We start from the raw sequence: 562,729 nt of genomic DNA, 5'->3' as shown, positions 1-562,729 counted from the left end.
TTTTTTTTGTCTCGTTATTTTTGATATTTCCGTTCTTACTTGATATTTCCACGACCTCGAGTCATACCCACTCGAAAAGTTAAGCTTTTTGCGGTATTAGCACCGTGGTATAACAGAGAAGGATATAAATTATTTTCTAAGTGCAGCCACCCACCTCTCCTCCGGGCACCATTTTCTTAAAACGTTTGCCTTCAAACTCCGATTGACATGGCAAGACGTTCAAAGTTTATATCCAGCACTTCACAGAGCTCAGAAACGTTTGATCTTGCAACAGATCTTTGATTTAACACCATCAACAACAGGGAATACATGTGCCTCAGATTCACATACATGAGATGTGGTTCTGTGTGGCATCTCTGAATAAATTCAACTATTTGAAACGGACTAACTCAGACACTCTGTCTCCTTCTCGCTATGGGTGCCTTATCACAGCCTGGGGGGACAGGACAGTACCAGAAGGTCCAGGTGGTTCTGGTGTGCAAAGGAAAAGTTCTTCTCAGCAAGAGATTCTGCCTGACAAGTCCTGACAGACGAGTCCTCAGCCAGACCCCTGGTGGAAGTATTTTGTTGGCCAAGACTTTCCACCTCGAAGTTTCAAGCAGCAGTTAGCTTAACATTTATTAGAAAGACAGATCTTGTCATAATAATTTGCTAAGAGCTGCACTGCTATTCTCTTCTGAATCGAATACATTGGCCCACCTTTTCCAATTCCATAACACAGAATGACTGGCAGACTATCTTTCAAAACCTTTAATGGTAACCAGGGAGACAACCAGAAAATCAGACACACAGTGACAGAGCCTCTCCTCTAACTGGAGACCTTGCAGTGTTCTGTAATGTGTCTGTGTAACACCCAATTTAACTCAAGGAATATACACCTTGGCACAGCAAATAGGCTAGTCCAGTATTTGGTGTTGAACCCTCTGAGGATTTTAGAACACAGTGCACCAACACAGATCTTATCTTATCACAGCGAGGTGTGAAGCCTGCAATGAGACAATCTGAGCGCTGGCGGGTTCTTACCACATACGGTATGATCACCCTTGCAAACATTTTTCAGTTTTTACCACAAGCACATCATTCTTTTACTTTGCTTTACCATTCATTCACTGTGGTGTAATGCTGCAAAGTGCTTTGACCATCATTTACTACAGCGGATGTTAACAAGGAGAATCAAAGCTGTTGTGAATGCAGATCTTATTGTCCAGTGTAAGACAATGCAATGCAATGCAGTGCAATGCTCGAAGGAGGTATATTTCCTTTGTATGTAACAGGTCAAAAGAAGCTTTTGCAATGTAAATAAAAAGTTGTTTTTTTTACTTTGTGTGCCAAAATGGAGCTTGCAGTGAGAGGAGTGGGGGCACAGAGGGAAATCTCGCTGGCTGAAAACCAGTTTCACTTTCACTTCGAGGGAAGCAGCAGGGCCTCCATTTTGTGCCCAACAGGGAGAAATCTTCCCTTTCGCTGTGCAGGAAGCAGCTACTGGGGAGATACTGTACGTACATTAACCATCGTTGAGACAGGATATGACTGTGTGATTATGAAATTCTGTGAAAGAATACATCACACCGTCTCACTTTTTGGATAAAGAACTAAAATCCGTTATTTACAGCCTCCTTTTAGAGGTGAATGTAGTTTTCCCAACCAAAGCACTAATGTCTATTTGCTGAAGGAGTATATAAACCAAGTCAAGGGCACTAGATGTACATAGGACACACCCATGCAACTGACGTCTTTCACACAGTTTCAATGTACATTTCTAGTACATGGAGATATTTTTATCACACAGTGTATTTGTACATACTCAGTGATGGTTCTATTTTTAAAGAGCCACTAAGAAGACAAGCCTTCTGTAAATGCTTAAGACCTAGATCAGTATTTTCAGCTCCAGAAGATGATTTTTATCTGTTTTTTTTATTTACAGGCAATATTGCATTTCAATTGATCACCTTTGCTTGGAAAGTAGACTATATGCACATGCTGTAATACTGCACATACTCTGTTACAGATGCATGCTGTGAAACATTCCCCTCTCCATAATATATCTGCACATATTTGCTTATTTCTCCCTATCCTCTTGACCTTCTGACATGTTTTGAGCTCTCAAGTTCTTTAATTAAAAAACAAAGCATCCTCTTTCACTGAATGAAGCAGGGCAAAAGTCTGGTTTGCTCAGACTGCGTGCCTGTAAGCTACAAATCCCATGTATGAGAACACTGAAGCTCAACTTCAAATATAAACAGACTATATCCACACCAGGATCATCAAAGTGCTACTATGTCCATTCTGGTGAGTGTGCTGTAGAACATAGGACAGATCTTTCTGCAGCGCTGAGAACAAGGGTGCCATTTAGGTGAAGCTGGATTTTTAGTCAAGACTCACATGAAAATCTAGTCCAAATGAGCACAGACCAAAAGACACATGTGCTTGTTGAAGTTCCTCCCACCCTTATTTACAGACTTGTTGCTCAGAAACCAGTTTGTTACAGGAACACCTCTGGCACGAGCTAATCAGTGCACATCTCAGAGCCCATTGTTATTCGAACATTATTCTGTGCAGTGTTGGTGTTTTTTGGTGGCTATAGCAATTTTATAGATATTCAGAGTTCAGTTTGTGTTATACATCCTAAACACACACAAAAAAAAAAGAATTACACAAAAGATTATGGAAACACATAGGGAATACATTCCACATACCGAGAGGCACTAAAAAATGCAACAGGTGAGAACAGATCCAATATGAAGATTTACAATCTTCTAAGATAATAAAACCCCTTGGAGAGGAGGATAGGAAAAGCAAGTCAGTCGGATAGGGGAGTCTGAGAATCAGGAGTCAAGCTCTTGGCTGCTCCGATGAAGAAAAATAACTAAAATATACTGTAAATCATAACTAGGCAGTCACACTGAGTCAGAGGGTGAGCCATTCGTCTCAATATTGGCTCAGCAGAGAGGGACGAGCTATCATATTTCCACTCTACATCCTCACACTGGAGAGCACCAAGCACAAAAGACGCCAGGCAAGGTGAGGTATGGTGTCAAGGGTGACTTTTATTGGTGCGAGAGAGGGGCAGGAGAGGCGGCCTGAACACGTACAGAACAAACTCCACTCAGACAGTGCACTCCACAAGGCTGCATGGACAAACAGACATCCTTAGAGTCATTCTGACAGTCTTATATAAATGAGGCATCGTCAATACCCGAATGACAAACTTCTGCATTGTAGAAAATAGAATTTTTATACTGTACAAAGTTTACACCACATTCAGCAAGAAACAATGAAAACAAAAATACAGAAAATAATTTTACAATTTACAAAATCGACGCTGAAGGATAGCCCCTCCGCGGTCGTGCCGTACGAACAGCACACTGCAAACAGATCTGGATTTGTTTTGGGTGTCTATAGGCGTGTTTCCTACCACAGTCCGATAAACAACCACAGCTTGCACAGGAGACTGGATCAGCATCACCCTGCTCTAAAGACACAGAATGACCACGGAAAGCAAATCAAAATCATCAACGAACGTGCCAATTCCAATCACTCGCTCTGGGAAAAATGACTGCAGAACAAAATACAAAGAAACCTCTTTGCACGACTGCATTTTGCTTCTTTTAAAGTTCACATTAACACCTTGTTTCAAGGCGTGTGATGACCGGACAGAAAAGAAGAAAAAAACGTTTGAACAATCTAAAATCACCTCCCACCAAATTTCAGTGTTAAGGGTTCAGGAACGTTCCAATGCCTGACCTGCCTTACACACACCGTTTTCATGAAAAAAAAAAGAGTTTTCCTTTTAAAAGTAAAAAAAAAAAATACACCACATACGTGTGCCAATAAATTCTTTAATCTACACTACATATAGAAAACTGTACATTCACAATTCATGTGAAAGATTGCACTTAAAGAGTTTGAGAAAGTAATATTTCCATTTTTTTTGCTGTGGTGGCTGTTGCTGTAAAGCTGCATTCAGTAGACACAACCTGCCTTCTGCAGGTCAAAAACGGAGAATGTCACGTGGAGATTTAAACTTCATAAATAATGCTTGTGATCATCAAGTGTACGCTGACATTTCACCCACGTGTCAGCTTTAGCTGAAGGAAAAGACTGCTGCTCCCTCAGAGCTGCTGCTGTCACATGACGGCTGTATTTCCGGACGTGACCGAACCTGTCGGTGTCCCCTGGGTCACAGCGAGCCTGGGAGACGTGGTACTGTGTCTCCCACCCACTCCGATGTGTGGCTCCAAGACAACGATTCTAAAAACAGGAGATTCGCCAAACCAGTTCACCCATCCTCCCCCTGTTTAATAAAAACATCCTCCGTGCTTTCTTCCCCCTACTGCCCCAGAGTTTGCAGAAGGTGGGTGGTAACAGCCCTGGTTCTCCAAGCCCCATTCTCATCGTCAGTGAGATGTCATGGAAGGGGGTGTAAGAAGATTTGGGAGACAGGAATAAGACGCCTTTCCTAAGTCGACCCCAGCTGACATAGTGCCTCACACCATTGTAATTGATTTTTAAAAAGCCCCATTACTTCAGTTTTATTGCGTGAGGTTGTACAGTAGCAGGGAGACTCTGGGGGGGGCATTCAGTCAGATGCTGTTGTAAGCGTGTGCTCTTGTACTGCCTTTGGAATTTACCGGATTTGGCACAACGCCTTTGCTCCTGTGCCAATCAAACTCCACCCTTCCCAGCGGACCAAAAAAAAAATCTTGCTGGGAAAGTTTTCTTACATTGAAATATTAACCACATCATGGTCTCCTAGAGTTATTTTTGCAGATTGTACTTCACCATCAGGAAATGAAAGCTGCAGAGACCGCCCGGCGATTTCGATTAGATACCATGTCTCCTTTTTGATGGTTTTAAGAAGCACTGATGAAACCCCCAACTATTAGAAATACAACCGCCACGCCTCAGAGCTTGACGCTGGGCTTTACAGACATCGTTCCTCGACAAGGAGGACCCAAGTGATATTTTGGTCTCTGCTTAGTTTCTGCTAGACTATGCTCAGCTAAGCCATGCACTTTCACAAACAAACAACATAAATGAACTGAAGAGGAATCTGTTCGGCGTCTGCACCGACGTCAGGGCAGGTTTATGTAGAGTTGAAACAAACCTGCTGGGCTGTAGGCCCGTATCCCAGCTCGGGGGCGCCGAGAAAGAGCAGGACAGCGGCGGGTGCCAGGGAGATAGACTTCCAAGACCCTTTTCTAAGCCATACAGCGTGTCTGACATAGTTCGCCTCTAAAGCGTGGGTAGTAAGACAGGAAATCTAAAACAAACAAGCAAGGTCAAGGCAGAATGTTTTCTGAAGGACGCAGTTCATAACATCTCTCCCTTCCTCTGTGCCGCGACTTTAAAGCAGCATGTCTCCTGCAATGTTCTTAGAAACATCCGAGCTAAGAAGGAACTGCCTTAGGTTTTAGATATGATACTCATGGATAGATTTTCCCCTATATCAATTCCCCTATCATCAATTTCCCTTCAGGATTCATAAAGTCTTATCTATATACAAATTCACTTTGTTCAAACGTATGGAATGCTTGAGGGAAACCGTAACTTTATTTAGGATGAAGCCATCTTATATCACCTGGCTCACTGACTTTGCTGCAGTCCTCCAAACTCTAATTCCAGAGAGCCTCCCAGGCGTCACTGCATCTCACTTCCGATTTCAAATAAACCCCATTTCCCAAAAACCAAATGTCGAGGAGAACAAACCAACGCTTGGCCTCTTTCAAGTCTGAAAGCCTTTTAACTTCGATTTGCACTGATGAATAATCACAAAAATCAATGTACTCAGTACAAAAAGGTTTACTTTGGCACTGCAGCCAGCTAAACCTGGCTCTGTCTGTAATCCTGAAGTCCTCATCTGTTTAACACACATTTAGAATAAGGCCTGTGGATTGTACAGGTGTACATTTTGAGATACCAGCCCATTCAGTTAGATTTAAACTCTTTACAATTTCTGGATAGAAGAAAAGTGCATTTAAAAGGCAGCAATAAAGCCTTCATAAAAATAAAATGAAAATGAAACTGAGGAAATGCATGGCTTTAAAATGTTAAATTCTGGTTACTGAGATTTCTTCTTTTGAGGAACCAAAGACATGCAAACAGACTTACTGGTCCCCTACAGCTGATGTGTAGCAGTTTCGTATACTGCACTTGTCAGTCAGCGATTAAAGTATATTAAAGACTTCATTCATTAGTGAACTATGAAGCACTTGGAAAAATGGCAAGTTAGAATCATTAGGGTTTCTTTTACTATATACCCACAGAATTTGAAACTGCCAATTACAGTACGTCTGTGCATCTCAACTCACAGTGCCGAGCCCAGTACCGAGTACTGACGCAGAGAGAAATGAGGTGGCTTACACTGGCTCGTACGAACCACTCCTCCACTTACAGTGTGCTCAGGGAGGAACAGCTCGGCTGGTGGATGTGTCAGGCACTAACCCTAACCCTACCTGCATGTCCTCATTCTCCCTGTTCTGCATCCAAGCATCACTGAGAGCCAAGGCACACAAAAAGCATTCACCGTCTCTAATTGTACCTGAAAGACATTCTACCCGATACAAAGCCAAGATAATTTGGGTGCCTTATTTCCAAGTGCTTCATTTTCAGATGGATATTAATCTGAATATCCCACTCCTACCCACCTGGGTATGTCTGCCTAGGCTAAGAGAGCATGTGTGTCAGGCCAGCTTTGAACTGAGATGGTACCAGAATGGAAAATCAATGAAGTCAGTGCATCGTATTTTTTTTCTCCTACTTTCAATCTAGAGAAACGAACCCTCTCTTTCTCTTCAAAACTAAACCCCCCCAAAAAAGCACCTGCCATCTTCTACTAAACCAAAAGTATGTAGCGTGTCTGAAGGTTGGTTTTATTGTCTTTGAAAGGATGAAAACCCAAAACAAAATAGTTTACAGGATGGTAGCTACATGCAATACAAAAATATGAATTCTTACATGACATAAAAACATGGATTGACCCATTCTAAAAAAAAAATGTACAATACATCTTCAACAGCATTTTGTACATGAAAAAAATATATATAAAGACTGTACATTAAGAGGGGAGCAGTACCTATTAAAAATGTTATGACGTACAGTATAATATAAAATGTTTATACAAATATTAAAAGAATTATGTTAGCTGTACATTAAATAAAACAAAAATATATATAATGTTGATATTTCAATAAAACTCAATTACTGCTATTTTTCACAGAATTAACCCCTAAGCATCCTCCTCACCAACATTCTCACCCACACAAACCCTTTCACACTCACACACAAAAGAGGTAATATTTTTAAAATAAGTTACCTATTAAACACAGCCAGGCCAGGCCTGGGTTTTGCTTAGATGCAGGAGAGATTTTCTAAGTACACACTCAAAACCTGTTGCACACACTATTACTGTCATGACATTGGCCAGTCTTGTTGACAAACCATTTCTTCGCGCAAAAAGCTGTTTTGCCAAACCATGGTTGAACACAGATAAAGTCCCCACTGAAGTGATGGAACTGTAAAAAGAAAAACGAACCTGCATTCCCTCTTGCCTAAAGAGTGCATAAGCAATTACATCCTAGTACAATGTACTACAAGCCTTGAGCTTTGAAGAAAAGGTGCAAATTTGATTTGATCCGAAATCAGTCCCATTCTGATCCCACAGCATGTCCAACATGATTTTCACATGCCACCAGAGAATGTGGGCTGAGAGCACAGCCTGTCTGCTTCCTTGAAATAGATGTGCTGCACTCCGACGGAGTTCAAGTTTCGAAGCACGATCGATAACTGCAACCACCACAGCTGTACAAATCCCTGTGTAGTGCTCTTTTTCTATCTCAGGTGCACAAAGCTTCTTACGGCTCATAAGATGCAGATGACAAGAGCGATTTACTCCCAGTACTGACATCCCAAAAACATCCTGGAGACGATCAAGATGTGCTTTTAAAAAAAGAAACCAGGTGCTCTGTAATTTTGCGGTCCCCTGACGGACGGACTCGTATGTCGCATCTGGAACTCGAGGTGCACAGCTTCCATTTTGGTGGGAACTGAAAAGCACCTCAAAATCATTCGTTTGAAGGCAAGGAGGCAGGCAGGCCTGAAGCTGCTATGTGTTCCTCTGACTGGGCCAAAAGAGGATTTTTTCCAAATGAGGAAGGGAGGAGAAAATGTTTTTGATTGAAAAACAGAAATAAAAAAAACAACATGTACAATCAAGACTTCTGGCCTAGTTATTTTTTTTTTGATTACTCCTCAGCAGGTGAAATCCAGAGCAAAGGATTTAGTACAAAAAAACAAACCGTAACTATTATACTGTAGGTCAGTTATTAGAACAGTATTACAATTGTCAGCATAGACACTTCCCAAAGAGCTTGTGACTCAAAAAACCAAAGGCGGAGAGAAAGCAGCAAAGAAAGAAGAAAAAAACAATGCCATTGTTGTCATGTCCAAAAGTTACAGATGGAAGATCAGGCTTTTGGATTAGTGGAAGCAGCTTCTGTCTCAGGCGGAGCTGTTGCAGTGCTTTTCTTTTTTTTTTTAAAGAGTTAAGGATTTGAAAGCATGCAAGGCAGACCCAGGTTTTGCACCGACAGCTACAACCTATATTAAGAAGAAAAACAGAAGGAAAGCCAGTGGTTAGATTGTGTTAGATAGGTCACAGCTGGTCAAACGACAGAGCAAGAGGTACGAGGGCCTGATCAGTGATCAGTGTACTGTAGGTACAGATGTCGAACGGAACAGAATTCCTGTCTCCGCCGTTCGGCAGTGGAAATTCTCTACGTGCCAGCATGCCCTGCACAACTGTATGAAACCTTCTTAATCACACTAATGCTTGACTGCATCCTGCCTATACCCCTGTGCTATCTCGGGACAGACTTGTCACAGACAGTATAGGCTGCATCGCTGCCATTCAGAACTAGGCTTCAATGCCAGTAACCCTGGCATTCTGGGCTTTGGGCTAAGACAGCTCAGGTCCAGAAAGGGGATGTCAGATCTTAAGATCTCGGAGTCTCAGGTGGCCACAGGGTCTTCTGGTTTTCCTTTCAAATAAGCATACTCAAATGTTTAATTGAATCTTGATCTATACTCCTGTGTGTAAGACGTATTTACAGCTGATTTAAAAGGTGCACATGACAACAATACTGTACCTATTAAGACATGTTATAGCCTAGTCCAAAGTCACCCCGAGTTTACAGGGGACGACGGGGACAGGAGACACTGAGGTGTCCACATCCCTGGGGTTTGGGTGCGCAGCACTGATCACACCTCACACAGAGTTATTTGTAAATGACAGGACAGTAGAGATGAAGTCCCTGGCAACAGTGCCCCCTCAGGCAGGAGTCATGCCATCGACTTCAGATGATCAGGGTTTGTGAAGCAAGGGGAGACCGAAAACGTGCAGGGAAGCCAGTGGGGAACAGGAATTTACAAGAGCGCAAGTTGAGGCATGGGGGAGCAGGGGAATGCAGGGGAATGAAGGGTTTGGAGAGAGAGAGATGGAGGCAGGACGAATCAGGGTCCACAGGAGGCAGGGGCACAGGATGGCACCAGGAGGCCAGAATGCAGCATCCCATTTCCCAGCCCAGGGAGAGGAAAGCCGGTGGGAGATTTTGGGAAAGAGACAGAAGAGGCAAATCAGAAACAAAAAGAAAAGGGAGGAGAAAAATAAATCAGAAATCCAAAGATAGGAAACAAAAAACAAATGCTAAAATACTGTTTTGAGTATAGGTGAGTATAGATACAGTCCATCTATCATTCCACCATAACCAACTGATTAATAAGTTAAAAAAAAAACTGAATGAGTGAAAAAGCACTTGAGGGCTGGTGAGCTTTTATGTGGACATGCACAGATGGAGGAGAGGAGCCTGAAAACACCCAGGAGGTACAGAGCAGACTTCAGGATGGGTGGGTATTTGATGGAAAACCACATCTCTGAACTCCTGGGATTGTAGACACCCCTCTATCCCTGTCCCCATAAGGAGTTTTTCATTAAGACAAGCTTAGGGACTGTGGGCCCAAGCATAACTCGCACAAGAAGCACAAAGCTGATCCCTCAATACACCACTCCAACTCGGGAGCTGTTCGCGGGCAGCTCTCATGAATCCTGCTGTTCCCTTGTACGTGTGGTCTGAGACTGAGTTTAGGACAGGGGGCACTTCTGTGGGAGTATGGAACAAGCTAGCCAGTACACTGGCTTCTCTCCAGAAACGGCTGGATGAGATCACTGGATCAATTTACTCATTACCAATCAGGCTAGATGGACCTAATAGCCTCTTCTCTTTCAGAACAATTCTTGTGATCAGAAGAGTTTTTCTGCATTAATGATACTGACAGAGCCTTCCACATGAGGGAACGGATCATGGCTGAGTATACTTGAAGAAGATCAAAGCAGGGCTGCAGGAACTAGAACGAGGAACCCATTCTATGCTCAAGAGTGCTTAGTACATGATTTTCCCAAGGGATTCCCCGAGAGTTCCTCTGTTCCCAAGGACACCACATGAGCCAGGAGCAGAGCAGCAGGTCCATCCCGGCCTCCTGCTCATCCCAACATGGCTCCGCCTTCGGGCTCCTTTGCTGCCAATGCAGATCTCCCTGGCCACAAGGTCCTGATCATTGTACGGTGTGATGCCATGGCTGGGGCTCAACTAAGGCGAACCCTCCTGGGGTTCTCACCGCCTGCAGCTAAGGGTTCCAAGTGTTTTTTGTCTACTTCCGGCTGCAAGTATCCCTGTAAGCCCACTCAAGAGGGGCATGGACACCTGCATTCCGCATGTTATTATGCATCACTGCAAAGACCTTTCGGGTGGCTCTATCTACCCTGGAGTGTCCAGCATTAGGCTGCGGCTTCCCATATGTTAGAAGTCCTGTACACGCAGCGGAGCGCTCAAGCTACATATAGGGATCCAAACCACTGCAAGCAAGCCAGGGCTTCCCTGTCCATCCCGAGTATCCTTTGAGTCATGATACGGTCCATTTTAAAGAGCACGTGCAGGGGTGCGGGGGGGGGGGGGAGGCGTGAGCGTCTGGCTCCACACGGCTCTCTAGGATACATACTCTGCAGATTTCCAGAAGTGCCCCGGGTGGGACAGTCTTCTGTTGAGTTTTGGCAGTTTTTCAAGCATGTCTGCGAGCAGCGTGAAGGTGGGGCGTTCTCTCAGCTCATAGGACCAGCAGGCCGACAGGATCTCCTGACAAGGAAAGAGAAAGACAGGACAGGCGTTGGTTTGTCTTCTGGCATGTTGTTTACAAATTATAATTCCGCCTACTATTTTATTCATGGAGGAAAACGTTTCCCGTTTCCTCTTGAAGTCTTAACGAACACGCTGTACACATTTAGGGTGTATTCTGTATTGACTTGCGTCTCTTATTGAGCCTTTCATGCCTCTGGCCCCACTCTCCTTTATTGTATTGTACAGGGAATACAGTCGGCAGTCCTACCGTGACTTCCTTTCCGAGGCTGATTTCCGATAAGACCTTCCTGATTCCTTCTCCGCTGCCCACCTGCCAGATGGTGGCCTCCACGGGCTGGCTCTTGATGGGCCAGTCCCGAGCCTGCAGCTCGTACCAGATAGTGCTACATAGGAAGCGAGAGAGAGACAGCGGTCACGCCACTGCAGGAAAAGCGTTCTGGACCGAGCAGGTGAGATGAGGCGTAGCAGATCATGCTCAACAACCCCACCCAGGGGTGAAGCCCATACCCGAAAGCGTAGACATCGGCCGCGTTGGAGAAGGGCAAGCGGTCCTCGTCCCCTCCGGGGGACATCCTGCGCACGATCTCGGGAGCCAGGTAGCAGATCCAGCCATGAGGCACCTTCAGCTCATTCTCCCTCCTGCAACACAGGGGCAGTGCTGACACACCACCGCAGACCATGCACCACACAGCCACAGCACCTCTCCACCCAATCCCACTGGGGACTGGAGAGCTCGGAAATTAATTTCCGGACATCCAGGAAAGTCAATCAAATGAGCTTTCTCCCTGCTCCTCAGATTCTACCACAATAAGACACCATATCTTGCCTGTATTTCTTGGCCTTTCTACATCATGATTGAATCCTTACTTATGACGAGCAGTTGTTCTCCATGTGTCCCAACTCAGAATTAACCTCATCCAGAAAATTACAAAATAAATAAAGCGGCGAGTTAACAAGGGTGATATTACCTCCCTTCCTGGACAACTCCAGACATTCCGAAAAGTCCGAAATCTGTGATGACCACTTTGTTCGAGTCATAAAAGACGTTCTTGGACTTCAAGTCCTTGTGCACAATGCCTTTTGCATGAAGGTAGCCCATTCCCTGGAGGACAAAAACAGCAGAGGGGTCAGGACTAAGACATGTGTAAAGGGACGCCCCCTTGAAGTCACACAGAAGCAAGAATTTCTTTTGACAAAAGAGAAAAGAAAAACATCCACCTTTACAATTTCCTGAGCAATCTGCCTTGTCTTGTTGATGTCCAGTGTGTTTTTGGCATCTCTCACAACAGAGTACAGCGTCCGTCCTTTACAGAAGCTGGGGAGAATTCAAGCAAAGCCCCCGTTAACAACCTCGGCTTAAAGACCGGCCCATCACGTCACTGTGGTCAAAGCTGTAAAAGTCTCTCCGTCATAAGTGAATGCCGGCAACACCGCTTGTGCAATGTTGATCTCAGCACTTCTCCCCATCTGTCGCTGTTCGGCTTGGCGAGGGGTCTCACGCCCTTTCTCTTTCATCTTTCCAGATCCTCCCCACCCTCGACCTCTCCTGCTCGCAGTCGCTCTGCCCCCGCCCTCTCTCCCTGAAGCCTGGGACTTTCTCTCCATCGCGCCGCCTGCCTCACCTGGTGATGATGGCCAGGTGGGGCGGGTTCATGCAGGCGCCCATGAACAGCACCACGTTCTCGTGCCGCGTCTGCCTGTAGTTCATCACCTCCTTCTTGAAGAGCTTGAGGTGGTCCTGGTTGTTGCCGTCGATCTCCAGCAGGCGCACGGCCACCTCCCCGTGCCAGCGGCCCTTGTGCACTTTCCCCCAGCGGCCCTTGCCGATGAGCTCGCCCAGCTCCAGCTGCTCGTACGGGATGTCCCACTCCTGCAGGTACACGCTGGTCTGGCTGGCCTTGCGGGAGATGGGGCCCTTCCAGTGGCTCCACTGGCTGGGCAGGTCATCCAGTTCGTCGGCCTCGTACTCGCCATCCGAGCCTCCCTTCCCCCCTCCCTCTTCGTCCCCCTCCCCTTCCTCCTCCTCCTCCTCTTCCTCCCCCTCCTCCTCCTCGGCCTCCTTGTTTTCCTGCAAGGCAGCGTGCACAAAACGACACATGCTCACTCGTCAGGGATGACATCATCATCGACATCAAAACCAGATTACTCAGTCGTGTGGGACAAAAGTGGCCGATCAGATCTGCAGGAAACTACAAAATCTATTCAAGCCCATGTAGGGGGCAGAGTATTCATACAGAACAATGAATATAAAACACAGTGGGAACGTTTCCTTCTACTGCAATGTTGGTTTTGCAGATCAATACAAAACACTTCATCCTTTGCTCCGAGATCTCTCGGCCACCTCACGGACAACGTACCCCTGCATCCTGCTCTCCGGACCTCTGAGACTCGCTATCCTCTTTTGCTGTGGGATCCATCTCACTGCAGGGTGAAATGGAGAGGCAGAGAGCGGTTTACACAAGCCTGCTCAATGACAAGTGCGTGTGAGAGTCATTTGTGCTGGTGAAGGGTACTGTGGCTCGTGAAACACTTATTTTCCATGCAAATTATAGTCAATAAAGGCCACACCTGTGACGTTGACCTGTGAGACACCATTTAAAATTTTCAAAAATTTGGCCTATTCCAGCAATATTTTAGATGCACAGTACACTGACCAGTTGTGATTTTAGCCCATGATGTGCTGACAAGGGCAAATGGTTGGACTGACATCCTGTACCTCCAGCATCCTCATGTAGTGTATCTCCTACAAAAAATGCCCAGCTATCTACGTTGGGGAAACCGGAAGGAAACTAGGAGACCGCTTCAGAGATCATGTTAGGGCTGTGAAGATTAAAGATTTCTCCAAGCCCATAGTTTCTCATTTCACCTCAGACGGCCATGACCACCCTGATCTCTCTGTTTCTGTTCTCAAAGAAGGGTTTCTCATCTCCCATAGCAGAAAAACGACAGAAAGAAACTCATCCTGAAACTAGGTCTACACTGTCCCTCTTCTCTCAATGACAGACTTATTTTCGTGTGATCTTCTCTATTCTCATGCAGATTTTGACTTTACACCTTTCCCCTCTCCCAGCTTGTGTTCTTCTGTGCTTATTTCATCTTTGCTGTCTGCCTTGTCTATCTCACACCTGAAGAACAGCCGAAACAATGTGTTTTCTGTCCTCTCTTTTCAGCATGGAATAAACCTATTACTTGTTCTTTTGCAGGCTATGCATACTGAAGCAGCTACCCACCTGAACCACTGAAAAAACATGCCGATTCAGTTTAACAATGTGGTGTTTCACTAAAACAAAGTGTCAACGCCTGCAGTTAAGTAAAAAATGCACATTTTCAAACCACAAATTATCTATAAAAGCAGGTAATTAGATCAAGATTTTCTATGCACCAATCTTTTCATATATCAGGCAATCTTACACATTGTCTTGTATCCCTTCAGGGTGTAGGATCACTGGTTGTGGTGAACTGGGCACATCTAGATGGGAACAAGGATAATCTGGTTTAGATTAGAGTCAGATGTTCAGCCTGTAGAGTAGAGTAGAGCCTCTGCTCTTTTCTTTACCTATAGTTTTGCAAAAGAGTTGCTCAAATAACTGCACGGACAGGTAAACATGCCTGGACTGACACCTGCTGGCAAGACAGTGCACTTCTGGATTTGTCCACAAGAGGTCACACATGTACCGTGCAAATCAGAGATGTACCTACTTTACAGCTTTGCTGACAATCTCCACAAGAAGCCATACAAATAACACACTACTGGCCAAGGTGTCCAATTTTGATCCTGAAGTCCTGCAGTCCACTTGGTTTTTTAGTTCTGTTAACGATCAACACGTGAATAGGAAAAAGCCGTAACACCATTAACTCAAATTCAAGCCGCAATCAGTGGAACGAGGCCCGTCAGGGGCAGCACTGGAGCGAAAACCTACAGACATAGATGCCCTCCGGGACCAGAAGTGAACACCTCAGCCCTGACGCCAAGCAAGCTGAAAACTCCCGAGCCTGGCCGTGCTCAGACACATCCGAATCTCCAAAATGTTTAAAAAAAAACAAAAACAGCTCGCAGGTGAGGCGATAAAACAAAGCATTACAAAATCATTCGGCAAGGTTATCCAAAATCCAGAACGATCCAGTGGGAACAGAAGGAACAGGGCTGAAGCAAGAGGGACAGGACAGGTCTATGCAGCACCACTCCGAGAGAGGGAGAACGTGAACTCACCAGGGAAGATAAACTGCTGTCTATGCTGAAAGTAGCAGGCAGCTTGAAAACAAAGGGAAGCCCCCAGGCATGGAGAAAGAGACACATGGGATTAGAGAAGCTCTTAGAAATCTTCCCATACAAAACCCCCTCCCACCCCCCCCCTTCTTCCCAGTCAGCCACGGGTTAGTCTGGTTAAAACGCTGACAGCGGCGAGGACAAAGATCGTTTTCGATTGCAGTTGTCAAACTGTGCCGCTGTCTGAAAACAGGCCCCTTCTACTCATCAGTATGGCTTCAGTCAAACACTGCTCAGAGGGCGGTGAATTCAAGCAAGCATCAGGCCATGCCAGTAAAACGAGCCGTGTCTGTGCGCGGGCGAGGGGCGTGCCCCGAGACTCACCGGGGAAGTTGAAGCGGCTGTCGCGGGGCCCCTTGGGCGAGGGGTTGGGGGGCGGCGTGGCGCTGGGGGGGTTGCTCTGCTGGAAGGGGGCCGGGGAGGAAGGAGTGGAAGAGGTGGTCGAGGAGGGGTTGCTGCTGGAGTCCAGCTGGTTCAGCACCGGCGCGTGATCCTGCGGAGAGATGAAAGGGAGAGCCCACTGAGCCCAGGCCTGGAAGAACCGGAGGGGCGCCCGCCGCCCAGCCCCGGCGCGCCCCGCCGCCTCTCAGACGGTGCCTGGCGGCCGCCTCACCTTTTTGGTTATGGCCTTCGGGAGGGTGCCGAACTGCGGCGCCTCCGCCGGCCGGTCCACGGGGTTGTTGATGTCCGATGGCACCGACTCCGTCCTGCGGATCTTTGCGACTGCAAAACAACGGGACAGCAGGCGGCACGATGACTCCGAGGAAACGCCAATGTCATAATCCCCCGCGTGCTCGAGCGAAAGGAGAGGCGGCGAGAGGCGACAGCACTCACTTGGGAGAAACGATATTCGGCAGGAAGGGGCTTCTTTCGTACATTTGTTATGGCACTTCAACCTGCAAGAACGGGCAGAAAACGCACTCAGTCGTAATACCCGCAGGCGGAAACACCAAGGAAACTCAAGAGTCTGCCCCAGAAACATCCTGCCTGGGGGCTCGGGTCCGGAACGTACTTGCAGTGTTTGCACTTAACGCCGAACATCATGTTCCTCTGGCACACCTGGCACGTCTGCGACAGCCACGACTTTGTGGAGAACCTGTCGGAAGAACAAAAACAATGCGATGATCAGAGACGTCACTGTGGCTTCAGAATGGAGGCCGTGTCTCCGTGGAACTTTCCATTCGCCCAGCAGGCTTCCGACTTCATTGACCTTCATGCTAACTGCGTCTGGGGCCAGGGATGGCTTTGCTAACTAGGGATGATAAGGAAAAGTCAATGGAATTAGGCTCCAGTTGCATTGGGCGATTTCAGTGGATTGCTCTAAAAGATGCGGGCCCCAGGAGAACAAAACACAGTGTTTTCTCATAAGAAAAAGAGGAGTAATTCTGGGTTTATGGCTTTGCGAAGTAAATGAGTGGCTCAATTGGTAAAGGCACTTGCCCAGGCATGGCTTGAGCACCAGGTGTTATGACACAGCTTGCTGAAACAGGCAGCTGCGTCTTGCCGACAGACTGGGAATCTAAGTGCTAGGAGCTCAGTGGGCTCAGCGTGAATCGGAGGCTGGCAGAGACAGACAGGGATTATGGAAGTGAAATGGCGAATGGGATCTGGACAGGGCTGGATGAGAGCACAGATACCAGGGTCCAAGCAGACAGAGGCACTGCGCTGCCGTGCAGGATACTAGCAGAGATCAGAGCCACTGGCACAGTGCTAGGCAGGAGAGTGACTGCTGACAGGCAAAACAAGTTCAGGACGGACTAGGACTCCTTCAGGCAGGATCGGGCAGAGAATCCTTCGGCATCACAGGTTAGTACTGCTAACTACACTACCTTGGTCTGTGGTAGCTCAATGACAGAGCACCAGATCAGGGGCAAAGCAGGGTTGGAATGTTGTGGTCCTGATGATGGAAGCGCCCGTATATTGTACGAGGGCGGATTGGATAATGAGCCCAAATTAGTGGAATGAGCCGGTGGAATGCAACCCCTTGCGGGAATATGCTCGTTTTCCAAAGAAACCGAGTTCAGATTTTCTCCCCAAAAATCTCTGCCAATGGAAATGAATGGCACATCTCACCTGTGCGTGATGGCTAAACCAATATCCCTTCTGACAGCCTGCGGAGACCCTCGATGGACAGCTACATTATCTAGGACAAGGGAGACAGAGCAGGAGTGAGCCAAGAGCCAGCAGTAATGTTCCAGGGATTACAAGTGTTCCTACACAAGTAAATGGCGAGTCATGTTTTTAAACACACAAGCCTGTTACAGGGAAAAAGAAGAGAATTTGCAGGGATAACAAAGATGACAGATGCAACTAACCATTTTTCATAGGTATTTGTAATCAGATATAGTGTCTTCTTAAAAAAAGACAGATCTGGGGATTACTGTGTATTTTAACAGAGAACATCATTTACAGTAACACTATGATTTTCACACAGAAGAACACCCACACAGGAAATGCAACAGTCCGTATCTTGCAGCTATCAAGTCATCTAGGGACATCAGCAGAAGTGAATTAATTTGCAGATGTGAAGGGACAGATTCACTATCTTAGGGAAATAAACAGACCCTCTCATGCAATTCATTTTCTACAGCATCAACAGGCTGTCTGTAGCAAGATCTGTGTCTTTCCCGGATGACATCACCAGAAAGGAACGCTTGGGAACTGCTCTTGTACTTATGTGTCAGCGTGATATATAGACCTTCCACATTTCACCATGACCACAGATCTACAGAGTCAGTGGGTGTTTTTTTTACACCTCTTTCTAACCGAGACAGGAGGTTGCTGGATCCATTTGGGGGGATGGAGCCGAGAGTTTAGCTGAGAGTTTGAAAATGTACGGGATTAAAACTGAGGCTGGGAAGACAAAGTTGGAATATTTTCCCACTTTCTGTCCAGACTCGACCGACCGGCACTGCGCCAAATTCCCTCTCATGGGCTCGCACATGAGGGAGATCCTTCTGCGCCCATCCCCCTCGCAAGAAATCTGCAAACGGGGCTCTTGTTTTAATTGACATACCGCTTGGGAATTGTAACACCCGTCTAACAAATTCTTAAAGTCTGTTAGGATAACTGGTTTGGTTTCTTCTGATACCCCTGACCCCTCCCCCAAGCCACGTCCAACATTTCTTCTCACTTCTGCTCCCCCGTGTCTGTGTCTTGCAAGGAATTAAGAAACAAGCAAAGGTTTTAAACTCTGTAGCAGACCTGCACCCTCTCCCTCCTTCAGCAGTCAATAAGGAGGCAGGAGAGACAGGTGTGTTGTGGGACACTAGGATATTGGGGCTGGACACAGGAGGGCCGGCTTCACTTCCCTGCATGCCCTGCAGCTGTTTTTATATATCTTCTGTGTAACACCATGATAATCGCAAAATCTTTGTAATCATGCAACCTCATGCCTGTTCTCTCTTGTGTAACCTAGTAGTGATTCGAAGCACCGAAGATCTCACATTTGAGTGTGTTTAAAATGCTTCTTTTGTTAACAACATGTACGTCCTTGTAATTCTGACACAGCACATAGACCGCAAGCAGCTCTTAAAGAAAACAAGATGTTCTTAGCAAGGCGCGCATGGATAGTCATCCAGCTGCTGGATGAGGAGGGAGGGCTGTGAGACTTGCGACTCCTGTTATTTACAGAAGCCAGTTAACCTACCAGTAGGTCTTTGGGCTACGGGAGGACATCGGGGTACTAGGAGGAACCCATGCGATCACAGGGAGAACACAAAAACCCCACGCAGACAGCACCCCAGGAATTGAACCCAGAGCCCCAGCCCTGCGAGGCAGCAATGCTAACCTCTGGCTATAAAGAGAGCTCTGCCAGGGGAAACTGAAAGAGTGAGAAATGTTCTTTTCCTCTCATGCAATTGTGCCTTAACATCACCTTGAATAAAGGCCCGCTGATCGCTTCACCTCTGTAGCCCGTCTCTTGGAGAGGGGTACCCTCGCCCACTTGCCTTCAGCGCTACGTCCACAATCTACGTCCTCTTGGTAGTAAAGACCGGAGAGGAGGTGGGAGGGGACTCACTCTTGATGATGTGCTCTTCGAGAAGCGTGGGGGTGCCTGGCAGGCCGAAGGCAGCGGGGGAGGCGCCGGGGGTCCTCGCGGAGATCAGGGGCGACCGGGAGGGGGAGTCCTCAGAACTGTTCCCGCTGCCGTTCATGTGCACGTTGAGGAACAGCTTGCTCTTCTTCCCACACCTGCAGGGAGCGCGCACACAGACCACAGACACTTTCAAGCTCCACACACACAAACACACACACGCTAAGGCTCTGTTGTTTTTTTTTAGTAGCTTGATGCGGCTTACATGCAAAAAAAACTGAAACGAGCCAGAGTATTTTTCCACTTGTGCGCGGCCCGCAGATTTCAAAAGCTCCCGGAAGTCAGGGCCTCCGACCTACGCTTTTACACAATCTTTACACTTCATAGCTCAAGTCCCGGACCTTGGAAAAGATCCGAAGGAAACAAAACAAAAGGATGTGTGTGTACGTGAAGGGGGAGGTTGTTTCCACTGCCCTGGCTACTGGGCACTGTCTGATAAATAAAAAGGGAGCTGAAGTGCACACAGTACACAAGTACGTTAGAAGGATTACAAACAAGAAAAAGTAATTCGGCCCATCAAGCCCGTTTGGTCAAATCTTTAGTATTGTATTAACAGTGCTGTGACCAGGGTACGAATCTGCAGTGGATTTCAAGTCCAACGTCTTCACCCTCACACCCCCTGCCACAAGACAGCGCATGAACCACCGGAGACAGGTGGCCTCAAGCCCAGCTGGCAAGGCAGGTCTGCTGGCACAGAGTCAAGTCCAATCCGGCATCAGGCTGACGAGCACCTGGGCCGGGCTATAGTTCAGAGGGGTGTGCCAGGCCTCGGGCTCCAACCAAATAATAAATACTCCTCGAAAAGAAACTCCGCAATATCGCGCGTCTCCTCCCCCCCACTTCTCCCCATCCTGCGTAAGCGATGACGACACAAAATCTACCCATCCTCTTCCCACCCTCCTTATTCAATTCAGGGTCGTGGGTGAAGGGGGGCCGGAGCCTATCCCAGCAAGCAATGGGCGCAAGGCAGGGCACACCCTGGGGCACTAGACCACCGTAGGACAGACACACAGACACACACAGTCACTCCCAGCGCCAATTCACAGAAGCCAGGTAACCTACCAGTAGGTCTTTGGGCTACGGGAGGACATCGGGGTTCTAGGGGGAAACCCATGCAGTCACAGGGAGAACACAAAAACCCCACTCAGACAGCACCCCAGGAATTGAACCCAGAGCCCCAGCCCTGCGAGGCAGCAATGCTAACCAGTACGCCACTGTGGCACCCCATCATAACACAAAATAATAATACCAGTTTATTATTACTATTACACTTATCACCATCATTATCACGGTTAATACAAAAGTGATCAGAGCTCCCATTTCTCTGGTGGAAATCTAATTTCTGTTTACTAATGGGACTGTGTAACTGGTTCAGATCCCCAGGTGGTTGTCGTACCCTTGAGTAAAATATTCCACTCAGATTGCTCCAGCACAATACCCAGCCGTGTAAAAAGGTAAACGGGCACAAAAAACGAAGCAAAACCAAAACAGAATCAAGTTCCACTGTTACCGCAGAACATAAACTTTAAGTGAGTGCAATGCTAATGAAAAACGCACGCTCGATTTAACACATCGCTCAGGGGTGCAACGATGAGCAACTGCCCGATTCACGAAACATCTACCACCACACTACGTTTCCAGCCTTATTTCTTTCCAAATAACAAATCAAAGCGATGAAAGTCGGTGTGAGGAACTTTCATTTTTGGGCTCGAGATGGTAACTGAAGGATCCCGCTTGATTTTAGAGCCCGTCGTCAGCTCAAACAGAAAACAGCGACGCTGTGACCTGCAGATTCCCGAGCTGTTCAGGACAGGGTATTGTGTCTTTGATGAGACACAGGAAGCGAGCCAGAGTGACAGAGGGGGACAGAGAGAGCAGGAGGAGGAGGAGGAGACGGAGGGCGCTGCCGAGACCGCCGTCTTCCGGCCGGTCGACTTACTTGCTGGTGGGCGCGTCATCGATGCGGTTGCCCAGCTGCGACTCGTGGGACTTGCTGCGGGTGAGGGTGGTGATGGTGGGCAGCAGGTGCAGCACCTTGCGCGAGGGCGGGGGCGGCGTGCGGGGGGGCTTCAGCCTGCTCTTCCTCTTGGAGGGCGGCGTGACGGGCGGGGTGCTGGCGAGGCCCGAGCGCCCGGGCCGCGGGGAGGGCGGGAAGGGGTCGCCCAGGCCGTCGGCGAAGAGGGGGTGAGCCAGGCAGTCCGAGGAGGGCACGGCTGATGCCGAGATGGAGCGGGGCTGGGCCCCGGGGCCGGGCGCTGTGCACGGGGGCCGAGCCAGTGGCGAGGGGCTGTGGGGACGCAGGTGCCCCCCAGGGCAGGGCAGCTGCTCTGTGGGAGGAGTCGTACTACTGTCTCTCCTCGTGGGCTCCGAAATCCAGGGCCCAAGGTCCTCCTTCAGCTCGCCACCTACAGGGCGACAGACAGCGCCGCAGTTAGACACTCATTCCTACACAAGTAACTACCGAGAGCCGACGCGCACATTGCACTGCCAGCCGTTGCGCAACAGCTTATCCACCTATAAATTAGGTCCAAACTAAAACTTGCCTCATTTAGAATGCAAATTCCGCGCCCCTAAACAAGTCCTGCTCTTTCAGGATGCAGGAACCCACTTAACCACTGATTTTGGATTGAATTCTGTTATTGTGAATGCCTTAGTTCTGATGATCAACACCAGCAATACTGAATACATTAAAAGGTTTCATTCTGGAATTGGCTTCAAAATTTAGGCTTGCCAGTTATTATTTTTCTTCCACCCGCCCGGTTTTGGAGCAGCCGGTTGTATGTTTTTCATGTCTCGGTTTGCAGCTACAAACCCAGGGACCCCACACGGGGGGGGGAATAAGGAAGTGCAGGCAGACTCCCCCGACCCGCCCACCTTCGAGCTACTCGGCTTTTAATTCGTCACAGCCAGCTCCGTCCCATGCAGGAGACTCAGAGTTGATTGGAGGAGAGGTGCGCCCGTCACAAAACAGCCCCGTGTTACAGCAAGTGCCTGTGAGGCCGCAGGGGGTGTAGCTAAGAGCTGAGACCGCTCCGGCCCATTAATCCCACCCCAACCCTCTGGAGCCCCCGTCATCACTGCTTGGGGGAATACCAGTCAGAGCTGGCTAAAGACTTGACCCTGGCTCGAACCCATGGTCACTGAGATTACTGGTCGATCCCTTCAGGAGTCCTCTGCACATCATAACATTAGCAGTACACTGCCTTTGCCGCGAGTATCAAGCTTCCTGACCTGGGGCTAGACCCTGTGCAGGTTCCTGGACCGGCTGTAATGTTGCGAGGTCGGCCAGGAAAGCTGACAGCAGCCTGTGCAAGCGGCGCATGAGCTGACCTGACTCGCTGGCTCTCTTCAGACAGGAGAGGGCAGCACTGAGACGGGAGCACTCCTCTGAGCTGGAGCCTAGTCTCTTCATGGTCTCCCGAACCTGAGAGCTTGACATCTGCAGCAAGGCATCCAGGGAGAGCTTGACCGGCACTGCCTGTACACACAAACAGAGAGAGTGACGGTGAGATGCAGGTCGACACCGTGAGGTGAAACTGTAGCTACGGATTTCCCAGTACAGACGCAGGAGCTTGGGGAGAGAGGTGAAAAGAACTAAAGAAGAAAATGGCGTGCCAGGGATAGGGATTACTCCTCGTAGAGAGCAAGGTATCCTGCAACAAACAGTTGAGCTTCATCAGGAATCCAAAAGGGTAACTTTCCCTAAATTACCGCATTTTCACTGTTACTGCAATGTGTGTGATTGTATGCTCAGCAAACACGGGCTGCATTGAAACAAAAAGCAGCTTTACAATGCGTAGAGAACAAATAAGTCTCAGTTGACTAGAAGTAGGCTACTAGTAGGCTAGTGCTTCCTTATCATAGCTTTAGAGATGAATGATCCTGGACCTTATTCCAACAAGCACTTCATTTCTTTCTGAGTTTCTGAATTACATTGAATTCAAAACTCCCAAATATTCTGGGACTTAAAGCAACTCGTAATGAAACTCAGAAAACACAAAACTGGACTGGCAGTAACCAATATTAGGCAACTAGGGGAATTAATTTGTGTTCAGGCATTTATGGGAAGCTGGTGATCTATGATTATCACATGTGCAGATGCTGGATTCAAAGCACTATTCCAGACACACTTTGGAGTGTGGCTGAACCCAAACAGAAATCTGCTTCCCCAGAAGACCAGTCCCATGCATCACACACACTGTACTATCAGACTCACCATATTCACTACTGTGAACTCACTGCTGTGCTGCCTGCATGCAGATGCACATCACTCGCCTCAGGCCCAGGCTTCTAATTAGGATTTTAAGTTACTTCACTCTTGCCGAAAACAAACAAGCACTGTTGCAACACACCCCTGAATTCTAACAGCCTCAACTGCACGAAGCTCGAAAAACATCTTAATCAACACAGGCTGCCAGCGTAGTCCAACTCCCGACCACACATGGAAAACTCTCCTCATTCTTGCCCACATAGCACGAACTTTTTTTTTAATACAACTGTTTAAGTCCTCATATTGATTCACTGATCACAGCAATACCTTCGCAACTGTGGCTGTCAGGAGGTCAAAAAAAAATCAACATTTTGAGATGTTTGAATTTCAGAGCACCACACAGGAAACAGTCTAGTAATAGAATTAGACTATTAGAACTAACAGTCTAGTAATAGAAGGACTGTTGGTTTTCTGAAAACATAACGTAAAAAAACATTTAAAGGACAGGAATCATAAATTCTCCATAGCTGCTTAGAGCAGTACAGAGCTGTGGTGGGCCAGTCTGTCCCAGGAGACAGCAGATGCCAGGCAGGATACACTCAGGATGGAAGACAGCATATCACTTGGCACACATACTGTACATGCACTCATGTAGGTGACAATTTTCGGAGATTCCAATTATCCAAGACAGCAGGTCTTTGGACTGTAAAAGAAAACTGGGGCACTTGGCACAAAAACAGCACGGCCACCAGAAACACAATGAAACGATCCGAACCCAGGAGAGCCATAAGGGGGCTGGGCTGAATTGTCACACCACCATGCAGCTCACTTCATCCCAATTTCAACAAGTGCACAGTTTAACTGTCCTTTCCTACGCTGAACAATTTCATCTCGGATGGGAGTGCCAGATGTGCAGGCAGCTGTTAGCCATGTTGAAGTGTAACAGTGTCACCTGAGCCGAGCTCCGAATCGAATCACGAAAAAATAAATCAGGGCACATAAGAAAAGAGCAAATTCTCTTTTATTTACCTTAATCACTGCAATGGCTTCTTAACCGCTTGCATGTCCAATTACAGATGTGCATGCTGTTTTGATTGTCTGAAAAGTCCTAACACACATCCACATGTGTATAATACAATGAAAAGGCGCACACTCAGAAGCATTGTTTGAATGCCCCTTAAATAGAAACCATCCGGCCTAGACTTTGAGGGAAAATGACGTTTTTTGTTTTAAGAGAGAGTTACCCAGGTGCGAGTACAGCCAACATCAATGCTTTAACTTCCTAGAATTCAATAGCGTTCGCATTCTGGGCCACAGCTCAGGACAGAGAGTCTGCAGGGCGTGGAAAGAGAGGGGGGGAAGGCATGAGCTTTAATCAAAGGCTCTATTCCCCTTCAATAGAAACAACAAATGAATTACAAGCCAGCTCATCTCCTGAGCATCTGTCCCCATCTGTCAGGGGGATAGGTTTGACAGCAAGGCCATTGTCCCGCAATGCATTGTTTTCAGAATGGAAGATCCAGCCGGACGAACAAAGACATGTGACCTGTTTGTGCAGCCCCATAGACAGGTACACAGCTTTGTGTCACTGTCAGCAGTCATTCTCTTCTATGGCCTCTCTTCAAAGCCAGGACTAGACAAGCAGTGGATCATATACTGCTGACCCCCTTCTACAGACGTACACTTCATAATTCTTTATATAGCACAACCCAGTCATAACCCAATCCATGCCAGTGCACGAGCACACACACAGAGCAATCCACATCATAGATACTAGGCACTGCAGGAAGCCTAATCTTTTAAAGAGATTTTCATGGAGTAAGGCATCTAAGGTAACTGCAAAAAAAAAAGTAATCTATTCATGTGATAATTATCTATCGAAAATCCAAGCATGACATGTTCTCAGCATGTTATCCCACGCAGTAAAATTAATCAGAGCGCTCCGTTTTGACAGAAAGCACCACGTTTTCTCATAAGCCTCCAGGGACAAATTCAAATAGCAGCCACCTTCTGTCTCATTGTCTATAAATGTTGGAAAAGTGTTTTTAAGTGTCCAGAAATTAATCCAATAAAACCAAAATAATATGGAAACAGAATGTTCCTACTTATGTCTGGAGACTGCACAATATTACATTCAAAAGCCTGCCAGTAAAGAGCCAATAGGTTGAGACTACTTGGCTGAGAGGAGTTTTTCCCCCCCAAGAGTCTAAATCTAATGCCACGCCTGGATGAGGAGATAAAAACATAAATAGAAACAATAACCTGATTCAAGTTTTCAGAAACTGCAGTGTCAACCCTCTGCACTTTCACCAAGAGGGAAACACAAATAAGAGGACGCATGATGAAGCACATTTAGAACTTGAAAGTGCATTTAAAACTGAAAACAGGAGGCATCTCTTTACGCAAAGGGTTGAGGAGGTGTGCAACAGGCTACCCAGTTGTGCTGTCGAAGCTAAAGGCTTTTTTCAAGAAGTGTCCTGACAAAATTCTTAGATCAAAAATCTGCATGACCCCGAAGGAGCTTAATGGGCCAAAAGATCTCTCCTCATTTGCAACTTTTCTTCTGCTGCTGTTACACCTGCTCCTGGCGAGTGCTGGCACATGGCAGGGGTGGAGGAGTCTTAAAAAGTTCAAGGCCTTCCACTGCAGGAGACCAGGCCAGACATGACCCCCCAGGAAAGCCACAAGCTGAATCTGGCCAATCAGGAAAGGGCAGGTTCTCACTTCTAAGTATGTGACACATGCACAAAGGGTCAAAAACATTCGTCTGATCTGTCAGGGCAGCTCCTGCTCGTTCTTCCAGTGGTGTCGGGGAAGAGGTCGACAATGCAATGACATTCACCGGAGAGCTCTGGATCAGCAAAGATAAGGTCCACTTCTAGGACCGGTCCCTCTGTCATCAGCAGGACTTGCAGATAATGCCCATCGAGATGAGGAACCAGAGCTGGGCATCTTCAGTCTGCCAAGCGCTGCTTAACTGCAGCTCTTAACAGGACTTAGTTTAATGAAACCATCAGAGGGGGTGGAAACTTTTGCTAATTGAAGGACATGAGATGTCAGATGGCTTGCCAGTGGTCATTCCTTGGAGTCAAAGCTAGCTCATGCCATTAGTTAAAAAAACAGCAAGGAATCCACTTTGAAGGAAAGCAAAGATGAAAAACACCAAGCCCACGATGCTCGATGTTTTGCAAGGGGCCAGGGTGCGAAGGGGGTCTTGGACGCTTCCAAGCTGGTGCAACAGACCGATACTGTGACGGGGACATTCTACTGTAAAAGGGCACCAACTTTCGGATGAGACGTAAAACCGAGGTCCTGACTCTTGGTGGTCATTAAAAAGCCCAGGGCGTTTCTCCAAAAGAGTAGGGGTGTTACCTCAGCGTCCTGGCCAAATTTCCCCCTGGCCTTATTCCCATAATAATCCCCATCTCTGAACTGGCTTCATCACTCTGCTCTCCTCCCCACTGAGAGCTGGTGTGTGGGGAGCGGACTGGAGCACTCTGGCCACCGTCGCATCATCCAGGTGGGGGCTGCACATGGGTGGAGGGTGGGAGTCCCCATGACCTGTAAAACGCTTTGAGTGCAGCGTCCAAAAATTATTTATTTTTATATTCTGCCGACAGCTACTCGATCATTCCCCAAAGAGGCCGTCAGGCTGTGGACCCGGAGCTTGGCCTGAGAGCCTTCCGGCGGTATTACCTCTGCACATCTGCTGCAGAACACGCTGAACTCCCACGGGGGTGGGGGGCTAAAATGAGTGCCGATGGCAGACTCAGAACAACAAGGTCAGAAAAGCCCAGTTACCAGACCTGCGGCGTTCCACTTTCGATGATCGTCAAAAGCCCGAGCTCATCGTCAAGCGATGCAACAACAAGACTATCTCCATCAACCAGCAACTGAACTGACTGGTACGCCTGGTATTTGCCCAGGGCTTGGATTAGGTGGCAAGGCAGTGGATCGGGAATTTTCCTACTGCGTTGCCAGCACTGCAGAAGGCTGAACCGGCTTTAGTTTGCCCACACACATGGCCATGAGCGCTGATAGTGCTGCAATAAGACGTCAGTGAATCACTGCCAGGTCCAACAGTAAGTTTCAGGTAATGTGAACAGCCCTGTTCTTTAACAGGGAAAACAGATCACGCCAGAGTGACACAACAACAAGAAAGCACTGAGTAGAAAAAACCACACACACTCAATGCTTTGAGGTCACACATCAGATAGCACATGGAAACAGACAAAAAGGGGAGTGGAGAGTGGAAAAAATGTCCACAGAGGATAAGCAGGCAGAGAGGGGGGGCATATCAAGTGAGGACAGATTTCGTTACAGTGCACTGATTCTATTTTAAAACGCAAGTTTCACTACTGCACCAGTTTAACAGCATAGCCCCAATTTCTACGGAAGGTGGCGAGATCTTTCACGCTTGTGCAAGGGGCGTCAAAAAGTAAAAGCAATAAAACACTACTGCCTATCATACTTGTTTAAAAGGAACCTTTGCCCTTTATCTGGAGCCAGCCACAAAAAGTGAGGTAACCAAAACAAAACTGCTCTCGCAAGCCAGCAGGTGGCTTGACAGCACAAGCAAAACTTTAACCCTGAATAATGTCCGCCTAAAAGTTTCCACTCTGACAGATAAGTCACCTTTGCCATCAGCACACTTCACAAGCTGGAACTCGGAACGCAACACTGGCCGGCAAACCAAGCGCAACCCCATTCCCGTCAACGACACACGAAACATCAACGTGAAACAAAGACTAGATGACGACCGGCGCGAGCCATACTTTTTTTTCCTTGAAATCCTTTTTTTTTTTTGAATGGCTGCTCCAACAGATTTCTCTTTGCTCTCTCTTTTATTTTTACCAAGAAAGCGTACCAAAGAACACAGCCAGTCCGAGCACGCCAGCCAGAGAAGGACACGTGTGAACCGTGTCCACTCGTGGGCACACTCTGGCAGCCGGCGCTGAGGAAGACGCACCAGCCTGGCGCGGGCACGTGCACACGATCCCAGCTGACACCGGCACAGGTGTGCAAGTGCGTCAGGGGGGGAGAGAAGCAGGCAGCAGGCCTGGCAGTTTAACTGGTGACACATACCGATACCTACAGCACTGTCTGGACTTGTCTAGATCTCAGCTCCTGACACCAGGCAGCCTATCGGGCCTTGAAAAACGTCTGACGCAAATCAAGAAATGAGAGCAGATGACTCAGTACGCTGAGGCAAAACTTCACCCTGTTCTCTCAACCACGACTCGGGGTCTGGCTTAACTTACAGCGGATCGCCTTTCTGTGCTAACAGCCAAACTCACTCACCTGTAACCTGTAGGCCTGTCTCCACCCCTCACTGTCCAACTGCCAGAAAAGGTCTACGTCCGAACCCCTGCCTAAAACACCACCCGCAACAAAAAAACAGCAGTGAAAGAGAATCTGTAACGTCACTGATGGTAACTCGGAGGCGGACTGCTGTAGGAGCGACGGTTCGGTACATTTACACGCGATGTAAATAAGACTTTTCCTCGGCAACTCCAACTTCAACCAGGCAGGAAGATTTATTTAGGAAAACTGAACCGACACAAAGAGCTTCTGACTCTCGTATTCCACTTTGGAAGGGCTCCAACACCCTTTCTAACTCAGAAGAAACCCCCAGACAAAACCGTAGGAAACGAGCAAGCCCAGCGCAGAAGGACCTTTCTGTGAAAGATTCTACATACCATCAGGAGGAGTCTCGAAAAAGCTCTGCTGGTCTTTGCATACCCCAACGAGACGGCGAAGCGTGACAGCTGGCGTTTCTGGAGCAAGTCACGCTGAGAGAATTCCACAGCTAGTTCTCTTTCTGTCCCTCCCTCCCTCTCTCTGTGCTGACTTGCGGCGCAGGCCCGGGCAGATGATAACACGAGCTTCCTGGTTCTCAGCCAGCGCGGCGGTGAAAAATAAACTACAGCTGGAGCCTGCAAGTTCATCTACCACTCCAACGGCAAGGCACGTTATGAGTCATGACAACACATCAGGCATGAAACCCAGAATTCAGCTGGGCTTGTTTCTTTTTTCTTTCTGGCGAAAGAGTGACAGCGTGCTGCATCATCTTTGCTAATGATCGGAGAGCTAGTTCACCTGACCAAGTCTGGCCTTGTGCTATGAGGAAAAGTACTGAAAACGCCATCAGAGGAAAAGTACTGTTACTGCTTCGACTAGCAAATATAATTGTCTTTTAACTATCCAGAGGGAACTGCAGTCAATGTAATTGGACTGAAGGAACCAGTGGTTGAACATTAATGGTTTTGAACACACAAGTGATTGTAAGCTACAAGTGGACTCCAATATTATTTGTGGTCATGTTATGTTTTCTACATGTACTTGTTGTGTCCACTGCTAAAGCCTTTTTTTAACTTATTTTAAAGGTGGTTGGTGGAGCAGGAGAAACCAAGATATAAGAGGTGAAAAGGAAACTTGGATTCCTGTCTCCAAGAGAAGTGTCAGAAGTATCACGTTCTGTGAGAATTCATCTTAATTTTAAATTTATGAAAATACAGGTGTTTATGGTGGCATCATCTGCATCTTCTAGACAATGTGGGGAAACAATTAAAAATTCATACAGAATGTTAGGATATATGTGTACATATCCTAATTATAAAGATAAATGCTCAGAATTAAAATCAAGTGTAAGACCTCATTTAAAATAGTGCACAGTTTTGGTCACCACAATATAAAAAAAAGATATTGCTGCTCAAGAGTCAGTCCGCAATTTCAGGATATTCACTTTCTGGGGTTTAAGCGCTTATCCTTCACTGACAGACTGACAAGTTTAGTTGGGAAAAGAGAAGAATACAACAGATGTTTTCCAAGTCCTTAATGGCACTGACAAAGTCAACCTGACAGAACTCTTAAGAACAAACAGTAAAATACGAACCAGAGGCATCTGCCGAAATACTTTGAAGTCAAAATGGTCAAAAAAGAAGTAAGCAACATAAAATGAACTTTAAACTCAATTAACCATAAAACCACAAAAGAAACAAAAGAATAGTAGATAAAATGTACTTGCAAAGTGTAAAAATGCCACCAGCAAAGGTAACTGTTTAACATTACTTTAAACAAATTGGCAAATCGTCCCCAGTTCCTCCTCTTCATTTTCAGAATAATGGTGTCAATCGCCATCTTGAATTTTTAGATCACAGTGTCCCAGAATTCCACTGCTCCAGCACATACCACGCAATTAAAAGCCATCGCCTCCTCCTCATGACTTACACCTCACAGTACACACAGAATACAAACTATTGCCCTTACACAACAGTGCTGAGAAAGAAAAAAAGCAATAGAGGATGACAGGTCCACTCTATTAAGGACAAGGATGACGTCAAAGTTCACCTTGACACTGATCAAGCCCATCTGCTGGCATGGGGATCGAACTCTGCAGGTTTAAACCTTCTGACCAGATGTTAGACAGAACTAGCTGAGCCAGTGTGGTGAGAGACCCATCTACCTGCCCGGCTTAGCTGCTCAGTCACGCTACATTTTCACCACAGCAGCATTTCTGCCTGAACACATCAGGATGAAACAACTCTAAACCTGCTGTAGGTGTGGGTAACCTAAACCGTACACCTCTGAGCAGAGAAGCTGTGTGTCATCAGGGATTAGACTGCAGTCCAACCTGTTCAACCCCTTTAAATGCATCAGTAGTCATACACAAACTCATACATTGCTCATACAGCTCAGTGAGTTGTTTCTGTGAAGTGGGATATTATACAGTACAAAAGAAAAAAGCTGGCATTCTTTCCCTTGACTGTCTCAGCAATTTTGTTTTCATCTCGTGGAAGAACAGCGTGCAGTGTAATTAAACATGTCTGCCTTGCTGATCTAACAAAGACCAGGTGAGAATGAAACGCAACCAGGTAGCACTGGATCCTCACAGCTCTTGGGTCCTGGGTTCCATTCCCTGCAGATTTTTTTGTGGGTTTTTACTGGACACTCCAGCTTTTCGCAGCCTCCCTCAAACTTGCCAACTAAGACACTAACTTGCAACACTGTACTGTTGTAGTGTGTATGTGCAGGCCCAGCAATCATGTGGCATCCCTGCCAGGAGTATGCCCTTCTTTGCTCTCTGTGTTTCTGAATTAGGCTCTAGGCTGCCAGCTTACCACAAATAAGACTTCTGATGATGCCAGTGTGAAAAAGACAATGATATAATAATGCATAACATACCAAGGACATTGTGTGCCATGTATGATTGCGAGACAGACAGGCCAGGAAGTGGTTTAAAGAAGCATCAAGATCTGTCATGGGATTTTTTCTTGGTTTGACAGTTTGTTTTTTTTAGGTTCGCAGCTGCTGGGTTCTGTCGAATTTCCCCTGGCCGTGCTCATCGGCCCCCTCTGACCCACCTTAAAGAAGCTGGCTGACTGCATGAGACGCCTCACTGTCTGGCCAGCAGCCTGCGCCATCTCTGTTCCAGAATTTTTATTTTTAAAAAGAAGGGGGAGCAGACAGAAGCCATCAAGGCTTCTCATTCAGGAAGCTTTTGTTTTTAAATTCCCTCTCTTAAGACTACTACAAAGAAAGAACAGCTCCATTTTAGTCATGTAGAGAAAAAGAAAATAACTATTTCCGGGTTTTCCCAGGAACTTAAAAGAAGGCCGTCGCACTGCCCAGCATGGTTCAGAATCAAACATTGTAAAACCAATTGATTTTGTATGTCAAAGCCAGCAAGCTCCTAAACAGGCAGAGGGGAGCTGAGGGCCATGCTTTCTCATGAGACACAGACGTGGGGACACACGAGGCTTAGCTCCGCGCCAGCGCCGTCCCTGGGGGAAGCACAAGCTGCAGGTGGTGTTGTACCTCTCACACACTCGCCAGACCTGGGAGGTCTCCTCGTCAGAAATATCCCCTCCGTCACCGGTATCGGAGCCCCTCTCCCCCTCCTGGTGCAGCCCAGCCCAGGCAGAAGACCTCACGCCTGGGAGAGCCGGCCTCCTCTGCTCCCTCGGCAGCTGATCACGGGGGCGGCGGCGGCGCTCAGGCCCCCCGGGGTTGGGAGGAGGACAGCGAGGCTCCCGAGTCAGCACATTCTGCAGTGGCGCTGCTCACGTTCGCCAGTGGTGCGGTCTCCGGTGGTCTGGAGGGCACCCAGAACACAATGCACGCCACTGCTGCTAGATCAGGTCGGCAGGCGCAAAATCGGGAGCGAGGGGCAGGGCGGGGGCACGCACAGGACAGCGGGGAGAGCTGAGGAGGTGGGGTGTTCGCTTTCTCCAAGTGCACAGGGGGGGTACTGGCAGGGCATGATCTCAGTGTGACTCACTGCTCCCAGGCAAACGTCATTGGATTGGTCACGGTACAGAACCAGCCAAAGGGAAGATGACAAGGCAGCTTATGCGGTATAATTATTTATATAAGCACAGCAGCAGAAGCAAAAAACCTCTCTTTGCACCAGTGCTGTCACCCCTGAGGGATGCCATAAGACTCAGAAAGAATGGCCCGAGACCACAGACACCCAGCTTTCAGAAATCATTACACAACTCGGCATAACCCAGAGAGGAGTCCAAGGCAACCCCGCCAGGGACTCAGACTTCCACTTCACTGACTCCCAGTTTAATCCTCTCCTGCACCGCTGCTCTCCCCCTGATTGCCCTGACAAAACCGCGCCGGCAGATACTTTGTGCAGCAAACAAAACAAAATAGAGCACACAGCCTAAATGTATGAAAGACAAAACTGCTGTTTCTAGCCTTACTCACCTAGATTTCTACTGCTTACCCAACGCTGGATTTTGCAGTCCTGGCTGAAGCAGAGACAGAGGGTTAAACCCCCCCCCAGATCTCACAAGCCCTGCAGCCCCCTACAGTGAACAGCTGGCCTGCTATTCTGGAGAGAGGCCTATCTGTGCCTCTCTCTGCAGGTCTGGCAGGGAGCCCGGAGCTGCTGAGTCAGCAAAGAATGCCTGTCTCCGAGACTGTCTATGCGAAAGGGGGGTGAGGCGAGTCACACCAGGATAAGGACTTTCTGATGCAGTCACAATGTTGGAAATGTGATAGAAATGATGGCTACATAATCAATACGGCGAGAACAGTCATATACATTCATTTTCATTCCACCTTCAATTTCACATTCATTTATTTCAAAGATTACTCAAGTCCTAGTCCTCTTCGGTGTCTCAGATCATCAGAGTCACTAATCCTGTCACATCCCTCATTTTAATCTCTGGTTTGCAAAGTTCTCTTTCTGGACACATCCCATGATTCATATCGTAATTGCGCTTTTAACCAAGACAAACATAACTTTCCAGTAAACCATTTCCTGGAGTGGGAATATGCTTTGTTTCCCTGAAACTGTCTGTACTGTTTCACTGATTACTGCCTGTACTGATGACTGTATTCCCTGCAGTTCAGTGCCAATAATACAACCCCAGGGCAAGACCTTCCCCTGTAACACAGCAGGTAAACCAGCCTGAGTGCTCTAGAGAAAGGAGGATCCTATGATCTTCATGATAACATCTCTCCGTTCTGCTCCACAGCAAAATTTGCACCGCCGTTTCTGATGGCAACTGTTGAAAGCCCGCTGCCAAATCTTGCAAGAGGCAAATCACGCTGGATTTTTGGTTTTAATTTGCAGTTACCGTTTTTGTTCTGATTACATATCCTGCCAGTTTGCCTTTGCCAAGTAATGCAGAGACAGCCTAGCAGGAACAAACTCTGTGGGAAGAATGAGGACGGGCAGACCTGCTCTGCCACATGCCAGTTTGAGTGAGTGTCCAACGTGACTTACAGGAGTCTTAACACAGACTGGGACACGTTAGAGGATTGGCACACTCTTCCATGGCTGCCAGCGCCAGGCAAGGAGTCCTCGTTTTGCCAAATGCCATTTTGATGAATAACTCCCCCCGTGCTCTGCTGGTTGGGGGGGATCACAGTCTGCCAGTGACGTGACACAGGTCCCAACTTGCAACATCTGAGCACACAGGGCTCAGTCTGCATTCTGAGAGAGCCCCTTTAAAAACGGGGAAAAAAACAATGACTGATTTTACACAGAAGCAAAAAAATATTTTTTTCTTCTTCCGTATACTATGTGACATGTCCCAGGACTGTTCCTCACATTATCCCAGTATTTTCTGTTTTGCACTCCAGCTGGGATCTGCATTACATAAGCAAAGTGTTTGTTTTGCTTGTTTAAAGTCCTTTCGTTCTTTTACGGTCCTGAACAGTTGGGTGATCTTAGGATTTGTCTTTTAAACTTCTACCTCGCCTCACTTTTCAAGACACCTCACTTAAAATCTGGAACGTCCTGAGAGCCAAAGACTGCGGAAAAGACACAAACAAGAGGATGATTGATGCAAATGGAAAATGGATGTTGCCAAAACAGAAACAGAAAACCCTGAGGACAAGCACTGAGTAGCCCACGTTTTAAGTTCTTCACCACTGCCTGCCCTTGTCCATTAATGGTATGAACGCATCCTATTTCAGACACAGCAGAAGTGTTTGTGACCCACACTGAGCAGCCCATTCATTTGACCACAGGAAATTCAAACAGCCGCTTCCTGTTTTGCACTGAAAGCAAACAGACATAAGCAATCGATTCCCCCATCTGTCACCATCACGCAAAACACTCCCAACTCCCTTTTACACTCGCTTCTTTTTTCTTTTTTTTAGAGCCGATTCTGTTTTTCCTTTCTTATAATAATAATTCCAGACACTTATATTCTGGACACTCCCCTCAAAGCCCTTTAAATGTAATGAAGACTCCCCTCCACCACCAGTGTGCAGCCCCCACCTGAATGATGCAACAGCAGCCATAGTGCACCAGTACACGGCCCAGACAGCACCTCTCAGTGGGGGGGAGAGTGATGAAGCCAGTTCAGAGATGGGGATTATTAGGAGGCCATGATTGGTAAAGGTCAATGGGCAATTTGTCTAGGACGCCGGGGACTACACCCCTACTCTTTTCAAGAAACGCCCTGAGATTTTTAATGACCACAGAAAGTCAGGACCTTTGTTTTGCATCTCATCCAAAGGACGGCACCTTTTCATAGCATAATGTCCCTGTCACTATACTGGGGCATTAGGACCCACACAGACCACAGGTCAGGCACCCCCTACTGGCCCCACTAACACCTCTTCCAGCAGCAACCTTAGTTTTCCCCCAGGAGGTCTCCCATCCAGGTACTGACTGGGCTCACACCTGCTGGGCTTCAGCGGACTGCCAATTGTGAGTTGCAGGGTGACATGGCTGCTGGCGTCTTACACCTCCAGCGTTCTTTTCTCTCAGTTTTCAAAATGACCCTTTCATCCCCGGGGCAACCAGAAAGTGGACGTTTCTATGGGTTCTTCAGTCACGAGAGATCTGAGCCTCCAAAACACCTGCTAAGCTTTCTCCCCCCTTGGAAGGGATCAGGCACGATGTACAGGGGTCAGGAGAAGCACTACCACCTGAGTTCACCTGTACTTGCACAAGAGTGGAGACGTCTACATGAGCCCACATGCCTCCAGCAGCCCCCCCCAACACACACACCTGTATGACTTCAGAACGCAGGTTGATGGTTCTCAGCCAGTCCCTGAGCCGTGGGTAGCTGTCCAGAGCTTGGGACCTTTCACTCGCAGGCACTTTTTGCTTGCACAGCAGTTGCTTGCAAATGTACTTCACCAGCTTTACCTGCAGGGGGAGACAAAGGATAACAGGGTCAGCTTTTCATGGCAACATTTGGAAACTTAAGGATGTTGCACTTAAGATACCAAAGAGCTTCAGGTAGGGATGGAGACCATGCAGGTAATATTGGTATCATTCATGTAGAGAAAAGTTAAATGTAACAACAAAGCAATAAAAGGTGCTAATGTCAACTAGAAAAGGCTTCATATCTAGCATAAGAGGAGTTGCACAATATTAAGACCAGTTAAACAAGAAATGCAAGGCTTTGTGTTAAAAATTACTATAAGCGATGAATGGTCTATTGATTAAATATCAGATAGACAACATTTAAAAGGACAGAGCAGGTGGTTTGTCAGCATACAGACCCCAAGTTTGACACTGACCCCAAGATTAACAAAAATCCATGTTCTACAGTGATGAAGTGAGACATTGTTTCACCAGTTGCACTAAAGGGATGTTTTAAGGAGGCCAGTCAGCACAAGCCCAGGTTAACCCCCGTACTCTTACAAACAGTGCAAAGGGATCTTTAATGACCAAGCAGCAAGGACTTCTGCTCAACTTCTCCTCAGAAGGATGGCAGTGTTTCTGGCAGCCATACTGGGGGACTGGTGGGAAAGTCTGATCTGGAGGGAAGAGTGTCCCTTACTGGTCAACCACTCACAGCAGAAACCACATTTATCGCCCAGATCTGGCCCGACCAGGCTACAAGGAGCTGGGGCAGAAGCGAGTAATGGCTGCTGGGATACCGTGGTCCATGAGCCACTGCGGTCTTGCCCTCTCGCCCTCACGTCAAGCGCTCACCTCTTCAAGAATGCAAGCTACAGCATTCTTAGCACGCTTTTCTGGTCAATGCAAATTCTTCCTACCAGAAAAAGCAACATTTTAACTTCCCCTGACTTTGAATTCAGTCGGCAGAGGAAACCCCCCCAGCCCCCAGCCCCCCACCGGAGCTGAACTCCTGCGTGTGAACGCACAGCCTTTCAGAGATGGGGGCTTTGAATGGCGACGAGTCACATGGGCGAGCCGACGGACTGCCGCAGGAGCGGAGACCATGGGGCAGGAGCAGATGAGCCACAGAGCCCACTGCAGTGACAGAGTTGAGGGGGGACCGCAGGTGAGCCGTGAGCCCCACGGAGAAACCACCCTACGGCTCACCCCACATTAATATGACTGAGGAATGCTCAACGCGGCGGCCCTTTCCGTCCTGAAAAACAATTCCATCCCTGCATCAACACTCCCAGGGCACAGCAGCAGAGCAATTTCTATGCAAAATACCAAGTTAATTGCTTTTAATGGGTCCTATAATTCTCACCTACACAATGACAGCAGAACCAAGGAATGAGAAATAAAGACACATTTCATGTTCTCCTACTACTCTGCATTGAAGAAGGAGACATCAAAGTGCTTGTTAAGGCCAGCCAGGGGGCGGAGGGTGCCGACATCTCTCTATCCTATACTACTGCATATTAGCGGTAAAACTAGTAATAGAAACAAAAATACCCGACAATGCAAAAGCCTCTTTTGTCTCAAAACACATTTTTTTTTACAAGCTCACTGAAGCCTGAATCTCAGAAACCAGAGACATGTTTTTGAGCTGTTATTTGTCTCTGAATTACTGCCACCTTCATCTACACCTTCACACACTCAGCCATCTGTACAATACTAAAAAAAAGAAATAAGCTGCAGTTACACAACACCCAAGAAGACAGACAGGTTCTTTTCATTCCTCTGCCAAAAGCCCAATTTCCAGGGCTGCCTTCAGCACGCAGATACACTTATGCCCAGCCTAAATGGCTTTTTATTTTAACTGCATTTCAACTTCTAAGTTGTAAACGGGAGGCAGGACAATAAAACACATCTTAACACGAGCTGCCAGGGATCCTGCTCTTTTTTTGTTCTCCACTTTCCCCTCAAGCAAACGGCGCTCTCTAAAAATAGCCCTGATTATTCGAAGAAGAACCGCGAGCTGCAGCCTGTTCTCAGGGGGGCGTCTGCGTGGCTGGCATGGCAACCGAGTGTCACTGGAACACTGCTGCTGAAGGCAGGCCATTGTGACATCATCGGCTGCCCGGGAGCTGCAAAGTTCAGCGCGAGGCTAGGAGACAAGAGGACCGCTCTGCACTGACCAGGGACCACCACCCCCCAGTCACCCCTTTGTTTTACAGCCGGGGCCAAAACTCAAAGCCAGAGCACCGCAGTGATACGCAGATGTCCCCCTTTTTCCTTTGTTTTCTGTGCTTTCATCCGAAACCTTTTGTAAACTGCCTGATCGCAATACACCACGTCAGTCCCTTTGTTCCTCTTTGTGGAGCTAGCCTAGCCTTGCAATTAAAAAAAAATAGCTGAGCAAATATCTCCTCTAAAAAAAAATGTTAGAACAATGCGGCGGGTCGAGTGCTACTATTAACACTTTTAAAGAGTGTTAAGTAGATCTTGCTGGTTGATACACAACCTCAGGGGTGAAGGGAGCAGGTGAACTGCAGTCTGGTTTCAAGAGCCGAATTGGGGACTCACCGGTGCCGGTCACACACGGAGGAATCTCCACTCTCTAAAGGAGGAGCGTGGTTAAGCACCTAAAGCGCTCTGCTTGGCAGCCTCTGCTGAGGACACTCTGTGCTGCCCCACACCCCTGCCTTCAATGGCTGCTCAGCGTGATGACGCACAGGGGGTCAGTGCAGAGAGCAGCCAGGCCTGACAGACTTTGCCCGCTGGGACTGTTCTTTCCAAACCGTCAGTTCAACAGTTCAGTGACGCAGATCGCTAACCAAGGGCTCGAGGCCATCCAGACCCTTCAGAGGTCTCGTCCTCACTGCATTCTTCTGCGCCACTTAATGAGAGGCCTCGGTCTAATTTCAGCAGTGCTCTGGGAATGCTTGGCTCTCCTACCCTGTAGTGGATGGAGGACAGGAAATAAGGGACTTTCCTTCCGATATCAATTCAGATCTGGGTGGGGTGAGTGCAAATGACTAGAACAAGCATGTGCAAAAAAACATCATTGCCACTGCTTCATTGCACAGTTTTAACAAAAGCAGTATTAACAACCACTTAACTAATAACCAAATAATAAACAACCACATAATAACAACCTCTTCATGTATTGCATACTATAGAGAAATTTAAGACAGGCAACTTTATTTATTTAGAGTCCTGCCCTGATACAGATGTGTTTGTGCCACACAACACCAAGAACAGTGAGGAGCAATGACAAATACTTCATGCACAAAGCAGCCGGGCCTTGTGCATCATGCAGGCAAGTACTGCAGGGAGCTGGTATTTATCCCACTAACATGCAAGTCCTTAGAGAGAAATTTCTCTAGTGCATTGAGGAGAGCCATCTTCTTGAGGAGCGCTGTACCTCAGTTTACAGTTAAGTTCTTCATTTGAGCATCACGTCATACGGCCGCAGAGGTGAACTCTAGTGGCTCTCCCTCCAGGTCTGCTTTGTTCAGTTGTTGGGGTTGTTTTTTTTAAATCATCGAACTCCGGTTCTCACAAACGAGCTTGACTAACGGCCTTTTCTCAGCGTGACCGTGTGACGCTGAAAGCAAAAGCCCCATCGATGCAAGCGGCCCCGAGTCGAAACCCGCAGCCCACGGCGCGCAAAAACTGCGGCATCGCGGGTAGCCGTGGAGCTGGAGATGAGCTCACTGGCTGTGCACAGTCAAGAAGTGCAACCGCTGTCTCTAGGTAACAGGGGGACACGGGAAGGCGGGATGAGGAAACATGAGCTACTGCGAAAACCTCAAAGCGCCGCGAAGCCTGTAACACTCAGTCAAAGAAGCCGCAAACAAGCTGACGGGGCAGGGAAAACTCTTTTTACTTCGCAAGGAGCAGAACAGCCCGTTTTGGGAAAACAGGGATGGCGGTTCGCACTTCAGGGGGTGCCACCTGGAAACTCCGAGCAGGATCCATCCGTTTTCAAACCCCTTTATCCAAAACAGGGTGGCCGGGGGAGCCGGAGCCTATCCCAGGAAGCACTGGGCAGGATATCAGATTCATTTCTCACTTTTGAAAATGCATTAACGGTGGTAGCCCATCTTAGCGGATTAAAAAGACCTGTGCTTGCTCAGAGGAGAAAAAAAAAGCCTTAGAAGTGCCATCGGACTGTGAGATGATTGCTTAGTATCTAACCTTATCTGTTCACTCAGTCTGCAAGTTGCCTGCTGCCTTTGGTGCAGACTGACAGATACAGCAGACAGTTCCCTGGCTGCGTGCAGTAATGTGTTCTATAAAGCAGCTGGAGCGAGCAGGAGAAACAGATCATCACTGAGCTCTGTACTCTGTACTCTCCTCAGCGCCTCCTGAACTGGGTTCTGGAAGGGGGGGTAGAGTGGGTGTGACCAGGAGGTGGGGGTTGTCTGCAAACACTGTACCTGGTGCAATTCACCAAGAGCCTTTGTATGTGATGGTACAAAGGTAAGTAGGCCCTCCGCCCCTGACTGGGCTTTTCGAGGTGCTCTCGGGTCACTCCAGTCTTAGCAGTAAGGAGAAGAATCCTTACTGCACTCCTGCAACACAGCAGACCTCATAGTCACCTTTCAGACAGCCAGGGACCTGCCAACGTATATTATACCTCATATAAGAGCAGAGATTTTAAACACAGATCATTATTCTGTAACGTCTGTGCAAAAAAAGGTGATGCACAATCCCATTACTTGGATTGCTTTTATGTGAATCACTTACACACAAAAAGAAAATTGGGGGAAAGAATATTAAACACAACCCAGAACACTTGCGCAATTCTCTGCATGCTGCCCTCTCCCCTTTCCAGAAATGGATTGTTAAATGAATGGAAAGGGGGTGGAGCTGAGGTTGGGTTGGGTTGGGTTCAGGCAACCTTACCCACAGAAACTGGTTTACTATGGGGAACTAAAATTTCTAAGAAATCTGGTATACAACCTCCCCACCCCATCTCCAGGAAGAAAAAAATCCCCAAATCTCGGCACGCCGCATAGCTCACAGATAATCAGATTAGAGCTCCGTCTTGAATATTGTTCTTGACATTTGAATCTGCACAGTTACACAAGGCCACCACCCAGACACGACGTCCATTCCTTTCCACTGGCTAACTTACTGAAAACAAACTGCAAAACCATTTTCAGACTGCTTACAATTTGCAGACATAAAATGGACACCTAAATGCTCTGGTTTGGCATCTTCCAGATTCTAACACCTCCTCAGCTTCTCTAGACAAATACAACACAGTGCTTTAAATCAGCTTTTAATATAAATCTTGTTTTTATTTAGGGATAAAGAGATGTCATGAGTTACTTCACACAGCAGGTGTTGGGACAAGTACCAAATGGTATGACTCTCGGCAAATCTTAAAAGGTGACGGAGACTGTTAAGCTCAGTATAAACTTTTAAAAAATACTAGCATTTAAAAATATTTAGGGACTAACGCGAGCACAAAAATGTACCTTGTTAACTGCTCTATAGTCTCAGACTGGGATACTTTGTAACAGTGCTTTCCTGATTCAACTCTGTATGCAACGTAAGCATTGGTCATTCAAGCAATTAGGACTGTTCTGCACCTGACCGCTCAGCTACAAAATGCAAATCTTTGTTCTAGGGTTTAGGTGTCAAAGGTATTAAAATACCAAAGCCCTTTATGAACGAGAGGCCCTGATACTAGTTTTGTTTAAGCCAGGATCTCGAGAGACACATTCCTGCTGGATTTACAAGTCTCCTTCCAGATCTGTGCTGCTCAAAGGCCTGTAAGTGGTGTTTGTTTGGATCAATAAAGTAGTGAAGTTGTAGCAAAACTGAAGACTTTGGCAGACTAGGATGCCCCAGGTCTTCACTAACTGCCTGGAGTAAATTTTTGGTTCTCAGGACAAAGTCGCCCTGACCTTGGATGGGGGGAAAAAAACGAAGCCCCACGTGTGTAGAAAAGTACTCTTTCCTATGCAAAGTGACGTCACCCTGGCTTCAGATGGAGAGGAGACAGCCCGGTGGTATCTGCCTGTTGCGGTGAGCAGCTCAAGGGTCTGACTCACACTTTCCTGACACCTCCTGTCACCCTTGGTGAGGCTTCACAGAAAAAAAAACTCCACGTGTACACTGGTTTTTATTTTAGCTTTCAGATTACATCGGAATCTTTTTTTTTTAAATCGTACTAAATTTAGAGGCTGTCTGATCCACTGTAGAAAAAAGCTCTGGTAGCCCTGCAGTCCTGGACCCAGTCTCGGACAGGATGAACAGAACATGCTTATTCCCTTTACAACCCATAATAAACCATAAAGCATGTATTAAGAAGCCAATGCATAAAAATGAATCTGTAGGGATTATTCCTTCTATACCTGAGATCCTATAAGGTCATTATTCATGGATTATGATGGATGTAGCTTCTAGACCTTAGATGACAAAATCCTTCTCACCACTTGCAGAGTCATTACAGTACACCGGTCAAGAACTGCTGTCTTGAATCTGAATGACAGCGCACAGCCTTCCTCAGGGATGTTATACCGTAGGACAGGAACTCGCACCACCAGAGAGTTCTGTGTGTGGTCTTCTGGTGAAACAACAGCATTCAAAGAAACCGGCAGAGGACAGAGGTCTAGTGCGGCCATTCGCAGGCGACACAGGTGAAACCCACCAAGTACAGCAGAGCAGACGAAATTTTAAAGGCAAAGACCCTTAAGCACACTATTGTCATACTAACCACTGTAATAAAGTTTAGAGCATCTTTCCCTCCCAGCTGATAGCCCGACAGCTCTCTAGCTGAGAAGTCAGAAGAGCACACACAATCAATATTTTACTTTCCCCAGTGATGAGCTGGCCGCAGAACAACAAGCTCAGCGAGGAATGGCAGAAGCTTCTCCATAATGCATTGCTAGCAGCCAGCAGCCTCTGTGTGATCACAGGCGAGGTCCCACCAGACAGACAGTCCTGCGCCTGGCCCTTATTTCAACTGCAGGACACCCCCAGCTTCCTACAGCCGGGCTACAGTGTGAAGTACCTGCAGGGGCATGTCGTTTCGGAGATCTGAGCACGAGGCAGCACCAAACCAACTTTGGAGGCTGTGCTTTTGCTCCCACTCCCTCCCACTCGCACACAGATGCAATGTCCTGCAAGGCAGGGGGGCTGAGGCACAACGCCAGGACTACTTCTGCCAGCCCAGCCTTCATCTGCTGCGAACAGGCACTCTCGCAGAAGCACATGCATGAGCACTTACATTCAAAATGAATTGCTTCTGTTCAGCTTCCATTAAGACGTAGTTAGACCAATTTATTATGTCATGCGTGTGTGTCTGTATTTAAATAGGAAAGACAGGCGGTGTACTACACATCAGGAAAGGTACTCAGAGTTTTTACATTTGCAGGTCTGCTGACGAAATGGAAAGGACAGTCAATACATACTTCACAGGATAAATGGCAAGCAAAATACACTAAGTACTGGTTTGAGCGGCACACAAAAAAACTATATAAAGACTGCTTCTACAGTGGGAGCTCTCAGCAGTTCTCCAAGATGAATTCTCAACCTGCACTGCTATTAATAAACAGCAGGCTTCTTAGCATGTCATTGCAAACGTGGAAAATATTGTTGTGCACTCAGGACATGTGCCCGTTTGTGCGTAAGTAAGAGGTATTTTTAGGCCCAAAAAATGCTTTCGCTGGTCTGTGTCTGGATGTGATAGACAACAAAGCTGAAGAAGAAAGTGGCTGAAAAGGTCACGCTGCAAGAGAGAGGAAAATAAAGCAAGAAAAATTGTTCGGGGCTAATTCTCAAACCACACGGGGATTTCCAGCAAATAAACCAATATTACAAGGGTCCATTTATAACGCTTCAGCGGAGCTTCAGTTTCTGAAACTGATGATAAAAAAACAAGCAAAGAAGCATACAGAGTGATCTATTATTGACTGCACACATTGCTGAAATTTTTATTACGAACCGAAGCCCCTGTCATTAAAGATCAATCAGTTCTGCTCAGACAATCGCAACCACTAGGAGTCTGTCAGTCTTCTTTGCTGTTTATACTCAAAGGCTTACATTCTCACAAGATCTTTAACTGGTCTTTGTTAAGACATTAAGATTAAGTAATTAATTAACCAAACACATCCCCCGTAAGAGAGGATCAGCATATTGAAACACAGGTGCCTACTGTAAATTTCCGAACAATTGAATTAATATTGATTAAAGAGCACAGTACATTGTAAACCAAACCTAAAGGACTTACAAGCTAGCTGATTGTCTTCCTCGTTAGTATAGTGGCAAGTATCCCCGCCTGTCACGCGGGAGACCGGGGTTCGATTCCCCGACGGGGAGTAGCTTTAAAGACATTTCATTGGCAGCAACCACTGCTGCACGCCGTATTGTTGTGCATTTGATAAATAACCTTTGATTTGATTTGATTTGATTTCTTTATGTACAGAGATGGGAAGGTACAGTTGGGCCACCCACTGTTTCTCCAGTGGTGTCCGAATCCGGTGTCCTAAGGCCACAACAGTAGCTCTTTCTTCTCTTTTTCAACACTTGTGCACTAAACCTACTGACTGCTTTATTGGAAAACACAAGTAGTGCTTTCAGGTCTAGAGCCCCAGGTCAGTCTGCAGTGGTGATAACCTAAGTGTGGTCCTGGATTTTTTACAGGTGTACCTTTAAATTTACTTCTGGGATAGAAGAGTGCAGCAGATTCCTTTGTAAGGGTGAAATGCTACAGACCTGAAAACGATGTCAATGTATAACATCAGTGGACTGATTGAATTATATCGTAAGAGCCTGGAGTGAGCAGAAACACGTCTCGATGGACACAGCAGGCCCACCCTGACGCGGATCTCGGCTCGGCTCAGCTCAGCTGCACAATCAGACTCCATTAGTGCGGATCAGGGCATCAGCAGGCCTGTGGGGGGTGTCAGGAGGTAGGGAAAAAAAAGCTGACGTGGCACAGATCCCCACAGGAGCAGTTATTCACTCATTTCATTAGCATCAGCATCTTTCACCTGCCTTCTATCTCACCATCACTGAAATAAAATAACAATGCCGTGTCTTAGGAGGCCCATGCACGGTGTGAAGGCTGAGGGCAGAAGTGACTAACAGCAGCCTGGAAGCCGTGTGTCAAAGAGACAGAGCAAGATTATATTAGTTGAAAGTTTTAATTCAACGACATTTGCAATGAACCGTTCATACCTGCTGTCCAGGCCGACTGTAATTCAGTGTGAGCTGTAACTGCTGCCACACACCATCTGCAACAGAACGTTTCCGTTTCAGGAAAAGGATGTAAAAAAAAACATAAATTATAAACCGCTTCTTCTCACAAGGCTGGAAGGCCAATCAACAAATCAGGTTCTGTAAAAGCAGCAATCCCCAAAAAAAAACACATTTATAGACACCGGCTTAAGAACGATGAGAAAACGAGATTTCTGTGCTTGCAGCCCAGACAACCGGGAGGCAGCGATTTAACCAAATCGGTCACCCCCACTGCCTGACAAACGCCAAGGCCAGGCAGTTTTTTTCCATGATCTCTGCCAAAGCAGCCCGCAAGTTCACCTGCTTTGTCCTTCACGTTCAGAGCCCAGAGAGAGCAAAAGAGCCCAGTGGACAACAAGCTTCACAACAGCTGGGGAGGCACAGGAGGAAAGGATGAGTGGCCCAGCTATCAATTCCCAGGTGGCCTGCGATTAGGCAGCTGTTCAAAGCGCCAGAAACTCACCCACGTCAGCCACTGCCATGCCGGGGACAGAAAAGGGAGCCTTTCTACACGGGTAAGGGCATGCCCTAGCTACAGTGGGGTTCAGGACAGAGCAGCTATCAGATAGGACTGGAACATCAGTCTCATGCTAGGTGCCAAGTTTCCCCAACAAGAGCAATCTGCAGCACATCACCTCACCCGTCACAGCACAGTTTGGCTGTTTGGAAGAAAAAAAAAGAGGTGAAGTCTCTTGACATCAGTGTTTATAAATTTTTTCCCCCCTGTTCAGGCAGGTAATAATAATAATAATTGCTTACACTTATATAGCGCTTTTCTGGACACTCCACTCAAAGCGCTTTAGAGGTAATGGGGTCTCCCCTCCACCACCACCAATGTGCAGCCCCACCTGGTAGAAAAGGCTTTTTTTCCCTCAACCAGGGCATTTCGTTTCAATTGGCAGCATAAAGCTGCACCACGTCTCCTGAGGAACAGCAGATATTTTGCCCACCGAGGACGCAATTACCCGTCGGCCTTTGTGTTTTTAAGGTCCCTCACAGAAGATCCTCCCAGTTCCCCACGAAAGGCGTGAGGACCTTAGCAAGCAATGCAGGTCCTCACCATGACAAGTTCACAAGGCTCGTGAAACCAGAAGAAGAACATGAGTCACAGATTCTTACTATCATCAGTACCACTCGATACGTAGGACTTGGCTACAGATGAGGCAACAAAATGCCATCAAATGACCTTTCACTGACCTAATGTTAGTGCCTAATGAAGTCCTCAGAATCAGTCAAAATTCTGTGTTGGATTCAAGCCTGCCTAGGCTGGGGGGGTAGATTCTAAGCATTCTTATCTCAAACCAATTTCCTTGGGTCACTCAACCATTTTTACAGCTTTTCCTTTTTTTTTCCCCTCTCCTGCTGGTCACAGTTTGGAAACCTCAGCCAGTCCCCCGCCCCACCCACACAAACACACCCATGTAGAGGGGGGAGGGGGAAATCAGTGAGAAATAAAAAAAAATGGACTGGAGCAGTATTTTTGAATCATTTGTAATCTTTTTTTTTTTTAAATCCACAGAGGAAGTGCGACACACTGCAACTCTTTACAAACCAACGGGTTTTGCCCTCCCCCCCCAGTCATGGTTCCAACAACACTGTCCTGCTCAAAAAGTCACACGGGGGACACAGACAGCACAGAAGCCCGACTGATGCTTGATCCTCGTCGTTATAGCGCAGCCTGCAGGAGGGAGATCAAATTCGCTCCTGAAATGAGCAGGCCCAAAGGAGCAACACAAAGGCGCAAAAAAAAAAAAAACTTCTCAAAATGAAAAGATAGATCTTGCCACACTGAAGAAACGGGGCCAGCTCTACAAAGGCAGAGGCTACTTTTCTGCCATGACTCTTTTTCGGGACTGCACAGGAACAGCAACAGAGTTACAACATCCTGTTTTTCTCCCTTTTCTCTCCTCTCCCCCCTCTCCCTCTTGCTCTTTTTTCCTTGGTCTTCGGCCAGTTTTGGCCCGGGAGCAGAATGTGTTGCTGTAGTAATACTGTATTATCCCTGCCAGCAGCAGAACAGGAAGACTCCAATAAACAACAGTAGCTTCTGTGTAGCAGTTATGAGGCTTGGCAGGAGCTGGGAACGCAAGCCCCTTCACACACAGCCCCCTCCCCAGCAGCGCAGTTGCCCTGCTGCCAGAGACGCGAGCGATTTCTGCCTCGGAAACAGCACCAGTTTTTGAAATTGTGAAGCGCACAACCACAGCTTTTGCATCTCTGTTAAAAATACCAGCCCGTCTGTGAAGTGCTCAGCTCTGTACGCCAGTAGCACTGTGCAAACAGGAGTCACTAAACCTCAGGGCGACAAGTGTTACTCACACCTTTCCGTGTCTCTTTCGGTCTCTAAAACTTGAAAATGTCAGAAAAGAAACCATTAAATTAAATTAATGGCTTTGCAGTCCTGTTCCCCAGAGTTCTCACTTTTAGCAACAGGGCACCTATCAATAAGTGGGTGTGGTTTTTTTTTGACACAGCTGAGACAATCTTGTGTATGGCATGTTCCACACAAAAACAGCACGGCCACACTCCCCATCTCATCTCAAGCAACCACTCCCAAAGACCAAGAGGGAACAGCATTTCTGGAATTCAGACACATGATCAGCATTGGCAAAAATGCCAAGAAGCAACCCAAGGTCACAAAATCAGTTTTTTCGATGGGGATAAAGGACAAAAGCTCTATCTTATAAGGGTGTCCTTAAAAGCATGGAAAGTGCACCGCTCAGAAAGTGCACTCGACCCAGAAAGAGTGAAGCACACAAGTGACGGTGCACTCCCCGATGTTCAAAGTACACGTCAGTGAGGCAGTGATCCAGGGCCGTGCCCGGGCGCAAACAAGCGCAGCAGAAATGAAAAAGTGACAGTCTCGATCGACGGCAGATCACGCTCAGCCCAAAGCAGGGCGGACTGTGGCTTTCCTCTAGTGGTTATCGAGAGGGTGGCGGTTTATCCACCGGGCCTTACCGCTCGTGTCCTCTCCCCACCCGTCTGGCTGGAAAGGTGATCAGCCTCCCAACGACAGAAGCACAAAGCAACCCCCGACAGCCAGGTTTGCATGGCAGCCCATTTAGACAAAGTCCATTCAGACCAAAGCATGGCATTCTGCCAGAGCAGGGCGAGCTGGGAGCAAGCCCGTCATAAATAACTTACAGAAATGAGAATTAAAGGGCCCCCTCGCTTGAACAACAAAGCACAACAAACCTGCTAAGGCTGAGGCCAACCTCCTGATGGATGAAACGCAGAGCGAAACAAGACCTTTCGCACACAACCAGGGCGGCGCCCTCGACTCCCGCGGACCAGGTGTTGAAACCTCGTGGTCAACTGCTGCATCGCAACGTGAAAAAAAGAGGAATAGGAAAAGCTGTTAGCCCGAATAAGTTTTGAATGGTCCTTGATCTCTCAGAAGCTGTCCAAGATAAGATCGCAGAAGTAATATCCCTCTGCGCCACACAGACGGCCTCAGAGAGCAGGGCTCAGTTGGATACATCTAAGAGGATGCTAAAAAGCACCGCATGCATCTTATGTTTCCCATGCTTAGTATTTCAATGCTAAGAAGATGTGTTCAAATGAGGAGGGCAACTCAGCTCCTAAAACTTAATAAATAAGAAAGAAAAAAATCTCCCTGCACGTTATATTATTTTGACCTACCAGAGATTAAAGTGAAATTTCAGCACCCTGTCCAAGATCGCTCCAGTGACAACATCCCCTGAGCGCTCAATCCATTATGTTAAAAAGCTGTTATATTTTTCTGGTCCGCCAAATAATTTCTTAGAAATGAAAGGAGGCTGTTTGGCCCATCTAATCCTGTTTGATAGGTAGCAGCTGATTGATCCAAGTATCTCATACTGCCGTTTCTTCAAAAGAGCCTGACAATTGCCCAGTATCCTCCAGCTCTTATTTCTCTGTTGATTCTGAAGAAATCCGCTGGGCTGACTCTCTCAAAGCCTTGAAGGATTTTGAATGCTCACATCAGATCCCTTCATCGTCTTTTTTGTTCCAAGACCAAAAAGATTCGGCGCCTCCAGCACCACAAGTAATTTAGATGTACTCTAGACTGTTGCCGTGTTTTTGAGCCACAAGACGCTGCTTAGACCCATAGGCTTATGGACCATGTCGGCAAACCAGAAGAAAGAATTTCAACGCTGAAAGACACCCGTAAGGGCTATCACTCCCCATCGGCATAAGTACGTGTCGTGAAACCAAAAGAGAAACAAGTTTCACACAGTTAGTATCAGCAAAACCATTTCACAAAGGATACGAAAAGAGGGCAGCAAGACGTCCTATTTCTATTTAGCTTTGACGGTGGTATGCTTTGGACAGAAATCTCCCTGCTCATCGTATAGCCCCTGTGCGAGACAGAAGAGGCCAGAGTGAAGAACAGAACTTTCTTATTATTCCCCTCTCAACCTCAACGTCTGACTCATTTCTTTGGCTTGCACTCCTATCCAGTCTGACTTACATTCGCACCCATTTGTACAGCTGGGTTTTTCAATGGAGCAATTCGGGTGAAGAACTTTTCTCGCGGGTGTCTCACCTGGGATTTGAACCCTGACTGTTCAGTTCATAGGGACCTGCCTTCTCCCCATGATTACTGTAATACTAAAAAAAAAAACTATCTTTAAAATAGCATTGATTTAGCGCAATATAAATGAAAACAAAATAGAAAAGTTCAACCTTTAAGAACTTTTTTAATTTTAACACCTGGAAAACACTGATCGTGTGGGGCTGTTCTTTTGGAAAATCACATGCAGAACCAAATAATGCTACCTAACCTTAACTGATGAGCGACTACATCCAGAACCCGGTGTTCCAGCTCTGCAGGAGCGCATGAGACAGTCATCAGCGGGCAGCTAACTGCAATGCTCTTCAAGAAACAGAAAGGGCAGCAGCTCACCCCAAAGTCGAAAGCCTGACTGAGCTGCATTAGAGTAGCACCGAATCTCTGAAAAGAAGGTCTTTGGACAAGACAGGCCAGTGTTTCACACAATCTCAAGCTCTGACCACTCAAAACCTTGGAACCCACACTAAGACAAGACACGCAATCACCCTTTCCCTTCTGAAACCATGTCAGCCCTTTGCCTTGGGAATTACTCCAATTACTCTGCTCCCCTATTGGTATAATTCTTGCATTTTACCATTATTTATTGATTGGTTTTTGCTGGGTAAAAAAAACATCTCACATACTGTATGCGTGTTCTTTGAATAGCCCTCCTCAACATTTAAAAAAAAAAAACACCCAGCTTAATTATTCTAGCTCCATCAGGGCAGGGTGTGGATGGATCCTCATTTTTTGCAGGTTTGTTTAATTGCAGCAGCAACAAAAGAGACAGACCTGCCTTGCTAGCATTCCTCTCCAGGGCTGTGTCATGTGTCACCTGGCATCTTCAATTGTGACCTTGCTCATGCTCCTAATGCGCTTACCTTCAATCCCCTGAGGGCAGCAACATTTCCCCTGCAGTGTCTGCCCCTCCTCTGCCAGCACAATGGGCACACTCAGGGACAAAGGCATCAGACCAAGGTTCCCTCTGACTAGATAGCCAAGTATTGAAATTCTTGTCATTTTCTCTGGTCTGCTCTCTCTCAGTTTGAGGGAGGTTGTTCCTGTTTAAATGTCTATGGGAGAATGCATGCAAATTACAGATCCTCTTGTACAACGATGGATCAATCCCTTTTTTTTTGGAACACATGCACATGAATGCTAGACATTCACCGCTGTGCCACAAAACAGCGATCTCTCTTTTCAGCAAAAGTGCTGTCATGTCTCTAATTTCTAGTGTCTAAGAAAAAGCATTGTGATTTTTATCATGTGAAGTATTATGCAGGAGAGTGTGGGTGATCTAATTATTGCACAGAAAGGAAATAATTGTCATGACAGCAGAAAGTTCAAAACACTGTCATGACGATTAATTCCTTTCTGTGCATGAGCCTGGACTGACAGATGCAGACCGAATTGTTTCCCTCACTGTCCAAGATCGAAGCCTCTCTTCTGTGATTTTGTTCAGTAATACTGTCCTTGTCTCTGGGGGGAAGGAATCTTTATAAAAGTCATTGAGCTTCAGGCTGAGATGATCATTGTAAAGAGCTGAAAGAACAAAGAGAGGTGCACTGTACCTATAGCAGTTTTTAAGGTGCTGGTATCTTCACAGGTTCATTTTGAGATCATGTACTACAAATTGGATCATCGGCTGAATGTATTTCAATGATTTTGTGGGTTTTGGGAAGTGTGATGGAGGTTTGGAAATTGTGGATTATATCTGCTTCTTTGTTAATAAAAGTGAATTGAGAAATATATAGCATTTTTTATAATTGTCTGACATTAATGAATATTAAAGAGTGTTTTAAGACCCTGTCATTTCCCTATTAAAGCAACTTCACAGACCAGAAATCACTATGACCAGAGTCACACATACATGCCGTATCAGGATGAATTCTTCAGATGTAGGTAATTCAAGCAATGTTGGATAAAATCTCCATGTTCCTGGTGAACAAGAGTCGGGCTGACATTGTCACTGTGCAGTGTGCTTAATCAGTAGATTGCTAACCGAAGGGCAGCAGTGGAGGTTGATTAGGCAGATTAGAAAGATTAGGTCTGCAGAGGCCTTGTAATGTACCTAAACATTAACACGCAGTCTGTGAGGCTGCATGTTTAAGGAGAGTTAAAACAGACCAATGGTGCAGATCACAGAAGACTGTATAGTTGAATAAGAAAGTAAGAATCAATCAATGGTCTCTGTATTCTGCAGCAGTGTTATAGCAGTGGTCACATGTTAGAGCTGTTTCTGTGTTCTAATTCTGCACCATCACTATATAGCAGAGGGGAACATGTGACAGTGGTTTTCCAGTATGAAGCAGGCTTTCAAGCGTAACTTTTCAAATCATTTGCTACTCATCTGTACACGTAGTTTGGTCTTACTGGTTGATAATGGGGCAGTGTAAAGTGAACAGTGAGATTAACAGATGGTTAATTTCCCATGGCCTTTTCTGGTTTTCCAAGACGCTACATAGCCCTTATGTTAATCTCCCCTCCCAATCAACTTATCCTCACTCCCTTTCCAGTTCATTTAATATACCAAAGTTAATGAACCTGTCAAATGTAAATAATTTTAAATTTGAGTAAATGTCCCAGTTTTGAGACGTCTGCTGTACCAGTATTATACACTTCAATTTCTGCTTTGTCTCCATGCTTTAGGCCTAAACTTTAAGACTATAATCTTCCAGCTTTTCCAGAATGTATAAAACACTTCCTATCCCCTGAGGCAACTGTACTGGACTGTTCTGTTGTTTGCCACAGCGGTGTCTGTACTTAAAAGCCATTTTGCAAGACTGAAATACTGCTGCCATTTAAACCAGCAGAAATTAAATGTCATACACACGCGAAAGTTCCTGTAAAAAGAAGATACAAGCATTCCAGAGCTAGGAAGATACATTACTAGTTATCCTTAAGCACAGCAATAACTGGATTGCTGTTAAGTTATACAACAATACTACAATTGATGGGGGTAAATCAATGCCTAACTGGTTCTAACCCCTTTGGCTGCGACCAGTGAAGCCATTTAAAACTAAGCTGGTGCAGAAAGTCCACTCGTTTAATTTGATCTTTTGTACACAATATTTGCTGTTCTCCATGTGCAGAAACCATGTTTTTAAAATGACTGATAACATGCAAACATACCATAGATAAACTCCCCGAGAGCACACTGCAGCTAAGTCTGACGCTCCCTGCAAAGAATGCCTATATGCACAGGCTACAGGCCGACAGAAGGCCAGGGGATTCTGCATCGATAGCTCTGGGGATCTCAAGCACATGTGACCTAGACACAGCCTTTCTCAACGAAGTGAAAATGGTGCAAATTTAGAGCGCCGTGCAAGCTTTGGGATAAAATAAAAGAGGACCGCATTCCGGGGCAGACTTTTTTTGTGTGTTGATTTAACAATCAAAAGACTCTTTTTTTTTACACTGCTGTGCGCTGCAGAGAAAAGGCACAGATGACTCTTTTTTTTTAGACAAAGCATTACGAAACTCGACATCCTGTGCCATCAAAGCAAAAAGGAAGTTGAAGCTTGAAGGAGAAACCATGAGCCAGATAAGGGCTACTGACTCAAGAATAAACAATGTTGGAAGGGAGGAAAGGACAGCGAGGAACCTGCCAGCAGTGCAGATCCACAAACCTGCCTGCAGAACAATCCTGCACTGTTTGGAAAGCGGAGACTCGGTGGTTGTCTATGTACAATACAGTACATCCATACTGGCACAGAAAACCTGATTTATTCACAGACAAGAGCATATTGTAATGGATCCCAAAGGCATTGTAAAGTAAATGCCCTAGTCCCTGCTCTAATGCATTAAAGGGAAAATCAAAACGAAACAAACTCGTGGAAAACATACAAATAAAATGAAAACTAAATCTGGTGGAAAGCCATCAGGAGAGGAAATATCAGCTCCATTCTTGGGAAACATACAGAAGAGGGTGAAGACAGATTGTCAGTAGAGCTACAGCACAACCAAACCAACTGGATTAACCAGATGAGACCCGCTGAGTCTCCCCAGGTAACTGGTTGCAGGCTGTGCAACTTAGCAGAGATAAGCAGACATAAATGAGAGTCTGGCATCCTCTCCAGGGTGGTCACCATGACCACTGTGCGCACACAGCCCACGTCATGGTAGCGCTGAAGGACCCCACCTGCTAGTGAAGGCAAAATAAATAAGAAACAACTCCCACCCCTTCCCATAAGATGGATGAGATGGTATGGACCGGGACTGTACCATTTCTTAATGTGGTGGCAGACCAGACAAAAAACCTGCAATCTCAACAAAATGTGCCACTAATGAAATATTATCAAAACTGCCTTTAAAAAAACAGATAGTAATTGACTTTCATGGGATAAAAGCTCAGAGTAGATTGTAAGCACTGTAAAAACACTAGTCATTACATTTGTATGCAACTAAATATGAGTGGTTTGCTAAAACTCACTTCTAAATGAACACTTTTTTTGTAGTTGGTTTGTCTTTTATTAAAAATAAGGTTTCTGCACACTGCAAACTTCTGCGTGGAGAGCAGAATCTTTACATACTGCAGCAATGCACTGACACAAGATGGAGAAAGAAAGGCATCATGGACTCCTCATGCCAGACACCTCTTATGCAAGCAAACCTGTGTGACGACAGGAGTCTCTGCGGAGTAACTGACATTCAAATTCCTGACAAGCCCAGCCCCTCAGCACACAAATCATTTCCATTACTTGTTTGTGCACAGACATTGTGCACCGAAAAAACCATGAAAACTCAGAAGCACAAGCCATTTCCTTATACAAAACGCACATTCATAAATGACGTTCCTCTTACCACCTGTGACCTGATGGCACGCAATAATAAACAGACCATTTTGGCCCGAAATGATGACTTTGCAACAGTGTCCGTTGGAGAAACATTGCAAGGTTAGCTCAGTGCACTCTATGTGGGTTTCAACATAGAACTGCATGATTTCAATGTAAATTTGAACCATTTTTCTTTTTTCTTGCAGGTACCTGAAAACAAATGCCCTGTTATTTATGAAGTATTATATCAATAAATGGGCAACACATGAGCGACACAGTACCTACCAGGCTGGAACTGTGGTAAATTCCCCACCCATTGGGCATAAGAATTTATTTCCAACCTGACACATAGAAAACACACAATCTAGCACTATTGTGCCAGTCCTTTGTCACTCTAGCTTGTCAGAAAGGAGCCTCATTGAGACGAATAATGCATTCACTGATATCCATAACACAACCTTGAGGATCTATTCTAGAGCTCACCAATTCAATCCTCTGAAATATTAACTTGCGGCAGCAGGTTCACTGAACCTATCGCTGGTGCAAACATAAAGACAGAAAGGAGATGCAGTGTCTTCTGTCATCCTGTTGTTCGCTATACAGTCTGAGAGCAATTGAGCAGTACAGCCAGAGCGCTTCCACAACTGCAGGCTGTTTACGTGTGAGAAGAAAAAAAAAAACGAAGGCTGTCTTTTACTTTCGCCTCTTCTTCCTTCTTTCTTGCTCTCCCCGTGCGCGTCATTTGATTTTATTTAACAACGAACCCTGAAAATGCGTAGGAGGAAACATGTCTAAATATAGACGCAGCCACAATACCACACTGCAAGCGCACAGCAATCTCTTTTCAACACCCAGAGAAGACACACTGAGAATGAGACATTTTCATCTACTGATCACGGCTCTTGAACAATCCAAAAGAAGAGCCTGTGCAAAAGCAAGAAAAACAGCCTTTAAGACACACTGCGTGGATTCATTGGGCAGAACTACAAATAGAACTCAAGTGGTTAAACATCCCTCTATCCCTTTTTTATGGCTCCCAAATTAAAAAAGTCAGGTTTTTTAACGGTTGTTCAGGTTGGGTTTAAGCCAGATTTCTATTGCAACATGAAAAAAAGTAGAGTAGTGGTAAAACAAGTTAAAGTTTTGCACATAGTGCTGAAAAGTGAAATTAAAAGCACCTTGGTTTAGAAAATACTGTACAACAACCCTTGAGGAGCAGATACATCAGGTGCTCCACGTGGTGAACTGAGCTTGAAAGGAATGCTGGGAATTTCATCATTTGGGCACTCAATTATGAACTTAATTTTTAAAAATAGCCAAACAACACTTCAGAAAACATCTTGATTGCAGAATATTAATCTACAAAATGTCTAAACTGCTCCTCCTTCAAGAGGTTAGGTTAGTTAAAGGTGAAAAGGCCATGTAATGGCAATTTTCAAGTCGAAAGAAACTCAAAGCACCTAACAAGGGAACTGTATTTTAAATAAACAAATGGTTTAAAAGGCACTTATTGACACTCAATAAAATCTCTAAAAGCAACAACAATAAATAAGAAAAGCTTTTGTAAAAATGCTGACCGTCTTTTTTACAGGTTTGGATTTTATTTTGTTTTGATTATGTCCGAGACATCCAAATTTTAGTATTAGCAGGGTACCTGAAATGTAAGCGATATAAGACTGTGTATGATTAGCACAACGTCCCCTCATGTCTACAAACAAGCTCACCTAACGTTAACACATATAATGACAGACCAAAGAACAGAGCCCTGAAGAGCACCACACATACTATGAGCTAATTTGGATACAAAGAAGTTGACAATTCCAGAGGTACTCATTCTTTAAGAAGATTAATTAATTAAAAAGTAATGTTGTACAGCATGGGCGGCCTACTGTGGTCCCAGAGAGCCACAATCCACCATATGTCATAGGTCACCCCTAAATAGTCAATTGGTAAAGACTCGGAACACGTGTGAGTTTTGATTGATTCAATGAAGTCGGGAATGATCTACCGTGTCCCCCGAGAGCTACAGTGTCTTGACACTTTCATTTCAAGAGATCTCTAAAAGGCTTAGAAGCACAACCTAAGTGTTCGAACCAAAATTTTTCCATCTTTCATTACAATGCCCAGGGATGGTCACCATTAGGATCTAAAGCATCACTCAGGTCTGAAAGGACTTAAATAAATACAGCACATGGAACTGCACACATAATCAGACGATAACCTTGAAAAGAACGCTAGCACAAGAAGACAACATCTTGGTCCACAGGCGCCAACTAATCACTTTCTCCTGGTTTCTCAACAGTGCCCACAGGTCCTGGTCCACCTGTAAAACCACTATGTACAGTGGACCAGATACCACAAAGGCAATAGGAAGATGTAGGCTGAGCGATTACAGAGAGACAAAGAGAGTGTGTTTAGTGGATTGGAGAGTTGTAGAGATGTTCCCACTAGAGGAGGATTAAAGGTTGAAAACTGAAGAGCTACAATGTAGCACTTCACTTCAAGAGCAAGGGCACAATTATCTTTCACTGCAACAGCAGGCAGGGCACCACTGTGAATGTAAAGTGCCATAACAAATCCCCTTTGGTGAGATTTTAATGCAGGTTCAAGCCTCTCTTCAGTCCGCTGAAGAGCACTCTCAAACAAATAGGCCCAATTCAAAGCAATAAAACCAGACGTGAATCAACAGCTGGGTGCTGTTCTCCACCTTCATTCTGTCTGGTGTTCTTTTGGGGAATTAGATCTCACTGTGTTGCATGTATGTGAGACACCTGTTGACTTGCATTCCGTTACCAGTCTATGTACCCTCTCAGACAAAAAGAATGAACACTACCAAGAGGAAAGTTTACATTATAATGCACAACACAACAAACTGCACTTCTATTTTTAGATGATATAGTGTAGTTTAATAGTACAAAGCAGCTGTACAATTTTCAATATATTGCAGCTTAAATTATGAGGAGTTTGAATCTTTTAAATGTCCTGTTTATAGCACTTAACAAAAGGATACACCTGTTTAAATCCTGCTCACTGAACACTGCCTCTGGGCTCCTCACTTTACGACACACCTCTCGAGCAGATCTGGATCCTGTTGATTTGTAAAGCAGTATCCATTAAAAGGAAACACATGAATATATTCTGTCAAGGGGAACTCCTCTTCCAGTACAGGTGTCAAAGCATTACGGAAAATCCTGATTTTAAATTCCCCAGCCCAGCAACTTGGAGCAGGCAGAACCTGGAGAAACACAGTAATTAACTGTTGACTCTGCTTTCAGTGCGGCATTGCATTTCAGTGACATACGCAGGTGGTGAAAGCAGTGATCAGTTGCACAAGAGCTCTGAAGCAAGAGTTGCATATTCAGGTCAGGCGGGATGGTTCGGCCTACAATTTTGTAACACACTGCGGCTGACAGTGGGAGGTTTAATGCAGAATTCAACTCAGCTTGACTGTCAGGCCAGGAGGCTGACTTGCACATCCCTCTACAGCACTGCCCACATCACTTCCTGTCTCTAAAAGCAGGAATTTCCCTGTGGGGTGGGCTCTGGAATGCAGGTAGGAGATGGACTTCCTGCATGAACAGGAAGCAGAAGTGAAAGTGACATCTTCAGGACGAGGAACAGCGAGACCTTTCGTCACGCCTGCGACAAGAACAGCCCCCTCACAGAAAGTGTTCCTTCTGCAAGGTCGATGCTTTAGTAACGGCTTTGCCTTCGTGTGACTATCTCTCTTTCCCACTGCAACCCCATTCATTTCGTCCCCTAAAGCAAAATGTGCCCAAGCGAGTGAACATATATGGGTCTCCTCCAATTGCACATCCCCAGAAATGCCACCAGGCCAGATCATAAAGAGGCAATGAAGACGTTCCTTTAACAAGAAGTCATCTGTCCATTACTAGTCATGTTTGTACATGACAATCCTAGAGCAAACAAAAGGGACACCTTAGCTAAACAAGTATTCTCCTAATGTCCATTAAACATCTCTTCATAAACAAAGAACTCCAAACATAACTTATTTGTACTGTATGTCTATTCTAACAAGCATTATGGTTCAGCATGTAGGCAGTCCTTACAAGACAAGGAAGAATTGGTGTATGCTCAGCTGAGTCTTGCAGCATCACATGAAGGCTCACTGGTGCAGGTAAAAGCAGCCTAACAGACTTTCAATTCAAGTTTTAAGTACAGTGTTCCAACTTGGCTTGATCCACAAGAGCCATGATTTATGGCAGGACCAACATAGCCAACACAGCATGTAAACACACACAGACTAGACCAAGGGTCACTGATCGCTCTTTCAGAAGGTCTGCACTGACAAGAGACTGAAGGACAAGCGAGGCTGATCCACTCTCTGTGTGGCCATGTGCTTTTTGGCCGAAGCCCATTGGCTGAAACTTTTTGACAGCAATTGTAAGCCTTAACCCTTCCGTTCCATTCTTCCATTGCAAAGCCTTTGGTGCTGCTGATCCTCCTGTCTCCTCATATGATTCTCAGCAGCAAGGGAAACAAGCTCATTCATAGGCAATGAATTACAGCACTGGCAGAAAGAACCATCTGTAATGTCCTGGAAGTGACAAGGCTGCTAGCCATTTCTTTACGACAAATCTTGCTTTCCATCAGGCAACGTGACACCTGCTCTTCAATGTCTTAAGCGCTATGTTGGGACCTCTATGACTTCAAGCAACAAACCAGGCAAAACAAACACAAAATGAGAGGGTAGGCTTGATCTTTTTTCAACACAGATACAAAACGAGTACAGGGACAAACAAACTCCACCTGAGCAATTCTTAGATAAATACAGACAGTTGAGTTTCTGGGGGTGCTTCAGTGCATTTTTAGGCATATCTAAAAGAAACAAGCATATTTTATATTGAAGAATATAATTGGAATGGTTTTAAATATGATGTTCTTACAATTGGTCTACTTCAGGAATGTAAAGCATAAGGTGCTTTCGTGTTTAGCTTTCATAACCCAAGTTTTACATGGTAAATCCCAGTTCCCAACTTTCTCCTATGTATCAATGTGGCAAAATCGAGGTTATGCTGTAAAACATGTTTTATTTTACAGTTTAATTCTAAAACTGTTTGGTCAAAGATTTAGGCCAAATCACTCCTTCACTAAACCCACTGGGAAAAAAACTGCTTAGGCACACTTTGCCGGAAATCATTGTGACACTTTCTCTCCCTGTTTTCATGTAAGAACACTTCAAGAAAACTAAATTATTCCTAATAATCTAGCTTCAAGTTTACATTATGTCAAATCAGAAAATGGGACAGACATTCTGGGAAGACAGCAAAGCACAAACACCCACTCTTGATATTCCTAAGTTGCTAATTAATGTGACTTTGCAGTATATCTGAAATATGTCTGAGTGCCAACCATTTAAAAAAAGTAGCCCTTTCATCAGATCTTTAGTCTGACTACTTTCTCCTTTTATTCCTAAACGAACATTTTTCTTGTACAGTAAAGCCAAATTAGGCATTAGTGTTGCCAAAGTAAAGCCCACCTCAACACTGTCACTTTCAAGCTCAATGCATCTTGGGAATGGAAGAGAATTTAGAACCATAAATTAGTATCACACTTAAATGCCTAAATATTTAGTCTCTCCCTGTAACTGGCCTGGCCTTCCCGTTAGAGGAATATTTGGTGGGAGCTGCAGACTATTGTTATGAAGGAATGCTCCAGTATCTCAGCACCCTCAACATGCCCTAGTGGCATTTCTGAGCCAGCCCCAACACTGACACAGTGGAAACCACTAATTATAATAATAATAGACTATTTATATAGCGCCTTTAAAGGTGGCTTCTCAAAGCATTTAAGAAAACCAGAATCAGAAGCTATTAGAAGTCTGTTAGTGACTTTGACCAGGACAGTTTCTGTGCTAAGACGTTGTCAGAAGCTAGACTGGAGGGGTTCAAAAAGATTATTTTCAATGAGGTAGTTATTAAACTGAATTTTTAACAGCACGTTCTAGATTTTTTGCAAGGGTAAGTTGGAGATGGGGCGAAAAATTGTTTCGATTGTCCAGAGCCAAGTCTGGCTTTTCTGGCATGGGGGTAATGAGGACCCCTGGAACAACACCAGTGCTCAAGGAGGGTGTCAGGAGTTTCTGGAGGGGCTACTGCAGTTACCTGGGCGCAGGCAGGTCCCACTGAGATGACTCCCTCCCGTCTGCCCGCCCCAGGTGGGCTCAGACCAGCTCAAGGCCACCCACCCAATTTTAACCGTTTCTGTTTCAGCCGCGTTCCTGCCAACCCACATCAAGATTTTCGGGGTGCTGCCCTGACGAGAGAAGCGAGTTAAGGTTCGCCCTGTTGGGGCCAGCACCGCGGCAGCTGGAGAAGCCCTGAGGACTGGCTGTCTAGTCCCCTGCGGATACCCTACTGCTTTCCGGGACGATGAACCCCACTGTATCCTCCGCAAACCTCGGCGACGGGTATTTAAAGACAGGCGCAACCTCTCTAGAGCAGAGCGTAAACGGAGAGGGTACACTGACCGTGCTCTCCCACTGCCGCGGGCTTGTTCGTCTGAGGAATTTATCTCATTTGCCTTTGAAACATCTCCGTGAAACAGCAGTCGCAACAGGGCCGTGTTTCACTCGCCCGTTCTCTCCTCTCCACCGGCCTGCTCCTGCCTCTGCTGAGCAGGCTCAGAACGGGCTCTGGTCCTGGAGTCCGGTGTGGGGGGCGCTCCTGGAATCATCTTTGCGGATATTTCAGGAATTTATCCACCTCATTTGGGACTTTCTGAGAAGCTCGGTCAGCTGTGACCACGGTGTGTCGAAATATTTTGTTATTTTGTGTTTGTGTGTGTGCGAGGGGGTGTTGGCACTCATGCAGTACTCTAAAACAATTGCAAAAATTGCTGTCGACTCCCTTATGCTCAGAAAGCAGGTAGAGGGTTAATAAATGAACTCACATCTGAAAGAATACCTGCATAAATTTCCTGGACAGCAATGCTGTAGAATTAATCTCTATGGCTTGATTTTACACAAAACTACTTTTGATTAAAGCTATTTTTTTTCTGCAGCAGGTCTTCCCTAAAAACATTAGGTAAGACATAAATACCAGTAAAACCCTGAGGTTCAGCCCATTACAGACCATCAAGACGTCCATACACAATTATAACAATAATTACAGCAGAAATTAACCAACTAACAAACTGTTCCACTTGACTCTTCGAGACCTTATACAACATAGACATAACATCGGGATGATAAAAACGAACCGGCGCCGCATTTCACCAAGGTCCAAACTGCATATACTTACTAAGCCTATGTAATGGCTAAGATCACGTATAGCTCAACTGCGCCGACTGTGATACAGCAATTGTCCTGATCCAAACCAGCACCTGCCCCGACCACCACCACCTCCCCTACGTGTATATCTGCCCTGACATATTTACATCGTTTTCTCCTGAGAGGCTTCTCCAGTATCTAAATTAATAGGTTATTGCTCCATTAATAAATTAAAACCGGAGAGACCTTTGATATTGACTCTGCGGGCCTAAATGTCACGAATTTAAATAAAAGAATATCTCCTTCAATTAAAGATTACCGGACGGCTACTGAGAGTTGATGATAGCCGGATAATTTAATATTTCCTCTTAACGCGTTCAGAGTGAAGCCCCTTGCACAAGCCAACTCTACAGTTTATGACCGGGCGGGTTTTAATTTACAGAAGAAGCGATTTCTATTTATGAAAGCGGGGCAAGTCTTTTGCGCAAAAGAACCGAACTGACAAATGACTGTGCCGTGGCAGAGATGCGCAACCTTCATCTTGTCACACAAAAACAAAACAGAAGACTCAACTTCGCAGGGACGCTATATTTTCGAAGCGCATTCTTGTTTTTTCTCCTTCTTCTGGTATTTTATTTCAGATCCACCAACAATCACCTATCCTATCTCTCTCTCTACCACACACGAAGTCGCCGAGATGACGTGCTTTAAAGTGGATTTGTTTTCCTCCGGAGGGCGGAAAGATCACAAAGTACAGCTCAACGTACATTTCGATCACCTTGCACAACATTACTGAAACACTGCAGCGCAAAGCCCCGAGCCAGGCGAGGCGAGACTATGAAGCGCTGAGACAGCTCCTGCAGGAGAGCGCACTGGGCTCTGCACTGTAACTGCTGTGCGTAAAGGTCTGCGGCTTCGCTCATTACCTCCAAAGTGCGTATTTCTTGCTGGGTAAGGTCGTTGGACGCGGCGCACTTGGTCCGGAGCCCCTGCAAGCTGGAGATGGAGATCTCGATCATGTCCTGGATGAGCTCGCACTGCTGTAGCGCGGCCATCGCCTCGTCGCGGCCACTCGCCCTCTCCGGCACCTCGTCACTCTCCACCATGTTCCCCTCTTTGCCAGACTCGGTGTCCATTCCTCGGCATTTGGGCACGGCTTGCGGGGGGTGGTGTGTGTGTGTGTGTGCGTGTGGTGGGGGGCGGGGGGGGAGGGAGGAGGAAGGGTAGGGGGGGTAGTTTGGGGGGTTAGAGAGACGAAAAATTGAATAATTTCCCCCCGCGCACACACACACAAATGGTTAAAAAATAATTCCCTGGCTTAATCACATGCCCGAATTAAAGTCGAAGAAATATTTACATGTATCATCAATTTGAAGGTGGAAATAGCCAAACACGAGAGTCCAAGCAAAAAAAAAAGCCCCCAAGTCCTGCTGTGTGTTAGTTTGACAGCAGCAGCGAAGCTCAGCCGCCCTGCTGACTCCGCTCTCTCGCTGGCAGCTTTTCACTTCGGCTTTTACCGTCTGTCAGCTGTTGCTAAGATAATGCCTCCCGTTGGACTCTGGGAGATGTAGTTTTTGGGGTCTCTCTCTTTTGAAGCTTTGGAGCGAATGTAGAAGTGAAAAATATTTTTTTAAAAAAACAAGATAGAAATCAAATACATTTTGGTTTATTTATTAAATGAAACAAACCAAATGAATAAACGCTTTATTTAGAGTTAGAACGCCCGTATTCTATTACCATCACAAAGGATTTTCTACAATTAGTGTCGCTCACAAATTTCTTCAGAGGTTTTCATCTCCCCACCCCCCCCGGATTCTTCTTCAATTTCATTTTGCAGTCGAGTTGAAAAGAAGTATATTCTTATTAAGGCTAAAACATTTAAGACGAAGACAGTGGGTGACTTTTTACGGAATTTGCATACTGTCAAGATTTTGTTTTGACGAACGCGGGTGGTAGTAAGCTCAAAGAAAGTCCTACAGAAGAATATAGAACTGTATAATGATCAGCTGTGCAGGTTCGGCTGCATGCGATCACTGGGTTGGAAATCCAGGCGCTTGTGCGTATTAGGTTTCTAATTACTATCCTCATGCTGCGTCATCGCCTTGGGTTTCAGTTCAGTTATCACCCTTTCACAACTCCGTGTATATTTAAACTCACACGTTTAGAAAGAAAAAGTGACAGGGAGCAGAGACATAATGCCAAAATGCAGGCAGTACATGAATTAGTTGTTTTTTTTTAATTCACCGAAATATCCAGTTTATAATGACCAAGAGGTTGTAAGTGGACGTGGGAGATTTGGCAAACCTCCCGCCTTTAAATAAAGGCGATAAAAGATCTGCTTTAATACAGCCGACTGGGAAAAACCCTTGACATCTAACAGCCCCACTTGCAGCCCCTGCTTCTGCCAGCCCCCTCTTGCTGTTTGCGTCGATGACCTTGTAAGTCTGTTAGAAAATATCTACTGTCTAATCTTTTAGATCCCTCAATAAACATAAATCCTCTAGCACGATGCTTGCAGAATGCGGCGAGCCCAGGATTAATCTGGAATTCCTGCCCCATAGCAAGAATTCGTGGTCGGCGTGCTGCAGCTGTCTTTTAAGGATCGATTCCAGCCAAAACACTCACAATACACCTACTGAAATTGCTGGAGAACCACAATGCCTTGTGCCTTGTAGACACCGCTTTGATACACTCCTACACACATCTGCTCAATCTGGCAGATATGCTATTATTATAATGTTGACTAACAATTTAAAGCCCTTGACTGCATCCCTTGTGTTGTAGGGCTTTTCCACAGGGTAATGTCATTCTGCACACCCAGGCCTAAGAACCAGCCCTCTCTGCCAGCAGCTGAACTGAAAAACACCTCTCTCCAGGAGCACTGGGCATCCTTTAACGTGACCATGGTCAATCTCCGCAGTGCTTTCCCATCGTTGTGCTACTGCCAGTGGGCTTTTTAACTGGCAGCCAGGAGGGATGACAGCGACCTCTTCTACTCCTAACTTGGATCACTTCCTGAAAACTCTATAAATACCACAGGAAGCCCCGCCCTCTTCCTCGCAGACATCATTCTGCTTCCCTCCTCCTCTCCGTCTCCACCTGTGCTGCTGCCCCTTGGGTAACTCCTCCCTCTGCAGGGGGTCCTGACTTCCTCCTGCTCCGGCCTGGGGGTCCATCCTCAGTTTAGCAAGTGAAGCCAAAGCTTTTTTTGCCCAACTCCTCAATACTCAAGCACAACTGCATTTCCTCATTGGGTGACGTCATGCATGAATTACATTTAACTGTTGTTGCTGGTATCATCATCGGTCTTATTTATTTGCAATGCCGGCCTAACCCTTATCCATGACAGCTTACAAAATACATATGTAATGTACTGTAACGATCACGTAAACAGTATATGACAAGCAAACGCGATGAAAAAGATAGCTGACACAACCTGGAGGAGTAGTTCCAGGCAAAAAAGAAACGGCACTCAGACAGCGTGGAGGCAGCCTGGGGGCCCGAGCTCTGCGTCTACAGCCAACGGGCGTAACGAACAAGCCCCACAGCCAGCCCGGGAAATGCGGGAGACGGCACCTGAGAGTCCACAGGAACTGTCTAAACACAGCAGGTGGTGAAGGGGTCACGGCCTGAGCAGGTCTGATTTCTGGGGGCAGTTCATGCCAAAAGTGAGGAGCGGAGGGGCAGGAGGATGCTCGGAAAGTGCGGGAGCAGAGAGGGGGTACAGAAAGTGGCAGAGGAGAGGGCCAGAGGGGCTGTAGGAGAGATAGGGGACTGAATAGTTACACAGTAAATTACTTTGCTCTTCCATGGACGCCTACCGAACAATGTCTGATCACACTCCTCTGTGGTTTAATATGCTTTTGCCTTGGCTTCTCTATGCTCTGCTGCACTTACAGTAATTCAATATTAGCCATGGAAAACCTGATAAGACCTTTGAAGATGGCCTTGCATCTCTGGAACCTCTAAGGCCTCTGGAGGGTGGAAAATCCCCAAATCCCCCTCTAACAAACTAATAAAAGACCACATAGCCTGGTCAGCATTGCAGCAGGAAACAACAAGTTGTTTCAACAGGCATGAAATGGGGAAAACATTTCAGGGGGATTCCAGGATACATGAAACTATTTCAATGTACTGGAGTTTTTTTAAAAGGATGTGCAGAGCAGGAGTGAAAGTCCTAGGATTCCCAATAACGTCTTAGAAGCAAAGATGTTATTTTGTTTCTGTGACTCCTAAACAAAGTGCAAACTATGTAGACAGAAAGTACAAGGTATCCTAACCTGGACCATAATGATAATTATTATGTTATCGACCAGTGATGTTTCATAAGAAGTCCTGTGATACTTCCTAACTCTCAGCCATGGGGAGAGGAACATCCACAGCGCCTTGCTTTGGGATGAGTGTATACAGCACATGGCTCATCTAAAAGCGTTTGCTGAACTGTGGTTGCATTACAGAACAGCCCACAGGGAAAAAAGAACAAGCGTAGTCTTTTCCTATCAGACAGCTTCGGCAAGCAAAGTGTCCATAGTGAACGTGCTTAATCTAAAAGAAACTACAACAGAGCGTCTGAGTATTTAGACAAAGCCCAGTTTGTGTTCTCTCTCAGAGGCCGACCGGGAGATTTATTTGAGTTGTACACATCACACAGATTGTCCCAAAACAGCACTAACTTTGGAGAGGGTAAATGTCAAAGTGGATGAAAAACACTAATTCTGCAACAAGGGTTTCACAGCAAGGATAAACCTGAGCTTGAAGATGCATGGGAGAAGTTTTTTGTTTGAAGGTTCGAATAAGATACCAGATACTAATCTTTCCCTCAGACACTGAAGTCTTCTGATTTTGGGGTAATACCACATATCAGGGGCAGGGGCTGAGCGCTGTGTGAGTGAATGACTTTTGGTCCTGGATCTGGACTTAAATTCCTGCCAGACTCCAAGATCAAATACAGTTGAAACACTAGAGTGAGAAGGATTTGTGATCTCTTCTTCACGGAACGGATTCTAGAGAAGCAGTGTTCAGAGAGGGTTGGAACAGTAAGGCTGTGCTGACACAATCTGCACTAGACCACATGTGTCCAGTTACTGATAATCAAGTTCATGGTGCACAAAGAAAATGTATTCATTTCCAGCAGGAACCTGGCTAGTGTCTCACGATCAGTCCGCATATGTCAGGTACCACTGCCAGGCCCTGGTGTCAGTGAGCCTCTTAATGAAGGGTTTTTTCTGTGGGAGGAGTATCGGCACTGCTGGAACAAAGGCAGACTGCAGAGCAGGAAACTGCACTACAGCATAGAGAGAAGATGCTCTTCCAAAAACAAAGAGCTTCCTTCCATTAGCATTCCGAACCGCTTTGGAATCTGGTCATATGTGTGGTGCTTTTTATTCTTTATGTGTTCTTTGTTATCATACATGCCCCATATTCTTTCTTTACTTTCATTCATTTTTCCTCCTTGATGCACACATTTGCATTAAGCAATCTCAGGATCCCACCACACACCCCACATTTAATTTAGCACAGGCATACAGGTCATTCAATTTCAGGGCTATGTTTCACCAAACACATACTTTTAATAATGGTGTATTTGAACACATGCTCACCTTTGCATTTAATTCAAAATGGTGTAGTTGGTACACTTTAAGCAATGCATAACAGCTTCAATAAATACATCTATATCAGATGTGCAAACACATACAGGAGCTCCTATAGGTCTACTGCACTCGCTTCATTTGGAAGTCAAAATGAATAATTTCCATGTCTGTCTATTCGGAAAAGGGGAGACAAACTATGTTAGAGCTCCATAGATTTTCGTGTGACTTTTTCAATGCTATTGACAGCAAATCCCAAAATTGAGGGAGCCCAGATACAAAGGCCAGCACTTGACAAAAGCTGCTTCTGGAAACAGACTTCCTCTTTGTTCCTGAGCAATTGCAGTGCTAAGAATGTCTCTTTTAGTTTCCTCCCCCTGGCAAGATCTGATTCTTTCTACATTACAGGAAACCACAAGACAGGAAAACACAGGGAGTTCATGAGGCATGGAGCACAGCACAAATCAGAGATCTGCAGCAGTGACAGGGGCTGAATCAGCATAAAACCTCACTGCCTCTCATTGTGCCAGTGAAATGAAAGAAGCCCACTGGAATAAGGCACAGTAGCCAATATCCTTACTGGAACACTGACCGCTAGTAACCAGCTCACTGGAATAAGGCATACCAGTAAATAGCTTACTGGAACACTGACCGCTGGTAACCAGCTCACTGGAATAAGGCACACCAGTAAATATCTTACTGGAACAATGACCGCTGGTAACCAGCTCACTGGAATAAGGCACACCAGTAAATATCTTACTGGAACAATGACCGCTGGTAACCAGCTCACTGGAATAAGGCAAACCAGTCAATATCTTTACTGGAACACTGACCACTGGTAACCAGGAAATAGCAGAACTACATTAAAGGGGAACTGCGTCAGCAGCATGGAGTACGAACTTCTTGGTAAAGCGCTGTATGAGCTGGGCGTTAGTCAAGACCATGATTATATAAATGCCGAATAGACTGTTTGAAACTGTTAGAATTAACGATTAATTTGAGTTATTTTGTAGGAAAAAAAACAAGCTTACTGGCTAGTGGTTTCAACTTGATCGTGGATTCCAGGAACGATGTTTCGTTCCAGTTCTCACTCTCCTTGTAAACACATCTAAAAAATGTGAAGAAATTCAAAATCTTGGACTGCTGCCTGTTACGTGATCAGAAGCAGGAGAAAGGGAGATTTTGAACAGCACTGTTAACTGTGCATTTTCATCCTGAGTATATTAGAGTGAGGAATGAAAACCTCCAACAGACTGTAGCCCTGAACCACCATAGCACTCCTAAAGTGAATGAGTATTTCAAGATAACCCCACCAGGCTCCTAAGACATAACAATAGTCCCCTTTCAGAGAACCCTGCACAATCCCAAAAAACAAGTCCTTCACAGTGGTATTCATTCCAAAAAGATCTCCAGCTTCCCTTCTTACGTGGTACAACTCTTCAGTGTTCCGTTCCACTGAGAGAGCTGGAACACACAAATCACTGCCAAACTCCCACATTCTCCATTTCTCTTCTTCCTTGCCAATACAAACTCATTACTTTCATTCCCCGGAACCCCCAACACACTCCACCAGGCTCAGCTTAGACACCACACCCTACCCTTGGCACCTGTCTGCTGTTATAGCAGTTGACTGCTGATACTCCTGAGGAATGTCCCAATTTAGGACCAGGCCAATCAGATGGTCCCTTTTCTGCACAGCAGTCCAATTAATCAATCAAGGCAGGTGTGTCCAATTTACTTCAGAGAAGGAAGAGGTTTTAACAAAGCCTCAGCTTGCTCCATCACAATTAGGTGAAAAAAAGATGTACTTCTTGTTGAAAGAAAAAGTTGGAAGAGTTTTATAGCACTGGATGGTAATGTGAGGTATCCCATGAGGCTGTTCTCTCCTGGCATGCTCTTTGATATCTTAATAAGACAGAGACGGAGACAGGGATATCTGTTGTTTTTTTACCACACTTCTGGTCAAGGGGCCAGGGAGCAGAATTCTCCTTATACCACTCTGTTTACAACCGCACAGCCCTTTCCCATGAAACTGTGCTTTCTGCACAAGGACAAGAAACCCAGTGGGGAAAAAGAAATTTAGCAAGCAAGCCAACAAGCAATATAGCAGAGACCGCATTCATTTTAAGGCACTGTGACAATGATGCAAAAAACTAGCCTAAAGCTGCACTGTTAGTTCTCCTGCTTTCTTAGTCTCCTCGGTTAGAACAGGAGTCCTGTGTGAGCTCTTCTCAAGTGGAGATGTGAGTTCTGCAAATAGAAAGGACAATTCTTTAATTTCTGAGAAACAGAAGCTTCGGTTTACTGTTTCAGACTTAGTGTATGCACACCTGACAATCAGATACTGCACCCAGCTGTATTTTCACTGTCCGAATGGGCAAAATGGGAGGGATAAAATCATATTCTGTACACATACTTAAATAAATGCCTAATTCACCTAGTTAAACAGATAGAAGCTGCTTAACCATGTATTCAAATCACATTTGTTGGATGATCTTGCGTGATAAAAAAATGCTTGGGGAGAGAAACCTGGGGTCAGAGATTTATATGGCACCCCTGGAGCAGCTGGGGTTAAGGGCCTTGTTCAGGGGCCCAACGGAGTAGGATTCTTCTGCTGGCCACAGGATTTGAACCGGCAACCTTCCAGCCACAGGCGCAGATCCTTAGCCACAGTGCCACCACTCCCCCCCTATAAAGGGACATAGGGCCTGCAATTACAGAGGGGACACTCACGCTGCCACTCTGCTGCTGTCTGGGGGAACGGGAAGAGAATAACAGGAAAGAAGAGCAGTAATGAGAGACATCTGCATTAGCGTGTGTAGCCATGCAGCAAGGACTGCCAACTGTCTGCTCGGTGTTTTATATTCGGAATATCTCCTATTACAGCACGACCGGACTGTGACACGCTGCTGTTTGCTTGCTTGCTTGCTTTCCCATGGGAAAGTTATTGGTTCAGCAAATTTTGGCGGTAGCAGCAGTGGTTTCCCCAGGGCGCAAGCGCGCTGCACTGCTCAAGACAAGGCAGGCTGCTGTGCCCTGAGAGCTCTCTTGTCGGACAGCCCTGAAAGGACTCGCTCGGGAGATGCCGAGGTCCAGAACAGAGGCCCCAGGAAAGATGAACTCTGGGAAGACAGGGAGGGGTGAGATCAGTCAAACACCTGAGCTTTCTGATACAGCGCAGGGCAGGTTTTGTGCGACCAGTGCCTGAAGGAGAGTACAGCAGGTATAGCAGATGCAGAAGCCAATTATCTGGTTGAGCCAAAATACTGCGATGGATTTGACTGCAACGTCAACTATTCGACTGACCCTGAAGTGTGCACTGCTTTTTTAAAAGAACAACATGTACATCTAGAAAAACCTAAATGAATGCTTAACCCTGCTAGTGGATTTGTTGGTGCCTAAACACAACAAGTAGCTTACAAGTAAGCATGCACTCTTACAGGATCAATAATTTATCTCCTCCCTTTTCTCGACACCTTTAGCTGTGATTCAGCAAAAGCACAGTACCTCTAAGCAAGCATAATCTGATTCACAGTAACCCCTTAGGCCTGAGTTACGCAGTTTGCTGATTTCTGGCACCGAAAGCCGTTGCTTGTCTTGTTTGCATAGTATAACAGCCTTTTGTCCTGCTGTCAAGCTGTTGCATCACTTCCTGGGAATACTGCACTTTTCCCTGGAAACATAGGGGCTGGCTGCATCAGCACTCCAGACTGACTTCATCCCAAAGGCCTCCTCTGTCCGGATGGCTACACTCAGCTCCTACCCTTCACCTGCCCAGTTTTCTGGAATATGGACAGCAATTCCCAGTCCAGTGGAAGTGCAGATCCCTTTCCATGTTGTTTACCTCGTTGTGTCTTCAGCTTCCTGAGCCTGATTAGAAAAGGAAGCCGGTAGAAGCAGAAATGCATTAGAGCATCTGTGCCTCAATGCTCTGTGTCAGATTATTAACCCATGCTTTCCGCTTTCCAGAGACATCACGCCTGTCATTATCAGTACTAGTCCTTCACTGTGCACTTAGATCTATGACCCACAACTGTGCTCTACAACAGGAGGCCGCAGGTGAGAAGACGCTCAAGACCCAGGGGGCTGTTTTGCATGACTCATGTCGACCTCGTTTGTTGTCAGGGCGGAGTCTGTCGGTGTCCCTTCCCACCAGTGCAGGCTTGCAGTCGGCTGTTTCGCAGCAAATCTGGGGCAAAATGCTCCAGACCCCTTGCAGGGCAGACTGCCCTGTGATAAACAGCTTAATGATCTGGGAATCAGCTGGCTGGAAAAGCCAAGTTGAGCAATGAACTCACAATCCGCTGTGTTGATTAGTCTACCACAGATCAAGCTGAATAATACCTTATTTCTGATCTGTCATTTAAGATGATGTGTTCCTCTGTTTTAGGTTTTTGTGTGGCTTCCTGATATGCATGGTTCTGGGAAAAGAAAAACACATGACCTAATCCTCTGAGAGTCAGTGTCCTAGCCCCGCTGGGTATATTAGCCAGTACATCTGTTGCAATGCACAGTAAAACCTCCTTATAGCATTGCATTAGATTAAATTGGATTGTGCACTATCTGATCTCTCATCTCCATTTCTGACATAACCTGATCCACGCCTGCCAGCAGGAACTAAGACAGCCTATTGCAGAGGGGAATTGCAGGTTGACTCCAGAGGATACACTGATTTCAAAAGGGCAGAACCTGACAGCGTTTTTTACAATGAGGTGTGTGCGCTACAAGACCACAGGAGGGGTGTATCTGACCTATGCCTGCCAGAGTTAGCCACAGCTGTACTCATCGCCGCCTCTTGACGCATGAGGGGGCCGTTGTGCTGCGCTGGTGTTTTCCCAGGACTGTGCAGCGGTTCTCCAGCGAGCTCCAGCTCTGCGCAGATCCCACCAGGCCCCTCCCATGGTCCCTGGCATTTCTTCCTTCAACAGGGCCCTTCGGCATCAGGATGAGCACGGAGCAGAGGAACGTTAGCAGCTCACGAGGAGTAGCAACACCGCGGATGGAAACGTATTGAAAACGTCGGCGGAGAGCTGAGACACAGACCCCCGACCGGAGGAGGACAAGGAGGCTGGGACCCCACTGCAGAGCAAGGGGTGACCAAGTGCCGTCTCCACAGGGGAGGATGGGGTGGAGGAGGGAAGCACAAACGCCAAGGAGAAGGGGCTTGTGACAGAGATGTTTTTAATGTAGGAAGTGGCGTCAGGAATGATTGTGAGTTGGGGCAGCTGAGAAGAGACCTTGCCTGCTGTCACCCTCCTCCCAGACTTTCACAGTAAGTTCCACGGCTAGTCTGGAGGGAGAAGGAATGGCACAGCAAGGCGCAGTGCAGCTCAGGAGCACAATTAAGGGGACAAAGACAGGCGGCAGACTGGATCGCTCTTGTGTGAGCATCCCCTAGGAAGGAGGCTAGAGAGTGGGCTCCATTGGGGGAAGAGGAAAGGAGGGCTCCATCAGCCTGGCAGCAGCTACCCAGTGCCCACTACGCCCACAGCCGAGCTGTCTGCAGCCGGGCCGCCCCAGTACCCCCCTCGCTGCATCTTCCTCAGTCCCTTCCCTCCCTTTCCTGCCGCTCGGGGCTCAGTCACCGTCCGGAATTCTGACTCAGAACCCCTGGGAACGGGCATCCTTCCCGGGACAGGGGGTATTTTGGAATTCGCCCATCTGCGCGGGCTTTTATGAACGTTGTTGTGAGCGCTCGTCGCAACACTGAACCCGGGAGCAGTCGGGGCCGCGGAGAAAGAGTAGCAGGAGGAGGTCACCAGGTATCCGTTTCCAGGCAGATCAGCTCTACTCCGAATTTCTCTTGGGTTTTGTTAGCCATCCCGCGAACGCAAAGGGATTGTGGGAAGACCCATTAAAAGACTTCCTGGTCCTTGCGTGCGTCTTGTTGGCTTTGGGATGTCCAGACAAATTTGTCACCTTTTTGTATTATTTGAGCAAGCACATTCTCAAATTTTCTTAATTTCCTATGGGAACAAAGGCTTAAACTTGTGGCCGGTTATTACATGCCGGTTTCACACCTGTCTTGAAAAGCCTTATACCCCCCCGAGAGTCTTCTCACAACCCATCCCCCCCTGGTTAACGCTAACCTCGGGATAAGCACACACTAAATTGGTGGTGGTGGAGGGGATCCCCATTACCTGTAAAGCGCTTTGAGTGTAGTGTCCAGAAAAGCGCTATATAAGTGTAAGCAATTATTCTTATTATTACAGACGCTATAGTAGTGCCGTCTGGACTGGAGCAGGATGCCAGTGGCGGAACACACTCCTGTCTGGAGTGAAACAGGGCGAATCCAGGAACGTACTAACGCATTAGAGACTGGGCATTGCATATTTGCATATGTCCAGCCAAAGCTGGACAAATTCGTATGTTGAAGCTTCTCAAGCAATATACCAGGACGCAACAATTGAATTGGGAACCCTGATGATAGGTGCTTTTCGTTTTTATATAAATCTCACGCATACTCCCACAAGTATGAAAAAACTGGCCTGCGCTTCTTCCCCATAATCCCCGTTTAATTAGATTTTATCGCCCCCTACTGCTGATGCTGTGTATAACACCGCCTGTTTCTCTTAGAAAATGACGGTACCGAGCTTGATGATGTAGTCAGCACTAGCTGCCCCTAACATTTTCATTTTGCCCTTTGAAAATACTTCTTGTACGCCCTTTACAGTGCGCTGCGTTTCACCACGATGTGAGGCAACTCTCCGTGTCACTTGTTTTGATGAGTTCGTGGAACTGGGCTCTCTAAACGTGGCTGACTTGAAAATGTTTGCACCGGACATCAATGTTCAGGGCGCATTCCGCTCCGGTCCACTGCCTCACACCCGGATAAGGGCGCCGAACCCCAAAGCACCGAGCCAATGTGCACGCCAGCCCCGAGGAACAGGAAGTGAGTCACGGCCGGTGAATCAGGACACGTGTGCGCTGAGAAACAGGACGCGGGGACAAAGGCAGGAAATGTGCTGGTGGAGTCTGGTATTCCGGGCATGGTAACACTCGACTCCAATTCCAATCTCTCCCTCTTCCCACCCAGGCGGCAGTGATATCACAACCTCTGGGGCAATAGTTTTACCTGGCCGGGGATGGAAAAGCTCTGTGTGGCTCATTTTTGTGTTGGCTGTGAGATCACTCGCTATCAGTTTAATCCCAAGGGGATGCCTCTCTGTACTCCTCTTCTCCGGGAATAGTAATTCATGATTGCTGTTAGAATGAGGATTTTCCTGACACCTGTGGTGGAAAACTAAAGACACGGGGTGTCAGATAGGAGAAAGGTTCCGTGGGGGAGGCAGAGGGTATCTTTGAGTCGGGTGATTTGAGATAAAAGGAAGACAAGTTCAGCTTTCTGCACTCCAGAAAAGCCAGCCCACTTAATTGCTCTTGGAAACGTCACTATCATCAGCAATATAGTTGTACAACGGAGACACCTAGTGGTGAAAGACGAAATGCATCATAATCTTTTGTTTTACTTCATCCTGGTTGGATCCCGTCACATTTGCTTTCCTTGCTTGGAATAACAATTTCTACATATCTCCACTGGTCTGGTGGTTCCTCATCTCCTGGCCACCTGTTGCGGTGACTAAGCATCCTTTTTTCTTTTTTTTCTAATGGTAAGAGATGAAATGCATGAAATGTGCTTCTGGTTGCCGACCTTCTGGTTGCCCAGGGAGAAGTGGCCTAGAATAAGGAGTTTAGATATTGTTCTAAAATCAATTAGATGAGCATAAAATACTAGCATGCTGTCCCAGGGAGGTTTGTGTTTCTAGACAAAACAGGAGCCATAAGGATTTCCTGTCTGATCTGCAATGTCCCATGTTAATGTTATTTGGAATTTCAGTAGGAAGAAGTTCTGAATTTCTGAATTTCATTACTCTGAAACATGTTCCAATATGTTCCTCTTCCTTACTGTTACAGGCAGCCTGAAATTGTTTCCTTTAATTTCTATCTTAGGTTAATTTACTTTAAGCACAAAATCCACAGGTAAAGAGAGGTGGTGTGTAAGAGCACCAGTGCCGTCTGATAGCAGTATCTACTGTTGTACTGTAAGGTAAATAGCGGGTTTGATGAGAGATTAAGCCATATTGACACTGGAAGGAATAAATGTTAGTCAAATAGACTGTCCTTTTGCAGAATGAATGACCTCACCTTGTTTGCATCCTCTCGTGTTCCTGTAGAAGTATGTAGACGTAGACATACAGTATTCGATGGAGTCTTTGAATTACTTTGTTTGCTGTAGCTGCTCTAGAGTTCCCGAGGTTGTATAATCTGTGGTGGATTATAGAGACAACTTTATGCCACCTCATTATAGCCCTGTTCACAATAAGTATATTCATTCAGGATCCGCCAACATCTCCGTTTGTAGCCCTGACCTTTTTAATTTAAGCCCCCGACACCAAACCCAACTCCAGCCCTAACCTGCAGAGAACAAACACAAGTGCCTTTCTGTCATACAGTTGGGTTCATTTCAGTTCATAGATTGACAAAATGTGGATTACAAGTACATTTATGGCATCATGTAACTGTTATTTACTTCTCTGTTGAAGACGCATAGTAACGTATAACATTTAGGCCCCCACAATACAAAAAATGATTTTGCTGTTCTGTAATAATCTGGGGAAGAGTCAGCAGGTAACTTCATGGGCTCAAAGGAATGTCCTACTCTGACAGGTTAAAAGATTCTACATCCTTTAAGTCTTGACCAGAGTCAGCCCAGTGTAATAAGCGACAGAGAAACCAGACCGCCAAACCAGAATGGAAATTACATGGAAGCTCTTCCAAAAAAAGATGCCCCAATTTTACACAAAGACTTGTAGGAGTGTGCAACAAGCTACCCAGTCATGTTGTTATTGAAGGTGCGACCCTGGATTCTTCCGGGAAATGGCTGGGAGAGATTCCTGCATTAGCTACCAAAAAGAAAATGAGACGGATGAGCAGAATGACCACTTCTTGTATGTAAACAAATTCTTATGTCATCATATAAAGTTAAATGATGTTGCAGTGCTTTGGGTATCGTGCCTGTACTATTGTGTTGCCCTTCCCTGGAATGAGAGGACTCAGTCTTCTAATCTGTAAATTCCACGGATCATTTTTTCCCCTTGATCTTTGGACATTAGCCTGAAGTCTGGAATGGAGGTTTTAAGTTATATGGTCCCAGAACATTCTGCACATGATATGATGTGCAGATGATATTATCCAAAAGTCTGGGTGCAAGATTTTCTACTCGCCCACAGCGAAAGCAGCTGAAGCTGATGTGCAACTCGCCTGTATCAATTACACGATCGGCTCCGAGCGACGCCATGCGGGAGGCGTGTGCGGACTCCAGCGCTGCCAGGCTGTGTGCTTGGCCCCAGGAGTGGAACTAAATGGACACCGCTGACCTCGACAGGAGTACTTGTGTGTTTGGTTTTCCAGCCCTCAGATTCTCCAGTATTCTCATTTTTTGCACTCCCCCTGGTGAGATGCCTTTTCTTCCTTAAGCAGCCTAAACTTCTGTAACCTAATGGTGTTGTTTGAGGAGCCGAGAGCTCGATTAAGTTAGCCTTACATTTCCCACATTTTGGTAAGTGTTCATGATGTCCTGGGCATCCCAGCTGGTGCTTTCCTTCTCCGTATATTTTACTTCTTTTTTTTTTAAAGATCTACCCGTGGATATAAATTGTTCTTTGCAGGGCTGGGCTTGTTAATTTAAGACCTGGCTTGTACAGTATGTGAAAACATACCACAGGCTGTGTGCTTTCGCAGGCAAAAAGGCTGCTTGATAGTTCCATTAAAATGTGTCTGCTGAACTACTTTTTTCTAAAAAGCATCAGGATTAATATTTTTTTCTTTAAGGTGACTTCTTGAAGCCCCAATCATGTCATTTGCATACTCAAAGCAATCTGTATGAAAATATTTACTACTACAACAACACCTAATAAGCTTACTTTATGGCTAAATTATTTTTTGAAACAAAGTGGACTTTGCTTTCTTAAGCATTACATTGTTGCAGTAAAAGTGTTGTGCTCCGAGTTACAAATGATGTGTGGGCTTGTGTATTTAGTTTCAGGCCTCACAAGAACCACCGTCTCAAACTGGGCTTGGGTCATATAAAAATTTCACATTAATATCTAATCTCATCAGTAGTATTTTGGTATTCCTAGATCCAATTTGCAGTTTAATACCATCTCTGCAGTCCCTTTTTAGTCCACAATTTTAATCAAAAATGGAAAATATTTTACAACAAAGACTGGACAAAATAGTTTAACTTTTGAGCTCATGAAGAATAAATAACACTGGAGGAATTTGAGTGAACACTGGAAACCACTTAATGGTTTAGATATTTGGAAGCAGGGTAGTTCTAGGGTATTTTCAAGAGTTCCATGATAGGAAGATTTCCTTTTCAGCAAGAATTACATATGCAGATTTATTTTTTTTGCATATATGCAGTAATATACTTGATCTTTTGTGGCTTGAATTTGGGATTAATAAGAATAAGATCTCCATACTGGACTCCTACCAAAGTTTTAAATACAGATCAACCTGGACCTCATACTCCATTAATTTATGCATTTAAAACAACCATAATCCCTTTTACTCAATGTAATAAGATTCTTATCCCTAACCCTAGCTCAGAACTGATAGCTCAAAAATGGTTGAAATCTTTTCAAAATTGAACAACTGCTTTACATTTCAGTCAAGAAATTGACAACTCTGCTGGAAAATACCCAGAAAAGATTGTAACCATCTTTCAGAGATCTCCTGCGCTCAGTCACCTGGATTTGACACTTTGACGCCTGGAACAAAAGTAGGGAACAAAAATGCACCCTTTCAAAATAAAAACTGAGCAGTCACAAGTATTGCAGAATATTTTTAAAAGGTGAAAACTGATTTTATTTACATTACTTATAAAAATAGCATTAACATTGCCAAAAATATACATAAACAGTACAGAGAATCCTTGTGCAACAGCAAAAGCATCAAAGCATCAGTGAACACATGGACTACTTCCATTACTTTTTAAAAGAATGAATGAAGTGAAGGTTAAAATGTTCTAAAGGTTCTCCCATTTCTAGAGTATAACAAGCACATCAACTTACAGTTGAGCTCGATTTTCCCACCCTACAGGAAAATCCATTTCAAGAAGAAAGCTGAAAGAATCATTTTGAGTTTGGGCAGTTTCATTTATCACCTCAAAACCAGCAACTTTATGACTGGCTGCTTGAAATACAGTGGGTTTTGCCTTCTATTCCAAGTATTATTGCAATAGAACTGTAATATACTTGTTCTTCAATGTGAATGCAAATCAGAGAGCAGTTACTGTTTAGGTACGTGCCCCTGCCAGCCCAACCCAAGAGAGGATGGGTTCATCTGGTGCTAGCTGTGCTTCCCAGTAGTTGGAAATAGTGGAGAAAAACAAGCAGGGGAAAAAACAGGAGAAATTAATAACCCCAGAACCTTTAACCTTTATCCAGTTTCATGTCAAAACATAAGCCCCAACAGCCAAGAACCAAGTCATAAACCTACAATGGTGCAGTAGATCATAAAATAGAAAAAAATAAGAAAAAAGAACCCTTCTTGCCTCCACATTAGTGCACAAGGCTGACAGACTTTTCAGAGATCAACACCATGCTACAGTGGTATTACAAAAAATGATACACTCCAATATTACAGGTCTAGTGTAAAAAGAAATGGAAAGCACACATACAATGTCAGGTTTAACAAAACTTTATTTTCTTTTTTCCGTAGATAGCAAAAAAAACAGGAAAACGTACATTCATCTTCACATCTGTAAGTGCACATATAATGACAAACATCTTTCTTTTAAATCTTTGGCTGTTGACCACACCATTATACTATTCCCAGAAGAATGTCTTACAATGATAAGACCAACATCCCTTGATTGAAATGTTGCAAGAGTTATATTGTTTTTACCGATAAGGTCTGAAAGACCCATAAACATTGAATGAAGCACTTTTTTCCCCCAATCAATCATTTTCGCACATACAGATTTAGAATTAGTAAATGAACATACAAAGAACTTCAAGCTTAAATGTCAATGGAAAAAGAAAAAAGACTGACTGCCACTTATAGGATTTCTTAAAATATTAAGCATCTTTGGCATCAGCAATGACCTTGAGAATTTATTGCCAACACTATTTGAACTGTGTTTTCTACAGTTCTGCATTTAACACTCCAGCTACTTCAGAATAAAAAAGAATGCTAAAACTACCAGAACAACTTCCTAAACAAACTATCATTTCCTCCCTAGTGTTCACATGGGCAAATCACAGACAAACTGCCACCCCATATAGCATATGAATTAGATGGTCAGTTGGGTCCCCGTCTGTTTTCAGATCATCAGACATCTCTTTTACACTTTGACCTTCAAACAAACTTAATACTATACAGCCTGAAAGTCTTTAATTATCTTGCCTTTCCCCACAAACAAAAGATTCCATTGTTTTGAGATCATATATAGTCCCTTCATAAATCATAAAACAAAGACCAACAGCAACATCCCAAGCAATACAAGATCTGCACACAAACATCTGCAGAAATACTGATCAGTAAAATACTTTTGGCATGTACAACTTTTTTGTTCTAGGAAGAAACATTGATGTACTTTGTGCTCTAGTTTGAAGAACTGAACTGCATGCATGAAGAGTGAAGTAATTTTGGATACATGTGTCTAAGCACATACTGTAACCGTGGGTCATTTATAAACCTAAATCTTACTTCTCTAGAAGTAGTTTAAGTTACATTATATTGATGTTCTGAGGTCTTCACCCTCTTAACTGCATAACCTAATACCTCACAGATCATCTCAAGCTACTGGAGGTTTAATGCTGCAGACATGGTAGTGATTTTGGCAGTTCAACAAGACTCTCCCTCCTTCTGGCTCAGAAAACATTTCATATTTGCAGCATTAAGGTGATTAGAAACACTGCATGGTTAAAGTACACCAATTTTTTTTCTAAGTATCTAGAAAAGATTAGTATGTGGAATTTGTTACTGCACCGAAAGGATTCATGACTAACACTGAAGAAATAAAGTGGAAAGAGTTAACTGCAAGACAAGACATTGTTAGCTTCTAGGGGGGGTAAACCTGTACTTGTCTGTATTGATGAAATTGTTGAGTAAAATGTTTACACATCATAAAACTGATCGTCCCACTAAAGAAAATTGATATTTATATATATACATAATACAGTTATTTATACAGACTAACATGGATCAGAAATGCAGTAGGAAAGGGAAAAAAAATCCTAAGGCTATATATAAAAAAAAAATCAAAGCCTTTTGGCTTCATATTTACACATATACATACACTATTTTACACATTTCTACAGTTGCAAATACACATCTGACAAAGGTCAGCCCATGAGATGGTGTTTCATAGTAAATTCACAGAAATAATGTTTCTAACCTTTTCAAAGCCACAGTTCGGATTTCACGTTTGTGTAAGAGCTTGGGCAGCGAGTGTTAAGAGTAAAGAGTAATCTCAGAGGCACAATACAAAGGCACAGCCCTGTCCCTGAAAGACCGTTAAGCTCCTGCAACTGTTCTCGGGAGCATTCTTCATACAGTCAAAGACGTCAACATTTTCACTGACCACAATCTTGACCTCACCCCAGAACTCCCTCTAACAACAAACACCTTACATATATTTCCCCACAGATCCAGCTTCTCACACTTGCATCAACATGCACAGTTCACCCACTGAGTTAACAACAATGGTGTCAAGTAAAGTGCATCTCTATGGACAGTGTAAGACAGCTAAGGGCATTCAAGTTTAATCGTTCACGTGAAGCATAGTGAGACCACACAATTAACCAGATTTCTCCCTCACTGTGAAATGTGTTTTGGATGAAGATTTCTTTTTGCCTTCCGCAGAAAAAGTACCGAAAAGGTTTCAGACTACTATGAAAGACAGCATGAACGTGAACAACCTCAAAGAGAAGACTGTACTGTGTAAGGCTGGCTGATCACTATTGCCCCTCTCTTGCAGCTGTCAAGCACCAGGCGCTTGAAATCCTCTGACTTCATGAAGCGTGCAAGTGCGAAAAATAAAACTTAAAAATAAATACAAAAAAAAGTAGCAACATCATAAAAACAGTATGGTGTTTCTGATGAGAGGAGTTTCCCTTTTATCAAAAGAAAAAAGGAAATTCATTGGTTGAATAGCGTGCAATCGTGCTTGTTTAATTAGCTTTGTAAGACAGGTAGTCCACCATTGGTGGTGGGATGGGCAGCATCCGCACTTTGTCGGTGGGCATCACTCTGCGCAGAGCCATGCGGCAGAGGTGCTGGAGGCTGGCGATGGTCTGTGGACATGCCCAGAAGTGAACGCTACCGTTACGGGTTCTGCAGGACAGGACACAGGGCCAAACAGTGTCAGATGAGGAATTAACCTTTATTGCCCCTAAGGGAATGTGTCTTGCACATCAGGAGCATGTAGCATATGGCAATAATACAATACAGCAATAACACAATCCCATTTAGCAACTTCGCTCACTCAGAACTCAATCTAGTATCGTAAGATTAGTCTATAGCTCAATTTCAACTTGTCAGGAGCATTTTGCTATACAGATCTGAATAGGAAGATATCATAACATACTGATATAGAAGTTACAATCTGTAGAAAAGGTCAAAAGCTCATCTTCAGGTCTAATTCCTTCCTCAACTATAAGTATCTTTGAGCATTTCTCAGGGAGAAACAAATTAAGACTTACCCAGCTGCTAAAATACTCCCTCCAGTGGAGAAGGCACTGCACAGTCCATTTGTCAGTGGGGCAATGGCCTGAGGAGACTTCTCTTCGATGCTCCAGAACCGAATCAACCTTGAAAGATTAAGCCCCACATAAACTCACAGGAAAACATTACAACGAGCTCTTTATGCCCACAAGAACTTTAGAAATGTAATGGGCGTTTAAGAGGCATTTTCAGATGTAAGTGCTAAACCTCATAAGGAATTCTGAATGTTAATTAGGACATCATCTTCTTCATGGATACTCAGATTTGTAATTGTTGTTGACTTCATTAGCTATTATGTATGAAATTTTTTTTTTCAAATTAATGCATGGAAAATTCTCTTAAAGCTACAAAATCCATTTTATGTAAACTCAAATGTCGTAACTTGGCCATTTTTGCTGAGAACAACTGATTCTTCATGCATGGTATGTGACTGTTCCATCTAAACACATTCTTGCTCTAGTATGAAAGCAGAGCTCAGCTGAGTGAAGCCAAACCTGACTCTTTATGGCCATCATGTGAATAGCATGTGACTCCTCCCCACAGAGGCATATCCAGCAGAAGAGGAACAGCAAGTTACTAAACCAGCTCTCCTTAGCTAATCCTGCCACATGCCTTTTACTTGGACATTTAATGAAAAAACGTCTGGCTTAAACCTTCCTTTCTCTTGGGATTTCAAGAGTCTATTACAAAATACTGCAATTTTTAAGATTTGGCACATGACTTATTAGGATGTGATTAGCAATGAAGCAAAGTTTAATGCTTATTAGTTGGCAGTTTACTATTAAAGAAGTTCCAAAAGATTTTGCCAAATTAAAGCACTCAAAATAGAGAGCATATTGTATAGCTAGGATTAAATAATTTTAAATAAAGCCAGATCCTATAGTCTGATTTCATACAACTGGAATTGTGTACAGATACAGAATAGTAAAGATCTCTGAATGTTTCTAAGAATTCAAAAAAACAAACGTTTCGGATCAATCCATCCTAACTTGAAACGCTGGCCTGTAATACAATGAAAAAGTGAAATGTACAGTCCCATTTGAAAAATGATCAGGAGACTCCAACAATCCTTACTTGTCATCAGTGACGCTGGCAATGTGAAGCCCGTCATGACAGAAGGCCACTGATCTCACCCACCGGTCATTTGCCCCTCCTGCGAATATTGGTGAGGGAGGAGGAAACAAGTGTCTGTGGGGAGAGAAACCAACAGGTTAGGTCCACATAGAACCCCATCAGAGTTGAGCATAAACACAGCAGAGGTAAAAAGGTGATATACTGTTCCTGTAAGCCAGTGTTACTCCCAGACAACTCCCTTCTGCCCGAGATGGATGAATAAGTAATCAATCACTTGTGTAAATCATCATCATATGTTTTAGGCAAGCCACAAACGCAGTGTTTTATGTACTGGAGAAATGACAGTTCTCCTTCACCTTCCAGAAATGCTAAAAAGAAACATTAAGCCCCTCCTTGCCTCACATTTTTCATTCGCATCCCTCCCTTCCCAGCTACCCCTTGATCAGCTCCTTATTCCGCACAGGGGTCAGGAGGACTTGAGGACAGCCTATGGCTGGGATGAGTTTGCCACTGCCACGTAGGTTTTAGACAAAGAGTTTTTTGCTTAACGTCTATAAACATTCAGAAGCTTGCCTGACTGTGTGTTATTCCCTGTGAAAATGGGAATGTAGCAGGGAATATATGATGGCACTGAGCTTCTACAGTGCAGAACAGAAGCATGACAGCACTGACCCGAACTCCCGGAGCACACTCCCAGTGTGCGGGTCCCAGACAATGACACGAGTATCGTACGAGGCAGTTGCCAGTAAGGCTCCATCAGGTGAGAACTCGCAGGACACCACATCATTATGATGGCCCTCCAGCTTCCGGATCAGCGTGTACTTATCCATGTTCCACAGGAACACCTGGAAGGAAGAACAGCTGTGTTATAGCACACTGTCCACCGCACAGCAGAGAATGTAACGTTTTAAATATAATTCTTTTAAAATAATCATTAAGATTACAAATTCAAATCTCAAATTACAAATCAGGCATTCTGAATTAAAAATATGCTCAGTGTCATTTTTATATATTTAAAGAAATATGTACAGTACATGCTAAATAAGCAGCAGAGCTATATTTAAACAAATGCATAGGGCTTTCTCTTAACAGGTTTGGTCAAACTTAACACCCACAAAAGGTGGCTTTTCCATTGGCATTTCTGTCTTTTATAATTGCATTTTGTCAAAATAATTAATGCTATGATAGATACAACAAGTGAAGGATCACAAAAAGAACTACAATCCTTCCAAGATTAACTACAGAAAGTTGAGAAAAAAAAATATACAAACAAGTAGTAACTTAAGGTAACATATTGTTACTCCACTGGTTTCCCCTTTCAGTGTTTTAGTTCACTTGTGATTACAATAGGCTCGCACCGCCAGTGGAAGCCTACGAAGAGAAACATACTGCAAGAGAAAAGAAGATTTGATGGCCAAAAGGTAGACGCCCTTGGCAAACAATTGCAACATGCAACAAACTGCACAGTTTCACCATTCAGAAACACTGGTTTCTGATGCTTGTTGGCTCAGGTGCAATGCTTTAGTGAAAACATGAGAATAACAGCTCAGACCGGCCACATTTAAATTGCCTCTTCATTTTTAAACTGAAAAATATTGCTTCTGATTTGTAAATTTAGTTTACAATATATTATGAATAGTCAGGATGCCCACTTCAGGAATATTCTTTTGAAAGTGACCCTGCAGTACTGGATGTATTTCAGGCAAAGAAAGAAAAATTGTAGAAATGAATAGTTTGGGGATTTTTTTTAGATTCAGCGGTGTTCCAAGATTTTTTATCAATTAATGTCTACCCAATACTGACTAATCTGGTATCCAATCAAGATATAAAGTCACATGTATCATGACAAAAATTCTTCAATACTAGACGTTCATAGTAAATACCACTACATTGCACTTGAGCAAAAGCTTTGAATGTCTAAATTGACATTTACTTAATACTATACATTATACTACTGCGTCTGCCGCAGCACAATAACTTAAAACATAAGTCTGACTTTTCATTCTTTGAACTTGGCATTAAATCATACTAATAAAGCAATGAAACAAAAGGGCTCAAAACACTTGGAGGACTGTCAGCATTTCAGCCCACTCTTCCCCAGCAGAAGGAATCACTGTTTCAGACACCCTCTCTAAAACCTGAACTGTAACCCAAACTGAGCACCGATGAAACATAAATCATTTTAAAAATGCCAACAAAACAGAGATCTGAAGCCAGGAAATGCTTAAGTAGCATTAAATGTTGATCTCCTTTTCTTTAGTAAATCTAGTAATGAGAAATAAAACATTACTTTATAACATTAAAGATGGGCTGTGGCCATTTTTGAAAAAAGCACTAAAAGCTTTTACAATGGAGGACCAATATGGCACTACTCTTGTAGTGCCTTTTTATACATACAGCACAACAGTAACCAAATATTAAGTTAAAACAAAACATAAAACCTGACATTACACAAGTCACAGGCCTTGAAAGAGGTCAATTATAACAATTGGGAATCATCTGCCTTTGCATCATGTTTGCAGCCCAAACAGTGTCCTTATTAGGTTCTGCCAGATAACTGGGACAAAGGCAGACAGAAATGCAAGCAGTCTGCCAGTGCACAAAGAACCCTTTCACTCCTGAATTATACCGAGAACTGCCTATTCCTTGAGTAAATACCTCAATTCCAAAACTGCCACTGAGAAGACTGTGAGACAACTGACTGCTGAACAACACTTAACGCACTGGCTCAGACTTGGGTGCCTCACTAAGCATCAGCGCTAATGGACAGGATATGAAGAGTAGGTTTGTTTCTACAGTTACTGTCAAAAAGGAGTACATTTCTATGCATTTCAAAGGAATCAAGATTCCAGGTGTACCACCCAGATGGCACTTCGAATTTCCCTATAGAACTACAAATAAGCGTCTACCCAGATACAACGATGGCTCAGATTATACACTGCCCTGTTCTCCTCCTGCGCCTGCTATTTCAGGTCTCAGAAAACGGTGCGAAATTGAAGCGAACGGTTAAAGACGTTGCCGTGGTGGGGGGGTGGGTGTTGGGGGATGGGGGGTTTAATAAACAATTATAAAACAGCAGAGGAGGTGGACATGTATCGGCACCTACGTACAGTAAACCTTGCTGTCAGGAGCAAGGCTACCTCCCGGCACGGGCACAGAGCGTCCCACGCGCGATGGCAGCCATGCCACTCCCTCAGCACCGGCTACTCAATGTGAGCGCGGCGCTCCTTTCAAAACCTCAATCACACCACACTGTGCTGCCACCACCTGGGACAGGGAAAGCAAGACACTTATGGAGAAACAACCTAAAAAAAAAAACCTCGGGCTAAAAAAAAAAAATCAAGTTCATTGCCTTCTGTTTAAAGTAAATATGCATGACAATTTCTGGTTGAGAGGCTGGTCGGTTACACTGTCTCCCTTCCTTGCAGCCATTGTTTCACACATGCGAAAGACTGGTCTTATACAGGAAAGCCTACGGGCCGTCCCGCATGGTCTAACGTATACTGGTGCATTCAACTGGCTGCAAAAAAAAAAAGGCTTGGCATCGCAGTGTTTCTAATTTTCTCAGTTTATCAAAAATAAAAGACTGTGCGCATCTTATCAAGGCCTGCAAATAAAAGCTTTAAAACTGCCATTCTGAAAAGCAGATTATGATCCAGCTCACCCTCACAAACGTAAGTTTCGAGGATGCATATTAAATAAATAGCCTTATAATTCACTAAATACAAGGGGTACTGGAGTCATTGCACAGCTGTGATACAATATCATTACTACTGTTGGCATGCACATTCTATTTACAAAGCCATTTCAAATAAAAAAATACATCAAGCAGAATAGAGAACACACATCATGACACCGAGCAAAGTTGTGTATATTTCAGTTTTCATTGGTAAATTATTCTGCAGAATTAAGCACAAGCAGCCCATTCCAGACCATCACAGCTCAGTCAGGAGGGGAGAGGAGAGGGAACTTCAGGACGTACCGCTTTACCTGCCCCCACCGAGCACAGAACCGAGGAGTCGGGGGAGAACGCGCAGCAGTACACCCAGTTCTGATGGCCCCTCAGGACTTTCACCATGTTTCCTGCAAGACAAGGCACAGCCTCATGACGGCCAGCTCGTAACTGCGATCTCACCCATCTTTTCTTTCCTTCCACCTCTACTTTGAAGCAGTTATTTCATTTTCAAAACTGGGGAAAAACGGCAAGGATCCAAACTCAAATGAAGAGCAAAAAGAATTGCTTATTTTAAGAAGTGGATAATCCCTTCTAGAGACGTCAGACTCATTTTGCCTTATGTGGTAGTTATACTTCTTGGAGCCCCACTACTTTCGATGGGGAGTCAGCACAGCCTGCAGTCTGGCAACACACTGACTTTTCAGCAGGGCAAACTGATATACGAGTATGCAACTGATTAACAGACTTGTCCTTGAAATGGATCCTTATGGGGAGGGCAGGTCTAGTTTTGCTCAGAACTGCTATTGGCAAACAACTATTAAGAAAAAATAGAAATAGGTTATCACCCTGCCCTTGGCAAACAGAGCTCCTTATTAAAGCCACAGGAAATTTACATTGCTGGAAATGGTTTGACTTGGCAGGCGTTTCAGTTTAAACCTGGATCACAAACTTTGAAAAGGAGCTGTATACGAAACCCTGTACGAGTTCATGCATTTAAATGGCACTTCTCTGCAGCCACAAGAGAGAAAATATTCGAAAGGTTACTGGTGGGGGGCAGGAGGAGGGAACAGAGCTCACAGCCAAAAACAATGTTATCACCCAGAGGGGATGCACCTAACAGTGAAGGCAAAATAACACATATGGGGAGACAGTGTAACAACATTTGGCAAGCATCTTCCAAACAGGAGTTGGCAGAGAGGATCCTGACACCACAGGAGTCTACTGTGCAAACATACAGAGCACAAGGCATCTTTAAACAATTCTAGATCTCAGCAACAAGGAAAGCTCTGATCGTTCACACTACATTTTAACTTGTGCAGAAACAAAGCAGTACAGAAAGACACGGAGATAAAAGCACTTTAAAAAAAAAAGGACAAGTAAAAAAATTCCTTTTCCAGAATGTAAAAACATTTTTAACGCCTTGTAAGACAAGACTCTGGCACTCACCATCGTCCTTCAGGTCCCAGACTCGCAGAGTTTTGTCTTTGGAGGCAGACACTAACATAAGGCTTCCATCCGGAGCAAAGGTCAGGTCGCGCACAAGTTCTGTGTGGTCCATCAAGTTTAGCAACAGCTTACCTGCACACAAAAAAAAACAAAATCACTGCTTGAATATCCAATGCACTTTTGTCTTTCAAGTTAATTCACTTTATGCTTTTGATTGCTCCATTTTTATTAAATGAAAAGAGGGGGGGGGAAGCATAAATAAAAGCAAGCTTACATATTGCATTACTTCAAAGGTTTTCTTGCTAGTTTCAAAATCGCATAAGTTATACTTCCGTAAAATCACTAGGTCCAAATTCATTACTACAAACTTACATTTCTGTATCCGTGAAACAGAATCTAAATAAACCTACTTGCAATTTTTAAATTAAGACAAAAAGTGAGCTTGCCAACATGCAAGTCAAAACAAACCATCAGGAAACACAAAAGGTGGTTTGTCTCGACGTCGAGGCAGAGTGATCCGAGTTGACACATTAATCCTTCTCAGCAAAAGATTTGTAGCTGCACCTCACTATAATAGCATTTAAAGACCTACTTTGGGATCAGATTACCAAAATGCTTTTTAAAGCATTACAAACACTTGCCTAGCAGTTATGAAAATGTACACGTCTTTTAAATGAAATGAGGATCTAACCTTACTAATTTTCTAAAAATAAACTCATTTGTCTTGCCCTGAGAAGTCCACAAATCAAAGAAAAACACCTCCTGCAGAAAATGTCAGCAATTACACTGCTTTAATACCGCAGATCTAGGCAGTACAGTACAAGGAGCTATGCTCAATTTATTACATAGAGTGCAATTAAGATAAAATACCTACAAGGTCTTTCTACACCATCACCCCTGTTACCCTCAGCACCCACAAAACATCCAATACTACACATCCACGTTAATTACCTGATTAATGTGAATACTAAAAAAAGCATGTTAAGTATTTCACAAAACACCAATTCAAAAAACATTAAATAAAATTGTCAGTTTCTGCTTCGAACTGGATTGCATTAGCGAATGTAATGTAATGAACTACATTATCAGCCAATCACAGCTGTGATATGGGACCCGCCCCTGTAAGCACAATTACTGTACTCCACAGCTGGCGAGTAATCACAGGGACAGAACCCTGCCAGCGTGGCAATCTAGCCAGCATTCACCTCCGCCACAGCCAGATGTGCAAACCGGGATTTCTGCAGCTTAAAAAACGGGTCATGTGTTTGTTAACTCCCCATAACCCCAAATGAGGAAAAAGAAAATCCTTTGATCTCTACTGTTGCCGCACACTACGGTAAATGGCAAAGAGGTAGGTTGTGACAAGTGTATTTAAACAAAACCTCCGAAGCTCAGTAAGGTATTTTAATATCAGAGGTGCATTTCAACACACCATCGCAAACACGTCTCATCTTCCAACTTCCCAAATTAAAAGGCTGGGAGGTGACACAGGTTTATCTAATTTAAATGTAATTTCACAGTCGAAAGCATTTCCTCCAAAAAGACCCTGGAAATCTTTCTGTACGCGTGCCTGTTGTCAGGAAGGGTTGGGAAACTGGTGCAGTATTTCACAGCTCAGTGCGGCCTCACGTACGCAGTGGGAGATCTGGGTAAGCATTAACAGTGCTGACAGGACAGTACAGATCCCTGCACAAATACACATTCAGGTGTGTCTGGTAAACGCACTGTCCCGCACGTCAGCTCCTTACATCATCAGTGCTACTGCAGAAAAACAGGAAGGCAGCCACAGGAACGAAAGGAACGCTTAAAGGGGCCAGTTTCCCTACCTGCATAATAACTCAGTCTTTGTATATCATACTGTCGGTGAACTGCTTTTTATTCCAGAAGGATGACTAAAAAAAAGCTCATAATATTATTCTAGAAATAACACATTCAAAACCATAATAACAGATGGTAAGGATTTCCTAAACAGATCAGAAGATCCTACTCTAATCAGTGTTTCATAAAAAATATGCTCAATTATGCTTTTAAATACGCTCAATGGCAGAAAACAAGAGCCATATTATTTGGTGAATGCATTTTTAAAGATACTAGCTTAAGATAAAGAATGTGTTTATTTATGGTTTTGGAAAAAATGTATGAGTTTTTGCTTATGTATTTAGATGTTTTTTTAAAAGAAAAAGCAGATTTAAGTAATCAATTTTCTTCCTCCTCAGGATCTCCTAAATGAAAGCAATCTGCTCCCTGCAGTCACTTACAACAGGAGCTTTAAAATGTTTAATTGACGGAGAAGACTGGGCAGCAGTAAGGAGCAGTGGTCAGGGTTCTGAACTCATAACTGGGAGGTTCGAGCAAAATACTTCACTCAAATTATTCCAGTGAAGTACTCATCTACACAAATGGATGTAGAGAGTATTTTACAAGACGTAACACACATTGCTTTGGAAAAAAGTGTCTGCCAAATTAGCATCTCCAGCAGCTCAAAAAAAATCTTTTGATGACTGACCAATTTAGAATGATTTGCCACGTCTTTTCTCAGTACAGGATAAAACGCCATTATTTATCATTGGGAAGATGTAATCTTTTGTCCGAGTATACAAATTGGCTTAAATGTTTTACCTTCATTGAATTAAATTTTGTGAACAGCCTTTAAACGCAGATCTTGGACAGGGCAGTTCCTACTAAACAATTACAGCCAACCTGTGCGCTTTTCTTACCAGTGTACACGTCCCAGATCTTGATGCGCCCGTTGTTGAGGCCGGTGGCCAGCAGGAGCTGGTCCTGGCCGAATCTGAAGCGGTGCCACTCGATGTTGACGCAGCGGCTCTGCTTCTCGGGAACGGAGGAGCCGAACGCCAGCCCCCACACGATGTCGCCGCAGTCGATGGTGTGCTCCCGCGGCACGTTCTTCTGCAGCTGCCCATCGCTGTTCTGCCTCGACAGCCGCCGGGACCCTGCCGCGCTGGAGAGATCAGTGCTGCCCACGGAGCTGCGGACGGAAAAGAAAGCAAGGTTATAAACGTCCTACTCCACAGCAGCTCAGCTTTGCACCCCCACCTCCCACAAAAACTAATTTTCATTATTTGATTAAGACCGTAGACGATCTTCCTCCCCAAATCATATGATTATTAAAGCAAATAAAACTGTATAGTTTATAGCTCTGCTAAGTGCCCTGAAACTTTAGAATGTCAGAAATCTTTCCTGTGCCCTTGCACTAAAACAAATTTGTTGTTGCGGTTAGCTTCTCCATTCAGTACAAAGATGCATGCCATTTGAGATCCAAGTCTTGTTCAAAACACAGCTCTGCGGAACCTGAGGCATTTGAATCAATAACCCAGTTTAAATCCAAACCTTCTTTGCCGTGTCCGAAGGCAGATTACATGGTGAAATATTAATATTCTGCTGTAGGACTGGCCCCAGTGATTGCTCAAAAAACAGCCGACTGGAATGTTTGACCATACACTGTGACTCACTCCGTTTGGCAAACGCAGAAGCCACAAACTAAAATGCTTAAAATCGCTGGAAAGGGGGCGTTCCGTCCTCAATTTGTTCAAATGCAATCTGAGCCACCAAACAAATCAAGTTCTAGAAGTTTCACATAAGCCAATTGTGCAAGAAGAGCAGGCTCTACATAAGGACACAGAAAAGGCACAAGACCCTCAGCACTGTTTTCACTTTCACACTGGTTCCTTTATTTGATGAGAGCCAAAAAAAACAATGAACTTGTGACTCTTTACAAAAATGTAAACATCTGGAATCAATTCCAACAAGTAGCACCCAGTTGAGAAGTTTTTCTTTTTGAACGTAGGTTCATACCTTTGTTCTGGGATTTGAAGAAACTGCTTTCTGTACAAGAAACAAAAGGATAATCTGTGGCACAGTTGCTTCAGCAGCTGAGTTAACCAAATAAAGAGCATAACAGATAACAGTACTGCAGACGAAAATGTACTTACAACTTACTCATGTGATAAGCTTCTGAATAAATATTTTACCAAAGGATACAGATCAAGATTGTTACACAAACTCTAAACACCAAACTAGCTAACCCTATAGAGATACACAAGGAACTATTTTAATCAGCCTACGGATTTTAGCTTACACAAAACGACCATTAGTGCTGCTAAGAAGTTCAAGGATCATTTTAAAACTAAATAAGACAGCTCTCCTACTTTCATTTAGAAACCAGACAAGTTTCTTTGTTGCCAAACAAAACTGCAGAGCCACAGCCCTTTGTTAAACATTCACAAAATGTTGCAAGGTGATAGCACAACCAATCTAGACTGGAGAAGGATCATTGTTTTACAACTGCTTCTATCTGAATTTTAAAAAATAAATCACCACGACCGGCAATAAAACAAGTCAGTTATTGGACAAATAAATGAGAGGACTAGTGAAAAGCCCACATCAAACAAACTCATGGGTGGAAGCTAACACTGCAGTTTAAAAGTCTCCAAGCGAATGAAGCTACTCAACATGAGTTGTAGGTAGAACATCTACTCTTACTCGCTAGAAAACATATTGATCTGCTGAAACCTGTCCGGAGAAAAACAACCAAGTGCATTCTGGGCATTTAAGGAACGTCCTACACTGACAGGCAAAAGGAACTGAAACCTTTTAGCCGGCAGCAGAAAAGGCTGATCAAGCACTCCAAAGCCTCAAAGGCATCGACAAAGTTGACGCAGTGCACTTTTTCACAAACTTTGAAACATGAACCAGAGGTTAAGTAAAAACTACATGGGAGTGCATTCAAAATAGTACATTTTTCCCTTGCAAAACAATTACATTTTCAAACTTAAAAATTGTCATTTTGGAATTTGCTGCATATCCTAACACCATTTATTTTCCAAATAAAATATATGTATCATTCAACTTAACTTTGGAATTCTACCTACTTCAACCTGTGTCTTCAGAATCTTTATTTAAAAAATAAGGCTATTTCTCATCTCGGAACGAATGAAATTGCTTCAGAACGACATTGCTGACATAAAAAGGAAAATAATGCATGCTGTATTCAAAAGACTACGTCTTTGGTTGGAAGGTTAGAATCTCCCAAACTTGCTCGATAAAGTGACTTTGGTGCCTAATGAAAAGCTGCATTCACAGCTGAACTAGGGGCACTAGGCAACTTGATCTGTTCAGCCTTTTGTAACAGCACAGTAAGGCCAGACCCAACAGAACAAGCCAACTCCAGGCAACTGGGACAGTACATAAAAGAGCTGAACACTGGACAAATACACTGCCAGCTGCCAAATGAATGCCCACTTGGCTCGACAGCAGACAACTGCACGCGCCTTTATTATTTCACTGAACTGCAACATTCCCTGGTTCAGCCAGTTTACAGTGCAGATGGCCGGCGATGCAGTCCTACTAGCGGCTTGGCCTTCTGATGTTACCACAATAAGAAGTTTATCCTTCAGCATTCTTAAGTAGTACGTTCACACTTCAGTCAAGTGTACAACAAAGGGTTTGTGACCCTAGTCAGAAGCCGGAGACTCCTAGTCGTGGTTTGGTCTGTGTGGATTGCTGGCATGCGTAGCATCACACTTACAAGTTGCTCAGGCATGATGTCCACGGTACAAGCCTCACGACGCGATGCCCTTGAGACCAAGCGAAGTAGGAACCATCTGGAGCAAAAGCCACAGTCCAGGTCTCCCGCCCGGACTTCTGATCGAAAGGAGCAACCGGCACTAGAAGTTCCCCAATGAACTGAGCCTTGGCTGCGGGCAAAGACGGAGAGATCAGAGCTGTGGGATCGATGCCACGAGAACACCGTGCACGATCACGAGAGGCGCTGGCCACGGGCGAGGTCAGACGCAAAGGGCACGTCCAGCTTCAACAAGTGAAGAGTGAACAAACCATTCGGAGGCTAAAACATTAAATGCAAACAGGTGAGCATTTAAGGACCCCAACCCCCCCCCCCCCCACACACAGGTAAGTAAGACTTGTCACCCAGCTTAATGAACCAGGACCTGCGCTTAGCTTTGGAGAGCTGCTGTGGCTCTGCCAATGCAAGAGGGAGAGCAAGAACATTCACAGGCTGGAGAATTGCAACAGCAGCCTTATGGCTAAACCTATTAACTAGTGAAATCTGTTAACGTGTCCACAAAGCATAGCCGGACCTTGCACAGCCCTGCAGGTTTACAGGTTTCATAGCAGGGGAAGGAGATTAACAAGTGACTTTTCCAGGAATTTCAGCACTGAAGCAGAAGTACACGCTAGGTACTTTAGTCACGTGTTAAGGTGGGTTTTCAGGGCTCCTTATTGTCTAACCCATTGGTTTCGCCAGATCTGTTTTCTGACTTGGGTTGGGAAAAAAAGGTATTTTCTTAAATAAATGATAACTCTAGAAATAGAACTGCAGTATTTCACGTGAATTATTTTTTTTACATTAACTTACGTCTAAACAAATTAATGAGCTTTAAACTTTTTGGCCATTTAATAAAGTATGAACAGAACAGGAGCAGGACATCAGTTCTAATTCCTGCAGTTGTCAGGCCATTTCTTTCACAATTACAGCACTGCTGAACCCCGTTTTAAAATAGTTGATATTTTCTACCGCAAACTTAATCCAAAACCCAAAGGACATCAATACAAAGTATGTTTTTGTTCTATCATTTTAATAAATGGTAAGAAAATAGAAGAAATAGACTTATTTCCCTTGGTTATTTGTACTGCTTAGTCTTTCGCGTGCTTACACGTAATGATCCTCAATGTTACGCCCTTAACCAAGCTGAACTGCACACGGAAAAACCGCTTTCATGTCGCCTCCAGCTCCAAACTGGCGAAATAATCGTTTGACAAATAACTAGACATAGATCATAAAGAACCCGGTGTCGTTTTATTTTTAACCAGGGGCGAAAACCAGAAGGATTTCGGAACACTGCAGCCACCAGACGACGGCCTCTCGTCGGTCCATTTCATTCACGATGGCGTAGGCCCTCGGGGTACAGCAAAGGGGGGGGTAGGGTATTAATATTTGCTGCGGACTTATAACGAAAGGCGAGGAGGTGTAGCGGAGCCTCCGTGTTTAGCCCCATGAGTCACGCTGGCGCAAAGCGATAATCGATTGAGCGTCCTCGGGGGGGGTTGAGGGGGGGGGTCGAGAGGGGGGTTCTAGGGGAGGGCTGGGCAGGGCCCCGGGTGGGCTCCAGACTGTGTACATGAGAAACCCAGCATCCCTCATGGCTGGTCGCCCCAGCCCCAGCCCCACCGGGGGTCCACAGAGCACCAGGGACACGACTGTCGACAGGGCTTTCACACACAGAAACACTGAGAAACACCGGGCCGGGAAAGACGAGTTACTACAATATAATCCTCCCCCATCCCTGCACAATTAAAACCATAAAGTGAGATCGTATATTTCAGGAACGGGACGTAATTACAAAAGACTGTAAAAAAAGGCTCTTCGCTTTCAGATCTAATTTGTTCGGGGAGCATAAGACAGAAATAATAAACGAAATGTCGCACGTCTAGTGTGTTTTAAAGGTATATACCGTGGCTACCTCTGAATTGGAAACTTTTGGCGGCTCAGTTCAGAAATCAAGACGATTCTCAGCTGTACCCCCTCCCTTTCAACCCCAAACCCCACAGATACACTGACATTACAGTAAACATGAAGAAGTATAACTTACCTATTTCATTTTCGTTTACAAAATCTGGGAAGCTTGCCATCTAAAAAAGAACTAGTTTCTTAAAAAAATAAAGCGGCGTAACAAATACAAAAATATATATAAATATAAACCTCTCGTATGTAAAATGTAAATGCACGATAGGAGGAAGTAAACTTCCTGGGTTTTTTTTTCTGACGACGTCTGGTCTAGCGAGATATACAGACTAGTCTTAAATTTAAATTTTTTTAATCTACCTCTAAAAAAAGGCAATTTTTTTCTTCGAAAGAGATATGACCACAAAAAACTACGTTCACCAAAGGAATTACAGCATTCGCACTAAAAAAAATAAACCTTTTTTTTAAAGAATTTGTAAAATTTACTCCCAACACACGACAGCGAACCGCTAGCTACTGCTACGCTATGCTACACTGAGGTATAATGGCCGTTGGCAAAGGCCAAGAATAGGCGGTTAATCCGAACACGTCATTGCAGTCACCATGGAGACAGCGCAGACAGGCCCCTCATTCGCGGAGAGAGAAGTTGGTGGGCGGGGCGAAAGGCTCCTGTGTCACATGACTCAGTGACCTGTCCCGCAATCCTGTCGGTGGGTCTTTTCTATTAATATATGAACGGGACCTATCGCATTTTTTTTAGGTTTATTTATTGGACAGGGATATCTGTATCACGCACATCTTAAGACATAACCAAAAAAGTACCAGACATAAACATATAAAAAAAAACAGAAACATATATTATTGTAAATGGAAAACAGATATTAAAATTGTAAAGTGCACAAAAATAGTCATGTTAAATTAATCAATTTCTCAGAAGTTGGAAAAGTCCATTTTCAATAGAATCTCTTTGTGTAAATGTTTTTTTTCTTATTCAGTTACATCAGTTTTTGTGACTGACTATTATATATTTTTATGTTACCCGACACAGTGAATGGTGTGTTTTTGTAAACCCTACAGCTGAAATAAATCAGGTTGAGCTTTTTTAAACTATTAAAACAATGCAAAACTATGACTGTAAAATATTAACAGCGTAAAACACTCCGTGCTGAACAGAAACCACTCCAGAGGATGAATACAGGAAAATACAATAACCAAGAAACATGAAAAAGTTTTTTAAAAAGCCTAAAGTAGCATTGAGACACAAAACGTGCAACAATAAAGGCGTAGATGTATCAAAATCTACTTTTTAAAATGGTACAGAAACGTTCCTATTCGTCGTGACCAACACTTTTTTTGTTCTATGTAAAATATGGAGTCGCCACAGTTACACCGGAGCAGCCAGTTGTGTGTTTGCACGTCCAGACTCGCAGTTCAGTCCACCTCTCTACCTCACACGTGGGTGGTTGGGGAGGGGGGGGGGAGGAGGGGTAGGAGAATGAGGAAGTGTAGACGGACTCCTCCGGCCCTCGACCACCTTCGAACCAATCGCCTTTCAATACGTCACAGCGGGCACCGCCCCGTGTGGGAGAGCCGCAGCCGATTGGAGGAAAGGGGCGTCCCTCACAACACGCCCTGGAGGCCGGGGGCCATAGGGGTCGCTGTGGAGCCCAGAGCAAAGAGGGCTCAGACCGTAAACTGGGGGGGAGATTAAGTAAGCGTGACGGAAACGGCTCTGGCTAAGAAGGCCCACGACCAGATTTTTTCGAACAGCTACTGGACTCAGAAAATCTTCACGGTATTTGCTAGGTAGTACCCAACATTTTACTGCTAACTTCAACGACCAGGACTGTCTGTAGCCGCCGCTGCCGGTGTCTGTTTGTCCTGTGTGCATTGGATGAATGTATTAATATAGGGCAGCTGCAGGTGACATGTCCGGTATTTACTTTCCCATTAGCTTGTCTAGGGCTGACGCATTCCAGCCGTCGACGGTTACTCTCCAGCTCGGCCCAGGTGTGAATCCAAGTCACCCGGGACCAGAAGTTACCAGCCGCAATGCTACTCTGCTAATCTCCTTGAATTGAACTGCATCAACCTTTATTGCCCCTAAACACATCATGAGCTCATAAACATATGTACCAGAACAATCCAACAACAGTGCAAAACCGTAAGACAAAACACAACAACATCGCTCAGTATCAGCAACAGAACTCTTCCAGTACTGTGAGATTAAAAAAAAAAACAATTGATCTTGTAAAGATTGTGAAAACAATAAACTTCGTTGGAAGGCCTATTTGCTCTTAGGTACATTTCTGCAAAAATATATTATTTATTGGTCTAATGCAACAACATTGACCTTTAATAGTCATTTTGTTTAGCCTGTTCCTCTTACGTTTGTCGTGTTGTCGATCATTAAAATGTTCCCTTAGTAAACGCCACTATTCAGTATGTGGAAATACAATTGAAAGGGATTTACAAATGACTAGAACTGCTTAACGAAGTTCGTAAATGCCTCCGTTAATTAATGCAAACTTGAGAACCGCCAACGAAACTTTATGTCCTGAAATAGAAAAGTACGTGTTTTTTTTTGTCCGATAAACAGATTATTTCTGTTATCGTGGGGTTTCAAGCGCAGTAACACCCAGATGTCCCAAACTCATTTAAACCGGGCAAACCTGAAATATTTCAGAGCTTTTGCACGGTATTTCTGGAACGAACTGATGAATCATACATAGGCAGGGTGTGTGTTTTAACAATATGAAACATTTCTATAAACGGCTCAAGAATATTCTAGAAAGTTCTATTCTAAACCCGGCGAACAGCATTTTTCCGGCCCCGGAGATCGCTGACATTCTTGTTCGGACATCAGCGATGTCCTTGGTGAAAGGCGTTTACTCGCCAATCCCTCGTCTGATTTCCATAGTTAAAATGAACCCGTGTCGTCTGTTTACCAGCAGTATCTTGGAGACCTGTCAGTCAGTACAAAGCCTCGGCTCCAGTCACAGAAAAAATAAAACAGCTGTTTTCCCACTTCGCTTTAATTTCTATGACACGCTGCGTAACAAGTCTTTTTGGTTGTTACCCTGCCTGCTGAAATATCTCAGTTTATTATTTTTGGCACTCTTTCTGAAAAAAATAAGACAGTCCGGTCCTCGCTTTTTTTCTAAACGTAAAGATTTTAGATTTGCATTTTTTCAACACTGTCCAGCAGAGGGCGCAGGAGAGGAGTTTGCCCAAGCGCGTACAGTTCAGTTTTGAGGTCATCGTCCAGTTGGCATGTGTCCCCCTTCCGTGAGATGCCAGTTATTCCCCTTGAGGAAACATAACACCTTCCCATCTGTCTTGCAAAGTTCATCCTGCATGCCCATTAAATACCGCACCAAGAAGACGGTCATACTGGATAATGCCTACCAGTAAATTCAACCATAGCCGTGGCGTACTTTATAAAAGTTAGGTTAGGTAACAGCGAGGTCTTGAAGTCAGATATCCTATCACGCGAGGAATGTGGAGAGCTGCGAGCTCACTGTTTTTTACACACTGCCGACAGCTGGAATTTCAAGTGGTTTCTTCTGATAACTAGTATTACTAGTGTATAAAAAGGGAAATTAGCGCAGAGATCGGGAAAAGAAAACGTATGCGGAGGTGTCTGGGGTTCCTGTTCCGTTTGTCCTTCCCCTGGGCTAGCTGTTTCTTATTTCATCTGTGGTGCTCTGGCTCCGCCTGTTGAGGTTGGACCGCAGTGCATGTCCTGCAGAAGGACGGCCCGCACCGGAGGCGGGCAGCAGACCTCCTCGTTCATAAAACGCTTCCTTAAAAACTAAAACGGCGTGCCTCTGTTAAAAGTCCAGTGAAGATACTTGAGTGCCAGTAGTAAGGAAGCACCAGATTGTTGTGAAAGGTATCCCATTGGACTGGGTTTTCTTTAAACCTAATAATAATACAGAATAAATGCTTACACTTATATAGTGCTTTACTGGACTCTCCAGTCAAAGCGCTTTACAGGTAATGGGGATCCCCTCCACCACCACCAATGTGCAGCCCCCACCTGGATGATGCGACGGCAGCCCTAGTTCAGAGATGGGGATTATTAGGAGACCATGATTAGTAAACACCAGGGGGGGCATGCCTAGACCGTTCTTTCCGACATTTAAAAAATAAATAAATTGTATTCCCTGGACCATTGTGCAAAACATTTTATTAGGAATTGTAGCTCAAACTATTTTAATTCTCAAACGTTCAACAACTGAAATGACACTGCAGGTACAGTTAGATTCTGTTCTTTGTGGTTCGGATGCTGTCTAAAATGTATAAATTCTGACACGGTGCTAAAATCGATACTGAAACTCCACGCAATTCCATTTACAGTATGTAGATCAGGATGTCTCGGTGCTTTAGCCCATGAGTTGCAGTAGACCCGAAATGGCGATTTCGCCGCGGCAGGCTTGAAAGAGTGTCTGTTTTATTTTTAGATCTCGAGAAAGCGCGTTATTGTTAAGTGATAATCTCGTTCTTGCGGGACGATTTTTCTCGCTCTTCGCTGTGTTTAGTGCCGTTTTGTCTAGACTGCAATTCCTCAGCCCCCCCCCAAACCGCAAAGCTCTGTGTCTTTTCTAGAAATAAGAGCACGGGGTCAGCGGTTTCCTTTCCGTATGTTTAAGATGATATCATGTCAGCGAGGAAGGTGATCTGAGTCATCGTGATTCATTGTTGTTATACCTGACGTTAACATTTCCCCCTGTGAAATTCACGTGTTTGGGACCGGCCTCCGTCACGCTTTGACTGAAATGTTTTGCCTTTTTAATATTAGGTTTTTATTTAAACATTAGTAAAACAAGAAAGGAGACATCATTAAAACAGATACAAAAATAGGCTCACTTCACAGCCAGAGAAATTCACAATTACAAAAACTGAAAATGAAACTTTTTACATAATTCCATTGTATGTCTTGCCTTTTGAATCTACATTTCTAATAGAATTTAAATAAAAAAGGAATTATTTCCCGCAAAAGCGTTAAGAGGGGGGGAATTTACTTTTGTGGATGAAGTATTTCGCCAAAATAATGAACAAATTCTAAAAACATATCCTTTATCCAAATCTGGTCTAATAAAATCTAAAATATTTTCGAAATCTCTCAAATTAACATTTAACTTTAAATATTTAACAATAACATTGTGCAAGTCTATCCAAAACAATTCTGTATATGTGCAATTAACACATGTAACGATTCCTTCTCATTATTACAAAATACTCATGTCATCTTGTTCGTCTTTAAATCTAGAAAGTCAATTTAACAGGATAAAACGGAACTTTTTTTCTTCAGCCGCTTGAGATCTGCCTGCGAGTCTCCCTATCATTTCATTCCCGTGAAATTCCCCCCTGCAACGGCCTTTTAACTGTCGCAGTCCAAATCAGTATTTTAACAAGGCCACACGCTCTATAAACGTTTTAACAGATAAAACGCGTCATTTCCTAATATCCAGACGCTGCTGTGAGAACATGTTCGGTGCTGAAATGTCTGTCCCAGCTGTGACCAGCCCAGTGAGACTCAGCGCCCTGTGGCGGCAGATGAGCAAATCTCATCTCTCTTCTTTAGAGTGGAATCGATATCATCATCGTCATCATTGTAGGTACCAATATTATGACAATATCACCAGTTTAATAGCTTTGCACGATGTTACCAGGGCCGAGCCAGGTTGAGTTGATGTTCGTACTGCAATAATAGGTTTGAAATGATGAAAATCGGGAGGCGGACTCAGGATTCCCACGTCCTACAACATTCCCATTCACATAATATTTTTTCTCGCTTCTTTTATTTCATTCAGCTGCGGCCGGCGGTCTGCGTGCTATTGTTGTCCGGCTGTGCAGGCGCTTCTGTTCCGGGAGCCGGCAGTCGGCGTCATCCCGAATTCCCTTTCGGAATGCGAGTCTCCCCCTCCCTCCATTCACGTTTTTTCGTCCTCCCATAGAAGAAAACCAGAGCTCAGCCCAGCCGATGCATCGCAGCACCGGGCTTGTGTGTTTTTTTTCTCGCGTTGCCGTTATCAATGAAAGCGTAATTCGCACCTTTGTCCACTAGGGGCAGTGTCGTATCAGCAATGCGGTGGAAACCGGCGGCTGCGGAAAGCGCTGCCCAGTCAGCCAGCGGAGCGCAGCTCAGTCTTGAATGGCTGGCGACTGCAGGGATGTTATGAATGAAAAAGGTCTGTCGGATGTGCCCTCGCTGGTTTCTCTATGATCGGTGCTTTCCTGCAGCAGCGATCGGATACAGCGGGGCTTTACAGAGTCGTTTATAGGTTACCATAAGTTAGCAAAATCTGCCAATTTGTGCACGCACAGCCACGTTGCTGAAGCTACTACTACACAAAAAAAAAATGCAAAACGCGAGCACGGAAGAATATTGTGCGACCCGAAGAGACAGGCTCCCGAGATCGCTGGAAAGATTAATTCTTAACGAACTGGGAGCGAGTAAATGCTGTTAACATTCGCGATAAGCTCTCTGAATACACACTTAAATGCGCAAATAGTTAAAGACTCGTGAAAGGGTTAATCAGGTTGTGCTGGTCTTCAGGGAACACAAAATCAATCTTTGGTACCTATTCTATTTCACACGGATATGTCTATTTCACACAAATAAGAAAGCTGGCTCTAGTGTACTTACATCTAGGACAATTATCACGCTCTTGGTGATTTTAACTGTGGTCTGTCACGGGTGAGTTATCTAAAGACCTGCTTATAGCTTTGTTCTGATCCCACCCTTTTAAGTTATTTTGCCGTCCTTCGTGTGAAACAGCACCCCCTTTCGCCGGGGGTGGGAATTGCAACTGCATGGCCCAAACCCACGCTAAAGGGCTTCAGATATTTTTCTCACTGTTACTTTGCACAGTGCGAAAAACAAACAACAAACAAACAGGCCGGGATGACTTGAGTTAGTGCTTCACCAGAAACAGAAATGTTAGTGTGTCTGCAGACATCCCCTGACTTGAGTTTGGAAACTGCAGATGACCTACCGTTTCATGCCAGAGTGCTGCCTTAATTCCGCCTCAATCTGTCACTGCTGTTTACAGAGTCTCCTCTGAACTCAGAAACATATCTTTCCAGTGTTCCAGCAGCAACCAGGATGCTTGTCTGTTTTTCCTGATGTTGTCCTTACAGCATTCTTCAGATTAGTTTAATTAATTAAATTTGCCGCATGTGATGGGAAAATGACTTCAGCAGCAATAGGCAGGAGAAGGGGTACAGAGTCTTAATTCACACAACCCCAGTACTGTGAGAGAGTCCTTAACTCCTTCAAGTCAGGATTGTCGGTCCTCTCCGGTGTGACATGAGACGAGAGGCCACAGCAGTACAGCTGGTTCATAGCAGAAAAATGCATGGAAATCACATTTCTTTTTAATATAACACCCTTGTGGTTAGTGTGCAAAGATTATAGCCATGTTCCCACGTTTTAAAAAACAAACTATACATGTTTAACAAGGCTTCAGAAACATGATACTATACCTGTAATACAGACAACTGCAAGGAAATGTTAGAACTCGATCAGTAACCAAAGACTTTCCATTCATTCTGCCTTCGTCAGCCCCCCCCCCCCCCCCCCGCAACAGGGAGGATTTTCGAGTTTCTGCTGTGCTGTTACTCTTCCAGTGTCGCCGGAGTGAAAATCCAGGAGTGTTTTTTTTTTTTCCAGTCGGTTTGTTTTAACAAGCAAGCAGCGGGCGCCAGCCGGGGTCAAGCCTGGACAGGACAGCAGTCCATCACAGGGCAGACACACAAACGCAAACGCACACTCACACCACGGCCAATTTGGTCCAGCAGCCAATTAACTTACCGGAATGTTTTGGGACGGTGGGAGAGGAAACCCATGCAAACACGATGACAGCATACAGACTCCACACAGACAGCACCCCAGGTCTGGAAATTAACCCAGTGCCCCCGATGAAATGCTAACCACTGTGTCACCCTAGTCCCCATCAGTCCCATTAAATATAGCCTATAGGATTGTTTGATATATTGCAGGGTATCATTCTTCACAATAGCTTTATCCAGTTTGGAACTTAGAGCAATCCTTTAGAGTTTCTAGGGGCCACATTATGTACTTGTTCTGAATGGAGAGAGCAATTTGTTTAACGAACTCTGACCTTTCGTTTCTCCAAATGTGGACTGGTGTTGTACCTAACCTGTCACTCTCCAGCTGAAGGTATTGAAAATGTATTGAAAATGTTTATTGGGTGTTTTAGTCACAGCGAATTTGGCTCAACCTGCTTGACTGAGGGCCGGACCATCTGCCCAGAGGACGAGGGGGCTGGGACCCCCCTGCAGAGTGAGGGTTGACCGAGGGGCAGCTGCGCAGGTGGGGGTGGGGGTGGGAGGGGGGATGCAGGAGATGAATGCAAGGGAGATAAAGCTTATGTACAGAATAGTTTTCCAATTAGGAAGCGATGTCAGCAATGAGTAAGCTGGGGCAGCTGAGGTGAGTGTCTGCTCTTAGTCCCCCCTGAACGTTCATAATAAACTCCAGTAGCTTTTATTGCAATAACCACATGCGTGCAAATATGCTATTGCATGCGGTGCAACAAATTGATTTGGTATGACAATTATGGAATGGGACACTTCAGTCTTTGTTTTTTTGGGGTGAGGCGCATACAGTTCAGGGTGGACTTCAGCAATTTCGTTGCCTGAAACTCGGAGCCCTAGGATAGCTCACTTAACAATGAGGATAAATTGTGTGTTTAAGTTGTGCAACAAGCCAATACCAGGTTTCAGAAACAAGACCAAGGCTGGAGTGCACATACTGTACAGTAGCACTAAGACACATGATAAAGAAAATGGGTAGCATGACAAATAATAGAAAACAAATAATGTATATTACATAACACTCCGAGACTGTGGAGAGCCTTATCATTGGCTGTGAGAGACTTTCCCACCCTCTACACAGACATTCATTCAGAATTAAACCCCCTAACACACCACAGTCATCGCACTGAAACCTCTGATCATCCTGGAGTACTGCTGTGTTCCCTTTCAGGTTTTTTAAATAAAGGAATACGTAATGCCATCACAATAAATTTACCCCCCCCCCTTCCCCGGCCACCCCCTCTTCCTCAGACCCCAAATCTTTCCCAGCTCATTCCACAGGAAGATGGGGGGGGTGACACGCCAGACGACTCGGTTACATAACATCACAAGACAACTGCACATAGCAGCGCACTTCGCGAAGTGGAAGTCGCTCATATTATCCTACTGCAATACAGGTGCTGAAACAGAGGCTCCCCTCTACCAAAAAAAAAAAAGAGATTCATAGACACCCCCCTCCCCGCTCTGCTTTCAGTTTAGAAGGAAGAGCTTCGCGTTTAGTCCTAGTCTGGTGGTGTAGTTTATCCCCGGCTGCACATTGTCCCAGCAGCTCGGCGCAGAAATGACATCACTGCTCTACCGTGTCTTTTTCTTTCGTTAATGAAACAACCGAGCAGGGTATAAGGGATGTGTGCCTTGCCCGCTAGCCTGCTCACTCCCTCCTCTCAAGAGTCACATTTTTTTTTTCTCAATTCTTCGCTAGTCTAACCCACCGCACAGATCCCCCGGCGGCGCAAGCGCAGTAGCCGCCCCACCGAGTTCGCTCGCTTGCTGGTCTCATTACGGCTTCACTGGGAAGGAGGATTCAAACTTCCGGTGTGGTGTCATGGCGGCATGTAGTGTCTGCTAAAAAGAAAAAAAAATAACGAACCCCCCCACCGTCCGGGTCTGACAGCGGTTTTCCGAGGACTATAGGGTCGAAAGTGACACACAAAGGCGCTCCTCGGGCTGGGATTGCACGCTAGCCCACCGCGGCTCCTCTCGGCCGGCCATGGCGGCGCACAAGCCCGTGGAGTGGGTTCAGGCCGTAATTAATAGATTCGACGAGCAGGTAAGGAGAGCGGCTCGGATGAGGGGGTCGCAGCCGCTGTCTGCTCGGGGACGGGCGTGTGTCTGCGTGTGCTGCCGTGCGCGGGGGTGGGAGGGCTGAGGCAGAGCCGGGAGATCCCGTTTGGATCCGGGGCTGGGTTGGTGGGCAGAGGATGGGCGATGGAAAATTGATAACCACTCGCCTCGTACTGTAACAAAACCGCAGTGTAGGAGAGAGAGAGAGGAGGGGAAGCATTAGGTAGCGACCATTTGGAAACAAATACAACTATTTTAGCCTGGAACCAGGACAGTTCACATTGCATTAGAGCTTGCACGGGGTTGCTGAAAGGGGATCTGTGTGTGCACACAAATGTGTCTACACGTACGCGATAGTGATTTGGGTTGAGTGTGCAGTGGGATGCAGTTTTCTGAGAGAATTGTTTTTATTATTTCGCTTCCGATTACCATCAGGAGCTAGGGCAGAAAACCGTGTCTTCATAACACAAGGCATGCAAGGGGGAAAAAAAAATACCCAGAGCCATAAATCTGCAGTTTTTCGCCCGTCTCTTTGTGGACGGTATTATTGTGTGCAGACCCAAATCTAGGATGTTGTAAACAACCAGAATTCTCCTTCAAGACTGGTTATACGGGCAGAAAGAGGATGATGAGTCTTTTTTTGGGGTGGGGGGAGTGTTTCTGATACCCCGCAACAAAGGGTTGTATGAGGATGGCGTGCACGCGTCTGTGTCTTTTTATTTTAAGAATGAAATCCAGCAGCAGAAGCAGCACAGGGCTCTCGGATAGATGGCGTTTTCGCCGATTCGGGCTGCAAAATAACACTTTTATTTCAATTCTGGCGTTCGGTGTTCGCGTCCGTCATGGTGTGGACGAACAGATATTTCCGATTTGCGAGGACAGATGAACGCCGTGTGGAGACGTAGACATATATGTGGATATATTCCTTGACAGCAGCCCTGAAGACCAGCAGTCAAACAGAGCTTTCGTTTTTAGCAATACATCATCGAGTAACTCGGTCGTCTCGGCACAGGCGGCGATGTTAAAACCCTTCTTGAAAATAATTCCTTGCGCGAAGCGGGGGGGGGAATGAGAGATAATTTCCTTCATGTCCATGCCTTTTCTCGCCTTTTTGTCTTCTCTCTATTAAGAAAAACAGCACTGCTCTTTTTAACATACCCCTGTATGTTCCGACCCGCTATTTTCTGCTCGATATCCAGGCTTTCAGAAAATTCTTCGCTACTCGGCGAAAGAGCGTCATCTACCCACACATAACATGATGCTGAGACTTTACCCTGTAGATGCATGGCGTACGGTGCAAGGATTTTTGTTGTGAAAACGTTTTGTGGTAACCTCTCCCCCCTCATCTCCTTGCGTATGTTTTTTCGGTTTTTCAGATGTTCTGAAACAATATTGCTTAACTTAACCTTATGACCTAACATCACTACAGACCGGATCGCCGTGCTTCCTTGGGGAAATGGGTTCAAAGATAAAATGAAGATTATTTTTTGCGATAACGGGTGTACGGTCTTGCAGAACTACAGTGTGTAAACTAAATTTGGAAAGTGTCGACAGAGGCAAGCCTGCGTGTCCTTCAAACAATCTTTTGAGGGTTTTGCTGTTTTTGGAGCTAAAGTGTTATTGTTTTAATAGCCACTTTAAACGTCTGTTTCTAAAACAAAATGCTCATATTATAGCGATATCTCTGAATGCGATTGACAGAAAAATGGGGCATCTAACGCCCTGCTGCTATTAACTAGTGGAATCTCTTGATTTACCAGCAGAGTATATTGCTCTTGTAGCAGTGCTAGAAAACAATTTTAAGATACCCATCATCATCAGTTTTACATTAAGGGTAATTATACACTGTAACTGAGCTGCAGGTGCTTTCCTTGTAGAAATGGAGACCTGTTTTGGTTTCTGTATCAATACCGATGCTGAAACCACATTTATTTTCAGTTTGTTGATACGAATCTCTGATTGAATGAATCCTCTGAGTTTCAGTAAATAAATCCGTAGTCGGGGAGAGACTTTGTGGTAGCAGAGTTCAAAAGCTTGAGGTGTTTTGGTGTACTTAATAATTTCATGAGGTTTGTTTGACAAACCTGCACATTTCCCCCCAGATCTTTATATCTCCAGTTCTTCTCGTGTGCGTTATGGCACTGGCTGCCCGTTGTGTTTTGTGTTGTTTTTTTTCGAACCCTTTTGCAGGATTGTCCGAGCTGGAGAGCCCCGTGCGGGTTCACAGTTGGGGTTTTCAGCCCCTTGAACGAAAGCGCGTTTGGACAGTGATGCTTAGGCAGGAGACCGTGGTCAGAGGATGGCCGGTCCTCGTCCTTTTTTATTCCTCTATGTCGGGCCCAGGTGATCTGACCAGGGGGGAGGGACATGTCTCTGGTTTCGTTCTTCTTTCGACTCATCTGGGGGGGTGGCGAGGTGAGTCTCGATCGGTGAAGTGGAGCAGCAAAGCCAAACGTGCTGGACCGCAAGCTGATGTACAGCAGCCGTCTGAAGAGGAGGATTTTCTTCAGCTGAGGAGCTGTCTCTGATCACTGGGTCTGGACGGCGGAGGAGATGTGCTGTCTCTCCTTTGCGGGGGGCGGGGGGCTGCATTTTTGGAGGCGTGGTGGTCCGTCCCGTGACATCACAGGCACGCCAGACCGCTGGGTCGTCTTGCTCTGCGCCACCCGGTCCGTTCCTGGACTCAGCACTAGTACTCACCCTCGCCATCCTCCCCATACATGGAGCTGACTGCAACGCAGGCTGTGACGACTGAACACTTCATGTGGCTTCGCACGCTGGTGACGAGGCCGGGTGGCTGCAGGGAGCTCTGTGGAGTTGTCCGTGGTTTGGGTGGGTGCAGGAGTCACTGCCACACTGCCTTCTGTGGTGCTTTTATTGGAGTGCCGGGTCATCCTACTGGTTTAAGTGAAGAAGCCCATATCAAGGCCTGGCATTCTCAGCAGAAGGAACATGTGTTGTGCGTGCAGTTGTAGGAGAAAGGCACAGGAGTGTTTCTCGTTATATCCCAAAGTACAGCAAATGCCCATCATCTGTGCCAACAGAATGGCTGAACGATCCTGTCATATGTAATGATTGCTAGATAATTGTCCCAGATCGTGTGGTACAATGAAGATGCTTTGTTAATTGTCACCACTACCTTAGTCTGCTTTAGGTCACAGTGCCCTTGCACTGGAGGTGCAGAGGCAGGGCATAGAGTGAGCCTTGTGTTTCCAGAAAATGCATATTGTTTTGTCATCTCTTTTTCCCCTAATTGGTTGGATATTCGTACCTGTTCTGGGCTGCTTGCTGATCGGTTTGTATTAGGCAGTTTCTACAGGTGCCCCCTTTGCTGAAAATACCTGGGTTAGACAAAAGGTCTTCCCAGGCAGCTTCAGTATTCTGTGTCGTTTGCAGACTGCTCGTATTGCAGTCTACAAGTTGTATTGGGTTTGGTGTCTAAAAGGCTCAGCTTGCAGTCTGCGCTCTTGTCGCGTTGAGTTCTGGCTGAGCCCGAACGGCCCTACCCAAACGAGGTCAGCGATTGGTGCCATCCTCTTGTGCAGAGCTGCCACTTTCCCAGACCAGAGTATCCTGCAGGACAGTTGGAGCAGCTATAGGGCATACTGGGGGCACATGTGCCACTGTTTCAGCTTCACCTGTTGGCCCTCTATCTTCTTTTCTTCACACGCACTTGGATCTATCACGATATGCACACAGACTGAAACATGCATCATACGAGTGTGTCTGTCTGGCAAACAGAGGTAATAATGATAGCTGCACGTCCAATATTCTAGTGCTTCCTGCTCCCTTTGGGAGCCAGCTGTACCCCATGACCGCCTCTTGTCTTGGGATGTCTAACTCTGAGAGGCTCTTGAAGACGATGTCAGCCTCCCTTTCGTGTGCTCCTGTTGGCGTCCCGTTGAGCGAAGTATGGCGGAGAGCCATTACTTTTTTTTTTTGTCTCCCGAAAGAAACTTTTGCCGCTTTTCTTAAGTTACTTTTACTGGCCGGCTCTGGTTTCACAGGCTACAGAGCGGTGATTATGTACCGGCTTAGTGGCAGGGTGCGGCTCATTACAGTTTGATGAAAGTGTAATAGAGATTAAATCCACTTCTTATTGTTAAGCCTATTTGGTTGGCTCTGTAAGTCACAAAAGAGGATTGTGTGTGATGGCTGTAGCTCGGCTCAGACCCTTGTTTTTGGTATTATGCATTGACCCCTTCTCGTTTTTTCCCCCACTCCTCCACATATTCATTTACTCCTGTCTGGCTTCACAGGCACAGCTCACACAGTGTATTTAAAACTGAGAACAGGCAGTGCTTCTGTACACAAAGGGCAGTGGGGGTCTGGAACAAGCTGCCCAGCCATATTGTTGAGAAACAGCTGGATAAGATCTGAAGATCATGTAACTACTAAAAACCCAGCAAGTTAAAAGGGCTGGGTGGCTTTCTGAAGTTTACAGTCTTATGTTCTTAGAACCAAGCATTGCATTTTTTTAAAGTAGTATGGTGTGCAGCATAAATAGTAAAAATATATTTGCTAGTAGTATTTGTAAAATTGATCAGTGGATTTAATTCTGTCTGTGAGATTGTTATCAAAGCTTTTGCATTACGCTTTTGAGAAGGTTTGTGCTGTTGGTGAGCTAAATACACTTTTTTCTGATCATCTTTTGTCTTGGTCCATTGAGAAAAGCGGCTCTTGAAAACTCCGGTTTCTGTTCCTTTGTCCCTCTGTGGTGTTTTGGAATGTAACTGCAGATGCTGTCTGAGAGATGCTTTACACAAAATCAGGCACCTCTTCAGTGTTGGTTTCAGGTAATTAGCTTGTCTTCCAATCCTGTTGGCAGTTAATTCTCATACCTGTCTCACCGAAATATTCTTACTCTCAATTTGGGGACATTTTTTCACTAAAGTCTCTCAACGTCTCTCAAATGCTGCAGCATTCTAAACCTTCCCCTGAACCTGTTTGGAGTTGTGCAGGCGAATGGGATACTTTTCCATCTGAAATCTGGACTCCTGCACTGGAACAGGCAGCAGGGAAGATGAGAGGTTTCTGTGGGAAGGATTTCTGAAGTCTGTTGTTTGTATCCAGTGATTTTAACTGGCAGCCTGCTTATGAACGGGGCCAGGTTCATAACTAACTGTAGGTCCTCGGTTGTTTGGCAACTGATAATCGGGGTTTCAACATTTTCCAGAAGACACGGTCTGATCTGGCGATAGAATGTTGTTTGTAAACACTGCATAGTATACTATTTGTCATTAAACAGATACTGTAATAATACTTATAATTTGTATTAAACAAGCTGAAGTAATGTGTGCTGTACAGCACTGGTTTTACAGTACAGTCCTTTAAAAGTATATGTAGCCTGTGTGTTTTTAAGGACTTCAGGCTTTATAACATTTCTATACCGGAAACAAATTCCAAATAGTTAAAAAAAGAACATGCAAAATAAGCTACTCTAAAAACATTAATATGATTATCATCATTTTTTACATCTAAAATAAAATTAATGATCTGCTGTATAAACTGTTCCTAGGAGCACAAGTGTGATGCTAATGTTACAGCGCTGAGTCTAAATTATTAGTAACCTGTGTATTTGTATGTGAATATATGGACTGGTCAATATATGCATGTGTCCCTAGAATATTTGTGTATCCCTAGAATTAGAAGTTTAGGTTGTTTTTAAGAAGGTAGAGAAGTATAAATTGTAAACACACAAAGTACATGAAATAAAACCTTTCAGGTGTTGAAGTTTGAGCCCGCATCTTGATCATTGGTAGATTCAAAATCATTTTAAAAAAGAAGCCTATCTCTTTGTTTCAAAGTTTTATTTTCTAGAGCTCAGTCTTGAGAATTAGTGAGAGTTTTAATTGTATCCCAAAACTATAAGCACATTCTACATGTGGTCATTGTGCTAAACAGAACTCTTTTTTTTCCCTTTGTTGTAGGTTATTTAGTTTTACAAAGCAGAATGGTTCTGCCAAAGTGCACGTAAGTGAAGAGATTGGTCCGTGACCTTTCAGGAATTTAAAACCAAGCCTGCAGACAAAGTGCTCAGTGTTCGGAGGAGCGGCATTAATATGGATGTCAACAAGCTGCACTGTGTGTACGGGGGTTCTCCGAGTTCACACGCCTGACATCCCCTTCCCAATCTTGGGACTCCAATTTCCATTGCATTTGAATTTCTCAGAGTCATTGTCTCTCGTCACGGAAGTGGAACTACCTCTCAACGCTGCCAGCAGATGGCGGTATAGTTCCTGCTGGGCAGGGTGCACCTGTTCGTGCAGTTAATAATAATAAGAATAATAATTGCTTACACTTATATGGCGCTTTTCTGGGCACTTCACTCAAAGCGCTTTACAGGTAATGGGAACTCCCCTCCACCACCACCAATGTGCAGCATCCACCTGGATGATGCGATGGCAGCCATAGTGCGCCAGAACACTCACCACACATCAGCTATCAGTGGGGAGGAGAGCAGAGTAATTAAGCCAGTTTATAGAGGGGGATTGTTAGGAGGCCATGATTGATAAAGGCCGATGGGAAATTTGGCCAGGACGCCGGGGTACACCCTGGTTCTATTGGCGTGGGAGTGCTGAGGTGCTGGTGTCGTTTGAGAGTAGTTTTTTCGCCAGAGTGTTAATGTGCCGTTGCCGTCGTGAACCGGTGCAGTAAATGGCGCAGACTGGTTGTTCCTGTCAGGACTCCTCCATGCCAGCATTCCTGCAAGGTGGTCTTCCTGCTTCAGTGGCGTTACTGTGGGATTGCATGACATCAGGGTTACGTCTCTAAGCATCTAAACACAGCTTTGTCCATGAAGGTAAAATGGATTGAAGCAGTGCACGCTAAGTGTGGACTTTGTCGGAACTTTTTGAATTGATTATTGATTATAATTGATTATTACTTGATTATTTTGTAGCCAAGGCTGCAGTAAGTGCTGAGAACAGAGGTGCATTGTGATGTATACAGCTACTTCTTGATGGCAGAAAAGTTTGATTCCAAAACTCTCATTTTACTTTTGTCGGATTTCGCTCTTGAGCAATATACGGGTTTGCTGTGATGGTATCTTACTGGCAGCATGGTGCCGCAGTGGTTAATATTGCTGCCTTGCAGAGCTGGGGCCCTGGGGTGCTCTCTGCGTGGAGTTTGTATGTTCTCCGGGTGGTCATGTAGCTTTCCTCGAGCTGCTCCAGTTTCCTCCCACAGTCTGAAGACATACTGGAATGTTAGCTGCCTCCTGGAAAAACTGGCCCTGGTGTGGAGTGTGTGCCCTGAGATGGACTGGTGTCCCATCCAGGATGTACCCCACCTTGTGCCCATTGCCTACTGGGATAGGCCCTAGCTTTCCCGAGCCCCTCTACTGGAAGCAGCAGTTAGAAAATGGATGGATGGTAGTAGGTTTCGATCCTGTTTTTTTCCCTACATAGCTCACATGAACACATTCTGTAATACAATGCATTCACTGTATTCCGCAGCAAAGTAAAAAAAAAAAAATCACTCTTGGATTAAATTCCCGGTGGTGTGACGCGGTCAGATTTTTACAAGTCGAGCAGTAGTGTAGCCTGGGCAGTGCCTATCTGCACACAGCTGTGCTGCCGTGTCCATTGCGTGACACATCGGCCCGAATCCTTCCTTCCGGTTTCCTTGCTGGGGCCGTAGGACGTCTTTAGCTGCTCCTCCATGATGGTCTCGGTCTTGGATTCTGCAGGCGTGCAGTTCCTGGCCCAAGGAAGAAGATCTGTGTGAAATCTTAAGGTCTGTCTGCTGCCTACAGGATAGGCACCGCGTGGTTGCAGACCGTCGCAGTATGGCCTCTCCTGTGCATCCTTTGATATTCCTGTGTCTTCTTGCTTCCTCTCTTTACCGGAGCCGGTTGACTTGAACGATCCATTGCACCTGGGACTTTGAAAGCTGCGCTTGCCAACTTGATGATGTCATTAAACATTTTGTTTCTGGATTTTTGATTTTGTTTGCATAGTTGCAAAACGTGCATGGAAAGATCGGGTTTCGTCTCCGGCTGCAGCATTGTACAGGTTGTCTAGTTTTTGTTCTCAGGCTTGAAGGGTTGCGTTTGAATCTCTTCAATGCCCACATCTGAGCGACAGAATCGTGCTTTCCCACCCTCATTCACGTGGCGCATGTTCTCTCTCACCGGTCAGTGAGAGGGGGTTGGTTTTGCTGAGCAGCCCGCTGCTGGATGGGGCTCAGCTTTGGCAGTCTCGGCCTCAGGCCTCGTCATTGTGGCAGAATGAAAATAGGTCATTTCTAGTCTCTGAGAACATTGAAGACTGGCCGAAACTGGTGATGTGGTAAGGTCATCATGACTCAAGCCAGTGACTGAAGGGAAAATGATCTGTCCTTAGGGAGAGGTGTGCGAAACCGCTTGATTAATCCTTTTGTCTCAGGCCCCACGCACTATTATATAGTGCCTAAGACAACAGTCTAAATTTTCCCTGTGTTTTTTTTTCCCTTTTGTTTTGTAGCTTCCGATCAAAGCAGGACAGCAGAACACCCACACCAAAGTCAGCACAGAGCACAATAAGGAATGTCTTATCAACATCTCCAAATACAAGTTTTCCCTCGTCATCAGCGGCCTCACTAACATCTTGAAAAATGTGAACAATATGGTAAGTAGCTCCAGAATGGGTCCACGTTTTCATTGTAAGCAAAATAACGAGCCCTTTTGGGCTATGTGTTTATCTCATATTTCCGATTGCTGGTCACTTTGATCATTTTTCAGAAAGTTACTTCCATGTTTGTTTTTATCACGTGTGTGTGTGTGTGTGTGTGTGTGTCTTTACTTTGATAAATGATAGTGGGACACAGATGAGAATGCAATGTTCAAGAGGACCGTTTCCATGTTCAGAGATGGTGCTGAGCATCATATTAGGAGGATGTGCTTTTTCCTTTATTTATAAAAAAGTGAAGCTGTCGGCTTCTGGCCTGTTGCTCACATAACTGTTCTGAAAAACTGCTTTCTTTATAAGCTGTGCGATCCTAGCTCTGCTTCAAATGTTCGGGCTCTGACGGCCTGTGTTTTCGGCGTGGGTCTTGATGGGATGATGTTTTCTGGAAAGGTATCGTGCTGGAAGAGAAGCTGGGGGCCCCGAGTGGAGAAGGGCTGCCTCATGCTAATGTCTTGCTCTCCTCCGTCGTGCTGAGGGCGAAGCCAAGGAGCTCCTGCATGCTCCAGCATGCCTTTCCTCTCGGACAGAGGGTCACCTCTGCTTAGCTGTGCATGCTCAAGATGTTGGCCAAATCCATAATATGTGGAAACTTAGAATGAAGGGGGTGATATGTGTTATATTAATGGGAGTGCCACATGAGATTTAAGAAATTCTTTCACAACACTGGCTGGTAGGTCTTCAACTGTGTATAGGTATAAATTTATTGAATGCTGGTGTATATTGTCTGGGGTCTTTCTGCAGTGATTATTTACAGCTCCTAATAGCCTGATCCTCAAACTCTTATTGGGTGATACGGAGAATGAATGTTGTGAGTGATTCTTCCATCAGAACCTGGGGATCGTACTGTCGTATTTATTATTGTCAGGTCGCCTTCCCACTTGCAGCTCTGGAGCAGAATCCACCATTTTTCAGAGGCCATTCGCTTTGCCTGACTTGGGCACTTTGGATGTAAATTCCACTTGTGAATTTGAATGCTTTTTTTCCTCCACTACAAGCAGCACAGCTAATCTTCCCAAAAGGCAAGAATAACAAAACTTTGCATCGCAATTTAGCACGCAAGGTGCATTTGTCCTCCTGTGCTTTTTTTATGTAAGTCTCCACCCCTTGCTTTTGATCTCCCATTACTGAGCTTGTAGACAAGTCTTCCACGCTGTGTTCAAAATCTTAAGCTTAGCTCAAGCCCCCTTCAGCTTGACTTAGTGGGCAAAGTCCAGAAAATGAAGGTGTTGATTTGTGAAGTGCAGAACTTTGTGGCGGTACGGTTCTTGTTGCCTGCCGGCTCATCACTTTGTAGAGGGACTTGAGGTGATTATTAGCCAGTCTTCAGCCTCAACCCTTTTTAATAAGAGGCAGAAGTGGTGTAAAGGGCAGCATGTGATGTCCCTGTCCACCCAGTGTGAGACAGAGCTGGGCTGCCTGTGGCCACATGGCAGCCCTGTTGCAGGTTAAAAGCAGGAGATAAACTTATAAGAAGAGGAGGGAAAAACACAAACAAGACAAGGCCATTTGACCTGTCTGGCATGTGGACTCATCCAGCCTATTTCTGAGGCACCACGGTCATAATGGAAATTTAATGGAAGGAGTTAAATACCATCGGAGTATGCAAGTCGTACAGTTGTTGAGAGCTGTAAAAGGTAGTGTTGCTCTAAGTTCCGATACTAAACAGATTTCTGGAAATGGGGTGGTGTGAAGGATTCTTGCAAGGCCTGAAACAGATTCTTCATACTGTGCGTTTCCAGCATCGCTGACGGGGATGTCCGGTTCCCAGACAGCAGTTCAAGAGCTAAGCTCCTGCAGCCAGGAGCACAGCAGACATCTGGGTCAGCCGTAGTCAAGCTTTGACACTGTTGCTGGTACACGAGCCGGCCACCATGGAACGAGATGGCCCCCTCCAAAAACCAAAGACATTGCTCCATTCATTTCTATGCTTGGGATCGGCTCGTCCTTTGCGCTGGGTCAATAAGCGTGCCTGCATGCAGTTGGAGTTGGCCCCGCCTGATGTTAAACTCACGACATAAGCAAGTGGGCCGACTCCAGGAGAAACTGCCGCGCTTATAGAAGAGAGCCAGTCCGACTGTCCTGTGTCAACTTTTCACAGACTGTAAAAAAAAAACAAACTGGACGACAACGCAGTTATTACCAAGGGTGTTGACTGCAGACCACCCTGTCAAACTCACTCCCTGTATATTGCTCACAGATGTTTGGTGTTTCCTCCACAAACCATTAAAAAACAAAGTTGGGCACTTTGCTATATATGTAAAGGGTTTGGGGAGCTGTACAATGAGATCTTCCACTTTTATGCTTCTGTTTTAGGCTTTGCTAAACTTTGCTAAAGATATCCCCATTAGACTAAGGCGTTTTGGTATCATTTTGATATCGTATACATTTCACATTTCAGTTACTTGCTGTGCTTAATAGATGTCCTTTAACATACAAAACCTCTCTGAGGATGTGCGTTTCTGCATTTGCTACTGGGTAGAGTAGAGACCAGTGTGATAAGCTCTCAAACAAGAACAAGAAACAAGAAGAGCACATGTACTCTTCACGGAATATTTTTATCTCTCTTCTGCCGAAACTACAGGTACCTTGTTTATATGGATATAAACACAAAAATATTTTTCATCAAACTGATAGCCAAAACCACCAAATATTGCTTGCTAATGGAATAATAAAAATTACTCAATTGCACTGAGCAGGTCCGTATTATTAATAAGAAGTGCTCATTATTATATTTGAACATCACTTATAACTGAAACAGTGACAGAATTATTACCAGGACGGCTAGTCTTTTCTGTTGCATGTAAACTGACATTTTATTGAACAGACAAGGTATGACGAAGAGATCTAGAAAAAGATTTGGAGGAAGGCATAGTGTGTCGCAGCAGGTGTAGGCTGTAGTAGTTCAGCATGCGTAGGCTGCAAAGGAACAAATAATAGGTTTAAGAGAAGAAAGAAAACACAACGTTTCAGCTGTGGAGCCTTCTTCATAGATGCATTTTGTTCAGTTTATCAACAAGGTGTCCACTATGAATATCAAAGGCTCATAGCATGTGTTAAAAGCAATACAAGCCCCATGCCAGGTGGCAGTGAGAGACAGTCTTGTCCTGATTCTGTCCCATTCCTCTCTTAGAGCCTGCACAAGTGCATTTGTGCCTGTCTGTTGGTCTCAAGGATTCGATGCCTCAGTTCATCCCAGATCATCCCACAGATATTCAGTGGGTCTTAATTCTGGTGAGAACGGGAGCCGGTAAGATCTCATCACTTGTTCAAGAAAGCACCAGGTTGCCATCAATCACTGCGTTCTGCAGTAGCTTGGCAGTCTGGCCCAGACTGTCACTCTTGGACCCCCTTTTCATTGGGCCTTTTCTTCACAACAGTTGATGGAATCTTTTGGCATGTCTACTCCATTCTCTCTCCATTAAAATGGTCTACACAAAACCTTAACTAAATTTCCATTGTCTGTCCTGGCTCTCCTTGAACTATGGGATGCCTTTGACATTGTGCAGTCCTCATAAATAATTTAGACACTGATGATGACATCATTTGGTTTTCACTTATGTAGCTGGCTCCTGTCTTTCTGAATATTGACCTACTATACTTTGTAACTACAGAGTGTACAAATGGGCTATGACCCCTCTGTGGTGACTTGCGGTGTTCAGCAAGGCTCAGGTTATGGGCCCTTTTCCCTTCCACGTCACCATTTTACCACATGGTGATTATCTTCCGTTGCCATGGTTTCACAACTGTTTCATACTGTATGCTGTTTAGTGCATAATACAGTCTGGGTGCAACAATATTTTTCGTAGTTCAGTAGTGACGAGACAGAGGTGATGGGATTCCTTTAGCATAGTCATTGATGCCCTTGAGATCAGATCAGCTACCCATGTGAAAAGTCCACAAATTTGACTATTGTGTTTTTGTTCACCTGTGTGATATTGCATGTTACTAACCTATTCTGTCCAGTCTGCTGCTGGCTTTTATTTTCTCTAGCTTGGATCTCTGTAACATACTGTTAACAGGTGCCACTAAGTGTGCTCTTAACAGACTTGAGTTTTGTCAAAGCTCAGTATTTTTAAATCTGTATTAAGTTACATTTGAATATCACTTCTGTTCTTGCCTCCCTCCATTTGCTCCCAGTGACATATAGGACTGACTTCAAAATCCTCCTCCAGACCACAAATCGCTAAACCACCAGACTCCTTCCTTCCTCAAAGACAAGCTGGACCCCACAGGAGGACTCGAGAATGCAGGCACTGCTGTTCTAGCCCTGGCATGCTTTTGACAGAAGCACTTTCCAGCAAGAATGTGCATACATACGGGAACAAAAAAATGTGCCCAATTTTCAGATGTCCTTTCTGTTGTAAAAAATGTAGGCTTGTCTGTGTGTGAAGCTCTGTCTGGCTTGTATGCTTTCCACAGGCTGCAACACAAGTGCCATTCATGGAAAAGTGGAAGAAAACCTCTTTTTGACTTGACAGCCAACAATGAAGGACATTGTCAGTCAAGGAGCAGATTAGGCCAGCAATTTGATACAAGAAGGACTCTGCTCTTTTGAGGCCTTTGTATGTACGACGTATGGTAGTCCTCCACAGCCAAACTTTCCACTGCTTAGATGCCTTGAGATACAAAGGGAAAACTATCAGGCGCCCATATAGACTTGTCCTGAATTCATATCCATATTATATCTGAAACTCCTGGACATGACTGGCATATGATGGCAGAGAATCAGTTGTCTAGATTGCTTGCTAGATTTCTACAGACAAAAAAGACCCTGGACAGTTCAGTTCTTTGTGGATTAGGAATTTGCTAGACAGCATTTCTGCTGTGCAGAACCTGGATCTCCTCTGTAAATCGTATCCCGTTTTAAAAGACAAGTTTCCTTTATTTGCTAAATGCATTTGCTATGATGGCAAATCGCCATTATTAATGTAAGTATACATTCTGTGCGTATTCCCAGGGCTGGCTCCAGTTTTTAACAGTAAATATAATTCACAGGACACAAGCCATCTAAAATATAAAAAAAGCTATGTCATGTGGTTTATTAACGCAGTAAACAGATTTCTAATGAAACAATCTGTAGCAGCTAAAATTTGGCAGAGAGTTTAGACTGTATCCGTTGCAGTGAAGAAGCAATAAAACAACTTCAGTTTTCTGATACGAGAGGTAAGTTCAGAATGCGCTCTTGCCAAAACAAATGGTCAGAAACGGAGCATGGAAACAGGCCAAAAATCAGTCTAGTTAACTCAAGGAACAAAATTAAACCTTAACACAGGGGGTGCAGCAGACCTTAAAAGCCAGTGGATCTGGCACATTGACCAACATGGGTGCGGTTTTGTCGCAGCTGAGAGGAGCTGCAGGTTAGACACCCCTGTCCCTGAGCTTGTGTCTCTTCGCTCTTGAGTTCCCACATGTGCATATTGCCCAGCTAATCCACTTACTACAGCCCAGGCAGAGTGCCCCTTGTTTGCACAGGGCAGAAGTGGACCTCTGTGGTATTCCGTTCTCCCCCAAAGCTGAGAAGACTAGACTGAGGGTGGATAAGATTTTATTTTACCCAGGCTGCCCTCTGGGATACAAAGGGGCAAACTGTTATATGGACACATTCACCCGGTTCATATCCATATCATATCAGACAATCCTGGATGTGTTTTCCACTGCTTAGATGCCTTGAGATACAAAGGGCAAACTATCAGGCTCCCATATAGACTTGTGCTGGATTCATATCCATATTATATCTGAAACTCCTGGACACGACTGGCATACAATTGTAGAGAATCAGTTCTCTGGATTATGTGCTACCTTACTACACCCCCAAAAGACCCTGGGCAGTTCAGTTAATTGAGCGTTTGGAATTGCAGGACGCATTGGGTCGTCTTCGTCTTTGGTGCCACTCATGGCAGCTGTGGTTTTGTTGAGGGCTCCACTGATTTAACCTGTTCTCTGATTTCTTCCCAGCGGATATTTGGAGAAGCTGCAGAGAAGAATCTCTACCTCTCACAGCTCATTATACTGGACACACTGGAGAAATGCCTGGCAGGGGTAAGGAACTTGCTTTGCAGGACAGTTTGGTTTTTTCCATGCCTACATATTTTTTTTTCCACTTTTCTAAGTTTCTTTTAATTTAAAAAAATGTGTCATGTGTTATTATGGAGGAGTGGTTAGTCCTCTGCTTGTAACTGGAAGGTTGTGGGTTAAAAATCCCAGGTGGATCATTGCTGTTAGAGCTCTGAGTGAGGTACTTCACTTACCTTACTTCTGTGTGAGGCCCAGCTGTATAAATTAGTGCAATTTTTCGCTTCTTTGAATAAAAGTCCCTCCCAAATTACAAAAAAGCTTGGCAATACGCAGGAACCTGAATTGTAGCACTCAAGAGTAGACGAGACCATTAGGATGAAAAGGATGTTTAAAATTAGAGTACAATATTAAAATGAGAATGTTTTGTTGCATTTAGGTGATAAAACATTGTCAGTGTTTATCGAAATAGAACCATATGCTACGACCATGAGATCTTCCTATATAGTTCACTTCTTCTCAAGATAAGCCTTTGCTTCAGTGCAGGTGACTGCTATCATTAGCCAAGATGATCTCTGATGAGGTATGTGCTCATTTCTAAATTGTGCTGCTCACACACTTAGACACAATCCCCCTGTGTTTCATGATCCTAACCCAGAGATTATACTGCACAACCACAAATGAGCAAATACAAGCCAAATTTGAGCATATCCAAGAAGAGAAACATTAGTTTTTAAACATGTAAAACATGTTTCACATTCCTTTTTCCAGTTACTATGCATTTTAGGAATAGATACCTGTGTGCTTTAGTTAGTGAATGCTGATGTTTTTGAGATTTCATTTGACATGTTCTAGCCTGTAAAATAAAAGGTACAACCTGCAGATGGACAGATATTGAACTCACTTTAAACTGAACTGTCTTTATCTCACAGTCACTTCATAGCTGAGCAGCAGCCTTTTGAATCCTATGCTGGCTGTACTGTCTCTGTGCTGGACTTTGTGTTTGGAGAGGATTGTGTTAATGCTGTTCAAAATTCACAGTTTTATTTTTTTAGTCCCCCTCTAAACCAAATGCAACAGCTACCGACTACAGAAGATGACTTTAGCAGGTGTTTCCTTGACTTGAGTTAGCATTTTCACAGCCTCCAATGGGATTGCTTTGGGTTTCCTGTATAGATTTTTCATTAATGCATGCCCTCAGATGGAGTGCAGCTGCTTATGACTTTAACAAATCTTCTACATTCTGCAACGTCTTACTTGCTTATTTCTGTTTTTTTGCCCATTTTGGTTTAGTTTTTCAGCCACTGCAGTGGCTTGCTGGTTTTCTTGTTCACTCCGATTCCTTGTTTGATGCCAGTGGAAAGCGGAGAACTAAGTCACTGGTTAACCGTAACGATACAGGGGCTTTTCTTTGACGCTACACGCAAGTCTCTTTCAGATCATATCGGACACGCAGCACCTTCAGATGCAGGGGCTATTGGAAATTTCAATCATTTATTCTAGTTTTAGTTTTTTTGAGAGGCACATATGTTGTCGTTTTTCTGGCATCGTGCTCGGCTAAGAGATGGAGCTGTTAGCCAGTTGTGTGAGGCACATGTTTTGACGGAAGTTATAGTGGAGATTGATCCCAAATGGCCAAACATTTCTTAGGCTCCTAAAATTCATTTAATTAACGTAAGAGTTGGAAAGGCTTAATTAAGCATTAATACCTACCACAGGGGGATTTGCCACAGATGAACAACAGGATTTCAGCTCCACTGACCTTGAGCTAAAGTCTTCATTTCTTTCGCTTTTGTTTAGTCATTCATTCCTCAGCCTGATAAAGTCCTTCATTCCTTGCAGCCTCTGTCAGCCATGACACAAATCCGTCCGAAAGGGGCAGCCTTTGTGTTTTCCGCTGAACCGGCTCGTACTGCAGGCGTGAAAGGCACGCCTTTTGCCCTTAAAAACTGGGCGGCTGTCACGTTTTTGCTGATACTTGGCGTCCCGGCCAAGCTCGCAGTAAATGCCTTTGCCGTAACGTGCGGCCGTCTCTGCCTCCCCCCCCATAGCAACCCAAGGACTGCATGCGGCTGGATGAGACCATGCTGGTGAAGCAGCTGCTGCCGGAGATCTGCCATTTCATCCACACGTACCGCGAGGGGAACCAGCACGCCGCCGAGCTGCGCAGCTCTGCTTCCGGGGTGCTCTTCTCGCTCAGCTGCAATAACTTCAACGCCGTCTTCAGCCGCATCTCCACGAGGTAACGGGGTCCGTGGGCAGATGGGTGTGGGTGGGGGTGCGGGGCCTCATCCCATCTCCGCCGTTCCACCTTCTGAAATCCCTCATCGGGCACTGCTGCGAGGTGTCCCAGTCCCCGCCGACTGAGTCGCAGAGAAACACGGGTGGGAATATTCCTGCTGGAATATTCCTGATGTGCACGGTGGGACTATGGAGGTGATGGGATGCATTTTGTACCCCAGCTATGACGAAACCTCACATACACTTAAAACCTATTGCCAGCAGCCATATCGGCCTGCAACTCGCAACTGGCAAACCACTGAAGCTCAGCAGGTGTGAGCCTGGCCAGTAACTGGCTGGGAGACCTCCTGGGAGAAGTTAAGGTTGCTGCTGGAAGAGGTGTTAGTGGGACCAGGAGGGGGCGCTCACGCTGCAGTCTGTGTGGGTCCTAATGCCCCAGTATAGTGTCGGGGACACTATACTGTAGGAGGGTTTCGTCCTTCAGATGAGATGTAATACCCAGGTCCTGACTCTCTGTGGTCATTAAAAAACCCCAGGTTGTTTCTTGACAAATTTCACCCTGGTCATTGCCAGTCATGGTCTCCTTGTAATCTGGCTTCATTACTCTGCTCTCCTCCCCACTGAGAGCTGGTGTGTGGGGAGCATACTGGTGCACTATGGCTGCCGTCGCATCATCCAGGTGGGGCTGGACACTGGCGGTGGTACATTACCTGTAATGTGCTTGCAGTGGAATGTCCAGAAAATCGCTATATAAGTGTAAGGAATTATTATTGAAACTTCACCCTGAGGCAGTGAAGTGAAATTGAGCACCTCCCTTGCTCTCCAGAATCTCCTTCCATGTCACCCTTCTGTCACCCACTGACCCCATTCCTGTCCTGTGCCTTGCAGCTTTCCCTGCTGCTCGATCTTTGAATTATAGATGCCCTTGTTTCCTAGGCTTTTAGCTCCTTCCGGCTGGTTCATCCTTCCATCAGCCTCCTTTCTTTGTCAAGAAGAAAATAGTCTAGACACCTCAGACCATCTGAACTAGAACCAGGGATATCCGTTATTCCTTTAAAGCGTTCAGCACTAGGCTGGCTGGGTGATCATCTCAGCTGGGGAGCTAGAACTAGGCAGATTTCTTCCGTTTTATCAATGGTGCTTCTTTATTTGTTGAGAAAAGCAGTTGACACAGCCTTGGCTCAGGGAGAGAGAACTTTCTTCAGGAAGGTCCTAGTGGTGTGGGCGAAGCTCCTGCAGGAAGGGGGTTATTTGCTCGAGCCTCTGCTCTGCTTCTGTGTCCTCCTGAGGTGTGTGTGTGTGTGGGGGGGGGGGTCAAGCTGCCAGCAGCTAGCATTACTGACCTTCTGACCCCACTCCCCCCCCTCCACTTCCTGCCCCGAGAAGCAGCTGGGAGAGAGACGGAGTGCCGGCATGAGGGATCTGGCTGCAGGCCGTGCGCTCTCCTGCCTAATCCCCGCGCACGGCTCCGCTAGTTACTTCCATAAAGGGCCGCTTTGTGCGCGGGGTTGTGGGGCGGGTATGGGGGGGGGGGTAGACTTTCTCATTGCGCCCTCTTCCGCGCGGCCCAGGCCGGAGAGAGAGAGGAGTCTTGGTTGTGGAGTGGTTTGTGTGCGCTTTTTTTGGGGCGGCGGTGTGGAGATCACATCTGATATAGTCATTAACTGTTCAGGTTTATGAATTATTCGCCAGCAGAAGTCAGTTTTTTCTGCGCACACAGCACAGTTTTGGTTTGAAAAGTGTGTTTGAGTAGGTATTGGTTTATATACTGTATATAAACGCACTAATGATTGAAAAAGCAGAGAGGGTGGAAGTGGGTATTACTGATTAATACATGAAGAGCAGCTGGTACAGTAAGCAGCACAGTCTCTAAAAGTGGCAACACAGCTGAACCAGGTTGAACTGAAGAATGCTAAACTTGGTTTACAATTAATCATGGGTCTGTGATGGACACATCTGAACTTTTGTTCTTAAAGCAATACCACATAAATGAGTGCCAACAAAATGTCTGCTGATGTCTACGAGGAGAGAGAATGTCATACAAGAGTCAGCATCCGCTGAACTGGTCCACGTGAAGCAGTTTAGAAGTGTCAGTCACAGAAGGGGCTTCTGTCTGCCTTGACCTGATCTGACCCTCTTGTGAGCACTGGATTGCATAGCGGTCTTTTTTGAGCTCTTGCTCTCAGCTACTGAACAATGTTCAAGGTGTGCTAAAAAAAGCCTTGTTCATCACCTGTGTCCCATTGTCGTATGTTTAAGACCCAGCTTGAGGTCACTAACAGAGATGCAGTCACACTGGAAGTCTCACTTTTGGAGGTGTGCAGATTTGACTCCCTTCTCTTCTCGGGTGCAGGTTGCAGGAGCTCACAGTGTGCTCTGAAGACAACGTGGACGTGCACGACATTGAGCTCATACAGTATATCAATGTGGACTGCTCCAAACTCAAAAGGCTGCTCCAAGGTATGGCAAACCCTGCTCAGAATCTGATTTGTACTTGAATTGATCACAGCTGGGGCTTGAGAGGTGAAGGAGCTGGCACCTGGGTTGGGGGGTGGTGTTAACGTGATGCGCAGTTCTGCAGAGCTCTTTGTATCATGCAGGGTTGAAAAGTGGGATCGCACAACTCCCAAGGGAGGTGCTCATGTTTCCCCATTGTCCTTCAGTACTGCGGTTAGCCTGACCCCCAGACTCCTCTACCTAACAGGAAAACTGTTGGGCTTATTCTAGTCTTTGACTGGATTTAGTCCCACTTCCAAAATGAACTAAACCCAGGATCCCTCAAGTCAGTTATTTCACATTATCATTTCATATTGAGATCTCATCGTGCTCGTCAGTGTGGGCACCTTAAACAAATTTGATCACAGCAATTAACAATTATTCTGAACATCATGGACGTACCCACAGCAGGTAGGGAAAAATTACAGAAGGACTCAGATCAATTAAAAAGGTTAAGAATTAAATTTTCTGCAGTGGAATCTGTTCATGCTAGATTTGTTTTTTCCAACTTTTAGTGTGCAGTTCTATGGGTTGTGGGTCACCCGATGGACAGAAAACGCACTGCTTCAGTGTAAAAGCTAATAGCTGTGCGATTTATTAACTTTGATTTTTTTTCCCTTCCCCCAGAAACAGTGTTCAAATTCAAAGCCTTGAAAAAACCTGCACAGCTGAGTGTCATCAACAGCCTGGAAAAGGTCGGTGTCTTCTGTCTGTCCATCCCGATAGCTAAGCCTGGGGCAGCGCACTGGAGTTGGGGATCCTTTCCACTTGAGTCTTCGCTGCCACCTGGTGGTGGTGATTCATGCTTTCATCTGATCTGCTGCAGAAAGACAGGAAAACCTTCTTAACGGGGTCTCAGTTCCTGTCAAAAAGCAATGAAAAGGGTTTTTTGTACTGAAAACAGCAAACCTTTTATACATTCATCACTCGTTTCAAAACCACCTCCATCAAACTTCTTTATGGGTTGTTTAATCGAATATGTTGTTAATGTCCCGACGGTGGCAGAATATAATTCGATATTCTGCAGGGGCATATGTTTTTGTTCTTGTTTGCATAAACATTACACTTTTATAAATTTTTAATCACTAGTTAATTTTCATACTCCCCATCTGGTTTGGAGCAGCTGGTTGTATGTTTTGCATGTCTTCAGCTACAAACCCAGGGACCCCACACGGGGGGGAATAAGGAAGTGCCCTGACCCGCCCCCTTCCAGCCAGGCGTCCAGTACTGATTGGAAGAAAGGGGGCCGCTGGGGTCGCCGAGCGCCGGGAGAACCCTGGCCGACCAGTCCCACCCTCCTCTCAGCGGTGCTCGAACCCGCGCTCGTAGGGCTCAGCCTCGGCAAGCGCCTTAACGGCTTAATCGGTTTGGGAGTCCACCACGCTGCTTGCTTTTATAGGGCTGGAGCGTTATTACAGAGCTGCTTGTGTCCAAGAAGGGGCAAGTCAGACCCCTTTGCTCCTCTGAGCTGATGTGGATTTGAGCCAAGTCTGTGCTTTTCCTATTTCTAAGTGCCATCCTCCCCTGATCCAGTGTCTGTGTCTTGGTCACCATCAGGCCTTCTGGAACTGGGTGGAGAATTACCCCGATGAGTTCACCATGCTTTACCAGCGACCACAGACCGACATGGCGGGTGGGTATTGGCTCGTTTATCACCTGTGTGCGCAGAAGGGACAGTTACAGTGAGTAGTGCGCTCAGAGCACCGAAGCATTAGAATTGTACAGTGTGCATTCTTTATCTGCTTATCCATTGAATTCTGTACATCTCCTTTTGTTTTTGTCTTAGACGGGGAGCTGACACTAACAGGAAAAAAGTTGTTTTTTTTACAGTGTCAGTGATGAGTCGGAGATTCAGGCAATAGTCCCATCTCCCCTATTGATTAGGGGATGTTATGTGCTGTCCGTGCGTCATTGGATCCTTTCGCTAGAGTCTGCAGCTTTGCTGGGGTTTTTTTGCATGACCTTTGCCCTCTGCCCTGCGCAGACTGTGCGGAGAAGCTGTTCGACCTGGTGGACAGCTTTGCGGAGAGCGCCAAGCGGAAGGCGGCGGTGTGGCCGCTGCAGATCATCCTCCTCGTCCTCTGTCCCGAGATCACGCAGGACATCTCCAAGGACGTGGTGGAAGAAAACAGAGTCAACAAGGTGGGGGTGGGAGGAGAGAGAGAGAGCGGGTTTTTCGGTCAGGTCTGTTCATCACCCAGCCTGTCTGGAATGAAGATTTGAAAGTGACGATTTTAACATCACGACTTATTCAGATACTCTGTTCTTTATGATTTGGAAAGGGATATCATAAGGGAAGTGCTAGTGCTTTTATGATGAATATTGGTTTACTGGTACTCTTTACTGTTGATTTGCCTAATGCAAAATTATTACACGTGTTGTCTTTTGCTGATGTGCAATCCTAATAGTACGTGCTAGAGTCATAGCGAGCTAGAAGAAAGATCATGTTGGTAGCCTTTTGCTCCTTTTGGAGTAATACGCAATGACCCGTGTCTGACCTTATTGCAGAAACTGTTCCTGGATAACCTACGCAAGGCACTGACGGGCCATGGGGGCAGCAAGCAGCTGACTGAGAGCGCTGCCATCGCCTGTGTCAAACTCTGCAAGGCCTCTACCTACATCAACTGGGAGGATCACTCCGTCATCTTCCTCCTGGTCCAGTCCATGGTGGTAGACCTCAAGGTAAACCTACATCCTGGCCTGGGCATGCTTATGCAGCTGTTCCACAAGTTTCTGAATCGGTGAACCCCATGTGTTCTTCCTGATTTCTGAACTTCCCGAGCCTCCTCCGTGACTCAGCACCTAGAGCACGAGTCGGCAGTTCGTTGCATTCGCCCACAAACCCCTTCTGTTCAGCCCTGCAGTGACTTAGCCTTCGTTTTCTCGTTTTATTTTAACTCGTCACAAAAGATTTAGCAAAAAAAAACCAACCTTCTTTGAGATACGTCCCGTGTAGCCAAAACATCTTTTCAGTTAAGAGCGACATGAGAGCCTGTCTCAAGGTTACCCACAGCAGACTGCCTTGCAGCTTGACAATTAATGCCGGCAGCTCTGCAGATTCAAAGCCCACCAGCTGCTCCAGCCCCAGCTGTGAGGAATTTGTTTACAGCGCAGCGAGGCGGAAGCATGCCGCACCTGTTTTGAAGCGTGCCCTCGAGAACAAGGGGTCGTGAGGCAGTGCAGACCGACGCCAAGCAGAAGCGAAGAGCGGGGTGTCTCTCCCTTGACCCCAGTCTCAGGCCGGGCCTCTGTTCAGAAACTGCGTCGGAGCACCGTGAACGTCTCTCCACACTCCGTGCGTTCGGCTCTAGTGCGGCATCAATTCGGAATATGAAGAACCGTCGCGTCATACTACTTTAAAGCTGAACTCGGGGTTGCGCCAGCTTGCGTTCCACGATCCATAAATGCGATTTATGTCCCATCACCGTTATTTAACGCAATATGAAGGTGAAGCTGTGGATGAATTACCCCCGCCCCCTGGCGTTGGCTCAGAAGATGTGAATGCCCGCCTTCACTCCTTGCGCCCTCTTCCCACCAGGCCCTGCTCTTCAACCCTGGCAAGCCGTTCTCCCGGGGCGCGGGAAGCCAGAGCGCCGACATTGACCTCATGATCGACTGCTTTGTCTCCTGTTTCCGCATAAACCCCCACAACAACCAGCACTTTAAGGTCGGTCTCGCCCCGCGGTGGAAGAGAAGCTCTGATCCTTGTCATTACAGTGTAGTGCTAGACACGGCAGTCTAGGCGTTGGCAGTGGCAAATAATCCTTCTAGTAATACAAGTGTATGTACTGTATGTACAGTGCTGAGCAAATGTCTTTTCTATTTTTTGGGGGGGTCAAACGTTTTCCTTCCTAATACAGAAATGTAGTTCTAAGGCAGTTTTCTATTCGCTTTAGCGATTTTGCTGTTGAAACTATTTAATCTTGATACGGCTGTATGTTGAAGTACAAAAAGTCGCCTTTTATCTTTAAGGATGTGTAGGGAGGAACAAATGATGTTAGTGCTAATGAAAACCTGACGTTTGAGTCGTTGGCGAATGTGGTAAATTGACTAGTGACTAACTTGATTCCTGAGCATTTGGTGGTTAAAGTTTTCATACTTTTGAAGAGAGTAGGGGTACTAACTCTGGAGTAATTTCTGTTGAATTCTTAACTTGGTGAAGCAGTTCTTCTCTGCTTGAAGTGCTCTGGAGTGCTGGCTCAGAATAGCTGCCACTCATCACCCAGGTGGGGTGGATGATGTCAGTCCCCTCCTATGTCTGAAGCACTGCGAGATCCTTTGGAATTAAAAGGACTGAAAAGGCGCCATGAATTAATTAGTATCATTGTTAATATTCCTCACAGATTGTTTGCTGCATTGTTGTGGTCAGGGATTTGAAGCTTCCGATCAATGTGAATTAAAGATACTAAATAACAGGTTTGGTTCAAGCTAGACTGTATGAGTAGTAGTCAAGGTTGTTACAGTAGAAGACACTAGCAGTGCATTTACATACATTATTGATAACATCCGTGTAGCTACTGGTTGTCAAAAACATTTGCTCAGTAGTGTATGTTTGCATAAACATATGCAAACAAAAATAAGATCTACCAAAGTGGAGTGCCACACACAGTATAAAACTGACGACATCATAAGTGACTTCACTTGTTATTTCGAAAAATGTGCTTTGTGTTGCCTTTGGGAAAGAAGTTTGAAAGATGTTGCTCTGTGCCAGAACTGTGTGTGCCTGTGTTCTGCGGTTTTCGCTAATGAGCTCTCCCTCTGTGCTGTTTGTCTGCCTGTTCTCTCTCAGGTCTGCCTTGCCTCCACCTCTCCGCCCACCTTTCACTTTGTCCTGGTGAACTCCCTGCACAGAATCATTACCAATGTGAGTTTTGCGCCACGGGCATGTCAGTATTTGTCTGAAGTAAGAGGAATGCAAACATGCTAGCTTTTGTTATAAATGTGCCCTTAGCTACGGAAGATCTCTCCATTTTAAAGCCACTTTTTAGGTGCAACATTTCCATGCCGGTGGTATATGCTGGTACTCCACTGCTGAGGCAGTCTGGATATTTATACAGTGGTACTCATGTTGGCTCCCTTTTGTTCGGTCACGGAGCTGCCTCTCCGGCTCACGTGTGAGTGAGCACTGTCCTTCCAGTTTGCGGTGTTTGACCATGAATGACCTGCTAGCCTAGGCTGCTTCCTGGCAATGAATAGCCCAGGCATCAGCTAGCTGCCTCCATTGTTCCTTATTGTCTGGGCAGGGAGGCACACGGAGAGGCCAAGCTTGGCTTCCCCGAGCTCTGCTGGTGATTGATTGGAGTGCCAGCAGGCAGGGTGAGCCCCAGTGACCCATTTTCCTTCACTTGAGTTATCAAGTGAAGATCTTTGGGTTCCCACTTCACTGCTGCAATGTGTCCTGTTTACTGCAAAGTATAGAAAGATTGACTGGTACAGAGATAGTAAGCCATGAGAGGAACTTGAATCGTGCTTTGGGGGACATAAACCCGGGTCAGATACTGTAAATGTGATCTAGGTGCATCTAAATTGAAAATATCTAGAATGTGATAATCCTAACCATATAGTGTCAAGCCCTAACTGCAATCTGTCTCCTAGCCTGCATCATCCTGGCCCCGTTATAAGAATTTTTTTAAAGAAAAGAACTGTCTTGTGTTGTTGTTCAGACTTGGATGAGTGTTTTTGCTGGTTCAGCCACTTGAGCCCTGTAAACGAGCAACTTGGAATTGGTAAATGCAGCCCATCCCTGGGTTCTCTGGCTGCACGCCTCACCCATAGTGCAGCCCACCTGCTTGTCAGAGTAAAATGAACAAATTGCTTCCAGTCTGTTTTATGTTTACCTGGCCGTCGTGCTGTTTGCTGTGTGCTCCAGTCGCCCCTGGACTGGTGGCCGAAGATCGATGCGGTGTACTGCTACTCCGGGGAGCTGCGCACCATGTTTTTGGAGACGCTGAACCGGGTGATGCAGGTCTGCAGCAGCCACGCGCCTCTGCGCTTGACGACGGTGAGGCGGTCCCGCCATACCCTTCCTCCTGCCCTCCCCCCTCCCCCCTCCCCCCTCCCCTCCTCCCTCTCTGCCTCACACACACGCGGTCGCCCCGAAGACCCAGCCAGCTGCAAACAGCAGGGAAACGCTTTGTTCCAGGGCAGGGGCATCCTGGCAGAGGTGTGCCATCATGACATAACACATGGGCTCGGGGCTACTCATCCTCTGGCCCTTCCAGTCTTCCTCATGTGCAGAATGTTGCAGCATCAGTAATAATTGATAATTAGCAGGGTCATTCTCGCAGTTAATCCGGTCGTGTAGCAGCACAGCAGTGGAGCGGGTTGGAAGGACTACAGGTTCAGGAGATCTGGGATGCCTAGAGAAGCACTTGGGTGCTTCTGTGTGCCATTATCCAGAACAACCCTTTTCTTAAAAAATAAAAATATCTTAGCTGACATTTTCACCTGTGAGTCTATGAGGTTTATCTTTCACTTTGAAATCGGTTCGCTCACCCGGCAGAGCATGTCTTTGCTCTGGTGTTCCTCTGCTCCTGTCCTCTGGCTGGCGGGCCGGTTCATCTCAGCGTCACGGGCTCTGCAGTGTACGTGGCCTCTGCTCACACCTGCCGCGGAGACGGGGAACGTGGTCCTGGACCTCGAACGTACATCGCTGCTGCTCCCAACTTTATCCGGAGCTCCTCTCCCTCTGCTTTCTAGCTCGATCCTTCCAGGCAGACGGCTGTGGGGGTGAATTCACAGTCGAAGTGTCACTTTCTTGAAGACAAGTCTCTTCACCTCTCAAAGCCTCACCCAGTCCAACCGATTCGACATTGTAGGGGCTTTTAACCCCCCCACCCCAATCCCCAAAGGCGTGTTCACCTGTGTAGCTAAAATCATTGTCTTCTAATTTCTTCCTCCTTTCCGTGTCATTCCGTGAGCCATTCGTGACCGTATGGCGTATGACCTGTATGGTTAAACAGCAAGGTTTTCTCGATCGGCTGCTCCGACATTGACCGGTGGTGCTTTGTCTTCTGCTTTTTTTTTATTTTATTTTTTGTTCTTCGTTGGCTGCTGTCGCTCAAACGGTCAGATGCCTGCCAGTCACTGTTTTGCATGGCAGTGGGCCTCTGTTGCTGTAAGTATGACTCATTGTAACTGCCACAGAAAAGAGAGAAGCAGCCTTCGATCTTTTCTGAGCCCAGTTGCACTCCTCTTCACACCATGATGTTACAATGTCCTGGCTGTGTAGCATGCTTGCTGTCTTTTTCCGTCTTCGGCGGACGGCTCGATTTATCATCACTCCGTGTAGAGGTCCTCCAGCTCCTTGCCGCCCTGCATACTTATTTTTTAGTGCAGAATCCCTTTTTTTGTGGTTGTGGCTTTTCAATTTTGCAGTTTCTTTTTTTGGATGGGAATGAAGAGGTGAGCCATAGCCCAGGTGGATTCAGCTGTGTTTAGGTCAGGAGGTGTTGGCTGCCCCCTTTTAATTATTTTAACTTTAGTTGGGCTGTGGGGTGTGTTTGCTCAACTTTGACAATCTCTGGCTAATTAAAAAAAGAGGCTCTTGCGCATCAGATTAGCACTGATTCAACTGCATGGACATCCGCGTGTGAGCAGGCTATCTTGCTTTTTTCTCATCCTCCTGACGGCCTCTGTGCTTGATTGGGAAATGTGCTTGATTGGGAAATGAAATCTCTGTTCCCGTCAGTGGTTTACATCAATGTCTATCGCCCTACCTTATTCATGTTGTCATGCTGAACCAAATAGACTTCTTTGGTTGCACGCAGAGCAAAACACACAGTGGGTACAGTAACAAAGCCTTCTGGAAGCCTGGTACCATTCCTTTCAGTCTCACAGGTGTTTGACCAATTTGACCAATGAGCATCGCAATTTGCATGGTTTCCAATCCACAGTGCAGGATGCCAAACAAAGTAACGCCAAATTTTCCCAGGAAGGGGGCAAGTCAATAAGCACACTTCCTCTGTAACCGTGTTGTTTGAAGGTGTGGGCGAATTTCGGGGTCTGACCTGTACCACCACAGTCAAAGAGGAGTGCTGTGATCCTGTGGGGGTATGCGTCGTAACTGGTGGGGCACATGAAATCTCTTTTCATTCCAAGCGAGATCTGTTAAAAGTGTTTATTCCTGGTACAGCTAATTTAGGAATTGCCAAAGAAAAGTCCATTTTGCCCAGCATACTAAAATTAAAAATCCCCCCCCCCCATGCACATTTAATTCTCGCATATTCTGCAACATGGGATTTTTTCAGTTTCTGGGTATCTGTCTTCCTCTGTTGTGTACTTGTCTTTAATCAATTGAGAGAATCGTTTTTTTTAAGCTGCTGGGAAGATGGATTTTTTGATGATTTCTGAATTAAGGGGCTAGGAATGATACCTTTCTGTTTCTCGGCGACCTGTTCTGATTTATTTCTGTGTTTTTGGGTGTGAGATGGTTTCTTCAAGTAGCACCTTGCAGGGTCCTGCCTTGTCTGTTTCATGGCCATCATCCCCATGAAGCCATGAAACTGTTTTGTTTGGGAAGTTTCCCGCGAGTTCATGACCCCTTTCCTTCCTCTGGCACTCTCGTGCTCTTGCTGTCTGCTGTCAGTCCCTGAATTGTGAAACACCAGATCTCTCGGTTGTCCAGGAAGCAGATGACCTTGACCTGCAACTTTTTTTTTCTCTCCCTTCTGTTCTCGTTCTCTCCTTCCCTCCTAGCCGAGGGTTAATTAAAAAAAAGCTAATCAACGTTGTATGTCTCCTTGTTGATCTGTTGTGTTTCTGACCCCTCCCAGAGTCTGACATTCAAAGAAAAAATGACGAGCCTGAAGTTTAAAGAGAAGACGGCTGACCTGGACACCAGAAGTTATAAGTACCTGCTGCTGGCTGTGGTGAAGCTGATCCATGCTGACCCAAAGCTGATGTTGCACGTAAGTTCACTTCCTGCCCAAATAAAAAAAATATATATTTAGGTAACACAAAGTTGCTCTGAGCATTTGCACCACTAGGGGAGCCCTTTGATAATGATTGAGTCAAGCGTTTTAAGCTTGAACTTGAACTTGAACTTTATTGCCATATGTAACCGGTACTGGTACAATGGAATTCTTACTTACAGAAAGTCTCTCGATTGTAAAACAAGTGTAAAAAACAAAACAAAGCTAAGAGTGAAACGAAGGAGGATTGCATGCATTTTCATATAGCTTGCTGTTACTTACTACGTCCATTACATTTCAAGTTGTCTGCCTCAGAACATTTGAAAATATTTTCTTATTACAGTTCTATTCATTTTCTTTTCGTCTTTAACCATTTCTTTTAAAATGCCTGAATGCTATGATTGTATGCAAGTAATCTCACCCTACACCACAGGCTTACTTTAGGAGTGCTGGCAGAAAGACTTGCTTGCTTGCATTGGAGTTGGGTTTGTTTCTCTCTGCTGCCTTGAGGCCGATTGTCATAGCGGCCTGCAGTTTCCCTGCAGTGTACAAGGGCTGCGGAGAAGAACAGTGACAAACAAGAGGAGACCATTCGAACCTGCAGCCACCTACCCTTGCTGTATCCCCAGCCAAGATAATGCAATCTTCAAATCATAACGTGCTTATTCTCCATTTGCCTCCTTAAAACTGGACCTAACTTAATGTGACCTTAACCCTTATCCTCCTGCATAGTTGATATGTGCAGGCGGTGCAGTTCTGAAGTTTGAACATAGAAGGATCTAACCTTCTGGAAATGCACAGATTTAAATTCAGCCCGGTGGGTCCCTGCAAGCCGTCAGCATTACTGGATGCAGGGAGCCTAGGGGGAATCGGAGTTAAGAGGATTGTTTAATCCTCTCTGGGCTACCTGGGGGCTCATCAGCAATCCCTGTGGGACCACCGATGGCGGGAGGGGAGAAATCAAGTCTCGCTCTGTCATGTCACGGATGGGCTTCTTCCTGTGGCCTGCTCGTGCGTGTGTCCCTCTGGAAGCATCATGGCTGCACTCTCGCTGGTTCCAGAATCCCGGGAAGCAGGGCCAGGAGATCCAGAGCAGCACAGCAGAGCTGATCACGGGGCTGGTGCAGTTGGTGCCCCCGGCCAACATGGCAGAGATCGCCCAGGAGGCTATGGAGGTGAGGCTTCTGCACGTGTGCTGACAGAGGTTAACATTTGCATGCAGTAGCTAAAGTATTAAATGGGGGTTAGGGGGTGTAAGACTTAGTCAAGTTTTTTAGGTGTTGAGCAGAAGGACTAGGAGAAAAAGCCCTCAGGAATCTCTGGGAAATTACTTTTGATTGTAAGAAGTTCAGCTTTTAGGCTTCAGATGGTTTTGTAAAAGTTCAGATGTTGGTAATTGTTCTAGATCCAGCCCTTATATGATTAGTCACTTTTAACAAGCCGATTAACCAGAGAAGGTGACAAAGATGCTGCAGTGATTAGACTGAAAGTGAAGACTTTCCTGCTGTTTTCTTTCAATGTTTCCAGGCATTGTTAGTTTTGCACCAACCAGAAACCATTGAGCTGTGGAACCCTGATGCACCTATAGAAACGTTCTGGGATATCAGGTATGAACGGACACTAATCCCATGATTCCCTTCAATGACCTACAATGTTTTGTACTAATCCGGTTTCTTATCCCACAGCTCACAGGTGCTGTTCTTCATCTGTAAGAAGCTGATCGGCCACCAAATGATCAATAGCACAGAGATCCTGAAGTGGCTGCGGGAGATCCTGATCTGCAGGAACAAGTTTCTTCTCAAGAACAAGGTGGGGAGGAGACCCGGGCACCTGGGGGCGGAACGGGAGATTGTTGTAGAGTGTGGAAGGCTGTGCCGCAGCCACAAGAACATCAGCAAGGTCACAAACCAGAAGAAGCAGTTTGATCCATCTGGTTTTTAGCAGCTAATTGATCAGGGGATCTCAACCAGTTGTTTCTTGATAGAAGCCAGGGTATGGGGTTATCAGGGTATCGCCTTCAACAGCACAGCTGTGGAGCTTGTAGCACGTTCTCGCACCCCACTGTCTAAAGTCCAGTTCTCAGTTTTAAATGCACTTTAAAAGCAGCATAGACTCCAAAGGTACACCTGCCCCGCCCTGCCTGACCTGTACATATGTTTTTACGAATGCCAGGAGAATGCCACCCTGGGCAGCGGGATTCCCATCTGCAGGCAAGCCCAGACCAAGCTGGAGGTGTGCCTGTACATGTTCCTGTGGAGCCCCGACATCGAGGCCGTGCTGGTGGCCATGTCTTGCTTCCGGCACCTGTGCGAGGAGGCGGACATCCGCTGCGGAGTGGACGAGGTGCCCGTCCAGAGCATCCTGCCCAACTACAACACCTTCATCGAGTTCGCCTCTGTCAGCAACATGATGTCCACAGGTGAGGGCGCGGGGCATGGCGAGGCAGGGCCAAACCGCCACCATTCCTCAGTTTGTCTCGAAAGTCACTGGAAATATTCAGGGAGGGGGGGCTTGCGGCGGCGCCGCCGTTAGCAAGGGCTGGCTCATTTTTTCCCGCTCTCTCTCGGCCGTCTTCGGGGAAACGCCCAACCTCTGCTTCAGAACTGTCAATAATAGAATCTGTATCTGTGGTGGGTAATAATGGAAAAATGAGACAGAGACGCAAAAACACTTGGCCCCCCGAGAAGGGAAACTGAAGAGGAGCAGGGAGACCGAAGCAGTTCTCCACCCTACACAACGGTCTGTACGGCGACAATCCGATGTCTCTGAAGACCGCGAGTCCCCCTGTCGCCCTCGAAAAAATCTCTGCTGAACTGATAGACTTCAGGAGGGCTGACTTTACTGACTCACAGACTTTACTGAAGAATCGAACCGAATGAATAACAGGTAAATGTTTGGGGAGAGAGGAGCCGATACCTGGGGATTCTTGTTCGTGCCATTCTCCTGGGATGTGCCCAATACAATAGACAGATCAATGCGCACAGTACATTGCAAAGCAGTAAATAATGACCAATCACGCACAGCATTGCACAACAGCATGCAACAGGTAGTACAGAACAAAAAACACACAGGGCAATAGATAGTAGGGTAGTGGTAGCCAAGTGAAAAGTGCTGAGTGCAGAGATGTATTGAATTTTGAGGCATTGCGCAGTTAACTGTTAATGATGCACACTGCCTTGGGGAAGAAGCTATTGTTAAGTCTAGTGGTCCGTGCTGGAATGGTGCCACTCTGCTTGCCGGGGGGGGGGGGACAGTCTGTCGTCCGGATGGTTAGGATCCTGAATGAAGGGTCGGGCTTTACCGTGTTTCAAGGTGGAATCTGTCTTTCCAGGTCGTGCAGCACTACAGAAGAGAGTCATGGCCTTGTTGAGGAGGATAGAGCACCCAACTGCAGGAAACAAAGAGGTCTGTATGCCCTGCGGGCTCCCTGCCTTGCCCTACACGCCCTGCAGGGCCGGGCCTTACGAACCCTGTCGGGATGTGGGGGAAGATGAGAGGAGGCTTCACGTGCTCCGTTCCTGAGGTTCAGCATAGTATAGATCAGCCACCTTGCTGCATACCATATGAAGGCTTTGAAGCAAGGTTGTGATATATTGAAGAGAAAAACACAACAAAAACTCTATTATCTTTTAACTGCATCTGTGTTGGAGATCTGTGTGGGCAGTGACAAAAAGTATGGATGGAAGTGCTTTTGGTTAGAAAGTGTGTATCATATGCAAAAATGTAAGTAAAGAAAGTGTAAACTTTCTGTCGGATTCACCTCACTTACTTCTCCTTGGCCAACAGTAGGGCACAGTAGTAGTCTGCACTCTGTAACCCTTATCTGGTATTAAAATGATTCATGTTTGAGTAATGAATTCACCTGCGACAGTGCCTCGGTCTCGAGAGCACTGTATATGGTGCCGTTGTCAGGCTGCATGTGTTTTGCGTGCTGCAGTAATGAACGTGAACAGCTCACGTCTGACCCGTGCTTTGGCTGCCTGTATTTCAAATCTGTCAGAGAATTTCTTTTTCTCTGCAACTACTACGCCCTCATGTGTTTGGGCCTCATTGTGATCCCTTCCTGTGATCGTGAGTCGTGGGGAATCCGTCAGAATCAGCCAGGCTGAAACTCAGAACATTGTAATGCCCTGCTGACTGCTAGGTGCTAGTCCACATGAGGATTTCTATATGAATTTGTTATTCATCGTCTCCATTTCTGTTGAGGATTTCCACTGGGGCCTGTAAGTTAATTCAGGCAGTTCAGGCCTGTTGCTTTCTTCTGCACTGTGCGACCAACTCGTATTCTGTTTCGGGATTTATGACACAGCACTGAGGCCCTCTTTCTCGAGAGCCGTATGCCAGTTTGTTAGGCTGCTCTGTGTTGCTTTTCTGAGGCTAACCTGACTCTTGTGCCCCCCAGGCTTGGGAAGACACGTATGCAAAATGGGACCAAGCTACTAAGTTAATTCTTAATTATCCAAAAACTAAAATTGAGGATGGACAGGTAAGCATGGGCCGCAGAAGGTGTTTATATTCCAAGGTTTACTGTTTTTCCAGTGTTTCCTTCTGATTGTAACCTTTTTTCCCTTCCCTTTGGGTCATTATGCAGGAAACTTAAAAAAAACAATCAAATCCAAATGAATAAATAACGTGAGCTGGTAAATGCACAAAGCGGTCGTCCTATTCTGTATGGAAATAGCCTGAACCCAAAATAAAAATTGTGGGGGGGGGGCGTTTGACTAATGTGGTCCTGATGCCATTGACAAAAGCAGACACATGAGAAGGACACTGCATTTAAAACCCACGATGTCCTGAATCATTTTTCTCCATTCAGGGTCTTAAAGGCTCTATTTTATGCTGTCAGTATGACATTTACCTCTTCTGCCTTCTGCTTCCTTTTTGTAACAAACCGAAATCTTTCTTTGCTGCATAATTATTTTAAAAGCAGCTATGTTTTTGGAAGAGCTGCCACTGAGCCTGCCTAGCTCTCATGTGTCTGTGTCACTATGTGCGTACCCACCAAGGGCATGGGCTTGTTCTCTGTGGGGTGCAGTGGGAATGAGTGAACTTGTGTGCCAACTTCACGGCCATGGTGTGGTTTGAGGAGACCGCCCTACTGTAGGCAGTCAAAATGACTCCAGCCTGAGCCACAGCAGCATCCTCACTCCTCAATAAGACTCAGTACAGTCGTGCTCCAGCGTATGTAGGGCCTTGTGATATGTGATCCCTGCCCTGAGAAACCTTATGATATTTCCCCTGTAGAACCTAAAGGCAACTTTAAGTTTGCAAAGAGCTTGAAAACAGTCCTCCGACCTGTCCTGCAGGTGTTGTAATGCATGCTAGACGATTTCTCTCTGCGTATGCGAGGGGGAAAAAAAAAAATTGCAGTGCTTCAGTAAGCTTTCATGTGGGGGTTGTTTTATTAACACGTCATATTTCTAATGTTTTCATTCCCATTTCCTCTTTTTTGTAACTTTCATCATCATCAATCTAATGACAATGCATTCTTTTTTTTTAACGAAGGTCAAGTAAAACTCAAATTGTGTCCACATTTAGGTGACAGAAAGTCTCCATAAGACAATTGTTAAGCGGCGAATGTCACATGTAAGTGGGGGTGGCTCTATAGACCTGTCTGACACGGACTCCTTGCAGGAATGGATCAACATGACGGGGTTCCTGTGTGCTCTGGGTGGGGTGTGCCTGCAGCATCGCAGCACCCCCGGACTGGCCACTTACAGCCCACCCATGGGCCCCCTCAATGAGCGCAAGGGCTCCATGATCTCCATGGGCTCCAGCGAGGGAAATGTAGAGACACCCCTCAGCAAGTTCCTGGACCGCTTGCTCTCGCTCATGGTGTGCAACCACGAGAAAGTGGGCCTGCAGATCAGAACAAATATCAAGGACCTGGTGGGCCTGGAGCTGAGCCCCGCACTGTACCCCATGCTCTTCAACAAGCTCAAGAACAGCATCAGCCGCTTCTTCGACGCACAGGGGCCTGTGAGTTTCCTGGTCTTCTGTTCCAGTTCCTTCCGGACCTCAGCTCTTTGGTAGAATGAACCGAGTCTGGCTGTAAGATTATTCCCCAGTCCCTTCAACAGTAACTTGCCACTGATTAAGGTTCTACTTGGCATTTTTTTTATAACATAGGGCAGCCATTTCATTACGTTTATTAACTTTATTATGCGTTCCAAGAACGTGTTGAAAAGACAATGCCTGTGGTGGTTTAAAATCCACCTTTATTTTGTAATATGTTTTTCTATGGCCATCACAGTGCATTGCGTATGCTAACTGCCGTCTCCCGATCCTCTCCCAGGTTCCGATCAATGACACTAACACGCAGTTCGTGGAGCAGACCATTGCGATCATGAAGAACCTGCTGGACAATCACACCGAGGGCAGCTCTGAGCACCTGGGCCAGGCCAGCATTGAGACCATGATGCTTAACCTGGTCAGGTACGCACAGAGCTCCCCGCACCAGCAGTCTGGGGGTTCAGCGTTTCAGAATATTGCCGCCTTCATTTTCTTTATAACATTTGAAATAAATTCAACTTGTCCTTTTATAGCTCATGTAATTGCTTGTGTTTTTATCTAAGCGATCACCTTTTGCTTTGATCCTGAATTTTGCACCAGTATCCATTTCTGGGTGTAATGGTGTATTGATTTTCTTTTAACTCTAGCACTGAGGATGGCCACTACATGATTGAAGTGTGTGAGTGTTATGTGCATTTCTGTGCACTTAAGTGTGAATGGTTTCCAAAAATGTAAAATAGATTTTGCCTGGTTGAATATCAAGTGGCTTCAGCTTCATCATTGTCAGGACCTGCATACCAGTACAATTTATAGATGTATTTAGTTCAATTGGTTTTTAAAGATGCAGTTGTTCACAGAAATTCTTAAACCTAACAAATGCCATTTCTTAATTAGCCATCTTTGTCCATGCAGTAATACTGACTTGGTAGTGTGCTAGGTAGCTTTCTGGTAGCCAGACATGTGACTATCCTATGACTTCCTTTTCGCAAGTTTGGAAGTGAATTGGTCCTGCAGTAATGTGCAGCAGTGGAGGTCAGGATGCATGGCCTTTTGTTCTGCAGCTGTTTCAGAATGAGATCCATGGGTGCTCCTCATTGGCTGACCTCTGTTTGTGCCCACAGGTATGTCCGAATTCTGGGCAACATGGTGCACGCCATCCAGATCAAGACCAAGCTGTGCCAGCTGGTGGAAGTGATGATGGAGCGCCGCGACGATCTCTCCTTCTGCCAGGAGATGAAGTTTCGGTAGGGCCTGTCTTCTGAGTGAGTGGGCTCGCTCACCTGCCCATTTCTGGCTTTAACCTCACTCCTCTGGCCACTTGATACTCATTCTAAGTGCTATAAGGCAACAGTGTGTTCAGGTCACCTTTCCTCTCCTTTCATTTAAAGATTGATGCTTTGCTCGCGTGGATTTCAGCAAGCACACCTGAATGAAGGCGGTCCTGAAACATGCTAATTATCTGTTTGTACCGATTATAGATTTGAAGGGTGGGCTTTGTTGTAAGAACTGAAACAATAATTTAAACACACGCATATATTAGAAAATTAAAAACAATTAGCCTGTGATGAGGAAATTGGCTGAAGAGACAACGTTTCCCTGGATTGGATTGAGAACCACTCCTCTTGGCCCAGATTGCAGAGCACATCCATCCTTCCACAGGGTTGCAGCGGCGCGGGAGTCTATCCCAGCAAGCAGTGGTCACTAGGCGGGATACATCTTGGGTGGGATGTCAATCCAACTCGGACACGCACAGACACAAACATACACCCGCTCACGCGGGACACTGCTGGGGTCTGCGGGATTGGTGTTCCCTGGGGTGATGGACAAGGGCATGCCTGCAGGTCTCTAATGCTGTGTCCCCCTCTCAGGAACAAGATGGTGGAGTACCTGACGGACTGGGTGATGGGGATCTCCAACCAGGCAGCTGATGAAGACGTGAAGTGCTTGACTAGGTGCTGTCACAGTCCCTGGCCTGGTGTTCCTTCTCCTCCTCCTCCTTTCCCTTGGGGAAATAATTACACAGAGGCCGTTAACCAACCATTGCCGGGTGTGGTATCAATGAGCAGTCCTTCTTTCCGACTGCAGGCCGATGTGTTTTTTTCCCCCCACATTTTTCCTGCCTTTTTTTGTCCATCCCTTCGTTTTTGCTAAGTGCTGTATCCTTCGAGGGTCATGCTGTCTCATACTTTCATGGTAAGCAGAGGGTGAAATAGAGGACTACACCATGGACAGGAAGTCAGTCTGCCGTGGGGACTGTTTTTTATGTATTGAAAAAGAAAGGCAGCTGGATTTCTGAAGTCTGTGATGCTGTCAGAGTGGTTCTGATTGTAGATCATGAGAGGACCTAGGTGATCTTGAAAATGTAGTTGTACTGGAGTCGATGTCACGCAGTGGTGTGTGCATATGCTTATGCAGGTTCTGCTATACTGATAGCCCCTGTCGTGACTTTTGTTTTTTCTTTTTTTTTTTCCTGCAGAGACCTGGACCAGGCCAGCATGGAAGCTGTAGTGTCCCTGCTGGCTGGTTTACCCCTCCAGCCAGAAGAGGGCGATGGTGTGGAGCTGATGGAGGCGAAGTCACAGCTTTTCTTGAAGTAAGGACACCGGGCCCAAGAGTCCTCACTGGCCTTAATGGCCATCTCCATGCTTTGGAAAATATTGCAGCTTTTCAGGATACACAAAACATACAAATAAGAGTTGCGACTATAATTGGTACAATATTGCAAAACAATCATCACAAGTGCAATTGAAGAACACAAAATCCGACCAAGACAAATAAGAGTTAACGTTTGAAAAACTATTTCTGCTTTCTTGCATCTTTTTCAAATATCGATGTATTCATAGAGGAAGTATAGGCATTTTGCAGACTTTCATTTTGAGTCTCTGTCAAGTCACAAAACGGTGTTAAGGTTAAGGGGCTCCAGAACTTCCTTGTTTGAGACTTGTCCTAGATCAGTAAAAAAAAGCCCTCAGGCACTTCAGCTCCTGAGTTTTGCACATATCAAAGTTACTGCTTTTTGCTGAGCAACCTATGTCTCCTGCATTAAAGCTGAAAACAAAAAATAACACTGGTAATTTTGTCTAAATGCATAATTAAAGGATGAGCTATGTGGCTGGGAGCTAAGGTTGAACACAATTGTAAGGGCTGTGAGGATCAGAGTACATAAATGCCCAACTACAGGGTTTGGAGCCTGAGAAAAGTTGACCCCAGCACTTCTGAAATATGATGATGCCGTTTTATCCTTTCTGTTTCGTGCATTTCCCATGGCTTTGTGTCGGCAGCCATGTCGTTCTTTGCGGGGGCCGCCATGCCGCTGCGTTTACTCTGTTTTTACCGTGGTATTCCGCACCGACCCTCCGATCCCTCTCGGCGCTGCACAGGTACTTCACTCTGTTCATGAACCTGCTGAACGACTGCAGCGAGGTGGACGATGATGGCCAGCAGACGGCGGGGCGGAAGCGGGGGATGTCCCGCCGCCTGGCGTCCCTGCGCCACTGCACGGTCCTCGCCATGTCCAACCTGCTCAACGCCAACGTGGACAGCGGCCTCATGCACTCCATAGGTGAGCTGGGCAGCTGCGCCCTCCCCGCTCATGCCTGCCGAGAGCGAAGCTGCACACAGAACCCACTCCAGATCTGTTGGCCTGATGTCGTGTGCAAGCTGATTTTGATTGCTGCTTGTCAGAAGTAGTTGGTTGTTAAAGATTCAAAGCTACTTGTAGCTTAAATGCGATCAGTGATAGTGTCATGCAGTGATTAAGCCCACACTACTTCAGAGCTGTGATCTAGTAGTGAGCTACTTTAACTGTTAAGGAACAAGTAATAGGTTTATTCCATGCTGAAAAAAAGAAGAAAGAGAACACAACGTTTCGGCCGTGGAGCCTTCTTCAGGTGTGAGAGAGACAGGGCAGTAGGCAAAGGTAAAGTAGCGGGAGAACAAAGGTTGGGAGGGAGGAGGAGTGAGAGGCGGGAGCAGGGGACAGAAAGAGAGGCCAATCAAGAGGTGTGAAGTCAGAATGGGTGCAGAGAGGTGTGAAATGAAACTTCCAATGAATGGAGAAAATTTAAAAGAACAGTAATCTGTCGTTAAGGGAAGTTACTTCCTTTCCCTTAACGACAGATTACTGTTCTTTTAAATTTTCTCCATTCATTGGAAGTTTCATTTCACACCTCTCTGCACCCATTCTGACTTCACACCTCTTGATTGGCCTCTCTTTCTGTCCCCTGCTCCCGCCTCTCACTCCTCCTCCCTCCCAACCTTTGTTCTCCCGCTACTTTACCTTTGCCTACTGCCCTGTCTCTCTCACACCTGAAGAAGGCTCCACGGCCGAAACGGTGTGTTCTCTTTCTTCTTTTTTTCAGCATGGAATAAACCTATTACTTGTTCCTTTGCAGCCTACGCATGCTGACGCAGCTACCCACCTGAACTACTTTAACTGTTGGCTTGTTGCATAAGAGGTGTCTGTTGCAAGGGTGCCTTTTCTCCTTTATCTCTCATACCCTGCCCTTGTCCCCTCCTCTGCCTCTCCGCCCTTCTCCTGCCAGGGCTCGGCTATCACAAGGACCTCCAGACGCGAGCCACCTTCATGGAGGTGCTGACGAAGATCCTGCAGCAGGGCACGGAGTTCGACACGCTGGCCGAGACGGTCCTGGCCGACCGTTTCGAGAGGCTGGTGGAGCTCGTGACCATGATGGGCGACCAGGGGGAGCTGCCCATCGCCATGGCGCTGGCCAACGTGGTGCCCTGCTCGCAGTGGGTGGGTGGCGGCCGACGTAACCGGGCAGCACGTGCTAGACACATGTCAGGGCAGAGTGAATCCGAGTTCTTACACACAGTGCATGTGAGCAGGCGTCGTCCTCAATGGTGTGCGTAACTGGTGTGTGCCCCCTCGCAGGACGAGCTGGCCCGAGTGCTGGTAACCCTGTTCGACTCGCGGCACCTCCTCTACCAGCTGCTGTGGAATATGTTCTCCAAGGAGGTGGAGCTGGCCGACTCCATGCAGACGCTCTTCAGGGGGAACAGCCTGGCCAGTAAAATCATGACCTTCTGTTTCAAGGTGCAAGTCTGACCTCGTCGTCGCATTGTTTCACGAGCGAGACCCATGTTGGCTGGAGGGAAAATAGAACAGCAAGAATTTCGTCCTGCCGCTCATATTTAGGCTCACTCAGCTACTGAACTACCATACGAGCAAGACGGGCTGAATTGCCCCCTCTCGTTTGCGTCTTGATTGTATCAGTTAAAAAAAGTGACAATTTTCTGCCTTAAGTTACTTCCTCTGTAAAGCAGCAGGAAATTTGTTTCCTGGTTCTGCATTAACATTCTTATTCCTTCAGCTCCTAAGTAGATGCATTGCTAATAAACGGTGTTATAAGAGCAACTGTTGTGGTACTTGGTTTAGATGAGTGATGCTTTATGAGCTCTGTTAAAAAGCTCAGTATCAGCTGTTTTTGGCAGTATTAGCGGTTAAACACCATGTTTAACACGTACTGTGACCTGAGTCACCAGCAGAGTGTCCTGTACATTTTTTTTATTCTCATCCAGGGTTACAGTGGTCTGCTTATGCTTTGCAAACCCCAAAAAAAACATGAAGGAAACAAAAAAACTGAAAAGAATCATGATGATAATAAGCATCCGGTTTGGCTTGAATGATATCCCAGAGTGTAGTTGAATGGTGCTCTTTGTCTGTTCCGTCTTTCAGGTCTATGGTGCTACCTACCTGCAGAAGCTACTGGAGCCCCTCCTGAGAGGTGTGATCACGACCCCAGAGTGGCAGCAGATCAGCTTCGAGGTCGACCCTACCAGGTTGCGTTTCAAAAACAACAGCGTGCTTACCGCCTCGTGCAAGCCCTGCCCGTTAAACCCCCTAGAAACGATCCCAGAGCTGTTCTTCTGCTATTCTTGCACATGGATCTTAGAATCCAGGATTTTGTAGATCATTAGGGAGCAGAGTGTTTTTGAGGAAAGCCCTGTATGTTTTGAAAAGGGAGTGTCAAGCAATGTTTTAGGCTTCAAATTCCTCATCGGGCCTTTGTGAATTCAGGTCTCGGTGCAGACACTCATGTTTTGTGTTTTGAGCGAAGCACTGTATGCAAATTGCTGCAGTCTACCTCTATAAATGGTTATTAACTCAGCGTTGGAGCAGAGAATTTCCTCAGTCGGGCTGAGAGCTCTTAATCTGCTTAATAGTACTGTGATGAGCTCCTAGGCTTGAGTATGGACCTAAAGAAATGTGAGGTCTTTCCTCACGGTTTTGCCTGACCATCTTTGCAAGATGTTTTCAATGTTAGTAAATTCAAGTAAAGGTAGGTTAATACAGTCCAAAAACAGCACTCGCTAACACGTGCACGGCTGTGTCATTGGGGAAGCTCCAAATATTGTCAGCTAGCGTTTGTTTTTTCTTCCAGACTGGAACAGACAGAATGTTTGGACGAAAACCAGCAGAACTTGCGGCAGATGACCGACCGCTTCTTCCTCGCCATCATCAACTCGTCCTCCGAGTTCCCTCCGCAGCTGCGCAGCGTGTGCCACTGCCTGTACCAGGTAGGCCCTGCGGGCTGCCAGCACACACTGCGCCCGGCCGCCGGGGCCCTCATCTCTTCCTGCTGGCACACGCTCTCTGCTCACTCCTCTGTTTGAACTAACACTACGTAACACGGTCAGCGATTTCCCCTCTCGACACCCCAGGGACGTTTTTGTGAGGGTGATCTCGGAGGCTTAGTCGTTATATGCCAGAGGTGTAAAATGCTAGGTAACTGAAATGTGTACGTTTGCGTATTTCAGAAAAATGGATGCATACTGTGTTTCTCAGGCCGCATTGGGGCTGGATCTGGGATTAGCCGCCACCAGTGTGGTATCTGGGATGGGTTCCAGACAGTACCGGCAGAATGCCGATTGCTGCAGATGAGTGGAACCACACGTCTTAAAGCGTGCTTAGCCCTCTCCCATTCGCTGCGCAGTGTCCCGACAGACAGGGCTGCACAACTGAAGCAGGTCGTCTTCCCGTCTCCAGCCACTAGGTGGGGAAGTGGAGGGGGGAGAATTGAGAGGTGGTGGTGGTCTTTGGAGGTGGGGGGGAGGCCTGTCAGCTGATTCAGATTCAAATCCAGCTCGAGGAGGTTAACTCGTCCCTGGGCGCGCAATGCACTCTCCTCTTTTTCCACTGAACTTTCCTCGGGAGCCCAACTGGAATGGAATGGCCCTGCTGTGTTACTTTTACCTTTGGTTTTTTTCTGGGGACCTGTTCGTTGCAAACTGCAGACTCGCCATGCACAGCCCTCCAGCCCAGCTAAGCTTCACAGTCACAGGGGAGCTCTGCTCTCGGTCTCTGTGCTCCTCCGTGGAGCTGTCTTGTCTCTTCATGGTCCGGCTGCTTCTTTTTCTTTTGTTTTTGACTTGTGTGTGAAAAATTGCTTTACCACCGTATTATATGTTCTGAATATTTAACTCTGTTTACCGGTTATACTTCGCCTCTAGGGCTTTGGCAGTGGCAAATAGGGATATTTGTGCCTTGAAAATGAGAATTAATTAAAAATAAAATCCTAAACATAATCAAGTGTCTTTCTCGGCCGCGAAAACTAAGATCTTGTGCACCCGTTTGGAAAACGGATCATGCGAGAGGCACAGTATGTAGAGTACATTGTGAGCTGTAAAGTAAAAACTTTGCAAGGGGATTGTTTGGTAAATTTGTGCTTTTCAATATTCACAAACTGAACGCGCCATGAAGGAGATTATTCATAAAATTCTCTGTACATCTCTAAGAAAACAAGCACCAGCATTCGTTGCTCTTGGCAGAACCAATACCTTGCCACAAGAAAAATCCCATTTTACAGAACTTTAAAAAGCCGACTCAAAACCAAACAGCAGGCGAGCTAGACAGGCAAAAGTGGCCCTCTCCTTTATAAACATTATTAGGTTTTCATCATCCCCTTTTACCTGTAACGTCTGGTTTAAACCTTAAAGAGATGTTAATCTGAAGCCGATCTCCGATTCCTGTCCTGTAATTTTCCACGTTGCTCACGTGGAAAGAGGGGCGCTGATATACTACTCTGTGTTGTAGTGGTTTGCACAGGCAACCTTACAACACCTGCAGCATGTAGGCAAATTATGTAAATGGTCCACTTAATTCGTGAAAACGAAAGAGCTGTTCTTTTCTTAAACTCCTTCATCGTGTTTGTGTGACATACTGTGTTGTAGCTTTGTACAAGTGACCACTGTTGTGTTACCTCCTGTGTCTAGCTGGTGCTGTGACATCTTTGTACCCATCTCTGTTCTGTAGGCAACTTGCCACTCTCTACTGAATAAAGCCACAGTTAAAGAAAAAAAGGAAAGCAAAAAATCAGTAAGTTCAGAGAACTTTTTCTTAGCAATTTTCTTTTTGAAGCAAAAACCTTTTTTTGTTGCTGTATTTTATTAATTTTTCTGCCCCTCCCCCCCAATAAACATCTTCACACCTCAGCCTGTACACATCTTCACCTAAAATCATTCTACTAATTCTGACTCCAGGGTAGCTTTCTTTTCAATTAACACTCGGTATGATTAAAAACCAGTGGCATCTTTTAAATCAGTGTTCCCTTTCAGGCATTTTGCGTTTCTTCTCTTCAGAAGTGCAGAAGTGGTGAGGGGAGGTGGGCAGTTGGGTGTTTTCCTAGTCTGCCTGGGGACTCTGCTGTCTCATAACGGGGCTTCGTCACTCGATGGGTCTTTTTCAAGACAGAGGCTTCTCTTCCCGAGTTTGCAGGAACCGTGTCGACTTCGTCTAGGCTGGGGTCTGTCCTCTTTCGCCGCCTCTCGCAGGCTGACAGGACCAGACAGGGCCTTCACTCTGTGACCTGCATCTTTTCTCTTGCCTTTTTTTCCCACCTTTCCTAGCGAAGGGAAAAAAAACATGCAGCAAACATGACTTTTGGTTCACGGATAAACCCGTTTAATATCAAACGGAAACGTTGTGTCGTTTGACAAGTCAATTTTTTTCCTTTTTCAAAAGACTTAATCCTCTTTTCTTTGGCCCACATGGAGGGTGAGACTTCAACTAAGACAATTGCCCCAGTGACATCTTCACATCTCCAGCTAGTCATGTACCTTGAGGCCGTTTATTGGATGCTTTCCATGTTGCTGTTGAGATTAAATCCGCCATTTTGCTGTGGATTTGGGATGCTGGGGTTGGCGAGGGCGCCAGAGGTTTTGAGATAGTCTTGGTCTGCTGTTCTGTGAGATCTGTCAGATTATTCCGATGATGCTGAGCCTGCCGGCAGGGTGATCTCAAGTGGTCATCTTCCTGGCAACACTGAAGAGCTAATGCTGAGACCCAGATTGGCTTAATGTAATCGGACAGCTTTGGAAAGGAACGGTGATGGGGGTTGGGGGGGGCATTGATCGGGTGTCAGAACTTACGGACAAAAACAATACTATTTATCAAGGTAAAGAAATATAAGTAGTTGTCCTCTATTTATGCTGTGAATACAGTTTTCGCACAGATTTCCTGGTCCCCTTTCCCTGTCATTCCTCTTTTATTATGATGTAGAAAAATGAGGTGCTCTACTGGAATAGCAGCCAAATGTTTTGTGATGTGTTGTGAGAAGGTGGCACCTCTGTGGCCTCAGGGCAGGTGAAATCACCTCTTGGCCATTGCAGTGTATTCCAATGTCGCAGAAACTTCCAAAACATGTAATGGGGTAGAGGGGCTTTACTTTATTTTTACATCAGTTGCTTTGAATGTGCACAGGCTTTTTAGAGAGCTGTTCAGAATCGGCACAGAGCTGTCACTGCATTCATTTCACACCTCAGTGGGACTTTGGTTCCACGGTTTGCTTGAAATGGATAAGGAAGTGGCCTGTAGAGGCTTTCTGCAATAAAGCAAGCTTTGGAAGTAAATTACAGATGACAGTACTGTAGTGGATCGTAATGAGCAGTGCTTCAGTGTCTTACAGTTGGCTACAGTTGTGCGCTGACTCAGTTGTTTCTCGATGTCCCGGTCCTACGTCTACATGACTATTAATGAGAAAAATCTTGTTCTGGCCTTTGTATTCCGATGAATTTGTACTTCTAAGGATTGACGCTTCTGCTTAAGTACGTTAGTTTAAATTACAAGTCAAAACATTAATCAAGGCACCACTGTACGGAGTGACTTTGAGCCATCGTTAAGGCTGTCTTTGGAGTTCTGTGTAATTTGCAAGTGTCCAGTAGCCATTGGGTTGGTCAGAAGGTCAGACACCTGCGTAAGGACTTGCTTGGTTAACTGCTCTTTTCTTTTTACTGGGGACCAAAGTTCAGCCTTCAGTATCCTCCTGTGCATAATGTGCTGCCTCAGATCTCATCAGATATGCAGATGAGCTGTATTTTTAGAATTTTTAACAGAAGGACAGTGAGGCTTGGTAAAATTAGCTCAAGACCTGTTGCTTCTCTCTCTCTCTCTCTCTTTCTAAAGAATCAGGCAAGAACCTCTGTTATGCTGGCTTCTCATCATCTACTCACATTTTAGAGGTGTCCTTTTATTTTAGGATGTTCGACATTGCACGTTGTTTTATTCTTTAAATATATTCAGAATCCAGGGTGGAAAAAACGGGGTCCAGACCTTTTTATTTTTAAAGAAACAGATAAAGCCTCTCTCTCAGAAGATCCTTTCAGTCTTCCATGGGCTGGCCCAGATTTGTCAGCCATGCTGGGATCCTGGTTAATGCCAGCTGTCCTCAGATGGCCCTCACTAACCCCTCTCTGTCTCTGGCTCTTGTTCCCTCTCCTCTTGCTTCCTCCTCCAGGTGGTCAGTCAGCGGTTCCCTCAGAATAGCATTGGGGCAGTAGGCAGTGCCATGTTCCTGCGCTTCATCAACCCCGCCATCGTCTCCCCTTATGAAGCCGGGATCCTGGACAAGAAGCCACCCCCCAGGATAGAGAGGGGCTTAAAATTAATGTCCAAGGTACGAGGCCACTGCTGTCCAATCCCTATCTGTGCCTCCCAAAGAAATTGCGGAGATTCTGGAAATCAGAGGTAGCCCAACACTGGATTGTCTGAACCGATGCATTGGAGGTTGTTTTGGTCAAAGGTTTGTGCTTTGTGCTGGAATTTAGAGGCATCTTTCAATTCGCTTTTAATTAAGACCCGAAGACCACCGCTGTCGTCCCTGCGTTTCCACTCCGTTGCCTTAATTGGTTAATAAAATTCTGAGCTGGGGTGAACACCGCCTTCCTGGGCTGGGAGCTGCCTTACAGCGGCGTGATGGCACCTTGAAATTACGGTTTTAGGATTAACAGTTTGTTTCGGTGACGCTTCTGTTTCCTTTCAGATCCTCCAGAGCATCGCGAACCACGTTCTGTTTACAAAAGAAGAGCACATGAGGCCTTTTAACGATTTTGTGAAAAGCAATTTTGAAGCCGCAAGGAGGTATGGAGTAGTCTTCCGCTTTCTGTTTTTGCAGTGCGTGTAATGTTTAGACGAAGTGGGGTCTTTCCAGCTTCCTGCTCGCATCTGTTAGGCTGCTGAACTCTAAGGCTTTCCCCATGTCCCTTAGAAAAGGAGATACTTGGTTTTATGGACATATCTTCTCACATCCTTCCCCCTTTTCACCAGCTTCCTTATAATTAATTCACCTGTGTTATGACATTAATCTTAGTGGGTCATGGGAAATGTATTTAATGTGCTGGATTGCTGACTTTGTTTTTTATAGGGTACGATCTGTTTTTATGCAACATGTATACGAGGGATGTTTTTTGTGTATGTTTAAAGGATGTGTTTTTTTAATGTACCCAGCAAAACAAATGAAGTTCCTTGTGGGAAAAGAAAGTTCTTTAAGCCTACGTCTTCAGTTCTCTTGAAACGTTTGGCTGAGCATCTTGTCTCACAGGGCTGGGCTTCCTAGTGCCAGTTCTGGTTCTTGTCCTGGAGGCCCACATACCTCCTGGTTTTCACTTCATTAATTGAAGCCGCAATTGAACCAACAAGTTTCTCAACTGGAATATTCGCACATATTTTCTTTCCACACAAAAGTTGTTGGGATTTTATTTTACTTTTGAAACATGATAGTTAAAAGGCACCCTCCCACATTTCTAAAATACTTCAGATTAATTCTGGTATTAAGTCAGTGAAGGGTTCTGTTCTTTACCTCATTGCTTGGCTTGAACACAACCCAGCTGCAGTGTGGTCTTCCAGGATTAGAATTGGAAACCCCTTTACTTTAGGTGTTTTCAAGAGGTGGGAGAGTGAGAGTCTTTTTAAAATACGAATAGTGTTGTTTGCACATCCATACCAATTATACATTATTAAGATGTAAAATCATGTAAACTTGAAACATATGAGCACTTTACCACAGTGTTCTACTGTTGCAATCTTTAGTAGTGATATGGGCCAAACTGGCATTAAATCACTTCCCCTTTTCATTGCTTTTAAGAATTCATGTTTGCTCAGCTATGAGAAAACATTTTTTTTTGGGGTACATTTCAGATTGAAGGATTAGATTAAAAGAGGTTTTAACAGATGCTGGACTGAATTAACCAGGCATGGTATTAAATGCATTTGCAAATACCATTCAAGTGGTGTTACAATTTTATTCACTTTGGTCCCTGGGGGGTTCGCTTTCTTATTCCAAAGCAGAAGATCTTTTGTGTTTGTGTGGAATGCACAGCAGCTGGTAAAGGTGTGATAAGCTTCAGTATTTATTTTATATTTGACCTTTCATTTAAAAAGAACCATGCCAAACCTGCTTTAAAGAGATCATACAGGTAAAAAACAACAACAGCAAAAGCAAATATCTGAAATATGAAATAACCAACCAGTCAAACAGGTCAATCCATAACCGCCAAGGTTTAAAATGAATTTTTTTGTTTGCGAGTTTGAAAACGTGGCGCAGTGCCTTGTTCCTTCTGAAGATTTTCTCCACCCCTGATGTGAAACGGGGTGTCTGTTTCAGGTGTGTAGTACATTAACATTGCATGGAGAGTTACAGAGGGGGCTTAGGAGGCCTCACCTTGATAAACCCATCTGAGCAGTGTTTGCAAGGCAGTCGAACCCAGGTATGTGCCCTGTCCCACCTGGGTGCTCACCCTGCTCTCCCCCCCGCACTCAGGTTTTTCCTGGACATCGCGTCTGACTGTCCCGCCAGCGACTCGGTCAACCACAGCCTGTCCTTCATCAGCGACGGGAACGTGCTGGCCCTCCACCGCCTGCTGTGGAACAACCAGGAGAAGATCGGGCAGTACCTCTCCAGCAACAGGTGCGCAGCCTTGGGCTTTGCAGGCAGGGTTACCCAAGTGCATGTAGGCCGTTGTGTTGGGGCTCAAGGACTGGCCGTGTGTTGGCTGCTTCAGCGACAGTGGGGCAGGGTGGGACAGGGCGGGGAGACATCTCTTTCTCTCCTGCTGAGGTCGTGCTGGGGTGGCTGTAGAGGGAAATAGCAAATGCCCTGGGCAGGGGCTGAAGATGATTAAATACAAGATTGCATATGCGTTACTATCCCTTCCCTCGTTTTTATTTCGGTTTTCTTTTCTTGAAGAGTGAGCTTGTGGAGATTCTCATTTCTGCTCCGCCTCCTGAACTTTGACCTTCTGTTGCTAGGGACCACAAAGCAGTAGGACGACGGCCCTTTGACAAGATGGCCACCCTCCTGGCTTACCTGGGTCCCCCAGAGCACAAGCCCGTCGCGGACACCCACTGGTCCAGCCTCAACCTGACCAGCTCCAAGTTTGAGGAGTTCATGACCAGGTGAATCCTCCTGCGGGTGGGGACGGGTTCGACACCAGGCCCACTTTCTGCCAGCCAGGGTGCTGGTCCAAATTTGGTTGAGAGAGTGACTTCATGAGTGTTTTCAGGTGCAAAACTAATTTTAACTGTCAGCCCGCAACTATTCCATCCAAAATAAATTATATAACCAACAGAAGTTCATTGATTTTACCTAATAATTAAATTAAATTAGACAGATGCATAACCCCACTTGGGCAAGGAGGGTTGGGCGATACTGTTGTTTATCATCTTATTTCTCCTTCGCTGTCTATAGATCATTCCCTTATAAACGTACTGAGCAGGTTTATGTGAAGGGCATGGTGACAGGTGATGGAGTATTTCATGGTTGTGCGTGTTCAGTGCTTGTGCTTTTTTTTTTTTGCTGACTTTGGATTTTGCTTTCTGTTGCTCCAGTGTTGCTCCTAAGCAACAGCAACCCTCTGAACTGGTGCAGTGTGCTACAGCCCTGTTCGAGCTCGGGGTTTATTCCCCTGGCTGACAGAGGGCTGGTGTGTTTCAGTGACATTGTAAGCAGTGCTTGAAGTGAGAATGAAGTATGAGGTGCCAGGTATTATAGTGTTCAGTAGTACTGATTATAACCAGAATCTCAAACAATTTAAGTTGTTAAATAACGGACTTGATAGAACATTTTTGTGAACCATTAAAAAATGCCAGGACTGATGCTGATACAGAAAACCCCCAAAAAGCCCGGTTTCAAGCACTGGTCGTAACAATCTGACCGCAGTTGCCACATCTTTCTTCTCCTGTTAAGTCTTTTTTTTATGTTAGACTGACTCTGTGCTGTTTTTGCAGGCACCAGGTGCACGAGAAGGAGGAGTTCAAAGCTCTGAAGACGCTGAATATCTTTTACCAGGCGGGCACTTCCAAAACTGGCAACCCAGTGTTTTACTACATCACGCGCAGGTAGGCCTGAGGGTTACAGCTGGGCACCCGCTGGCGTTTCCTGCTGCTGGGGTTCACTGGAAAGGGTTCCATGCATGGGAGGCCTGTGGCTCTTGCAGTACGATGTGCAAAACTCTGGTTCATTGTCTGTGCGGCCTGCAGAAGGCGCAGAGGTTCTGTTTTTTGGACAGTTCCAGATTTGTGTGAATGCATTTAAAAAAAAAATCTATATCAGGTGGTACTCTTTAATGAAAAAAAAACTGGGAGACGTTGTGTATGGTTGAGAATGAAAAGCTGTTTGGATCGGAATTGGCCTTTATTCAAGAAAAAAGGAACTGCGAAGCCCAAGCAGAGCGGAGCCAACTAAGGTCTCTTACAAAACATTTATTTACTGGCTACCAAAAAAAAAAAGGTTTTGCCGTCTGTTTTCATTGTCTTTGTTGTTGGAAAAAATCTTCAATGCTAGCACAAGCGTTTTTACTTCTGCTCTTGGGAAAGGTACAAAAAAGGCCATCATATTCCAAGTTTCAGAATGAAAGTGGGCTGATTTTGTCAACAACATGTTAAAAAAACATTACTACACTAGGAAGGCTACAACAATATCAGTGTCAAGGTGAACAAGAGCATCTACTGAAGTAAGATCAACCATGTTTAGGAGCATTATTGAAGGACTGAGTAAACAATTCAGTTGTAATTAATCTTGCATATATACACATTTAATTATACTGCACTGAGAGCCATTTTTAACAATTTCATGTGTGCAACACAACCAAATGATTTACTTTCAATAACTGAAATTGTTTTTAAATCAAAATTAAAAAGAATGGTTGGTTTTAACGTAAAATCTGGTTCTGGTCCAGTTTTGCTTTAGAGCAAAGATGTGAATAAGTTCCATACAATTTAGAGACAAAACCACTTCTTCGCTCCTTCCAGTATACAAATTGAAAATATGGACTGTTGCATCTATAAGACCCTAAGTTACGAATGACAAATCCAAGAACCTGGAAGGGAAGCAAAAAAACTGTAAAGCTTTATAAAAAAAATCAAGGACCCATAGTTTTCTAAAAGGCAGTTCAGTTTGCTGAAACTCCTGAATCTGTATCACAGCTGCAGGTGCAGTTCATGTAGGCTTCTGTCTGCATTTGGTTAATGGGGGTAGTATTAAGTGCGTGTTCTTTCTAGCTTTGTGTGTATTGTGTGTGTGGTACATTTTATAGCGTTACATTGATGTGACATTGTTATGGTACTATATTATTTGGTTCTCTGTTGTCCAGGAATATCTTGTAGTAAGTAGAGTAACCGGTGAGGCTGGGGATATAGACTGTGCATTTTCTTTTAAATCCAGCTGTTATGAATAGTCTGGATTGCCTTGACCCTGTTCTAGAGTTCACCTCTGCCTCAATCGTGTATATCTCGATCAACAGAATATGTAGGAGGAAGGAAATAGAAAACAGATTTTATGATGTTTTTAGATGTTGGTTATATTCTATTAGCAGCGATAGTCCTAGTATAGAACAGTAAATTGCAATGAGAGCGAATATAAAGTCCTCAAACGGTAGGAATATGGACTTGAGCAGTGCTAAGACATGTTGGTTGGGACTGACCACCTGGCCAGTCTAGCTTTCTTTTTTTGTTGTGGGCATCAGGGCTGGCCTGAGAAGAGGCTTCGCTGCTACGACACTGCCTCGCCACACTCAGGCAGTAAGAGTTGTCCTCTGCCACCTAACTGCATTTTATAGTGATGTGGAAATATGGACAGATCAGTTATTCAGTCACCAATCATCCAGCTTCCATCCAGAGGCGAATAATAATGATGCTTAAAAAAATAAATGAGCTGTTTGCTAAAGGATCTTCACAATTAGGAGGGACCAAATTCACTCAACAGTGGCCATAATGCACCTGCAGCCCCCCCCCATCTTCCTGCAGATCATTTGAGAAGTAATCTCACTTGGAGAGGTGAGCAATTGCTTAACCACTGCAATTAAGGGGGTAGGGGGATTTTGAGAGGTGGTTTAGTGCAAATCTGAAAATAGAATTAAGCTGTTTTAGGAGACTGCTGTTATTTACCCCTGCGCCTCTGAACGTAAGCTAAAATGAAAACATTCCTTGTCACAGGGCCAGTGCCAGATCTGTAATGTGAGCAGGAGGGTCTGTGATCTGCGCTTGCTGCTGTTCAGGTGTAGAATACTATTAGGCAAGTCACGATTAAGCTTTTTGGAAAACAGAACTGCATTGCTCCCTTTCCTTGAAGAGCCATACAAAATCATTCAGACAGCTCAATCATGTCTTGAACAAGAAAGAATTACGCAGCTTGCACTTGTCCTGAAAAGTATCACAATTATTTTTATTAAGTTCATTTCCACAGAGCAGCGTCTCACTTAGTAATGATTTATTTATTCGGTGAACCAGAGGCTTCGGTTATTGTCTTATGGGAGTGCTTCACTACACATCTTAAGAAAAGGGCAAGCGTCAATCCATTCTTCTTGTTACTGATACTATATTCCAAATTGTTTCAGAATTAAACCACATAGTTTGCATTGCATACCAGAAGGATAGTAGACTAGTCGAACAACAGTAATAAAAATACTGACAATGGAAGTGATTATTTGTGTGAATACCACAAATATAAATATGTTAATACCGGGATCACATGCAGCCAGGTAGTTTACAGTTTGTTTTTCTTCCTAGTCCTCGTCATTTGTTCCTCTGTATAATCTGAAGTTTCACAGGTTTAATGCTTAACCCATTGAAATAACTGTAGCACTGAAATACTGTAGTTGACGTCCTGGCGAGTCGTTCATCGGGAAATTGTCGTCCTCTGCCAGGAGTAACCTGTGGTGCCCGTTTCCTCAAACTGTCACACTCGCGATGTAAGCTTTTTTTGTTTAGTTTTTTTTAATGTTTGTCTTGATATAAATCATAGAATACAGCGTCCTTGAAGGCTCAAGCATAATAAAGAAGGAACATTCATTTAGTGTGGGTTGTGTTTTTATAAATATATGCCCACGGTACTCTTACATTAGTCCTGCTACATTCTGCAGAGGGGCAATGAGCTGCTGAGAAGCGATTTGATGACTTTACAGAGGAAACGTATGGTATGTGCAATGACAATAACAGTCGGGATTTAAAAAAACACCCCCACCCCCCTTCTCCTTGCACCAAAAGGAAATTGTTTCTTGTATGCGGTGTTTGTTCGGGACATCTGGGAAGTAAGAAATGGGTTTTAGGTCAGAGTCCAGGCCGCTCTCGCAAGTAACAAGTTGAGCATGGCTGTTTCTGGGGCACAGGCGGTGGGGCCCCTGTTTGTGCTCCGCACGACGGCGTTGGTTTTCTTGGCGCTGCCGGTGCCGGGAGTGGTGCTGGTCCGAGCGTTGGTGCCGGCGGCCGGGCCGCGCGTGGCGGCAGCCCAAGGGTGGCCTCCGTCCCTGAAGACAGCCGGGTCGGCCGCCGAGAGGTTGGACGCGGTCATGTCGGAGGGCGGGCGGAACAGCGCCGATTTGGGCCGGTAGCCGGACGTGACGGCTTGCGCCGTGGGCCACCCGGATTCTTCGGCGTCGGGGGCCGGGGAGTGGGACTGCGCGGGCCACCAGGGCCCCGAGGTGGGGGGGTGGCGGGGGCGTGCCTCGCCGCAGACGTGGTGCGTGTAGCAGGGGCAGCCCAGGACCAGGGCGGGCGTCTGTCTCATCCACACCAGGAGGCCCGTGACGTTCTCCTCCTCCTCGCAGGCCCAGGGGTTGTCGTAGAGGGTGATGAGCCGCAGGCCGCCCAGCTGGCTGAAGGCGCGCTCGCTGACGGAGGAGAAGCGGTTGTCGTGCAGGTAGAAGCGGGCCAGCCGGGACAGGCGGTCCAGCGACCCGGGCAGGATCTGCACGAGGAAGTTGTGGGAGAGGTCCACGGTCTCCAGGTTGGAGGGCATGTTGGTGGGCACAGTCCAGAACTTGTTGTGGCTCAGGTTGAGCGAGTGCAGGTTGGGCAGCGTGTTGTTGATGAACACCACCCGCTCCAGCTCGTTGCCCGACAGGTCCAGCACCTTCAGGTTCCACTGGTAGGCCGTGTCGTTCTTCTCCAGCAGGCGCAGGCGGTTGCCCGAGGCGCGGATCTCCCACAGCGCCCTGGGCAGGCGGGCCGGGAAGCTGGTCAGCTGGTTGTGGGACACGTCCAGGAGGCGGAGGTGGGCGAAGTGGCTGAGCAGCCCGTCCAGGTTGTGCAGGCTGTTGCGGGACAGGTTCAGCTCCCGGATGTTGTGCTGCAGTCTGTCCGGCAGCAGGCTCAGGTTGCGCCCGGAGCAGTCCACCACCCTGTGACCCCTGGCACACAGACATGTGGGTGGGCAGATGGCCAGGACCCGCATCCCGAGCAGTAGGACCAACACACATGCAAGAGAGGTGACAGGATACATCATTGCTTTCCTGGAACAGATAGAAGAGAATAAATCAACTGTGGCCAAAATATGCATGAAATTGGAAAGCAGGAGAACTATTGTCAAGAGCTTTTGTCTAGCACAGTAATGCAGACATGATGATTTGCCTTTAAGACTCTTAATTGCATTAATTGCAACTCCCCTTTTCAGAAAATGTGGCTTATTCTTGAATTATTCAATTATTATTCTTGAATTTACGAATGGATTTGCTTGCAGGCAGAGAGTTTTTGGTTTTGGAATTACATTCTTGTCCACGTTAATGAATCTCATCTAAAATGCCCTTTTGCTCCTTTCAAACAGAAAGTTGCATTTGTGGGTATTTAAGAAGTAGGAGTGTGTAATAGTGAACAGTGCTGGGTGTTCAGGTCCCCAGTCCAGTTTCTGTGGCTGGTAAAAACCATGCTTCACTCGCTAGACTAAGACTTGAAGGCATGCCAGGTAAGCTGTGTTCTGGTGCTGCAGTGAGCTTCACTGGAGATGTTTAATATGTGTGTTCCAGGCGTTTGCATCACAGCAATAAGCTTTAGAGCTGTCTCCCCCCTTTTAGATGCAATTAAAAAATGATGCATACATATAGGTGTTTATTTTACTAGGAGAAAATGAAAAAGCATTTAGGTTTGAAGATCTATATCGATGGGATATATGTATTTGACAAAGACGAAGCTGAGTGCTTTCCATCTGTTTTGAATGAAATCTCGGGCTCGGGGCGAATCAGAAAATAATATCTGGTTAAAGAGCCATGTGTCGGAGAGCCGGATTCAGTCCGTACGGTTGAGCCTCTCACCAGTAAGAATCTGCAGTTGCCGACACCGAAGAGAAAAAATAGGGTTTCAGTCAGTCTGCGTTCCTCAAAAAATTGCAGCGGTAATTTCGGTAAAAAGTCGCATTTTCAATCCCGAGTTTGTGGTCCAGCAGTAGAAAGCGACCGTGCTGCAGTCTTACCCAGCTAAGATGGCTGGATTTTAGCCACGGGAGTGTGTGGGTCTGAGCATGTGTGTCGTAAATCACTCACCTTGTCTTCTTCATCACTTCACAATCATCTCTCTCCCCCTCTCTCCCCCTGGAGCAGTGGAGTATCAGATGTTCGTAGTGGGAGGACGGGGTGGTGTCGCTATTTTGTTCTTATTTTCCCTGTATCTCCTCCTCCTCCCCCCGGCCCGTCAGGCAGAGCTGTCCCTTTTAATGCGCGGTTATTTTTCGGTATTCCCTGCAGAACTGCGCCCCTCTCCCGGCTCGTCCTTTCCTGGCATGGCAGTGCAGTGTGTCCCTAGCAAGCAGAGCTTGTGCTGCTGCTGCTGCTGCTGCAGGCTCCCGATGTGCACTGCGAGGGAAGAGCGCTTTCTGGGAGGGAGAGGGAGGGAGAGAGGCAGAGATGCAGCACAGAGCCAGGCCCCGTCTCTGCTCATGTGATGGGAGTAGGTGTGTGTGGGGGGGGTTGGGGGGTTGCTGACTCGGATCTTTTTGTGAATCTGGATCGCACACTCGACAAAACCTTCACGAGCGCCGCACATGAGCACGCACTCGCACACACTGCCCCTCAGACATGTTTGGAAGCACACCCCCCTCGACATGCTCGCACACGGATTCGGAGTCGCGGCAGTCGGGGAAAAAGAATGGATAGGGAGCAGCCGGGATCACTATGACAGACGATACAGCGCTGTTTGTCAGCGATCCAGAGTTCAGCAGCATCTTCACTTATGGTGTAATTTCACCCAAATTACGACATCCACTGAATTAGCTCCTTTGTCTTCTGTGAGTTCAGGAAATGACTAAATGTAACGTGGGACTTGAAAAATGCTAAAATAATTCCAAGTAATTATTTTCTTTGGCATGGTATGTAGCTTTATTGAAGCACTGAGTTCACTGGATCTTTATATGCGTACGTCTCTACATTGGGTGCATGCAAACAGCTGAGCATGACTTTGTCGTACTGTGCAGTGGCAAAGCAAGCCATCCTCAAGGTGCTTTATGGATGATGGATGAAAAGCCCAACATTGAACAGAAAATGGCAAATTGTAATTATTCTAGATACAACACAAAAAAATAAGACAAATTAATTTTTTAGCATTACTTTTTATGAAGGCAGTGATTGTCAATGAGACGTCTGTAGTGGGTACTTGTTGCCATGTGACACAGCTGGTAAATGGATTTGCATCTTTCGTTACTTCAGTTACACATTAACACAAGTCACTTACACAGAAGACCAGAAACAATGCTTTTACTCGACCTTTGGTTGATTCTCATGTATTGTGGTTCACACACATTTTACAGGGTGTTTTCTTTACACAGAAGTGGTCTGATCTGAAGTGTTCTAAATTTCAAGGAAGTGGGCTACAGTGATGCCTCTTGGTATTTCTGTGAACTAGGCCATGCCTCCCTCCTTTGATTCATGTCCCCAAGCTGCTATTATTTATAAAAAAGGCAGTAGCAAGGAGAGGAAGATGACTTGTATGCTTTCCTCCGAAATGAGGACTTGTCAGAGCTGTCTTCAGTATTCTCCACTGTGTGTCTCAGAATGTCTACAATCGAGCTGGCATCCGCTGGAGGAGACATTCAGCTGTCCCTGCAGCAACTGAGGATCCCCTGGCCAGCCCTTTCCCGTTTTCCTAGGGAGTTTCCTGGATGTCCCCTGCTGCTAAGAATCGGCTGTAGCCCAGTGCTGATCTCACAACGTCTGGATTAAGGGATCCACCCAAACCTGCAGCATTCCTTTAATTGAACTACTCTACTTAGCTCATTTTTTATGAAATAAGAGATTTTTGAATTTGTTCCCACATTTTGTTTACCACATCCCCATAATCCATTTGCAATTTTGCAGCCGTTGTATTGGAATTCAGATAGACCTTCTTTAAAAGGACAGGCTTTGCTACAGTATATGTTTTTCTGCGTCCAGAAGCGAGTTTAAAAAAAAAAAGAAACATGGTGATGGCAGATAATTTATAGAAGCTGTGGCCTCAATTGGGACAAAGGAGGGGGTAATGTTCTGAAGAGCTCTCCTCTTTTTTTCCATTCCCTGAAAACGGGAAGCCTCTGTGTCTTTCTCTTTCTGTGAAAGTTTAAAACCCTGATGGGCAGAGCTTGTGAGGAATTTCTAACCTGTTCCAAAGAAACACTCTCGTCAGGAGTTAGTAGTGAACAAAAGATCCAGCTCCAGAATGAGTCTTTTCAGCAGGGCAGGGGCTTGTTGATTTTGCTGTCCTCTCAAAAGAAGCCATTGTGGAAGGGACCCGCCAGTGAGCTGGGTGCGTCCCAGCAGCATGACTCTCCCTGATTACTAATAGAGGTCAGGTCTGATCGGAGCTCGTGTGTGCGCGCGCATCTCTCCCTCTCTCTCTGCCACAGCTGCAGTCAAGGCAGCGGGGCCCGGCTACACACACACATACACACACACTGCGCTCGATGGCTGGAGGCTGGCCAGCGCCGTCCTGTCATTCAGAAACCAATCCAGGGCTCCGGGGACTTCGTTTCAATACAGTAGAGAGACGGGGGCGGGGGGTGGAGCAGTTTCTTTTCCATAACTGCTCTCCTCCCCTGTCCCACCCCTGACTCGGTTCCCCCTCCATGCTGGCTGTGTGCACACCATTTCTTCCTGGGGAAAATTCTTCTCTGCCTCCCTTTCCCTCAGAAAAGCCGTTTTAGAAAGATCAAGCTCATCATCATTCAGCAACTTGGGGACGTGGGTTAGAAAAATGTTGCATTCGACTTTCATGCCAGGTCGTTCCTGGTAGCTGGTAGCTTAGCAAGTGCATTTGTTGGGGGGTCACCGGTCACCACGTCCACAATTCTTGCACGACGCAGCACCATGTTTTTAATTCAACCCCTTGCTGCTGTGATGAGGCGCATCAGTTGAGCCCTTATCTTAATTACAAACGCTATAATTCTTTTCAGTAACCATTTACTAGTCCATTGATTGTAAGCAGTAATCCAGGCGAAGTCCTCCCAGGACTGGTCTGTATTAATCTTGCACAAACTGAGCTGCTAGTGGGTTTGTGAAATCAGATCTGACTGCTCTGTTCATTGGATTGAATAAAAATCCACTTCCCTGCAGTATTTCAGCTCATTAACCACAGGTTAGGCAGAAAGGCCACATCCCAAGTCGACAGATTTTTTTAAAGGCTTATACCAAATTTACAGGAGTCTCATTCAGATTGAAGGCATGTCCATCTATGGGGTTGTATTTTTCCCCGCTCTAATTGCAGAGATTTCAGGAAGGCAGCCCACACAGTGGGTGAGATACCATGGGATTTAACGAGCATAACGGTCAAAAAAGAAGCAGTAAACCAGGCACTTCTCCTAATGCCGTTGATGATTTCACAGCTAAGGGCTGCAGCAGTTGCAACACTTCTGCAGAGACTGACGTAGACTTGTTGTGGTCTGTTTCTGCCTCTACTTCAACCGTTTTCCTTCTGTTCTTTGTTACGGTCATTGTTGCTGAAAGAATAATGACCACGTCGCTCCTGGGACGTGGGGCTTGTGAGTCTTCACAAGCGGATCAGCACCGACCCCGACCCGTCTGACAGCGGGGGGCAGCCGACGCCTTTTGCCGAAATTAAAAAATAATTTTCAAATCGATAAATTCGCTCTTTATTGTTTTACTTCATTCTTAAAATAAAATTCTGCAGAGCTCATTGATCACAGCTGCCTACTAGAATTTTTTTTTCCCCCACTGGTAAATGCTAAGACCTGTGTTTTCTCTTTTTGACGGTTTTTGCCTTTTGCCCGGTTCTAGTGGTAATGGCTGCTGGGCATATTATTATTTTTTTTAAAGAATGCCTTATTAAAATAGTTTTTTTGCAGCGCATTCTTAAAGAGGAGCCGATTTTACTATGAAATATCCAGTAGAGCTTTGGTGTTGTGCTGCATTTCTGGAACACAAACACATTGCCCCTTGTAAGGATCGCATGTGGGTTGTGTCATGACTGCAGGCAGGCCTGGTAGACACTTATGAGCTTGTCTATTTGAAAACGTTTTGAGTCCCAGCTTATATGAACTGAAACCATTTTTAATACCTTACAGAGTTAACTAAACTATATGTATTTTTAGCGTAAAGCACAAATGACTAGCCTGTGCTGTAACTCCCTTTTGAAAGCGAGTGTGGAAATGTTAAAGCAGAAACTGTTGACATTTCGCTGTGGGTTTGTGGTTTCCTATTTTTTTTTGTTTCTTGGTTACTGGTATTCTTTTTTAAAAAACAATACCGGTGCATTACTTCAGAACTTTTCTCAAGTTCCTGGACTGTAGAAAGCCATAGTTCTACTATTCTCTCCTGGCCTGTAGACCCGCGGAGGTGCCCTGGGTTTCTGTTTGACACAAAAAGGGTTTTATTCAAGACTGCGCTGTTTGGATCGTCACTTATTCATGTTTTATCACCGTGCAGAACACCGTGCTCCCCAGAGAGCACCAAATCTCTCGGATGTCTCTGTGGCTTTTTTTTTTGTGCTTTGTGGACAAGCGTGCAGTCGATCAGTTTTAATAGAGCTGTTTTCCGCCCTTCAGCCTTCTGGCGAGACCTTGTTTGCAGGCTCCCCAGGCGGCGGCTGGCATCTCTGCCCGGGAAGGCTGCCTGTCATTTTACCGAATCAATCTGGGGCTCAATTGAGCTTCCTTCTGCAGTCCTGCGCCTCCACACAGGTCAGTCACTTGTCAGTGGCTTGCAAACGAGCAGGCTCTTTGGTTGCAGCTCATCTATTTCCTCGCTGTCTCATACGAGCAGTACTCGTGGAAAATTAAAACTGGCGAATGAGTGAACTCGGTTTCCATCAGAGCAATACCAGAAATGTCAGACCTTTTATTTAACGCTTTTTCCAGATTTGCATTTTTTTTTCCAGTGCATCTCCTAAGTGCCATCACTGTTCGAAAAGCAAGAAGGTACTGTAAAAAGTGTCACCACTTGTTTGGAAACACCTATGTAAAATCTTTCCTCATTTCCATATATATGGAAATGGCCCCATATAATTGTGCAGTTTTCTGATTACAGGTGTGGGGTATAATGTAAATCAAGCACAATTGGAGGGCTTGGCCTCTTTTGCTTGTAACGAGAAGGTGAAGTGGTTATGTTAAAGACATTTTGACTGTTGTATTAAAACTGGAAGCTCTGTTCCAGCCACAGAAGGTTACTGCAACATACATGCAAAATGCTTTGCTTATCTGCTTAGAAAGAAGCAGTGTGGGCTCCATATCTTTGACTCTCATCAGTTGGCTTCCTTTGTATGGGGAGTTTGGTTTTAACAGTGCTGGTGGGAAGTGTTCATTCAGAACGGCAAGACTTTCAGATTCAAAGAGCTTTATTGGCATTACTGAATTGCCGTGTTGCCAAAGCAATAATTAGTAGACATTTACACCGATAACATATTTCAAGTGCTCACTTTCTGTTCACATCACGTTGGGTCACGCCCAGTTGCTCTCTGCCTAAGTGGAAAGGGGAGGGATGGGGATTGACTGGTAGTTCATTAGGGGTGGAGGAGGTGGGAGTTCGTCCTCAGTAGGGCTTGAGCCCAGGTCAATATCCGATAAAGGGGGAGCGGGCTGAATCTCATGCTTTTCTGGAGGGCTGGCTTGGTTATCCGGTGGGGGCAGAGGGAGTGGGGTTTCATCCTCAGTAGGGCTTGGGCCCAGGTCAATTTCTGATAAGGGAAGAGCGGACTGGACCATATGGTTTTCTGCAGCAGCAGGAGCAGGAGGAGGAGGAGGAGGCGATGCTGGGCTCTTCACGTTGGTCTTGCCTCCCACAGCTTCTGGCGAAGTCCTGCTCTTGGCATTTCCCTGGCTAGTAGCTCTACTACTGGAGCTACCCTGAGTTTTGTCCTTCTCCCAGCCATGCCCATTCTGGGGCTTGGAACTGGGTTCCGGGCTCCTGCCGAAAGTGCTTCCCTGCATGACGTCTTCCATTGGGAGGTTCTCGTCGGTCTCCTGCAGGAGGGAGAGGCGTTTGGAGAGTCGCTGTGGCAGGAAGCTGCGCAGGGAGACCCGTTTGGAGGACCTGTTGCTCGGCCTCTCTTCCTCGTCGCCGCTGGGCAGCTGGGGCACGATCTGTCCGTCCAGGAAGGGGGACGGGCCGGCCCAATTGGGATCCTCTGCCCTCCTCTGCTGCCTTCTCCACTTCTGCAGCAGAATGATTGCTATGGCAGCTAGCATCAAGATTAGCGCCCCGCCAATAAGGACAGCCACAAGTGTTCCTGCACCTTTCTCTTTCTGGCTGTCTGCATTGCGTCCTGATGTAGCCTTTTCCGTCATTTTTTTCATTTTGGTGTTGACCTCTGGTCGTCTTGTGCTGCCTGTGGAAGCAGGATATGTGAAAGGAGCAGATGTGTGGGTCTCCTGTGTTGTCTCCTCAGTGATCCGATGCTTTGGCGTTGGAGAAGGAGGAGTTATCTTCAAGGTTGTCCGTTCAGGTTTGAACGACGTTTGGGTAGAATTACTAGTTATGCGCTCTTCCAGCATGGGGGTCTGTCTCTGAGGGGGTGAGGTTCCTTCTTGTGTTGGAGTCGAAGCAGATGGAGTGTTGGAGCGTGGCTTTGAAGCGTTTCCTTCTGTCCCCGTTGGAGAGGAAAGTTCGGCTGGCTTTGTAGTACGTGAGAATGGGGTTGATGGTATGGGCCTGGCTGAACTAGAAGTTGTCGTAGTTTCCTGTCGCAGGCTTGACTGGGAGGGTTTGATGGTTGTTTGGTTCCAGGGAGGAACCATTCCTTCAGCTGTGGACGTGAGTGCAGTGCTGCTCTCGGGAGCTGCGGCTGCGGCCGTGGACGTCTTTCCCGGTGAGACCGAGGGGCTAAAGACGGCGGAGGAAAACGAAGTCCGGCCCGGTGTTGGAGGAGCGGGATTTTCTTTTGGGCCCTCGCTCTGCTCGGCAGTGCCGTTGCTGGGTGGTGACCTGCCGTCACCAGGGGTGGCGCGCGCTGCACTTCGGGTCATCCTGGACCCGATTTTGTTCTGCATTTTGGTCGTGCCCTCTGCTTCTGCTGCGTGCTTGGTGCTGGGGTGCGTGTCATTGGGTGCTGTCGCTCTCCGGGCAAAAGTAGGGGGATTGGGAACTGTTTGTCCTTTGGTATTCGCCACGCTTTTCCTGGGAGTTCCCTCGAGGGTGGCCAGCGCGGTGATGGAACTCCTTGGTTTCCTGTGCAGGGTGGTGGGCCATGCCATTGCGTCGCCGGGCGCTGTCGGGCTGGTCGCTGTTGGCCCTCCAGTTGTCGGCAGCCCAGTTACGGTCCGGGTGTCCTCTGCAGTCTTGCTTTGCGCTCCCCTGCTGGGACTGGCCTCTCTCTCCCTCGGACTGGTGACCCTTCCCAGATGAGCGTGGCCCCGCCCTGCGGAGCTGCCCGCCCCGGGGACCGCAGGGGCGCGGGGGGGCGTGACGCGCGCGCTGGCGGCATCTCGCGGCCTCGTCGCTTCCGGAGCGGGGAGGCGCGCGGAGCCGGTGGTGGTGCCGCCGCCGTCGCCCCCAGCGAGCCGCGCGCACAGCCCCGCGAGCAGGACGAGGCAGGCGGCGTTTGACATGCTGGATGGGAGGTTGGTTGTTCTCAGTCGATTTTTTTATTTGAATCGGGGATTCTGAAAAGGAGCAAGAGAAAGAGAAAATTAGAGTTCAAAGCAATGGCTTCACGCCGACACAGTTTTGCGACTGATATTATCCCATCCCTGCAAAGGTCTGGTAATGAGTTTAGGTTTACTGGGGCTTAAACTGACATTAATTTAAGCGCTTTACAAGGTTATTGACTCGGAGATATCCATTAATAAAGCATTTACGTACGCAAAGAGACTTTTGTTGAAAACCCCATAACCGTTGTGGGGTATCCGTTCCCGCTGATCTATTAACACTCTGATAATGTCTGATAGTTATAAAGTACAGTAGATTCGCACTGTATGTGGTTGTAAGGTTCTAGACATAGCAAGTATAATCAGAACACCCTCCCTCAGATCCCCCTGTTCCCCACCCTCAACAAGTCAAATCAATCCTAAGTGTATTAGTATGTGTATATATGTAGTTTAAATATTATGAAAACGGTAATACAACAAATACAGTACTGTACAGTATACAAAGTAGATCAAATAAAATGTAATAATAAAATCATATAAGATCAGGCGCTTTTCTTGTCCTGCCTCTCCCCTCCGTACTTGTTTGGTTTACGAGCCGTATTTTCAGGGTGGAGCAGATGGAGAAAGCACCCGGCGTGCTGTAAGCTCTGTCTGTAAACTCGTAGCTCAGGTGTGCTGCACCAGGTTTGCATTTGTGGAATTTCCCGTCTTGTGATTTTTCCTTTATTTTTTTCCGGCTTCAAATAAGGAGCAAGGTGACAAAGATCTGTATAGAAAGCACTATGCTAAAAAAAAAATGCTGGTGGAGATAACAAATTTTTTTATTTATTATATTAAAAAAATTGCATATTAGTACTTAATGTATTTTCTTTTGATTTAAACTTGTGTTCTTTATGGACAGTATAATTATTTTTGTCTCGCCTGCCCCAGCCCTATTTTTCCAATTAAAATAAGTATTTACATAGACCGATTTTCTAAAACACGAGGTATCACAGGAACACAGCTGTCGCGTGATGGCAGAAATGACTACTTGTATGTGAGTTTTGCCATCTCTAAACCTAATGCTGCAAAAAAAAATAATTTTGCTTACTCCTGATCTCATCAGCCTCCGAAGATTTTCCTTCTTTAAGCAGTATTGTATCTTTGATGTGTAGTTTAGAAACCTGGATGTTACTTTGCATTTTTCACAACGCACCTTAACGAACATTTTGCAAGATGTCTGCAAGGCCTCAGAAGCTCTCCAGAGCGAAGCATGATACCGGGGTTGAGTCACTGCTATGTGTCATTATTAATAGCTGCCTGTTCTGGGGCTGAAAGCTGGATGTGATGCTTCTGTTTCCACATCTTACGCCATCAAGCTTTGAGAGCTTCTGAGGAAGTTCCTTTGAACTGTTGAGCATTGATCATCGTTCCTGCTTTCTTGGTCTGTTAAATGTGCTCCATGGCTTTCCGCCTGTGTTTTGGCACTGATTGTAGCTGACTGAGGCTGCACACCTTCTCTGCAGGTAGCCCCGGACATGATTTCCAGGCCCCTTAGCAATGCAAAGACTCCACACTTTGCAGGAACCGTTGTGTTGTACGCAGGCAGTCTGCACTGAAATATCTGACGGGCCCACCAGAACTTTTCACAACTGAACTTTCCGATTTTTTTAGGTTGGGGGGTAAGGATTTCCAGCGGCCCGTCTTTAAATCTGGAACGCCAATCTGGCATTTAAACAGCGAACGCGCGCGCGAGAGAGAGAGAAATCTAGCGGCCTGAATGTTGCTGTGTGACCATTTCACCTGCTGGCTTTCTCGCACAACGCATCTAGAAGAGGAAAACGCACAGCGGCTCGTGGGCGACTCTAGGGCCTACCGCTGGCGTTGTCGTGTCAGGAGAGTCTCGCTCTTCAAAGCCGGCAGACGAGACGCTCAGACAGTCTTCCTGGCCATTGGGAACAAATGTGTTGTACTTACCACAGCCGCCACATTGCCATCCTCGCTGGGCCTCAGGTCCTCCTGTTGTCGGGGAACAGCCTGGGCGCACGAACCCTGGGGACAGGCTAGTGGAACTCGTGCCCCATGCCGTGTCCACACCGAGCCACAGAGGTCCAGACAGAGATGGGGGAGGTTTGTTCTCGCGGCTTTAAAGCGCAGACGAAATACGGAACTCGCAGTGCCCTCTGCTTCAGGAAGTGCAAGCTGTGAAACCAAGCTGACTAACGCCGCAGCTTCACGCCGTTTAGAGTTAAGTGTTTATTCGTTAAATGCCAGCTCAGAGACATTTTCCAAGAAGCTTCAAAGAGCCTCATTTCTCTCTGCAAAGGATCAAGATAGTGAATAATTCTGAAGAGAAAAAACTAAGGTTTAACTATTAAGTAAAAAAAAATCAAGTTTGCATGACTAATTTCAAAAGAGTGATTTTATATTGCCAATAATTTCCACTTTGAGGTTTTTTGTGTGTTTTAAGGATGTCGAAATCGCTTGACACAATTCTGAAACTCTTTAAATTATCAATGTATATGTTATAATAACCCCTTTCCCCGGACAGTGGCATATTCTGTCAGTGTGTGCATTGAATATTTAAAATATTCCTCCTTTAAATGCCGTTTGAACAGACAACTATTTTTTAAACTATCTGATACAAGAAAACAATACTTGTTAATAACATGCTTACAGCAAAATGTGATTAACTTCCTGTATCTTTTCACTTTACATAATGGCTCTGTAGACAATGACTGCAAATTGGAAAGCCATCTTTTTAAAATCCAGATTGCTGAGCTCTCTCTGAAAGGCTTTTCAGGAGATGATATGGATCAAGATAATTGGCGTGTCGTAGCGATGAGTGAATTCCATTCTTTTTCTAATAGTTGATTGATTTTTGCACGCATCTGTTGGCTTTTCAGTTTTGACTTCTGTATATTCATAATTCCCTGAGCGTGAAAAGAAACTTGTCAGTCGTATTTATGGATGCACGCTTTCGGAAGAACAGAGAAAGGAGGGCTGTGGGAATCTGCGTTAACAGAGGAACTTACAGGAGCTCTGTTTCTAACACATGAGCAATGTATGAGGGCTTCGTTGCTGGGAAATCCCTGGAATGTGAACTCTGTCAGTGGTCACGCACTGTCATTTCTTCCAGAATCCTTCCCTTGGTTTCAGTTTAGGAATATTCGATATTTTATATACACTCACCCTCTAACACCACACTCCGAGATGAGCTTCGTGCCAAATGCCTGTTTCTTTGATACCTTTCGAAAGAGGGATCTAATTTGTGAATGGGCAAGGACATCTTTTTTTATTGCCCATTTTTGTTTGTTTTATTTCAATAATTTCAATCCCTGTACGTAACACTGCACATTTGTAGTAAACCAAAAGAATTGGTGTTGCCTAGTATTACAGTATGAAATGTTAATATTGCAGCCTATATTACAGCCTTCAGTAGGTTGGGATGCATTGTATTCTGATTCTGTGTGTTCATCACCCAATTCAAATAACATTTATAGCTGCTATGAAGCACTACATATTGTAAACATTCTTCTTATAGCTGATATCATTAAAATGTGCACAATGCTTTTTGAAGCCAAATATACCAGAGCCATAGATAATTGTAGTACCTTGTTGGGCCACCAAGAGGCACTGTTTGCTAAGCAATCACACAAACTATTTGAAGAAGGTTTAATGTAGTTAAATTCATCAGTCCTTTTACGTTTTTGAATTTTGATGCCTTTTTGTAAGTGTCCCTCTGGAACACACCGGTGTTTGGAGCATCTCACTGTACGGCGATAAATGAGTGAAAAACACTTAAAAGCCAGGTTGAGCCGTGTTATAATGTAGTTCCGGTGGGTAGCTGCGTTGGCATGCATAGGCTGCAAAGGAACAAGTAATGGGTTTATTCCATGCTGAAAAGAGAAGAAAGAAAACACAACGTTTCGGCTGTGGAGCCTTCTTCGGGTGTAAGAAAGATAGGGCAGTCGGCAAAGATAATACAGTATGGGGAAACAAAGCCAGGAGAGAGGAGGAGGCGGGAGCAGGGGAGAGGCAGAGAGGCCAATCAAGTGGTACGAGGTCGAGAGAGCTGGGAAACGAATAGAGAGAATTCGGGGAAAACAAGTCTGTCGTTGAGAGAAGGGGGAAGGTGTTTCATTTCTGATATCTTTCTGGGCATGTACTGCAAGAGATATAGTAAATGAGGTTGCTGGAGGCTCTGCATAAGATTTAACATCTGTCGTACGGTCTTCAGGAACGTGTTGTGAGGGGTGCCTTGATAAAGAAACATTCGGCACCAGATTGTGAACAGCACCTCCACAATTTCAGAGTTGCACTATTGTCTTGCATACAGCAAGACCACAGCCTGGCCATCCATACGTCCACTGATGCCGTGTCAGATCTCTGCAGTTTCAGGTCGCACTGCAAAGTCCGGCTTTTGCAAGAATTCTGAACATTTCCAATGCATCTTTTCAAGAGCTGATGGACAAAAAAATACGACTTAACACCAAGGTCACCTTTCCATGAGTTGAAAGTGGGAGGGTCAAATCTGATGAGTTTGGAATGTTAATTCAGGTACTGCAGATAATTCTTTCATCTTTGCGTGAATGCTGTGCTGTGGTACGCGTTTACCACGGCTGAAACGATATAAATATTCAGCAGCACCTCGCTTTGTCGCCCGCATCGCGCTGTGCAGCTTGCCTGGCGGTCTATTTTTACGGCTTCGCACAAGCCGAGCTGTTGTCCGACCTCAGGTGCACGCAGATCGTACAGACAAAAGAGTCGAGCTTTTATCGCACGATCGGATAAAAATATTCGCCGCATCTTGTAGACCTCCCGACTGCAAGTGGCATCGGCTGGGTGGCTTCTCTTTTGCTTGCTCGAGACCCCACAAGGGCAGCTTCCGGGAAGGTCTGCTTTGCTGCGAAATGAGCAACTTCCTGAGGAGGTACGCTTGGAAAGAGTCTTTTCAGGCTTTGTCCCGCGACCTGGACCCCTCGTGAACCCGGGAAGCCGGTTCAGTGGGGCTGCAGTGGGGCTACAGTGGGGGTGATCGAAAAGAGCAGGATTGCAGGCCTTGGTATTCGACCAAGGTGCTTCTTGTCCATTGCGGACAAGGCGGACTAACTTCTTCTCGAAATCAAAGGGGATTCAGCCCTACAGGTTGTCCACAATGGGAAAACTCTGGCCTTGGTACTATTTTGGGGGGGTGTTTCATGGAGCACTGGAGAAACGGTCAGTTTTACCTCTTGCTGTTTCGTCACAGGGGTCTATAGCCCTGGGTTTAGAGCGAGGACCAATGGATTGGTCTCTGTGCTCTAGCTAGATTTAACATGGTGTCCACTGAGTGACCTCTTCCAGCTGCCGGGCCATGCTGGTAGACTGTGGCTGGTGTTTGTCCTGGACATGTCCATGAAATCGGCCCTTGGCCGGTACCATCTGTAGTGGGCCATGACTCTTAATGCAAACAACTAAGAAGAAACCACAGACCATCTTTTGCATTGTATTGTTTAGAGTTTTATTTCATTTTAAACCTTGCTAATTTAAGACAAGCGAAGAAGCAACGTAAATTCACAACAATAATATGTGTCAATTCAGCATTAGAGAGACAAGAGATGGAGAGCGATGTTAGAATGCAGTTTGCAGTAATATTTATTGCAGACCTCATTTGACAAGCTTACATGAAGACAAATTACCCTTTCACGAATCAAAAATAATCAGCTATTTTAAATCAGTTGTCCCATTCACAATGTAAAGTGTAGTACCAGCTTTTCATTTTCCTTGTTAGATATTAAAGCAGTTAAAAAGTTTTTACAACAAATCTTAAGTTATCCTGGTTACTTGTACTATAATGCTGCTGTGGGAGATACAATTGTGTCCTTTAGTATAACATTTAGTTGGCATTATTTACAAAGCGTTCCTAAACCACAATCTTTCCACTTTCCACTTTCCCTCAGCACGATAAGTTCTGTTCTGGAGTCAGTGATCTAGGTTCTGAGTTTGGGTTTAATGGTGGCCAGTTGTTATTCCCCTAATTGAACTCCTACTGCGTCTACAGCTGCTTCATGTGCAGGAGTGGTGCGTCGCTTTCTGAGGTTCATTTACCAGAGGTTCCCAGCTGAAGGGCTCGAGATGATCATGAAATGGCATAAAGAACAGAAGAAGCAGGCGCTTGAATTGCACGATTGTGTCACACACGCAGAATGTGCACTCACACTTTCCCTGTACTGAGAGGAGTGTTCTGGGGTCAGGAGTCTGTGTCCACTGATCCGTGGAGTGAGAGTCCAGGAGCACTCTTGAACTGCATCTAAAGGTTTTGGGAAAAGCTGTTTCAAAGAGCATTGAAATTATTCTAACAAAATACGGACTAAGCTATGGGGTCTCTTTGAGGGATAGGGTAAAGAGATTGCAGTGTGAAGGCCGATTTACACACGCACGACCGGCGACAGGCGGGCTGCTGGCCGTAAAGGCGCGATGGGAATGGCGTCCTGTGTATCCGAGCGGGAGTACCCACGCTCCCGAGCGGAGAGAGAGAACAAGGGGGGTTTGGTTCTCGTACCTTCTCCTGCCGCCCGGCTGGTCTCGCGCGGGTCGTGTTTGTGCAAATCCACCGCTAGGCTGCCTTACGCCACCAGGATGATGTCCCCTATTTCCTCAGCGGTGGAGGGGCTGGGCTCCTCGGGGGGGGGCGCCGCGCTGTTGCTCTCGGGGTCGCCGGCGGCCGCGGTGCTCCCGGGGTCCTGCGTGCCATTGGCAGGGCCCCCCTCTGCCTGCTCCATCTCCGCGGGCGCGGCCTGGGGCTGGAGCTCTGCCATCATCACGCTGGTCTCGGAGAGCCCTGCCTCCTTGCCCGGCTCGCTGGCGTCGCCCCCGCCGCCGCCGCCCTGGGGCCGGTAGCTCTGGCCGGCCACCAGGTCGACGTTGGTGCGGGTGGGCCGGCTGCGCCCGGACCTCCGCTTCAGGAAGCACAGCTTGCAGGACAGCACAGCGGTGGACAGCAGCAGCATGACGAAAGCCAGAATGACGGCGCTCACTGTAAGCAGATCAAGGACTTGTCCTTCTGTAAATACACACTGCAGGTAAAAGGCCTCCGACTGGCACCCTGGTTTGCGTGATGGGGTGGCGGTACTGCAGATGCTCGTTTTGGATTGTGTAGAAGAATTTTGAGAAGGCGAAGTGGCGGAGTTGTCTATAAGGGAGCTTGTATTGAAATGAACAGAATTCGTTTCTGGTGAAGGTGATGGATTTGGGATTGTGCTATTATTTTGCGCGATGACTTGCATTACCAGTCCCAGGATCGCAGTGATCACCAGAAGATGGTTCCTCTTGAGGCCTTCCATACCTGCTGTGAGAACGAGTGGAGAAAAGACATGGCATTTTTAGATTTTCTGAAGTTTTTTTAGACGAAGCCCCAGGTGAAAGGGGAATTCGCCAACCCTGCACAAGCCACAAAAGAAATTCAGAATAGGTTTTTGATTTCTAGGTTGTAGAATTCAAACATCCAAGTTGCAAAAGGTATTTAATTCTGGACAAGTGTTACAGCACACAATTAGAAAATGGAAAGCGATGAACTTCAAGAAGCAAACCGTGAAAAAGGTTAGTGTATTTGACAGCATCATTTTAATATTTCGAGACAGTATGTGGAAGCAGAAAAAAATGGCAAACGTTGTTGTGTATGTACGTAAAAGTGTAAATTTTTAAATCCATGTCTGTTATGTTGAAGCTGAGCAATGCGTTAGCAAGACTTAGATTTAGAATGTGGTTAACTCTTCTCAGTATTCTCATTATTATACATAGCTGATTTTGAGGCATCTGAATTAGTCTAGAGAAGAAGCACTTAGTAACTTCCGTAGCTCGCAGAGGTGTACATTTCTGGCAGTCTTAAAAAGCTATTTTAGTGAAAGAGAAAGCAACCAGGGGACCTGATTTTAAAACTTGTAATCCTCAGAGGCTTTGATCAAGTCACGCCAATGGAGCTACTTAGCCTTGTTGGCAAAGCACATAACATGGCTTCTTTTACAAAACACCTGAATGAAATTATAGGATCGGTTAGCTCCAATTAGTTATGGCAGTCAGATGACCTCATCTTGTTTACAGACTTCAAGTAATAAGCTTTGAGTATTGGGTTGGGATTATGTTTGTCTATCCCTGTATCTGAATATACATCCATCCTAGCATATACAGTATGGTGCATATGCTTCAATATAAATGCCAGTCTCTTGAGGGTTTTTTTTTTAAGAATATTTGAGCATAATCAAATTCCGTAGGCTTCTAATCAGGATTTCACGATGCACATCTGGCCACTGTTAAAGAAAAATCCATTTAAAACAAGATAAGCTAGTGATTTTACAGATGTCCTACAGTATGTCCTCAAGCTTTTCATATATGTGTTTTTTCTTTTTGTCCTTGTTCATTTATAGTTTCTGGTGGTTTGGCCCTTAAAATTAGCAAGGGAAAGACACCTGACCCTAAATAAAGATGCGACACTTGTGAGTCAGACTGGACTTGCACAACGTAGCACAGAGGGAAACTTATTTTATATGTAGTTATTAATACAGTCCTTTCATGCCCTCTGGCCAACACGGAGTCTTGAAAGCTGTTCGTCGGTAGCTTTTGGTGAAGGCGAATGACTTGTTTCATACCCGATTATGCTGAAGCTGGATTGAAATGAAACCAGAGCTTCCAGTCATAATGGAAACTTGTCTGGGCTATTCATTAAGGCTAAGGCAATTTACTGATCCATGGACATATCAGATCGAGACATAATTTGAATCATTAATTGCTGATCATTTATCATTTATTAGCAGAGAACCTTTTTTCCAGTTGGGGTAGTTTGGTTTGAGGGCAGAAGGCCTGTAAAAAAGCTGTGTGAGACTGTTTCCTGTCCTTTAGAAACCTGTCTGTTCTCTCTGTGTGCTGCATGAGCTGTAGATAGTGCAGGTAGTGACAGATAAGTGGTGCTGTTCTTTCAAGTGGTTGTCAGTTCAAATTATGTACTTTGTTTGAGCTGAAACCGTTTCGGGCTTTGCTGTGAAGAAGAGTCGGTGGCCAGTTTCTGTAAAGATTAAACTTAAAATAATCCGTCTGTAGCAAATCTAATGATTTCTTTTTGCTACATTATGTCTTTCAGATAGTTTAGCTTTTTTCTTTAAATATCTCTAAAATATATTATCTACACTATATCTATACAGTAAACATATAAAAAGATAAGGTACGCCTTTCATTTTATGACTCACTAAGTAGAGTATTATCAATAATTAAGATGATTTAGTTTTATGCCAACCCTGAATTCTGAAAAACCTATTTTAATTTTTTAAAGAAAACTTTTTTTACTCAACATTGTATTCAACATTCTGCACTGTTACTAGGCTGAGTGACCACGATTATTTCTCATGCTTGATAAATGTGCTTCTTTTCAAAGCAGCCAGTTTCCCAGGACTGTTATACAGTGTGAGGATGAACCGTTTGCTTTGTTTACTTCTGTGAAATAAAATCAAGATCCCAATCTGGGGAAAGGAAAAGACATTTGTTCTTGTGCAATAATAGTAGCTTTTCTGTTACCTGAAAACTCAACTTCTGGCAAGTACGTACGTTGCTTATTTTAAAAAAAAGTATTTGACTTTTAAATCAAAGTTTATCTTTGCAATTTCAAACCTACGGGACTGAAATTGAATTTGGCATTATGCAGATGATTCAATTGGACTCTGTGCTGCCTGCACTTTTTTTCCCCCTTCCTTTTAATCTTTTCGATACGGGTAACTGGGTGCTCTTTTAAGTTTAAATGCTAAAAGCATCGTCAGTACCGATGGGCTCTCTGGAGCGCAGGTGAAATAGGCTGTGCGCTTACCTGAGGATGATGGGACTGTGCGAGGGGCCTTGGTCGTCTCCGGGTCGGGCCGGGCTGGGACTGGGAGGACGTCAGGCGAGGTTTGGCAGCTGGAGGGGTGTGAAAGGCAGGGGGTGCTTGCCGATGGACTAGGGGCTGTGAGTAACCAGTGCGTCAGAACTGCTAGCCACTTGGGGGACTGCTGCGGCTGAGCAAACCACAGGCACTGTGACACACTTCCGCCCTCTGCTTCTGCTTGTGATATTTTTGGGGATGTTTAAATTCCTTTGTCTCACAGATGTTCTTCACATGCTGCATGTGCGAGAGAATAAAAAGTTGCTTTCTTTTTTTTTTTCCCCAAAGAAAAAAAACCGGTTGTCACAGCCAAAGGTGGTGATTAATTAGTGCTATCCCAGCATAAAATTCCCCTCCTGCCCGCTCAATGCCTGATTTACCCAGTGTAATGCTTTTTTTCCTCAATCAGTGCAGAGACAGGGACTCGTAGCGAAATCTGAGCAGAACTGCAGGTTGTTTGAAAGTTGCAATGGCAGAGGTGTAATTCGGCAGTGTGTTTGTGTAGCACCCAGTGAAAATTGCCAATTACTAAGCGACGAGTTCTGTGTACAGTACATATATTGTGTATTGTGAGTGTTGTGTGACTTTCTGTTGGCTTGCGGTGGGGAGGTTTAAAATGAAAGACGGTTTAAAAAAATGGCAAGGGTGTGCTCTTTAATAAAGACCCATAATAAAAAGGGTCAGTTTGTGGGGAGTAACATTTGTAGACTTGCACGTAGCTAGAGTTGGGTTCTTGTGGTCCCTTCCAGAGCTTTCACTTCCTCTGCTCTCTCTGCTGACCTGTGATAAGTCTTTCAGTCCAGCATACTGTATGGTCGGCAGCTTTAAATAAACAACAGCTGCCCGGGTTCTCTCTTCCTTGCACACTGCATCCCCAGCTGTGCACTGTGGTTCGTTTTTGAAATGCTTCATATACAGTATAAATCCATGTCGTCCATACCATTCCCCCCCTTAACTTTTAATAAGCGTGCTTCCTTCGTTATAAGCAAAACTGCAGTGCCTCGTCAGGACAAAGGACTAGAGAAGTGGGACAAAGTTTGGAGTCGTTAAAACATTCTGCATTTAACCAGATGAACTCCCCCCTCAAAAAGCACACTGTCACTGTTGACTAAATGATCTGTTTTGTGAGATATGCAGATCTTCGTCTCTCTGCATTTAATGGATTTTTGATCCAATTCTTTTTAAATCGCAAACTCAAAAGTAAAATGGTGCATATAGGAAATATAGAGATGATGTGGTGAAACTATGACTCTAAAGTTGTAGCCTGTGTTCAGGGGCATGGGTATGTGGTCAGAATGGTGAGTGCAAATGCAGCTCGCAGTGACAGTTTCTTGACTTTGCTGCCTTGCCTCTCCAGGTTTAAGACCGGTCAGATCAACGGGGACCTCCTCATCTACCACGTGCTGCTGACCCTGAAGCCCTACTACGCCAAGCCCTACGAGATAGTGGTGGATCTCACCCACGCCGGTCCCAGTAACCGGTTCAAAACCGACTTCCTGTCCAAGTGGTTCGTGGTCTTCCCGGGCTTCGCGTACGAGAATGTGGCGGCCGTGTACATCTACAACTGCAACTCCTGGGTGCGGGAGTACACCAAGTACCACGAGCGCCTCCTCACCGGGCTCAAGGGCAGCAAGAAGCTCCTTTTCATCGACTCGCCCGGGCGGCTGGCGGAGCACGTGGAGCCCGACCAGCAGAAGCTTCCCGCTGCCACGCTGGCCCTGGAGGAGGACCTGAAGGTGTTTCACAACGCCCTCAAACTGGCGCACAAGGACACCAAGGTCTCCATAAAGGTATGGCCTAGGGTGCTGGGCTCGACCAGAGGGGAGCTCTGGAGGAGACGCGAGTGGGCAACTCGGTGGGTGGGAGATGGGAGTTGTGGGCAACTCCTTCGCAACCAGCTCTGCGCTCTCTCTCGTCTCACTCCTGTGGCGTCTCTCCCCTCTCGCTCTGATCCTGGTGTTGCTCTCCTGTGCCGCAGGTGGGCTCCACCGCTGTGCAGGTGACCTCGGCAGAGCGCACGCGCGTCCTGGGCCAGTCCGTCTTCCTCAACGACATCTACTACGCCTCGGAGATCGAGGAGATCTGCCTGGTGGACGAGAACCAGTTCACCCTGACCATCGCCAACACGGGCACCCCGCTGACCTTCATGCACCAGGAGTGTGAGGCCATCGTGCAGTCCATCATCCACATCCGCACTCGCTGGGAGCTCTCGCAGCCCGACTCCATCCCCCAGCACACCAAGATCCGGCCCAAAGATGTCCCAGGGACGCTGCTCAACATCGCCCTGCTCAATCTGGGCAGCTCCGACCCCAGCTTGCGGTAATTCTGAGCAGGAATCTATATGCCTTCAGTTTGTAGTGTTCGCTATGATGGGATTTCAACTGGGTACTCTTCATATTGGACTTCTCAGCCAATACTAGGGTTAAACTCAAAAGAACTGATTTGTACGGCTCATGTCACGTAACCTTAAACAAGTAACTTTCAGGTATTTTAGAACTGAGTTTCATGTGAGTATCATTACAAGCGTTTAGTTTGGACCAGTCTTTCCAATCTAGACTTCACTGGCCAGGGCAACCACGTATATTTTTCAACTTGAGATAAATGGTCGGGATCATCGTGTAGTCTGTATGGCCTTGACTATTAAATAATTCAGGTAAAACAAGAAATATAGAAATAGAAAGGGCTGCATTTCATTAAAATTTAACACAAGTCATAAAAGCTTCAGAAAAATGTGAAACAGTGGACGAAGCTGAGAGGTTGAGAAAGGGATCTACTGCAAAGCGAAACCCGTTGTGCTCTCCTCCCTTGCAGTTCTGCAGCCTATAACCTGCTGTGTGCCTTAACCTGCACCTTCAACCTGAAGATCGAGGGTCAGCTGCTGGAGACATCAGGTCTCTGCATCCCGGCCAACAACACGCTCTTCATCGTCTCCATCAGCAAGACGCTGGCCGCCAACGAGCCTCACCTCACGCTGGAGTTCCTGGAGGAGTGCATCTCGGGCTTCAGCAAATCCAGTCAGTGCCCACGCAGTGACGACTGCGTCACGTGAAAAAACATGCCATACACGTATATACTCATGAACGCGTGTCATCATTGGTGCGCACATACTATATCGACAGACATACACAACTGTCCAAATGTTTGCACGTGGCTGAGGACTATAGAGGCAGTTCAAGTTCATGAAAATAATCTCTTTCAGTAAATTTAATACTAAAAAATTCCCTTTTTTCCAGCTCAAAGACTGCTGGGTCTCATTGAAACCCATCTGTCATTTGAAATGACTTGTCATGACTGTGCAAAACTGTACGCTTCAACGTGATCAGAAATTATATTGCAGACCAGAAGAGATGCTCCTTAGAAGAACAGTTGCCTTTTGTTGAACATTGTCTTGCAAAATAATAAGCGTCAAGTTGTTCTGGAAGGTGTAGCCTGCGGTTTTCTTGCGATCATTAGCTGGCCAAGTCGAAATTAAAGAGATCTGACCTCTTTGCTGGTTTATGTTCCTTTTTCTTTTTTTTTACTCTCTCCGATATGGTTTCAGGCATCGAGCTGAAGCACCTGTGTCTGGAGTACATGACGCCCTGGCTGCTGAATCTGGTGCGCTTCTGCAAACACAACGATGACGCCAAGAGGCAGAGAGTCACGGCCATCCTGGACAAGCTCATCACCATGACCATCAACGAAAAGCAGATGTACCCATCCATCCAGGCCAAGATCTGGGGAAGTCTAGGGCAGGTAGGAACAGGTCTCCCCCCTGTACCTTTTAAAAGCATGATCTTGTCCTGCCCTGTCCTTGCCTACTGAGCATTTGCTGTCCCACTGGTTGCCTCTCTTTGAAAGTGGAAAGAGCTGATCTTTAAATTGAAGGGGGATCACCTCAATCCTGCAGGTCCCTTGTCAACCCCTTTTAGGTATGTTCTGTGCCTCTAGATCGAAACAAGCAGACCAGCCAGGGAACAGAAGATTGCTAGAAGAGGTAGTGCTGTTAGTTTTTTTCAGAATAAAGCCTTTGAAGAAGAGGAACAGAAATACACCCTCATCTTTATTTTTGACTTTAAAGTTACCCTGTGTAATAACACTTTTTTAGTGTAGGAAAGTTTTTATTTTTAAAAAATCAGAACTGTAGGAAGTGAAATCAGAGGCTGTTTATAACGTACACAATTGATGAAGTCAGGACTTAACTGTTCTCCTCTCTAGAGACAGCAGCTGCAGTCAGGCATGGTGAGGGTGGAGGGAGTAGAAAGCTGACCTACACAGAGGCTTCTTTATATATTCAATATTTATTCTTTCATTTATATAATACTTTAATACGGGGGTGATCAAGTGTGTATGAATTATGACTAGGGCCTGGCCTTTTTTAACCACTATTTCAGTTCTCCAGCACCAACAGGGCAGTATTACATCTTCTAAACCTATTTATTAAACAGTTGTCCCATTACGATACCTTAATCATCTCAATCAATGAATTACTAAAATGTCCGTGTACAAAGGATGTGTATTTATATCAGTATACACAGTGTAAACTATTGGCACAAATGTAGTTTATTCAGTAGCATCACATATGCTGTCATGAATTAAAATGATCACGGGTAGTCTAGATACTGAGTAACTCAAATAAGAAAATGAATGCAACAGCATTATTTTGCTGTCAAATGTGATCCTTAGGTGGTTTGCTTGTTGACAGAGAAAAATTTTGATATTTTCAAAGTCCACTTCAGTTGTGTTTAAACGTTTCACGCTGCCCTTTGCAACAGTAATGCACAGAATGCAGATAGATTGCATTTACTAGAAGTACCTTTTTGTTCTTGCACAAAGGTACCTTGAACAAACAAAATGTTAAAACTTAAGTGATCTTTTGCATCTGCAGATTTGACAGTAGTCGCAGGTACACTGTCAGATATTATGATCTGGTATTTAACTTAGTTTTTGTGCGAACCAGTGTGCTGTAATTACTCCTATCTCATTTCACTCAATGAAATGCTGTACAGTGTAGTTTAGATGTCCATTTTCAATTAACTAGACTATTTTCTTCCAGCTTGACAGCTTATTGATTACCACTTATCATACCTATTTTCTAAATGTATCAAGAAAAACTGTGATGGCAACTCTACCACTTTGTAGCCTGATAAACAGGCTAGGCCTGGTGAGTGCCAGAATGGGATCGTGGCTTTAAATGGTGTTAGTGTGCTAGTCAGGGTGCTCTTTTAGAATCTGAATTTCAAAATCAATGCCCCATTATTGGGACTATGACGCTGTCCTGTAGGAAACGCCATTCTTTAGACAAGATGTTAAATTGAACTCCCGACACCTGGGTCAGTACAGACCTCAAGGCCCTGTTCATCGGAGAAGGGACATTAACTCTGGTGTCCTGAGTAAATTCCCCTGTAGGCTGGCACAATCTGGTCTCCCTAAAAATCCCCCCTTAATTCAGCTGGTGAAGCGATTTCTCACTTCACCAGCTCCTCTGTGCAGCGTGGCTGCTGGCAATGAAGAGTTTCCCATCCTATATGTAAAAGCACTTTGTAATCTTTGGGTGTGAAAAATGCTGTAGAAATACAAGCAAGCAAATACAGTGTTTTACATCCTTGAAAGCTAAGCTGTACAGCCAGATAGCCAAGATTCTCTGGAGCTCTGAAGCGCCCCCCTGTATCCTCCTCAGATCACAGACCTGCTGGACGTGGTGTTGGACAGCTTCATCAAGACCAGCGCTACAGGCGGCTTGGGCTCCATCAAAGCGGAAGTCATGGCTGACACAGCTGTGGCTCTGGCGTCCGGCAACGTTAAGCTGGTTTCAAGCAAGGTAAATAGGCAGCTTGCCCCCACGATCCCTGAACGGACCCTGACCAGCTCTGAGCCAACAACGAGCAAGACCTCACGCAGTGCCTCCCTCTTCCTCTGCCGTGATAATATTGCCTCCAAAACATTTTACAAATATCAAAGGCAGTATGGTATTCGGCAACACAGTTGTAAAAAATAAGCTTTAAGTCACCATTAACACAAAGATTAAACCTGCTTAGGGTTTTACTGACACCCTATCTTAAAAGCAGAACTCCGGCTTTAATATTTGCATTGTCCACTGGGAAGATGACTTACCAGCTGGCTGTAGTTCTGTTGAGCTTCCTTAAATTCAAATCACTGCCCTTGTTCCTCTAAACTTCTAGTCCTCATCCGCGGTCTGTTCATAGCGTTGCCTGTTCACGCTAACAGACACAGACACGCGTACACAGCGCCCTGTGCTGTGCTGTAGGAACCCCTGACTGCGTTCATCAGAGACAGAAGACAAGCCTATCTGTCCCACATTCTGACGCCACCCGTTTGAACGGGCTGTTAAACACACCTGGTTGCCAGTGTACATCCATATTTAAAGGTCATTCAGCTCCTTCGATGCGCCACGGTTTTTCCCACCCCTCCCCCCCCAGAAATCAGACGCATCTCTGTGTGTAACTGGCATCTGCACCGAAGCGGCTGAGGTAATGGGTAGTGCCAACAAGAGAAAAGCCTCTGTGCACAAGGACGCCCTTTGTCCCAATAAGAGGAATAGGCAGCGATTCATAAACTCTCGGTGGTGATGTCACAGTTCTCCGTTTAAATTCCCCATTTCAGAACCAACTCAGTGCTGCGCGCCAATTTAAAAATCACCCCCGGTCAGGATTATTTTAAAACTGGGCGCTGGCACGGGTTCACATTTCCAGCAGCGTAGCGCACGGCTCCGTTAGAGCTGTTGCTGGTGGTTTGAGAGATGCCGCTCAGGCCTGCAAGGGCGCTGGCTGAAAGTAACACCCGATTGTGTAAACGTCCGCTCTGCCCGGCAGGTGATCGGGAGGATGTGCAAAATCATCGACAAGACCTGCCTGTCGCCGACCCCTACGCTGGAGCAGCACCTGATGTGGGACGACATCGCCATCCTGGCGCGCTACATGCTGATGCTGTCCTTCAATAACTCGCTGGACGTGGCGGCCCACCTGCCCTACCTCTTCCACGTGGTGACGCTGCTCGTGGCCACCGGGCCGCTGTCCCTGCGCGCCTCCACGCACGGCCTGGTCATCAACATCATCCACTCCCTCTGCACCTGCTCCCAGCTCAACTTCAGCGGTGAGGGCCACGCTCCCAGATCGCCAGGGCTGTCCGCACGTCCGCTTCCACAGCTGATGGAAGGGACCGAAGGCCGCGCAGCTGTGCCGTCACAGCTTTTTTTTTTTTGTAGCCAGAAAACCCCTTCTATCCCCAAGCGAGCCAGAATTTTGCACTGTCTGGAAGTTCGGATCATAATATTGTGCCGTTGTGCACACCATGAACGGGTGCTCTGAAAATCAAAGATTGAGTTGATTGATTGTGCAGGCCCCCAAGCTATTGGTTTTGGAGTCAGCTGGAATTCTAGCTCCTGGAAATCAGCTGCCAGGAAGTCTAGAGGGCAAGAAAGACTGCTGTGTGACTCAGCCTTATCAGTTGGTTTATGATACAAGATTGGTTATTGATTGCCTGAAAGGTAGCCTTAATAGTTAAAGACTGTTCTCCACTGCTTACTACATTAGAAGGTTTTTCCTCCGTGTTACAGGAAAACAGTAAATCAGAAGGTCCAACTGACCCAGTATTTTACATATTCAGCAGACTTTTACTCCTTACTAGCAGCTTAGGGACTGTTTTATAAGAAAAGCAGCCTTGTTTTGCTTGAAGTTCAAAAGCACAGATAGAAATGTATTCAAGTGGAGGAACGTTTGTCTTTCCTTTGCTTTGGAAACTCACCCTAATGTCAATGTTCTTATATAGCTCACGGTTGGAGATGCACATAGACCTTATTTCACCAGATACTAGAACGTGAACTTGCTCTGGGGGGAAAGAGCCCCTCGTGAGCGTCCGTGACCGTGTTGTATTTTGTGATTGATCCGTTCCTCTTTCGCCTCCCCGCAGAGGAGACCAAACAGGTCCTGCGTCTCAGCCTGACGGAGTTCTCCCTGCCCAAGTTCTACCTGCTCTTCGGGATCAGCAAGGTCAAGTCGGCCGCCGTCATCGCCTTCCGCTCCAGCTACCGGGACCGCTCCTTCTCCCCGGGCTCGTACGAGCGCGAGACCTTCGCCCTCACCTCCCTGGAGACGGTCACCGAGGCGCTGCTGGAGATCATGGAGGTGAGCGCCGTGGGCAGGACCAGGCCCAGACAGCAAGCCACCCGGAGGCTGACCACAGCCACTCTTCCTACGAGCCCAGCTCGCTGCGCTGTGCAGGCTAGAGTAGGAAATGCAAAGAAACACTTTATAGGAACTAAAGGAAAGATAAAGACTATCCTCCATTGCTTAGTGTATTAGTCTTACTCAGACACGTCACAGGAAAGCAGAAGAGCCAACTGGCCCTATTTCTTACGTGTTCGGCAGAACGCTTTTACTGCTCACTGAAAAGAATAGATATAGAACTGATAAAGAAGCGGTTTCCTTGTAGTCGGGGTTTTCGTAGGAACAATAACAAAAGGAGGCCATTCTCCCTGTCCGGCCCGTCTGGCACTTAGTCATTAAGTGATACGAGAAGGTCACCCGGGCGTTTCTTGAAAAAACCCACGGTATCGGCCTCAGCCGCATGGTTCCACACTTTACACGCTGTGTCAAGAAGTGCCCCCTGTTCTTGGTTTTAAATGCACTTCCATGTAGTATCCAGTTGTGCCCTTTTGTTTTTGTGTTTCACTGTTCATTCTGAAGAAATCTGCTGTGTTGACCTAATTGGTGCCTTTCAGGTTGTTGAGTTCTTTAGCTGTATCACGTCACCTAGCTGTCTCGTCAGTTCAGCACTTAAAAGATTTCACTTTCCTTGCAGGCGTGTATGAGGGATATTCCCACATGCAAGTGGCTGGATCAGTGGACAGAGCTGGCCCAGAAGTACGTGCAGCTCAGATGGAAACTTGTAAACTCTTATTTTCTACTGTGTTTTCTGCTTTAACCCCTGATGACCTGTTTGTGGGGGGACAAAGTAAACTTTTTTGTTGTAATTTTTTGACATTACTTTGCCTGCATGTTTTTCGACATTCATATTGGATAAATGTATATATAAACGAAAAGCCCAAATCAAATGATTGGTACTCAGCTGCAAATGATTAAACATGTTGGTTCCAGTGGGGGCGTGACCTGTTGCTAAGAGCTCTGGTGTGCATGTCTTCTCTTGCCCCTCCCATTGAAATGCGTTACTGAGGGTTCTGGTGTGGGCGTTGTCCTGTTGCTAAAGGCCCTGTTGCGTTTCCATGTGGGAGGGATCTGTTGCTATGGGCAGCGGTGTGGGTGTGTCCTCTGCCTAATGTACCTCCCTCCCTGGGCAGGTTTGCTTTCCAGTACAATCCGTCCCTGCAGCCCCGAGCTCTGGTGGTGTTTGGCTGCATCAGCAAAAGGGTGTCTCATGGCCAGATCAAACAGATCATACGCATCCTCAGCAAGGCAAGTGCTCTCCTCCGTGCCCAGTGCACAGGGTTTCTTTCCACATCTGTCTCCCTGCATCTGTCCGTCTTTATGCCCATTACAGTTCAACCTCGCAAAGTGTAGGAGACACACGATCTGCAGAAAACAGGAACTCGGTGCAGCCCAGAAGTTTGTCCATCAAGCAAATTATTGTCTTGTCATTTTTCCTGTGTCTGTGTACGTAAAATAGCAAAATGCCCAAAGCAAATCGACAGTGATGATTGTCAGCCTCTGTTGACACAGAACAGCTTCAGTAATATGAATCTACAAGGTCTTACCTGCCTGATTGGAATTAATTTTGTCTCTTTAATGAGTAGATTTGTGTCTCCCGTTACTTTAACTTTGGTATTTCTTTTTGCACATTCATATTATGAAAGCTTTTGAAAGTCATCAATGGACCCAAGTGATTGTTGAGTTGTTTTAACATTAAGGATTTTGCCTTATTTCGGATGTTTGCTTGATATAGAAAGCAGAGTTTTTGACTGTTCCAAGTTCCTTAATTTATATCTTACAAATTGATTGTGCACTTCCTATACTATATATAAGTATTTACAGTGAGCGTATGATTACATTTGGAAGAGGTGCTTTTAATGTATTTTCCTCATCAGTGTATGTGCAGTATTTATGAACAGCATGGCTCAAGCCATGGCTACTTGTAAATGGGCGAGATGCACAGTTAGCTATGATTTATTTTGTTTTATGAGGTATTTTAATGATCATAAGAGAAAACAATGATACCCTCCAGAAACCCAGGCAAGTGTAGGGCCTTTGGCATGCTTAGTTTTGTGAGGGTTTGCCGTTTCACTGTGATCCTTCTCCTTTAGCTTCCTTTTGAAAATGCTACTGGAGTGAACTGGCTTCCAGTCAAGTTTACTCTGTCCACTGTACAATTAAAAAGCAAATACCTTCTTCGAAATAACGCTGTGAAGTCCTTAGTCTTGATTTCACAGCCCCTTGTACCTTCCTCTTGAACGGATTGCCCAGATAATACAGGATTGTTTTGGTTCTCGAGTCATTTGGGCTTCCTGTGATTGGTGCTGAAGACACTTGTGGTCAGTGGTTCTGATGTCCACAGGCCTTGGACATCAGTGATTCCTGCAGGAGAGGTCCCGATTCTACAGCCCTCCAGTGTGGCAGAGAGACATTTGCAAAGGATTATTAATGATGGCTTGTGCTTTTTTTCCCCCCCTCAACAGGGTCTAGAGAGCTGTTTAAAGGGCCCAGATAATTACAACAGCCAGGTATTAATAGAGGCCACAGTCATTGCACTGACCAAACTGCAGCCACTTCTGAACAAGGTACGGAGACAGAAGTGCAACCAACCCTTACAGGTCAACTTTACCTCCTTAATTCTTGCTGTACTCTGTGTTGTCCAGTGGGTCTGAGTAGTTCCAGCCTGCTTGTGTGTGTGCTTGGCTGGCTGGCTTGGAGTTCGTGTCCATGTTCCCTGCAGCTTGACTGTTCTTCTCTGCCCCTCACCCCCACTCTCAGTGCTGCTTCCTTCTGCTCCGAAATCACCCGAGACTGCCCAGAATCGGGAGGGAAGTTTGCTGTCGGGGAGGGAGAGCCATCTTGGTGCTTTCGGGGGCAGACACAATCCCACTGTACTTTAAAAACTCGGGATCTGCAAATCAGTAATGTCCGTCCCATGGTAGAAAGAGCCACCTAACATCTAAACCACACGACAAACAATTTGGTCTCTGAGCAGCCAACAAATAAACCGATTTATTAGTGGAAACACCTAGAGCAATGTTTTAAATTTACAGCTTGAAGTGTTGCATTTATTTTTCTCTAGTGCGGCGATTCTGTTTTTGCTAGTAAATCTCCTTATTCATCCCGGTGGTGGTAATAAAAGCCCAGGAGGAAAGCAGCCAGGCTGTTGCTGTCTGGTTCCTGTGTGTCCTCTGTGTGTCAAGTGTGATTCGCACAGTCTGTACAAGTCCAGCAGTGTGCTGCATCGCCCGCTTCTTGATAGAGAGAAATCTGTCCTTGCTGTAGCAGCGACACAAGGCACAGATATCAGTGAACGTAACTTACCCTTAGTAGATTTCCGAGAATCAAGCTGTTGATACTCTGGGGAAAAAAAGTGGGATCAGTGTTTAAATTAACTTTTGTAATTGCCCCAGGTCAAGGCTAATACGTGTTATTGATGATTTACAAATGAGGATGAACAGTAAATATATTTTGGTTTAAAACTGAAACATCTGCTGTTAAAAAAAAATAAAAGCTGAAAAATAGTCTGGGAAACGAACGTTTGGACTCCGATCTTTGTTCTGTGTGCTTCAGGACTCTCCCATGCACAAAGCGCTGTTCTGGGTGGCCATCGCTGTCCTGCAGCTGGATGAGGTCAACCTGTACTCTGCCGGTACTGCTTTGCTGGAGCAGAACCTCCACACGCTGGACAGCCTGAGAGTCTTCAATGACAAGGTACTGAGCGCTGTATGCAAGCGTGCTGCCCTACGCCAGAACAAAAAAAACGGGGGGAAAAAAAGAGAAAAGTTCAAACTGGACTGCCGAAGACTCACAGTTTCTGTTTTTCTTCCAATGATTAAATCCTTAATATTTTCTGGGGGAAACAAGACAAGAATGAATATTTTAAAATTTGGTCAAAGTAGTTGTGCAAAATTACCAAAGAGCTGTTTCCAGAAAAGTGGATTTTTAATTTTTTCCCCCTTAAATCTATTTAATTATATTTCTCCTTTTGACTTAAGTAAAGCCAATGAAATGTGATTTTGTTGATCTGCTAGTCTGGCAGACCAGTGAGTTGTTCCGATGAGAGTTAAAAAACTTGTTTTAAAGGTTCCACTAGCCCTCTGTACCAGGCTGATTCGGGATTGTGACGATGCCTGGACCCACATGGGGTTTGAAGGAGAGCCTATCAGGCCCTCTGACATGCCCACCCATCCAACCACTCCTCCTTTGACAGTGTTGCAGAGAGTTGCTCTTTGAAAAGCCATCCATCAGAGACCTAACTGGTAGAGGCGTTTGTCCAAGTGTGTTGACCTCCGTGATCACGGGTTCGAGCCCAGATCATGTCCCACGCCCCCCCCCGACGGGGATTCCCCGAGCAGCGTGGTGACGCACAATTGGCTGATGTCCACCGTGGGCAAGATGGGACTTTCTCAGTGAAACAGCGATCTCTGCAGTCGCTCTCCTCCAGTCGCAGTCGGTTAGGGATGTGCCCCCAGCTCAGTCTCACGAGCGGGTCGTAGAGCTCACCGTGCTCTCTCAGCGATCACCTTAAGTGCTTGAGCCGTCCGGGACTCCTGAAAGAGCCATCCTTGATCCATGTCGGAATGCTATGCTCTGGCCTTTGAAAAAGAACCATTTTGTGTTGTTTTGTTTTATGGCTGCAGCACAGTCGCTGTTTGTAGGGTGGTGTCATTTTACAGCAAATAGAATGCACATGAATGTTGTCTATACTGAGAAATCTTACACTTGTTACACCTTGTTGGACACGCTGCAAGCGACAGGAAAAATTAAGAATGAAAATAAGAAATCCACTTCTAAGAATGAAAAGGTTTTGCTTGCATCGAATTCCCCATCTCAGCTGCAGTTTATTTTCCAGACAGTTTAATGCTCACAGGGTGGGAATGTGTTAATTTCAGTTCTTTTAATGGTTTTCTTTATGTATTATTGTGTATCTTTTTTTTGTGCTGGCGGCTGGTTGTCAGAACCACAGGGGGGGATTTGATCTGAGTGCACCAGGGTGGCTCCAGACGAGTGTTTTCAAATGAGGAAGCTCTTGGCCAGGGAGGAAACATGGGGACTGATTAAAACCTTGCAGCCTGTGCTGTTCACATGCTTCCATCTGGAACCGGGTTTACACTGGGGGACAGAAAAATGACAACTGGAGACAGACGGTCTATCTCCCTTCCACCCTGACTCAATCCCCAAGAGGACTGGTGCCCATGTGGAAACAGCACCACTTTTCAAGAGCAAGATAATTAGAGCAGACAGTTTCAGAATGGGAGATTTGTTTGCATTTTCTGCGTAGGACACAGTTGTGAAGTTGCAGAATTGCCCCCACTTCCTACATGAGAAACCCACACTTCAGCAGCACTTATAATGGGGACGTTGTATTTTGGCTTTTGCTGTGATAACATTCCGTGTAAGAAGAAAGACCATTGTTAATCAGTTATACCACAATAATTCTGTAATCTTTACCACTTTGTGCTATTTAGAAAATATTCTACAATGGTTAATAAATATGGGTTAATGGATTAAAATGTTTGCATTTTCAATAGGTTATGATGTGGTGATCTTTTCTAATTTCTCTTTACCTTTTAACAACTTACTTTTAGTACTTGTAAGATATTATTAAACCTGTAAAATATTAACAAAAACATTATAAAGCAGCACCTTGTATGCAAAGTGTTAATACAGTAGAATGGTGTAGCAGAAGACGTTATCTGCAGTTGTTCTCTTAAGCTCAGTAAGACAGGAGAGTGAGTTGCACTACTTTGTATCAAACATGTCAGTAAAGGAACCCTAGAATTGCAGACTGTATACGAGCTATTGTAATAGAGCGGTGATTCATCCTGTCTGGTGGCAGGCCCTGGAAAGGTGTGAAAACGCACAGCACCGAGCAGTTTTTCAGGCCCAGCGTCTCTTGCAGACTGGGACGCCCTCTTGTACAGACCATGCTAGCCAGAGTGGAAGTTGTGTCATGAGCACCACGCATATCTGACTATATCTGTCACATGTAGTCATCTTCTTAGTTTATAAAGCCCCCCTCATGATAAAAACACCTCAAAGATGTATACATCTTTTAACAGGTGAAAAGTAGACATAAAAACATAAAAGGCAAAAATAAAAATCACAGACTTAGAAAACACCATCTTGGTTAGACAAGTTTTAAAAGCATTCAAGCACTCAGGTTCCCTGTTTCTTTTGGAGTGGTATAAAGGCCTAAGATCCCTTCACTTACATCTTACCCAGATTATACTCGATATTACAGGACTGAGCAAACTCAATCTGCAATCTGAATATTAAATGAGGGAACTCAAATATTTGATTAATGATTTTTATTTTTAAGCAGTTGTACGGGATAGTGCACACTGTTTTCTAGTTCTGACCACCCTTGACTCCCTCTCTATCCCCAGAGTCCTGAGGAGGTGTTCATGGAGATCAGGAAACCTTTGGAATGGCACTGCAAACAGATGGATCATTTTGTCGGCCTCAACTTTAATTCCAACTTCAACTTTGCGCTAGTTGGACATCTGCTGAAAGGTGGGTGAGAAGATCGCTTTCTTCAGCTGTCTGAGCGGTGTACTGGTCTGATCCTTGTCTTGTCTAAAAATCCCAGGGTGTTTCTCGTCAAAAGACTAGGGGTGTTCACCCTGGTGTCGTGACCAAATGTCATGGCCTTTACCAATCATGGCCTCCAAATTGTCCCAGTTCATGAAGTAGCTTCACCATTGTGCTCTCCTCCTCACTGAGAGCTGGTGTGTGGGGAGCAGACTGGCTCACTTTAGCTGCCGTTGCATCATCCAGGTGGTAGAGGAAGGGAGTCCCCCTGTAAAGTGTGGAGTGTCCAGAAAAGCGCTATATCAGTATGAGGGTTATTATTGTTATTATTATCTCTATTTTTGTGCATCTGCCTGCCTGTCCACATCTGTCAGTTGTTCTCTCTCCACATCTGTCAGTCTCCAGATGTGTTTCATTTCCAGAAAGTTTAATCCTCTCAGGATGTGAATGTCAGTTTTTTTTTTTTCAAAGGCTCCTCTGAAAGACCTGTTAGCCGCTCCAGTCGGTCAGTGGGGTCCTCGCAGGAACAGTGTAGTTTAGTGCTGTTGGTTACCTCCCGTGTGAGTCTGGACCCTCCTCCTCTTTCCTCCGCAGGGTACCGGCACCCCTCCCCCACCACGGTGGCGCGGACAGTGCGCATCCTCCACACCCTCCTGGCCCTGGTGGGCAAGCACCTCAACTGCGACAAGTTCGAGGTCAACACCCAGAGCGTGGCCTACCTGGCAGGTGAGCGCGCCGAGGAGGAGGAGGGCGGCATGCGGGCCATCTCGCTCGACTGGCACTTAGCAGCTAATCGCTCCAAAGTCATCTGGCTGTTTCTTGAAAGAAGCCAGGTCTATCAGCTTCCACAGCGTGGCCGGGATAGCTTGTGCCATGCGCCTGCAGCCCTCTGGGTTAAGAACTGTCTGCTGTTCTCGGTTTTAAATGCACTGCCACATAGTTCGCACTTGTGTCCTCCGGTCCGTGTTCCACTGTTCGTTCTGAGGACGGATTCTGAGTCGTCGACGGGAGAGGAGGACAATTGACGAGAGAGAAGTTCTCTGCTCACATGACTGCCAGTGCAAGTTGTCAGTCCCGAGTCATTTCAAGGCTAGGCTTGCAGCCCCGTATGATACCTCATTTGGCACAGGAGGGTGCTTTGTACTGTACCTGCGTTAATATTCCCTGACTCCGGGGGTGATTGTAACGATATGGGGTTGCTATGGCTAGTGCAGTGATTAAATACTGTGTTAAAAACAGGACAGAATGCTGTGGGTTAGAAATACTCTCGTGTTGGATACAGAGGTCAGTGGGGGTGGCGCTGTGTTTTGCTGTTGTAACGAGACTCTTCCCGCTCCTTGCGCGCAGCACTCTTGACCGTCTCGGAGGAAGTGCGCAGCCGCTGCAGTCTCAAGCACAGGAAGTCCCTGTTGTTGTCTGACGTTACCATGGAGAATGTTCCCATGGACACCTACCCCTTGCATCACAGCGACCCCAGCTGCAGGTCAGCATCTCCTTTTCTCTTCTGTCGGGTTCCGGGTAGCAAGATGGCGAACTTGCCGGAGAGCTACGGTCCCTGTATCTCTCGTACCCTGGTGTTTGTAATAAACAAGTATAACTCGGTAACGAATATCAACATGCGTGCATGTCCTGCCCTTCGGGATTCAGCCGTTCGGTTGCTGGAGCCCCTGAAGTGAAAAACAGCCATGGTGCCCTGTGACAGCATGGAACTAAAAAAAGAACAAAGCTCTTATTTCATCATCTGTCTGCATCTTTTTTTAGCCTCTTAGTAATTGTTTGCTGCTGTGCTTTCATGCCGGTTCATTTTTTCTTTCTTTGGCTGTGCGGTCAGTGTGTTTCATCACTGCACAAGAATGAACACGAGCGTTGCCGTCCTCGGAACGCGGGTGTCCGCTCAGTTACGTCCATCGCACAGCTGGGCGACGTGCACGAGCCCCTCTGCTTGAGTTGCCGGGCTCAATTTCCTGTCGAGAGAGAGAAGGCCGCTGCCCAGGGCTCGCTGTGCAGTGCAGTGTGGGCTGAGGAATGCTGGGTAACCTGCTCGACTGTGATGTTCCAGCAGGGCTTATGGCAGACGAGCTTCTCACTTGTACCTCGCGCCGACCACAGGGCTCTATTTTAAAAATCTCAGCATGCTGGCAATGAAGCAAGACATTCTCTACATGACTGGGTGCAAATTAGCTGTAGCCTCACACCTGATATCTTAGCGGAACTAGAAAAGAGAAACTCATTCGCTTGCAAGCTGCAGTGAGTGCCAAAAGCACGCCTCTGACTCTCTCTCTGGGCTTTTCAGGACGCTGCGAGAGAGCCAGCCCTGGGCTTCCCCCAAAGTCTCAGAGCGGTATCTGGCTGCCAACTACCCCACTGTGGGGCAGATCAGCCCCCGCACGCGCAAGTCCATGAGCCTGGACATGGGTCAGCCCTCACAGGCCAACACCAAGAAGCTGCTGGGTGAGTGACCCAGCGGGCTCCCTGTGTCCTGCCCGCTCTCTTCCTCTTCCTCAGCTGTCACCCCGGCGTTTCCTGCAAAGTCTGAGCTTCCTGAATGTCCAGACGTCTCCCTGCTTATTAGTTTTTGCTTCCCCACGCGTTGAATAAGTGGCAGAAGTGTTTGAGACTCCCACAGGCGCCAGCCTTACGTGTTGACAGCAGCCCTGGTGACAGGCTATGCCACACCCTACCTGCCAGAAGCATTCTGGTTTGATAGTTATTTCTAACAACGTGATAGAAAAATTAAGATAGTTGGAAATAAGAAAATGCAGAGCCCCACATTTTAAAAGGAAATGCTTTCTACTGGGGTTGGGGGTGTTGCAGATATATATATATATTAGATGGAAGGAGTTGCAGTTAAACAACAGTAAGAAGGCATTAAAGAAAGGTACTTAAGAAATCCCCTGCTGACCTTGGTAGGAATTGCTACCTGTGGGGGCTGGTTGGGTTTCGATGGGCAGTTCTGTACGTTCGCTGACCCCATTTTCTGTCCACCAGGGACGCGGAAGAGCTTCGACCACTTGATATCGGACACTAAAGCACCAAAGAGACCAGAGATTGAATCTGGCACCACCACGCCTCCCAAGATGAGGAGAGTAGCAGAAAACGATTATGAAATAGGTGAGCAGCTTCATGAGAATTTGTGAATGAAAGCAGGCCAAGTCAGCCCACTGCGTTTGGTGTTTTGCCAATTGTAGCTTATTGATTCGACTCAGTGGACTGAGCTGCTGACTGAGTGTCTTGCTGGGGTTGAAGACGTTTTTTTTGTGCAGATCGCCTTGATGGAACCCCCCGCAAAACGATTATTACATTTTTCTTGCATGGTTAAATAGCATACATATTTTTTATTTGCAATGCAGCACATATACTGTTTTTACTTGATCATGCGGTTCTTGGAATTCATGCAGCTAAAAAGGACAAGCTGCTGTTACAAAATGCGCTGATTCAGCAAAAGGAGATGACTATATTCCCACTGCATTAATCCGCAGCAAAATGTCCCTGAAACCCTCTGAAAATTGAGCAGGATTAGATGCGTCTCTTCTACCTTGCTTACGCTGGGTTTTTTTCCCCTCTCCTGCGGCAGAGACCCAAAGAATAGCCAACTCCCAGCAGCACCCACACCTGCGGAAGGTCTCGGTGTCGGAGTCCAACGTGCTGCTGGACGAGGAGGTCCTCACTGACCCCAAAATCCAGGCCCTGCTCCTCACTGTCCTAGTAAGCATGTCGTCTCTTTATTGTTCCTCTGTGGATCTCTCCTGTCCCTCTGTTAGGCCTCTTTCCTTTCCTCACAGTTTTTCTCTTCTTCCCTTCCTCTGTTCCCTGATCCCTCTGCTTTCCGACCCTGAAAAACCCGGGAAGGTCACGACGCGCTCATCTGCGTTTGTACAGGCTTGTCTTGTGGCGGGCGGTTAAGAATTCAGGCGATCCCTGCAGGACACAGACTGAATCTAAGGATAAGCAGAAGGCCTGGGCCTGAAGACCTGATCTTTTCTGAACACTTCCTTTCTTTCCTCTTCTAGGCCACACTGGTGAAATACACAACAGACGAGTTTGACCAGAGGATCCTGTACGAGTATTTAGCTGAAGCTAGCGTTGTCTTCCCAAAGGTCTTTCCAGTTGTGTAAGTCCTCCCAGCTTTCGCGCCTTGGGAAAGTGCTTTCTGCTACTTTGCGCCACCGTGCCTGCGGTTTCTGTCTGCACTGCACACTGAGCACTGGTGGTTGAGCAAAGCTGTTTGATTGTGTTAGAGATTAGGGTCCTGTGTTACAGAGCTACAGCTCTGCCCACAGTGAAGCATGAGCCTACGTGCACATTTCAGTCTGCACTGGCTGTGACAGATGCTCTTATGTTCAGAAAAAAAAATCCCCTGCCTCAAAATAAATATAACTTTGAATGTTTCAAAATAGTACAGCTTTTTTATTGAACAGATTGAGATGCTTCGGCGATATTCTGTTGGTTGTACGTTTTCTCCCCTCCATTGCACTGGGGAGTAAGTATTTCATCTGGGGCTGTACTTTGAAATTTTGTTTTGATGGGGCAAGCAGCCCTCTCCTCATCCTGGTCCCAGCTCCTGGCCTTCTGGGACCCCTGAGAGCCCCAGCTGGGCACGTGGGGATCGGGACAAACAAAAGGGCCTTGCCTTTTGAGACGAGAGGTGAGGGTTGTAACTGGAGTATGGTGAGAACCTGGCGGAGTTTTAAATTACATGCTAAATTACATGGAAACAGCGAAAATATATTAAAACCAGACTATGATATTGGGTGGGGAAAAAGCATGAATCCAGTAATTTTAATGGTTATCATCCATGTGTTCAGGTCAGATAGTTACATTCCTTCTTCATCTTTTCCTTATTTCAGCCACAACTTACTGGACTCGAAGATAAATACCCTCTTATCACTGTGCCAGGACCCCAACCTACTGAACCCCATCCATGGCATTGTGCAGAGTGTGGTGTACCATGAAGAGTCACCCCCTCAGTACCAGCCCTCCTATCTGCAGAGTAATAATCCTTTCAGTGCGGCATGTGGCCTCTTTCACACAGACATTTTCACATTCATTTTACCTCTTATCGCGGGACCAGATTCATTTTCTGATCCTGCTAAAAATTGTTCTTGCACCCTGTTACTGTGAGATCCTCAGTGTTGCTCTTGGATTCCTTAGAGCTCTTGTTTCAGTTAGTATGTTTGGCAAGTACGTTTTGTGAACTCAACATTAGGAGCCTAGTTTATGGGACACCTGGGTCTCACACAGTTCAAATGGTCTTTCTTTACGTAAAGACACTCCAGGTGAGATTACATGCTGTTCTCAAAGATCAGCGGCGTTGATGAGCATCACAAGGGGCCTGACTTTGAGGGTCATAAAAAAAGAATTACATTGTGGGCAAATGAAGCATCTTTTTGTCCTGTTTACCGCTGAGCAGGTTTAACAGAGTGTGACGGAGTGAGATGCATTATCAGTGTGCATACGTGAGCTTCTTCTAGTGTCATGATACAGTAGAATCATTAATACATGAAGTCAGATAGCTGTCAGTTAAGCACCATAGCACTGTACTTGCAAAATATTGACATTTTTCTTAACCTAAAATGCAAAAAGGGCTAGGAGGTTGGGAACACTTGAGATCATTAGGAGTAGTGATGCTAGCATTGCCGCCTTGCAGTCAAATCACTTCATTCTTCACGAGAGATATTAATACCCCGGTGGCATAAATAGTCTCTGAATCAGGAAGAGAAGGGCGTGCATGTACTCAAGTGTCTGGCTGGCCATGTACGAATGAGTCATGAGCCGAGCTCTGTGCTCGGGCCTTTGTGCACTGCTGAGTCCTGTTGCCCAACGCATCTCTTCCTCTCTCCTGTCAGGCTTTGGTTTCAATGGCTTGTGGAGGTTCGCCGGACCCTTCTCAAAGGTATGATCGTTCACCCTCGTGCCTGCCTTTCATCTTCGTTGGCAGCACTAAAGAAATTCAGCTGTGCGGAGAGCACGATTTATCGAAACCCCTGCCATCAACACCGTGCTGCCTTGTAGCCCTGTTGTTGGCATGCGGGATACAGTGAATTATGTGTGAGAGCCGCACGAGTCGGGCGACCATTTCAAAACTCTGCTGCAGTCCACCCAGGAGAGGATCTGTTTGCTTACAAAGCTTCTCGGGACAGAGTCCAATCTGTCTGTTAGGGTTCTAAATAGTTTAGAATCCTCTGTTTTCCTGCAGATAGGTATGATGTTGTATTGCAAATGATCACCATCTTACTTTTGTTAGAATCAAAGTGGTTTGTTACCTTCAGTCCTGAAAAGTGTTTGTAATGCTCATCATCCATTTGAGATGTTTTGCTTCTTCCTGTCATTAACAGAGGATTAAGCTGCCCCCCCTTGTCTCTCTGTGCCACACCCAGCAAACCCAGATCCCAGACTATGCCGAGCTGATCGTGAAGTTCCTGGATGCCTTGATCGACACCTACCTGCCGGGTATCGACGAGGAGACGAGCGAGGAGTCTCTGCGGACGCCCACGTCTCCGTACCCTCCGCCGGTGCAGAGCCAGCTCAGCATTACCGCCAACCTCAACCTCTCCAACTCCATGACCTCGCTCGCCACCTCCCAGCATTCCCCAGGTCAGCACACGCGTGCACGTGCATGCACAGACACACGCAGCAGAGGTACTCCAGACAGAGATTGTACACACGCGCACAGGCATTCACACTTTGCTCTTGGAAGGGCGCTGTGGTGTGCCATGGCAGAAACACATTGTAGTGTGGTGAAGCCCAACAGAACCATGGCAAGGGCTTGTCAAAGCACAGAGAACATCATAAGAAAGGTGGGAAATAGGAAAGCAGAACAATGGTCTGGGAAAATTCACGACAGCATGTGCACAATAGATGGGGCAAAATAAGAACTGACAGGTTGGTTCAGTGTGTCAGATGCAGTCAATGGAAGCCTTTATGTTAACTAAAACAAGCCACTCCTGAGAAATTCACAACCAGGTGCTGTGCTGCAGTATGCAGACTGAAACATGTGCTTGTTTCTCATTAGAAATGGCGCTTCTAAAACTGGTGTTTCTGATGGTACTGACAAGTCTTGCAATATTTTAATTTGTTTTGGTCAACCTCTTTCAAAGTCTGAAAGAATTTGTCATCTAGGTTATATGCGTGGTCCTGATATATTTAAGTTTTGAATGATAAATGCAGGACTTTTATCATCATTTTAATTTGCATACTGTGCTTTTTAATGTGGACTGGAAGGTGAGTTGTAGTTAAAAATGTATTCAAGAATGCCTGCCTTTCTGCATCTTCTCATTTTCCACTCAAGGACCAGTATTTTTAAAACCTGCTTTGTTAGCATATTTCTACTAAATATCTGCTTTGGTATTTCTGTTTTATTTCTTTAGTCAAAAACATTTATATAATGTATATAATATGCTCTATCAAAACCTGATTAATTTGTTGATTGTGCTTAAAAGTGTTCTTGCACATAACCTGGTGCTATAACATCCTAAATGCTGGTATTGGATCCTTTAGTGTTCCTGTTTTGGTTAGTAAGTTTAATAAGTTATATTTGTGGATTGTATTGCTTCTACAGAGCAGATGCAATGTTGGCATCACTTTTGTACCAGTAATAAAATGCTGCTTATTTTTCAAAAGGAGGTCAAAATATCCTCCATGTTAATTACAGGTTTCTTGCACTGCAACATGTCCAATTTGCTTGCAATTTCAGATTCAACACCGTCAATTCCCACATAGGGGAAGAAAATATTGTATCACACATGTCTAGAAATCTGTTTTGCCATAAAATGTCCTTTTCCATGTTTTTTTATTTGCGTGTTTTTTTTGTCTTGTCTGCTTTTGTTTTAATCTGCCTGTCTGCTGTCCGCCCTGGGCGATGGTGCTGTTCTTTCTGCTGTGTAGTTTATAGACGATCCCCAACTTTGCCCCAGTTGAGGTCCTCTGAAGTACTGCCCCAGAATATGCCTGGTACAAGTGAAAACTATAGGGCTGTACTGGGCAAATAATGTCCAAGCCTATAGTTTGTGAAGAGTGGTAACTTTTAAGTTGTTTTATTCATGTGTGACTTAGTAGCTTTAGGCTTACAATTCTGTCCTGTAAAGTTCCTTTGTTGAATCTAGTTCAGTCTAAATGTTACAGAATTTTAAGTTATTTTAGAATAGCACTGAAGTATTCACAAGTAACAAAGATTTGGGAAGCTTTGTGCTGTTCTCCGTTAATGCTGTAGGGCTGGAAATCAAAGTAGCCAAATAATTGCTATAAAGAAAGCAAGAAATGCAAACTGATGCATTTTGAAAATTGAATATTAAGTGTATTTTAAAGCAGTGTAACAAACACTTTTTCTAAGTGACCACTGTTTCACAAATCTTAGTGTATCAGCCTAGACAACAGCTGTAAGAACACTAGAGAATAGTGACAGGTAATATAGAAAACACAGTTAAATAATTATTGGGTTTCAAGTCCGAGCTGATTCCCTTCCCTCATTTAACACTAGAAATAGTATTGAACAGCTATAAGTGTGAAAAGGCTGAATAAAGAGACATCTGTGTAAGAACTGGAGAAATATTGATGTAGTATTGGAGTTCAGTATCTTACATTGTGGATGATGTTTTAAGAATCAGTGTTACATCCTGTTTAATGTTCCCTGCAACTGCTTTACACGATGTAGCACAGTTCTGGGACGAGGTGGTCCAGGTTGATATAATAATAATCAGTGTGGGTTCGATGGCTGTTTCAGCTTCAGCAAGGCATTGTTTTTGAGTCGTTTTCTTATTTTTTTCTGTTCGTGTTGATGTGCCATTCTGCGTTTAATCATGTTGCTTTTTGTTTTGTCACCCTCTTTTCTGGTCTCGCCATTGCTCGCTCCCATCTCTCACCCGCGCTCTCTCCGCGAAGCGTCTCTGCCGTGCTCTAAGTCTGCCGTTTTCATGCAGCTCCTCGCCTGCCCCAGGTACTCTTGACCTCTCCGCGCCCCCCCAACGCGCGGCTCGTTTCCTGCCCTGGGCACGTGCTCGGGGCCGATGGGGCCAGAAGCCCCAGGAGAACCAGGAAGCCGATCTCTGATCGTCTCCGTTTTTGGAGGAGGGGGGGGCAGAAATGTGTCTCCACCTGGCCAGTAACACAAATGATTTGTGTTTGTGTGGCTGCGGCCCTCTGAAATTGTTCTGTGAGGCCATATTGTACTCTGATCTCAGCAGGAGGAATCTGACTCCTTTTGCCTCTGATGCACAGTGCTGGTCTCAGGCAGCTCCTCGGTACACAACAAATACGTACAAATAAGTAAATCAGAAACAACTGTTTCCCTGCAGCCTACCAGCAGTGGGCTGCACATTTTAAATGACCTTTTTCTCTTTCCTGGCAGAGACAACTTCACTTTGTTCTGCAGAAATGACGGCCTGCTGCCTGCTTTGCATGCTAGAGGAAAAGAATCCACTTTTTGAGAGAGGTGTAAAAATGTGTCACAGAAACTTTTCGGTTGACTGTGCAAGGTTATTACGGTGTGATAACAGGTGATAGCATTATATGAACATAGCTTTTTTTTTTACAAAGGAAATATTGTAACGCTGTGGTAGTTCTGTGACAGCTCTGTTCAATGAAGGGGCTCATTTTCATAAAACTGCACAATTTCCTCCCCTACCAGCACTGTATTTTGTAATTGATTTCACTTTCCTAAGAAGTCTTAGATTGTCTTAGATTGACAGGACAATCGAATGTTAGGTCAGATGTGGGACTCTTTCACTGTCAGTTGCTGAAGAGTGCTGAAGTGCTTTAGATGTGTGTACAGTGCCACCTATTGAGGATTTGGTGTATTGTATCAAGAGAGGGCCATTCTTCTTGCCAGGACTCTTTGCAGAATAAAAGACAAATATTTAATCAAGGATCAACTTTAGTCCAGGGATGATTTTCTCTCCCTGAGGGCTGTCCCTCTGTCACTTCATTTTTTAACTTACATGCTTAATTGAACCAAGTATTTTATAAAAGGGCAAATTGCATTTTTTATGTTTTAATCATAATTAGCTTGTAGACAAATGCAAATTAAAATCTTAATCTTAATTAAGAAGGCCTGAGTCGAGACCCTTGAGTCCTGGCCAAATTTCCCATTGGCCTTTACCAATCATGGGCTCCTAATAATACCCATCTATAAATTGGTGTGTGGGTGTGTCTTTCCATACCACACCCCCATGTGGGCGTGGCTACTTATGTCACTCCCATGTGGGCATGACCATCAGTCCAGCTGTGAGCGTGTCTCATAGTGCCACTCCTACCTGTCTGTTGAACATCAGTCGATCAACTAGTAACAGCTATTTAGTCAGAAATAGTGGCAAATGGGTTGAGGTGTTTGTGTAAAAATCTGTATGCTGCTGCTGTTGTTGGAAATAGTACCCCTGAATTGTTTGACACTCAGGAGTGAGATAAAAAAGTTAAATAAAGGTCTAAACAAGCAGGCAGATGTATTAGATCTATTAAGACAGTGCTTAGCACTGGAGTTGTAAAGCTCCCCTGGAATGCAAGCTAACAGATAGTGTTCCCCCGGCCCCAGGTTGAGAACTGAAAATCTAAAAGCGCACTGGCAAAGAAAAACCAGGAAAAGGGTGACGAGGGGTGGTGGCGGAGCTCTGGGGTTTGAAGCCTCAGCCGTCCTGCTGCTTGCTTTCACGGTTTGAAAGAGCTGCTCTCTCACGGGTGTGCCTCTCCCCCCCCCCCCCCCGTCTTCTCCCCTCCCGCCGACAGGGATCGACAAAGAGAACGTGGAGCTGTCCCCCACCACGGGCCACGCCAACAGCGGCCGCACGCGGCACGGCTCGGCCAGCCAGGTGCAGAAGCAGAGGAGCGCCGGCAGCTTCAAACGGCCCAGTATTAAGAAGATCGTGTGAAGAAGGAAGTCTGTCCCCCGGGGGAGGAGGAGGGGGGATATCCCAGCCAACCTCGCCAGTCATGATGCTGCACTTTTTCCTTTTTTTTTTTAACCTTTAACCCGTCAAGTCAGCCAGTTTGCCTGACGATCAACATTGAAGAACTGCCTGAATTTGAAAGCCTTTGTTTTTAATTTTTTTTGTTTTTTGTTTCAAAAAAAGCCAGCCAGTGTTTCTGAAGCATTACAGAAGACCTTTTTAATTTTTTTTTGTTTTTGTTGTTGTTTTTGAGGATGTATTAATTTACATAATAAAATATATATTAGACTTTTTTTAAGGAATATTTTAGCTGGAAGAAAGCACTGAAACTCTCAACACTGCAGCAGTCGTCAGAAAACGGAAGCCATTTGCTATAGTTCAAACTTCTTGCTTCGATTTTTTTTTGCCTTTTTTATAGTAGTAGTTTAAAAAAAAAAGACTATTATTTGCACACTTTTCTTTAATCCACAGAACGTGGCTTTTTATCGTGGGTTGAAGGAATCTGCTAGCCAGGGCCTCTTGCACGTTTCCTTGAGTGGAATTTTCCTTGTCGTCGAGTTAGGAGTGTGAAAGGCCGGCCAGCCAGCCCGAAGGACTTGTTTATTTGGGCCGGAAAGTCGGCGAGCTGGGTACTCATTCGGATTGTCTTAGAAACCGTGGGGAGGCGAGAATCGTCAAGCACGGCTCTTTTGACCTCCAGCTGTAAGGATCCGTCTGCGGCGAGGAGCTCCGTACAGATGTTCGCGCGCTGCTCGTGGGCTCCGCGCGGGGCGACGGTGTCGTCTGACTGAAGACCCGTAGTCGGTCGAAGGAAATCCGTCCGCCACCTCCACTGGCCCGGTCTTCTTGCAGAAATGCACACCGCTTCCCCGCTGTGCCCCCGGGGAGGGAATCCGCCGCCAGAACATCAGCACCCGGACCAGGAAACCCAGTGAACCCAGCAGAGTGGAGATCAGACCGGACCACGGATCGCCCAGCTCGGGAACTCGATTTCATCCGCAGTAGTGAAATCCAAAACGTATTTAAGACAAAGTGGGAGGGGGAAAAAGCCCTCTCTCTCCCACACACACACACACATTTTGGGATGTTGTTCAATCCATTGTGTGCCTTCGTCAGGGTTTTCAGATGTTTATAGTTTGTAAAATAAGCGAAGCCTTGCTTTGGAAAGTAAAAACAGGTACTAATTTTAGACTGTACATACGGTAAAGAAAAGCATTGTAAACAGGATCATACGACAATATACAATCAATCATCAGTACCCCGCTGCCTGGTAGTGTTTGCCCTGTATAGCAAAATATCCATTATAAAGAACTTTTTTAACTTTAATTCATAAACAAACTGACTGCGAGACACTAGAAGTACACGCAAACTTGTAAATAGAAAAGCTCCTTTATTTTATTGATGAAAAAAATGACAGTTTGATTTGTTTACAGTCCAGAAGATGACAGTGGATACAGTTGTTATATGCAAAACAAATTTGCCAAAACCGTAATATAGAATTTACAAATATATAAGTAAATACGATATATAGTATTGATTAGCTTGCAGGTATGTTGATTGACCATTCTAATGGCCACAGTAGCTGTAGGAGAGAGCTGTCTGAAATAGCAGCGGGAGTGTTTCTGAACATTGTGACGCGCAGTAGAAGATGCTGTTTAGTTTAGGCACTGTGTGATGCCAAGAGCTTTCCTGAAGCATTAAAACAGCGGAGAACTGACTGTCTTACAGTAGATTAAGCTATTTCCCTTCTAGGTGTGGTCTGTCGTGTGAAAGTGCAGAACTAAACTATTTTGGTGGGTACCCTTGGCATGCAGGTGGCCTTTGTACCAGGGATAACACCAGGAAAAACTGACAGCTTCCCCCCGCGCCTTCTCCGACTGGCGTTGTCAGCCAAGCGCATTAAAACGGCAGACTTGGTGCTCCCGTTAGAATTGATAGAAATGCCGCGCGTGCAGTTCCAGAACGGCGCCACCTGGTGGGCAGTCGCGGGCTTTCCCGCTGCCAGAGAGCCACGCTGGCTCCCAAGTGCCTCTGGGAGGGGCCAGGGTCTCGGCTGCCCTTTCCTTTGCGACTCCCTCGCTTCTGCCAGTTGATTAGACGATGAGCTTTTGGGGGGGGCCCTCCTCCCTGGCCCCTCCAGCCTCCTCTCTTGGTGTACAGCACAAGAGACGAGAGAGAGGGGCCTCAAGCGGTGACGTACTCTTCGCTGCTAATCCTAAAATGAACACCCACTTGCAAAGAGCGTGGAGCTGGATGCACCCTCTTGAACTACCTTGTGCTTTTTGTGCACACAGTCTAGTCGCAATCTCGGATAGCAAAATGAGGTTTTGAGTGTTTTTGCGCTCTGAATTAGGACAGACTTGCCCCCATTGATGTTTTAAGAGCAGAATGTGTGCTTTTGTTTTAAAAATAAAAGCTCCTGATTGCTAGCCTTGCTTGGTTTGGCTGCCAGGGCCTGTTTCAGTGCAGTTGTAAATGCTGCGATCGATTCAGAGCTGCCAGCACATCTGAATGCTCTGTTTTCAGGCATATTACAAACCCCAGACCCTTTCTAGTTATTCTCGGTGCGATTTAAACAAAAAGCGTGGTGCTACTGACATGATACTGACCAAACGCTGCGTTTTGGCTTTTAATATTAGCAAAACCGGAGTGCAGCTCTTCGAACGAACAGCCGCCGAAACAGCCTGGCGCGCGTTGTACACTCGAGGGGAGAGGGGCCCAGGTGCTGCCTGAAGTGGCCGTGACTGCATTTTTTTCAAGAGGACGCCAGTCCTGTGAGGGAGTTTGTTCTGCACCTCTTCACATGAACCAGCTCCAACCTGCCGTTCTTGTTTTTGTGTGTGTCGTCGAGTGCTGTGTTATGCATCCTAACAATATATAATACACAGTCCTAATGAAATTGGTGCACACACGCCTCGTTTCAAATGGTGACCCGTTGTTCTGTCGAAACCTGTAGGTGCTAATTCAAGGAAGGATGGATGGATACCATCGAAAGCGAAAAAGTCATCTTAAATGGGTATATTTTGTTTACAAATGTTTAAATACTTGAATTGACAGTAACAACCTATCTGGAATACAGCCCTTCCTCTCAAAGAGAGCCAATAAAGGGAAAAAATAGCTTTGAAAGTAACATAAAGGTACCAAACCCAATCTGACAAGGTGTTACAGACCTTAATGTTGTATTGTTAAAGGAACCAAAGTACAGGAACTGCAATATAGTGACAGAATAAGCTCCTATATCACTGACTTTAAGAGAGAAAGTTCATTTGAGAGTGAGGGACGGAGGCAGCCTGAGTTTCGTATTATATATATTTACAGATAGTGAATGCTTTTTGATTATCTTGATATTATAGTTAACAAAATACCGACCAAAATAATTAATGCAGTCGCTAGTGGAGGGAGTATGTATATTAAAATAGGTCTGGACAGTGTAAAGGTGATTTAACAAATGTAGCCAAGGTACTTTAAAAGTTTGTTTGCTCCTTGTAGGCCTTTCCAAGGTGTTCCCAAGCTAGAAATCCGTTCGTTCCTGTGTCATACGGCTGAGAAGAAAAGGACCATCTTTGGTTCTGTAATTTGGTTGTGGGAGCCGCCTTCTCCTGAGAACCCACCCCTTATTTGCCGTTTGTCTGCCGATGCCACTTCGACCGGGTGTTTCCGAGAGCGTCGCCCCAAGTCTCTCTAGGTTTTGGACCGCCAGTAACCGAGATGCTGTACAGGAGAGGCCTGAGACGAAACTGATTCAGCTGAGGGGAGGATTCTGGGTGCATCTCTGCTTTATTTGTGTTTCGTGCCAGGGTGCAGAATGCAGTTTTCCCTCCCCAGGCAACTTGCTCTCTCTTGTCACAAGTGTCACCTGGCGCAGCGCGATGCAGACGTTGCGCAGAAAGAAATCTCGCACCTTAGCAGAAGGTGGGAGAAGCTCTGTCTGCACAACTGTATGGGAAGGGAAAAACGACTAGTTGGATCAACTCGCTTATAAGCCTTTAGTCTCCAATGCGGGGTTATTTCAGTTTTCAATAGATGATACCGAATTAGTAAAAATTGTTTATTGAATAGGAACAAACTTAAAAATATTTTCACTCATTTTGGAATTCCCATTTTCTCACCCTTTAATGAGAAATATTTTGCGAATTCCTCCTCAAAAGAATGCTCTGCACCTGTGTGACAATGGTACGCAACTGTAGGGGGAATAGCGATGGACTGGGAACTGGATACTGAAAAGGTTAGCAAGCACAGACGTGACGTTTGTTAGCTGGGAACTCCAGAATATGGCAGACTGAGTGGCGGCTGTTGGTTTGCATTGCAGAGATAAAGGTCCTGCCTCTGACTGGACAGCGAAACAAAGCTCATCCGGAACCGAGACCTTTTAAAAAATACAACCACCATTTTCTGAGGGCACCTAATGATTTTCAAAAAGATTTTAAAAGCTGAGAGTGCACATAGAGCAGATGACCTGGTTTGTGTGAAGGCTGTTTTGTAGTGTGTAGAATTGCACTATTCCTAACTGCAGTCAGACATGTCGTTTGCAAGGAGTAATGACCTAAAATTAGGCACCTCTTCCACGAGGTTATGCAAAACACATTTTCGCCACAAGGAGTCACTGTTGAGCGTTAGCCACACTATTTTTTTTAATGCAGTACGTTTCACCTCTGTAAATATTTTGTGTAAAATTTGACAAAGGTATATTTACTACACTGTAAATACATGTGACGATATATTGTATTATTTTGCTTTTTTGTAAAGCAGTTAGTTGCTGTACATGTATAACATACAAATTTAATTATTCTAGTGTTAGTAATGATACTCTCCACTTTCATTGCATTATGCCATTAAAATAAACATACTGAGAAAAAAATAGAGATGACTACAAATTGCTGTGTATTATAAACTCGCACTGTGTAAGGTAAACTTTACTGTTCCCTTTGGACTTCGCCATGAGCAATGTTACCTTAATGAATAGCCTCATTCCTTTTACTTCTGTGTGGCAAAGACATGCCAGAGGAACTCATCAGACGCTACAGAAACTGCTGTCAGATTTGGATATGTTACTCGTAGCTACCATTGTAGAAATCATTGTTCAAAGTTTTTGCTCGTCCCACCTCTCTCCCTTTCCATTTCCATCCCTGTATGTATGACTTTTTTTGGAAGTAAAAATGTAAATTCAACCTGTTAACATCTGTTGTGCTGGTGTCCTTCTGTTCGGGTGACCCAGGCAGAGAGCCGACAAGTCCTCCGAGATAGCTGAAGAAGAAAAAACGCACGTTTTAAATTATAATTAAGTGAACTTTTTTTTTAAAGCAGTCCAGGCAGATTTTTCTGTATGGATGAGCTGATGGGATTATTTTTGTCCCAGCTTTATTTTTGTGTCCGGCTTGTGCTCTGAATGCTTTTTCCCTGCCAGGTAACTTGCTTTCTCTTGCTCTGAACTTCTTACAAGTGCATTACCCACTGAAGCTAGAGCCTAAATACAAGACACCTCAGGACAGGTGGAAAACCCAGTCTGTGAGGCCTTTTGTGCAAATGGCTAGTTAATGGTTAAACTAGCTGACTAGTTGGGTGTAGCTGATGCCTTTAACTGTAGTACCATGCAGGCACAAAGACTGGAATTGTGCAGTGCCTGTTTTGGTGGAAAGGGAATCATGTTTAAGAAGAAGACATCCTGCTGTTAGAAGTTTATGGATCCAAGAAACTATTTTAGATTACAAATATTTTTGTCATTAGCACCTCTTATATCTACCTGTGAGTTTTATATTTTAAGCTCAGGGACCATGAGGAAAAAACGTTAAGTAAAGAAAGTTAAGGCAGATAGTGGCTGCTACTGTCAGCTTTCCTGTCCTGTGGACTTGAGCTCCTTGATCGATCTCTTCTTGTGCTTTTACTAACTGCAGAGGCACTTGAGGGAAGTACGCTTAATTGCTTAGTCAAACCAGAGATTAGCACCATTCACAATGCAAAACCCTTTCTCTTGCGAAGGCATCCTGACGCACACTGCACAGTTCATCAGACGCAGTCAGCATCACGCTCTTGCATGATGAAAGCATGCCCGCAAAAATTAAATGATCGTTACTGACTTTACATAATCTCACGTTTTGGGATTTCTGCTCCGAACATGAAAAGGAGGTCCATAGACTTTAGGGGGACTTTTCTTGCTTCACAGGCAAATCAAAATAAACTTAAAAAATACAATAACTAATAACATGAGAGTTAACAGATTGTTTAGCCTTTCATCTTGTAGATTCTTCCTCATCCCAGGAAATAAGATTAACTTTGTCCCCCATGGGGAATTTTTTGTATGGATGCATACTAGTTCTGTACATCTGAATACATTACAAAACATTGCATATCACTTGTATTGTACATGCATAACTCATTTTTTAAAAAATAGGGAGCCCTAGATTATACAAATCCAGAGTGTAGTTTGCCCCAGACACTGGAGTTAACAACCTGCCTCTTGCCCTGAGATTTTTAATACAGCAGGATCTGTTTAACTCATCTGAAGGACAGCGCCTCCTATGGTGCAGTGTCGCCCATTGGCTGCCACCTACTGGTCTATCACTACATCACTACAGCAGGTTCTTTTTTGAGATACATTTTCCCGTACTGACCAGTCCCAGCTCGGATGCGATCTGGACAAGACGAGATGGAAACGCTTTTAATTAATTAATTAATTAATTAATTGCTTACACTTATATCGCGCTTTTCTGAACACTCCACTCAAAGCGCTTTACAGGTAATGGGGATCCCCTCCACCACCACCAACGTGCAGCCCCCATCTTGTTTTTTCCACCGTCTCAGTAGAAGACACCGTTTTTAAAAGGGGGTGGCTGCTTTTGTTTCTTAGTATGATAGTGTATAGACTGTATATTGTACTGCCCCGCCAGGCGGGCTGAGAACAGCGCCTGGGGGCGGGACTACAGGACGGTATATAGTAGGGCGGAGGCTGCGAGACAGCCCCTTCCTTTCGTGTGTGTGTTAGAGAAGGTGCAGCGCTGTAACCTCTGTCCTTGTGTGTGTACCTTTTCCGGTTCAAGTTCAAGTTAATAAATGTGTTCAGTCCTATTCCCCGAGTCCCATGCCTGCTCCGTTCCGTACCGAAACCCGAATTCGTTACAATATTCTAGCTCCCAGGAGGTTTATAACAATGAATGAGCCCAGCCCCACGTTAAATCAAGTAACAGCAGCGATTCTTATTTTCACACCAAAAGCCAGGCAATATGAGCTGCCCGTGCCGTCAGATTCTCTCAGGCCACCATCCGTGAACACTACGAGCTTTTCTCGTCGGCCCGTGACGCGTCCCCTCCTCCCAGCCTCGCGATAGGGGCAGAGGTCGCCCGCCGCGGAAACCCACGCCATGGCGGCTCCTGGCCGCCCGGCGCCGTCCCGCCGGCGAAGCGCCGGGCGCCTGAGCCAACATGGAGGCCGGAGGGGCGCCAGTTTCCTTCCTGCTCTAAACCCCGCCTCTCGGGATTCGACGCCTGGCTCGGAACCTCCGCGAGACCCGCCTGGCTGCCCGGGCCTGTCGCGAGATGTGATCAGCTGTTGTGTCTGTTTTTAGAGTCCAGTGTCCGGACTGCCAGCACGTGGGGAGGAGAGACAGACAGAGAGGGGAGCACGCTGGGGGATTAAGAGAAGGGCACGAATCTGTTTAGATAGTCGCATACAATTCACGGTGGCGCTTTACAAAAAAGAAAAACAGTAAGTATACGTGCGCTTCGTATCCCACACCATGTGCGGCGGCGGCGAGGCGAACGGGGCTGTCGGCTCAGCAGGCGTGTTAATAGTAGCGTTAGATTTCCTGACGTAGCAGCGACCTATCAAACCTCAGGGAGCACCGGAGCCGTAAGTTAACTTTTCAGGCGAGCCTTCCCGACTCGAGTCTCCGAACTGGGTTTTTTTAACCCCCCACCACCACCACCACCACTCACCTCCGTGCATTCCCAGTAGGTCTTTGCTGTAGTTTGGAAGAACAGAAAACGGGATTATTCATTATTTTTTGTCCTTTCTCCACACACACCCCCCCTCCTCTCGGTTGGGCACAAAGACACCGAAGGAGGCTGCCTTGTTCTGGCCCGGAGCACCGGAGTATCGCACCGGCTGGATTGAGGGGGTCGCCCGCCCGCGGAGGCGGCGTGTGTGATTTCGAAAGTGTAGCCGTTTTGAATCTTTCGCTTCTCCCTCCCACCATCACCACCTCCCTGGCCCCCCGTATAGCGGCGCGGCACCGCCTGCGACCCGAGTCGAGGAGCGGGGTGGTGTGGTGCGCGCCGCCGGACCGGAGAGGTACAAAGACGGCGAAGCGGGGAGGTTTGAAGGGCCGGAGCGGTGATCCTCATGGGCTCGTTAAAACCCGCTAGCGCCCGACGCCGTGCTGAAGGCCGCCGGTAGCCGAGTTCCCGGTGAATTTGACGGAGGAGAGCGATTCCGTTTCGGCGGGTCTGGAGGTGACTCATTCTCCTCATTCGCCCAGTGACCAGGAGCGCTGCGGCCTACCTCGCCTTCGCAATATACCGCATACATATACTACAGCGGCATCGCTCGTTTTGCATTGTTTCCTTGGTTTTTGTCGTCTGCGGTGCCGCATGACTGGGGTGGAATGAGATTGTTGCCTTTCTCTCTCTTTTTTTTTTAAAATTCGGTTTCCCCACTGGCGAAATGTAGCGGGGATGGCGGTGCACCTTCGCTCGTCTTGTAGCAGCTTGCAGTCCCTGCTTTCTGCAACGTGCCTGACGATGCTTGTGTGTGAGGTTGTCTGTTAAGTTTCTGCTGCAGAAACGGGGCTTTTCGGAAGGACGCCGGCGTGTTGTGTGTGTGTGTTGGGTGGGGGGGGGTTTCCGATTAGACCTTGCGATACACTTAAAATCGCCCACTTGCTCGGTTTGTCGACACGCCGGGCACACACACGGCCAGCCCGGTGTCCCTTGCGCCCGCTTGCCAAGGTCGCGGCGCGGCCGCAGTTATTTTATCTCCTGGTTCAAGGTGAGCTTTGGAGGGGAGGCGGTAACGCTTCATTAAGGACGGGAGGTTAGGCCTCGCGTGCCGGTCAGAGCAGCCGGGGAGATCCTCTCCACGCGTGGGGAAACAGGTGTAGGTCACGGAAGCAGACGGCGTGCGCGTCGCTCTCCCTCTTCTTCCTCCGCCGTCACCGGAATGTCGCTTTAAAAATGTCGCCGTGTGCGCTTGGGTGTGTGTAGTCGTGGGCTACCTGCCTGCCTGCGGCTACAAGCCGCCTCCCCACGGCGGGCGAGACAGAATCCCCCTGGGGCGAGTGCACGGCAGCTCTTCGGGAGGTTAGGCGCCCGTAGTCGTTGTGGAATCGTATCGTTGTTGTGGCGGGATGAGTGCATGTTTTCTTCTCCAATTCGCGAGCAGCTGTGAAGTTTTCAACTGACATACTTGTTAGTGAACTCCTCCTGTTGGAGTTTTAGTGGTGCTTCATCACTCATTTTCTGTGGTGCGGTTTGCGGTTGCTTTTTCCTCAGGTTTAGATGAGGTGTGTTCACTTAGTTAATGGTGAAGCCTGGTTTTTCATGTTCAAAGCATTTTTTTTATACAACTGCAAAAATAAATGTGTCTGTAGGTGAAGCTCAGAATGCCTTAACCGAGTTCCTCGTTGTGAATGGGATGGCTGCTCCTCGAGCTGGCCCTGGTGATGTTAAGCATCCACTTGTGTGTGGTGGATGATTTCAGCATGAGGAATGAAGGGCCCTCTACTTCCCCGGATAGCCATGAATCAAACCACAGTCAGTCCGCTACTCTTCTGCCATCAGACAAGGTGGCTGGAAGGTGGAGGAAATGTTGTGTGCCACATTGAGCTGAATGCATTGTGGAAGGTTTCCTGCTATGGGATTGAGCACTGCATGTTTCATCATTGTCATGGCTGTGGAGAGGGGAGTGGGTGACGTTATTGGCTTGTTTGCGGTTCTTGCCGCCACGTACTGCTTGGTGCTGCTTACCTGCTCAGTCTCCTGTCCCGCAGAGGTTGATCAAGCTAAAGGTCTTTTTGGCAATGCGCACAAGGCAGGCAGGAAGGCGGTGTGATCCCAACTGGAGCGGAGTGAAATACTGTAAAGGGGACCCGGATTGATCTGAGCCAAGGGCATTTAGACCTGCCGTTCTTCCAGCACCTCACACTGCAGGACTTTCCAACAACCTGGTCTTTAATTATTTAATTGGCCCGTGCAGCATGCAATTAAATAATTATGCAATTGACTGATGTTACAACATGCTAGAATGGAGAAGATGGGGAAGGAGCGCTTTGTGTATTTCTGATCTCTTAACTGCCAGGGTAGACTTGACGGTTACCTCTTGTTTTCCTGAATGACTTCTCACTGTGGAAGCCTGGACTTGGTTAGGATTCACAGTCCACCCCTGCAGAAACGGGGATGATGTTGGCAGCCTCTTTCAAGTCAGTCAGAAACGTAGGGTTACCTTGCGGTTTACTTCTGTTTTTAAAAAAGGAGGATTCAGTCTGCTCTGCGATTTTAGCTTTTTAGTATAATTTTGTTTCCGGTCTTGGTTCTGGTAACCCGAATGCGGAATTGGAACGAGAAGCACAAGATCTGATTTTTTTTTTGTGTGTATACTTTGCCTTGAAGGTTGTTTACACTGGCGCGGGGTTTATTTTTGGTTTTTGTTTGCTCTGACTTCTCACATCCCTGTCGGGGTTTTGGGCACTGCGCTGGTGCTTTGGCTTTCCCTCCTGCTTAACAAGTTCTGTGCCAGGTCATGACCTTCAAATCTCTTCTGTTTAGTCAACACACCACCTTAAATTGAGTCAGCTCTCGCCTAAGTTAGAGTAAACTACACCATACTAGCAGCCGCGCACGTCGGTTTCTTTTAAATTTAAGAATCGGCTAGACTGTTTCTCAGCTGGAATAAATGTGGCTTTGTCTTGAGGGGGAGCATGGTATTGTCGTAAGTGTTTCTTGAAGTGAAGTCTCTTGGGAATACTGACAGCTAGTTCGGTTTGGCTTGGCGGTACAGTTGAAGAACGTGAAAGGGTGCTCATGAATACAGTGCAGCGGTGGAACTCGTTGATATTCAAAGATGTTGGCGTCTCAGAGGTTGCCTGAAGGGCGTTGCACATCCTTCAGGGGGGACTTGAGTGTGGCCGTAAATATGATTCCTCTAGCGCTCGGGAGGCTAGTAATGGTGTATGTACAGCGCTTGTCTTCTGTTTTGCGTTGTCATTCTTTAGTCCGTTGGTCACTTCCAGCAAATGGGTCAGCCAGCTTGACCTCCGTCCACTTAGCTAGGTGACAGTGGTCACTAGTGCACCACGGAGAGAGATTGTGTGACCCTTGGGCACTGGAGAATCCGAAGTGGAGTCGTGCCGGACAAGGCAGTGAAGGTCGCACCCCCCCAGGATTTTAGTGCAGTGTGATGGGCTGTTTTGATCTTCCATTGGTGTGAAGGGCTCTTGCTAGCATGTTGCTCTCCAAGTATCCCTGACCACCTGTCCCTGGAATCCCCACATGTTCCTCCAGCTATGTTAAATATAGAGTGAGGGTCATTGTGAAGACTTCGGGTTTGCTGGTAACTTTTACCTTTTTTTTTGCTGATTGGTGCAAGTCTCCTTGCACCCATAGGAATAGTTTGTGTAGAGCATGTTTACCCCTTTTTGACATCCCCAGCAAAGAGTCTAGGGTCTCCCTGGAAAATGAGCGTCTTGTTTTTCTCCTCTTCAGCTTTTTCGTTGTAGTTCAGAAATGTAGTTGAATTTATTACATTGAGGAGAAAAGGGAGTGATGAAGCTTCATGCAAAGGAGGAGGAGATGGAGATATTTTCCTGTAATCTAGTCAGACCTGCCTGTTTTTTTTATGTAAAATAGCTGGAGTTATTTTTTTATCTTAGTGTTTCACAGATCAGGGTGTTGAAGGTCTCCAGTTTTCTTGAGAAGGAACTAATTTCTTGTGCTTGGGAAGCTTAGATCAATACTTGCCCTGTCCAGGACAGCCTCAAAGGAGCTGATAACAGTGTATTGCTTGTGTCCTTTTTTATGACGAACCAGGGTCATTGAGCCTGTGTTATAATAGGTGGACAGCTTGACACCACTGCTGTGCTCTTGTAGCATGAGCTGGTCCGCATGTGGGATGTTCCTCCTGGCCCAGGACCCTGTGATTCCTCAGTGAAGAGTCCGCTGGCTTTCCTGAAGTTTTCTGGAGACTCACGAGAGATGGATATGTGGTACGCTACAAATGTGGCATTTCACTTCTTGAGACAAGTATTTCGACAGTGGTGTTGGATGTGGCCAAACTGTAAAAGGTCCCCAGAAGCCATAGAATAAAAATGGGGAATTTGTGTTGATCATAAACTTTAAATAGCGAGTTGCATTCTGCTCGGGAGATGTATATGGTTTAAATCCACGTGTGCTGGGCTATGACAGGCAGAAAAGAATGTCTTTATAAGGACAAATCATAGGTCACTTATATAATATACATTAACTTGTGTTGGTAGAAAGTATTTTATACTTTGGACATGGGACTTCTGAGTTAGTCCTCACCTTGTGGTGGAGTGAGAGAATGCTTTATGTGTCTCGGAGGGCTAAGTCAGGGCACCTTCTGTATCTCTGCCTCTGGCCAGCCTTGTTTTGCACCGTCTAGTGCAAGACCCTGTTTCAGGTCACCAGGCCTGAATTGCCCTGTGGGTCTGAGACATTTACACTGCTGTACTTAAGTATAACCTCCTACCTGGACTGACAGACATTCAGTAAAGCTCAGCAGTCTGCCAGCATTTTCTGATTGTTTTAAAGTGGTGAGTATTGGCCTATGTGAAAGGTGCAGAGGATCAGCTGAATGCATGTTTGCTTGCTATTTTCGTTCGAGGTTGGAGGAGTTGCAAGGAAAAAAGCTCAGTTTGGTAGAAACCCAGTCCAGCAGAAGGCAAACCCATGAAACAGACTGTTTGGGGCTCTGTGTGCTCTGACATGCCAAGTTTCTTATCTTATCTTGGGAAGAAAGTCAGGTGTTTTTGCAAGTCCGCTTGTCCCGCGAGTGCCACTGCATGCTGGGTCTGTTGACTCGAATGATCTTCTCAGACTTCAAGGTCATATCCAGGAGGGAGGACGGAGGGTTTGCACTCTTTTCTCTTTGCGTCTCCTTGTGCCGCTCCTTTTCTTTGGCCTGTGTTCCGTCATGCTGCGCCAGCCTGCGAGAATTGAAGTCCTGTTTGCTTGTGACGTAGAGGGTCTCTCCTGCGGGTGGGGATAGCAACCTAGAAGTATTGTGGCAGGCCGGGGTGTTGCCCCCTGATGCATGCCAGCAGCAGGGCTGTGCCGAGCGGTCTCCGTTAAGGAAAGGCATGCCAGTCCTCCTTTTTTTAACTTGCGCTGAACTTGCTTCCCAGCCAATGCATAGACAGGAGCAGGGCCTGGAATCCTGGAGAGCCTGCACAGATAAACATTAACTTGGAGATGCAGCACTACTTGGTGCAGAGAGAGGTCTGGATAGTTGTTTTTTTCACCTTTCTCTGTTGGTTTTTTTTTGTGCAAGTCTGCCTTTTATTTGAGATCAGAATCCTAATTTTGCCCGTGTCCAGGAAAGCAGTTTTACTTTACTCAAGAGCTGCTCAAAGTGTAGCAAGAAGAGCAAATGCTGAATGCCTCTCCTAAGTGTTTGATTCTGTTCTGTGCATGGCTGTGATGCAACACAGTTTTTTTCTTGTTGATCACTATGCTGTACGCTTTTAGCGTCTTGCAGCAGCACACGGTGTCATGTCTTTTGTCTGTGGCTCTAAAACCAGTCACTTTACAGGTTATCGGCAGGTTCTTGTGCTGTGCTGGTACAAAAACTCTTTTGGGTTTGTTTTTAAGTCGTGCTGTTTAGTTGGGGTTTCGTACAGTTTGTTAGTGCTGACTGAGGTCTTCAGCCAGACTTCGTTGCTGTTTTGCGTGGGGAGTGGAATAAACTTGTTTAATTTGCATCCATCAGAAAAGCTTTCTTTTAGTTTGGGAGGTGTAAGCAGGGGTTATGAGCATCCAATGAAGTATGTGTCTTCATCCTCTTCTGCACAAAAATAAATGGAATGGCAGTATCAAACCAGTTTGAGAATCCATTTAAAATGAAGAGGTCCCTAGCCCTGGCTATTTAAATCGTTCTGTAACGCGGGACTGGCTGCCTGGCCAGAGCTGCTTTTGAGTGCTTGCTAAGACGCAGAGTGTTTCTTCCTCTTTATTTCCATCTCATTCATACCTCATCTCTTCTGCACTAGCACAGTAGACTAGTCCCAGTAGCCACCATTGGAAGACTTTGTCCCATCATGCACAGCTGGTTCTGTTTCACTGTAGGCAGTGCTTCATCTGTTCTGGGAACCTGCCTCTGCACTGTGATTCTGATTAATCGAGCCTAACTCGCATGTTTTCAGCACCTGGTTAAGAACCATGTAGAAGGGAGGGTGGGCCAACTCCAGATAAACATCCCAAACTGGAGTTGCATCCAGAAACTCTCTGGCAGTAGTGCAGACCAGCAACTCATTGTGCCACCTAACAGGTTTTTTTTGTAACTTTATGAAGTGTATTAAATTTGGTAAATGTATTATTTTTCCTTTTTTCCATTTGCAAGCCCACCCAGCAAAACAAGTTAGAGGTTACTAAAACATTGTGTACGTACAGATGTCCGACATTAGGTTCTTGTGTGTTCCCATTTTTATCTTAAATACAAATAATTTATACAAATATAGCTTATCACTATTCAGGGGAGCTTAGTAATTGCTCTGACCTACCGGAGTCAAAACATGGTTTTGACAGAAGCAGGTTTTACAGTCTCTTCTAAATAGGAGGCTGAAGAGTTCATGGTCACCAAGCTTGTCCTCATTAAGTATATACATGTGTCCCATTAAGATTCTTTAGAGCTCAACTGGAGCACAAATTAGTCGGGCAATGCTTAATAGGCCAAATGGAAGTTTATCTGCTTCTCGTGTCAGTTATCAGTCAGAAGTCAATACTTCTGCAAAACTGCAAGTTGCATCCTTGATGATAAACACCCTGTTTCCTGGAAACAGTTGAGTTGCGCTGAGATTTCTTTGTGCACATGTATACCTTAAGTACGTTTTGTTTGTGCATCTGTTCCCTAGCGTTTACTTCGTGGGGCAGTGTTGTGGGTTTGCCCCTGTTGCAGAAAAGGGAAGAATCCTTGACTGCAGTGAAGGAGTTGCAGCTGCTTGGTTGCAGCCTTCCTGACGTTTCAGACAACCGAGCGTTTGTTTGCGAGCGCGTCACAATTGCTCTTTCAGTCCCACGCTGTTCTGGAAGGGCCCGGGGTGAGGGCAGCGCCTGGCCTCCGATCGGAAGCACTGCAGGAGAAACCTTTTGCACGCCCAGGGGGTGTGGTCAGGTGCCTGCACGGCTCGGCTCCAGGGGTTCATACATTTTACAGGCATTAGGGGAGCTTTGAATTGTTGAGCTGCGAGCATCTTGTTGTTCTCCTGAAGCACCTCACAGTTTATCCTTGTGTTTTGGAATAGGCAGGGGCTATGAACTGCTAGCCAGAACAGGACGGCCACTTCAGGGTTTTCCTGAAGAACCCAACTAGGCCGTCACTTGTCCATTGACGTGCTGCCTCTTCAGATCCATGGGCTCTTTTGCCTTGTTTTTAATGTGCAGTTTTGTAAGTCCCTGTTGGAGAGGAGACTTTCATATAAATGATTGATTTGTTTTTTTTTTTGTATTTTAAACCCCCAGGTGTAGCTGCTAGGGTCCAGAGGAGATGGCGTTGAGGTTTCGGTCGTTCTTCCCCTACACGTTGCCTGGCGTGCTGGCGCTGATAGGCTGGTGGTGGTACACCTCTCGCAAGAAAGGGCGACTCGCCGAGCGCACCAAGGAGGAGGCCGCCGGCGCCGGCACGGTGCTGCCGGAGGCCTGCCGGCTCCCCGCTCCCTCCGGCGAAGGAAGCAATGGGATCGTGGAGAAGAGCTGCCCCCGGCAGGCCTCGGACAGGAAGCCGCAGAAGAGCAAGAAAGACGCCGCAGAGGAGCAGGAAGTTGTCGCAGAAGTCCACACCGTGATGGCGGAGCCACCGGCCAAGGAGGAGGGCCCAGTGCCGTCCAGCGAAACGCTGGGAGCCCCGTTAGCCCCCTCCGACGTCGGCGGCTCGGTTGCAGAGCTTGATGCCAAGGCCGAGCCAGCGTTGCAGGAGAGCAGGGCCGTGCCCCGCCTGCTCGAGGCTGCCTTCCCCCATCGGCCAAAAACCGCGGAGCAGAGCCTCCTGTTGCAAGGACCAGGGGAAGCTGGGTTGAGTGCAGGCGCTCCGCTGCTGGAGGGGATGCAGGTGGCCACAGCCTTCATCTCGGCGCCGGGAAAACAAACGACCAAGAAGGACGAAGGCAAGGCAGCAGTGCTGCCGGCCTCCCGGTCGAAGGAAACCAAGATCTCCTCCGCCGCGGAACTGGCCGAAGCCGTGAGGCCGGAGCCAGAGGGAGAAGTGGCGGCGGACAAAATCGCGGTGCCTTTCGCCGAGGAGCTGCAGCCCGGAGCGGCGAAGGAGAGCCTCTCCTCCAAAGGCGACCTGCACGCCGCGCCGGCGGTGCAGGACCAGAGCCCCCCATCCGGTCGCAAGGACCCCCCCTGCTCGGAAATCCCGGCAGCTTTCGTTTCCTCCTGCCACGTCGCGTCCACCCCCGCCCAGCCGCCCAAGCCTGGGGCGGAGGGCGCCCCCGAAGCGGAGGGGTACAGCAGGCCCCAAGAGAACGGCTTGCCCGTGGGCCTGGCGGAACGGCGCGGGAGCATCGATGAGCTGGAGCGGCTGGCAGCCGGCCTGATCACGGAGGTGATTTCGGCGGCTGCGCAGGAGGTGACGCTGGTCGGCCGCCGCGGCGACGCGGGGAATGGACAGGGGTGCGGGGCAGCCGTGGGGGAACAGCACTCGAGGAGCGCACAGGAGGATGGGGAGACGGGCGGCAGCTGCCTGGCCAATGGGAAAGCGTGCATGGTGTGTGACCAAGTCAAGGGGGATGAAGGCCAGACAACCCAGGAGGTGGAGCGCTCGGCACAGGAGCGCTCCGGCGCAGCAGCAGCACTTGCCACGTTAACTTCGGAAGGAGAGGATACGAAGGAAGAGCCGAAAGGAATGCAGGCGCCCGTCTGCCCGGCCGCACGGAATGGCTCCTTACCGCCTCTCGCGGAGGAGAACGGGATCAGTGGGAACAGCAACAGGTGGAGAGCTGAGAGAGGGCAGAAAAGTCACTCCGTGGGCTTGGCTGAGGGCAAGAAGGAAGCAGTGCCTCAGAGCCTGGTGAGGCTCCAGGTGGAGGAGCTTGCGGCTGGTGCAGAGGATTCTGGGTGCAGCACGTGCCAGTCGGAAGATGGGATCAGCAGTGAGGACCTCCTGCAGGGAACAGGGCTGTCCTGTGTGGTGCCCGAGAGCAAAGAGGACCTGTTGAATGATTTGGTGGTGGAAGTAGCCTCAGAGGGGCAGTGTACAGGGTCGGGTTCAAGTTCAGAACAGTCTCCAGCAGCAGCTGTGCTACCGACGCACAGAACCACATGTGCGGGCAGGGGGCTTAATGGCTCCTCCCTCAGGAACGGAGGACACTGGACAAACGAAGCAGAGGGAGATCATTCTGGAGGTGAGTTTGAAAGTAACTACAAGCAGAAATACCAGCCCAGGTCGTGGAAGCCTGCTGCTTTGCGTTTGTTGTAGCTGAGCTGTCTGGTGTTTTTTCGGCACCTTCAATTGTTCGTCATTCTGGATTATTTTGCATTCCAGTTGAAATTGGTTAAGAAGGTGTGGTTCAGCATGTTTGTTACTTCAGGTGCAGTTTTCATCAAGCAGCAGTGAGCTGAGATAAATCAAATACCAGAAGAGATGAGGCTTTGTCAAGAAGTTCTCTCTACTTTTGACGTTCTCTGATAATCCTGTGCAGTGGTAGTAAAACAGCAGCCATGCAAGAGTACATCTTGCTGTGTGGGTGCCTTTTTGCTGAGATGCAATATGACTGTTTCTAATTTCTTTGGCTTTTTTGTAATATACACTTGGGACATTTCTGTCAACCTCTATAGCAAGGCTTTATATGTGACAACAGGGGATCGGCATAGAGATGTATGAATAGAATTGGTTGCCAAATGTCTTCGGGTTTGCCAGAAAATAGTTTTTTGCTACTACATGACAGGTGTTTTGAGCAGAGTCTTGGTGTAGGGCTAATGCAGCTTTCTTATGGTCTGCCTGTGGGATGTTAACACATGGCAAGATTAGGAAAGAGTAGCACACTTCTTTTGGCCCTGGGGTGGATATCTGTCTGGACAGTGCTGGTGATGACCACCTCTGGCACTGTCCTGGTCACTGCCAGGAGAGGCTGGGTATTTCCTGAATCACAGCCCTGACTTCTGTTCAGGTTCCCACCTAACACACAAAGCAGATGAGGTTTGATGCTCTTTACTTGACTCTTAAGCATTTTTCCTTTGTTCCGCAGTAGCGTATGCTAGATTTACTCTTTTTGTGGGTTAGGCTTTGGATCTTTACGATTGCATGCTTTCTGTTGCTATGTTTCATTCAGCAAAAATTTAAAAATTAGGCTTCCTTTCATTTTTCTTTTCAAAGTATGTCCGTAACTTGTGCCCAGATTGAATTTCAAACATTGATTCTTCTGCTGTAGAAGCATACTGTTTTGGAAGGTTTTATAAACCTTATTAGAGGCTGCTGTAAGAGGCTTAACAACAGACAAGGAGCATACTTGGAAATGATCTAACAGATTGAGGCATTGATGTGCAATGTACAGAAATATTGCAGTCCCTACGTAAGTGGTGTCTCCAAGGGGCTTGATTCTTACTATCAGCAGGTTTTAACTGAAGCAATTTAAAACTCACTGTAACACACATTTTAATGTAAATGTTTTTCAATTCTTTAGATATTGTATGTGGATGAAAAAGCATGCATCTTACTTAGTATGGTTATCACCACTGTTAACATGTAACAGTGAACAAAGTAGCACTTTCACTGGACATCATTGTAGTTATTTCCACCACCTGACTTAGCTGATTTTATTCAATGCAGTTTATTAACTTCACACCAAGGGAAAATGTACTTCAGGAAGAAAATGGTACAAATGTTAATATTGAATAGCAGTTAACCCGTCAAAACATAACTTGTGTAGCATAACTTTTATACAAACAAGATATGGAGTGTTTAACAGCTTTGACTTGCATTCTTTTGGCATATAGCCTGCAAAAATAACTTTTACGTTCCATGTCGTATAAAGCGAGAAATTCAAAGTAGGTTTTTGTTATTTACAAGCAATCTAGCTTGATTATTGCACTATAACCTTGCGACAGAGTATGTCGGTATGGATATTGGCACAGGAATGCTTTTTCCCCAGTGGTATTCATAACTATGTGGTGGATTCTGGTGGATGTGAGTAATGCATCTGAAAGACCACACTACAGTGCATGTCTGGTTTTGCATTCATTTCAAGTGCTCACTCATAGGTGTGGGTGAAATGCCCCTCGACTATAGACTGTCTATAAAAAGCAGTGCTGAACCATGTGGTCACTGAAAGGTGCACAGTAGCATATATAAGAAACAGCGCAGTTGCTTTGTTTCTGTGTTGATGTACTAGCTAACAATGTCAGCTGTGTTAGATTTAGGTTACTGTGGAAGCATGTACCAAGATCTTGACCATTTTACTGCCAGCATGCATGCAACGGATATTTATGCAAATATTTGATGGAAGTTTTTTCAAGTTTCTTTCCCTTTGTAGCCATCTTTTAAAATCTGCCATACAGGTGCTTCCTGTAGCTTATCCGGGTGAAGACCTTTGTGGCATCCTGCAGGTGGGATTCCTGAGAGGCAGGGAGGTGTAATTGGAGGACTGTGCCCTGGTGCAGACAGCACAAATGTTACAAACGGCTCTAGTGAGGGAAGGTGAAGCAGGTTTCCCACTTGGACATGAGAGCCTTGGGTTCCTGGCGCGGCGCTCTGGTTCTTCGTGTGATTGAACGGTGCTTGGGCAGCGCAGCAGGGTGATCAGCGCTGTAACTGGCCGCTGTGCTGCTTGCAGGCTCCGATGTCAACAGCATGGACTCTGTGGACAGCGGGTGCACGCTGGGAGCCGGAGAGGCCAAGCGGGGCACCGGCCAGCCTCCGCATCCGCAGAAGTCGGAGCTCACCATCTGGGAGATAGAGGTGCCGAAGGTGAGACTGCCTTAGCAAATTCTTATGACCTTGAGTTCTACCAAAACCGCACACCATCGCAGGAGGCTGGAATAGAGGAAAAGGAGATTTGGTGTTTGAATGCATCTGTGGTTGGCACATTGCTGTTTTTTTTTTTACCTACGGTCCATTCATGCATCCTGGAAGGGGGCTACACAATGGAGACAGAAATGTCAGGCAGCTCTGCTCTATATTTTTGGGGGGTTTGCCTGATGGTGGAGTCCATATTTTGAAGAGTGTAGCAGGTTGCCTTCGCAAGGAAAGCGAACCTGTTTTACATTGAGCTACTCTGCTTCCTTTGAGAGGAGGGGAGAGACAACACTGGAGGTCCTTACGTGGAAGAATGTGACACCCACGATTTAAGTTATAGACCTGAAATTAGAAACCATCAGACAGACGTGGCTCTTGCCCATTATTTTAAAGCAAGGTTAGCTTTGCATTACGCTGACCTGCAGGTGTGGTGACACCTGGCTCTCAGGTAGTTGGAGGAGTGTAAGGGGAATCGAGCTGTCTGTATGTTTGAAACACTCAGCTTAGTGATGCTCCACTGCACGTCACTATCTGGAGTGCCGGAGGAATAGTACCGTTTCACACATTTGAATATTTTAATTAGCTTGAAAGCTGCTTCAGCAGCCTCATTTTGGAAACTGGGGGGTGGATTACATTCAAGATGGTGGTGAGGGAAATTACTGGTGCGTTAGTCTACCCGACCATTAAGAATTTGCTCAGTGGTTAGATAAGACTTGTTTCAAAGTGTTCCTGAGAGCCATCTACGAGAGCTGTTTCATCATAAATGTGCATCTTTGATGCTTACAAAGAATCTCTTTGTAATTGCATGTAAATCAGGAATGCATTGTCCAAGTACTATGTGCAATCACAGCTCGCATTGGATGCTGCCTATCACAAACAGGAAAAGTGACATCTTTTTGCCAATCGGTAGTAACCCAAGATCAAAACCACCCCCAATTTTTTTTGTTTTGGATCAAAACACAAGCACATTGTCTGTCAGGTGATTAGGATAATACTCAATACCTGATAAAAGCTGTATGCGACTGATGGGAGGAGCCAGGTGAGAATTAAGGTAAGTCGTTGTCTTGTTGGGGAAACGTTTAGATGAGAGTGCTGAAGCATCTTCTTTGCTCTCAGGTAGTGGGTTGTTTTTTTTTAATCTTCCAAGAACCGAATGAGCTTCTGGCCTTTGTATCTTCTGATGTGATGGGGGAATTTTTAGTGTTTGTTTTTTTTAATTTTCACAGCATCTAGTTGGGCGATTAATTGGGAAACAGGGAAGATACGTGAGCTTCTTGAAGCAAAGCTCGGGTGCAAAGATCTACATTTCAACACTGCCTTACACTCAGGAGTTTCAGATCTGCCACATAGAAGGTGAGTGGCAGCATGTGTGGTGACCGCGCCCCGCTGTTGATGCTCGGTACTAGCTGGGACCCTGGCAAACCAGTCCATGTGGCAGTGTCGGGGAACCACCCGGCGCGTGCAACTGTGAACACGTGAATTGCTTTCAGGAGAGCATGAATAGAAGGAGATGGCTCGCAATAAAGAAATGCATATCGAGTTTTTGCTTGATTTAAAGGGCACCACCTGTCCATCACCATGGCTGCTCCAGTGCGTTGTGCTTGTTGGAGCCCTGATGTGTACATTTTGAATTGATTCGCACCAGGGAAGGGGTGCATGGACTTGTCCCAGCTAGCAGAGCTTAGTATGGAGAGTTCCATATCAATGGAACAAGTAATAGGTTTATTCCATGCTGAAAAAAAAGAAGAAAGAACACAACGTTTCGGCCGTGGAGCCTTCTTCAGGTGTTCCATATCAATGTTTTTTTTTTTATATCCACCCCTAAGGTACACAGCAGCAAGTGGACAAAGCGCTGGGGCTGATTGGGAAGAAATTCAAAGACCTGGACCTCACCAACCTCTATGCCCCTCCTCCCCTCCCGCTGACCCTGCCATCTCTGCCAATAACGTCGTGGGTAAGCAAGTGCCTGCCGGGGGTCACATGCAGGAGCCAGGCTTGGGTACCAGTGCCTTTGGAAACCCTGTTCACTCCCCTGCATGTCAAGATTACTCCCTGCTTCTCTCACACCTCACGCTGATGTGTTTGTGTTGACCTGCATCTGTGGGGAAACAATAAAAAAAGACATCCACATTAGAGGCTGTGTGTGTAAAGGTGTAAGATTTAAATCGAGGGGTTGTGTTAAAATTGTATAATCTGCAAGTAAGGCCTCATTTAGAGTATGGTGTACAGTTTTGGTGACCACGTTGCAGAAAGTGTCCATGTTCTGGAATTGGTTCAAACGAGCAATTTCTTTTCTTGAATGGAAAAGTTTGAAGGGGACTTAATATGTGCGTTGCGAACGCTCAGGGGCACTGAGTCAGTCTAGTGGATGCCTTCAGACATGCCAGTGAAATAAACTAGCAGGTACGAGTGGAATCTGTGGAAGAGCATTTGTTGTGAACAGGAGGCAGTTCTTCACACAAAGGCTTGTGGGAGAAATGAATCTTCGCAGCCATGTTGTTGACGCCATGTGGACAGAATGGTATCAACTGCGTCATTTACCGCTCTCTCAATTCACGAGCAAGTCTGTTAATTGGAGTTGCTGGTTTTTGATAGTGGCACGGTGTTGCCTTGATGAACCGGCCCTGAAACCGTGCAGTTTTCAGATGCATCTGAACCGAAGTACGTTCCGCAATGCATGGAACACTGGTTATATGTGGCAAGGCACTTCTTTGGAAAGCTTGACAACAGAACACTTTATTTAAGGTCTAAGAAAGTCCAGGAGGTGTTTTTGGAAAGGTAAATACACATGTTGACTAGAGGAGCTCACCAGGCAGTACAGGGGATTAAACCAGCTCTGGCTTCTTTTTATTTGTCTGTCTCAACATGTGTGTTGGGATTCGCGGTGTTGTCCCGCAGGGGAGTTTGGAGTCGGAGTCATGCTGATAATCCGCTCTGTCTCTCAGCTCATGCTTCCCAGCGGTGTGACGGTGGAGGTCATCGTGGTGAACATCGTCTCGGCGGGGCACATGTTTGTACAGCAGCACACGCATCCCACCTACCACGCGCTGCGCAGCCTGGACCAGCAGATGTTCCTGTGCTACTCTCAGCCTGGCATCCCCACCCTGCCCTCTCCTGTCGAAGGTAAGGCGGCCACATGGTTTCTGAGGAGGGGGCCTTTTTTTGCGGCGGATCCAAAGCTTGGCAAGTCCAGGTTCTTCCTGACAGTGGCGGTACCTCGCCATCCCACTCTGGTTTTATTCCCTCCAGTACCCACACCAAGCATGGCCCACAGACACAAGTCCTCATTCTGGCTAGAGCTTCCCGCTCTCTGGGCTGCTGGTCGCCTCGGGTTTGAAAGGAGAGCGCAGCAGCTCTCTCAAAGGGGAACTGCAGTCCCCATTTCTTACACTGGTTATTTAGTTTCAGTAACCAGATACATTCGTTGACTGTGCAGAAAATTTTTACAGATTCCAAATTTATGAAATCATTGTCCCAAGTACTGTCAGTCGCCGTGTTGCAAACCCCCTGGTCTCTCCACAGGTGAGAGATCACACGTTGTGACGTGATGCAGCCCTTCCTGCTCTCTAGTCACTGTATTGACTAATGCGGTACAATGCGATGTAAGAGCAAATAAGTACAGGTTGTGCAGCAGATATTTCATCATGTTCCAACATGATCTGCATGCAGACTTAACAAGTAGTGTTTGCTCGCAAAAGTCTTGATATTGAAAGCAAGAGATGTATTCACAAACTTGCTTCTTCACAATGTAATTGAGCTGCATCACATGTGATATAAATTGGAGGTTTTACATGTTGCTCTGTACGTTTTACTTTCATTGCGACCTGGAATACTCATCGGGGCTGATACTTTTTGACCCCAAAATATGAAAATAGCGCAGCAGTTCCCCTTTGATGCAGGTTGTGTGACACGAGCCTGCTGTTGGCATGGTTACCCTGAGTGCTCCTGGGGCGGGGGGCTTGTGGGGCCCCTCTCGCCCGCTGCGCCGCCGCCGCCGCCGCTCGCTTGGCGTGGGCTGACGGCGGCGGGTGGGGTCTGCCGTGTGTTGCAGTGGGAGTGATCTGTGCCGCCCCAGCGGTGGAGGGGGCCTGGTGGCGCGCCCAGGTCATCGCCTTTTATAAAGATTCCAACGAAGTGGAGATCCGGTACGTGGACTACGGTGGCTACGAGAGGGTCAAAATCGACCTCCTCCGGCAGATCAGGTGAGCCACCCTGTTCCTGCGAGGGAAGTGTCATCTGAACCTTTCCGCTCCTCCTCTTCATTCCCCCAGGGTCACTGAACTTGACTTTCTACTTGAAGCAGCGTCAACTAATAGTCTGTGTAGCTTTGGCAAGCGGTGTTGCTACCTTCTATCCTGCTAGAAGTCTATGCTAGCTGCTAACCCCATGTATGAAATCGGAGCATTTACCTTTATCTTTAATACTGCAGTCATTAGGATTAAGTTAGAGTGCGGACCTCTGTTAGCGGTTTGATTTTTATGGAGCTGTTCTGCAATGGCAAATTGCTCATTAAGAACTAAAGCAGTTTAAAAGTATTGGTGGTTTGAGAAAAGCCCAAATGCCCCCTTGTGGTCAAATGACATATTGCTTGGAAATCGGTTTGGGCGAAGGAGGAGAGCAGGTGTGTGTTCACATTATGGCAAGCGTGCTACAAGGATTATTTTGTTTGTTCTTGTTTGTTTTTTTTTAGATCGGACTTTGTAACATTGCCTTTCCAAGGAGCAGAAGTATTATTGGATAACATTGCACCCCTGCCAGGTACGCACTGCCTGCTAGATCGGACTTGAAGGGGAAAACCCAGCATGTGGGTGTCCACTTCCGATTCTATAGGGTTGGTGTGTCTGCAGTGTTTTATTCCAGTTGGTCTCTTTAAAGAGCTAAGTGGGTTGCTTGTCAGCTTAACTGGACTACTTAATCAGTCTCTCTCAGCTCTTTGGGTTCTGCTGTTTTAAAGATACCTAGACACCTGCAGATACACCAGCTCCCTGGGACCAGGGCTGGGAATTCTTCAGTGCTGAAGCTAGCAGACCCAGCCAATACAATTACAGCTTAAGTGAAGAACTTTGTTTGGTTTCTGCATTTGCTTCCCCCCGATCTAGATGCTTTATATTAAGATGGAATATATTTATATCTAATCAAAATATCAGAACATTTTTTTGTCCTCGGCATCATTGTGATTCAACAGATATCCGCCTGAAGCTGTAACAGCTGTGTATTTGTCTTAACAGTTTTGTAACTTTTTGTCTGTATTCCTTCTAGGAGAGGACAGATTTTCTACAGAGGCAGACTCGGCACTTGAGGAAATGACCAGGGGGGTTGCTCTGCTAGCACAGGTGAGAAAACCAGTCTAGATGGCCTGCACTACATTTGTCTTTTGCACTTTAAATTTGCATGGGTGCATCTGTTATCGAAACCAATGTTTCCCCCCCCCTTTAATAAGTTGAGCTCGAATAACAGGACTGTGAGAACAGGATACTGTTTCCCAGAGAGGCTGCACCTGTCTTCAGATGTGGGTCGCTGTGTGCTGCGAGAGCCCCGACTGACCAACCCCACCTGGCCAATTACATCCTCGAACCCACAACACTTGGGTCGTAGCGCTCAGCTGGCACCAGGCAAGGGCCTTTACTGGCTGAGCCCCTTCGGGACGCCCTGGCACTGCACCGGCGGTTTTCTGAGGCGTCGGTCGTGCTGTAAGGTGGCTCTTGGCAGCGTCAAGGTGGTGCGGTCTTGCTGTGTACCTTGAGCGTCATGCCTGTTCTGGCACAATGTGGCATTACTGTTTAAAGGGTCCTTCACTCTGTATGCATTTTAAACCTGTTCTGGGTAACAAAACCCTGAACCTCCCACTGCTGCTATTACCATCCCAGTGTTCCTGATTTTGCTCTGCTTAGTCAGTTTTATGCAATGCAAAACCCTGGTTCATAATGGCTGATTAGTGTTCTGGGAACGTTCAGAGTTCTGAGCTTTGCAAGTAAAAATAAACCTATGCATGTTCTTCAGATAAGTGTTTCTAGATGTTTAGGATTGTTTTGCCCTTTTTTCAGGTCACAAATTATGACAGTAGCACTGGCCTCCCTCTGATACAGCTGTGGAACATGGTTGGGGACGAGGTAGGGAGATTTTTTTGTTTTTCTTGTGTAAATGTGCACCCAAGGCCAGGGTACTGACTCCTGACCGGAGCACATAAGGGGGTCCTCAGAACCTCATGAATAATTTACTTAGCATTTTTCTGGACACTCCACTCAAAGCGCTTTACAATAAATGGGGATCCCCTCCACCACCACCAGTGTGCAGCCCCACCTGGATGATGCACTAGTACACTCACACACACCAGTGCGGAGGAGAACAGACTGCTGAAGCCAGTTCAGAGATGGGGATAATTAGGATACCATGATTGCTAAAGGCCAGGGGGAAATTGGCACCTGCTCTTTTCAAGAAACGCCCTGGCATCTTTAATGACCACAGTGAGTCAGGAGCTTGGTTTTACATCTCATCTGAATGATGGCACCTTTTTACAATATAGTGTCCCCGTCACTATACTGGGGCATTAGGACCCACACAGATCGCAGGGTGAGCACCCCCTACTGGTCCCACTAATACCCTGGGGGTCTCCCATCCAGGTAGTGGCCAGGCTCACACCTGTTAGCTTCAGTGGGCTGCCAGTTGTGAGTTGCAGGGTGATGCAGCTGATGCCTATTAGGATTACCCTCTTATTAGGGTTTTTCTTACTGATCATGCTGAAGCCAGCTTTCTTTGTTGTTGAAGCAGCAGACTGTTCTGATGTCCCCATCACAGCTGTAGGATTAGGAGTGTGTGTCAGAGGATATGAAGAATCCATGATGTGTATTTTACTATTGTCTGTGCTGTAGCTGTGGCAATGGAGTCTGGATTTGGATGTTTTAAAAGCTTGAGCACTTATCTCTCCTCCTGGCCCTGGAGAGCTTTAGTGTTGTTTTTTTCCCCCCCAGTCTGAGCTCCTTGTTGACTTTGAGCTAATCATTGACTAACTTGTACTTCCTCAGCACCATGTTCCTTCCTATGTTTTCAGTCTCTGAGTGGTTTGAGTTCTCCATCAAACCTGCTGTGCTGCAGGTCTCCAGGAGTGAACAGTGAGAGGGTGCTTAGTGTGCTCGCTAGACAAGAAATAGTGAGCAGGAATGACCAAACAGATGTAAATATTTAAAACAATTAACCAGCCATATGTGGGTCTTAGAACTGTTTTTTTTTTTGCCTTGTTCTTTAATGTTCAGTTATCTTTTCTATCTTTGCTGACTGAGTCCCCAGTCCTGATCCTGCATGGGCCCCTGGTGCAGCATCAGGTTTTCCAGGCCTCTCTCTCAAAGCACCGGCATCGGGGGAGGAAATCAGTTCGATTAACTGGATCCCGTCTTGCTCCGAGATGTCGGTTTTAGGTCACCGAGACCTGGAAGCGCGGTGGCCCCTCAGGACCAGGATGGGTCCCGACCTGTGGTCCCACCACGGTTTCTGATCAAGTCTCCCTTTTTGTCTCGTCCTGCAGCTGGCGTCGGTGAACCGGGCTCTGGTGGAGAGAGGGCTCGGCACTTGGATAGAGAACTTCTGAGCCCCGCTGGCTAAAGAGCCCCCCACCCCCTCTCCTGGCCTTCCTGTACACGTTTTCCTTTACTCTGCACACTGGAATTAGGCTTGGCAGCTGAGCTCTGACCGTACTGAAATGTTTTACTTCATGGATAGCACTTCCTGCTAGTTTAAATCACTGTGGTGGGGGGCGTTTTCTTTGGGAGAAGTGGTTCGTGCTCACGTTTTTCCTGACTCAGTGTAAACTTTTTATGTCGGAAGAAAACCAATAAACAAAGAACCACTTTCTCGTAAGCCGACCTTCCCAAAAGTGAAAATACTTATGTCCTTGTAAATTTCTATAACGGTATCTCTATAGTAAACTAAATAAAGATGAATCAGATTTCCGTCCACCCTGACATTTCTTGCAGCCCTTCGGCGCACTGTCCTATGGAGTAGCTGTCCATGGAAGTGTAGCTGTGCTGAATGAAGGACCTGCGCACTGTACATTTGTGCAGAATTAGTTAATAAAGGCAGTTTCCCCTAAGGCAGGTCTTGACATAAGTCTGAGCTCCTTTCCAAGGAGCTGGGGTTTAGTTTTGAAGATCCATTCCCAAAGCCAGGCTCTCAGAGGTGACCTGTGGCGGTGGTGCTGACGCAGGCCTGCCCACCACTACGCGAGCCGTCCAACAGGACAGTTTCTGCCCTGCCTCTTGCGGTTTACAGCTGCGGCCCGGGGGGCGGGAATGATCTTGGCACGCTATGCTGCCCTTTTCCGACTCCGAAGGAGAAATGGGAGCAAGCTCCTTTCTGCACCCTCTGGCTTCCCCTTAAAAACTGTGGTCTTAAAGGAGGCTCTTCTGTCATCTATCCATTGAGTGACCTTGGACTGGAGCTGCTGAATCCCACTTCTCCGTGGAATCCAGGTCCGGGATGCCTTTGTTTACCCATCGGCCACTTATGTTGCTCCGTGAATTTTGCTCTACCTAACCTACCACTACGTTAACCACTTTTTATGATGAGGAACATCGTTTGAAGCTGCTGAGATGCTTTGTTGAGAGGTTATTCTTGGAAATGTTTTTCTTCAAGACTTCAGATTAGCCCCCTCCCCTCCCCCCCTCGCCCATCGTTCCAGGGAATTCTGGGAGAGAACTACAAACTTTTTGTGGAAATCGCAACCCAACTACAGCGTCCTGTGGAGGAGAATGCCCCCTAGGATCGGGAGCTGAGAATCGGGTAACTCCTGCCTTTCCATGTCAATAGGAATCGGATGGTGCTGGTTCTCCGGTTGGAATGAAGCTGCTTTTTGTGTGACCTGACCTCGCGTTTAGGCTCTTGCATCAGAGGCTGCACTATTAACAGGTTCCACAGTTTCAGTTCTTACTGAATTTCACCAGTGAGTTAACTTTTTTTTTATTCAAGATTTTCAGCATTTCACCAAGTTACCTTCATTAACAGGATATTAAAACGTTTCACATGGACGAACCTTTTGGGACTGTGCAACAGGACTGAATAAAAATTAATTTTCATAGGTGGTATTTTCTCACATTGTTTTAGCCTTATCTTACTGCCCTTCATACTGGTGGTCATTCAGACTTCAGTTTGATAGCTTAAGGTTTTTTCTCAGAACTTGGATGAAAGTTGAATGTTTTTAACCTCTTCTTGGATAAGTTATGATGGGGTGTTTGGGGAGTGGGCCTTCTGTGTTTTATGTTAAATTTTAAACAATTTAAATGTGTACGAGTTGTCAAAGCTGATTTTCCTCAATTTAAACAGTTCCTCTTCCTTTTACACCCACTGTCATCCCAGTTTTTTTAATATTTGGAATATAAATCCTGAATATTAGTGTTCTGGGAAATCAAATTCCATATTTTTGGTTTGTGTTAAACCAGACCTGCAGCTACTTTACTTACTGCTATATTTCAGGTTGTAGACTTTCACTGTGGCATTTAAAAAAAACAAACATCACCCTAGTGTGATATCTGCTCCACTGTGGAGGTGTTTCTATAGCTGAATCACTGTACTAACCCATGGCTACAGCACTTAATAGGAGTCTCTAGGTTTGCACTACATGGTTGTGTACTGTATTTAATACTGAGAACGGGGGACGCTCATTTCCAGAAAGGCTTGAGAGTGTGTGGAACAAACTGCCCAGACATGTTAAAGTCATTACTCTGGATTCTTTCAAGAAACAGCTGGATGAGCCCCTTGGTTTCATTAGGCTCTAACTACCAAGTATTCTGGATAGTCTTATAGCCCTGTTAAAATGTTTAGCTTCTCCTTGTAGTCTTGGCTGTTGGCAAGTGTGCAGCCTTGCTACACCTCAGATGGAGGATTATCATGAAGAGCACTTGTATAAGTTGCTGACTAATTGTTTTACATCATATGAGAGCTATATTGAACTGCTCGTGGTCGTCTGGGGTTAGAATGAAAATATCACCTAGAAGCGTCCTTTTGTGCACTTATTTATCGAAGTAGGCTATGTGGTTGCACTTAAAATTTAAGATTTACCTTTAATACAGAAATATTGCCATGAAGAACCTCTTACAGTTGGATTGTTTCTCCGACTTGATGCCACGACTTCGTTGTGCGAAATGAGTTCCTTCTCGTAGTTGTTGGCTTTCAGGGTGTTTCTGATGTTTGAGACCAGATATTTCCAGAGCAAAATTGACTCTACTGTAGGTTTGGAACAGATTTGATTGGCCATCATGTTTGAAAAGTCTACATTGTCTCAAAAACTGCTTTCTTGATTGTCATTTCCTTTCAAGATCTGCTGGCGTTACTAGGATTTTCTTCTGACTTGTGCTGCTGTTTCATGAAACCTGAGTCATTTTAGAATTGCGGTTTTAACTCTAGACACAAGGCCAGGCCTCTGTACCCAGATTGTCATGTCAGTCTCCTGTTTTGTTATTGATACCCGTTTGTGAATTTTAAACTGATTTTGTTAATCATTCACCAGTTCCTTTTCATCTTCATGCATCCAGGTGCATTTGAGGTTTTAATGTTAAGTCAAAACGTCTGTTCTTTTTTCCATGTGCTTTCCAATTTTCATCCCAAAGGAGCCCACTTCTGTGCTTGCAGCCTCACTACACAGCAGCTCAGGTGAATGAGTAAGAAACCGTTTCATCACTTAAATTAATTGGACAATGTAGGGAGGCCAGATTTTGCAAGCCCCAGAGTGGACAGAAGTTACCCCCCCCCAACTCTTAAAAATTGTGCCTTGGGATCTTTAGTAACTGAACAGTCAAGACCTGTTTCATGCCTCATTTGATAAATGGAAGCAAGTGTTTCCAATAACCATATGAAGGCATTGGTGTTCAAAAATCTGGTCTGTAAGCAGGAGAGACACCTACTGGTCCACCAACACTACACAGCAGCAACCTGGTTTTCCTTGGAGGCCTCTTGCCCCAGTACTGGTCACTCCATTGTTCTTAGCTTCTGAGATCTGACAAGATCATATCTGGTAAAACTGCCATTGAAAGAATGTTCATTTTCTTTTGCTTTAAATTTCAATTTTTATATAAACCTCTGTTCTATACGTATGATTAAACATCGACAGGAATTAATGATTAAAAGCTGACATGATTTTATGATTTCAACTCACTACAGGAAACTAAATGAAAAGGCTTTAAAAAAACTGAACGTAACTGAATTTTTTTTTAAGGAGATGGTGGATAATTTTGTGTCCTATGATCTACTGTAATGTTTAATTTGGGATTACAGGCAGCTTTTGACAGCCACTTACCTGACATTGTTCCGCTTTTAACCCAGTTTTTACGCCGTTAGATTTGATTGCTGGATGTTACACAAGTTATGCTCGGTTATGATGGACGACATTCATCACATTTGTAGCGGACAGGTTTTCTGTTAATTGCATTTTAATTTTTCCGTTTTAGTTTGTAATCTGCCTCACATCTTGGCATGTGAGGGTGAGGAGGAGAACAGGCAGAGCACAATATGAGTGGGATGGTTATCATTCCCATTTTATCATCTAGTGTTCAGTGGATGTTAAAGTCAGTGTAGTTGTCTGCCTCATTGCTGACCAAAGCTCAAGTTTCCCTTGTTTGCATCTGGCTCTGAAAATGCTTTTACAGTTTCATTTGGTAACTTCGCATCCCTGCTGGGAGTCTTCTCACCACACAGATACAAAATTGTAAAGGACTGCTGAGTTAAGTCTCGTAAACCATTGAGTGACAGTGCTAACGACTTCATTTCCTTATTAGTATTGATGTCTTGTGCTGGTTGCTTCCCGGAGCTCATTTTTTAATGGTTAAGGAATATAACAGTCTGACGCCCTGCTACCACTGTAATTATTTACAGCAGAGGTTTCCAATCATGGTTCCTGGAGATCCACACACCAGCTGCTTTTTTGTTCCACCTGTGCACTCAAATAACTGAACTTTCAATAGATCATATAGGTTTGATTGTAACCTTTTCAGTTCCTAAAGATGTAGGAGGTTGCCTTTTAACTATTGTTTTGCAACTTAAGATCTTCAGCTTTCGGGTAGAAAAACTTGCACAGGTTCCAGCCACGGGGCTTGTTGGCTCAAGGAAGAGTTAATTTCTGGATGTGGTGCAGCAGGTGTGGGGTTCCCCAGGACCGACGGTGAGAAACTGGGGTGCATGTTTTCCCTCCTGCCGTCAATGACGAGAGAGGGGTGAGAAGAGCCGCCTGCGAGCAACTTGAGTGCATCCTCTCCTGGGGTCGTACTCTTGTATTTTTGGAAAACTCGCAGTTGAGCACAACAGGCTGCAGAGGGGAACGGGTGGCACCAGCTATGAATAAGGAAGTGGGATGGTTATCATGACCATTTCATGGCCTAGTGCTCAGTACATGTTGCCAATCCAAGCAGCACCTTTTGGTGACATTTGCCGTGACTTCCGATATCAACTCGGGGAACCACCCATTCGTGGTTCTTGGGTGTTTGGCTTTCTGTTGCTCTTGAGGCATTTTTTTTTACATCCAGTCTTAGCTAGCCTGACTAGTCACCCTCCCCCACACTCCTATAAGAACTTTGAGCTGCAGTGTTGAGCTGTTTTTTTACTAGTGTTGTCCTCACCCCCTCCTCCTGTGTCCCAGAGGTTCAGTAGTGGTTTACTGGCCTTAGAGGGGATCAGCAGAGAGTTGCCCGTCTGCAATGTTGAACACAGTAATGTATTCATCAGAATGTTTGACAACTTAAGTGGCTGTTCACAAACCTGTTGGTGTCTCTGTTAAAACCATGTATGCATTCTTTATTTACAGTAATATCACTTGTTTTGGTTAGGCACTTCTCTGTCTTGTGCACTTGAATATTCGTGCATAAAAGCTGGATGTTGCCCACTCATATTCCGTTGACAAAACACAGAAGAAAGCAGATTTGTAACGTGCACTTCTGCCAGCAAGAAAGACAAGGTGGGGCATACTTGATAAATATACAATTTTTATACATCACATTTTAGACAAGTGTTTGACTTCCTCAAGGCCTTTGTTCAGATTTGTGGGGAACATGCTACATCTGGAACATCTGAATCATTTTATGAAATTAAGGCTTTTTTTTTGGCTCTCAACCCTGCCAGGCCTGATTGTCAATCTAATGAGATTTCTTGGGTTGTGCAGATCTATGTAAATAGAAAATATTTCACTGTACTTTTTGTATAACACTGGGGGAGTGTAAATGAACATGGGAACTTTTTTTTTCCCTCCTCAATTCAATTACTGTTCTCCAGGTAGGGCTGGTTTGAAGTGTTTCTTAGCTAGAAAACAACAAGAGAAGACAATTTGCTATAAATAAAAACTAAGTGATCCTGCCCAGAGCGTCTGTGTGTACAGGTCATTTCATTTTGTTAAGACTCACTATGGTTTGATTTTTGGTTGTACAGATATATCAAAAAAGAAAATAAAGATATTTAAAAAAGGCTTTTTTTGAGTAACTTCTTGTGTAATCTTTTCTCAATAAAGATAATGGAATGTTGTTGAGATCAGGATATACTGTAACACTAGGTTTTCACGAGATGGTATATGATTTAGACCCTGCCTACTGGGATCTTTAGTCGTGCCATCTGTACGAGCATCTGTGTGACCATTTGTTCAGAAGAATCTAATAGGAAATGCAAGTGAGCAGCACTTTGTAAGCATCTATAAATGTTTGGTCCAGTCAGCACCTGCAGCTCACTGTGTGAGTTTATGTGAATGTGTATCTGATAGCCTGCGAAACTCCCACGTCCCCTGCCCTAGTTGGGAAACTTTCAAGTAAAAAGGCTGTGCTAAAGATGGAGGAATCCAGTGCTTAAGGAAACGGGTTCTGTCCCTTCCTACTCTCATCTAATAAGGGAAGGCTACTCAAGCTTCTCCTGGTAGTTTGTCCTTGGGGTGAGATGGAAGATGTATAATTCAACCCTTGCTCTTCATTGGCACATCTACAGTACTTAAGTTCTTACTGGTTCGCTCAAGGTTTTGTTAAATGCTTTTCGATGCGGTACAGGCAGAGAAATGCTTCCTTCTCCGGTCTTTGCTTAAGAATAAACATCACACGGGGATCAGCCTTTCTTTTGCAACTCGCCGTTCTCTGCGGCTTTGTGAATAAAGGCATTCATTATTTTCTCAACACGTCAAGCGCTTCATTGTCGCGTCAAGTGCTTCTCCAGTTACTTGAACGATTCGACATTTAGAATTAAATAGTACAGACGGCAGAATGCCGATTGTGCAATGGGACAGTGCACCTCTGGCCATTGGAACCTGAGCTACAGTGCCTCGTTTCACCTTGTAGTGTGTTGGTACAGCAGGCATTCTAATTATTGCATCAGTTCTGCTAAATGTCAGTCCCGCGAGCTTGTAGCAGAGTTCTCCAGTACAGAGCTCTGAAAGGGCTGCAGGCTGATGAGGTTTGGGCCGGACCCTCGATTTGATCAGGTTAGGGATGGTCATCTCCAGGGCTGCTCTGGGTTTCGTTCCGCCTCTGAATTATGCAATTGAAAAATATGTAAAAGCAGCCTTTAACAATGGCTTTACTCTGGGGAATAATATTATGCCCCTGCATGTTTTCAGTAATCAGTTGAAAGGGAAATAAAAGCGACTCATGCAGAGTTCGGGTTAAAATAAAGATTCCAGGGCCTCGGGTAATTTAGTTCTGAGATGCATGTTTTCATCAGCCAATTTTCCTAGCTTCCAATTTATTTCCACTAGGTGTCGCTGTCCGTCTTCCATTGCCAACATTCACCTGAGACGAGGTCGTTCGGCAGGCGCTCGATGTATTTGAATCGCTCTTCGAAGCGCCCGAAGAGACAATAGCTGTAACAGGTAGATGTCAGCCGTGCTCATAAGTTAATCAATAAGCGAAAAGAAAGGAGCTTAAAGGCGGGGGGGGGGGGGGGGCGAACTGGGCGTGTGCATTTGACCTGAACTGAACTCAAGAAATCCGGATCCAAACGACAGTAGGAAAATACAGGCATGCCACGGTGGGTACCGAAGCAATCTGGAGATTTGCTGGTGGATAAAGGGGGATTAGTTACGCGTTCGCTATGCTGACTTGCGCTGCGAAAGTGCTGAAAATTCAGAAGTGTGCGCGTTGTAATAGGAAGGAAGCGCTGAGTAAGAGAGGTCTGGGCAGATGGCCGCTGGCTCCGTCTCCCCTGCTCCATTAAGCAGGCAGCGAGGTGCGGACACACCGGGGGATACAGCGCTCGATCGCACTCCGGAGATACTGTTAATTCCGGTTTGCTCGACTGAAACGATCTAGGGGAACAGTAATACCCAGGGCCTAATATACGATGACAACGACGATGATTAAGATTGTTTAGGTAGTTCTTGTAGCTATTAAAATTCCCCAAGAATACTTATAATTAATAAAGTGTTTGTAAGCTGTTGTCTAGTTTAAGTTTTATAGCCACGCGGGCTTTTAATGGATGAGGAGTTTATGCGAGTAGCTAGCTAATACGAAACACGCCTGCGACTGGTGGGAATGGGCTCTGAAAGATGCACTGGGAGGTTGTGGGTTCAAAACCCATTCTGGGGCACAGCCCGTGTTCGTGTTAATAGGAGCAGGAGGTGACGTCACCCCCTTGAATCCTGGATGATGGTGCAGAGTTCACTCGCCAGGTACCTTAATTATAAATCGCAGGGCATTGATTGGGTCACAGTGTAGTTAAGAGAATTACCGTCCTCTGTTCCCTTGACTAGATATCACATCCACCGACTTGTTTTTTAACCAATTTGAGCGTGTTCCTAAGTGACCACATTTCTAGTTATAATTCAGATGCGACTCACGAAAGGTGGTACCACAATTATGTTTACTGTTATTAAAAGCGGACCCTGCTGCTTCCGGATGTTCATATCTCTGGGCCGATACCCGATACCCCTTCCTCGTCAGTCCGACCTCAGCTTCAGTAGATCCGCTAGAATAGCTCTAGTCCGGCCTCGCTGGGATAGTTCCTTCTTTCCCATACCTAACAAAACACCACGGCCAGGCGGATTCAGTTATTCTACAGTTGGGAGACGCTATGCCCCACGCTCAACCTGTAGACCCAGCAAATCCGCAATTCTTGTTTCTTGTGGGTGTTCCGCTCTGCTCCAGGTATTTGTGTGAAGGGTTACGACAACGTTTAGATGACAGATTGCCGATGGCAAAATGCTGCCTGCTGTAACGGGACGGTGCGCTTCTGCTCCAGCTCGTCTCCTCTCTCCGCCTCTGAGTTGTGGAGAGGACCGGCGGGGGGGAGATGTCGGCAATTACACCGCAATGGAAATGCGGATCAGGTGCCCCCCTGGTTAAAGATTCATGAATTACAAAGCGGGGCTTCTCTCCTGACCCTGACCGGCTGCGAACTTTTCTTCTTTCATTAGGTGAGAAGCGGCGCTCTCTTTGACAGGTTAAATACTGCTCCGTGTATTAATGAGCCGGGGTCCCGGCGATGGGCGAGCAGGCCGTCTGCGGTCCCTGCCCTGCCGGCTCCCGGTTTAGATCACAGATAAGGGAGCACGATGTCTTTGCGTTGCCTGCGGTACAAAAAAAAAGCGCGTTGCCCGCCCCGGGGAATTACAACATATATATGTATAACGTTTCAACTTGAAAGTCTGTGGGGGTGGCGCCGTGAGTTGAATCAAGAGTGTGTGTCACCATATTTCGAGAAAGCCAACCTGTGATCTTCCCACTGCGGGCAAGCTGCCCGCTTTAAAGATGCCTAAACGTACAGGAAATCGGAGGCAAAGCAAGTGAATACAAAGTTAAAGCAGAACCAGGCGAGATGTCAGCGTTATCCGGAGCTCTCGGAGACACTGCAAGCAAAGGCGTAATTCTGAACGGAACTGAGCCCCACAACTATCGCTTTGAACAGAGGTCCCCAGTCCTGTTCCTGGAGGGGGAGTGTTTCTGCAGGTCTTCTCTGTTTCTTTAAAGTGCCCGAAGAGCTGGAGAAAGATGTTAGACTGGTCCCATTAAGAGAATAACGAAATTCTTTAGGTCGTTAAGAGCCCAGCTGGACTGAAAGCTTGTAGATTCACTGCCCCCGCCGGACCAGGGTTGGGGGACATTTGTCTCGCAACAGCTGCTGAAACTAATACGAAATAGTCATTACAAAAGCGTGACACTAGATGGGGCTTGATGTCCAGATTCTCAATGCCCGGATTCGGGTAACCACGAAATCGGTACTCAACATTATAAAAGCAAAACAACAATGAAAGCAAACTGATATATTCATGAAAAAATAACCACCTTTATCAATTTCGGCATTCTATGTGTCTGTTGAATTTTTCAATGCATAATGTATCGGTAGAGGAGTGTGAGTCATCTGTAGTCACGCAAAGTATTAAGGGTGAGCGAGTTTAATTCTGCGCGAATCTCCGACCGTCATTCAACAATTAATCATATAATGAATAAGCAAGATGAGTAACTGAAATCCCTTGTTCGTAGAATTAAATTGTAATATCTGAAACGGGGCACTCTATAGTTATTAGGTACTGTTGCAAAAAAAAACACCAACTCAAACAGCTGAAGACTCGGGGTAACTTCCAAAACGAGCACCATTCCTCCAGAAGGAGACTGCTATCAGTGTGTGCTCAGACTTCTCCTCGGATAGACTTTGAACACCTTCCAAAAGTATACTTTTGTACTTTCATGGGAGAAGCCGAAGACAAATATCCACAGTAGTGGACGATGAAGTATCTCTTATGAAAAGTCAAGGTAAACTTGCAAGACATTTAACGCTGCGGTCCCTCTTTTTTTTCCCCATAAAACCTACAGTTATTCCAGAAAATTCCGAGGATTGCAATGCATACCGTGCATTTAGTTTGCTTTTAGTTTCACAGGAGTTTATCACGCTGTGTTCTGGACAGTCCGGGGTCGCGTGGCCAGTGTGGAGCTTACCTATAACTATGGCAACAAAGTAACGGCCGTTGCCGGTGTGTCCGCTACACAGATTTATGCGTTGCAATAAAAAAAGAACAATTAAACTGAAATCCCACAAAACCAAAACTTTTAAAAGTTTTGCATAAATACACACAAGTAGCCGATGTTGGTAAAGAAGACGTACAGTACGGACGCCCAAAAGGTAAAGCGTAAAAACGTTTTAAGGGATGAACGCATTGTGTATCGCAGTAACAAGTCTTTATGGTTTTCATGTACAGAAATTTTCCTAAGTGAATTTTAAATATATGTTAAACGGTGTCGCTGTATCCAGCTCTGTCTTTGTTAAACACTACTCTCATTAGTTCTTTTTTTAACGAATAATTTCTCACCAACTCTAGCGAAACTGACCTTCAATAAACCGTTAATTTGCTCCCATAGCTTTCTGGTGAATGACGTCGTACGACGGAGAAAGGTCAGTGGTTTGTGTTTTTGTAACCGTTAAATATAAAGATAACATTATTACGCTATTAAAATGAATATAAAATACAATATTTAAACATTAAAATGTAACTTATAAGGTATATGGGTCGTGCATAGGCTATGTAATGGAGGTCTATATCACTGAATACGATGCAACATTCAGCTAACCACATTTCAAGAATGAAATTAAGAACCTTTAATGCTTGAAACAATTCCAGCACAAGACAGGGTCTTTAGATTCATGTCAGTCTCCTCGGACATGTCAGCTGTCATCACATTTTAAGTGTAAAATGTAAAAGTGATTTACTGGGGTGACCAAGACTAGAGCTTCTGTAGCTGTTCAAATTGGCACACGTCCGAGGTGGCCATGAGGTCAGCCGCTAGCTCAGTTGGGGCTCAATAGCCAGGATTTTTCAAATGCAAATTACTTTTTTAAGATTCTTATTCAATTAATTGAAATTAGCGTAGCTCTAAAGGTACTGTCAGGAGCAGATGGCTACAGTCCTTGGCAGCAACAGAGGCTTCTAGATTTCCTTGTAACTAAGTTCTGTTGCTTAACTGCAGTCCTGGACTGCTCTGTTTTTTTATATTTTTTTATAAATGTTATGTGATTCGTAAGGACCTGGTATGTGATCCTATCCATCCGTTTTCTAACTGTTTCATCTAGTTCAGGGTCGCAGGGTCGCCAGAGCCTATCCCAGCAAGCAACGAGCACAAGGATAGGACACACAAACTCAGGCACACACAGTCACACTAGGGCCAAATTTTTTTTTCAGAAGGCAAAATACCTACCAGTATGTCTTTGGACTGTGGGACAAAACCTATGCACCTGGAATAAGCTCACGCAAGCACAGGGAGAACATACAATCTCCACACGGAGTGCACCCCAGGTCCAGAATGAAACCTAGGGCCCCAGCACTACAAGGTAGTAATGCTAACCACTGCACCACTGTGCTACCCAGTCTGTAAACTTTCTGAGATAAACCATTGGCATAACATAGTCGATTTCTGAACTGGACTTGTCCAGTTGTAGAGACCCCTTAATGTGATGCTTAGAGTACAGCACCTCTTGCCCTCAAGAGAGAAAGGCAGACGGAGAGAGAAATGCAAGAAGTTCCCCTTCTCCCAGCTGATAAGCGAAAATGGGCCTTAACTGCGTGCAGCCGCCAGTCTTTGATGAAGGTTCATTAGAATTAAATCTAACAGCGTCTTTTGTTTTGCCTGCCTTGATGTGCGCCTTGTGTTTAAACTGGATGTTTTTTCGTTTTCTGTGCACACCAGTACGCTCATCGCACTAAAGCATTAGCAACAGTCGTTTTTCGGTACTTACACATCACACAACAGCTGACGCAAAACTTCAAGGGCTCCTTGAGAAAGGCTTGTAATGTAATATGCTTTTATTTTTATTTTTGATAAGACCAAAGTAAATACACCGTTTTTTCCTTTCCGTCAAATTGATTTTTTTTTTATCCTAAGGAAGATACAAAAACGGGGTGTTTTATAGGCCTTATACATTGAAGAAGAGGAGAGCAATACTATAGTTATCCTATTTTGCATACTGTGCTGGAGTTATTGTATATAAGGAGGGAGAATTTTAGGAGAAGATATTGCTTCTAACATGTCTAGTGAAAAGCTCTAAAAAGGCAGTGACAAGAGCATTCTTCTTTCCAAACAAGAGAAGTCTCCCTGAAATAGTGCATTGCAAATATGGGGCACACCTTGTAAACCTCAGAAATCTTCATAGATTTCTTAATATGGTGCACCTGGATTTTTTTCTTGCAAAGCCCCAGCAAGCTCGAGCACTGAATTAAAAAAAAAAAGTTTTTGAAGTCTGACATGTCTGCATCCACTTTATGGAGATGTCAGTCATTTTATTAATGCGTTACCAAGGATCACAAAATGGTAGGACTGCTTTGATTGCCCTGTATTGCTGCTGTGTCAGTAATGCCTGGTTTTTGAAATAGGTGTAGGGAATTTAGTGTCACATTGTGAATATTGTCAGACATTCTCAAGACAGCTTCCTGGCAGGTTCAGTAATAAGCCTAGTAGCCATCAAGGAGCCTTCATGTCAGTGACTAACCTTCCCTTAGTCAGCAATGCAAGGTCATAGAATGGACCACTGGGAGCCTGGAAGAACAATCAGATAGAAGCAGAAGAGCAACTAGAATAAACAATCAAGATCTTAACCTAGAGAAGCCAAAAAAACAACTGATCAATGATGCATGCTTTACCCTGCTCCTTCCTTTTCTTAACCCTCCTGCACTCTCTGTCTGGTAAATGCCTTTACAGCCCTTCTCAGGCTATTTGTGATAATGTTGTGCAATGTAATCTCCTGTTAGTCTTATTAGCCTGTTTTTGGCAGCATAAAGCTCATGTTCTCTGAGATTTCGGAGAGCTAAATTTGACTACTGTAATAGTTTTGCATTAGTATTCCTGGAAAGTGTGTATGATAATATTTGATAGACCATCAAGTGCAGTCTTTTCTGTTGTGCTCTCCACCTTAAACCAAGAGTTGTGTAGTAATGTTATGGACCTTTTGTTTCTGTGTTGCCTTGTTTTTTTCTCTCAGGGTTAATGTAGACAGTTGTTTTTGTAAATTTAAATATTTTTGGTGCATTTAGCTATTTCCTTGTTTTCCTTAACTTCTCCTTAATGTTCTTTCTCTAGCATGACATTTCCACAAACATGTGAACAGAATGTGAATAGTGCATGTCACTGATGCAAGTACAATGCAACACCCCTACCCCTCAGGGTTTTCCTCTTGATTTCAGGAGGAGGAAATATATTGCCCATGAGAAAGCAGTTTGTAAGAAAATAATCAAATAATATCAAATCATTTGGGCATTCTGACAAATAAATACAGGTATTTAATATCATACTGATAGGCATAGATGAACCCATGTCCTATGGTATTCATTTTCTTACCTGCGTTGAACTTTGCAATAAAAAAGGGCACACAGCTCAAACATGTAAATTAGGGCATTCTTATTTTTTATCTCTGGTTCCTGAATGTGAAAGAGACAAATGGAACATCACAGTCTGTATATGGGACACCAGCTAGAACTGTGAAGTTAGTGCTACTGGTGTACCACGTCTTCCCTCTGGTGGATGAAACATGGTTCAAATAAAAAAAGTGTTGTCATTATTGTAAGAGAACTCACAGTAAGCCTAGTTTCCAAAAGTTACATTTTACTGTAGTGTGTCCATGGGCAGTGCAGTGGTTAGCATTCCTGCCTCACAGTGCTGGGGTCCTGGGTTCAATTCCATACCTGGGGTGCTATCTGCATGGACTTGTGTCCCCCTTGTGTTTGGGTGGGTTTCCTCCCACAATTCAGAAACATTAATAGGTTAATTTGCTCCTGGGAAAAGTGGCCCTAGGTGTGAATATGTGCATGTCTGTGTTTGTCTATGTGTCTGCCCTGCAATGGACTGGCATCCTGTCCAGGGTGTACCCTGCTTTGTGCCCATTATGTGCAGGGATAGGCTCCAACTCCCCTACAAAGAAGAAGCAATTAGAAAATGGATGGATGGCTATTGTGTCATGAATGAATGACTATGAAAAGAAAAAACATTACAATGGAAACTGATCTAATCTTACCACCACCACCATACCCACCCATGGACCTAGGCTCTGGCTTGGCCCTGCAACATGCAATCTGTCCTGATCTTCAGCATTAGGGATATGATGTTATTCTGGGGACTTTGTCATGAAGGCGGTCTGTATCTGAGTCATGGGCTGAGTGATTGGGACTGTCTATGCAAGAGTTGTACAGGTAGGGTTTGTATCCAACCTGTGCTGTTGCTGTGGCAACACGCATCCTGAAGTGCCATCAAGAAGACAGGTTAAACTTGTAAAAACATTGAAAAACTCTGAAGGGTGCCAGCAGACGTGTAAGTTTTTCTTTGTAGCGGAATACTAAAAATGTGTTTTTCTGTTTTCCTAATATGAAAGACCTGTGAACCATACAACTGTTGAAGGAGAAAGGCAAATGGTGTTGCATAACTGAAATTGGAAATGAAATTTAGATACATTCTGGAGTTTTGTGGAGTTGAAATCAATATTGTTTTTAAAAGTAAAATTAGTTACCTCCTGAGCAATAAAGGCTTCAAATAAACCTATTCTATCTCCTATAAGAGGTTTTTAGATGAGTGACCAGGGACTAGAGAGACTGATATATCTCTCTATTCTTCAATGAGGCATTGTATATTTTTTTATATATTGTGTGTCAGCATATAATGTATGATTTTTTTGTATTGATTCTGTTATGGTGTGTTAATCACCACCGACCAATGTAAAACTCTAATACTTTGAAAAATAATTCCCTTGTGAGTGCAATGTCATAATGCAAAAAAGTATTAATATTTTGAGTTGTGCATATAGTGTCTTCCAAATGCAGCGAATAAAACATGGTACATGAGAGAAATCTTAACACCTTTTCCTAATTAATTGATTGATTAGGACAGGCTTGCCACTTTAATGGTTATAAACAATTATCATGAAAAGACAAAACCTTTAGATTCTCTGAGAATGTATGGCTCTTAGATAGAACTTTGTATATGTCATAGTTGCTTGATGAAAGTCGAAATTTTGTGACACTCTAGAAAGGAAAACAAAATTTGGTAGGGAATGTTAAATTTCTAGTTTTCTTTTTCATTAGCAGTAAAAAGAAATGTTTAAACCACTTTATAGCAGATTAAGTGTATTTCTGGTTTCTAAGGATTTGCCAGCAGAATGTATGTAGCTACAGATTGGCATATAACTGATAGACCAGGGAGATTTAATTTCAGGGGGTGTAAAAATGCATTGTATTGCAGCTGCCAAGATTGGCACAGATAATGTATTCCAGGGCATTCACTAGCCTTTTTTCAATCTAGCTCCTCTCAGTGAAGGCTAGTGTGACAGCTGCAGGAAAGAGGAATGTCCCTAGCTATCCTGTCACCCTTCTTTTCTCCTCAGCCCTCACACTCTCATTGCTTCCTCTTTTAAATCCCTGATTGATTTCCACAGTTCAACAGCCTCTCACGTTTGCATCCTGCCTCTGCTCTTTTCTGATCTCCCAGTGTGATTATGGGTATTTGTGCCTGAGCGGTTATAAGTTAGCTCGTACATTGGAGTTCGGGAGCACTTGGTAAACTGGGCAACCACTCCATTTTTCCCTCTGTTTTGTGAAGGCTGTGCCATGATCAGCTCAGTCTTGGAGTTCTGGTTATTGATGATGTTTTTACTCGTTTTGGGATTTGCTATATACTTGTTGTTTTAGAAAAATGTCAGGTGGGTGTAACTGTCTGTTTTAAAGTCTGAATTGAAAATTCTTAAGTAGTAACACTGTGAAGTTAAGAATAAAATTCATTAGCAGTGATAATGTTTGTTATAATTATTTATTTGGAACCGGGCTATTTTTAACAACAGAGAGAGTGGAGCACACATCAGGAATGCACTTATATACAGGGGACAGTCTCATTCATTTACCTAAGTGAATGGACCTCATATTGATCTGTTCAAGGCATTTAACAGATGTAGGACATTAAAAATTAAACCTTTCCTTTAAATACTTTATCCGTTCATTAATCAAACGCAGATGCCATTGTGACTACAGGCGTCATTTGAAAATACATCTCTGTCACATGATAATATTGCTGCTGAATTTCCTTCTTTTTTAAAGAGTTGCCTATTTACATGTTAAAGACTTAAGAACCTGCAACAAAAAGAGACTATACTTTCTTACAGCACTTAATCTAGGCAAATAAACGTCATTGTTATTAATGGATGTATTTAGATGCCATTAATATGCTGCTGCAGAGCAGTGTTTCATATCTTTTCTGGGAAAGAAACCATGGCTTTTAGAGTACAAGAGTTGCATCTCTCTCATGTTATTTTGAAGGCTTAATAGCATTTCTGACACACTCACTTAACACTGATAGCTGAGCAGATTAAAGGAAATGCACAAACATTCCATAAACTGTGGATTTGAATGTTTTCATTTAAATAAACAGAACAGCTGTCAGAATTATGATGATATATCTGTTGCAATGTTGGTTCGCTTTGTGAAGTTGTTTCATCCTTAACCCAGCAGTAATATCACATTGAGTGTATATGTATTTATGAATCAGAATCTCATGTCATATTCAAGTTAATACACATGTTTAAATATGGAGTCCTCTAGGTTTAGTTTCTTGCTGTTCTGATCCTTTTAACTCTGAAGTAGTCAGTGACTGGTGAGTTAACACTTATTAGGGAAACATATAAATAAATGTAAACAGGTGATACCCAGGGAGAGACTGAGCGAAGGTTAGCTTTGACTTTCTCACATAATCAAATGGTCCTTATTTTGATTAGGTTAGTATTGTAAAAGTTTATTGTACCAACCAAACTAAAGTGTACGAATGAAATGTCAACAAATTGCCCACAAACCACATTGACTTTTCTCCCGAAAAGCAAACATTAAAAAGATTCCAATTGATTTTGATGACAAAGTGAACACTGCAGTCTGTTAATGAAAGTGTGTTTCGTGTCACGTAAGGAGGCAGCTGTGATTCTGTGTGAGGTGGGTGGATTGAGGTTGACTGTGGTACTGGCAAAATGAGCCATAATGATGTGAGGAAGACCATGGCAGAACCGAAGGCTTTCAAGTGGAAAGACGGGCTTTGGTTATGCTTCATTTAATCAAAGAAATATTTTTTTTACCTGAATTACCATTGTCACTGTAGTATTTTAACGCCTGCTAAGATTTTGGTTAGTTTTCTTAGACATATTCAGCTAAAATAATCTGTAATGGATTAGTAGATGTGTGGTCTATACTTTTTTGCATACTGTATGTATGGAAATGCATAAACGTTGTTAAATTTGTATTCAGGTTGAGTAAATTGAGTAATACAGATGATTTTACATAATCAAGATAATGCTCATAGGCTCAATTTTCAAATAGAAATGCACTGACGTTTGAACAGGAAAACAGCACTCATATATATTCACATACAATACAGACATTACTCACTGCTGTGTACAGTGAAAATATAATATGTATTTGTCTCTTTGGAAGGCAATGCACATCACTGCTTTTAACGTGCTATTCAATTTTGCATTTGTTAGATTTGGGTCCAAACTTGCTGTACTTGACCCTGCATTCTGCAATTGGGTCAACAGGCTTGAAAGTACCCTTGACCAAGGAAACCATGCTTTTCATTAAGAGTTATTTGGAGGCCTGTGAATGCAGCTTGATTCGCTACATTTTAAGTCTTTGCCTTTGGGTAATGCAAACAATCCTGCCTGCTAACGAGGAAGATCATTAAAATGAAGCTAATATATTGCCAATCGTCTTTATAAAGTGTAGAGCAATTTGTTTTAGAATCCCAAAACTCTCCTTTTGCTAATAAGAGAGGGGAAATGTATTTCTGTGCTGAGCTTTAAAACTCTGGGGCTTTTCAAAACGAGAAGTGGGATTAGGAAGGCAGTAAAGAAAGCTTGTGGTAAAAGTGACTTAGGCGGGAGAAGAAGATGTTAACTTTTCTGAGTAATTGTGCCCCGTAGGTGCACTCACGCAGGGGTTCTGTTTACCAACAAAGAGACAGCTTCTGAAAGGCTAGTCAACAAGGTGAGACAGCAGCATCCACATGTCAGTCAGTCAAGGAGATTTAAGTCAGGTCTGTTTAGTCTTTGACTTGACACGGCCCTGCGTTCGCTGAGTTTAACTGCGATCCGAAGATTCCCTTCAGAAGCCAGGAGGAAAAAAAAACGAGTGACGAGTCAGCTTTGGGCCACGGAGCTCTCCTCCTCAGACTGAGGGCTAGGAAATAAACAGCAATCACTGTAGCATGACTTAGAATCCACAGAGCATCCAGCTTTAATTGAGCTCTCACTTACTTTAAATTTAATGGAAAACCAGGCTTGCTTTTTCCAGTTACTGAGTAATGAACATGAATATTTAGGGGCTGTAATAGGATATTCTTTTTCTTCCTTTTTTTAGTGATTGAGCTTTATGTTCCTCTATAAAATGTAATTAATTATTACATTGCTCAACATTTAGTAAATAACAGTAAGGGAATATGAAAAACCTTGAGCTAATTTGAGTAAGCAATGGACACTATTTCATATAACATAAGCTGTCCAAAATGCTTCTCATTTATGAAGCACTACACACTGAAAAGAGTTTAAGTAAATCCTTATGAAACATGCTGTATGATGAACACTATAATATACTAAACGCCTTAGATTTGTTATTAGTCAGAGTAACAGTTTAATTATGACCATTATTATTTCAGAAACTAATGAATTAGCAAAATTCAACATGCAGGTACACAAGAGAAAAAAACCTGTTAAACAAACTCAAGATAAGCATTATGAGTAACTTCACTGAAATTAAAAAAACTGTAGATCAGAATGGTTAAATATCATGGGAATAGCAAAAAGCTATTAGCTCCTGGCAATGTGCTTCTTCACAATTAATATGCATACTTAAAAACAGATCTTTAATCACGTATGTTTGCATGATCATGCAATTCCAGGGAGTATATTCAATATACATATTCAATTGAAAATAATTCTGTTAAAAATTAATTATATATATAGTTGTAGACAAAAGAGCATTTGAAAAGACAATTACTCTTGAAATGTATATAGGATATATAACATACATTTAATATAACTATACCTATCTTGAGATTCTTTTTAGTTTCCAGTCTGTTTTTTTTAAACGTTATTTTTGTTATACCCACATGATTTTGGAATGACAAGTTGTGTGATTTGTATTTCTGTAGCTTGCTGCTACAGTCCCTCTGACAGAATCAAACGGAAGCACATTCAGTGCTGCCTGGAGGAGAGGCACGTCCCTCACAAGGTGGCTGTGTTGGTGGGAGCTCAGAGAGCCCCGTATGATGAATCCCACCCTAACCCTCAGCAGTGCTCGGCCACTTAGGGAATCCTGGCCAGAGACGGCTAGTGACCTGACCCAGGATAAAACCCAAGGCACTTGGACCATAGAGCACAGCCTGGGCTCAAGTAAGCCCCTTCACTGGGTTAAACACCTGGGACGTCCCCAGTCTATTTCTACATATATTTTAAAATTGGGTTCTAGCATCTTTCCAAAGATATGGTGGTTCATTTATTTTGTGGCTTTAGTTTATTCTTTGCAATAGCAGTCTTCAGGTTAGTTCATACAGTACCACTTTAATGAGATTGAAGAGTGGAGATTGAGGTGGCCTATCAATAGCTGTAATTTTCCTTTTTTTGTAGTTATTCCTTTGTAGACTTCACAGAAATCTTAGGGTCATTATGCCACTAGAATACAAATGTCTGTCTGATAGGCCTTTTAGCACTGGGTAATGTATAGTATGTGAGTGCACAGTTTCTTGATGTTTTACTGCACTTGTTGATCCTTCTGCAATACAAAGGTCGGTAATGTTTAAGGAAACAAAACAAGGCCATATTACTACATCAAGAGGCATTTTGATGTACCTGATGGAAAGCTTAATTTGTTTTTCTTTAGTGCAATGTATTCAGTAGGATTAAAGGTTTGTTTCCTAACATTGTCCTTTGTTTGTCAAAACAGCCTTTTCACTATACCAAGCTGATTTCCTATATTTTTGGTAGTTGTATGTTTATTATCCAAGTATTTGTTTCAAAACATTAAGTTGTTTAAAAATTAATATAATATAAATGTTATTTATTATTAGCTTTTATTTGAAGAGGTCAAAATCATAGAATTGCTGAGAAATCAATTTCTCTGTTTTAAACTGCAAAAACATACAAACATTAAAAAGTACAAGAATTGAGATACATGAAAGAAAAGTGTGTGAGAAAGGAAAATACGATAAAACAAGAAATAAAGACAAATTGTTTGGTAACCCCGTGATCCTGAATCGGAAGAAGAGGTTGAAAATGGATGGATGGGATAACCATATGTTATCCTTAAAATAATTTATGTGGCCTTATAATTTGTAATTACATCAGGAAAAAACAAACAATACAATGTGATAAAAGTATACGCATCTGAAAACAAACCTCAGGGCTTCGACACATATCTCCAAATCATATCATATCATATATATATATATTGTATTTATTATTCAGGGTCATTAAATAATGCAAAGCGATATGAATTATATTAATATGCATTTGTGACAATTCCATATCTGCTGTTTTCCATTCCCTTTTAGTTGGGGGATAAAGAACACAAATTTTGAGAAAAATAACCTCCCAATCTAAATAAATTCAACATGTTTAGAAATGTCAATACATTCCTCTTCATACATACTGGTAGTTTTGCTTCATGTAGATTTTGAACTTCAGCAATTTGCATTACAAATGGGTCCCTATGCTAAAGCATAGACATATGTAAATCGAAGCAAGAAATAATTATATAGTAACTTGTTGCTTGTAGGTTTGGTCTATTTATAATAAGTAAGGTGCCATTATACTGACTGTAGGTGGCTACTGAAAATATGGGGTGGTAGAAAGCATATGATTATTTAGCCTTTTAAATGTTAAGAACAACTCTGAATAAAAGGTATGCTATTCAATTTAGTTTTCTCTTGAATTATCTACATTCTTTATAAATAGTGAGAGGCCTTAATGGCTTTATGGGTTTCGGTTTGATTCTTCAGTTTTCTGTAGAAGCCTTCCAAACATAATTTTGAAAACTTTTCAGAAAAGACAGGACATTAGCATGGAACAGGATAAGTGGAGATGCTTGCACAATGAGTTTGATTAAACAGAAAAAATAAAGCTGAAATTAAGCTAGAAATTAAAACGTGTTTAGTTGCTTCACTCCTGAAGGGCTGCTGTTTCCCGGTTGTGGAATGGTAATGGAGTGTCGTCCTGTGCCCTTATGTGAAACAGAGGAACCATAATGTAACGTTTCATTGAGTGAGGCGGATTAATCCCACATGGGATATAACATGAGGACAAACTTGAAGCCCGACCTGTGTGACGTTGTAGTGTAGGGTTCCTCATACATACAAATGTATTTGCCACATGAACAATGATGTGTATTGTCTTTAAATGCATATGGTTGAATCTTAATTTAGTTTAAGTAGTTTAATTTGAATATTTCTCCATCGTTTCCATAAAAGTAATTTGAGCAGGACTGTAAACAAAAACCTGAACAGAATGGGAAAAAACAGCTGCTTTCTATGTTTCCTATTCATTACAGTTTCGATAGCAAACCATAAATTAGGATCTGTGCCAGGATAGGCAACTCCATTCCTAAGAAGTCACTGTCCTGCAGCTTTTTACAGGTTATAGTTACAGATTTTACAGGCACTTTTGAATGATTACCTCACTAACACCTAAAAACACAGGTGTTCTCACCTCTTATCCAAATAACTTGTTCAATTAAGGAAAGATCAGAGGCAAAATGAAGACCAGAGAACGCCCTAACTGGAGTTATCTATCTGATCTAAAAATAGCATCAAGAATCAAGCAATAGGATCTGAATAAGAAAGTTGTCAAGTTTTTGGTACAGTCTCTTACCAAACAAACCATTTTGACTGCACCTGCCAGTTAGTTCTTTTACATATTCCCTATTGGTAAAAAATACATATTACAATTTATGAAATTTCTTAATCCAAAATCAGTTGTACAAAAATGCGAACACTGTCAAGAAATGACCTTGAAATAAGGCTTTTTGTTTAAACTATAATATTGATGGTTGCAAGTTTATATTTGTTGCTAATGACATGATTATATATTAAAGAGCTAAAAACATTAGGGTTTAGCATCTGCGTTACTAAATTGTAGCTTTGAATAAAATATAACTTTTATATAATGCCTTTTCATGGTACATCATTCCAAAGCACTGCACAATAAATATTGCAACTGAGACATATGAAAAAATCCATTCATTTAACAGTTAAAAGCATTTGAAACTAATGCACGCTAAAGTTATTACACTTATTAAAGATTTATTTTAGATGATGTAAGTTTCATAATTTTACCTCAATGTGTTATAAAAAACAGTGGTGTTTCGTGTCATTAATTTAATGGGAATATTTTACCAAAGAAGCCAAACAGAAAGTAAAAAAATGAAAATTTTAGGGAACGCAGATTCCTTGTTAAACATGAAATGGTCCGTGATATCGGAAGAAAGGCGTTTCTTGCAGTACATGCTGCTGGCCCAGCATTGAATTAACAGCACCGTTATGGCCGTTAGAGGGCGTGGTTACAACCCCTTAGGGGAGGTTTTCAAGCACTGACGTCAAAGGGATTGGTTACATGACGAGTTCCAGCTCCGCCCCATGTGGGTCAAGGGAGTGAGGGGGGGTGGGGGGAGGGAGCCAGGCTGAGCTGATCCCACGTGTGACGATTGCATTCCCGGCTCAGTAATATTCTCTTAGCGGGGCTTCGCTTAGCTTTTGCTGTGTCTGTGTGTGTGTTTGTTAGTTACTGGCTATAGTTGGGTTAGCTATGGAGGGAGACGGGAGCCAAGCCACCTCTGGAAGCCCAAATGATTCGCAGCACGACCCGGGGTAAGCAAGGAAATAATAATCGCACTTTTATTTTTTGATTGAAAATGTAAAATCTTCACTTGTTTTAATTAATGCATAAGCATTATTATCTTCCGGAAACAGTTAGTTACACCTTTGTTTGATTATATTCAGCACACGGGGCCTCCCCCCTTTTTTGAAGATAGCTCGCTAGGCTAGCAGTAACAGAGCTCTCTCGCTCCTCTGCCTTCGTTTAGCTCGCTTTTTGTAAGTAGTTACACGTCAAAATGGCCGATCTGACATCTGGACTCACTTCTGCTATGTTTTCTCCTTACAGTAAAATGTTTATCGGCGGCCTCAGCTGGCAGACCTCACCAGGTGAGCGATTTATTTCTGGTCCTATTTTCGGCTTTGTTTTTGAGTTGTATTTTGTAGCCGATCGAGTCTGCCTGAGCCAGTTCTGCGATGTGGTGTGTGTGTGTACTGTATGTGGGATAATGTTGTGTACCTCTGTGCGCGCAAGGTTATTTTGATTTCCAGTCATTTAAAGTCCTCTATTCGACCCCTGTGTGCATCGCGGGTTATTTTAAATAATTGGAACAGCACTCGTCTGCCAAAACCTATATTATAACCAGATATCTCCCTCCTTTCTTGTTTACAGATAGCCTTAGAGACTATTTTAGCAAATTCGGGGAAATCAGAGAATGTATGGTGATGAGAGATCCCACTACAAAACGCTCCAGGTAAAGAAGATGTTCTGCTACACTTTTCATTTTTGTATTTATAGTTGCGGCTTAAAATGTTTATTGCTTTCATAAGGTAACATTGTTGACATTATCGCTCCGTTTCTCGCTTTTTCAAGCAGTTCAATTTGTGCTTTGCAGGGATGTTGTGATTTGACATTGACTTGGGACTTTTTACAATAGAATGCTTACCAAAGCAATCTGCTGTTTTCCCTCCCTTTAACTCTTTTAAGCACGAAACGTTCACATGTTTTAATTATTAATTATTTAGTCCACGATGTTTATATTCAGACTAGTTTTACATACTTCGAAAAAGTAAATTTTCGGGGTAGGTGAATAAATAAAAGTATTGAACACAAAATACCGATTTTGCGGCAGCTGTCTCAAGCGATACTTTGCTTTCCAGTAAATGTAATGCCCGTTTCTTGTATATTGTTCGTGAATTGTTGTTCCTGCTGCTGTTTCACGCTGCTTGCTCTTTCTTTTTCAGAGGATTTGGGTTCGTTACGTTTGCGGACGCAGCCAGTGTAGATAAAGTCTTAGCCCAGCCACATCACGAATTAGACTCAAAGACGGTATGTTTGTGTTTGTGTTGATGTCATTTTGTGCGGTGTCTGTGATTAACAGTGTTAAAGGGCCAGCATCCCCAGTTCCATTGTGTCTGTGCGAGTTGCGCAGTGACATTATTAGAATGTCATAATTTAACCCTTAAGGAGCCGGGGGTGCCTCGTTGATTTCTATCGATTAATCGTTACTGCACCTAAAATGTTTCCAGTTGCTTTAATCTAGAAGCGGTAGGTAAAAGTTATTCAGAAGTACTGACGTACAGTAAGCTAGAATCAAAGCGATGTGCGTTTTAATTGGCATCATCTTCCAGATGGACGTAATTGCCGCACAAAGACGTACTGTAGCTTCAGTTATTGTTTCAACAACATTGTAAATCATTGACTGTGTTTTATTTTTAAAGATGAATCCCTTCATTCTGTTGACGTGGGGTCCGCGAGTTGCGATAATAGGTCGTCAGTGGTGAATATTTTTTTTTTTAATGTGTGATGTAACTTCTCCCCATTAAAAAGACGGTAATAGTAATTTTAAAAATAACGTAATATGTCTTATAAAACGGGTTTTCAAAGATTGTCATGTCATTAGTCAGCTGGGTATTCATATAGCATTTTTTTAGATATAAAAATAATTATTATAGGTGTACTCAAGTTTAAATTTGACTTTGTTGTTAGAAATGTCTCCCAGAGGCTTGTTGACCTTTGCACAAGGTGATATCCGCCTGCACTTTTCCCCTAATTAAGCACCACTCAGGTGTGCACAGTCTGTCACTCAGTATCCTTGTTGAAGAGGATTTTGTGAGCCCCGTCTCTGGCCCGCTTACTTGGTGATTGGCCTCCCTTTTTTCTCCCAAGATCTAATCAAGGAGGTGACTTTCTCGTCGCAGTTTAGTGTTTTTTTTTAAATTAAACATCATAACATCACACCGCTGTCTCTTAGATCTTAGTGCTTAAGATCATTTAAGAATTATACAGCTTGTTTCAGGGACCCCTGGAAAAAAGTCGGAAAATAGTATAACGTATATCCCCTTTATAATTAGATGAAAAAATTTAGTAGTTAACTTTTAAATGAACACCTTTCAACTTAATCAACGGTTAAACATATTAAAAACTGTGATTTACAAAAGAAAAAAAAATCACTTTTAGTGAACATTTTGACTCTAAATTGGAATATTAATCTTTACTTACTGGATACCGGATAACCTTAACCGCCTATAAAATAAAAAGATAAAAAATGTGATAAAATGAAAATGCTATACACCTTATAATGGTACATAACAGAGGTGCATAAATCATTTTTAGAAAATGTGTAATGTGGACAGGAGTTAATAAAAAACGTTTTAATTCAGATTTAATATTACCTGTCAACACAAGGTTTTGAAACTTTAAAGATGATGGTTGTCCTTTTAAATCTTGACTGTGATTTTCTGTTTTTCCTAGAAACAATTTTAAGTAAAACCAACTGTGACTGAATAAGTCAAAGCTCAGTTTCCCTCCTTCTGTGTAATTGAGGTTGGGAACACACGACTGCTTAGATCTGATTTGATCCAACCAATAATTTTCTTTTGTTGATTGGGAGTAATCAAATTATTTTCTGATTCATATTTTCTTGTAAATATGTACTGTAGTGTTTATAAACGGTTTTACACATTTACATATTCCATCTCATTTCAAACCCATGTTTTTTAAAAGTGTTTCTCAACAACCTGTGATTAATAACAGAATTATTGATCCCAGAGGATGGGAAAATTCTAGGATTGAAATGCAAGCAGTGTTAGCAATGAATAATTCTTTCCAGAATTAGGATAAATATTTTTTCTACTTCACAAAATATTTACAGTTTAACTATGTTAAGATTGTTACGGTTTTTGTTTAAGGTAATAGAAACTAAAAACAAAATATTTTGAAAAACAGAATGGGTAAATGCTAACAGTAGTTTAAAAGGGTCTAATTTTTAAAAAAAGGATTTGAAACAGTCTTAATAGACCATACTTGCTCTGCTTTAGACTCTTAACCAGACTTTCTGAACACATCGTACATTTGTGCTAGCATCTTCTAAGCAGGAGGTAGTATCCATCCGCTCTTGCTACTGGCACCATTTAAGTTGTTTGTTTTTGTTTTTTCTGTCCTTGAAATTAAATCAAAAAGTGACAAAAGCCTTCCAAATATGCATTGAAAAAAGGCAACATGTTGTGTTCCATATATGCAATACATGAAGACCGCAGAGAGGCTGAAAACAGCAGTAACTTGTTGCATGTACAGCTGTCCTGAAATGATTGGATTTAGCATGGCCGAGCACAGGAGGGTGCTAATTAAAGCCTTTTTTTCTGAAAAAGAGCATTTTCACATTTACATCATTGTTCTAAGAGGTAGAAAAGCACTGGTTAGTGTAACAAAGAATAAACATGATCTGACGTTTTATGTGGGAGAATTATATTATTCCTCTGTGAGTCCAGTTGTTTTGTACAGATTGCAAACTTTGAAATATTGTCCTTCATGCCTGCTTTTTTATGGACCAGTCTGGTGGTGTCCCCCCATATAACACTGTCAAGTGAAATGTTCAGTATGGGTTTATAAAAAAAAGTTCTTCATGGTTTTTACCCTTCTGAGGACTTATGACCCCACATCAAGCACACCAGGAAAGTCCACAACTGTGGTCTCTTTTTTTTTTTTACTTTTTGGGAAGGAGGGGGTGAAAGAGCTCTGAAAAGCACCCTCATGTGACTGCGAGGAGTTCTTTCTGCTGATCCGGGGATGTTGATGGGCTTGTCTGAATGCAGTGTTCTGTGACTTTGTTTCAACGTTCAGTACAGGCAGCAGATCGGTTGGGTATTGACATGGAAACGAAGCAGTTGTTTACAGTTGCATTAAGGCTTTGTTTAGGTAATGCTTAACTTATAAAAAAAAATAGAGTTGTACCAATAGACACTTTTTTTAGAGGACTGTAGCTGACAATACAAAGTAGAATTGCATCTAACTGACTAATTTTTATTTTGATTTCTCAGTAGAAATAGTTTTTTTTAAAGCGGGGAAATGCAAAAGGTACTTTCTTATGGAGCTCACAGCTGTAAAGCTTCTTTAAATCGGCAATACTTGTTGCTTTTTGTACATTTATCATTGCTGTGAGCTTTTATTTGCTGATATTGTTGCTTTGTTTGATAAATTTCAAGTATCTACTTTAAATGCTTGTTTTCAAGCTATATACCTTTGTTAAAGAAAACAAAGAAAAGGTTTTTTACCTTTGTTAAAGAAAACAATGATCTTTGTTCCACGTTTGTCTAAAAAAGATAAATGTTAAGAAACTTCAGTTATCTTTTATGCATTTTAGGTTGCAAAATAGAAATTCATGCCCTATTGCATTTCCCTGGTAATGGGTACTCTTAGCCAGTGCTAAATTTATTCCGAATCTAATTTAATCCTTTCAGAACGATAGCTGTGTAGTTAGAGTAGAGCAGAATCTTAATTTTTTCTTGTTTTGTGTTCTTTGCTAAAAAAAATTCCTGGTAAAAACATTGTTTCTCAGACACCAGAAGTAATGCATCTCTGCATTGAATTCTACAATTCTTTATATAAATAAAGCTGAAAAAACTGGCAAATTGTATTCATTTTTTATCAATTTAAAAAATGTGGCCTGGCTGTAATAATAATTCTTGAATAAAAGGCAGAATTTATTTTTATTAATTTTAAAATTAAGATGCCTCCGTACTGAGCTTTCATACTAAACTGAAAGTACTGAAAAATGCGAGTACTTTAACTTTATGATAGAAAAGATTTAAAAAGGCAAACGCTCCGATAATGGATGTTGTAAATAATGCAGCGATTATTTCCTGGATGAAGAGTGCCATGTTGTGTTGTTCTTTGTTTAAGCTCAATAATTGAATGGCTGGAGCTGAAGCGTGACCTCATTGATAAAAGTGATACTCAGACCCTACTGAAATTGACAGTTAGTTGCTCTTGATGCGTCACGGTGGTTAATGAGCACAGAACACAATCAGTCAGCGGACACAATGGCCCTTCACTGCAGCCCCCACGGACTTCAAACATTGTGGGATGTTTGTACCAGGAAGGGCTTTATTATTTTATTTTCAACTGCTCCTGCATTCCTGTGTCTGTAACGACCCTCATGGCCAGCCTGTTAGGATCTCTCTATGGTTGTGATTGGAGGTTTCTTTGCACAAGACCTTGAATCAGCATTCAGATGACCTCGCACAGCAGCAGTGCTGCAGTTTGCTGAAAATATCCACAATATGCAAGCTGCACAGACATGCAAAATAATTTAAGCCCCTCCTCATTAAGTCCTGTAAAGCTTAAATGTTTTTGCCTTTAGTGGTTTCAAACAGGAATTTCCTTAAAAGTTTCTAACCTTTTTTTTAGAAAGGATCCTGACCTTGAATCTGCAATTCCAAGTGTGGCACTAATGGACTAATCTTTTTTTTTTGTTTCCTTCTTCCTCAATGAATCTTGTGTAGTGTAATAAGTAAGGAGTGCTGCCAGCAGGTGCTCAGACCTATGGCCTGCACAGAGTCGAGGTATCCACCAAAACCATCCAGTTGCTTTACAGGAGTCCAGTAATCACTGCACTCTTGAGGTTAACCCCAGCGGAGGGACAGATCAGTGAGATAAGAACTTTGAAGCGGCTCTGAGGTTTACAGTGCACCTTTTAGATCTGTGCACCACTTCTGAAAAGGTAGAACCCAGAAGTGGAAACAACACAGATTTCTGTATATATTTTTCTACATTTTACATCCAGCCATGAAAATTAAATGGTGTTTTGGTAACTGGTGATGGTGTGTTGTAGATCAAATGCTTCAAAGACTAAACTAGAAAACCACAAAAATCTTGGATTGTATTTTTTTAATAGAAAGCTATTCTGAGAGGGTAGGACTTTCATAACCTTCCACTTATTCTCTCAATTTTATTTTTCAGTTTATTATAAAACAGTTATTTAACATTACAAATCTGAAATCAGGACCAAAACACCTTAAGTCAGCATTTTTATGGATTTTACTGTAGTCATTTAAGTTTGACAGTGCAGTTTAATTAAAGTTGATTAGCCTGTTTTAAGTAAATATGCTGTTTTTTTATAGGTACAATTGTTTTATGGCTGTTTATTCCTTGCTCTGGAGAAAACCACACTGTAACACACTACACTATATTCCTGTACAATATTCTGCTAATGGCCTTTTTTTCCCCTGGGTCCATTCTGCCCTCTGGGCGGGAAAAGATGTTAATGTGAAAAAATCACCTCTGCCTACAAAAAAAGCAGATAGTACAATCTATTCATAGCATTCAACCTGGCTGAGATAACCGCAAGATGCATCGTGAATACTGGGCTGATTTAGTGCAGTGTCTCATAACAGAGGGGTCTTGAAGAGCAAAGGGGATTTTTATACGGAGGATAGAAGAACAGGATTTTGTTAATGTAGCGGCCGGCTGATAAACTGTTTACAAAGCAGGTTCGTTTTCCTTCTCTCCCAAGCTACTGTAGAACAATAAATAGGCTATACAGAATAAAAAATACTTGGTAATCTAGAATGTCACCATGTTTTATGATCAATACAACTGTTCTGATATGTAGATGAAACAAACTTCCGTAATGTATTCTCTTGTGATTTGTATAATTTAAGCATTAAAGGAAGAAACATAATCCTGTAATTTGAAGATATTAATCAAGTTAAACTACAACAAAGAATAGGAAAGAAGTCAATATGCAGTCAATAAATATTCAGACCCCCTTTAACCTGTTCTTTTATATTTATCAGTAAAACTGATTTTTCAGTTTGTTTCAAATGTCGTTAATACTGAGCTTGATGTAAGGGTAAATGATACAAATGTGCCTTTTTTACTATATCAAAATGTTTTACAATCATTTTACATTCATTAATCAACTTTGTAAAGAAATATACCGCAGCATGAATAATGCTGCATTATTATAATACAGAAAGGTTGGCCTTAAACAGATTGAAATGCACCATTTAACATTTATTGCTTTAAATGCTTTGGAAATAATTCATGAAAAAACATTTGCTCTTTAATACATTTTTTTAAAATGCACTTAGAACTGCTTTGGTGGTTATGATTTCTGTCTCAGAAATTAGCCACCAGTGCTTAAATGCATTAGCTACAGATGACAGTGTTAAATCAGCTGTCTTGAGTATGGAAGAGGATAGACCGTAGAACTAGTTAACCAATCTAAATGTAAAATAGTTACTGACTTTGACATTGCTGTAAAAACAAGCAATTTTTTAATATAATTTTGTTACTTTAAAACACATAAACCTTTAACCTCCAGTGCAGAGTGAAAACTATCTGGAGAATTTCCCCAGAAGCTATAATAATATATGAAATCCTTTTGGAAGAACTGAAATAACATTGTTAGCAATAGCCTGCTGCCTGAATCCAGCATATATCCCTCAAAATCACAAGAGGCCTAGTGGGACTGTGCTTTAAAGAACTATACTGTAAAGATAAAAGGAAGTAAAATTAAAAAGATGGGGTAATGGCTTTGTTTTAATTTTTTTTAAGCAGTTAGGTCAAGTTTAAAACCATTCAAAAGCACAATACCATTTTATGGTTAAAAAAATAAAAAAGCTAATATTCTTGCTACAGTGAGCTGGTATTTTGTGTGAATCGTAAGGCAGGTGGGAAAAGGAAGGTGATAGATTTAAAAAAAATATATATTAAAATCTCAACAACTTGAACAATAGATAAGATATGTCAGAGGTGGAAAGGAAGGCATACAAAACAAATGACTGTGTTCAGGTCTGTACAAAGTATTACATTCCTTGAAAAGTATTAAGTTTGATTAGGATGATCTTTGTCAGAGTGGCTTTTCCTGGGGTACCCAGCTGAGATTGGGTTTAGAATATACTCACACCAACTACTTCCTGTGATTGTGTCTTGCCTTCCACACAACACAGTGTTGTTTTTGTTAATTTTGCTAGTTGGGATCTTTTTCCAAAATTATGCATTTTAGAAATAGGGTTGTGCCTATATTTTTTCAGTATAGCAAGATGCTTTGTTATTGCTCCTCATGCTTATGATGACATTATAATATCTGATACTCAGCCTTTAGTCAAACACTTAAATATTCAATTGATAAGAAATGCAAGTCCTTTTCTGTGTTTCTGAACATCAGATTTATTCTGTAAATCAGATTTATTTTATGTATGAGAACAGTTTCAAACACACTTTTTCAATCAACATTGATGGAATAGTTTGAAATTAATCACAAATCGCATACAAGGTGCATGAAATACTCCAATTCATTATTAATGTGTGGTTGATTAGGCTTCAAGAACATGCTTCAGTATAACTTGGCAGGCTGCACAAATGAATGAAGATGGTATAGCAAAATGAAAGGGAAGAATTGCAGAGATTGTGCTCACTTCTGGTTATTGTTGTGCGGCTTGTTCTTGTCATTGAACCCTAAACCACAAAGATTCAGCCTTTTCTTTGTTTCTTTTTAATCTCTAATCAGCCTTTGAAAGCTCAAAGTTAGCACTCCCATTTGTGTCTGAGCACAGGATGATGCCATTAACTTCAGTGTCTGAGAAACAAGTTGGAACATTTTCAGTTTTCTTTTAAGAAGTTTTTGTTTAAATGTTGTTAATGTTGTTTCTCCAAGACTGAGGAATGATGATTTGTTATAACTCTCTCCCACTTCCCCTCACCCCTACCCTCTCTTGTTCTTTTTATTTTTCTAGATTGATCCTAAAGTTGCCTTTCCCAGACGAGCTCAACCGAAGGTAAGTAGGAAACCACTTGGTTACCGTTTCTTTACAGTTGGAAGACGGTCTACTAATTTTTTATTTGATTATGATCTGTATAGATTTTTGTGTACTGGTGTGTTGTAAAATAAGACGATGGCAATGAACTGGATTCTGTCGCTGCATATCGGTGCTTTTGTATGAAAGGAGGAGACGGGTAAGGTACACAGAGCCGTCCAAGCTGTGCTTGCATGCACAATGAGAGTGGACACACAACATACTTAACCTGAGGAAAGGAAAGACAAATAGGGAGCAGTCAGTCCTTGCAGATCCTAAAATTCAGTTTTTTTAGAAAGGAAGTAGATGACAGGAAACCTTATTTGAAAGGGATCATTTTGTTTTTTGTGGGCCGTTCAGCACGAACACTAAGGAGGCCCATAGAAGACAGAGGAGTGTCACTGTGTGCAGTTATACTCTACAACAAGAGACTTTCTGCCAGCCCAGGATAATAAAACTGGCTGAGATCGATAATGGACATTTTTTTTGTGGCACACAGAGAGGTATTGTTACTGAGCAGTTCAGGTTTCAAACAGGGAATTGGCAGTGAAAGCTTTCAAAGCCTGAGCACATGGTGTCTTAAGGGTATCGGCATATGGTTGAGAAACTACCAGAGACTTGTTTTTGTGTGAGCAGCTTTCTTTTTTGTTGTATGTTTTAACCTTTTCTTTTCCATTGCTTGTGAAAGAGGATTGAAGTTTCCTTGTTTCTAGACAGTGTTAAACTACATTCTTCTTCGGTCATGTTTGTTTGTTCTTCCTTATTTTGTCAACAAATCGGCTCTTAGCTAGTTTTCTTTCACACTTATTTTTATACTTTCTAAACCCCAAGATTCATTTTTATTTTACATCATATCGCTAGATTAACATATGAAAGAAAATAATCTTGTTACTTGATGGTTTCTTTCTAAATCAACATAATTTTTCTTCCCAGAAAAAAAGAATAAACAATGTCTCTGGTGTAATTTCTTTAACAAAAAAGAATGCGACACGTTAACAGAATTTGTAGGTTAAACCATATCTTCAGTCGTCTTAGCATCATGAGCTTAAGGGCAAGCTCATTAGTGAAGAAAAGGGGTTTTATTTGTTTTAGTATTAAGCAGAGAACGTGGCTTTCACAGGATCTTAAAGAAATAGGATTAAGGCAGTTAGATTAGTGTTGCTTGGGTTTTCCCTTCATGTAAAATTAAAGTTACCTTATAAAAAAAGGCTTGTTCTTTGAAAGGTACATTTTGGTTAATTTTGGATACTAATGTATCCAGTTTCTTCCAGTCTTTAGAATCCTTACTCTGTAGTTATTTTGTTGTTTTACCTGTTTTACTAATTTAGAGTAACAAATGAAGGCTTTAAAGGTTCAGCTGAGCTGTGGAAAACTGAGGCAAAATTCATATGATCATTTCCTGGAATATGTATTGTTTGATTTGCCCTTCGTCTCCAGTACGGGCAGCGTCTATACAGACGTTTCACAATGACTGTACAAAATACAGTTTGTCATGTACAGCAATCCACGTGGAGTTCAGCTTTTTTACTAAAATCATGCACAACTTAATGAGTTTTTTCCCGCTAGCTTGCGTTATCATTTTTTGTTCATCTTTATATTGCTAACCTTCTAATCAAGGTACCCCCTCCAGGTTTAGTAACATTACACCAGCCTCAGAGTTTGCTAGCCAGAGACCTCTCATCCAGTTCTTTATCATGTGGTGTATGGTTGAGCCTTTTACACTTGACCTCAGGGTGTACTCTAGGGGGTTTTAATGAGGTTGGTCAGCAGGTAACACAAAGAACAAAAAATGCTTAGTCTGTAAACATTTTTGGAAAACAAAGCAACCCTGCCCTCTACCCCCCAAAAAATTAATTATTCTAGTCACCTGACACAATATAGCCTGCTATTTTTTGTCAAATGCTAAGCAACAGAAAAGACTTGGAGCAAGAGAGGGAGCAGGGATATATTATAATTTTGCTGTTTTCCTTTGTGCTTTGGGTGTCCTTTTTTTAGAGCAGTGTGAGAAGGCAGGAAATTTGCATTTTATTTAAAACTGATAGGAAGTGTACTTTTTACAATACGTGAGACTAGCCTTGTTTCCAGCCTGTGGTGGTGTTCAATCTTTTTTTTAATCAGAACTTAACATGTCCTAGCATGATTGTAATTGATGCTGATTGTACACTGGCTGGTGCCTGGCACTGGAGGAAAGACTGACTATTGACTTGTGTGCTATTTCTGCTTTTGCGATCCATGGATTAATGACACTAATTGGAATCAAGAATAGACAATCCTTCAATAAATGTGCATCTATTTCTTTCACGAGTTGTTTACCTAGAAGGATTAAAAAAATATATATTTAAGTTGATAATATTCTTCTGGTGATTCAAAAGATATATTTCTGAACTTCTGTGGAAGTCAAGTATTTATATGAGCCTGAAGCATGTATTGACATAGAAAAAGAACCTGGAGTGGCTCAGGTTGCTGTGCATGGCAAGGTTAGTCCTGTAGAATTGACACGTCTTGAAAACCACACAAAAAAACCTCTTTGTATTGTCTGAACGTGAACCTGCCAGCAGTAGGTAGTCTCTTGGGTTCACTGCACACTAACATCTTAATGTCAAGGGGCATGGCTGTAAACGAGTTTTGTTTTACTTGAAGGTGTTTCTTTTTTCTTTTCTTTTGTGCCTTTTCCCTTTGCTATAGTTGGTGCACTCAATATACTTAACCAGGGAAAAAAGCTGTTCATTCCCATAGTGTGGGAAAACACGTTGCCAAGTGTGAAAACTCCTCACCAAGATTTTAATGAAGTCCAAAGGTGACACTCTGGGAAGTGCAGAGTGCCCCTCTGGAGTGAAACTGAGGTCCTGCCAGGAGAGCTGCTCCAGCCAAGTAAATGTGTTCTTGCTGCTCAGCTGCGCGGTGTAGCGCCAATTAGGAACTTTACGGAATTTGTTGTGTTACACAATTCTTTTCGTTTGTTGCCGAATTAATGAAGCATGATGTAGCTCCAAAAAAACTCTTTTATTAAAATTCCTTACTGATTTTAATGGTTCTTGTCTTGAATTTAGAGAAAATTGAAACAAATGAAAAGGAAATTAAATGGTTGGCCTTTACTTCTGTAAAGTCATGGTGTCCTCATCATAACATCACATGTACAGTGGGTTTTTTGGGACTCAGTTCTTGTCTTGTAAAACCATGGTGCACTGCAAGGATACAGTAAGGAAGGAAAGGTAAGGGAGGATAAGATCGGGGCTGCTGTGCCCTTTTATGCAGAACTGCAGTTACAAGGCTTCCATGCTATGTTAGGAGATAAATATAGACATGTAGTATGCACTTTATAAAAAAAACATATATATATATAGTTATTTTTTAAATCTGTCATGGTTTTAGGTATTAGTGATCTGAACAGATCGTTGTTGGTTTGCAGGTTGTTAGTGCTAGGAGTGGGACAGTGGAACACGGGTCCAGTCACACTGGTTGTGCGTGTACTTCTCTCTGTGATTTAGCATTGTATACTGACATGCTGAACTTCGATTGAGAATGCTTGAGCCTTTCTTTGTTCCAGTGTAGTTCATTTTTATATTTAAGTTAGTCGTTTTTGCATTGAGTTCTTGGGTTCTGTGTTAACAATGGTGCAGGCTGCATGCAGACGGCGAGAGAGGGCAGAGGGCTGATGGAGCTAGCCTAGCAAAAACTGATGTTGAGTGACATTAATGAGGAGACCAGGCATGCAGAAGCAGAAACAAGGTCCCCTCTCACCACGAGCACTAACAATGCCTTCCCAGGGCCCTTTGCATGGGAGAAACATGGTGATGTCATCCAACTCTCTCCCCATTTTAACAGTTGATATTCCACAGGCATCTGTTTTATTTAATATTTCTCTGACGTTTTTTAGTTGAAAGACTAAGCCAAATCCGGGGACTAGAATTTTCTTAACTTGTTAATATGCTACAGAATGTAGTGGAAAGACAAACACAAGGTTAATGACAAGTGCTGTTAAGGGTGGGGAAAAAAAGAGAAAGGTGCACTGTGATGGAGAGAGAGGAAGAGACACCTGTAAAGCACATAATAATATATAACATTGGTTAAGTAGAAGTAGAATGATTCACTAGATGAATTTATGGAATACATTTCAGGAAAAAAGCTCTGATTAGATACTAATGGAATAAGTGAAAACACCAAATAATTCTTATAAATATAAGGACTGATAATGCTGAGATGCTTTGTCTTGGATATGGAGTTCTCTGGAGTTCTGGGTGAATTCTGTGATATTACTGGACTCAAGCAGCGTTCTGGAGGTTTGGAGTGAGTGTGACATTCCCAGGAGCTCCTCCTGCACCCTGCTGACCCCTGACCTCTTGACAGTTCTCCCCTTGTGCAGTGTGGTGCTGTTTGTTCAGTTGCCCATACAGGCAGTGAGCAACTCCTATTGGGGTTGCGTGTTTCAAGAAAACTCAGTAGTGTTTCACAGGAGTATTAAAGAGCAGCTTGTTGATCTGTTCCTTTTCTGTTATTTTTTGCATATTTGTCACACTTTGAAGAGCAGAGACAGCTATGTAGACAGTCATTATCAATTTTCTGGCACACTTGCCATGAGAATTGATTATATTTCTTTGGAGAGGTTGTTGTTCCTCTTTCTCTGTAGCTCAAAGTAAACTTAAGACACGTACCGTTATTAAAATGATAAAACTGCTACCCTGTACCGGTGTTTATATATAGCAGCATTCTGAGTTTCGGACTAAAAAAAAAAGTTTTATTTTCAGTTTCTTGCACTATGGCTGTTTGCCAAGCCTGCTGGAGCGTGTTCTAAACGCAGACAGCTTTCTAAATCTAACTTTGCAGATATGCCTACTCCCAGTAGTCAGTAGGGCAGCTATGTTAATTTGAGTTCTTAACTGTTGTGGCATATTTCTGCTTTTCCTCAAAACACAGTGGTCTAAGGGGCCTGCCACCCTCTCCTTTTTTATGTTCTGTATTTCCCGGACCCCCTTGAAGACTCGTTTCTTGCCATGTCTGGTAGCTTTTTCCCCTGAACTGCGCATTAAAACTTGATTGAGATTTATCAGAAGGGCCCTAACCTGCTGCGTTCATGCCCTTGCCCCTTGATTGTCCTTCACTCTGTGGCAATCCTGGGTTTCTCAAGTAGGCTGCAGCAGACATGTGCTTAGGAAGCACAGCTACACGTTCTGCTGCCAGTCGGTGCAGCTATCACCAGCGTCTTTCTCTCCTTCTGTCCCTTTCTTCTTTGTCTTCTTCTCTTGCCCCTGGGCCAGGCTTTTGTCAGGTTGGTGTTTACTAGGCTGCAGTGTGGTGTGCTATTTGGAGCCAGGCCGTGTTGTTTCGTTGGGCCTGAACGTGAGTCATGATGGACAGCCCCTAAGTGACAACGCCCCCCCTTCACTCCAGCTCTCCCTGCAGCATGATAAATCTGATGCTAAATTTAGAGGCTTTTTTTCTCGGGCAGAGAGAGATTACTGGTGTACAGAGAGAACGGACGGACGACGAGTGGTAGAATCTCTCTTTACCACAGCTGCGGTACAAAAAAAAACACAACTGGCCCCTTTTTTGAAAAGATTTATAGTGACTGTATTTGTCTGAATCTGGATTTTATTATTTTAATTTAATGTTATTCAGAGAGGCTCCCATCTTCATATAAATTCTTCACTTAAAATGTATTTCTCTCTAGATTTTCCTGTTAATTTCGGTGGTGGATCAAAAGCCAAACCTAAGTGAATGATTTTTTAATGTAGAAATCACATTTTATACCATGTCTTAAATGGTATAATTTCTTTATACTTCTTATTGTGAAGCTGGAGATCACATTTAAATTAAATAAACAAATGCGAGTAGGTCATTCGACCCTTCTAGCTTTGGTGATAGTTAGCCGAGTATCTCCTGCCGTTTATTAAAAGAAGCCAGGGTATTGGGCTTAGAAAACATAGCTGGGTAGCTTGTACCATACTTCCACAACCCTTTGTGTAGAGAAGTGCCTCCTCTTGTTTTTAAATCCACTTCCACTAGGTTCCACTTGTGCCTTCTGCTTTGTTCTTTCACCCTTGATTCTGAAGATGTCCTCTAGGGTTAAGTTATTATTGCCTTTGGGGATTTAAAATACTTGTATGGGGTACCCTTGCAGTCTTCAGTGTTCAAGGCTTATTTGTAAATATTAAAGCATGTACCTGTGACTTTGGCTGCACACCCAGAAAAACTTTCAAAATGTAAACCCGAATCCTGTTTTGGTCACAAATGTTTTACATATTTTGCAGAACTCATCGTATTTTTCTTTTTCCGATGTAGAGTGTCTTAATTAAGTAGTCATCAGAATCATACTGTAACATTCAGTATATGCTGTTTGTGAAAAGGAAACTGGTTTCTTTATATTGATTCCCCTATTTAGCTGTGACATCAGGTGACCCAAGAACAGATTTGATTTCTAACTTCTACGATATATACTCAAATTGTCCCCCGAAGAAAGTAATGAAAACCTTTTCCAATTAAACATTAGTAAACATGGACACCAAACAGCAAAATTGTTCCTTCAGTGCAGTGTCTCCTTCGTTGTCCTACGCAAGGAAATTAAGCATTTATCTGTTTGTTTTACTTTAGCCCTTACTACCAGTTTGTATCTATCCTGCATGTTTTTTTATTTAAATAAACTGAGGTCAGATTGTAATGATTTCTGGATTGAATAAAGAAATAATGATACACTGTAATTTAGCTTCCCACCAGTGCTTTGTAGTGCTTCAGACAGACGCACGAGGGACAACAGCCCTCTTGGCTTTTGTTGAATTTATGCCGCCAAATGGTAGGCAGTTGGCGGAAGTTTTAATATCATGTGTTTCCCTCATTTTAAATGTATTTTTTTCTCGATTTGTGATTTTCTGATATGAAAAGCAGTGGGTGCTTATGCCGTTTTTAGAGAGCTCTCTAAACATGTTGTGTTTTTGATCCGCTGGGCTATGTGAATTTAGCCGTTTTCATTTTCTGTGCTTGGAGCTTGTTGTCAGCGAAAGTGATCTTGACAGGGGTGCCATGCTTTTTGGAGTTTGTGTCTAACTCTCAGTGATTCCTTGAATAATAAGGGGAATGCATATCTTGTCGGAGTCATGCTAATCCAGGAGAAAGTGTGAAAGAACGTGCTGTTCTGAATGTCAGAACTCCTGTAATGATGGAGAACAAACATGACCGTGTGTTCATGGAAGTATTGATTTTTAAATGTTTTTCTTTCTTTTGATGACTCCATCAGTAGTCTTTACTTTGATTTTAATTTTAGTGGTATGAATAACTTGCATTAATTTTACAATACATTTTAAAGAGAACTTATTTTGGTGTTTATAATAAATGTAGTCTGGAGTTGTTTAAAGCATGGGACTCCTGCACGCAGGGTCTGTGTTCAAGGTAGGACCATAGCTCCTTTCCTTTTGAGATGATACATACCCCAGCTGTATCAAATACAATTGTAAAACTGGTGCCAAATTTTAATAAGTATACAGTTTTGGATAAAAGCATCTTCCACACAATGCTCTTAAATGAAGATAGTAATTGCTTAAAACATTAAGCATATATATGAGTAAACATGTCACTGTATTACAAAGAAAAGTCTGTTCCACATGTTGGAAGACATAATGGCTTTATGAGCCATTCTCAAGGGCCCAGACAGCTATAAACTACAGACCGTGATGGCCATTCTAGCTGAGCCAACAGAAAACAGCAGAACACTCTAAAAACGTTCTGAATAGATTTCCAGAGAACACTTTAAATTCATACGTCAGTGGGTTCTTTGAGTGCAGTATTCCGTCATGTTTTATCATCTTTGCAATTTTAGGCCTTTTTTTTTACGTTTTCATGGTTTGTCACATTCTCTGTTGATCTGAAAGGTGCTGGCACGTGTCTGTGAAAATCCAGTGTATCAGTGCGTGAGCAGACGGGCAGACTGTACGACTTCACAGCCCTTTCTTTACTTCCTTCCTTTTGGTGAAACTGCACATAAGGGCTTCCCTCTGTTCCTAATCACTTCCACAGCTTAAAGCAATTATCTGTGGTTAGTACTTTGTGGTTTTATTTCTTGTCAGTTAAAGTTTTCTGCTGAATGTTTTAACTGTCAACCATAAGCCTACAATAGATCTATGAATTTATATTCATAGATTTACTGCCCTCTTAAGTACTAAGGGTACATTAGAATTTATTTGAAATGGAATGAAGCAACAGGGAATACCGGATTTTTTTCTTTTTCCATTATTTTGTATGTAAATGCATTAAATATGCTATTTAGATATTGATAACCAATTAGTGATAGCCAAACATCATTGCTATCATGAAATGTTTCTGTTCTTGACACTCAGTCTCTGCAGGCCTCTAGTTTGGAACTCCTGTATCTGGATTAAGTTAAATGTTTTGAGATAATGTAATTTAGACAGAGGACACAGTCATGTTTATCGTATTTTTTACATGTTTCTTTTGTTTCCCAATAACACCATCTCATTGTTTAATAAGGTATCATATCGGTATGTTATCAACAGTAGTAAGTTTTTACTTTATGAACCAATAGCATTAAATATAATATAACAGAAAATAACTTTTAAAAGAGGCATCACAGTGTAACAGTGCTGTATCTGTGGGGTCAAGTAAGCAATCTTAGGATCCTTTCGTTTAGCCAATTCCCACATCCTTGTGTTTATACAGTCTCGGAGTGTGGGCACCATTTGAAATCTCAAACAGTGTAGATGTACTTTGTTTCTCCCCCTCTAAGCTGTACAGTATATCTGACAAATGTTTGCACATAGTCAGATACTTAATCATTCTGGCTTTAGGAGAAAAAAAAAATCTGGTGGTGCTATAAAGTGTAATTAGGTAGCTGTTAAGATTAATAGAGCAATTATCTGCAAGATGCAACAGTACTTAAGATACCTTTAAGTAAATATACAGGGCTGCTGGAAAGGAAGCCACTTCTATTTTGTGTTTGAATGGAGAAGTTTGATAGGGGATTGGTTTTTGTTTTAAAGACTTAAGTAATGGGCCTGTAAGGTTTTGTTCCAAAACCACTAGAGGGCGAATCATTTCTAGCAGCGGGTGGAGGTCGAAATGTAAAATTATTTCGACTTAATTTTGTCTTGATGTATGGTTTGTGTTGGGAGAAACGTCCTATCGTTGTTCCGTGTTACTCTGATAAATATAGTCCTGTCATAGAATAAGCATTCCTGTTTTTTTTCCCAAGAGAATCTTAGCACCCTTTCTTCCATAACCCTTTTCTCTAAGTTAAGTAAACTTAGTGTATAAGGTCATGAAACTGTCATTTCCAATTCTATTCGTGTTGGATATATTAATCATTCAGCTCATCTGTGAAAGCCTGTGGTGAACCGATTTAAAATGGTTTGTGATTTGCTCAGTTTTGTATATGGGTAATCTGCCTGATGAGGTTGATGGAGGAGATTCTGTAAATGCAGTGTTTTTGGCAGAGAGCAAGAAAGCTATAGCACGTAAATGGCTCGAAAGATGTCCCCCAACCACAGAATCCTGGATTGTTATTGTTTCAGAGATTTATGAGCTGGAAAAACTTGCCTTCTTTTGGACTCTCAAGTGAGAGGGCTTTGAGAAATATTGAGAGAAGTGGATTATTTTTATTACCCAATAATAATGAATTTATGTTTTGGAATTTTTGTTCCTTCTCTTTTTTTATCCCTTCTAATGCACCCCCCTGTAAAACAATTATATAATACTATGTAATATAAAATGATGATATTCATAATGCTTGATGTTTTGTGATAACTGGCAACTTTGTTTCTTTGTCATTCTTGTATGTCAAAAAAACAAATAAAATACAGGTAAAAAAGTTTGTGCTTAACACAACTGCTTGATGCACACTGATGGCTTGGCAGTTTGCAGATGGTGTGTTAATGTAGTTTTGTGTATCGACAACAATCTCAACAGGCCTTTCAGTTTTCTAAAGTGGTCCTGTTTAGCTGGATCCCCCACACATCACTGGGCTGGAGAATTCCCTGTTGTGTTATGCCACTCACTCCAGCTGCTGTGGAAAAGTTGAAGGGAAATTCTATTTAAATATATTTTAATATTTGAAATGAGTTGTCACATGTTCCTTTATGGGGAATGTGAATTAACCAGAAACAACAGTAAACCTTTCTAGGAGTAATATTTGTAGCTAGCTAAATCCACGGTAGTCAGCAACAGTGTTTATATTCTTATAAAAACTTTGTCCATCTAAAAAAATGCTGTTGAATTATTGCTGAAGGAAAATGCTTAATAAATGAAGCCTTCTGCGGGTTTTGAGGTTATGGGAGGTTACAAGCACTTGTCTAGTTAAAGTACAATTATTATTTGCTGTGGCGAGAGAATAGTACCTCAATAACCTAAGGATTTAACTGCATTAAAAGACACACCTTAGCTGAATTCTTTTCAAGAAAAAAAGAATCAAAGATGTAATAAATAAAGGAAGCTGAGAAGGATGACAGGGACAATAGGCTTTATTCAGAGTGCTCTGTGGGATCCTGGGAGTAAATGTCGATTCCCTATGGTGCAGAGAGATTGTGTTCCTTTGGTTGGTTGCTATGGAACACTTTTGAGGTTGTAGGTATCCTCCCTGATGTGAAGTTAGCTAGGCCCCAGCAGAGGGATGGGGGAGTGTGTATCATTGCTTCTACTCATTGGCTGAAAAACAGCCAGTTTAATTGGAGGGGGGAGGGGTCTGGTACTTTCCTAACTTGCACTCCTGCTGAAGTGCACGGGATGTAAAGACTCTGTGGAATGGTGCAAATCCCATTTCACACACTGCAGTGAGAGAGGTACTGGCTTGGTTCAGGGCTTGAATGTGTCAGGCTGTTACTGAGACCTGGAAGCAATATGAAGTTTAAACATTAATTAGTGATTTCTGTGGATTCAGAAAGAAGGGAGCTGAAAAGGTGGGCAGAGGTTTGAAAAGCAATAAGTAAAATTAAATCAAACACTTTATAGATGTGCAGATGATCATATACTGTAGATAACTGCTGTTTTTCAAAGGTGTGGATTATTAAGTGCAGTAAATCAAGTTTTATTTTTGTTGTGAAAAAATCTAATTTGCACACCTTCCTTTTGTTTATTGCGTTAGTGAATGATTGCTTTGTGTGTGGAAGGGGTTAGAAATCATGACTGTGCTATGACATCATTCTTTAACAAGCGGTTCAACAGGCACAGTACAGATGGTGTCTCTCCCCATAAACTCAATAGTGATTTCCTTGACCTTCCTCTGCATATCTTTTTACTTCAGTTCTAGTTGAATTTGCCACGCTAAGACCCCCATTCATTCATTTAGGCTGGACAAAATACCAGCAGTATTGAAAACTGCAATATACCTGAGTCTATAATGTGAAGAGTGAGAGCCCTTTAGGATTTTGAAGAGGCTCTATTGCTCCTCATTTGTATATTGTGGAAGAAATTGCAAGCCTGTACTGTCTGTTCCTCCTGAGAAAAAAAAAAAATCTGCCTCTGTGCTCCCTGCTCTGTGCAGCAGAAAAGTGGTCTTACTTTTTGTTGCACCACTGTTTTTACATTATTATGCTATTGTATTAAGATCCCAACATCATTCCTCAAAGCACAATTACATTTTATCTTTTGTTTTTATGCGCAATTCATGTGTTTTTTAATCTTGTCAAAAGTCATTTATTTTTCCTGTGAACTATACTCCCCAGTTCCTGTTTTTCAGCAATCCAGTCATGCTTTTCAGAAACAGACATAATGAGCAGTCAAAGAAAATCTAGGCTGTGATCTTTTCAGTGCATTAACATGGGGCAAAGTCAATGAACATCAGCAAGATGATGGGGGGAAAAAAACAAAAAACAGAAGGTGGGGGGTTTGAGGGGGAGTTGCAGTCGTTATTGATTCTGAAGTGACGACTGAACTCCCTTCCGTTTTCAAAGCTGACCCAATAACTGATCGTTCCCTTTCTGTCGATGGAAGGCCCTTCGCAGTGGCTGACCTTTGCTGACAGGGTTATGGATTAGTGCCTCAGCTCCTAATTTAATGGTTGAATCGGCAAGGGAGAACAGTGGTTGGGAATTGTGAAATTGTTTTGGTAACGGCAACAATTCCATTCTTTCAAGTCTGCTGTTATATGGCTATGTGCATCACCTCAGACTGACCTTGGAGACATGATCATTTTTGTGCATCCTTAAAGAAGTGCAAGCGCCCTATTTAAAAAGCTTTTAACTGCAATGCAATGACAAAATTAAAAGTTTTAAGTGTGTGTCTTTACAATGAAAAGATGCATCTCTCCTTAGTGATATAGTGACTAATAACTGGTTATCATGAAAATTAGTGGAACTGTTAAATGTTAAGAATTTTTAATTTTTTTGAACGCTACATGATTAACGCTGTATATTGGAGTTATTCATCAAACTGTTTTTTGTATATTTTTAACTCAATAGTGCCTGAGCAGTGCTATAATTTTTTTTACATGTTTTTACCACTGTTGAGCCAGTATTATAATGTTCATACACAGAAATGCAGACTCCCAAGATTGTGGATCGCCCAGTTCTCAATGTTGGATTGTGATGCGACCTTCATGCTAGTCCATCATTATTCCCTTGGTGGCTGTTTTGCATGCTGTGGGATTCTGTCTTGGTGGCTGCTGCTGACATGCTAATTTGAATTGCTGGAGGATTTTAAGATGTACGTGTTATTAAACAGATCTACGAGAGAAGTTGGATTATGGGTAATCCAGACCTGATGTGTTTGGAAGACAATAGAGCAGGGGTTTGTTTGGGGACAGTAGCTGTTGCTTGGGCACCCCTTGCACACTGCAGAATGCAGCTGTAGGCAAGAGTGTCTTGTGATACCACAGCTGGGGGCGAACAGGAAGATTTTAATAGATGCCATGTTTTGAAACTTGAGCGCATGGACTTTTGAAAGGCTGTTAGTGCTTTAATGAACAGAAACATCTAAGTTTAGACAGGAAAATTTGATGGGGGCTAATGGTGAACTTTCCTAAAATGTGCCATCCTGTCATACAGTCTGTAGGAGTTGGGGTGGAGATGGGGGTGGGCGGAAGGGACGGTGGTTATTTTGGCCACAGAAACACAACCTTAACACAGGATGCTTTTGTTGCTTTGCTTTCTGCTTTCTTAAACTTAACCTTTTCTTGGCTTGCCTGTTTTTAGTTTAATGTGGCATGGTGCTTCACAACTCTGTACTGTGGCTGGAAAAAATGTGCTTTTCCATTCTGAACTCATTAGATGAAATTTAAATGAGCACCAATGAGGTATTGGATAGTTCACTGGACCTTTTCATCCTGTGTACATGTAAAACTTCCTGAATCTCAGATTGAGGTTATTTTTTAATGTAATGTATGCTTAAAGTTGTAGTAGCTTTTTCAAGTCATTTTCTGGAATATACTGTAGGAAAAATCGATCTAATCCAAAGTAATAATCATTAAATTGACCCTTTCTTAGACTTGTTGTTTGTTTATACAAGGCCCGAAAGCTTCCGTCTTAATAGTGTTGTGCAACGAGTAACACGGCAAAGATTAATAGCCATGTGAAGGCAGTAAATTAAAGTTGATTTATTGCTCATAATATACACTGCTGTGCAGCTCATGGAATTAAATACAGGGGTTTTAATGCTGTTGCGTCTATCAAAGAAGGCAGCTGACGAATATTGCATTTTAACAGGAATTCGACAAAGTAATTAAGACAGAAAGGATTCAGGGTGATAAATGCTCGTCGTATTTATCCTGCCAGCCCACGATCGAGCATGTGAGCTTGCATGACTGTAGGTACGTAGAAAGGAGAAGCTAGGGGGTGAAGCACATTTTGATTTTCATTGGGGTCGTTTTCATCGGGTACTTCTCTAGTCAGTGAAAAATAATGTGCTTAGGTATGTGCTTGCAGATTAGATGGGGTGCTTTAAGAGAGTGTTTTGTCACAGTGATAGAAAATAGCTTATGATTTTTTTTAAAAGCCTTCTTAAGCACTTTGTGCATTGATATCTTTACCTACTATATGCATATAAGCATCATTTTAATTAAGCACATTTAGATAGTGATGCTGTTGATTAGTGAAACAATTTTAGGTTGAAAGGTCAATTAAAGTTTTTTTCTGGTCTGTTTGAAGCTAATTAGACATAGTTATTTAATCATTGCTTGTAGTTTAAATTTAGTTATTAAAATATTCTGGGAGAAGTCTGTTCTCCATATAGTTTATTTAAGCAACAGGTTAATTCATTTCCATGTTGGTTTTCTCAAAAATAAGAAAAGTTATGAATGTCCTGTTTTGTTCTTTTAAGTATTGTATGCATTTATCTCTTATTGCAATTTGAATATATTCTTTGAATAAATTCACACAATTAAGTCTTGAGTTGCTAAAAACATTTTTTAATGTGTTTAATAAATTCATTTGGTTTTAGTTTATTAATCCTTCCGGTCCAGTTTGATACGGTATTAATGCCTTATTGAAACGGCACAGAGTTACCCATGTGTTGACTGTTTTTTTTTGCGCATGTTATTGGCACTCTGGAGTTCCAGTCAGTTAAATGAATGTTCACTCCTTTGTCTGGAAAACTCTTGCAAGCAGTCATTACCGTTTCTTTCCTGTGATCTGCATGATCTGTTACCTCTCTCTTGAGCTGCTGCTCATGGGGCGGCGAAGACGGATGGGGTGTCGCTAAGTGTGTTTGTCAGGGCCATTCCAAATCTGCACACCTGCTTCTTAGGGAAGGTTTCTACGGCTGTTGGAAATCCAGTGCTGCGGCTGGTTTCTAGTGACTTGCACTTCAGATTTTGTGAAATAAGTGGCAAAAACTGCTGAAAATGGAACATCGGAATTTGTACTGTTCATTTTGAAATGGTCAAATGAATGCATTTGGCAGTTTTAGGGAAAATTACAACTGTTTCAGTTCAGTCTGTTGAAAAAACTGAGCATTATGTTAATCATTGCTGACAAATGAGGGTTACTGTAAGAGCATCTGCGGGATTTATTATGGTGAGCTGGAAAGATATTTGGTTTTCTCTTTTTTTTGTTCCGTGCACAGTAGAGAATGTTAGGGGAATGAGCTGTGATCTAGATAGCCCCCGCTTTGTGGTGACCTAGAATGTTCATTTTCTCAGGGGAATGTTCATTGTGTGGAGACCCTGCTGTCTAAGCACATTATTTTCTGATGGATTGGTAAAATTTTATTTATATTATAAATATAGCTGCTTCAAAAATTGTTACATTTGTATACTAGTAATGTTTCTCTGCAATCTCTCTTTTGCCCCTATTCATTTAATCCATCCGTCCAATATCCAACTGCTTTATCCAGTATAGGGTTGTGGGGGAGCTGGAGTTTATCCTGGCAAGCAGTGGGTATAAGGGGGGTATACACTGGATGGCAAACAAGTCCATTGCGGGGCACACACAAGACACAAACACACACACTTGCACCGTTTTCCTAGAAGCTAATTAATCAACAGGTATGTCTGTGGTGTGGAAAAAGGAGCGCCTGAACAAAACCCACTCGAATATGAGCAGAACATACAAACTCCATGTAGATAGCATCGCGGAGCTCAAATCAGGGCCCTGGCAGTTCGAATCACTGCGCCACCATACCACCCTATTTATTTCATAATGGATTTATTCGTAAACATCGTTTCAGTCATTCTATCATGGGAAAGTAATTTTGTACAACACTATATTGTGGGTGCATCCTCTGTCATGTCCCATGTGTACAGATCTGTGGAGAGTGCACAGCCCCAGTCTGGGATGAAGAATGGCTGTTTGATGAGAGCTTGGCTTTATCACAGCTTCATCTACAGCTTAAACAAACACTTGTGCTGTAATAGCTTCTAAACCGACATGATGCCAGTGGAGGATTGGAAAATAGTTTTACTCTAAGTTAGGAAGATCTCTGTAGGCAATTCTGGGATTTCTTTCCCAAAAACTCAACATGCTTTTTTCTTCCTGTTTTCAGTGATCAATCTTGGTGTTGGAATTTCTTTTATATGTGATTGCTGTGCATTTTAGGTAGAGCAGTTTTATGTCTTTTTTTCTTCTAATTTGCACAAGGTAAAGAAGTCTTTGATTCGTAATAAGAGACAGCAGTTTGAAAATGCTAGCATGATGGCTATGGAAGTGGAGCCTGGCTCTCTGAGAAAGCGCTGTCCTCTAGGGTATTATACCAGCAAGTAAAGGCTTGTATCGCGCTTTCGCCAGTATGCAGCGTGCTCTCGTGCTGACGTGAGAATTAGAAATGCAACCACAGTAGGAGAAGAGGTGCTAAAAGTAGAGATTCCTAATAACAGTAATTGGTGAAAGTGCTGCGTCCCGGCTCACTTCAGACTCTGATTACAGGCTTCCTGAACTGCTGCTCCCAAGTGCCAGAGAGCCTGTTCAGTCTGTGCTCAGGCTGTGTGCAGTATCAACACTTACCCTTTGCTTTTAAGCAGGAAGAGCAGGGTGAATGGAAAGTCAAATTGGCTAACATGCAGAGCTGCTATACAAGTAGGAATGGTCATTTCATACCACATTAGAGGGTGCCATTAATCCCAGGCTTTGGAAGAGGAAAAAGAAAGGAAACAAAAGATAAAGGTAACAGATCAGGCAGATCTCCGTTTCACAGGCCATAAAATGTGTGCAAAAAACTTAAAGTTGGACATTTGTTTGGGTGATGCTTGAGCTTTTATTATGTCTTCTTACCAGTTAGTTTTGGCATTTGACTTCCCGGTGCCTTCAGGTTAGAATGTGTTTAGCTGTTTTAGACATAGCAGGCATCACCAGGAAAAGTGGCATGTGGTAAATTCTGAATCCAAACTGGATTACTCCAAACTGAATGTCTTCCCCAATGCTGCAGACAGAATTGGAGATCTTAGACCACTACATACACACCGCAGTCTCAGACAGTGTGTGAAGGGACTGTCTCATCTGAAACCCATCCTCTGTCAGTACCCCTGTCCTGTGAATGCTGGGGAGTCTTACTATGTGGCTCTTTGGCCAGGCTGAGAGGAGGTGCAGAGATGCCAGGTGAAAACTGAAAGAATTCTTGGACCCACTCTTTCCATTTTGGCTTTTAAACGGGAATAGAGCAAACAAAACAGTCTGGCTGCAAAAGGTCAGTGTGAGGCGAGAGCCTGGAAATATTTAAACAGATATTAAGAGCTCTGTGTACATGGCTAAAGGGCTTCCCTCCTCACAAGAGGTCTTCCCACGTCAGGCACCTTTGCAACTGTTTCGTTTAAAGCCTTTGTCACGGTTTTGAATTGGTGTTTTTCAAGGGTCGCTCTGGCATTATTGACCTTCTAACAATATGCTTAAACCGTTCCATTCCCCAAAAGAGGGGTCACTTTTCAGTGGGGACACAAAACATTCAGTCAATAGAAAAGACCATCCAAAGCAATTTAAAATGTGAATCTCAGCAGCCCTTTTGACATGTGAATGTAAGTGTATGTTTTACTCAGTGAAGTGACAACACCACTTCATAGGCTGCTAAGTTAATTTTTTGCCTTAGTTTTAGAAATTTGTCTGAAAGAGCTTATATACACAGCTTGACTTCGGTGTCTTTCTCAGTGTTTAGTGGTTAACCTCAGGGATGTATTTTAGGGGAAGGTTTGTAGGAAATTTGCCACAGATATAATTAAAAGCAGCTTTTCCATGTTAAGATTAAAAAAGAAGTTGGGGTGAGTGGATGGGGAATTGGACAGTGAGGAAATCTTAGCAGGATACTGATGTACAGAAAAGTTAGAAAAAAGAACAAAGTGATGTAAATTTATATGTAAATTGACAGCCACAGCATTTATTTTCTTTCAGCATGGGTGAGACCCTAAATTGTGCCATGTTCTCACTGATGTGAAATAATACAGTTTAGAAGTCATTGCTCATTCCTTTAGAGCTCTTTCACATGGTCCCGCAGAAAATTAAGAAATGTATTGCTGCCTTTTCCAGTGACTGGAATGAAAAACGGGGATCTGTACAGGCGCAGGAGGCTTTCTTTACTCTTTGTCAAATTATCTCTGGTACGTGCTGCCCAACCCCCCCTCGCTTGCATTGATTCTTAACCTGTCTCTACAGCCCCAGATACAAAAAAGCTATTATGAAGAGGTAAGTGGCTTTTTTCTCAGGTATCCCTGAATATCAGGATTCCTGAACTATTTCTTGACTGTTTAATCCAGTTCTCTTTCATGTGCCTTGTTACTACTGTAATATCAAAATTAAAATCGTAACTTGAAATATGAATGCAGCCATGTAGGAGAACCACATTGGGTGATTCTGTTTGTGTGACTTGCATTCATACTCCCTAATTTATGTTTTCTCCTTTGTTTACTGAATTCTTTAATCTGAGTATTCCTGTTGGTGGTATTAGTGCTGGAGCCAGAAGTATTCCAAGGGCAGACTAATAATGCAGGGTACTTTCCTGCACAGAACAGGTGTTTTTTTTGCGTTTGTGTCTGTAAATTCAGAAACTATTTTGATTGGTTTCTGTGCAGTCTTTCATTTTATCTGTGGTTGAAAATGTGGAAGTAATTATAGATGGTAGCAAAGAAGCCCACTGCTGTTCACTTCGGGAGTGGTTTAGGTATTCAGAGACCTTAGTGAGGTCTGGTTTGCTTTAAAACTCTGATATTCCAAATGAAGTGCAACCTCTATCCCTACATCAATAACACTTGCTAAAATACAAATTCAGCCTGCAAGTCATAAATAACCTAATCTCTGTATTTTAGTAAATTAATTGGCTAAGCATTCTTGACAAGTTTTCTAGCTGTCAGGAAAAAAGTAACAATATAATAGTAAAAATACAGACAGCCTGATAGACACAGATTGAGTGCGGTAGTGTTTTCTTGCATGTTTGTTTTTGCTTCAATAGTTTTTTTCTTGTCAGTTGTCATATTTATTGCTTCAAAGTGAAAATTGTGCCTTGAAGTGGGTAACAGACGGTAGCACGGGGCAGGAGAAACTGTGGCGTTTTGTTTTTATTTTGTGGAAATTGCACTTCGTCAAGAGGGGCCTGGCTTTTACTGCGAGTTCGATCACAGCACTAAAGCCTAATAGAGCTCCCCACTTCAAAGACTGCCTTGCTGGGCCTCCTCCTCAATCAGACAGCACCAGGAAGATTAAAGCAGCCCAAGATTAATCAGGTTTGATTAGCCTGACTCAGTCCTCCAGCTGTTCATGGCTACAAGTCGGCAAGGAGTTGTTGTTCTGGCGGGGGGGAAGGGGTGGGATGAAAAAAACAACTAAAAATCGGCACCCTTCAGAAAAAGCTGTGCAGATGTGCTTCTCATTGCTAGTTCTGGGCACCCATTTAAAAAAAAATCTTTAAAATTCTGTGGGGAAAATCTGTATACAGGTGACATGCAATGAATAATTGCTACAGTTTAGTTCTGAGGACATGGAATTGATTTATATTTAGTGTAAAGGAGTGATGTTTTAAACATGTAGTTGGTACCTATGATAGAAGTGTGAAACTACTGTGGTGGGTTAAACTAGACTGAGGAGGAAGTGTTGTGTTCAGAGAAGCTGAGGATAGTTATTTTCCTTTTTATAATTCTGCATTCCTTTTTTATTTATCCTTACTATTTTAGGAGAGGCCAGTAGAACAGCAACATGTTCCATTTATATTGACTAGTAATTGTTGGAGAAGCAATTCAACCACTGTCTTCCTTAGTTTTATACCAAGACTGGGGCAGGTGGGTAATGCTTTTCCCATGGTTAATACTGCCAGGAAACCGGGTCTCGTGGCAATTGCAGACACAGTATAATCAGTCAATTAATCCTCTGAATTCAGGTTACTGTGCATCAAGTGAAGCACAGCCTGCACTGAATTGGAAGAAAAGAGACAGAAATTACAAAATGTTTAGATAGCTGGCTTAAATTTCATTAATTGCTCATCTCACTCCTGTGGAATGTTACATCCAAGTGAGAGTATTTTAGAATTGTTACAGTAGTTTATAACAATTTAGATGCAGTGGTCTTGCATCTTACAATAAATAGCTTACAGTGTTAGGTATTAGGGAAAAGTGTAGAAAGACAGTGTTCTGTGCCAGAAACAATCAGGGTGGCCAGAAGGCTGCGAGGTCAGAAACTCTGCCCCCTAGTTGGCATGTTGCTGCAAAGCCCTGGAGATGAGGAAGAGATGTTGTGTACATTGAGAGGCTGCGTGTCGAGGTGTGACCTCTCCTGATGGTTTACACAGCCTCTGGGACCTCAGAGGGAGTGAGAGACACAGAGGAAGTCTGGGGTTTCTAATGCTCTGTCAATTTGTTTTAGTCTCTCACAAAGGGGTTGAAAGTCCTGTAGCCCCATTCAGAAAAGTTCTAATTTGCTGCTCATTAATCCATCTTAAGGTATTAAATGTTGGTGATTTAAAAAAAATTCCTTTTATGATTTATATCTGTTTATCTACTATAGCTTTTCATACTATGCTAATTTGGTGACTGGAGGAATAGATGAGAATTCAGTTTTCCTAAAATCTTGTAGAGTTCATCTCTGCAGTGAAACAAAGTCCATGGTTTAAGAAGTTGTGGGTAACTTAATTCCATTTTAATTTGAATTAGGCTTTATTTTGACGTAAAATGAATAGAAATTAAATATTTTTAAAGAGGTCAATGTTATCCAAATTCCTGAAAAGGGTTTTAACGTTGTCGTGGAAGATTGTTTTAATTTTGTTGTATGAGAAATGAACACTTGGTTAAATTTCTAAGTTGAATGGCCTTGTATTGCACAAGTGGGGTTTTAAATAATTCAAGCTTATATCTTATTCCATCTGTTTAAACAGCAGTGGAAATAGTATATGTTTTTGGAGGAAATGCAAATTAGCACAGTTGTTCAATTACAGTTCTGATTCAAAATATGTGCTCAGTATCAGTGTTTGAGGGAAATGTAATCAAAACTTTTTTTCCACTGAACAAAAAGTATGTAATTAAATATGATTTTAAAGCCATTTAGTTCTTCTTGAAAAGGTATGTTTAACTTGGATGATCTGTACAAAAATATTCTAGGTGTGCGCGCACGCATACACACAGCAAAGACGCAGGGAACAAGCATGATGTAATCATTTCCATTGCCTTTTTAAAGTAGAAATGCTAAGCTATTTTGGGACACAATGGGGGAAAAGTGCAAAGTGGGTTGAAATAATTGAGTGCGTGGGCAGTGTGATATTTTTAAATTGGCCAGTTAATTATTATTTTAAGAAACAGCCTTTTCTTGCTGTTCATTCTATGTCTTTATCAGTATGTCCCAAAGGATTTTAGTAAAAGGACTGGAGGGTATCCCAGAGTTAAAAGTCATTAGAAATGATCAGTCTTAGTGGAAGTTAATAAACACATGGGAGAATATATATTATTCTTTGAGCCATGCTGTAAAGTGCAACTTCCTTACAAACATTTCCTTTGAGACCCTTTTCATATTATGGCTGTGATCCTTTTCTAAGATATGTGCAAAATCTTATCCAGTTACTTGCATCCTAGAATTATGCTCCACAAAACATCTGTTGCTTAACCCTTTTCTGCTTTGGTTAAGAGCTGTTGAAGGAAACTGAGAATAGATTGAACCTAGCTGTATTAATTATTCTTCTCCTTTTTTCTTGTTAACGCTAATAAATGTTGTATTTGGACATAGTAAAGGCTTTGTTATAAAAAGTTGATCTTTGGAAACTAAGTACCAAATCAGTAAAACTTTACTGCAAGGGGCCTTTTCTGTATACTAATAATTGGTTCTTTGCATTTACAAATGTTGTAAAAGCACATTTTTGCATTTCAGTTCACCTTGCAAAAAATATGCAGTTATCTAACGTACATAATATGACATTGTCCCATTTATTTTCCACCGGGGTGCACTTGGGCTGCTTTGCTGTGGAAGAACAAGCTGCAGTGGTTTGTAAAGGTTTTCTAAGGCCTCTATCTGCTGCCTTATGTCCTGGCACACAGATGGAAAAAGTTCTAAATTTAGAAGTAGTTTGCTGGTGCACTTGTTTATGCCAGTGGGAGACATTCATACTTCAGACTATTAACATGTTAATGATTACGTTAATGAATCTAACCTATATTAAGCACCAGAAACAAACAGTACCAAGCAGATTTGATAAGTGCTCGTCTTTAAAATGCATTGACAGCTCTTGGGTCCAGTTAATGTTTTCAACATTGTCAAGGAGATGAACAGATATCAGTTCACTTCCAGTTTGATCTTCGTGTCCCAGTTAGTTATAGGCCCACACTTTCAACCTGTGGCAATCATTGACTGAATATACCTTTCCAGCATTGTGGAAAGAGAAAGCCACATCTAGGAGTTGTCTTTGTGCATATTCGAGTATTTTTTCACCCTGAGCAGTATTACAATAAAAGTGCTTAAAGTGTTTTTTTATCTTTAAATGTGTAACAGTCATAGAGAGAAGATTATATGCCACTCTATGAATTGGTTAATCATCTTTGTCTTTGCCAACTACGGACAATAGCTAGAAGCACGGCAGTCCACATAAAAATAGCTCAGACATGGCCCATAGGACACAAGCAGTACCAGGCCTTCAGGAGGATGTGAGATTTTCCTATATAAGGAGTGACTGTGAGGAACTGTTCTGGAAGCTGAGGGTTTGTTCTATTACCAGTGAAGTGCAAGGCTTTGAGGATATCTGCCACAGGTCCGACCTTTAACCTTCTCACCTCTCAATGACACCACTTAGAAGTGTATACTAGATTTTACAAACATTAAAGGTTTTGTATTTTTTTACATTGGCTACTAAAGGGGACTGTTCTTGCAATCCCCTTTGCTGATATCTGCCTTTTTTAATTTAGAAGTGCCAGTTATTTTTTTTGTTATACACTACCTACCAAGTCTGGAATAGCTAATTGGGTGTATGATGTAAAACCTGCAACTGTACAGGGAGGACGATGTTGGTTAATAATTCCTCCTAGCCACCCAAGCTTTGAACCACTCATCTTTTACCACATCACAGGCACCACTGTCTCGTACCAGAAGCTCACTGCAGGAGCCAGCGAGAGTGTGAGGTTTACCTTTGGTGGTGTGTGTGTGTGTGGTCATAGTTGGTTAGCAGCATGGCCCCTTGGTCTAACCCATGAGCACCTAACGTGTGTTCAGATGAGCACCTTTACTAAATGCGCCAATATGGCTTACTTTTAACAAAATCACTGCCATGTTTATGTTTATCTTTGTTTTCTTAATAGAAAACACATTGCCATAAAGAGTATTTGATCTTAATATTTTTTTGTGGGTGATTATATTTATCTTCAGAGCTAGTATACGATTGTTTTGAGTAAGCTGTGGCTGCTAAAGTTACAGATGGACCTCAGTGAAGAACAATCGCCATTATTCCTAATTCCCTGTTCAACAGTGTTTCACAAACCTGGTTCTGGAGTAGCTCTGAGACTTACGATTTTGATATCTTATGGGCTGTTTAACTTTAGCTAACTATTTTACCCAGTTGATTTTAAGCGTTTTCTGCACTCTTGGTCTTGGTTTAAAAAATATTTAGTGTATTATTTCCAAGAAATGTAGCAGACATATATATCTATTTCATCTTGGTCTAGAATTGTTGCTTTCCTTCAGTTTTCTGAATGGGTCCTAATTGGATATCAGTTAATGAAGAATGACCATGTCAAACATTCCCATCAAAACCTTCTTGCTATTTAACCCATTTGTTAAATTGCATTTGGCCATTAAAAAATAAACCTGGGTTGGAGGAGTTCAGACACTGGGTTCATTTTAATTTCTAAACTCATTCTAAGACTTTAAACTCCTAATGAAAAATTGAAGTAATATGATTACATATTCAACTTCTAAGTATCATTAGGAAAGAGTTGGCTAGAATTGGCTAGAAAACTTGGAAGACACAGGGGTACTTCAGAAGATGATTGGGAAAAGCTGCTTTATAGAGTTGCTAGACCTTTTAACACTTTGATGTAGCATACTGGTGTGAATTTCAGTGCGCCAGTAGCCGTACGAAGAGTAGTTTGCATTCCCTGGTTTGACCTTGATCACATGGTTTTCTTCAGTGTGATTGCTGATATTTCTGTCTGCCAGAAAAGAGAGGGAGCAAGTTGGTGGGTATGAACACTGTAACGTGCTACTACAGGTGATAAGGATTTAGCTCCACATCATACATGGTCATTTCAAGTGCTGTTATTTGATGAATTTGAACATCGTGGGGTTTAAATTAATCGGATAACATGGTTCAAATGTTTGGAAAACAGGCATTAACTCACTTTTGATTAATTTTCTTGTGTTTTTGACAAAAGTATTTTAGAGATTAAACTTGAGTTTAGAAGGGCAGCGCTGTAATTCTTGATTTAAATCTGACTTTTGCAATTAATTTCTTTTGGGTAGTAACTGCTGGCTTGGTATGTTAGATGGAGGATGAGGGTCAAGTTGGTTAAACAGGTATTTCACTGTGAAATTAAATAAAGCAAGAATGCTTGAAAATGTCAGACAATCACCATGTTAAAACTTCTCTTTCTGGCACCACTAATGATGCATACTCGTTTAAAATCTGCATTGCCTTCCTTTGCATGATAGATCTTTTTCATTCATTCATCAGATATTTTACAACAGGGTCGTCTTTATTAATTCATTAACTGAATTATGCTGAAGGGAGCAAAAATCCAAAATAACAAAAAAATGTCAGAGGATTATTTATATTGGCCTGACAATGGCAATAAATTCTAAGTATGCCAAATTTTTTTTAGCCCCAGTAATGTTTTGTAGCTGAAGTGAGGATTTTATACAGGCGTAGCTAGGTCATACTCATGGAGGTTTCTGAAAAGAGCCAGAGAAGCCATAATCAGTTTTCACTTAAAAAATGGATGAAACTAAAACCTAAAAAGATACTCTGGGCAGAACTGGCTGCAGTTTGGTTTGTCATTTGTTAAAATACATATATTTTACATACTTGGAATGACTGAGAGTTAGTAAAAAAAGGCTTTCCCAGACTGGTACAGTTTTACAAGATAAAAACCTGAAATCTGACGGGAAAGAAATTTAATTAAAATATTGTAGTGTCTTATATAGTTTCATCTAAGGCAACTCTAAGACAGTTTGATATAACTTATTCTTGATATGCAACAAGTGTCTGTTAACAAATGTTTTGAGTCAGATTAGCAGTGCTTCTAAGTAGAATAAATCTAATCTCCGTCTTCATCGAATGTTGAATGCTTTTTGAAGAGATAACCTTGAGTAATTGGTTGTTTTAAGAAATGGTTTTGGTGACTTAACATTTTTTAAAAAGGGAAAGTTCAAATTCCTCTCTTTCAGCCTTCCTGAGTGTTTCAGTCTTGCTATTTCTCAGTTCACAACAGGTAAGACTGTTGAGAATGCAATAACTGCACACTTAAGTCATATGTTCCAAATCTAATTGAATGCTTTGCAAATTGTGAAGAGATCATCAGAACTTTTTTTTTAAATCCTTCATAAATAATGAAGAACATGTAAAAAGTCAGTTGGACAGCTGAAAATGGCAATGTAAGAACAATCAGATATGTGTAAATACCACAGATTATTATTGACAATTACCATTTGAAACCTAAGATATCAAGTATCAGTTTACTTTTAGCAAACCATCGGAGCCTTTTTATTAGATCAATTTACAAGCAAGTATCAAAGGATTTTACCATGATATTCATTGTAAATTAAATGTTCTGCTTGTATTTCAAGCTAAATTTTATGTAAGTTCACCTTTGCTCCTAGGTGCAGAACTAGGTCAGAACCTAGGACAGAATTATAGGCCTATATAGTGCATCTCTCCAGGAATTGTTATCAGGAGAAATGAAAATTCTAAGCATTTGTAATTAATTATCCTGTCAATTAATCCACTGGGTTATGGTTAGTGTGCACTGTATTAACTGAAGTACAGACTTTTTAAATTGTTTTCTTTAATGCCTGGTATAGTGACTTTATCAAAATAGCACTTAAAAAGTCCTTTGCAATAAGCATTTTTTCGTTGTTGTTCCAGGAAGCAGCAGGAAGAATTTGATCTTTATTTAAATCCCTAAATTATAGTGTATTAAAAATGCATGGATAGGAGTTTAAAAGCTACGAGAGAAGCAGTCTTCTGCTCCGGCTGCCCTGTGATGTGTAATTTGTGCAAATGCTGGCGATGCCTTTGAACAAGTTAGAACTGAACTGCTGTTGTTTTTGTGGTTCTAATGCTTATGTGACTTTGACAGCTATTTGTTTATTATTTGGTTTGGCAGAATGTTCTTTCTTGAAATTGGTGTAGTTTTTATCATACACATGAAGGTTCACTTAAATAACTTGCACTGGGAAAGGTTTTCATTGAAGACTGATTATTAATTATGAGCAGGGTTGCCTACTGTATGCAAAGTGATTTTGCTTTTCCTAAAGTGTAGAATGATTGCACCAAAGGTTAAAGTACACACAGATGCAAATGGGTGAAAATGCCTGTTGCTAAATACACAGGTATTAGAAGCATGTCAAATGTTTCTACAGTCTGGCACACACAGAGTTAAGAGTGACAAACAACTTGTCCTTCAGCTCAGGAGATGATGTCCTTTTGGAGGCGTTGACATGTTGGCGCCTGGCTAGGGACAGGGGCAGGCTAGCCTAGCAGTAGCATGCTGTTTCCTGGGTAGCATTTCACTGCTATCTCTAGGCTGTGTTAGGCCTGGGCACTGCAATTTCCTGACCCTGTCGGTGCTTCCAGGCAGCAAAACGCAACCCAGTGTGATAGAAACTCAATATGCCCGTCACTGCCACTTTCTTCACGCTGCTCTACAGAAAGCTAACAGGCTTTCAGTGGACTCCCTCCTCCCTCCTCCTCCCCTTAAGAGGTGGGGGGCTGTGTCTGGGCCTCATGCAGTCTGAAATGAGGAATCTGAGATTGTTTGTTCTGTGTTTTCTTTCTTGAACTCAATTAACATTTATATTGGAGTTGAAGGTGCTGGAAGTCCTTCTCTGCAGGAGTAACACTGCTTCCAGTATAAAGACTTTAGGCTGTGGTTTCCATTTGTATATAATAATTATATGCATTGTATATTACTTTGTTTTTCTTTTTAATACTTTAATTCTTGTCCTAGCATTTTAGTTGCAACTCTCGTTGCAACTTTAGTTGGTTATATAATCTAATTTCATTGCTATTTCATTTCTGTTTTGTATTTTATTCAACCATTGCTTCAGAACTCCCAGATTTATAACATAGTCTTAGAAGGCCCATGTATTGTCTGTGCTCTGTAGTGTGTGATGTCTGGCCAAACTGTCTCACACATTAAAAGGCGCTATTTTTCACTTAAACACATTTTGCACTTCTTGCAGTAGCTGCTGGTGTGAGCTTCCATACTCTCTGAATTGCGCAGGACCTGCTGAAGGTTACAATTTCTAGAGATTTCAGTGAAACGCAACAGATGCCTTTTGCAACACCTGGCCTACATAACTGAGAAACTGACTTGTCTGTTTGTGACAGCAGACTCCGTTGAAGTCCTTTCAAGAGCTATCTTTGGTTTGGGGTGGGTGGGGTACAGACAACAGTCAAAAGAAATCTTTCATTTTCAGGAATGTAGAGCTTTTCATATACAAACAAACCAAACAAAGTATATTGGCATATGCTTTTACTGAGGAAGTGTTCTTACTGATGTGTGCTGTTGGGGTGTCTGTGAAAGCCAATGAAGCATTCAGTACCTTGATAATAAATAACAATCTTGTCAATAGTACTTATAGACAACAATGGACCCCCAGGCCGGTTTCTTGGCAGCTGAAAGAACGGGTGCTGAGAAAATGTTTTCAGTAAATATTCCCAGGAAAAAGAGGATTTTTCAATGCTTATGTTATTCAGAGAGTTTTACTCACTTCACTGCTAAGAGCTTTGCTGTCTCCCAGTTCATGTTTTGTTCACTCACACCTGTTGGCACTGTGCTGCTTACCTTAGTCTTAAATAGACTAAACAGGCACAAAGCTTATAATTAAAATTCTCAGACACAGGTGTACCCAAAATATATACCTAAGTCCTGGTCCCCTTCGTTATTGAATTCTTTTGCTTGCACCAACACTGTTTACAACTGTGTTAACACAGGGACATGGGTAAAACTAGATGGCAGGATATATGGTCGTTTTTGAAACGCAAGTAGATGTGTTGTGGTACTAATGCTAAGTGTGAAATGAATGCACAGAAGCCGTTAAGAGACCAAATTCATTCCTCACAAGTTCATAGTTAGTGCAGCCTAGTACAAGATTAAACTCTCTCCCTCCTCCTTTTGTAATGGCTGTTTACTGTACAGGTGTGCTGTGAGCTGACAGGAAGAGTGTGTGTGGTTCAGACTAGGCAGGTCTGTGTTGTGGGCTGTTTTTTTGCTTGTTTAACATTATAATTGCTGTGTGGGTCCTGATGACGTCAGGAGCCGTTGAAGGAGTTCCCAGTTTTAATAAGATGTGTGCACAGAAGCTAAATTCTCAAAGATTGGAATGCTGCACAGATACACACACAGAGGCATAAGAATTTGTTATGGCTGTGTTTGCATTTCTTAAGGCAGGCTTCACACATGCAGTGAAACTTACAGGAAGCTTAGATTTCTATTCATAAATGACCTATTGCAGATGAAAAGAAAATGCATTTTGTGTTAGGATGCAAACATAAAAAGTGGGTCATATCCTTTTCATCTTTTATCTTCCAAAATGTCTCCTTTTTTATATGATTTGGTAAAACAAGTGGTGTAAATATTAACACAGACACCGACTCCAGTCTGCAGCACAATACACATTAAGGAAGTCTTCAGGACAGCAGTTCTGTCTTAAATTAACGCAGTAGATAACATTGATCATTTACTGTACTTGGTGTTAAATGTGGACTAGCTTTGACATACTGAGACAACTCCTGCAAAATGAAATGGTCACTAAAAATAGAACCCTCTTCTAGGTCACATTTGTGCATGGTCCCCACATGCCTTGTTACCATGATAATGTCTTCATCCCCATGTGGACAAAAGGAGTATAAAGCAAGAGGTGGAAGCTATGTGCCTTTGTTTGGCCTTCGCTTGCTGCATATTTGACAACGAAAGCCCTGCCTGCAGTCACTACTTGGAGAATAGTTTCTCTGTGCACACACAAACCTCACAAGAATCATGCCAACCACCCCACATCATGCAACACTAACAGCAGTCTGCCCTTTTAGCAATGGGTCTGCGCAGACCTCTCCTGCCTTGTCAGCGAACCGCATTGTTTTGCTTTTCTGAAAGAAGAAACAACTCAAGCAAGCTAAGAGGTTTTGGCAGGGCTCGTTTGGGAGGGTTAATGAATCCATCATATTGTATTTTGGTTTAGTGAAGCATTCACACCCTTCAGGTAAAGCACTCTTTCACTGCTGAAAACGGTGCTCTCTGCCTACCTCCTTTCCTTGTCCAGGAAATCCAACACCATTCCTGTTATACAGTTGTTGTCCGATCCATTTGAAGTTCCACAAACAACAGGCTTGAACTGAATTTAACTGAAGCAGAAAAACTGCATAATTGTTTTAACTTCACACATATGTTTTATGTAAATTTGCTCTGCACCGACTTGGAAATTTCCATTTTTTGTATTGGCCTGTATAATAGCCCCCAGTTCATTAAAGCTCCAATGAATGAAACTGCCATGCTTTGTGGGTCCTGATTCTTTGACTTGTCAGCCACTCTTGGGACCTGTTTCGGGGACTGGTGATAGTTCAAGAATCTGGAATTCCCCCCGTTTGATTAAATGAGTGCTTCCTTTCTCTTTATATGTTGACATCTTTCTTATTAGTTGAGAAGATGTTGGAAAATTACAAATAACCAAAACAGAAATGAGGATGCCACCTCAAGTATGTTTTAGCTTAGCACAAGGGTGGACTAGACTAAAAACTAGCTTGAGACCACTGTAATTAAGCCATTTCTAAGAACAATAATAATAATATTTGCTTACACTTATATAGCGCTTTTCTGGACACTCTGCTCAAAGCCCTTTACAGGTAATGGGACTCCCCTCCACCACCACTAATATGTGGCATCAACCTGGGTGCCAGAACACTCACCACACATCAGCTATCAGTGAGGATGAGAGCAGAGTAATGAAGCAATAAAAATGTTTCTTGATGGTTTAGCATAATTGCAAAGATTTTAATGTAAAATAATCACATTTTTTTGCAAAACATTCTTATTCAGTCAGCAAGGATCAATGTGCAGGTATGTTTCTAGGTTCACTGTGCATCATTAACCCCCTGTTGCCTAGGACGATTTTCTCTATATCTAGTTCCACTTGTGCTCTTAAGAAAACAAAACTAGGACTGCAATAATGTTGGTTTAAAGCTCAGATTATTGTATCTACCTGAGTTTTCTAATAAAATGGGTAGTTTGGATGGATACTCGATTCTTTTTATCTGGATTCCACATTCCAGGATCTAGTGTTTTACCAGTATTGCGTGATTAAAGCAGAAGTTTAGGGAAGTGCATAATAAGTAATTTAATAATCCTTAAAGCAATGAGGCAAATTAAATAAGAAATACAACTGTATGAAAGTTTTTTGACTGCTCAGAATCTTTTTGTCAGTGATGTATAACAGTACCAGCACAAAGGTTGTTTAAGTCATTGTAGACTCCAGGTGGCCCCTACACAGTAGGAATAGCTAGCATTGGATCTTTCACCATGCTGATGTAAGAAAAGCCACTGCAGGTGTATATATATATGCACAGAAAAAAAATGTTGTAACTCCATGTTACAGAACGTACGTGAACTCGAGTAGATGTAATTTTTATTCGGTCTTAAAATTCTTCCATCTAAAAGGTTGGTAGAAATTGAGTTTATTTTACTAAAACACAAAATACTGAGTTATATGTCAGAATTTTTTAAAATTGTTCCTAAAAACATGTGATTACCAAGGGTTTTCTTTTGGCAGCTAACTAGGTATACTGTCAGAAGGTTGAGAGGCTAAGTGATTATTATTATAGAACTTTAGGAAAAAAAAATCTATTTGGAAAAATTTAAATAGAGCTTGATTAAAGTGTTAAGTGCTTGGTAGAGAATTGTCCCAAAAGGTACCCTTCTCGTCGCTTCGGAAGCTGCGCTGCACAGAGCTGCATGGGCAATCTGCCGTGCCCTCATTTCATCTGATTTGCATGCTAGAGAGAATTAGGTAATTGGCATTTATGCAGAACAAAAGAGGATGTGCTCTTGGAGAAAAGGGGTTTTCAAGTAGAACCAAATGCATATAGTGTAGAGGCTTTATACAGCACTGTGTGTTCCTTCATTAGGAGTAGAATGGGCTGTGCCTTGGCAATAGAAATTGAGAGAAAAGATCTTTTCCGCAGTTACTTGGTTAGATGGCATCCGACTTATTAGTATGTGTACAAAGTCATGTGTAAGCTTGAGTGTGTGTGTGTATATGTCTTAAGCATATCTGTATATGCATGTTGTTTCTTTGTTGTTTTCTCTTCTAAATGATTCATATCTCTTTTTAGCTCTCTTGTTACAAGACCACAAAGGGTGAAGATCCCTAGTAGTCTTCTAAAATCTTTAAGCCGTTCTATATCCATTTGAACCATGCTTTTGTAAGAGTCATTTTTTGTAATTATGGAGTGCACTAATCCAAGACGGGGACAGTCTCTCTGCTCAATAATGGGTGCTATTAGCCTTGTTGGTTTATGCTGCAGAGAGAAGAGGGGTGATGGTGGTATGCCCAGCAATGCACTCGAAATCAGTTTGAACAGGCGGTTATCTGTCTGTGGCAGAGTTACTGATGTTTGCTTTGTCAACCTATTGGTCCATGTGTTTCCTCGTTTAGTTTTATTAATTAAAGACTATGAAGTCTGTTTGAGCTTAAATATTTCTAGAACTAAATATTTTTTCTGCTGATATCAGAGTGAAACAGATGTTAAGTGAGAGCAAAAGAAAATTTGAACTGCAAGTTCATTTTTATTCTGTTTTCTCTGGGTGCCTTAATGTTGCTATTAATATTCATTCTGGAGAGGCATGTTATTTTGATATGTGTCTATTATCCTGAACTCTCCTGATTTGTATTCCTTCTAAAGAGTCTTAGCAAGAGCGGAGGTTTTAGAGATCCCTGTTCTTTCAGGGATCTGTGTGTCTGGCCATTGTTTTAAGTGGAGGAAATCATATTATAAATGCGTTGCGTTGATGGTATAGTGGTGAGCATAGCTGCCTTTCAAGCAGTTGAGCCGGGTTCGCTTCCCGGCCACTGCATCACAAAACATTTGCCGGGCAGTGCGGTGGCTCTGTGGCTGAAAGGTTACCAGTTCGAATCTTGTGGCCGTGAACCTCCACTGCTCCAGGGGTGCTGTATAAATGGCTGACCCTGCGCTCTGACCCCAAGCTTCCCACACTGTCTGTGTGTCTCATGGAGAGCAAGTTGGGGTATGCAGAAAGACAAATTCGTAATACAAGAAATTGTATATGGCCAATAAAGTGATCTTATCTTAACTTAATTACCTAACATTTTAGCTTCTTGAAAAAGTTATTTTGTAGGGATTCAAGTAATTCTTATTCCTGTATCTCAATGATTATATTTTAAATGCCATTTTTTATGGGGGAGAGTGTTGTGCTGTGTTCTCGCATCTTGCCCTTTAAATTTCCATCATTCTTGCTTTACGTTTTACGTATGTATTGTTGATGTGAACCTATTTACAGGCATCTACCACTGTCTTATTTATGTTGTACCCTATTTCAAACTTTTTTGAAATTCCCAGAGGTATTAGGCATTTGGCTGTGGGCACTTTGCCCTTTAAAGCATAAGCTTGGCACATTTTTCAGCCCAGTACCATGTTCAACTATGGAAATTGCCCTGCCTTTCTCCTTGTGGTTGCTGTACCTTTTGCTTCTAGGCTCAGCGCTGCAGTTGTGCATCATCAAGCACACAGGAGATACAATCTCATCCTTCCCCCTCTACAGTTTCACTAACTTGAACTCCAGGCTGGGCGAGCTCAGATTTAGGGCTATGCGTTGTGTATGTTAAATACACAAAGTGTTTTCTACTGAAGATACTACACTTATAATGGATGTATAAATGAGTGTTTATTGTTGTCATTCAGAAAATAACAGCATGACTCTTAAGAGTAAAGAAACACTGTGGGTAGCCTCCTGTTTGTGTTTATACTTTATACAGAATTATACAGAGGGCCATTTATGTTCATTGGTCCTATGCACACAGAACAGACTTGTCAGCTCTAGAGTAAGGTGAAGTGTTGAAGGATAACACAATGGTCTTATTTTTTCAGTGCAAATAAAGTCAAGCTTCTACTGACGTCTGGAGGGCGGGGGCCCATTTCAAGAAAATTAAAGTAAATTATTTTTTTTTGCAACGGGTGGGTTGTCAAATCTGGGTTTGTGGTCAGAACCTGGTTTATAGAGAAAACATTCAGACCTCAGAACCACAGTGAAGCAATGATAGGTCATACCAGAACACACAGGCCGGGCAATGTGGTCTGGAAGCGATTTATTATTCACTTAACAGGAGCCGATGACCCTGGGCAAAATGCTTGTGCCTCTGGAGGAATCACTCATATCAGCAGACTTTATTCCTTTATTAGCTTTGTACAGTCTTCAGTATATTTTGTATTATAGAGTGAGGTTGTATTTGCACCATGGGGAAAAAAACTCAAGTGTGGGTTATATTTACCAACTCTCCTGTTTTCTTGACTGAATCAAATGAGGAATATGCTCAGCGAACTTTATACGTATACGTACTGTATGAATTAGAGACTAATTCTCTAAATTCATACAGTATACGTACTGTATGAATTTAGAGAGCCACCTGGATGAAGTAAAGGTGAACCAAATAGCATAATTATCAAATATATTCATAGCATTTGGTTATGAAAACTTGATTTTTCTGAGATTGAATTGGGGTGGTACCCAAAGACAGTAGTACCTGCTGAGTCATTCTTTGTTGCTTCACTAAGTTTGCTTGCACAAGTTTGTTTAACATTTGTCACTAGATGCAGAAGCATAGCAGCATTTTAAACAGTCAACTGTAGGAAAAAAGTATGTTTTCTAACATTTAAAATAGTCTCTTTTCCAAATGCTTAACCACATAATATTATACCAGGCAATAGAACTTTGTGTCAAGTATCTAGCCAGGTGACTCTGACTTTCCCCAGATTAAAGCACACTCTTGGTGCATGTGGGTAGTATGAGCACTTATTTCTTTTACATCATTTCGGTGAAGACTGAGGTAGCCACAAGCTGTTTTTCTAATTTCAAAGATGAGAGAACAGAAGATCTGCTATCATACAAAAGCCAAATCTTTTTTTTTTCTTTTTTCCCCCCTCCATGTCACAGAGCAGTAGCTTTATTCTCTTTTCTAGGAGAAGAGAAAGCTTTATAGCTTTATACAGTGTTCTTTGAGATTTTATTGAATTTTCTGGGGACAGAACAAGTATATTACCACACCGATGGAATACTCCAACAATATTGTTACTGAGCCTAGAGGGATGACGCTTCGATAAGAGCTTTAAAGCCCCAGTGTCCCACAAACACATTCAGCTTTTTACACTTCAAACAAAGTCCCCTGGTATCTTTTAATGCTCTCATCCACAAATAAGGCAGCCTCGTCCTCTAATATATTGATACTTCTATTTGAATTAATTTTAAATTGAATCGATTTAATTTTATCACTTAAATTAAGTTTTATTCTGAGAAAAGTAGTGGTGCTGTTAATGTATGCTGGGAATTACAAGACAACTGTTTGTGACTTCTAATCAAGATTAGTGAAAATAATACCATCGCTGGAAGTTAGCTCTTTATGTTAATGTCGGAATAATCAGGGCAAGTTTGAATTTCAACATCATTGTCAGTGGTGTGTACTTGTTGCATGCTAAAAGGATATGCGTATTTTTTATAAAAAATCTTAAAATTATTCTGAAAAGGACAAATGCAGTGTATTTTAAAGTCTTGAAAAGTCTGCAAAAATTTTGAATCGTTGAAAAGGAATCTGAGAAACTGCAGCCAAACAGAATTTCTAACAAGAACTCCAAGGTATTTGTTTATGTGCATCTTGGTTTTATTATCATATAGTAAATGATAGGTTTCAGTTTTTTGCTAGCTTTCCTCTTTCATTCTCAAAACGAAGGCTAGACATAACCACTCCTTACCCCCTAATCTTACAGTAGGCTGTTATGATCCTCTCCTTGAGAGGTGATGCAATGTCAGATGAAGCTGATGTTTTCTCTTAAAGCACACATATACAAGTAGAACCAAAACAAATGCGATTCACGTAAGCTACTAATATCAAGATAAAAAAGGCCTTGAAAGACTACATGACAGCTTTGCAAAATAAAGAACCAAACTGCTAAATTATGGCAGCTGTCATGAAGAGATTGCTAAGTGACCAGCTTGGATAATCATAGTGAGCCCATGTACATTTAGCAAGAAAACTGCTTTGCTTGGTTAATTACTTAGCAGCTGCTCCTTGATCCAAGCATATTGCCACCACAAGGAGTCAAAAGAAAACTGAATGGCTTGGTAACTTCTTCCACACTCCAATCTCACTAAGGACAAGTAATAGCCATTTATTTTATGTATTACTTTAATTTATCATTGTTTTCCTGCTCCTTCTTGTGGTGCAGCACAACACTTAAGTCTCAACCATTATTAAAATTACATTTACTGTTTGGTATTATTGTACAATAAGGAACTACATTTAATGTTCTAGCGTTTGCTCTCTCTCATGCTAGTTTACAGAACTAGCCTGCTACAGACTGTGATCTCTTGGTTAACTCTTATATTCAGAGTTTGCTTTATAATATGGTCTAAAGTATGTAAAGCTTTTTTTGAATGAGGTGAGTCTTGTACAAAAAATAAACTTCTAGTTGAACCTTGTTTTGTAGTGCTTGTAAAAAAAAAATGGAAAGTGTGGAAGAGCATGGTCAAATGCTCGTAAAATTTACCGTGGCAGGAGTCTGTAACGGACAGGCACTGGAGACAGATGTAGTGATGAATTCCTAGCTGCTGTTTGTTTTCAGTGCCTTGTTGGCTGTGCTGTGTTATTGCTCTCTCTCCTCCACCCCTAGAGGAAACCCAGCTGTGCCATTTTTTTTCCTTTTTGCCTAACTGCACAGCCTCATCCTTAGGGGGGAGTCTGTCATAATAGCCATTGTCATAATTGCAAAGTTAATCCCTAGGATGCCATTTTTCCTTGCCACTTAGCAACAATGGTGTGAGGAGGAGGCTGTGTAAAAAATAATGGCCAGATCTACAGACACTTTATATCGATGACATGGAAAGAGGAATAACAACGACATCAGAGAAAACTTCCTCTGGTCAGACATTTCTTTGAAAATGAAAGGAAAAAAATTCAGTACACTCATCAATAATGTATTACCAAGATTTCATGAGAAACATAACTGCTGTTGTGTTGAATACTAGCAAAAGCGGTAGTGTGACTTATAATTGTCTGCCCAATGGACTGACAGGTTACATCTAAATCAAGGGCTTAAAATCATTGAGATTTCTCACATCTGTTACATTTAAGTGCTGTTCCTTCCGGGATTTGGAGCCCAGTGAATGGTGAGTAACATATGAAATACAGCAGAGAAGAAGTAGCAGAGACCACAGTGTTGTTGTAGTTGTTAAATGTTGCTTGGATAAATAACCTGACTTGGGCAATTATTTACTTTTTGTTAAGGCAATCAATGTTCTCCAATTCCTCTGATAAATAGCCTAATCTCAATGGCTATATATATACAGAGCAAGTCAATATTTCTTATCAATTTAGATTATGCTGCTAAGGAAAGACCTTTTGAAGTGGAGGGAAACAAAAAAAAAGAATGTTCATTACAGGTCTGACAGCTGTTTCCTGGTTTTTATAAGGGAAAAAGGCACTACATTTGTGAAGGAGACCAAAGACCCCAGAAAACAAATCGCTGAACAACTCAAACATTTTTATAGTGTCTATTGTGATGATCTGCTCCATCTCTAAGGACTTAGGGCTCATGACACATGAGGGCTTATGTGTATTGGTCTGCATTGATAATACAAAATTCTGCTACATGTACTATGCTTAATATCTTTCTACAAAAAGAAGTTACTTAGAAAAATAAACTAGGATTTAAATGTACTGTACACACAACCTGACAGGTATGTAGCGGAGTTGCAGGGGAACATTGCCTTTTTACTGTCCTGTGATTCAAAGTGCAGTAGACAGGTTGAGTAGTGGCCATTACTTCACATACCAGGCTAATGCTCGTTAATTTGATTTAAGTGCTGTTTGGCATTTTTGAGGTGGGTAAAGGAGGAAAAACTAGGTCTTGACTGAATTAGGTATACTGACAACTGAATTTAGGGGGTAAAAACAAAATGCAAAAATTCTCCAATTAAACTGAAAGGAGGGAGGGTGGTGCAGTGGTTTGCTCAGCCAGCCTGTCCCCTCTAGGTCTTGTTACACGTTTTGGTCACTGGGGATTTGAGTCTGGCCCTGTGCAGTTCAGACCACAAGGCCTCTAGTCAGCTATGATTTGGCACGAATGGCTTAAGAGAGAGCCTGAATCACCCTTTGCCGAGTTGTGGAGGAGTGAGTGGAAATGCTAGTGTGCATGTGGAAGCCCATGCTTTGCAATGACTCAATAAATGCCAATGAAACTCAAGCCTTTCTTTATTTTTGAGCCAGTGTTCCAGTCCTTGGGGGATTGTGTTCCATAGGTCTTCTAAGATATGGTTGTAAAAGTAAATTTAAATTTGTTCATTTGTCTTACCTCTGGTAACTAAAGGCCCTGTATTCTGGAAACTAGGTGATCCTTTTCTGCAAGTGTAAACACCATAGAGGAGCAGGACTTTAATATGTATCACTTGTTCTTGTTTTGACTAATCTTAGCTGAATGCTGGAATAGTTGGTTTTAGGATTTCACTGTGTGCGTAATGGGCAGAGCCTGGGCATGAAGCTCAGGTGACATCAGGTGGGACATGTTGCCAGCACACCGAACAGGACTGTCTGACTTCCATTCAGCAGGACATGCGTGTATGTCTGGGGTCTGACACTGGTTTGTTTATGCAAAGAGACCTGCTTTATAGCATGAGTAGTCCTCAAAAGAACATAGATTTGAACTAAAACATGCCTATTTTGGTATTTTGATATTCCAGTATAAAAAAATTTCAGAGATGGCAAAGCTATTATAGTAAAAAATCCAGTCATTTTAAAAATGTATACTGCTTCCAGCCTAATAGTGTAAGTAATTTGTTAAGTGCTTATAACTCCCCTGCTAAAGTTTCCAAGATTTTGCCTCAAGCAAGCACTTAATTAGCATATATTAATTTTTCAGCAAGGCTTTGAGGAGCAGTTCTCAATTTTTCTATTCCTTTTCTCCCCTTAATATGAAAATATTCTTTCATTTTCCCAGCTGTATATCAGGTCAGAAACCTCATTGGAATGCAGTGTAGGTTATCTGAGGGAGTGTGGGAGGTGAACTGGGCTCTGTACCTCTGGGGTCCTGTAATAAGCTTTAAGCTGCTTGTATCCATCATAATTGTGGAATAATCTATTGACTATGGAACGAGTATGTGAGACATATAATTATTTCAATAATATAATATTCAAAGAAAAACTATAGTAGTTCCTCTATCCACATTGTCAATATTTATTGGTTTATGTGTTGATCTTTGATATAGCTGAACAGCACTACAGAAAATTATTTTTCCTCATGTCCTTCATATCATTTTAAAAAATACAAAGGGAAACTGAGCTATTTCATGGCAATAACCCAGGGATCTGGGGATTAATTTGGTATCAGCTGCAGTATAACATAGTTTTGGAAAATTGTCAAGGGCATATAATTACTTAGTAGCTATGCACACTTCTGGCAAATTAAAAACAGGTGCATGTCAATTCTGAGCAGCGTAATCTCATGAAAATATACCACAGTGCAACATCACAGTACCTTTAGCTAGATGTAAAATACATTTCAGGCCTACCCATAAAAAGAATAGATGTCAGGTAGTCAGGCTAAATGATCTAAATCTGAAAAAGTAATTTCTGAAGGCTAGGTATGCTGACCCTTTTAATCTCTACAAAGTAAGACTTGTGAGACACAGTAGAGCTATCAGAGAAGTGTGAGGTTCTGACCCTGTGCGGGGTGTCTGACTGGACCTGTACAGAATTTAGAAATGAAAAGCTGAAGGCATGGTGTTTGAAGTTCACCCATATACAAATATACTTGACATCTACTGCAGAAATTATTGACCTGTGGGTACACCAGTCACTTAGATTTGTTTCTTTATGATCTGTTTGAGGAATGGGGCTAAACAGGACATGAGATTAACTGCTTTTAAGTTTCAGTAAAATTGAAGAGCATCAGCTTTGAATAATACAGGAGGTTGATCTGGGACAGTATTCCTGTCGGACTGATCAATGCCAGCCATCAGCTGGAAACATGCCACCGCCACTCTGAGACAAGGCTACTTTGTCTCCTTCAGTTGATAGGAAGGCTTCCTGATTGGTTGCTGAAGGGAAGGTGGGAGTGTTTGGCATCCCTGAGAAGATGAGACAAAATCATGGCCGTCAGTTTTAGATCTTAATTACGAATTCATTAGATCTACCCCTTAACTCTGTCTAAATAAGAATCAGCTTGCTCTGCATATGCAGCAACTGCAGCAACTGTTGCTTTTTAATTATTTTTTTTTATCTTGGAAATCCTACCCGAAATGGATTTCCTGTTTTTTTTCCCTTCCTGAGTAGTAGTATGCTCAGGTTGCTGATTTAAATTGTTTCCATGTCTTCTAATACCTTTTGAGTGCATGAGAGAAATTCCCATGCTACATGGGCTACATGTTATTTTCCCTGATTCATTATTTACTACTTTTCTGTTCTTAGTGATTTTTAATTTGTATTAACAGATGATTTATCTAAACACAAGACGAACAAGTAGGAGGTCTGGAATATGCAAACGACACCATGTCTTCTGTGCCCAAAGAATGCACAAAACGATTTGCACCGAGTGTTCATAAATGACCTGTTTCTGCTGGCAGGGGATCTTGGGAGAATAGGTGCCTGACGAGGATGGATTGTTTACTGCACAGATACCTGATATTGTGTGAAAAAACCGTCCATGTGATTTCTACTGTGTGGATTATCCTTTGTTCACCCGGGGATTGTATCCTAGAGCCTGTTCTTTAAGTATCCAAGCAAGTTATTAACACCACACCAGTAGTTCTTTTTCTGTTTTGGCTTCTTTAAGGAAAATCCCAGGGGTCTAGACCTGTTTGTGTAGATTCCCCCTGTTTACATGTACTGTACTTTTGCAAGGAAACTACAAAAAAAACTTTGGCTAAGTGTTTCACAGTTAAGAACAGGGGGATAAGAGACTTAAAACAGAAAACATTTTACGTAGTTTAATACAAAAGCAGAAAATACCAACTGTGCTGCTTTAATGTGCTGTGGGTGACTTGTTTGAAAAGCCTTCCATTGCATAAATCAGGATCTCATTTGCTTCTGCCTGGCATCCAATAAAGGATCCTTGCTTTGTACCTATCTGTCAGCTGTTGATGGTTGTCCTTGTGCAAATTGTTGGTGTAATCTAGAGCTGGAGTGCTTTGGCCTGTCAGTCGGCATTTGCAATAAGCATCTTTGCCTTGCTCATCTACTCACCCTAATTGTATTGTAGTTATCAATTAGAGCTCTATTTATGTACACTAGAGCTGAGATTGGGCCACTTCTTAAAAAGGCAAGGATACTCTTCTCTTATTCTTATGGCTATTTTGCCTTTTCAAATATTTGCACAAAATACACCACAATGTCTGCTGTTTAGGTGACCATTAGGTTCCACATAGACTTCTGACCAAGCACATTCTGTTGTTTTGGCTTTGGAAAAATGTCACTGTATTGTGTATTTTCGTTTAAATAGGAAAATATCTCCTTAACTTTCATTTTCAAGAAAGAATGACAAATCACAGAACTTAATTTTCCATCCCATTCCTAATAGTTAAATTAAGTTTAAATGTCACCTATAGTGAAACCTCAATTGGAAGGTCTCTTCTGAGACCAAGATTGTGTTATTGCTCTTCTTGATAGACATGCAAGCTAGCCTTTTAGAAAATAAAAACATTTTCTTGCCATATATGTCCATGTATGTAAATGTGTGGCGGTGCCTCATACCGAGTGGAGTGGAGTGGAGTGGAGTGGCTTAGGTTTTGGAGAGTGTCTGCCGGCCCCAGAGCGGCCTTGGGGTTTTACAGAGTTTGGCGTCAATGTAACTAATCAGCTAATCAGCACTCGCAGCCAATCACTGCCACGGCTGTCAATCAAGGTTAGCTGTAGACACAGAGGCACTCTGCATTTGTTGACAAGGCTTGAAAACGCATTCGAATGACTGCATTAATATTCCACATTGCAAATATGTACAAATTGGAGCACTACTGCTAAATATAGAAACTGTGAATAGAATGTGGCGGGCTCTGTTTCCTGTCAGTCAAGGCAGTGACACATGCCTCACATTAACAGAAGTAAAACGCAGTTTCATTTGCAGCATCTGCTGTTAAGAATTATTAGCTGTGCCGGCAGAGGGAAATGGCTTGCTCGAAACTGCAGTTTGGGCGCCCCGTAATCAACCATAGATGTGTGATTTGAGATGATGGAGCTGAGGGAGGCGATGGGGGAGGGGATATTGGGAGTTGCATTATCTCTCTTTAATCAGGGTGAACTAGCTTTGGAAATCATCATGGGAAGCAAAGAGGACTATTTGATTAAAAAGCATCCTTGTTGCACTACAAGAGTCTCTTGTCATTTACTTATTTCTTTATTTTAGAAAGGGGCCCACGTCAGTCACCTTTAATCAGTGTCAAAAGTTGTCGTCTTAGCTAATCACAGAATATAAATGAGTAAATATAAACATTACAATACAGGCAAGTTGATTATGAATTTGCGGCAAACCAGCGAGTCTTTGCTGTGATGACAGTCGGCAATAGGGAGACCTATTCAGTGTCTGAAGAGGAGGCCAACTGAGCACCTAGGTAGCAGTTGTCCATGTTGACCTAAGCATTGCCTTCTGTATCTTCTAACTTTCCTGTGAAGTAGACCATTCTCTCAATTATTTTTATACGTGATCTCTTGGTAATCTCTGGTTCAGATGAGACATGAATTTCCATCTGACTTTCTCAACTTTGTGATAAAGCAGTGTTTTGGGGCAGCATGACGTCTGTTCATCTAATAAAAAGTCTGAAGTCTATCCAGTGCCCGAAGGACATTGCTAAAATATAAATTGTCAGCCCTTTTTCATTTCTCCAGCTCTGTAAAGCGGTGGGACATTTCTCCTGAAATCTGCTGCAGGGCTTATGAAATGCATTTGTTATTTTTTTAGTTCTGAACAAATGTTCTAAAATCATGGCTGACGCAATCCCAACCCATAAAGCACACAGCTGCTCTAGGACAGACAGGGTTAATGATGTCCTTGGAAAGAAGCCTTTACCTCGCAGAGAGTTCTGTGTTTAGAAGCCTTGGATTTTAGTCCATGACGTTCAGCCATGTCAGTTTAGAAAAATGAAAGAAAAACTGCATACTGAGCTCCAGTCTTTCACCTCCCAAAGCAGAAAAGCACAAAGGATCCTGATGAGGCTACTTAACCAAAACTGGGGAAAAAAGTCCATCAATATTTCCCACCATTCCCCTTTTTCCTCTCACTTCTTTATTGTTGGAGGAGTTTGTTTTATCAGCACCTTGCAGCCAGAGTGAAGAGAACTCTGCCCAATACACAGTCATATAATAGTATCTTTCACCAACAGCCTGACAGCTAACATTCTTAGCTTAGGGGAAAAAATACACGATGCACCAAGAATTATCAAACATAGTCTGTGAAAGATGACTAGGCTAAAATGCCAACATCAGCAGCAGAAGACCTCACACAGCCTCTAAATAAAAACAAATTGCTTATTTTCCTACATCCAGTGTCATTTCAATTTTTTTCTCTTTCCCTGAAATATTTCCCCCATTATTAGAATGTTCTTACTGATGCCTGTATACCAATAGTCCAATGTTCACTATATATGTTGCTGTTTGTTGCAGATATTGTCAGTTGGATAAATTAAGCTACACCTTTTCTGTAAAAAAAAAAGTATTTCTCACAATGAAATAAAAATCTAAATTGTGGAGAATTGTGTACTGTATACACACATGAATTTACTCTTTTGGCTCTACCATATCCTGGTATCTACCACACCATCTTCTACTGTAACTCTTAACATTGAAATAAATCCATAAATGTTTTTTACTGGGGGTAATTTTTTTCATTCATCCATTATGAGAGAGATGCTTGTTCTTGGTAAACATTGTGGCAGCCCAGAACCTATCCCAGAAACAGATATGCCCAGCAGTACTGCGCCATGTACAGGCCACCAGTCCATCACAGGGTACATACAAGCATTGGGACTACTTTATCTAGTCTGCATGTCTTTGGATGTTGGGAAGCAGCCAAAGCATACGAATAAAATGCAAACTTCACACAAAAGACATGTCGATTTGTAATCAGACCAAACACCTGTAGCAGTAGCTACACCGGCCACATCACTGTGTTGCCCTATTTTTTATTTTTGCTAAATTATCCTTCATCCTTCCTCCATTTGTGCTCGTCAAGGTGCATTTGTCAGTTATCTTTTAAGCTAGCTCAGAAGTACAAACCCTTAAATTATCTCAGGAGAGATGATGACATTCACCAGAATTGTGAAGTCATGTGCATTTTTATTGTGCTAAGAGCTGACAAAGGTTTCAGTGCAAGCACGTTGTGCCTGTTCATGCTTGGAGATGATGATTCCTCAGCCACTTTCTCCTTTCCCAAGAGTGGTAGCACTTGGCCAGTTCTGCACCTTTTCCTAGGAGCTCCTTACCACATTTGACTAGTGGCATAACCTGGATTTGAACCAGCAATCTCCAGGCTACCTGGCACATTCTTCATTCTGAGTAAAACCTTTAATTCAATAAGCCTCTTGGGAACCCTGTTAAATTGTTTTTTAACACCTACCTCTCATCACGGGTTTGTGTGAAAATATCTCCACTGTAATACAGCCACAGCCATTCAAATTTACACAAATAATGAGAAGTTCATATATTAATTGCAGGCGCTGAATCTTCAAATCCCTGAGCAATAAGAACAGAAGCTGTTTCTTCTGTTGAAGCATGCTATTACAAGACGCAGCAACTACATCCATAATTTCAACCTCTCAATCACATAGTCCTGAGTAATCATAAAATGAAGTGTCATTGTAGTGTGGCATTATTAATTTTGTCTAAAAGCACAGAGGCTTAATTGTATTTAGAATTTATGATCTAAACGTTCTAACACTATGCAAATGGAAGTGCAAGGAAAGATCAAAGCTAAGTAATATTTTTTAAAGAAGTATTTAGTGCTGTTTAAGACTTAGATTTGGAATTGATGTGCACAAGATTCTAGTGTGACAAAGCCTGTAGAATGTGTTGTGCTTTCTCAGCTATTCTCCAGATGGAATGATTATGGTCAAGTGATTCCTTAGCCTCTGGTCTTCAGGCTATATAGGCGTGCTAGGATGCATAGAAACCTTTCAAGGTGAATTGGTGGTGAAAAACTCAAGAGCAGCATACTGGTTTGACCCCCTCGTGCCGGAGTAGGATATTGTCCTGCCGAAGCAAAAAGTGTTCCGGTGTCTGAAACGTTCTGTGTATTCTCTGTCCCTTTGTTAAAGATCTTGAGATTCGACAAAGGTGTATTTACTGATAGCATGTATGCATGCTCATTGATCGAGAATCATCTTTGAGTGTCCTGTGTTCCAACCAGAAATGTACTGCTCTTTCTCTAAAACAAGAGAGAAGCATGGAGAAGGAACAGCTGTTTTCTGTTGTCACTGTGGAGAGAAATGGTGAAAGTAATTGCGTTGGTCCAGAGCCTGAGAAATCCCATCAGCCATGGGCTGTTCTGTCAGAAAGTATAAAAACCGCACTAAAAACTTAACTCACCGAAGACAAGCTGACGAGCACAAGTGCAGAAAATGACTTACAACGGCTTGGGAAGACAGTAAGATTATTTATCAAGGGAAGCAGATGAAACAGCTGTAAAAGATGTTGCAAGCCTGGGAGAGATGAAGACTGAAGTCCTACCATAGTGCGTTTCTATTACAAAGATCTCTAGTGATAAATGTAAGTGATGTTGATAAATACCCACACCACCATTTATCATCAACTGCCTCTCCAATGCACAGCTTCTGATCGTCCCAAAGAGATAACCTTCTACAGTACCAATGGGAAGAGTGGCTGTTCTGCTCCTGCTGCCATGTTTCCTCCTGTCATGCAAATAGCCTTTACTACTCATGCAAATGCATGGCACTGGTTGAAGTGTGCAGTCACTAGCCACCAGCTTTACAGCCTGTTGCCAAGTGTGTGAGCTGCTGAGGGCAGTGTGCACCTGAAATGCAGGTGTTTGCACAGAAAAGATATGCAAAAGTAGACAGCTAATATTGTAAGTGAAAGGAAAAGGAGATAACTGGTTGTTTTGCTGTTATTAATAATCTGTGCATTATTCAGTATGTTGAAAAGGAAGGAAAATGTTTAGTTTATTGAAAATGATGTAGGCAGATGTTAAATACCCACCTCATGGTTGAAATGTAGAGTGATAATTGTACCCTTAAATTAGGTCATTGCGCTGTTATATTTTTTTGTTAGTTATAAGCCCTTTTTTGAAATTATCAATTTGAGATTTGTCTTAATCAGTTGAAGTTGTTGATCTTGTTGGTAGTGTCTAGAAAGATACAAAGATGAGAATTTGCTGATATTTTGAGGGTATGTGTGAAATACCTGTATTTTAATGCAATAAAACTAGAACCCTAAACAGAACAACATGAATTTTTATAGCGACACTTAAATGCTTAAAGTCTTCTAGTTTTTCTAGAAGCATTGTTTCCTCACATAACTTGTTTTATGCATGTTTTTGTCAATTTTTATTTTATTACATTCATATCAAAGACCTCACATTGTTCAGCAAGTCACTGAGATAAGCTGAGTTTTGGAGATGCTTTTTCTTCTGTAAACAGTGCAAAAAAAGAAAAGAGTTAATTGAGCTGAACAGGGATATTACTTGGTACATGAGGTATTAATCCCCTTGCCTCTTGTAGAAACAGTGCTCTGGGGTCTGTAACGTCCACATTGTACACAGGTATTTGGTTTTTACATCACGCCATTAAACTACGATGCTATCTGTACTGTGAACATGTGAACAAAGATTACATTTCCTGAATCTCAGTGTAGCAAAGGGACAGGTAGTGCTACTTGTCTTTGATGTTAAAACAGGCGGAAAAGGGTTAGAGAGGTCCTCTTAACCACCTTTATTGACAAGATAAATGAAAGAACTAAAACAAAATGGCTTATAAAAATATCCTTGTTATTTAGATATTAAAATTCCTTTTGTTACTTTCAGCCCAATAACATCCTCTGTGTATGCCAAAACTACCCTTCCTACTGGTTAAAATGAATTTCTATTGTTTTGGTTTTGAACAATCTGGTTTTGATGTTTTAAATACTACCTGACTTTAAAATTTCCTTTTGTTCTTATTTCCTCTTTTCCAGATGGTCACAAGAACAAAGAAAATATTTGTAGGCGGATTATCAGCTAACACAGTAGTGGAAGATGTGAAGCAGTACTTTGAACAATTTGGGAAGGTAAGATCGCTTTTGGGAGTTATTAGCAATAATTCTGAGAGGTCTTACACCATGATTTAAATTGCTGCATCTCCAAATGAGACTGAATAGTAAAACTGATGCACACCTTTTTATTTTTCTATTTTTGTATGTTGTTTTGTGCTATTTTATGACCTCTAGTAAGTCCTCGTATTATGCTGATGTGTGTTACGTGGTTTTAGATTTGCATGCTGGTTTGTTTCTACTGAAGGAAGGTCCCGAGCTGCATGATTTTATTATTTGCAGGATCTTTCTTCGTTTAAATTCTGCAGTTTGATTTTGTTGCCTCCAAAAGCATTTTCCTGTCTTTAAGTGCTGGAAAAATTAATCTTACAGAAAAGCTGTAGTCTCCTCTAATCTCGTGGTGCCTTTCAACAGTGTTTAAGCTTTACCATGTGGGTTTTGTCTCTTATGATAAGATCCATCTCCAGCTGCATCTCTGTCCCAAGATCATGCCAGGTTCTCTTTCCCTGGGCACTCAAAGCCAAAAATGACTGGTCAGACATTCTGTGACTAGGAGCAGCAACCTCAGTGATGCATGCATTACCCAGCCCCATCCAGGAAAGTGCTAGGAAGGTGTATATTGATATCTGTAGCTTCGTAAGCATATGTAGCCGTTAAGATGGAAATTCCTGGATTGCATCATTATCGGTCTTGATTTGCCTTTTCAGGTGGCAAAAACTGTCCTCATTTAAACGACACTGAAAGATTCAGGATTTAGATTTAGTCCATTGTGTTACTCAGTAATGGGCTTTGAGGACAGGGCATTTTTGAGAAAGGGATTTTAATCTCAGTGTATCCTTGTTAAATAAAGGTTGCAATATAAAAAGAGGAAAAAGAAATGGGTACTGAGCAGCAAGTAAATATTCAGAGCTGCCTCTGTAATCATGATTGAATAGGGCTTAACACAAATTTTTCTTGATTGAATGCTTTTACGTTGATGCAGCTTGATTATATGAAGTTTCTTCAGACAGATCTCGTTTTCTGTTTCCAAGCTGGCGTTTTTTTTCCCTTAAGGCTTTTTTCAAACCCTTCTACAGAGAAAAACAAATCAGAGCCTGATTGAGTATGTTTCACTGTCATGCAAAATCAGGGCTGTACTTGGCTTAAGGTCACAGAATTTCAGTCTACTAGTCTCCCCCATCACCAGCCCAGTCCTTTATGCAACTGACAGACTTGGAGGTTTTTTTAATTTAATTTTAAAACAGAGCATACCTGCATATCTTGCAGTCCATGTTCATTATGGCTCTGCAGTCTTAACTTTCTGAAACAGAACTGTAGGATGTTGAGAACTCGGAGCCTGTTTCAGAATGACTTTGTGCACAGGCTGCCTAAGTGCAGTAGAGGCCAATTAAGCAGAAGTGAAGCAGAGGTCGTGGGTGCCCATGCTGCCTGCTGATCAGGGAGCTCAGAGAAGGATGAAACAGGTGGCGTGGCCAATAGGGTCAGAGAATCTGTCTGTTCAAGTGTCACTTTTTGCATCCGTGCAGAACACACTAAACAAGCTTTAAAAGAGAGCATTGCAAAGTGCTTTCTGTTTCAGGTTTCATGAGGCTGCAGGTATTTCTGCAAATTATACAAGCATGAAAAGCTATATTAAATATTTTCTTACTACAGTAATCTATAAAAAGTTACTCCAAATATACTTGAAAAATTCAGCACCTATGTGAAGATAGTTTAAGTGTCTACAGGTCCCAAAATCAGAAATGCTCAAAAATGCTATACTGTAGGTGTCAATCATGTAGAAAAAACTCAAGATACAGTGGGATGCTGTTCCTCAGCTTTACATCAGGAGAGAAGATTGCTTTCTTTCCCGTGAATGTTGAAGAAACAGGTGTTTCAAGACTACAGTTTAATTATCATCAAGAACTTTTTCAATTAATATTTGTCTGAAGGCGTTTGTATCCAGTTCTTGATGTCTGGCAGGTTCTAATTCTTACAAGGGCAGACATTGATCCTGAATCAAATAGTGGTACTTCTCATTCCTCCCTGACACACATTAATTGAAACAGATGGAAGAGTTGTTAAGGATTGTTTTTTTCCCAAAGTTTTATTTGGTTCTCTTAAGTCATCTGCTTTCTAGTTTTTTAGGTATTCATTTTACATTCAGTCCCGTTTGCATACTCTCCGTTACACGTACTTAGTGCATCCGATTCAGCTGCTACTTCAGATTCCATTTACCACAGTTACCCAAAAGTGTGATTTTCATCACCAGAACAGAACTCAATCACTTTGAACCACTTAATCAACTTGAACATGTTAAGTCGGCACTGAGCTTCACTGACACGCATAGCCATAGTGTCAGATTTTCTGCACACATAAAAAAACCATGCTTTTTCAGCATAAACCTTTTTATGGCTCTTGTGTGTAGTGAGCTGATTAAAGTCTTAATTGTATTGATAAACTACAAGGGCACCCATCTCTGTTATTGTACAATGAAGACCATCAACCTTTTCATGTTACATTTTTATTATTTTATTTGTCCATTAAGTAATTGCACTTGTGTAGCATTTTTCATCACCAAGGACCCTAAATATACAGGAGGGGAGACACTTTATTTGCCACTTAAATGCAGAAAACCACCTGGTTGATGTGCAGCAGCTATGAACCAGCAGTCCTAATACAGAGCTGATCAGATGAAGAAGTGATAAAATTGCTACAGCAATTGAATTAAGGGAGAACTTTAGGGAGGCCAGACTGTACAAGCCCAGTGTGGAATTTAGCCAGGTTCAACATTCTCAGTCTCTTGAATTCAGCCATGGGACCTTTAATGGCCTCCTACAGCATAGTGTCCCCAGTCACTGTACTGGGGAATTGGTTTGGAATTTGTGGTCCAGAATGAAGATTGCCATCAACTCCACTTAGACAAGTCACCTACTTTTACTTGCAGTCCTCCCATCATAGTACAGATCAGGCTCTACTCCATTTATTTTCTGACAATTGACGAGATCAGACTAGAAGGTGGTGATGGTGACATCAAAGCTGTTTAAGGGACAGCACTGAGTTTAATTTAAATATTAATAGAGGAGTTTTTAGTTTTACATGTCATTCAATTCTTTTTAAAATTATTGTCAAGAAATGACTGAGAAACTGTTATTTTTTTAGTACTTAATGCTATACAAATATCAAACAGTGCAAGGGTGCGATCGGATGGCGTGATGACGTCTGCATTGTGAAACGGTTTAAAATCCTTAGTTTTCAGGTTCCAGAACCATGCCCACCATCCATGAAAATGATCCAAATCTAAAAATGTTGACCCTACCTTTTTGGCAAAGAGAGGTCTTAAAAATGTTTTTAAAACATCTCCGGTTTCCCACTTATTAAAATGTGAAGTTTCATTTTAAACTGACATGAAGAGTCAAGATGACTGCCACAACAACAAAAACTTCTCCATCTGTAATAAATGTGGTGAACAGCCTAATTAGTTGGGAAGGCTTATGCTTAGTCATTGGTTTATTGTAATCTGCTTTGAGTGGGTCTCAAAACAAAGTGCTCTTATTTGGATAAGCTGAAACAACTCCTGCTCTTTGTTCCCCCATCCTTTCTTTCATTAGGGTCTAGGCCTTTATTGCACCGCTGTAACCAGGGTTTAGTTTCATTAGGCCTGCAAGTTGTTTCCAAGCCAATAGGCAGCTACAATCAGTCCTTTATACCTCGCCTGCCCTGGTTCCCATGTCCCACTGGGTGGGAGCCAGCTACTGTTGTTCCTGGAGGACTTTTAACCTCTTCAGCACCATTCAGCCTTTGTCAGGCAACTTTCAGTTGCCTGACCACAGAAGATGAAAGCACACTGCCAGCGTCGCCAACATTAACACTTGTTTGACTGCTGGTCCTTCTGCTTTCTTGTTCTTTGTTAACCTGCGTTAACTGTCTTGGTTGACAATAAACATAAAGCAAATAAACATTTTTTTATCACTTAGGACCACTTAGTCCACTATCATTTCCCAAAAGCTTATTCATGTGTTATGTTTGAGGGTTTTTCTTTTTCTAAAATATGCTAATTTTTAAACTAAGCATGACAACAGTTGCAAGCATCAGGAACCTGTTCATCCCACCTTGTTTTGTTAGTAGCTAATTGATCTAAGGATCTTATTTAGATGGTGGAAAGAAGTCAGGGTGTTGGCTGCAACAGGAGTAGTGTGTTCTATACTCCACAGACCCAGCTTTATTCTGTAAAAACGACTCATGGTAACATGAAGTCCTGCACCAGGCAATTTGTTCCTGCTTATTAATTTACCATACCTTGTGGAGTGCTGATATTTAATGAAATTGTTATTGCAGGTGTTGCATATAAAAACCACATAAATGTCTGTTAGCATTTTGCTCAAGCCTTCCTGTGCCACTGGACATTAAGTAAGATTTGAATATGTCTTTTAAAGTATAATATAAACTTTGAGGTGGTCTTTTTAATTCAAGAATGGTGTTGAATTAGTTCTGGGCTATCAGAATTTAGCCAAGCCTGGAAATTAAATAAATTTGAAAATATGAATGCTTTACATTAAGAGAATCGCTAAACATGATTTTTTTTTAATTGGAGTCATATGATTCTGGAGAAAGTGTTTTGGTTTGTGTATTACAGAATGATCTTTACACCAAATCATAATTGATCAGTTATAATTTGGCTAATTAGTTTATTGGTTTTCATAGTTAAGCTGCAGTTCAGCCATTATACCCCCCAGCCCACCCCCCCCCCCCCCCATGCTTTACTGTTTTTATTAATAAGACAAGCTACAAGGTGCTAAGAAAGGGTTAATCTTGAAGAAGGCTGAAGCACACAATCCTTTTAACATGCCTCTTAGTTCTCCCCACTGGTTCGGGAAAACGGAATTAGATAAGACATGGGAGGGGGTAGAAAAAAGGTGAAGCCATTCTTTCATCCTTTTGAGTCCGCAGGATTAGTTATGTGAAGATGTTTTTTGAAAGTGATGTTCGTGCAAGTAAACTGTATTGGTTTCAATGGGGTTTTGAAACCACTCAAAATTGTAGCCTTGGCTGTGGTGCCAATGAGTGAAAGGAGGCAGTCTCTTGTGAAGATTGAAAACACGATTCATTTGGTCTTGGCAAATGCTTTCCGAGCCAGGCTGTCTCACCCTTCTCTTCGTGATGTTAGTGATCTCATAGCTGAGGAGATTGCTCTGTTGTATTGTTAGCCCAAGGGTGGTAGTGGGGGGAGGGTGGGGGCCAGAGGTGCCAGACAGACACATTTAATTTTAATGTCCAGCCGGGGTTGCTGTTAAGTCTCCCTGTCTTGAGTTCTAGAATCCTAAGCTGTTATGTTAGTGATCTGACAATTGACTGTTTAAGGGTAATTACTCATTGAAAACAGATTTTCAAATTATTTTTTTAAATACTGTTGAGTTTTTTTAAAATGGTAAAATATACTGGTCAATTAAAATAACCTAGTTATAGCTGGAGCTTTTAAAGACATTGCTGTACTACTGCTGTCCTGTTGTCTCTTCTCTAACTTCTCTAACTAATAGAGTGCTGTCTGTGTGATATGCCTACCTATGCCAGTTAACTGAAGACATATCTTCAGAAAGCTGTTGAGCTCCCATTGTGTTTGCTGTTGCTGGAGAGTGAATAGACTGGAACAATTTCTTGTTCTCCACTTGCACTCTGGATTGATGAAAATAACTGTTGCTCTATACTTCATCAACAAAAGAGTAACCCCATTGCTTAAACAGTGCCTTGCTTGTATCAAAATTTAATTTGTTTTAATTTGTTCTTCTGTCTGTCACTTTTTTCAGCTCCAATATTAAAAAAATAGTGTGGAAGTGAGCTAAAACAACGCTGTACATTGAGCTGTATGGTCACACTGGGTCCTGTAGTTTAGAGGTTCCTTCAGTGAAATAAGATGTGCAGATACTATCCCAGAGTGTGCTGCTTTCCAGTCATTTGATGTGTGAGACTGACTCAAGGACTAAGGACTGAGAATGTTACCAAGTTCTGGCTGATTATTGCTCCAAGGTTACACCATGAGCCATGACAGTGAAAATGTCTTCCTTAAAACATTTCTCTAACTCAAGGATGTTTTTGAAGTGTCGGGGCTTTCTAGATTTTCACTATCACAGAATGTAAGAAGTGATACAGTAACTTTCATGTGGTCATTTTAATGCCACATGCCACATGAAAATTTTGTTTTAAATGGCACAGAATCTGTAAGCTTTTGCTGTGATGTCATTTGAAAGTACTAAAAAAACTCCTGAACTCTCTGTAAACTTGCTGTTTCTCTGGGTTTTAAGATGCCTCTCTGACCTTCATTTGCACAGTGCTTTGGCAACAGTAGCAGAAACTGGGGGCCAGTGTTAAAACACACACTCTGGAATGGGAATTTTTTAATCTTGGCTGTGCTTCCTTTTAACTTGAGTTTTGTTCTGTATTAATCAAGATTAAAACACCTGTATCTTAATACTATAAATAAAGTAGTTTTAAGGGCCATAGCACAGCAATGGTCTTAGCCAAGATTTACGAACACCTGGTAGCTAATCGTGCATTACTGATGAGAGAAAATAGCTGTATAATGACAATAAAGAAAAAAGTAACCTAATTGTTTAACTACGTTTATTTCTATAGCTTAGCCCTCACTCCATCTCCCAGACACGCACACTTTTAGAACTTAATTTAGCATTCCAACTGCTATATGGGCTTTCTAATTGCTATTCTCTTTGAACTCCCTAATACCAAACTTAAGCTTTAAACTCAAATCTTAGACTTCTTGTGGCATCACAGGTCATTGTTACTACAGTCAATGCTACTGTAATGGCCTTTTGACATGGCCTGGTTTCTGAGGACTTAGATGGTTGCCAGGCAGGCCTCTGTAAGGATTCCATCTCTTTGTCTCTGCTGCAGTTGCTTTGTATTTGAGGAACTTATAGATGTACAAGTAGTATTTGAACAGAGGGCCTGTAGGCTTTGTGCCCAAAAGAATTCCACTTGAATATATCCCCTGGCCTTTTGATGCTTTTGAAGCTCCATTCAACCTGATTGATAATGGCATTGGCTCTGTGAGTTTTTGGTTAAACCAGACCTTCTCAGCCTTGTTTCACATCAGATGTGCTCTGTGACCACTTAGGTCCTTCTAGCGAGAAAAGGCTGGTTGCTGTGCATCAGATTTAATCTTTTCTTCACACAAGGCAGAATCTGAACCTTGCCTGTGTGTCACTCAGTCTGTGAATGACAGGACAGTCCAGGAAAAGCAGTCTTTTCTGCTCCTAATGCCATATTCTTTCTCCAGAGCTACACCTGTTTCTTCATACAACTCCACTTTGCTTTGGCAGACACTCCTTTTTGATTCTTATCCAGCCAATCAAAGGCCTGATACAACCTTTCACACTGGAGGTCCTTTAAATTGGACATTCACCTAAGCGTCAGAGAATTTCACTTCATTTAGCCTAGTTGGTGCTGGAAATGGATGATTAATAAAGGAAAGCAATACCCAAGAAAAGATTGTGTGCATAAATTATCACAATTTTTTAAATACTAGTGCAAAGTATGGCTGAGAGTTTTGTAAAGTAAAGAGAATATTTGTTTTGTTTACAGGTGAAGGGAATTTGTTACTATTAAATGAAAGATTAACTCAAATTATTTTTGCTGCAGATAACCAGGGGTCTAACATTACCCTGTGCAGGACAGTGCCCTGCTCTTCCTCTCCCAATGCAGCCTCAGTTAGAGTTTATTACAATTGAATGTCTGAATGACACAAGGATATAGGATTTACTATGGTATGTATTCCACAGCTGTTCACTAAAGTAGTAGAGTCACATGGGTTTAAAGGCCACTAGACCCAGACAGTTTCACTTAAAGAACAATCAGTTTAAAGAAGATTGAATAAGATTGCTCTGGTTTGTGGCACCTGTTCATTTCAGTCATGTCACATGAAGGTGGTAATCTTAAAAAAATAAAATAAAAATCCATATCTGAACTGTATGGAAAGCACCCTTTCAAATTTCACATTTTCAAAGATTCTCAAAAGATGCAGTGGTGCTTTTGCTCAACTCATTTGCTGCATTCCATCTCCCCATCAGATTAGTTCTGCTCATCTTGGAGCCCATAAAGAAATGGACAGATTAGAATCTGCTTCTGCACTTTGCAGCCATGAAACGCACCAATTAAATTGTCCTGGGGAGCTATTAGGATTAAAAAAACATCTTTTTCAGGGTTGCATAGTGTTTTATATTCCATAAATATAGTGCATTAACCTGTGGAGATTCAAGTTGTAATAACTTTTATTCAAAAGGCATTTATGATCTTTAAAACAAAAAATAATGGTTTAGAATTTCAGTTTCTTTCATTGTTGCGGTGTATATTGAGAACTCGAGGTAAGAGGTTACATTTTGTTTTACAGGAGATGGCAATAAAGGAAAATAGTGGACAGAGTATCACTCCTCCTTCATGCATTAATTCTGAACATGCCCAAAAAAGGAAAGTTTTTAAAATGAAACTTAGAATTTTCTTTTCCCTTCTAATTGGAGAAGTGGTTTCAAGTTTTGAGTGTTGGACATATTCACTGCATTATACATATTAATTAATTTTCAGATGAAGTATATAATCATGCTAATGCCTGCAGTGGTTAATGCCTACAGTTTGTAGACATGCAATACATTTATTCTTAAATTAAAAAGTAAGCAGAATGCGTGTTTTGTGTTTTTGTATAGACATTGCCTGTGCTGTAGCCCAATTTACAGTCTACCTCTGTGGCTCTGTTCTGTGACATATCACAGCGAAAATTGCTGTTTCCCTTTGGAATAACTGCCTCCCACTCAAAACACTTTTGAAAGTACTGGGTAAATGTTGTAGCCTGTGTAGCAGCAGGACGAGGTTTCTCTTGCTTTCTTTCTTTGAAAGGTAGAGGGTGTTTTTGTCTATAGTTTTGATGCAAAAGCCTAATGAAGCCTCAAAGGGATTGAACATCTTTTACAATTACTGTGCTTACATGGCGGAGAATGACTGTATAACACAGCTACAGCCTCTGCTTCAGGGAGTCCCAGGGTGTTTTCAAGGGAAGAAGCAGATAATGCATTCGAATAAACATATTATTTTGTATTGATGTGATTTTAAATGGAATGTGTGTTTATACAAGATGGGCAAATGGCCTCTTCTAATTTATAACCTTGTTCTGTGCATCTGAACAAAAGCTGTTGAGATTGTGCATTTAGATCTTGTTCATCATGAACAATATTGTGTGTCCACATGGGGAAGGACTTGGTGATTTTTAAAGTAGATACTGTAAGACGTTTTCTATAGTTTGTATAGAATTAATTGCCACTGGTTTAAGTATAAGATCTTTTACCACTGTTTACTGTTGAACCGTCTATGCCATCAGTATTCACTGAAAGTAAATTCTTGCTAGATGACTTTATGAGCTGTTAAAGCTGCCAGACAAAGGCTTCAGGATTCAAGCTGGTTGTACTCCCTTTGTGGACAAATTAAAATATGGGATCCATAACACAATGGGACAGTGAAAAGCTAAATTAAAGCTGCCTATTGCGAAGGACATCTTTATTTCTAAGTACATTGAGCTGATCTTTACCACTCCGTTGTGTTCTAGTTTACTGAAAGCTGTTTGTAGATATTTTTAATAGGTGCTTTGTATAAGCCTGAAGCGATTCGATGTGTGTGTTCTTGCCTTTAATAAAAACATGAAAGGATTTTGGGTTGTTATTCTTTCTTCAGCTTTGCCGAAGTTTCAAGGGTTTGATTCTGTCCCAAATATAACGCAGCCAGATAAGTACACAATGCACAGTGGTATAAGATGTGATGAATTCTGTGAGACTAGGAGGTCCACATCCCCTTGAATAGTACATGGGTACAGCACCATAAATCTGCAAATAACATTCATATACAGAAACAAAAGTCATTTTTCAGTTTGATATTTATTCAAGAACAATGTTTTTCATCTTTGGTATTCTTCTGACTCAAGGGTGAAAGGTCTCATCTCTCCACCAGTGTTAACTAATGCACCAGATACCTGTTTCAACTTACTGGAAAAGCCCAAGCCAGCACTACCTTCATCAACAACAGCTCACTTTTTTTGTCAGTGCATTTTTAAAAGACAGATTGTGAATTTACATTCCAATGTTCGCAACATTCGGTCAACTGTTTTCCTCTGAAACAAACTAAAGCAAAATTTTTTAAATAATTGAAAAAACCCCACAGATGAGCTATTTAATTTCCCCCGACAGCAGGTGCTTGTCATCCATCTGAAGGTAGTTACAGACATCTGGTGCGACTGCCTCCGCAAAAGCCAGTGTAACAAGAAGAGAAGCCGTGGTTGGTGGGGAGCACATGAATCGCCTCCTTAATGATAACAAGCTGCCGGTTTGCCCTCAGAGATGGATCCTTTTCACAGATGTTCGTCCTCTTTTGGCAAAACCCACACTGTGCCAAATCTGCAAAAAGAATTCTGAATGTTGAACTCAATATACAGCAAAGATATTTTTGGGGGGTTCTTAGCAGATATTAAAAACGGAAGAAAAATAAATAAGCGCCCCCCCTTCCCTGCATCTAAAGGCTTGGTTACCGAGCTTTTATCGGCTTCTGGTTTTACAGCATTCAGAAAAACAAGAAGAAATATAGTGATTATGTTGTCAGAAGGAAACCTCTGGTTATTTCACTCTGTTGATGTGCCAGAGAGGCCAGTAATCTTGGGTATAGCAACCACATGCATTGCAGCACCAAGTTCTGATGGCCCTATCACTGACTGGGCCTTAGCAATGAGGTCACATATCTTGGATCATCAGTGAACTTAGGTTGTCAAGTAGTTAGTTGGGAAGCAAGGAACTGGGCAACTCTGGAAAATATAAAACATCAAGGAAAATCAAGGAGACGAAACTGCTCACAGTAGGACCCAAAACATGGCGGATCTATTCACTGCGGTGGTCCTTGGTTAATTAAAAAATATGCAAGTTAGGAGATAAATAAAGATGTTGTGTTGCACTGTGATAAAATAAATTAATTTAAGCTGCTGCTTCTTGCTTTCCTTTTTTCCCTCATCTTTGATCATGAGCCCTGCTTAACACAACAGCCAGGATAAGCCCTGATGCCTAAGTGAACCTTTTTATTTTGTTTTGAAGCTCGAGCTTAGTTAACTTTGAACCCTGTATGTGGTTTCGAAATCCCATCTCGGGTAATTATTTCTGATCAGGAGTAAGCCGGAAGGATGGCTTTTTACTGGAGGGAAACGTCAATTGTTTTATATACGTCTCCTGCTGGGACCACATCATTGACATCTTCCAGCTGGCTGGTCTCCACAGAGCAGTCCTTACAGGAAATGGTGGCCGATTATGGCACTGCCAAGACGTCCAACAGTGTGTTTATAGATAGATGGCCTAGTGTTGACTTAATAGAAGTCCCTAGACCACCAATGTAAGCTTGTGAAGTACTGAAGTTATAGGCTTCTGGAGGAACACTAATATGAATAAAAGTAGATTTACACTTTTCATTTACATGGAGTTAAAATTGCATTATCTTAAGTTGTATATTTTTAACAATTTGAATCCTCTTTCCTGTGGCCTCCAAGAAAAATGATCAGATGAAAAAAAATTTGAACTGTAGTTTTGTATACTTCATTTCAGCCTTCTTCAACACAGCAGATATTTCTCTAATTGGTCGAAACCAGAATCAGCTTGTTCCCTTCAGGACATTCCTAGTCCATTGATACAGTTGCTACACATCAAAATTCAAATACTTTGTACTTAACTGCAATGTGGTCGATTTGTATGCTGGTTATCCTTTTCATTACCAGGTTTTTAAGTCGTGTTAGGTCTGTTGCCTTACACAAATCATAAAAATGGGTGCTATACATACTTGAAGCACAGTTTAACGAAAGCACAGCAAATTGGCTTTGTGAAACCTAGTGTGAGGCAAATTACGCGTTACAAGCTCTAATGAAAAGCTGGGCCTTTAAGTGAGCTTGCAAAATGGAGACTATCTCTGAGTCTGTTATGGATGTAGACATTTGGTTCCAAGACTTTCTCGCCCATTGTATGGAATGTTGTCTTGGTAGAGTAAGAAGGCCTGAATCGTCAGATCTTGGATTAAGACCTGGATTATACTCATGTAATAAATCCTTAACCAGACCATTCGAAGCCTTATGTGTAAACAGAAAAAACCTTGGAAGTCTACTCTAAATGTCTCGAGGTGCCAGTAAAATGTCTTAAGGATAACTGATACATCCTGATGTAAAGTAGTTGAAGTTAGTACACGCTGCAGAATTCATGACCCATCCAGGTGGATGCTGCACATTGGTGGTGGTGGAGGGGAGTCCCCATTACCTGTAGAGCGCTTTGAGTGGAGTGTCCAGAAAAGTGCTAAAAGCATGCGTCAATATATCATTGTTTGATATGCTTGGATGCAAAGTGGTTTTGATTCATATCTTGCGAAATGCAAGATCATGGTGACTAATGATCTGAGTAATAGTCAGAGGTGCACAGCTCAAGTCCTGGAAAGCCATAATGTTTGACTTTCTTTCCACCTGAACCCTTAATTACCGAATTAAACTAATTTGCTTACTTGTTTTTAAGAAGATGGAAATTCAAAGAGGCCAATAAAACCTGCTGGGTAGTAGTTCTTGAGTACCAGAGTTGGGCACCCATGATGTATATACTAAAAAGTATTGATCTCACCACAGGAACCTTGCAGAACACCCTGAGAGAGAGGGACATTGAATTTAAACAGGGGTGCTCTAAAACTAAGCAAATTTAGGGTGCGATCCATTACCTGTCACCATTAATTTTTTGTGCACTTTTTTTCCTCCAACCTCTTAGATCTCTTATGTGCACTAAATGTGTATGTGCTCAAAATCCAATAACGAGCAAATCAGCCATCTCTAATTACAAAAAGCATTTTAAACTCAAGAAATTCCTGCTGCTTAAGAATGGCTTCCATATAATTATGGACAATTAGGTTAAGGGTGTGCATGCCTTGCCTAATATTCCCAAGGTTTTGTGTTACAGCAGTCCAGCAATGAGTCTTGCAGGTTCTATTGCTAGTAGAAATACAAGCCATTGGGACTTTATTGGTGTTTTAAGTTCAGAAGTCTGAAAAATATTTCATAAAGTACTTTTACCACAAGTGATCAATGCCTCTTTCGATGATGCATCTACCAGTGGGGACTTACTTTCTTTAATTTTTATACATTTGGAGTATCTATGCATTTATTGTAACTTCTTTATTAGAGTTGTTGATACTTAGTCTGCTGATTAACACAAGAAACACACACAATGGAAACCCCTTCTCCCTACACTCCCCAGCACAGGACAGGGTTAATATCACTTACCTAACTTGTATTATAACAGTAATTTTCAGCTTTCAGATCCTGTTTCACTTTAGCAATCAGAGAGGTAATCGTGCTGACAGCCTGTTTGTAAGGACTCGCTCAAATCATGTATGGATGTCTGGAGTGCTGCGAGGAATAAGAGCATTGTGTGTTTGGTGGCAGTGACGAAAATGATATGGATCTTTCGTTGCTGCACCCACCCTGTTCAACTCACTCTTCCCCAACCCTGTTTCACCTTCGATATGCCCTCTGGGATTGCAAACACTGGGTATTACATCACAGTACAGCAGAATTATCGGAGATTGGGTGATAACAGCAATTAAGTCCCTCAGTCATACCTGCTGTTCTTCGGTCCCTGGTAATATATATATCTGTGGAGGTGTACTGTGAATATGGCCCTCTTTCGTATCTCTATGACACTTATTTCTGTAACAGCTTTTTTTTCAGTTGAGAGACTGCGCTAAAATGATACTTGACAAACCAAAAGGTATGCTTATTAAAAGCTAATGTAAAAGAACTTTATGAAAAGGATCAAAGTCTTTGCTTCCAGTTTACTCTAATGGTTGTCTACATTTTTGTCCACACAATTATTTGGAGGTGTTTGATGAATGCTTCAATGCTTTCTGCTGTATCTTTTTTGTGTGGCTCCCAGGTGTTCCACTTAAAACAAAAGAATATTAGCAGAAATCTTGGCTGTTAAAATAAATATAAATGCATAAATCAACAATGTGTTCTTTATACTAACATATTGCTGAAATCAAAGAGCTTCATATAAATCCTGGACACCTGCACCTATTTCCAAAGCATAGCTCTTTTTACAGCTAGATATATCCTAAAAGGGGGGAAATATAGCTCTCATACCTGTAGAAAATAAATTACCATACCTTAAGTATTTTAAAAAAGCAAGCTGTGCAGTTGACAACAAAGCCATCGAGTAGTTACCCCTGAGCGTCAGTGAAAGTTTTTGGGACCTTTTGTGAGAGTCGTCTCTCGCAATAAAGAATAAAACAATGAATACTTTTAAGTTTTAAAGATATGTTTTTTTTTCAGTCAGTGGTGTCTTGCTTTTTGAATGATTGTGATTGTGGACAAATTTTAATCCCCTTTTCTCTGCCTTACCTTCTCTGGTGGTGTTTTTTGTGATGTCAAGTCTCAGTCAAATGCTTTTAAGTTCAAGCATTTGATGTTCTATGATAATTCAATTAGCCATGTTATCTAGTGTGCGATACACTTGATTTGCTGCTGAAATGGAACTGGTGCTCCAAATCACAAGCCTCTGATAAAGCAGTTAAGCCCTCTGCTAACGTCACGTACTAGTTCTCTTTCCATGACCACAGCTTAGTCCAGACACAAGCCCTACTTATGTAAGTCCTGACTGCCTTCTGTTTGTCACAACTGCTTGTGCACTTTGGAGTAAAAGTTAAAAATAACTCGGATGACTGCCTTCCTCTAAAATATCTCTCTGGGAACTTGACCAGCCTTTCATCTACCCTTATGTGTTGCAACCCTTTGGGGGGGGGGGGTGGGAACCAAGGAGAATAGAACACAAGAAGAAACTGAGCAGCCTGTTGATAAGAAATATTTTGACATTTCTCTCCTTCAGTGTGAAAAATAATGGTGCATGACAGACCATTTGAAGTTCTGATTGTGACCTTAAAAAAAAACTACTTAATCCTGTGCCTGGTATATTTAAACGTGCACAATGCTAACAAACCGCTTCCAAGTTGGAGATCTGTAATCTCTAACAAGAGAATCTTCAATGTATCCCAAGAAAGAAGTTGTTTTTGTTTTACTGTGTAATTAGTATAATACATTAAGTTTTTAATCGGTATGTTTACTCGTTGCCAAAGATCGTTCAAGCTTTCTTCTTTGTTCCATCTCTACAGCTGCTTCTGCACAAGAGACTTTCGCTTTGCTGCTCCACGGTTCATGTGGTGTGTTGCGATATGTTTTTATCACACCTGATTCCATTTGACAAAAGCCCCTAATGGCTCAATATTTTAGTGTCTACTGAAGGCAACTGAAGACTAAATCCTGCAGCCCATCTGCTACATCTGTTCCTCCTTGTATTTGTGACAGATTTGCTCAGAAGTATTTTAATTTGGTGTCAGCACTTGGAAACAATTCCATAACGAATTATTCCAAATTATAATGAAAACCCCAGAGAGCTGGCTGCATTCCTGTGTAGGAATCTAACGTCAGCACTAACCTTTCAGGAGAGTTGTTCAGGAATGTTTTTTCGGCTGCATGAAATGCAGAAATGAAGAGAGAGGAGAGTAACACTCAGGAGTAAAACACTTGAGGCCCACATGCATGACGGGTCTTTAACCAAAAGGGAATTAGGATGTTCCTTTTTTGACAAGAAAATGAAGTCTTTGAAATTTTCTAGACCATTCAATGGCTTTTTTTTGTAATATTTGTTATGTCTTTAAAAAATATACCTAACTCTGAGACCAAGACTTGCAGTAGAGAGATTGTTTAGTGTGAGCATTCATGTTATGAGTAGGATTTCACCCTATGACATGCAAGTCTTTTTAAGTGTAGGTTTCAAGTTGTTAACTGACTACTAGAGGGACAAAGAACTGACTTCATATGTGAAAATAATCTACCTGTTTACAGGTATGTTGATGCAAATGCTGAGAGCAGTGAAAATGTCATGTTCTTCAAACTGTCAAATTCCACTAGCAGGGAAATCCTTGACACCCATTCACTGAAACAGTGAAAAATCCATGTCACTGGTATTAAAGCTGTCTGGTTTAATCAGAAAAGAAAATTGTGGTCCAAAATTATGGAAATCCTGAAATCTGACAAAAAGAAATTCTGATGCCTGTTCTTGCCTATACACCCAAGCTCATCAACAAAGATTGTGCAAGAAATGCCTTCCATGTTTTGAAAAGACCCAGAACAGTTTGATCTGCACCCTTCAGACAGAGGTTGAGTTCATTCATATGTGTGATAATGTTGGCTAGAAACATTAGTTGTGTAACCCATTTTTCATTGTGCAGTTTGGGGTAGGTTTTACTTTTTACTGAGAAAAAGATATTGATTGTTTGAGTTTACACTTAAATATGAAAAATGTAATGAGTGGTATGGATTGCAGCTTTCTGTGAATACAATAAACTAGCCTCGGTAAAAATAATGCAGTAAATAAACCAAGTGAATATTTTTTTCTCTGCCAAAGAGCTTTTATTGTGTAGCATGTTGTAGAGAATTATAGAACAGTTAAGCATAGTTCTTATAGTTTTTTAACTTGAAGGTCTAATAAGCCACAACAAATTTATTACATGTGCCGTTAAAAATCCCTTTGTGTGCCAATAATGGCACCGGTGCTGTAGGTTGCTGACCCCTGTTCTAGCCCATTGTCATACTGTGTTGATAAGAGTTGTTCATCAGTTTCCTTATACTGTTGTTGATGTAAGGCTTTTCCTTTGCAAAACATGAAAGGTAAACATGATCTCCTAAAAGTTAGTCCACACTCCATTCCATACTCTGACCTCTGCTTAATAATTGAGTAAGCTTTTAAACTGAGATTATAAAAGCTTTTGGGAAACCACAGAAGTGAGAGAACCACAGGAAGATGTCTAATGAATGAATACAAGAAAATGCCTGTTTTTCACCTAATTGAAAGGCAAAAGTTTAGAAAAGGTAAAGGTTTTTTGTCTTTGGAATAATAAAATGAAATATGTTTTTTGGTTTGTCCGTTAAAGTCAGTAATAGTAATTATAAATAAATATACAAAATCTTTAGTAAACTTTTTTCCCTCTTTGCTCCTCTTATAAAGGATAAGCTTATTATAAGTAACCCAGGACTGATTGCATATGACAGATTGATTAGTCATTCGTAGCTTTCTGGCTCAGTGAGTCAGCAGGTACAGGCTGACCTCTGGTCAGCTGCTCTCTTCATCTTGCCTGCCCAGAAGAGGGGCTGTGTGGAACAGAAATAAAAATTAAAACACCACCTGTATGGTGATAACCTTATGCCATCTAATAACACATGGCTGGCTTTCTTTCTCATCCTCCCAGTGAACAGTTCTGAAGGCCAGTGACTGACTTCAGACTTCAGTGTCTAAAAGAGCTGGATGGCCTCTCTCCATCTCCCCAATCTCTCCAATCTCTCTCTCTGTGTATGGCGTTGCTTGGAATTTCCACTTTCACACCTTTCCAACTGTCACACTACCAGCCTGCCTTGTCTGTGTGTATTAGTATTACATTGGCAATGGCTGTATCATTTGATTACATTCAATCTGTTTGCATCTATATTAAACCACCTTATGTTATGACCACACACAGTGACCCCTTTCCCCAACACCACCCAACTGTTTTTGAAGCTTTCTACCCCCCTACAGTCAGCTAGCCTTATTCCTTCCCTGACCCTGCCTAACATCTGACAACAGTCTAAAGTCAGTGTGGCTACAGGTAAAGAACAGCATCTGCTGAGATGCTCAGGAACAGCTGCTTGTCGTCATTAGGCCTTTGTTTTGGGGTAGTAATTTTTGCAGAGCCCGTTGGAAGCATGTTATTAAGGCCTGTCAGAAGGACAGTGTTGCTGTGGTAACCTCGTAATTCATAGGAAGCCTCAGGGTAAAGGGTTAAAACTAGCCAGCAAAAAGACTGAAGAAAGTTGGGAGATTCTGTGTCCCCCACCCCGTCAAAAAACAAAACTAATGTAGACATATGGATTACTATCCTGGGACTGAAGAAAAATGATTGGTATATGAGAGTGGGGTTTCTAAACTAGATCTGTTACTCTGCACCTCACTTGAAACTGTCTTTCAGTCTGTGCTGCAGTTCTGCCTTTGGCTGTGAGTTTTGACCTTCAGTGACAAACAACTAAAGCTGTGTGTAAGGGAAATTTTAATGGTCTGCCAAGAAACCATTAGTGCTACAAAATGAACAGAAAGAGGCACTCTCTTCATCTGATTGGCTTAATTCAATCAATCATCCACTGTAGCATCAGTTATTTTCAAGAAAACCCGATTAACCCAGTTATGAATGATCAGATTGTTTTATTTTTCTCAGTTTGTTTAAGAAATAATTTAATCTCTTGCCTGCCTCCTAGGCCTCACTTTCTAGATACCTACTGGCTGATTAAAACATTAACCTGCTTAAAGAGGAAATATCGCAAAACATAGTAACTGTGATGGAGCCGAGAGGCACTCTCTCCTCGTCCCCGAGCGAGACAAGCAGAATGCATTCATGGATTACAGTGCAACTGGTCTGTTAAACCATGCACTCCTGGGAGCTTCAGAACAACATGCACAATTTACTTGTTCTCTCTTTGTCCTGCACTTAAAAAGGTGGCAAAATAATACCAGTTGCACTGCCGAAATGTAGCACTTAAATGGCCTTATGCAATTTTTTCTGTTGCTGTTACGTTTTAGCCTTTTGAAACTGGTATAGTTTCAGATGCTCTTGTTGTGAATGATTACTTGTGGGAGGCTGAAGAAAAAAAGCCAAAGGATGGGGGGAATCTGTCTGATACTAGGTTAACATTATTATGATAATATTAAAAACACACAGACTTTGACTGTTATTATTGATTTAAATTCTCCACATCTCCACCACACATTTAATGTAAAGCTTTTTTTAAGCTGCCATTAGATATTCACAGCAAGGGCTATGGGTGTAAGTTTGAAAGTGCTTTGATTAAAACACTAAATAGCATTTAATAGTTCAGGATATCAAATTTTCCCATATTAATACTTTCTTGTTACATTTACTTAGAGCTAATAAGTCAGAATTAATCTGGCTGAGGCATGCAGGGTGGCAGATCGTCACTTCACCACCTCAGGCTGCCCTTGAGGGACAGAATAATTCAGTAGAACAGCTAATGTTAAAGGGAAGGAGGCACCTGACTTTCGGCTGAAGAAAAAAGAACATCTCTCTTGCTCACTTTACGGGAGCCCCCTACAACACATTACAGCAAGTAAGCCTTGGCTTTTTCCTTCAATGACATTCTGTTGCAGGTTGTTTTGTCCTCAACATATCCTTATCTTCCTTGGCATTTTTGATTCAATGTTAATTGTAGCACTATTTAAAGTCCTGGCATAGGATGGCCTATGTTCCTTTTCTCTTCTATTATTGTCCTTAAATAAAATCATAAGTAGGTTTGAAGATTTAGGCATGTAAGAGCCGTGTTGCAAGCTTATTTGTCAAAGCTCTGCAAGAACCCCAATAGACATTTTTTTCTATCAGGGTGTTGAAGTTCTGAAGTCATTGATGACGGTAGTTATATCTAAGCATTAGTCACTGTAGAAGATGTGTAGTTTCTATTTAAAGTCTCTTGTCGCGCACATGTTGACGCGCACGCTATCAGGAAAAATATTTAGGAATATTATTCATTTTGGTATTAATGACCTGAAAAGATATTGACTGAATTATGTACTTTAATTTTACAGAATTGTGTAATTGCTGTCCTAACATGTTTAAACCATAACAATACTTTACATAGCCTCTAATTCAGGTTTAGCCACATTCTGTCATTTAAAAGTGGAAATCTGTATTGCCCCCCCAAAAACCATTTGCCATTATTAAAGGTGTTATTCTCTAAGGATTCATAAATAGGTTGTTAGTTTTGAACACTCTTGCCTAACAGTCATGGATTCTTTCACAGTGTCTCTTTGGGAAAATCTAAAAGAAATCAGTCTTGTTATTATGTTAAGAGAAGACTAAAGGAAATCACATTGATTTGTACAGGGATTTTCAAACAATTTTGTTTGGATTGAGTGGAAAGGATAAATTTTATTCCTTAAAAAATAAATAACACTAAATGCAAAAAAGAATCCAGAACAGCTACATTTAATCACAGAGTGATGGTTAGGCTCTGATAGACTAAAGCAATTTAATTTCTATTGCTCCTGACTCCAGGGTCACAGCAATTTAGAGAGTGCTAATTCAATTCAAAAAACAGCTAATAAAGATTTATTAAAGAATCTAGCACACATTTCTTAAGCATAGGAAACAGAAGGTAAACAGGAAGGTGGACAAAGGGAAAAAAACTATTTTTTGATCCATTTTAGCATCACCTTCTCCATTCATCCATTTTCTAACCGCTTCTTCCAATTCCATGTGGTAAGGGAGCCAGAGGATATCCCAACAAGCAATGGGCACAAGGCAGGATATACTTCGTACAGGACGCCAGTCCATTACAGGCAGCTCCTCCTCAGGAAACTCAAATACTTTCAAATGTTACTGTCCTTCTTCATTGGAGTAAGTTGTACACGAGTCTGTAGTTTATAAATCTAGACATGGAGTAGACTTCTGTGCATTTGAAGGCATACGGTGTTCCCTGAAAACCTATGTGTATTAATGTTGTTGCTTGTCTGTTAATTTACAGAATTTGCAGTAGTCGCATATGTTGACTTACTGTTTGTTGACTTAAATGTCAGACCACAATGTGCCGAAGAAAGGTAAAAACTCATCAAGTAAAGACTTTTCTTTATGAATGGATGTAGATAAATGGAGTGAAGTTTTCTCCAGGGGCTTATTGAGGCTGACTTACTTGGCTGTTCCTTTATTGTTTATATTGATTGATTAAATTCCAAACATCAATTTATGTGTCAGAGAATGAATCTCCAAGTATATGTACACAGGAGTACTGTATATATTTTGTGCAGCAGGGAAGATAAACCTCCATTCATTATGGTTCACTTCCCAGGTGTGATCAGTGTGGAATTACTTACTGTACAAGTTAATGAAACATGATGAATATCAAACTTTAGGGCATCTTTTAATTTGCAAGCCTCTTTTGGCTGTGAGATCTGCACTGTTCTAGTGATTGCAGACTATCCAGTCCCTGTGGAAGGGCATCAGCTGATGTTCCTCTGCTGAGACTGCAATGAAGATTATGATGCAGATGTTCAAATCTAATGCAGTTTGGAGTCCCTTTGAGTGAGTTGCCTGTACTTGAAGACAGTGAGCCATGCGGCATTCGGAGGTGGAAATTTCAATTCATGCAGCTATGGACATGTGATGCAAAGCTACATGCCTCAGACCATTGACACACAGCATACGTGCACATATACCACAAGTAAGGGGATTGTGCAGCTACATATGAAGTTTAAATGGGTTTGAACCATTCTCCAAGCTGGCCAATTGCTGATGATTTTAAGGTTTTTATTTGTGGGCAAAGACACAAGAACGTTAATAAAACAAGCTATATTTCCAAGCTTGTTTTCTCCCTTAGGCTTAAAAATTGAGCTGTGGTAAACTGTGAATCATTGTGGTTGATTAACAGAGGTGTTTGTAGGGCAGACTGTGTGGGTGGTTTTGGACAGCCTCAGCCTGTTTTTTTGTCAATGTGTGTGACTGTCAGTGACCTCACTGAATTTGTTTTCTTAAACCTCATGAGAGGATATTTAACTAGACCTGAGACCAAGGAGGTCAGAGGACAGAAGAATAGTGTTTAATGACGGGTAGAGAACGTGTGGCCATCATGTCCCTGTCGTTTTAGTTTTTGTCCCACTGATGCAGCTGGTGTCGTCTTGCTGCCTAGTTTAGTTCTGCAGTTGCACTTGCTGTCCTGCAAAGAATATGTCCACATTTTGGTCCTTTAACTTATCCTTTAAAAGATAAACTGTGATGATTTTTTTCTATGAAAGGAGAAAAAAGTAATACCTACTACTGGGATTCAAGAAAAGTTTTGTGCTGGGTATTTAACATATCATAAACTAAATATCTTGGAAATTCAGTCTTTCTGTGGGTTGTAACAGCATTGGTATTATTTACTAAGTTATATATTTTTTTGTTTTATTTTAACCAGATACATTCTTCACCTGCTGTGAACATGGCACTGTACACTTTTTATAGAGTTTACAAAAGGTGAAAGAAATCAAGAATTGTACAGTCCTGTATGTCTATCCAGAGGGCAGGGATACAGGCAACGTAAAAGGGACTTTCTGGTCTTTAATGTTGGGGGGGGATTGTTTCAATAAGCACTTGCATTTCTTTCTTTTTTAAAGACCTTGTTCTTCTAGGCTGTGTGAATAAAGAAGGCTGCTGGCAAATAGCATTCTGTGCTGTACTGCATTTTAAAATCTAGGCTTAAATGTCAACTGCTGTCGACCAGCAAGGGCTTGACGCTTCTGGATACAGTTAAGCCCTGAAATATTTGCCTGTCCTAGCCTGAACTACAAGGCAACTGAATTACTCTCCCTTATTAAACCTGTTCATTAGGATAAAAATCACTCACTGGCAGGGGAGAAGAGAGCGGTGTAAACATTTCCCATGCTTGGAGCATTCTCCAGCACACTGCTCTCCAGAGAAGAGCTGAATCTCAAGGCAGCGGTGTGACTCTCTTCTCTTAGCCTGATTGACAGACAGACATGTTTATCTGCAGGATATTTTCTCCCTTTCGGTCATAAACCGTACTGAGCTGTTTTTTTTCTTAAAAAACTCCTCCATGTTTTCGCTTTGCTTTAACTTTTTCAGTTTAATTTATGCAGTACGCTAGACACTTTAATTTCTAATAACTAAATCCAGAAACACTTCATAAAATGAGGGCAAGCAATGTTTTTCTTTATATCTAATTATCTGTCTGCCTGCCTGCCTCAGTCTGTCCATCTGCTGTGTCTTCTGTCTTAATGGAAGTTAATTAACATTTGCCACTCATAAAGATTAGCAGGAAACGTCTAATCCAGTAATAAATGTAGTTAAAAGAAACATAAGCTTAAATCACAGACCATATAGTACTGTGTTTTGTGAGAGAGGTTTCAGCATTTTGTTCCTTGGGACAGAAGGAATCCTGAATCCAGCGCTGGAAACAGCAGGAATGTGTAATGGCAGACAGAGAGAGGTGGCATGTTCCTTACCACGCATCGTTTTTCCCCTCTTGGATCGTTGCTTGGGCCTTTTATTGTGTTCCCACTTACGGAATGCACTCAGGGTAAGAACACGTATTTTAACAACACATATAAATTAATCCACAAGATTAATTAAGAACCTAATAGAAAAAAAGAGCAGGACAAGCACAGAAGACTGAGTAAGTGAAAGAAGCGGAAGGATGAGGGAGGGAGTGTGGTTTGGCAGCCTGCCTGTGAAAACTGTTAGAAGTTCTTTTTATATTATTAAAAATACCAGGACAACTGGGAACATAATCTTCCATTCTTCAAGTGGCTAATTAAAATTCCGTGATGGCTTTCTTTGTATCTTTAAGTCCTTTGTGTCCAGCTGCATAATTTTCATCATTGCACATCTCTACATTCCCTGAATGGTCACTTCAGCAGCACAGCCCCCTCTCTTGCATGATGTTAACACTTTCCTGCCCCACAACACTGTGCATATTGTACTTACATGCAATCCAGGTGTGCATGTTATTTTAGTGGACACTTGGTGCCTTTTCAGTTTTTTTCTTTTGGAATTTTTTAAGCACTGTATTATTTATATGTTGTATGATGTTTGTCATAGACAAAACTTGCTGGAACCATAGGGTTATACAGTATACAAATAGTAAGATCGTTTATCTTGATTGTCCTGGTTGCTGATCTACCATGCAACATGTAAAGTAAACTTTGGACTAAAATAGTCTTAAAAGTTTCTCCATTGTAACTTTCAGCATGCCCCTGTCCTCTGGACAAATTTTGTTGTTCATAATGTGGTTGCCCTGTCTTTCCAGTTTTATATCCTCATCCATTCTCTGCATGATGGCATTGTTTGGGACTGTGCCCATCTAGCTAGACCACCAGCAGTGTCGCCACGGCAATGCCCCGAGGCAGAACACAGCCCAGGGTCCCGGAGGTGAGGGGCCAGTGTTCTAATCATGACACCATCTGTTCCGATAAGGTTACTCACTAGAACACTGCAGTGTGGTGATGTCACTCTCCATCGCTGTGTCTCTCAGTCACTGTCTCAGTCAGACAGCCACTTGGGTGAGGCGCAGGGCTCAGACACAGCCACAGGCAGCACTCAGTAGACCCTGGGGAAGGGGGCTCATGCTGTTCACCATCTGGGTGAGCTGCAGGCTAGTGTGGCAGGCAGAGGCCTGGCGAGGGGAGGCACACTGCAAGCCACTCGTGACATTCTGAGGCGCTCACACAGGAAGTTTGCTCCACGTTGCAGCCGCAGGTTTTTTATTTCCCAGTTGAACATTTCTGTGGATTCAGCCGTTACGGTTAGCGGCGAGAAAAGGTCGGCTTTTACCCAGAAATTCTTTTCTAGGAGACCCGTGGTGCACATACAATGGCATAGCTTTGTAAAGCAATGACACTGCGTGAAAGAGAATACACTCCAGATTTATAAAGGGAAAAGATTGAACATTCCATTTTCTTGATTGGTTTTAGTGTCCACTGGGAGTTCTGCTTTAGACAAGCAGGGATGGTAGCTCTTGTTATGCTAGTTCCTCTCCTTTGTGTGTAGCACACTATCAGTGGATAGCAAATAGATCCCACAATTTAGAAAATAACAGGTTTGGTAGACTGTTATTGTCATCATGTGACTCACACATCAGGTAGTTTATTTTTCATGTTTATTTTCCTTTTCCTATTTAATTGTATGTTTTCCATTTCTTGTGACAGCAGACAGTCAGGCCATAGTCTAGGACTTTCCAGTCCGGGGCCTTGTAGTCACAGTGTCTGCTGGTTTTTGCTCCAACTGAACCATTATTTTATTTTTCCTTTTGCATCCCAGTTTACTTAATAAACTAAGTAAGATTTGATTAGACTAGTCCATGTGAGTGAGAATCGATTACTAATTACTTTTTTTATTTTATTTAGTTGGTGGCATTCTTGAAAATTTTATTTTACCAAAGAAACTTGAAAGTACTTTTAAAACAAAATCTGTTTAGGAGGACAAAACAGTTCAGATCTAATTAGATAAGTTATGACTTCTGTTACTGTGAGTAACAATGCACAGATTTATTGCCAACCAGCAGACACTGGAGTCACCAGTACTAGGAGCTGTGATATACTATTGTATAAGTATAGCTGTAAAGGTAGCTGCTACTGAAAGGACCATGTTATCAGTAGATAACAGTTTCAGAGGTTTGACAGTGGATAAGAAAAACAAGTTCTCCGTGTCCTCAGACTTGGAATCTTTTTCCAACGAAAGTTCAAACAAGAAGGTATATTTCTACCTCAGAGATTTAAATGGTGTTTGAGCTTCACAAAAGGTAATGAATAGGATATCTGCAAAAAGAAAAATTGTGAGTATTAATTTACTGCAACATTTGTATGTGGTCGTCCTCCACAGTGCTAGTCAATGGAATTGAATTCTTGTAGTACAGAGCTTTGACTTGTGGAGTCAAGAGTTCCATCATAAACATGCTTCACATCCCCTGAGACTACCAGAACTCAGCGGCAGTAGACTGATTTCATGTCACTTTCAGCTGATCTTTAGAAAAATGTTGGAAATGTATTTATTTTTATCTTTAAAGTGCAGTTGACAACTTATTCTCTTCATTGACAAATTTGAAAAAGGTCGAATTTTTATTCATTCCCCAGTTTCAGTCCAAGCTCCACTTTCCCCTCTCTGAAGAAATGCATTCATTATATTCATATGTGTGTTTTACTAATCTATCATTTATATTTCTTTCTATTATCCTGCCATTCAAATTTTTGTTACACAGAAAATTCAGGAAAATTCAATGGCTATTGCCAATATAAGCCAACACCACAGGTGTCTGGGCAGCAGTATCCCTCAGTAACTCGCTTTCTAACCAGTCGTCCTCCACTTGTCGTGCCACCCTGGCTGTCGTCAGCTGGAGACAGAGCATTGACTCAAATGAGAACTCCATGGGCTGTAGGCACTCATCCTTTGCCCTGAGCTTTAACTTTTACCAGCTCAGTCTGTCTGGAGCCCAACTTCTTATAATGATGTCGGCAGCTGATTAAGAGGCTACTAATCTTTAACTTGTTAAACACCAACTTCTTTCCATCATCGCAAAGTTATAATAATTACTGTAGTAAACCGAATAAAGGGCAATTAATTTTCCAGGGAAAACAGACTATCAGGGTTAATGCTCTATTTAAATTCCCTGCTATATCCCTCATTAAAACACAGCCAGCAGCCAACTCCATCTTTACTTAAAGAACATGACAAAGTCTGTGTTGAGGGCTCAGTCACTGAAGCTGAAGTATGGTTTTGTTTATGATTTGCACTGTGTAAATATGTGTGCACAATTGCATACTTGTTTGAAGTAGGTGATGAATGACAAGGAAGCAGTTAGTCAAATAATGGCTGCTTAAGAAATTGAGCTAAATGGTTGAGCCTGTTTGTTATTTGCCCTAAAGGAATGCATAACTCCATTCATTAGAGGATAAGGAGAAAAAAAATGAACACCAGTGTAAATTTATTGGCCTCTTGAGCTGACTCAATACATTAGATTTGTGAACATCCTTTTGTAAAGTGTTTCTGCCAAGTGCATTTAGCTATCAGTGTTTATTTTTTTCTTTCTGCTGAGTCTTTGTTCATGTGTCACTGAGCTGCCGGTCAGCACATGCGCTGATTCATGTTCATGCAAAGCTGCCGGATGTTTTCTTCCGTAGTTAATAGCAGTTTGTTTGGAAATGTGGGGCGGCTTCAGGGTTCAGGTATTTTGGACCCAGGATGTAGGACAAAGCCTGGCTTGGCAAGAGGGAAGTGCCCTGTGGACAGGCATTGAGAAAGGTTTTATTTTATTTTGCTGTTTGAACTTCTTCTGGCTTCTCAGTAGTTAAGGTCCAAAAACACACCATTTCCTGTAAAAACATTTTTTATTCTGTCATACCTTGTCTTGTGCACTTTGTGCAAATGTTACATGCAATACATATTGATCAAAAGACAATTATAAAAGGCTCTGACTCCTATCTGCTATATTGACAATTTACACAAATACTAATGACTGATGTGTTGTTTTTTAATGACCATTGAAATAAAACATATTATTACAGCTGTTTGTGTGAGAAATCCTGTAACACGCGTCTGTTGCAGAACAAATGTTTTTTTGCCACGCTTGGTAGATAGGGATGCAATCAAACTTTGTCTTGGTGCAGTGCAGAGGCAGTGGGGAGAGCACCTGAGTCTCTGTGCTAGAAATAACACTCTCCTGTCACTCCCATCTGACTGCCAGCCTCAACACAACCGGCAGGCCCCAGCCACCAGTATGCATTCCAGCTCAACACCACAACATCCTGAGCAGCTGCTTGCAGGCTTTATCACCAGGACTTCTGGTTCTCAGGTTCTGTTTTCTGTTATCAAGCCTAACTTCCTGGAAAGGCTTCATTGATCACAGCTAAATAGGCTCATGTGTTTTATTGCAAGCATGTAAAAAGAAAAAAAAATATTTCAGTGGCACACTTAAGGAAACATTTACCTAAACCCAAACAGGACTTTTGGACTTGTGGACTTTTTTTCCAGAATATTTTCTTCCGTGAGTATTAAGGCTTAAAAAATGACAGGTAGATTTTGACACTGCTGTACACTAGGGAGACTATGAGGAAAGGAGGCTATAAGATGTCAGATATTGCTTTGACTTAAAATGACCCAATGTTAGCTTGTTTTCTTTTTTCTCCTTTCTGGGTGTAGCCTGCCACAGGATGAGCTTTGAACGGTGTTGGGGGTGACAGTGGAGATAATGCTCGATGAATTGTCAGTAGTACTAATTTAGGGCTGTTAGGACTTCCAGTGCCTTGACTTGTTATTCCTTGCAGAAGAATTCCCAGAAGGATTCTGTGTTACACAGAAAAACTCAGTAGAAACTAATGATACTATAGGTGCTATATCTGGACTACATGTGAATTGGCAAGTCCAGTGTAGCTTTGATAAACCTATTGTGTCTTTTTATAATTTGAATCACATGTTGTGTCCAAAGTATAATGGAGCTTCACTGTTGTTAAACTAGATTAATCGATTTCAAAGTGGTTCTTCCAGTAGAAAGTTTGTGTAAGATTTAAACACAAATGTAGATTTTCTTAATGCTACTAATACCGTAAATACTGTATCCATTCCTGTTAAAATTAATCCTGCCTTGTCTTTTACTTTGATCTCAAAAGTTTTTGCTTTCCCCTTTGCTTGCAGTATTAAAAGCATAACTCATTCAGCTCTTTTGATTGGCTCGCCATGTGCCAGTGGAGCAAATTTCTCCTTTCATCTCTGGGTAAGCTGTCTTCCGGAACTGTCTTGAGCAGAGGCGCTAGGACGGGTAACCATAGTGACAGGCTGTAATTGGCCTGAACTTGAGTACACTGGCACAGATGCCAGAGTTGTGAAGTATTTACTTTAAAGGATTCTAAGCCAGCACAAAAACAGAAAAAGAAACCCTCCAGAGTTTTAAGAAAGAAAAGAACGCGGATTTCTATTCTTTTCTTTTTAACAAGATAAAAGTACGGTATATTTTATTTTTCATTGAAGGGCTCTGTGTGCGCGGGCACACAGCCCTTTGAGAAGACACCTCCCTCTGTTCCTAAAGGTTCTTCACCTGGTTCATCTCAATCACAGTGGCATGTTCTCTGTGTAGGTAGGACAACTCTCGTAAAATCCTTCAGTAAATAAAGGGAAGAAGAAAACGAATGAAAAATTGACTTGCACAGTACAGCTACCCCCTGTGTGTGAATCTCTGGAAGAGAATTTCCTTCCTTGCTTAGAAGTAAGTGAGGTAGCAGCCAGTTTCAAATTAGTTTTTATAACGTGTTGTGAAATATAGATCTTTTTGTAGGAAAGTGGGATTGAAGACATTTTTTTCAATAGCCGCATAGACAGACTTTGATTTTTTGACCTATACCTTAGATTGCGAAATTGGATGGAAGTCTACATGCTTGCAGTTCGGAGAGAAACATAAATAACTACTTTAAATCGTACTAGTAGAATAAAAGCTTTTGTAAATGCAACAAAAATAAATTAAATAATCTAGTGCGCTATATTAAAAGTAAGTATGCTTAACTGCACACCAGTCTTCTTAGTATTGCATTTCCTGTATTGCTTTTTTGTGTCTTATTCATAAAAAATTAGCTGTGTCTTAGAAAGAATTGACAAGCATTGAGTAAGGGACCATAATAACAGCACTATGATTCTGTTGGACTCAGAATAGTCATTTTCATTACTTTAGGTTGATGGCCTCTCTAGGTGGTGATAATAGTGATTTGTTGAGATTAAGAATTCAAGAGCACCATATAAGCTGATGTTATGGTGTTAGTGTGGAAGCACTTTGCTTTGTTTTTAGTTAAATTGTGCAGCAGACATAATATGAAAGCACACTTCCTCACCACAAGAGTTCTGGCTAAGATGCCAGACGAACTACACATTGACAGACGCCTTAAAACGTGTGAACATAAAATACACAGAAGAGGTCTTTAGTATTAATTCCCATAAAACAGTTTCTGTTTTTGAGGCATTCACAAAGCACAACTATTACAAGCCTCATTTGTGAGAAAATCTGGGTAGCATCTGTCTTCTTCAGTGAATACTGAGCTGTTTTGCATCCACCACATCCCATCAGATAGTAAGAAAGACAGAAGGGATTTTTGTAAGAAGGATTAAAAAAACAATTATTTTCAATTATTTTTGTTCTAACTGTTTTCAGGAATCATTTAGTTGGCTGTGCTGCTAAAAGCTGAGAGAGCCCAGCCAACTAAACTCTCCCTATCCTAGGCTGTGCTCGGCCATTTGTGTGCCTTCTCAAGCAGAGTTCTGGTTAGAGTTCATTGGTGAAGTGACCTGGGCTCGAACCCGTGAGCACAGAGCTCAGTTTGTGTGTGCCTCTGTTGAGCACCATAACTGGCGTAGCCACTCGGGAGGCCTTAAAAGGGATGATCTTTGGGAAGGAGTTTAATCAAACTTTTAATGGTTGCATAGAAAAAAAGACGAAAGAGAAGTTGTGGATTTTTAATTAATGTTAAACCTTAAAACCACAAAGCATTCAGCAGTTCTTCAATCTAACAGAAGAGGATGAAGATCTATGAAACTAAAATGCTTTATTTTTTCTCTATATAAACTGACATGGATAAAGAAAGATTTATTATGAGATTGCCCAATAATGGCTTCACTGGATCAACAGTTATAATGTAGTGTCTTTAAAACCATTTACTTTGCTGATGATGGCATGAATACAATCCAAAGTCATGTCCAATTGGTGGCTGACTGCCAGGTCCTCCAAGGAGTCCTAATAAATGTACCCAAGAAAGAAAATCTTGGCTTCTTTGTAGGAACAGAGGACTTAATCAAGGGTAAGGAACCCCCTCATGTGACAGAGAAGCCTGCTGCAACTGCTGTTCACAAGCCTGCCTGGTGTAAGAGTGGTCGTGCAAAACTTTGAATCATTTTATCCGTGCACATGCACACAAACATTCAATATCAGTGACTTCCCCTTTCCAAGCCTCAATCCCTCCTCTCCCTCCCCTTCTCCCTTCGGCATGAATTCCTTTGAGGTTGCTCTGTGAATTATTCACCAGTGTATCCATTTAGAAATGAAATAAAAAAGAAAAAGGGAAAACAGTACGAATTATACAGAAGAAATCTGTTCCTGACATTTCCAATTTCCGTCTGGCAGCGTTTAAAAGCCAGGGAATGCGTTTGAAACCCCGCTGCCTCTAGCGACAATGCAGCCGGGGCTCCTGCCTGGCTTTTAGGTCGTATTAACATACAAAAGACCCTCCACTGGGCGGCCTTTCTGCTGCAGGCACCTTGTTGGCCACCTGAGCACTAGGGCTGCTGTGCGCAGGTTGCGAAGTGGGGGGTCACGGGGGGTGGTGTGCAGTAAAAGGGGTGTCAAGAAGGTGTGTGTGGGGGTGGGAAGCCACCTGTTGAGAGATCATTAGAGACCATTAATAGTTCATGAACATTACAGTTATTTTCAAGAATTTCTTTGTTCTACTTGTTCACCTAGCTTTCCTAATCCAAAGGTGTAGAGCAAAAGTATTTTCTAAATTATGGAATGGCCTTTTTTATCAAAATCTACTGTGATAAGCAAGCTAGTCCTTGCAGGTGATAATAGCGTTTCAGTTTCCTAATGTTTTTTTTAAATGACTCCAGTTTATACAGATGATGAATGGTATCGAGTGTTCTTGGAGCTGTTATAATGGCATTGATTTTGACTGACAAGTTGTGGTAAATGAGCATGCAGGGATATGGAGAGAAACCCACAGGTAATGCACACCCTATAATTATTTTGATCGTGCTGTAGTTCTGATGTTTGTGAGCTGCATAAAAAATATTGAGCTGAAGTCAGTGTTGCAAGGAGCAATATTGTTTGTTGTTGCTTGGTTATGGTAAGACTGAATTCAATTAGTCTTAGTTGTAAACAATTTTTATATTGCAATTATACCCAATAATGGTAGTATTTGAATGTCACTAGCTTGAAATTATGCTCTTTGTTTTGAAATAGATTAATTTTATTCTGTTTGGTTCATTTGTGTGTAAAGGCTTACAAACACCACTTTGTGTGAACACTAAGTTCCAGTTTGCAGAGATTTTTGTCAAAGCTGGCCTCTGGCGCACTGAAATTCTGTGAAAAATGTCTCATTTGCAGTAGGTTTCACCATTTTCTTCCTTTTGGTCACTAAGGTGAACTGGTAAAACTCCAATTTCTCCATATTGGAGCAAACTAAGAATTATTTCCACATCCAAGAAAATGTAGATCTTTTACAGAGCTTGTGTTCTTTCGTGTAAGAAATCACAGGAGTTGCTCTCATGTTCAGATGCCAGCCTGTTCATGGAGGATATCACTATTAATCTAGAGGTAATGCATGGGACTTTAAACCCCTGAGTCCTTCAGTCCAGGCGTCAGATTAAGGAAGCAGAATAATTATTTTTCAGTGCTACATAAGACACAAGTTTCCCAGTCGGTTTGGCACAGAGGTGCCCGATGTGGCTCCTTGTGTCCCATCTTCATGGAGATGGGGCAATCTTCTTATTGACTGTAGCACTTCTCACTTTGTGACTAGATTGGCCTTTCTTTGTTTTTATGAGGTGTAAGGGTGTTGGAGCTAAGGGGAGGCATAATTCTTGTTTATTTATGGTGGTTATTGGATATTAGTAAGCCATATATGAACAGAAAAATTTTAAATTTTAAAAAGCTGTCAAAATTGAAATATGAATATTTCATGGAGTGCCAGCTGGAGTGTTTAGCATGGATCAATAAAGGCCACCAATCGCAGCAGGAAAGGTATTTTTCACAGCGTGATCTCATATATGAGACAAGTTTTTCTGTTTCTCTCCTAATTAATTTAGTAAAGTGTCCATGGAGACCTCCTCTTCACCGCCTTTTCTCAACTCAAATTCATTGCTTTCCATTCAAATGTGTTTTTCTTCTCTGTTTCAGTGAGAAATTTACAAAGGGGTTTGAAGGTAGAATCACCTTTTTCAAATGTTATTTCTTAACAGTTATACAGTAGTTGTGTGAATTGTTTGTTTTTGTCTAGCTGTTTTTGGTCAATCTGTCGGGATTCAGATTTTAGATCACTTTTAAGAGCCTCTACACAGTGCAGAATGGGTGGACCCCCTTGTCACAGAGGCCTTCCATTCCAGAGCAGCAGAAGAGCCTTCCTCGACTCCCTAGTTGCCCTGATGCTTTTATGAAGTGTGATCATCACAGAGGTCTGATGGAGTGCTTGCTGGGATCAGTCAAGCTGCTTTTTCACAATCTGCTGTATGGCTGGGCCGGTGCCGTGCAACAGAAGGCCTGGCATTCTACTTTTAGAATTGTGAAAATGGAACACAGTGAGTCTCACACATACTGTACACTGCAGGCTTTCTAACAAGTCCGCTCAGTGGCCTGCTGCTCTGTATTGTCAGATTCTATACATAGCGTGCAGTCCTTATAGTGCCATATATGTTTGTTTTATATTTTGTTTGAACAGGTCAGTTTTGGCAACTTGGATTCAGCTTTCCAGTTTGGTATTTGTCTGCATTTTAGATTTAACTATTTACTGTAAAAGCCTGCACAGAATGCTGTCTTTGTATTTAGTTACATCATAGTATTCTTTCTGTTCAGTAATGCACATTTCCACATCGCACTATAAAATGTACTCTTCTTCACATGGAGTGCTCGGTATACTCAGACTAAGAATGTGGGGATTTTGGCTGCAGTGTGCATTTGTTTCTGTTTTCTTGATCCTTTGTAAATCCAGCGAACTTACCCAAATGTATTATGTCTCTCCAGGAGCAGGCTAATTGATTTTTATCGCCAGATTGCTCATCTTATTAAAGGGTCTAATCACAAGGATATACTGGTGCTATGTGGTTTTGGAGACAAAAGCCTACAACATAAGCAGAGCGTATTTATACCTAATACTCTTACCTCAGAGAGAAAGTCAATTATTTTTCCCTCTCAAATCGTGCCCTGTAATGGAGATTAAGAATCCATCACCGTGTGGCCATTATTTTTGTGTAAACTGAGTCATGGCCTATTGCGCCCTGCAAACACAGTCAATTTTTTCCATTACATTCAGCTGCAAATAATAAAAGGTTGCTGAACAATTGATGCTTACCAACTTTCTAAGCTGCTTCAGAACACAGCTTGACGCGCTCGAGGGGCGAGAAAGTAAACTGTTTAAACCCTGTCTTTGTTTCGTTTTTTAAAGTGGATATGAAGAATCCCCAACGGGCTAGGTGTCGGAGATAATGGTTTTGATTGTGGAATACATAAAGTAAAGGCTTTATTTTTTTATTTTGCACTTATTGTAAATAATCTCACACTTTATATAACTTGAAATGAATATCTGTATTTTGCTGTTTGCTGTCTTGTGTCTTTGCTTGTATAATAGTGGATAAAATATAATCCCCCATTTAACATCACAGTTTTGGATTCCCTGTTCTCCTGCCTGTAAAAAGCATTACCAGGCACAGATATATGAAAATAGTAAAGTACAAGCTGCAGGGAGATGTTTTGCAGGCATCAGATAAGGTTCTTGTCAGACAGAAGGGGGCAGGAAATTCTGTTTGGGAATTATAAGATGAAAGATACATTCAGTGTCTGTCAGTGTAAATCATTTACACTTCTATGAAATTTGTAATCACGGAGGACAAAAATGCATTCATTAAAATATTAATTCAACAAGTTAAAGGTTGAACAAAAATGGAAATTGCCATTCTTTTGAACCTTCAGTGTTTTCCCCCTTTCATTTAGCCTTAATGCTGAGGTTATTCCATGCTTCTTTTCAAATGACAAGGAGACTTTCAATCCATTAGGAGGACCTGTTAGGATACATTATTTAATATAGCCTTCTCGTTTCATAAAGGATCTTGTTTACCACTGCCTGTCTTTATTTACTGTTTCCCATAATGGATGCATTTGGTAGTGCATGCCACATGTAAGCGATGTGAAAGTACCGCGCAATACGATGACAAAAAGGTCCTGCATTTTAACCATATCCGAGAGAGCTTCTCTGCTAGGATATGACACACAGAAGAATAGCTGCAGAATAATAGGCCATATGCTTTTGAAAATAATGTGCATCTGAACATCATACTAAAAGCTCTGAAAAAAACAGGACAATGAGATGTGTGAACAAGAAGTATCTAACAATTGACTAAACCAAAATGGACGGAGAAGTTTCACTATGGGAAAAAGAGAAAAGTGCTCACTTTTGTTGTAAATGTGTAAAACACCTCTTTACAAAGGTTTTTCCATGGTAATGTGTACATGACACTGATTAATTTTTGGTTTTGAGCCTTTTCAATATAAACTGAATGAATAGCTTGCCTTTATTAAAAAAACCTGCTTGCAAGGAAAACATTAAGAAATTATCTGAGCTTTTCATGATTATAATAACATTAATTAATTGCATTTTTAAAGCACTTTTCATTCTGAAGTATTCCAAAGTATACCACAGTGCAGTCACCTTTTGGGTGATGCATGGCTGTCATTCTGTGGCAGATCAGGTAGATATGTGAGAAATGTTCACCAACTGAATTATGGGGAATTTTAGGGTGGCCAGATTGTGCAAGCCCGGGTGCCAGGACCCTTGGTCAATCTCTTACACCTCTTATAAACTGTCATGGGATCTTCCAAAGACCCAGGAGTCAGGACCTTGGTTTAATGTTTCATTCAAAGAATGGCACCTCCTATGGCACAGTGTTTCCTGCCACCATACCGGGGCATTGGAAATTCTCGTCCAGAGCGATGAGTGCCATCTGCTGGTCCACCAGCATTGCTTGTAGCTGCATCCTAATTTTAAAAGAAAGGCTTGAAAGTTTTTAGGTTCATAGCAGTTCTCAGCCAGACCAGGAGAGCTCTTAAATACTAAAGACAGTGTTTTTGTATCAGTGGAAGTGTACATTTTCCAAGAGCTACAATATTTTTTCCCCTTGTTTTCTAAACATGTTGTAAATAGGTCAGGCAGGGAGCAGAGAGGGAAGCTTGCAGGCCCTGAATAAGAGCTGTTTTCATTCTCAGCCTCCCTGCCAGCGAGAGCTCCCATGTGGGCACTGCCCAGCTTTTAACCACTGCCACAAGCAAAGAGACCAAGGAAATGAAAAAGAGCTTGATATAAGACTGGGGGGGGGGGGACATTTGCTGTCTGCGGATGTGTTGTATAATTGTAGAATATTTGCACAAAGACAGTCAGTGGTATTTGGATTTCAGGTCTGGAATTGTAGGTATGTGTGTCCAATTAGTGAAAGGTTGTATCTGTTTGTCTTGGCACAGCATCTTAAAGTCAAACAGCACAAGACTTTCAGTCAATAACTGCTATAAAGATTCCCAAAAATCAAGATAATCCGTAGTTATGAAAAGGAGAATGAAAGAATAATAGAAGAAAGAAGGTTCATGTTTTGAAACCTGATATCTTCCTAGGCCTTGGTGGACACTGGCAGTCATCAGAGTTGTGCAGGAGCACAGAGTACAGGGTGACAGAGTGCTCTCAGGCTGGGTCTTCCCACGATGCCAGGTGACCAGCGCACTGATATGCAGCCTGGGTGAGAGCTGAGCCATGACTCAGGAGACTGTGACCCAGTGCTAGGAAAACATAATTCACAAAATTACTTTGTGTGTAGTGTTTCAGAAACAATTTCAATTTCACTGATATCTTTTAAGTTTTGTATTTTTTACTCCTTTACTGGATACTGCAGTTTTCACGTTTAAATTTTCACACACTTGATGTGTTTCAGGTGAATTTGAGGTTTTATGTTAGCATTTCATTCAGGCAGTAATTTATTTGTGCTCCACAGGTAGAAACCTAAGTTTGACTACTGTAAGAATAGGTTATAGTCAGCAACTAACGATGTGTCTGATATTATTTTTATTTGATTAGTCATTAACCATTTGGCTAGTCATTAACCGGCCTTCTCCAATATTGAAGCAAAAATAAAATTTACATATTTTGAAGTCTGCGTTAACTGCCTTTCAATAGCTTATTAAAAGATACATCATTTTTTGACAAAAATATTGTGCTGGAATGAATGGTTAATGCCTTTTTTAATCTCAAACAGAAGGGGATGTTTCTGTGAATGAGGTGAATCATTGTTTTTAGTGTGATGCTATGGCTTTCAGGTGGATTTGATTGAGTTGAATTAATATAATAGTAGGTATGAAAGGGAAAGGGGGAAATCCATTGCATTGTTCTGAAACCCATTAGGTGGTTCAATCTGGATCAACCAGTTAATTTTGCCTTGAAAACTGTGATCACATTTTGTTGATTCAGAATACCATCACAAGAGTGAGCAGGATCCCTGAATGTGAAGTTAATACAGTGTCCTGTAATCTCAGATGCATGATGACGAAATATGCCTTGCAATCAAGTATTTCTGATCTGGCTGTGTGTTCTACCAGATAATGAACTAAAAAAATCTTTTAGAAAAACCAGATCTGTGAAACTTTACATGGTGCCTCTGAGGGGAGAGTGTATTTTGTTGAAGTTCACTTCAAGGTCATCGGTGAGTTAATCATCAGTTTTAACATGTTTTTTTGCAGTTTCCTTGATATGAATTAAATTGTCTGTTTCTGTATTTATATACACTTCACAGTGGCTTTTGGTTTTTATGGCTTCACAACCAAAAACACATTAACCTTTAAAATAAGTTTACAATGACAAAACTGAAAATACCTAATCTGTCACTTTTAATGCTTTAGTTATGGCAAATTGACCACAGTGTAGCAGGCTGTCATCTATGCTGTATTTTAATTGATTGATATACTGTATGATTTATAAGTGATAGAGAAATAAGAAGGAGTGTGAAGTTGCAGCTCTATTTTTTATATGTTTTGAGCAAACCCTGCAAGGTGTAATAAATCATAAAATTCATTCTGAACTCTGAAAGTTTTGTTTGTATTAATTTCAAAGTTACATGTACAAATAGAAGACCTGTTTTAGTGTCCCAGGAAACAGTGGTATGCTGCCTGTTTTTTAACCCCTTTCAACAAGGGAAAAGTTATTTAGACACATTAGAAGTTCATGAGGAAGATGAACATCACATGGTGTTTAAGTGGAGTGTGATCTGAAACAGACACACAGGTATATACATTTTTGCCACTGATTCAGGGGAAGCATGCAATTGGCAAAGGCCATGCTGAGTGTATGGAAAATGCAAAGGAGTGGTATGAACAAGATGTTTTTATAGTACCGGCATTGCCAGGCCTTTAGGGTAGACATAAAAAGCAAAACACAACCTTCCCCACGATTCTCATTTTAGCATTGTTTTTTATTTTGAGTTTTGAACTGGCAAGGACACCTTTTAAAATATAATTAATGAGATTTACATGTCAAGGATTTTTCTCAGTTAAACACAGTAATAAAGGATACAGGAAGAAAGCCCTTGAAACATATAATTTGATGAACAAAAAATTAAATGCCTGATTGGCATTTATCAGGTGTAAAATGCCAAAGAAAGTCTTAAATTCTGGGCCTTTATGATTGAATTAGTGTACAGTATTTGTCATCGTAATATAGAGAGAGGCTGTGTGAAACCCAGTCTTGGTGTTGGATGTTACAACTACGTGAAAGTCTTTGAGACACTGCACTAGCTGTTTATCCCATTTAGGTGCTCTGCTGCATTTAAGGCTAATATAAGATGTTTGGGCAGCTTTCCAGCTCATTTGAGGATGACCACAGTGTTTAAGGCTTTACCGGCAGTGTTAAAGTCTCATGCTGGAAAGAAGCAGAGCCAGAGGAGTGTAACATTACTATGACCCTGCTATTGGTATTACTTGATTTGATCCTGAGCTGGGAACATGCGTCTTCACTGACACACTTTAACTGCGGTGTTAGTGTTTATCATTTAGACATCAGTTAACCAGGTTCTAACCTGTAATGACGTAATATCTATCTGCCTTTGTCTGAGGTCTTGTTGTTTTGTTTGTAAATGTTAGAACGTTTTTATTAAATTATTGTATTCCAAAATCTAAAATTATAATCTACTTTAAAATACGTATGTAAGGACATTTATCAAAGGAAAGTATTTGAATCTTTAGGCACAGAATTAGTCTTATATCCGCTTGAAACAATATCTAAAAGTAGTCACAAGATCTCTAATACTGTATTTTGAGTGTTTTTATTTGTTTTTACTGTATCCCTTATGCTGGATTAATCTGGATTTCAAATTTAACTTCTAGCTTTCTGTATAAGTCAATTTAAATCATTAGGTTTTTCGTAGGTTTTTTTAATGTTTTGGTAAATAGCATCTTATTTGTGAGAACAGGACTGCACTGAAGACAGTCGTTGTTGGTGCGTGTCCCTTCTTTTTTTACTTGTTGAGATGAAAGTGTGATTTCAGTGCCCAGCTTGCTATCAGTATGTATGTCATGGCTAGGCATTTCACGGTGTAAAAAAAACATACTGTAATTAAATGATCACCAGATGATTTGGAGAATGCACTGTCGCCTGCCAACTGATATCAGGCTAAACTGCCAAATAAAATCTTTCAAAGCGCAATTCAGCAGGGGGTTTATTGGTACATGTTGCTCCTTTCACTACCGTGTTCACCATATGTGTTCTGCAGCATGAACAATACGGCCAGCGAAGGCTCTGTTCGGAGAGCGGCCTGGCCTGTGATACTGGGTGTGAGCTTTTAAGAGAAGATTTGTAAAATGATACTACAAAATGAGAGGCAAACTATTTGCTCTTCTTAGTAAAAAGAAGCAAATAAATGACTTCCCAGTAATGCTGTGATTTTACTGTGTTTTGCTCTTCAGATGTATCAATAGCAAGTTAGAAATGCCATACTATTACATTTATCTCAAAGAGATAGAGAAATTTATATTAGCTAAATGTTTTTTTTTTTTACTGGTGGCACCTTTTCTCCAATAATAGTATGTGAACTAAAATTAATGGAAACGAAAGCAGCAGCTGGAAAATGTTAGGTAGGTCTCTGCTTCTGTAGCTCAAGGTGTTACGCAGCACAGAGTTGTTGATAAGTGTATAGATTACAAGGCAGGGAGGAAGAAACTTGAGGACCTACTGCTGCAGTTTGTTGCTGAATAGTCCGACATGCTGAAAGGTAGTCAGAAATGGTGAAGAAATGTGTTTTAATGGTGGCAGGTTCCACATACTGTATACAAGGATGTTGATATTATAATGTTCCTGTTGCCTTTGTTTGTCTGCTCTTGTAGTTAAAATATGATTTATAAACAATCTGTCTATCGCAGGTCTTCCCTGGTCTGTCTGCATGAATGCAGGCTGCTGTAATAATTTCTCCTCACCCTGAATGGTAAATGGTCCTTGTTGACACTAGGCTATTAAACACACTCCTCACCTATTTTCTGAGGGAGTTATTAAAAGCTCCTGTACACTCCAGCAAACCACTTTCTAAATAAAACCTGTTGGCTCCAATACAGTGAGGTTGATCTGTTTGTTATTGGATCTGGTAGAAGCTGTGTTTATATCAGGTTAAGGTCAATACGTGGATCCTCTCGTAGAGGTATTGTATATGGACAGGGCCTGGATGAATGAAGTCATATTCGGGTGCAGGAAAACACGGAAGGGAAAGCATTTATTCATTTATAAACTGTTTCTCACATCATATCGGATACATTCTTTGGTTTTTCATTAGTTAAAGGAAAATAATTGATTGTTTATAACTTTTCATTACAGTACTTTGACATATTCACTTTTGCTTGCAACGGACATTTCCTAATTTTATTTTTTCTTTATTTCTGTTTCAAGGTCTGGTCAATAAATCATAAAACAGTATCCGCAAAACTTTCACAGAATAATTGTCCACTTATATGTCTAAACATGACTGCCTTTAAAAAATTATTTTCTTAAGATTTGTCACCACCGCTTTGTTTTGCCATATCTTTGTTAGTCGACCATGTTGATTGATGGAGCCAATTCAAAGTGGTGCCTGCCTCTTGGATGTGCATCTTCAAAAATGTAGAATGAATTTAAAATAATGTAAAAAATAAAACAACAACAAAAGGGAACTCTCCCTTTAACTGCCAAAGAAGAGGAAGCAAAGTCAGAACTGGAAAATAACACCACACTGGTGACTTCAGTGAACCCAAGATGGAAAATACTTGAACCTTGACCTCGCTGGCTACAGACTTGAGACACATGTCCTGAAGTTGCAGCAAGTGTTTTGAGATGTAAGACCTGAGCCTTTAGAAGAAGTTGCATTCAATGTCAAATCATAGCAATTCTCAGATGTTTTAAGAGTCATTCCCCTCTACATTTTCAATTTTTCTGAGTGCACCTGTGAGAAGGACAGTTATTTACTGAAGCTGATGAATGAACCCTGTGCTGTATATTGTGTCACAGTGAGGATTTGGAACAAATGTCACAATTCTAAATCCATAATGTTGATCCAGATACCACCTTAGACCAGAGGTTTCCAATTCCTGTTCTCAGTTTCTGTGGGTTTTCTGTGTCTTTTTTATTTGTGAATAGCTCTACTATGGAAGAAAGGTTAAACTGATTTAAGGTTTAACTAGACTACTTAATTCCTTCTCCAAGACCTCAAGCTGTTACTGAATCAAAGAAACCCAGAAAGCCTGCTGGAATCTGGACCCAGAGGACTGGAGTTGTGGATCCCTGCTTCAGGTCTCTGAGCAATGACTGTACATTGAAAATGTTTTCTCATTTTTGCGTATCACATAAGATTGAATTATTTCCATAAGCTTTCATTTCCATCCAACCATCTTTCTGTTGTCAGAAAGCAACTTCTTCCTGGTAAAGGTCATGGCAGCTGGGTGCCTAACCCAAGAACTTAGTGTGCAAAGTTGGACTGCACCCTAGGGAGTCAAGTCAATAGCAGGATGCTTACAAACAAACACTTTAGAGACACCTGTCAACCTAGCAAGCATGTGTACAGGAAACCAGAAAACCCATACAAACCCAGGGAGAACACGCACAGTCTGGAATCAACTCCAGGACCCGAAAGTTGAGAGGATCCCAATTTCCCCAGTAAATTTTAATCTTTTTGTATCATTATCCCCATTTTGCAACACAAATTCATGTTATTCATGGACCTGTTTTTAGAGATGACTGTGTTGTGAATTTAAGAGTAACAGATACTAGAAATAGCTGTTTTAATTCTCGTTAGCCGCGGAAAATCTCCATAGTAAAGATTTTACAGTATATTATCAAAAAAACAATCATCCTTTGTTTACCTGTGTTTACTTTAGAGCTGTTAATAAAAGAGGTGCTACAAAGGTAGTCTTGTGATTGTCTTTCCTGCCACAGGGAGACGTGTTCCAATGTAGTGTGTAATTGGCAGACTGAGGGCTCTGTACTGTGGAAATATTTTTATGCTCTGAAGCGTTGTTTTCCTGCAACATCTGCATCCCAGATGACTTCATAGCAATTTGGAAAGGGGGGAAAACATTATGCACACTCTTTATTTTTGTCTCGCTTGCTACTGGAACGTGCTACTGAAAATCTCTGCCCACTGTTTAAAGTCATGAAGAGGAGTTTTAACAAACGTGAACCTTTGTCCCTGAAGAAAGGGTCAGTAACTGAGATGTTGTCACTGAGGGGGCAGACTATGTGATAGGATGGGCTGTTGTGTTTATTGCCGACATCTTCCATCTGAAACCAAACTATTAAAGAAAAAAAATAAAAATCTCTTAAAGTCCTGAGTTATTTCGCCCTACTAATATCTCCCACTCATTTTTTTTTAAGGAAAAACAGAGGTTTTGTAAAGTCTGTGTGAATTTTAACGCAATCTCTTGTGTCAGGGGAATTTACAGATTTAGTCATCTCAAAATGCATACAGTTGTTCCAGAAGAACAGGAGATATTGTGAGTGCTTTAGGTACAACTCATTTAGAGGTGACAAATTAAAATTTTCCAATTCTCCAGTGTGTGTTTTTATTGTGTAGGTTTATTTGTAGTTTCATTGCTTTCCATCCTCTTCTTTTTACAATGGCTCCAATTTGGACTCCTAGAGTACAAATACTTTATTGAAGACGCTGAATATCAGGTCAGGGTCAATGTATTATAGCAGGTCAGCTTGTGCTTTTCACAGCCATTGATGTTCATCTCTTAGTGGCTACATTCTTCATTTCCGTACTCGCTCATCTCCTGTGGAGTAACAAAACTTCAGTATGCTGTGATTGATTCAGGCAATAAAACGAGCTGCAGATCGGAGTCCTAACGAGAGAAATTGCGGGACAATTTCACATGTACTGTTCACTTGTCATATTGTTCCACTTGGTTAAATTCAGTTATAAATGCTGAGCTTTTGTCTAGTTTTGATTTTCTGATGACATAAAGAGGTGAGCTGCCAGGCGATTGTTAAGCATTTCTTATCACTGTTTCAGGAGGAAATATTCTATTTTAATTTTCTCACACTGACAAAAAGTGCCATTATTAGCTTTCTTTTTTACTCAATCACAGTCTTTCTGAATATGTTCTTTTTCTCCTTTGCCATTGTGATTTCTAATGTATTTTTTAATGTTCCAGGCATCTTAAGAATTCTATAGAAATGTCTACATTTTTAATTAAGAGGTCTAATGACTGAGTAACGTTTTCTGATATCTTTCTTGATTTCTTGTAAATGTTTACTGCATTAAAATAAAGTTTTGCTCATTATTTCAGTAGTAAATAACAGCAGTGATGTATGCAGGATAAAAATTAGTCTTAATGTATTTTTCTTTGCTCTAGAATGCACACTTTACACATTGACAGTACTCATATGTTTTGACCAAAGGGGATAAATAAAAAACAGAATGTAAGAGAGGACAGCACAGCATGTACATATGTATCATTTCAGTGACCTTGACCTTCAAATTTGGTATTGTTTTGCGGGGAGCAGGGGTGGGGAGAGAAAAAAGGGGCTGGTAATAATACCTATTCATTAAAGCAACAAACCTTAGGGTTTAACCATTTTTCTTTTTCTTTTCACTATAATAGAAGTGTAAATTGAAGCTGGAACCTGGGCATGGAACATGGCTGAAATATATTCATTCTGTTCTTGTCATTCGCCTGGATAATTCTAATGTTGTCATGGTAATTTGGAGCAGGGAGACTGTGGGTCACTTTCCAAACAGAGACCTTGCTCACGGAGGCCGAATCCTTGTGAAGGCCCGATAACGCGCCGTGTGTAGCCTTCAGCAGAATGATAAATTACCTGCTTATCTGACTCAGCCCAGAGAGGCATTCCGTACAGCATGGGACTGAAAGAGTCAGACAGAGACATTTTGCACTCGCCAGCAATTCTGGAATTAAACCAAGAATATATATGCACCTTTAACGCTTCTTAGGAGCTAGGTTGTACCGTTAAGGAAAAAAATATCTGGAATTGTCACTATTTCAATTGAAATTAGTCTCCCAGACGCACGGTCTAGGGATGTATTTCATGTGCTTGGAAACCTACATCTGCACGTATACTTCTGCATCATAATTTGTTGGTAAAAAAGCATCTTTCATCTGTAAGCTTCCAGCCCCTGGTTTAACTAGAAGGTTACTTGATTTTAGGGAACAAGTTGGATTTTTTAGTGTATCAGGTCAAGAGACAGTATCACTAGCCTTTCTGAAATGGATTTAACCATAATTTAGCATTATATCTGTTTAATGTTAGAAAACCTCAACTGACTGGAGCCCTGACCTCTAAAGGTAAAAAAAGGCAACATTTGTTGTTGTTCTTCAGCTTGGAGGCACAGGAGAGTTAATTCTTAAGTCCTTTGTGTCTGGCAGCTGTATCGCTAACTCCTCTCTCTTGTGAAGTGAGCTTAGTTGTTTTAAGCTGGCACCCGGAAATACCACATCATAGAAGTATAACACATTACAGTTTTAACACTGTCCAGCAGCGTACTTTAGGTCAGGGTACAATAGGAGCAGGAATAGAGTTCTGAAGTAAAAATTGGTTAATGTTTACAGCACTTACATATAGAAGGGAGTCACATTGACTCATTTTTCATGAACACTTAAAAAGAATTATTGAAAAAGCCAAAATGCTCGAAGAAACAACACACTGTACTTTTCAGGCAAGCACATTTCAGCTCAGGATTAAAGAGACTGCTGTAACATCAAGCCACTCCACTATAAAACCTCAGTCCCCTCATGCATTTTCTGAAAACCATTAGCTATATAATCCGAGTGCTTTAAGCGCTTTGCCATCCAGTTAAACAATAGAGCAGGTGCCCTAAGGCAAGCCTTTTTTCCCCTCTTCGTTTCCACTTCTGCCTGTCAATAGGCATTAAGGCACAGCACAGACCTGAATGCTCCTAGCTCATGGGATTGTTGGATCCCATGCAGCTCCTATTACATCCTCCTGCTTTACAGGACTTCCACTGTGCCTTGCCTCGAGGCTGGTTGCATTACAATCAGTGGAACTTTGGCACATTATCACAAGAGTCTCAGGTGAGTGGTGATGAAAGTTAGGAGTCAATTAATGACCTTCCAGGGCATCCAAATTAGTTAGCCCTTACTTCATAGAGCCCTTTTGTAGATTCACTGTCATCACCGTCAGACTCATAGTGGGAACCACTTTCTTGACTGTATTTTTGTAGAAATGTAGAAATGCTCTTAGTCTAGTTGCTCAAAACATTCTTGCCCACTTTTTAAATACTTGTGGTGTAAGAATTGAATGATCACCATAAGGCAATATCATTCAGGATACTTGAATGATAACTAGTGTATAATGTGGTAGTTCTTTTCAGAATACTTTGTGTTCTCTATTTTGTTAGTGAACTGCACACACTTTTGAAAGTAATCATAAATTTGAAAGGAGGCTTTTGGGAGCAGCACGATCTTCCTCTCTAAGGTATAGTAGTGTCCTAGTTAAAGATTATTCTAACCCCTAATAAAGATATAAAATACTATTCCACTCTTGAATAGTATAGTGTAGCTTGGATGTAATGTATTATCCACCACTTACAGGTTTTAGTCTTCTGTTGTTTGAGAACCATTGTCATCTGTTCCACTCAGGAGTTGAAAAACCTAATATGCTACTGTGTTTCATTTAGACAGAATCTGTCTGAATCAGATTTGTCATGAAAATATGCCAGTTCACTTCCTCGGCCATAATCAAGAAGGTAACATTCATCTGCAGAAAGTGTGCAAAATATTTTTCTGTATCTAAGGAGCATCCTGTTGACCTATAGGCTAGGGATATCAATTTATCTTTTCATAATTCAGGGCCTCCAGTTCACTTTCATCAGCCGATGTTTCTCTGTTAAAGAAAGCTTGACATTTAGCACAGCTTTATTTATAGTATTAGATGCTGAAATGTTGTAAATATATTGCTCAGGTAGTTTACAGGCATACTAATGTCATACCCTTTCTTCAGATTAAATTCTGCATGGATGCATGTCTGATTTTGTGCTCTCTTTTGGTAATGAGCTTATCCTGATGTTGGCTTTTGTTAGTGAACCCATATGCCTTCCTATCCCTTTCTTTCTCTCTTTTTTTAATGGCCCCAGTAGTCCTTGACTCTCCAGCATCGATATTTGAATGTTTCTCATGAACAAGAGATGGAACATTGATGCTTATGTGATTGGTTTGGGTTGACATTTTCATCATATTTGGCTTTTATTCTGGGCTCATGCCAGTGTTAGCTGGAAGTTTCTCCTGTGTCTCATGTTCACTAATTGGTTCATGTCAGTGTGGACAGATTTGCATAAATGTAGATATCCCCAGAACCTGAGCCCTTCACATTCGCTCTCCCTTTCTTTGACTTTTGAGACTTGAAGACCTGCAAGTACTGTAAATTGGATTTTTTTTCTTCAGTTGTACCCCTTTCACTTCTCCTTTCTTGCTTTCCCATGCATTAGTAACGACAATAAAGTTTTGAATTGAGAACTGGTGAATGCAGACCTCTTTATTCATTTGACAGTTCTCTGTGGCGTGGGCACCTTTCCCTTACTGACTGAACCATGAAAGGACTGAGCTACAGCTCCTATTCTTCACCAGTCAGTCAGGCACCGGGAGTTTAGATCCTTTAGATATCGGTGTCTGTGTTGTGCAGCTGCAGAGCCACACAATAGCACACAATGGTATTTTAATAGTGCACCTCGAGAGTGCTCGCTAGCTTTTAAACACAAAAGGGAACGAGTTTGAAGGAGAGATGTGAAAGTATTTCTCATTTTATAGAGCAGGAAAATTAATAATGATGGCTCTCGTTTAAAACCCATCTCGGACTGGAGATAGAACACTTTCTGTATGGTAGCGAGAGACGCTCACTAGTCTGTCCTGGATAAGCCTTCTGTGGACTAAATCAGACTAATTTCACTAGGATAGACTGCACTTGAGGTAGTACTCTCTTGCGGAGGTTGCGGTGATAGTTTCATAATTATAAACAGCTTTTTACACTTGATGGAGAAGAAGCTGAGTGGGACATGGAAAAATCTCTAGTGAACAAAAAGACTCTAGTCTGTATATTATTTTTTGTAGCTGATTGGACTGAGCCCTTTCTTCTTCCAGTAAATGTCTTGGTTGTAACTTTGCCATTGTTTTATTGTTGCTAATGTGTCATGGCATTGGGCCAGGACACGCTCAATGGATTCTCTGTAATTGGAGTCCAGAGGTTTGGGAGGTGATTCAGAGCCCCCAGATCTCTATGACAGATGTGTGCTTGATCTTTTCAGGTACCATACCCTCCCCCACCTCCAACTTCTGCCTTTCTGTCATCTGAAGTCCTTGGAAATGTCTATTGGACTAGATTTCCAAAGTAAACAAGTTGGGGAGCTTGTTGCTAAATAAGAGGAGTGTCAAAAAACAAAAAACAGGGAGAAGTGAATGTGGTTTTGTCTTCTGTAAGAATTTGATGTGCTGTGTTGTGTGATGTAGGCCCTTTTGACATAAGTAGTGAACACAACAACTGAGTTCAAAACTGGTTAACCCAAAACTCTAACCCATCACAGTCACAGTATCTTAATATTCCATGAAGAAACTGTTAGTTTACAACAATGCATTGGAGGACTGTGTCCCAGAAACTTAGCTGTGCAACATTTTTATCATGTAGAGTATGGCTTACTTGAAAGCATGAGCGAGGCACATGATTAAAGCTGAAGTGCATTCAGTGAGGTGGTATGGTAGAAACACCCTTTTTACTCAGCTTTTTACTCTGGAGTGGTCAACATGGTTGTGGCTGTTGAGGATGCTGTTCCGTCCCTTTTAATAATTAATGGTTAGATGTCAGAGGAATGTTTGACAGAACAGGACTGAGAAAGCAGGCTACAATGTCTCTGAAGACATCACTGTGTTATCTGATATCCTCTGGCGAATAATGCTGTTTCTTTTGAAAGAAGAAAGCTTCTCCTGTTGTGACTCATTACTTCAAAATTAAGGGAGCCTTTCTGTCTTAGTATCCAACCACATAGCTGATCGGTCAACCATTTCTGTTCTATATATGATCAATTTAAATCTTTTAATGACAGTCCTGCACATTGTTACTGTCAGTCTCTGTTTCAGTTAAAATGGAGCTGCAGTGCTAATTTGTAAGACCTGTTATTAAATCTCAGTAACAAACTAAATGAATTAATCACAAAAGTTGACTAATTCTGAATTAAGTACAAAATTGTGAATTTGGTCAAAGTACTGTATAGTCGCCATGTTGTTGCAAACCCCTGGTATTGCCGTGGGCGAGAGTGTAAGTTCCCATGAATTGTGATGAATTCCCATGAATTGTGAAACATCTCTTCCTGCTCACTAGTCACAGTAATGACCAATGGAATGCGCTGTACGATCAACTAATACAGGTTGTGTAGTGGGCGTTTTACCGTGGAAATGTTACAATGTGATTGTGCATGATTTGTGCGTGCAACGTTAACAAGTAAGATGTATTTGTCAGCAACACCGTCTCAAAGTTGAGAGCAATATTTCTATTGGATTAAAAGAGGTGTATTTACAAGCCTGCTTGTTTACAGTGTAATAGGGCTGCTCCACCTCACTGTAGGTTTTGTTGCTCTGTTCTGAATCAGAGAATATGATGCTGCACATACCTGGAAATGTAATCTGTTTTGTAATGCGAATTGGAGGTTTTCCACATTACTGTGTATATCTTACTTTCATTGTGGTTCAAAATGCACCCCTCAATTCCAGTTCTTTCAAAACCCAAAATATAAAAAGAGCTTTGGAGTTCCCTTTTAAACACAAGGAATTATGGTACATTCACAGATTGAGCCACTGAAATCAAATGTGCAGCTACTTCCCGTATACCCAAATAGGTATTTGAAATGCCCTCCTGAACGGGGTCGAGACTTGATTGTTAACCGTCTTTAAAGTGGATACAAACTGAAATAAGCTTTCTTAAGTTTTAAACCAGTTTTAATGTAGTTATATAATGTGGATAGGGCATTGTAAAGGACTTATTAAAAGGCTATGCAGTTCAGAAGGGAGCTTGTAAATGAAAAGGCCATGGTTACACAATTTAATTTCCCAGTAAAGGATATTGGGGAAAAAATAGACAAAACTTAACCAACAAAGTTATATTTGAGTTGTTAAGTACAAGTTTCAACAGGGCTCAAAGTGTCTCAGCTAAAAGACAAATTCTAAAAAGAAGTATCTTTCAGAACACATTTCAAAGAGCAGGAAAACTCCCAGTTTAAGCAGATAAACATAGCGAGCCATTAAGAAAAAAGGGAGACAAAAATAAACTCCTTCCTTAATTGTGATTAGAAAAGTGGTAGAAGATAATGCCATTCACCAGTCATCATGTCTAAATCAAGACACCTGTAAATTTGCAACGTGTTGATGTTGCAATTTAACCTGCATATTATTTTGTTCTCACAGATGTGTTTTATATTACAATTTTTTTCCATAGTGGTGTATTCATTTTGAAGCATTTGACTGGCGACTCCTATGTAACAGTGAAACATCTGTGCTGGTAGCTGGCTGATGGGATGCAGTGCCTGTTCGGCTTGTTAAAGTTCCCTGACGCTCAACTAATTTCGAGGCCTGCTGTGCTCCAGTTCCCAGAGGCCCGTGAATTTAAGTTTCCATGGAGGAAGCAACTTATACATTGCACCTCACACCTTCTGGAGCACAGAGTATGTTTTCATGTTCTATGCAGTGCAATAGAAGCAGAATTTAATTGTGTAGAATACATAAAACAACCTTGTGCACTTTTCTTGCCTTAGTGTCATAGTTCTTCACTGGTTGATAAAAAAGGGAAAGTAATAAAATAATTCCAAACATTCCCTCTGAAGTTCAGAACATGCTATCAAACTTTATCCCTTGCTGTCATTGTTTAATGTGCTCCCAACACAATCTAGGATAATTCACCTCACATCTCTGGTGAGTTTTTTTTCTTTCTTCATACATTACAATTCTACCTTTGTATTCACGCTTCAAATAAACCTCTTTTGTTCTGCTTTATAACACTAAGAAACCAGCATCACTCAAGTATATTAACTGTAACCTATTACTGTCGCGCAGAAACGTTCCCTGAGCCGTAGTAAAGACTCCCCAGACAAAACTCCCTGTCATGTTAATCCAAGCTTTAATAAATAGGAGGATATATAACTGTATTCAAATTGCGCCCTGTATTTCTGCATACAAAAAAGGGCGAGCTATCAAAAACGACACAGATGACAGCATTTTACATTAAAGAAAAGTATTAGATTGGCTAGCTTTCATTCCTATTGTGGGAAAAAATGTCATATTATTGAATCTACCATTAAAAGAGCTTAAATGCCTAATCTAAATAAAGAACTACAGGGGGTAGGGTTGGCAGCGACTGTAATTGAAATGAATACCTTTTGATATAAGACCCTAATGCATTTTATCTATATCATACATCTATAGCTAATAGGATATACATCAAACCTGCCACGGATGGAAGATAGAGATTTCGTTTATTAAATTCCAGGTATTTCGCTTCAGACTTGATATCCTCTTTGAAATAAGACTCATCAAATCATACTATCACTCTTCTTCTTCCTGGGCAATGACAGATTCAATATCTTTTAAAATATTAAAAGGTTTACATGGAGATTTTAAAATTAGAAACTTACTTTCTGAATTGTATGAGATCCAGACAGTGGTTTTCAAAGAATGTACTCCATCCTGTCCAAGAGAACTTTTGATTTCCACTTTATAACAAATTGTGAATTTAAGGTTAGCGTTCAGCTGGTTTATATCTGTCCCATTTTGCATGCTGCAAATACTAAAATATTAAGGCATTTTTTAGATTACAAATAACTTGTCATAATTTGTAATCTTCTCAAAAATCTACTTTAGTTCATGTATAGTATCTTTGTGGTAAATCATTGATCCAGGTAGAAGTCCTAAGATATAGATTTAATAAGTATTTTGAATGTTTTCTTCTGATAGTTTTGCTGTGTAAAACTGCTGGGCACTGCTTAGTTTCAGTCCCTCTCATTAAAAAAAGAAACAACCTTTCTAATAATTTGGTATACACACTGTGGCTCGCCTGTTGCTTGTAGCGAAATGAAAACTGACAGTTTTACATTTATTTTTAAATTAAAGCAATTGTGGGTTTGCCAGTGTCAGAAAGATCTTATTTACATACCAATTAGTGGATTTAATAACTGCATTTTTCTACTGATTAATATAATTACTATACATATAGGAGAGTGAGGGAGAGAGGAGAAAGCCAAGCAGGAGGCTGAGAGAAAGATGTCTTGATATAAAGAACATTGCTTTGGCAGAAATGGCTTCAATTTAAGTAAATCTTCCCCGTTAAACTGTTACCTTAAGGGTACAGGGATTTCGTACCTCTCCAATTACTATTTGAGCTGGAAAACAACACGTTTCCCTGTCTCAGCTTTCATACACGGGAGGGACACCTTTTACACAGAAGTTGCTTGGAGGCACAATCTATCCTGATAGAAACAGAAGCTGTTGTGCAGAAGTACCATAAAGGAACGCAGAGGGATGTAAACTCCTAATAAATATAATGGTATTATAACCTGTAGCCATTTACAACATGCAGCAAGACACTCTAAATGAATTTGAAAGCCTTGTGTTCAATACAAAACTATCTTCCACTCTGGATAAATCTGTGAGGTCCTACAGGCATGATCCACATATTGAGGTTAATTTTTTTAAAGTGCTCCATTTCTCCAGAGCCCAGTTTAAAATGATAATGAATACGTAAACAACCAATGCCTTTTCTTCCCAAGACCACATTTCACTGTTACAGTACTTCTGCCTTATTTTTGATGCACACATTTGGTTATGATTAGTCGTACTTTTGTAAAACAGATCTCTTTGTTTGCCCTTGTGTAAAGATCTGTCGTAACCATCGCCATGGTACTCTGCCTCATACTGTGATGGAGAAGAAAAAGGACCTACTAGAATATGCATCAATTCTGTACTCGGTTTGCTCTCTCACAGCCCTTTTTTGATACTGCGGACGGCATGAATATTTATCTGAAGTGCAATGGCTAGCTTTAGAAATTGTCTACTATGTTCAGTTAAAAGATGCTTAAGCTGCTTTTGCTGTTGTCAGTAATTCAAAAATAGTTATGGGCTGTTGTCATTCAGTCTGAGGATCCCCTCCTAAATCTATCAGTCACGAAATGCACAATCCACCTGTCTGCAGGGACTGTTGATGGGAGATGCAATAATATCTATTGTAAAGCTGAATAAATCACAGGTGGGAAGCGCTTTGTGCGGTGAGCGTGCATCAGGCAGGGGACATGTATCTTTCTATCACTGTAACCTCTCTGAAGTGGGGAGAAAAAATCTTTTGCAAATGACAAAAAAAATGACTCTGCATGTTCTTTTTGGGTGCTGCTAATACAACCCTTTATTCCCTCTCTTTCTGGTGGAAGTGTCAGTTAAGTGGTTCTTGTAATGCTGCCTGTTCAACTCGTCATGCTCCGATTGACTTATAGTATTCATGGGCCACAGTGCCAGCTTATTGGCTCATCTTGCTCAAGTGACACTTGCAAAGGGTTTAGTTGAGGCGACCCTGCCGAGAGAGGAGAGGGGAGTATGGGGGGGCAGGGGGAGAAGCACTCTTGTTTCACTAGCTATTATACAGAAGGAAAGTCAATTTCGGGCTCCAAATCAACGTCCCTCTCTTGTCCTTGGTGAGGTGACCGAGAAAGATATCCTTGAGAAAGCTGAGCGGTTCAGCATGTCTGGAAATGCTTTGGGTGTCTCTAAATAAACATGAGGAAATCATAGCAGGCTTATAAAACCATTCTGCACCCAATGCGGTAGCTCGCTGACTGGAACTGCAATTCCACATCACCTTGGGGGTGACAGCAGATATTGCTTGTTTGATGAGCAGTTAGTAGAAAAGGAAATGAAAACAACAGCTTTGTGAGTTGAAAGGCTTTGTCAGAGACCTGTAAATGGGTGATGCTGAAATCAATGTACGGTGTGATACCAATACAATGGAGAATACTTTGCTGTACTACTCAGTAAGATTTGTCTTCTTTACTCAGATCACCTGCACACCCTTCTTACAATCTTTCGTAAAGCTAAAGGTACTCTTTTTTTGTCTATACCCATTCCCCTTAGAGAATGTAGTATATTTTGAATATAGGGAAATCTTTCCTTTGTAAAATAATTTAAACTGAAAATTTCCTTTTTATCCTTTTAATGTACTGTTTCAGTACAGTGAGAGAAAGCCTTGCTCCTGAATTGTATGTAAATGTATTAATCAGATAGTAGGACTATTCATTGCCTTGCTGAGAGATGAGTTTGTTGTCTGCTGTGTTTCTCCCTTGTTAAGTGGCGCTACTGTTAAAAATCCAAGCCTCTGTTTATCAGGGTAAATGACGGCCAGAGGGGTTGTGTTTCAGTATCAGTTTTTTACTTTGAAAAGAGTAGCTAAACAATGAGCCCCAATCTTGTTTTTTGGCTTTTTGGTGCCTAACTCACTGACAACTATTAAAGGCAGTGAGAGACATTTTCAGTAGGAGTCCTTTCATTTGCAATGGAAACGGAAACTAAGTGACTAGGTAATAAAGACTCTCTGCCCCTTTACTTATGCTGAGGGAAAGTAAGATGTTAATTCATATTCTTTTTTTCTCTCATTCATTCTATTCACCAAGCCTTTCAAGGAGTGTAACAGGGTGAAATGCTATACCTGGTTGGTGTGCACTGGTTCTGAGTGCACGTGACATGAGGTGTGCTCCCATGTGAACATGTGAAGTATAGTCCCACGTGTGCGTTACTTTCTCATCTCTGCCATTGTGACCAGGCCTTCTGCTAAAATCTCTCTGGATCTCAGACTTCTTCGCTACATGCACAGGTGGGAAAGGTAACCTGTGCAGAGTCTATAAAAGCAAACCTTAATCAATGTTTTAGAACCAGCGGCTTCCCCTGTTTCCTCTTATTAAGTAATTTATGACCATTTGGCTTGTAGGCAGGAATAGTTCTATGGAAGACGGTGCTGCAGGTATAAAGGGTTATCATACTGCTACACTCTTTGGTTTTCAGCTGAATGGCCCTACCCCTCAGAGACAGCAAATACAAATTAGGTTCATGAAAATAACTGAGGCATTCCTTGCTTCCTTGTTACTACAAAAATGACCAGCTATCGACCCCTGAAAAAGGTTGTGGGCTGCAGCTTTATGAAGTGTCAGCTGCTAACTATGCTCTCTTTTTATTTCCATTAGTAAGCTGTATGCCTTCAGGCTAGGTAACTGTAGGGGAAAAGGCAAAACTGCAGGAACTCAGCCAATAAAATCAAACCGAATAAGCTACTGCTGTCTTTGGTATCTTCTGCTCAGACTGCCCAGTAAACAGCTGAGAGTCTTCGACCTACAGTGGTGCTCACAAAATGTGATCAGATACGAAAGCATAGTTTCACATACTTTTTCTGACAAAGACATTTAATGTTGGATCATTTTGATCACTAAATGAATGAAAAAGTATATTTGTGTGTTTATTTTTTATTAAGTTCTCTTTATCTATTTTTATGACTTTATGATGAAGATCTGAGCACATTTTAGGTCAAATTTATTCAGAAATTCAGAAAATTCTGAAGGGTTCACCAACCTTCGAGCACCACTGTTTATCAGGAATAAAAATTGCTAATAATAGATCTGTGCATTTACTGTAGGTCACACTTTACATCTTGGAGAGTCCCAGACCAGGCTAGAAGCATTCATCAGGGCTGAAGTAGAGAACCCTTGCTGTTGCAAACATGTAGCCAATGGCTCAAGCCCTTTTTGTCTTCTAACCTCTGACCCCACAGCTAGTCTTCCTCTTTGGCCACTGTCTTCTAAAGACCATCATTGACTATGTGGGAGCTGCAGGATGAGATAGCTAAAGGGGTGCATTGCACTGACAGTTCCGAATGGTCATGTCCTAGTCAATGACATCTCCTTCACAGCCACCTGGGTTACTGCTATATCAAATAAATAAGCTGAGGCATTTTGTGAATAGAGACGAGTGCCTCTTAATCTCACTTTAACTACACCTTAATCAGACACCACACTGGCAGTTTTGCTCTTTCTAGGCTCCTGGCAGTTCTGAGCGATAAGCCCTGTCTTCATCAGCCTTGCTGCTCTGAGTCCCCAGTATCTGTTTTCAGTTCATACGTTTTGTTATTATGAATAATAAGATGTTATGACTCTTAAGACAGAATTTCCTACCTAGGAGGTCATAAAAGGTGATTGCCTTTTTGTTATCTGCAATTAAAGTGTCTTTCAGAGAGAGAAAAGTTGCTCCAGTATTCCAATGTACCTTTTAAAAATCACAGTGATTGTGCAATAAATGTGGTAAATTGCTGGGGTAAGATGAGACAACACGGACACCTTTCATGCCTGGTTTAGTTTTATTCTAAATACCCCTGGAAGAAAAGTTATGAAATTATAGTTAACTTATTTGATAGTGCATGTAATAGAACCTACTAGTAATTGCTGCAACAGCTGTGGTACATTTAGAATTCCTGTTTTATGAAATTGGTACCATAACATCATGGATAATTCCAATTCATCTTCTTTACCCCTTGAAGTAATTTCTTTGCTTTGTGATTTGTTTTACTACTAGGCGGTTTATTTCCATAACCATTGAATGCTTTCCAGTTTTTTGTTCTGTGTTGACCTGCCAGTGGCTTTTTTGTCTGTTTTCTTTTATTGGCCTGTAGTAACCACTTGAAATGAAGTGGCTCATAGGGATTTTTATGCTCTTCATAACTAATCAAGTAATCAATCATGAAGGTTTCTGACGAGTCAGCTATGTAAAAGAAAAATCATTAGTTTGATTTTTTGTTTTAGCTTGAAAGCTTTGCTTTAAAAGAGCTTGCCATGCCTTTGGTGTTCGTGAGAGAATCTGTTAGTTTCACAGTCATCTCCTTCATGCAGCTGTGGCCTTTTACTGTCCTCTGGATCTCAAAGTGACCTTTATGTGTTTCGTTTGTCTACATTTTCTGTCATCATGTAGATGAAAGTCTCTGGGAATAAGACCACTAGCTTTTTCAGATTTTTATGTAATTTCATCAATAGCAAAGCACCTTGCTCAGTGAATCCCCTTCAAACACAGGTATAATTAAATGTGTGTAGATTTTAAATACTCTTAGGCAGGCTGCTGACTCACACGAAACGAGACTTAAATTGACGGAAAATGTCCACTGGGGGTATTATGAATTTACTTGTTCTTACAGTGGAGTGAGCTCCAAAGACTAAAATGATTGATTAAATGCAGTATAAATGCAGTATTAACAAAAGTTCAAGAGGGATGACAGCATCTAAGGCCCTCTTCACCTCTGGTACTCTTAACTCATAATTCTCTGACTCCAGATCCTGAAATTATTATAAATACCACAGTAAGCCTCGCTCTAGCTTGCTTCTGTCTTTCTGCATCATTTTCCCACCACATCTCCACCTTTATAGGTGCACCTTAACGATCTCTGCCATTAGCTCCTCTCTCTTCATTGTGGTGCAGGCTTCTTTGTCCCAAGGCCAGGTGGTTCGCCCTTAGCCAAGCAGGTTAAGACAAAGCTCACAATGCCTGTCTGCTCCTCTATAAACACTCCCAATTGCATTTTTAATTGAGTGATGTTCTTAATAACTATTCATTTATATGTGGTAGTGAAATCCCTTTAAATGTAGTTTAAAGGTTTAAGTGACGGAAACACCAAAACTTTTTGTGTCTGTTGTGTCAAACTGGAGACTCCCCACAGGTGGGACATACATTCATAGCAAATTAACCCTGCACGGTACTCATTTCAAAACATTTCTTTACTGGAGCAATAATGGTACATGGTACAATAATGGTAATTTTACTGAAAAAAATATGGTTTGTGTTCTGTGTTACTACATTGGCTACATTGCCTATGCATAAGAAAAGCAAGTGCTATATACAAATTGTTTTGCGTGAAGATTTTGAGATAAATTCTTAAGTGTGACATTCTTTACACAGCTCAGAAACTACTCTTGACATCTTTTCTTGTGTAACTAATATAAATAATATAAAATTGCAGTTCATTTAAACTGCTGTCTTAATGCATTAGGCATTGAGCTCTGAAATCTCAGGTATCATTATAGCTTTGAAAATGCCAGAAGTCATCTTGCTTATTGCTGTATAGTTTTCTTTTTTTTTCAAATAAATAATTCAAAAATGGATGATTTAGCCTAAACTTGGGAGCTTTTCTTTTTTAATGTAATATATATTTATATACTTTAAAGGTTTTCTAGGGAATGAAGTTTAACATCATAAAAGCCGACAGAATCGAAATAAGCTTTATCTCTCTGGGGTCCAGGTGAATTTAAACAAGTGTATGATTGCTTCTTCTCTGAGTTTCTCAAGGTAAACACAATCTACCTGCATCTCTGGCTGTGTTTCCAACAGCTTGTATTCCCGCATGTCCTTAGGTAATACATTTTGCTGTTAATAAAAACTCTGCTCCAGAGTTCCAATTATATTTTCAACCTAAATAAAACATGCTGTCAACTAACTTCCCACGACTACAGGAAAAGAAATTGGCAAGGAATTTGTCATCCGCAAGTGCAGTCTCATTTAATTGAGAGACTGCCAAACCCCACCGTGTAATTGTTAGCTAAACAAGTACATGTATTACTATGTTTATATATATATTTTTAAATTAATGAAGATGAGGTTTTTTGAGGCTTAATTTTATTTATAAATTGTGTCTTTAGTGGTGCAGAGAAACCCTGGTACAATGACAAATTCTGAACTCTCGGGGACCGTACTGTTGGTGTGAAGCACTGAAGTCTGTTACAGTACCTTGCACTTTTTTCAGCAAAAGCAGAAACAATTCAAAGACATGCCTCCTGGGGTGCTCCTGTATTCACTTTCTCTTTCATAATTTTTTTTCATTAACCACTTTGAGCCAACCCCTGCCCTCCATTCCCCATTCCCTGTGACGAGCCTTGTTTAATAAAGCTCTAATAAATGCTCGTAAGCCTACAGTAAAAGGCTGTGAAGAGCCACCACAGCACAAAGGGGAAAAAATATAGCCCAGCGCTAATAAGAAACGTAAATCTCTTTTCCGTGGTCTGGAGAGTGTGCGGTTTGAGGTTCACAAACTACATTTAAAAGCAGTTTTATTACAGCACTGGTGAGAGCTACTTGGTGTATGCTTGTAATAAAACACACATTATTACTGCATTAGTCATTCTGCAAGTTGTATACTGTGCATTAAACTATGAAGAACAGAAGAACAAAACATTTAAAGCTGGTTTCATTCAGCTATTTAACAGTAATGGCATTTAATGTCATTGTAATCAGACCACCTCTAGTCTGATACCTGACTTTCAGTACAGACAGGACTTGGACACTGTCACCCGATTGATTTCTAAGTCATATTTGCCTGGAGTCACACACCCTGCACCTGATAACTAATTAATCCTCTGGCACATCTTAATGCATTGGAAAATGTCTGATATGGACTGTGTAATCACAGAACAATGCTTCTCCATATCGATCCCTGCAATGTGCCGCCTCTGGAGTGATCCGAACACAACTCTACCCAGAGTGTGCAGAGGCAGAAAAGCTAACAAATAAAGGTCAAACAAATATGAAAATGGAAAAATATAACCCTACTATGTGCATCTGTAATTTCTTTGATTCTTTGGAGCTTTTGCATAGAACTCACACAGTATCGTGTGCACACTCTTCTTTCGGATCTCAGCACTGATTGTGTTGCCTTCTTTTAGTGGTGATGACACCTTGGTGAAGGGTGTGGCACTGTCCATGGCTGAAGGAGAAACCATAAGAAGTGATATGCTTAAGTGTATCTTAAGTTTGCTATTTCCTCTATATTTTAATGAGATGAAATTATAACCAAAACTCTGTAGTACAACTATAGGAAGCTGTTCTACTACTAGAGTTAGTATGATTGTAGCTAGTTGCACACCCTTCATCTGATAACTAATGAATCTGGCATGTCCTAATGTATTTTAATGCATTTTGTTTCATTATTGCTTAATGCAATATATTTTATATTTAGGGTTGCATGTAATAAGAGATATATTTTATTTCTGTAAGACATTATGAGGGTGGAGAAAGAGGGAGGGAGGTCCATGTTTTATTTTGTAGTATAATTCAGTTCTTGTTTGTGAAGGGTTTTGTGTGCCATTAAGAGGTCCTTATATGGAAAGTACAATTTTCCCTAGTCAGTAAAGAGGATTATTGAAACTCCTTGGTCTCATGCTAGCAATGAGTTGCTAGTAAGAGTTTAATATTGAAACAAGATCAAACAAAATCAAAAGTATGTTAATTGCAGGTAGCAGACTATATTAAAAATAGAGAATTGCAGTCTTATTTTGGGCCATATTCTATAATAGTTGCTTTAGTTCACAGTCTTACTAACTCTGTTAGTACAGCTTTACAGCTTTCCATAGTTGTAATCCAGTAGTACCCAGAGTTTCAATAATACCTTCAGCCCATTATATTTTTAAATACCTAGCTACTGGGTCCAATGTAATAAGAATGCAGTGTTCTTGCATTGCCTTTTTGAAAGCCCAACAAGTGCCTTTAAGGTGAAGGCAAGATCTGGATATTGTGTGCCAGCAGCAGGGAGGGGGAGTTGGGGTATTGCATTGTTTATTGAGACAGACAGTTACATACGAGCCAGGCTCTGCTCCTGTCGGTTACCATTGCCTGCTGGCTGGGCTCCACCGGTGTGCGAAACCTTTAGAAGAGAGAGACAACAGCCGTTCCCCAGGAGCCTCCCCCACATTCCCAGTGGACACTGCATCTCTGCCATGATGTGCTTTGGACCCGGGCTGGTGAACTGGTTACCTAGCGACAGTAACCGGGGAACAAGGATTCTCAAAACAACCCAGGCTACTTTCAGCGACATTTAAATCTCTCGCCAAATTGCCCTTCAGCCATTCTCTTTTTCTTAATCTTTTCTCTTGTTCACTTGCTATTCATGCAGTTTTTTTTATTTTTGCAAGAAACTAAGAAAAAATACTAAAACCTTGACTATTGTTGAATTTTAATGATTTTAAAGTTTTTTAATATATACTCGTTAATGATCTTATACATTGATTCCATCATTTTTCTGTGTGTGGAGAAGTTGTTTCATTGCTTAGTTGATTGCCTTTATCTTAAAGAACAGATCAGATCAGATTGAAGTCTACTGAGCATGATTTTAGCTTGTGCATGTCATCATGACTCATGGTAGTGCCATTTATCATGGAAACCGTAATTGTAACTTGTGAAGAACACTGGGAAAGATGTTCCAGTTTATGGGTAATTAATTCTGCATGCAGAAAAAATGTCAGTGAAGAGTGACATTGTTTTGGATTGCGCGTTAGTATGCAGTCGCGCTCATTAGAAAACACCACACATGTATCATGGTTAGCAAATAAAGATGATCTGTATCAGGTAGGCAACATCAAAAATGTGTGTAGACAAGTCTTGAATTTCACTTTCACTGAAAGTTTGAGGAGTCTACTGAATGGATCAACAGTTTTCCTGACAGAGTTTAGAGTCTGTTGAAAATCACTCACAACTAAAACTGTATTACTATGATATTATTATTTTCTGGCGTGCTGTTTTCAGTGAGAGAATTTCGACACCAATTTGGTTTTACAATAAAGGAAGGGTTGCATTGCTCTTATTATCCAAAGAGTTGCTGAAACTTTGTGAGCCCCATGCAGAGTAGCTTATAATACAGAAGGGAGATCAGAGAGCTCAGGCCAAATCTGATGAGAATGCACAAAGACACTTCTTGCTGTTCTGTTGCTTGTGTGGGAAGTCAGTCCTGGGAGGTAGAGTTAAAGTAGTAGTTGGTTTTGTATATGAATAAAACTTGTTAATGGATATCATGTTGCCTCTGTACAATGAGACATTCATCTTTGTTGCAGTTGTTTCTTCTCTTGTAAGAACGGTCTTTGTAAATTGCACATTGACAGTGATCTTCCATTCTTTGTTTAAACAACAACAACAACAAGAGAAAAACTACCACTGACATTTATTTTGCTGTAAAAATCCATTCTGTTTCTTGGTTTGATGCTTTTTGATATATGAAACAGTACTTTGCTCAGTTGTCTTAAAAATTGTGGTTTCTTGTGTGTTGCAGGTAGAAGATGCCATGCTAATGTTTGATAAAACTACTAACAGGCATAGAGGTAAGTCCAGCTGGTGTTCCTTGTTGTATTTTAATTAAACTGGACACATTGTGATCTCAGGTGTGCCTACTTTAGTTTGTGATCTGCTTATAAGCAACAATCCCTTGTAATATACATTACACTTAGTAAATGGCATATGTCATGTTTTTTTAAAAGACTGTCTGTTTAGCCCATTTCTGCAGCTTTTGCAACTTAGCTTATTAGAAGACCACAGATTCTCCTCTGGGCAGACTTTTGTAGCCCCTCAGTTTTAAATGACTCTGTGTTTGGTTCTTCCAACTGGGGGCTCTGCTAAGATCTTAACGGTACTAAATAAATGTCAGTCTTGGTGTGAGTGGCAGCATGCCAGTGAGAGTTATAGATGGACTCTGCCTTGCTGTTCTAGGAGTCTGGACAATGTTACACCACAGACTAAAAACTGAAAAAACAACACTTTGTCCAGTGTTCTGATTACCTTTCTAGTAACGTTCAGATAACATCTAGTACGATATTTTTGCTTTTATTCTAAAGGGTTATGGAGCAGAGGGTGCTGTGCAGTCAGATAACAGCAGAGATAAAGCCCTGGAGAAGCAGTGTTCTTATCTCTGTTATCTCCTCTTTTATCTGGGTTTGGGGCAGGTTTCTGTCTAAGCAGAGGACTTTCCAAAGACAGAGAGAGCCCTGTGTCTGTACGGAATCCTCATCTAAAGTCTTAGTATTAACTATTAAACTGGGAACTAAAACAAAAGACACTCAGGTCTTTTTCCACTTCCTAGTCAGAAGGAATAGATTCTGTGATGAGACCATAATGCTGAGTGACACAAATATGCAGTTTTGTACACTCCCTGGCATGTGGTCTCATAGCAGATCTCAATAAGAGTAATGTTTCATTCAGAAAATTAACAATAGAAGAAACAGTTACAGATCATGCTGGTAAAGAATACCAGCATGCTGAATTGAATGAACAATGCTATACTAACAGCATTTAATGGACATGTTTTACTTAGTCATTGAAATTGCAGTAAATTATATCAGCGATGAGAAAGAAAATCCATAAGGTATCATGAAGGACAAGCAACTTACTCTGAAATAAAAGCAAAATAAGGAATACATTGTATTTGTATAAAAAATTCTAGATATATTAAAAAATATATTTTTTTTATTTAGCAAGTTATCCTGTGGCATCTGTTGCCAAGCTTGATGTTCTATCACACACAATCTTCACTGCTGAGTAAGATGTACCCTAGAGACCCCCCCAACACACACAGGCACCATTTTCCTTGCTAAAAGAGAGGTTTGTGATGGGCTGGTAATCCCCTGAGATGCTGCACAAACACCCCGGGGTGCCGGCGTGGAGGGAGACACAGAGTCTTCACTGTAAGCATGTAGGATGGGAAAGGTAAAGTACAGGATCAGGAAGAGAGGAGAGAAACTTCACACAGGGTCTCTTTCAAACAGATTTATTTTATGGGGATTAACGCTATTACTCCCCGCCACTGTTTACAGCGGATTTGCAGTGCCAGAATATACCTTTTTAACTGCCTGGGTAGGTTTTACTCTAAAATCAAGTGTTCACAGACCCTGAAATTCCCAATCAGTAATCAGCAGTTTTGACCAGACCTACCAGGATCACTCTGCTCAGTCTCACAGCCCCCTTCAAAGCTGCTGGAAGAATGTGTGACTCTCAGGAATTGATAATATACAGTATGTTGAATTGTGATGCATAGCCTTTCCCATATATCCCATATACGGTGTGTTACCGTATATCACTTAATGGAACATTTCTTTTTTTATTTCAATAAGTGCAAGTTAGTCTTTTTGGATCCTAATTTCTAAGACATGTTGAGGCAATTTTTTTGTCTTCTGTTTTTGTTTCCTAAAAATGAGTGTTGTCGCACCCTGCTGTGAAGTGGTTTGATAGCCCCAGTCGATTGTGTTTGTATTTTGTAAATACTCTCTGAGGGCATGGTGTCCGTATCTATGGGAACAATGTTTAGATTTCTGTGAAACTCAAATCTCTAGAAACCGAGAACTTACTGAAAGAGTAATAGTCTGCCCGGATTTCAGCTGTTGGCCCTTAGATCTACATTTCTTTGCCTAAATTTCAGTATACTTGCAGCTGCAATCACATGTACTGTATACATTCAGTGATGGGTATGAGCAATATGAAGTAAGACACTTATTTTTGTGGGTGGAGAAGCTATATTATTGGGTACAGATGCATTTTCTTTTTTTAGTTTTAGAATGATTGTATTGTTTTTCCCTTATTATTATATTTTTTTCACATTTACACTCAAGGCTAAATGGAGCACTTGAGGTCAAACTCATAATAGTGTGCCAATGATTGTACAGGCCTCCAATGAATTTACTGGCACGCAAGGTGTGCTTTGTGTACGGAAGGCATAATGCTGTTGAGCAAAGAAAGAGGCATCCTGTGTAATGTAAAATGGTGTTGGTATTAAGAAAAACAATTGAAGTTCTATCTTTTCACCAGTTGGACTGCTCCACAGACTAGTAAAAATGCAGTTGGGAATTTGTGATAATTTCTTCTTTTCATTGTTTTTTATTATTACTTATTGCTGTTTCACACAGGTAGACCTAATGAAATGACAGTGCTGTGCAGAACAGACCCAGACTGTGTGTATAATCTGCTGTAGTCTCTATAGCTGCTCTTCACAGTAATTTGGAGTATTCAGCAATGTCCTTCAAGCTCCACTCTCGAGGTGACTGATGAAATGACTGCTAAAAGACATTTTCTTTATCCTCTCTCCTACTGACGGAGAACACTCAGTACATTGGAATTCTGCACAAAGAAGACACTGTACACCATCTCTGTGGCATTTAAAGGAATAAAATAAGGATGATTGTGTTTGAAATTGAGCTCTTCAAACCTATCAGTCCTTGTGCCCTCGTGTATTGTAGACTAAAGTCGTGTCTTACTAGCCAATCGGCAGGCTGAATTTCATGTGAGAGGGGGCCCATTGTTCTGTATACAGAGACAGAGAGTGTCTCAGTGCTCTCCCAGGACCTGGGATTTTGTGACACTTTCATTTATGGATTAAAATGTCAGGTCATTTTCTTCTGGGTCAAGGAAAAAGTGAGAATTTGGTATAGGATCTAGACCAACCACAAACAAGTGTTTAGACTAATTGGTATTTGGGTTACTTTAAGAAAATTGCAATGTTGTGTGGCCCGCACATACATACCCTTATATACTTCTATACTTAGGTGGTCAGAATATCAGAGCTGCTATTAATTAAAACCTTACTTTTCCAAAGATGAAGGTTTGAATCCAACTTACCTCATAATTGACATTAGAGTTAATATCCTCTTGTTTAACCCAGTACCTATTATTTATAGAAGCTTGTGACAGGAGAACATGACTGGCTCTAGTTCTTGGCACTTTATAAAGAACTTTTTAGAAGCATAACCATCTTGTGTTCTGTTCTCATCAAATCTTGCAAGCTAAGCAAGGCTCAGCCTAGTCAGGATTAGGAAGCAAGATGCCCAAGAAAATCTAGGTTTCTGCTGCAAGTGGTGCTGGTATACCAGGAGGTGGCATTCATCCAGCTCAATGTCCAAACCAATACTCCACTATAAATAATGGGGACACTGTTTTAGAAAGTGCAGATGAGACATTAAACCAAAGTGCTGATTACTTAGTTATCAAAGACGTCTGGTTAAATTCCACTCTGGGCTTGCATGACTTGGTCTCCCTAAGGTTACTTCTGAATTTAATTTTTCTGTGTTGGTGCTCATGTGTTATAGCTGCTGTGCTTCACCATGGTGCTGCATTTTAGGGGTGGATGAAGTGGGTCTCCTCCTATGTGTAAAGCACTTTGGTATCCTTTTTAATGAGAAGTGCTTTATAAAGTTCAAGGAAGTGTAATGTATTAGTATTACATTATGCAGACATAATTTACATTTATTTTTGATTTAGAATTGCTACTGTTTATGAAGAATCATATAGAAGACTTTTGTGATATTGTATACCATATCACAGTTCTGAATCTTTACAAAAGTAAAGCCTGAAAAAATATGGCTGATAATAATGCAAAACTGGGCTGAATAACTATAAATGTTTGTAATTGACTCTAACAGTTACAGCTATTGGACCTCTTCCATGTGCTGCATGATAATTATACTGCATAGCTAGGAGAATTTTTTATTTTAGTTTATTTTCATTTTGCTTTAGCTTTTTTTAACCACTTCTTTTGATCCATGTAATGGAGGAGAAGAACCAGTCGAATGGGGAAATAGGCACACAGGTGCTGAAAGGGGAGAGGAATTCTTGGCATTGTTCGAGAAGAACACAGCACTGGGTTTCTTTTGTATAGCCTGTTTTAAAGCAGAATGGGACACATTTGTTCTGGGAAGAGGAACAGAAGGCTGTATTGTTGGGCTGTAATCTGCTTACCTGGATTGACAGCCGAAGGATGACTGGCTGCTTCTATCCATAGCAAGGACAGTGTCAGTGTTAGACTGTTCTTTTGCTTGTCATGAAAGATGCAAGGTGCACATGGTGTGTTTCTGAATTGTGGAAATTGTGATTCTTTCTGTATAGAGGCCAAATGCGTGTGACACAAGGGCCTATATATTGTTGTATATTGTAGCTCTAGTTAGCTGAAAGATTTGAGATCCTTTATATGACAGACTAAGATCCACAATAAGGGACATAAATATTACACATGTGCCATGGATTTTTTGTATACGAGTGCATAAATGTATAATACATGGTTTCATGGATTTAATCAAGTGTTTAAACATAGATAACAAAACAAAATTACAGAAAATATGGACAAAAATACAAATCGAAGGGTCATGCTAATGTTTCAGTATGGAGTAGCTGTTATGACTTCCCTGAACACTTACCATTTCTTCCAGAGTTGATGTAAATACTGGATATGCCTCTGGATAGGCAGCTGTGGGATCTGTCTTGTGTAGCTGACAAAGACATCTGGTCACAGTTGTCTCCTATTGATGGCACCAGCAAACTGGTTCCATAGATGTTCTGATGGACTCTGTTCATTAGATAAACCTGGGCATATCAAGACCCCAGCATTGTTACATTGAAATTGTTCCATTGTAATCCAAGCTCACTGTGGTCTTGCATTGTCTTGTTGGAAAATCAACACTTTCAGTTTGGCTTGAAGGAATGGAAAAATCATTGGCTCAGAACTTTGTCAGCATGTTGCTGTGCAGCACAGCTTCCCTCAATCAGCACAAAAGATTGTTCTGGTGTTAGTGGAGATTACTTCCCACATCATCACACTTCCATCTCCACATTGTTGACTTTAAGAAACAATTATCGTAACATTCACAATGTTGTCTCTGACAGGTCTGTCAAGGGCAAAATGGCACCCATTGCTAATTAAAATCCTCTGCCTCTCTTTCTGCCTCTAGCTGAGAAACGTCATGACCCTACAAAAGATGATTTAGTCTTTTGACTGTCATCATGTTACTCCAGAATAACCCTTAAGCATGATGTTTAGCAGTTTCATGTAGACGGAGAGCTGCAAGCATTCTGCTGATGCATGGTTTATTTCCTTCTTAGAATTTCTCTGTAACCAATGTAGCCTGAAAATGATTAGGCACCAAAATCAGACACATGTGACAGTCCTGGGCTAGTGTGGTGACCCTCTGCATCCCAGGATATGGTCTGTCCCTCAGAGAGAGAATTTCCTGGTTTCTCTAGACTACTCTGCTAATTTGTGAAGGAGATATATTTCATTCTCCAGACAGTTCCTCTCACAGGCAGTCCTTCTTGGGTAATACTATTGCAATGGCTACATCTTTATCACTCAAGTTGGTAATGGATTCATCTGTATTTTGTTATGCCAATGAACAGTGCTACTCAAAATTAATACACCTAACTGCTTTATGTTTAAAATGTATATAACATCAGATATACAGTATGAGCAATCAATTACCGATAAGAAAGAGATTTGTTTATGTGGACTGAAAGTGTATTTGCTTATTAATATTGATTAATTTAGTAACTAACAAATAAGCTGGATTTTGAAAAGTGGCATTATGAATCTCCTCCAGTACACCCAAGTCCTGTACCTGAATTGCAAGAAGCTCTGTAAATGTAGGACAGCTATTATTATATGAAGTGGGCATTGGCTCATACTCCCATGTTCAAGCCAGGAGTAGTATTCCTCTTGGACTAGTTAATTATATTTAAATATATCTAGTTTCACTGCAACATATTAGCTGGAAAGTGATTAGAGTCTCTGAGAATGTAGCAGAGATTCACTGCATGAGAGTTTTTCATTATTTTCATTTGGGTTTGTTTAGAAGGTTTGCTGCAGAAGAGCTTTGAGTTTTTCAATACTTTCTTTTAGCAATAAGGTATCACTTTCAGGGAAATGATTTTGGTACAAGTACAGTTAAAAAGTACTCCAAATACAAAACATCTTCTAATTGCTACTTTGGAACTTGGAGATTGTTTATTAAATGTAAATTACTATATCTTGAGAAGTATAGCGTCTTTTTGGTTTTCATAATTTTTTTCTTAAACTTTTGTAGTGTTTTTGCTAGAACAAGATTTTCCTTCTATTTTCCTGTTGTTTGTACAATTAGGGGGTTTGTGTTAAAATATGTTTAATGTCATTCTAGGTATGAATTGCCAAACTACAATGTCACATATCAAAGGCATCAGGTGGCATAAAGCTGCTACCCTTTTCTGTTAAAATTCACATTTCAAGATGTAACTTTGACCCATCCCTCCTTAATTTGTGGTACTGGGGAAATTGCACATTCTGCAAAATTAGGCTTCTAGTGCATTTTCCAGCATTGTTCCAGGACTGTACTACAAAACAGAAAACTGCTTCAAGAGGGGCATCTGTGTGTTACCAAATGTCAGGCTTGTTGTTAACTTACGGGCACTGTCACACACTGGGAAATGGCCATGTTGGTTTTCTCAGCTTCCTCCTGAAACTAGTGTTTCCATACAGCTGGCTTATCCAGTGGTAATCTGGGACTCTTTTTATGTCATGCAATAAGAAGATCAATCTTTTGAAAACAAAATTACTTAAACTATTAAATAAATTATGCTGCAACCCATTTCCACTTTACAGTTAGACCACACATGCAGTTCGGATGTTGATGTGCATTTAAAGAAAGAAAAAATGCCAGATAGGAAGCAGGGACAGAACCACAAGATTCACAAAAGCTAATGGCTTATTTTGGATTTGTCTAGGTATTCACAAGTACAGAGATACTATTGGGGAAGCTGTATTTTAGGGGAATAAAGTCTGTATAAGAATCCCAAACACAGGTGCACTTCTGCTAACAGATCGTGCCAACGTTTTTTACATAAATGTACAGTTAATATAAAACACTACCAAGTTATGCCAAATAATGCTGCTGATATAATTTCATTTTTTTACAGTCTAATTTGTTTTAAAAATAATTAAATTGAATCTGGTAGATGACCACATTTACAGTACAAAAAAGGAATGATTACTTCACTTTGACGGAGTTGCAGTGTTCGGATTTTTACAACAATTAAGATACGGCCGTAGTAATGTTGGAAATTGTCACAAACAGTTCCGCTTCACTGATGAGTTGGTTACTGATATAATTTAACACTAGTTGTCCTCATTATTAAATAAAATGTATACCGTTTAAACAGGCAAAAATACTTTTGTTTAAGCGATTTGCTATACTGTACATTCCCAAAACAATGAACTTCATTATCTGAAATATCATATTTAACCATTTACAATTTATAGCATTTTTCCAGTTAGGAAGGTTTCTGGCAAGGAGTTTTTAAATACATTTAACATGTATTGAATTTAATGTGAGGGTTGAGTTTGTGTGAAAAGCGAATATGAATTAACACTATAATCTCGTGGCCAGTGTTTACACAAGATGTTGCTGCTCCAAAGACAGCATCCGTCTCATCAGATCTGTGTGTATCATGGTGTCAAACCTGTCTTGTATGACAAAACGGCAATAATTTCCTTGAAAACACTGTAGAATCGCTCATCTGACAAGATCCCTGAGCAAATGTAATTAGATATACCTTAACCTTTTCTGGCATCGTTTAAAAGGGTATTGCTACTGTCTGCATTAGCTTTTAATATCCTCTTTGGTATTTTTTTTCTTGATATTAGCATTTGCAGGAATGTCATTTAAATATCATATTTAATCATATGCATTTTGCTCTTGTTTAGCTGAAGCCTTTTTCTGGTTGAATAATGACACAGAAAGGATGTGTTCACTCTCTCCTAATCACCATTCAGCTTTACAAAACTGAAGAGACTGAGTCTTCTGTTTTTGTTTCTAGTATTAACCTTTGTAGAAAGCATGTTAGTCCAGAATGATTTAGGTGCAAATTAATTTTCAAAACACAGGTGTAAGTTATCTTTTAAAGCCTGAATTACATCTAGGCATGATTACTATGCGCTATAAAAATAATTTCAGTATTGCAACAGCAAAAGAACAGTAGAGGATGAAGTAAGGTATTTCAGAGATAAAAATTGGAATGATGAAAGAACAATGGCTAAGACTTAAAATTAATATTGCTCCAATTTAATGAGGCTCTTCGGACGTGCATCATGCCTGGTGAATTTGCTTTAAATTGTAGAAATCAATAACATTAGTAGCTAGTAGATAGCTTACATCTGACATGTACATATGCAACATATGTTGTCAAGTGTCCAAGAGAAATAACAACATTCTTGATTGTTTTTAACTTCCCTTCCATGTGTTCATGCAAATCTGAAATTCTAGTCAAATTGTATATAGAGAAAGACAGCCATTCTGTCTCCACTAATACATCCCTGAGCCGTTTGTATTGCACAACACTTCGCAGCTTCTCCATCATTATGCAGGTTTTTACCTCATGCCAATTCAAACGCAACAACGTGTGATGCACTAACACTGGGGTTTTGAACAGTGGGCACTCTTGAAAAACAAACATTTTGTTGCCTCAGACATTTACAGTACATGTAAGATCAGCAATGACTGTATCTCTAGCTTCATTTGCCAACATGAGGCACTGTTGGGTTGCATTGTGATACTCAGGATAATTGTATAATACATTAGCAAGACCTCATTTAGAATATTCTGCACAGTTTTGGTCACCACATTACAAAAAAATATTGCTGTTGAGGAATCATTCTAGAGAAGAGCGACCAGATACATGACCATGTTTAAGGGATTATCGGACTCTGACTGGCTAAACAACTGAATCTTTTAAGTCCTGAATGTAGAAGCCTACAAGGGGTAGGGAATCAAGTATTCAGAATCCTCAAGTTCATCGACAAAGTCAACCTAGTGGACTATAGCTGAATCAGCAATGAAACAAACATGAGTACAAGAAAGTGTATTTAAAGCACGAGAACAGGAGACACACCTTTTAATCTAAGAGGGTTGCCAGGATATGAAATGAGCTACTCGGTCATAATGTCAGAGGGTGATTCTTTGTTTTCTTTCAAGCAACTGCTAAATTAAATTATTATATCAGTTAGCTATCAATAACGGAACTAACCGTAATGGTCTCCTCTTAGTTTTGTAAACTTTCCTGGGGTCTTATAACACACTAGTAGTGTCCTTGGTTTCTTTCTGTGGTAAGCGCTGAGTGTTCTAAAATAACAGAACTTTGGTTGCTGCTGCAGGTGCGCCAGTGTTGTTAATAAGCAAACTAAGGAGGTGTTTTATTCTATTGTAAAGTGCTGGGATTGATGTTTTATTACTGTTATTTCAGACTTAACAAGACCAGATGGCTGGCTAACCAGACACAATAATTTTGCATTCAACTTGCACGCAAGCTACTATAAAGTATTTGTGGAATGTCTGGGTACTTGATAAAAAAAGAAGAAAATGAAAATGAAATCCAGGTTTAAGAACATGAATTGGTGTTTTTTACAATTTGGCTTTTTTGTGTATTTTAATGTGGTCCCAGCCGACTTTGTGCGGAAGCTTGGAGACCTTGAACAGGAGAAGGAGGTGTGCTGATGCTGTTGTGTGTTTACAGTGTTTGGCATTATCCTGGATTCACAGTAAATTTTCTTTGCTCTCTCCCCTCTCCCAATCCTCTATTAGAAGCAGAGATTGATTTATTTAAAAGGAAATAAGCAAACAGTGGTGGCCTGCTGTTGTGCATCAGGGAGGCGCAGAAAGCGAGGCTCTGTGGGGGAAAGAGTCTCTTCAGGAAATGAGAATGCCAACCCAGAATTGTCATCATACAGGGAGTTACATAACCACTGACCTTTCATGCATAGTTCATCTCTTTTTGTGACCCTGTGGAAATGTACTTTTTTATGAACTGAGCTGTGGATGAATGCAGTAAGTCGTGTAGACTAGATGCATTATGAGAATGTATAGCATTTTTACTGCCAGCTGGGCCACAGTTATACGTGGAATCAGAGTCTGCTTCAAGCTCAGAAATGCTAACTGACCACATTTTGATTTTGCTTATTGTGATTTTCTCATGTTCTTCTGCTTGATATGTAGTGTTAAGATGCATTATGTAATCACACCCTATTATGATGTGCTGTTCCACTGCTTGGTTGCATTTAATTACAACTTGCCCTGCACATCTTATAGCACAATTTGCAGCTAGTTTAGAAGCAGCATTGCAATGTCACAAATAAATATAAGTCATTCAGTAATTAGTAACATCCACCATGTGCATGAATTTATAGGTTTGAATTAATTTAATTTTGTAAAGCACTGATAATTGTTTATGAATGTTAGTACACTGCTTTGTAAGTGAAACGTGAAAAAGGAAGAAAATGAATTCTGCATAGGGACCTGACATTTGTTGATGAAACATTACAAACAAAAACAGTTGACACACCATGGATTAGCATCCCCTGAGATTGTCTCTTGTTCATTACTAAAATTCAGAAGCTTTTTTCACTTGAGTAGTAAATGATCATATTACATGATAATATTATTGATAATGACCATACATATGTACTTGAATAAATTGTTTTTACATTAGCAAGTTTAACAATAGGGAAAAACATATTGCATATTGTTAGATTTTTGTATTTATAAATGATAACATTTTATGATGTTTAGAGCAGACACCAAGAGGTCATGCCATGATTCTTTAAAAGTCATCAACTTATTATAAGCTGCAAAATAGAGAGAACATCTAATGTAGTTCAGTTGTAAACACAATAGCCTTGGGGGACCTACAAGTGTTTCCCGCAAAGCAAAGTGTTTATTCTCATAAAAGATGTATACATTGGCAATACAGTGCACAGTAGGACTTTTACCACAGCTAGTCAGATATGACTCTGCTTTATTAACTGTAAAGTTACTGTGTTTGTATATAGGGAATTTTTATGTTTTTATTTTTGAAACCAAAAAGCAAATTGGAATTGCAAATTGCAATTATATTAGTCCTGTATCTCAGAAAAGGCTGAGAAGAATTAAAACTATTGGGTGTTCTCTGACATCCCAGTTTCTCTAAGCTCTGGAAATCAGAGCTATGCCCTTTGGGTCTCTACAAGAAAAGGGGGTACTAGCAACAGACAAGAGATGATTAAGCTCACTGCGTGTCCCCTGAACAGAAGACCACTGCCTAGCCATCTGAAGTCAAGTAACCGCCCCAGACTCCTAATTGTTAAGTTCCAGATTTACACAGAAAATGCAAACATTAGACTTGGAAATGTGTGTTTATTCAGTGGAGACCTATTTTCCTTCTTAACAAGTACTAGCAGCTTCTCAGAGAAGCTGTGTCTATGACCCTAATAAATATATAATGCACTGAATATCATTAGTGTCCGTACACTGCTAACAAGGGAGAGCAGGGAATAAGTATGTTTATATGCACTGTGTGAGGATGTTAGATTTTATTCACAAACAGTCTTTTAAATGAAATAATATCACACCTTATCTCTTGACAGTTTTCTGTAGAGAAGTTCATCTGTCTTAACTGTTTTCTCTGCTTTTATTTCCTATTTTTTCTTGGTTTGTATTTTTGTCTTCTCACCAATTTTAAATATAATCACTGCAGTTATATGTTCTTTAGTGATTGATGGATCTGATTGCATTTTAGACATTTTGCTGTGTTGCTGTTTACACAGTTTTTCTTCGGGTGTGTGTGAAAGTAGGGGAATCACCAGGATTGTATGAGCAAGGGATACATATTCTCTTTCCTCTGTAGACTGGCTTGAAGAAAGACTGGAAAACACTGGACTCGAAAGGTCTAATGTTGGAACCATTGTTATTGAAGTAGAATTTTGATATATTGGTTTTCATTCTTCTCTAGACTGTTCTAGACTAATCCACTTGCATCATTGTTTACTGACCATGGTTGTTCATGTCTAATTTGTCTTTGCTGTCTACTTCTGTCTTATCTGATTGGGTGACCTTTTTGACCCTCCTCCAGGTGATTGGCTGACCAGGTTGCTCTACCTCTAGATAATTGGCTGTGTTTGGTGTGCCTTTGTCCCTGTTGATTGGCTCCCTGTTTGAGCCCCATCTGATTGGCACCCAAGTGCTCCCCAGCTGTTCAGGGGTGTCAGGAGCAGCTGCAGCAGTCGAATCAGCCACTTGATGTGGAAATGGTTTTGATAAATAATAAAACAGTGGTAATAACCAGCTGCTTTCAGGGTCACATGACCCACAGTTCTCCGTCCACACAGATAATGATTTAACAGGGCTGTGATTGCCACATGCATTATTAACCAAACCCCCTCTGTTATCTCCACCTGGCATCGCCACCACAGGTGCCCTCACATGGCTTCCCAAATATCATCTCAGCTTTCATTTCTTTTCTTTTTTTATGCTTTCATTTCTGATTTATTTTATTTAACCCCACTGAGGCAGGAAGCTATTTTTACATGATTTTTAGCCATGGCTCATTGGGTAACACCATTATCCATTATTAACCACCTTATGATTGTGCTGCGTTTTAAGCCTGAACCACCTTCTTATTTCAAAAACCAGGCCTGCGTTAGTGAAACCAGAGAGTTAGCAGAAACAGGACTGAAAATAGCTAAATTAATGATCAGCACAGTTCTGTTTGTATACAGCTCTGCAGATATTTTTACACCTGCAAGTTAAAGCTTTACATTTGCAAGCCAAGGGCACTGTGTGTTAGCTCTAATACAGTATGCCCAGCCTCTGCATGTTGTCAGTGTGGAAGATCTGATGAATGGCTCATTAGACACCAGGACAGAATAAAATATGAACAGAGACTTCTAATGTGCTGATCAGGATTTTGCATCTTTTTTTCCTATTTTCTCCTTTCTTTTCTTACATTGATATTGGTTTTTTCAGCTTGTAGTGTGAAGTTCATTTGGACACAAAATATACAGGTTCAACCGTGTGTGTATTTATGTAGTCTTTAAAGGTATTTTGTGTTTGTTTTATTTTTGAAGTGCACCTGTCCGGGTCAAATGACAGGATGCTAATCAATTGAAGTGCACCTGTCCGGGTCAAATGACAGGCTGCTAATCAATTGAAGATCACAGATAAATCATTTGTTTTATTTCAGCAGGAGAGTTTTGCTGATGGACTCAAATGTGCAAATCATTTCTAATTTCTCATAAGTATAGATGTCTATCTAATGCATGCCGTCATGTTTTTTGTGGTTTACAGACTGGGTAGCTGAATGTTGAAGTTTCAGATATAGTGGTACAATTCAGTTTGTTAAAGTATTTCTCTAATACATTTATTTGACCCTGAGTTTATAAAAATAAAGGTGAGGTTCTATAGCGTATCTACATTATGGGAGAGATGTATTCTGTCTTCACTGGTCCTGGATTCTCTGGGATATAGAGAACATGGCAGCATGTGTTGTTGTGATTGTGTGTACTGACTGAACGCAGTTTGCAATGCAGTTTTACCAGTAGCAATATGAGTAAACCACATCAGTGCTGTAAGAGAACCCATTATTATATGAAGTCACATGTAAATGTAAGTAGGATGATATCATTTCTAATAAGCCCTGTGTCTGCTCCATTATGCCAGAGTGCAGAGGAGGTGAAAGTAGCAGCTCTTACCAATAGGATGTGTATTTTTGTTGAAGACCTCAGGGATCACAGGACGGGCCTCTCTGAACATCATAGAACACTACAGCTTATCTATAATTGAACTGCATGTCAGTTCAGACACTTAGTTTTTTATTTTATTTCAGATTTATGTCAGGCATGTTACATAATTTAAATAATCCTGGTATGGCTGCACAGGTGTTTTTCTTTTTTTCTCCAACTCTTTTGTTTTGAAAACACAGCTGTGTGTATGCAGTACAGTACAGGCAACAGAGCAGCACTTTGATCTGGAAATGAAAAAAATATCCTCATGCATATTTTGTCAAACACAACACAACAATTTTTATAGTTCATTGAGTCAGTCTGAGATTTTCATTAGTGAGAATTCCAGATTTTATCCTTCACTTAGGTGTCTTTTTTTTCATCTTCCTGGTGAGCAAGGCTGGTACACACCAGGTGTGGAGCCAATATTGGGTCTGACTTTTTCTTTTGTTATACTTATTCTTGCAGCTCAACTGGCATTTGGGTATTCTTCCTTAAGATTAAACGATTTAGATGACTAATAGAATAACTTAATTTATCGGGTATTTAGACATTCGCTTCACCTGGATACCATTTTATTCCTTTTTGTACATTGCTGTGATATGGTATAAATTTGAATGTTGACATTTCTGCTGCTAATTACTTATGATTTTTCTAATTACTACTAATTAGAAAAAATGAACTAATTCCTTATTCCTTAGCATTTTGTTATCAACTAGAGTTAGAGTGAGATTAATCTCATGTCTAACTCAGTGTAGATCTCACCTTTTCCTCATGAGTTCATAAAGTTTATTTATGTTTTTCTGGAGGTATTTGTTATTTGTTCTAAAGGGAATGTCATGATGTACATGTGGCACTAGAAGCCTGAGGATGGTGCCAGTGCTAATGTCCACACCCAGTCACAAACACATGGCAACAGGAATGTTTTGCTATCTTAAAGCAAACTTATTAAAATCTACAGTCATTCTGTTTAACGGTCTCCTGCATCTTGGCTAAAGCATGCATATCCCTGCTTTAAAACTCATTTAAGAATCACACATAAGGGGGATCTGGGTGGGGCAGCTGGCGCTTCATGGTATGTGAAACCTTCAGATCCCCACTAGGTGAGTGCAGTTATTCACACTCAAGTGCACAGTTTTCTTCCTTTGCCTGGTTGTGTAAAGTGTTGGTGTATCACAGGGAGCTGTTTCTCTCTCAAGGGAGTGTCTTCCAGCTGCCAGGTTAGTGCTCAGTGTTTGTTTCCTTGTCTTGAGAATTCGCTTTTGAAAATGTTCCTCTCTTAGGATTTCAGGAAGTGATCCTGCTTAGCTCCAACTATTCCATCAAACACAGCAGGTCTGTTTTAAAATAACTGACTCTCTCCCTCTTTTCTTTTCATCTTCCAGCATTTTCCAAGATAACTACACACCTTTCCCCACAGTCCATGTTGCTCTCTCTTTTTTCATTTACGTTTTGTCTTGTTCCCTGCCTATCCCCCCTTTTTTCAAAAAAAATCTTTTTATTTTGAAATTCTGTTCTCCAGCCTTCTTTTCTAACCTCATTCTTTCTGCTTCTGTTCCTCACCCCCCTAACCTCCTCCTCTTCCCTGGCTGTCGTTTCCCTCCCTGTCCCTCTCTCCCCCTCCTACAGCCTGTGTCTCTTTGTCAGATGAATCTGACAGGCCCCAGTGGAAATGAATGAAGAAACATCACATTGGAAGACAATCTTCTGTCGCTAGACACTACAGCACTTTGTGTTTCAGATGTTCAATCAAAATGCTAATGGCTCCTGCAACATGGGAGCGATATTATTGTAACACTAATTGATAGGAAGAAGAGGATGGAAGTGCTGATAACAGTGGCTTATGCTATATGCCCAGCTTGCATACAATTCTTTTTAATTACAATAGCAGTAATAAAGGGGAACAAATTGCTTAATGATGACGGTTTCTTGGGCAACTGTTCAGTGCCTGAGTGTTTGCCTATTATTATTTTTTAAATTTAAAATATCATTGTTCTCATTCTAGGCCAAGTTAAAAGTTTCCTCTGAAACAACATGAAAGAAAAAAAAAATCTTAGAAGCAGGAGTTTTAATACTTTTAAACATTTTGTGCATCACATTAAGCAGGACTGTGACTGAAAACCCAGAGGATTTGAGAGCATAAAGGAATAGCCAGGATGTTTTTGTGTATTAATCCATTTAGAAGGTACTAATTTAGTGAATATTTTTTCAGTGGTGTCACTTTCCTTAATGCATATCTCTGTTTTGTAGTCAATAACACACTTCCTTTTGAGTGTTAAGGAAAACTATCCCTAAATTGTGTGGGACTTACCCATAACTCACATTTCAATTAGTTTTATTGTAAAGTGGACTCAAGACGTGTTCTAAAGTGTTTAACTTCAGCATTTACACATTTTTAATGTACTTTAGTCATATTGTATGTGAGGTAAAACATAATATGGTATGCTTTATGTTTGTGTTTTTAAATGTTGTGTTTAACATGTTCTGCTGTGTGACTGTTAGAACACAGTGTTATGATTTCAGGCTAGAGAGGCTTAAAATCCTAGGCTTTTATGCTGTATGTGTGAGCATGTGGGAGATCGGGGGAAAGAAGGTAATAGCTTAAGATTTTAAGAAGGGGAAAAAAATCCTCTGTCTTCCAATTTGTCAAACTTCCTTTCAAAGCTTTACCCAGTAAGGGAGGGTAATTAATAGGCTTGAAGTTATTTCCGATCTGTCAGTATTTCTGCCTGCCTTCAGAGTGATAATGTTCACTGGCTGATGCCTCAGGGGACTCTTCCATCTTATTAACTTGTCCAGGAGAGACTGTGCTTTACTGGGGACAGGGTCGGCCACCAGAGGAGAGAGGGGGAGAGAAAAGGAGGGGAGTTTGTCGAGACACCTCTGACATTGAATAGTGACCAGTAGTTAGAAAAGAAAATCTAAAGCCCACTAGTTATATTATATAAAGGGAGCTTATGACAACTTATTCTTCTTTTAAACTACCTGGAGAAGTGCATGATTTGGGGTTTACCACTGCTGCTTGCTGGTCATGCTGGGAGAGGGACCATGGACTCGAGGGGTAACTTATTACTGTCAGCATCTAAACTATGCATGCCTTTCCACAGATCCCTTGATTACAGGAGGAAATGTTTTGGCTTCCAGCGCCAGTGTGGTTAGATGTCCTTCTTGCTGTGTGAACTCTAAACAAGGGCACATGCAAGGCGCATAGCACCAATGATGGCTTGAGCCATTGTCTTCATGTAGTCAGGGAGGGAACATGAGGCGTGGTTCTGAAGATAATTTACTTATCAGCAAAAACACTTACTGGTATTTTGACAGGATGTGGAAGGATTGCAGAATATAAAAATAGTAAAGAAGTAAATGCATTAAACTCCAAGATGAACCATCTAGTTAAGGAGAGAAAAAAAAGACCCAGTAGGATTAAAAATCAGCAGTAACCAACATAAGCAAATGAAAGAATCGATTTGACACGGTTTGAATTTTTTGCCTTTAAACGCTGGCTCTATTGAGTGCAGGTGCACAAGGTTAATAAGAACAAGTTTCCCAGGTGGCAGTTGCTTGGAGGAAGCAGTAAAGAGAGAGAGAGGTAAAGGAAAAGAGAGACTGGGGAAGAGCATGTGTTTGATGTAACAACTCCTATTAGTTCATACTTTTCCTCATGGGGAGGACTGGAATTATTGTAAAAGCATCAATTAAGTTTATTTTTTAATCTCTATTATATAAAAATAAGAATATGATTGTCTTCTTTTTGCAGTAGTCATGGAGCTAGGAGTAAATTAGCATGCATGCATATCTGTTACATGACGCTAATCTAAAATATTCTTACTATTTCTGCACCCAAATGGTTTCCTTACTGGTAAGGAGGCACCATGCACTTAACCCAAACCCATTTGAGTCCCAAAAGATGCAGATGTTTCAGTGCTGGTGTAAGATCTGTGAAGAAATACTCTTTCTGGCCAATCTACCATCTTCAGCTCTTCATACACACTCACCTGCCGTGTTTTGAAATGCATGCTGTGAAATAAAGGGACGTTGTGCATTATACTGCCGAGATGAGGATGAACTCTGCTTCTCATGATGGTCAGCTTAAAAGAGCAGGGAGAGCAGTGAAATGGAGACTTTGACTGCGTACCTGGGCTTTTCACAACTTGCCCATTTTCTCTTCTTCTCTTGACAGATAAGCTCAGGGGGGGGAGAAAAATAGGTTCTTTCAGACTTCAGATTTCATTTCAGCTGGCTTTATCTCCAGAGAACAATGCCAATGGAAAACCTTATCAGGGCAAGTCTGAGACAGAGCAGCCCGGGGGTAAATCGGCACTGATTGACAGCATAGAAACATATATTTTTATTATATATACTGCAAAAAGGCATTCTTTGCCCTACACTCTCACACACACATGTAGGATTAAAAACAAACATACAGACAGAATCACAATTTGAGAGGTTATGTCGTCCATGTATAACTTTGTTCATGGTTTGATCTTTGGATCTCTGGAATACTTGTAGTTCCCTGAAATTAATGAATGTAGTAACATGCTAATCGGTATTTTGGGGTTTTCCTTCTTTAACAGTGTTCTGTGTTTAGTATTCATTTCTAAGTTACAAATTGTATATGAATTCTTCATGAGCAATAACATGCATTCAATTCGTTTAAAATAATTTGACAGTTTTACATATATGCAAATATTTACACATATACTGTAATTCAGAAAAGAAGAATGCACTTAACTTTCTACTAATGCATATGCTGTATGGTATGGAGTTATTAGTTCTTGCTTATATAATGGTGAGGAACAACAGTTGAAGTTAAGAATCTGACCTTAGCCCTAAGCCTCTGAGAAGAGAAAGGTTTCAGAGAAGAAGCTGGAGATATGGGAACAAAGGGAGAGAGATTGTTAATTGTAGAGTCCCATGGGACATCACACAAACAGCAGCAGAAATTCATCAGCAACTTATTCTTACGTTTGTCTTACTCATTGTGGAACTGATTTCCTTGGGAAAAACACCTCTATGTCAAAGCTTACAGAGCTGTCTCTTATTTTACTGGATTTGTTTTTCCTCCACAGGCTCATGCTTTGAGTGAGTAATCACCATCTCTCCACATGTAGATTTGTTTCCATTGTGTTTATTGCGGCTTCTTTCATGGTGTCAGTTTCAAAAAAGGATAAAAATAAACAGTTCCTTGTCATGGATTTGCCTCAAAATTCAGATTTGTGTTTTCTTTTTTTTATTAAATAACTAGAAGATACCTTGTAGACATGACTGGTGATATTCAATTTTAAGAAAGATTAATGAACAGTCACTGCATATAAAAGAAAGCATTCTTTCAAAAAATTGGCTTCAAAATTGATTTAAAGAAACGACAACAGTGCAATGCCCTTAATAATCTGCTGTCTTGATAATAGCTGCAGAAAGTTATGCAAACGTATTGGAGTCAGATTTTTAAATGTCACTTTAACGCAGTTGCTTTGATATTAATGTAAGATTACTGAAACTTTTGTCTGTACAAAAAAATCACATTACACTGGATATAAAAACACTAGATGTGCATTATGGAATACATTACACTGTCAATTAAAGATAAGGTGAATGTCTATAAATCATGCTCTTAGTCAATACAGGCAGTAAATATATTGTCTAAATTTACACGTGTACGTGGATATAAAGCAGTTTATAAAGAATTAATATGCGTAGATTTAAAGACGTTTAATGTTTCAGGTATGCATTGAGAAAATAAAGAAGCAAGAGGTTAAAAACATATTTAAATATTTCAAAACACAAGCAGCACAACAGGATTAATTTAGAATATTTAGAGTAAGAACTATGCTTGTTTATCTTCATTATTTTTCTAAGACCTTTCAAGGCACAGTCCTTGGTTCACTTTATCTTATTCAGGGAAGAAGACTTATTGAAACATTAGTTACCACTTGGGGCTGCAACTATGATTGAGATGTCCCAGACAGCACTCCATTGTAGCCATGGCAACAAAGGAAATATGAATGGCAACAAGCACTGCTAATGAAGGGCCTCATTTGCAGGAGTGGAGATAATAAGAAGCTTCTTTAATCCTAGAGAAGATCTGAGATGACTGAAAAGTGAGAAAATAACTGTTAACCTCTGAGAATCGCGCTGTTATAACACCCCACCCAGCTGCCACGAGTTTTTACAACGCCAAGGACACAATGCAAGGACAACCTCTCTGTGATGAGCCTCTCAGTGCTGGTATTAAATCTGCTTCACTGTTAAAGAATCAGCAATAGTTTAACGTGGATTGTTTTTACAGTTGTTTTTCTTTTTAATTTTCATTGAAAGCAGGATCTTCCATTGCAAATTATAAACGTTTTATTTCCTTAGATTTTAAAGCCTAATTTATATTTGATCTACTGTATATATTTCCTAGATGGTTAGAAGACTTATGAATGCCTGGGCGTTGTAAGACACTCTGTACACACTGTGAGTGTGGATTGTGTTCAGGCTGCTGGCCTGTTTTTCACTCAGTATAGGTTCTGATACCCTTATCTCTTGTATGAAGAGTAGAACTGCAGCTGTGGATGATGTCATACTAGGTAATAGCTAAAAGCACTTAGGAAGGCTTTAATAGATTGAGTATTTTGTGTATAGTTCCTATGGCCAAGATATCAGGCAGTATCTGAAGAGATAAGCTGAACTTGCTTAAAAAAACATCAACAATTTTATTTCATCTTTAGAACCCATCTCTCAGCGTTCCAGCCTTTTTTATATCAATGCTCCCTACCTGCATTGTCTTAGTTTTTTTTACCATATTTTTATTTAGGTAAACCTCACCACATTTACTTCCATTAAAATCAAAACACCAGTTTCGTCTTGCTTCAGTGCTTGCATCAGGAACAATGTCTAGTGCTGTTTTGTTCTTGAAAGACAACATGACTTTGCTTTGTTCCAGACCATCCACAGTGATTAGAGGCTGAGGACTTTAAACCTCTCTCTGGTCCCCAAAGCCATAAAACTCAGCTCTGGCAGTGTACTACAGGTCTGGTGCACTCTTTTTGGACTCTATGGCAAAACAGGGAACATTTATCAGTAGGTGTTGTATTATTATTCCATTGTGCGGCGCTGTACATCTGGACTGATACAAAAGAAGATGATGCTTTTGAAGTGTTTCTTCAGCATCACGTGAGTTAAGTTGTGCTTGTCATGCTGTATTGGGGCACCGTTAGGCATTCTGTGCAGATGCATGTTCACAACACAGACCGGCCTGTGGCACTGAGGTATTGCACTTGTATGGTGGAGGTTTTATTGATAGGGCTTAGGTGCATCTGTGCTGTAGTACATGATCTCCAACATGTGACCTGCCATCTGTAAGGTCAGCCTGTGGCTGCATATTATGTTACATTATGTAAAGGGATTTGAAATGACAAATGCTTAAGTACTTATGCTATAGGATACAGCTGTCTTTGTAAATATGAACATAAAAAGCTAAGAAAGTGTGCTTAACCTCTAAGACAGCTGACTAAAATTAGACTTTACACTTCTGTCAACCATTTTCTCATGTTGCCCTGTAGAATGGGTTGCCCATTTTCAGTCACAATGAATCCATTTTTGTAAGTTGTCTATTTGCATGATAAACAACCTGTTTTTGTATTTTGAAACAATTTGTACATTACAATGAAAGGGGCTGCACAAATGCACAATAAATGGAAAAATGGATTGTCATCATTCCCACCTTGTAAATTAGAGTTTTTCAAAGCAGCTGTGGAATGGGGTGATAATGACAATAAAAAAGACAGTAAAATGAACCAGTCCATTCTCCTCTCTGCAAGCATTTGCAAAAAGGTTAGGACACTGTTCAAAAAGGGGGAAAAATCATTAAAATTCCATTTTCACACTCCTTGTACTTCTAAAGGGTTATTAGAGAAAATTGGAGAGAGAATATGTACAACGATCTGTTTAACCTCCAGCGGCTTCTCGATGGCTTTTGACTTTGGCAGACTGCAACGCATAAGTAGATTTCTGACAAGGTATAAATCAAATTATAGAAATGACAGGCAGTGACATTTCCACTGAGCGATCCAAAAGGGAGGATGACTGGAGATGATTCTTAAGCTGTTTTAAGAATGAATGTATTTATAATTGGATAGATTTAGGAAATATGCTATAGTTTGTTGGGTATCTCTGGTTAAACACCTTTATTGTTATTTTTCTCTTAAACTCTTGACTTGTTTTCATTCGATAAAGAAGTCAGAGGAACATTCAAAGAGCTATATTCATATTAGCACACCACTATTGCTGGAGAGAGGAGAACTTTCTTACAGTCAATGAATTCAATGTTGGATCCAAAGATGTAAAACACTTATGTGCTTCTCAAAATTAGGGATCATAAGCATGCACAGATGCTGACATATACACATGCTGTGCCCTTAGATCTTGATAGGGCATGCTGTTGACTTCCACTGTATTTTACTATATTATCCAGAAGCTACTGCCTTTGATGGGACATTTTCCTCTCATTTAGTTCCCACATTAACAAATAATACTTCAATGTACAACCTGACCACATACTTCCAAAACTGTGCTTTGAGTGCTGTGCAGACAATGGCCTTTGAGGTTAAAGAGTCATTTCCCTACATAAAGCAGAGAAGCAGCATCAGCAACTAAACTGAAGAAGTTATGATGAGGTTACAATTACATGAGAGGGGCTGAAGTATCGCCTTCTAACATGCCGCCTCCAGCCATATCTCAGATGGCCAATTTCGCTATGAACCAAAATGAATTAGCATTAGGCGGGTTATTATGTACAGTGGACATTCTATTACACCAGCAGCCCTGCTATCGCTGATAGGTTATTAAGCATTGGCTTTCAGCTACATTAAACCTCATTAAAAGCACCTTCGTTTTGAGGATTACAAGGACATGATAACAATGACGGTGAGGGAGATGAAGAGGTCATTTATTAATAAAGGTGTAATTTGCTTTTGGTGCACTTCAACACTGTCTCCAGGACACTTGTTTCACAGAACAGGAGCATATCTCTAAAAGCAATGCACAGAGGAGTACTTACTGCTCAACCCTGGAGTGATATTTGGGATGAAATTGCCAAAACAGAGAGGATAGGGGAGGTTCTATTTATATAGAGTGACTTGCACTCGGATGTCGGCCGAAAGGAAAAATAAATTATCCTCTTATTAAAATAAATAATCCTGTAGAAAAGTTTTGTAGGATTTATGATCGTCTTCCTGTAGATTGCTCTGTAAATTATAGTGGGAATCTGTAGAAGCTTTTAGAAATGTTCAGAAAACAAAAACAAAAAAATCACTGCAAAATCATTACATAGACATCATTACTGATACAACCATAATTTCAAAATATGCTAGTAGAATAGAATGTTCTTTGGCGTATGTATATAAAGTCTTAATTTATTTATATGATTTCAACAGTAAAAAATCTCTGCTGGACCTTAAGATGATATTTTCAGAGGATAGTGCACTGCTACATAATATTAAAGATAAGATATGTGGTTACAAGCCCACTTCTCATTATTAAATACAACACTTGTCTTATCTTCTTAATTCTTGCAGAGCTGTTCTTCCAAGGTATGAATTGTTGGACTAGAGAGTCAATGGCATTTCTCTGATTTTGGCATTATAATTTACTCTCATCTCCTTTTGGAGGGGTGTATGAACTGAATAAAGAAATGTTTGCCCCTTTTGGTGAAAGGCACTTTTGCTGGAGTTGAAAACTTTATGCAAATGACTGCTGGGGCTATTCTCGCTGTTTATTTATTGCCAGAATATTGCCCTCCTGATCATCTTGTCTGTGCAAATGAGGTTTGTCTGACCTCAGATAAGCACCTTCACAATATGATAACAGCTGGCTTGGCATTGGAGATGTCATTACTTTCTCCACTGGGCCCCAGAGAAAGGCATAAATCGGTTAGCTCTATCTCATTGCTTCTTTAATAACTGTTGCTGTTGTACATGCAATACAGAATCTTTCAGAAGTTATTGGGAAGTTAGATGCAGTGCTTATTTATTGCAAGTCTATCTAAATAACCTTTATATGAATTAAATGTGCCTCTCCAACTGCGTGACCCCTCAGAGCAGATCTTCAAAGGCTGTATAATAGTTTTGCACAGTTGGAATGCTTGATGCTGAATTGATCAGCCTCGTCTGAAAGGGCAGTTCATAATAAAGAATTGTAACGTAAACCTAGTGAAGTTGCTTTTCTTTTTATTCTTTTTTTATCTTGATATTACTGTTTTTTACGCATTTTATTTTGAGGGATATTAACGTCATTTTAAAGTGTTCTTTACACAAAGCCTCTGTCTCGGGGTTGTAATTTCTATTGTCCAACCTACACAGGCAGAAGGGGGAAAAGGTGAAAGGTGATGAGGTTCTGTAGTTGCTCACTGGAGATGCATAAAGTGTGTGAATTCAAGGCACCTTGCTTTAACTTATCCTGATATTTGTGCATCACTTTTGGTTTATTTTTTGCAGACTGTGATGGTAGGGGGTCAGTCTGTTAAAGACACATCCAGTCATGCATACCCTTGCACCAAAGATAAAGCCTTTTCTTTTGAGGCGGCAATGAAACATCAGCATGGTTGTCTCTCTTTTGGAGTCAAAGCAGAGCTCTTGTGCTGGATCCCTAATGGAAAGAGATTAGCTTTGCCCCTTTAAAGTTCACTTTGCTTCTACAGTGGTCAGTCTTGAGACTGAAGTGAGCTTTCTGCTATGAAGACTGAACAAACCTAAAGCATCCTGGAGAGAGAGATTTAATATGCTGTTTGAAGTTGAATGTCTGCTTGGTCTAGAAAGAGCAGAGTTGAAGCAGTCACACAAAAGCCTAAATCTCTTTGGATCTTCCAGGGTTGCAGCAGGTCAAGGAAGAGCTAGCAAACCAAATCCTCACATAAAGGTGTGCTCAAATGAGACCTCACACAGAAAACAGGCACAAAATAGAACTCAGACATATTCTAGAAAAAGTCCTGACTGAAAAATCCATCGAATATTCAAATAGTAATTGTTTTTTAAGCTGTTCTTATTGCTAAGGAGAATTCGCCCCTGTTTCAGCTGTGGAATAGAGCAAGACAGACGGTACTCTTTCATTATGTAGGGCTCTTGAGCATTACCAGGAGAAGCACATATTGTCACAAATGTTTTTCTGTCTGTATGTGATTAAGAGTGTGCCTTTTCACACTATGAAGTTTCATCTTCTGCCCCAATCAGTCAGAAGTGCTGTCACTTTTGGAAATATGGTTGTGCTGATGACCAAGTGAAGTCTTGATCAGGGTGGAACAATTTCCTGTAACCTTACAAAATAAATAAAATAAATAACACAAATAAATAACTGAAACAGAATGCAGCTGAGCTTTTAATTTTTGCTAATTCATCTTGGCACTGCCCCAGATTCAGTGATTAAACAACTTGTGAAGTGCTGAAATAGCTCCATAATGTACATTTTCACATTTGATTATACAACCAATTATGTTGCACTTAATAAAATTTCAAATGAGCCCAGGAAGCTGTGAACAGAATGCGGTACATATGCAAATAGCTGTGTGCCAAGCTAATGGGATGTCCCCTACTCATCTTCAGCTTTTTGGAGTTCAGTCCCCACCCCTACACCCCAGTACTTCTGTGTGGGTACAGAGTGAATTCAAAACCTGAGCATCAATGCCGTATTTCACTTGGAGGCAGAATGGCATTAAAGAATGCGAAGTGGGGTGGCAGTCGAGCCTTCTGCCTGTTTCATCTGCCTGGTGTAGCAATTGAAAACACATGTAAGCTTTCTGTCAGAAACATCCCAAAGTGATTGTACTGTAATCTTTAACTTGAGACAGCAAGATATAAATTCCTGATAGCAATCCTTACTAATGTACTTATACAATATGAACCCTTCTTGACTTTCAGCAGGTATGTCCTTAGGGCCAAAAAAGAAGAAATGAATCTGGAAAGCTCATGCATGACCTTTATATAGTGTTTAAATATTTTTAATTTGATCACTCTATGTATGTTATCTCTTTGTTTTATGTTTTAGTTGTATGCAGATTGTTGTAGGGGAATGTGGTATTACATTTGTCTAAATATACACAAGACCCCAAAATGCCTAAACCTAAGAAACTTGTCTTTGAAAAAATTGGAAAAACTCAGTAACTACTGATTACAAATAACCGAATCATTAAAAATATATACTTTCTTAGTTGGATAAGGTCTGTAAAATTCGACTGCAAATGTTCTTAATTGATCTGGTGTCTTCACTTTAAATATGCCATATGTGCATACAAATAAATAAGTCTGGGCAATAGTTGTGCGAATGGCCCAATTAGATTTCATCAGTGCCGTTTTTTGTGTTCAATTCCATAACAGTCTTGCTTCTTGCTTGCTTAATCAGTGAATGCTTTTCTTGCCGTCTGAAAAGGACTTTTGAAATTCTAATGCAATTAGACTGTGTGTGAATGTTCTGGCAGTGAGACACAGCAAGAGCTGCCTGTCTGGCACTATTCCATCTCTTCCCCCTCCCACTACCTGTACAGTGAAGATTTCTTGAGTGACAGCCTACTTGACATTGCAATGAAACCTGGAAAGACTGCATTTTATACAGAGCAATGTGGTTGACCTGTATATAGTGTCTTTTTCCCTCAAGAGGCTGAAAGAGCATGTAGTCATCAGAGTGAAGTCATGAACCAGTTTGTCACCATATCGGTCAGGATCAGGTGCACAAGGCAGGAAATGTTGAGATAGCAGAAATACCAGAGCAGTTTGAAAAAAGGAAGAAAGGACCCTTAATGTTTGGCCTGAGAGCTCTAACAGCACTTCACAAACTGCAATCTGATGGATTTGGATAAAGACAGGAATGTCGTCTTCAGCTGGCACTGATTCTTTTGTTTTTGTTATGCCAGCTCTCTAGTTTCCAATATTGTTTTCCTTTCTAAGATTTAATATTACATATACTGTAAATGCTGCAGAGATGTGACTGTAAAATTTTAAGTTTGCTGACCACTACTTGAAAAATTTGAGTGCTGGATGCATACAGTAAATTGAATAGTCCAGCAGGTCTTTGAAATCATCTTTATCTGTGTGTTGTGCAAATCATACATCCAACAAGATGTGAAGTGAATGGTTTTATTTGTCAGCTATAAAATAGCTTCTCCAGTGTTTGATGCTTATGATTTTTAAGGAGTTTTCCCTTTTCACAGAAGAGCTGTACTATATCATTTTTGACCATAAGCAGACTCATTTGCATTTTAAGCCTTACACATTATTAATTTCTGTTTGAGTTAATAAGTCTCTACAAATCCAACTTACAGCTTAGAGATGATGAGATAAGTATGGATGTTAATTTTGTTTTTGCCTCTTATCACAAAAAGGCAAACTATTTTCTTTATCACCACATCAGTGTTTATGAAGAAAACACCCTTTTTAACTCCATCCTCACTTTTTTACTGAACAGAAGAAAAACATGTAATTTCTGCAGTGCACTGTGTTTTCCTGTTTCTAAGTAGGGCAGTAGAATTGATGGCCCATCTCTGCTAGCTGACCTACATACACAAGCCAGGACAAAATGGTTCTTTCAGCACATGAGCTGAGTAATAGAGCAGAGCCTTCACTGCAGAACACACACACCTGCCTCGCTCCTGCAAGGAGGCGGGTGTAGGAGCAGCCGTTCTGTCTAGGGTAACATCAATTCATCTGCAGCCACTGTTGTGGTTACCAACAGGATCACTTCCTAATGCAGTTTCTTGCAATTCATTAAAGCTGGTAAAGCAACATTCTTGTTTTAATTTAGAAAAATATATTTACAGACTGCACAAGGCTTTTTCTTGAATGGATAACACGCTACTAGTGAACATCTTGATGCAATTTACAGTGTTAATCGTCATGCCCTGGATTCCAGGTGCTGCAGTCCGCATCTCATCTCCACAGTGTGGGCGCTACGACATTGGTGTCGTTCTCCCTAGACAAGACTCTTCCAGGGTTATACTGTAACTTTTCCACCGGCCAGCTGACTCGGCCCACTGAGGGTTATATTAGATTTTGATCGGGACTTAAAACAAAGCCCAAAAGAAAAAATCTGAAATATAAATGACAGTTAAACAAGCTACTTAATGCTTCACCTAGCCTGAAAGGAACATGTTTCTTTCCCATCAGTGAATCCATGTTGCTTCTCAGCATGCGATTGCTGGAGTGGTTCCTCATCATCCCACAAGTTCAGGAGATTCAGAGTTCGTTTCAGTGTGCTGCAGTCTTCAGAGGGTCTAGATCACACATGTGCCAGAGACGAGAAAATTAGACTCATTAGTCAGTGTCTCTAATCCACATTTAATCAGCTTAACAGAAGGGCCTGGTAACACACTTTGCAGTACAGAAGTAGAGGAATACTTGGTTTCGAGTGGAAATTGTACATTATGAATGACTGAAAATGTGTTTTTTTAAAACAAAAAATAATGGAGGTCATTTTCAAAAAGCATCTTATGATTATAATTAATTATATTCAATCAATACAAAACCATGATGCTTGGCTCTCCTTCTACACAGGTGAGTGGATGAGATTATTCATGTATTATTTGAAAGTAGTTTTACCAGCCTTTTCTATCAGTAAGCTAAGTGCAGTGTAGAGGCTCATTTGTATCCCTTAAAAGCTGAGCAAAGCACTCATTGTGTTGCGCACAGTTATGACCTCCTTCAAGGGATTCACTGCAGCTACAGTAGTTATTAATGTGGAGCCAAGGTTATAGGAACTGCACTGTCCAATTCTAATCTAACTTTGTCCATATGGTTTGTTTGCTCTGATAGTCAACTACATGATTTTATAGAGATCTCTAACATGCCTTCCCATTCTGCTCTATGATAGAGTCTTATAAAGAGTCAAAGAACGAAAATAAAAACCTCCATTCTATTTGGAAATATGTTATATCACAGGTGAGTATAGGAAAAACTGCTAATTGAGTCACATCCAGAAGTTGTGGTCTCTTAGAAGACAATTCTGAAGATTTACCTACAATACAAAATCTGAATTTGTGCTGATTTCAATGTGAGGATTATTTGCAGATAAAAAAAAATAGACAAAAGCAATTTTCTTGAGTGACTGGTAAAGCTCTTTCCAGTATCCATAAACAAATATACACCTCATTGAGCTGATTTAATCTTGCACAAACTTAGATAAGAATTAACACTCCCACCACCTCAAATACAATTACAGTTGCAAAGGCACTATCAGATTATTTAATAATGTATTTTCTTAACTTGTCATGCCAATTGCTACCTCTGAAAATTTTCATCACGCCTATCGCATTGATGCGTCCTGTGTAATTAAAGTTGAAATTGTTTTGATGCGAATGTAATCACATTAATCTGTTCTTAGGAGAGAGGGGTGAAATTGGACTTGTTGCTTCAGCGGCTGCGGGTGTTGTAGCCGCATAAAGTTATGTATTATGAACAAAGAACTGTCACAATGCATTCAGTTCAAAACATTTACACATATGGTGTTCGATTACTGTCCCTGTCAGACGCAATCACAGAGAGATGGATGTAATAAAACATTAATATAAATAGTTAAAGAACAGAATAAGATAAATGTCCATGTGCAATATGAAGAGATGGCTCAATCGTTTGTGAGAAAGGAGAGGATTTGTGAATGTGATTGTGTTTCTGTGGGTGTGCATCCTTTTTGATTTGTAAGATCATGAATCCCACACTTGAGAAGAAAAAAAGAAATTGCAAAAATCCACAGATTTCAAATTCCAGACAACCTTGTGGCAAACCTTTAGTTTAAGGGGATTTCCAATAGTTTTTTATTATCAGTATGTAATACTAGTATGACTTTAAAAATGTATCCATAAGTTTTGCTCACAAACTTTTAAGACTTCTATTTTTTTATTTTTTTTATTATGAGTACTGTATAAATAACTAGAAATAATAAAATACATTTAAAACATGAGATATAGCTCAGCTATAAGTTTCTATTGATTAGAACTAATTTTAACAGGTCCCTATTTCATTGATTGGACACTTAAAAAAATGAATAAAATTAAGCAACAGCAGTTTAACCAGAGTGATAGAAAAGGATTTTTAAAATACCCTTTTTCTTTCCTTTAATTGCCAGAAGAAGGTGAACATTATTTTGTTTCCCCGGGGGTCAATGAGCCTGAACTATACATAATATTAATGGACCCTTTCAATAACAACAAGCTTTTAACTGAGCAGACATACGAAGAGCTGTAGAAACAAGGAAAGATCGAGACTTAAGAAAGTGAGGCTTTTTTATTTTATGTTTTTATGTGACACACATCCAACCATTTGTCTGAATAGCTGATGTAATTGATGTAATCATTTATTATTTACACCTCTGCACAACCATTGGCTTTTCCAGTTTTTTATACTGTATAAGCACAGCCTTAAATTTTCAGTTGAAACCCATCAATCTCATTGTACATTACTTTCTAAATACAAGATTCTTGTCATATGCTCCTTCTGAGAACTGTGCTACTGTATCACTTTGAATTGTGCTTTATTGGATCAGTCACCTGTCAGTATTTTTAACCCTGCAATCTGGACTAATAAGTCATCTTAGAACTCTAATGTTATCTTCTACTTCCCTATAATATAGTTGCTTTCAGTTAACGTATGTACCACTAATATTAGATCTTTTTAAATGTTAGACATTTTGTGTTATACATATGGGAAACAGTATCATGTTAAGGCCCATAACCTCTGTTTTGACAGATGTACTGTAAGTACAGATAGAAAACTAATTAAAATTTCAGTTACAAAGTAGTTTTGAAGATTGGGAGCAAAGCAAACAGAAATAGTTTGAAAGGGAATTACAAAAACACAAAATAATGTATTGGGTGGACATTTGACAAAATAAATTCAATATATGTAATGTTATCCATCAGGAAGCAGGAATATACATTATACATAGCACAAGGGTTACTGTGAGCTGTGCGATGCTACACCTGAAAGACATCTGAGCTTTTACATAGATTTCTACATGTCCTCATCAAGGCATCATGTACAGTAGCATACACAGAATGTTTTGGTATATACTGTAGTAAAAGTAGTCAAGTCAGGGGAATTGTATATATACAGTACTTGCATATATTTTTGTACTTTTTCTTTATTTTTTTTCCCTTACTTAAGCTGTGTAACTCAGTTTTATAAAATATTTTTGTTCATTTCCTGAGCTTAGTGAAGCCGCAAGCATGTTTGGGTCTTACTGTAACTTCATCCTTCAGTTGTACCCATCTGAGCAAATGCTCCGGGCCTCATTTTCCAGGGATGATGCAAACATAATAAAAATGTAAGCTCCTCAAGGAGATGCAGCCTGCCACAGTTCTGTGTGTCTGGTCCCTGTGATGCTCTTCAAGGCTCCTGGGAGCCAGCTGCCCAAACTGTAACACAATCTCTGGCAGAGGTGTGTAGTGTGCAGGAGGGTATATTTGTTAGGACTGGAGAGGGAAGAGACAGTTTTGCCACACTTAAAAATTTAAGCCTGGCTTTCCTGGGGGGTAGAGTAGGGGTTATGGTTTCCAGTCAGTAACCTAAGTCAGGGCTTTGATGGCCAGATTCAGTGTACAGGTAGATTAGTCTTGGGTGTCACCATGTCGGGAGTTTTGTTTCATCGTTTTAGCAAGGTGATCAAAACTCTACAGCATGACGAGCTGTGTTATTGGGTTAAAGGGGAGCTGTATGTCTCATTTCCAAGCCATCTTCACACCCGCAGTGCTCCTGATAAACTGGTGAAATAAAAGCTCTCTTATATGTGCCTATGAATTTCTATTACCAGCACAGAAGGTAAACTCTTATCAGATGCGTCTTTTGAGTATAAAACCAAAAACTGATGTACTGTAGAATATACTGTAAGGAAGTTTAATTTTAACATGTTTCTTCATTAATGTAGAATCAAAACTATCATCTCATATTCATCCATGTGTGACCTGGTACTGTATTTTATTAAATGGTACTGACAAGCTTTGTAGAAACCAGGTATGTACAGGTAGGAAAAGGGTACTGCAACCTGAGAAAACATTTCACAATCATAGAAGAAAAACACGTCATGCTGAATCCTGGCATTTGAGGGTTATGTTTCTGTACCCGTTAATGATTGCTTTTTTTTCTCAATGTATCTATGTCTTTCTGTGTCTGCAGCCCTGTGTGTGTGTCCGTGTGAACCTCTGTAAGCATGTGTGTGTGAGAGAACAGAGCCAGACAGCAGTGCACATCAGTGCTCCTCTGGGTGTGATAGAGCTGGAGAAGTGCAGCCTGGGGCCTCAGTCTGATGGAGTTCACAGAGGGGGGTTACTCACTGTCTGGAGCAGAGAGTGGACTGCGTTACAAAGCACACTCCCACTCCTCCTGTCCACAGCACAGCTACTCAACCTGACCTAGATACATCTCATATCTAACCATGTTGAAGAAAATAGCTGTGATTCCTTAAAATAACTGTGATTCCCTAAACCTGTGTGCTTTACATAATAAATGAAGCAGAGTTTACTCATTTACTTTTAAGCATTTTAATGCTACTCAGTTGCCATCACATTAATTAAATTAGCATTAACATGTGATGTGCTATATTCTAATTTATAAAAGTAGGTGAAACTGTTGTTGTATTTTTAGAATCAGTATTTAATATTCCTGTGCCCTGTCGGCCTTCAGAAACTGTTGATGTTTATACATCTTATACATACAGTATACATGTGTGATTGAGGTTTTTTTTTGTGAGCCTCAGATGAAATTTTTCATCCAATGTGACTGCATCGTGCTTGACTCCTTCACATACGTGCTTGTAAATTTATTTTTGTCCAGTTAAACGTATTTCACCGAAGTCATTACTGTGTAGTTGGGTGGTGGTGCTGCAATCGATTACACTGTCCAATCTAATTTATTTTACAAGGGACATCACTTCCAGGTTCCTGAGAGCTTACTAAGTAACTTTTTTCCCCCTTTCTGATTAAGGGGATGTGTAAATAAAGCAGAAAACTCCCATTGATTCTGGCCAATCCATTTATTGATGTGAAAGGATCCATTTGCTATTCCCAGCAGCTACTCCTGGGGCAGGAAAGAGCTTTTCCAGCAAAGAAGAAATATTGCCTAGGCCCAGTGAGCAGACAGATTGATAAAAAATTAAACCAGTCACAGTTTTCTTGTTTTTCTTCCCTCTCATTATTAATGGATAGGAAGGAAGCCCATTTATCAAGGAGAAGAGAAATTAATTGATGCTTGGCGATGATTTTATTGTTGTGGCTCATGTCTGCTCCCACCACTTCATTTTGTGTGAAAGGTGTTAGATTGCAGCTTAAAAGAGACACCCACCTGTCTGCAGGGACTTGGGGAACATGAGGACATACACACACATTGCTTTGTTAGGACCTGTGGCCACACACACTCTGAAACTCATAGTAATCGTAGCATTCTACCACAGAACAAGGCTCCATATCATTTCACCACTGAGGTCAGCACTGATGACCATCTGGAGCTGTCCCAAGGCAGATACCATGATAATGACACTTACCACTCTGGAAATAAGAAAATGTCTTGCGGATTCTAATTCCTTAAATTAAAGGCCTAGTTCACATACAGTAGCTTTTGCTGCATAACAACAATGTGGGATTCAGTGCAGTGAGCAAAGGAAAAACAATGAGCATTTCCCATTTGGTGTGCTCTGATATACACTGGCAGAAGCTGAAATTATATGCCATTTGTATTGTTGTACCATAATTTTATTTTTATGTAAATAGTTTCTCATAGCTGCCAGTAAATTCAATTGGGCTCGCACAGATAAACCACCGAATACATTTGTGTGCATGTATACAATCTTTGTGTTAATGAGACCGTGATAGTCAGAAAATACTGAGGTACACACACATTGAAATTCCTGATCTTTTAAATGGTAAGATAGAGTACTGACTGAGCACATTCATTTAGTTACAGCTGGATTTTTCTGTGGTTTAGTGTCTAAAACACTTGAGATATGCTCTGTGCACCCTTTTCCTGCCTGTCCTGATTTTAGATACACTCCTACCAATGACTGACCTACTGTATCTGGTCTTTTTAAACAAATAACAACATTTTAATCTAATTCCCAGGAAACAAATAGGGAAAACAATTTCACTAACATGAAATTGTTTATGACAGTTTGCCGGCAGCTCCAAGTAATGGTCTACCTGTAAAATACTCCTTATTAGGTTTCTTCCTCATAATAATAATCAGCTTTGAAAATAACATCGAGTTTGCTTATGTCTTTTCTTTCCTTAAAATATATTAAATGCTCAAGGCAGAATTCACTGTTTAAGCCAAGGTCACGCATAGACTCGTTGATTAAGGATTTTAATTTTATTTGTGTCTTTTTCCCAAGAGGGATTTGTGTTATGTGTGTTAAAGCCCTTTGGGTTCTAAGAGGCTGTGAATGTTCAGGAGTCTGTGGAGACCCTACCAGACAGCACAGCGCTAATAAGTGTTAGATACAATCCAGCCATTCCAGACTGTTGAGTAATAGTCAGTAACACTTATTATAGGGCCAGAGATTGCAAATGTATGTGTTGTCATTAAAATGATTGTAACGTAAAGAAAAGAGGAAAAAGTAGGGAAAAAAGGTGTTAGCATCAGCTTCTCGATTTATCCGGTCATACTCTGAAAAGCTTTTCTGGTTTCATTTGATTTGTAAAAGATTTTCTTTCTGTCTACATGGTGAAAGACCCGTGTAGCTCTAGGCTGAGAGGGAAGATTGCTCAAGTTACCGATTGCCTCCTTCTTCCTTAATTCTGACTGATAAGCAGTTCTGATTGGAAATCTGCATCCAGAACATAACAGCCAGGAAAATACTCTGCCATAATTAACCGTGAATGGTTTGACTTGCTGTCCTTATGTACAGACATTAGCTCATTTTGTCAATCAAAGACTTTGTGAAGATGTCTGGTAAAGTCTTTACTGGATTCCCTCTCTGTTGAGTCAGTGTACATATATCCTACAGAGGATGTGAGATTTCTCCTGCAGGCAAATTATTGTCTGTAATTATTGTGTTGAGAGATGGATTTTAATTTAATTATATCAGGGTCTGCCAACAATTCTGCAGTATTTTCCCTCTGTAAAGCATTTTCTGCTTAGATATAGTTCTGCAGTGTAGATGGATCTCCTGCAAAGATGTAGTGTCAGGTTTCAGGGCTCTTCTCTTCAGCAAAACATAGCTGAATGCACCAGAGTCCAGTTCCACCTAGGCAAGTTGTAAAGATACAGCAAGTGTTTCAGAAGCTACTTGTGCTGAAGGAGTGCCTGAGTGGACAGCTGTAGATGATAAAGTTCTTTCTTCGTCTGGAGGAGTGTGGAGGGAGTGTTTGGTTTGCAACAGTACCCCTATAGGGCCAGAGAAGATTGAACACCATGTACAGCAGGGAAGACATGGTGTCTTATCATGCTGGAATCTGGTCATTTTGTTCTGTTATGTGGTTTAATTGTACAGCAGCTGCACTTGCTGTGAAGCTGAGAATAGTTCTTTTTAAAGCTATAATTTTAAGATAGGGTCAGTGTGTCATTTTTTTACTTGCATAATTTGTTTCACTTTCCTTCTATACAACCTAGAGGTGAGCACTGAGGACTGAGTGCCTGGGAGTGTCATTTAAATTCTGTTTTCATTCCATCTGCCCAGCTGGCTGATATTGTGCAGAGCACTGAGTTCAGCTCAGGTGATCTCTGCATGGCTTCTAACCATATCATGTCGTGTTGAGGCCAATAACTCGCCTGACGACCTCCGCCCCTGGGTTTGCACGGCCCAGTAAAGGCAGGTGTGTTAACCCCCTGCTCCACCTGCCTTCCTATCTGAGACTATTCCAGCAGACAGCCACCCAGCAAGCCTGTGCTCTCTGCGGAGCCATGAGAAATTGCTCTTGACAGCTGATTTGTTGGTTGTCAGAAGTCTTCCACGTGGTGCCGATAAGGGAGAAAGGACTGGGATAGAAAACTAAATGCATCTCATGCATATGATTTAAACCCCCCTCATACTGCAGAAGGCCAGGACTACAGTCACATATAAAGCTCTCTCCAGAAATCAGTCAAAGTGTCTGTGTGCAGTCCACACACATTGCAGTCAGGTTCTCATTGGGAAAATAAGCTACCACACAGCTAATCTGTATTTTTGTAAGTTTGCTGCTATAAATACAAAGAGTTTCATATTCATTTTTCAGTCTTTTTGTGATTTGCTTGAAGGTACTTGTCACAAACAAATCAGCAGGAAAAATGGGCAGTGTTTTGTTAACCTACTGAATTTTTTGGGCTACAATCATATTGACTGACATCTTTCTTTTGCTTTTAAAAAAAACATGGAATTTATGATTATATGTTCATAGTTTGCCTTGAGGTTTTTATGTTTTCTTACTCTGCAGGCAACAAATACTGCTTATAGAACTAAAAAAGGTTCTTTAGTGTTGGAAGACATAGAGTTTTCTTGCATATGCTTTTGTGTGTGTCCATAAAAATGACAGCTAGGTTGCTAAATGCTTCTGACATCTCCTTTCCTACATGGGAGATTGTGATTGATATTTAGAGAAGAAAAACATACCAGTATGTGAAGCAAAAAAAACGAGGCGAATTCAAAACAATGACATCTTTTTTGATTAGCTGACACAGCAGGCGGGCTCGGCGGTGTTTAGCGTTATGAAAGCCGTTGATCTGAAAAAGGCCTGGGGCTGGCTGAGCCAGGGTTTATTCCAGAGGACAGGCTTGATCTGCCGGGCAGGGAGAGAGACAGCAGGCATCAAACAGCTTTTTAACTGGCCTGCATCCACCCCATCCTTTGAGCAGAGCGGCAGGAGGGGGCGCTGGTTGGAAGGGAGTTTGGCCTATGAATGGCGCTTTCAACACTCCTGACTGCCTGCTTTATTAGCCTCTGAGTGGCCCCAGGATGTCCTGATGAGGTCGTAGAGGAAGTGCTTCAGAGAATGGAGGTTACTGGATAATAAGCTCCAGATCCTGCCAGAGCCCCCTCCACCCCCCCCCTCCACCCTGAAAGGACTGTGCATATCTGCCACAGCCATTTGCACAGCTTTTTATAGCAATAATTATTACAGTAGCAACAGCCATACTTATTGGGACAGTAATGTTTGAGAGGGGCTGCATGAAGAAAGTTGTACTGAAAGGTCAGCTGTGAGCATGAGAACTTGCATCACACTTCCGTTCCTCTTTACCCCTGCAAAGTATTTAATTTACAGTTAACAACTCAGTTCTACTCAACAACTGTATGCTCTGTGCTTGGTCAGTGGCTTTTTAATGCATTTAGCTGCTGGTTAATAGATACAAACGACTTGGTTTGGAGGATCCCATGGCACTTTTCAAAAGAGACGGGGTGGTAACTCTGGGGTGGAACAGCCTTATCTCTCTAATGTTTCCCCTTAACTCTGTTGGCCAAACAATTTCTCACTTCTCCACCTGATGTACTGTGCAGTGGGACTGTAGGCACAAAATGTATTCTATATATATCTATTGACTTTTTTTTTAAAGTGTAGTACAAGGTAGTGTAGATCCCAGAACTTACCTCAGAACTGTGTCTCTGGGCTCCCCCTTCTGTATGTTCTTATTCCACACCCAGTGCCAGCCATGGTCTGTGGTTTCCCCACTGTCATCCCCATTATCCTTCTCACTCTTCCTTACCTTTGGAGTTCATTGAACTTGGAGAGAAATGTGAAAACTGTAACATACCCTGCCAGAACCGGACAGGAGACAGCTTCTGGTTGGCTTTTCCTTATATTTTTGGAGTCTTGGAAGCTCGTTTTAGTCAAAACCCTGGAGGATTTGTAGACTTTGCTTTGCACGTTTACTAGTGAGACATTATAGTAGTGGTGCACTATTTAACATGGTGTTTTAGAATGATTTTAAGTATACATTCAAGGACTGTCTAGTTGGAAGACAAAACAGAAAGATTTGAATAGCTGGTCAAATATTATTCTTTGGAAAAGTTCAATATCAGTAATATTGCTCATGGACCACCTTTACAATGAAAATAACATTAGTACTTAAATCTTAGGTAAAGGAAAGAGTTAAAGCTGAATTTCATTTAAAAAATAACATGGCCAGTCTGTGAAATAACTGTGATATTCGGGGCTTACATTAACATAAAAATAAGAGCTTGTTATACAGAGAAATATCAATGAAGGGAACACAAAATACATTTAATGAAATTCAGATGCAAGGCCTAGCTCCATGAATCTCATTAAATAGGCTTTGTGTTTTTTTTTCTTCGCTTTGTCTGTGAAGTAGGCATGCGGTACTTCTAATAATGTCTGAGATTTCGTAATTTTCATGGTAAAAAAACTGTGTACTGTAGAGTACTACACATAAAACATACATCATTAGGTACTGATAAAGCATAAACTGCAGCATTTTTAGAGCTAGACAAAAATGTTAAAATGTATTACAGAGGATGTTAATAATATATAGCATAAATGGTGCTTATCGAGCATACAGTTTATGCCAGTGAAATTCCAGATTAAAATATAATTAAGATTTTATTTGCATTTTCAAAAGTATAGTCTTTAGCACCACAGTTCCTTTCAACAAAGCTGTCTCTTCTCTTTCCTGGAGAACTTATTTACCATGACACTTTTTGTCTTCTCATTGTTTTGTGAACGCAAAAATCGTGTAAGCCAATATTCTTCAAACATGCTTCCTGATTAGTCTGCTACTTCAAAGCATAGTGTACATGAGCCAAATTTTGTTTAAAATTGGCTGGAATTTAGCTGCAGGTTTTGGTAGAGTAACAGCCTATGAAGAGGCTTTGTACTCCAGGTTCATTTGGTGGAAATCCATAATCCTAGAATAGGGAAGTAGACAAACAGTTTTTTTTCAGATGCTTAATTTTGAGGGAATGCAGTTCTTGTGTTCACTCTGTACATATCCCATATTGCAGAAGGTGCACCTTGTCTAATTGCTCTCTCTGTCTCTGTCTCTCCCTCTCTCTTCTGGGCAGGATTCGGCTTTGTAACTTTCGAGAATGAGGATGTCGTGGAAAAAGTCTGTGAAATCCATTTTCATGAAATCAATAATAAAATGGTAAGTCAGTTTCACCTTCAGAAATTTTCAATCTGACCAGATTAATATTTTATTTTCTTTTTAGCAGAACATTAATAAGAGCATGGAAGTTAAGAGGGTGGCACTGCGGTGGGTCTCAAGGGAGGGGGTGGTGGAGGAGGTGTCTGTGCGCCCTGCTGCATCTCCCAGTTGGGGCAGTGGGATTGAGAGGCAGTAGTGTGTGTACGCAACCCCCACCTCCACCCCCCTACTGGTCGGAAACCGTGAAATTGTGTCTGTGAGTCCCGTCTGTCTGCCAGCTGTACCTCCCTCTACAGCTCTGGCACTCAAGTAATGACTCGGTCTCTCACCTCTTCCATAAATTATTGAGCAAGGAAATGAAACTACCTGTGAAGGCTTTTGAATGGGAGCAGACCGCTGGGCCAGCATCAGTGCTTGACCTGTTTCTGAGTACTGAAAGTTCTTAGATCTTCCTAAACCAGGCTAGTCCAATGCTTCACTGCAGTAGATGTGGCTGTGTTTAGCGAAGAGATTTTGTGTTTGTTTGTTTCCTCATGCCCCGGAAAATAATAAATGGCACGCAGGAACACCAGACAGTTTCAGTAATTCATTTATTTTATTTTTCATGCAGGGTACAAAATTACAGCTGAATGCATAAGGAAAACAAATTAGTGTTGTCGGCTGGCCTGACTCAGTAACCAGCTTAGGCTAATCACAAAGGCGCTGAGCTTCTTAACAAAGTACTGGGTTCAGATTGGATAGTACACATCTTCCGTTACTATAAGACAGCTCACTTGGGTTTCCTTTAGTGCAGTCAGGCAGTGTAGCCCCTGAATGTTTTGTGCTTTGTAACCCCAAGGAATGGAAAAGCTAACTTTAAGCTTTTGAACTCAGTGCATTGTCCTCTGTATGTCTTCCATCGCTGTAGGAGCTTCTTGACCGATGGATGAAATTTCTGGAGTTAGAATAGGAATGAAGTGCTTTCTAGATTCCAGATAGATGTGTTCTTCAGTGTGTAAGCACTTTAAACCAATCAATGAAAAATTGCAGCTTTCATTTAATCAGATAAGCGCATTGAGGTGGGGAGAAGAAAAATCATTAACAGCGGTGAGCTGGGTAAGAGTCCTAGGACTGGAGATTGAGCTTGGACTCTGGGAAGATCCCAGTGAGAGAGAAGCTAATATCAAAGCCTTGCATCCCTGGAATGGACACAGTGGTAGCAGATCTCTTAAGAGAATATGATTTTATTGATTTTTATATGATATTTCATCAAATGGTTTCATTGTTCAGGGAGCACAATGTGAGTGCTTTATTTTTTTTTTCCATTTGCTGAGCATAGTTCTGCCTTCATTGACTGACTGGATTAAATTGGGCTATGAGGGAATTGCGTGCATCGTTAATATCAGTTGTAGTGAAAAGAGTACAGAAAGATATTTCAAGCATAGCATCCATTACTGACAATTTATCTCTCATTAATGACAACTTTGTTAAAGTTTCACATCTCTCATTGGGAAGCCTGCTTTGATGGTGCAAATAAATGGGTGCTGGAAAAGTTTAAAAAATTGAGGTAGTAGGTAAGGACATTTTAGTGGTATCTTTCTCCACATACAAGAATACTGTATGCTTTGGATGGATTCCTGTCTCCCTCCTCTTTTCGTCTGATGTCCGACAAGATCAAAGCAATCTCTGAAGCATCATCTGCTAGGAGCTTGTGTGGATATTTGACTTGCTAATTTATGCATTTTTTAAATGCAATAATGATGTACTTCATACTTGAAAACATCTAAGCAATTGTAGGTCCCAGTTTACTGCCATTTCAGCACCAACTTCCTCTGACCCTAAACCCCCTTTTTAACTGAAAGCAACAACAACAATGTGCATCTTCACTGAACTGGATTCCGATGCTCTGGCCGACCCAGCATTAAACTAGTGCTGTCAAGATTTCAATAAGCTGTAAATTGTTACAAATCGTGCCAGATTCTGAAAGGCTAGACCACTGAGACACATGTTGCCTCATCTCAGACTTGTAGCTCTTCACTGGAATCCTCTTGCTGATCTGTGCCTTTGATTCTGACTCTGGGCACGCAGAACTCCATAAAACATTTAGCAGACTTCCCCTTGCTATAAAGAGGAAGGCTTGAACTGAACAGAACTCAAACTGCTTCATTTTAGCCCTCTAAGCTCTGACACAGCACTGACATCTGGGTAGGAAGAGACAGAAAAAGAAACAAAGGAAAGGGGTTTGGACTTGCTTTGTTTAAAGATCGAAGGAGTTTTGGCAAAGAAATCAGAACAATTCAGAAGGATTATGAAAGTGAATTACTCCCTCTATCTTTTATTTATATGTACAACTTTTTCCTACTTTTCTACAAAGACAAGGAAATTAATCCCTATTTTGTTCTTTATTCTTTTGATGTATTCCATTTATGCCACACGTTAAACCAGTCTTACCCAAATCCGTCATTAACAGTGGCGAATATATCCATGCTGTTATAGGTTGTTATACTCACTTGTGTGAAGTACATTACTGAGCCTGTTAAACTCCAAGACTCTCTTTCTTTCAAATCAGTGGAACAGGTCCTTCATGACTGCTGGGTCTGAGCTTACAGAACCTAAATATTCAGTAAATAAGACTTACATAATAGGTAAAATGATTAATGATAATCTAAAATAAGAAAACAATTGTTAGTAATGTTACTTATGAGACTTTAAATGACATTTTAAAAATTCACTGTTAGTGAAAAGAACAAAGATAACTGCAGTCTAGATCAGATGTGACTCAATTCACATTTTACATTTTATAAACATGAACAAAAATTAATTTAAAAAAAGCCTTTAGTGCAACTCATTCTATGTGAATACATGTGTTAATGTTTTTATTTGAGAGTTCAGCTGTCACAGTGGGAGTCATCCATCCAACTTTTTATATGGATTCATATGAGAAATTAGTTTTTGATTTGCAAATCAGTTTTCAGGAAAGCACCCACCACATAAATCAAGACCTACTTGTTCTCATACATACAGTACAGTAGTATGTGTTTGATGTTCCAAGAGGAGCCGTTATGATATACTGTTGGATTCTAACCCATATCGTGTTCTGTTGCATGTCCTGAGAGGAGTTCCTTCTCCCTTTGACTGCTGGTTGCATGAGTTACCCATGATTTATGTCAGTGGTTCCAAATGCTGGTTCTGCTGACCCACACACCTGCTGTTTTTCATCCCTTTCCACCTCCATTAGATATTTGAAGCCTTGCTTGATCAACGAATATGTTTCAGTTGAATATTGATTTTTTTGTTTCTCATCACAAGTTTGGTATTTTATTTCACTTACAAAATACAACGGTTAAAGCTCCAATGTGCTCAAGAGCCGGGAGCAAAGAGTTTAAATTAATCGGACTACGTCAATGAGGGGTTTGATTATGTAACTGAGGGCTTGGCTGGAACAAAAACCAACAGGTATGTGGGTCAGCAGCACCAAGACTAGGAACCACTGATATAAGTGACGCTAATCCTTCCATTTTCATTCAAGTGAAGGGGAAGAAAAACGACAGCAGTGACTGGGTTTGGCATGAGTTGGCCAAGTTTGGTTGTATTGTATAAAAGTGCCATGTTGGGTGTGACAGAGTGATCTGTAGAAAAAAAAGGATCGGGCTAAATGGCTTCCCAGCACCTTATCCATCTGGCAGCAGAGTGCAGTGGTGTGTACTAAGCTAGAGTGACCCCTGGGTCTCTAGACTTCTGTGCTTCTAGCATGTCATCAATAGGAAGTCCAGCATAATCCTTTGAAGATTGAAGCGGTGCTGTGGCTTTCAGTGGGGTTTAATACGTATTGATGCGACCACAAAATCCCTGCAGTTGACTGGCTCTGTGGCACTTACTCAGTTACATCAACTAATTTTAGAACAGGCCTGCCACTCAGGATGTTATTTATAGGCGCATGGTTGACATGATGGAAGAAGTGAGCAGATCTTGAACTCTTACAAAGGCAGCTCTTCTGGGAAAACCCTCTGTGCTTCTGATGTTGTTTGTTTTTAGTCCAGAGGCCTTTGGATAACACATTAAAACCAAGGTCCTTCTCTCTTGTTCTGTTCAGTGTCCGTTTACTACGCAGTGACCCTGAAGTCAGTGTGCTCACCTTCTTAGACAAAGGGATGTTGATCTTGAAAGACTGCCATCTCCAAAGAGGCCAGGGTATTTGCTCTCACAGCCAGGAAAGAGTACCTTCTTAGCTTTTTAACATTTCTAACCTAATTTCTGCTGCTGCTCTGCAAGCTCTTTGGAATTTGAAGTAAATCAGAAATTGGAAGGTAGTTGTAAAAAGTGATTTTCTGTTGATGGTTATGTTAATTAAGTAAATTAATTTAACTCTGGTAATCTTACATATTCTCTAAATATTATTTAATTACCTTGCCTAATTATTAGCACAGCCAATAAACTCCACTTTAAGGTGCTTCTATTTACCTTCTTTATAATTGTCTCTCAAACTAATAAATACTGCCACCCAGTGGTTAGTGTCAACAAGAAACTGTGCTTTCAGACAGTTTGCAGGTAGACTTATTTTTATTTTATGGCTGCAAGCCCTGTAATAGTTAATTTGTTCAACTCATCAGCAACCTCAATTACTAACTCTTATCACTAAATCTTACTGACGGTACTTTTAATACTTCAGATTGATTTTTATGGATGCTGCCAAAGTAAAAGTCTTAGGAGTACAGCAATATGAAATAGAAATATATAAATAGATTGAAAAACAATCTTTCTGAGACACTTTATAGTGACTGCAACCATTAAAGAATTATCTGGTAAAATTAAGATGAGTGACAACAAATGTTTGGATTTGTGGTATTATCTTTGTTATGGTTAAATGTTCCACTCTTAATTTCACCGTTTTTATTTCCACCACTTTCTGCAGTTTATATAAAGTTTCCAATAAGAACATTTTAGATCAACAACAGTATGGACTGACAGTAGCTTAAAGGACACTTGTGTAGGATGATATCGGGACTCAGCACAAGTAACTGTCCTTTAGTCTGGTCAGGAAACCATTAAAATTGGCAGTTTCACATCTGAGAACTGAGGTGTTCTAAAATGAATTGCAAAGCTTTTTATTTACAGAATTACTGTATTGGTCTAATGCTGAGAATGTTATAATATTCTAAAAACTTTACATTTTGTTTATTTGCTTGTTTGTTTATGGTGTATGAGTGCATAAAGAATAGCACAGTAGCTGCAACATCAAGATTGGTTCAGGTCAAGATGAATACAAGAATCTTCCTTTGTTGTTTTTTTGCTCGTTCTGCCATACTTGATACAATTAAGATTTATCAGATGATACAACCTCATCGGCCACCACTGTCTACACACAGCACACTGTACAGAGATCTGAAACATCTAGCGCCCCCTAATCACCTTGAGCATGTTTTTGAATTTTTAATAGAGTTCAGTGAGTTTTGAGCCAGGCAAGATTTTCGAATGCATTAGTAGTTGCTTTGCTTTCTGCAGACTGTCTGCTAATTAAATACAATAAAAATGAAATAAATGAAATTTAACAAGCGTAATGTTATTTAAGAATGTAACAGCATGGAAGAATACAGGTATCCTACATTATAGTTATTAACAGAAGTTATAGGGAAATATTTATTTTGTAGTCTTTTGTAAGTGATCTTTTTCATCTTTGGTTTCAAGGCTTTAGTATTAAGGGTAAATTGCAGTCTACAATGGAATTGCATCAGTTCCTTAAACAGAATAATGTACATTGCAAAAATTAAAAAAATACTAATGATAACAATGCTTTTTTCCTGCTGCATTAGCACAAGATATACTGTATTAAGGTCTTATGGCTGATCTTTGAAAGAGTTAATAATGTGTCTCCTGTCCAGGCTACCTTGCAGACTTGACTCTCTCAGCTGACCTGGGCCCCTGTTAGCTCCTGGAAAGTGCCCTGTCCATTAGCATGTATGATAAGTGTTGTCTGCATCAACAGCCCAAGCAGTTCAATTTAATTTCTGCCTTTCCATGCTGTGGCTCTGGCTTGCAATATCATTTTGAGATAATCTACTGCTGTGAAGAGAAAAGTGGCAGTTCTTGGTTGTGGAATTGACTCTTATTTTCCTTTTTTAAGCACCAGCACATTTACTGTCAGTGAGAGCATGAAACAAACCCCAGACATGAGAGTGAGGTGCCTGAGTCAAAGCTTTTTAACTCCAAAAGGCACTTTCAGTAACAAAGCTCTTTTTGCTCATGTGTGCACAGAACATGAATTTAGGTGACACACTAAGAGCAAACGATATGTTAACCAGATTAATTTACATGAGTTTTAAAATTTGTTTTGTTATTGTAAGAATCTGTAGTTTTTAATAATGTTCATCATACATTTAGTATACTTTGTTTTTTTTTTTCTTAGGTTATTGTTCTGTGTTGTAAATATTGTTACACTTTTTCTTTGGGCTGTAACTTTGCATCACAGCAATCATTTTCAAAGCATTGCTCCTTATTTGTTTAAGATGTCAGTATTAAGAAAGTAAAAACATTGACTTTCCTAAAACTGCAAAACAATGTATTGGAATTTACAGCATACCCTATATCTAACTTTGTTTTATAGCTACATAACAGTAGATGAAATAACATTCAAAGAAAGGCAAGTAATAAACTGCTTAGAGATACAACAGTGAGAATAAGCAGCATTACTCACAGTGCAGACAGGTTCATGTGTAATCTAGAGCCAACTCAGAGTTATGATGAAATGCTTTAGATTTGATTTTGATTTTTATTTGGTTTCCTGCACTTGCTCCAGTACAGTAAAATAGATGTACTGTTTTGGAGGCATAAATAGCTTCTGACAGCATTTTTGTGGGTGAATATAGATTTCTATGTCATAGGCGAAATAGCTGTAAGTGTATCAATAATGTACAGGGCCCCAAGTCTCAGATGTAATTTAATTCAAGTTGCTATGAATTATGCTTTGCTGTTAAGTTGAGGGTTCTGCGCCTTTGGGTAGCAGAGCAGTGGTTTTTGCACCAGGAAGCTCAGCAAACAAGATAGAACATTTTGTCATTTCTGACCTTTCACATGTCAGTGAAATTTATGTTTGGGTGTTATTTCTCATAATGGAATGCTCTGGTGCTTCACATAGTATTTTCCTGGAGGGTGCTTGTGAACAGTGTGATGGTGGGGTTCAGGCTGACAGTCTTCATAGACTGTCAGAGAGTGACGTTGTGTATTAAATGTATGACATGTTATCATTTTATTTTCAAAATACTGTACAAAACTTGACTTTCATGCCACAGGTTGCTGTTTACAGTGAGGAATTTGTGGCAAGATGTTATTCTGCTTAAAAAAAAGACAACCAGAAGATGTAAACATTGTATGCATGTGTATTGAACTGGAGTTTAATATGAATCACAGTTCCTCTGATCATGCTTTTGAAAAGAAAGGGGTTGCATATCTTTTGGTCTGCAAAGGTTGTCCATTGCTGGCTCTTGTCCATGACTTTGTTCTTCAGAGCTGCATGCACTCTAGAATAACATTTCAGTGACTACATAACAAAAACTAACACTCTCCTCCTTTCCTGCTCTAAAGTGAGGATGCACTCTCGTGTTTTGGTGATAATTCTGTTCAGAGTTGCAGATCTTTGCCAGAGACTTACAGAGGTAGTCTATATTGGCTTTTGGCCAAGGCAGCCACAGAACGTATTCCACCTCACCGACCTCTTCTACAATGACACAAACAGGGAAGCCTCACCCCCAACACCCAACTAGTTAGGACAATGGTCTTAAGACTATAACACAGGAAACAAATCTGTTATCAGTCCATATGTCCAACAACAGTGGTCACAGGCAGAGTCTAAAGAGTAGATTACAAATTAAGGAAAGAAAATGAGGGGAAAGACTTCAAACAATATTTTTTTTCTTTTAATGGGAAAGGGGGAGGCTAATATTTCTGCACAGATCAAGTAACCTCTATAGCTGTAGCTGTAAAAATGGCAACACAGTGTAACTGACCAGACATGACTAATGATACTACACTGGGTTTATCCTCCTTGCCAGTCAAGCAATCAGGTCTGATTCCAGGGTGTGATGGTGGCATTGCCTGCCATATTCCAGCTCGATTGGAAACCTGTGGACCAATAAGTGTGGAGCCAATCAGTACAGACCCCCTGTGTTTCATGCATGCTGTTCTAAGCCAGGGGGCACTATCTGCTTCCTGTATATTTCCAGACGGTCAGACCTGATTTCTTTTTTCTGTAGATTTTCTCTTGTCTACCTTAATAAATGGTCTGTCTTTCTGCTGGGATTGAAAATAACACTGATTTCGAGACAGGCCTTTTGATATGTGTGTTCTGCAAGGAATATTAACTCAGTCATTGTGACAATCTCTGCTGAACAGTGGAACATTTGTCTATTTGTGGGTTACTTTGTTTGTTTAAGTGCCTTTCATGTACCCTGGTGTTTGATTCATGCATTCAAAAATGACTCATTCTGCATTTTTATTTTTTGCATTCTGGAATCAATTTTAAAATAAATCCAGGCTCAGAATGAAAAGAATCCACAGTCTTCTTTACTGTCACTGGCAGTGGCACTATCTGACAACAAGCTGAACATCTGCTTGAAGATAAAAAGGACAAAGTTGTTCATTGATGTTCATTATAAGAGAGAAAGAGCAAATGGCTTGATCAGATTTTTCAAAAATCAGTAACTGATTTTCAGTACTCATTTAACGACCACCTCATTAACCATACTCTGTGATTAATGAATTCCAGACTAAGGGGTTAATTAAATGATGAATGAGAAAGATTGAGGAGATTCAGTGTAAGAGTTGTGTGTGTGCGCCTGTTGAAAGAAACTGACCAAGGCGCACGTCAGAATTTACAAAGAAGTTGAGTTAATAGTGATAAATTAAGTTTCATTCAAATAGAATTGCAGACTTAAGACTGCTAACAGGTCTTAACTAAGTTCATCACACTTTTCATTCATGGTTCAGGCTAACCTTAACCTAGTCACTGCAGATTAGTGAGATTATTTTTAAAACCTTTGCTAAAGATGTTCCAGAATAGGAAACAGTTACCGAAATGGTCATTTATGAGACCATGAAAAAGGGTTAAAAGGTTGTGAAAATCCATTCATATTAGTTAATTCTCCAAGTGTTTAGCACTATGGCTTGCATGAACATTTGATGGGGACATTTGCTCCTACCTGTCTGAAACACATGGGGTAATTTGCTTCCAATTAGGCAGGTAGTAATCACAAGGCACTGCTGCCCACGGCCTCACTGTCTCAGGCATTTAACCTCACATTTCCTAAATTGGAAAATTATTGAAAACTGAAAATTGTTGCTTTCCTGGGGAAAAAACTCAACATCAGAAACAATACAAAAAAAACACACCAGTGGCACCTGCGATGCAGCAGAAAGGTCAGAAGCAAAAGCTGTTTAAAAAAAGTGGTGATTAGTCTGTTTAATCTGCGTCTCCTGCCTTGACTGCTCTCATTACCGTCCTGTAGGAGAAAGGCATGGCTGTGGCTGCCTGCATGGGAATGGCCACTGCCGAGGGCTACACAGCAGTGTCCCTTTCACATTACCAGACAGCAGACACAGACAAGACAGGGAGCGCCGCTGCTGGGAGGCGAGAGGGTAATAATAGGGCTGTTGCTTTTGGTCCCAGAGGCAAAGTTAGTTTTTAGATTTAAATAAGGTCTGCATGCATATAGTGCTTTCTGCACTATACCTGATGTGAACAGAGTAGGCTTTTGGAGTGGGGTCAGATCAGAGTTGGCAGCTGATCTTCCTGTGTCCTCTGATGATGCTGGTTTAACAGAGTCTTCTTTCATTTTCATTCTACATGCAATGTATTGCTTATTTTAGTGCTTTCCTTGTATGTATATTTTTCATGATTTTTTCAAGGATTGCCAAGTAGTGCAGTAGTTCAAAGCGGGTTTTTTTTTCTTTTTGTAATTATGCTTTTTCAGGCTGCTTTGCAAATCCAATTATTATGCCATGGGGAGGAGAGGCATGAATTGCCTATCGTCTTGCTGCTGCTCTCAGTGCATATGAATGTCCAGAGTGCTGGAGCCAGTCTTGGCCATAGGGCCTTCCCCTGTACTGCAGCACTCTGCCAGAGACTCCACAGCCAATTGTGCATTGTGACGAAACCAGCTCTTTAAAGACTGTTTACAGCCCCCCCGTCCCCTCTCCTTGTTACCCTGATGACTGCACAGCCCTCACCCCCAGGCCATTAACAATCCCCCTTCATATTTTCATTAAGAACTGAAGGACCTCATCAACAGAAAATCTGCACCATTCATGTAATTACTTAAGTAATAATGTATAATGTGAGTCGCACCTCTTAACGGCCTGCTAATGACGCCCTGGATTACTGTTCGCTCTCAATGGTCATTAGCTCATGAATAAAAAAAATAGTCCTTAGTTATTATGATACAAGTGATCTTTTGGTTAAAAATTAAAACCTTACACCATTTTTATGTAATATTTGATTGTGTGGCTTTACATTGAAAATTAAAGTGCCAGGGTTAATGTGCATATAGCTTGGGTTTCCACAGAGTGACACGAGAGCATATCCTGCTATAACCTGAGGGAGGCTATGTATAAACACATGAGGATGACAGATGCACAGATGGACAGGCGCCTCTCGGTGCAAGGGGTCTGGTAGACAGATTCTGCAACTTAGTGAACAGACACAGTGTACAAAGTGCTAGATAGACACACAGACAAGGTGTTTTTGTCAGCTCTTGAAATACTTCTGTATATTTTATAAAGCGCTTGCAACACTGGGAAGCTGTGCGTTACATATAATGCTGCAGGAGATGGCTTGTTGCGTACAGAGATGAAGACTACCCTCCTGTCAGCCTGTCAGGGTGGGATGTTATTTCTTGCTGCCTGACTCGCGCAGTCAGAATTGTTTTCCACTTAACACACGTAGAATCCCACAGCTACTCCTTTGAGCTGGTTGAGATTCTTGTCAAGTGTGAGAAGGTGTGCCTGTATGTTGTTGTGTACACTGCATGTCTGTAAGGTGCATATATTCTGTATTTGCCATCTATACATACATTGTTGTAAAGCAGAGGTTAATTCTGTACTGTAGGTTTCTTTTAAATTGCTCGGATCTTCCAAGAACGAAAGGAGAGAAAGTTCTTTCTGGCCATTTTGGGTTATGACTTCCAACCTTTTTCAATCCTAATAATCTTTGAAGAAGCAAAATAAACATACATGTGCCCTTAAAAGTTTCAAGGAGCCTTACAGAAATCACAAGCACGATATACCTGTACTGTGTAATACATACATACTGTGTTTAAATGGCATTCGTGATAAAATACATGCTTTTTAAATATGTATATGTGCAGTATTAGATGTGTGTATGTATTTCTTCAGTCAGATCTGGCTCTTGTTATGAGTCCTGCTTAAATATACATCGTGTGGGAGTCTAATATGTCAATCAAAGCAGTGGGAAATCAACAGCTAATGCTGGAGACACACACAGCGAAAACAACTGCAGGAGGAAATGGGCTTGATGGGTACAAGCCTGGAGTAGATGGGAACTGAGAATTTAACGGCCTTTGCTTGAAGATTCGAAGCTGCGTGCCTCAGCAAACGAAAAGCATGAAAATATCTTGAGAAACGGGAGTTTAGATTGAATTTAAAAAAACAATACTATTACTTCCACTTTTTGGAGAATTATACTGTTTAATATTTCCATTCATTCCTTTAGCTTATAGAAAAATGGTTTTACCTGATAAAATACTAATGACACTATATCAGATATCACTATGTTAACAGGCCAAAACCCATTTGAGTTCACAGCAGACACTGAGAATTACGATGATCTCAATAATGGAAAAAGACCTTTGAGACAGAGATTTGGGAATGCTAAAGCAGAATTTCTGGAAATAGAAATGCTGGGGGAAGGGAATGGATTTGAACAGTGTTCTTTAAGCAAAACTTTATTGTTGTGACAGGGAGTAACTGTGATAAAAAGCGAGAACCCCTCATATTTTACAGGAGGTTAATTTGGGAAGGGGGCATTCCATTATCATAATTATTTTTATTGATATTATTGTGTGATATTTCCATTTATCAGAACATAAAATTGATTTGTATCTAATTCCAAATTCTAAAGCTCTTTGGGATCTTGCTTTTTGGAAAGTGCTGTACTGTATACTGTATGTGAAATGGCCATCATTGTTGTTACCATTAGTTTGCGGCTCATCCCTATGTCCTGTTTCCCTTGCTTTGCCCACAGGTAGAATGTAAGAAGGCCCAGCCGAAGGAGGTGATGTTTCCGCCCGGCACGAGGGGTCGAGCCCGGGGGCTGCCCTACACCATGGACGCCTTTATGCTGGGAATGGGCATGCTGAGTAAGTGTGCAAGGCTGCCAAGCACATCGCACATACACATACTGTATAATACAAGACAAGCACTGGGTCACTCCTGTGGCAGGTGCTTGTACTAGCTGGGCCATTTATGTATTTGTTTCTTTTTTTTTCATGAAAATTCATTTTCTTTCCTGATGACGTTAAAAAGCATTTGATGTGAATTGCAAAGTAGGCATTAGCATTATCTCTGAAGTTAAGGGTTCTGGACTTGTTTTGAAGAACAGTTAACAAGCTTTATTAGTGTATCAACAGTTCAATTACAGAGCCAAAGGCACCAAGTTCACTAAACTAAAGTTTTTCAGACCTTTGGTACTTTCTTAAAAGACTACCAGCTCACGGTGAGTGAATTATCATTTCCTTAGTTAAACATGTAAGCCAGGATTACTGGAAGAACCATTTCCTGTATATTGCTAACAGGGCAATAAGGAACTCCACTGGTGCACTGCCAGTTTGGTTTGGTGCACTTCCACTGGCATTAAAGCCAGTGATTCATTTAAAGCCAGACCTGGTTCGCAGTGCTTACTGTATGTCTGCTCTGCACCTCTGGCAGTAAGACACTGGAGCGGAAGAGGCCATGATCACAGGACCATGGCTCCATCTCCATGCTCCACTCAGAGGTGCTAAACTTGTTTTGACAGTGCAGTTTTCTGTAGATTTGACAAGAACAAGACAGGCACACAGCCGCAGAGGGTGTTTTTCCCCGATCCTCGTCTCTGCTTTAGTGACAAGAGATAATTACTCTGAGATTGATCGTCTGCTGAAAGTAACTGAAGCAAATAAATCGTTTGATGCTGGGTGCGGAATCCGAATGGCGGCTAATGGAAGCTGCAGGATAGGTCGTCCCGCCTGTAATTTGGCTTGATGAAGCATCCTCGCAGGGCTTGCGTGAAATATGCTATTGATATTCAGCCAGCCCCATTGCCACTGCGCGAATCCCAGCCCTAAATTCACCGGAGCACAGCTATGCATTACAGAGCTAAATGAAGAGGAAAATTGAAGTAATGTTATATTATAAATTTATGATTTCATCTGCCTGACCTCAAGTGTGCTGAATAATGGGATATGGATATCACTGGCTTCATTTAGGGGTCTGCCCGTTAGTGTATTTCATCTTTATCAAGTCCCCCTTAACCTCCCAAACTAATTATAACAGCTTAGCCCATCGGGTCAAAACCACTAACCTAAAACGAATAAGTTTGTTTTTTTAATTATTGCGTTTTATTCTAACAGTTGTGATTGAGACTAAATTTAGATTTCAGAATAGTTATAATCTTATTAATAGATATCTGGATCAAAGCCATGATGAAAGTCAGAGAAGTTTAAAGTTGAGGAGTCACTGGAGTGGATTAAGGGTTAGCATATTAAATGCATCGTTATTTAGAGGCACTCTTATCTAAATGAAATTGGAAAAGCAGGATAGCGAAACATCTTCTTTTAAAAATTTGCATAAAAAATCAACAAGACTCATTATTTAAGGAACTGTGATTTCTTATTTGCCAAATCTCATTAAAAACGCTTCTCTCTTCCATTGTTTATTGCACGTAATCAGGCCATTTATCTTTATTGTGTTATGCCGCATGTATGTTTGCTGAAATTAATACACATTTAAGTCTGTGCGAAATATGGGTTTACCAGATGGATAATTGATTTTAAAGTGAATCTGAACTGTTGAGCCATAAAATAGGTGCATTAGCATGCATATTAATAACACAAATAAGAGAGTGAGGAAGCAGCATAGATGAAATGACAGACTTTGTTTACAGTAATACTGGGAGAAACCATGACTAGGAAGCAGCACTGGCGCCTCATGGTTTCCCTCTCTTCATCATGGTAGGACTTCAGGTTGGACCAGATGCTTAGCTCTGCTATTAAAAGTGTAAGTACCAATAGATTTTGTTCTTGCCTGGTTAACTGCTGGGATAAAAGTACACAGTGAAGCAACTGCTTCAGGAAAAGCTGTCAGTTTTAAATCCATTTTATCTGCTTAACCCATATCATTCGTACATACATTTCTGGAGACCAAAAGCCCCAAGGTTACGCATGTGATATTTATATGCATGACATATTTACCATAATAATGTGTGTGAAGCATGTATTTATTTAGAGTTTGGTGCAGCGAAGGAGGGGGTGGCTGGGCTGTGGCAATGTGTGCAGTCAGTGATACTGTGACTGATGTCTTCCTGGCCCCGGGCTGCAGGCAGGATGCTGTTCTTTATGCTGCTGACGATCCATAGTTGTCCCATGGTACCCTGAGGTGCTGGCATAGAAGTGTGTTAATCCCCCACTGTCAATAGTACCGAACCAAAGTACATTCATCGTAAGCTCTTTAAATGTCAAAGGAAAACCCTATGTCATGTATATTTAGCATGAGAATCTGGCATTTACTCTTCTTGCTAAAAAGGTACAAAGGGTTATGTTGCTCAATGCACTGTAACTAGTCAAGGAAGAGGGGCAACAAAGTTATGGAGTTTCACCCCTCCCAATGGGTGCAGTGAAGCAAAAACTTGTTTTTGAAAATTTTGAAATATATAACAGTAAATTTTATGAGACAGGCAGAACTATTTATTGCAAAAATGATTTTGAAATTCATAGTTTAAATTATATGTGGCTGCTTAAAAATGCATTGAGTTCAATGAAAGGACATCAGTTCAGTTTGGTCACTACTGACTTTGAGGGGAAACCCATTTTCACCCGATGTAACAATTTCCATTTGAAAACTCTGGTGCTTTCTTTATACAGCAGCCCTTGAGTAGTGCCCAAATTTACCGGGGCCCATAAATAAACATTTCTATTTTTCAGTGAGGCCCACGTTCCACAAGGCTCACAAACTGAGTAGCAGGGTCTCGTTTAAGTAATATATTGCCACCCAAACACCTCTGCAGTACCATTGTATCTGGGAGTAAAAGGCAGCTTTTCAGCTTTTAAGGATTAAATTGAAGTTTCTCATGGGTAGCAAACTGTGATTTGACATTTATTACCAGGAGTAACATTTCAAGTTTAAGCTGGAATCGCAGCACTGTTGCAACTGTACAGTCCCCCAGCTGAGCACCGACCTGAAGCCATTCCCATACCCCCGCCTGTAGGAGTTTTGTTAATATGCATCAGCAGAAGGCCCCTGTGAGATGTCATTTTTGTTTTTTCCTTTACAAAAACACCACAGTACTGTCTGGATAGAAGGTTCAGAATCTTTCCGTTTTATCCCTGTTTAATTTCCCAAGTATACTAAACATCAAAGGAAATGTATCTCTTACAGCTGCAACAAATTCATAAAGTTATCAGGAAAATGACAATCTTTTTTGTAGATGAACTGACACTTTATTGAAAAGACACGACATAAGTAAATTCATTATGCTGATTAACATTTGTCGTCAACAGGATTGATCAACAGGGAGTCTACAATGAAAATGACAGGCTAGTAGCATGTGTCTCCACTGCTGGAAGCAATACCAGGCTGTATATCTGCAACTCGTGCATTACGCCAGGTTGCAGATGCTATCTTCTTGGATCCTGTCCCATTTCTCTCATAGAGCCTGTACAAGCATGTATGTGCCTGTTCACTGGTCTCTGATCCCAATATCCCCAGATCTTTTTTGAATGGTGGCTTCCACAGGATGCTGCAGCATTGTTAAATGAACAGTATGGTGCTGTGCTTTGTCCTGCTGGAATCCCATTAGGATAAGCCTACAGGATGGGACGAAAATGGGGTTCCAGTATGTGATGAATCTAGTACCTTGCAGCCGGGTTGCCATCAATCACTACAAATAGAGTTCTGTGGTGACTATACGCTACTGCCCATACTATCACACTGGACTTCCCCATTGATTGTTCTGTTGTACAAAACGATTAGCATTATCATTCAGCACTTTATACTCACAATACTCACTGATGTCCACGAGGGTGTTCTGCACAAAACCTTGATTCTTTGCATCTTGATAGTATGAAGTTGTTCTCTTGATAAACACATCATTCCTAGTTTGTTCTTTCTCAACATTTACCAGGCTTGACATTCATCACCTGTCTCATCTCATCACCTGTGTTCAGTCAACTCTCTCTAATTAAGTGTTTAAGTTGCAAAGCCACTCTAGTGTATCACAGTCAATCATGAATGATCCAATGATAAAAGTTCTAAAAAAACATAAATGCGTAAATAGATTCAAAATATGCTGGCGTTATTTATAGTTTTCCAAAAGAGCAGAACTACTTGTAATGGGACTGGCTTGAGCATGAAACACAACATAATGCTACAATTTTTGTTACAGGAATAGTTTTTGCCTGAGTGCTGAAATAATTCAAAGTTGTATCACATCTTCTGTAATGAAGTGTTAGGTTTACCAGTTATGCTAGTGAAAAGGAAATACCAAAATGTCTGGATAAGAGTACGAATGAAAAACTCTTATTACATTGAGCATGAAGGTCAAAACCATTTAAAGGCAAGAAAGTTTTTTCAAGGAAGTCAATTTTGGCTTATGCAAGGTTACTTTTTAAGTGTAAAACAGCACTTTTTGTTTTCTGTTCCAAAAATTTGATTTCTCCATGCAGTATATGTTATATGTTATTCATGTTAAAAGGTTGTTTATTCTATATGAAGCTTGGTTGTGGGGCTAACAACTAGTTAAGTGGTAATTAGACAATACAGCTGCCACTGTGGACATGCTGCACTACATCATAAAGCTCAAAGCCTTTGAAAAGAACACTACAGCTTTTGGGCGTTCTTAATGCATAAAAAAGAGAAAGATCTATGTATTTTATTTTATTTTGCTTCAGCTTCAATGATGCTTACGTTCCCCTTTTTTTAATTATTATTTTAAAACTTCATGCCAGAACCTTCAAAGGCCTCTGGACACACACACCCATACACACACTCAATATGCTCACTGCCTGCTGCTGTTTGAAACCTGTCCAGATAATTAACTTCTGGGCCCATGTTTAGAAAGCAGTGTGACAGCAAAGGCAAACCACTTCAGGTATACGCTACCAAAGCAGCTCTGAGAGTGATCATTTAAGTGGTTAATTTAGCTTCCAACAGTATCACTTTCACTAAATCTTACCTTCATTGTGGAAAACAAAACTTAAAACTATTGTGTCAATCTAGTAATGAATATGTTCAAGTATATCTTCATAAATGTTTTTTTTAAAGATTTCAAGTATGGTTAAAATATGATCTTCATAAGTGTTTTTTTTTTAAGATGGGCAGTTTATGCTTTAATATTTTCCTTTGATAGATCTAAATGATTTAAACGCATACATAAGAGGTGCACTGCCCTCTCTTAATCTGGCAGCTGTACAAGTTGTGTGTAGTACAGTATCTGTTCATTTTCCTGTGTGAAAAGGATCTGCTTCACTGAATTCTGCACAGTAGTATGTTTGGTACAAAATAAACAGTAGAAGATACAATTTGAGGCAAAGATCTGAAGTCATCATCATTAAAAGTTTCTGCATCAGCAAAGATAGCAACCAAAACAGATTGTGAGTGAATTCCCAAACAACACGTTCCATTTATTTTCTACATCAGAGTTGGAATTCAGAACACCTTTCATTGTCGTAATATATCCTACATGCACAAACACAGAAATACTACGTAATATAAATAAAGTTACTGATCACAAATTAAATGCAGTGGTTAACAAGTTCGACTTTCTTACCAAGAGCTAAATATCTGCCTGTGGGTCTGTGACTACAGTGCAGCTGTACCAGTAATGCTGATTGATATCAAATGAAAAGCAAGGTCTTCAGAAACTGTAGCTAATTTTTAAATGTAGTCCCTGCCAGCATGGCTTGGTCACTGTCAGGAGCTGGGCTCAAATTAATCAAACCTGTTTCTGTCTCGTCCTCAAGGTTACCCAAACATTGTTGCAACGTATGGTCGTGGATACACTGGATTTGCCCCGAGCTACAGCTATCAATTCCCTGGTAAGTTTCATTTTGTTAAACTGCCTGTTTCTTTGCCTCACCATGTTAATGTACAGACCTTGCGTAGACCTGGGGTGTTTGGTGTTTTCGTGAAGCTCTAAGGGAATATTTTACTGAGACAGCTGGGAAGGAGTCAGACGGGGGATGCATGGGAGAAATACAGTTGTGCTTGTGAAGGAAAACTGCCCCTCATTCGCTCTCGATGTTCGATCGCAAGAATTTGTTTTGGTTCAGTAAAAAACGGTAAAAAAGGAGTCAGATATCGCAGGTGTGAGAACCTTGAGAAATATAGATAGAGCCAACAATCAAGACATTTCCACAAAAGTTGATAATTTCTGAAAAATAAAAATGGCACAGTGGAACAATTTATGTAACAGTTTGTTTAGAGGGAAATTTTCCTCGAGTATTTTTGGGATTTTACCCTGTGTGGTGTTAGGATGAGGTTTTTTAGCCTTCTAACACCAACGCAAACAAGGTATGCAAATCACTTTAAAAGTGATATAAAAAGTTCAAACAAAAATTTGAAAATATACAGTGTTGTTATTTGGCTACTATTGTGTTACTTTAAAATTTTGACTATGATTGTGTTGGCAGTCTTCTGTATGCAGTTGCTCCCACAGCCATGCACAATTGTAGCAAGAAAGATGTTCAGACTGATAGGACATTACTGAGGCATGCTGTTTATTTCATGCTATATTTAAGCACCTTAAATGCAATCTGTGTTAACTCTGTAAGGCTTCAGTTATCTTGCAGATAAGGCATAACAGTCTTTAATGTATGACATGCAGTAACAATAAATTATTTTTTGCAGTATTTTTTAAAAAATAGTTGGAAATGTAATCTGACAATAATTTACCTTGTACAGTAAGTGTTGTGTTCATGTGTGGGTAGAATCCTTGCAAGATTGATATGTGAGCCATATAAATGTATCACACAAATGGTAATGAAACAGAAGAATAAAGGTTTCTTTATTTTAACGCATTGATGCAGTCTGAACAAAATAAACATGAAACAAAAGTTCCCAATTAGCTCAGGTGAAATGTCTGTCAAAATCTCAACTCTGACACATTTTATTAGCATTGTGAATCTATTCACTTCATCTATGAAGGAGGTTGCGCAGAAGTACAGTATACTGTATTGTTGTTTTAATGTCAGAACTATTTCCAGTGCACTTAGCATTTTAATGCAAACGAAAATGCAAATTGTATTGTACACATTTCACAATTATAAACAGACCTCAAGCCGAGATGGAATATTACTGACTGTGGACTTAAAAAAGCAAGAAAAAATAGAATGAAGAAGCATAAATTGGCAGCCATTTGAGAAGTGAGTGGTGTGACTAAGCCCAGTAAAGGGGATTAAACATCACTTTGGGCTTATTCTATCTGTGAATTCAACATTCAATGTTCATATTTGCAGGATAAATGCTGTCTAGCCCTTCGTCATATAAACGGTGTCACAGGTGTATAATAGAGAGACACTCAGGCCAAACAGACTCCTAAAAAAGTTATTTTTTTAAGGAAAAGGCTTCTTGTAAGAATTTCTAATGATCATTAAATGGTCAATGGTAAGTCAAAAACAAGAGTGTGTCTTAAAACATCTCTTTACTTTACATATACATGGGGCAATGTCCCTGTTTCCTGCAAGGTGAATGGGAAGAATAAGGAGTAATTCTCACAGATTTACATAGTTATGTTTATGTACTCTCACAAACAAATACCATGCATGACATCACTGATGAATGTCTCCAGTTAATTGCACCTCTCTGCCAGTAGTCTGAAATCATACAGTTAGGGTAGATTACAAACTGATGTTTTCTGACTTGATTGGGTTGTTTAAATTAAGGAACCTGACAGTGTTTGGGATACAGTGTTACGTTTTGGATTCTCATCACCTCCCGTATCCTGGCTCCTAACCAAGTGGAAAGGGAAGAGTGGTCTAGCAATGAACTGAAGCGAGCGTATGATTGTAGAGAGTTAACTTTTCACTCTCCGTTAATCCCTTGGCTTTCCCTGTAAAATTATCTTCTCCAGCATAGCTCACAATGTATTCTTTTTCTCGGCGAATCTCAGATATTGTCAATGACCTTGGTGTAGTACATGTAAGGTGAAAAAGCATTTTCTGAGTTCTTGTAGCTTCCAGGGATTTATCATAATCTCTGTTGCTTGGTAGGTTAAAAATTGACTTTGGTGAAAAGAGTTGAGCTAATTTTTGTGAAGTACTTTCTATAATCCACATATGGGAGTTAAAAAAAGAAGACAAAAATCAGTTTGTGTGTGTGTGGAGTAACACAGGGATGCTGTCAGTGTGTGTAGGCTACGTATCTGTATATACCGTACAATTCTTAAGAGTATTGTCAAGTCCTTGTGTTTCTGGTTTTTGTATTTATGTGACGGGGTGTAGATGTGTGTTTGCATTTGTGTATATGTGGTTACCCATTTTTAGATGTTTTTATCTTTTCCCTGTGAAGTTGAAAAGACATGTTGCGATGTCGATTTTTCACTGTCCAGTCCCACAGTGTTGTAGGACTAGTCAAGATGCAATACAGATGTAAGGAAAAAGCTTGTTTGCACAGAGTATTGTTAATGCTTCCAGTAGTTTGCCAGGTCACGACTTTGACTCCAGTGTGCTGCATTCCTTCAAGGAAAAGCTTTGTCTGTTTTCGTCTCATGTCTGTTTTCAATGAAACCAAGGATTGGACCCACCATTTGTAAGCCACGTCGCCATTTTTTATGTATTTGAACAACAAAGTCCATAAAAAAACAGAAATTGGGGCATCTGAAACAATATTCCCACAGTACATAAAGAATTTTTAGAAGGTTTTTTGGAAAAGGAATTATGCATTTTTTTACCTGCTGTTAACCACCTCTGCTGAAGCTTGATGTCAGGGGGTGCTTATTTGTGGAGGTCGGGAGCCTAGATGACATTAGGATATACTGCAGGGGTTGATGAGCCGAAGTAGGGGGCAGGCGATTCCAGCAGTTCCATTTCATTTGTGTTAGCATACATTGATCCAACCAGTGGTTCATTCACTTAAAAGACACTGCCACTGAAGAACACTTCAACAATCATGGATTAGCTACAGCAAACAGTTGCAAATGGAACAGAAAACCCAAGCTGCAGGGCCAGTTTTCACTGTTGTTTTTATGTTCCCATGTTAATGTCTATGTCTAATGTGGTCAACAAACCTTGAAGCTGATAAGCAGGTCTTGACAGGAGTTGGCTGCAATTCACTATCTCCACATTTTGTCCTGGCACTTGCCACAGAGATATATGGGCGTAGTACATTGCTTTCCATCATTTTTATGTGACAGAAATTGACACTTCAATAGCAGTATATCAGAGAAAAACACCTCTGTGAGTCCCATAAACAAGCAGAATGACCCACAAGGGGATATGTTGCTGAAGTTGAATCCCAAAAGCCAAGAAGAGTTGTTGTTTTTTTTTCCTTTCTTTCCTGACAACAGTCCTGTGTGATTTGGCACATGCTGTCTCTTAGGACTGAATTCAGCTAAATACAGTTTGCACTGAGTTTTGGGTAGCATTATCAGACAATATTGCAGTCTCTTGCAAAATGTACACTGAGCTAAAAGACTGCAAGTCACCAGCTGTGACTGAGGTAAAAGGGTTTGGAAATGTTATACAAATCCACTCTAGTCACTAACAGAATATGTTCCTGTTGTTTGTTGAGAGTGTCATGTCAAGGATATCTGTAAGAGCTATTTTGAATCTCAGCAAGGCAAGCTATACCTTTTTTAGAAAACACCATAGTGAAATATAATAACAAATATAATAATGATCTTTAAGGTGCTCAGTTTATATTGTCTAATAATTTCAATAACTTTTTTTACACCTAAAACAAGCCATATTGTGTGTTCTAAGAAGCTCTATTTGATGAAAGCCAGAATTTATGTATTTGTAACGAGAAGTCAAGGAAGGTCATACTTCTTTTAAATCACTTCAGTATTTGTCTATAATAAATGAGCGCTTAAAACTTCACTTCTCCATTAGTTGATTCTTTCTAGGTGGCCAGACATTGAAAATTGATGTTTCACTTTTGATTAAGGCCCAATCAGTTATGCAAACGGATCACTGTCAAAGCTAAACCAGGCGGGAGAGCTTCTGTTTGAATAACTCGCTATAACTCCAGGAAATTAAAACAACAACAACAAAAAATGGGGAAAAATCCTGAAATCTGCTCTTTATTTTAAAAAGGAATACATCTTCTGCTTTCCTTCTTTCAATAGTGTCTTATCCAAATGGGAAATCTCTAAAACCCTTCATAAGAAAAGGATTTTTAAAACCAGCAAGGACTTCCTTACTTGTCTTTTTCTCAGTAAAAAGTAAACATCCAGAACATGCTCACACTATCAGGGTTTTATTTCTTTGTTTTTCTTGTAACTTCCATTTGAAATGGGGAGAGGGAAGTTATTTTTTCAGTCAATCAAAGTGAAATTTCCTATGGTTCTACAACAGCAACATCTCCAACTGCACCCATACAGTACTCACAGTTAAAATTGAATCGAATCTGGAAATCCAAACAAGACGTTCCTGCATCATCTTTATCTCGTTTAATTCCTTCTGCAGATTAGCCAGGTGGTCAGGTATACACAGGAGGTCCGCTTACAGTATAATGTTCTGTAAGCTGATATGAAAAGGTGAATTCTCCTGGAATATTTCAGGTATTGCAAATTAATGAAGGCCTCTCAACTATCGCAGCTGCTTAAAACATTCCTGTCTGTAGCAAACATGCCCTTGGCAATGTATGGTGCTTATGAATGCCCTTGATTGGTCTTTTTTAGGGAGGACTCAGTGTAATTGAACTCGAATATAAGCTAGTGTCCTATAAGTGAAAGAGACAAGCACTTCAGCAGCTGTGCCACCTCATCCTGTACTTGAGCATTAAATTACCTTTAATTGAAATGCTAGCTTATTAAGCGAGTAGGCGTTAGGAGGCAAATGATTTCAATGTCTGCAGACCTAAAAGGGTTTCATGTTTTTGTACCTATTTATATGTATGTGTTTACATAGATGATCCATGCCTGTAAGTGTGTATGGTCACAAAGGGGAGCAAGCCTCTATGTTTCTGCACATTCTGCACATCTACATTCTTGTCTCTTTCAGCTTGTTTCACGGGATATTTTCTCTTTTAATTCTGATTTTAATCACATTGGTTAACTATCAGCTTGTAGTGCCATGACCCGACTAAGAGGTATCTAAGCTCAGTATGAAATCAATACTCCTGAAAAGTTCCAGTCTTATGTGGATCAACATCCTTCACTTAAAATGACATCATTTTGTTTTCTGTGATGCTCAGCATTGCTTTTCAGAGTGGAGAGCCTGCAGCAGATGAACTATGGTGATACAGTTTTCACACAGACTGTTTTATGAATTCACATGCGGAAGATCAGCTTTTGTGACCACTGTATATTAATCTCCACTACGTATTTGAAATGTTATTTATGTGCATCATAATTTTGTACATTGAGAAAGCAGCACTTAAGTGGAATGTCATAGTACATTTAAGAATCACTATCATTACAGAGCTGTTTTTTTTACTTCAGTGATGGAGGTGATCACTGTAATAGCCTATACAGCCTGAATTTTACCACATGAGCAAAATAGGAGAAAAATAAAATGAAGTGCCTCATGGAAATAATGCTGCAGGGAAGATCAATGAGCCAGACAGCAGATGAGACTGAGTTTAACAGGGCTTTCATGTTCTTTTAAGCTTGGTAATGCTCAACATACCACAGCTCATCAGCCCTCACTTGGGGCAATAATGTCACAGTAAGCGCTAGTGCAATTTTGCTCCTATCCCAATGACAGCCTGTGATTTTGTAGATTCGGTGTCTATGCATCCTATGTAATTTTCATGTCTCTTAGTTGTAGGTCTCATTCACAGGATGCATTTCTTAATCTTAACATTCTGCGTTTTCAATATTTATCACGTGATGCCACTTTAAAACTACGTTTGATTTTGTTTCTTTTAAAAAAAAATCTGCTACAGGAGAAATATTGCAATCCGAGATTTTTTAAATCTTAGCCACTTGTTGGGTCTCATCAATCTCTAAATCACAGTTTACAGATGACAGTGATCACCCACTTAGCTTGCATTTCAGTTCTGCATCTTATTACTATACAGCTTCATAATTATTTTTGCCAGTTGTGCTATAATACACCCTGACAATGTTCTTTTCAATAGATTGGAGAATTGTGGAGGTTATAGTAATTACATCTACAATATTTTAAATAATTAAGAAAATCCTATACCCAGAGGTCTAAACTGGAATGTATTGGAAATGCAGAGACTGTTAATTGCTTTTTAATGGGAAGTCCGCTGTTGTCAAATAACACTGAAAAAGTCAAACACTACTCATTCTTAACCTGTGCTGCTAACTCTCCTTGTAACATTACTATACTTCTAATTATACTGTTATTTTACTGTAGTGCTGTTTTGCCCCACCTGGTGGAGACATTGCATTATTGCTCTAATTATATTTATTGTAAATCCCTATATATTAATGATTTATTAATTAATAATTTTAAAAAGTTACATTTGTGAAATAGCATATATAAATCAATGTATATATAAAGCAGAACCAATAACAGCAGTCCTGGTACCAGGCTTTGTTTTGTTTTAGTCTGCAATACCATTTCAGAGTTTCACAAAAGATTTTTTTTTCCACAAACATATTTAAATGTATAACAAATTAAGGCTGTTTACTTCAATGTTAATGAGAGGGCCTAGGTGGCCAGGTTTAATTAATCACTGTGCTCAGTAACAAGCCTGGTGCTATTAAATTGCTTTTAAGTAGGTGCAGTCTGATGTCTCTCTGTGCTCTTTGATTTTGCAGATTTGTTCAAAGAATATTTGCTTTCATTTGGGTGTATATGCATTTGAGAGCCACCTTGTAAATACTTGTTGATATCAGTCTGAACCAGGGATGTGTTAGGGTATATTACTCCTATTTTTAAGTTCAAGGCAGTACAAATATGGAGTAGTGGTTATGACTGTAGTTTTCAATCTGCATTGTTGACTCAGCTGATGTGTCCTTGAATAGGTTGCTTCAGTCGTTTGCACTGCAGTTCATCTGGTGCTTAGCTTTCATAGAACTACAGTAGCATCCCATCCAGGGACATGGGAGTTTTGTAAGTATACTTGTACTGTACAGGGATGTACAGTAAATGCGGATCAGCTCTGACCCTTTTAGCTACTTAGGCTTATAGAGGATTTTAACATAACCTAAAGACTGTAGAGAAACTGTACCCTGCAGAAGAAATTGGGCAGGTGGCAGTTTTGTGTTATGTATTTAATGTAAGATGTCTGGTCTTTAAAAGACAAATATTGTGCGTATTGTCATGTATCCATATGTGTACCTCATTTTTCCCACTCAACTCAAGTTTGTTGTCATTCTGTGAACCCTGGGGTTTGACAATTGCTGAAATACAAGGGCTGTCTTTTTTACATTCTACAATCAGATCTAGTTCATTAATGCCGAACAGCAAATAACCCCACGTGCCCTCCCCATGACTGCTGAGCTGCGGCATCTACTTACTCTCCTCTTGAGACGAAAACTATTAATAGACAAGTTAGGAGAAACATGCCGTTTGAATTCTGTAAATCCGCCTGCTGTCTTCTTAAGCCATTATGTTAAATGATGTATGAAACACGTACAGTCAGAACTGTGACGCCTGCTCTTGTGGTTTTTTTTTCAAATCAAAATCTCCAATCTGCTGTTAAGAAGGGCAGTGTACCGAATTAATGTTTCATTTGTCCCACTCCTCCACCTCTTTTAACACCTTCTGTTCCATTTATATTGCAAATGCCTGGACAGCCACTGATGCTTTATTTTTTTTATTTAATAAGCTGTGACATATTAAAATTTAATTAAAGTATAAAGAGATGAGATAGCTCAGATAGAAGCACTTCAGTGTACGGAATGAATACAGAGTTCTCTCTGATCGCTCGTCTACATTTCGTGTTATTGTTGCCTACACTTTGATAGCTCTGCAGAAAGGCCTTTTGAAACCAACAAAAGACAAGGGTTTTCCGCTGAAGCACAACAATATTGAGGCACTTGTCAGTCTGCAGATGAAAAGGTAGCTATGGAGATGTACTGTTTATTTGTTGTTTTTTCTCCTTTCTAATGTGTTTAAAGGGAACAGAGAACTGCAGCATTGAAGGTTTTTTGTATTTTAGTTATTCAGTTTACACTCACGTTACTCTCTTTCGAGGCTTTTTTGGTATCATGAATGAGCTCCATCCAAATGAATCATAGGGTCCTGAGTTCTTGTCTCCATCCTTCATCTGCCTGTTTATACCTAGCCGTTTTGATATGGGTTCTGCTGTTTAAAGCCTCTGTGCAGAGTAATTTTTCTTTCTTGAATAAAGTTGATTTGAATTATTGAACCATGATTTCTCTTTATTAATCACCAGAGAGAGTAGAAAAATGGTGGGTGGGTTAGGTATTGTACCATATGATTCATGTTGCTGTTGCTGGCAGTATAACAGGCAGTGCCCTGGCTGGTCTCATCTTTTTAAACAGGGCACTGTTAGGCAGTCACTTTATTATTCATTGCAGAGAGCTGGCATATACTGTATAATCGAAAGCTTGGTAGCCTTCCAGTACAGGGCATGGTAAGGAAAACTACAGGGGCAGACAGTACTGATCTCGTTGGTGTGCAAATTGTGCCTAGAGGTACTGAGAGGTATAAAAATGGCCAAGTTTAACCAGGTACTCTGCTGAGAAAAGTATCAGTCTACAAGCACAGGAGTGTAGAATGAAACAAATGCATAACATTTTTTTCAAGTAAAAGCATAACAGCACATTTTCTTCTGAAGAGTGTTTTTAGGAGTTCTTTCTGGCTAAGCTATGATGATCATAATCACTGACAATCACACCTGTCTCTCCCAACCATTGCTTTATTGCCTGCTGCTACATTACACCTGACTGATAGCTGTTTCTTGCAGTAGAATGACAGTCTCTTCAAACTTGTCACTTAACCTCCCTGTTAAACTGGAGCTCAGCAGAGGCCTTCTGTGCTCACATTGCCTTCTCAAGTGATATTGAGGACGTGTAGTGTATGAATGGTCTCCATAATACCAAAAGTAAAATGACTGGGTTTCTAAAAGGACTTAGCTCCTTTAGTTACAGGCACAGACATTTAGGGTAGCCTTTTAGATCAGGGGTTGCAAATAGCATTTAAAATGTTTTATGAATGACATATGTCCACATTTTTTAGAAACGTATAATGTTAGCATGCCCAGAGGGGTTGGGCAGTCAGTTGATCTTGGACCCCTAGAGGTTTTTTTTCTCCTTACAGAGGAGTTTTTGGTTCCTCTCCACCGTTGTCTTCTGGGTTTTTCTCTTCCTGTATTGTAATGTCATGTACTGTCACAGTGCTTTGTTTAGTGCCTTGGGGCAACCTTGTTGTGAAAGGCGCTATGTAAAAATAAATTTAATATTTATAAAGTATAAATACCTAACATAAATGTGATAACCAGCCTCTACTGTGGATTAATGAAATGTTAGTAATCCTGACCATGGAATGTGCCATATTCTGTGCAATAATATTATAGCTCTTTTTAAAATCATTGATAACATAGTAATAGCTCATTTATAGACAGTTCATAATGGATATCACAACTAAGGTGTTAACACATTTCTTAGTTCAGTAAATAACAAATCACTGACTCATCCTGAGACATGCAGATCTCCCTCACAGCCCTTGTGTCCTGGAAGGAATTCACAGCACAGATTTTTCAATTTGTCCCATGCAAGATTAACATCAGTCTACAAATCAGAAAAGAACCTTAAGTTCAATTTGTTTGCTGTTAGCTTTTCTTTTATCTAATTCTGTGCAACAGAGAATTAAAGTGCTGCTAAAAGCGTACCTTTTTCCTTTAAGCACTCCAAACATTGGAAACCTGCCTTCTTTTAGGCAGTTTGCGTTAGGAAGGAAAGAAGTTGGTTATGTAGAAAAGCAACATCAAAAAACATTTCTGCATGAGAAATATACTGCACGTAGACAGTGGGCATCAATGTAGCATATTTGCATCTCGAATTTGGCAAGCTTTAAACTTTCTTTCAACCAAGTTTAAGAAAAATGACATTCATGTAGTTTTTGGTATTCTACTTATGATACAAGTGAGCTGACTGTAGTGTACAGACCAGTCATGTGTGCAACACTGCTGAGTTTAACTTGATGAAAGTTTTCACCCATCGGGGTTTTGTGTGCCGTGACAGAGAAAGGGAGAGCGGGGCGACCAGGGGGAGCCAGGGCAGAGAGAAACAGAGCAAGGATGACCGTGCATTCCAGCTGTAGGGGTCAATGCTATAAATAGGCTTGTGGCAGATGCATGAAGAGAGAGCTTCAAGAGCATGCTCTGTGTCTCACAATGACCCCTCCAGCTTGAGAACGTCTGCATGATGCATAACACAGACTGGCTGCACATTTTTGTTTGTTGCATGCAAAAGAGAAGCAGGTTTCTCACTGATCTCCCCAGGAAGGATGCTAAAACCTTTTTATCACTATGGCCTGTTCTTATCTGTATGATATAGCTTTAAAGTTTAATGGTCAAGCCCACATTTAAAATCATATTTGTTTGTTTTTTAGTAGCGACAATTAAAATGTGCGATCTGATTAACACAAGCAAAATATTTTGAATTGCAATTTTCTGCAAGAAACATGTAAGAATCTAAAATTTACAGATCATTGTGAAACCATGAGAATCTCAGAACATCTGTGTAGAATTCCAAGGAATATTTAATATCAAGTAATTTGCCTACCTTTAAAGGAAGACAAGATCAGAAAAATAACCAAAAACTCTACAGTGTACACCAAGCTTTTATTGCATTTTTCTTCTTTGCCAGAGCAGAGGAATGAGCTTGTTTCCTCTGTGAGCAGAGTGGTGAGGACAAACCTTCAGGCACTCCATCTGGAGACAGATGTGCCCTTGTCCTCTCAGACGGCTTGTTAGGAGTCATAAAGCAAAACTATTGATGTGGCGAGAAGGGTGATATAATTGCAAAAAATTGAAAGCTAAATATTGGCTTTATCTCTTCAGTAATAAAGCGCCATGAAATTGATTTTAATGCTGCAGCACCTCTCTTGGGCAGCTTCTTATGATGCGAATACAAAACAATGAGCCACAGAGATCTGCTAATTAACTCATCTAATCCTTAAAAGTTCATCTTTTTCAAGAACTTTGCCAGTCAGTAAGTACGAAAGCTCTTTGTTATTACCAGGGGAAGGAAAGACACTGTGTGAAAACAAGGGATTGTGCTCAGCTGCTGCAGGAAAGGGCATTTTCTCTGCAGTAATGATGACAGCTGTTTATTAAGATGCAGGGATATGTGGATGAAGAGTTAACATTTACTCACAAAATGAATTGCTTGATTTTATCTTTTCACTTCCAGTGATTGAGGGTTGCTACAACAGTAATAATATAATGAGCATCAAAAGTAACATATCACACTATTAATGCATGAATGTTCTTGGAAAAATAAAACATACAGATTACATGTTTTTGGAATCATTTTGTCTTCTTGATCATATAGTGTATGACTGACTGTAATACACTTAGGTGACTTTGTTGCGTAATAACTAAGTCATCTCATTAGCAGGAGATTTGACTGGGTACAGCTTATGAGGTGATTTAACCTGTTGAATGTCAAGCCTGATGAAAAGCAAAAAAGTAAAACATACTTTTTTGCAATATGTTGCTACAACGAAAATTAATTATATAGCAGTTGACTATTATACAGGAGTGGTAGGCACAGTGATCACAGTAGAAAATACAAACTCCCAATGAGGTAAAATAAAACTTCAGGGGTCCCAGGCCCAATGGTCGCCCCCCCACCACCAAGCAATATGTTTTGTGGTACAATAATTCTGATAAATCACAGACAATCGCTGCGCTCAAATCTTCCTGCTGCCCTGGGTCTGTTGTCAGAATTATGTGTGAAATAGCTGTGGTTTCCTGGCTCCTGGATTTACCTTCGTGGGCCTATTATATGTCCTGATGGACTGTGTGCTCTGCATCCAATGCTTGGATCCAGACATTGGGAATAATAAATATAGAAAAATCGTGTAAGAGTGACTAGGTGAAGGAGGTAAATATCAGTATGTAACACACTCTGAACATCAGATGAGCTATTATACTATAGGCTAAAGAAATAGGTCTTGAATCTTTAAAGGCTGAGGTCATATGGGCATCTCTTATGTGTTTTTGGAGGTCATTCTACCGTTTAGGGCTCAGTTTGTTTTTTCTAATGATTTTGAATAAGCTGAAGTCTTGATGTAGTGCCAATGCCATCTAGCAAAAGCTTTCTCGTAAGGTGTCATTGTGACATTTTTCCTGTTCTCCAATGAGCCCCATTGAATATGTGTGGGGTGAGCTCGGATGACGTATAGTGTCTAGGGCTCAGAGACTAGTGAACAGGCACAGGCCTGTCCAGCCTTTACGGGAGGAATTGCACAGCATCCCACAGGACTGTATCTGCCACTTGGTGCAGAGCACGAGTTGAGGATACACAGCTTGTATTGCTTACAGTGATGGCCGTACATACAGTACCCATAGCCTGTCAGCCCCATTTTGATCAGACTCGTTGATGTTAAGAATATTGAATTTACCCACGTCGTGTGTATTTAATAAAACGTTAATGCATCTCGAACGAAAAAGATGGTCATTTTCCTGGCAATAACTTTGTGAGTGCAATGATAAGTGATAAGTCTATTTTGATTTTCAGTATATTAGTGTGGTATGAAAATTGGCCTGTTTTACTGTTGTGCTTTGTTCTTCTGTTCTTTATCTGCTACTTCCTGACATAAGTCTTTCACATCTATATACTTATTTTGAAGAGTTCTGTACGTGTTCAAATTATGCAGACAAAAGATACTTAATCAGATATGTTCTATTAATTTTTAAAAATCCTGATGAGAAAATTCTAAATGGTCATGGATGGATGATGAGCAAAAAAATACTGGTAACAAAAATGAATTTGATTTTGATCAATATGGCATATAATGTAGAAGTTATGTTGTCTTCTTCCCAGTGTGTCACCTCTTGTAGTCAATATTTGCTTGCAGCTCTTTTCTTGGAGTATTCTCTAAGTATTTTTCAAACTGTAAGGACTGGTACATTTTGTGGCACATAGCTGAACCTTTTCTTTTAAACTGTGGGAATGCGTTATTAAAAATATATCATTAATGCTACTGCTCCTGTCCCAGGTGGACATGTTACAGGAGGACATGTGGTCATGTTAGCAGGCGTTGTGGCCGTGAGGGTGTCCATTCTCAGCAGGTCCACAAAAGTAACAAGTTCACTATATTCTACCAGTTGTCGCCACTTTTTTTTGTTTTCTACATTCTTTCATCCTTCTTGATGGGGCTCTGAGGGAGTATTCTCACACCGCGGAGGGTCACTGAATGGACTGCTTTGGTACAGCTTCACTGAATTCCTACGCACACTCTGCCAAGGTGGCAAGAAAGAAGCCTTTGTTCCGTCCTGTTTCGTGGGTTGGAACCTGTTTGGTACTTCTTTTAGTGTCGTCATGGAGACTCCCTTTTGTCTTTTCTTGGATTAGACTCTTTAGAATCCTCTGGCTCTGTAGGCTTTGAGGCTGTGTAGAGTTTATTCCTCAGACACTTGCACCTCTTAATAATATAGGCAACAACTGCTTTGCTTTCTTTTCTATTTCCTATGTACAGTAGTTTATTTTTTATAATTTTATCCTTATACATACAGTACATATGCACATACTGTAGACAGATATCTGTTCATAAGAGACATTGATAAAGTACATTCAAAATGATCTGTTGTAGTTTATTTTGAGATTATGTCCACTAGTTTATTTCCAACTGGGGGGAAGTTCCCATCTTGTTTCAAAAGAAATGAGTACATTTGCATTGCATCAGAGCCAGCTGTCCAATGCTTGGATTGTTCTTCCGTTTCAATCTTTAGTGTGCAAGCAGGGAAATTACAGGTAAACCAAAGTCACAATGATGCGATATCATCATTTGTGATAATGCCAGTGTGTCTTCTAAGCTAAATAAAAAAAATATAATATGTTACAGTGTTAAGATCTGAACATCACTGCTTTCTGAAGAAAGAATTAAATCCTTCCCTGAATTTGTTTATGTTGTCCCTCACTGTGTAGGCAACACTGTGCAATATGGCTTCCTCATGTATTTGTGTTTGACAAAACCTGTGAGCATCCCACTGTCCTTGGTAAAATATAATTGATCGCACAGACTAGGAAATGTTGTATTAGATTTGTTGTCACAGAATGGGCAGGCATTTGAAAGTAATTACTGTAAATAGTAGAGTAACAGTTTTTAAATAATAAAGAAACACAAATAAAAAACGACAAGAGAGCTAATGGGGGTGTTTTCTGGCAGAGTGTTTTCATTATTGAAATGTTCATATCAGCACCAAAATGATTTGCAGCTTTCATTAATATATAACTTCTGAAAAAAGCTATTTGCACAGTGGGTGGGAGAGGGAAAAGTCTTCATCTACATCAAAAACTAATACTAGAAAAGCGCATAATTATGTGGAATCCTCATGTCTCAATAGTACCATCTGCCAGTGTCAGGATTTCATTGTCTGAATTTAGGGTTTACGTCTGGCCTAGACATTGTTTAGTCAAAGATGTGTTTTAATTAGAAACCCAGTGGGTAATTGTATTTGTAATGATGTTGCAGACAGAGTGTTTTGATTTATTTTCTTTTATGATATTATGATGCAGGTATGCTGATAATCTAGTCAGAGAAACTGAGTTTTTTACTCTTAATAACAGGCCCTGTTTTCCCCCTCAAACAGCACTATTGCCGTATCTAAATGCAAGTATGTTGTTTCCTTTTTTATAATTCATCTTTTTCTAATGTAGTGGCTGTGTGGTGTGTTTTTGTAGATTTCTAATGGCCTTTGTGCTTCTAGCATAGGAATGCTAGGTGTAGACATTTTGGCTTGTATTTCTGCTTCTCAGTGTTATACTCTTTTGTCTCCTGTTGTCTTTTGTTGTAAGCTTCTTTAGTTTCTACCATAGAATTTTGAACCATTATAGACCCTTCTCTTGTGATCAAAGCCTTGCAGGAGTTTCACATTCAGGTACGTTCTAGGAACTGTTACAAAAACACATTCTTCTTTCTCTCCAATGCCCTCTTGAAAATGCTTGCCAGGCACTATAACTATAGAAAGGTCACATTTCGTCCTTACAGCAGGCAGGATCCCAAGACGTATTGTAATGGTTCAAAGATTTCATAACTGTATGCTTTCAGTGATCACATGGATTAAAAAAAACTGAGGGGCAAAGGGGGAGTCCTGGGAGTCCTGTAGCTTTTTCTGAAGAGTCATGCAGCTAATCCTGAGATATCTGGCATGCATGTTAATTGTCGGACTTGGCTGATGCCTTGAATTAGCTGATATTAGCTATTTGTACTACAACTAAAGAATAAACACACAATGAGAGAGGTGCCATTAATGTAATGCACCTTGCAAATTGAAAGGTGGAGAACCATGTTATTTTGCTCCCAAATACAGCTGTGGAGCCATGCCTTTATTTTAGGATTTTTAAAGTGCTGACATTACAGCATTCTTTAACTGGAATGACTGCTGTTCTATTTTATGTATTAATTATTATTTTAGTATTAATTTAGTAGCTTTCCCACTTCATTAAAATCTCAAGTCTGCACTTCAGCCTGGTTTATGGAAAATTTTTAATTGAAACAATTAACAGCACTTTAGTTATTATTCTCAGCCCCTTAGAATCTTATAAAAGACTTATCAAGATTATTGACGAGTTACAAATGTCACAAAAATAAATTATTTAATTAGCACAATTCAAATGTCAATGAAATCGGATAAGACATAGTATTTATTAAGCAATCCTGCTACACACATAAATCACTACATTGCTCCAAAGACCAGTCCTGTTAACTTTCTTCAGCATTCAGCTCCGAGCCCCATATTGCTGAAAGGCCGTAAAGAGCACTCCGTAACAAGCAATTAATCCTTGATTCCAAGTGCCATAAAGCTGAGCTGAAATGGGGTGCTTGGTAAGGCTGGTTCACCCAACCCTGCGCAATGTATCCCCACAAATCATCCATTTTCCCCAGGGGCAATCACTCTGTCAGACAGCAGCCGGCATTTACAGTGCCGATAGTCTAAATTATCATCTAGATTGATTGAGTTACGAAGCATAACTTCCACCACAGCGACTGCAAATGATTCGGTTTCTTGACTTTATGAGCTCTGCGCGTGAAGACAACGAGATGAGTGGCGGTTGACTTAAGTGGACTACAGTGTACGAAAGTGTGTCGCATTTTCCATTGTTTTTCTGGGCCTGGTGGTAGTGATACTTCAGGTTAACCCTTTCCCGATTATTCCATGCAAGCTGAAGGAACCTTTCCTTCCTGCGGAGCTGCCTGTTCCATGGGCTGGCATTGCTCCTGCAAAGCTAGAAAAATTGCAGCATGCATAGATTAACACTTTTTTTTAAGTGCAAAGACTAACGCTTCATTTTATAACTAGTATGAAAGTTATTAATGTTCAGCCGACGCTTTGAGGTGTCTGTGACAAGGCTTTAATTAAACCTTTTTGCTTTCACGGATTCACTGTGATAAAGATTGAGGGCTTCCCCATCAGCGTTTCTTGGTTTATTATAATACTTCAGAATGTTAATTCTGTGCAGATTCCCTGAGCCATCATAGACTAATAAACAAACCTCTTAGTACAAGTACAAATAATCAACATAAAATACTAACTCTACATGATCCTGGCTTATTTATTTTTTATTTAATTGTCTAAGAAAGTATCTTTAGGGAAAAAAACAATGAATAAATGCATAAAAATGCGTAATTTTAACTCTGGAACATGAAGCTGTCTAATCTTAGAACGGGCAATGGTGCTGCTCTTATAATGCACATATGAGACTACAGAGTCTTCAATATAGTGATGACAAATACATTTTCCTTTATCCTGGGATTTAAAAATTATGCAAAGCCCCTGGAAGTTTGTCAATGGCAGACTGTTGCTATTTAAAGAATGTTTTTCCAATGGTAAAATACCACCCAAAGACAAATCAGCCCTTTTCCCAGCTATCTGTTGCCGTGGTGTGAAAATTTATTCCCCAATTAAAACAGAAGGAAGTGCAGAATGGGAAAAAAAAGAAAATCATCTAGCTCAACCAAACAGCCCTGTTAACTCGATTAACCAGCGCAGAAACCCCATGCAGATTAAAATGATGGTGAGCGTTTAAAGAAATCCTAATGACTTAATTTCACTAAATGAGCATGCCAGCCCCTTGTCACATCCAAGGAAACAGACCCAGCCCAGCCCCCGGCAAGGAGCTCTGTATGTGTACATGTCTAATTGGGAAGTGAAGGCACAATGCAATTACTGTAGCTGTAAAAACGTCACGAACAGCCGCTGCAGGCTTGAGACAGACTTATGGTGAGCCAGGGAGTCGATCAGTGGTGTGGCATTTTATATGGTGCCTCCCTACAAGCCATCCACCCTGTGGGTCAGCAGGATGGCAACCACAGCCGAACCAGTTCTCTCCCGCTGACAGTCACCTCACGGCACAGCACTACTGCTTCTGTCTCCCTAGAATCTGGATCTCAAAAACACTTGGGCCTGGTTATCTGAATGTAGCCCCCTCTCGGCATTGATGCCTTACATTCTGGTACAGAAGAGATCATCTGTAAACACAATCACATACCTCTCTCCCAAAACAAGCTATGGAAATCTCTAGTTACATATAAGAGATAATATTTAGAAGTTTCTCGTTTGAAGATGCAATTATCCCAGCAGAGCAGTAGTGCTTATAGTTTTAATCACAGATAGTGTATTAAGACTCGTTCTTATGTACACTACATGGAACAAAGTTCACTTTGTACACAAGGCAAAGTACTTAATCCTCTGAACAATCTCAGTTTTCAATACAGCTGCTTCCCTGATTGCCTTGTCAGCGGTGCGGTCTCAGCGAGGGGTGTTTTTTCTGAAGTGCTGTCTCAGTGGGAGCCCAGGAAGTCAGGATCTTTGGAGCCAGGCACCTCTGCCCAGGCCTGTGATGCAGAATGATCCTCAGGCCAGCACCTGTTCGTGCCATGTCTTCCCAGCTCTGTCACGCAGTCTCCCTGTGACCCCTGTGCTCTTCCCGCAGGCTTCCCGGCGACGGCGTACGGACCGGTGGCGGCAGCGGCGGTGGCGGCAGCACGTGGCTCAGGTAGGGGGGCCCGTGGAAGAGGCGGCTACATGGCATACCCGCAGAACGCAGGGGCAGGTAAACGCTCTGTTGGTATTCTGTGTGGCTGCAGCTCTCCATACTCTTACAGCCGCCTCTTTGTTTTCTTCACATGTTGTACACATGGGGCGCCTGAGCACAGACTACAAGCAGGGACCGGGGGCTAGCGGCACCAGCCGGGGCACGCTCTGGACTGCTGCCTCGGGGGTGCAGAACAAGCTGGGCTCTTTAATCCGCTCTTTGCCGTTTCCATACTCTAGAACAGTCATGTCGTCAGAGGGGAGTGGCAGGGCGTTTATTTCGACGTGAAGGTTTTTATTTCTCATGTTCGGTCTCTCTGTGCTGTTTCTTAACAGTGTCAGGCCCTCACTACAAACACGCAGATGTCGCATTCTTCAAGAGCTCATTGATTTTGCTCATCAGAGTAACAGCTACAACTTTATCAATTTTAATTAAATTAATATAGTAATGAATAATAACTGCTGAGCCCAAAATTGGCAGGTTTCATTGTAATTTCAGGGAAATAACTGTCTTTCGTAATTGGCCTTTTAAAACTCGACTCTGTGCATACTATACAAACGAGCTTCAATCAAAGCAAGAGTGCCTTTGTTTAAATTTGCTGTATCATGTCAAACACTTAAACGTTTATAAGTTTAAAAGCATCTGCTGTCTTCACAGTGGGAGGGTCACGGTGTTGATACCTGCCCCACTCCAACAGCACAATAAACATCTGCTACTCTTGTGAAAGTTTTTACTGCGGTAAGGAAGAACAGTATTTAGATCTGCGGCTTTTCAGAGCCAGGTTTGACTAAGATACTCCAGGCTGACATGAGAAATCAAAATCTGTGCCAGTGCTTGTACTGGGTGTAAAAGTGCAGATGGGGAGAGGGACACAAGTCTGTCCTGGAGAGGGCAAAGGGGGGTATCTGAAGAAAACAGGAGTCTGAAACAATAAAACAGTCACAGCTCTCTGTCATGAGTGATCTAGTCAGATCTAAATTAAATTTTGGGAATGCTTGGGGTCAAAATATTTTAGAATTTCTCTGGGAATTCATCCATGTTTACCCAATGCTTCTGCAGTGAAAAATGCTTGGTTTTCTAATTTAATTTAAAACACATCTGCTTTTCAATACGCAATAGAGATTTAATTTCCTTTTTCAGAGCAAATGCATGATTTTTATTTACTTTAGAAGAACAGTACTATATGAAAACAAAATGTGCTGTTGTGGTTTGGAATATCTTATAATATCCATCCAAAATATTTTTTCACTTATATATAGTTATCACTTATTTCACTTAAATATAGTTTTTAACTTTAAATGTATATCTAATCTAATTCCAATATCGGGCCTTTTAATGACAAATCCCAAAGGAAAGTAAATCACTAAAGAGTAAATCTGTGATTACATCAAAGATAACTGGAAGAAACTAGTTTTGGTCTCTCCCCTTCGGTCTGCCACCTGATATTTAAGTCAGCATTTTCAGAATCCCCCTCACCCTTCACCATAATTTAGGGTTTAAGGCGGCTGAGCACATCTGTACTGGTGACTGAAAAGCCCTAAAAAAACTGGACAAGTTTTGGACAAGACTGGACTAGCATGTTAGAAGGTGGTGGGATCACTAGTACAGAAATGTGAACAAGAAGGATAGATGGAAATGTCTTTCCTACTCCGTACAGCACAATTACACTCTGTGATCTGTGATGGGGCTTAATGTTAGCTTTACTCACCCCTTTCTTTTAAAACAGTCCCTGTGCTATTTCCAAATTCATCCTTCAAAGTGCTGACAAATATCACTTAAAACAGACACAAATTTGTTACCCTGTAAAGTGCCAGATGAGAGCGCTTACAGTATTTTTTTGAGAAGGCATTTTTGTTTTCATTTTGGGGTTCAATACAGTCACCAACAACTCATCTTATAGCAAACATTTGTGTCCATTCTCCACTTTCTCTCTGCGCAAACACAAAATATAACATGTGGCAGGCTACATATAGTTTGCCACAGGTTCCATGTTACATTATTACATACTGTAGGTCTTCTGTCTTAATACAATACAAGTGTCAACATAAGCTTTTTTGGATAATGGCTTCTAAAGGGCCAATATGAATGAAATACAGCTGCACTGATATTTATTTCCTGAAAAAGCCACAATAACTGAAAAGTTTACCATAAGTTGTGGTGACTAACGGTCTCACATGTGAAGTAAAATAAATGCTACATTTTATGTAACCTTGCTCACAAATCAAATTTGACAAGAATGCACAGTGATGTATTCTGACTTTATATTGCCACAGGGATTGTGTGTACCACTGTGTAGGAAACTTGAGTTCAAGAAGCTTCCGATCATTTTCCATCTGAAAGTGAAAGTTAGCTTTCAAATAATTGTTTTCTAGAATATAATATACTTCAAATTTTGTAATATACAGTATTTTAACAGTCACTTCATACATAATTACAAAATACTTAAACTAATGCCTTATGAGTTTGTAGAAACCTGTAGAGCTAACTTCTGTAATTGGTATTGCCAAGCCTGGGCTGTACCGAAGAAGTTGCCAGATTTTATCCCCTTTACGTTTTGGGAGCGTTCACTTGAGAAATGGCTGAGCCTCGTACAGTACACTATGTGAGTGCAGTTGGGCTTAGCTCTTGCTGCGTTCCCACGAGACTGTCATGTATATAACCTGCAGTGCAAAAGTCTATGAGAAAGAGCGTCTTCTTGCCTTGTCAGTTTTTCCATTTTATTATTTTTGCCATAATTCTCTGCAGAAACATTTAAAGACTTTTCTGAAGTATTTTTCGTTTAGGGATAAATGTTCATTATTGTTTTTTGGGGTTTTGTAGTTCTCAACTAAAAACTAATTCACTTTATATTTAATAAACTAGGATGTGACAAATGGCTACATAATGCTTTATGAATTAGCAATAAAAACTGATAAATCTTTTTTTTATTGAAATAGTCATTAAGTGTCCCAGTTACGCAAAACATGGAAACGGAGAGGATCACTCATGACTGTAAAGTACAAAGATTTAAATCCATCTGTTTCTTGGGAGGTGGGTAGGCATCGGATTTAGGGAAAGGGTGCAGAAGATGGGATATGTGGGTCTGTGTCTTTTTCAGTTTAGGTTTGATCTTAAAAATACGTTCTAATAACATCTGACATTTTTTTTCTCTTTTCTTAACATGATGACAAGTGTAACAGCAATTTCAGTATTAAAGGATGAGAAAAAACTAGCTGTCAGCGAAAACATTTTCAATATCCGTTCCATGCAAACTGGCACTGCTTGCAGAGCTACAAAGGACCCCTTTCTCAGATCAAGTGTTTTTCATTTCTGTGGCATGCTGGGCATCAAGGGGTGACTGGCCAGTGCCTGTCTGTGCTCAAGCCACTGCATGTTCGCAAACAGGCCTCTCCACCCAGACTAGTAAACATGGATTTCAAGTTTCTTTATAGGCCTTAGAGCCCCAGTGTAAGGTTGTGCTCATATATAGACAGGAAATGTTCCACCCATGGTGACAGATCCCAGCTCTCAAGAGAAACCAAAACGTGATGTACTTGGCATTTCAGAAGTGGCCAATGCTAGCATTATTAGCAAGTAAGCAACTATAGTATAGGAGTTATCAGAACGTAGGATGGGGAAGTTTGGGGGACTGGGAGTGCGGATGGTTTTTTTATACAGGACCATGCTCTCTCACTTTCTTAACTTACTCTTGTGTCACCCCCTCATATCTCTGCAAGAGTCACAGGAAGAGGTACAGTGCATGATGTTCGTTAAAAATCAGACTAGTTTGTGGAAGCTCCTTCTAATTGCAGTGTCCAGCAGGTATGGCCAGTCGTCCCTTGGCGCAGTACAGTAGAGGGTACTGTATAGTAGATTAACATTGCTTCTGTTCATTCGCCTGATTAATCAGTGCTTTTGGTGCCATTAAACAGCCAACTTTAGCGACAATCAGATAATTTCCATGCCTGAAGTCCTGTGCGGTTTTGTATTGAATTTGGGCGCTATGATACTTTGCAACTATACTTCTTTTTCCTTTTCCCCCAAGTTTTTTTGCTTTTGTTTTGTTTTCATTTTTGTTTGTTCTTTCTTTTGTATTAACTTTTTTTTTCAATTTGAATCGAACAATTAACACTACACAAGCCTTGGACAGGTAGATATTGTTGCTGATGCACTGATTTAATAAAAATAAATTTAAATTGTCTTTTTATCAATTGTCATTAAAATTAAAAAATGCATTCCACGGAAATCAGTATATGCATATTATAAAAATTAGAGGATTAAATTGAACTGCATGCTTTATTTTTAAAAAAGGCCTTAAATGCAGTGAATGAACTACAGGAACTTTGGAATTGAATTTTGGTGCATGTGTTGTGAAACTAACCTCTAGCTGTACACCAAAGTACAGGTGACAGCAGAATGTTTTGGTGCTGATGTCACTTAACCATGATTCTTAATGACAAGCTGATTGTAAACTGTCTGCAGAGGTGACAAATGCAGGCTCCTGTTTGTAATCATAACAAGGACAATTGGTAATTCACGAATGAATCAAGTCTGGTGCATTAAATAAGGAGTAAACGAAATGAACGAAGAATGCTTTATACCACAAAAAAAAAAACGAAAAAAGGAACAAATCCGTGACCAGTCAATAAATAGACACTGGAAGGTCCCACTCGTTGGGCATAGGCAGAAGGAGGTAGGTTGCAGGGCAGCGGGCTAGGTGTGAGTTGAGCTTGCTTCCTGGCCTGTGACGGTGAGTGTGAGCAGTTATGTTTCTGTTGTTTTTCTCTTGCTTGGTTGGGCCCGCTGAGAGTGAGTGTCTCTGACTGAGTCTGATACACTCGGAGCTGTGACCTCCGCTCACACTCTCTTCTGAGCGCACTCCGCCGGAAGGTTTGTCCACACCCTTTACTCCTCTCTCTCTCTCTGTGTCCAGCTTCCTGTCCGTAGCGGCTGGTTGCATGTTTATATTGATATATATGCTTGTATCAGACAAACCAACCGTTCTTAAAGGAAACAAAACTCATACCAACTCTCCATACGGAGAGATATCTATATTTCATTACTGTACACCTTTGTTTTTTTTCCTGTTTAGACTTTATTTTAAAACTTTAAGAAACTTGATTTGTTGTATTATCATTTTTTTGTTCATTTCTTTATGGTTATTATTCCTTTGCCCTTTCTTTTATGTTTATTTTTCTTTTGACTAAACAAAACACTTTATTTGTCCTGTGAAACATTTCACATCGCTCCCTCTTCTGCTTGAACCCAGACTTGTATGTATCTGTGGGACTGAACTGAATGCATGCTCCTGTAGTAGTGGTAATGGTAGCAATTAGATGTAGATTTTAGTATTTCTCATATTTTGTTTGTTTGATCTTTGACACGCAGATCTTGGGTTTTGTTTTTCTTTTATTGTAGTCCGTCTGAGTTCACAAACTGTTTCTGTGGGTTGGAGAAGGAAATTCTGAGACTCCATGTCTCGGCTAGATTCTGCACAATATCTCAGACCTTTGGCCATTTTCACAAAATGAGCTCCGCAAGCGTGGAAGTGCAATCTAAAAGATGCTGATTGCCTGAATTTGCAATGCTAAAATAATCTGGAATTGTATATTGCCTTTTGGGAGCTAATTTCTATTCATTTGACTGAGCTGATTTGCTGTACAGCTCAGTGCCTGGCAGGATTTTCGTATTTCTGTTTAAACATGTTGCATCGTGTCTTAAAATATATATTGTATTTGATTTATTTCCAAATAAAATATACGCAAAAAGAAAAAAAGAGGAGGAGAACCTTCATTAAGCCTGTTAGGTGCCCTATCTTCCTGTCCTCTCCTCAGTTCCCCAGTCACTCACAGCTGGAGTATCGGATGCACACATTCAGCAGAGCACATTTCACTTCAAGTAAGAAATCCAGCATCCATTGCCCTGAGTGTGGCCGTGCCTCAGTGTCAGATAGAGACTATTGACTCTGAGTGTATCTTTGGTGACAGGGGTCTTGCAGTTATCAAAGGAACAGTGTGAGAAACAGTATGACAGATAATCCCCTTCCTGCCTTGTTCAGAATTCAGTCTTTCCCCTTGGTCATATTATGTCTCCATGTGCCGACAGTGAGTTTTGAGGTTTGCATCATGCAGACTAGTCCTGGTTAGTTTTCCACGACAGGCTTTCATCAGCAGCTCAGAGCTGTCTTGCCACTACTAGTGCTGCATAGCATCAAAGATTCCTGCAAGTATCTGTCCTTTAACAGACTCCTCATGTAGGGGAGTTAAAAGATAGATGTAGCATATATCTCTGAGAATGACTCAAAATACTGAAACAGTGTAAAATGATGCACTGCGTTTAATAATTCTTCTGTATTTCTCAAAGATGGACACCCAAAGGCACTGTTATCTAAAGTGTGGCATATTGATGCCTGTTGCACTATTCTGTCATGGCAACATGTTGTGATTCTCTTTTACCTCTCACAATTCTTTCTCTGAGTTTGTTTGAGACCTGTCAACATTTTGTCAATAACTTTTTCCTGAAAGGAAAGAAAGAGTTGTGTAGGGGGGAAGCGACAGTGGAAATAAATCATCTGTTAAAATTCATTAGCAAAGCCTCTCTGAGCACAAAATGACAAGACATTAAATATGGATTATTTATGAAATGTCGGCGCTCTGTGAAAAGGAGGTCTAGTACTGTTAATTAGTCACCTATTCAGTTAGAAAGACTATTTTAAATGGAAAGTGAAAGCTACTTGAGGCTAAGAGAGCTTGTAATTTTTAAAAATGACATAGGTGGAAATGGAGTAGCTAATTATGGCTGTTCTGAAATTCAAAGCTAATTTGGATACGCATTTGACAAGTTTATTGACATTCTCTCAGGAATGACGTGTAAAGTTGTACAAATGATGATGGCAGATGTTGAGAGTCTGAGTAGCTGACAGGCTGCGGACCAGACCCTCCCGGTAACAGTAGATTTGGTGGAACTTTCTTATGCTGTTCTTGGGATTGATGGGTTTATATCGGAACTATTACATGGCTTTTTGGGCAGTACCTGATCACAACTGGGCTTTAAAAACGTTTTTATTTATCTGAGCAGCTGAAGAGAAGGGGATGCTCTATTTTTCTCTCTGGTTTTCCGTGAGATTATTTGGCTATTGGTTTTTTTTTTCATGTCATAAGGCAATCTTATTAGGGATTTACAATCTCTTTTTTACCAGTTGTATCTTGTCAAGTGAAAATGAGTATGTAACACTAATCAACATTATAAGGATTTAAATGAAATGGGTATAGGAAGAGTTGATTGGAAAATAAAATCTTATTTCTTCATTATAAAGCTGTAATCTAGTGGCGTATGCAGTCCTTCCATGGTAGTGAACATTGGATGCCCTTGTTTATTTAGAGAAACCGCTGACAGAATTTGTTGGGTTTGCTGATTGTCAATGGCTGCCATCAATTAAGCTCAGGCTTGGAAGGATGGGATTTTGTGTGTCTGCTTGTTGTGGCACTTGCAGTTGCTGTAGACAGATGATAGAGAGAAAGCTCTGTCCCTGAACACTTAGTGCCCCAATGGCCCAGAGTCACGCCTGTCCGACTCTGTTCCTCTCCTCTGTGCCTGGGCAACAGGGAAGGAAAAATAGAATAATTATTAACATAAATGATACTCTGCAAATGATTCACACCACTGGGCCTTCTGATCCCGTCTCCATGGCAACACGGACCCACTCATTTGTTTTGTAGATGAGTAATTACTACCCAATTAGAGTGGGATAAAAATAAAGGGAGCCTTTATGACTGCTCAGTCATTAATATTAATAATAAAAAAGGCCTGTCCAGACCGTGGTAAACACTGCGTGGAAGTACAGTTAGCTACGCTAGCATAGCCATACCTTCTTGCATGCGGTGTGAAAAGATGATACCCCCCAATGACTGCACAGGTGCCACTGTCTGCTCCACTTGCTGGACTTCTGATTTCCTTTGTTATAAAGCTGTCTTCATCTATACTGTATGTATATGGTGCACTTGAACTCTTGTACCCTTCTTGTCCGCCAGTTCAGATGAAAAAAGTTTCACTTAGTGTACTTTCACTTACTTTAAGTGAAAATCATGTCCTTGTGTTGTTCGGTGTTTCAGAGTATGTGGTGAAATTTCTCTGTGCGGTGATGTGCACTGTTCACAGCAGGAGGTATGTCTCTTGAACATCATGAGGACTGGAGCAGTCTCACACACACTTTGAAATGGCACTGTTTCTCTCCCTGCCTGGTGGCCATTCCATTGCCTTTGTGACATTGGGTGGTATTCTTGTTTTGAGGCTTGCACGAGCAGGAATCGGTTCCCACCATTATTCCCAAACCTCAGAAGTCCAGGTTTTTAATTGCGATCAGCGAGTTGCAGAATGTGTCAGATGGCAGTGAGTGAACCCGTGCTTGTCCTTTGTTATTTATTTAATTATTTTAATGTCACACAGGTGATTGAACAGACATAATGTTTGGTAATATGCTAGATATTTGCAGAATAACATACTTTGTAATATGAGATTAAGAATAATCTCAATAAGGCTTCACAGCCTAAAGAGGTCCCTAAAAGGCGAAAACTTTCCTGTTACATCAGATGTTGTAGTCTAACAGTGCATTATCCTTTTAAACATAGGAGCTGCCACATCTCATTGAAGACAAGCATAAGAAGCACCAAATATTGTTAGTGTAGAATTGTCATATAAAATCTCTATTCTGCCTTTGATTTTATAACAGTTTTATGTCACCATGACATATTATACACAGCACTAATGCAATTTAAGGGAATGCATATAATAATGGTGTATTTCTTTGCCAGAATGGAAGAAGAACACAATTAAGCAAACACTTGTAAATGTCATTGCCTTCTGCCTAATTATTTATAACAATTTTAAAGCAATCTTTTACTTTCCCTTAACTCTTAGAATGCCTGGGAAGGAGATTTTTTAAAGTACACTTTATTCCTTTTGTCTAATTTTTTTACATATTTTAAAATAAAGTATAGTTTAAAATCTCTCAGAAGCACAGAACAACAATAATGCAGATGAGCACTAGCATATCTTTCTATTAACGTGTCTATTTGTTCAATTAATGTTGGACTTGCATGTCTCAAAACCACACAGCTGGCCTGGTAAGGCCAATAACTTGGCAGTTTCAGCTTTAATTTGTGTTGACAAATTGCTTTGCTGTGTTTTTGTAACAGTTAATGAGATAGTTTTGTCATACTTATTTAATGACACAGTGGAGTCATGCCTGTATTGAGAACTTTCATCTTATCAATGGGTTTGAAGTTTCCAGATGTAGGACGTAATGGTGACATTGACAGCATTCCAGTATATCTGCTGCCTTGTGTCTTGTGTCAGCTGCACACAGCATCACTAAAGTATGAGATCTGGGTGTCAGGCAGCTGTTCTGCTGCAGTAAACATCTGCTTCTGCTAATGGAGGACAACCAGATCACAGAGTGGAACCGGATAACATTATTAAAAAAAGTATTTTTTTTATAATTCTATTTTCTGATTTTCATTACATTTCTGCAACAAGGTCCTGTTTATGCAGTATTCTATATGTTATTGCTCTTGCAACTGTTAGAAGCAGTTTATGCATCAGATGCATCTAATGATTTTTTAATTCTGGAGGTCCAGTTCAGGTTGTTTTCTGTATTCATTGGAACTCCTGAAAGTATTTTTCTCAGCATTCATTGGAGTGTACACAACACTCATTGAAGCACCCTGACATTGCATATTTAATCACAAAAGTACAAGTCCATACAGTACTGTGAGGAATTAAACACATAACATATGAGTATTGGAAACTACAGCATGAATTGTGTTTTCAATGTATCTTAGTGTATTTAAAATATTGAATCATATAATTAAGTAACAAGCTACACTATTTTCAAGTTCACAAGTTATCCTAATTTTATTGCTTATCATTATAGTATAGACCTGTGTCATTTTTAAATGAACCACAAAATAAAATGCAACATGAACCACTACAGTGTATGTATGTAAAAATCAAAATGCAATCACATAGTAAAATTTAAATATGACCATTTTTTAAAAAAATTGAAGACCTGAAATTGGAGTTCAAGGTTCAGCTGTTGAAGGAACCTGGAGCTCACATGGGCAGGTTTATAATGGAGTTTGTGACTTTTCATTGAAGTTGTTCTTGACTTTTTGGGATTAAAGTTATGATGGAAAAATGGAGACATGGGTCTTAGCTGAACTGAACTCCTCAGTAGAACCATGAGTCTGAGTGCCTCTTCAAAATGAACGGACCCAGACAGCCTCCCTCCTCTGGTTGATGACAATGAAGAACACAACCGCACAGACAATCCTGATGTACCCTGGAAAGCAATTAAACATTGGGTCCGTAGGGTTGGTTACTGTATATATTTAATATTGGTTTGCATTTAGCGAATTTCATCCAGTGGCACACACATTGCACATTGTGCATCACACTGTGAATGACTTTGGGGGTACACCTCCCCCAAAAACTGCATGACCTGGAAAGTATTTTCATACTGATGCGCTGGATAAAAAAAACATGCAATTAAAAAATAGTCCATTTTAACAACCTGTAATTGGAAATAATATCTCCTACTAAGTTCTGTGAAGCATTGTGGATTGAATTGTATTCCATTGAGACCAGAAAAAGTACTGCAGCCCATGTTTTAGGTACATATAAAATACACACCATCTAAACCCCAGGCCATCTCCCAGAGCCATTAACAGTTTCCACTTGCTGGTAGACTGAGAGAGGATGGTAGACTTTACAGAAACATCAGAGGAAAGCCATTATTACTGCAACTTTGATGTTTAGAATGATTTAATTCACCAGCATTTCTCAGTTTCTCCCAGTTAAAGTGAATAATTTGCATGCGCAGAAAAGAAAATTAGCCTCGGAAAATGTTCAAGCAATTCCATTCTTCCAGATGGCTGATTCATGATCTTGCTAGTCAGTAAATGAGAGCTTTTTCTGAATTCTATAATTTTACGCAGATAACACTATCATTAGAAATGATCTACCTGAATAATAAAAGTAATTTTATCAGGGTTTATTAGGTTCTTACGAGTGTGATGGAGACAGAAAATGCGTGCAAATGAGGACTAATTTTCAGGCCAGATAAACAAAGCTGCCAGGTGTTTTTTCCTGTTTTCTTACTGTCCCCTTGTTCTCATTATTCCTAAAACGGAATATGCAGATTAAAACAGGAAGACACCATTATAGCACCTAGGTGGATTGTGGATTATGCATACATAAAAAAGAGACAAAGAGAGTCTCTAACCACAGCCCTCCTCAACTATTTAACTAATGGGGGAGAATGTAGCAAAGCCTTTGTAAAGGTCGACATTTGTTTGTTGTTAAAGATCTAATTAGAAACATGAGAGGAAGCTGAATGGCTGCTTGCTCGGCTAATTAGAGACATGCACGAAACCCACTTTGAACCTCAAGGACACCAAGCTATTAGCGCTTACATCAAAAATGGATTAAACCTAAGTGCTTTTTTTTTAAAAATGATTAAAGATGAGCTGCTTGAGTGGGTATCTTTTGTGAGAGGCTGCTGCTGCTTTTTTAACGCCTAACCAGCTTCCTCTGAAACGTTCTACCGAGAGAGAACGACAGAGGTAGAAGAGAGTATGAGCGTCTTCAGAAGTATGGTGTCCCACTTTAAAATTTCACATTGTTTTTGAAGGTGATAGAAGGGAGTATTGTCCAAGTCTGAAACAGCTGCTGAAAGTTCTACAGGACCAACATTCAATATGTAGGCCTATTGAAGATGCGGTGCTCAAGTTTAAGGTTTTACAGTTTTTAGGAGGACTTAATTGAACACCTCTGTTGTTCACTGATCCCAATGTGTCAGTAATGTTGAAAGGATAAATGAGACTTTGTACATTTACAGAGTACAGAAATTGTGAAACCAGTAGGGAGAGCATGTACCATGCCATGTCTCAAAATAAGGGAAAGAGATAATGGAAGAGAGAGGGGGTACTGGTTTGAATCAAGAGAAGTGGAGGCTCACAGAACAGAGCAGAGCGAGGCATTATGGGTAAGGCTCCCTTTAGGTTTAGAAAGTATGTTTTTTGGGATTGTTTTGCAAATTCTTTACAGCAGCATTGGCTTAACAGGTGTCATCTCTGTTCTTCTCAAAGCGTTGAAGATTTCAATATTAATAGCAAGTGGAACCACTCTGTGCATTAGCAGTTGTCTCTGAGACTGAAAGTGAGAGAATGTGGGTGGACCATACATGGGCCAGAGGTTTATAAAGTCCATCCAGTGAATGTAGATTCTGCAGGCACTTGACGTCATTATTCATTAATAAGCCTGTCAGGTCCCAAGTAGTGTCTCCCACGATACTTACAGAGGACAGATAAAGTTTTCTATACACATTACAGGAGGCTGCATTCCCCTCTGGCAATGAAAAATAAGCTTCTTCCAACATGTTTTCCCCCAGTGTATTCCATTTGCAGTATATGTACAGCAAATGATGTGAGCTGGTGTTTTAATATTATTTTGACATGATAAATTCCCTAAGGGAAGCACTCTTTCTGTAGCACATGTTCTAAATATGGCATTGTTTCTGTTCTCTTGCCTTTTGGGTGGCATGTAATGTGTATTTTTATTCTTTGAGTATTAACCCACTCTGGGTGACTGAGGGAAGGTGCAGAGACACTTCACCTGAACACCAAGTGATGGTTTGACCTGGGCCAAAGACTTGGGCTGGTGTTGGTGGGCTGACTTACAGTATTTAAACTTTGGTGCGTGGATGTTTGTGTGAGTGACAGAGTGAACACCTAGCATAATGCTTTTTTGATTGTTGTTTTATTGAATTATTTATCCTGAGTGGAGTAATTTCAGTAATGAATCACTGGTTTGCAGTACACTGCTCAAGCATTTCATATTTATTTATGCATTTTCATGTTTTTTGTGAGGAAATAAATGATAACAACAATAGCTGGGGGATTAGAAGAGGCCAGTGATTTCCCTTTTCTCTAACACATATTCTCTTGCTTAGCACGTACTACTGTATCAGTTTTTTCTCATAATTGCAATAAAAATGTGTTTTGGAAAATAATGGATTTCTCTGCATGTTTAAATACGGCAGATGTGTGGAGAAATATTTATACCACCTGCAAAGGCGGACCTATTGATGCAAGTTAATAGGATCTCTTTGTTTTTGTAGTGAGAAGTGTTCTTGAAGGCACTGGATTGATTGTCCAGTATAAGAAGAGGCAGGTGATGTCTGAGTAGCAGACTGACAGGTTCATGAGTGTGGATGTACTGTACAGACACATCCAATGCAGAATTTGATTTTGATTCCATTTTTATCTTTTTTTGTGTGTGTTGCCGAATACCACAACCAGTGTAACTCTAAATCTACATTCTATTTCTGTCCAGAAAAGTATGTTTTTGAGGGTTATGAAAAACTGTAAGTCCTTATGAAACGTAAGAGAAAGAACAACGACGGTTTCGATGTATTTTTGCCAAAATAAAGTATTCTTAAGTTAACTGAAACTCTCAACCTTTAACAACATAACACATAATGTGTTAGTACAGTGGCGATGACCTTATTTCTTTTGTATTTGAATAAGAAAAGTCCACATTGGTCCATCATGATAATCTACAGTACCTAAAGCCTCTCTTGCTTTATGTTGTTTATTCAAACTAGGTATTAAATTAAGGTATAGGTGGTGTTCAGTTTGTCTTCAGAGGTTGTTTTCAAATAAAATTCACAGTCCACCTCTTGTAGTAATCTTTTTAAAATGTAAAGACATCTTCCACTCTGAAATTAAGAACTTATTTCCATTTTAACTGCTTTTCTGAAGTGCATTCCTCTTAAATGTACTGAAAAAAATACCCATTTTGTGTAGGAATATCCAAATGGATGTGGATCTATACATACTGTATACATAGGAACAGATTGTTTTATGATGTACATTGCACATTGTTGGAAAAGACACACATATAATTAATTTACTGAGCATTGGGCTGTTTGTTCACATTATAAATTAAGGACTATAACACGTAGATTCCAGGTGCCTAGAAGTCTGTATATTTCTTTCCTCTTCTATGCGTGTGAGATGGAGGACTGAAAGACTATTATTAATTGCCAGGTGTGGGATTCTTGAGAAAAGAAATGGAAAATAAATGCAGTTGCACTGCAGGAATATATCCCAGTTTCCACTGAATGGATTGACTGCAGTAATCATAAGAGGTGTGATCACATTTTTTGGTACAGGAATTCCTAAAATAATGTCACATAAATTGCAAACTGTTTGTATGCCTGTAAGCTCGCGGTACTTAATTCTCAAGTTTCCCAGTGTCAGAAAAGTGAGCTAGGATGCTGTGGTTAAAGGAAACAACTTATATTAAAAAACACTGTTAAAAAGCAGTTCTTACAATTGTACTGTAATGTCTTGTTTCAGCAGGACCACTGTGCCACGGGGGAGATTGTTTAGATGCTAAATTGGTTTGAAAAGCTGATAATGAAATAAGCACATCAGATTCAGGATACCTTAACACTTAGGGTTACTGTATGACTGAGAGTACCTTTGTGAACCTATTACCATTTTGAAAGCAGTGGAGTTGTGTTCGAATTCACTTTGTTCCAGATAGGACACAACATTTGAAATGGTAGAATGTAAGGGGTTAAACGTATAAAGTTTTTTTTTCCCACATTCTGCACCTCTTTTCACATTCTTGGTGATGATAAACGTAGTCTTTCTCGAGCACCTTCCACCTAGACTTATTATACCTTTAGATGTAACCAATATAAATTCTGTAAAAAAAAAAGCCATTTATGGCAAATTGAATGGATTAATGGACACATAGCTGAAATTATTTATTGATTTATGTGAATGAAAGAACGTAAAATTTCACTTTCTTTTCTTTGAAATACATCAGTATTTCAGTCCTGAAATAGTCCTTGAAACTTCAGTTGACTTCAGTTGAAAACGTAGTTTTCTGGACGAGCTAGAAAGGGATACATCACCAGGTCTCCTTCTCTGTCCTTATAGCGCACTATAACCCCAGCACCACCTCCACAAACTTCACAGAAAGCAGCATCTTAATATATTGTAATATATTTTAAAGCATCACAATCGTATTTATTTTTTTATTTTCCTGTGCTGAAAGTGACTGGCGATTTGTGCTGCTACGTATTGTACCAGAATGAAGGAAGAAGCCTCACAAGTATATTTAAAGCAGAGGTTTCTTGTGGCAGCGGTGTCAGATTTGTCAACGTGCTGCTATAACCATGTGCAGTTGAAGAGCAAAGTCATTACAGGGCATCAGCTGCCCGATCAGACTAATGTTATGGACAAATTGCATTGTGTCACTTCACCACACACAAGTATTGCGGGCAATTGAAAGGAAAGGTTCTGGTGCGCGTTACTACAGTACATGCCATGAAAGTTTTGACGTTGCTGTGAAAGTTTTTCCACAATGATGGAGTCCCCCTATACTGTATCTCCCAGGGTTCCCCGATTATGGTTTCTATTCCTCGCCCAGCGACCAGCGGGGGCCCCCCTGCTCCTTTGCGGACTATGGCTCCCTGGGGCCCCAGGCTGCTCAGATGCTGAGTGAGCATGCCACCTCTGCCAGCAACTCTCCCCTCCATCAGCTGCACAGCCCGGATCAGTTTAAGAGCCCAGGTTCGTACTGCGTTTCCTTGATTGATTCATAAAGTAATTTCATTGATTGATATCAGCTATTCTTGTAATTAAGTAAAATTTACAGTTTGAAAAATACATTTTTTAAAAAAGAATCCTTTTGCAGTTGAAGGAGTTGACCTGTAATGCACTGCATGCATAATAGGGTTTTTTATTTTTTTGTTTTAATGCAAACCTTTGGCTCTTGGAAGTATATATATGTATTTTTCTATGTATATGTACTGTATATGAATATGCACACATTGACACATTGACAAGTACAAACAGAGTTTTTACAAGTCTAGACACAGTGTGATAGCAATGCCATGGTATTTGGAGACCTAAGTGTTTGAACTTAATAAAGTAAAATAACTGAGGTGTCTCTAATGGCTGTGTGATATTACAGCAGCCTCATCTCACTGCTCACTCATCTCTCCTGATTTCATTTATTCTGGCACCATTTCAACCAAAGCAGCCAGATTTTATTAGTTTCAAAATTATTAGACAGATTATTACGGAAAGAATAAAAGCCAAATCAAAAGTTACCCCTGCTTGTTATAACAAGATAAAGGTTATAAAATATTCTCTGTTTTATAAAGTATAAAATTACATTTTCTAATTTATAAAATTTCTCAATAGAGAGGTAATAAGAATTATAAGTGATGGTAAAACTTTGTCCTTGAACACCCATGTAAAAAAGTACACCTGATGTATATATACAGTACATATATAGACATACATGTATATGTATTACATACCCATTGCTGAAATCTGTGAAGCACGCAGACTGACGCTGTCACTGGATTCTGGAAGTTGTACCACATACATAGTAAAATAAAATCCACCTTTCGGAGATGAAATTGGACTTTGGATCACAGTAGATAATGAAGTGCTCCATTACAAAACATGGGTATCTAATTAGTTACTTGAAAAATAATTCTTTTCAGTGTTTTCTTTATGTGTACTTTGTGCACAATGTTCCTTTCCCCTAAAATGGATAGACCCTTCATTTGCTAAATCCCCTTATTGCTGTTTTGTTCTTTTTTGTTAATTCTTTGGTTTTATTGTTTGGTTTTGTCTTGTCATTTTTATGGATTGCATTTTGACGAGACACAAATGCATTTGCAGTGTAGTGGTTGGTGCAGCAGGACAATGGGAACACAGATTAGTTGGAGTGCTGATCGTTATCCTTTCCTGATCCATAGATACCACTTATTTTCTGTCTTCTTTCATGCTGTAGCTGTTGTTTGAGAAATCAGATATTGACAGAACAGGTACAACCACCCTTCTGCAGGAAAGTTGCAGGTATAAAAGGGATCTTGAACAATTTCAATTCCTTGTGAAAATGTTGTACTTTGTGTGAGCATTTGTTCACTCTTTATGCAGGGTTATCATTTGATCTTGTATTAAATCTGGAGACAACATGCAGACATTTTTGCACACTTTTGCCACATGGCTCTATATACAGCATTTACAAAAACAATGGAAAAGGGTATAAAAATATAACATATATTTTGAATATGTGTTCCAAAGTGATTTTTTATCTGTGAGCAATACAGAGGTTATGTAGGTTACATAGGCTGTGCAGTTATTGAGCAACATAAGTGCTTCTGTTCTTAACTCCAAAGGGTCACAGTGGTCCTGACTCAGTGGGCTCTCAAACACTGGTGGTGTGGGTAGCTTGGGAAGCTACGATTGATGAGTGGAAAAGGAAGCACTCTGGTCCTTATATACTGTCTAAAGTTCCATATGTTTTATCAGGAGGCTAAAATGGCATTGTCTTTATGCTTTACCTGGAAATAATGTCCTTGTACTTGCATGGCATCCCGGAAATTGATGTCATTTTTGTTTTTGTTCTATTCCTGCGGTTAAGTGACAAATACCTAAAGCCTACCTACACAAGCATCTTAAGTGCTTGCCAGCATTGGGGTTGCTGTCTCCCTTGTATTTTTGTTAGGCATTGCATTTAACATCAAACGTCTGTGCTCTGAAATGATCATCTTTTCTGGACATTGTTTGTGTTAGGGAGAGTACAGGAAAGCAAAAAACTGACAACCTTGATACTTTTAATTTTTACTGTTTGCTGGAAGAATAGTTTGTAGTATTTGCATTTAGTATGAACAGTTTTAAAAACACTTCAGTCCTGTCTCTGGATTATTTGTTCCTAGTCGCACACAATATGTGATTACTGTAAGAACACCTAAGACACCACCTTCTGAAAATAAGGTCATATCTCATTTTCATTGGTGAGTGGGAGTACAGTATATGTCAGTCTGTCCAGCTCCTATTCTGGGGGCTAGAGTGTACATTTTCATTTCCATTCAGATCTCAATAACCAAATTTAAATTTGTTTTCTGATCCCATTAAGGAATCAGACTTGCCTGTTATTATAGAGGGGAAAAATGTAGTTTGTACAATAGTTTTGTTCCACTTGTCGTTATTCAGTATATAAGTATATAAAAAGAATAGCCGCAAATAAGTGAATGAGTCTGTATAGGGGATTTGAGAATCGACAGAACTGTGAGATAGAATGAGGACACCAGGTGTCTGACAAACAAACAATACAGTCATTAGAAATGAAGCAGATACACCTAGTGCAAATGGCATGGATTACTCTATTTGTTCAGTTTTGGAGACTAGCTACCACACGTGTTGTCACTGTAGAGATTGACAGCTGCCTCCTTTTATACATCAAAGATGCAATATTTCTTCTGCATAGCCAACGTAAAACTCATTTCTGTCAATGAAAGCTACAGTAGACTTTTATTCCACATTTGTAGCATAACTTTTATGAAGCCGACCTTGATTGATTGATGGTGACAATGTAAGAATATGATAACCTAAATGGTATATAGCTGTACTTTCGCCTCTGTGCAGGTCTGTATGATTTGTTTCCATCTGGAAGTGAACTGTCTTGTGAATTCTATCCAGGTACAACACTGAGTTTTAAATACAGTGCCAGTTACTGCCAGCAACCCTGCAGCTCTCATGTACTCTGCCATCCTCCAAGTGCTGCTCACAGTACAGGCCACAGTGGGTGTAACATGCTGTAATATCTGTGCAGTCAAACATGAAGATGGACTTACCTCAGGGCATATTCTTTTCTGTCCTGTTCTGTCTTGTGTACTCCTCCTGAGAATTAAAGACCCAGAGTGTCACATTGACATGAGAAACAGCTGTGCTGCAGCAACAGTACCTACCGGACCTCCTGTGGGAGAGGACTGGATGCGTTCCGCAAAGCTTGCAGTTATATTTTGATTCAAGATGTATGTATAAATCGACAGCGCTGGAAATCCCAGCATCTGTCTCAGGGCCTGCGTTGATATTTTCTCACTCACATTCAATGTTCTACTTTGCTGATCAAAATACTACTACTGTATTTATTATTTTAGGTCTTAATTCTAGTTGGCAGTGAATTAACAAGAAATAAACTCTAAAAAAAAAGTCTAAAAAACATTTTAAATATTGGAAATGTTCACAATATTGGCCTGGTATCAGTGTACAAACTGTATAACATACAGTTTTGTATGTTATAAAAGAAGCAGATACTCTATTTTACCTCTAGATTTCCCATTTTTTTAGAGAAAATTATGTAGTAATGGAGTTTCAAATTATACACAAAGGATAACAGAAACACAGTTTGGCTGGGGGGGGCAGTACAAGATTTTAAACAGCAGGAAGTGCAAGACATTTAAGACAAACAGTGTCAGCTCTGTCTGGATTCTTAAATGTTGTTTATACAGTAATATTGCAGTAGGAGCAAATGGTTAAAAGGGCTTCCAGAAAAAGTCATCTTCCAAGTGATGTCTGAAACCTCTGTATTTGAACGTGAATAGTATTTGAACTTGATGCATTGGAGTAGGAATGTGCCTTAGTCCATGTAACCCAGTACAAGAGCGTCCATGAAAATCTGTCACACGGCTGGAATTTGTATTGTACTTTACTACTTTTATAAACAGATTTCCAACTTTTTTGTAGTAAATTGTATCTTTCCAATTTCTCTTCCACAAAAGATCAGTAATACATAATGAGAACACAGGCAAGGTATAAAGATTCACTAATCTTCCTGCTGCAGATGCAAATGCTATTAAATTCAAAAGTCTAGTGGTAAAAAAAGCCTAGTGAAATTAATCTTATGGGTTTGCCAGTGTTTTGATGTTGCTTTGTAATCAGAGACCTGCTTGTGAAAATCCCTGCCAAAACAACATTGGTAATGCAGTTCCACAAGCCAGTCCCAATAATTATAATTCATGTTTTGCTGTTAAAGTTAATGACAGTAGCTGTGTAGCCCCAGGGTTAAATAAAACATAAATCCTGTTTCACTTGGGAAGTGGAGCTTTGTAATGTTCAACAGAATCTACCAATTATAAAATAATGATTACTGTTTAAACTAAAAATAGCAATAATTGCTTAATACACAGCCTTATTAGGGCTGCACAGTTAAGATAAGAATGCTGAAACCAATCATCAGGAAATGCTTGATATTTACCAGTGATGTGACTTTTATGAGATTTTGAGCAATTACTCAGACTGGCTTTTTTTAAGCTATCGTTTTGGCTTATACAAGCAAAGAGAGCCTTCCTTCCTAAGTTTTATTGGTCTGTCACATGCTTTGAAACCCACTTAAATCGGAGCATACCTGTGCCTGCAGTCAGGGATCTCAAATTAAGTGACAAATGGCTGTCAGCTCCTTCTGAGCCAAGAGTTCACTCTGCTCCTTCTCTTCTCTGTCACGTAGACCCCTGCTGAATTACTGACCGCTTCGCCCAAACCAAGCTAAATGTAACTGCTAGCATGCCTAAACGCATTTCTTTAATTGTAATCAAAATTAAGATTAACAGAGGGAATTCTTCTGCTTTTTTAATACACTGTTAACAATGGCAGAGTATTGTGTCATTCACTTTATTCCTGACATCCTCTGACTGCAGAATCGAGGCTTGAGAGTTTGGGGGCACGTGAGGCGTTGCGGTATGGACTCTATCTGTAGACTGTGTGAATGTCTGAGGGGGAGAATCCCCAAGTCTCCTCTGTCATTCAGGCTCAGGCACCAGCTTCACTAGGCCATGATTAAGGATTTAACTCCATACGTGTTTTACTTCTGGTTTGTATGTGTACACAAGTATCTATAAAAGCACAACATGTACTGTAGTAGTCATTGTATCAGGCACCTTTCAGCAGGCTGGCTGGGTACTTTGTGGGGATGGTGAAGCTTAAACCCAGCTGCTGATCAATTATAGTAAGAATAATAATTAGTTATTCATCCTAGTAGTAAATTATTTGTTTTATAATTACCAAAAGTCTGAAATCATAAAGATACAAAGTGTCTACTGCACCTCTTCTTTATTTCTTATTTTATTTTTTATGTTTTGTTATCAGCAGGTTGTCAGTGTATGGTGAGAATAATTCCTTGTTATTCTTCAATTTCTGAAATCATAGTAGAGGCTAATTAAATTTCTGAAGCAATGGAAGATGTATGAATTATGGAAAAATTATCCCTTTTGTTGTTGCATTGTCACTTCTTTTTCATTAAGACAAATCTCACAAGGTCAGTGTACATTTCTTGGTTCATTTGTGATTTAGTCTGCATATGGTTTTGCGGATTTTAAAATGCAGTACTTTGCTTTTACAATCGCTTTAATAAGTGTTTTAGCTTTATGAGTTTTCAAATTCAGTGCATTAATAGTCTTTCCTTCAGTGAATATCCAAGTAAACTAAAAGCTGACGGCTTCAGAAGAGCCCCATTTAATATTCCTTTATTAATCTGAGTGCAATTTAGTGCTGTTCATAAAGAAAGATGAATTCTGTGCAGTCGGGGGGCTTAAAGCTTTGCAGTTCTTAATTTAATTTATTCATTTATTTTTATTTATTTTATCTTCCAAGCACTAAAAATGTAAGGTCATTATGAAGCTCAATGCTGCAATGGCTCAAGTGGTCCATAACAATTATACCAATTAAGAGAACCCCAGGGTTTTTTCTTTGTCTTCTTTTCTTCTTTTTAATTGCCAGTGTTATTGCTCTGGGATTTTCACCAGAGCCCTACCATTTTCAGTTTAGTCTTACTGAGACTCGGTTTGCGGAGTGCATCAGCAAGGTCACAGGGTTGTAGGTGACTGCCTGAGGTGGGATTTGAACCTAAGACAGGATGTCTGGCTTAGCGCTCCAGAAGTGTCAGGGTAGGTTACCACCAATTTGCTTAATTTTATGGCTTCTTATCAGTAGAAGGATTATAACTCATCATAACAGTTGTGGTTTTCTGGGGAAATCTAAGTGTACGAAGAAGGCTTTTTACACACATTACCCAAGACACCTTCAGTAATTTCCTTCCTGTCAGTTACCAACTAGGCCTGATGCCCCTGATACTGACTGGTAGATAATCACCATCATTTATTTAAAGAAGAAAAAAAACTCTCAGAACGACAGGTGTTGATTAGATTGGGGTGTTGCACAGAACTCCCCAATGCAATTTCTGAAAGGGTTTCATGAACTAGGATTCATAATTGAGGATGTACAAACTCAGAGCACTTAAGAAGTAAAAAAAATATCAAAAGCATGTAGTTATGATAATGAAGGGAACTAAAAAAAGTATCTTTGACACACTTGCAAGCGTTTTATCATCTAAAGGGACCCTGAATGAAATTTCTGCAGCTTAATAATAATCTCCATTTCTAACCTCAATGAAACAGCACTCTGTGTAGTCTTAACACTAGTTCCTTTGTAGTTTGCATGGGATGTGAATGCTGTCTAGACGTGCCAAAACATAGAGATCTGTTTATTCTGCATGAGCATTGAATCAGATGTCAAAAAAATAAATATTTTTTTGTGACAATTTGGTGAAAATGAGCACCTTACAGTCTCTGGTTTTAAGTAGTGTGTTGAATGGTTGTTTTTATATATATATTTATATATATCTATATATATCTACATGAGGCTCCAAGCTTCTTAGTCAATAGTATGGGCTGAACCTCATTGAATACCTTATCCCGTCTTTAATTTCGCATGGCCTTGGTTTGAGTGTTTATTTTATTTTAAGTCGAGCCTAGGCTGTATCTGTATATATATATATGGATATAGATATGTATATATATTGTTTTTTTTAAATCTGAGTTTGTTTTATTTTAATTTCTAGTGGTCTGGCTTTGTTCTTTGAAGTGATGTGCATGCTAGGCTCATACTCAGCTTTTATCTCTGCACACCAGTCCTGAATAGCTACACTGCTCAACCGAATTTTGGCGCCCCTGCTTCCCCGGCAGGCACCAACCCGCCTCGGCCCGGAGGCTTCCCTGGCGCCAACAGCCCAGGGCCCGTGGCTGACCTGTATGGCACTGCCAGCCAGGATTCCGGTGTCGGTAACTACATAAGTGCTGCTAGCCCCCAGCCTGGATCCGGCTTCGGGCACAGCATCGCTGTAAGTACACTGCAGCCGCTTGATCCATTTCCTGTATTTATCCTCCTAGAGTGTTTAACAGCAGAGAGTGTATCTGTGAGACAGAACAAGGTAATGCACACTGCTTTTTCTCCACCTTAATGCACCGTGTGTGTGTTTGGACTTTGGCTTTATGAGGCCTGGGAGTATTATAAATGGTTTCATGTTCAACATTTAATCTACGGTTGAAGGAAAACGTGCTGTGATGAGATCACAAGCATTTTTCGAAAAAGTAAATGCATCCTATATTTAAAGGTTATTTAAGAGTCTTTGACTCAACCTAAAGTAGTTTATTATTCTTTCTATTATACTTGAGACGTATAATAAGAAAAGTCTTGCTTGTAAGAGCTAATAATAACTAAGTTCAGTTAACCTGGCTGAACACTTTGTGGAACTCCCTAAATCCACACTGCTAGTAGTGTTCTCTTTTTATTGGCCTTCCTAAGCTTGTCACCCTTGTCACCTGTTGGACAAAGCCATGATGAACTCAGTTGTATGCAAACCTTTAAAAAACAAAGGTTTATGCTTTCTGCTGATGTTATCCTGTCCTTCATAGATTGCAAATTTAAGGTAACTTGGCCCCCAATTTAATGAGACCCAAATTAAACTAGAATAAAAAAAGCCGCAAGTACATGCGGTTGTCACAGAATGATGCCCTTGAAAAAAATGTTTAGTAAAAATATATCAAATAAACACAGGAATCAGAGAGATACAGTATATGGAACTATATATGGAAATGCATAACGATTACCCATCACTTCAGTGAATATAAACAGGTAGATAAAAATAGGTGCAGATAAAGTCAAAATATGCTTTCACAATATTCTGTAATGAAGATAACTTAAAAAAAGATCATTCATGTAGTTTTAAAAGGGTACAATAGAAAAGTTCTAAATTTTTCATCTACATCAGCCATATTGCCTGTTATACAAAGTAAAAGAATTGAGAAGTACACAAAAACGTCAGCCTGCAACCAAAGCTGACGAACCATCTGAATTGCTGCTCCCCATCTGAATGTGGAGAAGCATGTCACCAGTGACAAGCATGACTCTAATGCAGTATCAAAGTTAGAAACTTGACAATGAGGCTCCTCTGGAGCTCAGCTCCACACACCACAAATTTATCGGGGGCAGAAGGACACCCAGGTTGCAATATGTTAATAAGGATCATCAAATTAAAGGTGACCCATGAAATAGAATAAAAAATTGGCTAAATCCATTTTCATGCTAAACAGAATGGATTCTTAAATTAGTTTTTGCTGTTTTCAGTAGTGCTTCCCCTGCCCTGTGGAAAGTACTGCATGGGGAGCATTTAAGAGTCTGTTTATTAAGAGCACAATATTGGAATGCATGTCTAAAGTTAAATTATGTGGAAATTGCCCCAAAAAGGTGTGCTTAACAGGTGCATTAGCTGATTTGTGCAACACTCAGGATTTTTCAGCTCTCATGAGTGTGCATTGCCTTCATTTTTACAATCCTTTTCATATCAGTTCAGAAGCTGCAAACATGTGTATGGATTGACTTTAGTTAATGTATGTGCTAATGTGCCTTTGTCCAATTGTCAACCAGAAGGACAAAATCTTCCCACTAGGTCTTTTATAAGAAAAGGCTTTCTTTTCTCCTTAGACACAGTAAACACAGTTACTACCACATAGGGCTAGCTAAGAAGACCAATAATTTTTATTTGACTGAAACTACATTTTATTTTTTGGATTAGCTATGCAGGGTACCAAATCCAGTGTTAGTACTTTTATATATATGTGAAAATAGAAAACTAGGTTAGCCTTACCTTAAGTACAATTTTCGATTACAAGATAGTTATAGAGGTTTCTATTCATCCACAATAAATACAAATTTCCCATAAAAATATAGTCATATGAATGTAGTGCCTCCAAACCTTTTTAATCCACAGAAATCCATTATATGTGCTCCTTTTAAACTTTGTGAATCATATGAATAAGTTAGAAGACAGATGAAACCAGAGCTTTATCACAACAGACAGAGATAGACACTCATGACCTTAATTCCAACTGTCGTCCAGCCTTCAGTGAAAAAGAATTTCTCTTACCATCTGAACTTCAAAAACCAACTTCAAGGTATTTCTGTAGAGTATATCTGAATAAGAGTTATTGTTATTTTAAACACTGGCTTTCTGTAATATTGCACAGTCCTGATCCTTTTACTGGAAGAGTATGAATATCTGATAAAAACAATATTTAAAAATCTCTCTGAATATTGCCACAAGAGTGTTTTTACAAAACAGATGGACTATTCATTATTTCTGGAAATAATTTAGTGAAGAAGAAAGTTGAGTGACAGTTTTCAAAGGAAGAACTTCTAACTTCCAGGTGTTGAAAACAAGATATGTATACTTCTGAATAATGCATAATATGGTTGAAATTAAACCCATTACAGACAACATTTTTAGTCGGAGTGTAAAGAAAGTCAGTATATCCAGTTAGGTTAATATATTTGAACTGCTGCATCTCTTACCAGCAAAGACAAATCCATAGTCTAAGAAATTATTTGACAACACTAAACACATTACAATTTTGTGCTAATCTTTAGAAACTAGAATCTTTCTTTTTTAAGTACAAGCATGTGCAGAAATTCTCAGAAATACATTAACAATAAATTAAACACAATTAAAATGATTCCTTTCATATTATTGATAAATGTAGCGAAAATACCATTAAACTTTAGGAGCTAACAGATTATAGTCTTCTTTGTAACCACAAGCCCTTATACTTGGTTTCATTGCTGAAAAGCAGCCTATGAGGATTCATCTTCAAAGGAGTATTCATTCTATAAATGTCCATCCCAGCTGAGCACAGGAGCAATCTCAAAGGTCTTTCAGATTTTATTAGTTTTAATGCTTTTACTTTTGTTTTTGTCCTTCTGGTCTGTCTTGACACTTTCTTGTTAATATTAGCAGAGATAAAAACCCTCTGTAATAGGTTAGGAGTCTCAGATTAAGTTGGAAGTGAATGGCTGGAATTTAATTTGGAAGATATTCCATTTTTCCTGCACATTTCCAACCTTTCCTGTTCCTCTCCAGTCCCATATGGATTTTGCACAATAGCACAATGACAGCTGCATTATTGGAGCTGTCATTTAATGCTCTGAGTAGTTTTGACAACAGTGACTTTATTGTTGAATACTATATTGTTGGATTTGCATTAACGAAAAACTGTTATATGAATTGTTTACTGTACAAAGTAAAATAACAATGATGATGTTTTTAAACATGAAAATATTAGTCATGTGAGATTTTTTCTAGAAGAAGTATTTCTTCCTCATGTTATTGCTGAAGAGATTTTGCATGACTCCTGATTATATTAATATTGTTAATGTAAGCATGAATGTTTATGGTGCAAAAAGGAAAGCCTAACAATCTCTGAAATAATTCTTGCAAAAATAAAGACCTTTTAGTTTGCAATAATTCCTGTCTGCACAGCATTTTGAGAGAGGCACTGACAGAACAGCAACCCTCCTCACCATACTTACACATACACATAAAATATAAAAAGTAAAAGTAAAATTATAGATGGGCTTTGGGGATCTAATGTTTTTTGCAAATATTTGAGATTGTTAGCCTTTCAAAGTCTTCATAGGTATCAGTGTTATCAGATTCTATAGTTTTTTTATGTGGAGCTTATCCTCAAATCAATTAGTAATCAATTCAGCATCATATCACCTCTACATTTAGTATGGTACTGTATGTGAGTGAAAACGCATAGCTGCCAGCAGAGATCAGTACATATCCAAAAAACTGATACACAAATTTAAATAAATCCGCAGACAAGCAGGGGACAGCTGTGGAGACTGAAGTGCCCTCTAACCCTTTGTCAGTCTATATATATATATGACAATGGTGATGGGGGGAATATAGGACCTTGGTCTGGGAAGACTCTCAGTGTGGCTTTCAGTGGATACATAGAGGACTTCAGTTTCCAGCACCTGTCTTTCTCATTGGCACCTGTCAATCACAAGTACTGGAAAGTAGTTCAAAGCAGTCCTTAAGATTTACAACCAACAGAATATTGTGTGATGATTTGTCTCTTGCACTGTACATGCTCCCTGAACAATCTCTTTCAACAGTCCTTCCTTTTGGTGGGTTTATTCCAACACTCACCCAGATCAGTGGTCCAGTGAGAAATGTAACCCATACATTTATGACTTGTACCCAGGCAAGAAAAAAAGCCCTAAGGAATGGAAATCAATCCAATAACTACTTCCATACCTTAACAGACAGTTCTGTAGGTTTTCCCCCAGAACAAATTTGGAAGGCAGTGAAGGTGACCATGAAATTATACCTGTGGCATTCAGAAAGTGCCATCTCAAGATTTGAGAACTGTTAATGTTGACAAAAATCCTGCAGGGGCCCAGTACAGTGCAAGAGACTCGTAAGAGGCCTAGTTTTTAAACTGTTTACTTGTGTTTGTCTTTACCAGATTGACACGCAAAAATATCTGTGCAAATGCAATGCTCTGTGTTTATGTCTGAATGTTTAAATGCTCATTCATGCTGGCAGTACACAAGCCTGTGAATAAAATATACTCACCAGTGATAGTTTTTCTTTTTCCTTGAGATGCATACTGACACAGGTACTAACTGTACACTTTTAGGGTCCGTTGATTGCGACAGCTTTTACAAATGGATACCATTGAAACCTAACAGGGGGTTGGTTGCCATCTCATTTGAGGTATTATGTGCCATTTATATTATATAATAGTCATTTCTATCCCTTTTTTATCCGCTCATTGATTTCTGTGTAGATTTTCTTCTGAATCAGTCCTTTCCTCATTCTTCTGTAAAATGTTAACCCTCTATGGAAGTGATTCACCTTTTTAAAAGCAAATTTAAAGTAAAAATAAAATTAAGAATAGCTACTCCTAAAAAGAAAATGTTTTATTTAAAAATGCTTTCCATAAAACTGAAAGCACTGAAATGTGCATTTTTTCAAATCTTAAATGTCATCATAAAACAAAAATGTCATTAAATATTCTTGATGCATAACTTTAAAAAAGATTTGTAATTACTATTTGCAGAATTCCATAGATGGTTAAGCATTTTTTTCCCTATTGTTCCTACTCACCATCATGTAGTGACAAATCTTTTACTTTCAGATTCATGGCTGAGTATGCATGTTACTAAGAATTTTAATGGCTATATAAAATCACTTGGTTTACTCAGACTGTTACTGTTGCTTTCTCTGATGTATCCTGCCTAGTCAATGTGGTTTAATCTGGTCGTTTTATTTCATATCATTTATTGAATCATTTAGTTGCTTCTGTAAATTTGTATGTAACCAGTAAGCCATGCATTCATATAAGAAATGTAACAAGTTTGCTGTCAGTTAAGACTTCTCACATTGACACCCAATTAATTTCAGTTCCCAAAAGTGTGAAATCAAGGCAGTGAGTTATGATTGAATATAACTTACAGTTAGCAGGGGGTATCATTTTATTATTTGCCAGTTGTCTAATGTGGTTTGATATGATGTACCAGAATGTAAAGCTGTTAGCAGAGGATGGGTTTTTAAGTTAAGCTTGAGGTCTTGAAAGCACTTAACTTTTCTCAGGCAGAAAACTGTTTTTTTATTTTTGATCTGAGTAGATACGTCATTGAATTAAGCTGGTCCTCTTCTCTCTACTCTTAAAATAACACCATGCTTATGTTGACAAACCTCACTGAACATTTTTCAGTGATTCTAAATTAGAAACATAAAGCATAACAGTCTGTGAAAACTGGCTGGCAAGGTTTTTTTTGTGTAGTGTTTGTAATTCCTTATGTATTCTCAATAGCAGTGCTAATATTAAAGTGTTCCATAAACATTTTTAAAACATGGTAAGCACAAAGATCTTATTCTAAGAAAAAATGACTGAAATATAAAATGAAGATCAGTAGACACTTAGATAATATAAATCATAGAACTGAGCAGCTTTTATGACCCAGTGTTTTCTCAGACATTTTTGGCATGCAGAGGGTGTTTTCAGGACTATTAGTTGTAAATTGTTTTATGTAGCCTGTTGAAAAGTCATTAGACAAAGTGCTGCTGATGTCCAGGCAATCATTTATCCACTCTGAATTCCCAACATTTGGAAGTGAACTGGGATGTAGAAATACAGATCCACTTCCAAATAAATGTCAAACTGAAAAGCTGGTGCCATTATCTGGAACTGGCTTCACGACCCTTGAATTGTAGAGCAAGGAATTAAACATGAAACTAAATTAATTTTCTCTAATAGAGGAATGTATAGTAAATGACTATCAACTGGACAGAAGCTAGAATAATTTAACTTGTATATTAATAACATAAGAACACTTACAAATGAAAGATAACCATTCAGCTTATCTAGGTAGTAAGTAACCTTTAAACTAATAATCAAATTATGAGTTTATTCCTATGTTTAGTAAGAGTGCCTTTAATTGTGGTATTTGTGTTTTTAATTTTGATGCATTTTCACCCGCTCTCTGGAAAGACAGTTGCCTTTACTGTACATTCCTCTAGGTAATATTCTTTCACTACCCTCTTTACTCTGTCGTGCAGTGTCACTTGCAGGCAGTCAGGATCCTACTTGGCTTTGGATGTATAAGCCAGTTCTTAGATGCACGACTAAGTATTTAATTAGCTGAATATGCAGAGAGCTTTCCCAAAGACAATGAATGCTGAAGTCTGTCCTGGGGCTTGAATAACCTTGCTAAGGTTGCTAAGCAGAAAACCAAGGTCCCCTCTGTGCATTGCTGTACATCTGCTCAGTCAGTAGAAGTTCTTTAGCATCATAATCCAGTCAAGTAACTCATTCCCCTTTGTCTTTAGGTTTAAGGGCAGTTTGGTTCTTCTTGCCACTAACTATTGTGTAGAATAATGACAAACCGCTTTTCTATTGACATATTCTAACCTGCTTTATAAGTGGACAAAGTAACACTTATGTTAACTGCATTGTGAATGAAAAGTCTTTGAAGGTTAAATAGAGGCTTAGTTGAGACAAACCTGAACTCTAAAAGTGGCAAGACACTGCTGTGACATTTGATTTAGTACATTACAGAAATATTCATCATTGAAAGTAAATATTCAAAAGGGCTTCTTTGCACATATACATTGATCCTCCCTTTATCCTTGTTTTCATAAGATCTGTTTTTTAAAGGTTATTCACAGAGTGATTACTAGATTATATTAATGGTTGGTCCTGAAATTTGTTAGAAATCCATTTTAAAAATTGATTTGCAACTGGTTGAATTGAAGACAGAATAATTAGATTTAAGTGAAAATATTTTTTTTCCCTCCTCTCCTTCAGTTTAGATCAATTGGGTACAGCTTATCACACAGCACTAACTTATGTGTTTGTGCGATCTGGGAGCTGATACAGTAGCTCTTCCCAGCTGTAAACACCAATGAAAACTGTCCTGTATCGATTCAGAGATCAGTGAACACAGGTCCACTTGGGTCTGCACATTCCAGAGTCTGAGCTATCACCACCACCACCACCACCACCATCATAATAACTACAGCACAGAGAATATACATTTCCCTGGAAAGAATGGAGCTTAAGATCATTGCTAGTTAATTAAGTTGTATTTTTAAAACATCTACCAGGAATTTCTTCTGTAACTCCCCAGAGTTTTGTGTTTTTGCAGTATAGTATGGATTTCAGTTAAACTGTTCTTCATGAGTTTCTTACAATTTTGTTTCTTTTTTGCAGTTTAGTTTCTTCAATTTCTTACAACTGTGATTTCTAAAACAGATCATATAATTTATCATCTTGTATCCTGAATTCCATATTCACTCAGCTTTGTTAGTCCTTGGGTTCCTCATAATATATGACAAGCTTTACATATGATGGTTGTCAACTTCTTCATTATGATACTTATTAGTATGAATTAAGAACTTGCAAAAACTTAAAACTATATTGATGGGATACACAAATGGTAGAGAAAGCAACAGTAATGCTGTTTGTAATTTGTAAAGTTCCACAGCTTTCAGTAAGCCTTTAACAGTAAATTTGGAAATCGTCCAAACTGAAAGCAGCACAAAGTCAGACAGAATACTAACAGAATCTAAAATATGCATCATATCAGCTGTTTGGTGTTTACTGAATAGAGCTTTGTGTTTGTGACTCAGCAGCAGCATAGTCTGTGTTCAGTCTGAGCTATTGTATAACTCCATGTGCTTCAATCTTCAGCTGTCTGGTGTAAAAAGGACCTGTCAAATCTGCTACATGCGTAGCTCTATACCAGAAGATCTTATGAATGTGGCTGCTTACGAAAGCCACATTTCATAAAGATCAGGAAGATTACATGGACCAAACTTTAAACACCTAGTGGCAGGTGTAGCAGAGAGATCAGGACACCCTATTAGAAGTGCTTCCCTAATTCATTGGCCTGTTTCATAGGCATTTGTAATAAAAAATGAACCATGAATACATCTTGCAATTATCTTTTCTTAACTATAATGCACCAGAATAGTTAATGCATGGAGATGTAACTTGGATGCAACAGAAACTGTCAGCTATTGTACTGAATTGCTTCAACTGCTGGCATTCCATTAACTTGTGGTGATGTTTGTGTGTTTGGCTCAGCAGAGTATATCGGGAGCTCCAGGGAAGACGGGCCGAAGTTTCTAATTGGTTCTGTATACAGGTGATGTCATCAAACTTCAAGCACTACAGCATCACCGGGAAGGGGGGGAGGGGGGAGACATGAACAGGAGGTGGCATACCATTATGAACAATGTCAAGATCATCTCAGAAAATCTGCTGTACTATAATAAAAAACCTGGCTTTTAAATCTTTCAATCCTTCTGTAACCCGGTAACTTTGTTTAGGATTTTTTTCCCTTCCTTTAAAGTAGTTGAATCACATTATTACTACTTTTATTTTTTCCTTAATAGTTGTAGGAGGAATAGCCTTCTTAGCTTGGTTTTGATTATTTGTGCATTTTAATTTTCTCTCATAGAAGTTATATATGTAAAATGACTTAAGTTTTTTACTCCCTTTTTTTGCAGGGGGGCTTAACATATTTGAAACGGTTATGTTTATTATTTTTTAACTTTGGTACCGATCCTTAAAACGATCAGAACTTCAGGTGTCACTTTTGCACACAAACAAACTGATACAGAATCATTAGGCTTGAAAGCAGAATAGGTTTTAATTCAAGTCAAAAGTGAGAGGGTAACTAACTAATAAATCTTAGTAGTTCTCTTTTTATTTCTTGTGATGTCTTGTTGTTAACCATAATTACCTATTTTGGGCAATAAGGATAGGACTACAATATTTTCACAGTCCTTTTTTTTTATAAGTGTTGTTTTTGTTGTTGGAAAAAGAGGTGATATTATAAAGTTTTTTTTTCTTTTGAATAAATTGTGAATTCAGATAAAAAGAAATATAACTGTAAATATTATTCCAGTCACTGCATATATACTGTTAAGAAAGAGAGATACCATATTTTTGTGATGGTGTATGTCAGAGGCTGTACTGTGCTAGAGAGCAAAGAAATTGAAAACACTTTCAGCTCTAAACAGTAAGCAGAACCCATCGGTAGCACAAAGGCCTTGACTACCCCATAAGGATTAGAAAAAACAAAACACTGTTAGCTTGCTCTGTATATACTATAGGCCTAATAACTGTACGAGTGTCATACCAGCATATTTACTAGTTTGTGAGTTCAGACGTGCACAGCTGAAAAAAAGAGGTAACTGCTTAGTTATACTCCACAAAGTCTTTCAGATTTGTTACCTTTTCATTCCCACACTGACAACTACAAGCGAGAGCTGCAGCCCTCATTGTAATATGTAAAAAATCCAAAGCACACTTTTATTTACCTTTTATTACTTTAAAAAGCTATGACTTCTGGATTATCGTCCAGACATTTCATGTTGCTCTGTGAATACTGAAGCTTTTATACTCCAGAAGAAAAAAAGATTTGTCATTGTTAGTTTTACTCCGTTTGCTCCTTTCAAAACAGAAAAAAAACAATGCCTGATTTCAGCATCGTTAACGGCAATATTTAATCCATTTTGAGTACTCTTTTGAATGAATTAGGAAGGCAGACCTTTTTATACAATTACCTCAGTGCTGTGAGTTTTACCTTAGAAGCGTTAACAGATTAATTTATTTTAGACATAAACATTAAAATAATGAATGAATAATAAAAAAAAAATCATTGCACTGTGACTGGTAGGAAAGAACTGATGTTTCCTATTTGCACATGTTTAATGTTGGCTGTTGTAAATGGTCTTTATTAGGGGGTGAAGTATGAAGGATTATTTTTAATTTAATGCTTTTTTTTGCAGTCTAAATAAATACACCTGCAGAAGCAAACCAATATCGTGATCAATAGCAATGAGAATCAACATATAGTGCTGACGTCTTGAGTTTTTATTGTTTGGATATAAATATGCCAAGTTTTAATATTTTTTAAATCGTTTATAAATGTTGGTATTTTAGATACAGCCAATAGAAGACACTGAATACAATGTTGGTATGTAACCATAGCTGCTGCACTCATTTTTATTAAAGGTAGGGACTGGAGTAGCCACAGTAGAGCAGAGGCATTTCAATGAGATGCTTTAAAAATTAGATGGGTTTTTTTTAAAGGAAACAACGGATCGATTAATGTACAGTATATGCTGATGTTCTTTTGGTTTTCCTGCTGCAGATTTATTTTAATTATTTGTTTTTAATTATCTTTTGTTCAGAACAACCAGGTGAAGCAAAATGCTGGATGCTTTTTAAATAACATGGAGACTTGATCAAGTAATAATTTAAACAAAAAAAGAAAACAATGTTAACTGTTCATTCAGAGTAAAAAAAAACAAACAAAATGTTAAAAAAATAAAAATATTCCCTTGAAAGATTTCAATTTATGAATCAGGGGATTTTTATTAATATTTTTGTGGTTGTTAATAATAATTATAATAACAATAATTATAATAATGTACTGTACATCCATCAATTTCTCTCTTTCCATTCCCTGTCGCCTCATACAATAATCTTTTGTTGATCATTAACGTATTTCAGTAGTGTGTAAAATCGCAAAATTACCTTGTAACAAAGTGCTGTCTTTGATGCCAGTGTAGTGGTCTATACTCTTTGTCCTTTTCTCTTTCTCTTTCTCTCTATCTCCTATCCTAGTAATTAGTAGTAGATGTTATGTAATTAAGACTAAGAATTAGATGTAGTTATTAGCAGATTTAGGACCAGTAAGGATAGAACTTTCTCTTATAATTAACAAAGTTTAAAAAAATTGCTAACTAATTATTTTAATAGCAATTTTATTTTATTTTTTCTTTTTTTGCTGATCTCACATGGTTTCAACTAACCAAAGCTCTCACAGAAGAAATATAGAAAAATTGCTGTAAGACAGAATCTTAAAAAAAGGCATTAATTGGATCCCCACCCTTGAATGTTTAAAAAGGGGTGTGCCATACTACCTTAAATGCTAACGCTAGATATGCAAAACTGTTTTATTTTTAATTATTTTTTAAGAGGGACACAAGCTATAATTATGAAAAAAGATGATTTTATTACGTGAAAGAAAAAAGAAATCATATTTTTTTAGAAAGTTCTAACAAAGTTGAATAATAAAAAAACTGTGTAATATGTTTTGATGTTTGTACACTTTAAAAATATCCCAGTGGCCCATGGCACTACTATTTTTGGATACTGATATATTTTTTAAATGTGTCTGCCTAGATTAATGAGTACTTTAGTTTTCACTCATCAAAAACATCATTTGAAGATTTTGTGAATTATTTTTATACTCAAGGACACCAGAGTCTTCATTCTAATCAAAACAACTGTTGGCGAATTAAGTCTACATTTAGGGTTAGCAGGGAGGATTTTGTAGGCACTTGAAACTCCTGAAACTATTTAGCATAATCATGCTTGCCAAAATTCCACAATAGACTGTCAGACACTAGGAAAACAACTTTCTAGGATCATTTTACAATACATCTGTTTGTTTCCTATTAAATTAAATATAGTTGAATCTTTGGTGACAAAAACTACCTACAGTTTAGGAGCAAAAGCCAAGCAGGATGAAGGACTACTGCAGATTATAGAATACTCTTATCCAGCTGCACGAAACTGTGTGCAGAACTACAGTATATGACATTAGCACCCAGGTGAGGAATGGTCGTACACAGGCCTTTAAGAAGGGAGACAGGTTACAGTTCTTCCTGTGCTCATGTTATAGTGAATAACAGTTAAGCAGCTCTAAATTGAAATATTAGCAATACTAGATATAAAGGATACATACAAGAGTCAACCAGGAAGTAATGGCCCACTTCTTTTTTTTGGTCAATTATTTGCCAACACATTACTGCAGAGTTCCCTAAGAATAGAAACTCAGAAAACTCAACAGTAGGAAGGAAGCAGGAAAGATACACCTTTACGGCACTGGATGTTTCATCCTTTGTCTTTATATATATAAATGTACTGTACTGTATGTATTCTATAGGAAATGTATTAAAAAATCAGTTTTAAAGTGGTAGTGAAGAACAGAAAGAACTTGATTTATCTGTTACAGACAGGGAGGGTGACATCATCCCTGGAGCTTGTGTTTTTCTTCCCCAAATTATTTGCTTTAGATTTGCTATTGCGTTCTAGTTAGTGAGAGCCATCAAGGAACACCGGGATTGCTTAGGCTCCCTTGTGTATCGTTCTGAGTGACCTACAAAATCTCAAAATCTCCCCTACAATTCGATTTAGCTTTTGATTAAGACTAAGACTGGTGATCCTTTAAATAGTCCATACCATTTCTATTTGTGTTTATTTATTTGATTTTTTTTTTTAATTTGAACCTGTAGCTTGGACTTTAAGGTAGCATGGCTCTGTTGCTGTAATTTTATTTTTCATTGTACAGCAGTTTACAGCTGATGAATGTTACACATCTTGCTAGACTAGTTAATTCATTGGATAATTGTTGGTTTAAAAAATAAAAAAGAAAAAAAAAACGACCTGAAAGGTGTTCGGTGATATCCGGAGTGTACTACCGTATCCATTTAAACTTGAATTTGAGGCAAGTGCTAGAGAATGGCCACAAGTCATCCCATTATATAAATATAAACATGGTGAAACACCAAACAGTATATCGCACATAAAGACATGCATGTGTATATATCTATTGTTTATGTGAAAATTTTAATCTAATTCCAGCTGCTTTTCACATCTTCTGTCAAACGTGTATTTAACTAAGCAAGCAGAAATCCTGCCTTGCCTGTTATAGCAGATGCGGTAACCATCACTGTTTTTACACTTTACTGTTACAGAATAATACCCAGATAGGGTTTTTTAAGAGAATTCCATCAGCAATAGCCTGTTTAAGCATGTTTTTTTACTAGCCAGAGCACGACTGCTCTCTTCAATACTGTCAGAGAAAATGAAATAATTAGCTTATTGTAATGGTACAATCCATAAGACATAACAAATGACTTTGTGAATTAAATTAACTGATTTCCGTTTCAGAACACCGCGCAGTGTGATCAATTTCCTTCTGAAAACTGACCTCCGTTTGAGCTAAATACCATTTGTCGCCACGTTGAGGGAAACTTAATAAATACACAGTCTCTGTGTAAAAATTTAATGAGTCATTAATAGCAGTTCTCATATTTAAAACAAGGCTGTCTTAATGGCTGTGCAGCATTAGGTGAGTGTGATGTTCCCTCCATCTGATTATGCCAGTTTGCAACAGAAGCACAATAACTCGTGGTTTTTCACACACAAGTCCCAGATTGCCTTGCCCATTCCTAACACTTGCCCATTTTTTAATGTTAACCGACTTTGAACTCAAGAACTGACTGAACTGACGTCTGAAAGCATCTTTCAGGTCTTCTTGTATGGCTTGCTCAAGCCCTGTTGTAAAATAAACTAAGTGGATGGGGGTCTCTCACATCACAGATGTGGAAAGTATAATTTTATATTTGTATTTTCAAATAAAAAAATGTTTGTGAAAGGTTTCCATCCTCTACTGTGGTCCAGAAATCGATGTGTTTGTCTGGAAAAAAAATAAAATAAACTGTTTTGAACCGTTTCATTCTGTTTTCATTTATTGAATTTTAGATTTCATTGAATAAGTCACAGCTTAATCAAGAGTTTTGCTGCTGGGCTAGAAAAATCAAGTTCAATTTAAACAGCTATGTAACAATGTGAGAAAAATTGCTTCTTTAACATGGTTGACTGCGTTTGAATTTAGTCCAAATGTTTCTTTCAGTCTCCATTTTTAATGCACATTATTAAGACATTCTTAGGTTTAGTTTAAGTTAACATTAACTGATTAGTCATTTCCTTAATAGTACGAACTGATGTGAGTTAGTGGATGTTGCATATTTAATGAAATTACATCAAGGAGAAAAGGTGGATGTTGTGTCAGTATCTGTTCTGTACTACTCAGGATACACGTGTACATCTTGTGTTTATAAGCTGAAAAGCTCACAATAAGCATGGCTCTACTGTACACATACAGTCTGAGCAATCTTCAATTTGATCAGATTCAGATGCAGTTTCTAAAAGTTGTTTCCTGACCGTTTTTAGGTAAACTGTCTTTGCGTGACAAGCCTGTCTCTTCCAAAATGAGATTTGAAATCTATATGAGACTTAGAACATGGCCAGAAAGGCAAGAATGCTTTGGTACCACAGCTATTGCTATGAAGATTAGAAAGCTGCAGTCTGGAGTCTTTTATTAATGGATTTTTTTCCTTACCAGACAGGGTATTTGATCAGGTCTTTAGGTCAAGGTATACAAACAGAATTATTTTACTGAATTTAAAATGATAAACACTTTCAACATCTGATTTTCTCCTCAGCACCTGAGGTTGAAGGAATGAGAATAAACTCCCCTTACCCTGATCGTTATCCTTGAAGCTGCGTACTCCTAACACTGTGCTTTCTGCTGTATATTTCATTGGTGCTCCACACACTCACAAGCCCACCATCTCTGCCTTGTGTACACATTGGAGTTTAAAGTGTTGAGTTACTGATGCTCCATTTAAACTTAAGAAGATCTCCTGTCTTAACTAAAAGGTGCTTGTAACTGTTGAAAAAAGAACAAACAGAAGCTAACTCTTATCTGTCAACTATTTTTGCATCCACTGCCAGTTTAACTTAGTGCCCTCCAACATCTAAAGGCTTTGAAAAAAACTGGAACCAACAGCATTTACCAAAAAGACCAGGACCAATATATAATAAAAATAATTAAAAGAGTTATAAGTTCTTTTTTTTTCTTTTTTTTTGGCAGAGCCTTAAGCACTGGGCTTTGGCTCTTTGTTCTGGTGTACACGACAGTGCGACGATCACAAAATTACCCTTCTAGAACAGCATCTTGCATGCGAAAAGTATGCACTGTCTGTGCTATCACCCTTTACCTCCCTTCCTTCCTTTTATTCCACATTTTGCATTTAATAGCTGCTACTGTGTTCCTCTTAAAAAGACTGAAACATAGAGTACATAAAGACCCACACTGATAGACTGTATATATAGAAGTCAATGTTCAACACTTTGCATCCAGCTGTGACTATGAAGGAATGAGCTGCTATGTTATGCAGAAAGAAGAAGTAGTTGCACTGAAATTCAAACTACAACATGTAATTGAGAATATAAAGCACAAAAATACTGCCTGAACATTTCCTACAACTTGAAGGATATAAGTATTGGGATTAACTGCAATCAGATTTCCATTTGACCTAAACAGATTGCAAGAGCTGCAGACCATGGAAATGGTAAATGGTGGGGTAGCAGGCACTGAAAATCATCCATATATTAGCCTGTACAATAATTCCACAAGAAACAGCATCATGACTTACACATCTTAATAAAAGCTTTACTCTGATAAATTATACCATTGCATCTCAGACAAAAATGCATGTTTCCTGCTCTTTGTGGAAGTTACAGCTCCTATTAGAACACGAGTGTATCATCTCAGTTGCTTTTCCTCCTCTAATGACTGCCTGTGTAGCTCTCTGTACTCCTGCCTGCCCTTCCCTTAGGTTTGCTAATAGCACATGCACCACCAGGACCTCCTTACTAATGATCCTCAGCTTCTCACTGGGCCATTTCCTCCTACACATCTCCACGTACGCTGGGTAAATAAATCTGCACACCCAGAGTATTCCTGTTCTGCTATTTAGACAGCACCTGCGTCCAAATTAAAAGGAATTTACCAAGACTGTGGATGTTCTCTGACATCTGCCCTTGGCGGGCATTTCTCTATCACCTCATACTTTTTATAAACTAAATCACAATAATCAAAAATAATAATACGTTAATGGCTGAAGCACACATAAAAAGCATCACAAAATATAAGTACACTAATATGCATTTTATATTGTACCTTATACTATTGTAATATAAACCATGAAATAGCATGCTTTTAATTTTACTGAAACTAAAAACAAATTAATTTAATATTTTCTAACATCCCTTCTACTCTCTTTGCCTTTTCTATACCTATCAAATGCTACTTAGATGTTTTAAAAATCTTTACTAAGTTCTTCAGAATGTCACTTCAAATAGTGACGTAGCAGTAGTTTAAAAGCTTCTGCCCTGGTGATTTTACACAGATATGGCTCATGGCACTGAACAGCATTCCTCAACTCAACACACTTGGCTTGGGTTCAGACAATTACAATGCATTACAGTGCCACCATCTCCATGAATGCCTTCTGCATTATTAATTACAAAACCCACAAGCCAGCATTTATTACCTGCAATTACCAGTGAATTCATTATCTTATCATTAAACTATGCCATTGTATTCAATTTTCTACTTCAGAATTTTGGCAAAGAACCAGTTCTGTTTGCTGATACCCTAATTAGAATCCAAAACCTTGACCGCTCTTAATATTGGATTAGGGAACCCAGTCGTTTAACAGCATGAGACAAAAAATGGACCCAACTGTAATGCAAGTCAAAAGCCCATTAAAGAGTACGTGCCAGGCACAGTATCGAGAGGTTCGCTCTCGCAAAAGAAAAATGAATGTACTTCTTTCTGTGGTAAAAGACTTTGAAAAGCTTATATATAGAATTCAATAAAACAGACATATTACTCATTCGCTTAAAAAAAACATATTTTCACAGTTTGCCATGGCCGTCAACCTTTTCCAAACGTCCATGATATTTAATGCAGACGTGCAGAGTTTTGAATGCAGGTAGAAAAACAAGCTATAAATACAAAATAGGAAACATTGAGCCAGGGGAGGTAATGCATGAAAAAGACTGTGGTGTTCATGTTGACACATCATTTACATCTTCTAGGTAAGTTAGGGCAAGTCATTAAAAGGGCAAACAACATACTAGGATATATAGTTAAAAAGCACAGAATTTGAATCAAGGGGTGTAATGTTAATATTACATAATGATGGTAAGGCCTCATTTAGAATTATGTTTCCAGATTTTGTCACCATGTTTTAATGAAAATAAATTGCTTCTCTAGAATCCCAAGAAGAGGAACCAGACAATGTACTTTCTTACACTTATTTCCAGGCTCAAGGAACTGAACTGTTTTTCTGCTGAACAGAGATTATGGGGGGACCTGATAGGAGTATTAGCAATCCTCAAAGGCCCTGACAAGGTCAGCCCAGCAGACTGCTTCAGAATGAACCCTGAACCAAATGACAGAATCGGAAACTGGGATTGGAATGGAAGACCATTCAACACCAAGAACAAGGGGTTGTGGGAGTCTGGAACAAGCTGACCAGTCAAGCTGCTGAAGCCAAAACCCGATGCTTCTTTGAATAAATGTACCTGTATAACATCCTGCGATCAATAATTTACTCACTACCAAACAAGAGAGATGGGCTGCATGTCCTCCTCTCGCTTGTAGCCGTTCTTATGTTCCTTAGGACTGTGCAGACACCTCCACACAGGGCCTCTCGGAGAAACACAGAGGCACTTACAGTCCACCTTCCCCATACCCGTCACACTTGAAGCCACTGTTTACCTCCTCGTCTAATTGGCAGAACTTAATCAGGTACTATTTTACCTGAAGTGAAAAATGTGACGTGTGGCGTCAGCAGAAATTAATGTCATTTTTAATTTGGGCAACTGTCCTATTTTCATATTTTAAATTGCTTTAGAGGATTAAAGATTTGACAGCTATTATAAATGTGTTGAAATCCATCTACCTGTTTCTCTCTCTCTCTCCCTCGCTCTGTTTCAAACTCCTGAGCTGAGCACTTTAATGTGCTCAGCCTCTGTGCCACCTGTCCAGCTCCTTCCTGGCCACAGACAGCCTGGACTGTGTCAGAATTCATTTGAGAAATGATCAACCGTGATCGCATCTGAACAACAAAGAACACATTCTTCTTCATTTTGCTCTTATTTTTCTTAACAGCAATAGCAATTCACGAGGCTGACCCCAAGCCACGATACTACCTGACTGTAACAGAGATCAATTCTCTATAGTTTCACACTGCCTGGGTGTGGGGTGGTCAATACCTAAAATCTACACATTTCTGTATGGCTCTGTCTTTTTTTTAAATAAGTGTGTGCCCATGACCTTTTCTGCACTATGTCTATCCATTGTTAACCACAAGTGCTCACAACATCTCATGGAACTTATAAGAAACAGCTGGAGTATTTATGAAGTCAGAAATGTCATGAGGCCTGTCTATAACACAGACTGACTACTGACTGCAGCCAAAATGAAGAAAGATCAGAATTTTGCTTCTGAAGGAAGATAGTTCTAAATCAAAATTAAAATAAAAATGATTTTGCCCTGTCATGCACGTGTATTTCCCAGCCAACTTGTGTGAATCAGTAATTGCTACTATTACTTTTTTTCAACAGCAGGAATGGCTCCCCCTAGTGTTGCCCACTGAAAGATGTTCCACGTTTCCTCTGCTTGAACATTAGCTCAAATAACTTAGAATAGCCAGCCAACCTATCAACCTGTCTTTGGGAGGTGGGAGGAAACCAGAGCACCCAAAGAAAACCCCGGCATCTGCAGGGAGAACATACAAGAATACAAGTACTGTAACTGTAACAAATACAAGGATTGTAACTTGCTCCTACTGTACATTTTAGAAAGTAAATCTGAAGTTATATAAAAGTCTCATTTCATGCTGCGAATAGGGAGAATGTAAAATCCAGGTGGCACTGGATCCCTTGGAAACAATGCATGTATATAGGCTAAGAAGACACTATAATGAAAAAACAAGGAACAGAAGACTCCAAGAGTTAAAATCACTTTTATAAAAGCATATGTGGTCTTTTCTGCTTGCCATATGGGAAGCACATTTAGAAACACAGACATTTCCGCATTAATGATCTTGACAGATCTCTTTATTCTCATAATGCAATTTTATTTATGGAGCTCTTTTCAGGAGACTCTCTGTGCGAAGACATGAACGGTCTTGCATGAACCCATGAGTCAGTCTGTTAGCACCTGCTAACTTCCAAGAACTATCAAGAAACGAGGTGCAATGTCTCTTAAATACAGGCGGGGAGGAATCATCAATATTTAAAAAAATCACCCACAGCCTCCAGCTCACACCAAAGAGCCCGTCTGGTATTCTGCCAGGGCCCTGGTGTACGTTCAGGAGTGAAACACTAAACCGCACTTGCTAAACATCATTGTGTTAAATAGCTCTGCTTCCCCCTTTATGACTGCTTAATGTTTACTGTTTCGCTGTGGCATCTCCCAGCAGAGCAGTTCCTGGATTCCTGGACCACGGCTAGCTGCTGCTTGAACCAGGCCCTTCGGCTCGATCTCCCCCTCCTGGAGGCCTGTCACGCCAGGCTGGGCAGCGGTGGGAGACTCTAAACCCCACGTCTTTATAGGCGGCCACACAGCTCATTCATGCAGCGCCGTGGCCTCACAGTGAAATTAGCTGCATGGGATATTTCAAAATGAACTGAGAATCAGAGGTGCCAAGTCTAAGTCTTCAACACACAGAGGGCTGTTATTCCACAAATGCATAATATATTTAAGAGTAAGGGGCTCCTGCACATTGCATTTGGTACCTTGTCAACACCTAACATGATCTTCCATAATGGCTTCTGAATTATGATTAAAAAATCAACAATTCATGAATCCATGAAACACAAAGCATTTGAAACATAGAATAGATAAACAGGATAAATGTATTGGAAAGTATCCAGACTGCAGCAAGGACGGTACTCTTTTTTTCATTTAGTCCCTTAATATCGTCACTTGTCATCTTGAATTTATGCAGACTGCTCTCAATGCATCTAAATAGAACGCATGTTACTAAGGAAACTTTTCCAAGGAAATCTCTCTTAAAAAGGAGAGGTTTACTTTCCCTTTAGCTTCCAAGTGTGTGGCACAGGGAAATACTGTTGAAAGAGTCTTGCAGGGATAAACATAATGAAGACTTTATGGTGAAAGAAACTAGGCCTTCAAGAATGAACTCACTACCTAAGAACAATGATACAAAAGAATCTGATCAAGAAATAAAACTTCCTGCATACCTGTAAGGTGGGGGGGGGGGCTGAAAAATGACTAAGAAATAATATGGAAACGGAGCTTGGAAAGGACAAATCTATTCAAAAGTAATTTCTTAATTTGTGTGGCCTCATTATGCACAAAAAGCAATCGCTCTCCTGTGACTGTATCAAATTGACTCTGTAAGGCAAAATGCACTCATCTGCATAGCTGTCACAACGCTTCATAAGATCTGGCACCAAGTAACTTCACAATGCGCAGAATTACTGGTGTCAGTTTTAATGTGACATAGCAATTTACATCACACACTGTGGGGACAAGCTAGTATTTCAAGCAGTTGCATGGTTAATAGGTGGAACGCTATTTGCATTATAATTTGGTAAGAGCAAAAGTGTAATCAAAGCCACATTGACTCCGCGAGAGACCACTGGCACAGTGGGATAAATCTCACAAACTTGTGTGCCCTGCTGACTGGGGTTGCATGCAAATTCACCCTGTACCACCAGCCAAGGAGATTTTCACTGGGGGTTATTACAAATTCTTGTATGAAACATAAAAAGACCATCCCAGCTCATTCTCAGCCCTCCTTAACAGCACTTAAATGGCAGACTGATGGGCTGGCTAGCCTAATTGTCAATGACAGATCTCCCAGATTTAGGTGAAGGGGTGTTAAAACTGGGTCTGAGAAGAGGGAATATTTGAAGATCGGTGGTGACAAGCTGTGTTTACACCGGTAAGGCTGTGATTGAGGCAAAGAAAACTTAAAAGAAATCTTAAAAGGACTCATGCACTTATGTAACAAACCAGACCTAATCTTTGATAGCAAAACAGGGATGTGATTTTCTAGGAATGTGTGGTTTTCTAGGACCAGCATGTTGTTCAGAAGCAGACCGCTGCCTGAACAGTGACCTCGCCAGCGGAGGTGATCACAGCAGAGGAAATAGGAAGTCTACTTCAAATTGCCTCTGATGCACGAGGGCTGAGAGAGCTTTACCTTTGAGCTAAAAAAATGAGAGAAAAGCCTTACTGTCCAATATTACAGCGCAGTTCTAAAGGCGACAGTACAGCATAGTATACTACATATCATATTATTATCTAAATATGAATATAAATGTCATACAAATGTATTAATAACCATTTAATTAATCTCCAGTCTCAATTAATTGTTAAATATTGTAAGACTGCAAACTGCACCCTTAATATTAAATGTAAAAATAAATGGAATTCTAGTGCTATCATTTATATAGCGTTGATGCAAACAGATGCTTATAATGTCTCAGGACCCGCGGTTTGGTGAAGGCAGACGTCTGCATTTCTCAGACTTCCTTCAGCAGGAATATCCCTCCTTAAGCATCAGAGAATAAAGGACAGAGCCTTCCTGTCAAGCACACTTTTCATCAGACATCTACAGAGGAAACAGGATAAAAACCATAATGCACCCACACTATAAAATGGCTTTCCACCGAGTCTTCCAGCACAATCTAACGTTTACCCTTGGAAAAGCGCAGCGACGAGAGGCAAGAGAGTGTGGCATAATTGGCGATTTGAAACTGCCCTTTTCCAGGTTTTGCAGACAGAAAGCAGGTCTCCCAGGAGCCCCAGTGCCTACACCCCCCCCCCGAGGCTGATGAAAGGCTGGGCAGTACAGCAGGTGCTCCTGCAGTGCCTGCCCACCCCCCCCTTCGCCCTGGCGCTGCCACTGCGGGCTGCCCACACAGCACGGGCCTAATTGACGTGACATATTGACTGGCACTCTCCTGTCGATGGGGAGGCAGGCGTCTGCGTACTCTTCCAACTCGCTAATAATTACTGATTAAAAACTAGTTAAGCGCCGATGAAGACTGAAATGTACATTAACCAAACGACCTTCCAGCACAAAAAAAAAGTCCCGCCGATGAATCTCTGAGGACAGGTGCACGCTGTGCCGTGCCTCCTGGTCCTCTCCTGATGCCCTGTGGAATAATGAAGAGAACCAAGGCGAGCATGCTGATGGGATTTGGCTTCTCCTTGTTTTTTTATTTTCCTGTGGCGTTCACTGATTCGGATCTTTGCAAAAACTGCTCATATCCAGACAGATCTCAGTTGCCTGCTGATCAGTCCGTGGGTTTGGCCTCAGGAAAAGGCATGTTTTCACCACAGTATTCTCTACAGTAGAAAGCTTCTCTGCAGCCCGGTATTTTTTGACATCTATTTCCTTGGTTTAACTCACAGTTCTCTTCGCATTCAAAGGGCGAACATCACGATTAAGCATGACACAGCAGGTGCAGAAGTGACACGGTTAGCTAACAACTGTTTACTTCTGCCGATAATCAAACTGTTTTGAACTGGTGTGCTTTCACCAGCAAAGTTAGTTATTAGCCGTTGCCTCAGGCGATCTCAGATATGCGTGTGGTGCATTCCAAGACCGTAGGAACAACTGAATTGTGGTAGAAAGCGCTGGTTCCCCAATCTCCATTGCATACGGTAGTTTCAGGCAGTAGAGTGCAAAACTGACAGTGTAGAGTCCTGTCAGGGGTTAAACTGCTTTAGCTCAAATCAATGAGGAATTGACCCATACTGCACAATACTTTTAAACTATAAAAAATCTTCGTTTCCACTTCATCAGAAAGGGGGAATTTACAATCATACCTTAATTTGGAAGACTAATACACAATTCACTGCAATTCATCCAGCCTCTTCTGTTTTTATTATTAGTGATTCTGCATCACTTAATCTCAGTCTTGGGGAAATACATGACAGAGCGCTGTTCATTGCAAGGTATGCTGTTACCCGATTATTATTTATTAATGTTATCCTTGCTTAAGATTTTATTAAATCAATAATAGCCTCAGAATAAATCTTACCGAGTGGTGTGCTAAGAAAGCGACCAAAACCCATCAATCACCCCACTATGACAAAGCAGAGCCCAACATGGCGAAAGCAAAGATTTTTGAAAGACGCATCCAGCATAGTTTTCAACCTGCATGTAGATTCTGTTGTGAGGAGCAGCTCTAAAGGTCAGTTTTCTAATGGACAGACTGTCCGTGCGATTACCTGCACGGGCTGTCACTTTTCACACCTGCCTTCTTCTTGCTGCTTTCGTGAATATAGCGCCGTCTCACCTGGTGCGTCCTCTGCTGCAACCTTCAAAGACTGTTAGATTAAATCCGCTGCCGAATTGTACTGGGATGGCAATGGGAACAGAAGACGCAGAAACACACATTATAAATCACCCAGGTTCACACTTAATTTTAGCATTTCAAAGGATGGGAGCACATACTGACAGGGAGTCGCTTTCTGACAGCACACAGGGACCCCCAGTGCCTGGGTCTAATCAAAATAACTTCAAACAGCAGTAAATAATTTCCCATTTCAAGGCACTGTTATACCGCATTCGCCACCATCAATTTTCACTGTTTCATATGCAAGCCTTCAAGGGAGAGCTCCAAAAGGACAACCTTGCTGGTTGTCTAGCAATCATTTATAATCCACAAAGTCAAGCTGAACCTGTCTGAGGCTTCACCTCGCTCAAGTGCGGACGAACTAAAGAAGTAATGAAGAGAGCCCGGCGCAAAATGCCAAGTATTTTAACGGTCTCCACAAAAGGCCCATCTAAATATCACAGCCCCTAAATTGCATATTAATCCTGCTAGCGAGTTTCCCCATAGGAGTTCTCATTGACCTTTACAAAAATATAAGGCGCAGTATATGAGCGCTCAATTTACAAAATTTTGGATGAAAAGTTTCTGTGACCACAAGTTTAACACACCGTTACACTCAGTGATAGAAAACTGCACCAGGCAGGAGAAAACAAAATGTTAAAAGGAGAAAAAAAGATTTGTTCAGTCTTTACATCGGGAGGTCTAAGAGGCACAGATGAGCACATTATTCAACTGTATTTGCAAATATCAACTACAACTATATATAAATATAAAACAGCATTTTTGTTCACCATCCCACTAAGTCCATACAGATATGAGAAATACTAGAAAAGCAAACACTCTCGAACATTTTTTTTACATCTGTATTACTTCAGAATTTAGTTTTCTCTACATTAGCACATCACCAACAGCAAACAGTGGTGGAGCCACAGATATTTCAGAATACTCTGTCATTTTCCTGCACCACAGAAAAGTGGTTAATGGCCCATATCGCACACATACATTTTCCTGGACTGTCATCCTCTCCCTCAACACACTGCTTAATTACTTCCAGCCAGAACTGAACAAAATTAGCTGGGTTATTATAGAAATCTATTATTAATTGTTTTAATAAGGTGCCCGTCTTTCCCAAAATAGTTCCACAGACTCTTTATTCAAAAAGATTATTCTGTAGATTATTTTTAAAAAAGGCATAAACACCAAGCTGCCTTGCGAAAGACAGACAGGCTCCATTCCACTAAGACTCTGCATAAGGGAAGCAGGAACAATCTACCAGTGGTACTCTCTCTGTAGATCCTGTCATTAGACAGACGCTTGTGGCTGAGGTTGATGGACTACCCCAATTAGCTCGGATGTGAATAAAACTAGGGCATCGGCACTGAATCGATGCATTTCATCCCACACAGGGTGTAAGAAACCCAGCTGGGAAGAAGCTTCCACTCTCGGGCAATTAAAAAACACACCATAAAAACATTACTCACACGCCAAAAAAAAGAACTATGCAAAGGCACAGGCAGAAGCATGCAGCCACGAATGGGAGCAGCATGTGGCAGGCTTTTCCACACGGTGCCATTCCAGAGTATCACTGTGCTCTGTGGTAAGACACAGCCATGCACATTTACTGAAGTCAGAAAAATGAACAGGTCCTCCTACTCTATAAACACAGCATTGAGGTTTGAAAGGTGCAGTGTTTGAACTGCACACTTCAAAGTCTAAATACATTTTCCAAACTTACTGTTACAGATTCTGTATAATGATCCATTGCAAACAGAAGCCAAAAGACATGCGAATCATAAGGTTCTTATCGCATTGTTCTTCAGTATACTCACAGATCTGGACCAATCGATATATTCACAGCACTGGACTGGTTCATATACTCAGAGATCTGGACCCATTGATAACTCACAGCCCTGGACTGGTTGATATACTGGTCCATATACTCACAGCATAGGACTGGTCAATATTTTCAAAGCACTGGGCAGGACTGGACCGAACTCAAATAAAAATACACGTTCTGCGGAGTTTCTAAACACACATTGAAGCACACGAGAGAAGAGGAAAGAGGGAGGAAGGGAAAGACGATGAGGGATGGGAGCTCAGGAGAAAACTCAAGGAATGACACAGCCCGTACTGGGGAGGGGGTCAGGACACTGCAGCTCTCAAGACAAGAGAGGAAGGGCTGTTGTGCAGCATGAAATTTATCACTGGTGCTTGTCATCCAGAATATCAACATATTTAAAAATAGCGAAGTCATACCAACGAGGGCCTCTATAGGCCTGTATGTGTACACTGATTTCCTGAAATGTTTATTTTTTATTTCATTGCGTCCCCCAGGAGATTTTAAAAGGTTGGTTCCGAACAGTAATGGATACTTGAAATAAACGCGACTGTAGTTAAACCTCCTTAAGAGTCACTAAAAATGATTCACGCATTACAAAGAGAACTCTTTCCGATCTCTCTCAGAGGCACAGCTGTGTGCCGAGTGCTGCAGCCTAGCGGTCTTGAGCAGGAGGCTGAAGACCTGAAGAAACGGCCTGGAAGCGTTTCCTTGAGTAATAAGATCAGGGAGTTAAATATTTGGTATTCAGCTCGTACCGAACAGTTTGTGCGATGTCACCGTTAATTAAACGCTTTTTTTTGACTAATCCAGCATCGCCTCCTGAATACACTCGACTTGTCTCTCGAGTAAATCATCCTGAAATAGACTTGCTCTCCTGCCCCCTCCCTCCCTTTCCCACAGGTTATTAATCACCCTGGTGTTACGTGCCAAAACAATGGGAAACACAGGGAAGCAAAGTGGTGAGTTCGTTTCACAAGTTTTTTTTGTTTGCCTTATTATTTTTATTTCAAAGAGGTTATTGACAAAAATAGGACAATGTTTAATTAGAAAGCAACACTGCTGTTTGTTTGGTTTACCACCCATCCCAGTAAACATGTCCCAGGAATGACCTGACTCTACTGGTTTCTTGTCCTAAAAAGCACTAAAGCCATCCATCGAGTACAGCACTTGCAAAATGTGAATGTGGCAGTCTTGATGGGCTCTCAACCTGCTAAATACTGAGTAAGGCTAAACACCATGCATACTCATTCTTGCAGAAGGGGTTTCCTAGAATGTGAAACTACATAGTCTGCAATTAGTGAAGGGAGGAAGACTGAGACACACTGTCCCCACAGCTGTCGACCTGCCCCTCTGCCCACATGGCTGCCCAGGCAGGCCCAAAACACACAAAGGTGGGACCGGGGACAACCATAAGGCATTGAGTAGAGAAAAATCTGAAGGCTGAAGAGACAAGGAGGTTGTTAAAAGACTTGACCTCAACAAGTTAATTGACTTTCCAGAATCACATCGGAGTCTAGAAACAAAAGCCCTGCATCTCCAACAGGGGAGAGCAAGGGAAGAGTGTGAGGACTGACAGAGCTGGGAATTGCAGTTCGCTACTGCCAGAGCACAGTTCTCTCTCCTCCTTAACACACATATTGTAAACGAAGAAGTGTCAAGGTCTGCAATTAAATAAAGTGCTTGGCCATGCATGCCATAAATCAGAAAAACCAACACAAAAGTCGGAAAAATACATTTAGATGTAAACCTAAAGTTCACACTTAAACCTTTATGTCCTCAAGCCCTAAACCTATGCATAACTTTAGGCTTAATTAAAGACATCGTTCATCCCAAATCTTAATCGCTAGCTCTCTTACAGGTGGTGTCCAACCCTAATCCTGAGGAGCCCTTGCTCATACATAAACATAAACCATAGATTTCTACAGACTTGAAGCAATTTTACTGCAATCAAATAAGCAGGTGATTTGTTCATTGAAGGAAATATAAAGATTTTTGTAACAAAAATCTTCACACCCCTCTGCCCACAAGGATATTTATGGGCAGAATCAATTTACAAGAGTTCTCCACCTTTAGAAAATGGTGATTTAGCAATGCCCATAAGACTAACTAGACTTGGGCACTCTTTGATCCCCACCATACCTAAAAACCCTGGACGACATTAACTGTAAAGCCAATCCCCAGACTTCACCTAAACCCAAGTCGTGCAGTCTTTCCCAACCCAACCCATCTCAAGATAACCCCAAACCTCACACGCAGCCTCACAGCTACTCTAGTGCAAAGGGCAACTCAAACCACTAAACTGCAGCCATTGAAAAATGGAAAAATGCAAAGAGAAAGTTCATTTTCTTTTTGTCTCTCTTTTTTTGATTTATAAATATGATTCCTTTCTTCGAGGAGCACCAGGTTTGATCTGCGCCTTCTTTGGTCTTTTCTTGTGCATTTCGGCTGTTAACCTTATTGACGTATCCTCAATCCTGTTAATAACATCATAAATGGCTTCTCTTGATAAGATGGGCTTTAAAGATTTTGCTTCAGGTATCAAAACAAATTAACCTTCAGATTCTGTCGATAGCGCGCGGCGCGGCGCGGCTACCCCAGCTCACGTGACAAATGTAATCTTTCGGTTTTCATTTGCACATGTATTATTATTTATATTGCTGGATTCGCTCTTGTCAATGGCATAAATTGGATTTTGGTCAAAACTGGGGCGGGGGGTATGACAGAAACAAAGGTAATTACTGATGTGATAAATGAGTCTGAAATGAGGCTGCGCCTGGGCACTGGGAGGGCTTTATTAAATATGAGGCTCCATAACAAAATCTGGTCTGGCATACTATTGACCGCTGCTGGGAAAGATAAAGTTAAAAAGGGGAAAGAGAAGACAGGCTGATGGATGTATTATTTTTGTACAAGTCTGATCAACATGGAATTGCAATGTAAGATTAATTTACACACAGCCTCACTGTAAAAATTCTATCAAGATCTGCAATGCATTTCAAATGGAAGCAATGGGAATATTGTGAGAAAACAAAGAAGAGAGCTGTCATGCTTGCACATATTTACAAATGTGTTCGATTTCAATGAGCCACACTTTTAGAGGGAATCATTCTCAAGCCCAGCCACTTGCTTTCCTTCCCTATGGTGAATTAATCGCATATGCTGGAGTTCCATTAAACATGAAGTCAGGTTGCAAAGTGAATGATCTGAGAGAATGATACTTTAATGTTTCACTGGACAAGTTTAGCACAGGTGATTTTGAGATCTGCCTATTTCCCTACATATATGACACTGTACCAGTAAGCCTTAAAATTAAACTCAAACCCATCTCCTGTTTCTTCTCTGTCAGTCTTGAAATGAAACCCACTGTGCTGCTTCGGTGATTCGGCAGGGAGTTATTGGAAACACAGGTAGTACCAAAGAGCCAAGGATGCACATTAATAATGGCCAAATGCTTCTGTGGTGTTGGTCAGATTTCCACCCGAGGCCAGCAGGACAGTTTTAAAATGCATTTTTAAATTTGATCTCGTTAAAGACCGCATTAAATATTGATCAGCTGGGAAGACACTCAATAAGACAGAAATCATGGCACGTGCCTTGAAGCCAGCTTCCCCACCCCTGAGTCAGAATGGCGAATGGAGCTTTCTGAAGTTTGGGTGCCAGAGCACCACAAACAGTACAGGTGTCTGTGCACGTCCGTGTGAGAAACCAGCTGGAGGGCGAGCTCAGTCCCTCTCGCACCGGATGGACATACTTTCACACTCCACATTCACAACAGTCACGTCTCTGAGTTTAGGCAGCGACCATAAAGTGGGGAGCATTCATGCCTGCCTCTCTGGGGAAGCTTTCTCCCATTGCCACGACAGCACCCAGTCCCCCACACAGGACCCACTTGGACAAAACAGCACTCTGACTCACAGTATGTAGTGCAACACGAAGGTGCAAAGACAGACGGAAAAATGCAAACTCTTCTATAGATCCTGGGCATCACCAGAACTGGAAAAAAGCTAAAAGCGTACAGAATTCCCAGATGCTTTACTGCTAAAGTACTTCCAATGTCCAATATTAAAGGTTTTGACTGACTTCTGGCACAAAAAGGATTGTATCCTATATCTACATTGCGTGAAGTGAGAGGCACAAGTACAAGTCCAAATTTATTTTATATCCTTCTTGTAGTACCCCTGCCTGTTTTCTAACGACAGGTTAAAACTGAAATATAAGTTCCTGAACCTCTCTTCTTCTATTTTAACTTAACTCCTTACAGACATTTCAGACTGAATACACCACCCGTGCCCTTACTGTATAGTCTAAAGACCTACATCGCCATTGGTCAATGAATTCCCCAGACAGGTACAGCAGCAATCTCTGCTGTAAAAATAGGGAAAAGCATTACTTTACATCTTGTTTTTCTTTTTTTTGCCCTGTTGTCTTCTGATGAGTAATATGTACAGATACAGCACTTTCTCTGCTGGGATCATAGGTAACAAATCTCTGAAACGTGTAAGGTCTATTTTTAAACCAGCATGGCACGGTGTATCTCTCAGCCAGAATGTGCTGAGCTGATGACTTCTCGTGACAACAGAGTAAAAACTTATTGTTTATTTCTTCTTATCTTCCGTTTAGATTTTTTAACCCACGGTTTCAAAGGAACAAATCTTTACCGATATTTAAGGCAAACAGAAAATGTTTGAGCAGACAGCTGTGTCGTCATGTAAGGTACAAACACGTATACCTCCCAAAATTCCACTTATTCTGCCCCGAAAAGCCATCATGAAAAATCGCAGTTATTTTCAAGTTGAATTACTCTAGAATTAAATAAAATGATTTATATGTATTATTTATGAAATTTAAGTATGTTTATTTTAGGATTTGAACCCTTCAGCAGTCTTCAGATGCAATCTATTTTTTTTAAATACAAATACAATAATGAAGGAATGAAACATTATGTAGTACTGGATATTCTTCTGTATTGTGTGCAGGTTCATCAGTGGGAAGGTTTCAATGCTGTGAATTTTGGGATGTTTGCACTCGGCTAATTTTTTTTTAGAACTAAGGGTTTAGGGAGCTTTGAAATATTCAACACCTGGTGCCCCTTCCCATAAGGGCCTGCAGTGCATAAAACCTACAGCTGAACGGACCGCTGTGCAACATTTTCCCATACAGTAGAGAGGGCTAAATAGAAGTAAGTATCGGGTAACGAACTACAAACAATAACCTCATTTGCACTTAAATATTGCACACCTTGCAAAAAAAGGAGAGAAATCTTGCCATTTTCATAGGAGAGTGGGGGAAAAAGGTATACGCAATGATTAATTGTCTTCAAAGAATGGGAAAAAAAATCATGTAAAAAACCCAAAGGTGCACAGATTCTAAAAATACTTGTGTTATCTCCTGTGTGTTGCAGCTGTGACAGAATTTTCTGCAGGGCTGTGCATTTCTCCACTGTCATTTATCATAATCAGACATTAATAAAAAGCTGGGAGCCCTGTTGTGTCTATTGCGGCAGTAAACATACACACATCAAACCTAATTGTTTCACCTCTTTTTCTTCCCTCGAGCTCGTTCTGGCACTCCCCGAACGGGCCAGTCGACCAGCCCGGGAAAGCAGAGCTGTGGACAGCCCGCGAGCAGGGGTGCAGGTCACACAGAGGAGGGAGAGGCAGTGTGTTAGTGGGTGAAAGGAGATTTCTACATCCTGTCTAGCAGGACTGGACTCCCAAGCCAGCTCCACCAGGAACTTCAGCAGCCACAGGTTAGGCATGACAAGACAGAAAACAGTACTCCATAAGCAATCCTGCATTCTGTTTAAATCCCGAGAAGCTCAGGTGGGGGGTCAGTCCTGTAAATACAGAAGGTTAGTTTGCCCTTGACATGAAAAAAAACTCTCTCTTCTTTTAGACAAGAGACAAGAGTGTCAACAGAAGTACATGTGGGCAGCATTTCTGTTCCCCCATGTTTTGTTTGAACCTGAAAAAAAAAAACAGGCAATTGAACAGACAAGTGCGTGTAAGAAAAAGAATTGCTTTGTAACCAGTCTATAGCATGCGTGCAGCTCGAGATCAACCCGAAATGCAGCTTGGAGCTCTCCATTATCCCTTATCAAGAATTTCTCCGTTTCCAATTCTCCTGATGGCTGAGGTCATAGTGCGGGCCGGATGTCATTTATCATCTCCACGGTGACTGTGTTCCTATTGGACAGTTCTATAATCAGTGGCCTATCAGACCTCCAGTCTGCCTGGGCCTCCTTTGTCCCATTCTGCTACCTATCATAGCCAGATAAGATTATCACTGACAACCTCAGCCCTGACTGAACAGCACATGCCTGGCCGAGAAAGAAAAGGAGAGCTCCTTCTTTTTTTTGTAACTTTATTTATTCCCCTGTCTCCAAGATGAGCCTCTTCATGTCTTGTCAAACCGTTGCCCTTTTCTTTGGAAGGAATTGCCTTTCAAAATCCAATTTGTCAACACAAGACTTCCTTTTGAGAAAGGGCCCTGACAGCTGCATTGAAAGCCTTGGCAACTTTATCAAACGATAAATCTAGAAGATTTAAAGCCCTGCCTGAATGCCTGAATGACAATTATAATACAAAAAAAGTGTAAAGTAAAAAAAAAAAGCACACAGAAAACAAAGATACGTGTTTAGCGGCTTTCCGACAATAACCATTTAGGGTAGGGAAACTATAAATCCGCGGCCGAATAAAAGGTGTCAGATGCTGGCGATTAGCTTGGAAAGATTGGTTTAGTCTTGACCCGCTAATGGCACATTCACGGACCAGCGGATCTGCGGGATCCAACAGTGGGAGTGCACTCGGCCTCTCCCTGGATTGACCACGCCGTGTCGCGCACGGGGAAGACATTCCCTCTCGCCGAGGGCAAACGTGACAAACAGGATTCAAATGGAGGCCGGCGGTGGTTAAATTAGAAAGGTTCACACCATGACACCACTGGAGGTCCTAGCCTGGCACCCTGGGATGTCCCGCCACAGCCAGCTCGCCACCTGCAACGCCAACCAGCTTCTGTGGACATGGTGCAGTGAATGTCCCCATTACGTCTGAAGTGTAACTCTGAGTGGCGGCCCTGTGTGAGGTTCTGCAACAAAGGCGTGCAGAACAAAGATATTTGCCATAGAAACCAGCTCTGCCTCAGTGCACCTTGTCTTCTTAAGATTCCGCTCTTATCCCCAAGGATCGATAGGATGTCAAACACACCACTGGTGACTTCAGGGCAAACGAAGGCAAACTGAGAGATCAGAAAAAAAAGTGCATTATTTATTTAAACTATAATTAATAAAAACAGCTTAATAAGCTTCTTTTTACTTTGATGGTATACATTTTTAATACCCTTCATAGATTTTTAAAACCTGACTCGAGCCTTCGTTTCTAATCACGGTGGGAAAGCATCAGGGGGCTCATAAATTCCAGATAATGCAATTACACTGCTATTTAAACACACGTGGATCCTGAATATGTATGTCTGCACAAAGAAATCAGAGAGTGCTGGCCCAAAGTGTAGGAGCAGGCAGGAGAGGCTGTCATGCCGCCCTCCAAGGTTATCCTTCTCCAGTCTTGCGAAAGCTCCAGAAGGGCACAGCAAACTTGAGGAAGAAAAAAAACAAAACAACTAAATCTCCTGCAAAATTGAAGTACTGGCATGCATGTAGAAAATAAATAGTATTTTAGCGTGTAGTATAGTTTAGCCGGAACAATCTCATCTGCAGCCGAGTGAGACAGACAGTATTAAAGATTCTCATTACCCGGCCCTCCAAGTGTCTTCACTCAATCCCCAGTGGAGACAGCGGCAAAATTATTCTTGACAAACATTAATATGAAATGAACGTTGAAGGATATATCCTCAGCAACAACGCTGAGGTGGATGGAGTGGGTATTGGACGACTTTAGCCAATTACTGCAGCTCCTCGGGGGCATGAAATTGCCTGGGCACCCCAAACTGTGAAAGGTGTTATCGTACGGATACGCTAGCCAGCCTCACGCCATGGCAGTGCAGATGGATTTCAGCGCTGAAATTGGCCAGACGGCTCTTAAAAGACCAGTCGTGAATGAAAACCTTTAAAGGCAGATCAGAGGCTCTCCAGGGCCCCGCAGGGCGCGCCACAATAATGGCAGCATTAGCAGTCACCCTTTCTTCTCTAGCATATTGTCCAATAAAGCCTAATAAAATGAAGCAAAGCCGTCACGCGAGGGGGCGGGGAGAGGGGGCCGCGGGGGCTCAGGGGATCACAGCACTGAGAGACAGTTTCCCCTTCAGAGCACGAGGAACGAGCTGCAGAAAGCTGCGCTGGAGAGAGCACGCGATGGCTGCTCGCTTTGCCTCTGTTGAGCCCCGAGTGTTTCACGTCCTTCTCATTTATACAAGTTCTTTTTGTTTCAATCTTGCACAGCCAGCTAATCAGGTAGTTTCGAGACCTTACCCCTCCCGGGGTAGAACGAGGACCAATGGGCATCCTCTGCCCACAGGTCAGCCCGGTTCAGAGCTCTAACCTCTACAGCGACTTAAGCGACAGTCAGCGCCAACTGCAGTAAGTGGCTCAGCTCTTGCTGACATCACTACGTGCCCATGGGTGCCCGTCAAGTTACGGGAACCTGCTGCTCCATCAAAACCTGAGAACGCCTTGTCCAACTAGTATTCACTGCACCTGAAGACAGAGTGCCAAGCTGTGTCCAGCTGCTGAGACCTGTACTGTCCTCAGCTCTGTCAGCAAGTGGTCCTGGCCCAGGCTTCAACCAGCAATGACCAGTGACAGAGCTGCTTGGGAGCTTCTACTTCTTTGCTAAAAAAATGCTTTTAGGATTTTTATTAAATATGAGGTTTTTAAAAGTACCTGCACATAAGAACTGTGGTACATCAGTCCAAGGATGCTGCATGCAATCACCTGCATCATTCCATCAAGTGTTCAGAACTTAGACTAAGACTGGGCCCGGTCAGTACTTGGTGGACCATTTGGTGGTGCTCTTCCATCTGGACCAGAATTTCCAAGACCAATGGCCCATAGTGCGAGAAACACTGTGGAAACACTGTGCTGGAGGAGAAGCCTTCTGCAGATGAGTGGTTAGGCTGAGCCCCGGCTACTTGATCATTAAAGAACCCATTTTCCCCCTTGAATTCTAAGAGTGAAGCAATTTCGCACTCTTCCACAATGTGTCAACCAGGAGGGGGTTGTACTTCAGTAGGGGGTCCTTGAATGTGACATGCAATGGTTTGGGATCTTCTGGAATGAAAATCTTCAAGAAGGCAAGGAATCATGACCTGCGATTTTAGAGTCGCCTGTTGTTTTCTGTATACTCATAGGTATTAAATATATAATCATGTCTTCACACACAGAGGACAACTCTCTAAGTAATTGGCAAGTAACAGGTCTGGCTCCAAGACTGATTTTTTTTTTAAACAATCCAGACCTTTAGCCTCTATATCCTTTTAAAACAGATAGGAAAGCAACTCATCAGAACACACATTACGAGAAAAGAAGCACCTTTCACATAAGGTGAAATACAAAATGTGCATTTTACATCAGGGCAGAGCTAGAGCTACCCGGAGAACAGACCATGGAAAACAGTATAGCTTAGCTAAATGAGAAAATGGTAGTTTTGTCTGTATTTTTATTTATCGGCAAGCTCACTGTGTGCAGCAGGTGCACTCTAAGTTGTGGTTATGGCATCAATATAAATGACAGATAATTACTTTTGTGACAATGTGCCAATTAAATTAGACTCAGCAGAACAACATAATGACAATTTGTTATGCTCTGGTGAGCAATAACATACCAGTCATAATTAAAAGCTATGACCGAAATAGCAAGCTGTTACGTACCACAAATACAATCCTATTCCCTCTCCTAAACATTCAAGGCACAGGCTTGATTTTAATTTAAGCCAGATAATAGTGTTAGTGCACAGCGGAATTGGTTCAAGTGGGTGGTTCATGTACATATTTATGTGTTAATATATACATAAAGAGAGGAAGACATAGAGGGATTCGCATTTATATACTAACACAGCACATAAATCACCTTGTTCTGTTTGAAAAGGCAGGGGGATGTCAAACATTATTCATAAAAACATATTATCTGCTTTGTCTCCTTTGTTGGGCAGAATTCCATCGTGGACCAAACAAACCAAAGATTACAGACAGTGTTTATGCTGCACAGTTTTTACTTATCCTACCCCCACGCACAATACAGGCAACAAAACAAACCCCAGGATTGTTACGATGTTTACCAGGGACTGCTTAAAGGGAAAACAACCACCCAACCAAACAGAAAACATCCCTTTCAGCAAAGCTTTTCAAAATCAGGGAAGAATAAGAACAGAACAGGTTTATGAATACATCTGCACGAAACTAAAACGGATGTGTACTTGCTCAAATCTTACCAAACTCAAACTGGTGTATACTTCTCCTAGAACACAGCCTCACCATATATATGTACAAGCAAAGTTGTGACACCCTTGTATGCCACCATTTTCCCCAAAGGCATGCAGGTTAGGTTTGATTAGTGCCTCTAGCTTGACCCTTCTTAAGGGGGAGTTTTCCCATTAGAACCAGCACTGGACATGTAACTAGAAAGACACAGAACGAATTAAGCACACAGGACCAAAGAGGCTCCACACATCTGTAGCCATTTCAATATTCCATAGACAAACTGATGGGGGACCATAATAATATTTTCAATTCCATAAAATGAACAAAAAAACTATTGGATTTCCTACAAGGAAACATTGGGTCCTACACTGGATTGCCTTTATCCATTAATATAATTACAATTATCCATTAATATAATTAAAGACATGTATGCAATGAAATCAAAATGTACACTAAACAGATCTGACACAAATTCTCTTAGAATAAATACGTTTGCGCCATCATTAATGGCCCTGCCTGCTGTCAAAAGTCATAATTGTATATCCGAACTAAAATGACATGCCTAAAAGGGGTACTGCAGATAAAATAAAACACACAGCGCTGGATTATATATAGTAGCTTTCTATTGCTATGCCTGAATGAGCTTCTATCCTGCTTGTTCCATGAGACACTCAATATCAATATTTTGAAACAAACACTTTGGTTGAAGGTAAACACAGGAGACCAGGCAAATTATGGGGTTTAATGCATCGCTCCAGTTGCAGAAGCACTCTGTGCCCAGTTCTTTTCAAGCTTAATTGTGAGCTTTGATTAGATTTTAAAAGGCGAGCTTAAGCGAAAGCCTGTTATATGCAATTTACGCTTATTAGGAAGCCGTTTCGCAAGGATTAATTATCAGGCCAATTATTTGGAATTGTATCACGCAAAAGGTTAGCTGTAGGTGACAGGGGAAGGGAAAGAGACCCGCGGCTACGCAGCCTCCACAAGCTGGTGTGTTTTAATGGTGTCTGAAATGAGCTTGCCTGGAGAGCGAATTACACTGACCTGGATAATCCACACTCCTAGTGAAGAGCTGGAACGAAACAGGGAGCCCTTTAACCCCGAGTCTGGCCAACAGGCACGCAACCTGTCCACATCGCAGGCGTTAACGAGCAGGGGAGTGTCTCTGCAGAGAGCAGCAGGAGTTCTCTGTGCTGGTTTCACTTTACAGCGCTGCCCACACTGGCAGCCTTAAAACAACGCGCCTCACCCCTCCTTCCTCGCGGTCCTTCTCCGAGAATTATGTCTTTCCTGCTCTACACTTGTCTTGCAAGTAGCTGCCCTGGAAAGAAAAGGATTCTTTTTTTCTTTCCCCCACAGTTCAATCAGGCAGAGATACACGGAGTCATACTACTAGTTACATTACCCTTTGGTATTTGTACTGGCAGAAAACAAAGAGCCTGTGCTAGCATTCACGGGTTAAATTGGACCGGAGACAATCAGGAACGGCAGCAGGGAACAGTTCGGAAAGCAACAGGACATTTTGTCAAATTGGGGCAGCACTGTTATTTTATTACACTGTCATGTATAGCAAATCCGTCCTTACATTACAGTCATCATGTCTTCCAGACCACGGCATCACACTGGCCATCTCCCAGAGCCATGTTCACCGCGCAAGAGGAACAGGATCTATATTTGCAAAAGGACCTTAAAACCTGATGAGCCTGGCCTGTGATTGATTATGATAATACAGTTTACAGTTCAGTTCCAGAGTCCTGGCAGCGGACTCAGAATTCTGAGCATCAATCTATATGCAAGTTTGCTCTGGTGAGTGAATGAAGGAAACATCAATGCCACATACTAATTGGCATTTAAGGCTTTGTCTCCAGTGCACTTACAAACCTTCTTCAGATTGCTCACCCAGGGAGTCCTGCGCACAACTTATTATTTTTTAAGCGTCTGAAGCCTCATTTTTCTGCTGAGTAAAACAATCTGCAAAAACAGGGAGATGGCACGTGCCTTTTCAAGCTGTTATATACTGGAGCACCCAGGCAGCCACTATTTCCCAGTCATCTCTGCGCCTGGCAACTTAAATGAGGAATTAGTCACGTTTGTTAGGATCCCATTTTTTTTCCCATTAGAAAAAGTCTGCCTTTTTCCTAACCTTTTCCTCAGCAACGCTCCCAAGAATAAAAGGCGTCGGACCACAAGGAAAGACAAATCCCGAGCGCAGCAGCTTCGTTTATTATTTTTTATTACAGCATTCTAAAATGTTTCTAGGATGAAGTGCTATCAAGCATTTAGATAAAAAGTCCTTTAAATGAGCAGCTGAAAACTCGGTGCAATCAGGCGATTTTGTTGTGCTGAATTTTAAGCGGAAAAACTCAAAAGAACTGCTGCTTACTTTAGCTTGAAGACATTATTAAGAGTGAGAATATATATATATATTTTCCCCATGAATAATATATTTCCTGGCATTTACAGTGGTGGGCTTTCTAGAGGATCAAGGGACCTTGCTGCCAGTCATCCAGAGCACAGCGTGACAACTGTTCTCCATCAGCTGTCACAGGGGCTTCTACTCTTTATTTATTTAACTGTTCTTCCATTTTATCCCACTTTGTTTTTGGAACAGCATGATTCTGAAAAATTCAGCATTAAAACCCGTTTTTTCATCCCCTCTCCCTCTCTCTCCTGCACTGCTCCCTCGAAGTCATGCTACGGATTTATTGCCCCAGTGGTTTTTATTTCCTAATTATTTACAGCGCTGCCTGTCTGGACCAATCTAGAATAAAACAGCTGGAAAATTCAAATGGTTTGCATTTATTTTTATTTTATTGTAGATCGGAGCTCCTGGGGCAGACGAATAGCACGCCTATTTCTTTTTAGGTCTTCCATATGGAACAGTCACTCCACATTACCGCCTGCAAGATGGAAAGTCTCCCATCAGTGTATCTTAGTGACAAAGACATGTGATCTCATTCACTGTGGAGAGTACACTTTCTCTGCACTTGTGAATCCCAGCATTGAGCGGCCTACTGTTTCAGAGCAATTGTTTTTAGTTTTTCTCGCACTTCACTTTAAAAAATAACATGTCAAATCAAGGACTCAGAAATATCGAAGAGATAATTTAAATAGGAAGTAAACTGCATCTGGCACCTGCCCTTCAATTTGCTACAGATGACAGGGCTCATTGAACTGTACCGAATGCTTCAGCAAAGACACCGCATGGCGCAGCTGTAAGGAAATCAGGATGTCAGCGCCACCCAGTGGCGACACGGGAAAGTGACGGCTCCAGACTCCGTGAAATTCTTATAGCTGCAAGCTATTATTCAACAGTGACATTTCCCAGACAATCAATATCTCATCATTGGCAGTCAACACAACCCGGTTTCACTCCCTGGAAACACTGAGTGCTTACTGCAGAGAGGCAGGGTACTGTGTGTGTATTTTCACATATTCAACCAAAAGGCTCCAAGTACTTTCATGCTTTGATAAACGCAGACAAACCCACAGCAGACAGAAATAAAAAGTCTTCTGATAGAAAAGATACATTACTATGCCAAGAGAGGAATAGGTAATAGGTCTTCACCAACAGAATGAGTACGGGCTGGGATACACTTTTTAAAAAGTAAAGTACATTCTCCAGTCTACTGTAGCTCAACCCAGCTATAGACAGAAGAGCTAGAGACATTCTTCATTTTTTACTGAAGACTTTGTTAGTGCTGGACAGCCACTGTGCTGCGATTACACAGCTGAATAAAAAAAAGAGTGTGCTAATTTCATTGAGAGCAACAAAATAAAACACTCTCAGGAGCCGCATTTGAGACCCCTGACCCAAGCCTGTCTCAAGTCACGCAAACGCAAAGCAATGGGACTCCTAAACTCGCCAGAGGATTACCAGCAAAGCCTGGTGTCTGTCTCCCACTGCAGATCAGCCCGGACAAAACAAGACAAAGGCAGACCTGCAGCACGTCAGTCAGATCACCGTTCTCTTTCTTCCAGAGGCCGAGAGCTCAACCCAAGGACGGATTTTAGCAGGGGATTGGAGATTGGATCAGGTGATGATGTCAGGGAAGGAGACGCATTGATAAAATAAGAATTTATAATCCATTCCCGGTGCAAATACTAAAATTCCAGGACGAAATGTGCCAGTCAAGGCCTCACTGAAAAAAAGCCACTCTGGTTTACTGTTAAATTTGAGAGCTGTCAGTTAGAGAGACTGACAAGAAGCTCCTTATCATGGACAATTGGAAGGATAAACAATTAAGGCCCTTTCAGACATTCAGACTGTTTTAATGCAGAGAAGAACAGCAAAGATGAGATATCATTGTGACAGGCAAGAAGCACAATAAGCAGGAAGATAATAACTTATACTAAAAAAAGGGAAAAAAGTTCAAGGCGTTTATTGACTTAACAAGAACTGTTTTTTTTACATAAACCACAAGCTAATAGTGTTTTTCAATGCTTGCCTCCCCCGAATTAAATTATCGTTGGTAAACACTTCTGGAATTTGAAGCGGTCATCCAGGCTCTGAACCCCACCAAGACTGTGAGAAAACAATTTGAAACGACAGGTTAAAAAAACATTGAAACAAAAACAGAGTAACAGGGAAGAAAGCTCGATAGCACAAGGATCCACAGTGATGACAGGAGGTTAGAAGCAGCACCTGGACCTTGCAGGTTCTCACCTCTTTAAATGGGAAGCAGCAATAAGAAGCTAATATTCATTTTCCACACCTGACCCCTCGCCCCCAATGGCAGGGCTATTGACACTGCAGGCAAGGAAAGGTCACACCATAGAGCAGCTCCAGAGCTAGGAGGAGCCCTCACATCCATAAATAAGCACAAGCACCTCAGGGGCTAAAAGCCCTTGCACAGGCTATAAATAAAAAGAGAGCAAACAAGCAAGGCCTGGTTCATACAAGAAACAGTGTACTGTCATTTTTTTTTAAATGATGAATTTAAAATTAACTTCAGAAAATTGTTCTTTAGCAGTCTTTTGAGCCTGAGTCAGGCTCACCAATATGCCGAGCAATTCCAATGCAAGGAAACAAAGATTTTAATCAATTAGAGGCTATATACTCATTCATCATAGAAGAATGCTCACATGAAACAACTGTAACAGTCTGCATTCCTGTGACAATGGTGAGACATGAGCACGCTCTTATGTCATGTCTGGTGAACACACTGCAGAAGAACATCAGGAGGGTGACAAACCAGGAGGCCATCCGATCCTTCTAGGGCATGTGGAACTTGGCCTAGAGGCCAGGATATCGTCTTCAACAACATGGCTGGGTGAGCTTCTTCCAGACTTCCACAGCCCTTTGCTGTTGTCTGGGGCAGGAGCAGTCTCCGCTACCGTGAAGTTCTCAGCTTTCACAACCTTAAAGGGCCTGCTATCTCTCTGACTTGGGTTGCAGAAACCTGCTGTGACCTGATTCTTCTACATAAACCGGGCCATCCTTAAACGCGGCACCACATACTGGTGTGTAATTAATCACTTAATTGGTCTTTTTTAAGCCTGGTAGGGTATTTACAGTGGAGACAGGCGATAATTGTATTGCCAGGAGTCTGACAGCATCCCCCTCACAAAGGGCTTTTTAACATGAAGCTCGCTTTGATCGCTTTGCTAAGTGGTTGATGCTGCTTATAATACTAATCTGAGTTCTGGCTTCTTGTCTCTATGGAGGGCATTGTCTTAAGAAGCTGTGCCAGGCACCATAAAATTGTATCATCGCTTCATTTCAGTTACAGGAAGGCAACATAACTTCCGTTTCACAGGATGATATAAATTCCTTTTTTTTCCCAAATGGATTTTAAAAGGCCAACACCCTATGTAGCTTGCATTCAGCTCAACTGAAATAATTTTAAATATTCTAATGCATGCCAAGAGCTCAGGAGAAAACTTTAATTACCTGCTTGAAAAGCCCCTTTCAAAGACAATATAAAGTTAACATCTGTCAGCATCACCAGGAGAAACAGCCAGGACAAGCAGGCTCTTATCTGAGACTGGAATACTTGTTGCACTTCACTCTCACACTGTATGAACCATGTTCTTCTGTAAACTGGTGGCGATGCTTATGCTGAAAACCTACACATAGACATAAAAGCAGCTGACTGTCCCTTCTCAGTTTGGGACCTGGTTAACTACACACCATGTTCCATGAGGAGAAATATCTTCTTGCTGGACCAGTAATAAGATTCCCCCTTCCCAGCCCCAGAACTCCAGACTTGATCATGTTTCCCAAGCTGGCGATCCGCTGCACACTCATCTAACTCTGCAGAGGATACTCAACGAGGAGGACCGGCAAACACTGAAGAAGCCGCGAAAGAAAATTCCGAAATCAGCTTAAGGATGGGTAAATACCTAGCAGATGATGTTTAATGTAGACAAGTACAGAGAATTAACCGCAGGCTGCCAAATCAAATCATACATAAAAAATGAGAAACCTGGAGATTCAAAGTTACTTTTGGGAAAAGAGGTGTTTATGTTGATTTACCCTACACAGCTTTTGAATAGTAGCGGTGGAGGATTAGTTACTCATGCATGAAAGCTGAGCAGCATCCGTTCTCCTGATAACCCCCTTCACTGGGCTGTTTTTGTTTCTCTTTTTTGAGTTGTTTTTTTTACTGAACCACTTTTCTTGCACCTCAAATACCCAAAGCTCAGTCGCCATGATTGCAAGATGCAAAATGGGTTAAGATGATTTTTCTTTTTTTTTGCAAGACGTGCAGAGGATCACTGTCGTCTGCTGTTCCTCCTATAACCCATCTGCTTGCCGGAGTCGCTCCTCTTATCAGTTGTTCGGATTGCTTTCCGGTTGATTGTACGCGAACAATCACGGCTTCTAATATCATGGGGATTTCTCCAGGTAAGGAAGAGAAAGAAAAAAAAAAACATTGTGAAGGCTTTCAATAAAAAAAAATAAAAATAAAGAGCCTTACGTAAATAGGACAATCTGTACCAAGGTCAACGCAGTCAATAGTACCGTTAGCCTGATCTCCACTGTGCCCTTTGTTGAAGGAGAGGAAGAAATGCTTCACAGATAAGCAAACGGCCTTTTAAGATGGAACACAAAGTAACATGCTTCTTTCATCGCTTCTCATGGCTTAGTAAACTTTGTAAATTTGCGAGTCCTTTTAAAAACTCCATTCATCCGCAAAGCGGCCTCTTGAAGGATCACATCAATCTGTCAACAGGTAGCAGGACACGAAGCCGTGAACGCGTCCCCTCCACCAGTAAATGCTTGTGCAATAACTCTTGAATCCCAGATCACTCTTGGACAGTCTATGTGCAGGCACATAGAGAGCTGTTTGTCTAGCAATAATTACAATCACTGAAATACAGTGAGATGGATGTTACAGATACAATACCTAACTAGTATTGTATTTTTGACATCTCCAATAAGAAGCACCTCCATAGGAAAAAAAAAGACATGCCCTATTCCCTAAAACACAGATAAAACGTACATATAGACTGGAGGTTTTGTGTACTGATTTACGCTATTCTGTTAAAAAGGTCTTCACTTCCAAATTGAACATGTTGTAGTCTTCTTATTTATTGTTATTGTCATCCTGTAAAGCGCTTTGAGAAGCCACCTTTAAAGGCGCTATATAAAATAAAGTTTATTATTATTATTATGTAAAACAATATTTGCAGAATGCTGATATTCTCTACCACCATCCAAATCTGTAGGACGTTTGTGCATGGCGCATCAACAAGAAGGCATCATGCTTGCATACTGAAATCTGCGAGCTGCGAAGGTGGCAGGGAACGAGTTGTCATCGCTTCCACAAATAACTGCACGGGGATCTGCGAGGGCTGACGTAAGAGGCCTGCTTTGGCATGTGAGGAGCCAAGTGTGTCTTTGGAGCTACATGGGCTGCAGGGGGAAGGAGAAAAAAATCTAATCATCGGCCGCCTGAAAGCGCCTCAGTGGCCGCAGACGGGTTTCTCTAGACGGCGCAAAGGCGAGAGCGGAAACACGGGACCCGAAGCCTCCAGCCCTTGCCAAGAGAAAACAAAGTCTGGCCTCATTAATCGTGCTTCATGTCTGCGAATATCTTGTTCCCGGTTTGTCACCACTGCCACCACAATGGGAGATGTCATCACTCTTCCCACAGTCAACAAAAGAGCCCGAAACAGGCATCAATAAAAGCAAACAAGACCAGAGGAGATACTGTCATTCCCCAGTAATGCATGTGCCCCCCCAGACTGGGGGAGTGGGAGAGGAACCATGTCCAGCTGAGCAAAGTGAGGTCACGCCGCTCCCCCCCCCCCCCCAGAGGCCGGAAGTGAGAGGCTTTCTCAGCCACCCCTGTACTGGGAACATCTACTGGGAGCACCGCTGAGTTCACAGGGGAGGTACAAATGAAATGTGCTCCTTTGACGTCTTACGTGCAAAACAAATTTAAAATAAGAAAAAAAAATTAAGAGGAGGGCAACATCAGAGTAGATAGTGGTTTGGCCCGCTGATTAAACTCTCTCTGCATGTGTGTGTAGTATCTAACATCAATATCCCATATAAAGCTGATCTTTTAACGCATCCGTCTTTATCTCCACTTGCAGACATAGCACCTGTGTTCTGCCTCTCCTCTTTCTGCCCACGTTTTAGTCTACTGAGTGCAGTTTGCTCTGCGAGGCATTATTGGCTGTGATTTCTCCATTTCAGCAGCAGTATTCAAGCACTTGCAAAATACACAGATAAACCAGAATGAAATAGAACATCAAAATTCACTCATTGCCCTTCCACTTCTAATACTCCATAGAAAGTAGCATACACTGGGGCAAACAGGAAATTGGAAGAAAAGGGAAAAGCAAAAATAGCTATGCATTAGAAAGGATATTGTTTTACTGACAATTTACAGACAAATCATAAAATTGCGGCAGCATCATTTCAGCTGATGACAGCTATCAGACATTTGTTCTTGCACTACTACTGTATACAATTTTCATAATTCAACCCAGCAACAGCGGTACACAAAATTCCTTGTGCTGAATTCTGTTTCAGAATGCCAGAAAAAAGATTTAGATTTATGTCCCAGGATCTTGCCTAGGATTAATCTCAGCCTACCGCGAACAGCTTACAAGTAAAGCCCATGATGGCTCTAATCAGCGTCTTTCAAACCTGCAGCGACAGAGAACACAGATGCAAGTCCCTGCTGTTGCAATTGGACAGATTGCAATACAGTCTTTTCCCGTGCATGACGCCGAACACCAGTTGAGTAGCTTTTGGAAATGCGGCGTGCCAACAGGAGCAGCGATTCGGAGGCTGTCAGCTGGAGACGGTCGCTAACGGGAGACAGACTGGCGATTCCAGAGCGAAGGAAATGGGTATGGCCAGCTGCTCCGCCAAAACTGTGGATGATGCTTCCCATGCTGTAGAGTCCAGTCCCATCCACAGTGATCAAGTTTAACACACCAGTCCAGTCCTTGATTAGGTTAAGAATTCGCCACCAGCTCATTCTCTTACATTAACATCCCAAACAATAGATCACACGCAAAGAGCCATAAAGAAAAAAAAATACAGAGCATCTCAGTACTCAGAAACAAGGAAGGGCAGGAGTGGAAACAACATTTTTAAACCCGGCAGCTCTTAACCTTGATTGTGGTTTTGCAGCTGGAAGGATGACACAAGTCCTAAGGTTAATCTGAGTTGGGGTGTGTGCCTAACTGAGATGCAGAGCTGAGGGGCGGTGTCCCAGTGTGTTACTCCAGTACCTTAGCACCCTCTGCCTGGGGTTCACTCTGTAGCACCTCCTGCTGCTGCTGCTGCTGCTGCTGTTCTGCCAGCATGTCGGTCAGCTTCATCTCCAGCACGGGGTCCCTGCTCTCCAGCTCCACCGAGCCCTCAGATCCCTGGGGCACCACCTGCGGCACAGAAACCACAGGCAAGAGTGAGAGCACGTCACCCCCCACTGCACCACCGGGTCCGATACCATTTCCAAAACCAACTGGGAATGCACAGAGAATTACTGCAAGCACTCAGGTGCAACAAAGCCATGAGGAACAACAGAGAATCCATGCAGCACAAAACCAGAAAGAGTGACAATAGTTTTTAATACGAATGGACCGCAAATTGCCAAAGAACATTTCAAAGGTATGTGCCGTTCATAGAACTTTATTATATCTCTAAATTTGAGACTTATTTAATTAAGCAAATCAGTTTTCTAATTCTACATTGTCTCTTTCTAAACATGTTCCTTTAAAGCGCAGCAGAAGGCAAACACAGCCTTGAAGAGCAGAGATTCCAGAAGATCAGGAGTCGGTTCTCTTATAGACCAACCGGCTCAGGATAAAAACCCAGCCTGATGGGTAAAGATCCGAAGGCCAGTTAGAAGCAAAATAATATCATTACTTAAGTCTCAGTTTCTTCTTTGGCCGTTTCTGACACGTGAGAAAACTCCGCCAGACCGGTGCCTTTCCCTCAGAATGACACTTGAGCCCTGGTATTTCCTGAAGATGTATGCAGCCTAAAGACGACAGTACAGTGGAGGAGACCAACTCTAGTGCAGAGTGCAGCTCTGATCTGCCCCTAGTGGGCGCAGAGCCACACAGCGCTGCTCTCCAGCCAGCGATACCTTCCACTGCGCCACAAGACTGGGGTCCCTGTATGCTCTCAGGGTTTCTGAGGGGTGATGTCACGTCTGTAGCGAGCCCACCGCACTGAGCCCTCTCACAGAACACCAGGCCTGTCTCTGGGGATTGGAGATTTTCAGGTCTCCCTCCACCTCCCAAGACAAGTCAACTCAGTTAGCTAATCTCTACTTTTCTCCCCTGTGTCTGTGTGCACTGTAACAAACGGGGGTCCGGTCCAGGCTAAGGCACCACCTGGTTCCTATTGTTTCCAGGACATTCTCTGGGGCTGGCCTGACCCATATCAGGAATAAGATCTTTCCCCCATAATGAACGAGCTCCTTCTTCAACTGGCAGTGATATACAAAGGACATGTACAAGGGCGAACGAGGCAACAACCTACCTTAAGCATGGCAGCCTCTCTCAGCAAGAGAAGAAACACAGATTTCAGTGTCAAGACACCAAAGGAGCAACCTGAAACACCAGCACACTGGCATTTTTTACATATCTGCCACCACCCCCAGCATTGATAGAGGACAGACTGACCATGGGGACACCCCTCCTCCTCAGAACGATTCCTTCGGCAAGAAGAGCCTTCCCCGTCTCTTCGAACAGCTCCTCCTCTCCCAGCGCACCCCGATTCTCCAGTTCTTGGTATTTCTCCACGAACCTGGAGGAAAAGACAGTCATGGCAGTCTCTCACACACACAGATACCAACAGCCCCCTGTAACAGAGAGACGAGCAGGAGCACGAGAGAGGGACGGACATGGGACACCAGCACAGCCACGGACCCTCACGGTCACCCCACACCTACTAATAAAGAGGCACAGGCAGACAAAACAACCTACGGAGCAGTAAGCAACTGCAAACAAGCACAAGGCACCAGGGTGGCAGGTCAGAGACACTGAGGAAAAACAGGGGACTGCCACACACTCCAATTCACGAGACACTGCCAACGTGGAAAGGCAAAATCAAGATGGAGGCAAAATTAAGAGACTTGTTTTCTTACTTTTGACTAGTGGAGACAAAGCTGGTTTTGGTGAGATCCAGGACTCTGGGTCCATTCCCATAAACTTCGTAAAATTTCCTGAAAGTGCAAATGAAATGATTTAAGTAGTATTCAAATATGATCGATCCTTTTTTGTGTCCATTACAGCAGAACACAGATAACATACTGTACAGCAGGGGTATCCGAACCTGGTTCTCTGCAGATTACTTTGACTCCTAAAGCTGGGAGAAGCTGTCAATGTGGTCCAGTTAAGCCACTAACGAGTTTGTTTAGCTCGTCAGGAGCCGAAAAGGAGTCTCGCCAGTCATCTAGGACCAGGACTGGACAGCCCTGCTGTACAGGCTGACAGCGCCATCTGCTGCCAAAAACTGGGTTTACAGCGGTCTGGTTATCGTGGCAGCTCATACTTCAAAATCTTAAGCGCTGCTGCTGCATAAGAACACAGCAAAAAAAAAAAAATTCAGTTCACAAGAAAAGGTGAAGCATATTACATTACCATTGGTCTGCATCATTAAATAGATACCACATTTGATTTGCAATATCTAATTGGGGGATCTTGAAATTCTGCCTCTACTGAAATCTGCTTTAAAAAGGAAATTAACAGCTCACTGCAGAATTGCCAATACAGAGACTACCCTTTTAACCTTTTACCTGCCTAAAGCGAATCTGATGTAGACACACACAGAAGAAAAACAAACCTACGCTCTGATGTTGTCTTCCTTATAGAGGATGTCGGGCACTTTGTCTGCCACCTTTCCAAAGCTGCTTATGGGTTTCTGGTACAGGGGCTCCTTTTTGGGGGGGAAAGCCACATACACATCGTACCAGAGGGGTCTGTCGCCTTCTTTCATGACCCCGGCGCGCATCAAGTCCCGCACCCTGCATCACAGAGGGAGAGAGATGACCCGGGATGTCCCGCCACAGACGCTCTGTCCCAGTGGACGAAACACAGAGTGTATCGAGACGGTCTCCACCCCCAGCTTTTCTCATGTCGTTCGTTTAAAGATGAGAATTCCTTGCACTTAACTGGTGCATCCTATCCCAAACCACCCTAAAGCACCTATGTGCTGCTTGGCGCAGCAGAGATATGCGATACTTGGTACATCAATTAGGATGACATCTAAACCAGCAGGGGTGTTACCCCAGTTTCCTGGCAACAACTCCCCCCTGGCCTTTACCAATCATGGCCTCCTAATAATCCCCGTCTCTGAATTGGCTTCATCACTCTGCCCTCCTCCCCACGATAGCTGGTATGTGCTGAGGGTACTGGCGCACTTTGGCAGCCATCACATCAACCAGGTGGGTGGTGGAGGGGATCCCCATTACCTGTAAAACGTTCTGAGCGGAGTGTCTAGAAAAGCGCTATATCAGTGTAAGGAATTCCTAATCATGATAACAATAATAAAAAAAACAGTGCCTGGTCGGTCAGCACTCTTCACACATAATAATAATTATTGTTATAAAGCTTATAAACTTATAAAGCACTTTTCTGGACACTCTATACAGTAATACACCCTATACAGTAATGGGGATCCCCTCCAACACCACCAGTGTGCAGCCCCATCTGGGTGACGCGACAGGAGCCAGAGTGCACCAGTACTCTCACCCACAAACTGGCTCTCAGTGGGGAGGGGAACAGAGTGATGAAGCCAATTTATAGATGGGGATTATTAGGAGGCCATGATTGGTAAAGGCCAAGGGGGAATTTGGCCAGGACACCAAATGCATAATTAAAACCTCTGAAAGGAAAATTCGCAAAAGTGTGTCAGTCAGGTTTTGAAAGCTGCCCAGCGCAGATAGATAGCGTCTATCTGGTGTACCAAGTCGTAGTTAAAATATACGCAGACTCCCAGGAAAACTGACTTTTTAGCTTTGAAATATTTTGTACAACTGTTGAGCGACAGCTGCCACCTAGCGACCGAGCGTGGGGAAAAGATTTAAACATCACCAGCCCCCGGTTTTAACTTCATTTCTCTGAGACACTGGGAGGGAATGGAGCAATAACTGTGCTTCGTTTAAAAACTTTTTTTGTTTAAAAAAAAGTATAGCAGTGTGGTTCACCGTAAGGATACTATAAAACAACCACAGCAAACTGCAGCATTCACCAGCGACGTGCATTCGAAATACCTGCTTTACTTTTTTATTTTTAAAACGCACATTCCTATAAGGACCTCACGAGACAAAATAACATACAAAGGACAAAAAATTTTAGACGCAAACGGAAAAAAAAATGGAAATGCTACAGATTCGTTTTAACCTTGACCTGTACGCGTTTGCTACAAGCTTTATCAGTTACAAACGATGGTGTGAACAGCAAGTACTGCTTCCTCAGACGCCTCACTCACCTGGTGAACACCGTACCAAATTTCTCAAGTCTGCTTCCAGCCATTGCACGCTTATAATTTCTACTTTTTAATGTACGTTTATATAATTACATCTCATTCTCACACGCACACGCCGCTTGCTGAAAGACCTAGACCACATGAGCCAACATGGCCCCCGAGGTTCGGACAATTCCGGAAAGTTTCGCAGACTTAGTTTATGTGTCGCTACCGCATTCAACATAAATGCGGATTAGACCGAAATGATCAACCCCAACAGAGAAGAAATGCTATTAATTCTCAAATCGTGCGGCCCCAGAAGAAGATGCTGGAAGTGGACCTGTGGAGGGGGTATATTCAAAGATACCTGAAAAAATTATATTATAACAGGCCCTGGAATCAGCTGAAGTCCTGAATAGTCGTTAAATAGCTCACAATAGAAATGTTAACCCCCTACCTGTGTCCTGGCTAAATCCCACTCTGAGTGTCCCTAATCATATTCAATTCACTTTAATTACAATAAATTATATTATAATAATAAGGCTTTTTTTAATGTATGTTTTAACTAATGTCAATAAACGCCGTAATAGTGTCTAGTTATATAAAAAAAATTTTTGGAGGTAAAAATCACGAATCCATACGCTGTCAGAGGGAATTAGAAATCAGAACATATCTAAAAAAATTACATATCTCAGTTTCTTTTATTTGTGAATATAAATTCAACCAAGTATTAACAGATTAGTTTCAGCTATTCTGTTTTCCATACTACATGTTATGAAATAACATAAATTAAATTAATTAAATCTAACACATTTAAATGCTTAATGAAGCCTACAGTTTTAACATAAAACATAAGGTTTAGCAAGTTTATAAAAAAAACAGGTAACAGGTTTTCTTTTCCAGTCTTACACAACACGTATAAATCATCTTGTTCATATTTGCATCTTGAAAGTGTTAGTTTAAAATGATAAAGCATATGAACTGTTTAAAACGTTGTTGTTTTTTTTTCCGTATCACCTCCGCGGAGCGACCCAAGGTGCGAGTAACCTTAAAACCCCCTCTAGTTTTTTAGCTCTATATTTATTCCGATGATTACCGAAGCAAGGAAGTCATAGTGCAACTTTTAAGGAGGTTGCGACCCTTAAACCAAGTCTGTAGTTTACGTCATGTCCTGTTGAGGCTGACGTTCGACAACAAAGATGGCAGGAGGAAGCAGCAATTATTGGGAAGGTGAGGTGGCAAAGTAGATTTATGTGGGATCGTGCGAGCGGACAAGAAGGCTCTATGTCCACTTTGTATATTTTTTAAGAATCGCACAATTCTCTTTTCCAGAGCAGCTGATTGTAGCTGTCGGTGTTGTATGCCCCAGTCTTTTTCGCTAGAAACTGCAGCTGTGTGACCGTTTCCTTTAACGTAGATGTCCCTTAACTCGGCGCTTTGACTCATTTTAATTACTCGTTTAAGGTCCTTCCGATTTGTACCAGGGTGATAATCAGGGGTCCCCCTTGAGGTTACAGATGATTATGTGTGTGAAACAAGTTCAAAGTACTCGGAATTACTGTACATCGTATTTCATGTTTGAGGTTTCAGATGTAACGTCATACATCGGTTTTGCGTGTTGTAGCAGGAGTAAGAAAGATTTTAAAACTTCATCTTTGCAAAGTATCACTTATGATATTAAAAAATAAATAAACGGAATATATGGGTTCATTATTTTACTCTGATCTGATCAAGAAGAAGTGGTCAGTGTAGCTGAGTTGGAGGTGACGGTGGGGTTATTGTGAGTCGCTGTGTCGTTCTCCTCGATTCTACTTCGACACCCAGTCTGGGCAACCCGTTTTCGCACATCTCCTGCAGGCGGTGACGCCTGAGCTGTAGTTACAAATGTCTGTCACTTTTATTCTTTTAAAATTCACCACCTCCCCGCCAAAGGGTTTGAAGTACGGAGTACGCACAGGTCACCGTCGACAGGCGCAACGAATAAGTGATGGACGTGTCAGATCCGGTTCCGTAAGAATTGTGCTTCGAGGTCGATTTCTGCTGCCCCATACATGATGACCATGTGCTATTATAATAATAATTGTATGAATCTGAATCCGAGTGGCACCAGAGTCTACAGGACGAGTTGAACGTGGTGCAAAGGAGTGAAAGTGTAAAACGGAAGATATGGCGCTTTGTGTTCCGTGGATTAGGAACAGCTTCCCTCTGTATTTAACTGTCCCTCTGACGTAGTAAAGATCTCATAAATACCTCTGACCAATCAAAGCACATACCCGTGTGCTGATACAACGATAAAAGAGTTATTCCTTAAAAGGTGGAAGAATAATCACGTTGTCATGCAACTGTTCCAAACAACATTTAAGCTTCTCTCTCTTCTAAAACGTACTGTGTGTTTGACTGAAATGGTAGTTGAAATCACCTCCTTCCTGTTTTTCTCCTGTTAAACTCTTTTCAGCTGGGTTAGAAGGGGCTTTGTGAGCTAAACGTTTCCCGTGCGCATGTCCTGTCCCTCTTGGCCACCCGTACACTCTCCCTGCCTGTGAGCCCGAGTCGGTCGGGAGCTCAGGGCTGATGGGGCTTTTGCGTCTCTCCTGCACCCCACAGATCTGCGGAAGCAGGCCCGCCAGCTGGAGAACGAGCTGGACCTCAAGCTGGTCTCCTTCAGCAAGCTATGCACCAGCTACAGCAGCTCACGGGAGGCCCGGCGTGGGGACAGGTGAGGCGGGCTACGTCCCAGGGGCCGGGGTTCTCCTGACGCCGGGGTTCATCCTGGCCTGCCACGCAAGACTGGGATTACGGTTTTTTGGGGGTGGGGGGGATGGGTTCCAAAACCAGGCCAGATCTGCACCCTAACGGACCAGCCCATCAGGAAAGATGAGGCACCAGGTGTGGCACAGCTTGTGTCTCTCTGCTGACTGGGCTGTCACCTGCGTGAGACAGCAGGTTTGTCACACTGGCCACGTCATTCCCAGCAGTGCTCTGTAGTCTAAAGTGCAGGACCTCCGACATTCCTAACCGGCTCCTCTCTGCCTCTGTCCCCAGTTCTGACACTACCCCCCTCCTGAATAACTCCACCCAGGACCGGATGTTCGAGACCATGGCCGTGGAGATCGAGCAGCTGCTCACAAAGGTAGGGCAAAGGCTGGACTATTGCACCTGTTGGCCAGGCGGTGATGTACCCTCTTATCACCTCTGTATTACCGCCAGTGCTCATTTTAAAGCTCTGGAGTTAATTCCAACCTCTTGCAGTTAGAAAATTAGAACGGCTACAAACGAGCTGCAGTGGAGGTAATCCAAGGATCTCACCCAGCCGTTTTCTAGAAAGAAACACGGTATTAGCTTCAACAACATGGGTGGATAGCTTGTTCCATACTCCCACCACCCTTTGTGTAAAGATTGCTGTAACGTTGTTCTTTTCTCAGTTTTAAATGCACTTCCAGTCTTTTCATTTTCCCCACAAACAATGGCCAAAAGAAGCTCCAGAATGCTAGCGAATGTGTACACTTTTATTTTTAATTAATTCATTGTTCATGCAAACATTGCGTGTTAAAAATGAGTCACATTTTTTGTGCTTTTATTCTCCTTCTTGTTGTCCCAGTTCTACTTCTGCCATGCAAGAGTCTTAGCCACAACAGGGAGTTACAATAAATGTACATTTACGTGGTTATTATAACCATTACTTAATGGCTTAATCACTATTTAATTTACATTAAAACATAGATCAGTCTGGATTAACCTATCTCCAAATGCCAACAAATTACAAGACTGCTTTACAATTGCTGATAAATATAAAAAGGAAAATTAATTGAGTGAAAGACTTTTGCATGGCTGCTCATATTATTTTTCCAAGGCCAAGCAATGTATTATAATAAAGTTGCTGGTCTTTTCCACAGATGAGGTCCCAGTCTAGCTGTGGTCCCAGTGCAGTGGTTATACCTAAGGACAGCACTGCATGTACAGTCAGGTCTTGTTAACCGGGTGCTGTCTGTTCTCAGCTCACAGGAGTGAACGACAAGATGGCGGAGTACACCAGCACGCCAGGAGCCGCCTCTCTCAACGCGGCCCTGATGCACACCCTCCAGAGACACCGTGACATCCTGCAGGTAGGATGAGTCCTGCTGTCTCAGAAAAGGGCTCTGAACTCGAGCAGGTACAGACAGGTCAGGTGGACAGCTACCATCCTGCAGAGCTCGTAGAGGGTCATGCATGCAGGATGTCTAGCGACCATGAAGTAGTGTGGATTGCAACAGATGTAAGACCTATTAATAACACAGCCCAGAACAAGGAAGTAACGTTTGACCTCATCATAGCTTTCTGCTGAGTTTTATGAGGTGTCTCAGACAGCAGTTCAAAGCCAGTAGGTCCATTGACATTGCCAATTCCAATCGGTAGGCATTGGTAGTCTTTGATCCCTCTCATAAAAATATCAGTGCTATCAGTACCAACACTCCTGGGTCAGAGCGAACACTCCTCCTGGGCAGGGGATAGTGATCAGGAACAGATCTATTTGATCCCGCTGTGAAAACGCCCTCAGAATTAGCTCCCAGCATGCACTGCAGCACCGTGACCGCTGTCACTTTTGTCAGCGGTGCTAAAAAATATCCTGCTCTAGATTGTGTCCTCAGAGGAAACAGGTAAGCATTTTAAAAACCTGGAAGTTTCCATTTTTCTAATTATTTTTGGAAAAGATTTCCTCTCCCATGTTTTGTCCTTTGGCTGTACAAACATTGGTCAGGCACTAGGGTCACATCTCGAAGCATCGCTGCGGATCTCTGCGTGTTGCTCAGGAATGTTTGATCCTCAAGAGAGATGACTGTGCAAATGTGCCTAAGGAAATTATGTCATCGATTATATGATGTCATGGCATATGTGTACAGTGCGACATGCTGCTTTGACAACCTCAGCATTTTTAAAACGTTATGATCAGCAGATGAATTGGAGTTTGAAGACACATCAAATGGAATAGCCTTGTTTTATTTTTTGCTTTGTGGTCACATGATTCATTAAGTTTGAATAATCGAAGGCTGCCAACGATGGTCTCCTCAGACCCATCTCTATAAGCAGAAATTACAGGAGAGGTCATTGATTAAGAAGGAGGTGATGGCACCAGGGGTTTGGAGAGGGGAATTGTGGGGGTGCTGTAGAGGGCCCCCACTTCTGCCCATTCCCTCCATGGACACGAAGATGCATCACCCTGGGAGTGCAGTCAATTAGCAGGAGAGATCTGGTAACTGTGATTAATATGCGGAACCCCGCCTTGGGTGTACACTGTGTTACCCTCAGCAGAAGGCAGGTTAGGAAACCAAAGAGGTGATGAATGACTGGCTTTGCTAACAAATTGATTTTTCCATATCTGGGGCCCATTACGATCAATGAGTATTTATTCCCGAAGCGTGACTCAAAACAAGACTGGTCATTAAACCTTCCCTGTTTGTATCAGGGATTGATCTGAAGTGGGCTTGAAGTTTAGGGCAGTTCTTTTCTAATCCAGCGTGCATGCAGTCATTGGGAATAGCTGTGCAGTTTTCGAATTACAGTATGCCGAGCACGATCCCCAGATCAGAGCTCTGTCACAGCGTGTCTGTTGTTTAACGCAATGTAAGGAGTACTGTGTACAGGACAATGAAAGTACTGTGATTCTGAATGCTTTATGGGATAAATGTGGCCTGTCTTTTTTTTTTATTGTAGTCATTTAAAGTGCACTCATGTCATTGCAACAACACTCAATACTTACTCATGTGTGAGAGCTAATTTGCAAGGCTGTATTAGTTGTAATGTCATACTGTTAGATTCACAGAACCTATCAAATGCTCTGCAGCTGTCGTTAATGATCATTTTCAGTTTTGAGTGAGAATCCTGCCGACGAGTGTAATTTGCACATGGTTTTAAAGACATTTCCTCAAGAGGCTTCTGGTTGTGAGGGAAGGAACTGAATATTGCTTTAGTGGGGGAAAACACCACTTTAACCTAACCGTAATTCTAGAGAATGACTCTGCAAATTCATTTATCATTGGAAACGGTTTCAAAACATCAGACAGTCTCAGTTATGATTGTTGGAATATGTTGGATAGGCTTGGGCATTGTGTGTCTTTGCTCCTTGTAGCTAATTTGGAGGCGTTTAGTCCACATGCAGGTGTTGTGGTTGAAGCTGGCTGTGCTCTCGGAGCAGCTGATCTGAGTGGGAGGTCCCATGGGGGAGAACTTGGGCAGCTCTTGTGGAGTCTTGCGATGCCAGTTTTTGCAGAAAAGTACTTTTGAGCACGGTTGGCGTCTGTGGTGTTGTCTGGCTCTCTCGCCCAATCTCAAATTCAAAGAGTTTTAATCGCTAGACAGATTAATTACAGCTTTGCCAAAACAATAGCGATAAGAAAAACAAAATAAAAAAATAACAACATTTGGGAGTCTGTTCCTCAGGCTGTCAGACTGAGAGCTCCACCTTCTCCCTCAGTCTCACTCTGTTTGTCAGGGTATGACCAGAGCCTCTCTCTTACAGGACTACACCCACGAATTTCACAAAACCAAAGCCAACTTTCTGGCCATCAGGGAGAGAGAAGACCTCCTGGGCTCCGTACGGAAGGATATCGAGTGAGTATGTCCCTTGTGTTTGTGTGCACTTGATTAGTGGAGTGGTTTCACCTTGAGGAAAATAAGAACACAAGAACAGTTCCAAACAGCAAGAGCCATCATAAGTTAGGAAGGTATGAAATGAATTCATGCAACTTTTACGAATGAAAGAGGTCCAGCAATCTGTGTCAAACCTCACTTTTATTTCTTCATGTGGAGAGGCCTTGGTTTGGTCGTTGGGGTCCTAGTGTGGTTCAGACTCTTCCTGGGTGTGATTCCACAAGTGTCCACGAGAAGGTGCACTTTCCCCTGGATTGGCAGACCACAGCCAGCGCTGGCAGCCTCTCTGTGTTTCTCGCTGATCTGAGCGTCCTGGGGCCCCTTAACCAGGCTGGGAGTGCTTATTCACTTCAGGAAAGAGCCAAGATACTCTTAGGTTCTGTAGTGTTTGGGGGCATTTGATCTAATTACCTTCCTAGCAGAAAATGACAGATCTCCCCTCAAAGGCGCAGGCAGGAAACTTTCTCTGCCAGTAAACCACTGTGAACTTGATGTTGTATGAGTCTTCGTTCTCCAGGGTTCCGGGCTGAGTGCAGGCTGAAGATACGACAATGAGGATCACTTGGTTAATTACTTTAGAGTCTTAATGCAGGAAATGTCATCAGCGGTTTACAGGACAAAAAGCAGCGGAGGATGGCTTTCTTGAGTTAATAGCTGTGCTCCACACCAGGGCAACTGAAGCCGCTGCAAATGGAGCTGGAGGCCGTGGGCGGCAGGCTGAGGAATTGTTCCCCTGAGGCCTGGTGGACCCTCAATCTCTTCAGATTAAATGTGGTGTCATTCCTTCTCCATTTGCTAACAGCCCCTGTTTCTTCATACTGTTCTTTTCTAGGTTTAGGGACGGCTAAGATCTCTGTTACAGCCCTGTGGTTGTGCTTGTACGAAGCAGCAGAAGCATTACAATAAAAGTGTCAATCAGCAGGATAATAGTTCCAGCGGACTGATTTCAGACACATGTAGCAGGGGGTCTGGGTTTTACTGCGTGCACACCTATAGGGAAGCCCTGAATGCTCTTTATGACTGTAGCAGCAACTCTGTTGCAGATGACCTTGGGCACAAGCAGTAAAAATTGCGCATCAGTCACTGCATGGAATGGGATTGATGTTACTGCGATGAATGAATGTGATATGAGGGGCAAGGCAGAGTAGCAGGTAGGTCTCTGGACTGTTGTGGGCTGTTGGTTCGAACCCCTGCATGCCCCAGTCCAGCCAGCTGGGCGTATGGGAACTGTTTACTGGGAGCAGACTTGGTGATGGAATAAGATCCTGTTTTGTTTAACACATTTGTTTGTTTAGCAGTTTAACACCTCTGTTTATTTAGCACCAAGGCCAAAGGGATTCTCTCTGGGCTGATGGGCCTTTGTTCCTCAAATACAGAATTACCTGCCAGTGAACGTGATGTGAAACAATGGATTTCAGTCTTGTTTAGTGATGCATGATACATAAATTATAAAATTATAAAATAAAATATGATCCAGTGTTGCCTGGAGTACAAGTAAGAGCCTGTGTCTGTAACTGCTGATCACAGGTAGAGTTAGGACAGTGCTGAGGCAGCAGTGTGGAGCAGTGGCTGGGACTCTGGGCTGGATAGTTGTAGACTCAGATCCTAAGTTGTAACTTAGAGTAAGATATTTTGGTCAGATTGCTCCAGTAATTTCCCTGCTCTAGAAACGGGTGCCCTTCATGTCATCATGTGTGGGGATCGGTAGTTCTGTCAGTACGTTCTGGTTTTGAAAGATGAGCACATTCATTCAAAACGGAGAAAGAAAATGGGACAGAAATGGGACATAATTATTGAATTTTCGGCAATAATAGAAATGACCAGGGAGGTTACAGTAGACTTCCTCTCCTGCAGTATCATTCCTCGACCACAAGATGTCAGTAAGTCAGTCGGTCTATGTAGGTACGGTATGTGCTTGATCAGCCAGCTGGAGTAGTGGTTAAGGCTCTGGACTCTTGCCTAGAAGTTTGGGGGTTCCGATCCAAGGTAGGATGCTGCTGTTATGCTCTTGAGCCAAACACTGCACTTACATTTCTGCAGGATAATTGGGCCCCTCTCCAGATTGTTTTAAGAATTTACAGGATTAAAATAAAAAACTGCATATAATTAAAGTTGACTGTGAAGTGCATCCTGTTTACTTTTGGCAAGGCACTTTAATTTAAGATCTGTTTTTTAATTTGTCCTGCTCAGATTTGTTCTTCACCAGCGAGTCGCTGCTGCTTGTATAAAGCTGTGGGTTACAAACGCCGGGACAGAAAGGGTTCGAGAGAGGTCTGCGCCAGGGCAGTATGGGGGTGTGTGTGATACGTGCCACAGTGCAGTACGTTGGTTTCAACCAGCCAAAAGATGAAGCGCATTGATAATGCGAGTCCCTAATAGTTACTCTTTCTCCAGTGCGCACAACTTGATATTGCGTCCGACACTGTTCCCTCCTCACCTGCACAGCAGACGCCTGTGCTGAGCCACCTCTCTGTTTCCACAGGACATACAAGAGCGCATCAGGAGTGAACAACAGGAGAACAGAGCTGTTTCTCAAGGAACACGAGCACCTGCGCAAGTAAGAGCCTGTGTCTGTACCAATCTACCATCCGGCAGCAGTTTGATTCATGGGGACTTTCCTAACGAGGCTGTTTCAGGCAGCAGACACAGCAGAGGTCTGGCGTGCACATGTTCAAGTGAGAGACCTGCGCTGCGCTGCTGCAGAGTCCGATGGACGGAGCAAAGATGAAATGAGTGTGTTGCCTGATTTACAAGCCTGCTAAAGGAAATGGCATACCAATCGTGCTTCTGCAAAGCTTTCTGGAAAAGTTGCAATTTAAAAACTTTTATGAGAAACAAGGCTTTTAAAGCACAGGGGCAGTTTTCTAAGTAGTCTTTGGAATTTTAATTAAATTAAAATGTTTGGCTTTTTTTTTGAGCAGCCGCTGCAGTTCAAATCCCTCAGCAACACTTGGCTGTTGGAGAGTAATTCAGGTCAATTATTCTGTACCAAGATTGATGTTAAAACAAGAAACGTTGAGGTTAATAGTAATTACATTTAAATTAGCTTAACTGGGAAATCCAATTAAGATAAAGGCATAATTGTGAGGTATTGTAAGTCTAAGAGTGCATGAGCCATTTACCAATCAAAGCTAAGTCTTGAAAGGTAAAGTACTTTACACGTTTGCCATACTTTTGTAGAACAGTGGTTAAGTTATCAGCAAGATGTGCAGTTTTCCCTCTGCTTCATATGATTGGGGTGGAATTTGCTGCACACATTGCAGACAAATTGGGCTGCTTTGTGTTACAGGCTCTGTGCTCTCTAGTTTATAAAAAAAACAGTAGCGGAGATTCCCTGAGGAATGTCAGGGGAGATCTCCTGCAGCGGGTTGGAAAGGGAGAGGGATACAGACGGGAGAGTTAGGATGTCGGATCCCGCTGGTGAAAGCTGACACCCGCTGCCCTGAGACAGATGTGGCCAGCCGCCAGCAGGCCCTCACATTACTGACAAGCAGGAGGCCGTGGGTGAGCCCAGCCTTGTGAAAGAGGACTCTCCCTCAGAGATCTGGTCCGCTATTAAATATTCAAACAGCAGCAGCCAGGCAGTGTGGCGTGTTTCCCATGCTCCCTCACAGCTGTGCGTCACCTCTGGAGCCTGAAGACACAAGGCTGCCTGTGTTGAGGTGGAATAGACCAGTGTGAGCGCACTAACTCTGCCAAAGACATCACTGAAACTGCTACTTCAATAGGTTATGGATCACAAGTAAGGTTTAAGCCAGTGTATGATGGGGAGTGGGCCCCATGCTTTAAAAACATTTTTTAAATGCTTTATGTAAGGCTCAATCCTCTTGTTTTCCATTTGAATATGGCATGGAATATGGCTATACAGTATATGAATATAGTTTGCATCCAGCTCCTTGGTCGAAAATTCCCCATTGCCAAGGTTAGACAAAGGCAGAAAAAAATAACTCCCCATACTAGACAGTTCAACCACTGCATGATCTAACAAAATGAGCAGCCGTGCTAACCAGTTAGTGTCCTACAACCTCCCAGCGGTGTGAGCCAGGTGTCTCTCCTGGAAAGATAAACGTGAGGGACTAGCTGTGAAATCCAAAGGTTACTTTAAGACGAAAAAGCCCTGATTCATCAGAATTCAGAAGGTACTTTATTTCTATCAGCCTGCTCCCTTTGACTAAATGAAAATGAATTGCTGATTGCCAAGGTTTTGGTGCCATTTGTTTCATGCTATTTATTTTGCTGTTCCTGTTGCCTTGGCTTGGCTTGATTTATTTGCCTTCCCCCCCCCCTTGCAAAATGCAGTTAATCAGCCCTCCAAAATAAAGCGCACAGTGTCAATTCCTTGCATGAGCGTGGAGCGTCCTTTTGTGATCACTGAGTTTGGCTCTGCTGCTGCCCTCTAAAGAGGACGGAGTTCTCGTCAGTGGTGGTGGCTCTGATGGTCTGAGTTTGCCGTTTAAGTGCTGCTGTCTTTAATTGATACATGAGTCTTGATCTGTTAGGACGTACTAGTTCCTGTAACTTCCTTCAATTACTTGAAAGCTGTATAGAAAAATCTTAGTTCTGCTGCCTCCAAGTTGAGTGGATTCCCACAGTTTAAATGGTGAGGATTTTGATGTTAGACGTAAGGTTGGAGAAGTACAGGGCACTTCAGAACTGCAGAATTCAAGTTGTCTTTTTTTTATTTGAAAAAGATGGTGTCTTGTGCATCAAAACAATGAAAAAAGGGTAAAAATGGCTTGGTTTCATGTCTTGAAGTCCTGTGCCTGTCCTGTGCAGCGTGCGTCTGTGCGTCTGTGGGAGCCCTACCTGCAGGTGTGGAGCTGGCGTGTGTGACCACCCTCCCTGCTCCCACAAAGCTCGAGGGTTGTGGGGAGGAGGAGGGTGGGTGAGTGCGTCAGTCATTACAAAACGCCTCGTCGGCCAGATCCTGCGAGGCTCATCTTTTAAAATGTCTTCCAGCTCATCTTGTCGGTAAATTATTCATCCTTTTTCCATCTTCGCGCCCGTTCGTCTCCGTGTAACGAGTGTGGCAGGGAAGTGGCGGGTGAAGGAGGGAGGAGAAGAGGAGAGGGGTTTCCCGCTGGCGTGACGAGTGAGACAAGAGTGGGCGTCTGGACGGGGAACAGGGTGGATGGTGCTTCACAGAACTGAAGAGGAGGAGGAGAGGATAGACAGGTTATTTTGGGGCTGTAATGTTTTGATTCACTTTTGATGTGCAACACACTATGTGGCTTTATAGAATGGCCTTTTTGTCCATCCTTCTGACCTGAGAAGTTAGTTAAGGTTTATTTGAAGAATAGGTGTAATCTAGTGGGGGGAAACAAGGGAATAAAAACTTTAACAGTACTGTATGCAAGTCCTTCGGGCCACTGGCTGTGCTGCTGTGTTATATAGCCACCCTGTTAGGAAATGCAACTTAGGGGGCGGTATGAATTGTCTGAATCTTAATACAATTGGCTTCATTAACAGGGCGTTTCTTTGCAGCTCTCCTGTGCTTTGGTGCTCACATTGACTGTGTGCTTTCAATTCTTAAATCATGTAACCTGACCCTGAACCACCAGCACGTCTCAGTGACCTGGCCGCAGAGGGGACGGGCCTTTCAGGGACTACCAGCCCCCAGTCCTGTGGGAGGGCAGGTCCTGTTTGTTCCAGCCGAACGAGTCAGCTTTTCAGAGGTGCTCGGGGTTCGCATTAACAAAGTGTTTCCCCTGCTACATACAGTACAGCCTTTCTTAGCAGTAATGAGGCTTCACGCTGTTGTTACAGAGGAACTGTTTTTTCACATCGCATTAATGATCCAGTGAAACAGGATATGCGTGAATATGGGGCTGAAACGCTTCTCTGTTGTTTTGGCTGAACTTATCATTAGGCGCGCATTTTGCTGTTCATGATTTCTCCAGAAGTTTCACGATGACAGATTGTTCCCACTTTGGAAACCAGAAGTGAAATTAACTGCAGATGCAGGGGTATGTGTAAATTACATACCCATTGGGAAATTAATATACATGCATTATCTCCCATTAGGTTCACCAGTTGACAGTGGCCGTCCTGCACAAACACTTTTTTAAATCCAGCACCAGTTAGTTCTGAACAACCAGTAACTGAATCAGCATTAACTAACAGTAAGGTACATTGACTAGAGTCTGCTTCCGGGACAAGACGTCATTGTTATTTAGCATTATATAGGCACAATTCTATATTTTCCCCAAACATAAAAAAGTACAAATGCATTCACACCAGCTTTAACTGTAATAGAATCCTAAATCTGCACTCCGAGAGCTAATTATTGGCTTAATTGGAGCAGTTTAACGGATTTTCCCTTTTTAAGTGCTTCCATTTTGAAGAGATCCGAGGAATGGGACGTGGGTCTCCACGCCTGCTGGTTTTCATTCCAGCCCATTGAATCACTTAATTTAAGGCTTCATTGAACTAATAGTTGCTTAATTGGAACATTTGCAACTTGTTTTCTACTCAGAAGGGAGGGATTTGATAGTACTAATGATATGTAGTAGTTAAAGGGCAATCTCCAATATGTTAAAGAATGGAAAAGAACCAAACGGTTCAAATGAACTCCCACCAGGAGTTCTCAAACGACCAGGACCTGTTATCCCAGAAGCCAGTTATCCTACCAGTATGTTTTTGGACTGTGGGAGGAAACCAGAGCACCTGGAGGAAACCAGCATAAACACAGGGAGAACATATAAACTCCATACAGACAGCTCCTCAGGTCTGAACTCATGGCCTCAGTACTGCAAGGCAGCAATGCCAACCTCAGCTCCACCGCGACGCACATTTCTCAAATCCTTTATCCTGATTCAGGATGCAAACGACCGGACTTTCCCAGCTGCAGATCAGGACTACAGTGGGGGGGTAGCTGGGCGTCAGGATTTTTTGCAAATTCAGAGATCCGTGCTCTTCCTCCTCAGCTGACAGCTGACGAAGGATGTTTCAGCTCAGAAGACACACGGCGCAGCTTTTCCTCCTAATTAACAGGGAAATCTGGAAAGGGAGACATACCCCGGCACCTCTTGCCAGCGCCAACTGTTTGTAATTACAGGATCCTGGCTGGCGTTTGCTAATTGGGTCTGCGGGGAGCTGAAAGTCTCGTGTATCAGCAGTGCGTCTCGCTGTACCCTCGCGAAGAGCACCCCCGCTTTCTTTCCTCTCCTACACAGGGGTGGAGCAGAAACACACCATGCTGCTCATCTGTGGCGGGCCTGTATGCACTGTAGGACAGCAGAAAGTGTGGAGCAGTTCATTTGTATTGTTCTTTGCGATAAATGTGGAAAGATAAGGTTTTGTCCCAAGGTGATTGTCTTTTTTTATTCAGACTGGCGAAGTAGTAGAGCAGACACTTCTTATATTTTGCATTACTTGCTTTATGTTACTGACTTGTATTTCTTGAGCTCTGGAGACCTTATAAACCTCATTTGGCTTTGTCGTTGTAATTGACAATTTTATGAAACGTTAAACCTGCGACGCAAACATCCATGCGTATGCGTGTGTGTATTTTATATTGTCCTTTTCGCTCTGTGACCAATTCCTCATCCCCAGTGCTCAGAAAACCCTGTCATTACGAATGGAATGCAGCCTTAATTTTACAGTGAGACATCAAAAATCGTCAATCAGGATTGTTTAGAGCATTAGCTGTGGCAGCGATAAAGTGGCTCCGTCTCGCAAACTTTCCATGAATCACTCTGGTTCGGAGTGGGTGGGCGAGCTAGCTTTACTGTAAATGTTTTTCTTTAAAAAGAAAAACACCATCTTGTGGCTTCGAAGTTCCCAATTGTGTTCCAAGCACGGTTCGTGAGCATGGGATTGTCAGGGGGGTGGCGTCATAAACTGGTAGCCCCCAGCCCCCTCTCGGTTCTCATAGCTGTACACTGACAGCGGTGTAAAAAATGCAGTTATCCCTTTAGCTGCTCAGCCATGAACGAGTGGCTTATTCCGTTATATACGATCGTGGGAGGTCATCTGCAAAATTGGCCAGAGGGGTTTAATAACTTTGTTTCTGACAGCGTGTTATTGAACCTGTCTGTCATCTGGGGTACAGTTCCAATTCACTGCTCTGTATTGTGTCTCATTAGCTGTCAGGGGGTTGTGTAGATGTTGTCGAAAGTCATCCTGGGTATAGAAATATTCCCCGTGCTGTGGAGGTAGCTGCATGGATCCAGCCAGCGATGGCCTTAATTGTTCCATTGCCAAGAATATGGGTAGGACTCATGCAGGGGTTTGCCTTGTTTCTCCCGATTCTGAATTGCAAGGTCAGGTTTTGCTCAGTGAATCCGTCTCCGTTCCAGTTCTCCGAAGACTCGTTTTGCCTGGCTGTATGAATTTATGTCTCCCAATCAGCTGTGAATTATTTTGTTCTTTTTTGTTGTTGTTGTCTGCTGGCCAGACATGCTGCGGCCCTTGAGGGTGAAGGTGGTTGGTTTGAAGAGCCAAAGGAGGTTTAGCATGTCTTAGGCTCTCTGTGCCAAGATACTTGCATGTTTGAGAGTTTGCAATCAAATGTTTTTGTGTATCTGTGATTGCCCCCATTGGACATGGAGCGAAGATCTTTTTTTTTCTGGCTTAAACGTTTAACCTGTTTCTGACATAAACATGCACAGTATTTGGAATGGGCATTTTTTACGCCTTTCCAGCATCGTCTCCTGTACGTGGCTGGAGAGAACGAGGATCTGCAGTTCTCTCCGCTGACACGCCCACCTGTCACCTCTCTGATGGACTGGTGACCTGATCCAGGCTCAAACGAGAAGTGTCTGGATCATCAAGATCGAGCTGCACTCTGAGAAAGCGCCTTATGGCCGGTCACAGCTGCCAGTTGTGGGCCCATGAGCCGTCTTGGGCCTGCTCTGTTTTCTAAGAATGCTCCAGTGCACAGCAGGCAAGCCAGCAGTCTCGCAAGGTAACGAGGTGCCCTGGCCAGCTCCAGACTCTTCTCCAGTGCTTCTCCCTGTGCGTTGGGAATTTCCTGATGGCTAGTTAATGAAACACTTGAGGCTTTCTGTCCTGTGCAGGCCACTCTAAGCGAGTTTGCCTTCTGCACTTGACCGGTTCATCTCAACCGACACAGATGCCAAGGACAAGGAAAGTGGCAGCTTTTTCGGATGAGCTTTTTACTCTTTCTGCTGCAAAGGATGTCTCTGTACTCTTGGTGATTGAGCTAATGCTTGATCTGCATTATTAAGAAGCACCCCTCGTGTACCCGTAGGAAGAGCTTGCCGATTCACTCAGGATACCACTGATGTGGCCTCGGTCACGAGACATGTGAAGAGTTAACGTGTGAATATGGGACCTCTTTGCAAGCAAACGCTTGGTCCCCATAAAACCCCAGCCCGAGAAGTCCATTAGAAGCTTACAGGAATTATTCTGACAGCTGTGGTTTCCATGAACAGCTTCCAGTAAAATAAAAGCTACTGCTTTGATTTGCTCAGAGGGAATTTCCTTTCACTCATTCCCAGAGACTCTGAGTGCTGTTTAGCAGTGGCTAATAAAGGCGGTGGGACCCGTCTGATTTCACAGAAGCACCCGATTTCAAAGAGAGCATCCTAAGCTTCTGCATTTTTACTACCGTTTCGGAACAAGAACACCTTATGTAATCAGCATGATTCTAAGGTGTTTTATTTGTTCAGCTCGGCACGATGTAATTTTTCCCAGTTCAGTAATTACTTTAAACAATGCCCACCTGGGGCAAAATAATTTCTAATTGCTAACTTAATTCTAAACGTAATGTTCCCTTCGGGTCTCAGAAATAAATATAGTATTTTTGTTCCCATCATGGGCAAGCGATCTGTAGCCCTGACCTCACAACACTACACTACACAGTTTCAGAAAAAAAAACTAAAATCCTAAGAGCCATTTGTCAAAGAGACAGTTATCTAGAATCTCCTTGTGTAATTCTTAATGGTAGGTGGCCTGAATTGCAATATTTAATAAGTGGTTCAGGATTAAGGTTCCTTATATAAGATGTGGGCTAAGACAGCTTTTTTTACCCAGCTGTGACATGGCGATCCCTGATAGAGCCTGTGATGCGATAGCTGATTAACAAAAGCTTCCAGACCCGTTTTCCCCAAGCACGGAAATTGGGAATGGATGGTAGCTGCAAAGGAATTAATTTGTGCAGATGAAGAGATCCACATCTTAGCCATCTTAAAGACCTAGTGCCTGAGACAAATATGATGATTATTACTTTTGACTATTCTTTCTTCATTAATACTGTACTTTACCTGTAGATACCTCAAGCTCATTCCGTTAACGAGTGTCTTGAAGAGGGCCTTTTTGAACGTGAAGGCAAGCAAAACGAGATCTGCTGGCAGCAGAATTCAAAACCTTTGGGCTACATGGCCTCCCAGTGATGGCACTGCAGACGGTGAGGTAGCAGGCGTGTGTTCCTACAGCTGAATGGCAGCCTGCTGTGTTTGCTGAATGCCAGTACAATCCCCAGGGCGTGAGCGGAGTCAGGGAAGAGTTCGTTACTTTAGCCAGCAGGCAGCTGAGTGCATATTTAATGGCTAGAAATTTCTATGGGTTTGTGAATGACAGCAGGTTCCAGGTCTTTTATTAGAATTTCCAGTTTAATATAGTCGTCCAAGTTGCTGCAGTGGTTCACATTGCTGCCTTGCAGCACTAGGGCCCTGGGTTCGATTCCTGGGTTGTTATGTGCGTAGAGTTTGCATGTTTGTTTCCTCCTGGCTCGCCGGTTTCCTCCCACAGTCTGGGGTTCTGTTCTGCGGGTGCCTTGCGATGGACTGTTGTCCCATCCAGGGTGTTCCAGTCTTGCGCCTGTGCTTGCCAGGACGGGCTCTGGCTCCACATGCGACCCTGAATCCCATAAAGCAGTTAGGAAAGGCAAGGATGTGTAGCTGTCTGAGAAGTGTCGACGACTGTCATGTGAAAAGCCAATACTTTCAGATTCGCGTTTCTGTTAGCTGTCATCTTGTCCTGTCAGAGCTGTTTGAAATATGCAGGACTTCAGGGCAGAGCTGCCCTCATACGGGCCACACGCAGGGGAGATTTGTGTCTTCCACCATTTTCCGTGTATCGTGATAATTCCCAACTCAAGAGTGAAAAGAAAGATTCCTTCTATACGCACTGTGAAATTATTTCTTCCCCAAACCCAAAGGATTATCAAGTCCTGAAGACAGGGCAGCTGTGGTGCTTGACAGGGAGTCTTAACCTTGTTTTCCCTGAGACGTGGAAGAAATGCTGGACAAGACATGATGAATAATCCTGACATGTTGACAACACAGTCAGTAATGACTTAGCCTTAGTCTCCTGGTGATTTCCTTCCCATGTTTATTGGAAGGGGATTTTTGAGAGTGGCAGTGGGTATAAAATGCATTGTTGAAGAGGCAGTAGGATTCTCATACAGGAACTGATTACATTTTTCTGGTACTTCTCATCCCCAAGGATCTCCAAGCAGTGTGTCAACTGGGAGGGGGCCCTTCATGTCTGCTACTGTCATCCTCCTCCCCAGTTTTTCGTCCATCTCTCTGACACACCATTTTATATAAAGAAAACCCATGAAAATGTGAAAATCCCCACATTCCAATGAAATCGTTAGTGTCCACAGATGTATTATGTACAGTTAACCAAATGGACTCAAATGACAGAGGCTGTCAGTACAGCAGCCTCTAGTGGTCATTACAGTCTGTTAGCCTGTTACAGCTGACAAATTATATTTTATGTTATATGTTTCTAGTGTAAAAACTGAAATTAGCATTGATCAAATTTTCACCCATGTTCACACTCAATTAACCCGGATCCTGGAGGCAAACCTAATACAGGCCACCACTTAAATGTGTGGTACCAGTTCCATAACCATATTTAAGGATAAAGCACCAAGCATCTTCCAGCACTGTAGTTATAATAATAATAATTGCTTACACTTATATAGCGCTTTTCTGGACACGCCACTCAAAGCGCTTTACAGGTAATGGGGACTCCTCTCCACCACCACCAATGTGCAGCCCCACCTAGATGATGCAACAGCAGCCATAGTGCTCCAGAACGCTCACCACACATCAGTTATCAGTGGGGGAGAGAGCAGAGTTCATAGATGGGGATTAGGAGGCCATGATTGGTAAGGGCCAATGGGAAATTTGGCCAGGACGCCGGGGTTACACCCCTACTCTTTTTCAAGAAATGCACTGGGATTTTTAATGAACACAGAGAGTCAGGACCTCGGTTTTACGTCTCATCTGAAGGACAGCGCTTGTTTTACAATATAGTGTCCCCGTCACTACACTGGTGCATTAGGTGAGCGCCCCCTGCTGGCCCCACTAACACCTCTTCCAGCAGCAACCTTAGTTTTTCCCAGGAGGTCTCCCATCCAGGTACTGACCAGGCTCACACCTGCTGAGCGTCAGTGGGTTGCAGGGTGATATGGCTGCTGGCTAGTCAGATACCCTTACATTAACTTTACCTGATCAAGTGGAAAAACATTTTCAGAAGCTCTGTCATCTCACTATGGAGTGCATGCAGCACAAGCTGAGATGAAACACAAAAAGGTGTTTTTATAACATTACCCCGTTGACATTTGACAGTTTGTAGTGAAGCCCCAGTGTGTTGTGAGCCTGGTCATCATTTTCTACTTTTAACGACCATCTTCTAGGGGTGGAAGTGAATCCTTTTACACAACCGGACAGCACAGGAGTCACTCAGTGAAGCAGAACACAAGCTCACTATGAGCAGTGAGTGGGGTATTGGGAAATTCCACTCTGCACGCATTCACAAGGCGTAGCTTTCTTTCAAAGAAATCACTTTATTGACACCTCACACACTCCAGCGCAGAGGAAACACTGGCCAGATGTTTTAATTCTGATTCTGTCAGTTTGAAGAGCACAAGGGCTGTGCTCCTTCACAGTACGTGCCCAAAACGTATTGTCATCCATTCTCATCTTTTTCACAGCCTTAAAATACATTTTCCATTAGTATATCCATAGTCAATAAATAATTTACTTTGATTTATTTTCTTAATGCAGTATTGCCAAAGTTATTGGACCTTTACTGGCTTCATAGTGACTACATAAGTATTCCTTATGTATTAGTACATAAGTACTAGAAAATTTGAATCTACTTAATTGTCCACATACTGTGCAGTGGAAATTTTCCTTTTGCCTCCCTGAAACAACAATAATGTTATATAAACAGAGATGTAGACATTCAGTGGATTACAAATGTATACCATCAATATAATATACATAAAATTACTAGACAACACAATACTGATAACTAGGTAATTTTTTCTTTTCCAGGAATATTTGAATCTAACTTGCATTTAGATAAGTTAGAGTTAAGAGAGTTAGTTATCGGTGATTTGTTTTTACCTAGATAGAGATGTCTGTATTCTTGCTAATATGGTGTTCAGTGATGAGGCAGAGCAACTGACAGTAGTGTCAGAAGTGCAGAAATTCTCAATTTTGCCTTCCCTATCAACTCTGTAAAAGAACCATAAATCTTGTGCTGTGAAGGAAGACCAATCGAGGCATCTCCATGTTATTTTTCAGCACACGAAAATGAGGAGGAGAGCTGATTGAGGACGGCAGGCGATGTATGATTTAAGGTTGAAAAAAAATCATCAAGCTGTTTTGTGAAAATCTGATTACAGTTTTGAGTCAGCTGTGTGCGCGCAACCAAAAATAAAATGAGTCAGTAAGACGTCTCCTACAAATAAAGTAATAGAAACACTTGTCTGTGTTATATAATCAGTCGGAGATTAAAAAAGGGGAAGATAATTACCTTAATGATATCTTTAAGCAAGTTGATCAGTATTTTGGAAGAGATTTTACGGTCGTCTCTTTGGGTGTGATTTGAACTATTTCGCATGTGCTTGTTATAGAATTAGAGCTGAGCGGTTTCATGATTTTTAGAGAAGTGCAATGGTTGTACCAGGCTGGCTGTTGTTTTTGAGTTGTTTTTTCCCTTGGGCATTGGTGATCAGGGGCAGTCCTGTTAGGAGCGGTGAGTATTCAAAGCTTCTTTCTGCACACAGGTTAGCTGGAGAGAGACAGGCAGCCTCAAGTCAGTGGAATAAACATCCTATTTCAGAATTCCTGACTGTGGTTTAGTCAGAAGGTGCTTTTTTTCCCTTTCACTGCAGTGCTGGACTTGTGTAGATGGCTCGATTATTAAGGAAGTTCCTCTGCGCCTTGTATACAAATAAACGCAAGTATACTCGTACAGGGACCAACCTCAGACACTCAGGTTTTTCAGTTTACCTGTTAAAAACTGTCTGAAGAACCTTCCAGCTCAATTTGGAAGAAGTCTTTTGTGTGCTGCTGACATCAGTATAAGTGTCTGTTTTGTTCCCATAATTCCTTACTGTCATCACAAAACATCCCGATGTTTTAATGCTTTAGACCTCATTATATCGCAGAGCATTATAGGACATAATACAATGTGAAGATGCTTAACTCTGTTGGCTCAGATTGCAAGGTTTCTGTCATATCATAATGCCTTAATCTCCCCTGGGAGAGAGTTGTTCCATTACAACCATCTCCATCAGTACAGACCAGTCATCAACAAAGAGGCATCTGTACTGCCTTCAAGTAGCATGGTAGCTGGAATTCTTGTCTGGTGTTTCAGTATATCACTGCTGTGTAAAGTTCCCTGTGAAGAAGCCTGTTTCAGCTGTGAACTTTGGGTTAGTAAAGTCCTTAGGAAAGAGTTGCACACACTGCCCCCTTCACTGCAGATGCATATGAAATGCACTAAAATTCATCATGATTATTCACAATTTATCATTGACAAATCGTGTTTCAGTTTCAGGCTCGGTTTGGTGGAGAAGGGGGACACATTGGAAAACTAACAGGCTTTACCTTTCAGGTCCTTTAGTCCCCTGGACTGTCTGTTAACTTTTGTCAGCCCTGGCAGAAGAAAAAGAAAAGTCATTTTACGGATGGATACATTTACTTTGTTCTTTCAAGCTTTAATTTTGTGGGAGAAAAGGAAATGTGCTAGAGCCATTTATTGGCATGTCGAGACACACACGGAGACTGACTCCTTTTAATAAATGTTGTACAATATTTGATCATTAGTTCAGATGTTCATTTTAGCTGCCTTAGCTAGAAATAAGCTTTGCCAAAAACACAGCGTGTGTTGCGGTCCAGGCTTGACATCTGCTCATGCAGCTGGAGGGACAGGCTGCTTGGCATTTCTCAGGTCGTTTAAAAGGGTAAATGGCTCCAAGGGCACTGGTCAACATCTGCACAGGTCCAGATGGGATTTGGGGCATCTTTGTTGCTGCCCCCAATGAGGGGGCCAGCCGAGAGAAAGGTCAGCAGCTGTCTGGCCAAATGGAGAAATGTGGATCTGGGGCTTCGGAGGTCCTCATGAGGTCTGGAGTCTCTTCTTTAGGCCTTGGGCTCACAGGAGATTGTCTGGTTCATCGCGCCACTCTGCAGCGAAGCTGTGGCGTTAATGTCAGACAGAAACCAGGGGGCTGAGAGTGGGTGGATAATTGCTGGAAGGGCAGATTGTGGGGGCGGAGTTGCCCAGCAGTTATTGGCACTGGACTGAGCCATGGGAATGAATTTCAGTCTTACATGTTTGTGTGTGCTGTCATCGTGACACATCTTTCCTTGCACTGGTCAAGTGAGTACGAACATAAATGCGCATTTTAGGGACTGACTGATTTTTAGTGGCTTATAAAATGCAAGTCCTAGGGGAATCCTACTAAAAATGAACGCTGAAATATGTGTGAGCAGGAGCCTATGTAGCAGGCTGCTGTGCAGACAGTGGATCTTGTTTGACACAGCAATTGGAATGCTGTGCTTCAGTGCAGAAGATATTGAACCATCACTATGAAAACACTAGGAGTCACTATGAAAGACTCCATGCAGTGCAAAGCAGATCACTGGAGTCAATCAGTGGTCAGAGAAAATGATATACCAGCCAGAGTTAGCCATGCCTAGACCAACAGGGCCAGTTTGCTTTCTGGGTTTTGTTTCATTATCCCTCTCAATGACCAGTCAATTAACAATCAGCTTTGCCAACTACTGCCAGCTCCTGCCAGCTCTAGAAAGCCTGCAGACACACTGGCCCATCTCGGACTGGAGTTACATCACCCTGTACTAGGCTGTGAACATCTTGGAAGGTAGAAGGTGGCAGCAGCTCATTGGAAGTGCTGGTGGAGTCTGAATATTGGTAGCCATGTCTTTGCAGGAATGATGTTTGACATGAAATGTAGGAGAGATCTGTCAGTTCATTAGAAATCTCTAATGGATAGCGCACGCTGAAACTGGAAGGTACTGTGAGTAGCCCCAGAATTTATCAGGATGCTCAGTTCTTCATGTAGGGAGGCTGTAACTGGATGTAAAGGAGATGGCTGAGCACTGAGTCGGGGCTAAAGTGTGGTTTTAAGAGCTGTGCGATGCTGTCCTGATGGTTGCTACATGACCTTCTGTGCGTCAGACCTGTATAATTCATATGCATTCACATTTTAAAAATAATCTAGAAACTGACCCATTTTGTTGTAAATGGATGACTCCAGATTACAACGGATTATCGATGAGAGGATAGAATACTGGATTAATTTCACCCTGTTGAGTTCTGACTACTTCACATTCTGTGGAGTTCTCTTCCATATTCTAATTGTATACGTCTTCATATACATAAGCACATGTAGACAGATTTTATATTTCTTTTACAAGCTTTGTGTGGGCAGAACGCGAGTTAAGGGAAAAGAGAATTAAAATCTGTTTCAATTGGGGGAAAAAAAACTCCACATCAAAATCATCTTCCTGTGTGAGTCTAGTGAAGAAAGAGTGCAAACCTTCCATTCTTAAGACATTCAAAAAAACATGAGTGCAGCCTAATTTGGAATCTGCTGTTCAAGAAAACCTTAGAAGACCAAAATGGTGTTTTCCTAGCACTTCTCTGAAACTCCCATCATCAATACCTGACACTCCTGACAATATGATTGAACTCCTGATTAGGACAGTTTGTTTCCTTCTTTAATAAGTAAGGCAGGCCCAGGATACTCCTGCTCTTAATGGATGATTTAGGTCAAAGATTGTAAACACCTGCTTGCTTTCTGCAGCAGTGCAAGATACGAACGTTGTCATTCTGCGTTTTGCTTTGCACTTCTGCCGAGCAAAAGAGAGACTCCCATGGGAATAATCATTTCTGTCCCTTGCTGCAGAATGAGCTCCTCAACTTGTGCAATCTAGCTAAACTACTAAAATTAAACAACTAAAAATAACAGCCCCATTCTTCATCATTGCATACTCTTCTGGTTTGCGCGAACCGTCTCCCAGATACGTTGGTGTCGGCACTGTAGCAGAGCTGCTGGGGGCAGATGGGATTGATGGGGGGGTAACTGGGAGCTGCAGGCTGGAGAGGAACAGGCAGCGCAGGTGGAGAGCCGAGGGTGAGCAGCACCCTTTGTCCTTCCTACATGAAAGGTTTCATTTAAAACATGAGTGTTTGGGCAAATGGGGGAAAAAAAACACCCTTTGTGCCCTGGATGGTTGCTAGCTGACTCTTGTTATCGCTCTTTGGCCATTAAGGCTTGCTGGCCTGTCCCACTTTGGAAAACATGCAAACTCCACACTGAAGGTAGCCCAGTCCAGAATCGCACCCAGGATCCGAGAGCTGTGAGGCCGCAGCACCATCCAGAATGCCATTATCCTTCCCCTGCTCTATCATCAGTAGATTCTGGACTAGATCAAAATTTTACATTTCTGCTATCATTCTTCCATCACCAAAACAAGCTTGTTAATCTTAAAGCCATATATTTTCCTTAGCTTTTATAGAAACTTCAGTTTTAGTCCAGTAAATAGGTCTGTTCCCTATGCTTCTCATCTGCCACCAACCTGTCAGGAGTTAACTTTCATCCCGGAAATTTGCTGTTCAGATTTGTGATGCAGCCCAGGGAAAAATCATTGCATAGCTAACCTGCTGAATTCTAATGAGGGATAGTGAGTGACCAGTGCGTGCCTTCTATTATGCCAAGATAATGTGATGTATGCTCTTATGGCATTTTTTTTTTACCTTAAACAACTCGCAATAGATTGATAGTGGATAAGAATAAAGCTAAAGATAAACCAGAATTTTCCTTATCAAATACCTTTATGGGTTAATTTTTCTGGATGAACAAAAAACATCTTCTGTTTTAACCACAGAGAGAAATGCGGCGGACATACTCTGCTCTTGAGCAGCACGGTCTTAAAGCATCCAGTTCACAGCATTCACTCTAATTGAGTCACGACGTCCCTGCTAACGAAGAGAGATGCACAGAGAGTGCAGGGTCAGATCATTAAGTAGAACAAGACCTTGGCTGTCACAGATCGATCTCTCTGAATAAATATAAATTGGCACCAGACTGCCGCAGTAGGGTCCACCTTTCCCTCCAGCGCGTGTCATGAATTCCATATAATGGGGATTTCTCTGCGGAGCTGTGAATGTAAAACAGTAACTCACGGTGTGCCCACAGCATAATACATGCAGGCTGAGAGCCCCGTCTGAATCCCATTGTCCTCTCTGAAAACGACATTTCTGATCTTGCGCAGAATTTTAACACAATCAATAGCGCACCAGTCACACAAGGTATCAATATCCCATTGTATTAATGCCAGTAGTATATGGGAGTCTCTTCTTCTTGTGCGGTTGTGTTGCCTGGTGTTTCAGTTCAAGATTTTACTTGTCTTTTTTTAATGGAACTCACATCTATCAGAATTCATCATTTTAAGGAGCTGGTGAAAAGCATTTAGAAACTTTCCTTGACTGTTAGTTCAGCTAGGAAGCTCCACAGGCGCATGTGAAGCATTGAGGAATGCATTGTGGCACAACTTCAGAATGCAGCTGAATGGGCTTCATGTTGGCTTGGCCTAGATTGGACTAAAAGTCCCCCTGTCTGCTCAAGCGAGAGCTGGCACCAGATGGAGGAGAATTCTCTGGGCTCTTCTTCTGCCAGAGCTGGCTGTAAACAAGGCTGCTTGGCACACACTGCATTCACCCCTCTGCATCCTCCTGGCAGCACAGGCCTAGGTCTCTGGGCACAGTCACCCTTTATCTCCATCTGGACTGCTCACAGGCTGTGCCAGGGAGAGCACAATCAGGTGACCAGCCGGCAATGAGGTCACATGTATTTAATAATTAATAATAATAATTGCTTACACTTATATAGCGCTTTTCTGGACACTCCACTCAAAGTGCTTTACAGGCAATGGGGACTCCCCTCCACCACCACCAATGTGCAGCATCCACCTGGATGATGCGACGGCAGCCATAGTGCGCCAGAACGCTCACCACACACCAGCTATCAGTGGGGAGGAATTCAGAGTAATGAAGCCAATTCATAGAGGGGGATTATTAGAAGGCCATGATTGGTAAGGGCCAATTGAAAATTTGGCCAGGACACCGGGGTTACACCCCTACGTTTTGCGTCATACTGTATGTCAAATCGGAGTTGCCTCTGGATGAAGCCCACCATCACCACTGTCTGTGCACGTTATTGTTCAGAGTGAGAGTTAGTGCCACCCAAAAGTGCAGCAAAAAACACAATCTAATAGCAAGGCACCTTTCTGTGTCATTGTGTTTTGTTAGTCTTTCTAGTTTGTTTGTTTTTTTGAGTTTCTGAGTTAGAGGGTCAGCTTTCAGAGTGCACTCCTTCCAAGACTGTGCCAAAAAAATGAATTTTAAAATAAGCATTGCTCGGTCACGATAAAGAATAATTAAATCAATCCATAGAAAATATCTAGTGTTTGATTGCTGGTCAGAACCGCCAGGGAATTTGATGTGCTCTGCACCTCAGGCAAGTGAGCTAATGACTTTTACTGGTTGGTTTGTTTGTTTCTTGTTCTGAAATCAGTATTGCTGTCAGTATTGATTCGGATTGAAGATAAATGGCTGATTGTGTTGTTTTTGATGATCTAGGGTAGGAGCTTGTCTCTGGGGGGGGGAGACTGTACAAAGAGGAGATGGGTGATGGGGGGGTAGCCCTCCATCCCTCTCTCAGGGACTGTACAGCAGCCCGCAGTCTACCACACATCAGGGAACAGAGCCCCCCGTATGCCACTCAATCAATAATAGCAGCCTAGCTATCAGTATGGATTTCCCAGTTACTGTGCAACATGCTGACAGAGGCTCTATTTCACTGTTAATGCAAGATGAATGTGCTGTGTAGCTGTTACCTGTGTTGTTATGCTCTTCAGAACCAAAATATTTTTTTTATTCAGTTTGAATAGAACCGCACTGTACTTTGTTCAGAAGCCCCTGGCCAGCTGGATCGTTGCAGTAGGAGCTACTCAGCTGTAGTGAAAGGTTTTCCTTTAAATCTTGTTTGCAGCAGTGCTGGTACATGCATACAGCAGAGTTACCGCCCTGTAGCTGGATCTTCTCACATCACAGAGGCTGCGCAAGGCTGGGTCTGAACAGTGCTGGGGTGGGAAATTATCAACTAGTGTGCTGCTGTAAGTGGTGCTGGTGGACCAACCAGCAGGGGGCGCTTTTCACAAAACCATTGCCCTGGAATGATCATGGGTGTCACTACAATAGCAGGTGTCTCCTTCAAAGGAGACTTTAAACCCAGTTATTGGCTGTTAACAAATGTCATGTAAAGATACACCTATGGAAGCCTGATAGCATTGTATAGTCATGTTTTATCATGACGGTGTCCAGCTGAATTTCCTCTGGAGTCTGTCTGTACCCACCGACTTTACGGCCTCTGTTGAATTCGGAGCTGCTTTACCATTTATACTGCAATGCTGTGCCCATCTGTTAGGCCGCATTTTTCTACGTACATATGCAGAGTAAAAAACCACAAGACGAAGGGGTGACTAGAGCATCAGGGTTTGTACACTGTATGTATGCGCCCTCGTATTTACAAAGTCCTCTGAGCCCTCCATGGTGGCACCCCCTCGTCCCCTGGAACGAAGGCAGGTCACTCTGCACTGTAAAGGAACGTTAATCAAGTGAGTGCTGTTTCAGAGCCAAGCTAGATCTGTCCTTGTTTTTGCCAGTCACAGGAAAAGCCTCAAGGGTTTTGCGTTTTACTTAATTAAAGGCTGAAGTTCTCCCCTCCGTAGCTGGTAGCAAAGAAGCCACCTCCCTCCTGATATTAGACCACTCTGTCCTGAACGCTTCACAGCACCCCAGAAAATGCTGCAAAATAAAAAATAAATGATAGATATTAACGCCTCCTTTGTGTTTCAAAAATTGTGTGTTTCAAGACTGTTTCAGCAAATCTCCTGCTCGAGATCGACGTGAAGTATTTTTTGGAGCGTAGGTTAAATGCATCGGGAAACGTGTTTTCCAGAATTACTGAAGGCTCGCCCCGCTGTCAAATTCAATCTGATACATTAGTAGCTGTTAGGGTGCGCATAGAAAGCAATTACGTGTTCCAACTAGAGAATTTTCTCTCGGTTTGGAAAATGTCAGGTTCCCCACGTGTATCGCAAAGGTGGCGGTTTGGCTCAGATTTATTGAACTGGAGCGACTTAACGGGCCTTAAATACTTAAATAGTTTACTCTGCAGTTGCAGGAACTGGTGTCAGTGATGTAATTTGTTATAGTTAATGCTCTATGTAAAATATTTTGGACTTTTTCACTAGGTATTAATTTGATCTCTGTAGGTTTCACATACTCTCATACCTGGAAAAAGATGGTGTGTCAGTTCTTGACATGGGAAGAATCCGTGGCTGCTGGGATATAAGTCTACTTCCGTTCTGTTTAAGTGCAAAAATGGCAGTAAGAAATCATCTTCCAAAGAGCATTTTCTGCAGCTTAGCAAAAATCGAAGGGATCAAATCTGAGATATTTTTTCTTCTTGCTCCTGTAACCTGGGTTTCCAAGTTGGATCTCGGGATTTACAGTTTGAGTGACATTGCTTATTTCCACGCTGTCGGGAATGTGAAATGAATCTTTGCTTTCAGTTGAAAATCAGTGATTCTTTACCTGGACCACGTGGCTGTCCTGCTGATTTACATTGCTACTGGTGCGAGGGCTTCCTAGTGTCCCAGTGGACTAAACACTGATGTACAGTACGTCTCTCGTCTCTTTAGGTTTGCATGAGGAAAAATGCTTTTTTATGAGGTTGATTTGCTAATGCATCCTTCCCTAATTCTTTTGAATTGCAAATGGATGGCTTTAATGACTGTGCACTACTTACTGACCCCTTTGTTGGTGAGCATTGCATTAAATCTGGACTTTTATATGTGTAGGTTGCTGGTGCAGTCTGCCAAGCCATGTCCTGCTAATGTAGCATGCATTACCCTTCTGCTTTCAGTGGCAGCAGTCGTGCTCGGTTTGACTTGCTTTCGATTGATAATGCATTAGGCTGGGACCCCAGCCTGCTATGACTGAGCAGCCAGGCTTTATTATTGTTTTAAGCCTCCATCTAGGCTGCAGTGCATTTTATTTTGACCTCAGATAAGCATGTGTGCACCTCCTGGAGACCGTCTGCTTACTGCATGCCAGGGAAAGACAAGTGACTCAACATACACTGCGTACTATAGGGAGATGCTTTTGCTGTGTTTTAGGCTAGCATTCGACTGGTCTACACCTGTCTTAGAACGGTTTACAGGTTACAGTAGCTGGACGTGCAGAAATGACATTACAGTCGAAACTGAAAGACATGGACAAGAGTCTGATTATGCAAAAGCCAAGGATTATGCATATGGATTCTGAGCTGTGTCACACATTCTTAGGTTGAACTTGCTGTGTTGGCAGGTTGTTTTACACAAACAGCGGTTGGTAGCATTCTGAATCCTCCAGGTTTTGCCTAGTATTGGCATTCTGTTTGATAATCCCCTGTCCAGGAGTATCACACTAGCAGGCACTTTTGGTAATGCTAAATGCGAGTACACCTCCCGTGATCACAATACTGCGATAATAGTAGGCAGGTGGCAAAGCATGGATATTTATCCTTGAAGGAAACTAAGTGCTTGAGATGCATCCGAGCAGTTTCTGGGCTGTGTATAAGGAAGTGCATTATCACAAATGTTTTGTGGGTCCTCGAAAAACCATTTATGTTCATTAAGACTGCAGTGGAAGAAATCATGTTTTTCGGTCCAACTGACAACTAAATATCGAGTGAACCAGGCAGTTGGACCTGTGAGTGAGCTTCCCCTCTGATTAAAATCGGTGAAAATTTAGAAATAAAAAACTAGCAGCACATTGAATCATTTACAACAAATGGGTTGGCCTCCATAAATTATCCAGGAAGTCTTATTAAAAATGTCATTTAAAGAGTTATTTAGAATATTTTTCCTGTTCCAAGCTACTGAGCTATGCAGGGTAAGAAGACTAAAGACCGAAAAAATGCCATTAGGCAGCACAGATTTGACACACAGTGATGAAAGAGCGTTTCAGATTTGTACAGGATGTTTGAGTTCTAAAAATGGTTAAGAAGGATCACTTAATTGTGGCTTGAAGGTGGTTTTTATTCTTAATGGTAGACTATTATACAAGAAGGCCTCACAAAACTCAGAAGATTGCTAACTGTTAATCTCTGTCGTGTCTGACTCCCATGGTGCTCCTCTTATGCCTCTTAGGAACCAGTGTGAGGGCACTTGTGCAGGAGGTGAGAGCTGTCTTGGTAATTGCCACAGCTCATTCGAACCCGTGTTTTGGATATCAAGCTTATGAGATCAGCTTTGTTTTCTATCTTGATTTCCTTTCCCGTTTTGCGTGTGATCTGAATGATGCCAGAGGACAACTGAAAGTCATGCATCCATTGAGGATGTGCTGCTCCTATTGCTTCTAACACTGGCCTCAACCCACGAGTAAACTTTCAGAGTGGACTGTTGTTCAGGCCAGCTGATGACAGAACCATTGCCATTAACATGTCTGTCCTGTCTGTTCTGTAACCATATTTCAGGACAAAGTACCAAGCATCTTCCAACACTGTAGTGAGACACCCTTTCATTAACTTTACCTTAACTGATCAAGTGGACAGATCCTTCCAGAAGCTCTGTCAGCTCACTATGGAGTGCATGCAGCACAAGCTGAGATAAAACACAAAAAGGTGTTTTTATAACATTACCCCGCTGACATTTGACAGTTTGCAGGGAAGCCTCAGTGTGTTGTGATCTTGGTCATCATTTTCACTTGTAAAAACCATCTTCTAGGGGTGGACGTGAATCCTTTTACACACACAGACAGCACAGGAGTCACTCAGTGAAGCAGAACACAAGCTCACTATGAGCAGTGAGAGGGATTCAAATTAAAATGCACCTGCTACACACAACACTGTCATTTTCCTAATAATAACTTTGTGAATTTGTTGTTGTGATAAATTTCTAGGCAAGGTAAACATTAATGCCGTTTTAACTTAACAACCTTTGATTTAAACTCTTCATATAGAGATGCATCAGTGCACCCATCAGTCCCAATTAATCAATATGAACAAGTACATTTCTTTTTCAAGGGCACCTTCTTTAGGTTTATCCTTAAGTCTGCATTTTCAAAAACCTATAAAAATATAATCTCTCAAATTCTGAAGCAAACTTAGGCAGAGATGTCTTTGAAAATATTTTTGTCATTGCCCCCAAAGAAGTGTTATATAGGTTGATTAAGAAGCAAGTGATAGAAACTGTTTTGGAGGAGCGTTATTGGAGTACATGGTGACTGTAATGATATTATTGTGAATCTCCAGGTAGCACTCATTGCAAAAGTACAAGAATGTCAGGCCAGTTGCTGAGCTCATTTTAGCAGCTACAGAGAAGTGTTAGCAGCAACATGTCCTGCAGGCAGAAGAAAAGAAAATGCATTAAGTATTGAATACCAAGTCTCGTTCCGGTGCAGGTAATCAAATCTCCTCCCTGTGTCCAGCAGAAAATTAAATACTTCCATTTGTATGGGAACGGAAGACTTTTTCCTGTCATCTTCAACTAAGCTTTTTTAAGCTATCTGCCGTTAGGCTTGCACAAGAAATTTCTATTTGCTTTTTCTTTTCTGAAGACATTTCCGCAGTTTTCCATTGCTGTTTGGACTCAAGTTCTGGAGGGTTCATTTTCTGGGAGGCGTGGGGCTAACAAGCTGCGTTTTGGCTATTTGGCACACAAATAAAATCAAACTTAACTGAAGCAGCACCCATTCAAGGGCTGTTCCTCAATCCAGGGGAACTCAAAAGTAGCAATGGCTCCCTTGGCATTGCAATTCATACAGAGTGGTATCCATTTTTACCACTGGAAATTTAATAAATTATGAATCACGAGCTCTGAATCCTCTTAAATGAGACATATGATAACATCATGTCAGTTACAGCTGTCAGGTGTCACCATCATGACTGGGCTTCCCATTAAGCCTAACCATAGTGAAAGGCCAGGCTAGCCCAGTCATGTGCACGCGTGCAGTTTCATCAGAGGTGTAAGTCACTAAAAACTCCTTGCTATTACCCTGAGACTCGCTGGGTGTTTTTCTAGTCACCTGCCGTGAAAGTAGAGTTGGGATCCAGACACACAGCACTGCCTTGATTACCTGAGTGGCCCTGAATTCCTCAGAGTGGCGTGAAGAGCTGAACAGCAGGGTGGGACTGAATATACAGCAACTGCTTTATCTTTCAGTGATGATGAAATAATCGAGAGTCATTGCCCAGCCCTGGGTACCAGCTTCAGCTTTTGCTCTTTCTAACATTTTTCTGTTTTTGCTCTTTTCTTGACAGTTCAGATCGGCTGATCGATGACACAATAAGGTAGGAGCCGATTTTATTTTACTGCTAAGGGACATGTGTTTGCTTGTTCTGTCCTGATATTCAATTTCTTTTTGGAGTTTCTGTAAAAGTTCTGTAAAACTCATGCTTTGTGAGCTGAGACCTTGAATTCTCCTTTAGAGCACTACAGAATACTGCTGTTGTCCCAGTCTAGTCAGTAAAGAAATTATGCATGAGCAGATATGCCCTGGTCAGGTAATCAAATCTCCTCCATCAGTCTTAACTTCATCATTATATGTTAATTACATAGTAGTTACACATTGTCACAGCAGCAGCAAATATTCAGTGATGCCTAAACTGTTTTCCTTTGAGACTTTCACAGATATCACAGGTGTGTCTCATAACAAAAAGAGCACTTCTCAGGTTTGCTGAGAGCAGGGACATACGAGAATCACCAATCCGGGGGTGTTTTTGTGCGGAGGAAGAGAACTGGGATGGTCATGAAAAAATCTTCACCATATCTTCAGGTTCCGTAAGAAAAGCTGCTGCTTTTCATAACATGGGGCTGTGCAAAATCAGCCAGTGTTCTGAATTAAAACTCACCGTTGACGTTATCCTCTGACCCCTGGGGACTCTCATGTAAGTAGGATGCCTGAGTTGCTGCATTTCATCAAATTAGTCATTCTAGCGGAAAAGACCAGAAAGCAAACATTGTCAAGAGAAGGCAGAAAACCCCAGTGAACGCACCGACACGGATTCTAATTAACCTGTTTCACTGGGGAAGGAAAAGATAAATCACTTGAGAGCCAAGCCAAGCCAATTCCTCTGTGATTCGATTGTACCAATGCATTTAGCTGGAAACTGATCTGGTCTTAAACTAAGGCCTGCAGACGCCTCCTGTGCAATCCATACCTTCCACAACATCTCCTGGAAAGTGGACAGGCATCACACTGCGAAGCTCTTAGTTCACGTGGTAAAGTCTGTGCTTGGACTTTAAAATTACGTTTAGCACTGATTGCTAACCATAAAAACAATTCACTAGTCTAAATAAACAAGCTCTGTAAAAAGGTTTCAACACCAACACAATCAGGACGAAGTAACCAAGAGTCTTACAGTTCTTTTCACAAGGCTTTTGTTCTTGTGACCGAAGATGACCTATTGTGAGTTCTTTGTTCTATTATGAGTGAACAGTAAGAAGTGTTCACTTATAATCATAAATAATGAAGCACAACATCCTGCAGGATCATTTAACACTGATGCAACAAAAACGCAAGACTGCGGTGTCATTTAGACAGTATTTTGGTCACAAATGCACTCTTTGTTACTGGATCGGTGTGGCTGTATAATCACGAATAAGTGCATGGAAGATACTGTACACTTCAGTATACTACAGTATGGAGCAGGGCTGAGGGCTGTGCTTCTAGTGCAGCCTGCTGTTAATACAGTCTTTTAAGCTCTGTGAGGGATTTCCCGAAGGCAATATCTGTGGACCCATCAGCCCCGTGAGGGAGACCGAAGGAGACAGGCGTCTTCGTGAATTCCTGCAGCGATTCGAGTCATGCATGTTGATGTTCATCCCACGCTGCTTATGTAACGCCAGCAGTGGATCGGCGGGGTGGGGTAGCGGCTGGACCCAGGCGCCTCACCTTCCTGAGAAAACCCCCCCCCGGGGCACGTGGCAATGTGGGGAGCCCCTGTCGGGGCCCCACGCCCTTCTCCAGCTTGGGGCCTTGTTAGTTTCCTTAAAGGAAGCCTGCTGGGTCTGGGACACTAGAACTTCCTCTCAGATACAGAAGGAAAAGGGGAGAATGCAACTTTGTTTCTCATTCAGATTTCTGCAGATGTGCACTCCGCCTTCTTTGAAAACAAAATCATTTTAAGTTGGATTTCCTTTTAAAGAAGGTTCTCGCAATCCAAGCCTGCAAGAATTCTGTGCCGCCCATGTCTTTATATCACGTGGATACCTGTCCCAAAGCAGCAAGACACCTCTCCCGAGGCCCGTTCCCTTGAGCTCGGCTCTCACACCTGCGTTAACACTCAATTAGCTCATGATACAAAAGCCACCAGTTGCCCTATGAACAATACGTGGCACTGTTTCAGCACATACCGTAGCTGTTAAAGATCAAACGAATGAAGTGAAGGTTTGGATTGGAAAATCTCTTCTTGGAGTAAAGACGACATGGAAAATTTGGTAATCCCATAATCCCGGCCAGTGTTTTACAGCGGTATCCTGTCTCGACTCATGATCAAGCACTGCGTTGTTCCGTTTGACTTATTTGTACTTGACTCCCTGCCTCTGTCATTTTGTCTTGGGGGTTGAGGGGGACGTTGTTGCCCAGAGCACGATAGACGGTAGATCTCTGGGGTTTATCTGACGGCTTTGATTCTGTACTCAACAGCTGGTTAGCCAGAAGGCTTTTCTCTCTCTCATTCTTTTACACTGACGAATGTGATTTCATGAAGACCTCCTAGGGAACAAGTTGTACCATCAGCATTTTACTGCTTGGAAAAAAACCCAGCATGCTTTCACTGGAGACCAACACAGCAGGAAGAATGGGTTTCAGGTCTGGGAGGCTTCATCTGAATTCCAGTTCTACAGTACCAAGGGCTCTGCCTGCAAATAAGAGTGAGAGACACCTGCAAGTGGCAGAGTGCTGTGCACTGCTTGTCTGACGGTCGTTTCTGTGGCTTTCAGCTGGTTTATAAGGAAAACAGGGACATTTCTTAGTTGCTTTGTGATATGAAGAATCAGGACTTTTTAATGATTTAGTTTGCTATCAAATTGGAGAAAAGGGGGAAAGGCAGGTTAAAATGGAGCTTTTGTCCGGAAGAGTACAGATCATTTGGGAACATTGATGGCGTTGGCTGCAGTGAGCCACCAGCTCAGGATTCTGTAGCTGTAACAGAAACCGACGTCTTCTGCTTACTGTGTGGCCTCATGCTCTTGCATTAGGGACTTCATGATTTTTCATCTCATCAATTAGTCTTTTATAGTAAAAACTTTAAAGACAGAACAAAAATGGGGCAATATATGAGAGAAATGAAGCAGCATGAAATACAAAGAGTTGTCTCAGCTTGACTGTGGCTTGGCTAACAGAGTCTGCAGACATCGTGTTCGCCTTGGGACCAGAGGTGCAGGTTCAATTCCTCCTAGAAAAGTGTTGAACACTGATGGGCCACTTAGGCAAATTCTTATTCCTGACAGTAATGTCGCTGTGTCTGTTTGAACCAGGGTGGCTACCAGAAGTCCCCGCTTTACAGTTCCCTTGTTTTCTTTGTATCCTAAAACTGAGATCATGGCAAAACTGGTCCCGTAATATCCTTTGTAGTGTCTCTGAAATACAAAAGACATTTTTTTCTTGGAGAAGCTGTACTGAATAGCAGTACAGCTAAAGCATCCCAAGACCAAAAAAAAAGGCTGTTTTTGTGTGAATTAATGCCACTTCACACAAAATAATTCACTTCACAATAATTGCATACATGCCGCATTTATGGTGACTATAAAACAGGATGCAGTTAAAGAGAATAAAAAGGACTTGCATTTGATATAGGGCCTTCTAACAAGATCTGCATTACAGATTGCCACATTCACAATCAAAATGGATTAAGATGGTTTGAAGTGCATGAAAGTAATTATAAGGAATCTTCTCATATTCCTTTTATTTGCCACGTCTGCTGTCTACAGTGTCTGTGAGAATGGATTTCTAATGGAGGTTCATTTTTCAATAGGCACTAAATCATCCTGTTGCAGACGGTATATTGGGATTAATGCATTTTGGGGTTTAAAGAACCCCCATTTTTTTTCCCAGAATTAAAAGTAATGTAAAAAGCAATGAAACGTCCAAATGACTTCCAAGTCTGGCTGCAAAAAAGCTCTTGCCTTTTTTGGGCATCCCGTGCTCTTGTTCATAGCTGAAGCCGGGCGTTGTACTTTGACTGTGACTATGATCCTCGGATTGCGGCTTTGCACTCACATTTCACTTCCTGCTTCCCCGTGTCGCTGTGCGAATTATTCAAAAGGGTGTTTGAATGCCAAAAGACCGCAAAGACTAACTTCATTACTCTTGCTTCGAATGAGATGTCGACCCAAGATCCTGACTCTCCGTGGTCATTAAAAAGCCCTGGTCATTTCTGGGAAGAGTGTGGGTGTAACCCCGGTGACCTGGCTGAATTTCCATCTGGCCTTTACCAGTCATGGCCTCCTAATAATCCCCATCTGTAAATGAGCTTCATCACTCTGCTCTCCTCCCCACTGAGAGCTGGTGTGTGACACACTGGTGGTGGTGGAGGGGATCCCCATTACCTGTAAAGCGCTTTGAGTGGAGTGTCCAGAAAAGCGCTATGTAAGTGTAAGGATATTATTTTTATTATTATACACTTAAGAGTACAATCTATGGATATGGCTGAGGTTACTGTTTTAAAAAAAAAAAACTCTCGGTTTGGAAAAAGCAGCTGGAACACTCTATCCTGTCTGTTTTTGGTAGTTTTCTGTCCTCGCTGGTTTTGCCTTTGCCTCGCGCACTCAGGGCGTTTTCCCCCCAGCAGCACGTGAGAGTGGGTTTCTGTCCGTCGTGATCACAGCTCCTCCCGGGATCCCTCTTGGAGCACTGGTCGGAACCGCCTCGAGCTGTCGACTGCGAACGAGGGGCGTTGCGCCAGGAGCCGGGATGGGGGGGGTGGGGGGTGGGCTGACGGGCTGGACAGGCCAGCTGCCATGCCGTTTCTGTAAATGTGTGTGGTCCTGTTCTCTTGCAGCATCGCCATGGCAACCAAGGAGAACATGACCTCCCAGCGCGGGCTGCTGAAGTCCATACAGAGCCGAGTCAACACTCTAGCCAGTATCCTTTGTTGCCGCGACGAGTGCTGTCCAGCCTGTCTCCGCCAGGGAATGTCTGTGCTCTCAGAGCACAAGCTGCAGTGGTGCTGCCTCTCTCACATAATCATGGTACTGTTTCTGAGAAGGCATGATAAATATACAGAATCCATAAATAAGACATTGAAGAGCGCTTTATGCTTAGATCTGTGCCGTTTTGAATGCTAAGACTGACGACCAGGGATCACTTTACCCTGGCTCTGGTATCAAAAACACGAAGCACATTAATTCAGTTCTGTCCAATTACGCAAGACAAGCCTGTGCCTGCCCTTTGATCTGTTGTCTTGTGGTTGTCTTATGTACACATGCACCGTTCTAACAAGATGAGATATCTGTGCACTTCAACGAAGGCATTCCCCACAACCTGATTAAAAAGTCTGGAGGCAGCTACCGATGCCAGTGTAGTTTGGGAGTATTTAATTGCAGGGATGAACTGAAAACCAGATGGCACCTGCAGAAGTTCCAATATTCAATTAGACTTGCAGAAAGGATATATGAAATACTGCTTATACTGAAGACTGGAGGGTGCTGGCATGGACTCTTCTAGTCAGGCTGCAAGCAGATTTGACTTCAGAATAGGTGCACAGCATAGGCGAATATCATTCATTGCATAAGCATGTACAGTAGATGAATATCAGTTATGTTACATATAGAGATCACATAAAACAGTGTTGCCATGGTAATAATAATTAGTATTAATAATAATTGCTTACACTTATAAAGCGCTTTTCTGGACACTCCACTCAAAGTGCTTTACAGGTAGTGGGGACTGCCCTCCACTGCCACATACATGGTAGTATGTTAGATGAAAGCAATAATTTTTCAATTTTTAAATCAAATACTGTATTAGAGTGTTTCAGCTGGGTACATGTTATTTATGTTTTAAAATCTTTTAAAAAAGCTTTCTTTCAGGAAGAAAAACAGCTAGACACCACCTAATGGATGAAGTATCTGTGTTATATAGTAACCCTGTGTGTTTCGTGTAAAGCCCCTGCAGCGTGCTTCTGCTGAAAAAAAAAAACTGCTTTGCGAGATTCCTTAACCAGATTGTTTGCCAGATCGCTTTCCGGCCATCAATAACCTGATCCAGCGAATTAACTTGAGGAAAAGGCGGGACTCTCTAATTCTGGGCGGAGTCATTGGTGTTTGCACCATTCTTCTGCTGCTGTACGCTTTCCACTGATGGGCAGACCAATGGCTTTGGAGAACTGTGCAAGTAGGAGGAAGGACCTTGGGAGAATGGGAGTGGCAATGGGAGGAGACTGGTGGGAAGTAACGCCCCCTTTGCCAAGAATGATTTCTGGTCTGTGGCCAGACCAGCATGGACTACTGTATTTCACCATACCAGTGGAGGAGGGGGTTGAGACTCATTAACCTAAAACAGTATTTTTGTTCTTCATATCCACGAAGGCAAACACACTGTTAAGAGACACATGAAGGGGACATAATTCATTTAACTGGCATCCAAAAATAAAGGAGCAAAAATTAAAGATTTTGATAATGGAGAACCCCCCCCTAACTGGTCTTGAAGAATAGATTTCATATTTATCCTGTCATTTTAAAGTTGCAGGAGTTCCGATTTAATGTTCCTTTGAGGGAGAAGAAACCTGTCATGGGATCTACTGAGACTGCATTAAGAAATAAATGATTTGGTTTATAATTTGTGAAAATGGTGGGCTAAACACATTTAAATGTTTTTTTTTCTATTGTAGCATTTTAATTTAAAGTGCATTGGTACATCTCTATTAGCAGGGATCTTGTGACTTGTACGTAAGCCTAACATGAAGTGGACAACTGGTGATAGTGTACAGTATGTTTGCACTCTCAAGTGATCCTGGGGTGTGAAGAGCATTTCGATTTTGCTCTCACGGTGGTGTAGATTCTTCCTGTCCAGTATTGTTTGTGTTTCTGAACCCTTGAAATTCTGTTTCACACATACACCTTGGGGCTTTTCTTAGGAATAAGAGTTGCCGGGTGTCTTGAGTGGTGTGGACAGAGCAGTGAGATCCAGAATTAAAAGGCTTTCCTTACCATCTGAGAGCTGCTGTCTTTCTGCTCTGCTGCTGTCACCCTGTGGTGTAGCTTGGCATTCCTGATTCACAGCAGGCTCTAGCAGATTATGAGACCATCCATTCTCTAGCAATCAATGCAGTTCCATCACAGTCTCCTGTCTCTTTCAGGTTATCACTGGAGTAGTTATTTTGTCCTTATTCAAATTTCAGCAACAGGATTCAGCAAATAGTTATAAACTTAGTTTTAAAACACTGGATCTTGTGAATTTGCAGACAGTTAAATGTTGGTGAGATCTCATTAGTCGACTTTATCTTTGGCCTCGCCTTTGTGCTTTGGAATAATGCGTTTGTATTGACTTGCTGTCCCCTTACAGGACACAGGGGAGAAGGATCTCATTTGCTGTTTGGTCCACATGTGAAAGGACTGTTAGGAATTAAAATCATATAATTACTGGAGTATTGGGAGCAGCAGAAATTCTTGCATACCAAGCAGGTCTGTCCAACTCAATGTACCAAGGCCACTAATGAAGAATGTTTAGGTGCACAGTGTTGCAATTGACTATCCTAAATACAGTGCCTTGCTGAAGGTCCCTTGGGTGGCTGTGCACTAGTTTTGCAATGTCCACATGTAAAAATATAACTGCATTTTTAAGCTTTGCAATGCAGGTGGTCTTGGATAAGGCACTGAGCTAATGTGTTGTGTTCAGCATCGCCCTGGGGTTTGAGATGTGGATCAGGGCTGTATGTGGCGGACTGGTGATACTCTGAGATTCACAACAGACCCGGCTCACCCAGCAACTCAAACAGCAATCTTTGCGAGTCCATTTGTAAGGTTTTCTCTCCTTCCCCTCTATGTAAATATTGTACATATATAAATATATATAATAATTTATGCATCTCTAACAAACGTTTAACATAGACTGGAAGTAAAGGTTCATCGGGAACAGCTATCTATTCAATATGAAGTGCTTAGTGTAGAAAAATTGAACAAGGAACAAATGGTCTGGTTCATTTTCAGAAGACACTGGATGTTAACGCTGTCTCAGCACCTTGACTGGTCCTTGTTTGGTTAGTATCTGTGTCCTGTTAATACCTGCTTTATATCTGTGGTCTGCAGTCCCTGCCATACTGACATACTGACCCCTCCAAGGCTAGGGTAGTGTTGACATACTGTTTGTTTTTTTTCGTTCATTCAATAATAATTCACAGCAGGAGCATAAATGCGACATTTCTTGTGCAAAGGCTGAAAAGAAGATGAGAGTTTTGATCCTGGCATTTTTGATCCAGGATGTTTTCTACATTAAGTATATGCCCTCTTTTAGCTTGTTATTCACAGGATATTTAGCTTTAGTAGTGTTAGACATACAGCACATACTTACAAGGTTTTCTTTTTCAACAGCAAACCAAAATCTGAGATCTATACAGTATACATTGTGTGGTATATCCTCAATGAGACAGCAGCATCCCCTAGAGTCTTGCTGTGGTGGAGGTAATCACATTAAGGGGCAGCAAGACTTCTCCTGTGCCCTTGCGTAACTCTTTTGTTTTGCTCAATGCCCAAGTGGTACAGGAGTATCTCTTTCAAGGAGCCACTGTGGCCAGTTTCCATCTCCCTAAGACTTGGCCACTAATGGAGTTTGTTTGTGCCACATGAGCAGAAGTGGCCTACTTGAAGACGGTAGCTGTGCTTTAGCTGGGTTCAGCTTGTTCGGCCACCACGTTCAAGGGGTGGGCAGCCCACAAGGGAAATGTACTTAAGCCAGACAAACTTGCAACTCCTTATAAATCACCAGAGAGCAGCCCTGTGGAGGAAGAAAAAAGCATACCTCCTCAGTATGCTAATGTCCATTATTTTAATTAAACAGGGACACGTAAATCAAACTCAGCCTTTTTCTTTTGTCTGCTGCCATTAAGGAGGCAGATGAATATTTTTCTGCTTCAGATAAAAAGGTCATTGCTGCTACTGTATTAAATCAGGGCTTCTACAAATGTACCTGCCCAGATTGTATCAGCACACATGTCCCTTTTGGATTTATGGAAAACATTGACAGTTATTGTCCCATTGGGATAAAAAAGGTCGTAGAATTTAATTTCAGATGGCATAAAAAAACATCTGTTTGTACTGATTTAGTTTGTTTTTAAAGCAATAGACCATTAAAACCTTCAAGCTTAGCCTCACATCCTTTTTCAGGCTGGCATTTATGTCACTTTAATGCCTTGAATGGCGTTTTTTCAGCGTCAAGCAGGTGGTAGTTGTGCCACAGAAAGTCTGTTTTTTATCCTTCGTTGGCTGTCCCCATGGGGATCTTTTCCCCCTCTTACTGCGATTACTGACACTTAACAGCAACACCAACAGCAAGAAAAAAGTGGTGACAGACGCAAAATAAAGAGAATTATGAAGGAACTCTCAGAGCCAGAGGCTTTGGTTTTTGTAATTAGGTGTTATCTTTCAAAAAGCCAGGAATAAGAAGCCCCTGGTACTGTAGTTGTGATTTGGCAAAGATCTGGAGCACAGCTGCATATGTGCGTTCCACCAGACGTCATGTTATTTCAGCAGGTAGGGGAATGATGTAGGGACCTTGAACTGATCATCCTGTCACATAGTGGGTCTTGACCGTGTGCGAGCTGATGTACAGAGAGCTCTCGCAGAGCCCAGCAGGGGAAGCAGGCTCTCCCTCTCTCCCCCTAGCAGCCCCACCCCTGCAGGCAGCTCAGCTGGGCACCCCCAACATCTGGCTGTGCTCCTCTTCACTGGCAGGGCATTGCCAGAGACCAGAGCAGTCTGTCGGAACATTTTCTCTTGTTTTCTCCGTGCGCTCCCTTCTGATTGTTCCTGTCTATATTATTGTGCAGAGGCAGGCAGAATTGTAACCAATGGTATAGAGTTCTGACTTTCTGCCTTTTGTTCAGAGAAGAAATGAGACGGTATGCAGCATTGTTATATTAGTGCAGGACTGAAAAATAAGGTAGCTACTGTAGCTCTTCTGTTATTTTATTCCCTCAGGCTGTGCTGATAGGAGTTGGGGTTTCCGAAGGCCGTGGTCCAGGCAATCTGGGGTGTGTTTCCCAATAATCTGGGCAGTGTATTTTAACCCTTTAAGGCCAGTCAACGCAGTCCAATCTCAGCGCTAGGTTTTGCCAGGAACACTAGCAAAGGGCTAAGATACCACATTCCTTTTTTCACCCATTTCACCCAAATAGACTACCTTATTTTGAGTCAGTGTAGACTGTTTGGCTATGTTACCATATTAGTTTTTTTCTACTGGACAAGCAATCATAGTGGTATTGTAATAAAATCCACCACTCTGTTTACAGTACCGTATTATAAGATGCTCTCCAGTACACCACGGCCTTTTCTAAACTGTTTTCTTTATGATATGCATTTATAACAAGATTTCTTTTCAGATGGAATAATCCCGGAAAAATAATAAGATTTTATTTCCTTTTACGGGGGTGGATTTGAATTTCATTTGTAAATAGCATAATAATAGGGCTATTTTTGGATGCAAAATCAAAACAAGCTTATCTGAGTGATTTTTATTCTTTCTGATGTCGTCATACGGTGTATCAATAAATCTTATTGTGATACAGCGCTACATGATTATTAATAAATCATATTGTGATATCACCGGAAAGCTTGTAACTCTGTTTCTCCTGTTTGTTCTTTTCTGCAAGTCAGAATGATTCCCTGCTGTCTATTGTCCTCCAGAGATTTACAATGTTTTGGATTCTGAGTTAGTTTTTGCACTGACCTAATTGTACCAACTTGTTTTTTTTTCCTTTCAGGAATTAGCTGTTTAAATTTTTTATTTAAAGGAGGTCAAAACCTGTCTGTTATTTTTATACCGGTGCTCTTGGATGCTGCATTTCAGCCTAGGAATATGCTGTATACAGGAACAAATGCCGTGTCTTTTTCCTTCGTCTAGCGACCCTTGCCACTGTTTTCAGCTCAGTGTTTCTCCGCTCCACTTGACTTTTGTCTCTTCGTGCCACATGAAGAAGCTTGCGGTCCCGCTGGGATGTTCAGAGCAATGCGCTGGTAGCATTAGCGAGCGGTCCGGACCGTTAGTGTGCTCTCAAGACTGCCCAGAGCACCATTGGGGTGGGAGCTGGGGGTCTGATCTCACAGTAACCCAGCCGTCTCCTTGGGGCTGCTCCAGTGGAAGGAGGTCCTGTTCCCCTTGCGGGGCTCTCTAACCTTGTGTGACCAGTCGTGTCCCTGTGCCAGATGGGTGTGATGTACAGTACTTGTGTGTGAAGTGGAATATGTACAGCCAGGTTTGCCGCCAGGAGTGATTTATGCTGTGGTGGAGAGGAGGCTAAGCGCCCCTGTGTTTGCCGTTGTTGTCTTGCTCCTCTCGGGTGATTGTCAGAACCCCATTGCGACGAGCGGCGAAAGGGGCGACTCGAGAAGGTGTTCTGCAAAATTCTTGAGACAAAGTGGCCTCAAAGTGCACAATCAGACTGTGGATTTT

The 562,729-nt window shown here is 42.1% G+C and overlaps 10 protein-coding genes and 1 non-coding gene across 66 annotated transcripts; 5 read left to right on the top strand and 6 right to left on the bottom strand.

Moving 5' to 3' along the window:
- Window positions 1-6,851: 6,851 nt before the first annotated feature.
- Window positions 6,852-63,366, bottom strand: LOC102683007 (kinase suppressor of Ras 1). 10 transcript variants are annotated; one of them, XR_011183691.1, is made up of 21 exons: window positions 63,037-63,309; window positions 36,244-36,384; window positions 22,883-23,030; window positions 21,492-21,957; window positions 20,615-20,650; window positions 19,478-19,650; window positions 17,530-17,599; window positions 16,469-16,552; window positions 16,070-16,352; window positions 15,781-15,949; window positions 15,400-15,441; window positions 14,601-14,658; window positions 13,547-13,610; window positions 12,812-13,257; window positions 12,408-12,504; window positions 12,158-12,291; window positions 11,697-11,828; window positions 11,437-11,572; window positions 11,053-11,186; window positions 9,147-9,351; window positions 6,852-8,598 (listed from the first exon to the last, which is right to left on the bottom strand). XR_011183691.1 is itself a non-coding variant. In XM_015367776.2 (21 exons), the coding sequence occupies exons 1-21, from the start codon at window positions 63,244-63,246 to the stop codon at window positions 9,276-9,278; spliced, it is 2,988 nt and encodes a 995-aa protein (XP_015223262.1). In that variant the 5' UTR covers window positions 63,247-63,309; the 3' UTR covers window positions 6,852-9,275. The 10 variants fall into 10 exon arrangements, 9 of the variants coding, with proteins under 9 accessions (XP_015223262.1, XP_069040209.1, XP_069040205.1 ...); XM_015367776.2 differs by having other exon boundaries at window positions 6,852-9,351; window positions 16,070-16,179; window positions 16,291-16,352; XM_069184108.1 differs by having other exon boundaries at window positions 6,852-9,351; window positions 63,037-63,366.
- trnad-guc (transfer RNA aspartic acid (anticodon GUC)) lies at window positions 44,575-44,646 on the top strand. The gene has a single exon. It is a non-coding gene; the product is annotated as a tRNA-Asp (tRNA).
- Window positions 63,367-79,385: 16,019 nt separating the features above from the next.
- Window positions 79,386-96,673, bottom strand: wsb1 (WD repeat and SOCS box containing 1). 2 transcript variants are annotated; one of them, XM_069184123.1, is made up of 10 exons: window positions 96,259-96,673; window positions 94,176-94,344; window positions 92,444-92,473; window positions 91,345-91,616; window positions 88,628-88,759; window positions 87,488-87,588; window positions 84,178-84,350; window positions 83,506-83,619; window positions 82,410-82,517; window positions 79,386-82,041 (listed from the first exon to the last, which is right to left on the bottom strand). In XM_069184123.1, exons 1-10 carry the CDS (start codon window positions 96,296-96,298, stop codon window positions 81,879-81,881), a joined length of 1,302 nt encoding a protein of 433 aa, XP_069040224.1. In that variant the 5' UTR covers window positions 96,299-96,673; the 3' UTR covers window positions 79,386-81,878. The 2 variants fall into 2 exon arrangements, with proteins under 2 accessions (XP_069040224.1, XP_006641108.1); XM_006641045.3 differs by lacking the exon at window positions 92,444-92,473 and having other exon boundaries at window positions 96,259-96,672.
- An 8,830-nt stretch (window positions 96,674-105,503) lies between these two features.
- Window positions 105,504-208,544, top strand: nf1a (neurofibromin 1a). 9 transcript variants are annotated; one of them, XM_069184494.1, is made up of 58 exons: window positions 105,504-106,029; window positions 114,509-114,652; window positions 120,668-120,751; window positions 122,776-122,966; window positions 125,319-125,425; window positions 126,089-126,156; window positions 127,019-127,094; window positions 127,446-127,603; window positions 127,970-128,143; window positions 129,000-129,128; window positions 130,251-130,325; window positions 131,331-131,462; window positions 134,236-134,370; window positions 135,435-135,548; window positions 135,901-135,980; window positions 136,059-136,182; window positions 136,546-136,792; window positions 137,705-137,778; window positions 138,776-138,859; window positions 140,008-140,352; window positions 140,669-140,808; window positions 141,507-141,629; window positions 142,254-142,337; window positions 142,862-142,978; window positions 143,766-143,947; window positions 144,930-145,141; window positions 145,280-145,441; window positions 146,084-146,187; window positions 146,790-146,925; window positions 148,661-148,723; window positions 151,140-151,298; window positions 151,665-151,762; window positions 153,441-153,587; window positions 153,929-154,075; window positions 154,907-155,017; window positions 179,171-179,603; window positions 179,792-180,132; window positions 180,625-180,827; window positions 181,355-181,548; window positions 183,473-183,613; window positions 184,626-184,905; window positions 185,722-185,936; window positions 186,613-186,674; window positions 187,109-187,223; window positions 188,441-188,542; window positions 189,531-189,671; window positions 192,350-192,476; window positions 193,089-193,220; window positions 193,842-193,977; window positions 194,788-194,945; window positions 195,483-195,605; window positions 196,069-196,199; window positions 196,505-196,605; window positions 197,342-197,484; window positions 198,341-198,387; window positions 198,872-199,088; window positions 201,838-201,985; window positions 203,208-208,544. In XM_069184494.1, the coding sequence occupies exons 1-58, from the start codon at window positions 105,970-105,972 to the stop codon at window positions 203,335-203,337; spliced, it is 8,406 nt and encodes a 2,801-aa protein (XP_069040595.1). In that variant the 5' UTR covers window positions 105,504-105,969; the 3' UTR covers window positions 203,338-208,544. The 9 variants fall into 9 exon arrangements, with proteins under 9 accessions (XP_069040595.1, XP_069040594.1, XP_069040596.1 ...); XM_069184493.1 differs by having other exon boundaries at window positions 188,441-188,575; XM_069184495.1 differs by lacking the exon at window positions 148,661-148,723 and having other exon boundaries at window positions 188,441-188,575.
- Window positions 157,314-160,982, bottom strand: omgb (oligodendrocyte myelin glycoprotein b). Its single transcript, XM_006640923.3, has 2 exons — window positions 160,429-160,982; window positions 157,314-159,405 (listed from the first exon to the last, which is right to left on the bottom strand). Exons 1-2 carry the CDS (start codon window positions 160,440-160,442, stop codon window positions 158,220-158,222), a joined length of 1,200 nt encoding a protein of 399 aa, XP_006640986.3. The 5' UTR covers window positions 160,443-160,982; the 3' UTR covers window positions 157,314-158,219.
- LOC107079934 (protein EVI2B) lies at window positions 165,683-170,084 on the bottom strand. Its single transcript, XM_015367539.2, has 2 exons — window positions 169,905-170,084; window positions 165,683-167,963 (listed from the first exon to the last, which is right to left on the bottom strand). Exon 2 carries the CDS (start codon window positions 167,907-167,909, stop codon window positions 165,825-165,827), a length of 2,085 nt encoding a protein of 694 aa, XP_015223025.2. The 5' UTR covers window positions 167,910-167,963; window positions 169,905-170,084; the 3' UTR covers window positions 165,683-165,824.
- Window positions 173,407-184,168, bottom strand: LOC107079935 (uncharacterized). 2 transcript variants are annotated; one of them, XM_015367540.2, is made up of 3 exons: window positions 183,907-184,168; window positions 177,760-178,050; window positions 173,407-175,257 (listed from the first exon to the last, which is right to left on the bottom strand). In XM_015367540.2, the coding sequence occupies exon 3, from the start codon at window positions 175,250-175,252 to the stop codon at window positions 174,536-174,538; it is 717 nt and encodes a 238-aa protein (XP_015223026.2). In that variant the 5' UTR covers window positions 175,253-175,257; window positions 177,760-178,050; window positions 183,907-184,168; the 3' UTR covers window positions 173,407-174,535. The 2 variants fall into 2 exon arrangements, with proteins under 2 accessions (XP_015223026.2, XP_015223027.2); XM_015367541.2 differs by having other exon boundaries at window positions 173,407-175,254.
- Window positions 208,545-210,904: 2,360 nt separating the features above from the next.
- Window positions 210,905-231,479, top strand: akap1b (A kinase (PRKA) anchor protein 1b). Of its 5 annotated transcripts, none has more exons than XM_006641043.3 (11): window positions 210,905-211,066; window positions 219,049-220,931; window positions 223,359-223,492; window positions 224,767-224,893; window positions 225,367-225,494; window positions 226,486-226,663; window positions 227,592-227,742; window positions 228,231-228,298; window positions 228,800-228,873; window positions 229,585-229,650; window positions 231,060-231,479. In XM_006641043.3, exons 2-11 carry the CDS (start codon window positions 219,074-219,076, stop codon window positions 231,120-231,122), a joined length of 2,847 nt encoding a protein of 948 aa, XP_006641106.2. In that variant the 5' UTR covers window positions 210,905-211,066; window positions 219,049-219,073; the 3' UTR covers window positions 231,123-231,479. The 5 variants fall into 5 exon arrangements, with proteins under 5 accessions (XP_006641106.2, XP_015223206.2, XP_069040210.1 ...); XM_015367720.2 differs by lacking the exon at window positions 210,905-211,066 and adding an exon at window positions 211,126-211,210; XM_069184109.1 differs by lacking the exon at window positions 210,905-211,066 and adding an exon at window positions 211,243-211,311.
- Window positions 231,480-241,425: 9,946 nt separating this feature from the next.
- On the top strand, window positions 241,426-488,556 carry msi2b (musashi RNA-binding protein 2b). 29 transcript variants are annotated; one of them, XM_015367400.2, is made up of 16 exons: window positions 241,426-241,600; window positions 241,837-241,870; window positions 254,636-254,676; window positions 254,960-255,041; window positions 255,532-255,616; window positions 263,308-263,349; window positions 309,783-309,875; window positions 370,868-370,916; window positions 409,835-409,917; window positions 422,147-422,261; window positions 428,115-428,189; window positions 443,020-443,043; window positions 446,363-446,482; window positions 461,914-462,090; window positions 469,284-469,492; window positions 478,092-483,543. In XM_015367400.2, the coding sequence occupies exons 2-16, from the start codon at window positions 241,848-241,850 to the stop codon at window positions 478,134-478,136; spliced, it is 1,263 nt and encodes a 420-aa protein (XP_015222886.1). In that variant the 5' UTR covers window positions 241,426-241,600; window positions 241,837-241,847; the 3' UTR covers window positions 478,137-483,543. The 29 variants fall into 29 exon arrangements, with proteins under 29 accessions (XP_015222886.1, XP_015222889.1, XP_015222887.1 ...); XM_015367396.2 differs by lacking the exons at window positions 241,426-241,600; window positions 241,837-241,870 and adding exons at window positions 254,144-254,340; window positions 474,138-474,214; XM_015367395.2 differs by lacking the exons at window positions 241,426-241,600; window positions 241,837-241,870 and adding exons at window positions 254,145-254,340; window positions 474,138-474,214 and having other exon boundaries at window positions 478,095-483,543.
- On the bottom strand, window positions 454,848-519,350 carry mrps23 (mitochondrial ribosomal protein S23). 5 transcript variants are annotated; one of them, XM_015367422.2, is made up of 7 exons: window positions 519,173-519,350; window positions 517,530-517,706; window positions 516,828-516,905; window positions 516,364-516,487; window positions 514,963-515,112; window positions 465,174-465,219; window positions 454,848-456,782 (listed from the first exon to the last, which is right to left on the bottom strand). In XM_015367422.2, the coding sequence occupies exons 1-6, from the start codon at window positions 519,214-519,216 to the stop codon at window positions 465,175-465,177; spliced, it is 618 nt and encodes a 205-aa protein (XP_015222908.2). In that variant the 5' UTR covers window positions 519,217-519,350; the 3' UTR covers window positions 454,848-456,782; window position 465,174. The 5 variants fall into 5 exon arrangements, with proteins under 5 accessions (XP_015222908.2, XP_015222909.2, XP_015222910.2 ...); XM_015367423.2 differs by lacking the exons at window positions 454,848-456,782; window positions 465,174-465,219 and adding an exon at window positions 502,142-502,483; XM_015367424.2 differs by lacking the exons at window positions 454,848-456,782; window positions 465,174-465,219 and adding an exon at window positions 508,110-508,163.
- A 955-nt stretch (window positions 519,351-520,305) lies between these two features.
- Window positions 520,306-561,882, top strand: gosr1 (golgi SNAP receptor complex member 1). The gene is made up of 9 exons (XM_006640886.3): window positions 520,306-520,378; window positions 521,753-521,864; window positions 522,191-522,278; window positions 523,144-523,251; window positions 525,642-525,733; window positions 528,255-528,329; window positions 551,382-551,411; window positions 556,125-556,207; window positions 557,301-561,882. Exons 1-9 carry the CDS (start codon window positions 520,348-520,350, stop codon window positions 557,423-557,425), a joined length of 744 nt encoding a protein of 247 aa, XP_006640949.1. The 5' UTR covers window positions 520,306-520,347; the 3' UTR covers window positions 557,426-561,882.
- Window positions 561,883-562,729: the final 847 nt, after the last annotated feature.

Source organism: Lepisosteus oculatus, chromosome 26 (assembly GCF_040954835.1).
Source record: "Lepisosteus oculatus isolate fLepOcu1 chromosome 26, fLepOcu1.hap2, whole genome shotgun sequence".
Classification (NCBI taxonomy): Eukaryota; Metazoa; Chordata; class Actinopteri; order Semionotiformes; family Lepisosteidae; genus Lepisosteus; species Lepisosteus oculatus.
This window is presented reverse-complemented; position numbering and strand designations above follow the sequence as displayed.

What these genes read in the sequence shown, in the direction of transcription:
- LOC102683007 (XM_069184108.1), bottom strand. Translation starts at nt 63,246, where the DNA reads ATGGACACCGAGTCTGGCAAAGAGGGGAACATGGTGGAGAGTGACGAG. An exon ending in CGTAGCCCAAAGACCTACTG is followed by an intron (nt 19,651 to 20,614) that starts GTAGGTTACCTG and finishes CGCTCCCTGCAG; the next exon opens with GTGTGGGAAGAAGAGCAAGC. An exon ending in GGAGTTGTCCAGGAAGGGAG is followed by an intron (nt 11,829 to 12,157) that starts GTAATATCACCC and finishes CCTGTGTTGCAG; the next exon opens with GAGGGAGAATGAGCTGAAGG.
- wsb1 (XM_069184123.1), bottom strand. Translation starts at nt 96,298, where the DNA reads ATGGCAAGCTTCCCAGATTTTGTAAACGAAAATGAAATAG. An exon ending in TGTAAACGAAAATGAAATAG is followed by an intron (nt 94,345 to 96,258) that starts GTAAGTTATACT and finishes CTTTGCCCGCAG; the next exon opens with CCAAGGCTCAGTTCATTGGG. An exon ending in GGGAGTATTTTAGCAGCTGG is followed by an intron (nt 82,042 to 82,409) that starts GTAAGTCTTAAT and finishes CCTGTCCTGCAG; the next exon opens with AACCCGTAACGGTAGCGTTC.
- nf1a (XM_069184493.1), top strand. Translation starts at nt 105,970, where the DNA reads ATGGCGGCGCACAAGCCCGTGGAGTGGGTTCAGGCCGTAATTAATAGA. An exon ending in ATGATGCTTAACCTGGTCAG is followed by an intron (nt 140,809 to 141,506) that starts GTACGCACAGAG and finishes TTGTGCCCACAG; the next exon opens with GTATGTCCGAATTCTGGGCA. An exon ending in TGAGAGTCTTCAATGACAAG is followed by an intron (nt 189,672 to 192,349) that starts GTACTGAGCGCT and finishes CTCTATCCCCAG; the next exon opens with AGTCCTGAGGAGGTGTTCAT.
- LOC107079934 (XM_015367539.2), bottom strand. Translation starts at nt 167,909, where the DNA reads ATGTCAAACGCCGCCTGCCTCGTCCTGCTCGCGGGGCTGTGCGCGCGG.
- LOC107079935 (XM_015367540.2), bottom strand. Translation starts at nt 175,252, where the DNA reads ATGGAAGGCCTCAAGAGGAACCATCTTCTGGTGATCACTGCGATCCTG.
- akap1b (XM_006641043.3), top strand. Translation starts at nt 219,074, where the DNA reads ATGGCGTTGAGGTTTCGGTCGTTCTTCCCCTACACGTTGCCTGGCGTG. An exon ending in GGGAGATAGAGGTGCCGAAG is followed by an intron (nt 223,493 to 224,766) that starts GTGAGACTGCCT and finishes TAATTTTCACAG; the next exon opens with CATCTAGTTGGGCGATTAAT. An exon ending in GGAACATGGTTGGGGACGAG is followed by an intron (nt 229,651 to 231,059) that starts GTAGGGAGATTT and finishes CTCGTCCTGCAG; the next exon opens with CTGGCGTCGGTGAACCGGGC.
- msi2b (XM_015367394.2), top strand. Translation starts at nt 254,279, where the DNA reads ATGGAGGGAGACGGGAGCCAAGCCACCTCTGGAAGCCCAAATGATTCG. An exon ending in CTACAGCTATCAATTCCCTG is followed by an intron (nt 428,190 to 443,019) that starts GTAAGTTTCATT and finishes CCCCTCAAACAG; the next exon opens with CACTATTGCCGTATCTAAAT. An exon ending in CCCGCAGAACGCAGGGGCAG is followed by an intron (nt 446,483 to 461,913) that starts GTAAACGCTCTG and finishes TGTATCTCCCAG; the next exon opens with GGTTCCCCGATTATGGTTTC.
- mrps23 (XM_015367422.2), bottom strand. Translation starts at nt 519,216, where the DNA reads ATGGCTGGAAGCAGACTTGAGAAATTTGGTACGGTGTTCACCAG. An exon ending in TTTGGTACGGTGTTCACCAG is followed by an intron (nt 517,707 to 519,172) that starts GTGAGTGAGGCG and finishes TCTGTGATGCAG; the next exon opens with GGTGCGGGACTTGATGCGCG. An exon ending in TTTGTCTCCACTAGTCAAAA is followed by an intron (nt 516,488 to 516,827) that starts GTAAGAAAACAA and finishes CTTTTCCTCCAG; the next exon opens with GTTCGTGGAGAAATACCAAG.
- gosr1 (XM_006640886.3), top strand. Translation starts at nt 520,348, where the DNA reads ATGGCAGGAGGAAGCAGCAATTATTGGGAAG. An exon ending in GACACCGTGACATCCTGCAG is followed by an intron (nt 523,252 to 525,641) that starts GTAGGATGAGTC and finishes TCTCTCTTACAG; the next exon opens with GACTACACCCACGAATTTCA. An exon ending in CCGAGTCAACACTCTAGCCA is followed by an intron (nt 556,208 to 557,300) that starts GTATCCTTTGTT and finishes ATTGTTTGCCAG; the next exon opens with ATCGCTTTCCGGCCATCAAT.